Consider the following 576,716-nt stretch of genomic DNA (forward strand, 5'->3'; position numbering starts at 1 on the left):
GTTCGCCAAATTTGATTTTTATTTCAAATAACAATGGCTGATTTTAGTGGTGATTTTAATGTGATGATCTGGGCAATTTTTTAGCCTCTTTTGCAAGTCTGGTAATTCCTATGGCATCTACTGGGCCTCTACATGTTCAAATGCATGAAATTAAAATTAAAAAAAAATCATAGGATACCATAAAATACACCAGAACACTGCTTATCATAAACCACTGATCTATGGCAGAGAACTTTGTGTGTTTATTTAAAATTTCACAACAGTTATGAACTTCTCTGCCACAAATTCCTGCCAGGAACTCTGTGGAGACACAAGAGCTTTTCATCTACCAACTGCATGAATTTCCTCATCCCATCACATGGATTTCAGAAATAATGGAAACATTTCCAAGTGTGATGTTCAGTTTTTTAGGGATAAAAGTATTGATTACCCACCAGATGGGCACCGGTTTGGTTTTATACTGGGAAGGAAAACCTGTGGATCAATTTGCTTTTGTTTCTCCCAGTAGAAACTTTGGGCTGTTTAATTAAAGGCCTCATTGCCCCATCATTAAATTCAAAGAAGCAGATCTAATGCAAGCACTTAAATGTAATGTCACTTACTAGTCCTTAACGACGAGAAACATCCTTTCTCCAAAAGAACAGCTGTAGGAATAGTGCCCATGTCACCCACAAAATTATAGATTATGGAGAGCATTAATGTGCATTTAATGGCTGTGAAAATATTCCTTTCTGGAAGGGGCTGTGCTCTTCCTTGTTCAGCTCCACTCGTGAGGGAGGTTAATTAAAGCCAGAACATCACAAATTCTGTAGCACTTCAGGTCATTCATCTGTACCAAAGTGGAACAGAATCCTGCAAAAAATCTCCCTGACAGGGATGACATAAAACTGTCTGCTCCAGTGCCTGGGAGAGATCCCTGGGCTGGGAACTCTGCTCAGGCTGGCAGGATCCAACAGCCACCAAATCTCCCAGTAAATACTGAGATTTGTCAAACATTTCACTGATTAGTCTTTGTAAATATAGCTATATATGTAGATGATATAGATATATAGATATAGATGATATAGATACAGATATAGATATAGATATGGATATAGATGATATAGATATAGCTATAGATATAGATAGATATAGATATAAATATGGATATTGATATAGATATAGATACAGATATAGATATAGATATAAAGAGATATAGATATAGATATAGATATGGATATAGACACAGATATAGATATAGATATAGATAGATATGGATATAGATTTATATGATAGATATGGATATAGATTTATATGATAGATATAGATATAGATGATATAGATATAAAAAGTGTTTCTGTGGTGCTAGGGGAAAAAAAAAAAAAGAACTCTGAGATAACCAAATAACCACAATTTTGAGATTTTTGGGGTGGCAAAACACCCCAAAGGTCAGGGCCCCATGGGCAGAGAGCCAAGGGAGAGCTGGGCTGGCCAAGGGATGGGGGAAGGCAAGGGAAATGCAGCAACTTCCATTTCTGGGTTATTTTTTGAATCCAATATGGCCACAGATTCAAAGCAATTTTGTCACTCAGGGCGCCTTGTGAAGAGCTTTGAGGTTTATGAATGGAAAATATTAAATAAAGCTAAATAATACATATTTTAATATGGATATATACTTAGACAATATGGAAATGAGGCGGGAGAGTAGCAAATGTGACAGCTGAGTAGATAAACACGGACTTGTGTTTTCATTTACAAAGACCTCTGGTATAAAAATGCTAATTTTTTGCCTGCATTATAAGGCTGTGAATTCCAAAGAGAGAGATTTCAGCAGCCTGATGGATTTTCCAAGTGTCTGTTGCTGAAGCCAGCCCTTAATGGGGCTGTGTCAAGTGTTCCCAAAGACAGCAGCACATCCCACAGCTGCCCAGTTCACCTGAGATGCCAAATGATCTCCCTCAGGGAATTCCCAGGATTTTTTTTTTTTACAGGTAGAGCAAATCTGTTTCCTCTACGACATCTCCATCAAAATCCAGGGTTGAAACCATTCTTGTTTTATTTACCTCCATAAAAAGCTTGCCTGAAGTGGACTTGCAGCCACCTTGTAAAGGCTGAAGTGGTTTCCTAAACCAGATATATCCCACTCACTAAAGGAGCACGTCAAGGTGTTTCCAGCTTCTTGTAGCTCGTTCCTGTTTGTTCTTTTCTTACCTGCAGCTTTTCTTTAAATCTCTGCTAGGTAAGAAAGGCCCTGGATGGAGGGATGGATGGAAGGAAGGATGGATGGATGGATGGATGGATGGAGGGATGGATGGATGGAGGGATGGATGGATGGAGGGATGGATGGAGGGATGGAGGGATGGATGGATGGATGGATGGAGGGATGGATGGATGGAGGGATGGATGGAGGGATGGAGGGATGGATGGATGGATGGATGGATGGATGGATGGGGAATGGATGGATGGATGGATGGATGGATGGATGGATGGATGGATGGGGAATGGATGGATGGAGGGATGGATGGATGGAGGGATGGATGGAGGGATGGATGGATGGATGGATGGATGGATGGATGGATGGAGAGATGGATGGATGGATGGATGGATGGATGGATGGATGGATGGATGGAGGGATGGATGGAGAGATGGATGGATGGATGGATGGATGGGGGGATGGATGGATGGATGGATGGGGGGATGGATGGATGGATGGAGGGTGGATGGATGGATGGATGGATGGATGGAGGGATGGATGGATGGATGGATGGATGGATGGATGGATGGATGGAGGGATGGATGGAGAGATGGATGGATGGATGGACAGAGCAGGGCTGTAACATTTCCTCTTCTGCCCTGGATTTTGCTGGGATCCTGCTCTCCTCATCCTCACCCTGCTCAGGCACAACCTCTCACACACAGGGACAGAGTTCAGGGCACTCAGAAGGGACATTTATTCATCCAATAAATTGTTGAAGCATTGCAGCTCTTTGTCAGTGCAAGATCCTCTTTTCCCTTTTTTCCCCATCACTAAATTTCCCCCCTCTCTTTTATTTAAATTCCATTTTATTTGCATCTTGTGTGTCTCGTATCTTAAGCGAACAATGAAAGCACAAAGTTGTCAGGCAGAATATGAGATACTGAAATAAATGGTTTTCTTAGGGGAAAAAAACCCCAAACCCACTCTGCAAAGCCAGTGGAATTCTCCCTTCCTTAGGGTGATGGATGAAGAGGAATGGATGCAGATCATTGTTAACCTGTTGAATGCTTCACTAAAGTGAAGGAGGAAGAGCAGGGGTTTGCTCCTGAATGAAGGAAATTCCTACTTTTCTGGGTGTTTTATTACAATTTGTGCAGCTGCCCCAGTCCTGCATTTGTAGGAAGTTCCCAAAGCCTGACTGAAGGCTCATAGAGTCTTGTGTATCTGTGTGCAAACTCTGAGATAAGAAATGCTGATTTAGAAATGCCGTGGGATAGGACAGACAGTGTTGAGAGAGAAATGGAACTAGAAACAAGTTTCAAATGTTGCAAACAGACTGGATATTTTGGAGAATTTGAACTGTGAAAGATGTGTTGTGCCAAAACCAAGTGGGGTATTTTTAGATGATTGGTTTAGAAGCATTAGCAGCATTCTCTGGCAAAAGCTGATAGGCCAAAAATCCTTTATAATGGGTTGTAATTAGGAAATAATTTAGCTTCTGATTGTGATGGCATGAACTGTAACATCTCCACAACCTCACCCTTCTCATGACACTGAAAATGGAATAAAAGTCTTCAAAATGCCCCTCAGGAGCCCGATCTCTGAGTCAGTAAAAAGGATTTTCTGACAAACTGGTGCTTGGCTTTTCCCAGGGATCTGTGCCTGGAAATCCCAGGAAGTGATGACATCATTGATTGGAACGAATCCAGTTGTTCCAAATGGATTTGGCTGTTCCAAAACCCCTCCCAGCGACCTGTTCAGACCCAAACCTCTCCCCGTGCCTTGCAGGCTCAGCCCTCGGGCTCTGGGAAGAGCCTCAGTGGCTGCAATAATTCCACTGATCACCTTTCTCTTTTCAAGGCTTTCAGTTTCCTGCTGTAAAATTAAAAGGAGCTTTTCAAGATCTGCACATAAAAAGCCCACTGGGTCTGTTCTGGCTTCTGCAGGAGTGTGACTGGGGTTTATTTTTTCCACTCTGTTATATCTCTGCCTCTCCAAAACCTCTTTCCCCTCAATTTCTCATTTTTGTCTCATCCTTACTCTGCTTTGCTCATCTTTAAAATTCATTTTGTATAAGCCTTTCTGCCAGTCCCCACTCTGGATTTTTTTTTTGCCTTGTGCCTGATCCCTCAATAACTTCTTGGGTTATGAGAGTCTTCTTTGCTCATCTGTTGACTTTTAATTGTGGATTCAGAGAGAGTAATAATGAGGTGCTGCCTCTGAACTACCCAGTGGTGAGTTCATCAGCTGCTTTCCTGATGTCCTGGAGGGTGTTTGCATTCAGCATTTTCCACATTGTAAAACTCAGCCCTGGTTAATGGGGAAATTGTGTCTTGGGTTGTAGAGCCGCTAATGGAAATGGCATCGCTTGCCACGAGATATTCTAATTTATGACTCTCTTTAAAGAACATACTTGCCAATTAGTGTCTTTATTAGAATACTTACTTTTATCATTTGAAAATACGGCTCTTAATTGGGACCAGCTTTGCCTGAGGGAGGAACAATTGTTAATAAATAAATGAATAAACCAAGCCTCTCCATCAGTACCCAGCTCATCCCATATAAGACACCCTTATAGATCATATTACTGATTATTCTTAAACTCCTTCAATTATGGAGAAAGACAATTTCATCTAACTTTATATTGTCTTCCTGGGAAAAAATACAGGCAGGATATTGGAATCTGCTTGTTTATTAAAGCAAGTAGCTCATTAGGCATAATTAAGACAGGAGAAACAAGAGCATTAAATTTTTATACCACACCATCAGCCCAATAGCTCCAGGAAAGGCAAAAGCACCAGAGCTGCTCCGGCAGTAAATTGATCAGGTCAGTGTAATTAAGGTGCCAATTTTGTTAGGATCTGAACAGAAGATGAGGACTGTTTAGTTGTTTTAGTTGTTAGGACTGTTTTAGTTGTTTTCCACTTCAAAAATGTAATAAAGGAACTTTTTAAGGGATAGAATTTAATAGGATTGAAAACTCCACTGTTCGGTGAAGGGACCAGGATGGGAACGCGGGGACACCACAGTGTCCTGTGCTTGTCACTTCTCTGTCCTCGTGGCTCCTTCCCCAATGGATGGTGACAGGCCAGAGCAGGGGAATTACAGCAGAATAAAGATAATAAAGTGAGGGATTGTCCTGATCTGTGAGGGACAGCCTCACCTGGGAGCAGCTCTGGGCACCACAACAAAAGCTCTAAAGCTGAGGGAGAGTGTCCAGAGGATGGACACAGTGTTTGATCACCAATACCTCTCTGCCTGACACCCCAAAGCGTGTCTACTTTGAAATAAATGGATAAATAAAATAAAATAAAATTAGGTTAGCAGTCAAAAGGCCTCAAATCAGCAGCGCTGTGCCTCACAAATCATCTCCCAGTCCCACCTGCTCTCAGATCTTTACAGCCTGGCCATCCTCCCTCCCCTGATTGCTCCATAGAAAAGAAACAGATGGGGCTGAGAAGAATCCAAAGGAATAAATGGGGTAGAAAGTGCCTCCAGCCTTTCTGAGCAGCATCAGGGCAGCGTTCCTCTTTTTAAGGGTTTTTCCTTTTCCCCTCCCTGTTGGAGAAATAAACCTGCTGGAAACACGGGATGTGAGCGGGTTTAATTCCCATCTCCAGGAAAACACAGGAACACACACACAAATATATTTTAGATGCTTTTTAGGCAGAGGCTCAGCTCCCTTTCCACTTTGCTGCTGCTTTTAATCTGCTAATTGCCTGATCAATATTGCTATTTGAAACTCCTATGAAAATGTGGGGGAACTTTCTTCTCCACGTAGGGAATGTATGGATCCCTTTTCTCGGTGCTGCAGGACTCCAGCAGCAGTAATTTCAGTAATTAGGCTGCTTTTCAAATAAAGGCCAGTTCCATGGATACAGGACTAAGATAAATTATGCCCAGGATAAGCTTATGTTTTGCTGCCTGCACTTGCCCTTTCTGTGCTCATGGAAGGAAAGCCTGAATAAACATCTTTTCTCCTCCTCCTCCCAGCCCATGACACATCTGTGTCCTCTCTAAAGCTCTTCCCTCTCCTTAGCACTCCATACTCTCCATCAGGGCTGACCTTACTCTTGTCCTTTTAGAAATTATTCTTTTCTTGTCTTTTTTTTTTTTTTTTTTAATTATTATTTTATTTGTGGGTTAGTTCACGGAATAAAATTAGGCAAAAAAAAAATATATATATATATATATATAAAAGCAAAGGGAAAAATCATGATTTTCCGGTGAATATAATCCCCTAAAAAGCCAGATAGGAATAAAAGCAAGCAATATCAAGAAAAGAATGCCCTTGAATTTAATTTTTTTTTTTTTTAGCCTTTTCGGTTATTTTAGATCGTCTTATTAGAGCTTATTCTAATAATTTCTTGTCAGTGTCAAGAAAAGAGAATGTAGAAAAATGAAGGATTTGTTTATGATATAATTACGTGGCTATCTCAAAAAAGCACCATCGCTGCCAGAGATGTGCAGCTCATCAGCAGGAATTTGAGCAGAGAAAGTGAATATTTTTATATTTTTATATTTTTTATATTTTTCCTGGACTTGGGTGCCAGCAGAGCCCACGTCATTGACTTTAGGCTTGCCAATGCCAATGGGAAACAAAATTTGGGAAACAAAATCTGGGTCCCTCCAAGCGTGGAAGTTGTTCCCATTAATTTCAAAATATCCCAAATATTTCCTTTTATTGGAGATCTTTATATCTGAATTTATTTTTTTGTTTTGTTTTGTTTTCTATTTTAACCTCACGACTTTATGGAATGAGTTTGTTCGAAATAAACCCCAGGAAAAGGAGTAAAAGCTAAAAGTGACAAATGATGTTGATCCCTTTCAACTTTAAAGCCTTTGAATCAGACACACAGCTCTGTTCAAGGTCCAGCTGGATTTTTGATGGGAAATGTGTTTTGATTCGGGAATTATTTGTAGGCTTCATTAAAATGTAAATTGCTCCATGAAGAAATCTAAAGGAGATTGAGTCCAAAGATATGTAAATATTCAAATTGTAATTGGGGTTCAAGCCCTACATCTCTATTTCTGCCTGAATGGCTCAAAGAGAGGAGAAGGTTTTCCATCCCTCTCCTTGAAATCCAACAAAACTTCTCACAGAATCCTTGAATGGTTTGGGTTGGGAGGGACCTTAAAGAGCACCCAGTTCCAGCCCTGCTGGGTTTGCCTCCAAAAGCAATTCTGGGGCATGAAATTCAATAAATAATCATAAATTAGCAGGCTTGGAGGGCTGGAAGAGGAGGGAGAGGAGGAATATGTTCAGAGAAATCGAGATGTAAATGAAGAAGTGCTTTGGACAGTTAAAGGAATTTTGGTGAGGTTCATCCTCTTTCTCTGTGCCACCTGCACAGAGCCAGGACTGTCACCTGGGCTGGCCCCACCACTCCCCTTTTCCATCCCTGCAGCTCAGATCCCAGCACAGCAGCAGGGAATGGAGGTTTGGGAACCAGGATCCCTCCCCATCTGCCAGCTGAATGCTGGAAAATTATTTCAAATATTTATATTCAATTCCCCATCTGTAAACCAGGCAAAAAGTACTCCTTGAAGGGATGGATAAAAAAGAAAAGAGTTTATCCATGGTTGGGGTGTAGCTGGACACTTTCATGGCAGCAGAAATGGTTTGGTGGAAGATGAATCTCCTTCTAAATTCCTTCTCTGACTTCAGGGTGTGAAATCCCTTCAGCCCCAGGTGCCCACAGGACACAGCAAAACCCACTGTCACCCCTGGAAATCTGCCCCACATTCCTGTCACAAAGTGACACATCCTTTGTTTAGTGATTTCTGAATTATTTTCGGCTGTTTCCAGTCTTGTGTATCAGTAATTTCCTGTTATTAACGTGTGATGAATCCAGTGCTGGGAGGTGAAATCCACACAATCCAAACATGAGCTGCTTCATCACCACAGTGCTGTCACTTTTATAACATTAAAAATATCTGAGTAATTATAAAACATAAATTAATAGAATATAATAGGTCTTGTTTATGGCCAGGGCACTGTTGAGGAACAGACTTGCAAATAATCACTTTTTCACACAGTGCTTTCCCCAGAAATATTTTATGAGCTTAATCAGGGGCAGGCAGTGAAAAGATCACCTTCAGTTCATTTTAAAATATGAAAGATCAATAGAGGAGGTTGTTGTTTGAACTCCCCCATCACCTGGAGCCTTTCCACACCAGCACCACCTCACCCCGAGGTGCAGGAACGGTCAAATCAACACAGGAATGGTCAAATCAACACAGGAACGGTCAAATCAACACAGGAACAGTCAAATCAACACAGGAATGGTCAAATCAACACAGGAACGGTCAAATCAACACAGGAACGGTCAAATCAACACAGGAATGGTCAAATCAACACAGGAACAGTCAAATCAACACTTTGGATTTGGAGTTTGGAGGCTGAGAGAAAGCAGAGACAACAACCTGCCCTCTAAGAGCAGGGAGCTGCTGATAAAATAATAAAAAAGGGAGGGTTGTAGCACTTTTTGCAGGGCCTGGAGGTTGTGACAGGCTGCTGTCAGGGGCCAGGGCTGCTGCTCTGATGAACCAGGGCAGGGTCTGTGTGATGCTCCCACCCCCTTCCCCAGCCAAGGTCGCTCAGCCCTTTGGTTGTTTGCTGAGGAAGTGCTGGCCAAGCACAAAGAAAAGGAGTCTGGAGCAGATTCACCAGATGCACCCCATTTATCTTGGAGTTGTGCAGTTCTGGGGACAACTCCCAGCAGGGAGAATTCCCAGAGAGGAGGCACCTGCAGCACTGCAGGGCTACTTGAAGGGGGAGAAAGGACCCTGGGAGAGGAAATTCCGAGAGAAAACTGTGTTTGGATGACTAAAATAGGCTGGACACACACACAGGTGGGAGAGGTGGGGCTGCTGTCCCTAAAAACCCCAGAGAGGGGAGGGAATCATCTGGGTGTGGATTTGTCAGCAAGAAAATCAGTTTGGGGATTAGAAAGTATCCAAGCATTGTAGGAATGAGGTTCTGGGACAATCAGGGATGAGATCCAAGTGTTTTCCAGGTGAGGTTGGTGTGACCACCTCACTCAGAGGGGTCACTAATTGTGCAGACCCTCACAGAGGACAGCAGGGAGCAGCAGGGCAGACATGGAAAAGCTTCTTTATTTTTCTGACTTCATCAATTTATATACACTTTGTACAGAAGGCCAGGACTGGCCAAAGAAGGTCACAACCTCATGACCCCATTGGTCACTCTGACCATCAGTCAAGTTCTCATCTCAGAGAAGAACCATGCAAAACACAAGATAATTTCTAAAAATACACATAGTTTACATCAGGCAGTGTCAGAATCATGTTGAGAAGACTCAAACACTTGAAAGCAAGAAAAATCAGGGCAACAGGTTGGGCTCACTGAGTAAAACCACAGTGAAGGGGTTCCTGGGGGTGTCAGAGCTGAGGAAGCTGCAGCAGGGACAGTTCAAGGCTCCATTTTTCCCCAGAGGAAGCCCAGAAAGGCAGAGCCACATGGGGAAATCAATGAGAAGCCAAGGCAGTGGCTGTCCCAACAAATCTGACATAGAATTTGAGTGTTTGGGGACAGAAGGAAACCAGGATTTGGATGGTCCTGCTGGAGAGGAAAAGCAAAGGCTGATGTGGAAAATGATAAAAGGGAAAATTTAAGAGTCCATTTTCCTTCTTGGTGCCTGGAGCTGTTGCACAGGCTCCAAAGAGTCCCTGTAGGGTGGAAAAAAAAGGGAAAATATCTCAAAGTGCCTTCCTAGAAGCTTGGACCATCCAGGCCATTTTAACCTCATCTCTCCGTTTTTCAGAAAGCTCTCCCTAATTCCATTACCAGGTGTCCATGGGGGCATTAAGAATAGATATCCCTCCATGGGAAGGAGATTGTTCAAGTCTGTCGCCCTGATTCTTCAGCCTTCTGATGGTTGTTTACGTATTTCTTCTGGAGTCTCTGAAAACAATGTAGATTGTTTTGAGAGAAAAATTGTTTTGGGAGAAAATCCAAATGAACAAAAAGGGTAAAAGTCTGAAACAAAGTGCTGGCAGATCCTCGTTAATGGCAGTTAATTTTAGGGGCATTGTTTGGATGAGGATCCCAGGCTGTAACTCTGTCCTTAACTGATGTGTCAGCCCTCTAGAGCTGCCATTATTTTATTAATCACCACCTATAAACCAAATTTCTGTGGGATTTAATTACTGGAGCAGTTTGTTTTCTTTACTCGTGTTTTGGGGGGCAAGGCTTGTGAGGAGGATGAGAGTTGTTTGTTACTCACAGCATATGGTTTTTTTCTTTAAAAACCTGAATCGGGCAAATTTCATTAGAGTATTGTTGCAGTATTCATGTCAATCAAGTTTCCACTTAGACCGAATTAAATTGTCTTTGTGTGGGTCTTTGGGTTTTATAAAGAAAGTCACTAATTTGATGGAATTTTTTAAGGAGAGAGTGGGGACAGGAGCAAGAAATTCCGCACAAAATGCAAGGGAGAATCAAAACAAAAGCTGAGCTATGTGTCTTTGATATGTTGACAATTCCCATAGCTCAAGGTAACCTTTCTCTGCAACACTCCAGGGTTTCCCTTTATTACTGTCTTTTTTAATACAAGACCAGTTTTATGCTTCGAGTGCCTTTTCTGGTGAGAAAGAAAAAAAACACACAAAGAGCAAAAGAGATGAAGGGATATAATGAGCTGGGGAAAGACAAGCAGCAAAAAGCAGATTCCCCCCACCACGATGGAGACCCAAGAAAGGTGACAGTGGCACTGAAATCCTGCCTGGGGTCATTCAGGGTGGGATTCCCAGATGGATAGGAGGGGATCTGCTCTTTCCCAGCAGTTCTATTCTCTGGCTGTGTCAAGATGGAGATACTTGGCTGTCCCATTTTGATATTTTAGTCTCTGGATTCCCATTGCTTGGCCTGAAAACCAAATCTAGGTAAAGAGGAAAATCTGGTCAATCAATCCAGGCAAAGAGCACATTGGAAAGGTTGTTCCCAGAGTGTCTGGGTGTGCTGGGACCCCGTGTCACTGACACAGAGAATCCAAAACTCAACAGCCTCACTTGCTCACCGACCCTCCCAATTTCTTGTTTTACACCCAAAAATGTCCATGCTAATCCACTCTTGATCCCCAAACAAATCACTTGGAAGGCCTAGAGGATTTATTTTTCATTGATGGCCGCCCATATCTCAATATAAATCCTGTCCAGGTTTGGTTAGGAAGTGTCCAAGGAGAGGCTGGATGGGGCTTGGAGCAGCCTGGGACAGTGGGAGGTGTCCCTGCCCTGGATGGGCTTTAAGGTCCCTCCCAATCCAAACCATTCCATGTTTCTATAAAGAACAAACAGAACCACCAAGGGGACATTCAAACCCTTGGAGCAATGCCACAAATCCTCTGTTTTCCAGTTTTCTGGGCTCCTCACACTCCATGGAGTGCTTGACTGTTCTGATTTTTAGAAATCTGGTTTGTTTTTACAGCCCGAAGTTCACACGTATTTTCAGGAGGCATTTTGCAGCCAGACCGAGGAACCTGTACGTGCTCCATGTGTAATAAACTGCTCCAGGTCCTCGCAGCACAATCAACTCCTGACAAAGACAGATTGGTTTCTTGCATTTTAGGAGGCAGGGGGATTTTCGTTCCCAGTGTAGAGCAAAACCAGGTCTTGAAAGGTTTGCCAGGCAGGAGCCTTGGCAGCTGAGCACCAAAAGAGGTTTTGTTTCAGCTGCAGTGGCTTTGTAAGGCTTGGCCACACAAACACAGCTACAGGTGATGGGCAGGTGAGCACAGACATGATGCCTGCCTGACCTTTGAGTTTTGTTTTTCTGCTGTCTCTGAGTTGTTGTCTTTAAAAAAATCCCAAAAAAAGATAGATGTTACCAATAAAAACAGCAGCGGGTGAAAGGAGAAATATCCTTGCCCAAGTTTTGAGCTCTGAGTTTTTTAAAATTCCTGTGCCTGTGCCAATCCAGGCAAAGAGAATTTTGGAAGGGTTGTTCCCAGAGTGTCTGGGTGTGCTGGCACCTTGTGTCACTGACACAGAGAATCCAAACCTCAACAGCCTCACTTGCAATAATGGCAGAGTTTGCTGTGCTCACCGACCCTCACCATTTCTTGTTTGTGCCTGATGGTGTGACAGTGGGAAATGTGTTCAGTGAGCTGAAGTAGAGAATCTGGGAAGGTACTAATTCAGGACCCTAAAAGGTGTCCTAGAAAATGTAAAATAAACAGAAAATGATTCCCAAAGGAATGCAGCCCTCCTGTTTCGCTTGTATCTGCTCCCTTTGCTGCTGTATGCTCTGCTCAAAGCATAAAGCAGAGCAAACATATGTTGAGAGATGCTGCCTATTTATAAAGTAAACACTGACAACAAGCAGAAAACAAAAGATAAATGAAGAACATGTTTTGCACACTAATCAAGTTGTCTTAGTGGAGAAATAGATGGAGTGGAGTGAACAGACGACAGCACAAAGGTTTTAAAAGTCCACCTGAGGTGTTGGAAGGGGATTCTGCCCCTCTCAGGTGAGACCCCACCTGCAGAGCTGCCCCAGCCCTGGGCCCAGCACAGGGAGCACCTGGAGCTGCTGCAGAGAGCCCAGAGGAGGCTCCAGGAGGAGCAGAGGGATGGAGCAGCTCTGCTGGGAGGAAAGGCTGGCACAGCTGGGATTGTTCACCTGGACAGGAGAAGCTTTGGGGTCACCTCAGGGTGGCCTTGCAGGGCCTGAGGAGGATACACGAAACATGGAGAGAGACAATTCCAAAGGGATGGAGTGACAGGACACAGGGAATAGCTTTGAACTGACAGAGAGTGGGTTTAGATGGGATATTGGGGAGAAATTCTTCCCTGTAAGGGTGGGCAGGCCCTGGCACAGATTTCCAGAGCATCTGTGGCTGCCCCTGGATCCCTGGCAGTGCCCAAGGCCAGGCTGGACATTGGGGTTTGGAGCACCCTGGGACAGTGGGAGGTGTCCCTGCCCTGGAAAAAGTGTCACTGGATGGGATTTAAAGTCCCTTTCCAACCCAAACCTCTCTGTGACTCCTTGACTCAATTGTTCCCCACATTTCAAATATCTCTGTGTAATTGTTCCAGACACATCCTGGGAGGGGGCCTGGCACAATTTTAGTGTTGGTACCTGAACTGAAAAATGAGACATCACTAGAGGAAAGAAAAGCCATTAGCACATTTCCAAAAATTTCTCATTTAAGCTTGAAATAAGTCTTTAATAAAACCAAGTGAGAGGTGTCCATGCACTTTGCTGGGGACACTTTAAGCCAGCCTAGAGACTCAGAGCAGCTTGAGCAAAACTCTCATTCGTGGAGGTCACCCCAGGCTCAGCTGACGTGTCAGGGAGGTTAGAGATGAAAAGTTTTCTTCATCTGCTTTCTCCACTCCAATTACAAATATCAGCAGTGCTGGAATTCACCTTTGGCTGCACACCTCCTGCTGCCTCGCCACTGTGGCAGGAGGGTTCACAGGCAGTGTCACCACTGTGTGGATGTGTGCCACCAGAAATGAAAGGCCCTGAAACACAGCCCTGGCTGAGGTGCTTATTTCAGCAAGATATCCCTCTTCAAACAGGGCTCTCAATAAAAATATTACAGATAGTAGTTTAAATTCCACCTCTATTTGGAGTGCGCGCCGGGCAAAAAATGACAGAAGAGATCCAAGCTGTTCTGATCTGATTGTGAATATCAGGCTGTAAAAGTCGGGAGATAGGAGAGAGTGACATCGTTTCCTTATTTTATTTTGCCTGGGATGAGACAGCTTCACTTTCACTTGTGGGAGGTTATTGTTGAGGCACAACAGCGGATTCCCACGGGGGGAAATCAGCCTTTTCCCAAGGATTCCTCTTCCTTATGGATTCCCAGGGGATCCAGGGGGGGAGTGTGAGTGGAGGTGACCCAGGTGAGCTCACTGTGTGAACCGTTTGGCTCCCAGCTCTGTGAGAAGCCAGCCCAGCCACCTCTGTGTCACTGCTGCTGGTGCTGGCACTGGGGACACACTCCTCTGTCCTCTCTGCTGGGACAGGCTGGTTCCTGGAGGATGCTGTCACTGTCACTGCACCTCCCTCTCTGCTGATTTAACCCAAAAACCAGCTCTGTGCATTCCTGTCCTGCCTGCAGGGTGTGGATTGTCCCTGTCCTGCCTGCAGGGTGTGGATTATACCTGTCCTGCCTGCAGGGTGTGGATTATACCTGTCCTGCCTGCAGGGTGTGGACTGTGCCTGTCCTGCCTGCAGGGAGTGGATTATTCCTGTCCTGCCTGCAGGGTGTGGATTGTGCCTGTCCTGCCTGCAGGGTGTGGATTATTCCTGTCCTGCCTGCAGGGAGTGGATTATTCCTGTCCTGCCTGCAGGGAGTGGATTATACCTGTCCTGCCTGCAGGGAGTGGATTATACCTGTCCTGCCTGCAGGGAGTGGATTGTGCCTGTCCTGCCTGCAGGGAGTGGATTATTCCTGTCCTGCCTGCAGGGAGTGGACTGTGCCTGTCCTGCCTGCAGGGTGTGGATTATTCCTGTCCTGCCTGCAGGGTGTGGATTGTGCCTGTCCTGCCTGCAGGGAGTGGACTGTGCCTGTCCTGCCTGCAGGGAGTGGACTGTGCCTATCCTGCCTGCAGGGTGTGGACTGTGCCTGTCCTGCCTGCAGGGTGTGGATTGTGCCTGTCCTGCCTGCAGGGTGTGGATTATACCTGTCCTGCCTGCAGGGTGTGGACTGTGCCTGTCCTGCCTGCAGGGAGTGGATTGTGCCTGTCCTGCCTGCAGGGTGTGAACTGTGCCTGTCCTGCCTGCAGGGAGTGGACTGTGCCTGTCCTGCCTGCAGGGTGTGGGTTGTGCCTGTCCTGCCTGCAGGGTGTGGGTTGTGCCTGTCCTGCCTGCAGGGTGTGGGTTGTGCCTGTCCTGCCTGCAGGGTGTGGGTTGTGCCTGTCCTGCCTGCAGGGTGTGGATTGTGCCTGTCCTGCCTGCAGGGTGTGGGTTGTGCCTGTCCTGCCTGCAGGGTGTGGGTTGTGCCTGTCCTGCCTGCAGGGTGTGGATTGTGCCTATCCTGCCTGCAGGGTGTGGATTGTGCCTGTCCTGCCTGCAGGGTGTGGATTGTGCCTGTCCTGCCTGCAGGGAGTGGACTGTGCCTGTCCTGCCTGCACATGGACTGTGCCTGTCCTGCCTGCAGGGTGTGGATTGTGCCTGTCCTGCCTGCAGGGTGTGGTTTGTGCCTGTCCTGCCTGCAGGGTGTGGGTTGTGCCTGTCCTGCCTGCACATGGACTGTGCCTGTCCTGCCTGCAGGGTGTGGATTGTCCCTGTCCTGCCTGCAGGGTGTGGGTTGTGCCTGTCCTGCCTGCAGGGAGTGGACTGTGCCTGTCCTGCCTGCAGGGAGTGGACTGTGCCTGTCCTGCCTGCAGGGTGTGGACTGTGCCTGTCCTGCCTGCACATGGACTGTGCCTGTCCTGCCTGCAGGGTGTGGATTGTGCCTGTCCTGCCTGCAGGGTGTGGACTGTGCCTGTCCTGCCTGCAGGGAGTGGACTGTGCCTGTCCTGCCTGCACATGGACTGTGCCTGTCCTGCCTGCAGGGAGTGGACTGCGCCTGTCCTGCCTGCAGAGCATTGATTGTGCCTGTCCTGCCTGCAGGGTGTGGGTTGTGCCCTGCTGGGCATGGAGAGGTGACATCCCACATGTCACAGCCCAGGCCAGCCCTCCCTGCCCCATTTGATCAGGAGAATCTCCCAGCACAGTAAAGGATGATCTCCCAGGGCTGTGAAATCTCTGCAGGCTGGAGATGAGGGGGTGGAAGCGAAGATGTACAATATGTTGGCAGCGAGTGGTGTTATTTTTTTTCCTCCCAGCCCCTCCTGTCCTGCTCTGTTTTATAAATCCACGATGCTTTAAAAATACCAGGGTGGGTGCCTGTGTCTGCCTGGGTGATGTGGAGCAGAGCTGAGCTGAGACTGCACTGACTTCAATTCCAATTAAAAAATAGCTGGTTTGGGTTATTTAATTTAATTTTTTTTTCCCTACTATTTACCACCCATAAGTGCTCAGTTGTTTGTAAGTGTTGTAATCCTACAGAATCATAAATGACAAAATAGTTTGGGTTGGGAGGGACCTTAAATCCCATCCAGTGTCACCCCTGCCATGGCAGGGACACCTCCCACTGTCCCAGGGTGCTCCAAATCCTGTCCAGCCTGGCCTTGGGCACTGCCAGGGATCCAGGGGCAGCCACAGCTGCTTTGGGAATCTGTGCCAGGGCCTCACCATCCTCACAGGGAAGAATTTTTTCCTGATATCCCACCCAATCCTACCCTCTAACACTTTAAAGCCAGCTCAGAGACATTTCACTGATTCAGCTTCACAGCTCAAAGTAGAGCAAAAATAGGACGTGGTCCTTCCTTGGCTTTTGGACTGGGAATAAATTATTTCCATGGGATGTAATGCAGGTTTTTTACTCATTTATGGTCCCTGCCTCTCTCCATGTGAAACAAAGCCTCTGTGATGTGCTTACAGCAAAGGTACATTATTAAAGTGCCCATGTAAGTGGTAGTTGGGGAAGAGTGTAAACAGGTTTTGACACTGATTTCCAACAGATTAACATGCAGGAATAAAAAGGGAAGGGAGAGAGGGAGGAAGGCAAGGCAGGCTGATGTGACAGCCGTAACTGAGCCATAATTGCCTGTAAAATCAGAAGGGAGTTGAGTTTCGAGACGGATGTCATGAATATTACCAAAGCATTAAAAAAATATCCAGCTGCTCTCCCTGTCTGCAGCCTGGCCATGCTCAGGTGTCCACAGGCTCCATGTGAAGGGTGTCAGGGGGATGTTCCATGGGGCACAACGTGGGAGACTTGTAGACAGCTCAGGAAAATGGGATTGTTCAACATGAGAACAATGATCCCTGTGTCAAACAGCCCTGGACTCTGATTCATGTATAATTTTTATCCTTACGTGATTATTTTACTTGATGGCTGTCCCTGGATCCCTGGGAGTGTCCAAGGACAGGGCTTGGAGCAGCCTGGGACAGTGGAAGGTGTCCTTCCTCATGGCAGGGGGTGACACTGCAGGAGCTTTAAGGTCCCTTCCAACTCCAAATCTATGGCATTAATTATAAATTAATTATCACTGGATTTATCCCCATCGATATCACAGAGCAGCAAATAATTATTAAGGAGGCCCATAGCTGCACTTGGGGGTTGCAAGAGAGTCACATTTTTGTGACTCAAGGACTCACATTTTTGTGTGTAAAAACAAAAAAATGAAAACCAAAAATGAAGCCAGACCAGGCCACGCAAACAAACAACTGAGTACCAGATCCACGTTGGGTTTGTGGGACAAGCCAGGCCCTGCTGCAGCCACAGCAAAGCAGAAAAAAACCCTGAAAATGCAAAAAGAACAACCCCAGGCAGACAGAGCTAATTGCTGAGCACTCCTCAGATCTGAGAACCATCCAGGGAGGAAGATGCCAGGGAGACAAACCTGGCTGAGCTGCACAGAAGGCTCAGCAAAGGAACCTGCAGCAGCATCAAACATTCCTCCATGGCTGAGTCAGCTGGGTGGCCCTGCAGGAGAGGAAACACTGGGCTCCTTTGTTCTCACAGCCTTCTTCTTCTCCTCTTCTGTCTCTTTATTTATCATGTGTAATTTTAAATCAGCTATCCCCAGGGGAGTAAAGGACATTGTTCACCCTTGTTGCCTCCTGGACACAGCACAGGGATCAGCTCTCACTGTCACATCGAGGGACACGTCAAGGCAGGGATGGTTCAGAAGGGAAAGCTCCTTTCTGAGGAGGGTGGCTGGGATCAGCTCTTTTGTGCCATCTTTTGTCTCCCTGCAGGGGTTCTGGAGAGAACAGCAAACGCTGCTTTGTTCAGGCAGGATTTGACTGGTGTAAAACCCAGCCAGGACCTTTCTCCTGGGGCTGTTTGAGCTCTGAGTCCCAAATCCCACCAAATTTCAGAATCACAAAGCTCCTGATCAGCCCCTTGACAATGTCCTTTGTGCTCCCTGGGCTGGGCTGGTCCTGGTGGCACAGGCTGAGCCTTGGCACACTCCCAGCCACTCCAGGGAATCCCTCACAGAGCACTGCTGATGTCCCCTGTGCACTTCCCAAGGGATTGGGCTTTAAAGGCTTTTTAGAACCTCCCCCTTCAAGCTGCTGCCTCCTTCTCAGTGGGCTTGATGCTCCATAAATCACATTTCTGCAGCGCTCTGAGGCAGAGGATGGCTCTGAGGGAAAAGCCCTGGGGGTGGCACTGAGGGTCAGTGTCTCCTTGGGGAAGAACAAGTGTTCAGGGGGGATGGATGTGCAAATCAGCCTCATTTCACAATTAAACAGCCAGCCTTGGAGGAGCTGTTTCCCCTGGATTATCACTCTGAGAGGATCAGTGGTGCCAGCCCCTGGTAGGGAAGGGCATGGGCCAGGAGTTTCCTTGAGCACCTCAACACAGCGGTTTGGTGATCCCACATATTGCCGTAATACTAAACCTTCTGATGATTGTTTACATATTTTCCTTTGGAGTCTCTCAAAACAGTCTATATTGTTTTCATTCCTCTCGGTGATGGACTTTTGGATTCACCACTGGGGTCAGAGAGGTGTTCCTCTCCTTGACCAATCCTTGACCAAATCCCAAATACTACATAAACCCTAAATCATAATAAACTGTCTTCTTTTCCCTGCTTCTACCTGACGGGTGAGTGTGGTTCTTTTTGTGTCCCTAACTGTGACACCCACACTTCCCTGTCTTGGGATGTCTGAGCTGTTTGTCCCCACTGATCACCAGATCCAGGCTTCTTCCCACACCTCAGCAGGAATTGCTGTGTTGGGAAGGCAGATTTCCTGTTTGCTTCAGAAAAAACTGGGATTGTGCACAATGATCATTGATGGAACCATTCCCCAGTTGAGTTTCCACCCCTGTGTCAAACCCAGCAGATGCTGCCACATCTCTGATATCAGACACAGAACGAGACAATGGTTTGGGTTGGAAGGGCCCTTAAAGCTCATCTTTTTCCAATTCTATGGAATCCACATTTCCACTGCCCCAGGTTGCTCTGAGCCCTTTCCAAGCTGTCCTTGGGCACTTGCAGGGATGGGGCAGCCCCAGGTGCTCTGAGCAATCTGTGTCAGCCCCTCTCTGCCCTGTAGAGCAGATCAAGGTCTGTCCTTCCCTGCCAGGAGCATCCTCAAAGCCAACCCCCAGCACAGTTAAAGCACCAGTGCAGGAATTTACAGGGGCAGCTCCTGCAGCTCCCTATCCTCACACGGAGCTTCCCCTGGTCACTGACTCCCTGCCCTGGGCTATAACTTGGATTTCTCTGCCTTTTGATGAGCAGATGCTCTAAATCTGTCGATCTGCAGCACAAAGGGGCCTCACTAATGGTGCAAGTCCTCTGTCTGTCCTGGGCAGTGCAATCCATCTCCCCTCACCCCGTGCATTACCTGGCAATCATTCCCAACTGGGGCTCTAAAACCTCTCCCTTGAGCTGCTGCCTCCTGCTCAGTGGGCTCAGTGCTCCATAAATCACATTTTTTTTTTGGCTGCAGTGGGCTGGGGGCTCACTCTCCTCGTTCAGCACCGAGCTGTGAGGTGCTGCTCTGTTTTCCAGGCTGACTTGAATTATTCACTGGGTTTCTCAGAAGCAGGCATTAAGAATGTAATCTTCTGTTCATAAATCCATTGGAAGACTCTTAATAATGTAAGCCTTTAGTGGGACCTCCCAGCCCTGCAAAGGGAGAGAGAGCTTTTCCTTAGAGTTTCCAATGGTTCCCTCTCCTAGAAATCCCAGTGAAAATCCCTAGAGAGAAAACAACTCTGAGCTTATTGAAAGATTTCAAATATTCTCTTCTTCTTCTTCTTCTTCCTTGTAAGGAATGATCAGCTGCTCTGTCACTGCAGGAAGGTCCATAAAACTTGCAGAATGCCCAAAAGCCAAATTCAGGACCGTTTATGTTCATCAGATAAAACTAATGCACGGCCTGGTCCCCCATGCAGAGAGGTTTTGCTGCACCAGAGATATTCAAGAACTCTCTGGACAGCACAGGGGTTAATTTTGAGGATATTTGTGATCACAGAATAAATTACTTTTGCAACAACAATAATTTATAAAATGCTAGAGTTCCAGCAAATTATTAGTTAAATAATTAACATTTCAGGTGATGTCTCTCCACCATCAGGCAGCAGAAGACATCAATACTCTGCTCTAATTTGGGTTGATACAGCAGCTCCACAACTCCTCCTGTAGCTGCAGTCCCACAATTGATGGAGATTTCCCACAAGGGAATGAATTACAGTGTTATTTGCACGTTTGGAGATGTAGATCAGTGAAATAAACCTCAGGACCCGTGGAAAGTCTCATGGACTCGGTGGTCCAGCACTTTGAACCCTCTACAAGATGTTTACACTGATGTGAATTTTTCTGGCCTCATCACATATTTAAAACCTCTCCTGTGTTTATATAAATATCATTATTCATAAATCATAAATATCATAAATGTATCATAAATACATTTGGGCCCGAGCTGTTTGGGTTTGTTTTCTCCCCCAGGACGGATCCAACTCAGGATATTATTCTCAGATAATGACTTAAACGGGAATAGTCGTGTTCCTCCCCTGCTAACACGACTTCCATAATAACATGATCCCTTTTAGGAAATTATGTATTCACAATCTGTGCCTCGGTGACTGCTGTGCAAAGCTAAAACTCCAAAAAGTGACAGTTAATAACTTATCTGTCGACTGTACCCAACTGTCCTCAGGAAAAAAATAATTGTTTCAATTAAAAAAAAAAAATAGGAAAAAAAGGGGGAAAAAAGAGAGTCAGCTTTGTTTTATTCTTCTAACAGCCATGAAAGTATTTGTCTTTATCTTTATTATTGGCAGGCCACTATTCTTCAAATACAAACGTACCCTATCATTACTGGAATAAACTTTATCTGTTATTCATAAGCTGCAGAAAGATGTTTTCCCTCACTCTCTCTCTTTTTTTTTTTTTTTTTTTTCGCCCCCCTCTGCTGTTTTTTAATGGATTTCTATAGAAATCTTTCAAATAAAAAAATTTGTATGACTTTCTCCTTCCTCGGCACAAATGTATTTTCCCCTTGTATTTTCTTGGCTGAAATTAATACAGTTCTATTTTTGGCCTTCCCCTTATCTGTACATTAACAATAGGCCGTGTCTTGCTCGGAATTGTCTCCGTGGCTCCCATTCTGGTGGAAATCTTAAAGCCTTTCCTGTTCTCATTACTGGGAAGAGCAGTTCCTATTTTGAAGGGGTTTTTTTATGAGCTCCCAGTGGCTTTGATGCCATCCCAGCCCCAGGGGTGGTGTGTGCAGAGATCACATCCAGCTCTGGAATGGGAGGCTGAGCTGTGGATGGGGCAGCTCTGCTCGTGTGTTTGTGGCAGCTGAAAGTACAAAAGTGCCACTGCAGCTCCTGAATTTGGGACTAGGAATATAACAGACTGTCCTGGGTTGTGGTGTAGGATGTGCACACAGTATTTATTCCATCCCCATCCCCATGAGCTGCTGGAACCAGGTGGGGCAGTGTTTTCCCAGGCCCCTCCTTTGGGCTCTTCTGCTCATGGCCCATCAATGCCTTGCCCAGGACTCACAGGGAACTCCCTCCAGGAGCTCTCTCTGTTTAATGGGCCATCAAGGAGCCACTGCACGACTCCTCATCCCATTGGGAGATGCTCCCAATGCCCAGGGGGAGGAGCCAAGCATTCCCACCTGGAGAGAATCTGGGATTTGGGACAGGACAAGCAGCCCTGAGCCACTGGATTCCCAGAGGAGCAGAGCTCCCAGACCTTTCTGTGGGATCACTGCTTCAGGAAGAGCCCCTCACCTGGACTGCTCCCCCCACCCTGCTCAGGCTGTGTTCTGACTCTGGCAGTGCTCCTTTGTGTTATTGCATTGATTTTATTTTATTTTTACCTTTTTACCTTTCTTCTTATTAAATTGTATTTCTGACTTGGAACCTCTCACTCGTTTTGCTTTCAAACCACAACACAGACACTGCAAAAAGCTTCCTCTGGGCAGTTTTTCCCAAAAGTTCTCCCATTCCTCGGTGCTTTCAGCAATTGGGTTCATGGGCTGACACAAAAGTACCAAATCTCCCACTTTTGGATTCCCACCTTCCCCGTGTCCCACAGGAAGGAGACATTTCTCACTCCTTTCCCTGCAATAAGTCCTGACAACCCTGATTTCAGGCAAGATGTTGGATAAGACAGAGCAGGGTTTGATTTGATAATCCTTGTCTCGAGACATTAACTCCTGAGTGCCTCAAGTTGATTTTCTCTGGATCCTGGGAATTCTGTCTGGCTTGGAGAGCCTGTCTCTCCACAGGCTCCTCCTGGGAGGGAGAGCTGTCACTTCTGCCCAGATCACATCTCATGGAGGATCATGCAGAGGTTTCTTGGCCTCTGTGGGGCTGATTGAAGGTTAGAGGGGCTTCCTTATAAAATCACGGAATCCTGGAATGATTTGGGTGGGACAAGAGCCTAAAAATTGCCTCATTCCCACCCCCTGCCATGGGCAGGGACATTTTCCACTGTCCCAGGCTGCTCCAAGCCCCAATGTCCAGTTTGGGCTTGGACATTTCCAGGGATCCAGGGGCAGCCACAGCTGCTCTGGGCACCCTGTGCCAGGGCCTGCCCACCCTCCCAGGGAGGAATTCCTTCCCAAAATCCCATACAAACCTATCCCCACTCTTGAAGCTTAAACTGCAAATTCCTTCCCCAAAACCCAAAACTTTCAGTGGAATATTTACACTAGAAAACACCTGGGAGTGGCTGAGCATCCTGGATACCTCTGGAAGAAGAATCAGCCCCACATTTGATGAGACCTTTGGTCGAAGCTCCTTCATCCATCCAAAACCCATCGTGGTTTTTAGGAAGATCCTGCCTGAACACAACCAAAATTATTGTTCTGTAGGGATTTGAGGGAATGTTGGAGTTATCAGCCCCAAGTGCCACCTTTTGAAGGACTCCAAAAGGCAACAGAGAGGGCGTTTTATTCCATGTTTATCAGGTGATGGATGATTAATAGGTCTGAGCACACAATGACTGTGTATCTCCCTTCACATGCTAATCACACGGCATTTATAAATGTCACCACCTTATCGTGGAGGCACACTCGGAATTCTGGGGGCCTTCAAAGTATTTATCCTTACCCATTTTTAATGTGGGCCATTATTAAGGTTGTGTCATTGGAAACGTCCCTTTGGCCGCGCTGGAGAGATTTTATTTGGATTTCGGAGGTAATTGAATTATTACATTTTAAATCTACTCTCAGAAAAAAAAAATAAAAAATAAAAAATTCACTGCAGATAATGAAGCTTATCTTGTGTTTCTTTAACTACTAAAATGTAGCAGTGCCTGTCACCTTGGAATTTTAATAACCAAAAAAATAATTTATAATTATTAGACCGAGAAGCTTCAGGGTTTTCCCATTCTGCTTTTTCTTTCGCCTTGCAACCCGAGGCCTTAATTTAGTTATAAATTACAGTTTTACCATTGGAGAATTGCATAATTTTCAGTTAAAAAATTCCGAATTCCACAATTTGGTCATAAAAAATGTGCATTATTATCGACTGTTATTAGGAAGTTTGAGCCTTAAGGAAATTTTACAAAGGCTCAGGGAGAGTTTGGGTACAGAAAGTCCAACGAAAAACATGGAAAGATTCTGGACTCAGCCACTGCTTAATTTGAGCTTTTTAAATTGTGAAAGACTTTCCCAGCTATAATTTTTAATTCCTTTGCTGTGCTCCTTGATTCAGACAGAACTGTTGCCTTCCTGAGACTTTAAAGACCAGAAGAATTTAGAATTAAACTAAAGAAATTAAGATTCTTTTAGGAATCTTTGCCTTGAGAGCTGTTTTTTATGCTTGGACAGTGAAGCTGTTGAAGGTTCACTTGAAGGCACCAAGTCTGTAGGTTTAGATCTTTGGTTCTTCAACTATTTGTCAGTGCTGAATATCCATGTTTCCAAAACATCCCACTGAAATTGGCAACAGCTGGCAGCTTTGGCCAAAGATTGTGGAGATCTCTGAAACAATCCCTGAGTTATTCTGGCACAGCCCCAAAGGTTTGCTGCAATTCCTTCCCTGCTCCCAAACAGGACATCAGGGCCATTTATCCACCCCCTTTCCACTTCAGCCTCGTGGAAAGGATTTATTTCCCCACAAATCCCCCCCTGTGGTGTCAACAGAGCTGGGGACTCGAGAATATTTACAGATCCCATCCACGAATAATTCTCAGCCGGTTGCTGATTACACTTTTCTTACTGCATCGCATTAAAAATCATCAATTTGTTGCATTGTCCTAAAATGAAACTCGCACAATGCGAGGCTGGTGATTGTAAAAGAGGGTGGATTTCTCCAGAATTCCTTGTGAGCTGAATTGTTCCCTGAGATATCACTGAGACACAAGGAGGACTTGGACAAAACCCTGAGGACTTTACAAATAGCCATCACCATGTAAAGAGAGCCGTGGTATTTTAATTAAAGGTCAGACAAAACTCCAGCGTAAACCTTGGGGATGTTTTGCAGCAGTCATTTAAGAGCAGAATCGCTTAACAAACTCTTCCTTGTGTCAGTAAAACCGCGCCCAAACCTCTCCTGGGATTTACACAAACTGCAGCCTAAACAGGGGAGCCTCTGCCAAGCTCAGGCTGCGAGTTCAGCACCCATAAATCACAGCCCGGGTCTGCTCCACCTCTACTCCTGCTTGTAGCAGCTCTGCAGGGCTGTGTTTGCTCCTCAATATTTGGGCAAAGATTGAGGCACACACAAGGATCAGCCTGGGTGGTGCATTTTCAGGATTATCTAAAAACAGACACCAGATAGAATTAAGGGAATAAAACACTGTTCTATTTATTGAAGGGCCTTCAGGGACATTTAGGGCAGACAAAGCCCCCCAGGGGCTGCACCCAAAATTGGACCCCAGGTCACAGGTTTTCACACTTTGATCAGTTTGGTCCATTTGCATTTTGGGGGTTCATCTCCCAATTCCAGCTCCAGGTAATGAAGTCATTGACCCCAAGTTTGCTGCCCCCAAGTCACTTTTGTTTCCATCTCTGGGGCCTGAGGCAGTGAGGGGTCCTTGATTGCCAGGCCTGGAGAGGAATTGTTGTGTCTGCCCAAAGTGGGGAAGCAGCAGCTCACAGTGTGTGTGGAGTTTGGAGTTCTGCACTAAAGAACTGCAGGGTTACAAATACATGAAAAATACACTTGTAAAACCCTAAAGCATCATGGGGACCCTCTGTGACGCTGTCCCAGGGCAGGACTCTGTGCACACAGACGTGGAAACCTCTACTGCAATTCAGAGTGGTTTATTTGTGTTTAATTAACAGGAGTGTGTTAAATGCCGTTGCAGGGATCTGTCAGTCACGGGCAGGGCCGTGCAGGAGTTTGTGAAGGTCGAGCTCCAAGGCTTGATTCAAAGTGTCAGCTCCGCCGTTAAACCCGCCTTAAAAACCCGCCAGGCACTTTTCCTTGCCAGCTTTATGAAGCATTTGAGACTATTTGTTCAAGAGAATATGTCTGAATTTTTTTCTACAGGAGTCGTTGATTGCTGACTCTTCCACCTTTTGGCCTTATTTGTGTATTTTTGTTGGGGATTAAAATAAAAATAAATCGAAAAGGAGGTGACCTGGTTTGCTTGTTCACTCAGGGGTGAGCTAAAGGTGTGCAGGGGGAGGTGGCACAAGCAAAAGGCTTTCCAGGGAAGCCATCTGTCTGCTCCTGCCTTCACCTCTCAGCTCTCATTTGCTCTGGTTGCCACCCAGGCGAGGCTGGGAGAGGTTTCTCCGCGCTGCCTGCGAGAGGATGCTGCACGCTCAGCTGGGGGATGAGGATGAGGATGATGATGATGATGCATTCAAGGCGTGTTCCCTTTGAAGGATTGGGCAGCTTTTGCAGCGTTGATTTCCCTCCAGAGCCGTTCCACCCCAGGCAGATTGGCAGCCGTGCCACCGGGCCGGGATTTATGGGGTGACCTTGGAGACACAAATTGAAAACACTCGGTGCTCAACTTTATTCTGGATTGCTGAGCAGGCTCCCCTCCTGTATAAATCAGGAGGAGATTACACAAATAATACACAACATTTACACAACGTTCCGTGGCACGGGGGGATTCTGCCAGGCTCGAGTGCAGCACTCCTGCCTCATCCAGGCTTTGATTCACTCTTGGGTTCAAACTTAAACTCCAAGTGAGAATCAGCAAAGGCAGCACTGCCCCTCCTGCTGTCTCCAGGAGCAGGGAGCTGTGTGTGGGGCCATCCTCCATCATCAGCTGATGATCTTGGAGGTCCTTTTTCAGCCATGATTCCACAATAAAGGAGTTGAGCATTCCCAGGACATCTTAGGACTGCCAACCACAGCTGGTCCATCACCCTGGAGATGCTCCAGGTGCTGTCACTGTGATAAAAGGGTTGAATTGAGCATTCCCAGGACTCCAGAGCTACTTTAGGACTGCTCAAGACTGGGCCAGCTATAACTGGTCCATCAGCCTGGAGATGCTCCAGGTGCTGTCACCGCCCCATAAAGAGCTCACAACCCCTTGGACCAGCAGAGCTGAGACCTGCATGGGGTCCAGCCACCCTCCTGAGCTGCCCAGGGTGTTCCCCAACCTTTTGGGTGGATCCTTTGGGAGCAGGAGCTGTGCCAGTGGATGATGGACCATCCCAAGCACAGGCAGGAGGAGGAGCAGCAGCAGCAGGAAAGGCCAGCCCAACCTGCACTAACGTTAATTGTCATTCACTTTCTATCGACGTGCAGTTTATTAAACCATAAAGCAAAGGCAGCAAGCACAGAGAGCAACTCCAGAGATAATTAAACATAATAAGGGTTTCACTTAATCCCTCCAATCCCAGGGGAGGCACAGTTAAGACTGAATACCCTCTTTGCACTGCAAGGAAGGTTTTTGGGGTTTTTTTTTGTGCACAAGCATTTAAGAGCACTTCCCAGGACAGGATTTTGGGGAACAGGGGGGGGAAAGGTAAGTCCCACATTCACTTCTGAATTTTTAAATTATTTTTTATGCCTTTACATCATGTTGCTTATAAACTCACGACTTTCAAAGCAGTTTTGTGGCTCAAGATTTGCATTGCAGCAGCAAGGAGAGCCCCTGCTGCTGGGGGATCCTGGGGATGGTTTGGGAGCATCCCTGGGCACACCCTGGGCACACCCTGGGCACATCCCTGGGCAATCCCTGGACACATCCCTGGGCACATCCCTGGGCACACCCTGGGCACATCCCTGGGCACATCCCTGGGCACACCCTGGGCACACCCTGGGCACATCCCTGGGCAATCCCTGGACACATCCCTGGGCACATCCCTGGGCACACCCTGGGCACATCCCTGGGCACATCCCTGGGCACACCCTGGGCACATCCCTGGGCACACTCTGGGCACATCCCTGGGCACACCCTGGGCACATCCCTGGGCACACTCTGGGCACACCCTGGGCACACCCTGGGCACATCCCTGGGCACACCCTGGGCACACCCTGGGCACATCCCGGGCACACCCTGGACACAGCACATCCCTGGGCACACCCTGGGCACATCCCTGGGCACATCCCTGGGCACACCCTGGGTACATCCTGGGCAATCCCTGGGCACACCCTGGGCCACCCTGGGCACACCCTGGGCACACCCTGGGCACATCCCTGGGCACACCCTGGGCACATCCCTGGGCACATCCCTGGGCACATCCCTGGGCACATCCCTGGGCACACCCTGGGCACATCCCTGGGCACATCCCTGGGCACATCCTGGGCACACCATGGGCACACCCTGGGCACACCCTGGGCACACCCTGGGCACACTCTGGGCACATCCCTGGGCACACCCTGGGCACACCCTGGGCACACCCTGGGCACACTCTGGGCACATCCCTGGGCACACCCTGGGCACACCCTGGGCACACCCTGGACACATCCCTGGGCACACCCTGGGCACACCCTGGGCACACCCTGGGCACACCCTGGGCACACTCTGGGCACATCCCTGGGCACACCCTGGGCACACCCTGGGCACACCATGGGCACATCCTGGGCACACCCTGGGCAGCCGGGCTGGTACCCAGGTGCTCTGTGCTCTCTCTCCTCATCTCCCCGCACGGCAGAGGAGGAACGGGAGGAAGGGGATGAAATGATGCAAAGGGCTGAGGGAGAAGCTGCCGGGTGAGGAGAGGCTCCCTTTAGACAGCGAGATAATTACGGGCAAAGCTGGGATTAAAACCGGAGGGCAACGCGGCGAAGGGAAAATAAAATAATAATAATAAAAAAATTAAATAATAATAATAATAATAAGGCGAGAGAGGTAATTTGGGGTTGTGCGGTCTCCCATAGCGGGGCTGGGGCTGGTCGGGGATGGGGGAAAAGTGACGGGAAGGGAAAAAGCCGCTCCTGGGCTGCAGCCAAGCCAGCCGGGGGATGCTGCCGGCGGGGCCGGGCACCGGGCGGGCACCGGCGGGGCAGGAAGGGTTAAAGCGGCCGCCGCTCCGCCGCCCGCCCGCCCCCCGCGCACGGCGGGGCCGGGGGTGGGGTCTGCGCCGAGCCCGCCCGGCTCCCGCCGCCGCCGCTCAATGCTGGGGCTGCGGGCTGCGGGAGCCGCGCACCCACCTCGGGGCTGCGGGAACCGCGCAGGAGCCGCGCAGGAGCCGCGCAGGGCCGGGAATGTCCCCCCATCCCCGCCCAGGTAAGCGCGGCACGGCGAGGACGGAGACAGATAGAAAACGGGGGGAAGGAAGGGGAAAAAAAATATATAGGGAAAGGGAATAAATAAGGAATTGTGAAGCGAAGCTGCGGCGCGGGGGAAGGAGAGCGCGGACGGATGCGCGGCCGGCGGAGGGGATGGAGAACCGGCGGAGGGGATGGAGAACCGGCGGAGGGGATGGACGGCCGGAGGAAGGGATGGAGAGCCGGTGGAGGAGATGGAGAACCGGCGGAGGGGATGGAGAGCCGGCGGAGGGGATGCCCGGCCAGCCGGGAGGGATGCGCGGTACCCACCGGGGTCCCCACGGTGCTCTCCGAGCGCGGAACTGCCGCGGGGGCGGAGCGGGCGGGGGTGGCTGCGGTGCCCGGGGCACGGAGCAGGAGCATCCCTGGGCGAGGGCAGGAACATCCCTGAGTCAATGGGGGCTCACCCCGGAGCCAGTGCGGGCTCATCCCTGGGCGAGGGCAGGAGCATCCCTGGGCGAGGGCAGGAGCATCCCTGGGCGAGTGCAGGAGCATCCCTGAGTCAATGGGGGCTCATCCCTCAGTCAGTGCGGGCTCACCCCGAGTGCGGCATCCCGGGCTGCTCCTCCAGGCTGCTCCAGGCGCACTCAGAACTTTTTGCCGGCTCCAGCCGCGTTCCCGAGCGTGGAACTCTCTCTTCTCTCTCTCTCTTCTCTCTCTCTCTCGGAGCTCCTTTTTGCTGCCGCTGCTCCCGCGTCGTGAGCGACATACCGTGAGCAACATACCGCAGCGTGTTGTTTTATTTATCCCAGACAGGAAGGGCTTTGCTCTCCAAACTACAAATTAAAGGATGCCGCTTGCATAACAAGTGGCACTAGTTTGTATCTTACATACCAATTACCCGGCACCTTTAAGGCTGTGCTAAAAAAGGGTTTATTTTATTTTTTTTTCCCCCGATGAGGGCTCGTTTGATAGAGCAGTGTGATGTCTTGGAGACACGTATTCCTCTCCCCTGGCTGGATTAATGTGGGCAGAAAATTAGGAGGTAGTGTGTTCATGAGGCACTCTGAGGTGCGGGGAGGCAGGGGACGTTTGGCTGAGGGGAGAAGTCAGTTTTTCGTGGTTGTGCTCACCCCTCCATCCATCCATCCCTCCATCCATCCATCCATCCATCCATCCATCCATCCATCCCTCCATCCATCCATCCATCCATCCCTCCCTCCATCCCTCCATCCCTCCATCCATCCCTCCCTCCATCCCTCCATCCCTCCATCCATCCCTCCCTCCATCCCTCCATCCCTCCCTCCATCCCTCCATCCATCCCTCCATCCATCCCTCCCTCCATCCCTCCATCCCTCCATCCATCCCTCCATCCATCCCTCCATCCATCCATCCCTCCATCCATCCCTCCCTCCATCCCTCCCTCCATCCCTCCATCCCTCCATCCATCCCTCCATCCCTCCCTCCATCCCTCCATCCCTCCCTCCATCCCTCCCTCCATCCCTCCCTCCATCCCTCCCTCCATCCCTCCATCCATCCCTCCCTCCATCCCTCCATCCCTCCATCCATCCCTCCATCCCTCCATCCCTCCATCCCTCCCTCCATCCCTCCATCCATCCCTCCATCCATCCCTCCATCCATCCCTCCATCCATCCCTCCATCCCTCCATCCATCCATCCATCCATCCATCCATCCATCCATCCCTCCATCCCTCCGGAGCTCCTTCCCATCCCCAGCCCCCCCTGCCCCTCGGTGGGTGTGTGGCTGTGCCCCGGTGTCCCCAGGGCTGTCCTGCCCCATCCCCGAGGCGTTTGGAGCCTTTTCCCCGGTGCCTCCGGCTCCTGCAGCAGCAGCTCCAGCCCAGGTGTGCAGGTGATGCTGCAGCCGGGCTCCACAGCCAGAGCTGAGCGTGGTGAGGGCTGCACTTCAGGGGGTGCCCCAGAAGCTTTTATTTCTGCTGCTTTCGTGCCCGGAAAACTGAATTTTTCTTCTTTTCTGAACCTGAGGAGTTGCGGGTTTTTTACCCCGCGTTTGTAAATCCCTGCAAACTGCTTAAATGGCTCTTGAATAATCCTTCAAAAAGTCACCTCCCCTCTTTAATCTAATACCAAAAGGACTTACTTTACACGGCTTAATCCCTCTTTCCTTGCCCTACAGCCTCATTTAGAGGTGTTCACGCCGCTCATTTCCCCCTGGCAGCCTGCTGGAGACAATGGCTCCCACTGTGAGCACCAACCTCTCCCTCCCAGCTGAACTCTGAGCACAGCCCAACCCTTTGACGAGATTTTGGGGCATTTCAGGAATCTCCCCCCCAAACTCTGAGTGTGTTTCTAAACACCTTTTGGGAGGCTCTGACAGTTTCCTGCCCCAAACACCCACATCTCCTGGGTGGTGACAGTGGAGGGAAGCAAGGTGTGCCTGCAGGGAGTTGGGAGTTCAATTATCGTGGCAAAACTCTGGAATTGGAAGGATTTTTCCCCATCCTTTACCTTCTGCAGTGGAGCTGAGCTCGCTCCCAGAATTTTAAGCCTGCTCTGCTCTCCACAGTGACAAAAAAACGTGTGTTGGGAATGTGAATGACAGCGAGAGGAGCTGCTCACCTGGAAAAGGGGCTGAGAGATGCTGCAGCCTCCAAAAGTGGCTCTGAAGGGGTTAACAGGGATGTGTGAGGCTGCAGCACCCACAGCCTGGCTCTGCAGGGGTTAACAGGGATGTGTGGAGCTGTCAGACCCCAAAACTGGCACTGCAGGGGTTAACAGGGATGTGTGGAGCTGGCATTTCCCAAAGCCTGGCCCTGCAGGGGTTAACAGGGATGTGTGGAGCTGTCAGACCTCAAAACTGGCTCTGCAGGGGTTAACAGGGATGTGTGGAGCTGGCATTTCCCAAAGCCTGGCTCTGCAGGGGTTAACAGGGATGTTTGGGGCTGGCATTTCCCACAGCCTGGCTCTGCAGGGGTTAACAGGGATGTGTGGAGCTGTCAGACCCCAAAGCCTGGCCCTGCAGGGGTTAACAGGGATGTGTGGGGATTCAGACCCCACAGCCTGGCCCTGCAGGGGTTAACAGGGATGTGTGGAGCTGGCATTTCCCACAGCCTGGCACTGCAGGGGTTAACAGGGATGTGTGGACCTGGCATTTCCCACAGTCTGGCACTGCAGGGGTTAACAGGGATGTGCCAAATCCTGGCCCTGCAGGGGTTAACAGGGATGTGCCAAATCCTGGCCCTGCAGGGGTTAACAGGGATGTGTGGAGCTGCAGACCCCAAAACTGGCCCTGCAGGGGTTAACAGGGATGTGTGGAGCTGGCAGAGCCTCACCTGAGCTCAGGAGGAGGACAGGTGTGCCTTCAGTGCGGTGGGAAGGGTGATAAAGGGTGACCTGTCCTCTCTCCTGGGCTGCAAGGACACCTGTGCCCTTGGGGTGAGACCTCCCAGCCTTCCCCAGGGTGTCCTACACTGATTCCCACTGTTAATCCCTCCAGTGCTTGATTCCTGCTTTTCAGCTCTTGGTTGAGGAGTTTTTATTCCAGAGGGAAGGACAGCAGCTGTTAGGAGCCCACCTTGCTTCCCAAACTTGGACCTCTCAATGCATCAAAGTCTTTCTTGTTGTTCTCCAAGTCTTTTATTTACTGCAATTAACATTTCTGTGGTTTCAAACTCACTCCTGTGTTACCCCATCAGGGACAGCTGGAAATCACATAAAATTTCTCCCAGAGATGCAAAACTTGGGAGTAACTTTATAAATATCCCTGTGCCCAGGTTATTTATTTACCTTGGCTGCAGGAGCTGGCTTTGCGGAGTTAACTTGATTTAAAAAAAAAAAAAAAAAAAATAATATTTAAAACTCGGAGGTGAAGGCGAGGCAGGGCGAGGGAAGGCTAATACCCACGAGATGGATAGATCAGTGCCTTTTGATTTGCTCTTGTGGTCTTGTTTAATTCTGTTTGCTGAGCATCCTGCAGGGGCTGGTTCCCATCAGGGCAGGCTGGACACGGCCCTGGCGCCGAGCAGGCAGCACCCTCCATGCAGACACAGAGCAGGAGAAACTGCTGCTCCTGCTTAAAAATACTCTGCTGCCTTTGAAAAGTTCATAAATCATCACAGGTCTATTTTTAGGCCTGTTAGAATAGAGCAAAGTCTGGGGTTGCTTCCCACACCTCCCCTGAGTGGCCTGGGATGACCTGGTGGAGTCTCTGCAGAGGCAGAAATTCTCTCCTTTGATGTGGGGCTGACCTGGAGCTCAGCCCCGTTGTCACACACAGGGCTCAGCTCCCTTTGAAGAGGCTTTTGGTGCAACAGTTGGGAGTTTTCCTTCCCCTGTTGGGAATTCTGTGCTGCCTGGTCGGGTGTGTGATGTGCAGGTAAATCACAGACACAGCAAAGTGCTGTGAATCACCCCAAAATCCACAAATGTCAGCTGGGAGCTCTGGGCAGGCCAAGGCTGAGGCTCATACACATTTTCCCCATGACAGGAGTGATTCATTCTTTTTATTATTATTATTATTATTAGCAAAGCAAACATGTAATGATGACACCCAGCTGATTTACTGCTTCACACCAGTGCACAGCTCTTCCCTTCCTCCTCCTCCTCCTCCTCCTCCTCCTCCCAGCAGCCACCAAATGTGGGGACACTCAAAGGAAATGTGTCAAAGCCTGAACACAAATGAGCTTCACGTTTGTTATGAGCCAAGAGAGGAGAGTTTTGTGCACTAAACAGAGTTCTGAGTGTGGGGATGTTGGGAAGTCACTCCATTCTTTGCACAGTCATTTTATCTCAATCTGTAGGGTAAACATCTATCTCAACTAAGAAAAAGAATGGGGTGTTTTTAATTCCTGGGTTAAATCAATCAAAGTCAAGCCCTTAGAACCATCAGGGTCAAAGCATTTTGAGGACAAGCTGGTGTCTGTCACGGGCTGAGTTCAGCTCTAGGAAGGTGGAGCAAAAGTCGGGGAAGTTTTGCCTTTGCAGCATAAATTGGGATTTTTGCTTAGGGTCATAATCACAGCACAGATGTACCGGCCTGTGGCCTCCAGTGAGGTAAGTGATGCACTTATTGCACTTCAGAAAGAGTAAAAAAAAAAAGAAAAAAAAAATCTGCAACCATTTCACTTTCCAAATGGCAGGGATTTATTTTAAAAATCGCGTTAAAGGTTTCAAAGATGAGGTTCTGCCACGTTTGTTGCTTCTGTGAATTCTTCCTCGAGCTCCCAGTTGTTCAGCTGTTGATGTTTTATTCCTTGAGGAGTTGTTGGAGATGTCTCAGGTCTGGCCAGACATCCTTATTTACATGGTGATCTCAGCTCTGCTGAGATAAATTATAACAAAGATAAAATAAAAGCACCAGGATGGTTCTTCCCACCTTTTTTCCCCTTTGGTTTTGGGATTCAGTGGGACTCAACCCTCTCACATGGACTTTCCCCAATCCTTATTAAGTTAATCTTGGTTTTCTCTGGATTTTCCAGGAGCTGAGCTGCTCCTACTCCAGACTGATTTGCTCTTCCAGAAGTTCTGTCAGTGTCGTATCTCTGTTGGCCTCGGGCGAAATCTGTGTTTATCATTTATTGATATAAATGTTTAGCCGAGGAAGAGATGTGGTGTTTAAGGCCAATTTACATCAGGCTCAGCAAGTCACTGCGTTTAATCAGAGCCTAAAAAGGGGAACAAAGGGACATCCAGGGTGGTCGTGGTGGGAAAATTCTCTTGAGGAGGATGATTTGATGTGAAGGGTGAGCACAGCAATAACCCACCTGTGTGATTTTAACCCGTCTCTAAGCGCATTGTTTATTCAACCCCCTTTATTCGAGAACATTTCCAGACAACAAAACTCATTCCTACCTTTGTGCTCCCCGTGGTGGGAGTGTGGAGACCCAAAAAACCACCGGGGAGAGCCCTGGGGCTGCTCAGGGCACAGCTTTCCCTGTGAAATGATCCCCATCATTCCTTTTTACACCTTTCCAGCTCCAGCTGGAAAACCTGGGGCAGAGGGATCTTTGTGCAGTTTGATCCATGGTTTGGGTGATCTCTGCAGGGCACGGGGGGTTCTTCACTCTCACACCAACAGCAGAGAGGAACTTTCATCAAATTAGATGTTTTTTATTCACTGTTCCCTTGCTCAATGGTCAAAACTCTCTCTCCTCTTGTCATGAATGAATGGATGAATCTTTTCTTGGGCTTTTTCTCCCAGTCTTTAAAAAAAAACCCAACAAACAAATAACCCCCCCTCTGAACATCACTCGACTCGCAGCTTTTTAAAAGAGTTACTTAGAGCAGAACATTTGCCTAAGAGGGTTTCAGTCCAAGAACGACTTTTCATATTTAATTGATCTGTATTGTTCAATTAGGGAACTGTCTCATGCCCTCTGTTGTGCATGTATAGCTGGAAGCAGAAATGAATGAAATATGAAGCAGAGCAGAAGAGTGATTTCAGCCCGGGTCTGCTGTTAGTGATGCACAGAGCAGGATTTCCACCCAGGCCTGGGTCTGGGTGAGTAAACAGGGATTGTGTAAATTCATCAGTTACCTTTGCCTCACAAATGAGCCTGAATTACAACAGCTGTTCTTATTCTGCTCAGAACTCGCTAACCTCTTTGTTCTAAATCCTATTTATAAACATGCCCAGCTCCTGAATTGGCTGTCAGGATTATCCCGGGGTGGTTGTGCTTGTCTGGGAGCTGCTGCATGGGGCTCAGGTGTGTGCTGAGCATCAGTGCCAGCAGTGACACGGGTCCCACAGGGTGGCAGCACTCAGCCCACGGCTCTGATCCCACGGAGCATCCTGGAGCTCTGGGAACTGCTCCATGGCCTGGGATCACCCTGCTCCATGGCCTGGGGTCAGGGAGTGCCCAGGGAATACCCTGGGATCAGGCAGGAGCCAGGGAATACCCTGGGATAAGGCAGGAGCCAGGAACATCCTGCTGCATCTCCTGGGATAAGGCAGGAGCCAGGATCACCCTGCTCCATCTCCTGGGGTCAGGCAGGAGCCAGGGAAAACCCTGGGATCAGGCAATGCCCAGGGAACACCCTGGGATAAAGCAGGATCCAGGAACACCCTGCTCCATCTTCTAGGATCAGGCAGGAGCCAGGGAAAATCCTGGGATAAGGCAGGAGCCAGGGAATACCCTGCTCCATCTTCTGGGATCAGGCAGGACAAGACTTTAGCTGGGAAGGGCATTTAACACTTCTAACCCCAATTTCTACTCTAATTTTCCCAGTATCTCTATTTCTGAGGAATTGACACAAAAAACCCCATCAAATTTCTCCTTGGAATATCCTGTCACTATCAGGGTTCTGTGCTCAGTGTTCCCTTTGCTTTTCCAGGCACTATTTTCCCTCTTTCCTTGCTTATCCAGGCACTGTTTCCCCTCTTTCCTTGCCCAGCAGCTCCTCCCAGGTTTTGGCTGACAGGTCCAGGGTTTGTGGCTGGCTCAGCATCACCCTCTGCCTGCTCCTCACAAAACGATCAGGAGATCCAGAGAATTCCTGTGCTGCACCCAGCACATTCCAGTCAGCACAGAAAGTGCTGATTGTGCCTGAAGGAATGATTTGAAGCCTTGCAGGGCTGTGTGATGTGAGCAGTGTGTGCTCAGCTGGTCCAGGGGATGCTGTCCTGGGGTTTCTTGGCACAAGGGGTCACTTCTTTGTGAACTCTTTGTCACTCTCCTGCCTGGGGACATGTAAAAGGCTTCTTAGGGATGTAGAGGTGTCTGTGCAAGGAGAGCTTGGTGTTAATCCAGTTCCCAAATCCACTGGCTGAGTTTTCCTGGGGTCAGACAGGTTTGCTGTGGTGGGCAGGGAGGGTGGAAGGAATGGAGCATCATCCTTCCCTCTCTGCCCCGGGGTGCTCAACTCAGAAAAGCTGCTGGAGCAAATCCAGAGAGGTCACAGAGCTGTTCCCAGGGCTGGAGCCCCTCTGCAGCCAGGCTGGGGGAGCTGGGAATGTTCACCTGGAGAACAGAAGGCTCCAGGCAGAGCTCAGAGACCTCACAGAGCCTAAAGGGGCTCCAGGAGAGCTGGAGAGGGACTGGGGACAAGGGATGGAGGGACAGGACACAGGGAATGGCTTCCCACTGCCAGAGGGCAGGGCTGGATGGGATTTTGGGAAGGAATTCCTTCCTGTGACAGTGGGGATGTGCTGGGATGGAATTCCCAGAGCAGCTGTGGCTGCCCCTGGATCCCTGGCAGTGCCCAAGGCCAGGTTTGGAGCAGTTGGGACAGTGGGAGTTGTCCCTGCCCATGGCAGGGGTGAGAAAGGGATGAGTTTTAATGCCCCTTCCAACCCAGAGAATTCCATGGTTGTGTGTTGATTTCTGCTGCCACAACAACATTTTTCTATTGCTTCCCAACCATTCCATTGCCACAGAATATGGAATTATCACACCACACATTGTTCCCCTGTGGAGAAAACAACCCCAGGAGTGAGGCTGGGGCTCTCCCAGGAATGTGCTGGGCTTGAGCCAGAGAATTCCTCAGGTGAATTCAGTGTTTAATGGGTTTCTTCTAATTGCAGATTTAGGGCAGGAACGCTGGTCAAATACATCTGAGGAGGGAGAGTGCAGAACATGGCTTGACTCAATATTTTCTCTAGTCAAGTGGAAAAAAGGAAGCCTCGTATGAAAAAGCTGGAAAGGTCAAACTAATTTGTACTTGTGTGATAATGGGTAATACCTCTATTGTTTATGGAGCCTGCAGAATCCTTCCTGTGCTAAGCACTGTCATCTATCTGACGGTGATTTGGAGAAATTAAAAGCGAAGTCGCAATTGTTCCACCTTTAAGCTGCTTTGGGTGAGGATTCCTTTGAACAGTCCCCTGCTCTTTTATAAATGACTTGAAGTGAAATTTGCTCACTTCTCTTGACTGCTGTGGCTGAAGGAAGGAAGATGGTTTAAAACAAATAAACAAAACAAAACAAAAAAAAAATAGATGAATACTGAGGTTGAGAAGAGCCAGACTGAAACCCCTGCCTGTGTCTTGCTGCTTAAGCATTCCACCTGTGTTCCCCTGGTTCTTTATTTTGCTGCAGTCTTTTCTGTTTATTTACTGGGCTAAGTGGGAATTTCATATGCATGTCCAGCTCCTGCTCTCAGAACTGGGACTGGCGCTGCCCCACGGTGCTGCCTCACTAAGCCAGGTGGATTTGCAGCTCCTTTTAGCAGCCACTGGAAGTTGTGTGAATTTTTCCTGGAATTCTGGGTCCTTTCCAGGCTGCCTCATTTTCCGTGGAGCAGCAGGGAACTGTGTGGGGAGTCCCTCCTGCCTCGTGTTCAGCACCAAGTGTGAGTGAGCTCCGGAGGAATTCATTTGCCAGGCTTATCGCTGAGACATTTAATATCTGGAATGATTTAGGAGATGAAATTCTGGAGTTCTGGGCTGGCTGTAGCTGCATCTGTCATTGTTGCAGAACCTTGACAGTGAACAAAAGGTGCTGCAGGGAACCATAACTCACCCAGCAAATTAATGGGTTCCCAGCCTTGCTTGCTCAGCTAAACGGGGCCCGGGAGCCGTGTGGTCTCACTGGACAAGGGTTTTCCATTAAAATTGTCTGGGTTTGGGGTGGGGTGGATCCTCAGAGGGATGGAGAGAGCACAGCCCTCCTGCCAGCTGCTCCCCACTCCTGCTGAAAGTGGGGATAAAACCTCTCCAGCCTGTGAGCACTTCTGGGAACAACACAATTGTTTTAAAGGATTTTTTTTTATTATTTTTTTTTTAGTGTGGGTCCACAGTAAATAAAAGGATTTATTGAGAAAGGTTGATCAGATTTGATGATGTCACAGTCTGAGCACAGCATGGCCGGGGACACTCACAGGTCACCAACCACCACTGGTCATTTTGGCCACTGGGCAGGAGCTGCTTGATCACTTTTCAATTAGCAGGAAGTGCTGGAGGATCCCTGGAGGGATTTAAAATCTGTGTGAATGTGGCACTTGGGGACAAGTGAGTGGTGGCCTTGGCACTCCTGGGGAACGGTTGGATTTGATAATTTTAGAGGGTTTGACAGGTCATGGCCATGATTTTGCTCTTCCTCTTTTTTCCCCGATTCTGCTTCTCCTGCTGCTGGATGATCCCAGTTCCTGAGAAGGCTCCAGTGCTCTCCGAGCTGCCAAATCCCTTGGCATGGTGGTGGGCAGGGCACAGCTGAGAAATTCGGGATGAGGAAATTCAACTTGGGAAATTAATCAATGATGGTTGAGTGACTGAGCATCAGAGGATGCTCTGACCTCACACCTGGAGTGTGATTTGAGGCAGGACCTCATCTGCACCTCCTGGAACTGGGATTTTGGGAATTACCAAACCTTTAATGGTGGAGAGCTTTGTGTGCATTTGGTAATTGGCTTAATCACCCTGCAGGGCTGGGGAGTTAATCAAGAGCAGAGCTGGGGGTGCCCAGGGGGTCGGAACTGTGGCAGTGGCACCAGAAAGGCCCCAAAAAATGCTGCAGCACTGGGGAAGAGCTCAGCACCAGCCCTGCAGGGTTTTGACCACCTCAGCAGCTCTGTGAACTCTGAATTCACATTTCTGGAGTTTGAAGTGACTCTGCAGCACTTGGCACATCCAGGCCCAGAGAAATCAGAGATTTGTGGTGTAAATCTGCAGTTTTGTGGCCCAGCCAGTGCTCCCAGCCATTCCCAGTTTCTCCCTAGAAACCAGCACTGCTCCCACAGCCAACACTCCCTGTACCTCAGAGCCATTTGATTATTAGGATTATTATTGTATTTTCCAACCATTACCTAAAACACGGAACCACTGCCCCCGGAAAAGTGGATTATCCTTTCCTCGATAACTAATTTTATTTCACTCAGGAAAATTTGATTCAGATTTCTCAGTCAGTGCCACTAAGCAGCTTCCTCAGCAGAGCTGCAGTGCACGACCAAATCAAATCCGTGTAGAGAGAGAGGGAAATGTTGTTGTTGTTGCAAGTGTCCAAAAGGGGTTGGAATGAAAATAATCTTATAGATCAAAACTGAAATTGAGTTCAGATATGACGGAGGGAGCTCAGCTCTGTACCTGGAAAATCCCATCTGCCAAATAATAACTGCTGGGGTCGCATTTTAAAATGGAATTTTTAGTCCTGGACTTCTCTGGGATGTCAGCCCCCTTGGAAAGGACTTGAAGCTGTGTCAATCTGCTCAATAAAACCCAAAAATTTAAAAAAGAAGGTGAGGAAAGGCTCTTTAAGGATCTATAAAACCCTTCCCAAGCCTGAGGTGGCAGATCCTGTCTCTGAGTGACTTTTGAGGAAGTTTGGCCTAAATTTTGTCCAAACTCAATTTCTCCAGGAGAAAATACCTCGTGAGTTCTGCAGGTTGAGGTGGCAGCAGTTGGAACCAAACTGGAAAACTGGTTTGACCCTTGGCTGTGAATGGATTTCAAATTCCAGAACTTTAATGATCCTTGTGCAATTCTCCTGAGCTGCTGCTGTGATGTTTTACTGGAGATGCACAAGATGCTCCAGAGATACTGAGATGTTTAAGATCTGGAATTTCTAGAAAGTTCTACCCAAATTATTTTGAATTTTAAGGTACTGAGCAATGGGAAGAAATAAGTTTATGGCAGAGGAGGAATTTCAGCACTGAGTTCTTCCCTTCTCCCCGGTGGATTGCATCATAACTCTGATGTCTGATGCTTAAAAGATTTAATTATTTTTGCACCTGTGGTTTTGCTTTAGATCAGTCTTTCCCAGCTCATGGGATTCAGGGTCTCACTGAATTCTTGCTTTAAAATAACAAATATCTGGGGCTGAAAGTGTTGTTTTTGTTAGTTTTCTTTTTTTTTTTTTTATTTTTTGAATGCAATCAAATATGATTTACCTGACTAAAACATTATGAATAGAGCCAAAGCACTCACACAGAAATACTTGACAATATCTACAGGAAGGTAATGTCACCCATTAGCATTGTGTGAAATGTAAAATATCATCCAACATTTAAATCCAACTTCAGTGAAGCCTCTGTAACTTCCCTGACAGAATCTAAATTTAGGAGCTAATTAAATTCCATGGAACAGAAGAATGCATTTCTCCCCTTCTTGTAAGGACAGAGATTAGGAGTGTTAGCTGTACTTCTATTTTTATATCCTTGAGTAGACTTTTAGATAGATAAAACTATCTACCTGGGTGGGATTTTTTTTTTAAATTTTTGCATCTGGATTTCAGGATATTCCCCAAAGTCCAGCTCAGACCCCTCTGTGAAGGGGCTGCTGGTGGAGGTGGTTGAGCTCAGGGAGTGGAAGGGATAATTCCTTGGTCTGGATCCATCCCCCACCATCTGCTCAGAGCATCCAAAACAACTCATTTCACCCCAAAAGTCAATTCAGGCTTTTTCTTTCCCAGCCATTTCCCCATCCCAGCCTCTGGCTGTGGAAGATTCCAGCTTTAAGGCTGTGCTGAAGTCAAGTGTGGAGGCAGGATCAGGGCCAAACGCTTTAAATAATTGATGGACAGCTTGATTTCTTCAGCCTGGCTAAAATAAACCGAGTTTCAGATGAACAGGAGCTGAGTTAGGTGTTTAGTTAGGGGGAAAAAAGCCCTTTAAATTCCACTGATTTCCCACAGGATTAACTCAGCTCGAGGAAAAAAAAAACCTTGAGAAGGTCAGAGAAGGGTTTGGGTGGGAAGGGAAATTAAAGATGATCTGATTTTGGGGACAGGGATGGGCAGGGACACCTTCCTCTGTCCCAGGGTGATCCAGCCTGGCCTTGGGCACCGCCAGGGAATTCCCTGCTCTGGGAATTCCATCTCAGGCAGTGGGAAGCCCTTTCCCCCTTGTCCTGCCAATCCAAGCCCTTTTTATTCTGTTCAGGCTCTTTGGATTCTTTTGTAGGCAAAATAAAGAGAGGAATCCTTCTTAAATGAAATACTTAATCTGGAAAGGAGAAAGCAGGAAAGTTGTCTTTGCTGTTTGTTGGCCAAGTTATCCCAAGGCTGTTTTGGCTTTTGTGTCATTTTGGTAAATTTTTATAAATAAATTACAAAAATAGGAAAAAAAAATTGGTCAATTTTTAATAAATAAATCGCACAACCGGAACAGCTGCATTTCCCATAACACCTGCCAGGGTGTGTGAGTGTGACACCATGCAAGGGGCAAAAAACTCAAAAGTTTCTGCCCCAAATATTGTGTGAGCTGAGAAGAAAAGACAAACAGAGACACCAAACAAGGAGAAAAGAGCAGGAGGAGAAGCAGCTAATGAGCATCCATGGTTTGATTGTTAATGGGGCTGTGGTCTGGAGGCTGCTCTGGGGGAAGGATGTCCTCTGGACAGGCAGGATGTGCAGGGAAGGGGAATTAATTCTGCACAAGGAGCAGGAAATTGGAGGAATGTGCTCCTCATGTTGCAGTGCTGTAAGTGGCTCCATCTATCAGCTGAAGTGGCAGAGTTAGGCTGGGCTTAGCAGGGAGGAGCCTGAGGACAGGCAGGGATGTGCTGGAGCTTTCTGGAAACATCCCATGGAGCAGTTCCTGCTGCTGGTGGGATTTCAGTGAAGCAGGACACTCCTGAGAATTCACTGATGGGAATGTTTGTTTTCACTAAGGACACAAGATACCAAATCCTTAAAACTTCCCAGAGTTACAGAAGTGGTGAGAGCAGCAAATATGCTTTGATCCCAAATGCCTTTTCCCCCTTCTCTTTATTTTTTATAATCCTTTTGCTCTTTGGGTCATATCACAAGTTTAAACACTTCCTTTTCCTGTTCTGAATCTGAACTTGTTTAGAGATGATCAAACTCTCTTTGGGGTGGCTCTGATGGCTTTGGGAGTGATGGGTGATGGAACCTGGATCCAGGGGTGACCCTGTTTTACACCACAGTGACACAGACTCTGACTTCAGAAGGCTGAAAATTATTTCTTTATTTTTGGGATGTGTGTTTTTTTTTTTTTTTTTTTTTTTTTTTTTTTTTTTTTTTGTTTTTTTGTTTTTTTGTTTTTTTTTTTTTTTTAATATACTGTTTTACACAGACCAATTTGATTGGTGACAAGAAAACAAAGTTCTTCCATCACATTGGTCAGAGCAGAGGGACATCAAGAAGAAATCCCTCCTGGGGAAAGAATCTAAATGTAGTACAGTTACAAAAACCACTTTTCTTGTTTACAAGAAATTCCCTGGGAAAAGAATTTCAGAAAACCAAAACACCTCAGGCACAAACCAGGGGTAGATCAGGGAGCATTCCCAGCTCCCAAACCTGCTGGAAAATTGTCACAGCCCCTTGAAATCCTCATTCCCAGCTGAGTCCATGGAGCCCTAAAACCCCTCCACACATTCACCACTGAGAACTGCTAACACAGACACAAAACCACTGAGAAGTTTTTGGGTTTTTTTAAGCCCAAACATTCCTGGAAATGAATTCCTCCTGTTGTCACCTCATTCATTATCCTCCTGATGAAGGAAAAGGTGATGCAGCTTTCTGCTGTGAAGGTCCCCCCGTGTGTTCATCTCCTTAACCACTGCCACTCATCCCCTTCATTTCTGAACCTTATCACTCTGTGTTCCAGGTGTTGGATTTGATCCATCCATCATCTGTCAGCGACTTGTCACAGACCCTGGACACTTCCAGATGCATTTTTTTCCATGCAGGTCCTGCCAGAGGAGAGGAATATTAAGCAGGGAGGGTTGGGCAAATCACACACTTGCCCTGTTTTTTCTGTACTTCATTTTCATCGTAGCCTTTTTTCAGCTCTTTTCCCCCAAAAGAGAAGCTGGGAATTTGGAATGGATAAATTTGGATTTGTGAGGAGTTTGTGGGTTTATTCCTATGGATTGACAGCCACTCCTGTCTCTCGCTTTTGTCAGGGAGAACTCTGCCCCCCATTATCCAGATAAAAGGAGGGTAAAACTTTGCCCATTTCACTTCTTCAGTTGAACTTGATGATCAAGCTCAGAGAGAGGTTTCCACGGTGCAGAGTTTCCTTTTTCCAAGGAAAACTGTTTCCCTTTGTGTTTAATGGTCACTGTTCTGCAGGTTCAACAGTCACTCCCCACACCTTGGAGCTTGTGAATAAATTTGCATATTTTAAATCAACATTAGCAGGGAAAAAAAATCCATTATTTGCCCAGGGCTGCTTATGATTTTTTAATTTTTTTAATACGGAAATGCAGGTTATGCTGCAGGATCTGGTCTATTCCAGCAGCCAGCTGTGTGACTTGATAACTCAGGTATTGATTCCTTACATCACCTGCTCCTTACTCACTTATTATATTTCATTTCTTTTTTTTTTTTTTTTTTTTTTTGTAGAAGTACAAAATGAAAACCTGGTAGCAGTTTCTGGCTTTATTCGTTTTCCTTTTCCCTGGTGGAGCCTCATGGATTACATTCCTTGTCTGTTTACAGAGCACTTTTTTTCCTCTGCCTTTCTCCTTGCACAGGAAGACTTGGAAACACTGAACTTTTAGCAGCGTGATAATAAAATAATGTAGAGTTGTACTTGTAGCTGAGCTTTGTGCAGAGGATTCTCCATCTCTGGAAGTGTCCAGGGCCAGGCTTGGAGCACCCTGGGATAGCGGGAGATGTTCCCTGCCCATGGAACCCTGCAGGGGTGGGATGAGACAACCTTTAAGGTCCCATCCAACCCAAATTCCATGATCCTCACTCAACCAGCCAGTGTAGAAGAATAATGTGTGGCCAAAGGATGTTGGAACAGCAGCTCTTCAAAATGCTGTTTATTGTGTCAAAGGTGTGACAGCAGTCCTGGGTGACAGAGCCAAGCCTAAAGCTGCAGATACAGCTCAGGCAAGCCTGAAACCACATTAATTCTACAATGAATTATATTCAGTTTTCTTTACTGAGCACCTTAATACATAAAAACCAATCAGCACCACACACAACACCTTTACCATCACCTCCAGCCTATCATAACTACAGTCATTACCAAATTATGTTACAGTTTAGGCTTAAAGTTGTTTGTCAGTTTTCTTGCAGCGGAAAATTCTTAGAGCTTTTTTCTACTTGGTAAAAACATGGTTTTTGTTTGTCTATAGTATCTTTTGCTTTTCTTGAGACTTATTTCTGCTTGGTAAAAACATCTTCTTTGTTTGTGGTCAACACATCCTTTGCTCCAGCCATAAAACCTCCTTCCAACTCGACTTAACCTTTGCCTTCCTGGTTATCCATAACAACTGGCTTCAACAATCCTTAATTTGGACATCTTTTATTTTTCTATATCAAAACTTGCTTCCATCTCTATTCCACTTCCAGGTTCCGCATTCAGAAACTCTTCTGCTAAACATTCATATCTGTAAAACCTTTTCCTTTCCCCTTCCTGCTCTCCCATTCCTGCTCCCTGGAATGCTGCCACTTATTTCTTCTTGCATTGTTTCACCTCAGCCCCGTGCTGGAATCCTCCTCTTTTCTTCCATCTGAAGTAATTAATTAGTCCAATTTCCATTTTTTAAATTTAACTCGAGCTCGGGGAAAAAAAAAAAATAAAAATTTTGCCAGCTCTGCCAAAGAAGTGCTGACGTGTGTTTTTACCAGAGATTGGGTTAGGGAAGTCTTTAAAAATAATTCCCAGATAAAAGTCAAGTGCAGAGAACTAAATGCTCGAAAAAAAATCCTGAAGTGGTCCTGAATATTTAGTTTGTGTCAATGAATGATGGAGAACATGGAAACAGGATGCAAGATTATTATTATTATTATTATTATTGTTGTTGTTGTTAATTTTCTTTAAACCTCTTGGCCTTGCTGCAGGAGATGTTTATCATGTCTTGATAGCAGCGAGGTCTGGAGGTGAGATTTTGTAGAACACCATGAACCACCTCAACTCCTGGGTGACCTCACACCTCTGCTGGGCTGTCCCCTCAGGGGATGTCACCCCTGGAGTGGCCACAGATCACTGACCACAAATTCAGTGTTTAATCCACTTAACATCACCACTTGCTGAGGCTGAACTAAGGAAAAAGTGTGAAAAAAATCAGGGAGGGAATAATATCCCCAATTTCTGTGTTGAATCTCCAGGTGGTTCCGTGCAGAGTTGGCTGCCCCTCGTTAGAGCTGTCCCTTTAAATGACTGTCAGCAGCACTTAAACCATTTCCTCGTTAAATATTGCCTGCTTAAAACACATCTCGGGGTGGCTTGACAAATGGCTGGCTTCACTTTAATGTGGGAGAGGAGCTAAATGAGTTAGGAAATGTTAATGTGGCCGTGTTCTTCCCAGATAACCAGTTGCCCTTGGGACAGTATCAATAAGTGGCATTTATTTGATATTATGGATGTGTTAATTATGCGTAGACAAAATAACGAGTAAGCAAAGGTCAAGGACAAGCGCAGCTCCCCCAGATGCACCCATCAAAGAGCTTCTAATATTTCAGTCATTACCATTATTGAATATTCAGTGTCGTTTAAATTATGTGCATCTTTTTTTTTTTCGTTGCTTATCTTTCGTGCCCCAAACTGAGCAACTTCAAGGGCTGTGCAAATGTTTTTTTTTTTTTTTTTTTTTTGGTGCCAAAAAAACTCAGCACAACTCCAGCAGTGGGCTGGGCTGGTTTTTCTCCACACCCTGGTGACCTGCCAGGTGGAATTTGGGGGATTGATTTCCTCTTGGAGATGTAACCTTGTGATGCTTTTTGCTGGAAATTCGAAATGAAAGAAATGGAAATGTTGGCCGGTGTTGGCTGTTAAACTGCTGAACCTGGGAACTCGATGCAAATCAAACCAGAAAATGCTCTGGAGGCTGTAAATACTCAACTTTGTCCCAGTTCACTGCTCTGCTCCTTATCAATGTGCTCTGAGAAAGAACAAGCTGGAGAGTTCAGCCTTTTTTTGCCTTTCTCTCCCAGCCGTGGGGATAAAGCCTTTTTTTGGCAGGGAATCTTCTGAAATCCAGCGGGTTTTGAGGCATGAGGCAAGACAGGGCTTGGCTGATCAATAGGGCCATTAATTAGAATTAAAAGCTCAGCCATGATTTTTGCTTTTACATATTGACATCTGGCAAAACAATTAAAAAGTCAATCAGGGTCTGAAAGTTACTCTGAGGTTACTCAGTGAGGAAGAGCAGTGAAGCCTCTTCCATCTCCCAGGAACTTCTTTATTTTTTCCAGGTGTCTGGGAAAAAAAAAAAAAAAAAAACCAAAAAAAATCTCCCTCCCAAAACCAGCTGCTGTTCATGTATGAAATATTCATGTTATGACACCAAACCACGCTGCACATTATTTCGGTGCAGTGGGCCAAAATTAGATCCACATTTTATTTTTGCTTATAAATGCCTGTCAGAGCTGCTAAATCAGTTTGTCTGTGCTGTCTTGGAGTGGTGTCAGTTTGAATTCCCTTCACGCTGCATATTGTTGTGGGCAAAGGCACATTCTTCCTTCTCCATCCCGACATGCAGCGCCTTGTGCTCTGCAAACAAAGCTGGAAAAGCCCAATAATTGAGATTATTTTTAAGAAAACCCTCTCTGGGGTGGCAACTTGGCCTTTTTTAAAGTGATGGAGAAGCTACCAAATGCTGATGGATCATGATATGTGATTTTCCCTATGTAAGAATCACTTGCTGGATTACTTTGTGGTTGTAGGGTGTATAATATGGTGTTTTGTGCTGATGGAAGTCAAGATGAGCTCTGAGTTCCTCAGTGCAGCTGAGGAAGAATCAGATGAATCAGAGGCTGTAACTCCCTGGGCCAGGAGAGAGCTGCATCCTTCAGGTTGAGGAGGAATTAAGGCAGGAAAGAAGAATTTGGGGGTTTTCTGGACCAGTGGGGCTGAGGAGGAATTGGGGCAGGAAGGAGGAATTTGGGGTTTGTCTGAGCTCTTAAGGCACAAACCCCAAGTTGCAGCCCTCAGCTGGGACCTCATCCTTTAACTCAACAGGGAGGGGAGTTCATTCACTCTTGGCTTTTTTTTTGGTGCTGTGACATCTCATTCATGCATAAATAATCTCATTTTAATTATCCTAACACTAAAAAAAAAAAAAAAAAAATTAAAAAAGCTGCAATCCCCAATCTGCCAGATACTTCCATTAGAACTATCCCATCAGAGGAGCTGTGCATGCCTGAAAACATCCTTTCCTTTCTGCCCTCACCAGCCACTTGGGGGGATATTTACACATTTTTTATTATTTAAAACCAGCTTTTGAAACTTTCCCCTTCCCTTGCGTGTGCTACTGGAGGTTTTCATGCAAAAGCACCACTGCCTTGTGATTTTTTTTTTAAATTTCTCTTGGTCTTTTAGCATAATTCTTTTGGGTTAACACCAGCAGATTTTGTGGAGCAGGGGTGAATAGTTTGTGTAATAATAAAGTGAGTAGTAAAGTGAAGGTGTGTTGTTTGTGTAAAGCAGGAGGACGTGGTTTGCTGATGTTGCTGTTTTCGTACATTGAATATCATCGCTGTTCAATCCATAATAGAACAGTAAAATTAATTTCATGGAAAATGATCCGAACAAGCCCCGTAGCTGCTGGGGTATAAATCCTTGGGATCACCCTCAGCAGAGGCTTTGGAGGGTGTCCTGCAGGTCCAGCAAGGAGCAGAGGCTGGATCAGCACAGCCCAGGACGTGGGAACTGCTGAGGAGCTCCAAGACAACATCCTCTGTCTCCTCCTTGTGAGATCCATGAAATGCCTCCCTGACATCCCAGCTGTTTTAAAGGACCTGTTTTTAATCTGAAATCCCCTCTGCCAAGCTCCTCCAGCCCTGGCCAAAGCCCCATGTGGCTCTTCCCAAAAAGTGAAGCTCTTGTGATGAGCTCCTGCCATTTTCCATTAGGAGAAACCTTCTTAAAAACACTTTTTTCCCCAAAATGATTTCTTGATAGCTGGCAATCTCCTGAACTATATCTTATGCAGAAATTGTTCTCAGAGGTGTTTTGCTCTGGTAACAGCAGGTTTGTCACCATTTCTTGTGTTGGATTTCTCGCTCAGGTCACCTCATTTTTTGTGTGCTTCTGTATTTTCCTGCTTGCCTTAGTGGGATTTTTATTTTGGTCTGTTCCTTTGGGATTTGAGAGTCTTTGAGCTTGAACAATGTGACTGATCTGAGCTGTGTTTTAATCCAGTGATAAATAGTTAATTTTGGAGGTTTAGGTTGACAGCAGAGCCACCTTGGAGTGTCACACTGCGAGACTTTGGTTTCCTTCTCTGATCAGATAAGGAGCAGATATTTCCTGTGAATCCTCCCCCAGTGTTCCAGTGCTGCCATTAGGGCATTGAGTCAGATACATGACACCCAATTTCACAGTGATTCCTGAGGAAAAAAAAGTACATTATATTTTTTTAATGGGCTTCCCAGGCCTTACTTTTTTTCTTCCTGACAAATACGAATTCCAGCGAGTTCACCTGAATTCTGACCTTCAGGTACACAAATGTCTGAGGGTTCTGGGGCAAGAAGATGGTTTTTAAAATGATGTGTTCTCCACCTGAATACTGCCTCCTGTTCCCATGAAATCCCCGTGGAGTGCAGGAATAAAACTGCTTTAAGTGCTCCAAAATTCATCTGTGTGGGGTTTTTTTACGAACCACTCACATCCTCTGGAAATGTTCTTTGTGTCAACATGACCCGTTCCAACCTTTTCCTCTCCAAGTGGCTTTGTTTGGATCGTGTGCTGCCTGTGGGATCATCGCTTCTCTTCATCTCCTTTTCTTCTGATTGCCAAGGAACGCCAGGCAGATCCCAGAAACTTCTCCTAATGTGCTGTGCCAGGCCTGCCCGAGCAACCTGCCTGAATAAATACCCATTGAATAACTGGAGAATGCATTCAGATTCTTTTTTATTTTGATTTATGTTCTATCCTCCTACCTGTGCATCTCCCAGAGTAATTGCCAGTTTTTGCCTCCTGCAGAGAGATATAATAGAGCTGAAGAGTCAGAGAAATGTGCTCTGTTTTCTCCCTCTCTCTCCCTTTTGTAAGGGAGTCTTTATGTTCTCGCACTCACAATTTGCAAACTGAAAATCAGCACCTCATTTCCCAGCTGGCCTTGCTGGAAGGAGCTGCTTGGAGCCTTCCTGTGTCCCCTGTCCTTGTGCCACTGCCTCCTGTGTCCCCTGTCCTGTGTCCCCTGTCCTTGTGTCCCCTCCATCTTTGTGCCACTGCCTCCTGTGTCCCCTGTACTTGTGTCCCCTCCATCCTTGTGCCACTGCTCCCTGTGTACCCTGTCCTTGTGCCACTGCCTCCTCTGTCCCCTGTCCCTGTGCCACTGCTCCCTGTGTCCCCTGTCCTTGTGTCCTCTCTGTCCTTGTGCCACTGCCTCCTATTTCCCCTGTCCTTGTGCCACTGCCCCCTGTGTCCCTTGTCCTTGTGTCACTGCCTCCTGTGTCCCCTGTCCTGTGTCCTCTGTCCTTGTGCCACTGCCTCCTGTGTCCCCTGTCCTTGTGCCACTGCCTCCTGTGTCCTGCCCCCTGTCCCAGAGCTGGTGTCCCCTGTCCCAGAGCTGGTGTCCTCTGTCCTAGAAATGGTGTCCCTTGTCCCAGAGCTCCTGTTCCCCATCCCAGAGCTCATATCCCCTATCCCAGGGCTCGACCCCTGTTCTATAGCTCCTGTCCCCTGTCCCACAGCTCCTGTCCCCTGTCCCAGAGCTGCTGTTGCCCTGCTCTGCCAGCAGCCCCTGTCCCTGCCAGCCCTCAGCTCTCCCCGATCCCCATGCCGTGTCCCCAGGATGGGTGACAAGGTCCCCTCTGTCACCTGGCAGGGGGTGCAGTGTGGTGGCTGCTGTGTGGGACAGACACCTCAGTGTGTGAGCCCTGAGAGGCTCCCGAGGCTCTGCTGTCCTGCCCTGCAGGGCCCTTTGCTTCACCCCAACAACAATAAGGTCAGCGGGGCACAGCGGGAGCGCTCCATCAATTAGTGCTTCTAACGAGCCATGGCTAATGACACTTGTTTAACCCCCAGGTGACACAGCCCAGCAAGCTGCCTGACCTGCAGGTCCCAGACACGGCACTGTTGTGTTTTTGTAAGCAAAAAAAAATGTGATATTAATAGAGATTTCCAGTTGAGTGGCCCTGTCTCCTGCACTCGGGTTCCTCCCTGGGTTTAGCAAACCGCACAAGGACAGCGCTGTGGGTGTGGAATGGTCTGGGTTAAAAGGGACCTTAAAGCCCATCCAGTGCCACCCCTGCCCCAGGCAGGGACACCTCCCCCTGTCCCAGGCTGTTCCAAGCCTTGTCACAGTGAGAGTGGCTGTGACAAACCTTTAGGTCCCTTGACTTCAGGGCACAGGGTGGTGAGAAAATAATTAGGAATAGGAACAATGGTTGGCACTATTAAAAGAACATTTTAATAATGGATAAAAGAGAATAGAAGCAGTGCCCCAACACCATGCACAGTACCCAGGATAATTCCATGGGGGTAATCAACAGAAGACCCAGAACTGAGGAAAACATGACAGTCTTTAGGGTAGGTGTGAGGTTAAGGGTCCAGTCAGAAATTCCAGCTGGGAACAGAACCCTATTTGTACAACGTAACTGACCAATCATGACCTTATATGGAACAACTTCATTAACATGCAAACTCCCATGAACCTTTGCTGCTCACCACAACTACAGAGGGGTTTCCCTTGGCTTGGCCAACTCCCACAGAGCCTGGTCCTCATCTTCCAGCCGGTCCCTTAAGGAAATGAAACCTTTTCTTGTGATCCTTCCCTTCTCACACAGAGCACAACTCAAGGTGCAGGTGAGCTGATGTGCTGCTCACTGTGGGGGTTTCTCAACTCCCTCCTGAACATGGGCTGGGCACTCTCTCACTCACTGCAGGTGTCTGTGACCCCTCTTTCTCTGCTGGGTTAGGCCAAGCTTAGTTTAGACTTTGAATTTAATCTCAGTTCAGTTCTCTGCAGCATCAAGGTCCAGCCTGACCTGTGCACCTTTGATGATCTTTTCAGCTCGGGATATTCTGTGAAGATCCCCCAGGCTTTGGCTGGTGGTGATAAAGCTGTGACACAGGGGAAAAATATTCACACTCCAGAAAAGATTTTTAAATCTATTGGAGTTTGGTTTGGATTTATAAATTACTGCCAAAAAAAGGAAAAAAACCAAAAAAGAGTAACACGGTTATATGTTTGAAATAACAACTTTTCTCCCACCAAAAATGGCATGTTATGTGAGCCCACGATAATCCTGCAGCATTGTGACTCCCAGCAGGGAAAAAAATACTCATAAAATCACCATTCTGCTTGAAATTCACTCTCTGAACACCCTGAAACGCCTAAAGAGCTCATGTAGGGATGCGTTCTGTGCTGCTTAAGGGAGAGATTCTCCCAGACTGTCCAATCTTTGAGCACTTTCCATTGGATCTCAAATCTGTGAAGCATTCCTGTGTCATTGTGGGGTGTAAAAACCTCAGTAACAATTAAAGCCTCAGTTTCTAATAATCCTTCTGGCACCATTTTTACCTTTTCCGAGGAAATCATAAAAAATTAGCCACTTAGGCTACCAAATTGGCCTCTTTTTGCAGGGTGCAGTTGTAGTTTTAATCAGTACATGCCTTAACAACCCCAGGAGGAATTCATTATTTCTGTAGCCACAGCATGGTGTCCTTCCTTTCTCCTTCCACTCACACTACACTTCTTGCCATTTGCAGGATAAAGTTTGAAAAGTTTTAATTATAGAATGGAAAAGAAAGGGTCATAAAGCAGCAAGAAAGAAAGAAAAAAAAACCCCTCAAGTCTTGCAGATTTGTGTTATAAATGATTGAGTTTGGCCACGATGTTTTGAGGGATTATGTGAAAGGGCAGGTTGCTGCTCTCTTCCTGCCGAATTTGGCATTAATTAAGTTAAATAATCTGCATTAATTAAATTAAATAATAAATAATTAAGTTAAATAATCTGCAGGAATTTTGGCTTTTCGGTCAGGTGTATTTAAGCCAAACATCAGCGGTGGCAGCAGCGCTAAAACCAAGCCTTGAGTCAGGATTAGTGGCCACAAAGCCGAGCCCAGGAGCTGCTCCACGTCATCCCAAATGGGCCCAACAGGCACGGAGTGGGTAATAAAACCGTAATAAAACCCATCCTCAACGCCAGGAGAAATAAACATCATTACAAGGTCAGCGCTGCTAAATTGCAGCCCTCGCTGTATTATCAGAAAGTAATGAGAAACACCTTCAGCCTCCAAGAGGAGTCGATAGAAAATCAGCAAACAGCCACTGCAGACATCCTTTTTTGTTGTTGTTTTTTTATTTTGGTTTTTTTTTTCCAGCAGCAAGCAGGGAATGAGGTTTGGGATAACACAAAACACCCCCAGGCACGCACAACCTTTAAGGAAAGGACAAACAACATCCCGGCAATCAGCAAAGCCACCCACTGCTGTTATTTTATGAATAGATGGTAGATTTGCCTTCCGCGTGTTGGCGAAATAATGGAAAAAAAAAAAAAAAAAAAGAAAATTAAAAGATGGAATTTGGAAAGCATCAAAATTGCAGCCAATTTGTGTTTCCAGCCGGAGCCGGCCCCACAAGTGGCGGTGGATGGAGTGGAGGATGGAGCTAAGAGGAGAGGGAAATCAGAAATGAGACAAGGGTGTGGAAATTCCTCTCTCCAGAGCTAATCAGAACTGAGTGTCCTATTGCCAGCAGCGGGGAGAGCGCTCCGGGGATGGGAATTACAGGATAATTATGTCGGAAATAACATCCAAGGGGGAGCGTGCTGACTCGGGATATTGTCACCTCCTGCCTGCCTTAGTCACCCAGTGCCACCTGTAACAAACACATTTTACCCACTGGTGAAGGGAAAACTCTGGAGTTAACCCTCATCCCGTACAGCATTCCAAGTGTAATCACTGTAATTCGCCATTGTAAACCTCCCGTTATCAATTAATTTATATTGTACAAAGAACTGTCTGATTATCTTCGTGCGGGGCGCCGTATTTACCCTGCGATTTGATGGTGAGTAATTAGCGCGTAATTGCGGAGGGCTATTTATAGCCAAGAAAAGGGTGTATTTATGTGTAGTTAAAATAATTGCAGCCTTTTCCAGAGCGAATCTTTTTGACTTTTCCTCCTTTTGGATGAGTCTAACAGTTGGTCTGGCCAAAATCCTCGTCTGGGGCAAAACTGGATGAGTTTGGTTGAAGTTTAAAAGGAAAACGTTCCAAAAAGGTGTTATAAATTTATATTATAAAATTGGCTTTTCGGAAGATGTGTGCTGTATGATTAATAATGTTGTGGTAAGGAGATAGGATATAAGTTTTTTATTGCTGCTATTAGTAAAGAAAATTAGGCATAGTGGTAGTAGTTGATAAAAGTATGATATAAGTATTGATATAAGTATGTTAAACTATTTGGTTGGGGTAACATCCAGTGAACATGGAAAGAAGACTCTGCTATTGATACACCAACTATCAGCATCTCCCATCTGAAAAAAGTCTGGACCAAGGTCCAAGCTGGAGGTGATAATGAAGACACAGCCCAGAAACACTCTAAAAAGAGGGACAATGCAAAACAGTTCCTAAAATATGAAAACTAGTTTATGGAAAAATATGAATATTCATCAAACTGATGCAATAGAAAGGGTGTTTAACAAGTGTCTCTGATATAGCAGAGTGTGGACTTGGCTGAATGCCGAGTCACCCGGCCGTACTTTGCTTTTTTATCTACTAATTGTCTTAATTTTTTATTAAATCTATCTCTTAAAATTTACCGAAAAAGTGAACCTCGTTTTTCACAAAGGAAAGTTCCTTTTGCATTTAAAAAATGTTTTCTCTGCCTCCCCAGCCTGCCCTGCCCTTCCTGGGAAAGGGGATCTGTCTCAGGGCTGGGTGTGTGGAGGATAAATCCCGGTGACCTCCGTGCCTGGCATGGGTGAACGCTCCCCGTGTAGCAGCTCCAGCACAAAATCTCCTCAAGCCCATTACAGTAATTCCTGCTCGGGGATGGCTTTATGGGCACCATCAAGGGCAATGAGGGCTTTCATGTCCAGCGTTAGTGATGATGGTTTTATTCCCCTTTGCTGCCATCCTCAGCCCTCCATCATCGCCCCTCTGGGGCTTTGCAGCCTCCAGGGCTTGGCCTGCTGAAAGAAATCCTGATTTTTCTGAGCTTTGCCATTGCAGAGGAGCTTGGATTTCCAGCTCAGAGCTTCTGTCCTCACTGGGAAAGGCTGGGATGGATTTTATGCCTTAGGATTTCAGCTTTTCTATTTTTCATATATTTGTAACCCTGCAGTTCTTTAGAACTCCAAACTCCACACACAGTGTGAGCTGCTGCTTCCCCACTTTGGGCAGACACAATTCCTCTCCAGGCCTGGGGATCAAGGACCCCTCACTGCCTCAGGCCCCAGAGATGGAAACAAAAGTGACTTGGGGGCAGCAAACTTGGGGTCAATGACTTCATTACCTGGAGCTGGAATTGGGAGATGAACCCCCAAAATGCAAATGGACCAAACTGATCAAAGTGTGAAAACCTGTGACCATTTTTGGGTGCAGCCCCTGGGGGGCTTTGTCTGCCCTAAATGTCCCTGAAGGGCCTTCAATAAATAAAATAAATATTACTTCTTTTTTTTTTTTTTTTTTTTTTTTCCCTTAATTGTGTCTGGGGTCTGTTTTTAGGTCACCTCAAAAGGCACCAGAGAAGGGAGGTGCCCCATGGTGCTTCTTGCTCCCTTCATTGGCATTTGGGGATCTCTAATCTGAAGATCTGGGAGAATATTTGGGATTCTGGGGAGCACCAAGGAGCTCTCATGGGGCAGTCCTTTGTCTCCTGTGGGGCTGGAACTGCCGGGACCTGGATGAGGAGGGGCTTTGCTTTGCTTCAGCTGAGACCCCTGAATTTAAGAGGATTTTTCTCTCTGATCTAACAAGAGCATCTCTGCACTGCTCATTGCTGCTTCTGCACTCAGCAGAGCCCCAGGCACAGCACTGAGGGATTTGTGCAGGAATCAGTGATGGGATGCCATGGGATCATCTCCTGTGGAGCTGAGGGAGCCTCTCCTGTCCCAGTGGGAATCAAAGCCAACTTTTCTACTCGTTTTCCCCCTCATGGAGCATCTCCCCATCCCAGCATCCCCAGGCAGGGATGTTGAGTGTTTGAGGTGCAGCTGGGCAGGGTTGGGTGGGGTGGCACCCACCTGGAGCCAGGAGGAGGAGGTGGGGCTGCAGGAGTTCCCTATAAAAGGAAAAGCTGGTGGAAAACCCCAAATTATGCTGGTCTGAGCTCTGGGGTAGAGCAGAAGGGGCTCCCAGGACCTGTCCCAGCTTTGGTGAGTTGGGGGAAAACTCTCAGAGGGATATTTGGGTGCTGAGGAAGGTGGTGGAGTAAGAATTTTGCTGGAAGAGAGCATCTTTTAGGGGATTAGGGCTGGGTGATTGTTCTGGTCAGGGTCAGGCTCTGTGTTTATTTGTGCCTCTGGTGAGCTCTGGTTCACAGAACTTTAGTTTCCCTACCCTGATACCTCCTGTGTAGGTCCCTTGGTAAAACTGATGTTTTTATGTAGATAATACTTCAGTTTCTTGAAACTGAGGCTCCTGTGGAACATCTCTGTGTGCTGTTGCTCCTCAGAAAGTAGTTTTGCAGTTTGGCTTGGTTTAATTTGGAATTTTTAATATTTTTTAAATTGGTTTATTTTCTTTTGAGATCCCTGAAGTTTTGCCAGTTTTGAGAGCCCTGTGAGGGAATATTTCTGCAGCCAGCTTGGATGCCCTGAGCATCATTGGGACCAGAAAGGGGCTCAGTGATGTGACAGGGGTTGGGATGAGCTGATCCCTCCAGCCCAGCCCATTGACTGTCCCTGTGCTCAGATTTCTCCTGGAGGAGCTGCTGCCCACACAACGTGCTTGGCTGAGCCTTTTTATCCTCATTTTTGGCCTCTCAGTTGCCAGTCTCCCATTTTAACCTTTGTGAGCACCATTTTGGCTGCTCTTGAGGGGTTTTTTTTGCGATTCTCAGACAAATCTGTGTGTGATTCCCAGCCCTCCTCCTTCCCTGTGATCTCAGGGAAGCTTCAGAGAGCATCACCCCAGCAAAACGAGGCTGCTGAGAGCCTTGGAAAAGTCTGGCACCTTTATTGTTCTTTCCTGCTGAAATTGGTTGAGTTTCAGCGTTGAGAACCAAAGGATCAAGGCAGGAGGGCCAGGCAGAAAAGAGCTGAGCAGCTCAAAATCAAAAACTCCTGGGCTTTAAAAATGGCTTTTAAATAGTCTGAGAAATTGGAATTGTGGAAATCCTGAGGTAGAAGTGATGCCTTGGGAAGGCTGAGCTGGAACAGAGACTGGACAGAGCTGGAGAATAAAGTAGAGATTTATTGAAAATTTGCCTTTAGGATCCACCTTGGGCAGGACAAGAGCCTGGCCAGGGCTACACCCAAGGGGGACCCAAAATGGTCATGAAAATGGATAAACAGTCACAAAATCTTACATTTTGATAAGTTTTGGTCCATTTGCGTTTTGGGGTTGAATTGTCCAATTCCAGCTCCAGGCTGGGAGGTCCCATCCTTCTTGTCCCTCCCTCCAGCCCAGCCTTGTTTGTGCTTTTGGGGCTGAGAGTTGTCCTTGGTGTGCAGCAGGAAAAGGGTTTGTTTTGTGTCCCTGCTGTGTGCAGAGCTGAGTGACACTGACTGTGAGCTCAGAGCTGCAGCCCTGGGCACCACAGACACATGAAATACATGGAAGATAAAACTCAAAGCATCAGAAAGGACCATGAGGATCATCAGGTCCAACTCCTGGCCATGAACAGCCCCAGGGATGTCCCAGCCTGGTCCATCCACAGCAGCTTCAGCCCCATGGAAGGGGCTGATGGTGCAAACACTCCTGGGCTCCTCCAGAACCCAAATTATCTCTGTCCCCATGGCCAAACCCAAGGGGAAACTGTTGGTCTGATCTCCCTCCACCTGTGGAACACCATGAAGGGAAAGAAGAGTAATTTATACATATATTAGAAAAAAAAAAAAAAAAAAAAGAAGGGATTTTGGCAAATCCTGTGCTTTATTATATTTTTACCCCCTGTTCTTTTTCTCTAATTTTCCCTGGAAAAATAATCCTGCTTATTCACGATGCTGCTGCAATAATTGAACTCCTGGAGGGGAAGAGGAGGAGGGGAAAAAAAAAAAAAACAGCTCCCCATATAAATTACTCCCCATATAAATACTACTCGTGGTGTTTCTCATGGAAATTCAGGAAGAGAAAATTAGTTAAATTAGAAAAAAAGTCTGAAAGGAGCAGTTTGCTGCTGTCCATAAAGCTCTGATTTTATTTAGACTATTCTGGTTGTGGGTGATAAATGCACATGGCCCTCACTAAAATATCTTGGTTTTACTGAGTGTTTTGGAAGTATTTTAGAGTCATCATTCAGGATTTGTCTGGGTTTTGTAAAATTATGTGGTTTTTTGCATTAAATAGATGGTGTTAAACTAAATAAGTTGATTTTTTTTTTTTTTTTTTTTTTTTTTTTTTTTTTTTGTCTGGATGTGCTGCTTGCACTTGTCACACATGGGGGGACAGTCCCATCTTCCACTTTTATGGTTTATTTCAGATGGGCTGGTGGAAATAACAGAGGAAAAAAAAATAATTTCTGGATTTGTTCCTCCTCGTAGGTTTTGGGCTTGAACTCACCTTTAGTTGCTGCCTGTTGCTCCTAAATAATGAGATTTTTGGATGAATCAGTGACTTCATTTATAAACCATAATTCAGAAGGAACATACCTTAGAAAAGGTTGTATTTTATTGCCAGTTTTTCAATATTTTGAGGGTATTTTATGAATCCTCTGGAAGAAGTGTTTGGCTGAGACACAATTTCCTAACAGGGATTGCTGATCAGTGATGGAATTGATGCCATGTCAATTTTATTTTCCTTGTTTGCTCTCCTTTGTGCTCACTGCTTAAAGCAGCTGAATAAGGTAAAATATACTGACATTTTTGGTAGTTCATCTATGATTTTCCTGCTCTCCAAATCCGGGATTTTATCACTTTTTCCAGCTGGTTCTTAATGCCACAGTGGCTTTTTTCCAGGTTTCCTTAGTGGCATCCAAGACTTGCTAAATAATTGTCTTAAAAGCTGATAATGCAACAGTTCTGTTTAGTTACAGTGCAGAATTTTTAAAAATAAAGAGTTTTTTCTCAAGTTGGAGTAGAGATTTTTTTTTGGACATCCAGTGGTAATTTTTTTTTTTTTTTTCCAGTGGGACATTTCCTTTCTTGGCTTTATCCAGGGCTCTTTTTGAGACTCCAAGAGCAAGAACAGAGTTTATGTGGCTCTGTTGGTTTTCAGAGCATTAATAAATAGGAATACAAAAGGGGAACTTCAGATCCACCCCTTTGCTCCCCAAAATGATGGGTTACAAAAAAAAATTAAAAATAAAAAATGCTACTTGTGTTGGGGCACTGCACCCCAAACACCCCTCAGGTTTTTTTTTTTGGGAAGCTGCAAATCTTTGGGAATTTCCCTCCAGCGTGTCAAGCTTCGATTTTATATATATATATATATATAAATTTTTTGGTTTTGTTTTTGGTTTTTCTTGGGGTTTTTTGGGGGTTTTTTTTGGGTTTTGGTGTTTGGTTTTTTTGTTTTGTTTTTGGTTTTTTGGGGGTTTTTTTTTGTTTTTGGGGGGTTTTTTTGTGGTTTTTTTGTGGGGTTTTTTGTTTGTTTGTTTTTTGTTTGGGTTTTTTTGTTGATTTTTTGTTTGTTTGTTTGTTTCTGTTGTTTTTTTTTTTTGTGTGTGTGTGTTTTCATTGTCACATCTCTGCTCATCCAGCTTTAATCCATTCTCATGGAACACAACAACAAGTTACATCTCCTGCTCATCCTGTTGCTTTTTCCACCTGAAAGAACGAAGGATGAGCACCTGGAATTGCCTTTTTTTCCTTTTTTTTTTTATGGCCACACAAAACTTCCAACCCCTCTGCAGCACTGCCTGACCTACTTGTGCAACTTCTCAGCAATTCTTCAAAAGAAACCAGCTTGGAAGGCAGAGTAGACCTTGTTTTTTATTTTTTTTTTTTTTTTTTTTTTTTGGAGAACATGGTGCTGAGGGAGGATGTGGGCGATCCGAAATGTCTTGGGGTTTGCAAGGACGAGGAACAAATTAAGAAGGAGCAAAAACAAACAATTTAATGGTGATGGAGCTCGTAGCTCCAGCGAGGAGAGGCTGTGGGCGTGCATCCATTTTATCTCCCTGCACAAGATGATTCCTCACCACAGAAGGTCATAAAAAAAAAAAAAAAAAAAAAAATCTCGCTGCTGAGTGCTGGGAGATAATTTTGCTAAAAAGTTGGAAATGTTTTATTAGCAGTAAATATTTGAGGCCTTGGTTTACAGCACTCAGGGGATGGTGAGTTCATACCTTAGGTTGGAAAATAAGCCCTGAATTGTCACCTCAGAGAAAAACCCAATGGCAAAACCTGGGAAATGAACTGTCAGGGCTGCTAATTATTATGTGTTGTGGAGACATTAATTACTCACTGCCTGATTTGGTTGTTTTTTTGGTTTTGTTTTTTTTTTTTTAATCATTGACCTTTCCTGTTTGGTGCTTTGTAATCGGCTGCAGGTGATTAGAGAGATCTCTGAGCACTCTGCAATTTCTGCTTCCCTGTAAGAAAACATTTAATGCAATGGAGTGATTGGGACACAAGGAATGAAGTTGGTTGAGTTTTTCTGGAGTTCTCATGCCCAGGTGTGATGTGGGACCCTTCTGCTCTGTGCCATCAGGCTTTGGAAAGTGCAGAAATCCAGAAGTTTTAGAAGATCCCATCAGTTTTTGTGGAGCTGTGGTGGGATTGACTCAGAGCAGGGGCTGGGGAGGGCTTGGGGAGCTCACACAGCCTCAGCTCCCTGGGACAGGGCGTGAATTGGGTCTGGTGCAGCTTCCCAGCTCTGACACCTCATTAAAATGAGAATTATTAACCTACAGCTTATGGTGATGGTGACTAAAATGTGCTCCTTAAGAGCTGGTACAACCCATCCCCTTCTGCTGCTTGGAGAGTGAAATGAAGATTTTTATGTTGGTACGAAAAAGCCCCAAGCCTCAAATGTGACTGTGTCAGAACTGTCCCTTTGTGTCACCAAAACCTGACAATTTCAGCTCAGTGACCTCTGGGAGGTTGATGGGCTCTGTGCAAATGAGAAGAGGATCTCTTGATCAGCAGTTTGGAGAGGCAGAGGCATCGCTCAGGCAATGAAAACCAATTTAATTCGTGTCATTATTTTGCATTTTGAGTAGGAAGGCGATGAACGCATCATCCTCTCCAGTGCAGCTCCTGGAGTTATCCTGGGCTTTTTCCTGGTACCTGAATCTCTGTGGGGAAACAGCTTTAGGGGAACATCTTTCAGACAGGTGCTTCTTCTCAGTGCAGTCAAAAGTTTTTTTACAGTCAGTAAAAGTTTGGTGGTTTTTTTTTTTGGTTTTTTTTTTTTTTTTTTTTTTTTTTTTTTGGGTTTTTTTTTTTTTTTTAATGGAGCAGGAAAACCCATTTTAAGTAGTAGAGACCAATTTTTAGGGTTCTGCACCTTACACGTTCAGTTCAGGAATCAACTGGTGAATCCCTTTGATGGTGATAATAAACAGAGACACCACAATGGTTTGGGGAGGTTGTCAGAGAAATCTCAGCGTTCTTTTCATTTGTGAAGCAAATGAAACAACGGAACAAATGGAATTGTAGAGCCTGAAAATCCAATATAAATTTGTGATGCTCATCTCCACTCAATGAGACCAAACAAGAGTTTGAAATATTTATTTTTTACACTTTTTTTTTTTGTTGGAATAAATCACATGAGATGTTTATTCTGACAGAATTTTGCTTGGAAGTGCAAGCCCTCAGTCCCTGGGATGAAGCTGCTGGAAGTTTTTCCTTCAGGAGATAAATGACACTCACAGAATGATTTTTGGCTGACTCACTAAACAGTGTTTAAATGCACAGGAAATGCTTCTGCACATGGGATTGATATTGCAGCTCCAGAAAACTCTTGTCTGTTCCTTGGAGCTCCCATAATCAATCCACTGCTGGAACTGGTGAGCAGGAGGAGGAAGGGCTGGGCTGCCCCTGGGGGTGATGCTGATCCAGAAAACTCAGAGTTTGCATCCTCTGCCTTTGTTTTGGAAAGGAGCAGAGCCAGGATTAGGGCAGAGCTGTGGGTTTTGTCCCAGGAATGTCCTCTTGGAGCAGGAATAGGGATGGCAACAGAGCAGTTTTCCTCTTGAGGGCTGCTGGAAATGAAAAGAAGCAAGAGCAAGTTCAGATGCACTTGGTTATTTATTAGTATTTATTAATGAGCCTCATGTTCCTTGAGCCTGATTAGAGAATATTGTGTGGAAGGTTTGGAAGTTCATATTAGAAAACAGGAGCAGGAAAAGATCTTTACAGTGTACAGGAGGGTTGAGATAAAGACAAATCTGCAGTCTGAGGGCTCCTGGAGTGTCTAATTTGAGACTGGAGTGAAGCAGAGATGCAAAAAATGTCATCATTTAATCTTGGTTAAAAAATGAGTTTGGAAGATAAGATGAGTCTGTGGTTTGGCAGGAGATGCAAATCTGTGCCAGAGGAGGCTGGTTCCATAAAGTAGAGCCAGGGACAGTAAAAAGATAAAAATAATCAGCAAATGAGCTGTTGTGTGCTTGAAGTGATCAAGGGAGAATTTGGAGTTGAGGAATCCCAGCCTGGTGCTCAGTAATGTCCCTGTCCTGGGCCAGGCTTGGTTTCCATCCCCAGGGAAAAACACCTCAGCCTCATCTCCAGGTGCTCTGAGGAAAAATGCATTAGGCATGGCAGGATCTGCAAATGATGCTAAAAAATCTTCCAGGTGGAGAAATGCCCCTCGGGTTTCTCTGGGAATGCTGCTTTCAGCTGCACTGCTTTGTGTCAATACAAACTCCCAGTGTAATGTATGGATTTGTGCTGGCAGCAGATGAGGGATCAGCACTTCTCCAGGCTCTCATCAGTGCTCCCTCTTGCCAGCTCCCAAAGAACTGCCTCCACAAAATAAAAAAATTTTTTTAAAAAAAGTGGAATTTTTTTCTGTGCAAACACACAGTATTACTGTGAAATGAATCCTCTCTATTTTTATTTTCTCTCCTTAAGTCGTTTTTTTTTTTTTTTTTTTCCCTCTCTTGAAGGATGTGCTGTTCCTTTACATGAAATGAAGCTTGCACAAAACTTGACTTTCTTGGGGTATTTTTTTTTGGGAGTTACAGCTTCAAGAACGACTGCAGTGGTGACTGGGGAGCTGCACTAAAAGAGTCTTGTTGCCTTTTCCTTTGGAGAAAACTTCCTCTCCATATTCTGAAGTTGGTTTTTTTTCAAAGCCTTCTGTTGACAAGGGATGCAAAAAATACTGAACCTGCTAAATTCAGATTTTAATGTGTTGTCTTCCACAGTGTCACCTGAGGGAGGGAGCAGAGTCTGTGCCCCTCAGTGCCTGCTCCAGGTTGTTTTTCACTTGGGATGAAGGTGTGGGGTTTCCTCCAGGCTAAGGGAGGTTTCTTTATTATTTAGCAAAATTTCTTGGGCACTGCCAATGTTTGGGGAGAATATGACTTAAAAGCTTCAGGTTTTCTAGCAAGGAAATTCAGGTTCAGTGCACAATTGATTTATTTATTGATTTATCGAATGATTTATTATGAATTGATTTATTCACCATCTCCAACACAGAATTTTAAAGGTGGGAAAAGCCCCTGTGAGAGGGAGTCCAGCACTGCCAGGTCACCACCTGAGCACCAAAATCTGCAGGTTTTATCAAGAGCGTCTTGCAATTCCTGTGGGATGAAATCCTGTGCTGAAAACAGAATATTCCGAATCTGAGAATATTCTGGTTTGACTCAGTATCTCCCTGCCAAGGCAAGACATTCTTTTGGAATTTGAAAAATGCGAAAAATTTCCCATTTCGAGAAATTGTCCACAGAAGTGTTCCTGTTGTTGGAACCTGCAGTTTCTGAAGGATTTGGGTGGATTTGTGTCTGCTAAGGAGACAGAACCAGAATGTGGAGGTTTTTCAACCTGTCACCTGTTCCTTCCACCCCAAAATGATGAAGTTGTGGCTGGGCTTGTGGGGGATGAGGTTTGTGCTGCAGTGAGAGCCCACCCAACATGAGCAGCTCCAGCAGGAGAAGTCACTAATGAGCCTGGTAGTAACTGCATTTTCTGGGAGGGGAGGCGTGGGGGAAGAGAAAAAACCAAGATTTCATCCAGAGTCTCCCACGTTCAATGCCAAAAAAAAGCCACCCTGGCTGGGTTCTGCACACAGGCACGACAGGCAGGGAAAAACAAAAACCCAGAGCGTGGTGGGTGTTCTATGAGACACCTCCTGTGCCTTGAGTGCCCACAGGAGCTCAGGGCTGCTTGGGGAGGTGGATGGGCTCAAAATCTCGTTGTACTCAAGAGATCAGGCTTGGCTAAGTCAGAACTGCAGTTTTTTGGGGTTTTTTTCCACTTTGTTTTCAGCTTTGTAGGTGTCTAAAAATACAGCGACGTTGGTGCGTTGGAGCGTCGCTTGACTCGTGCGGGTTTGTTCTCTCCCAAACTTTCCCTGAGTGAAGTGATAAGTTGAACAGTTACAGTAAACAGAGTAATATTTTGATTGGTACGAAACCTTTTTTCGTTTCTTCTCGATGTCTAATTAGCGTGGCTCTGAATGTCAAATATTTACACGCTCTCCGCGGCGCTGTGCTCACTTCGGTGGGCTCCATCTGGCTCTGCCTGCCTCGAGCCTGTTTGTGGGGCTGCTGGAATTGTTTTATAGGGTTTTTAGTTGTAAGTTTGGTATGGTTTGGATTTTAACCCTAGCTAGACAAAAGCTCCTGTCCTGGAATGTTCTTATCAGAAGTTGATAAGAGTTTCCAGGACAACCTAAGCCTCTGCCTGGAGTTTGGTCATCCCATTGTCTTTTCCCTCATCCCAATGTATCTTCTCCCCCTCCTTGTCCATCAATCTCCCAGGCCCGAAACTTTCTGAGAGGTGTCGGCCAGTGGTTGGTGGATCACCCAAAGACCCCACCCCAATTTACCTGATTTGTTGAAGTTTGTGTATTGCAGTTGGCATTAGCCACCTTGCTTTGTTCTATTGGTTTGTAACCTGTGCCCACCCCTGAGATTTCTGGTGAACAAAAACCCCCTGCAGACCAGGCCCTGGGTCACTCTCCTGAGGCACAGGCCTGGGACCAGGGACTGCCCCTGTGATCCCCGAATAAAACCTTTGTCCTCAAGCCTCGAGAGTGTCCCCTCTTTCGAACCACAGCCGTGACAGCGAAGGGAAAAGTGCTGCGGAGCCAAAACCCACACAAAGGTCCTGTTGAGGCGTATCCGAGCTGGCAGGGTGGTCCACCCAACCGCTGGGCTGGCCTGAGAGACAGATACCCGAAGCAACACCTGTTCCTTGTGGAAAAGCTTTCCCAGACCCAGGGCTGGTGCTGGATGCCACCTGTTCCCCCCTCCAGGTGTCCTGAACTGGGAGAGAAGCTTTTCCCTCCAGCAGGGAAATAGAGCTGTGCAAGCCACAGAGAGCTGGATTCCCTCTCCAGGGAATCAAGGACCCCTCACTGCCTCAGACCTGAGAGAGGGAAACAAAAGTGACTTGGGGGCAGCAAACTTGGGGTCAATGACTTCATTACCTGGAGCTGGAATTGGGAGATGAACCCCAAAAATGCAAATGGGGGTTTTCATGTATTTCATTTATTTGTAACCCTGCAGTTCTTTAGTGCAGAACTCCAAACTCCACACACACTGTGAGCTGCTGCTTCCCCATTCTGGGCAGACACAACAATTCCTCTCCAGGCCTGGCAATCAAGGACCCCTCACTGCCTCAGGCCTCAGAGATGGAAACAAAAGTGACTTGGGGGCAGCAAACTTGGGGTCAATGACTTCATTACCTGGAGCTGGAATTGGGAGATGAACCCCAAAATTGGACCAAACGTATCAAAGTGTGAAAACCCGTGACTTGTTGTGATTTTGGGTGTGATTTTTCTGCCCTAAAGGTATCTGAAGGTCCTTCAATAAATAGAACAGCTTTTTATTCCCTTAATTCTGTCTGAGGTCTGTTTTTAGGTGGCCCCAAAAGGCAGCACTGGCAGTGAAGGGATATTTGAAATAAAAGCTGATGTGGGGAAGCACTTGGTGAATGTGAACCATTAAAAGGTGCCCTGTGGGGTGTTTGGTCTGGAAATGGCACCACGAGGCAGAATTGGGTTTGTGTGGGGAGTGGGGACAGCAGTGTCACCGTGGTCCATGTGTGGAGCTCTCAGGCTGGGAGATGTCAGACCATGTCCTTGCTGAAAGCTGCTGATGGATGGGGGTGGTACATCCATGATAAATTAAGGCAAAATATCCCTTTTGACTTCCAGGGGTGCAATTCCCCAGTGCAAAATGTGGTGTATATATATTTTATATATATATATATATATATATTATATAGCTTTTTATATCCACAGAATTCCAGAAAGGTTCAGATTGGAAGGGGTTTCAAATCCCTGCCACCTTCCACTATCCAGGCTGCTCCAATCCCTGACCAACCCGGCCTTGAGAACTTCCCAAATTCCCAGTTCTCTGGGAATTCCATCCCAGCCCCTCACAGGGAGGAATTTCTTCTCAATATCTCATTTTCAGGGCCTTCAGGAGCAGGGGTGTCCTCTGGTTGTAGCTTCCTCATATCAAATTGGAATTCAAGCTACAACCCAGAGGACATGGGTGCTTATCTTCAGGCAAAATATCAGAATTCTTTTTCTGCCTCTCCTATCTGGGATGTGTTGATAGTGCAAGGAAAAAAAAAAAAAAAAAAAAAAGGAGCTTGTATTTCCTTCTATTTTTTTTTTTTTTTTTTTTCTGCATTTCTGGTGCCCACTGAATTCTAGTTTCATAAACATCATCTCCATTTGCCATATGTTCTCTCTGTGTGACCCACACCCAGCCACCAACCATGTGAAGCTTTAGGTTTAAGGCATGTATTAAATAAATGTATTAAATAAATTCCCTGTGTTTTTTTTCCTATTTTTTTTTCCAATTTTATTAGCATGTGGTTTGGATGATCTAATGGGAAATGGCTCTGCCTCAGCATTTTTTGTGGGATTTAGGTTGAGAGCTGTGCTGAGTTATCAACTGGAAGAGTTGCAGCGTTTAATGAAGTCAGAGGTGGAAAAAAAAATTAAAAGTTTGAGTCATCCCAAGTAGAAAGGTTGAAGTTCAGGGTCGGGGGGATGGAGCAAAGCTGGAGGTTTTGGAAAAGAGACCTCATGGATTGGGGGGAGCTGAATCAGGCAGTGGAAAAGGATCTGAGCAGGTCACTGCTGTTGTCTCGTGGCACTTGGAAAATAGCAAATAAAAACCATCCAAGGCAAAACAAATTAACAACAACAAGAACTAATTTAGTGCCTTAAAATATCAGTATAACCAATGTTCTGTTTGAATTTTTGTTCTTTCAGGTGTTGGAAATTTGACTGAAGGCTGCATATCATGCACTGGAGAAGGTAACAATTCTTTAATCCTAATTCTGGTGTGTTGATGTTAATTTCCCTTTATTTTTAACATCATTGCATTGAATGTCAGAATCTCCTTTGCGTTGTTTGTGCTTTAAAGAATTTGCCCTGGAGTTTCTCTGTGCCCTGACTGGGGGTTTTGATTTCCCCTTTTTAAAAGAATCTATAAATCTGTGTTTATGTTGCATTTATGCAATTCTGCATTGGAAGGTTTATGGCAAATGTGGAATATAATAATGCCCACAGCTATTACTGTAAACAAAAAATTGTAAGTGATATATATTTAACAGGATGTATGGAAGTTATAGAATTAATATTTTTCAAAAGGACATTGATATCTTGGTATCAATGATGTTTCAGGGGCTTTTTTTTTTTTCTGATTAGGTTCTTATTGTTCTTGTCAAAGAGATTTTCAAAATTGGTGTTTAATCATTGAATGATTGACTCTGCAATTGAATTTGTCTAAAAAAAAAAAACCTGTGGCTTTTCTGAAACTCAAATTTTCTTAATGGCCTCTCAGTTTGAATGTCAAAGGGAATCAATCTTGTTAGTGGAGAGGTGGGTTTTTTTTCTATAGAACCTGAAATTATCTTTAGGGGTTTTTTTGTTTTGTTTTTTTGTGGGTTTTTTTGGTTTTTTGGGTTTTTTTTTGTTTGTTTGATTTTTTGGGGGGTTTTTTTGGTTTTTTTTCCAACATGCTTTTAAGTCTGAATTATGTTGTTTCCGAAGGAGAACAAGATGTTTTCAGAGCTTGCAATTGTTTGAAAAATAAATGTTGTCTTAGTTTTAGATGTCATTGCTGTATCTGTTCAGAGAGACTACAGATGGTTTCTGACAAAAAAAATACTTAATTTCTTAATTCTTGGGAGTTTTTTCCTTAGTCCTGGGTGGTGTTCCCAATGAAAACTGAGGATGGAGATCAAGTAAATATTCCCATTGAGCCTGGCTCTTTGGGAACGTCCTGTCTTGGTGTGAGGTTTTTCACAGACAGCACGATAAATCCTGTGATAGATCACTTTCTAGTCTTCCTGGTGCTCTGAAAGGAACAGCTTATTTCTTCATATAAAAGATAACTTTGAATAATGGACTCCTCATCCCTTTGGACAGTACTCCTAAATTAGCCTCAGAGCTCCTTCTCAGGTGAAATCTCATTTTCAGGTTCCCCACAGGAAAAAGGAGCCGCTGATCCCCATTTCATGTGGGAAGTGTTTTCAATCTGCTGATGAAAAGCACTTGTGAAGAGTTAGGCAACCTTGATTAATTGAGCCTGAATAAGAAGTGCAGGATCAAATCTCAGGATATTATTTTTAGGCTGCAGCCTTGTGTTCTGCATTCCAAATCCTTAAATGCCAGTTTGATAGGGAGTGTGGAGGACTGGAGCAGGCAGTTCTGGGCACGCTGGAAATGGTTTGCAAATGCTGACACCAGCCCAGACAGGAGGATGGGAATTGCTTTCTGTTTACAGAGCCTTTAACTCTTGGGTAAACACTCCTTATTAGTGAGGATGTGACTGGAATTTGGGTTCAAAGCCTCCATTCTGGTGATGCCTTAGGATTTTATTTTTTATGTTTTTTAATACATTAGTAATCCTACAATTCTTTAGTGCAGAACTCCAAACTCCACACACAGTGGGAGCTGCTGCTTCCCCATTTGGGGCAGACACAACAATTCCTCTCCAGGCCTGGCAATCAAGGACCCCTCACTGCCTCAGGCCCCAGAGATGGAAACAAAAGTGACTTGGGGGCAGCAAACTTAGGGTCAATGACTTCATTACCTGGAGCTGGAATTGGGAGATGAAGCCCCAAAATGCAAATGGACCAAACTGATCAAAGTGTGAAAACCCCTGACTTGTTGTGATTTTTCTGCCCTAAATGTCCCTGAAGGCCCTTCGATAAATAAAACAGCTTTTTATTCCCTTAATTCTGTCTGGGGTCTGTTTTTAGGTGGCCTCAAAAGGCATCCCTGGCACTGGCACTGAAGGGATATTTGAAATAAAAGCTGATGTGGGGAAGCACTTGGTGAATGTGAACATTAAAAGGTGCCCTATGGGGTGTTTAGATCTGGAAATGAGGCAGAATTGGGTTTGTGTGGGGAGTGGGGACAGCAGTGTCACCCAGGCTGCTGAGATGTCCTGAGCAGTGAATTTGTGTGCCCAAAGTGAATCTGTCCCTGCCCCAGCCCTGGGTGCCAGTGTCGTGCTCTCAAAGAGCAAACGCAGCGTGTTTTTGAGAGAAAAGTGGTCCCACACTCTGCTGTACTTGCCAAAATGACACATTTGGGGACTGCAGATTCAGCTTTTATGCATCTCTCATCTCTGGGGGAGGGCAGGAGTTTGTGTCCCACTCTCCTCAGCCTTGCTGAGTCAAAGCCAGGCCCTGAGGAAACCAAGTTTGGGTTTTTGCTTCTGGTCCTGTGGCTCAAAACTGACCAAAAGTGACTCCAGGAGCAGGGATTTGAAAAGAAACACTTGTGTGCTCTGTAGTGGTATAATTACAAAATCCTACTTGATTACCTGTCAGGCTAATTAAAACAGTGACAGGCCAGCAGTCCTCTTAGAGTTTGTAGCATCTGTGCTTTGTATCCCACAGCCAGGCTCGGAGTGCAGTTTTAATTAGAATTATTACCAGCAGACAATGCCCAGTTGTGCTGGAGGAACATCCTAAAACTGAATGTGCTGGCTAAGAGCTCTGGAAAAGGAGATTTTTGATGAGCAGAGTTTGAAAAGCAGTTGGTTTCAGGGTATGGTTTGATGAGATTGGGACTGGTTTTGTCCACTGGCAGTGTCCCCTTTGCCTGGTGTGTCACTGTTTTGTGTGTGGCAGTTCCAGGTGGGAACAGGCTCAGCTGGAAGTGCTGGGGGTCAGTGTGTAAGAGGATTATTTGGATGGGCACTGAACTGCCTCCAATGTGGAGATTTTAGATGCCTCCTTCAAAGCAAGAGTTGTTTGTGATCTCCAGGCATCCTCCTGCTCCCCAGGATGCCCAAGTGTCCTCCTTGCCTGGCTCCTCGTTGTCTGACACATCTGCCACCGTGTCCTCCTCCTCTTTTCCCAATCCTCTGAAAATCTGTGTCCTTTCTTTCCCTCTTTATTATCTCCCACTCCCAGACTGATTCCCTTCTCCTGCTTTTCTCCTTCTGCCATCCCTTTCCTTGGCTGCTTCCTTCCCTCTTTATCCTCGTGCCACCCAAAACCCCTCCAAAATTAAAACAGAGTCGGTTGTTCTAAAGTAATTCGTTAAACTGAATCGCCAAATCTGCCACTTTATGGTGGATTAAGTTGTGTTTTTTAGAGGAAGAGGAGAGAGAACATCCTGACTTTGCAGCAGAGTGAAATGGCAACATTTTTGATAGAACCCTGATTGTAATTAATTATTGCAGAGTCTTCATTTTTCTTGAGACTTGAAATATTTGGGTTTGTTTGTTTGTTTGTTTTAAACTTGACTAATATTTAGGATGGAGTCCTCTTGACTTGACTTTTCGCTTTAAGATGATGGTAAATACTTGAACAAAAATTGGGATGAAGCTGAGTTCAGTCACAGGTGCCTGGCCAGATCTTTTCCTCGCAAAGAGATTTTTGGAAGAACAGGTAATCACCAGGTGGTAACTCGAGGGATGTGCCTCATTCCAGCATTTCAGAGTATTTTCTCTCAGAGAAAAGATGTGAGATGCGTTGTCCGTGTTCCCTGAGTGGGAATATGGGGCTGAAATGACACTGAGGAGTGTCTGGGAAGGCAGCAAGGCTGTTAATTCTACAATCTGACACCAGAAATACTTTGGCACAGAGCGAGTCTGCCCTTCTGCACTTGTTTGATATTGTAAAAGAGATTATTGTGGCCTTACAAGAAGGTTAAGATGTCGTGAAGTTTAATATACTCTGGAAACAGTCCCGTTAAAGCCTCTGCTGCTCGTGATTGATGAGGCAGGTTATGATGGGAGCTCTCAATCTCGTGTTTGTGTGTGCAAATTGCCATTTCCCCAGCCTTTTCAAGGTTGCTAACTTTATCTCGTGGTGCAGCCCATATTTAAGGATTTCATGTTGAATTAGCCTTTGATTAAGGGCAAGGGAAGCTTTGATGATAAAATGCCACTACCAGTGGACTGGCTTGGAATAACTTATCAATCACTCTCCATGACTGAGAGCACGTTGTGGACATGAGGGTCACCCTTTGAGGATTAATTTTTTCCGAGATAAACAGCTCATGGCTGTTGGATGATTATGGTCAGAAGCAATTATGGTGTTTTTAAACTGTTCATTACGACAAGAAAGAGTCACTAAGACAGAGTTTTAAGCCTCTGCCTGAATAGCTGGGTCAGGATGTGTCAGCCTGGATTCCAAGGTGGTGTTGGGTGATAGGAGTTGCTGGGAGTTCTGCCACAGGTGGGTCCTGGCAGTTTGTTTTCCCTATATTTATTTTTTTCCCTCTTATTAAATTAATTTCTGCATCTCTTAGGCGAGTAACTCAAACATCTATTTGTGGAGTCCCCTGTAAACAGCAAACATCTATTTTCCAGATATTCTATAGAGCATTTCACAGCTGGTTTAGGTTCCAGGTGTCACTGCCTGTTTCTCATCCTCTGGGCTCCAGATTTCCATTTTTTTTTATGTCTCCTTTTTTTAATTCCTGCAACACTGTCATCAGCTGAGCTGGGAGAATGGACCAGCAGAGTGTGATGCTTCTCATGGCTGGAAAAGTGGTGGAGCCTGAAATCCAAAGCGTTTCTGAGATAAATTCCTATTTAATAATAATAATAAAAAAGCCCCAAACAGCAGCGATATGGGCAGCTGCTGTCACAAGCACTGCTGAGAAAAACTGTCTTCTGGAGGGATTAGTGTAGTGAGGAATAAACTGCTGAATCACTGGGAGCAAGGGGAGGAAATAGAGAGTGGAGAGAAAAAAAAAAATAAATAAAATGGCTGCTGGGATTCAATTAAAATCACAGTGGGATTTGCAGTCGGAGATGGAACATCCGTCATCCTGGATCTCGTGGTGGCTGCTGCCTCCAGGGCTGCTTAAAGTGAGTGTAGAGCTCCTGAGAAATGCTGGAGTGGCAGTGCTGCAGCCAGGAGAAGTCCTCATTTCCTCCCAGACAGATGTGTTTTTTCCCCAGCACATCTTAGAGTTTGGATTGCTGCTCACTCTTCAAGCACTGACACTTTTTTTTTTTCATGGATTATCCGAGGTGGGAGTTGTAGTTTGTCCTGCAAGGTTGGAAGAACATCCTGTGGGATGCTGCTTGGGCCGTGGGGCTGTAAATCAATAGAGGGAGTTTTTTTGGTAGTTTTTTCTTCCAATTATTTGGATTGTTTAGTTATTTTCATTATTTAATGAGGGGCTGAGTGGCTTGAAGAGCCTCCACTTGTGTCATCAGTGATGTCCATGGTGCAAGTCCAAAAAAAACCCCAAAACACCCCTAAAAGCAGCTCTGTCCTCTAGTGAAGGACACAAAATCAGGTTTGGAGATGGTTGGATTGAGAGTTGTAGTTTGTCCTGCAAGGCTGGAAGAAGAACATCCTGTGGGATGCTGCTTGAGCTGTGGGGGCTGTAAATCAATAGAGGGAGTTTTTTGATAGTTTTTTCTTCCAATTATTTGGATTATTTAGTCATTTTCATTATTTAATGAGGGGCTGAGTGGCTTGACTTGTGTCATCAGTGATGTCCACAGTGCAAATCCAAAAAAAAACAACCCCAAAATGCCCCTAAAAGCAGCTCTGTCCTCTAGTGAAGGACACAAAATCAGGTTTGGAGATGGTTGGATTGAGAGTTGTAGTTTGTCCTGCAAGGCTGGAAGAACATCCTGTGGGATGCTGCTTGGGCCGTGGGGCTGTAAATCAATTGAGGGAGGTTTTTTGATAGTTTTTTCTTCCAATTATTTGGATTGTTTAGTTATTTTCATTATTTAATGAGGGGCTGAGTGGCTTGAAGAGCCTCCACTTGTGTCATCAGTGATGTCCATGGTGCAAGTCCAAAAAAAACCCCAAAACACCCCTAAAAGCAGCTCTGTCCTCTAGTGAAGGACACAAAATCAGGTTTAGAGATGGTTGGATTGAGAGTTGTAGTTTGTCCTGCAAGGCTGGAAGAAACACATCCTGTGGGATGCTGCTTGGGCCGTGGGGCTGTAAATCAATTGAGGGAGTTTTTTTGGTAGTTTTTTCTTTCAATTATTTGGATTGTTTAGTTATTTTCATTATTTAATGAGGAGCTGAGTGGCTTGAAGAGCCTCCACTTGTGTCATCAGTGATGTCCATGGTACAAATCCAAAAAAAACCCCAAAATACCCCTAAAAGCAACTCTGTCCTCTAGTGAAGGACACAAAATATGGTTGGATTTCAGTCAGAATAAATCCCACCATAAATTTCACTTGGCTCTCAGTGAGCGTTTCTTGCTGCAGGTGGGACAGGAGGAAGGTCTGTGGCTCTGACCATTTCTGAAATGGCTCCTTTGCCATCAAATCTTGTGTTAATCATCTCAAATGCCTCCAATGCGCCCTCAGCGATTCGAAATAGCATCAATTAACATTTAGGAAATTAATTTCCCACTCCTGGAATATTAAACATTTACTTTAGAGATGGAAATGAGGCGTCCTGACTGTGCAGCTCTCGTGCCCCTTTTAACCCACATCCTCAGAAGGCAGAAATAAAATTGCTAAATTGGCAAACACGAGGGTTTGTTCTGGTGCTGGAATTGTGGGACGTGGAATTGTTGCTGCCAGGTTTGATACTGCACCAGTGGCAAGAAATTCTTTGCTCAGATTCAAGGCCAGGGGTGGAACTGGATGAGCTTTAAGGTCCCAAACCAGTCTGGGATTCTGTAAAACTGAGAAATGTGGCTAAAAATTTGGAAACCCCAAACTAAAGGAATGTCTGGATGAAACTCCTGATGTTGCCAACACCCTCCTGGTTCACTGTGGGACACTTTGATTTTACTGCTCCTTTTAAAGAGATTTGATACCTCAAAATAAACAGAAACAAAAGTCATTCAGAAAATCTGTAATTCAGATTAATCTTCGCTTGACAGATTAAAATATTTAGTCTTAATCTTTGCTACAGCTCATTTTGTCATCCTTTTAATTCTCAATAAAGATAAAGATATGATTCTGCATAAAGGTGTTGGAGTGGGAGTCACTCAAGAAATGTTTCTCTGTCTTTATGTTGGTCTTGGGTGCAAATTTGCATCCCTTGTCCCCCCTGGAAGTGTTTGGCAAATGGATTCATTGCTTCAAGGGATCCATCTGCCAACTGAAGGGAGGAGAAATATTCCTTTGGGTCAATTTTGTACTTTTTTCTTTGAATTTTGAGTCTTAGCTCTTCAGGATCACAGTTGTCCTTATTGAGAAGGAAAATAAGATGGTTTTGGTTTGTTTAATTCATTCAAACTGATCATCGTTCTTGTTTATACCATTTTAAGAACAACATATTTATCTCCTCACTTGGAAATGCATATTTTGTTTGATTTCTCTTAATGTTCTTTTTAAATTATTATTCTCCCTGTGACATGTTGCAAATTCTGGTGGGTTTTGTTGCATTTGGAGGTGATGCAGTGCAACTGCCCCACTCAAAGTTTTCTAGTAAAATGTTATTTTAGGCTTTATTGAGTGGCAGCTGTCCTCGATACACCATGTGGCACAGAGAAGGAATTGGAACATGACTCACTTTTTATCTCCAGTCTGTAATTCCTCCTGCTCTTTTTCTCAACACTTCAACTCCCTCAACCCTTCTAAATCTTTTAGGAGTTATCACTTGAGTCTCACAGCCACTATTTTCATTCCTCTTCACACCAAACAACTCCTGGCCATCAGCTCTTCCCTGTGTCCCTGCTCCTATTAGATCTGTGTTTTCCCCTGTGCTGCTGACTCAGTGCCTGTAATCCCTGTGTTTCCAGACTTTAACTGCCCATTATTGCAATTTCCAGAACACGGAGCCATTGCAGGCAGTAAAACCGCATTTCATGCGCTGCTGAAGTTAATGGGAATTTGGATCAGCTTTTTTTTGGTGCCCTACTTCAAAGCAGTTCAAAGATCTCTTATTTCTTCATTTTCCTCTTAATCTTGGTTCCTCTCATTCCACAAGAATTATCACAATTCTACTGTATCACCTGCTTTGATACAGGAGATCTTATCTTCAGCACAGTCCTTGAAGTCTTTTTTCTTCCACAGGAAGCAGATGGGGAGGGGAAAAAAAATGTTTTCATGCTGAACAGATGTGTCCTGATTTTCTTTATTTTTATTTAGGTTTTGCCACAGTCTGTTATCCTAGAATTAAAACACCTCATCGGAGGATGATGATGATTAGAGCTACCTCTGGTTTTGTGGGGTTTTTTTTTTTTTTTTTTTTTTTTTTTTTTCCCTTTAATATGTCACTAGAGCATCTCTTTCGCCTTTTCTTGGAGACTCCTCTGGCAGCACTGAAGCTGCAGTGGGTTGTGCTTTGTTACACCCCTGGAACTCAAGCCCCCACTATTATCTCATATTGGTAATTCTTTTTGCTGCAGCTACAGGAATGTGTTGCTCATAATTTCTTTTTATGCATCAAGATCTTACACTGTCTGATCTTCAGCTTTCCAGCATTCCAAATGCCTTGGCTGTGCTTGGGGCCGCCTCGCTCTGATTTCAGGAAGTGGAAGATTGGTCACTTAGGGAGAAATTCTTCTCTGTGAGGATGGTGAGGAAATGTGGCTGCCCCTGGATCCCTGGCAGTGCCCAAGGCTGGGCTGGATAGGATTTGGAGCAGCCTGGGACAGTGGAAGGTGTCCCTGTCATACCAAGGGTGGCACTGGATGGGATTTAAGGTCCTTCCCAAACCAGTCTGCAGGTCTTGTGCAGATCCTGTTCCCTGAGTACATTTCACCTGCTGGTTTTCAATTAATTTAATCTCAACTCTGTTTCAAATCAAGGTGTAAGTGGTTTATTTCAGAGGGTCTCTGCGCATATTTCTGTGGTGAGATGTGAACCTGGGCTCTCCCCAGCAGCCTGGGCTGTGAGGCAGCATCATCACCAACCTCAGGCCAGATCTGAGCTTTTCTCTCTCACAGAAAGCTCTCAGCTCTGGAAGTTGAGCTGTGGGTTTGGGCTGGGCTCAGCCTGTGCTGTGCTCTGTGTGCAGTCCCAGCCCTTTGTGGCTCTCAGACCCAACGTGGGGCTCTCTGGCTTTGGGCTTTGCACAGGAATCTCCCCAGGAGCTCCTCTCTCATCTCTGCTGCATTTCCATCTCTCTGTCTTCAGTGCTTCCTTCAGTGCAACTTGCTGCAAATCACAAATTGTCCTCTGGCCAGGGACCTGCACTTTGGGTTTGCTTTTGAGACCTTTCCCCACCTCCTCACACTCTCTGTTTACCATCTGCATTTTAGAGCTGGTAACACATTTCATGTATTTTCATAACCCTTTATGCCGTATTTCCGACTCGGTTAATTGCACTAAAGTCGACTTTCTGCAGTAACGCAAAGTGCTTGCAGTCTTTTTTTTTTTGTTCTGTTCCAGCCTGTAGCAGGGGAAAAAAAAAAAAAAATCACCACTTTCCAGATGACTTTCATTTTCCTTCCTAAGCCATTTTCGTGTCATTCCGCATTCCGCCGCGCTCTCGGCACTAAAGCTCTTTATGCCGTGGTGTATTTTTAACTAATGATGTGTCACTGTACCAGCTTGGATTTTCTTGTATCTATTCTGTAAACAACTAAAGTTCCTTTTGAGGGGGAGGAGGAGGAGCAGAAGCGGTGCCAGGGAGTTACAAGTTGTGCTCGTCTTCATGCGAGCAAAAAAGAGATCAGACTGGCCTTGGACCAAATTAATTAAATGTTCCATTTAGTGGAAGATGTCAGTGAGGAATAGATAATTCTTCCCATCTGAAGGCGCTTGGCTGGAGGAGAGGAACATCTCTGTGTGAGCAAGAGGCCTCTGAATGTTACACAAATGTCAGAACAGGAGGGAAAGTTCTAAGGCTGAGCCTCTGCTGGGGGATTTTATCTCCTGGCTGCGTTTTCAGCTCCCACTTTGCCATTACAGGAGCAGCAGGATTGGGGATTGCAGGAGCCAGGAGGACCAGAGCATCAAAGGATGCTCAGAGGAGTTATTCCTGCAGTGCCAGGTCCAGGAGGGATGGGAGGACGTGTGGATTTAAAGGATGAATGGTCAGAGTAGCTGGAATATTTATATTTCATGATCTGCTAATTTGAGGAGAGAAGGGTAAAACCCTTTGGGATTCAAGGGACTGGGTCAAAGTAAAACAACGCATTGACAAGAAGATTTTTTTTTTATTCTTAGCAAAGTGTAGGAGGAAGCTGCAGTGCTCCCTTGTCTATAATTTTCTGTCATAATTGAATATAGCTGTACTTTCTGAAACTTTATATATCCATAAAATCAGTTACCTGGAATATGTCTGTTAAATGGCAGTGCTGTAATCTCACATGCTGTGGAGCAGGTAACTTTAATAACCATTTCCTGATGTAATACTGCCCTCTGCTTAAAGAATCCCAAACTTCATTGCAGAGTTGTGCACTTAAAGCACAACTTACCTGAGTAAAAATATGTCTGGTTTTTATTCAGGATTTTACATCATTTGGGGCTGGAAGGGATTTGTGGGATGCAAAATGTGAGCACTCACTGGGTCAACTCTACTGCAGGTGGATTATTTTACATCATTTCTGGTGGTACAGGATTCTCATTAGAGCTATAAAAATAATGTGATTTTTTTGCTAGAATAGCAAAATTTTTAGAATAGCTAGATTTTTTTTTTTTTTGCTGTAAAATGTTTATATGAATTTAACTTATTAACAGAATCTTGATTAGAGGTTGTTTGGTAAAAGAGCTAAAATAATTTAGGTATCCATGAAAATCAAAATGGCCCATTTTGATTATTCTGCTTGAAATAAATGCCTGGAAGGTGAAAAATTATTTGCTTCTCATGTGAAATGACTTAGTGCACTTTGTCCTGCCACTGCACATCAGACCTGGCTTTGCCCCCAGCCCCTGTAAGTGTATTTTTTTATGGGAACACATATTTCCTGTGGGACAGCAGGATCTTAAATAATTCCTCTCACAGCGATGCAGGGAAGCAGTTCCCCATTTCACTTCATTTCTTTATCAGTTTCTGATCGTCACAGACAAAAGCTGGTTCACACTGATCTTGGTTATCTACAGCTCTGCTTTATGGCAACATTTTGGTGAAGATTTAAACCTGAGCACAGTTAAACCTTCTCAGGGTTTGACCAGCTTGGTGCTCTCAGTGATGCTCTTGGCACCTGGGGCAGCCAAAACTTGACAAAATAAATACATGGGAGATGCCACAAATGCAAAGAGAGGGGTTGAGGCAGAAGCACCACAGCACAGAGATGTCTGGCAGGGTTTCTGCTTCCCAACACGAGTGAGAAATATCCAAGGCACAAACATCATCAGCACTTTTGGATTTGTTTTTTTTTTCCTCCCAGTTCACCACGTCACTCTCAGCTCCCTTGGTGGAGCCTCAGCTTGTGAGCACTCAGGCATGGCTCAGCCTTCACCACGGAAATAAACCAGCTGGGCTGGGAGAGATTAAAATATTAACAAGAGAATAATCGAGATATTGAGTCCCTGACAGGTGTGTGATACCAGGTTATCACCTCCTGCCCGCAGAGGGGCTGCTCTGGGCAGGAGGGGAGGGTGAGATCACAGAGCCTCAGCACTGGGAGAGATTTAAATTGGAATTTGGGGAGAAATTCTTCTCTATGAGGGTGGGGAGGCCCAGAGCAGCTGTGGATCCCTGGAAATCTCCAAGCCCAGGTTGTCCAAGCCCATGGAGCACCCTGAGACAGGGAAAGGTGTCTCTGCTGATTCAAGAGTTCAATTCTCAAAGCCTGGAGTTGGTGACACAAAGTGACAGAGTTAAAGCTTGGTGTTCTATATAAATATTAAATGTGATCTGTGCTGCTTTATTAAGGAGAATCTGTTTGGCATTCTGGTACAGGGGAAATAATTTGGTCCGTAGTGAGTCCATAAATTAGGGCTGCCTTATGCAGCACCACTGATTTATGCACACGAAGGTTTGAAAATGTTCTAGACATCCTGAGGAGGGTTGTGTGGCTTTGGTAAGTTAAAAAATGGCAAAATAACTAAAGAATTACATTTATAACGCTCTTCTTCCCAAAGGATTCCATGCTGTTGTACCATAAGTAAAACACCGAGAAATTTATGAAGTATTTAAGGTCAAGAGTGTTTCAAGCTCTCATCTATCAGATCTGACCGGATAATTCACAATTTGTAATTATCGGGCTAATTTAGCACGATTTCCTCGTAATGGAATGTGTGAGGATTAATATCTTGCATTTTCAGAAGTGAATTGGTGAACATTTGTCTCCATAAAGACACAAGAGAAAGCAGGGAGACGTGGAGAGGTGCAGGGGCAAGTGTGATGTCCTATCCTGTGGAATATGGAAAGGATAAATGGAATTTGAGTGTATCAAGTATATGAGAATGACTGTTAATGGATACTGGCACCAAAAGGTTTTTCCTTCCTTTATTTCCGTTTAATTTATATCATCCAAATAAGATGTAAATCTGCCAGCTTTGCAGTCTCAGTGGGATTTATTTGGGGTGCCCCAACTCCTCACATTTAAAGCATTTTTTTCTGTCTGGAGGCAGAGTTGTAGGTGGATTTGGAGCTTCCACACTGAATTTCAGTGGCCGCCTCCAAGGCGTGCTGCTCTCTAGACTGATTTTAACTGGGGAATTAATGCTTCCATCATCTCTGAACACTCTTTTTTTTTCCCCACAAAGATAGTTTAGGCTTACAGAGGTGTTCTCAATATATAATAACACCATGTCTAGAACACACCCTTTAATTAAAACAAAGCAGCTCGAGAAGAACAAAATAAATCCACCTCTAAAATGAGTAAGTGCTCACAAAGCTTCCATTTAATCAATAGCGGTGTCGGCGGTGATTGTGAAAACTTGGTTTTAATCAGGGATGTTTTCCCTGGCACGGGCTGGGGGTGGAAAACACACTGATTAATTAATTTCTATTCCTGGAACGAGCCAGCCTCTCCCAGCAGAGCTAACCTGAGCAGCTTGGTGACAGGGCAGGACGCAGTGGAAATGTGAAAATGTAAGAAGTCCCTGAGCTGATGTCGTCAGAACCCGCGGCCGGAGCTGATTAATGAGTCCAAAAGAACAAGTGGCAAAACTTGAGTGCTGGGAGAACCTGGTGCTGCTTTTGATGTAAAGAGTTTATTGAATTTTTTTTTTTTTTTAATTTTTTTTTGCCTGGCTGGGAGTTATTTTATGACTTTTCCAAGGAGTAGTTTTGATGTTGGGGCTGTTTTAGACTGAGGAGTTTTGCTGTGTTTGATTTGTGGCTCCTCCTGTCCTTGCTCAGCACAGGATCCTGGTTTGCTGTGCCCACAGGAGATGGGAAAGGTAACCAGCTCCCTTCTAGCAGCTATTGATGCACTAGTTGCATATAATTAGGGATGTTAACAAGGGCATTATTGTGCTAATTATTATGCCTAATTACAGGGGAAAAACTAGAAAATTTCATGGCCACTTTCTGCTAGACAGAACTTAGAAGCTTTCCAGAGACTAAATACATTAATTAATCTACTGTGCTTGTTTAAATAGAAGAATGTACTAAAATATTTTCTGTTTCATGAGGGGTGGAAAAAAAAAGGAGAAATAAGAGTAAGCGACCTTTCTGGAGGAGTAACCTATTTAAATAAATAAAACTAAATAAATATAATCAGAGAAATGTAGTTTTTAATGATCCACTTGATAAAACAGCCCAGCAAAAGGAACTGTAGGAGAACAGGATATAAACTGGAATGTGGGGAAGAAAAGAATGAAGAGGGGAAAGAGGAGATAGAAGGGTTTTGTCTTGGCTTGGGTGGCAAAACTGGGTGATTGTGGAGCTCTGGGATGGGCTTGGAAGGACTCAGAATCCACCTTGTGCCACCTGGAATATCCCATGGAGAAGTTCCTCTGGCACTTTGTGTTGAGGGATGGCCAATTCCAGAGTGCCAGGGCTGAAACCATTCTGCAGGAATTGGGATGAGGGGGATGATGCCTGTGGAGCATCTCCTGGGGTTTGTATGGGATTAAAACCTCTCTGTTAGGAACCTCTGACCCCAATTTTTCCCACTTCTCCAACTCCACGGGGGTGGATGGACTGACACAAAGTCCCACTGCTGAACTGCCCGAGTCTGAAAGCCCCTAAAATCCCCCTCAACCAGTTCAGTGCCTTGTTGGACCCGACAAAAACCGCACTGACGTTCGGTGCCGTCACTTTACGCACCAAGAATTTTGGGTGGTGCGTGAACGTAAATACTTTTATTGGACAGCTGCATTTTGCCTTTTATTCATCAAAACTCGGGGCTGGATGATGAGCTCCACTGAGAATGGCAGGAACTGTGAAGAACTTCCATTGTGGGATGTGGTTATTACAAACTGTAACTCAACTTCCCTTTAGCGCTGCATTCGCGACTTTATCCTGCTGCGAATCCAGGCAGAGATTTTTAAGAGGACAAAAACTCCTTAATTTCTTTTTTTTTTCTCCGAGTTTATTTGCACAAAAGTGGTAAGAATCCCAGCCTCTCTGTATCACTTGAAGGAGTCAGAACAGTTGGATCATTTATTTGATGGGAACTTTGAGCTTGGTGTCATTAAAGTAAGAACAATTTGTACTTCTGAGAGGTGGAACTTCACCCATTTCTACCCTTTTTCCAGCCCTGCCACAATTGCTGTTTTTCCAAGAGATCGGCGCTGGGAAATCGTCGAGTCAAGAAGATCTTGTGCACCAAAAGCTGAGCACTCCAATCAGTTCACTCAAATATTCATTAGGAGAGCAAACCCCCGCTGATTGTGATGAGGATTTTGTCTGCAGAAAGCTTTTGTGACTTGGTCTCGAGTGGTGCTTTAGACTTCTGAAGAGTCTTTCAGAATCTTGGCTTTGAGATAATCTTTCCTAAAAATAATGCAAATTGCTCTAAAAACCTCCTTCCAAATTGGTGGTATTTTTTTTTTTCCAGCGGGTCAAATGGACTTTGGACAGGAAACTTTTATTTTCTAAAGGTTTTTATTTTTAGGATAAATACATTTTTTGTGTGCTTGCAGCTGTACTGCATAAATAGCCTTTGAATCACGCAGGATTAATTAGGATAGCCGTGTTCTGACTAAATTAATTGGATCATCTAAAAATTTACCCCTTTTTCCTGAAAGCCATTCCAAAAAAAAAAAAAAAAAAAAAAAAAAAAGAGTAGAATTTGCAGAATATTTAATTCAGTCTGGAGGCAAAACGTTGCACAGAGAAAGGGAGGCTGCAGCGAGCACTTTCTTGTTTGACTGCCTCAGAAAAGCTGTCACTTAAAAGGCCCAGAAGCTGCCAAGAAAAGTTTGTGGAATCTCCAGATTCGCTTTTTTTTTTTTTTTTTGTCTCAAAAAGGGCTTTGAATAAACCTAAACTTTTTCTGACAGTGACATTTTTTGGGATTGTGACATTTCCTGGGAGTTTTGGAGTGAATTTCCCTCTCCCTGCTGCCCCAAGGGATGGGTGAGCACCAGGGGAACAAGAGCAAAGACTAATGATGCAAATCATAATTAATGCTAATTAGAGAGCGGGACTGCAGATGGAGGAAAGGGAAATTAAAAATTTGGGGGCTGAAAATCCCAACAAAGTTTCTGGAAAGGGCAGGAGTGACCCCTGGGGCTCCAACCCTCACATCTCTGTGGCACTGGGGAGAAATGATAATAATAATAATAATAGTAATTAATAATAATTGTGCTAATTGTGATAAAAAGTGTGGGAATGTTGGTCATTGCCCATCCCAGCAATCTCCATTTTTAGATATTTGGCACTGCCAGGACTTTTCTGCGTCTTGCAAGGTTTTGAAAGGAAATTTTCAATCCTGAACAGAAATAATAAAATTTCTGAAATAATATAATTTCTATATATGAGATGTGTTTTACCAGGAATAGTGTTGGGCTCCCCAGAACTGGATATTTCCCCTGACTGATAATTCATGGACTGGAGCTTTGCTGAAAAAAGCAAAATTTCCAACTGGCCTCGTTGTGATATTTGGTTTACAAGTTAAAATAGGACATTTTGAGTTTTATTTTGGCTTTGGAAAAGCTCAGTGACTGCTAAAACTCGTGGCATTAAGGGCCTGAAATATTTCTTTGCTAATGTCTTTTAAGACTAATGCCTGGAAATGTCTGTAATTCCCTGATAAGTTTTAAGGGAAATGAAGGTATTAAAAAAAAAATAAAAATAAAAGAAGGGAAAGCAGTGTCCCTTTACTTGTATAATGCAAAAGTGTCAATTAAAAAAATGGCAGCTTCTGGAATGACAACAACATTGCCAAGAATTTTTATAACTTACTGTATTAGTGAAAGCATTTGTCTAAAAATGATGAGCTGTACGTGAAAGCTTTCTGGGAAACGTGAGGCTTTTCCATTCTATTAAATACCTTTTAGAAGGGATGAGTGCCTCCAAATGTTTGTCCTCTCGGCGCTTAAAAGGCTCAGCACGTCCCAGAAGTTGCTGTGTTTTATTTTATTTGTGTGTGTGTGTGTCTCTCTCTGCTTTTCCTGAAATTATGTCTATTTGTGTCCATAAATCTTTGCTGCGCTTGTGCTCTAATGAACAAAAAAAACTTCCTGCGGTGCTCCCTGAGTTAGAAAATCCCCTTTTTTTAGTCAATTATCGTAGCGACTGCTTTATGTAGGGTTTTATTTTTTTGTTTTGTTTCTTTATTAGTTACAAAAATGGATTTGAAATGGCTTGAAAATAAAATATTAATCCGTTTTCTTTTAAACCTGTAGCCCTCTAGTCTGGTACAGCCCAACGCTCGTTAGAAATAATTTGGATATAAATGGGATTGTAGCAGGATTTCAGCTCAGAGCAGTAATTACGAGTAAAAGCTTTGGTTACACTCAGTTGTTGTTGGAGAAGTTGTTAAAACCAGCATTAGCAGGGAGATTATTAAAGCACAATAAAGTTTATTTCAAGGAAGTTCCAGACCAAGATCTGGAAACAGCAAGGAAAAGGCTGAACTGGAAATATTCAGAATGAAGAGCAGGGAGAGAAAACTGAATATTTGACAGGATTTTTTCAGGAGGGTTTGTTAAAAATGGGGCAAAAAGGACAAAATTTTCTTGGGATGAGTATGAGTTTGTAGGGTTTTTTTTCTATACATATATATTTATTTATGTGTGTATTTTATGTTTTTATATTATTTTATATTATTTTTATATTATTTTCTGTATTGTTTTTATATTACCTTTATATTATTTTTATAATATTTTATATTTTTATAATATTTTATATTATTTTTATATATTTTATATTATTTTTATATTATTTTTATATTATTTTTATATTATTTTTATATTATTTTTATATTTTTATAATATTTTATAATTTTTTTATAATTTTTTTGACATGACTTTTTGTTAAAAATGGGGCAAAAAGGACAAAACTTTCTTGGGATGAGTATGAGTTTGTAGGTTTTTTTCCTATACATACATATTTATTTATATCTGTGTATTTTATATTTTTATATTATTTTTATATTATTTTCTATATTATTTTTATATTACTTTTATATTATTTTATATTATTTTTGTATTATTATTTTTTATATTTTTATAATATTTTATAATATTTTATAATATTTTAATTTTTTTTTTGACATGACTTTTTGTTAAAAATGGGGCAAAAAGGACAAAACTTTCTTGGGATGAGTATGAGTTTGTAGGGTTTTTTCCTATACATATATATTTATTTATCTGTGTATTTTATATTTTAATATTATTTTAATATTATTTTAATATTATTTTATATTATTTTTATATTAATTTATATTATTTTATATTAATTTTGTATTATTTTTATATTATTTTATAATATTTTATGTTCTTTTTCTCTATATTTCATTTATAATATTTATAATATTTATTTTACTTATTTTCCCTATATTCATTCACTATACTTTAAATTTTGCTTGGATAGCAGAGAATGTTTATCATCCATCCTGTTAAGAGGTGGGAAAAGGAAATAATCCAGGTTTTTGTGTGTGTTTGTGCTCAACACTGAACCATCCAAAGGAGCTGCTTGACCCAGCTGAAAAAAGCCAATAAATAGTTTAAATTTTGTGCCTATTTAGCAAAAAATCCAAGTCACTCACTGGAAATAATTCATAAAAATGTGAAAATAGAGCCTGTTGCTCCCATCAGTGCTTGTTCCAACACGTATTTTTCTTATTTAAACTTATTTTCTTGAATTCAAAGCAGAACCTCTTTTCCCCCTGTTTCTCACCATTCCAGCCTAGACAAATCTTCATCCTGAATTTAGATATTTATGATCTTTATTTCTATTCCCAAAAGGATCTTTGGAGGAGCCTTTAATTCTCCCATTTTGGTGCACAAAAGTTCACAGAGAGATAAAACCAAGCCTGAACTCTGACTGCAGGGCTGTGTTTTCACAGGAAAGGGAAAAATCTGTGTAAATAAACACTAATTACCCCCCTGACAGGCAGCAAACCCCCAAATCTGGATCCATTTAGGAATCCAGGCTTTCTCTAAGCTGTTTTCTCCCAATAATCCATTTTCCGCATTTATTAACCCATAAATACATTTTTATAAATCTCGATGACATTTGGGTATTTTATTAACCACAATAAATGCCAGGGCAAATTGAATTAAGAAAGCTTGTAATGTGCTTTACTACCAGTTTTCAGATTTTGCTGAGCTGTAAATGGTCCTGTTTTATATCCAGGATAAATCTGTTGGAGGACTGCAGGAATAATTCTTTTTTTCTTCCTTGCCAGAGGCCCTGACCTTTGGATTGATGGGTGGTTTTTTAACAGCTTCACCTCTGTCTCGTTCTCTCTGATTTGGGAATAATTTGATTATCTGCCTGGAGCAGTGTCCCAGCAGATGCGAAGCCCTTTAGGTGATGGTACAAAATGTCTCGTGGTGTTTGGAGGGAGTTGGATAAAGCTGGAACCCACAAACACCTTGCAAAACTCAAATTCTTCCTGGTATTTGTCCTGTTCTTTCACTCACAATCCCAAAACAGGTTCTAAATGTCCCCAAAATGTGGGAAGGAGACAAGATCTGATCCCAAAAGTTGAATTTCTTCCAGGTGAGACCCTTCCCTCTCATTTCCAGAATAAACTTGGTTATTATGAACAATTTGCAGTGGATGCACAAACCCAGATTTGTCTGGGTGAAGTTTTTCTGGTCTCCGGGTGAAGTTTTTCTGTGCTTGCTCAAGTAGCTTTTCCAGAAGTTCATCCTTTCCTATTTATCCTCCTTTTTTTTTACATTTCCTGCCCAACTCTGAGCTCGTAATGTTTATTTACATGCCCCCCATGCTCTTGGCTGCTGGGGATGATCTTCCCTTCCTCAAGTGTATTTTTTTTCCCCCCCAAATATTTGTATATCAGAAAGGCAGAGCTGGATTTAGGATTTACCACAGTGTGGCTTTTCTTGTGAACCCAATTAATTTTCTCTCAGCTAATGAAGTACAATAACCTCATTATTTCAGGAAGCCACTTCACTTTTAGGGTAGCAAACCCAGTGCTTGAGTCGTAGCTAAAATTGGTGGAGCATCCTTGGTGAAGACACTCATTTAACTAATTCTGGATTAACTTTTGCTTCTGTGATCACTCTCTGGTTTTAGTTACATGGCTGAAACACCTTTTTCCTCTGGGTTAGGGAGAAACTGTGTGAAGCTGAGAGGAAAAATTGTAATTGTGTGTCCTGGAGGTTTTCCCCAGTGGCTCAGGGAGGTTTTCTTGGTTTCCTGGTGCTCCAGGTGCAGCTGGAGGATGCTCAGGCTCTGGGTACCACTCAGAGACCACATCAGCCTCAAGCATCAGCTCAACAAGAAGAGGAATAAAGAGTGTTCAGGTGAATTCATGATGTGGGGCTGAGAATGAAGAGTGGGAAGGACTTTAGGAGTTTATTAGTGAAAAATTCGCGCTTTTTTTGTTCATTTTTGCCCAGCAGGAGCTTCTGCAGTGAGTGAGGGGCTCCACAAGCAGCAGCTCCAATAAACCAGAGCAACCCCATTGATCTCCAAGTATTCATAAATACAAACTGCAGGCAATTAGGGAGGCAGGAGGATGGGAGAGGCTCAGAATAAAAAAAAAAAAAAAAATATTCTGTATTCATTTATTTATGTATTTCTCTTTGTCTCTGAAGCACAGAAAGGCCACACCATTTGTTTGTATTGACTTAAAGGTCTCATCTGAGGAGGCACCGAGCACCTCATTCATTTATAAATCCTTCCTGATCTGTTCTTTTCCATGGATGGGAGAGGAATAATGCATTTAACAGCGAGATCAGTGGAACTGAACATCCTGGGAGGGAGAGGGAAATGTTCAAGGCTCCCCTGGATTGTTTTCTTGGTTAGGAGTAGTGCAAATGTACTTTATTTGCATTAAATATTCTGTTATTCTGTTGTTTTCTGAAGTGGAAGGTGGGCCAAGGGTTGGAAATTACTCCTTGCTTTTTATTACAGCAGAATTTAACTCTTGCAGGGCTGGCCCTGGCAGTTGGGGAAATATGAGCTGGTGAAGCCAGGTGTGATTTGACCCAGAAAATGATCTCGTGGGACATTTTTGTTGTGTCTGCAGAGAAATGTGCTGGAGAGGGGCTCGGTTTGGAGATAAGACCCTCCTTAGACTACCCAGAGCTCACAATATCTGTGCCTTTCTCCAGGGAATCTTCCCCATTTATTTAGACCATTTGCATGGAAAAAAAACCCCACAAAATGCAAAGTCATTTCCTGCAAGAACCTCAGCTCCAGGGGTGGTTTTAGAGCTCTTTTGCTTATTTGTAGAACCTGGGTCCTCTCCTTAAAGATGTGAACAATGAGGGATGCTGACAGCACCAGCCTGGGTGTGTTTGCTGTGTGTTTTATTTTATTTTATTTTATTTTATTCCTGGCTGAGGAGGAGGCTGGCTGGAGACAGACACATCTGTCATCTCGCTCCTGGTGAGCACACATGAACTCCTTCGCCTAAAACGTGGTTTATCTTGTCTCGTTTTATGAGTCTCCTCAGAAGTGTTGTAGGTGTGAGGAGCTTATTTTGGTTGAGGCACTTATGCTGCTCCTCAGAGCAGTTCAGCAAAGAAATCACCTTCGCTCCTGGCAGGACGTGGCGCGTCCATCATTCAGCATTGCTGTGAGTAATGTCCTCGATGATTTAAAACGCTTTTATGGGCACATTTGTCTCCAGGAAAGAGCAGCCATTGACCACTTGCATACTGCATTGCCCCAGAAACCAAACAACAGCTGAATGTTCTTGTCAGACTCTGCTTTATGGGTTTGGTTTTATTTTATTTTTTTTTTTTTTTTTTAAAGAGAGAAATGACTGGCAGGACCTCCCCTAACATTTCCCATTCCTTTTTTTGTCTTTCTTCTGTCTCTGGTGTTGGGAACACTCCCCAGCCTCAATTCTGCTGAGCAGCAGCATCTCTTCAGAGCATTTTCATATTCCAGGATTTATTCAGAGGGAGAATAGAGCAGAGGCAGTGTGAATGAAGTTTATTTTATGGATATTTTACACATGCTGGTCTTAAAATTGGGAGTTTTCAAAGAGTTCTTTTGGCTCTGAACCAGCCACCCCTTGTGGGAGGAATCCCAGCACCTGCCCTGGACAGAGCCATGCAGGAGGGAAATCCTCTAAATGCTGCTGCAGGCCAGTCTTCATAACTATGGGATTTTCAACAGAAGATTTAAAAGGGCTTAAGGAAAAGAAAAATAAATAAAAAAATTCAGCTCCAATTGAAGGTCAGAACAACTGAAATGGAAGTACTTTGAGTGCGATAATCTGCGCTGGTATTTTATGAACTGTAGCTTTGTATCCCCGGGTCACTGTTTTCTAGCATTGATCACTGTAATCCGAAATCATTTCCCTTCTGTAAAATGGGCTGCCTGTCTGCAGTGCTGATCCTGGGAGAGAGAGAGAGGAGAGGGAGGAGGGATTCAGGAGAATCCCTGAGGACAGAAATGCCTCCCTACCTGTGCCCAGGTGTCCCCCCTGCCCTGTCCCACCAGCTGAGCTCATGGAAAACTTCAGCTCCCAGCAGATACTTTGCAAAACAAAACCACAAAACACTTCTGGGCTAATCCAGCACACTTTGGTTGGAAATAATTGCTTTCCTGGTAGTTTTTTGTAACGTTCATCATGCTCTTATTCTGTCTTCCCTTACTCCCCCGGCCTATAATTATGTTTTGAAACAGAAAATTTTGTACCAAGACGAGCACAAGTGTACAGCTGTTCCTTTAGTCCTTTAAATGTGTGGAACACCATTGATTGAGCTGCTCCCTCATTAGCAGAGCTGTTGGCGTGAGTGCTGGGCCCAGTGCAGACTGGTTCAGCTCCATTTCACTGGTTTGTTTGTTTGTTTGTTTGTTTGGAGCATTGAAAGCAGCAGGAAATGGTGACACATTCCAGCAGCCACTTCAGAGGTTTGCAGAACTCGTTGACTGAAGCACGGGGGGAGATCTGTGAATGTTTGCAGCTGACTTTGCTGGATTTCATTATCCATCTTTGTAAAATCACTTGGTGGGTGATGAGTTGCCCAGAGAAGTTGTGGCTGCTCTGGAAGTGTCCCAAGACAGAGCTTGGAGCAACCTGGGACAGGGGAAGGTGTCCCTGCCCATGGCAGGGGTGCAATGAGATGAGCTTTAAGGTCTTTTCCAACCCAAATCATTCTGGGATTATAAAAGAACAAGATAAAAATAAGGTTGAACTGAAAAGATCCACAGAAATGTTGTGTAATTGCTGTCACCACCCAAAGGTCTCTGTCAAACCCAATCCAGACCATGGGAGATGCTGGATTTCCCCCCTGCCATGGCAGGTGAGCACTCCTGGCAGAGAGTTTGCACTTAAAGGGGGTATGGAGAGAACTGGAAAATTGGAGAAGAATTTTCAGAGTGAAGCCAAAAAACAACCTCACTTCTAATATTTGAGTTTTTCCTGGAATTCAGGAAGAGCAGGAATTTCTCCCACCTTTCCCCTCTGTCCTCTCTTGCAGCTTGAAGGAGCCACAAGCAGTGCTGGAAGCCAGTGATAACTCAGGGTTTTGTTAATTATAAATTGTCTGTTTTGATTTGAATCGCTCTTGCCTTTCCTCATCTAAAATCAGCTGCTTAACTTGACTTTGAGTGTTCAGTTTGTACTGACCAGGGGGCTCTATCTAATATATAATTGAAGTATTTGAAAATTCTACAGGTTGCTGAGCCTTTGTGACGTGCAGGTTGACTTCCAAACGCTGTTCTGCTTTTTCCTTATTTACAATGCAGAAATTAATATTTTCTTTACAAGAAATTAGTTAGGAAAAAAATCTGAAAAATCTGGGCAAAAGATTGAGCTGGAGAATCAGTGGTTGGATTAATATTTGTGTTTCAGTTTGGAGTTGGGATCCTGTCACACTGAGGAGCTCAGGAGATACTGTGGGGAATGAACTCAAGAGGAGTTTCACTGCAGGTTTGGGTGGCTGAAGTTTGGATGGTTTCTCCTCTTTTTGCTGCCTTGTAAATCTCAACCAAATGGCAGATCCCCGAGGGGTTTGGAGCATCTCTTCCCTCAAAAGATGCTGTGGTTTGGCTCTGGTATTTACTGTGCTAAGGAAGGACTGCAGTCCATGCAGAAATTTGAGTCACCGGGACTTGGGCTCAGTTTGGAGCTGTACAAGTGCAGCTGGTTCATTAAAACAGCCCCTTTTCCCTGTGCTGCCCAGGCAGCCCTGTGGAGTGGCTCTGGAGCTCTCATCCCACCCATCCCCAGGGAACATCAGAGCTTTCTCCACCTGCCTCTGCCAGAGCTGCCAAAAATCCCTGCTTTATTTACTGCTTTTTTCATAAAGGGCTGATGAAATCACACTTATTGGCAGACTTCACAGAAATGGAGCCTACAAATGGATTATTACAACTTTTATCCCAATGACTAAATTATGAGCTGTTAAAAAAAAAACCCTCTTTTTTATATTATCTTGAGTTTAATGCAGGCTAAAGTTGCAAATCTCGATGGAGAGAGATGTTTACAAAGGCATGTAGTGACAGGACAAGTGGGGATGGCTTCCCACTGACAGAGGGCAGGGCTGGATGGGATATTGGGATGAAATTCCTCCCTGGGCACAGATTTCCAGAGCATCTGTGGCTGCCCCTGGGATCCCTGGAAGTGCCCAAGGCCATGTTGGACATTGGGGCTTGGACCAGCCTGGGATAGTGGACAGGGGATGGAATTTAAGGTCCCTTCCAACCCAAATCATTCTTGGACTCTGTGCTGTCCCATTCTGGATTCTTGGTGTGTGGGGTATGACCAAGTATTTATTTTTTCCATAAACAGACCCTTTATCTCTACTTTTTTTTCCATAAACCCCCTTTATCTCTTCACAAACAAATCATAAAACCCCCTTTATCATAAATCATAAAACCCCCTTTATCTCTCCATCTCCCACCCGAACCCGCGCGGCCGCTGGAGCAGCCGGTGGTGGGGCAGGTCCTGCTGAGCCTGGAAGAAATTCCTGTGACGAGTTTCAAATGTTTGAGACATCAATTTGTCCCTTTAATGAAGGCAGAGCAAGATAAATAAGGCATGTATGCAGATGTCAGTGGCACTTAGGCATGTGCATGTCAGCGTTGATAAAGCACTGAACTTCCCAGGCTGGGGCTGGATCAGGGCTTGTCTCAGCAGCTGAACGAGGGGCCTCATTTAGCACAGCATCATCAATTTTTGTTAGGGCCAGAATATGTTGGGTTTTTTTGTGTGGGTTTTTTTTTGTCTTCTTGAAGCTGGTTGGGCTTGAGAATTCATCAAAATAGAAGTGCCCACAGCTCAGAGAAATTCAAGGTGTTTGTTTGTTCTGTGTGCGGCGCTTGTGTTTGGGGTGGGGAGACAGGAGGGTAACGTGAGCTGCAGGAATGCTGAGGGGAAAAAAAAATTCCTTTTTTTTTCCTTTTTTTTAAAGTGCTTTATAATGAAATGGACTCTTGTTGCATTTGATCACAAAAGCGCCTTCTCAACACGATACTCGGGAACATCATTTTCTTCTCTTGGGCGGCCATAGTTCACAGTTGCTTTGGCAGCTACATTCTATTTAATCTGTCAATTTTTCTCACATGGTGTAGCTGCTGTGGGAGAAATTGGAGCTGTTAAGAGGCTGTGCTTTGATACAGTCTGGGAAACGCAAGGTGGGAGACAGCAAACCAAACACAGCACGCCAGTAATTCCTTGAAAATCGCTGCTGTTCCAGCACGGCCATTTCCCATCCTGGGGAGCTGTCACCGCTCCTCCTGCAAGGAGATGCCATTGTTTGCATCTTCCTTTTTAAGTTGTTTTGGTGCTGCCTGTTAAATATACTCTGCAGGGCTTGGAGCTTTTCCTTGGGTGTGTTTTTTTTTTTTTGTTTTTTTTTTTTTTTTGTTTTTTTTTGGTTTTTTTTTTTTTTTTGTTTTTTTTTGTTTTTTTTTTGTTTTTTTGGTTTTTTTGGTTTTTTTGGGGTTTTTTTTTTGTTTGTTTTTGTTTTTTTTTTTTTTTTTTTTTGGGTTTTTTTTGTTTTGTTTTGTTTTGGTTTTTTTTTTGTTTTAATGGTTCTCTGCTCTCTGTTTTTTTTAATGATTCTTTATGATCTCCACGTTCTGATTTGGAGCATCCTGGTCTGTGGAAGTTTTTCCTTTCTTTAAGGTCTTCTCCATCCCAAACCATTCTGGTTTGGCTGAAATCACAAATCAAATTCTTCTCTCTCTGTACAGCCTCAAATCCAGCTGCCTTCATTGATCTTGGAAATATTCCTGATGTCTGGATTGAGACTTTAAAATATTTCTGAGTAACAGCAAATTCTCTGTGGCAAGGAGCTGCCTCATGCCATGATCCTGAAGGGATTTCATCCTTCAGGAGATGAGAATATCTCTTTACCAGAATATTTATTTCTGGGTCTCTTTCTCCAAAAAACAACTCAGTGAACCAAAAATGATTCCTCCGTGGGAGTGTGAAATGACTTCAGCAGGGAAGTGTGATGGCCACTCATGGCCGTGTGGTTTCAAAGAGAAATGGGATTTTTTCAGATGGTATTTTGGGGGACTCGCTTATATTTTCAAGAAAATTCAGTGGTGGAATAATAGAGGAATAGGTGTATATATTATAAGTAGTGGTTTATATTTTAGGAAACACTCGGTTGCTTTTTAGAATAATTAATAAACCTGCTTTACCTTAAACACTGTCCAGTATTGGAATTTTTCTTGTGCTTCCAAGCCCAAATAAAAGTGACTTTTGCAACAGCTCAGTAAAAATGCAGTAAAGCCAAGGCAGCAGCAAACAGTAAATTCAGTGTACTTTTCACAGAACTGGTGCCAAATTCAGCATCTCAGGTGGAGCCTGATGCAATTTCCCTGAAGTTAATGGAATTACCCAGGGCAGGATCTCACTTGTGCTCTCTCTCTGTGACCCTTTGCTTGTCTTTGCTCCAAGACTTCCCCACTGCTGTTTTCAGATGACTTTACGTGTCTGAAACTGCTGTAAATCCAGGGATTTTTTGGGTCTTGCTGCTGACCTCCCCCAGTGCACTTCTGTTGATGTCCCTGAGTTTAGTGGTAGGTTAATTTGATGCAAATTCTATTTTTAATTTGCAGTTATTATTATCTGCTAGTATCACACTCCTCCTGCAGCACCTCCTGGCATAAATCACACCGAAGCAATTACCAGCAGGAATTCAGCTCAGTGTTTTCAAATTGTCCATGCAGAAATTGGCTCTTAATTTGCCCTTTTTGCAGGATATTCTGGGTGTGCTTTTATTAAAAAGGCACTAATCATCCCCACTGACTAGATAAGAACATGATCTATCACCTTGTCCTGGATGAATGGGGAGGTTTTAAAATATTACATGGGCACAAAGAAGGGTCAGAATAACTTTGAAAGCTTTACAAATCCAGATAAATCAGAGCTTTTTTTTTTCCTGTTTAGGTTGCAGTATATTTTTGCCAGGTAAACCAGTCTTTAATTAGATATTTTCTATGGACTTGTCACTTTGGATATTCCTCCTGTGCGAGCTCTGCTTGTGTCTGTGTTCTTGCAAGGGTCACTCCAGCTGGGCTTGGAGTTTTGAGATCTTTCATTGCTTCATTCTGCTGCTGGCACCTTCCAAGATGTTTGATTTGAGTTCTCACTTCTAACACAATATTAAGGTCTATATATTTGTCTATTGAAATATTGTCTATTCTTCTTCTCTTAAGCCCTTTTCTCTGTTGGAGAGAGGTGACAGCACAGGGCTGCGGGATAAAGGAACTGAAACGAATTTTAATTTGTAGTTCCCTGACTCCTGGTTTGGAGTGGGGAGAGCAGAGAGGGGAAGAAGAAAAGCAGTGAGGTCAGAGGGAAGGCAGGGCAGGAATATCAGATCCCAGTGCATCTCCCATCCCCTGTGTGGGTCAGGAGAGGTGGCACTGAGCTGTCCTGAGGCTGAGGATGCTGCTCCTGGGCTGGGCAGCTCCTCTGGAAGCTCCTGTGGCTGTCAGGAGAAGCAGCCACGTGCAGGGAAATCAGACTTTTCCCTTCTGATCTCACATCAAGCTGTGATTATTCCAGCTGAGGCCGTGTGGAGCTGGGGAAAGCTCTGGTGAGAGCAGCCCCAGGAGTGTTGGCTGAGCCCCAGCTCCGGGGAGGAAGGGGCAGAGTGAGCACAGAAGCAAATGCAGAGTGTCTGAATGAGGCTGCAGTGATGCCTCCTTACCCTGAGGAGTTATTCAGTGTGGCTGAGGAGATGCAGAGGGCTCTGCTGCTGTCCACTGCTCCTTTCAGCACTTCCCTCCCAATCCAGGAGGATTTTTCCATGGATGGTTTGAGGAGGAGGACACAAAGCCACCCCCAGGGACCCCTTGATCTGCTGGGACCAAGCAGCTCCAGGTTTCCAAGGACTTCTGCTGCAAGAGGAGCTCTGGTCCTCAGCACAGCATGGATTAAAAGGGATTAAAAGGAACGTTTTGGGATATGAGCTGCAGCTGCTGAAAGGGAAGTTTAAAGGTCCCCATATGGAAATTTCCTGGTCCCAGTGTGACATGTAATCCTCCTACTCTCACACGAATTAAATTGTCGTCGGGCACGGATTGATCCCGGCTGCTGGGGGTTTAATCTTGGCATTTACATGGGAGTTCTTTATGCTGTTTGTGCCATGATGTCCCCAGATCCTCCCAGATTCCTCCATGGAATGCTGCTCATCATCATCTCCTGCCATCGTGGGAGCTTTTTGTGAGTTCTCACTTCTAACACAATATTAAGGTCTGTATATTTGGGAAATATTTGTCTATTCTTCTTCTCTTAAGCCCTTTTTTTCTAATGGAGAGAGGTGACAGCACTCTGCAGGATAAAGGAACTGCTCCTGCCAAAATGAATTTTAATTTGTAGTTCCCTGATAACGATCTGGTGAAGAGCCACTGCTACACTTCTGATATAAAATCTCTGATAAAATCTCCAAGAAAGGACTCATTTGCTGCATATCCAGGCAGCCCTGTTACAATGCTCCAAGTCCCAGGACGTTGCAGGCAAATAAATAAATAAAACTCCAAGATGAATCTATTAACTGCAATGAATTCAGCACAGAAGGAGTTGCTGCACATCCTGGGCCCGCTCACTCCGTTACAGCTGTGACATGGCTTCCCAGATGGCACAATTATCTCCCTAAAATATTGTGGAAAAACTTCCATTTGTCATTTGGATTAGTGCAGGGAGCTTTTCCCCAAACACAGGCAGAGAAGCTGTGCCTCTCTGTGTTCTTCATGGCAGTAATTAGCAATAATTCACTTGGAATCAGAAAAACACTTTAGAGAGGAACAGGGAACAAGCCAACTTTCTTCCATTTCCATTTCTGAAATCGCTGTCCTGCGTGGCCGTGGATCAAATCTTTGACATCAAACCAGACCTTTACATGGTTTTCTTTTTCCTGCGGAGTATTTTACGTTCTCCTAATTGGACTGTCAAGGATTTCAGATGGTGGGCATGTTTTCAACACGCGCTGGGCTGCAATGTTTGCACTGATGTGGGATGATAAAAACGAGGCTGGTTATTCTTTGATCAATCAGGGAGCTGTAGTAGATGATGTGCCTTCAGCACAGCCACCATCAGGCCTCTTTTAGATCTTATTTATTAAATTATAGAAATGTCTAGTCATGCCTGAAGTTTAAATGATGTTCCAGTCCTAAAATATAAGGCTGTTTACATTTTTTGAATGGGGGGGAAAAAAAGAAGTGCTGAAAGTAAAAAGATTCCTTTTAGGAAGAGATTAAAAAAAAATCAATTTATTTGTTGTTTAACCAAATTATTATTTTTTTTTAATTTATTTTTAGGACTTAATCTTTGGAAACCTAAATTTGAGGAAAGAAAAGGAATCTATAATAACAGAGCATTGAATGATAATCTGGCCAATTATCCTTAGGAGAAATTTGGGGTTTATTTAAATGTGCTTTTTACCTGTTGAAAAAATTGAGCTGCTTTTTTTGTGACATGATTATTGTTGCTTGATTATCATGTACCCAATTGAAATATCTCTGTAATTATGGGAAGTGATGCCTTAACCAGCAGCAAAGTGACACAAAAATGTGACAGAAAATAGGATATGAATTTAAGGACTCTTATTTAGAGAGATTCTGTTGATGAATGGAATCTGGGTTTGCTTTTCTTCTGTATTTTTTTTTAAGGGGGGGGAAAAATATTTTGTTTCCCTGAAGCTCCAGAAGGAGATGTCTGGATGATGGGTTTACTATTGCAGGAAGTAAATACAAATAAAATAAAATAAAACACTTGTAACTAAAAGCAAAGCCACTTTAGTGCCAATAATGGAGCAAAGGGAGCTCCGGGAGGGGAATGACCTCCCCCAGGAGAGGAGGGACAGGACAGGGCTCTGCAGGGAATTCCTGCCTGGGGAGCACAGGGAGGCAGGAGCCCAAGTGCTTTCAAGTGCTCAGGAGAGGAGATTATGAAAGCAGAAGCCTCTTGTCCAGATAGACACACTTGACATTTTGCTGAGTGAAATAGAGCTGCGAGGACAAAATAGCACCGACTGTGTCGGAGTTATCCAATCCTGAAATTTGATTTTTTTCAGTCTGGCAGGGAACTGAAGGCACTGAATTAGGTCGTTTTATGTCTGTGGTGAGCCTGGAATCAGGAGGGGGGAGAAAAGGCCTGACTGAACACCTCGAGTTATGGTGAAATGTCTGGGATTGGGAAGGTGTTCAGAAGTGGTTTTTCATTTAGAGAAATAAATCAATCAAAATGAAATTAATTCCTCCCCTCCCTCACCACACATTTTGGGTTTTATTGGGGAGAAATATCTTTGAAGGGTATTAAAGAATGGCTGGAGCTGGAGAAGACCCCCAGAGACTTTCCAGTCCAGCCCAGTCAGAGGAGGTTGGCCAGGGCTGTGTCCAGATGGGATTTGAGCATCTCCAAGGATGGAGCACCACAATCTCTCTGGGCTGTTCCAGTGTTGTGCCTGCCCTGGGCAGGCTCTTTGCTGGCTTTGATCCACTATTTCCACCCTCCATGAAGATTTTTTTGGGTTAATCAAGAGCAAAACCTGCAGGAATGTGGTTTGAAGCATGTGAGGGATTGGCCATTCTGGAATAGATGACCTTCATTCACTGGCAGGAAGTTTCCTGGAGGAGAAGGTTGTCCCAAAGCAGACTGGGTTTATTTATGGAGCCTGGGGTGTGTTGGCAGGAGTTGGGTTCCTTCTGGAGCTGAGGCATTGACAGGACAGGAAAACCATTCCACATCCAGAATTATTTATATCCTTATTGTAGGAGGGTCAGGAAATTACACCCTTGTAAAGACCTCTGGGTCAAAGATAGAATTTGTAAGAACTTTATTTTTCCTTATCCACTTATATTCCATCCTATATTCCTATCATTCTTTTTTTGCTGGATTTTTGTTTGTTTGTTTATTTTTGGGATGATCTGATAGAACTTCCTTCTATCATTCTTTTTCCATATTCCTATTTCCCATCTTTTTTTGCTGGATTTTTTTTGTTTGTTTTTGGGATGATCTGGTAGAACTTCATTCTATCATTCTTTTTCTATATTCCTATTTCCTATCATTCTTTTTTTGCTGGATTTTTTGTTTGTTTTTGAGATGATCTGATAGAACTTCCTTCTATCGTTATTTTTCTATATTCCTATTTCCTATCATTCTTTTTTTACTGGATTTTTTTTGTTTGTTTTTAGGATGATCTGATAGAACTTCATTCTATCATTCTTTTTCTATATTCCTATTTCCTATCATTCTTTTTTGCTGGATTTTTTTGTTGGTGGTGGTGTGGTTTTTTTTTTGTTTTGTTTTTTTGGTTTTTTGTTTTTGGGATGATCTGATAGAACTCCATTCTCCCTGGAAGTGGTTCCATCTCAATCAATCAGTGGAGCTCATGGGAGGAGCAGGTTAAATCTCACCTCATTTCTCTGCATCCTGGACAGTTCCAGCTTAGAGAGGAGGGGTCACTTCAGTGTCCAGCTGGTCACCTCAAGAACTCATGTCACAAACTGACCCCCTGCAGCTGCCAATTCCACGTTCAGGAGCAATAAACACAGGTTTCCATCTCCAATAATGAGTTTCCTGCAGCAGAGCGCCAACTCCGGGGTTTCTCGTTATCAGCAGATAATCATATTCCAGCAGCGGTTCTTATCAGGCCCGATGGATGTCCCGAGGATGTGATTATCTCCTGATACCCCTCCAGCCTGCTCAGCTTTGTTGTTTCCTCACAGAGCACAGTTTGCAGTCCCCCAAGTTGATTTTTATCGTGGCGGTGAAGGGATAAAAGTGACCGTTCCCTTGTTGGTATCAGGCATTAAAGCCCCCAACACACCTTGAAGAAAAGTGAGTATTTCAATAGTTCCCAGGGTGCAGGTGGAATGAGGCAAAGCTGGCAGGAATTCTGGAACCAAACAGGCTTTTTTTTATTATTTATATCCAAATAATCTCTCCTTCCCATTGAAAACTCAGATTGGTTCTTTCAAACCTTTCTGGATTTCCTGGAGGTGCTTGGAATTAAAGGCGACTAAATAGAGTTTTAACAACATGAAAAGTTGTGTAGTTGAGTAAATAATTGCATTTCCAGATAATCTTTGAAAAATTTTGGGTCTCGCTAAGCAGGCTGTGACTAATGACAGTGTGTTAATTACTCTATGATGAACATTTTTGGGTTTTTTTTTTAAGACTAAAGAATTAAGCGCAGTTGAGTTATGCACAGTGCTTGGCAATGCACAAAAATGCCGTGGTCAGCAGTGTGGAAATTTGGGGATGTGCTGGAGAAAGCCAAAGTTATTTTTGAGAGAAAAAGATTGAGAAAAAAGTTGTGAAATTCGTGCAGCAGTTGGTGGTGACAATAAATTAAATGCAATGTATATTCAAGCCTATAAATTAATATAGAAAGAGAGTAGGACTGATGTGTTGATGCAATAAATTATTAATACTTTTTGAATAGCCATAAATATGCTAATGCTGCAGAGGAGTGCAGGGGGGGTTAATATGTTCATTTTTAGTGGGGTCAGAGAGGTTTTAGTGCAGGAAGTTTATGTTTGGGACACTCAAATCTCTGTTTTGTGCGCTGTATCAATAGAAAGTGGGTAGAGGCCGTGAGCAGTTTAACCTACAGCATGTTTGAGATGTATTTGAACGATATGTGATGGAATTTCAATCACTTAAAGAACTTTATTTCTTTGAAAGAGAAAAGTGCAGCAGTCATTTCATTTTCCTCATGACACTAAACAGAATTTTTATTCATTCCATAAGAAGCATTCTGTGCCTGATTTTTCCATTTCCCTCAAAATATCACCTTTAAATTGTTTTGGTTTTTTGGGTTTTTTTTCTCAACATGAGGTTTGATGTCCAGATCTAGGGACGTAAGGGCGTTTTGGAAAACAGGTTAATTTTTCTCTCCAATATATATTTTTTTTTGGCTTCTCAGACCTTTTTGCTGAGGTTCACTGCTGAGTTGAGGTCTCTGACAAACACCTGGCCCTCGGGGCTTCCTCGAAGGTCAAGCCACAGGAGGGATTTGCTGTGCATGGAACCTGCTGGGTTATGGAGCAGGAAAAGTCACCTGCTCCCTCTGGGACCTTCCCCAGGGATGGGAATTATTGCTTGGAGCCCAAATAATGTTGACTGTGCTGCAGGAAGGGGAAAAGCAGCTTTATGGGATGTGGAAGGCAAACCCATCCATGAGTTGTTTGGAAAGGAACTCCTGTGCTGCTGTTGGGAGGGGTTGGAAGTAAAGCACTATCAGGAAAAGTGAATTTTAGCTTGAAAATCCTGGAGGCCTCAATGCCAAAAATAGCCACTGGTTGTGTGATTGGGGCCAGGAAAATCAAAGTTACCAAGTTTTGTCATCATTATTCATTAGTTAATGAGCCAGGGTGATCAGGGATGGATTTTGGAGATAACACAACCCCAGGACCAGCTCAAACCCCTTTTCCTTTTCAAGTTTTGACAGTGAGATCAGATTCTGTGCACATATAAAACAGGGAGAGAGAGCACTATTAAATCTACCCAGGTGCTCGGTGTGTAAAAAGAATAAAAAAATAAAATAATGAAAAAGAAATCAATAGTTGGAGATGTCTCTCCTTTGGCAGACAGGGGTTCTTATTACCAGAGATGCCGTGGATCAGACGTCAGCCGGGGCAAGGAGGGGGATGAAGAAGTTGCTCTGCTGTCAGAGAAGACCTTGTGCTTTTAAGCTTCAATTCTATTATTGATTACAACATCTCTGTAATAAATCAGGTACAAGTTTGCATTTAATTTTCAAAGCCCGCGGATTCCGTTTGTTCTACGACTTCTGAGTGACAGAAATCTTTTAATGAATGTTGAAAGAATTGTTGCTTGGGTAGTAACCACTCATTCATAATTGTCCAAGGAATTCGCTTGTGTTTAGAACGTATCGTGTGTTGGATTAATGGAAATTTCTCAGTTGTCAACATTTTTTCCCACCTGGATTTCTTTTATCCTTTTTTTTTTTTTTTTAACCAAGATGTAGAAAAACTGATTCAAAGTTTTATGAAGTGGTTATTTGTCATAATGGGACACCTTATCCTGGTGTTGTTTTATAGACTGGGGGGATTTACAGAACAGTCAACCTGGATTTCCAAACTCTGTGTTTGAGAAGATTTCTTTACTTGCCTTTGATAGAAGAAAAAAAATGCCTGATTTTCTTCCATTGTGCATTTTGACGGTTAGGATTGTATCCATCTGTGAATTTTATTGGAGATACCAAGTGATCAGAAGCAATTTTTTCTCCCTGTTCTCTTCCCATAAAACTCTGGGGAGAAATAAAACTTCCCAGGTAGTAAATTCTTGCAGGATACGCCCATCCCATGGGTCCTGTGGGATGGGTAACCTGGTGTTCAGATCCAGGGAGTTCACCTGGGATGTGCAGAGGGACCAGTGACTGTTGCCGTAGTAGAAGACTCAATTCCAGTTGTGTGGGTTGGGAAAGGAGCTCCCAGCCACCCTCAGCTCTGCCCAGAGCTGTTGTGTGGTGAAGTGGAAACGAAACTCAGTGTTTAAAATGAGATGTGCCCAAACATCCCAAGGGAGCTCTAATTGCTCTTCCAATTATTCCTTACTCTGAGGAGGACTTTGTTACCTTCCATAACTGAAAAAAGAGATATTTTAATTTTTTCACTGCTTCTTTTCTTCTTCATCAGTTTTATCCTTTCTTTGCCAGAGCAGGAAAGTATCACAAGGGTCTTCCAAAATATCTCATAATGGATAAACTATGGAGCTGGAGCTTTAGATTCTCTTTTCTTGTGGAGCTGCTTGGCTCATGTGAAGTTAAATGTCCATCCTCTTTAATTAATGCCATCTTTGCCCCCTGTCACCAGAGGACACCAAAGAACTGCACTCACCCATCAGGTTGTGAGATGAGAAAGAAAGAGAAAGTTTATTTTGGGATTTCAACTTACATAGTTTTTGGAATTTGACCAAGAATTGGGGGATGAGAGTAACACCTCTCTGACACCAGTAATCAACTTAGAAGTCCATCAATTTGTCCTTCTCCCTGGAAAAAAAATATGCAAATTTACAAAACATCACTCTTTGTTTATTTTTTAATGAGTGAAAAAGCTCCAGTAAAAATGTAAACCATCAAAAACCTGAAAAATCAGAACAACATCACAATGGATAAACAATGGAGCCGGAGCTTTAGATTCCGTCATCCTGTAGAGCAACTTGGCTCGTGTGAAGTTAAATGTCCATTTAATTAATGCCATCTTTGCCCCTGTCACCAGAGGACACCAAAGAACTGCACTCACCCATCAGGTTGTGAGACGAGAAAGGAAGAGGAAGTTTATTTTGGGATTTCAACTTATAGAGTTTTGCAATTTGATCAAGAATTGGGGGACGAGAGTAACACCTCTCTGACCCCAGTGATCAACTTGAAATTCCATCAATTTGTCCTTCTGCCTGAAAAAAAAATGCAAATTTACAAAACATCACTCTTTGAGCTTTTTTTAATGAGTGAAAAATCTCCAGTAAAAATATAAAACATCAAAAAAACAGAAAAATCAGAACAACATCATAATGGATAAACGACGGAGCCGGAGCTTTAGATTCTCTTTTCTTGGGGAGCTGCTTGGCTCGTGTGAAGTTAAATGTCCATCCTCTTTAATTAATGCCATCTTTGCCCCCCAGTGATTGCTCCAACTGCACCTTGTTTGTCACTCAGAGCCTCACGCTTGGGGAAGTGCCTGATGATGAGAAGGCAGAGCCTTTTTAATGAACGCCACTTAACGGGGTGAAGCAGTTTGGGCTAGGCATGATTAAGTTTGTGATCAAGAGCTTGACGAGGAATTTGATAGTTGATGTTGATTAAGAATATTGGATGGTAATTAATGCGTAACTCCTGTCTTTTTACGTGTCTGGAGAGTCAAAGCAGCTGAGAGCAGCGCTGGGGATCAGGGCACTGCCAGCTCACATGGAGATTTTTTAGCAATTTATCCCACTCCTAAATTGCCTGTGGACAGCAGCAGGGGATGGGTCCGTTGGTTTAGTCCATCTCTGTTAATTATCACGGGGACCAGAAATCCCAGGAGGGTGAGGAGGCTCAAACGTCGCCAGGATTCAATTTATTTCTTAAATAAATATTATAATTCAACACTTCAACAACCTCTTGGCTCTGTAATTTCTACCACTGGCGGAGCAAAAGTTTGGGATCACAAATATGTCTCTTGTCACTTCCAGTTGGCACTTGAGGTCTGCAGTGTAATTAAACTTGAGTTCCTTCAGGGTCTTCATTAATTTTAGAGAGAGAGGACCTTGCTCCATGTGCCTGGGTGTGGGTGAAAACAGCCCCTGGAGTTCAGAGGGTTTGGATCAGACATCTTTTGGGGTTTATTTTTGTCTGATCTTTTTAATTTAAAACATATCCCACTTTTATTTCTACTACAGAAGAAAAAGAGTAACAGGATGAGACCTACAGCAATACTGAACAGGCTTTAAGGTGCTGTTTTCCCTAAGAGTGTAGGTTTAAAAGAGTATAAATTAGATATTATTTGAAAAAGAAGCAGACTTCCATTGTAAGAGGAATTCTGGCAGTCCAAATTCTTGTTTTGCAGCTAAACGAAACCAAATCTGAAATTACTCTTAACGGAGTTCTCCACATGGCTGCAGAACCTTCATATTTTTTTCCTCCAGATAAATTAAAAATACAAAGCCTTATTATGTGTTTGCGCTAAAGAGGAATGAAAACAATATTTTATGCAAATGCAAAGCTGACATAATTGAAGTGAAATAACTCCAGACATTAATTTTGCTCTGTTTTAATTTCACAGAAATCACACTTATCAAAACCATACATTTTGAAACAATGAACCTCTTCTATCAAATTAAAAATGAACAGCTTTTACATAGCATTAAGTCACTTGATTTGTCTCCAACACAAGAGTTCATGGCTGAAGGGAGGAGAAAACAACATATTTTTAAAATCAGAAGGGATTTTTATGGAGAGGGGGAATGAATCCATAGTTGGGTTTTTATGGAGAAGGGGATGAATCTGTAGAGATGTGTTGGAGCCCCCTGTGAGCACAGTGCCTGCTGGATTAGTGCATGCTCAATTTACAGTTTGGTGAGGTGAGCTGAGGGACAAATGATCCCAAATCTCCTCCAGAATAACACTGGAATGGTGCAATCACTGAATCGTGGAATGGTTTGTCTCAGGTTTAATCTGGTTGTTTCTCACCCGAGATTCCAAGGCTGGTGGTTTGTGTGGGCTCAAGGGAGTGATTTTCCCTCTTGACCTCTGAAGGGTTTAGGGTCTGCTGTCTGACTCTGTGTCTCGGTGTTTGGTGCAAGAATGAAGAGGAGTCTCAAGGTCTTGGTTTTCTTGGTTTCTCGCGTTGTTTATTATTTCTTATCTTACAATTCTCTGTGTCCAGCCAAGGTGTTCACAGCAGCTCGGACACGAGGGGACTGCCCTGTGATGGGAGGTCACTGCCTCTGATACAGATCACCACGTACCCATTGTTTACAATTCTGTGCCAATGTCCATCACCTGCACTAACAGGGTCATCTCTACTCTGACCCAATCCGCTGAAACTCCCTTGTGCCCACGTCACTGCAGGAGATGGAGGCCAAGGGAGAAGAAGAAGAACGCAGGGCACCGCCCTAAAATCTCTATCTTGTCCCTTTGCATCTGCATTCTAAAAATCCATAACTACAAAATCTTCTGCACAGTGATAACTACACTACTCTCAGTAACACCTTTGTGACTTGCAATTCTTCTCTATTGTGGATGTTTTTCTCATGGACCAAACTCACAGCCTGTGTCCTCCTGGGCTCTGTGCCAGGCAAACCCCCTGCACAGACCCCAGACCCCCCTGCACAGACCCCAAACCCCCCCTGCACAGACCCCAGACCCTCTTTTTGGGGTCCCAGGCCTCTCTACCAAGGTCTGTGACCATCCAGGGCACCCAGAGGGATGCTCTGGACTCCAACAGGTTTGGGCTGGAAGGGATCTAAAGACCATCTTGTTCCACTCCCTGCCACCTCCCCCTGTCCCAGGCTGCTCCAAGCCTTGTCCAGCCTGGCCTTGGGCACTTGCACTTACAGCTCTCTGGGGACCCTGTGCCAGGAACTCCCCACCCTCACAAAAAATCCCCTGTTCCTTTGTGTGCAGATCCTTCCACTGGAGCAGGTAATGGGATCATCCATGGTGTTTGTTCCACACCAAAGAGGTTGGTGCTGATCTCCCAGATGTGAGGGCAGCTCCATTCCCTGTGCCACACCCCTCATTCCCAGCTGGATGTCAGGAGGACTGGGAAAAATGGGTGCTCAGAGAGCTCAGCGTCCCTCTGGGGAGCCCAAATCTGTCACCTCTGCATCCAGCAGGGAAATGATGGAGAGGGACAGGGAGGAGCAGTGAAAGGTGAAAATGAAGCCATGCCCTGGCTGCTCCCAGGAGTTATTCCCTTTATTCTGCTTTTCCTGGCACGCAGCCCCCCAGTGCCCTGCCCTGGCTCCGTGCTGCTGTTTGTGGGGCATTTACAGCAGAGTGAGAATTGATGTGGCATCTTGAATGCATAAAGAGTTCTTGAGACACACCCAGAGGTGATTTCCCTGCTCCTGCTCTGGGGCTGACTGAGGCTGTTGGCAGAGCAGACGTCCCTGGCATGGCTCGTGTCGTGATGGGCTCAGTGTGACTCATGTGGAAAGGCAGGAGGGATGTTTGACAAGGGCCTGGAGTGACAGGACACAGGGAATGGCCTCCCACGGGCAGAGGGCAGGGTTATGTGGGATTTTAGAAGGAATTTTTCACTGGGAAGGTGATGAGGGGTTGGAATTCCCAGAGAAGCTGTGGCTGCCCTGGATGTGTCCAAGGCCAGGTTGGATGGGGCTTGGAGCAGCCTGGGATAGTGGAAGGTGTCCCTGTCCATGGCAAGGGGTGAGATGGGATGAGCTTTAAGGTCCTCCCAACCCAAACCAGTCTGTGAGGAATCTTTGTTTCATTTCAGACAAGGTAAAAATCAAAATGAGTTCTCCACTGGTGAGGTTAAGTCCCTCTGGACCTTTGATATTACAGATCTCTTAAATCTCTGAGTCTCTAATTCTGTATTTTTTCCCCCCCTCTGGATGGTAAAGACTGTGAACCCACCCTATAAAGTACATAAAATATCAGAGCAGCATTAACACCTCACAAGGGCATCCTTGATGGATTGTATGATCCTTGCCCTGATTTTCTCACATTTGTCTACAACCAGTTTACATATGGAGCCTTTGAAAGAAGATGAGGACCAAAAACATTGTGCAAGTTGGTTGAATAGAAGTTTGGCTTTCTGAGGCTTTCATGCATTCCTGACTCCTCACAAGATTGGAGCTTTTGTGGCCTAATCAACAGCTGTGTATTCCCCCTCCCCTTATTTTCCTCTCTCCCTTTAGACTTATGAATTAGTTTTCCCCTTCAGCAGATTGTTTTTTCTTTATCTTTCCTACTTAGATACTGTAAAAAGTAATTAAGATAATCTTATCAAAGGAACATGAAACAGAAATTTAACTGATTAAATTTCAGACCAATTAGTCATACAGACGCCTTTGTGTAGACCTTCTGTGGATTTTGCATCGCTTGTACTTTCCATTTCCTATTTTACAACTGCATGAAGTTAGGAAATTGCATTCCATGGAGATGGTAATTAACTTTGGTAATTAAAATACCACCTTCGTAGCAGATAACCAGTCAGCTTCGGGTCAATGACAATTTTTGATGCGACAACGTTTCATCTTTCGGGAGATTGAAACGTAAGAAATCACAGGAGTGATTTTTCGGGGAGAGGAAGAAAGAGGGTTTTGTTGGGTCTCTTCATGATGAAATTCCCTACGGCTTCACCAAGATGGTGGAACAGGCAAAAAGTCGGGTTGAATTTTTGTCTAGGATTTAATATTGGCTGGAATATTGGGGTTTAGTCTGGCAAAAGGAGGCTCAGGGGGGACTTTGTGGCTTTGCACAATCCCTGACAGGAGGGGACAGCCAGGGGACAGGAGGAGAGGGAACGGCCTCAAGCTGTGCCAGGTGGGACATCAGCAGGAATTTCCCATGGAAAGGGAGCTCAGGCCTTGGAACTGCCCAGGGAGGTTTGGATCCCCATCCCTGGAGGTGCCCAGGGAATTCCTGGAGGTGACACTCAGTGCTCTGGGCTGGGGACACAATGGGGATCAAGCACAGCTTGGACTCAACAGTCTTGGAGATCTTTTTGAACCTAAGAAGTTCTTGTTCCAACACCACAAATATTGCAGGGTGAAAGAAATGCTTATCCCAATATGGGGAAGTGGTAAAAAAAAAAAATCTGAGTGAAATAAAATGGCAAAAAAATCTTTTAATTCGACAATATAGAGGCTTTTTTTTTGTCAGCAAGCACAGAGAAATGGTGAGGAGGGCTGAAGGCTCTGCTGAACATTAATATCAGCATAGATCTGTGGTTATTTGGAAGTCAGGCTAAAACTTTTCGTATAAAAATTGCAATTAAATATTTTCACAGATGTCATTATTTCCTACAGATGTCTGCTCGCTCTCTAACTTTAGAGCCTTCCTTTGAAATAAAAGAGAGATTAGTAATGAGATGAAAGTTGGCTTTAACTAAAAAGAAATTAGGCCCTTAAAAGGAGATTATTAATTACAGCTGTCTTCAAATAAGACAGAAACAAGCCTTGAGGAAGCAGATTATCAGTGTTTGTAATAACTGAGCCCAAGGTAGGTGCACAAAGCATCCAAAGCCATGAAAGCCAAGTGTTGGAAGAGCAGGTGGGGGGATGCAGCTGGGGAATAATCCTCTTAACCTCATCAATACTCACCCAGGGCACAAATGAGGGCTGGGAGGGGGAGAAAATCTGGGGTTGGCAATGGAACAAAAGGAGATCAAAGCCCCTGGAGTTGGAAATTGGCTGTGCCCAGCGCGAGCAGCTCCGCTCCCCAAATTTACTGTGAGATTCACTGGAATCTCTTGATCAGGGCAGAATAAGCAATGAGGAGATTATTAAATATTTTAAGGAACAAAATATTTAGACTGTGGTTCAAAGCTTTTTCTTTTTTTTATCAGTGCTAAATCAGCAGAGAGTGGAAGTTTAGAGCGTGATTTGTCACGCAGGGAGTGGCTGAGTGGAATTCTGTCCCTGTTCAGTGCCTGGGATAGATACCAAGGAAAAACATGGCTTGGAAAGAAACTGGATTTAGTCTCTGGTGTGGAGCATTGTGTCATCATCATCAGGACCCTTTGGGGCAGGGTGGGAAGGGTGGTTGGAACAGGCACAGCATCCTGGGGGTCTGGGCTCTCATCCCAGGCCATGGATGGATGCACCCCTGGCTCTCTGCAGGCAGCACATCCTCACCCACCCTGGATCTGCCACTGCAGGGCCAGGCCAGCCAAAAAAAATTCCATTTTTAAGCTGATGTCTCTAAATATAGAACACTGCTGGGCTTGTGCCAGTTTCTTCCCTCCAAGCCCAATTTTTTTTTTTTTTTTTCCCTAATCTTTGCTAACAAATTACTTCACCTCAAGAAAGAAATATCATTTTCTGACTCCGCTGGAGGAGAGCTGTCAATGACACTCATTCCCATCTGCTTTTTCATCTCCCTTCAAAAGCTGATGACCTGTTTAAGTGGGACATTTGAATCGGAAAAACTCTTGACTGGATTTTTTTGAACCTCGGGTTCCTGCTGTGAGGAGCCCTCTTTGGAGAGGGGGGTTACCTGCCCCCAGGTGTTTGGGGAAAGAGGCTTCAGTTTGAAGGTTCTGGCAAAAGGAGTCAAAATCAAAGGCAGGTGCTGCTCGATTTATGTTCAGAGCTGAGCTTTCCCTTGCTGATGCCCCAGAGGAGTTCCTGGCCATCCCTAGAAGGAGGATAAAATCCCAGATTGGGAAAACCTGGAATGTCGCGCTCCTAGCTCACCTCTCCCACTTTTAAAGATGAATTTTTGGACAAAAGGCGTGGGATTGCATGGACAGTGCTTTCATACCACTCCTCTCCCGAGTTTCTGCTCTGCACAAAAGTTATCTCTTCCCGTGAAAAATAGGGAAAGAAATTGCAATTAGTGACAAGATGAATGAGGGATTTGACTCGTGCTTATAACCCAGACAAGGTTCAAGGTAAATGACGTAGCCCAAGACAAGGAGAAAAGTTAGGCTGAATACGAGTCATTGTGACAAAAATCAAGAGGTTTTAGAAAATTATTAAACCTTTCTGCAAGTGGAAGTTCGGGGCTGTCACGGTGAATATTAATGTCTCCCATAAAAGAGGTTTTTGTTCGTCAAGTCCGAGATCATACAATCAGCAGAAAATTCAAAATTAATCTTTATGGTATGATAAAGGACCAAGGGAAGATAAAAGAAAAGATGTATCTGAAGGGAAAAGTTGGCCAGGGAATTAATGCTATCATATAAAAATATTCGAATATCTGTGGCCCCTCCTGCAATCTGCTCCCTGTGTAAAGGAATGTTTTACTTACCAGGATTGGGAGGGGGTTTGTGATTTTTATTTGACGAATGGGAAGTGCATTGAATCCTTAATGATGGTTTTCTTTTTTTTCCTTGCACGTGGCCTTGACCCACAATGGAGAGTTTGCAAACCTCCAAAGTCATGCAGTGTGATCTGGGGGTGTCCTACAGACAAATGGGGTGAAATAATGAAGGCATTGGGGATAATTTCAGAGTGAAACTGGAAGGTCCAAAGCCCAAATTAAACATGGAGTAACATCAGGACCTCACAATGATGCTCCCCTTGCTTGGTGCTCTCTCAGCTATCACCAAGCCACCCTGGCAGTTTTCTGGGTGCTTTTATAGTCCTTTGTGGGGGTCTTTTCCCTTCCTTTCTAGATCCAAATCCCCCAGTTGATTTCTAATCTTTCTGGCTTTGTGCCTAGAAATGTCCCATTCTGTGCCATCACACTTCCTGCTCTGATGGTCCCTGTTTTGGTGTGGAAATTCCCATACCCCAGAAGAGTTGCAGCATCCTCAGCAGAGAGCAGCAATCCCTCGATCTCAGAGTTTTATTTTTCCAAACCAATCCAAGCTCCTCTGATGGGAAAATGCCCAGAACAATTGGCAGCAATAAATACCAGCATAGCAGGGTGGGGTAGATCCCGATGAACAGCAAATATATTTGTTCTTAATTCTGTATTTGAGCTCTCAAGCTGAGTAACACCACAACAGATTAATTATTTGCAGTGCTGGGTGATCAATCCCTTCCAGCCTGGCCTGTGACAAGGAGGGGAGGGAGTTGGAGCAGTGGAGCTCCCAGAAACAATCCGTTCTGTACCATTTAATTTGGTAATAACCAGTAATTTACAGCTGGGCTCTATTGCCTTTATAGGAATCCTAATGAAATGGAAGCTCTTCTGGCTGAATTTAGGAAGGTCAGCGATGAGAGTTTTGCTATCAAGTGCCTACTGTGTGTTTTTGGCGAGGATAAGACGATGCCAATAAACTTGGGATGGACTTTTTATGAGTCTGGTCTGAAGTTTAAACTATAATGAAGGTTGTACTTCATGTATTGCTTACCAAGCTTCTGGACAAACCCTCCTGTATAGATGTAAAATGTTTTGAATCGTGCTGTGATGGAATGAGCCTGGATGAATCCTGGCTGCAGAATTCAGAACTGAATCTGGCCTTGTGGTTTTTTTGGTTTTTTTCCTACTTGTTTGCTCTGGCTGAAAATTCAGCCTGAATTAATGTTTTGATGTAACTGAAGCAGAGATTGGTAGTAAGAAACCTCCTTTCACCCCATGATGTTTTCATATTTGGACTTCAGCAATTTATTATTTTTTTTAATCTTTGGTCACTTGCTCATTTTTTAAATATAAACAGTTTTGCTTCCCCAACCACTTGAGCTTAGGGCTCTTCCAAAATCTAATGGGGTGTTTTGAGGTTTTAACAAATGGAGAGACCTTAGAGAGACCTACTCAACCCATCACCTGTAGAGCTGAAAACGTTAAAACACTAAAAGAAAACTATTTTTCTTGATTTGTGAAAGTTTTTGTGGGTAAACCATAGAAAATCAGGGAAAAACTCCAATTCTGTAGTTGTGTTTCCAACCGAAAGCAACTGGATAACTTAGAATAAAATGACTTTGCCCTCCTCCACCTTACTGTAAAACACGAGTGAGTCTCTGAGGAGTCCCTCTGACTCTGAGAGCGCTCTCCATGTGCTTCCAGAAAATCACTCGTGTGAGCGTTCGGTGGCCAGGAGGAGACCGGGAGTGACAGGGCTGGATTCTTTCCAGCTGCATCCATTCCACAGCAGGTCCCTGTGGTTGTGCCGAGGGGAGCCTTGGGGAGAGGCTGTTTGGAGGAAGAGGAGCAGTGCAATTATCTCTGCCCAGGGAGGTGGGAGAGCAAAAAGCTCAGAGCCGCGCGCGAGGCGCCGAGGAGGACGAAACCGCGCTTTGTTCTCCTTGGACAATTCTCCGTATCCGGGTTTTTTTAAAAGGAGCAGTAGGTGCAGGAAGGATTATTTACTGGAGCAAATAATCCAGCAGGATTGTGTGTTTAATGAAGGATGTTTCTCCCTGTGGAGCTGAGGGCTCGTGGGGTGTTCAGCTCGTGTGGTGCCGGAATGAGCCGCGCGCTCCCTCGGGATGGGATGTTCAGCCAGGCTCTGCTCTCTCCCTGGAAAAGTCTCTGGAGCAGACACATAATTGAGGTGTGCACACAAACAGCAGCAAAACCACTTTTAGTGCAGCTTTGTCTTCCTAGAGATGGAAATCCCAAGCCTTTACACAAATTTCCATGCACAGAGGAGACCCAAGCCTGTTGGGAAGTGACATCTGCACGGCATTCCTTCTTTGGAGTTTGGTTCAGACCTCTTAAATCTAACATTATCCACTCAGCCTTCTTGTGTTAAATACCTGGTCAAAACCCGAGGTGATGGTGTGTCCGAGTGCCAGAGCTGACGTGGTGAGGTGGTTGTTGGTCCTTCCTGAAACAATCTCCATGTGAAAATGAGCACTGAAGGGTCAATGAATTGATATGAGAATGATCACATGGATTTCCTTGTTGGTTTTTTTTTTTTTTTTTTTTTTTTTTTAAGACCTGGATATCTCATGCATCTTATATTCTGGCCAGAAAAATGATGTGCTGTGGGTATAAGGAAGGAGGAAAAAAAAATAAAAAAGAATGAGTTTGTAGTGAAAATTCCAGGACTAAGTGCCCACCACGACAGGACTGTCCTGTAGGGCAGAATAGCTGAAGGTTTAGGATGTAACAAATCCGGCATTGATTTCATCCTGTTTTCCACAGAAAAAATGACCCAGCTGTTTCTCTTTAGATTTAGCACCAATTTCAGCCATAAACTTGGCTGAAATCTTTCTAATAATTAAACACAGGAATAGTCAGTGCGCTGGGAGTGAAATGCCTCATGTAATTGTTATTTATTAATATGAATCCAGTGCCATAACGGTGCTTAGAAGTCATATACCTGAGGGAGGTGTTGGATAAAGTGATGTGGGAGAGACTCTGGAGTGAAAAATGTAACTTTTTATTTACAATTTTACAAATTCCTGAGCATCTTCTTCACTGATAAGAGCTGAGGGCTGTTGTCACCTCTCAGGACTGAGTCCTGTGTACTCACGAGTGAGCTCTTTTCGAGCAGATTAGTGAGAGCCTTGCAGCCCTGAATATCACGGGTCAGGGGCACAGCAGATGCTGTGATGTTCAGATATGTTCCAATATAGTCACTTTTAATGACATTTGAAAGAGATAAGTGGTCTGAGGACGCGGTGGGGTGACATATGGCACAGCAGATATGGGTTTACCTCCCACAGCTTGTCTTCATCTTTGACCTGAGCAGAGGAGAAGGGAACCTGCCTGGGAGGAATATTTGAGTCTGGCTTTTTTGCATTTTTTATTTCATCTGGGGATAGCGTTTTCTTTAGAGTGCTGATCCCTGCTGAAAATTAATCATTTTTTTAATGTCATTGGAGCAACAGTGTGGGGAATAAACCTTGGGGTGTGAAAAACTCAGTGTGTGAGAGGCTCAGCACCAGTCCTTCTCTGAAGGTTTGAATCCAAACTCTGGCCAGAACATGAGTGGATTTGAAGGCAAGAAACGCTGCCAGTGTTTCTGTTGATATTTACCCCTTTATACAATAAAAAAATGGAGTTTTTATCTAATATCTTTATTCATCTATAGAAGCATTGAATCCCAGAATGGTTTGAGTTGGAAGGGACCTTAAATCTCATCCCATCCCTGCCATGGGCAGGGACACCTTCCACTGTCCCAGGCTGCTCCAATCCTTGTCCAGCTGTGCCTTGGCCACTTCCAGGGATGGAACCTTTAGAGTTCAGGTAGCCCAACCTCCAATATTAATACCATTGTCTAATTATGAGCTCATTTTAATGAAGTAATGGAAATTGGGAACTGGAGGTGGTACCTTAGAGATCCTAATTACACCTGAGTCTCTGTTGAGGAACGTGTGTTGCTCTGTGTGTAAAAGGGGGATCACAAGGATTCTGGGTCCTGGTAGAAGAATGGAATCTTGGAGAAAACATAAATTCTGGAGGCTTTTAGTTTCTCAGTGATAACCTGTAAACACGTATGAAAACTGTGTCTGTGTCTACATTTCCAAAATTGGCCTTTCCCCCCCCACCACCACATCTTTTTCCATTACAAAAAGCTGTAAAAAGCTGATGGAAAAGCTGGATGACAGCAAATAACCAATTCTCAATATCACTTTATGTTGCTGTAACACCCAGACGCCAAAGGAGCTGTATAAACACCTCGGGAAGCACAATCTGTCTTGAACAGCTTACAAGTTAAAGGGGATTTTTTTTTTTCGTTTTTTTCAAAGACATAAAAGGTAAATTGGTGTTCTGCTCTTGCTGAAAATCACTGAGCTCCTTGACTGTTGAAAATCCCACCCAAAGCCCCTCTCGGTTGGCGCGAAACAACTGAAATGTGCAGTAAAAGATCTGACAGCTCCTTTTTCCCCAACTGTTTTCTTTATAAGTCGCTAATCTGCCTTCTTAAAGATTATATGTGATGCTGAGAACGTATTAGTGGGTGGGTCACAGACCAAAGGACTCGTAAAAAAGAAGGGGAAGGGGGAAAGGCTGCGGCCGGCTGGTTTCCATCTCCCTGGCTGAATGAAGAAAGATGTTTTTTTCCCCACTGCTCCTCTATCTCCCTCCTTTCCATTTTCTGCATTATGTTTCCTCCTCCAGACTGTGGCGGTGGAGCTGAATGCTGATGAGACCATCGGCAGCCTGTCCCCAGACAGAACTTTTTAAGGTCATTTCTCCTGGTTCTCAGTTGCTTGACCTGCTCATTCCTCTTCCCCAACCATGGGAGGCTGCCCAATTACACGCTGTTATTTTTATGATACTTGCTTGTCCTTCCCCAGCTTTAATCTTCCTTTATTGCCAGGAACACTCACAGTCTCTGTAGTCCAGTTAGAGCTAAAGTTGGGTAAGAGAGAGGTTTTAAATTGACAGTTTCAAATGAACAGTTTGGAGCTGGAGGATGTTTTTTTCTGTGGTGAAAGTGAGTGAGGAGCCGCTCCCTGTGCAGGTGAGCACAGAGGATTCCTTGGGATGGCAGTGACCTTTGGAAGGGAAGGTAACACATACCTGCATGTAGCTGTCAGCCTGAGCAGGGTTTTGTTGGGTTTATAAGGCTGGAGCTGTCTGTACAAGGAATATTTTTAAGGCTCAGCCTCTTGTTTTCTTGTTCTTCATTGCAGAAAAAAAAAAAAAAAGACTGGTGTTCGTTACTGCGTGTTGTTCATTTTTATTCCAAATCTTGCAGCCCTCGTGGGCACAGTCACTTGCTGAGGATTATAAATTATTTATTGTCTGGCTGATCACAGGGATTGTGCAGTGGTCACTTTGGAAGAAGAGGTGGAGGCAGAGATGGCAGCTCTGAGCATTGAAACATGAGCTCTGTTATCCTCTGACGTGGGAGGTCCACACTCTGTGAAACAGCATCATAAACTGCTGAAATAAATTCCCTTAGATCAAATTCACTTCCTTGTTCCAGCAAGGACAAGCTCAGCATCAATAAAAGGAAATTGCTCTGAGAGACCATCTGCAAGTTATCCGTGAGGATGTGTCGGTGTTCTGCAGGGCGAGATTGGATGTGAGGATGGAATTGTTCCCTGGGAGGGTGAGGAGGGGCTGGGATGGAGTTCCCAGAGCAGCTGTGGAATGGAAGTGTCCAAAGCCAGGTTGGAGCAGCCTGGGACAGTGGGAGGTGTCCCTGCCATGGCAGGGATGGCACTGGATGGGATTTAAAGTCCCTTCCATCCCAAACTATTTTATCATTCCATGAACTTCCCCTCTGCCACTTCAGCCCCATTAGCCATTTGCTCATCTCCTAATTAGCTCTCTCTGCAGCTCCTGCTGGATTTCACAGCCTTTCCAAAGCGCAGCCAAGCTCCAAATCCCCCCCAGGGCCCCCGTGGAGAGGCAGAAGGGATGAAACTCCTCCAAGGCCTGGCTGGCCTGGTCCCAGCAGAGCTGCAGGACCGGTGGAATTGGCCCCAGCTCTGCCTTTCGAAGCTTTCAGCAAACAGGAATGTGAATGAATCAGACTTTTAGGTATTTACAATTCTCAAATGCCTGAGAAGCTTTTTAAAGGTCAATCTAATTAAGACAAAGTTTGTTTGTACCAACATAAAGTAGATACTATTATTGGAAATTCATTCCGAGGCAATATATGGCATTTTACTTACAGTTTAATTTTTAGTTTTTCTATTCTTAATTTGGAAAGAGCTGAAATGATCTTTTGGTTCCATAATGTCTTACTTAAAATGACATTTTAATCTATAATGATTTTTTTTTTTTTTGCTACAATTAAAAAGAGATTCTTTCTTCCTGATGCAAAATAATTAATCAAAGTTTTTGCATAAAGAAGGATTCTTTTGTATTGGAAATAAAATTGCCCAGACTCATAGCAGCCACATTATTTAGTGAGTCTGGTTTTGATTGCCATCTTATGGGAACAAAAGCCTTTTTTCTATAATTTAAGGATGCATTTAAATTCAGTTTGAAAGCCTGAACTTCATGATGTGTTGCCCTTAAAGGCTATAAAAATTGAGATCTATTTGTGTGTCTCCATAAGAATATCAAAGTGAGAAGTAAATCAGTTTTTCTTTTTCTTTTTCATATTTGAGCAGTTCTGCCCTTGTGTCTCCTTCAGACAATCCTGCTGTCCCAAACTTTGTCCAACTGAGAGAAACTTGGACCTTACAGTCCTTAGCAGCCTAAATTTCATAATTTTTAGAAGATACAAAATGAGAGAAGGGACCAGGGAGGTGATAACCAGTATTATTCCATGGACTGCTTCATTTTTAGTGATTGTCTTGTAATCCAAAATCTCAGAGCCAAGTGTTCAAAACATGAGCAGATTTTGTGCTCTGGTTTAGTGGGCAAGGGGGAAATTGAGGCAAAGTATTTACAGTTAAATAACACAAACCCCAGCCCTCTCCAGTGGAGTGTCGTTGCCAGGATTACTTTTCCAGCCTGGGGAAATGCCTCACTCTGCTGTTGTCCTGCACAGGAGGAGCTGCTGCCTCCTCATAAAGCATAAAAAATCCTGGACTGGCTCAAGCTTGGAAGGGACATCAAAGGTCCTCCAGTTCCAACCCCCCCAGGTGCCCATTTTTGTATGTGCTTGACTTTAAGTACTTGGATGTATGAACTGTATAAATTTATTCCTATTTGCAAACACATATTCAGTGATTCCACAGTTTTAAAAACAATAATATTTTTTTTTTAAATCTGCTTTAAATTACCGGAGGAGATGTCAGATATTTTCCTGTCAGTGTTTGATCCCTGTGAGCCGCAGGCAGAGCCGAAGTGACTCAAATTGGCCAGCAGAACTCTCAAATTCCAGCTCTGCTCTGTCCCACGGCCTTGCAGAGCAGATAAAGATTACACGGAGCAGATAAAGATCCCCCTGATAGCTGCGTTATCTGATAGGCACCAAATGGAGCTGTGCTCCCCTTATCAGAGCATCGGGGACACCAACACCCTTGTGAGAGCACAAAGGACACTAATGGGAGGCTGAGTGTCTGTTCAGAGCTTGCCTGCTGTGTTTGCAGAGGTCTGGGGTGAGAGTTTTGCCCAAAATTCCACTCCAGGACTGTGGCCTTGGTTCCATGTCTCTGGGATGTTTTGGTTTTCTGAAATTCTTTTCCCAGGGATTTTTCTGTAACGGTACCTTTGTTATTCATTCCTTTCCCGAGGAGGGATTTCTTGCTGTCCCTCTGCTCTGACCAATGGGAGTGAAGAAGTTTGCCTTTGTTTCACCAATCAGATCGGTCTGTGTGAAATAGTATAAAAAAGAGACACATCCCAAAAATAAAGGAGTCATTTTCAGCCTTCTGAATCTCAGAGTCTGTGTCGTTGTGGTGTAAAACAGCATCACAGGACCAGCTTGGAAAAGTGGGAATTAAACCCACAGCACTTTGCTGAATGAACACCCAGGAGCCCCACGGAAATCTGGCTCCTGTGAATGGTGCATAATCAGACACCTAAAACAGGTCATAAATAATCATTGGGGAGCTCAGCACGAATTGCCTTTGTTGGTTTCTGTGGCTCCTGAAAGAACACAAGTGCCATGTGGATTGTAGTGCAGGAGTAAAAGGGGTGTTGAGAGGCCCTTTGTTGTTGGTAACTTGTTTGTTGTTAATTTACTGGGTTTCACACAGCCAGACGCGAGGGAGGTTTGTGAGAGGAAATGCAATTTCTGTGTCTGCTGTCCTAGAGGGCTCCTGGGGAGGGATGGGAGTGGGAATAGCCCCAGTGTTTGGCATTTGCAGCAGCAGATTTTGTCCACCTGCTGTTACTGAGTTTCCTCTTATTTCAGGCTGACCATGAGATCTCTGCTCTGACATCCCAAATTCCATCTCCTGCAGCAGAGGGAGGTCTGGGGAGCAGCACAGTGCTCTCTGCAGTGGCTCTGGGGAGAAGGGAGGGGCTTGAGAAAACTCTGGGAAGACTTTCAGAGTATTTTCCAGTGCCCAAAGGGGCTCCAGGAGAGCTGGAGAGGGACTGGGGACAAGGGATGGAGGGACAGGACACAGGGAATGGCTTCCCACTGTCCCAGGGCAGGGATGGATGGGAGATTGGGCAGGAATTTTTCTCTGGGAGGGTGAGGAGGGGTTGGAATGGAATTCCCGGAGCAGCTGTGGCTGCCCCTGGATCCCTGAAGTGTCCCAGACCAGGTTGGATGTTGGGGCTTGGATCACCCTGGGACATTGGAGGTGTCCCTGCCCATGGCAGAAGTAAAATGAGGTGAATTTTTAAGGTCCCTCCCAATCATTCTGTGATTCTGGTTCAGATAAACCTTTCCTGTCTGAAGCATTTCCAGATAACGATGTTAATTACCCAAACAAATTTCACAAGAACATGAGTTGAATACCCTTAATGTTTAAAAGAAGCATCAAAAGATCTGTACTAATTTCCTAATCAGTATCCTGATTTTCTGATCAAGTGCACAGAAAGGAAGGAATTGTTTTTCCTGTAGCAGGGCCCTGGTTTCCAAAACATTCTGCATCAGGGACGATGACAGGAATTGCTTTTGAGTTGTTCTGGTAATAATGACTGGAGATCAAATTATAATAAGGTCAATCTCTCAACCGTTTCGCTTTAAAAAAAATCAAAATGAAATCCACTTTTCTCTTTGGACATACGTTTCAGCTCCGTGGCGTGGCATTTATGTGGAAAATGATACAAGGTAAGACATGGAGTGCTGTTTAGAGGAAACGTCGGAGATTATAAATAGATTAAAGATTCATCTGACAGAGGAAATTTTCAGTGCGCATTTCAAACTGGATGTGGCTTTTTGCCAGTCTGCCTAATGCTCTCCTCTGAGCAAGAGCAGGGTCAACTGATGGACAGCTCTACCTGCATTTTTAGAGATTGTACTCGAGATCTTTACTGGAGGCTTCTTAGACTTGGAGCAAAGAAAAAAATGGAAGTTAGAAGTGACTTTTAATAATTGTTACACATGCAAAAATATCTGGGTTTAGGAAGCAAAGTCACAACAGTGCAGCTGCACCTCTGGCAGATCCTGGAAAAGATGTGCCCCATGTCATGTTCTTAGTCTAAAAGAAATAAGTTTTATTAAAGCTGCAGGTTTGAGGGAGTTTTGAGCAGCCTGGCCTCATGGAAGGTGTGTGGAGAAATTAATAGGCCTTACAAGTTTCCTCCTGTCTTTTTCATTCTCTGGACAATTCTCTTTTCTTAGGGAAAAGACAAAAAAAAAACATTTAAATGGTTTGGGGGAGCATCAGCTGTGGTTTAAAATTTACATCTGTGTTTGGTTTTTTGCATTCCCTCTTCTGACTTTGATTTCACCTTCTTACTGAAAATGAATATTGCTGCCCTGCTTTGCTGTGCTGATTTATTTAGCCAATCCAAAAGACAATTGTGTTAGAGCAGGATTGTTATTAAGCTTAAATTATGATCCATTTGAAAACGATCAGAATTTTGTTGTCACAACGGTTGCAGAAAGTACAAAACTCTTTATTTCCAGAAGTTTCTGATGGTATTTTAAACTGCAGTTTGTAATGGTGTGATTGATGGCAATGCCTTTAAGCCACTGAGCTTGTTTTAGGGGACTGGTATTTACATACATTGTATTTGTTATTTAGGATGTCCTTTTTCATGCTGAGAGCTTTGCTCGTTTTTAGTGCTGCCTTTTAGGACTTTGGGATAAATTAAAATAACTGGATAACACCATGTTATAATAATAACATGTTCAGAGGTGCTTCAGCACAGCAGAGGATGTTGTCAAGTGATTTCTGTGCTGCTCAGGTGCTCCTTGGGAGCTCACTGAGGGCCTGACAGCTTCGAAAAAAGTGATTTTGTTATTGAAACGTTTGTTTTGAACACCCAGACAAGTGTGTCTGCCCTAGGAATGCTCAGCTTGAGGAGAGGGTTCTTTTCTGTGACTGGTGGGTTAAGAAATCCTGCAGAGTGCAAGGTGCAGGATGTTGGTGCAGGCTGATTGAGGTGATTTTACACTACAACGACTTGGATTTTGAGTTTTAGAAGGTTGAAATGATTTTTTAAAATTATTTTTGGGATTTTTTTTTTTTTTTTTAATATACTATTTTACACAAACCAATTTGATTGGTGACAGAAAGACAAACTTCTTCAATCACATTGGTCAGACTAGAGGGACATCATAAGAAGTCCCTCCTAGGAAAAGGAATGACTAACATAGGTAGAGTTTACAAAAATAGGTTTTTTTTTTGTTTACGGAAAATTCTTTGGGAAAAGAATTTCAGAAAACTAAAACATCTCAGGGCACGAACTAGGGGCTTAAATCGAGGGCTTGTCAGAGGCTCTTAAACCACACACCTGCATCTTTTCCAGTGATCTTTCCTGCATCTTCCATCCCTCTGAGTGGGGCTAAGAGCAGTCGCAAAGCTTCTAATCAGGGCTGTGTGCACAGAACCTGCAGGGGAAAAAAAAGGGACATAAAAAAAACTGCCAGAGAAAAAAAACAGCCTTTAATGCAGTTCTGCATGGAAATTCACCCTGGAGCAGAGTGTTGGAGGCTCAGCTGGCTGGAGCTCAGTGAAGGAGGGGTTTCCGTGATGTCTCCACGTTAAGAGCGCGGCCGTTCCCTCCCGCGCTGTTCCTCTTTCTCCAGTTAAACTCAGCTTTGAGCCTTGCCAGGAGACACCAAAGAGGTCTCAGATTCCTCAGGAATGAGCTGATTTTCAAACTGCTTTGTGGGAAATTAGCACTCGCCCAGCAGCTCTCTGGGCTGAGCAGGGCAGTCCTTCACTGGCCAAACACGATGTGGGGCTTTAATTCAACAGCTTGATTTGAGTTCACTGAAGTGCCCCAGGGTGCTCCACAATCCCGTGTGGTGAAAGTTGTTGACTCCTCTTAGTGTCAACAAACAATTTCCATTTGAAATGTACCTTTTAGTGACAAAACAAATTATTTGCTATCAAAATAACAGCTCCAAGAGATAACTCAAGTTCTCTCTGAATGAACTGCTGACAGTGAGTCCCACTGGTTTGTTTTTAACACAGAACACTGTCTGCGTCCATCCACTTCTTCTTCTTCCAGCCTCTAACATTTGGAGTTTTCACGCCTGTTTTGCTGTTTAAGTCATAAAATAATGTTGCTGGAGGGAATCTGGAGGTCATCTGCTCCATCTTCCCGTTCCAAGCAGGACAGGTTGTTCAGTTTTCCATTTTGAGTCTTGAGCATCTTCAAGGACTCCACGACCTCTGTGGGCAACCCACTGCAGGATTTTACCATCCACTGTGGAAAATAATAATAATAAAATAAATTAAAAATATTTATCAGTCTAGTGCAATCATGGGTCAACCTTGGAGAAGGTTTAGAGGTTGGGATTGTTCAGTTAGAGAAGAGAAGCTTTGGAGTCAAATTAATTTCCCAGGACTTTAAGGGAGGTGACAAGAAACATGGAGAGAGACTTGACAAGGGCAGGACAAGGGGGACTGGCAGGGTTAGATGGAATATTGGGAAAAAGTTCTTCCTGTGAGAGTGGTGAGAGATGGGATGGAATTCACAGAGAGGTTGTGGATGCCCTTGAATCCCTGGAAGGTGATCCAGGTTGGACAGGACTTGGAGGACCCTGAGATAGTGGAAGACGTCCCTTCCCATGGATAGAATTTAAAAATCCCAACTCATTCCATGACACTCCCAACAACATTCCCCTGCTCTCATCTTCAGTGTAAAGTGGAGTAAATTAATATCAGGGTTAACACACGGAGCAATTACCTCTGGTAGATCCCTTAGAGTTGTTTTCCAGAGGATCATTTTGGGGTATTTTGGATCATTTTGTTTCACAGCAGAACGATCCGCTGCAATACCTTTTAGCTGCTGTTTGCACTGAGGGGAAACTTGTGGGTGTAAATATTTCTGTGTAACGTGGCCAAGCACGGGCAGCTCCAAAATCCTGCATTATCTGCCTAAATAACTTCCTATCACGAGGTGTCGGAGCTCAAGTAAGATATAATTAGATAGCGGTAATGAAAAACTGCTAGATTATCATGTGTGATAAGGAATGAACAATTTTCAAAGTAACTTAGGCTTTTAGGAGGCTCAACTTCAATTTAAGACCTAATTATTTCCACAGTTATGAAAATTTTGCCCTTACACATTTTTCCTGAAAACCAAAGCAATAAGTTTCTTTCTTCTTGGCACCATTTTTATTTTTTTTTTTAATTTGTTGTATTCTTAAAAAAAAGATTAAACGGTCTAGCTGCATTAATTAAGGTTTTCTGGGGTTTTTATTTGGGTTATGCAAAAGGCAGGAATTCCACAGCCCCTCTGAGTATGAGCATCTCCTCAGTTGGTGTCTCAGGATGAAACGTTCTAAATAAAAAGTCAATTAAAGGCCACATTGGACTGAAAACTTCTGAAAGCCCCTGGATATTCCTGTATCTGTAGATTACTCCTCTATTTGGATTTTTTTTTGGGCTGTGTCCTTATCCTGTAGAACATTTTTAGGCTCTTCTGAAAACGTCAGCTTAGGGTGTGCTTGGTAAATTGAGAAAGAAATCATTTTCTGAATCATCTTCTCTTTTTTTTTTTTTTCTTTTTTCCCCTGGAAGAAATAAAATAACAAAATTGGATTCCTTTACTGATCCTTGTCTTTAGGTGGACCTTGTTGTGTGCTCGGATCAATAAAAATGTCTTTAACAATGAGAGGATAAAGCTACAAGGGGCAGAAAAATGAGTCCATTCATCAAGGACAACATGGAAGGAGGGCTGTTGTCAAGACGTTACAAATATTAATGTTTCATGTTGCACTCCCAGGGCACTCCAGTCCCATTAGTGATAAATATTTCCAGTTTTAAATATCTCCAATTTTAGTAGCTGCAAAAGCTATTTTTATATCATAAAATGAATGTATGTTCAGAAATGTTCTCCATGTGCTCATCTCCCAAGAAATATTTTTAAATCCTGCTCCATCCATCCTCTCCGAGCACAGAACAGTTTAATTTGCAACCTGAAGTGTTAAGTTTTAATTCCTTCCCTTTTGCTCAGTCTCCTACTTAGTCATACATAAATCAGAGGAATTTGAAAGAACTGGTAAAAATTGCTGGATCCTTCTCGGGCTGTAATTTGGCTCCATGAATTATTAATTGGCAGAGCAGGATAGCACCAGCTTTTTCAGAAGTCACTTTAAGTGTACAAGGCTCACCTTATCAGCCGAGATCTAAGCAGTGGCAGTAATGCAATTCTTCCCATTTAGCACTTTGTGGTACGTTGAGAAGGAATTGGATATTAGATCATTTAAACTCTCTGAAATACAACACAAAGCGAGGAAGTGGATTGGGGTTTTTTTCCTCCTTTTTTCTTTTTCTTTTTTTTTTTTTTTTTTTTTTTTTTTTTTTTTTTTTTTGTGCCTCTGCAATAATTTCAAAGCAATGAATACACGTGGATTCCTCAAGGGCTTGGGCTGCTGGAGATGTTGAAGCTGCATCACTGGGAGGGAGAGCAGCAGCTCAGAGAGCTTGAAAGGGAAAGGTTTTAACTGCTCCTGGTGGAAGAACAGAAAGGGATCTGTGGTGGCTTGAAATTAAACCCAAATGGATGCAAAGTAGAGTTGGCCAAACACAAAGGAAGCTGAGCTTGTAAGTAAAAATTTATTTCCTAAATAACAGAGCTCTCCAGGTAATTATTACAGCACCGTTTAAACCAGGTTTTAATTTATTTAACGACCCTCATCTTGTCCCCTAATTTAGCTTTTCTCTCTAAATAAAAAGGGTATTTTTATCTCTTCTCTTAAATGATTTCGTGTTTGACGTAGTCCTAAAGGTTCTTTTCACAACTTTGCCCTGCTCTGATTTAATCTGCCTTTGGCAGTTGCGGAGTCGAGGGTGGCAGCTGATTTAATTGAGTCCCGTCTTGCAAAATTTAAGGGTATGTAATGGAAAGTTGAAATATTTCAAGACTTTGCTAATTCTGAAGTTTCGCTGGAACGTTTTTTAGTATTTCAGCAGCGCTGCTCTCCGTCTCCCAAGATAAGTTATTAAAATGAGGAGTCTCTCTCGCAATACATCATCATCTATTTTTAAAGGTATTTTTAGACTTCTAAACAAATGAGGAGAGAGGGTGTGAAGGAAGTGATTAGATCTGGCTTTGTGTGGAAGTTTTGAGGAGCCATTACCCTGCAAAACTGATGCAGGGCAATATTTCAGGGAGGAATCCTAACGACATTCTAATGTGAGCTGTACCTGAGATTGTTTCCCGGCACCGAGATAATCTCGCGCCTGTCACTGGGCTCTGATTTACACCAGTCATTTTGCTCCCATCTGTTGATGTGCCAGACAAGGCAGGGTTAGGAACGAGCGGTTCAGCCACTCTGCTCGCAGGAAAGTAATTAGTCTAAAAAAAAAAAAAAAAAAAGTCAGATTAAATGTGGCAATTCCCACCCTGGTTCTTTTTTTAGTGCCAAAGGCGAGGGGTTTGCTTGGTAAAGCTGCAAAACAAAGTTGGAAACCTTTCATAAATTTTCTTGTTCCTTTTTGTTGTCGTTTCACCTTAATTTATGGTACAATATGCATGCCAATCATTAATTTCCAGTGGGAAATTATTAATTATCTTATCTCTGTGAGTTTGTATGAAGCCATAAATACACTTGTGTATTGACAGATTTAACAACTTGGTTTGGGGAAGTGTTTGTGAGGCCGGGGCTGGTGTGGGGAGCTGTCACAGCTTTCTTGTCCTTATTCCCCATTATTTGGGGTAGTTGGTGAATTTTTAGAGTGATTTTTCTTTAAAAAAAGACTTGTGGGAAGGTCTGTGGTGGAAATTGTGGTGGGAAACTCAGTTCCAGGTGTAAAACATGAGGGAGCAGAGCAGGAGGAGAGGCCGCCCAGTTGGTTTCATTTGGAATAGAAATAGGTTTTTCTTTGTTGTTAACTGCATAATCCTGCTCTGATGATGCTTAAAATGTGGAAATAATCACGGCACTTCCTTCATCTCTTCCCCATGGAGAGAGGGAGTGCATGAACCCCCCCAGCCCTTCCCAGGATCCACATTACCCAAACTAATGTCACAAAACCCACTAAAAATCATATTTCTGATGGACTTAACCTCATTTCCTTACTCCTGTTTTGGCAGTGCTGTGCTAAATGGGATTGAGAGCAGGGGGAGGTGGAGAGGGGCTGGTCCTGCACAGGTTTGTGGGGCTTAGTCCCACCAAGAGCTGGCCCTGGCAGCACCTGGGACACCCACCGTGCCCTGGGCATCACCAGAGCCTCGAAAACTTTGAAAAGTCCTTTTAAAGCAAGGAGAGGAGATTAAAAATCGAGTTCTTTATTGGGAAGCTGTAATAAATGGTGCGGCAAAACTGGCCCCAAATGTGCCAAAATTCAACGGGAAAGCAGCTCCAGGGGGATTGGGGGAGCACCTTGAGCCACTGTGTCACTGAGACTCCTGCAGAGCCAAGAAATAACACCAAAGTTTGTGGGCTCTTAAAAGGATGAAAGAAAATTTGGGTGGCTTTTTCTCCTCTGTGTTTTTAGGGGTTCAATTGTGAATTGAAGGGACGTGACACTCCTCGTAGCCTGGCTGGGGAGGAGAGGGAGAGAAGAGGGAGGTGTTCCTGTTCCAAGGTTTTTTTGGGGTGAGCTGGACACACTCAGCAAGGAGAAACAGCCTCAGGTTGTGCCAGGGGAGGTTCAGGTTGGATATTGGGAAAAAATTTTGTCACAGAAAGAGTGGTCAGACATTGCAATGGGCTGCCCAGGGAAGTGGTGGCATCACCATCCGTGATTTAAAAAAAAGGAAATGGCACTTCCCAATGTTTATTGGGCATGGAGAATTCAAAGGATGGATTTTATCATCTTGAAGTTCTTTTCCAACCTCGTTGGGTCGGATTCTGCACGTGGAGCTGAGCAGTGACGGAGCAAAGCCTCGCTGGACCAGCATGGGTTGGGTAAAAAGCTGTTTTTCATGGTGTGTCTGAGCTTTGTCCCATCCAGTGCTTGGCTGAGGAATTGTTTTGAAGTTTTGCTGTAAAATCTGACACCTGAGGGGGTTTATAACCCCCAGTGTGGGAGCTGGAGTGGAGCAGGGAAACGAGGAGGGAGGAATTGGTGCTTGGGGGGGTCACAAATGCACCCCCGAGTGCAAACATGACAAATAATTGTGCTTAGCTGGATGTTAAATCCCACCAGTCAAACATTTCGGGCAAATCTTGCCGTAGTTTTAGGTCTGCACAGTCTTACTTTGCATTTGGAGCAAGAAGTTCATATTTCAAGCGGCACCAAACATGACAAAACACTTATTGCTGGGAGTGCAAGTACAACAGGAAATATATGGCCATTATCCAGCTGCAAGTTTCTCCATTTAAATGCAAACAAAACAGGAAAATGAAAAGCAATTTTTAGTTTAATCAACTTTCATGAGCCTGCTGGGAAGCCCAGAAGGATCTGAAAGGAGCCGCTGGGACCTGTTGGCTTTAAATATGAATTTTGAAGGCTGCTCGGTCATAGGGGGGCTTGGCTTGAAAATTCAGCTTTTCCAGTGACAGCTGGGCCTAACTGGGGGCAAAGCCAGTCAAATTAACTCTCATTTCAAGGGGGGATTAAGCCATTATTTTGCTAAAAAACGTGTCTGATGTAAGAGCTCTGTTCGACAAAGGGCGAGTTAAAATAACAAATTTATTCGCTGTAATTGCACTCGTTCCCTTTATTTTAGTACAGGAGAGGTGATAAAAATACACAACTGGCTCCAATGCTGGAGAGATCCCCCAGAGGAGACTTTGCAAAAAAGTTCAACTCCATGAAAATGCCTCCAGTTATTCTGCCCCTTAAAAATAATTAAGTGTGGGCGGGTTTAATAATTATTTAAGTATTTGATATCATGGCATCAAACACCTGATAGAGCTGTTGCAGCTATCAGAACCTACAAAAATAGTGTTTGTTACAATAATTTAAAAAAAAAAAATCAATGTAAGCACTGATAAAAATACACAACTGGCTCCAATGCTGGAGAGATCCCCCAGAGGAGACTTTGCAAAAAAGTTCAGCTCCATGAAAATGCCTCTAGTTATTCCATCCTTAAAAATAATTAAGTGTGGGCGGGTTTAATAATTATTTAAGTATTTGATATCACGGCATCAAACACCTGATAGAGCTGTTGCAGCTATCAGAAATTACAAAAAAAATGTGTGTTACAGTAATTAAAAAAACAAAACAGTGTAAGAACTGATAAAAATACACAACTGGCTCCAATACTGGAGAGATCCCCCAGAGGAGACTTTGCAAAAAAGTTCAACTCCATGAAAATGCCTCCAGTTATTCCACCCTTAAAAATAATTAAGTGTGGGCGGGTTTAATAATTATTTAAGTATTTGATATCAAACACCTGATAGAGCTGTTGCAGCTATCAGAAACCACAAAAATAGTGTGTGTTACAATAATTTAAAAAAAAAAAATCAATGTAAGAACTGATCAAAATACACAACAGGCTCCAATACTGGAGAGATCCCCCAGAGGAGACTTTGCAAAAAGTTCAGCTCCATGAAAATGCCTCCAGTTATTCTGCCCGTAAAAACAATAAAGGTGGGGGGGAATAATAATTATTTAAATATTTGATATCACCTCATCAAACACCTGATAGAGCTGTTGCAGCTATCAGAAATTACAAAAAAAATGTGTGTTACAGTAATTTAAAAAAAATTCAATGTAAGAACTGAGGGGTGCAAAAAGGCTGAGTGGGATTTATTTATTTTTCCCAGTCACTGGGGCGTTTCTGCATCGGTGTCCTCAGTGTTGGGTTCCTCTGGAGACCAATTACAAAGGTTCACAAGGTTGTTTTTTTTTTTATTATTTTCCTTGCTCTTGATGTCTTTTTAATGAGGCCTCCTAGTAAACAGCAAGCATTATGCTTTCCTGTTGGATTCCTGTCTGCCGCCTTGAAACATTTATTGCTAATACATGTGGGAAATGATGTATAAATTAAATATTAGGAAAATGTACTTTTAAAAAAAATAACAGAAGTACTCGGAGGGGGGGGGATTATCTTATAATTGTCATTGGAGGAGTGGGAGAGGAAGTGGTGCCAAGATTTTGCTAATGGAAGCAGAGTGAGAGGGACTGTTAAAGCATCCTTGTGGTTTTGTGTAATAAATAGAGCTGATAGATGCATGGAGCTCTCAGTGCTCATCTCTGGCCTTGTGGGTTGGTGTGAGAGAATCTGAAGGATGGGGAAAAAAAAATAATTTTAAAAGACTGCTGTGCTCTGCTGTGCTCCTGCCCTGCCACATCCTGGTGGTGCCTGCAGCATCCCCTCGGATCATTCCTGCCCTGCACCTCCCTCTGCTGCTTCACCTCTTCAGCCACTGCGTCGTCCAGATTCCAGTGATGCTCACAAAATATTCAATAATCACCAACTCCAGCTAATCAAGCTCAATAACCAAATTCCTGTGAGTGGCAGAGCCCCTGAACACTCTGTTGGGACACTGCCTGCTGCAATTGCTGCCTTAGAAACACCCCACTCAAATCCAGAATCCATAATTGCTTCAGGATGTTGTATCTCTGAATTTGAGTTGTTTGCTGGTTGTTTAGTTCATCTGTTGGCAAAGGCTGCTTGCTTTAAAACCTGATTTCCAGGAGACCAGGCTGTTTCCACCGGGGTTTGGAGAACCTGTCCTGCTCTTCCATGTTCTGGTGCCAGCTTGGAAATGAGGTTTGTGGTGAGCAAATCTGAGTTTGTGTTTTTTTGGGTGTTTGATTGGGTTTTTTTGAGGGGTATTGGGGGTTTTTTTTGGCAGAATTCTTGGCATTTTCTCTTCTCCAGGTGGGCTGCTGTGGGTGATGATTGATGATACCCAGGGGCTGATCTCATCTGTCCTGTTGGCACATCTTTCACACCTCTGGTAGTTCTTGTGGGGGGAAATAGATGAATTCATTGGTAAATCTCCTCTCTATCCGTGTGTGGATATGTGCACCAATCCAAAATTCGTGTAGTAACTGATGCATTTCCGGCAGGTTTGTGTTTGGGGCAGGTTTCTCACAATTTCTCTTTGTTTGCCCCAGTTGGGGTGGAAATCTTGGAGAGGTCCTGGCCCTCTCCTTGCTCTGGTGGGAGGTGAGTTGTTATTTCAATCCTCTGTTTGGATTCCTCTGGAAGTTGGTTGTGGCTACTCCAAGGACAGGGCTGCAGAAAGTGCTGACTCAGCCTGTTTCTCAGTATCTCCGACACAGATTTTTGGCTGCATTCCTTGACTTTGCATCTGTGAATAACAACTTCCGTGTGCTGCAAACGCAGCTCCTTCCTCCTGTTCCAGCCTTGGAGTGTGTCTGCCGAATCCTTGTGTGGGTGTGACCTGGCACATCCCTGGGAGGCACAGGGGGAATTCAGCTGTGAATTTACTGTCTCTCAACTACATCATCCCCTCCAAAAATCCCTTTCCAGGCTTTTTTCCTCCATTGGAGGAGAGGCTCGCTTGTCCTTTGCTGCTGCACTGAGAGGTGTCAGCCTGGTGGCGCTTCTCTAAAACTTAGAATATGAAACAGAACTTTGATGGCTTTCATCTCGTGTCTTTTAAGTAGCTGATTTCGTTCCCGCATGAAAGCGGCCGGCTCGGGGAGCTAATCAAGCTGCATCATGATGAAAAGGTCAGAATGAAACGGGGAACTACCATGATTCACAGCAAAGCCTGGCTTCAGAGCACAGCACACCGTTGTCAGAGCATAAATTCGTCTTGATTTTTCAAAAGGAAACTTGGTTTTCTGCTTTTTCCTGTACTTTTTTTCGCTGTGCAGTCACGGTCTTACCCAGGGATGTTGTCCAGAGGAAAGTAAGAAGAGGCAGTACCTGAGAACAAAGAAATCCCTGATTATATTGAAGTAAAGCTGCAAGGGGAATGTGCTCCAGAGAAGTTTTCTGTTCTCTAGGCAAGGCTGGCAAGAGATTTCATCCTGTGAGGAGAGCGTGGTGTTCCACGTCTGAGTGTGGTGTCACATCCACCTGAGCTCACCGCATCAGGCAGTGAAAACAGAAAATTAATTCAATTAATCCTTGCTGGATGGTTTATCCTCTTCATAGTGACCCTCTTGAGCCACCTTTGGAAAAGCTTCTGTTGCATCTCCTCTGATCTCTGATGAGGATGATGAGAATGATGACGATGATGAGGATGAGGATGATGATGATGATGATGACGATGAAGATGACGATGATGATGATGATGACGATGATGATGATGATGACGATGATGATGAGGATGAGGATGATGATCATGATGACGATGACGACAATGATGAGGATGATGATGATGACGATGACGACGACGACGATGATGATGAGAATGATGACGATGACGACAATGATGATGATGATGATGGTGGTGGGTGTGGTGCTTGAAGCAGGGAGTTGGAACTTGATGCTCATTCAGGTCCCTTCTAACCCAAACATTCTGTGATTTTACAAACTCCCATCCAAAGTGCTGAGCTGGTTCTTGGTGAAGTCAAAGCAAGGATTGGGTAAAGTGGATGCCCCTATGGAAAGTCCAGGATTGGGCTGGTAAAGAGGAAGCCCCTGTGGAAAATCCAGTTTTTAATGAGCAGCACCTTGGGCAGAGCTGGGATCTTCCCAAACTCTTCCGAAATGTGGGTTTGGCATCTCCTCCACAGCCAGGGGCTCACAGGGACTCCTGGTGGAGCTGATCTTTTCCTTCTTTGCCGTGCGGGATTTATTTTTAGTGTAACTAATGAAATGAGCGCAGAATGAACCTTTTCAGGAGCAGAAGTAGCTTGATTTATTAAGTGGAATTGTAATCCAACATGAAGCATTTGATTACTTCTCGCACGCACTAATCCTTTTTTTATGAGATCAATTTGCCCCAAATATCTGTACATGGTATTTTTATTTTTTTTTTTTTTTGGCAGCCCTCCTTCCTTAAGACCTCAAAATGGTATAAATGATGAGCTCCAGCTGTTTCTCATTGTGTGGTTTATTCTCTGACACACAAGGTACTGGATTTTAAGCTTCTCAGATTTGTTTTTTTTTTTTTTTTCCCAGTAAGTATTATTTAATAGCTCTTGCTGCATGAACATTGATTTTAATTTTACCAGAATAAGTGCATTAAAATGTTTACAAGTTGTTATTTATTACCAGCTGCTCCACGAAGGTTGGAGCTGGTGGTTTTATTTATTTCTGGGTAGGGCATAATTAATTTCGTGTGCTTATCTGGAGACTTTCTTGTCGGTTATTCATAGCCCGACTACTTTGTCTGCAATCTTCAAACCATTTAGTCTGTGATGTGAAATATTTCAGGGTGCTCTTGCCTTTAGGATTTAGAATAATGCCTGGTGGTATTTATAGCAGCTGCTGCACCACCTTTTATCCTCAGCCTGGGGAAAATTGGCTTTATCCACCTTGGGGAATCAGTTTAACTCACCCCCCTCTGCCATGGTGGTCTTGTAAATACAATAAAAATTTGTATATCATGAATTATGTATCTATTGAGTTGAATTTAGAAGGAATTCACCCCTTTTTATGGGTGTGAGTGAGAACATCCTCCCCTCTCCATGCTGAAGTTGGATTATGAAAATCCTTTCGTATTCAACTCAAAATTAAATAAAAAATCATTAAAAGCTAGCAAAAATACTTTTTTTTTTTTTCAACTTGGTTCTTACATGTGATTACAGTTTATAGCTGAGCATGTGGTAATTACAGAGTTTAATCAGCTCCTGCACAGATATCAACCACTTCAGATATTTTGGAGTTTATCAAAAACATTGTTGCATCCATCTTAAAATATTTCCAACAAGGAAAAAAAAAAAAAAAAAAAAAAAAAAAGGAATACCACAGCTCACAGCTGATTTTTTTTTTTTCTTATTTCCTTATTGCTGCCAGTATTTGTCATATAACAACCAAATGAAGAGATGAAGTGAAACTCGAGAAAATCAGTTTGATTTGTTTTAGATAATTCCACTCGATGTCTGTCCATGGCAGGATTCATCCTTCCCTTGCTGGGAGTGTGCAGCACAAGGATGGACAGACGTTTGTCCATCTCACACATTCCCAAACATCCCCAAGGAGTTTTATTCCCAAACTCCAAGGCCAGAAGGGTTTGAGCCCAGGGGTTTGTCCATCACCAGGGATCACCCTCTGCAGCTGCTGATCGGGAAAATGAGCTGGGAAACCATCCCAGGCTCAGCTGGGAGGGAAGGCAAGGCCTTCAAGCCCTTCCTCAAAGGGAATCTGATTAATAAAATGGACAGTCAGGCTTCAGAGAGGCTGAAAACAACAAATCAAACCTTCTCCTGTCAGCTGCTGCAGAGAAGGGGGAGATATTTCCCCAACAACACCCCCATGGCAAAACCCACCTGTTAAATTACAGCTGCTTTCCCTCTCCTTGAGGATTCATTCCCAAATCCCAAACATTGGTCATCTTCTGCATGTTTATTTGGGTTTTTTCCTCCTTTTTTTTTGCAATTAGAAGATGTTTTGGGATGTCACGGCAGTTTGAGTTGGTTTTTTTTTCATGTAGGAGTAGTGAGAGGAAACTTGTTGGTGCATGTTTTGATCTGCTTTGCTTCCTCCCTAAAAATGAAACTTGGCAATGTGATATTTGGAGCTGATGGGAAAGAAATTTCCTTCTGGTTCTGGTTCTCTTCTAATCCATTGTGCAAACTGTGAGGGATTTCCTGCCAGGGTTCCCTGAGAAAAGTCGTCACCCCAAAATCTACCTCAGTGGTAAATTTTATAAAAATACATGAGAACTTTTCAAGTTGTTTTTTGGAGGAATTCAGGGGAAGGAGGTTGTGGGAGAGCCTGAAATGCTTTTGGAGAAGGATTTGTCTCTCTGGGACCAACCCTAATCCTTGCACTGATCCTTCTCTCGTGGAGAAGGGCACCACAGACACACCTGTGAGAATTCAGGAAATCATGTCCTAGAAAGTAAATTCTGCCCTGAATGCTGGGATTTTCTGGGATTTGATGGGATTTTAGCAGGGAGTGAGCAGAGCCTGGCTTTTCTCTCCTGTTCTACAACTGAAGGGCTGGATCCAGGGGGGCTTTCCATGGGATGCTCTCCCACCAAAGCAGAGCCTGGCTCTTCATTCTCTTCATCTCCTTACTGAAAGAAAGCCATAAATGTGATTTTCTATCATATTTCTGATGAATCTGTGTGGAATTCCAGCTCACACAAGCATTCCCACTTGGAAGAATTTCCTATTTGGCATTTCTTTCATAACTCTGTTTCAAAGCCGCTTTACCGCAAACGTTATTCTGGTAAATTTTTTTTCCCCTACTTTTTATTTTTGTGCTGCAAATAAACTATTTTTTTTTTTGAAAAAAATCTCCTTCCTAAGGGCAGGCGAGTGTCAAAGGCAGAGTTATGGATGGTGTCAGCTGCGTGTGGAAACACACGCTCCATTTATTCACCCCAGCTGCGGGAGCTCGGCCGAGCGCCGCTCGCGTACCTGTCACTCCAGAGCCTCTAATGAACATTGATCATGTCCAGCCAGATGTTGATTTGAATCAAGTGGATGGAAAGTCATTTTTAAAAGCACAGTGGGAAGTTTTTTTGGGTTTTTTTTTTTGTTTGTTTGTTTGTTTGGTTTTTTTGTGGGGTTTTTTTTGGGTTTTTTTGGGTTTTTTTTTTTTTGTTTTTTGTTTTTTGTTTTTTGTTTTTTGGTTTTTTTTGTTTGTTTGTTTGGGTTTTTTTGTTTTTGTTTTTTTTTGGTTTTTTTTGTTTTTTGTTTTGGTTTTTTTGGGTTTTTTTGGTTTTTTTTTTTTTTTGTTTTTGTTTTTGTTTTTGTTTTTGTTTTTGTTTGTAGAGTGTTTAGGATGAACGTGGAAAAAAAAAAAACCAAAATATAATCCTGGTTTTGCAGAGTTATTGCTGGGTGAAAGAGGATCTTTCACAGTCTGGTCATCCTGGAAGGTTCATTTATAATTTAACGTAATTTTTCAGCACTCTGCATGTATTTATATTTACTTTTACAGAGAGAATTATTAAGGTTGGAAAAGAACTCCAAGATCAAACCCAAGACTTTTAATTAGTTTTAAAAACCCCATAGTTTAGAATTGCCTTTAAATATCCCCTTTGGGAAAACAGCTCCGGTTATTTATACAGAACTGAGTTACGTAATTTGGGGGAAAAGAACCTTTCTCTCTTTGCTTGGCTGAGCAGCCTGGCCCACCAGACTCCTTCTGCTGTTGGAGGTGATGGAGAATGTGAAATGTAGGAAGTGCTGGGCTGCCAAATCCCTCCTGAGAGGGGGCTGGATGTGGAAAGTTGTGCCCTGGAGCTCTGGGAGCCGACAGATGGGACCCATTTAATGCCCAGCATGGTTCAACCTCCCCCAGGTGATGCTCACTCCTTTTTTGGCTCCAGGTGTCCCATGGGAAGGACAAAGTGACCCCAGGCTGTGACTCAGCAGAGATTTTGGGAAGCTCACAGCCAGCAAAGGATTTTTTTTTTTTTTTTTTGGGGGGGGGGAATCACAGGGAGAAGAAAATCCGTTGTTTGGTGTAAAGGTGCCGGGTTTGTTTTGAGTCTCGTTCCGTGAAATGTCCATTTCTGCTTGGGCTGTTTGGGTGGAAGTGCCTAAAATAGAGGTGGTTACAGTGGTTGCTTAAAAAAACTCATTTTATTGCACCTCTAGTGAAAAAAAACCATAAATAAAATCTTCCTAACCAAAATTCAGTGCAAGTTTCCCAATTGAAAGAAACAGCTTCTTGCAGAAGGAGGAAAATACTGAGTATTTTTATGGCAGTAAAAACTGCACAAAGTTCAGCTTGAAACAAAGACTCCAGTGGAAAGTCTGCGAGGAAATAAATTGATCTGCAGGCTCTGCATTTGTGGCGAGCAGAGGAAAAAGAAAGAAATCCATAGGTCGTTTCTGCAAGAATAAAGCTAATCTTAGCCCAGGAGTCACTTTAAATGTTGTTTACATAATGATCTCGGAAGGTGCTGAGCTTTACAATTTAATTGTGCATTTGAAGGTAAAAACCTTCCAAAATAAGTGGTTTCATTCCTTTAGGGACTAAGAGAACAATGTGAGAGACTCTAAACTTGGATATTTTTTTTTCCTTTTTATTTTCTTTTTTCAAATTATTTTAACAATAACCCTTTGACTCTGGAATGTGTGGAAGACAGGGAGTATCAAAGAAGAGCAATCAGGTGCTAATCCCACTTAACCAACCTTTGACTGGCAGCATCTGCTGTATTTTTATTCTGATAGGAGCAGAATTATCATTCCCAGTAATTTGATAAGTGTTGTCGTTTTCCTTTGAAGAACTTATTTTAATTATTTTAATTTTATTTTTTTTTTTGGTGAGCACACCTGCTCCCTCGGGAGCAAACCGGCAAAATAATTTATGCAGTGAAAAAATCCTTGCCAGTTTTTAAGTGAGAATAAACATTTCTGAGATCCTCATGGCTATAAAACTTGATGGTTTGCCCGCAGTTATTCTCCTCTTTTTTTTTTTTTTTATTTTCACTGTCGTGCAGTGGTGTCAGTTTGAGATGTGCTAGCCAGATCTTTGGGATTTTTCCAAAGAATCCTTAAAAAAAGTTCACCAAATTGCAACTCTTCCTTAGTTTTGTACTGTTGTTGTGTGGGGTTTTTTGGGTTCCTGTTGCTGATGGAAAAATGAGGATAAATCTGCCCTGGTGCTGGGAGATCACTGGGGTGGGGAATCTTCCCAGTGGGGCTGGAGACGCCTTTTTATGGAACATTGTGGGAATGTCTGGAAATCGTGTCCTGCTTCAAAGCCTTTGGTTTCCACCCAGAGATTTCAGCACAGCAATTTCTTATTTCATAATTCCTGAATGCTTTCAGCACCCCCTCACACAAAAGTCCTGTGCAAGTCTCTTCCACTATTGATTATTATTCACCTCTGTTCCCTGAGGATGATCAACCAAATCTCCAGCTTTTCAATTCTGACATAAAAACTTTATTTTTGTGCTTATTGGGTTTGGTGCCATGAGAACGAGCTGCCCTTCCCCTTCCTGGGGTGGATTTATGAAAAGATCTTTTTGATGATTCTCGTAGAACTGATGTCGTGAAGGAGAATTTTATCCCTGGCACGTTTAGGGTCAAAACTCCCCTTGGAGCTGTTTGTGTGATGAAGGCAGCACGGAGGGGCAGGACCTGAAATGATCCCTGGGAGGGGAATGGTTGCTCAGTGAGGCTGAGAGTGCAGGTTTCAGCCCTGGGTTGGTCCCTCGGTGGCACAGTGAGGGCTGAGACCATCGGGGCTGTGCTGGGCTGTGTGTGGGCACAGTCCCTGTTTGCCCAAAGCGTCCCCCAGTGCAGGCAGGGAATGGTGCTTGCTCAGGAATGCGAGGTTTATTACTGCTCTTTTCCTTTTTTATTTTATATTCTTTATTCTCTTTACTCCTCTCCCCCAATCCATGAGATCTGTTAATGCCATGATGGATTTCTGTGTCTTTGGAAACACGAAGCTGTGCCCACAACTTCCCTGTCTTTCCTTTCCTTTCCTTTCCTTTCCTTTCCTTTCCTTTCCTTTCCTTTCCTTTCCTTTCCTTTCCTTTCCTTTCCTTTCCTTTCCTTTCCTTTCCTTTCCTTTCCTTTCCTTTCCTTCCCTTCCCTTCCCTTCCCTTCCCTTCCCTTCCCTTCCCTTCCCTTCCCTTCCCTTCCCTTCCCTTCCCTTCCCTTCCCTTCCCTTCCCTTCCCTTCCCTTCCCTTCCCTTCCCTTCCCTTCCCTTCCCTTCCCTTCCCTTCCCTTCCCTTCCCTTCCCTTCCCTTCCCTTCCCTTCCCATCCCATCCCATCCCATCCCATCCCATCCCATCCCATCCCATCCCATCCCATCCTGTTTTTTCCAAATTCAGATGATCTTTCAGGACTGTTATTTATGATGGAATTTGGCCCTGCTTGAGGCAGGATATCCCCAAGTGGAGCAGCCAGGAGAGGAGGAGATGGATGAGTTTTGTCTCCTGCATTGGTGGAGCTGCTTGAGGCTTTTGTCAACCCCCAAAAAACCCCCAAGGCTGGGATGGAGAGGGCCTGGCTTGTTTTGTGTTCTGCTCCTCTGCACTGGTGTGTTCCTACCCTGGTTGTGTTCACTGAGAGAGAGGAGAATATTAAACATCAATAATGGGCCACGTTTGTGGTGTTCAACACACAGGGATTGTGAGAGGAAACTTTGTTATTGTATAAAATGAAAGCAAATACTCTGGCCAGGTCTCCCCAGAAGGTCAGGAGGGAGGCAGAGATCAATCACTGATAAAGCTGGCCTGTGGCACTGGCTAGATGAGACTGTCAAACCGACTGGGAAGCAATAAAACACACCAAACTGCTGAAACACTGTCATTCTTAGAGATTTCTGCTTAAAAATCTTTTGATTTCTGCACCCTGAGGCTCCCAGCTCTTCAGTAGCCCAAAGGGGTCTCGGACCTTGAGTGCATTTTTTTTTTTTAATGCCTTGTAGTCTTTTGCAGAAAACAGGTTGGGAAAAGAGCCTGTGAAGAGGGAAAACCTTCCCTTTTTCTTCCTTGACTTTCTGTGCCTGCTGCCAGAGGGAAAAAGCATTTTAGGCAGATCCTCTACCAGCAGGTAAAGGAAATTATCAATTAAATACACAATAAAACCCTCTCAAATATTTAATATTTGATCCATGAGGATTGAAATCACGTTTTACTTGCAAAATTCAGCTCAGCTGTTGTGGTTGAGGTTTGCAGAGTTGCAGGTGTGCTCACCTGGCCTGAGCAGCACCACAGCCAGGGCTTTAAAAAAGACAGAAATTCCCAAGTTTTCTTTGCCTTGCTGGGAATTTCAGCAGTCTCAGGGAGAGCTGGGAGAGCAAATTACCCAAATATTTTGTCCAGGTGTGAGATATTCCATGTTTCATTTCTTACCTGACTGGCAAAGGGCTGAGAGAACCCTGAAATATCAAAATTTTGGGTGTCCTCCCAAACCCTCTGAAATTCACAACGCAAGGTTTATTTTCTGTTTGATTTTTCCTCCTAAATCCTAAAGGAATTAAAAGTTAAGCTGAATGGGGAGTCACAAATGCAGGCAACACTTGTGAAATACAATTTTTATTTAAAGTGTTTTCCTCCAATGAGCTGCTGGAGTGATTTATTTGCCTGAGCTGTAAAACAGTGGAAATATAAATGACAAACTACTGGTCCAGCATGAAAAAAATGTTATTTTGGAGTCCTCTCCCCTTCCTAGAGTTGATTTATGGGCTCTGGGGTCGGGCCCATCCTAAAGACAGGAGGAAATGGTGCAAGAAATTGTTGAATTTGTAACAGGAGCCTGAGCCTACTTTGTGAAAGTAGGGAGGGAATTTGGAGAGACAAAATCCAGAGCTAAATGATGATTTTACAAACTCCCTGCGTGATGCTTTAGCATCACTTAAAAATGAAATGGTGCAGCGAGGGGTTGGCTGCAAAGAGAGACAATAAATCAAAGTAAATAAAAAAAAAAATAAAAATTCAGCTTCCTTATGCCCGGCTGTCAAAAGTTTTGAGTGAATAAAGCGGTTTTAACGTTGTTAAATGCAGTTCGTGGCATCTTTTCCTGTGAAGTGCTGCTTAAAACAAACAGTTTTTTCACTGACGGGCATAAAAATTGTTTCCCTAACATGCCCAGAGGTGAAATGACTGCCTGGAGGAAATAAAGCTGGCAGATTTTTTATTTATTTATTTTTTTTTTCTCTCTCTCTCTAAGTGCAGAAAGTCTCGAGGCTGTAAAAGCTGTTGTGTGGTTTAACTAATTTCCTTTAAACTGACAGGAGCAGCAGAAGCAGAGGATGTGTTTTCCCTGGCGAGCTGATATTTGGGGTTGTTTATGAGCTCCTGCAAATTGTCACTTCAGGAAAGCAAAAACAGGAGGAGGGAGGTGCAGGGGGGGCAGAGATCAGCTGGGTGTGCAAACTGCATTTTGTAATAAAAATAATTGTAAGCCAGGGTGGGAAGTGGCATTTTTGCTGGGGTTGGATGAACTATCCCAGGGAGAAAAAAAGATTAAAATAAATAAATAAATAAATAAATAAATAATAAAAAAATTATATATATATATAAATATCCATCCCTGAGATTTTTCCTGCTCTTTGCTCCATCCCTGGAGTGTTTTTCCTGCTCGAGGTGAGGTTCTCATGGTGAACCAAGTGAGGGAGAGATTTTTATTTTCCCCAGGTGCCAGCAGGGATTAGAATTGGAAACCAGTGAACAGCAAGAGACCAGATTCTCCCAAACTTTATCCTGGCTAAAACCATTCTTGCCAGAACCCAGTAAATACCCCAAATATCCCAAGAGCTGCCCTGCTCCTCCTTCCTCTGTTAGAATGGAGAGTGTCTGATGTTGAATTTGCATCCAGGAGTGAGAACCTGATTGAAAAATAAATGGGAATTGTGACTTTTTGGCTGCAGCATCTGCCTGGGTGTCACCCTGCTCCTTGAGCTGGATTAGGGGAGGAAAAGCAGAGCATTCCCATCCCATTCCCAAAAGAGTCTCTTTTCTCACTTCAGGCACAAAATCTGAATATTTGGAGATCATTAAAAGAGGCGGCACAACCACAAAAATCCACCTTGATCTTTTTCTTGAGCTGCTGGTGAACAGTTCTGGATAGAGAAAAAAAAAAAAAAAAAAGGAATTTAAGGTCTGATGGTCTTTAACATGAGGATTGTGCATTTCCAGGGAATTTTGAGGAGGTGAAGGCTGGAATTCCTTGACCCAAACAGAATTTAGGAGGTTGGGAGGTGAGAAGGATCAACAATGTTCTGCTGAGAGAATATTCTGGGAGGATGTTTATTCTCACTAATGGCCACTGAATAATTTATTCACTTAATTTACAAATATTTTTTTATGGGAAACACTTGAGGTTTTTAATCAGGCACTCCATAAACAATTTGTGTGTGTGTTGGTGGTGAGAAGTTGAATGGAAATTTGGGCATTTTGGGATATTTTATTCACATTTAGGAGCTGTTTCCACTCTTGGGGCACCTGCACAGTTTTTGGAAAGTGGGGATCCCCCTGCCTGATCCCTTTTTATTCATGGACACCTTGGATTGGATATTCACCTCATGAAAAATATTCCTTTTTTTTTCCCTTTTATTTAAATCACTATTGAGATGTTCTGTATCTATCGATGGCACAATCCTAAAGGGGTGTTTTCAGGTTACTCAAATCCTTAAAATGCATTTCCAAATTTTTAAAAGACTTTTAAAACCTTTCCAGAAGGTTTTAGGAGCAATGCAGATGATCCTCTTTGAGTTTGTCCTTTTCCAGCAGTTTTCAGTCTTCCCAAAGAAATCAAATTTCGGGGAAGTAAATCCCCAATTTTCAAGGAATTCTCCCCAAAATTCCCTCTTTTTCATTTGTTCTGTAACACTTGGCAGGTGTTACATAAATGCACAATTTAATCTTTGTCAATACAGGAAAACCAAATCAGTTTGTTGGAATTTGTGGAGAAAAATAATTGGATAGAAATAAAATATGATCCTCAGATAAATTTTTTCTGATTTTTTTTTTTCTTTCCCACTTCCACAGCATCTTTTTTTTTTTTTTTTTTTTTTTTTTTTTTTTTTTTTAATTTTTCTGGTCTTCCACGCTTGGATTTGAGATGAATTCTTCCTGTGTTGTTCCATTCTGGATTTTCATTCAGGCACCCAATAAAATCCCTGTAGGTTGTTCCAGTTTCTTGCCCTTTTCTCTGCTAATAACAAGAGTTCTATTGTGGAGAAAAGGGAGAAAATAAACAATTAAAACAAATGAATTAATTCCTGTCTCAATATTGTGCTTTAGGAAAACAGTTCAGGGGAACAAATGCACACAGATTTGAAATTTTGAATAAATATTAATAACAGTTACAGCAACAATGAAGGAAAAAAAAAACTGGGAGTGAGGGAATTAAAGTGACCTTGAATTCAGGTACATTATTACTGTATAGACACTGTTTGACTTTAATTTTTATTAATGTAGATAATGGCTTACATGGGCCTTATGGCTGCATTACCAGCGCTCTAAAATTTAATTAGATTTTTAGAGCAGCTGTTAATGTCTTCTCTAGGATTATATCATCCAGGGGCAGTGTCAGGAAACTTCAGCCATTTCATTAGATTCAGAAAAAGCTGAAATTGAGGTATTTTTGTCCACAAAACTACCCTGAATTCCTGAGTCTTTTCTCATTGAAATTGCATTTATTTTATCCTTGCACTGCAGGGGATGGATAACACGCTAAAGCACAGAGAGAAAAATGCTGGCTGGGAAATATCATAAAAAAAAAGGTTTTTAGGATTTTTGGAGGTTTGTTTCTTGACTTTGGTAAACCCAAATTCAGAGTGTGTGATAATAATTTGGAAGATTTTTAAGTGAACACAAGGCAGGAATAAATGACCCCACCATGGTGGAATGGAAATATCTTAAAAACACCTTTAGGGGAGAAGTGTGGAGGATAAAAAACTGGGATTATCTGATGAGGTGCCTCATCCAGGGTGAGCTTCAGTTCCAAAGAAAACTTTTCTCTGTAAAATGAGAATTTTTGGGAGGTTTTGCTACTTTTGCCCATTAACATGCACCTGCTAATGAGGAGAATGAAGAAAGTGATTTTTTTTTTTTTTTCTGGCTTGGTAAATGCTGAGTTTTAATATTTAGCACATGAGGGTGGTGATGAGAGTTGAGTGTTAATGGTGCCAGGGTGGGGATGTGAATGGATCAAAAGATGAGATGTGTTGGGGGAAAGAAATTCTAATGATGAATGACACTGACCTAATTGATGAAACAATCCTCTGGTAGCAAGCAATTCACTAATTTGTAATTAAAGGCTGAATTGGCCAAGAACAAAACCAATCCTGTCAGAACCATCAAAAGCCATCAGGAATTCCTGTCAGAGCTCAAACGCCATCAGGGATCCCTGTCAGAAACCAAAATCCATCAGGAGTTGCTGCAGGTTTGGAGTTTTCTCACACAGGAACCCAGAGCTGGAAATGAGGATCCAAATCCAGTTCCACTCCTTAATGCAGAGTTAACTCACAGAGAGGGGAGGGAAGTGTTTCTGGCATGTCAGAAATTCTCTTTAAACCCTGAAGGAGAAAAGTTCCAGGCATGTTTGCTGAAGGGATTCTCCATGGAAAAGGTGCCTGTGGAGCAGGGATGGGCTTTGGAGGGAGCAGACACCTGAGAGCCTCTGGGGCAGGCACTGCTGCTGCTCCTTGCTCTGCTCTCTGTGCCACAGACTCACAGGAATGAAGATAAAGAAGGAAAAGTGGCCATTTTAATCATTAGAAACTTTCTTCTTGGTGAAATACGGCTCTTAAGGAGCTCACAAAACCTGCAGTGTGTGGCTTTGGGTCAATCTGGTGTTGCTGAAATCCTGTAAAGCAGCTGGAGATGAAAGGCAGATGGGTTTTGATGGTTTTTGTGGATCATGAGGAGCAGTGGGAGCATCACCCAGGTGAGCTGAGCTCCAGCAGTGACAGCAGCAAAGCTCCCTGAGGGATGGGCTGGAACCAAGGGCCAGGATCCCAGCCAGGATCTGCAGCAGAACCTCTCCTGGGTGCTGCTGATGCCTTGAGTTTGATCTTCCCTGTATTTGAGGTTCTGTGGTGCCCAGGGCTGCAGCTCTGAGCTCACAGTCAGTGTCACTCAGCTCTGCACACAGCAGGGACACAAAACAAACCCTTTTCCTGCTGCACACCAAGGACAACTCTCAGCCCCAAAAGCACAAACAAGGCTGGGCTGGAGGGAGGAACAAGAAGGATGAGACCTCCCAGCCTGGAGCTGGGATTGGACAATTCAACCCCAAGGTGCAAATGGACCAAAACTTATCCAAGTGTGAGACCTGGTGACTGTTTGTCCATTTTGTGACCATTTTGGGTCCACCTTGGGTGTAGCCCTGGCCAGGCTCTTGTCCTGCCCAAGGTGGATCCTGGAGGCCTTTCAATAAATCTCTATTTTATTCTCCAGCTCTGTCCAGTCTCTGTTCCAGCTCAGCCTTCCCAAGGCATCACTTCAACCCTCCCAGAGCAGGGACAGGCCCTTCCTTTCATCCTGCTGAGTTCTGGGGTGGGATGGTGGCTCAGGAAATGACAGGAGGTGTGGGATGGGAATTCCCTGTTGTTTCAGGGTGAGCCCCGTCCATAAATGGATCCAACACCTCTGCAAAGTGTCCCTTGTTCCCCTGAGGGCCTTCCCTGCATTGCAAATGTAAATAAAAATCATTCTTAAATCAAATAAATCTTCTCTGTAGTTCATAGAATTTCCAAAAACACGGTTAATCCTAAAGAGCTTTTCTATTTGATGCTTAATAGAGCTGAGTTAATAATTCATAATTTAATGTATCTGATTAATTTCGCCTCTTTTTCTCAGAACATCTTCAAAGCACATAACAATTATCTCAAATGTACTCATTCAAAATGACTCGCTGACCTCTCTTTCTAGATCACTTATTCCTGATTCAATTTTTCATAGCACTGCACAATTCCTATTGGTTATCGTTCATTATTTCCCTGCTAATTGAGTAATCACAAAAAAAAAAAAATAAATAAAGAACAACCCTCTGGCAAAAAAAAATACTAAAAATGGATTAAAAATTCCTTTTTTTAAGGCCTTGCCACCTTGGAAAAAAACAAAAACTTTCTCTATCTGAGGAAGACTCAGTGTTCATTTAAGAAAAACAACTGATGAAGTCCAGTTGTCCTGGGAATTTGCAGTGATTTTTTTTTTTTTTTTTTTTTTATCCAAGTGATGATCTAACTCTATAAATCGTATAAAGATAATTAACCTGTGCCAGCAGAAGTAGATTTGCATAATAAATTGCCAACTGCGTGTGTTTATTTCAGCAAAGTTCAGGAATTAAACTGGAATTACACCAGGGCTGAGCTGCCCAGATTTTCCCCTTTTATTTCAGCCTGCTCTTTATTTTTAAAATAAAATAAAATTAAAAAAAGCCCTTTAGTAATCAAATAGAGGCCTTAATGTGCTGGTTTCATTAAAATTAAGGATTTTATTTGGCTGTTATCTTTCTTCCCCTCTCCCTGCCAGTCTGGGGTGGTCATTTGAGGTGCCCATTCCAGCCCAGCAAAGCACTTTGTTAATGAATTTTCCACAAATTAATTTTCTCCATTACCACGGCCTCGATAAACACGAGCAATTATTTGATGTGGACCAGGAATAGAAAAGAGAGAATTACAACTTTACTGGGCTTTAGTTTGTGGAATTAAAAGTACTTTTCTTCTGGCCTTTTTTTCATTAGGGGCCCTTCTGAATGAGCTGGAACAGAGACTGGACAGAGCTGGAGAATAAAGTAGAGATTTATTGAAAGGCCTCCAGGATCCACCTTGGGCAGGACAAGAGCCTGGCCAGGGCTACACCCAAGGTGGACCCAAAATGGTCACAAAATGGACAAACAGTCACCAGGTCTCACACTTTGATAAGTTTTGGTCCATTTGCATTTTGGGGTTGAATTGTCCAATCCCAGCTCCAGGCTGGGAGGTCCCATCCTTCTTGTTCCTCCCTCCAGCCCAGCCTTGTTTGTGCTTTTGGGGCTGAGAGTTGTCCTTGGTGTGCAGCAGGAAAAGGGTTTGTTTTGTGTCCCTGCTGTGTGCAGAGCTGAGTGACACTGACTGTGAGCTCAGAGCTGCAGCCCTGGGCACCACAGAACCTGAAATACATCAGAGATAAAACTGAAGACATCAGCAGCACATGGAGCCTGAGGACCTTGGGCTCTGTCCCCGGGGCTGCCCCTGTCCAGGATTTTGGGATGTCTTTGCCCACAGCTGAGCCCCAGCCCTGCTGTCCTGCCTCTGCTGAACAAAAAATGCCAATTTTGAGCACACAATTTGGAATATTAACCCTAAAATCAAGACATGTGGATGTGGAAATAATCCTCCTCCTTCCTCTGTGTGATTTTGAGGAATATAAGAAACCCCACGAGGGACCCTAAAGCTATTTTTACATAAAACCCGACTGCAACAGCTTCAGGTGTAATTGGATCTGCTGAAGGACTTTTTGCTGTTGTTTTTATTTGTTTTAGGCAGCCTCCTTTAGGAAATGCTGTTCACAAAAAGCAGTGTCACGTAATGTTAAACAGAAAATGCATTTTCCGCCTTCACCTTGAGGGATTTTGGAATTTCCAAATTATGAAAGCTGTTATAACTTCCACTTAGGAGCCTTTTGACAGGAGGGAAATGAAAAACAAGGAGAGAAATATTTCCACTGAAAAACTTATCCCAGCTCATTTTTTTTTTTTTTAATAAACAAAACACCCCAACTGCGTAAACCAAAAATAGCAAATTTTATTTTTTTTTTTCTCTTTAGCTGCTTTTTTCTCAATGCCTGCCTTGAAATACTCACTGCTGAAGCCACTGAAGGATTTGTGGGGATGATAATGCTCAAAGAAATTCCAGCAGCCCACACAGCTCCCATCTGCTTGGAACAGAAGCACAGCCTGGATCAGACATTAATAACAATGTTTAGCTGGGGGGAGAGAAGTTAAAAATATTTTGGGGCCAGTTTAGGCTGAAAGTGGGGCTTAATTTGGCACCGAGTGTGAATTTGGTTGTTTGGAAAAGCTGAAAATTCTGGCTGGTGGGAAGTAAATTTTGCTTTGCATGGGATTTTTATTATTATTATTATTATTATTATTATTATGCTTGTTTGTTTTGGTTTGGGGTTTTTTTGGTTGGTTTTATTTTGTTTTGAGGTATTTTGTTGTTGTGTGTTTGTTTTTATGGGGGGTTGTGGTTGTGTTGTTTTTTTTGGTTGGTTGGTTGTTTTGATTTTGGTTTGGGTTTATTTGTTGTTTGGTTTTTGTTTTGATCTTGTTTTGGGTTTATTTGTTGTTTGGTTTTTGTTTTGATCTTGGTTTGGGTTTATTTGTTGAGGTTTTTTGTTTGTTTGGGGTTTTTTGGGAATATTTTTTTGGGGTGCATTTAAAGAAATTATTTGTGACACTTTCCCTCATTTCCAATAGAGCCAGAGTGAGTGGGATAGAAGGATTTAAATCAAATAGCCCAGGTTTAAGAGGCTAATTACAATAATCCCACTATAAACTTCCTAAAGCTCTCGGGAGTGAGGAGTTTTTGTGGCTTTTTTTGCTGCAAAGTTTTACCATTTGAGAGTGACTGTTGTGGTTTGAAAGCAAAATGAATGAGAGGTTCCAAGTCAGAAATACAATTTAATAAGAAGAAAGGTAAAAAGGTAAAAATAAAATAAAATCAATGCAATAACACAAAGGAGCACTGCCAGAGTCAGAACACACCCTGAGCAGGGTGGGGGGAGCAGTCCAGGTGAGGGGCTCTTCCTGAAGCAGTGATCCCACAGAAAGGTCTGGGAGCTCTGCTCCTCTGGGAATCCAGTGGCTCAGGGCTGCTTGTCCTGTCCCAAATCCCAGATTCTCTCCAGGTGGGAATGCTTGGCTCCTCCCCCTGGGCATTGGGAGCATCTCCCAATGGGATGAGGAGTCGTGCAGTGGCTCCTTGATGGCCCATTAAACAGAGAGAGCTCCTGGAGGGAGTTCCCTGTGAGTCCTGGGCAAGGCATTGATGGGCCATGAGCAGAAGAGCCCAAAGGAGGGGCCTGGGAAAACACTGCCCCACCTGGTTCCAGCAGCTCATGGGGATGGGGATGGAATAAATACTGTGTGCACATCCTACACTAAACCCAGGACAGTGACTCAGTCCAATGTTGTTCTGAGCAAGGTCAGGAGCACCAAAGTGTGCAGGTAGTTTGTAACTGGGGCTGTGTGCAGGGAACAGCAGGGAATTCACTCCATTCCCTGCACTTGGATAAACTAAACCAACACTCCAGGAGCCACTGGAGCATGGAAAGGTTGATAATCTCTCTCCAGTAATTATTGCAGGTGTGCCCTGCTCCTGTCAGAGGGGACACTCAGCACTTGATGAACTTAAAACCTTCCCGATTTTTTTTTTTCCTCTATTAATAAACCTCATTTTGACATTTAGAGACTTTATCCTCCCCGCACTCCAGGGTCAGACAGTTAGGAAAATCTTGAAAAGTTGTTCTGATAATCACTGATGTTTCTTGGGAAATAATTCCAGCAAAAGTGCCTAAAGTGTGTCAAGTTTTGTTCAGGGGAGTTGTGCTCTCACCATGTTGGTGGGAAAAGGGAAATAAAGACATGGACAGCTGGAAATCCAGAGTTTGAAGGTGCTTTGGAATTCATGTGGTTTGAAATAAAGAATCACTTTCACTCTGGTAGCAGACAATGATTGCTCCTGAGAAACTTAAATTGCCAGAGAATTCAGATTTTGGTGCTTGAGGAAGAGCAGGAAGTCAAAGCACAGCATTGCCTCTTTTGCCTCTCAGATTAACTTTTAATCTGCTAAATTTTAATCATAATTTCCTGGATGAAATCTCTTCCCTCAAGCCACTGTTTATATTTTTTCTCAGAGTGCTTTGCATTTGATACTCTGGTAATTCCCCTCTTTCCTTCCTACAGATGACACTATCAATTCCATCAAGTTCTATTGAATCATCCTCTCCATCCCAGGCAGAAATTAATGGCTGCATTTCCTTCATGGAATGGATCATAAAGAGGAAATCAGCTGTAATCTATTTATGTGATGAAACCTCTTCAGAGGTCTTGGTTTTTTATTCTTCCTTTCAGATAAAGCAGTGGTGGCTGATGAACTGGAATTGCTGTCCTGAGATTCTGTCATGTTCACCTGAAAAAATATTCATTAACTGTGACTCTGCACCTTTGAATTCTTCTTTTAGATGTAGAACATCAAATTGAGAGACCTTTAAAGGCTGCAGCAAATAGAGACAAGGAGATGTTTTGTGCTTTGTGTGAGCACAGGGTTGTGTTTGGGTGGGATTTATCAGTTTATCCAGGTTTAAATGTGGTTTCCAGATGTCCCAGGGCCAGGCAGGTGACAGAGGTGACACAGTTTAATAATGAAGTAATCTGGTTTCTCAGTGTTTGACATCCAGACATGTAATGAAACTATTTTAAAAGCTTTGCAGTGCAGTATCACAACACGCTGAGTGTCCTTTGTGCAGAACAGCTCTGGTTGTGTTTGTAACTAATGTGTTTGAAATTAATAGAGTTTTATTTTGGGTTGGAGAAACTGTGGACAGGGCAAGACCTAAACCAGCTCCTGGAAGGGGTTAATTCTCTTTACCATCCCTTGCAGAAGCACAGAGCATTGCTGGCTCTCAGCCACCCACCAAGGTTTTTACCAGAACTCCTGTTTTCCCTGGAGCCTCTGAGGTGTCACTTGACAAACCTGCAAAGTGGAGAATGAGCTCTGGAGGGGCTGGGAGTGGGTGGTGGGATGGAATGAGTATAACTGGGAAAAAAAAAAAAAGCTGTGAAAATTCCCAGCAGGAGCAGAAATCCACATTGAGCCTGTGGTTGTGCAGCCAAAGCTGCTGATCCTGGGGTGGGTTCAAATCCAGCCTCAAGGAGCTCAAAGCCAGGCCAGGTGAAGCTTGACATGAATTACCATCATTTCACCCCTAAATAATGTTTTTTAGCATCTGTCCATACCCTGGTTTTGTTATTATCAGCTTTAAACCACTGATGTTTCCACAGGGAATCAGCTTCAAGGTGAGAATTTCAGCTTTGCCCCAGACCAGCTGCAGGCAAAGAGACCAAAGGCTCAAAATTTTTTCTGAGTCGTTGGCTGCACACAAAGTGTCCAGGTAGGAGAAGTGAGAAATGAGAAATGAGCTGCGTTGTCTTGGATATCAAAAGGCACTTCCAGGGAGTGTCTGTGAGTGGTGAAATCCAAGTGGGATTTCATGCTTTGTTGTTCCTCAATCTGTTCAGTTTCCAGGGGGGAAAAAAAAAAAATGTACTTTTCATTCTCCTGAGCTTTGCCAGGGCTCTGTGGGCTCTGGGAGTTTTCTGGCATCTCCATCTCCATCAGCAATAAAAAATCCACAAACCCCCCTTTATCTCCAGCTGCAAACCCCCCTGATCTCCCAGGATTTTTCCCCTCTGACCATCAGAAGGACAGGAGGAGCAGAGAGGAGCTGCAGGCTGGGGAAGGATCCAGGAGAACTGAGCACAAAGTGCAGAAGCATGACAAAGGAGGATTCATGTTTCACATCTGCCCCTCTGACTTATTTCAGGACCTTTAAATATCTCTAATGGCTCCTGGGGATGGGGGATTTGTGGATTTTTAGGAGTGCTAGGAGAGAGTTGTCTGAATCAATGACAGAAGCAGCTCCAGCTGCTGTCAGGACTTGCCTCAGGAGACAAACTCTGGAATTTTTACTGGAATTTTTACTCCAAACTTGTTGCCATGCAGGAAAATTTGCAGGTGTGGATGCTCTGCAGGTTGCTGCTTTGCCCTGACTCCAATTCATCCTTCTGGGACCTTTCCTTCCCAGAGGAGGGGATCAGGGCTCAGGGACAATGTCCCTGCAGGAATTCACACACAGGAGGAGTTTCTCCCCAGCCAAGAGGAGCTGTGGGTACAGGGACAGGTGAGGTCTTTGGAAAATGATGTCACCTCATTTTATCCTCCTTTAGTCCCTAAGGAACAACCCCAAAACACAGAGAGGCAACTCATGATGTGGAATTTTGGAGGCTCCCTTGGCTCAGCAGATTTTCAGTTCCTTCCCTCCCCTCCCCATCCCTGGACTTTGGCAATTCAAAGACCTGAGGCAATTAAAGTGTCATTAATTATCCACAATTGCCACATCAAGCAGCACATTCAGCAGTCACTGACACCTCAAATGACCTGGGCTGCAGAGGATGAACAATTCCTCACCCAAGGTCCTGTTTGCTTGGAAAAGTGAGCAGAAGTGGTTCCACAGGATGTCACCATGGAATATTTCACAGTCCCTGCACAGCCCTGGTGGGTGGGAGGCAGCAGAAATCCTGACTGTGATCTCAGGGATTTAACAGCAGCTTCACTGGGAGGGGATTTTAGGGAGGATGGAAACATCTGACTGTCACGATATTGCAGGAATGGAGCTTGGGCACCACCCCTGGGAATGGATAATTTGGGATTCTTTGGGATAAAAAGGCACAATAAATAATAAAAAAGAGACAAATCATTCACTTTCATATTGAGATTTGCTGACCTGGGCGTGCAGCTTTGCCTTTTCACAGATCATTCCCTGTCCTGAGACTGACAAACTGCTCTGTTTGGCTCGGTGGAGTGATGAACCAGTTCTCTCTCCACGGTTCAATATTTCGTGATCATCTCAGGAATGTTTTTTTTTATTTTTTTTTTTTCATCGGTGTTTTAATGGCAAAGAAATCCAGGCAGCATTAAGAGCACGAGCTGCTCTGAGCATCCCTGCCCTGCCTGTGATGACTCTGATCCATTTGGGAAGTCAACAAAGATGGAAGAGAAAATAAATCTGCCCTTCCATGGCCGTCTTTACGCAGTCTAAAATAACACATAGGGTAATTTTCCTTCTTTTTTTCTGAACTAAGTGCTTTTTTGTGGATCTCCAGCCCGAGTTTTTCACTCCTGCAGTACATACTCGGAGCTGATAGCTCTCATCTTTTATGGCAGAAATTGCTGAAGCTGAGTAATTAAAGTTATTCTTGACTTCTCTTATTTACTGCAAAATGACTGAGCTGAATCATAAAAGGCTGAGGATTGGACTTTGAATGGTTTCCTGGATATTTTACTCCTAGCAAATAATTCCTCAATGGCATATCCACAACAACAATAAATGTTCTGGGCTGGGATCTTGACACTTGACTTGTGCTCTTTATTCCCTGCAGGGATCCCTGGTAGATGCGCACCAAGGGAGTGCTGCTTTTTCCCATGGTTTTGGCTTTCTAAATATCATTTTAAATCTATTAATGGCATAAAAAATAGAGTTTGGGCTTCTGTAGCCACCTCATCCTCTTTTTTTTTGTTGTTGTTGTTGTTGTTGTTGTTGTTGTTGTTGTTGTTGTTGTTGTTTGTTTGTTTTTGGTTTTGGTGGGGTTTTTTTTTTATTTTATTTTTTTAGGGTTTTTTGTGTGGGGTTTTTCTTTTTTGGTTTTTTTTTTTGGGGGGGGGTTGGGTTTTTTTTGTTTGTTTGTTTGTTTTTGGGGGTTTTTTTTTTGGGTTTTTTTGGGTTTTTTGGGGTTTTTGTGCACTCCACAACCTGACCTTTCCATCTGGAGCAGGTGCAGTGTGAGGGCATCACCCAACAGGCAGCACAGTCATCCCCTTGGGGTGAATGAAATGAAAGTATGAAATGAAATAAAATTCACAAATATGTGTGGTTAAATAAAAAAAAAAAATTAAAAATTAAAATATAATAATAAAAAATTTATTGCCCTGCAGTGAGGTCCCACCAAACTGTCCCACTCATTTTGGCTTAGCTCATGTCCAAGAAGTATTGCAAAAAAAAAGTTATTTTCTCTCTAAACAGTGAAAACTTTTGTGAAAAAAAAACAGTTTTCTGTGAGCTCAGACTGAAGGATGTTAAGCCATTAAAAAAAAGCCCTGAGAGGCAGAACCACAGATTGTGATTCTTGCTGTAGTTTATTAATCACAAAAGTGTTTTGGTGGTTTTTTTTCCTCATCTTATTCCTCACTTATTTTTCAGACTCTCAGAAGGGTTTGGATTGGAAGGGACCTTAAAGATCATTGAGTTCCAACTGGATTTACACCAAGCTCTGAATTGGTGTCATTTATCAATCACAGGATCAGCTTTTCCTCACCTGGATCCTTTAATTATTTTTGTTTTCATTTTCTCACTCCGACACTCTCGGAGAGCAGAGGCTCCTCCAGGCAAGGACAGAAATGTCACTGCAAAGCTGATTTCCCTCCCAACAGGAAAATCCAGCCTTGATCAGAGAAACCAGAACTGAAAAACATTAATTTGGGAAAAACACGGCACTTTTAGCAAAGTTTCCTGGGTGTAAAGTTGCTTTTAGTGAGGAGAGTTTTATGTTTAAGGAATGAATTATTTTGATTTATCCAGATGGGGAGTGGGAGGGAACACACCCAGGGTGATGCTGCCCAGAGAAAGAAACAGCTCCTGGAGAGTTTTTCCCCAATTTCGCTGTATTTGTGTTAATAGAGATAATTCCTGTCTCCCACTCGGCCTCCCCAGGCAGTGCCACAGTGCCCCAATATTGGCAACATCCATTGCTTTTCCCAGCCTTACAAAATCAGGGCTTTAAAACATTGTTAGATGTGATTGCTGTGGTTTGTTCTGCAGCTTCAGAGCTTCCTTTTGCATCCCTTAATGCAGGTTTTTGGGGTTTTTTCTCCTGTTTTTTTCCCTTTTCTCACAGTGTTCTCTATCCATCAGTTCCCACTTTGGTGATGGTTCTTATACACATGGAATGATTTCATGATTCTCTCTGCAAAAATATCTCCTTTATTGCACCGAGTTCCACCGTTGTTAGATGTGATTGCTGTGGTTTGTTCTGCAGCTTCAGAGCTTCCTTTTGCATCCCTTAATGCAGGTTTTTGGGGGTTTTTTTCCTGTTTTTTTCCCTCTTCTCACAGTGTTCTCTATCCATCAGTTCCCACTTTGGTGATGGTTCTTTTACACATGGAATTATTTGGTGATTAATCCCTTCTCTTTCTGCAGTAAAATCTTATTTATTGCACCAAGTTCCACCGTTGTTAGATGTGATTGCTGTGGTTTGTTCTGCAGCTTCAGAGTTTCCTTTTGCATCCCTTAATGCAGGTTTTTGGGGTTTTTTTCCTGGTTTTTTCCCTCTTTTCACTCACAGTGTTCTCTATCCATCAGTTCCCACTTTGGTGATGGTTCATCATCATTTGATGATAAATCCCTTCTCTCTCTGCAACAACATCTCCTTTATTGCACCGAGTTCCACCGTTGTTAGATGAGATTGCTGTGGTTTGTTCTGCAGCTTCAGAGCTTCCTTTTGCATCCCTTAATGCAGGTTTTTGGGGTTTTTTTTCCTGTTTTTTTCCTCTTCTCACAGTGTTCTCTATCCATCAGTTCCCACTTTGGTGATGGTTCTTATACACATGGAATGATTTCATGATTCTCTCTGCAAAAACATCTCCTTTATTGCACCGAGTTCCACCGTTGTTAGATGTGATTGCTGTGGTTTGTTCTGCAGCTTCAGAGTTTCCTTTTGCATCCCTTAATGCAGGTTTTTGGGGTTTTTTTCCTGGTTTTTTCCCTCTTTTCACTCACAGTGTTCTCTATCCATCAGTTCCCACTTTGGTGATGGTTCATCATCATTTGATGATAAATCCCTTCTCTCTGCAACAACATCTCCTTTATTGCACCGAGTTCCACCGTTGTTAGATGAGATTGCTGTGGTTTGTTCTGCAGCTTCAGAGCTTCCTTTTGCATCCCTTAATGCAGGTTTTTGGGGTTTTTTTCCTGGTTTTTTCCCTCTTCTCACTCACAGTGTTCTCTATCCATCAGTTCCCACTTTGGTGATGGTTCATCATCATTTGATGATAAATCCCTTCTCTCTCTGCAACAACATCTCCTTTATGGCACCGATGAATTCCACCTTAAAGGACTCATTGAGACATCACAGGATTTAAAAATTTCCAATTTTCCCTGCCTTTGCTGGGCTGGTTCCAGGGGGCTCCATCCCAGCAGGGACAGGCAGAGCTGGAAGGAATCCTGGTTGATAATTTCTGCCACCATTTAGAAACAAACCCAAATCACAGGGCACCACAGCAAATCCAACCCAAGGAACAATAAAACCTCAGCCTATGTAATTGCTGAGCAAATGAAGACTGAATACAACTAGAAGGCAATTAAAGCCTTTATTTCCATTTTATTATGGAATAAATACTCCGGGATATTTTCATTTGCTTCAGTTTTTTTGTTTGCTCACGGGGTCTGCTTGTTAATGTGGCTGGGATGTCTGAGAACTCCTTAATTAACCTGTTTTTGTGGGCATCTCGTGGTTTCTATGAAATATGTGTGCTGACAGCTCTGGAACAATAGTCCAACTAGAAATGACAGGTTTGTAAGCGTTGGCCAACTAAAAACTGTTCAAGAAAAGCATTTTTTTTTTATGAATTATTGGACCAGGCTTCTCTGCAAATTGGAATTCAATTCAGTTAATTGAATTCACTGGATCTATGGCAATTTGCATAAAGTTATAATAAGAACATGGTTATCTTTGGAAAAGCCGCAGTTTTCGGAGTTTTACATTAAAAATGGAATAATATAATTTTTATTTTGTAATAGCCAAATGCTGGAATATCTAAATGACACGGGCACAAAAGTGAAATACGTGTTTTGCTCTCAATTACAAAGAAATTCAAATGCAACAATGCCAGGCGAGCCCCTGTGGCTGCTGTGTGGATTTTATGGAAGTGGGATATTGGTCTGTTTGTTCATCACACCCCAATCCTTTCCTGCATCTTTGCTTTAGTCCAGTTCTATATTGCATAAAGTAAATATAGATTTTGCTGAAGGCAATTCCCTAAAGCAGGGATGGCTCCCATTTCCTCTGTGCTGAGTCTGGGATCCGTGTCCTTGGGCATCCTGGGGGTGAATCCTGCAGGAATTTCCTTCAGCAAATCCCCTTCCAGACCTTTATTTGCCCATTTCTTTCCATCTGATGCAGCTCTTTGGGTGTAAATTCTGTCCCCACACTCCCAGTGCTTTGTGGCACTCCTGGGGTGACACCAGGACCCACAAGGGCCCTGGGGAAAGAATCTGTTTGCTTAAAGGTAAAAGTGGCCATTAAATATTTGTCACATTGACCTTAGGAACTGGTGAATGTGATGCTTCAATAAAATAACGTGTAAAGCAATAAACCTGCAGGATGAGGAAACAGAAAACCCTGAGCAAATGTTTTCTGTGGAGGTTTTTGAAGTGGAGACTTCAGGAAGAGTTTAAACACAGATGAAGTTTAGGTTTAGAGGTTTAGAAAGGTTTAGAAAGGTTTAGGTAGAGGGAAGCAAGGCTCAGTTCCATCCCCTGTTTCCAGCAGGGCTGCAGAGCCTCAGCACAGGCAGAATCCTGAGAAATTCAGGGGTTCTGCACTCATTTTTTGCAGGGACAGGGTGAAGGGCCATGAGCTGAGTTAATTCTGCATTTTGTCCTCTCCCCTGGGTGTGTTGGGATGAGGATGGCTCCTGTGGCAGGAGATGCTGTCTCTCCCTCCCTGCAGCCCCTGCAGCTCCCCAGGGATGCAGAGCAGGGAGGAGAAGCCTCCTGCACATCCCAGCTGAGGCCACAGCAGCAGGGACAAGGCAGGAACAGCAGCTCCTGCACTCCTTGTGCAGCCAGGGGGGTCCTGCAGGCTCCCAGAGCACCCCTGGACACCCCAAATCTCCTCCCCTGGCTGCTCCTGGGGTTCTCCTCTGCTCCTGGCTGCACTGAGCTGCTGAGACACAATCCTCTGCTCAGAGCTCAGTTTTTCTTAGATTGAAGAGCACAGCATTGATTCTTTCAGGAATTTGCCCCTCCTCAGGACCAGAGAGTTTCTGCATCTCCTCACACAGGATGGCACTGAGACACCCCCGAGCCCAGCAGCAATAAAATTCTTCAGGAGGGAGCAGGAGCAGCTCAGCCAGGTACAGCAGGGACAAAAAGAGGAAAAAATTGTTTGGCTTAAGGAGAATTTTTCTGGCTGTTTCATTCTCTGTTGGAATATAGAAATTGTTTGTGGGGAGAGAAGCTTTCACTGGAGTGGCTGGGACAGTGAAGTGCCTGATGCCTTTCACTGTGCCTGAAAATTTCTGAGTTTTGTGCCTTTAAATATTAATTCCTTTCATTTAAATGCTGAGCAGTGAGTTAAGAGAAGGAAGTGTTTTTTGCCCAGGAAGACTTTTCACACGGGTTCTTTGGAGTGTTATGAAAGCAGAAATCGAGAACTGTGGGGATAAATGGTTGAAACCTTTAAGTATTTACTTCTATTCTTAAAAGTATATTCTTAAAAATTCTTTTATACTTAAAAATCGATGGCTGAGGGCTGCAATTTTCCCTCCTCTCTTGATCCATGTCCTGATCCTTCTTGCAGCCTCCTGGATCCTGCCCGGCCAAGAGCAGCCGTCGATAGCTCTAAAACCAACCTCACTTTTTGGATTTTGCCCTGGTTTTGGTTTTTTTTGCAAGCCCTGGCAGTTCCTGAGTGCTTGTGCTGACACTGAGGATTGATAATAACAGTGGTGCCCAAGGGAATGGATTTTTGGGGACGTTGTGTGGCATCAGGAAATGCCAAACTCTGCAGTTTGATGTGCCTGTTTAATGCTCTGTCCCTGGATTTTGGATTTTTCTGGCTAAAGCCTAAAACCTTGGAGCTGGGATTGGTTTGGTTTGATTTGAGGACCAGGGGGAGCTGCACGAGTGTCAGGAAATTCTGCAGGAGATTTTTCTGCAGGCAGTTTTTGTCCTGGGCAGGCACTGGGTGAAAAGAGAGAAAACACAGCAGGGAAATGTCCCAGGGTGAGGACAGGGAATGTTCTCCATGGATTTGGATGGAAAGGTCCCAGGGTGAGGACAGGGAATGTTCTCCTTGGATTTGGTTTGGGAGAACAGCAGGAAAAAATCCCAGGGTGAGGGTAGAGAATGTTCTCCTTGGATTTGGCTGAAGAGAAAAGGGGAGAGGTGGGGACAGGAGCCCCCAGCAGGTGGAATAAAACAGGAGATAATCAGCTTTACACTCACAGAGCTGTAAAAAAATCATTAAATGAAAGGTTTCTTTAGCATTTTCCATAAAGAAATCCCTGGTATTCTTAAACCTCTGAATAAACAGCATTTTCTGTATCCTTTAAATGCTTTCTTGTGCATCATTTGAATGGGCAAATCATTTTATTGCTGAGAGCAACAGACACCACCTCAGACCTTCCCTGCTTTAGTTTGGGCGGTGTCATTTCTGATTAAACTTTGAGGGTGTCGTATATTAAACCATGAAATAGTTAAAATTTTTATGAAAATCCTGTTGCTTTTGGGTCTCAGAGTATCAACAGCCTGAGCTGAACAAGCCAGACTTCATTCCCAGGGAGCACCAGTGCAGGATTTGGAAAAAAAAATAGGATTTGGTGGAAAAACACCTTTTTCTGTGGTGTTTTTTCCACCTTGGGAATGTACATTTATTTTAGAGGAAAGCATCTTTCCCTCTTTGCAACCACCCAGGATCTGGGGCCATGGTGAGATCTTGGATTTCTCAAAGCTGTTGCACTTTTACCTCCTGGCTCCAGCAGAGTTGTGCATTTTGCCTGGCACCAGGAATAAATCAGGATTTTGGGGCTGTTCAGCTCAGCAGGGCTCAGTCCACAGTGCCAGTGGTTCTGTGCTACAGGGGGAGCCCAGGTAAGATCTGCCTGAATTTATTGCCCTAAAAAGACTTTTTTAGAGCTCTTGGTACCACAATTAAAAGCTCCATATTCTCCAGGAACCCGTAAAGCAATTTCCTTACACGGGCACCGTTATCAGCCTGGATCTGAACATGGAAAAAAATTATGATTTAAACCCAGAGAGAAGCATCAGGAGGAGACCAAAGGAGAAAAAAAAGTGTCTCATGGCAGGATATAAAATGCAGCAGTGCAGGTTTTGGAGGGGAGGGCAGAATTGACAAAAAGCTGAGTGTGCCAGGCAGTTGCCAAATGGACTAAAGGAGGCAAATTTAAGGCTTTGCCAGAAGGAAACTCTGCACCAGGGGATGGGAATCCAAGTGCTCTGCAAAAGGAAATATAAATGAGGCAATCTGGGTCCAGAAAAGGGCAAATGGAGTGCACAGGAACAGCTTTGTGCTGAGGATGGGGATGTGTGTGGGGAAATATCAGAGTGTGAGGCCACTGGGAGGAATTTGGGAAGAGCTGCCACAGGCACTGGTGAGTTACTGTGCAAAGGATTCTGAAACCTCAGTGCTTTGTAGTGAGAAGAGGCTTTTAAGAGGGAATTAATTGCCTTTAGCTGCTTTTTGGTGCTTAAATGTGTTTAAAAATATCTGTAAAATAGAATAAATGTGAATGTGAGGGATGTGGAGAGTCCTTTTAGGAGGTGAGGGCTCGGTGGTGTGGGGGTGATGCTCTCACAGATTCGGGTAAATGTCTTTAGTGATGGGACTTGGTGCTTCAGTAGAGCCCAAATCATCTTTCTGTGAGCTGAGGGCAGTAAAATGTGTTTAATGCAAGGCTCCTGCTTGGATCTGGTTTCCAAATAATGGAACAGGATGGCTGGGAGATGTTCCTCGAGCTTTTATTGCAACAGGGTAAGACAATTGAGAGATGCCAACAGCAGCCAGAATTCTCTGTATTACAAGAGAGAATTCTTTGTGTTCCAGAACCTTTTAAAGTTTTCTAACCAATAGCAAATTGTTAAGAGCTGACAGACATCTACATAAACCAATCATTAAAACTACACAAACACTTTATATCTAACAGCTGGTGCTTGTTTTGTATTTCTTATTACTCAGGAACTTTTTATACTCTTCTATAAACAATTAAACTTTTTTAAAACTCACTATTAAACTTCTCTATTATCTCGCTTAACATATTTTTCTATTTGCTAAGGCCTAACTCTACACAGCACAAAACCACTTTATTATTATTTAATTTTTTTAACTTTTATTATTATTTATTAATTATTCTGTGTCCTTATTCTTGTATCTTTTTAACTTTAGACCTCCATCCTCAATGTTTTTCTATTTCCCACCTAAACCAGGCACCAAATTATCTGCAGTGCTGCTGATGCCATCCCCTGGCAGCTCTCCTGGAGATGCGCTGAGCTGTTGTTTGTGTCAGCTCTGGGTGTGTTGCTGGGACAGGGAGCTGGGGATGCTCAGGGGATGCTCTGCACCCTCTGGGCCCTGTTCCCTTGCCTGTTGTTGTTTGGAGCTTTTTTTTTTTTTTTTTCCAAAGAAAACACCTGCTGTGCCAAGCTCAGGGAGCAGCAAAGCCTCGAAAAACAAACACAGATTACAGGTGAAATGGTGCCAGCCAGGGGAAAAGCAAAGTGGTGTCGGAGTAATGAAAAGCCGCGCGAGCCACATCTCAACAAACAGCTCTGAGTGCTCGTGTCGTGTTGCGTTTGTGCTAAGAGATGTTCTAAAATTACTCTGCCTTCTCTGCAGCTTTCATCTTTATGGATTATTGTGGGAGATTTGTGGCTGAGCTCAAGTCCCAGCCAGAGATTTTCCTCAGGAACAGAGACCTGAGTGCAGATATTGCTGTCCTGGAACTTGTGGCAGAGCAGAGCTGGAGTGTCCTGCTGGATAAAACCTGCAGCTCCCTGAATTCTCTGCCGGGTAAAAACAACAGCTGCAGCTCATAAAAACCTCTGGCTTGTCCCACAAATGTCTGAGAACGTTTGTGACCCTGGAGGGAGCAGGAGGGGAGGGGAGCTGAGCTGTGCAGGGTCAGCTGCACCTCCTGCACTATAACTGCACCTCCTGCACTGCAGCTGCACCTCCTGCACTGCAGCTGCACCTCCTGCACTGTAACTGCACCTCCTGCACTGGAGCTGCACCTCCTGCACTGTAACTGCACCTCCTGCACTGGGGCTGCACCTCCTGCACTGGAGCTGCTCCTCCTGCACTGGGGCTGCACCTCCTGCACTGGAGCTGCTCCTCCTGCACTGAGGCTGCTCCTCCTGCACTGGGGCTGCACCTCCTGCACTGTAACTGCACCTCCTGCACTGGGGCTGCACCTCCTGCACTGTGAGCTGCACCTCCTGCACTGGGGCTGCACCTCCTGCACTGGAGCTGCACCTCCTGCACTGTGAGCTGCACCTCCTGCACTGGAGCTGCACCTCCTGCACTGGAGCTGCACTTCCTGCATTGGGGCTGCACCTCCTGCAGGGCTCTCTGCTTTGGGCAGAGCCACAGAGGGAATTCAAGCCATAAACCAGGCTGGGTTAGGCTACTCTGATAATTCTTCACGAATTCTTCAATTGCTCTGAACTGGAGAATTTAGGCAGGGTGGGAATTAAAACGATGTTGTGTTGTGTGTGTATTTAAACACAATTTCATTTATCTTCATAACCTGGCAGGTGCACAGATTTGGGCAGAAAGGAGTCTATTTTTAGCTAAAAAGTCAGGGGATGTGGCTCAGTGGATTGTTATGAGCCTTGTCGTATGTTCCATGCTAATTGTTATGATGTTTTGGATGCTGAGTTTATGTGCTGTAGCACTTAAACTGTGAAGTTCAACAATTTGTCCATTCTTCTGAAAGTGAAAGAATGATTTCTAAAAGGATTATTTGATTTCTTTCTTTTCAAAGCTGAGCTTTGAATACAATTAATCTATTAAAGGGCAAAAGGCTGCACACACACAGTGCTGGCCCTCTCTGGGGTTGAGGTTGGGTTCAGGTTCAGTTCCTGGGCACCAGTTTATAAAAAAACAACTTGTTTAGAACTTGCTTCACCTCTCAGGGATTTCATAAATAATTCTGGAAGGATCTCTGAAGTTTTGCAAGCGGAGCACGAGGAGCTAATGAGGTTATGTGGCTGATGAACTTCCCTGCCTATAAATTATGGATTTGAGGGGATTTGATGAAGTTGTGTATCTGTTTGTGTGTGTGAACCATGTTCTCCCAGGAGAGGGAGGGTCATTAAACCATAATGGGGTTTAGTGGGGTGGAAGCAGCACAGACAGTTTGGTGACCACATCCCATATGGGAGGAACAGGAAACAATTCAAACCCTCTGCAGAGCTGGGAGGGGTGAACAGCACAGGGAGCCCCAGAGGAAAACAGCTGGGGCCCACAGAAATGAGGAATATTGGGGTGACACTGTAAAAGTTATTTCTCATTTGACTCCTTCCAACTTCCTCAAAGGCAGGAAGGTCAGGGAGGAATCCCCAGCGGATTTATGGAAGTTGGGATTCCAGCAAAAGTTATTTCTTATTTGACTCCTTCCAACTTCCTCAAAGGCAGGAAAGCCAGGGAGAAATCCCCAGTGGATTTATGGAAGTTGGAATTCCAGCCTGGAGTGTTTAACATGGAAATACACTCTGTGGTTGGTTCTCAGTAGGTTAAAACCTCCTGTTTATATTGAATATTTCCTTCCCAGTATCAAATGCAGGCAGCGTTTTCAAGTTAAAGACCGATACAAGGGGGTTAACAAGGTTTTTGCATTTCCCAGCCACGCCAACACTGCTGCAGCCTTAAATGTCAATTGATTTAGAATATCTTTTAACCTTCTGTCAATACTGGGGTTTAGTGTAATTTTCCCACAAGAAATCTCCAGAGGGATCTCTGGGTTTGCTGTTAAGAGTTCACTTGGAGCCTGTTTGTGCCTTAAATGCTGTTTTTTGCCACACTTTGCCTGGGTGTTACACGTGTGAGGTTGTGTGAGCACTATCAGCTTTCATCACTCTCAGAGCAGCAGCCAGGACAGTCAGGAAACATCTTTTGAAGCCTTTTTTTTCCCTCTGGCACTACAACCAAAAAACGCGTCTTTTTGTACCAAATGACTCTGTTCTTGTCCCCAGGCTGAGGTTGGTGGTTGTAACTGAGGATTGTGACAGACTTTGAGTGGGCAGCTCTGGGCTTGTCCTCTGAAAATTCAATATTTTGGGGAGTGTGTGGAGGCAGCTCCTCAGAGTGGTTGTGTTCAGCTCCTGCCTGTTTGAAAGGTGTGTTTGGGGTCAGCTCTGGGCTGAGCACTGGAGGCACCTCCAGCTCTGGGGCCCCCAAAATATCAAAGTCATGGAGAGAATCCAGGGGAGAGCTTGGAGATGTTCCAAGGGCTGGGAGAGCTGGGAATGTTCCCCTGGAGAGGAGAAGCTCCAGGGAGAGCTCAGAGACCCTTCCAGAGCCTAAAGGGGCTCCTGGAGAGCTGGAGAGGGACTGGGGACAAGGGATGGAGGGACAGGACACAGGGAATGGCTTCCCAGAGTCAGGGATGGATGGGAGATTGGGAAAGAATGAGGGTGGTGATGGATTGGAATAGAATTCCCAGATTTGCTGCCCCTGGATCCTTGAAGTGCCCAAGGCCAGGCTGGAGCAGCCTGGGACAGTGGGAGGTGTCCCTGCCCATGCCTGGGGTGACACTGGATGGACTTTAAGGTCCTTCCCAACCCAACCATTCCACCATTCCCAGGTGATTTCCAGCATTAAAAATGTTCCAGTTCCCCCATTCCTGCCTCTCCTGGGGCTGCAGCCACGAGCAGAGACCACCACAGTGACCCTGGGCCAGCTGCTCCCAGGGAAAAGGAAATCTTCTTAATGGAATTTTTTTTTTTTTTTTTTTTTTTTTTTTTTTTTTTTTTTTTTTTTTTTTAATTTTTTTTTTTTTGCAATGAGCTTCAAATGTAGGTCAGGATTTGTGGAATTTTTAATTTAATTCGTGGAATTAACCCTTGTGTGGTTTTTTGGTTTTTTTTTTTTAATAGTTTCTCTGGATTTCCTGGTTTGCTGGATGAACATTTTTCTGGAGGGAAATGTGGGAATAAGGAATGGCCACGTCTCCAGCAGAATAAAATGGAATCATCTAAGTTTAAAGGCAGACTGAACTTTCTGAAAGTGATTGATCTTTTGTATAAAGTTTAATCTATTTACAAACCTCAAAGTCCAAGAGCTGCTGGGCTTGAGAACTTGTCCAAAAAGGAGCAGACAGATAAACTTAAGGGACATTTAAAAACCAGCAACTCTGTAGGCTGAAATTAAACATTTTTACGCCTCCCAAGTCAAAACAATTCAGTTTTCAGTGCCTGCCCTGCATTTACTGGGATTTTCTCTCTTGTGCAGCGATCTAAAAAGAAAATTAGGAGGAAGAAATAATTCTGTTGAAATACTTAAATTTCCTTTTTTTATCTATAACTTCTTGCTTACTTTGGGTATTTTATGGAGCTCCCCTTGATTAAGTGACAGTCATAAAGTACAGGGGAATGTAACGATTGTGCTTTAATTAAAATAAAATTAAATAAGGGCTTCTGGTTAAATGTTGGCCAAGGTTTATAACGTGTGTAGTTCTTTTTCAGTGGATATCCTATACCCAGAATTGATTTAACTGATAAATTTGATGATGCAGATACTGATCATTTATTTTTTTTTCTTCCATCTGGTGATATTTCTATTATTTCCAGTATGGTCTTATCCAAAGCCCCTTGGAACTAATAGGGGCCATAAAGTGGGTGATTTCTGCTGGCTGCTTTTAGCTCCCAGTCATTGCTTTAACTGCATGAACAGGAGATAAATTAACACATTTCTGCTGTAACTTCAGTCCTACAATTGGGGTTTTACTGCTTGTAGTAAATTCTCATCCAGCCAGCCCAAAATTCCCTTTGATTCTGTGACAGGGGAGAGCTGGGACAGGATATTCCCAGCTGGAATCTCCATCCACCCTCTGGAGCTTTTGGAGTCTCCTGGCTTTTCTTCCCACCCCAAATTTCAAACCCACTGGGAATTTTTTTTTTTACTCATCCTTTTCTCAGTCTTAATGTTCTAATTCCATACTCTGTTTCCTGGTTTGGAACTCTTATTTTAGCTTCAATTCAAGATGTTAAAAATCTTTTTTTTTTTTTTTTTTAATTGTCCCAGAATTACCCAGACATCACGAAGAAATTTTGCCAAATGTTGGATGTATTAAACTGGAGCTGACAGCTCCATCTATGTAGAGGGAAAAGTGGGAAATACCAACTAAGTTGGCACTGAAGTTAAGGTGCAGATAGAGGTTGAAATGTTGGCAATTAGGATTTTAAGAGGTGTTAAAATGGGGTTGGACAGGCTGGTTTGGCACAGCTCTGGGATGTGTGGCTTTATGGGCTCCAGCTGTGCCTCTCTGCAGCCTGGATGGGGATGAATTCCCCAAATCACAGAAAGGTTTGGGTTGGAAGGGACCTTAAAGCTCAGCCCCTTCCAGCTTCCCTTGACTTGGCTGCTCCAAACCCCAACCTGGCCTTGGGCACTTCCAGGGATGGGGCACCCAAAGGTGCTCTGGGCACCCTGTGCCAGGGCCTCCCACCCCTGGAGTAAAGAATTACTGCTCTCCTTTGGAGAACAGGCTGAGTTTGGTGAGAATTCCTCTATTTATCCATCCAGACTCAATCCATGCAAGGTGGGAGGAGAGTAAAGAATTTCTGCTCATCCTTGGAGAACAGGCTGAGTTTGGTGTGAATTCTCCTCTTTTTATCCATCCAGACTCAATCCAGGCAAGGTGGAAGAGTAAAGATAAAGAATTCCTGCTCTCCTTAGGAGAACAGGCTGAGTTTGGTGTGAACTCCTCTCTTTGTCCATCCAGACTCAATCCAGGCAAGGTGGGAGAAGAATCTGCTGCTCAGGGAAGGCCTTTAAACAGGGAAAAGCTTTAAAATCTGCAGGTGTCAGAGTTCTTTTCATAAACTAAACCTGGTATCTGCCTGCTCCTGCTCAGTCAGAAAGCAGCAGTGTTTTCAGAGAGGTTAAATGGCACAGCTATTGTGTGATGAGCTGTTGTCTTGCCCTTGGTGTAGAGTCAAACCTGGTACCAACCAATAACCTCTGGTTTCCTGCCCACAAAAATGCATTTTCTGCAAGAAAAGGAGAAGGAGAATTGCAGGTTGTTGGGAAAGATGGGACAGGAAGGGCTCATGGATATGATTGTCTGGTAAGAAATACTGGAGATGTAAAAGCTGTGAGTGAAATAGAAATGAAGGGCAGCTCTGAGATGTGATCATGGCAGGCAGGAAGACGGGGATGAGCTGGAGATGGGTGGAAGGACAGAAAACAAAAGGCCCCAAGGGTGCAGCCCCTCTCCACCCTGCCAAGGCATCAGGGAAAAGGTGGATGAGAAAAGTCTCTTTAGAGTTTAGAACACAGGATGATGTGGTGATAGAGCAGTTCTCATGGGCTGCAGGCAAAGTCTGTAGGGTTTGTATCTGGCGCCGGTTGGTCACTGTAAATTAGAATATTCAACACAAAAGGAGATAGAATGGATTGGAACAAGGTCCTCTCTCTCTTAGTTCCTCTTCTACCTCTCTTATTCTTCCTCTTCTACCTCTTCTTCTTCTACCTTGCTCTTACTCTTGCCCACAGAGAGGGATAACAGGAACAAACATTTCTGTTCACACCTCTTGGAGCTGTTACACACCAATCAATGTTTGCAAACCTCGTTTTCCTTTCATCTGCTGCCTATGACAAGCAAAGCAAAGGGCTTTAATGTGATCTCTCAATAAATCCTGGTGCAGCCATCCAGCCACTGCTGAAACTCCGCGGAGCTCGGCTCGTTATCCCGTGTTTTGTCTGGCCAGGGGCTTGATTCCTTCAATAATTGATATTCCAGATTGAAAACAAAGCTGTGAGCAGCTCCCCTTCCTGGGCTGCCTCTGCCAGCTGCTCTGCTCGAGAGCCTCTGGCAGTGAGGGAGCTCACAGGACTCTTAGTTATTTATTTTTAGTGCATGGATGTCTTTAAAAAAAAATAAAATATATATACTCGTTCTCTAAAAGATGGCAGAGGCAGGAAAAGGCAGTAATTTCATTTAATCTGCATAGTCAGAGTAGGGAAATGCCAATCTAATAGGGATCATAAACACTCACTTCATGCTGCTCTGCTGGAGAACCGCTCCCATAAATTACACCCCAGCGCCATTTCTTTGTTTTCATTCCCAAGTTTTATTTCCTTTTTACGCTCAGTAATTAAAATCAGAGCGGGAGGGTCGTGTCATGGGTGCCAGGCAGCAGCAGGATCACAGGGAGGGGTCACCAGAGTCACTGTGTCCTGCCACAGGTCACCTCCCCTGGGACAGAGATTTCTCCTTGTTGTCCCCAAGGAGCTCCAGGGGCAGAGCCCACATGGCCATGGGCAAGTGGATCTTGGTGGCCCCAAAATCTGTGGCCACTGCTGTGCCCCCAGCACCTCCCAGCTCAGTTCTGAGGGTTTGGAGCTGCTAACAAAGGTCCTGTGTGCTGAGACGCCAATTTATTCTCTGTTGGAGCCTATTCATGCCCTGAATTCCAACCCAGAATAACCCAAAGCACATCACTGCCTGATGTGAGAGCTGCTTCTCCATCCACAGCAATCCCCCAAAATCTGCTGCTCTGTCTGAGCTGCACTTGAGGGAACAGATCCCTCCACTGCTCTTCCCTTGGCTGCTTGGCTTCCTTTTGGAGGATTTGCTCTGCCAGTGGGAGGGAAAGCTTTGTGTTCAGGTCACACTGAAGATTTGAGCAGATCAGTGGAGTGATGTCAGGGCTAAATTAATCTGTTCTGGAGGGCCACGGTCAAGGCTAGACCTCCACTGATGGATTCCCTATCACTTTTCTTGGGGTAAAGCTCAATTCCTCATCAAAATACCAAATTTAAGTGCAAACCCAGGTTATTCCACAGCAAAACATCACCAACTGCATCTTGCCTCAGCTGCGCCTTTAATTCAGATTTCCAAGGAAACAGTGACATCACCATTTCTGCAACCAGAAAATCCCCAGAGGATGCTCAAGGGTGGTGCTGTGCCTTCACCTGATACCCTGAGAGTGATCCTGGGCTCACTGCTGGAAATAATCCCCAGATAATGGGAGGAGAAGGAGGTTGGGAGTTCTGTCTCTCCCTGTGTGGGTTCTGTGCTTTCACAGCACAGCTGAGCTGTTGGGCTGGGCACAAGGAGCTGCCCCAGCTGCAGTTGAAGGGGTGAGAGATGAACACTCAGGGTTATCCTGTGAGCAGGAGAACTGCTGAGAGCAGCAGAGACCTTCTAACACACACACAAAAAAATTGGGTTTAATTGTAAAGGGGATGGCAGAGAAGTGGAGTGGAGCAGGAAATGTTTTCTGCCACCTCCCATCCAGCTTTTGTCAGGGTTCCTTTGCAGCTCAGCACTCAAATCCCCCTGGGGTGGGTTTGGTGTCTCTCCTAAATCTCCTGGCAGCCCCAGTGTGGCTCCAGTGCTCTCACAGAACTTTCTGGAGCTCATTCCCTGGGCTGGGCTTGGTCTGGCACCATCTCCTGCTGCCCAGGCTGGAATGTGGGGCAGAGCAAGCCCAGCTCCATCTCAGCCCCTCCCAGCTCCAAGTGGAGCCCAGACATGCAATATTTTATTATTTTATTTATTATTTTCACATAAAATGGGCAAAGTGAAGAGCTGGTTTTTACTTTTTTCTGCACTTCCTGCCCTGATCCCTCAGATCTGCCCCTTTCTCCTCTCCTTGCTCAGCATCCCCAACTCCCTCAGTTCCAGGCAATCTTTAAAATGAAGGGGAAACAAACCACTAAATAATCACCTGCCAGGGATATCAAAACGATTGGTGAGGGTTATTTTTTTTTTTCCCTTCCCTGGGTGATTTTTAGATTTAACAAAACATTGGAGGTCCAAGCATCTCAATGATTTGGGTTCTGGCAGTAATAGGTGATGGGGGAGTTGTCTGGGTAATTTTCTGTTCCCAGGAATACACAGAGAATTGGCTTCTCAGCAGCTTTTCAAAGTTAAAAAACTTGCTTGGTGTTTTTCTTCTCCAAATTCCATTTTACAGCCATAAGAAATCTCCAGTTTTGTACCTCTGAAGGAGGGCAAAGCCCTGAGTGTGTGTGTGTTTGTCCAGTGGACTGGAATCTCCCTGTGGAGAAAACTCTCCTTTTGTCTTTGAAATCAAAAGGGAAATATTCTGTAAACTCCAGGAGTGAAAAATAAAATGTCATTAAGATGCTGATTTTGGAGATGATACAGAAATATCTTCAATATCTTCACATTTTTATTTTTTTTGTCTCCTGAGCAAGATGCTGCTGTCTGATAATGTGGATTTTGGGAAGGGACCTATCCAAAAGGGAATGATAACTTACAATGTCGCTTATCTAAATTTGCTCAGAGTGTGAAACTGCCTTGATTCCTTATCTTCAAGCAGTGATTTAGGACTTCCTTGGCAGCAGAATCCTGGGAGTGCAGCATTCTGAGACAGCACTAAATTAACCCTTATTTCTGTAGGAAATTCAGGCTCAAAAATCCAGCTGGAGTTTAATATTCCAGTCTGACAAGTGATTTTTGCCAGTGTGGTTTTGCTCTCTGGTGGGATGAAGCTGCTTGGAGACCCGGAGGGGCTGGCCTGGCTGAGCTTTAATTCAAAGAGGGAATTTTCTCTCATTGAGAGCTTTGCTGTCAGGAAAAAAAAGGAGAAAAAAGCAAAATTTGACATGGAAATGGTCCTTACAGACCACTCCTGTTGATGATGGACCGGTGATGTAGTTAGGAGAGAAGGAGTGGACTTGGGGAATACCAACTCAAATATCTTCTGCTCTTTTGAGTTATTTAATTCTCCCTAAAGCTTTTGAGACATCTTTTGAGGTTTATAATTTATTGCCTGGCTGTGTGGCAGAGGATCCCAGAAATTCCTCACTTTAATCTCCCAAAACACTGCACTGCAAATGTCACTGGGCGTGAAGGGGGAAATTGCCTTTAAATTGGTGAGTTTTAAGGTAACTGATCCAGACAATCTTTACTAAAAGTCTCTCTAAAAGAGGATAAATTCTAATTTGTAGCAAAATGCCAGGCTGGGAAGTTTCACTGCTTGTAGCTTTTTATTATGATAATGTTTCTCTTTCTTGGGATAAAGCACCTCTGAATTTGTGGGCTGTTTGTGTTTGGATATTCTCTGAGAGCTGCACCTCAGGTGAGCATTTCCCAATTCATCCCTTAATGGGAAAGGCTGAACAATAAACAGGGAGCCCTAATTAACACCCACAGCCTTAATTCAGATTTGTCTGCAGCCACCCTGCTCTCCTTCCCTGGAGAGTTGATTTATCCCTGCTTTATCCAGGTTTTCCAGGGAAATTCTGAATTTCCTGAAGGTGAGAGACAGAAAGTGAGGGGTCTGATGGTGCAGTTTAAAATGTTTAAAAAAAAAACAAAAACAAAAAACCCAATCAACAAAATAAAAAGAACCAAAGACAGAAAACCCACTTTTTTTTTGTTTGAGTGCTGAAAAAACATCAATGTGTGCACGTCAAAAAAAAAAAAAAAAAAAAAAAAAAAAAAAAAAAAAAGTATTGCTGTGAAATTGGCACTTTTGGGGACGTTTCTTTCAGACACCTTCTATTTTTGGCTTTTCAGCTTTGGGGGTCACTGATGCAGCTGCTGGGGGGAGCCTGGGACACTCCTGACACACAGCCCGGAGGGTTCAGAGCAGGATCTGGGTTAGAGGGATGAGGTTTTGCTGAATCTGGGCCACGGCTGCCTGGGAGCTGCCTGTGCACCAGTGCTGCTCCTCTGGAACAGCTCCGATCACTTCTTCTCTTCAGTTTCTTTTACAGATAAAGCAATTTTATATCATTTTGAAAAAAGCTTCGTTGGTTTTGCTCCCTGAGCAAAGCTGTTCAGTTTTCTTTAACCATCACTGATAGAAGTTGGCTCCGTGCTCCAATTCAGTTCAAGGTTTTCCTTATTCCAATTTCTGGATCAGGTGGGGAACGACCTCTCCTTTAATTTCAGGGTCTGAAATTCTCTCCATCACCTTCTAAACATTGATACCTCTGGATCCAAACACTGTGTCTTCAAAATCCAGGCTGAAATGTGGCTTACAAACACCCAGGAATGGCTGGTGGGAGAGGTGGAAATGGACAAACAGTATTTTGGTGTGTGTGAAAAATTAGGTTTAATTTCTTGATAAAGTTTAAAAAGTTTAATAAAAGACAATAGGAGAGATAATAGAGCAAAGGGTTAACAGCTCAGCTAAGAGTACACTTATTATCTTCAGATATTCTTTAAATATATTTTGTATTACATCAGCTTGTTGCATATTCATAGACTATTCTGAATATTCATACTTTTCTACAGATTAATTTACATATCCTAGGAATTATTTAGCGTGGCTCCACCTTTTTACAGCGTGTGTGTCTCTTGGTTGTGGTTTCAGTCTGTTTTCTTTATTACTTTTAATTTAGTTTCTTTATTACTTTTAGTTTAGTTTAGCAAAGTAATTACTTTATTACTTTTCATTTTCTTTAATATTTTTAGTTTTAGTCCATACTTTTTTCAGATGGCAGGTGCTGATAGTTGGTATAGCAGCAGCAGGTTCTTCATCAGAATTTTAAATTTACTGGATTTTATCCTGACTGAAAAGACAATTCACTTATAAGTGTATCAAGCTACCACTATTACCATGTCTAAGTTTTGTTAATATATATTTTTAACAGTGCTGAGTGTTTTGTGCTCACTCCGGGCTCTTCCTGTGCCGAGGTGATGAAAAGCTGCCTGTTGCTGTCTGTCTGTGCAGAAACGCTTCATTAGCCGTGATGGATTCGGGACCTGAGCAGGGCTGGCACTGCAGAGCTCCACAACTGTGCTGAGCCTGCTGCAGCCCCTCCAGGGGTCTTTTTTGAGATTACCTAAAAAAAACAGAGGCCAGATAGAATTAAAGGGAAAAAAAATATTTATTATATTAATTGTTATAAATGTATATTATAAAGTTGGCTTTTCGCAAGATGTGCGCTGTATGATTGATAATGTTGTGGTAGAGGATATAGGATATAAGTTTTTTATTTCTGCTTTTAGTAAAGAAGATTAAGTATAGTAGTTGATGTAGTCTGCTTAAATTGTCTGTTTGGTGGGGATAACATCCAGTGAACTTGTAAAGAAGATTCTGCTGTTGATACAACAACTATCAGCATCTCCCATCTGAAAAAAGCATAGACCAAGGCCCAAATTAAAAGTGATAATGAAGGCACAGCCCAGAAACACAAACGGTCTGAAAAGGCAGACCCAAAGAGGGACCATACAAAACAGTTCCTAGAATATGGAAACTAGTTTATGGAAAAATATGAATATTCAACAAATTGATGCAATAGAAAGGGTATTTAATGAGTGTCTCTGATATAGCAGAGTGTGGACTTGGCTGAGTCACCCCAGCCGGCCGTACTTTGCTTTTTTATCTCCTAATTGTCTTAATTTTTTATTAAATATATCTCTTAAAATTTGCCAAAAAAGTAAACCTCATTTTTCACATTTATTGAAGGGCCTTCAGGTACATTTAGGGCACACAAAGCCCCCCAGGGGCTGCACCCAAAAATGGACCCCGGGTCAGGGATTTTCACACTTTGATCAGTTTGGTCCATTTGCATTTTGGGGCTTCATCTCCCAATTCCAGCTCCAGGTAATGAAGTCATTGAGCCCAAGTTTGCTGCCCCCAAGTCACTTTTGTTTCCATCTCTGGGGCCTGAGGCAGTGAGGGGTCCTTGATTGCCAGGCCTGGAGAGGAATTGTTGTGTCTGCCCAAAGTGGGGAAGCAGCAGCTCCCACTGTGAGTGTGGAGTTTGGAGTTCTGCACTAAAGAACTGCAGGGTTTAAAATAAAATATTTGGGAAAATAGAAAAGCTGAAATCCTGAGGCATCAGTCTGTTCTGCAGGTTTTCCTTCAGAATATTCACAAAACTGAGCGATCACATAGTGCAGACTTATCTCTAAAAGTATTTTTCACATTCTGAAAGCATCCACAGATGTATTAGCCTCAAGATTTTAATTTTTATTTTGTTTTTATCATGAAACATCCAAACAGAATTACTCACACAGCTGTGCCCACAGATGTGGAAAAATTCACTGCAAACTTTTCTACTTCTATTTCTACACATTTATTTTTTCCACCCCTCCTACCTGCAGTCAGAGCTCTCAGAGTCAACTTTCTTTGGCAGAATCCAATTAGGAGCAAAGGTGCCTTTCAAAAGAATTTGCAATGGCTGCGTTGCCAGAAGTAAAGTTAAAAAGACATCTGCACACGTGTGGTGGCACCGGGGTTTCTAATGGGCTGCACTTCCAGGCTCAGGCTCAGCAATCTCATTTTCATCTCGGAAAAAAAAAAATAAAAATAAAAATAAAAATAACTTGTGTAGTGCTGAAACTGCCTCTGCTTCCTTCTGGAAATGAAATATTAAACTTTGCGAGTTTTCAGGCCTTCAGCAGCAGCACAAACTCCCCTGGGATTCCATCGGCAGGAAACATTTAGGAATGGGAAGGATCTTTTCAATTATCCACCTTTTGCTCGCGCACAAATGTTGCTTTTCCTTGAAGCCGCTGCCATAAAAAGTCGATGTGCTCGAGCAGCCCTCGCCGAGCTCCCAACAAAGGCCCCGCTGATGTGAACAGCAGAAATATTTACAGGGGAACATTGTGAGAATTGGACTCATTCACATGTGAAATAGGCAACGATCACCAGAAATGGAATTGCAGCCGCGGCTCGAGAACCGCCATCATTTAACGGCAGGAAAATATTTTTAGTGGTAATCATCTCGTTTGCTTTTCAGAGCTGTTTCTGCCCAGACAGGCAGCGTTCCTCTTTGGGGGAACTTTGCTGTCCTGCCTTACCCTGTGCTGGACATCAGGGAGCTGGAACTTGGCTTTGACCCTCTGGGGTCTGTTGGGTTTGTGCGGCAACGGCTCAGTAGCGGAATAATGGAAAACTTTCAGCTTTTTTCAGCTTTTTAATTGGATTTAAATTATATTTATTGCCCAGGGAAGTTGTGGCTGCCCCTGGATCCCTGGCAGTGTCCAAGGCCAGGTTGGGCATTGGGATAGTGGAAGGTGTCCCTGCCATGGCACTGGGTGGGATTAAAGGTGTCTTCCAACCCAAACCTTTCTACGGTTCTATATTTTTAGCATAACTTTTAATTTTGGCTGAAATTGAGATCCAGTGATTGTGGCAAAACTCGATGGGAGGAAGGACAGAGTTTCTTATTACAACTTTTAATATCTTTTTATATAGGATACACTTTTATATACTTTTTATATCTTTTTATTAGGAACTAATTCACACCAGTAACTTTGAAATGCTTTGTATTAGTGTTTAAAATGCTGAGAGAAGCATTATTTCCTGAATAAAATAAAATAAAATAAAATAAAATAAAATAAAATTAATTTCCAAACCCTCACAGTAGCCAAAATTTTCCCCAAATGAAAGCTGGGTCTGGGCAGCAGCGGCAAGAACTGAAGTTAAAAATGAGGAGGGGTAATAAATTTAAGATTATCCAGGATTTTTTTTAATTTATGGAAAAAATTAACTTTTAATTTATGGAAAAGTTGTTGATTTGGTGTCAAAATCTGCCAGTGATTGCTCTGCTCATTGCAGGGAGAGAGGAGAAAAGTGGTGAAACATCTCAGGGCAGGGGAATGAAGAAAAGCTTCGACACGAGGGGTTTATTGATGGTGATAATTCAGATTTTATTGATAAGGATAATTCAGGGTTTATTGATGGGGGTAATTCGTGGGTGTTTTGTTTTGCTTTGGGTTTTTTGTTCGGTTGTTTGGAGGTTTGTTGGTTGGTGGTTTTTTTGTTGTTGTATTTTGGGTTTGGTTTTTTTTTTTTTTTTTTAATGGTGGTTTGGGTTTTTTCCTCTAAATTTTTTTTTTTAGCAGGGAAATGTTCTCAGAAATGCCTGTCCAGGCGTTGTTTCTCCTTTTCTCTCTGTTATCACAGCAATACCCCAGCAGTGGCTCAGACCAGAGTGTTCAGAGCACGGCTGGGCCACTCACTCATGGGAGGGAAAAAATGCAATATCAGAGTCAAATGTTTTCCATTCTGAGGCAAAACCTCCATAATTCATGGGAAAAAGAGAAAAGGGAAGAATATCAGCAGCTGCTGAAATCCAAGATTTATCTCAAATTTCACTTAAATTGGTGTAGAAATCTCTTGTGTAGCTGCTGTTCCAAACAAGAGAATTTGGTCCTTGGAGGAAAAAACCAATATTTTTCCACAGGTCAAGAGTATTTAGGGTAAAAATAAATAAATAAATTCTGGAGTTCACTACAAACAGCGTAACTGCCTTCACTGTGTCAATCAATATAAACATTTCCCTTCCAGAATTAATAATTAATACCCTCATCATCACCTTAAATATTCGTTAGTCTTCATTGATTGGCTATTCCTGCTCCCCCCCCCAGCATTCCTCATCAGCCTGGTGTGAAAACAAATGAATTTCTGCAATTAATCTCTCCCTGCTTCAAACCTGCATCTTCAGATCAGAGGCTAAAGATTCCCAACCTTCTCATAGTGTTGAACCTGACATTATAAAAAGAATTTTTTCCCCAATTTCAGCTCACACAGGCAGGCAGAGACCTCTCTTGTTATTCCTCGTGCGGTTTGTCTTGTGAGCACGAAGGCCCCTGAACTTCCAGTCTTCACCGAGATGAATAAATTATAAGGATGCGTGTCTGGCTTGATTTATTTATTTTTAATATTTAAATGCCTGCTCTGGAGTTGGTTCCTCTCATAAATGAAGGAGGATTTTTTTTTTCCCATCCCTCCTTGCAGTGATCAGCTGAGAAAGTCTCCAATTGCTCTCAAATTCTAATTATTTACAGGTTGTAATGGAGGCTGAGGAGGGGAAAATCAGTTTGGTGGGGTTTTTTTGTGGTGTTGTTTTTTTTTTTTTTTTTTTTTTTGTGGTTTTTTTGTGGGGTTTTTTTTGTTTTTTTTGGGGGGGGTTGTGTTTTTTTTTGGTTTTTTTTGTTTTTTGTTTGTTTGTTTGTTTGTTTGGGGTTTTTTGGGGTTTTTTGTGGGTTTTTTGGGTTTTTTTGGTTTTTTGGGGGTTTTTTTTTGTTTTTTTTTTTTTACCTGGAGATGTTTTAAGGCTGATTTTTAAACAGAATTTTAGGGCAGTGAGGATGGAGGTAGGATGGGGAAAATCTCCTTTTTCTTGAGCAGTGTGGTTGCCTTGCAGAGATGCTTTGTGTGCTGGGTGATGTTTGCAGAGAAAAGTTTGAGCGGAGAATTATTGTAATTTTCATTTTAAACTGCAGAGTTCACTAATTACACCAGCTCACCTCAGAGAGACAAGGGAATGAACCTCCTGAGGGCAAAATTAAGACACAACAGAAATTTCACATCCACAGGTTACAACTCTTCATCCTCACCCAAACACCTGAAACGGTCACAAATCTCTGCTGAGAACGGCTCGAAAAAGTCAATATTTGCAAAAGTTTCTTTGCTGATGCTCGGACACAACTTTTCTCTGGGAGCAGAGAGGAGCAACAAGCCTAAATCTCCTTGCACTCTTGTTTTGCAGATTAAAGCTTGCCTGAGGTTTCCAAGGAGCCCCAAGGTGCTGCTCTGCAATTCCTGGGCTGGTCCCCTGTGCCCCTGGAGCTGAAGATGAGGTTGCTATGGGAGCTGCTGGTGCTGCACTCGCTCACGGTGTGCCTGGCAGGTGAGGTGTCCCCTTTAAATTCTAAATTAAAACACTCCTGCTTTTCCCACTAACCCCACAGTGTCCCATGGTTGGTGTGATAGGGGTGAAATGCCAAAAAAAAAATCTTTTTTTGTGGAAGGATCAAGGTGAGACTCGTTTTCCTCTTGGTCAGCGTCGCCCAACCCAAAGGAAATTTAATTTCTCCAAGTTCTGCTCTGCCCCTTTCCTCTCCAAAGCTGCTGTTGATGGAAGTTGTTTTTTCCCTCATCCCGTGTTAAGCGTTTCCCTGCTCAATTAAACCTGCGTGGAGTGCAGCTTTAAATCCCATTAAAGTGGTGTTGTGTTACAGCTGAGCCCTCGCTCCATTTAACAAATAATTACAATAACATATTCCAGCCATACAAGCAGCTCCTGCAAGTGCCCTTGTTTAACCTTTTATCAGCCCAAGTTACAACGTTTCAGAGCATTCCCAGGGAAAATCCCAGAGATTTTTTTTTTGAGGGATGTGCCTTTTTCTTGGAGCTGGAACAGTTGTTTAAGGACATTTTGGGTTTGCAGAATCAGCAAAGCTGGTTCTGGCCTCGTCACTGGTTGTAGGATCACCTGGTCTGAGTTTTCCTCTTTTTGCCACATCCTTGATGAATTCCTCTTTTATGCTGTCATTATTATTATTATTCTCTCCCCTTTGTTTTGTTCTGGGGGAGGGTGTCAGGCTTTAATTAATGTTCGTGTCACCCTGGTGTTCCCCTCATGGCTCTAATTCACCTGCTGCTCGCTCAGACTCTTTTACTGCTTTATTTATTAACTTTTTGCTCTCTCCCCTTTTCTTTGTGCTGCCTGTCAGGTTACTTTTCCAGCATTTTAGATAATAAAAGCCCTTAGAGCAGTGTTTATTTATTTTATTTTTTTTTCTGCTTAGCTCTACTGAACATAAAGCGACTTTTCTTGCGGTACTTAGGGGTACCTATTTTGGAAATTTGGTTCCAAGTCTTTCTAAATGTGCTTTGACAGTTTCTGAGCTGGCAGAAAATTGGATGCAGAGAGATTCTGCAATGCAGGGCCCCCACGAGCTTCGGGAATTGCAACCCCAGGGAAGTTGGGCTCTGAGGGTGAGCCTTTATTTCAAGCAAATAAACAAAAGAGTGGAGGAAAAACAAAGGCACGGAAATATATTTTTACTGTAATTACTCCAAGTGCCTATTTGCAAACTGCTTCAGGTCAGCAAAATAAAGCTCCAGGGGGATGTGTTTGGGAGGGGTTGCCTTTATCAAAAGATTTGTGTTTAATGAAAATACATCTCTCCAGCATTGGCTTTTCCCCCCATTATCCTGCAGCAGAATTTCCCTCCTCTCTGCAGTGCACTGGATTGACTCAGAGTCTGTGTCCTGCTCAGGGAGATTTCACAGATGTGCAGAGAGAGGAGGGCCAGAAGTTTTGTGACAGGTGCTCAGTGAGGAAATGTGGGGGGGTTTTTTGCTGCAAGACGTGCTCTGGGTTGACTTTTTTACATCTGGAATTTTTTGTGGCTGTGCTGGGGGAATTCTGGTGCTGCCTTGAGCAGGGCTCCCTCATTTGGGCTGTGAAATGTAACACAAAGCTCTCCAAGTCACGACCTTGTTAGAAAAGGCTCTGCCTTGGGCAGCCCCAAAAATCCTTGATGTCAGTGAACACTGAATCCCCGAGCCAGGGCACAGGGATGGAGGGAAGAGGCAGAGCAGGGAGGGAGAGATGTGACATTGTGCTCAGAGCTCACGATTTCAGGAGCTCTCCCACCTCCCTGAAGGTCTCCCAGAGCCACCACCTCCTCCCACCCCACCTGGGACTTTTATTTTTCGGGCTGATTTTCCCTGGTTGTTTTGTGCTGAGAACCCAGTGATGCTTTTTGGACTGGACAGTTGGTGTGTACCAGCCCAGGGTTTTGGGGTGTGTTTTCAAGAGTCTTCACAGGAGCTGCAGAGCAATCCTTTGGTGCCAAAGAGCCCCTGGTTTGTTCAGGCTCTCAGGTCCCTCAAACAGCAGCTGTGTGATGACAACTCTCCAGTGGTGGAGAAGGGAATGAGAAGCTCATCCTCTCTCCAACACTGGAAAGAATAAGCTGTGAAAAGTGGCACAAAGCTCTCCAAGTCACAACCGTGTTAGAAAAGGCTCTCCCTGGGGCAACCCCAAAAAATCCCTGATGTCAGTGAACACTGAATCCCCGAGCCAGGGCACAGGGGTGGAGGGAAGAGGCAGAGCAGGGAGGGAGAGATGTGACATTGTGTTCAGAGCAGCCTGAAAGGAAATTTTCTGTGTTTCCGTGACTTCTGTGCCATCCTCTGCCTCATTAACCTCCCAGAGCAGAGAGTTTCTGTGCTGAAGTCACATTTGCATGTTAATGAGCTGCAGTGGCACAGACACATTAATGTCTGATGTGCAGATGCATTTTTTATATTGGGATTTAACCCTTCACCTCCTGGCAGAGCTCTGGGTTAAGCCAAGTTTAGCCCCACCCAGGCTCACACTAAAAACAGAATTAAAACTTGCAGGTCGAGATAGCAACAATTTAGTAATTGAAATAAAGTGATATATAATATTAAGTATATAAGTATATAAATTATAGGTATAAATAATATATATAATATATAAAAAAATATAAAATATATAATATATAACATATATAAATATATAATATATAATATATAACATATAACATATAATATATAATATATAATATATAATATAATATATAACATATAATATATAATATATAATATATAATATATAATATATATTTATAAGTATAAATATAAGTATAATAATGTTATAAGAAATAATATAGTGAATAATAATATAAAGTAAATAATAATATTTATAATAATATTTATAAAATAAATACATTTATTCTATAATTAATTATTAAACATAAATAGTTAACTATAGAATAAATATATTTATTTTATAAATAATATAAAATATAAACATTTAATAAATATAAATATAAAACTAAATATTAGTACTTTGTAGTAATAATAGTAAATAATAATGTAAAATCCAAGTGGTTGGAGCTTTTGGTATGGTTTGGTTTGAGGATTTTTTGTTGTTTTGTTTTGGTTTTGTTTGGGTTTTTTGGAGGTTTTTTTTTGTTTGGTTGGTTTGGTTGTTCGTGAGGTTTTTTTATGTTGTTGCAGTTATTGTGTTTTGGGGGTTTTTTTAGTGGTGGTTTGTGGTTTTCCCTAAAACTTTTTTCAACAGAGAAATGTTCTCAGAAATGCCTGTCCAGGCGTCGTTTCTCCTTTCACAGCAATAGCCCAGCAGTGGCTCAGACCAGAGTGTTCAGAGCACGGCTGGGCCACTCATGGGAGGGAAAAAATGCAATATAAGAGTCAAATATTTTCCACTGTGAGCCAAAATCCCCTATAATTTATATCAATACATTCCAATGAAATTGGACACCCAGCTCTGTTAAAAACCTCCAAATTCACAGCGAGCTGAGGATTTGAATTCCTGCTGCTCTCCAGGCAGCTGCAGGTTTCGTACCAGAGAAATTCAGCTAATTTCATGTCTGGATATAAATAATTAAAGCTGGGAGCCCTGTTGTACATATTAAATTATGGTCTCCTCTAAACGAGGCCGCAGTTCAATTTGTTCAGTCTCTTTTTTTTTTTTTTTTTTTTTTTTTCCTGGTGCTTTGTAGCTCTCTCTTGCACTTTGATGTGAGCAGGAAGCCTGGAAATGATTCATCTGCTGCGGCCCCATAATTAATTAATTTATATTTTGGTCAGTTCTGCAGCACTTTGCATTTCTGGAGCCGGCTGTTTAATTAATGTTTGCACAGCAGAGGAGACAGGGAGAGACTCCTAGTGCTCCTCAAACATCACCCAGCCCTGGGCACCACTGGAGAAGGGTTTGTAAATCAGAACTGCTTTGAGTGGAGGTTTTTTTTTTTCTGATTATTTAGAGTTTTTTCAATTTTTGTATCTGGAAATCCCTCAGGAAGAGGTGTGAGCCACCCCCAGCAGCATCATCCTGCAGGCAGGTCCTGGATCCACCTCTCCTGACTGGGATAAAATAATAATTAAACTTCAACTGGACAAAAAAACTCCTTTAAACTGAAGCCAGGAGGCTTTTAGCTGCCCAAGTGGGGTTGAACAGCATCACTCAGCTGTGTTTAGGTAGAAAGGAGAGCAAAAAAAAATGTAATTTATGCTTATTTAGGGATTCTGTGGCAAGTTTTCCCTGTGATTGCAGAGGATTTGAGGAGGAGCCTGTGCCCATTTCTGCTCCTGATCTGTCAGCAGCAAAGCCCTGGCTGGATGTGACCTGATGGATTCAGGCCATCATTTCCCAAATTACCAAATCAGAGGCCACCTCAATGCCATCTTCTTCATTTTTACATACAGATGAGCAGGGAGATGATGTTTTCCTCTCTTTAACTCTCGAGTCCATCTGTGTGAGTTTAATTGCCTCTTCCTCAGAAGTGAAGAAGGTGAGTTGATGCACTTTAAATAAAGCAGGGAGCACACAGAAATTTTTCTAAGCAGATGTTCCAACTCTCTGGCTGTGCAGTGATCCCCTGTGTGTTTTATGTGATGCCCCTTTTCAATTTAGCTCCTTTTTGCATTTGAATTAGTGTGTAGGCATTGAAATTAAATCTCATTTAGGGACTTTTGGAAATACCTGCTTTCCCACGCATCTCTCAGATTAGGGAGGATATGGACCCAAACTGATTATTTATTGCCAGTAAAAAATGGGTTTTATGGCAGAATTGGAGGCCATTAGTCAGGTGTTTTTATAGATAAAATACTGTGTGATTCTTAGAAAATCTAAATATTATTGGAAAGGGCTTAATTTTGTAATGCTGGTTGTGAAGAGCAAGAGGTGAGGGATGTGGTGCTGGATTGGGCTTGGAGCTTGTCTTTGGTGCTGGGCAAAGCCTGGCTTAGCTCATCTAAAACCTGTCTGTGTGGGGATTTCCTCCCTGCCTGGACACAAATCTCAGCTTTGCTGGGGATTTTCAGCATTTAGAACACACTGGAGGGAACCAGCATTTCCCACGGAGCTTTTTGGGGTGAAATCCCTGGGGTTTGGTGCAGCTCTTGGAAATGAAGTGGCTGGAAATGCTGGATCATTTTCCCTTGCTAAAGGTCCTTCAAGTGAAGGGGGATGATCCAAAGGGAATAAAAGTCAATCCAATAAAAGTCAATCCAATAAAAGTCAATCCAAAAGTCCAGCCAGTCTTGGGTAATGAAGTGCCATCACTGTGGGCACTCCCAGAATCCCTGACAGCTCCTCTGGCCATACAGAAATGAGGCTCCTCACCACCCCTGAGTGTTTTTATAGGGTTTCTCCCCAAAATTCCTGTCCCCTCCTTCAGCCAGGCCTGGTTGTCAGAGGGCTCCAGTTTTTCCAGGGTTGGGGCCATTAAACAGAAAAGATGCTGATGGATTTTTTTTGCAATTCTTGCTCAAATCAATGGCTGCTCCCAGTGAGTTCTTCCTTTAATGGACAGAGCACAGGACGCTGCAGTTCAGCTGGGCATTGTTTGATGCTGCTTTTTTGGGAGCATTTGTCAAATTCTGTGACAAGCTGTGCTCTGGAATTAAGAACATGCTGCTGCCAGGCTGCACTGACTCATTATTGCAAGTTTTAGCAAAGATTTCCTGTGTTTTCATTATGATAAAAAAAGCAAAACTTGCCTGTTTATCCTTTCAGCGCTTCGATCTGGTTCTCCTGATGTGTTTGGATTTTTTTTTTTTCAGTAAAATACACATGTTCAGCTCCATAAATCAAGCTAGGACACAAGTGTTAAATAGTCTATATCATATTAATGACTCTGTAAAGCAAGGCAAGCACTGCAACCATTTATAATCGACCACTGGAGCAGTTGCTAATCAATGAGACAGGTAACTAATTAGCCAGGGCAGCATCTCCAGCTGAAGCTGGTGACTTTAAACTTCATTAAACTTCCCAGGTGTCAGGGAAAGTATGAAAAATACAGCTCTTTTCATAGGTTGATGTGTCTTAATTCCAATTTTCTGAGTTGAAATGTATGAAGGCTGCATCTGTTTTAAAGGTCTATTGTCATTTATAAAGCTTCCCATGGTTGTCTTGCACAGCTGAAAAGGAAATGAGCAGTTGGTGTGTGAAAGGGTTTGAGTTTGGCCAGTGCATGAACTTAGATGTGTCTGAAATTCCTCTTATCCCAACTTTTAATTTGTAAATTCTGCCTTGCCCTTAATGCTTTGGGTGGGTAGAAAACTTTATTTACTCATCGGTAATTAATCTACATAGAATTTCCCAGTATTTTATTCATACTGACTTTGCTTTATGAAGTGTAACAGTAACATTTATTGACCTCTGCTGCATTCCTGAGCAAACTTGAATGCTCTTTTCCTTTTTTTAGGATTTGTTGGTATATTAGAGTGGAATATGGGATTTATCCCCTAATGAAAGGCGAGGGAGAGATGCCATCAGTCAGTGGGAGGAGAGACAACCCAGTGCTTTCCCATGTAAATTATGTGAGCTCTGGAAAGGAGCCAGGCATTCATTTTGTTAAAATGGGGTTTGATAATTGAAACTAATTTAACATCGACCCCATTAAGTTGCATTTTATTGCTCATTTAATACGCTTGTCTCACCAGCTCCCAGGGCTGGGAAAGGGGCTTTGGGATGGGAATTCCAAATGTGGATTCATCAAAGCTGCAGCCACTCCTGCAGGTGTGAGCTCAGCCTGCCCTGTGGGGTCACAGTGGTGTGGGGTCAGTGCTGGTGTGGGGTCAGTGCTGGTGTGGGGTCAGCAGGGCTGCATCTATTCTCTATTTTACATTGCATTAATAGTGGAGGATCACTCAAGATGAGAATTCCACATCTCCAGAGTGACTTGTGACATATTTCTATGATTTAGCAAAGCTAAACCTTTAAGCCCAGACTTGCTGCCAATACATTTGTACATCAGACTGATCAATTTTTCTTTTTATTTAAACACTCTGTGTGCAGCTGCACAATCTACACGAGATCTGAAGTTTTCAGGAACAACCTAAGGAGTTTTTAAACTCCTGCTTGCTCAAAAAAACCAAGTATAGGAAGGGACAAATCCTTCAGGGGGGACATCAATAGGGTTTTTTTGGTGTCCTCTGCTGGTCAAGTCTGCTGTGGGGTCAGCTCTGCTGTGGGGTCAGCAGTGCTGTGGGGTCAGCAGTGCTGTGGGGTCAGCAGTGCTGTGGGGTCAGCTCTGCTGTGGGGTCAGCAGTGGTGTGGGGTCAGCAGTGCTGTGGGGTCAGCAGTGGTGTGGGGTCAGCTCTGCTGTGGGGTCAGCTCTGCTGTGGGGTCAGCAGTGCTGTGGGGTCAGCAGGGGTGTGGGGTCAGCTCTGCTGTGGGGTCAGCAGTGCTGTGGGGTCAGCTCTGCTGTGGGGTCAGCAGGGGTGTGGGGTCAGCAGTGCTGTGGGGTCAGCAGTGGTGTGGGGTCAGTAGGGTGGGAGGGTTTGAGCTGGACACTTTGGGCAGGTTTGCTGTGGGAAGATGCTTTAGGAAGCAGCTCATGGATGGTCCCTCATCACCCCTGTGGCCTGTCAGAGCCTTTCTCCCTGCAGGGATCCCCTGGGCTGCTCAGGACAGTTTTATCACACAATTTATCAGACAAATCATCCCAGTCCTCCAGCAGTGCAGCTTGAAATCCCAGAATGGTTTGGGTTGGAAGGGACCTTAAAAATCATCCCGTGTCACTCCAGCCATGGGCAGGGACACCTCCCACTGTCCCAGGCTGCTCCAACCCCAATGTCCAACCTGGCCTTGGGCACTGCCAGGGGCAGCCACAGCTGCTCTGGGCACATTTACAGCACATTTATTGTTTTCTGTCAAAAATCTCCATTTCAATCAGCCCAAGGAGCTGGATCCATGACTTTTTTAATTACATGGGACTCCCATCTTCTCCTGCCCCATTTCTGCTTTCCTGTGTCTCACACCATCTCTCTCTCCCCACTGCTGCTTACAACTCATTAAATAATCTCATAATTGGTTCTCAGCCTCTGGGTGCTCATTGCAGAGCTGATGGCTGCACACACACACACAGAGCTGCATTTATCAAAACTCAGGGGGGCAGGAGAAGGTGCAAGGATGGATGTTTGTTTGCACACACCTTCTCCTGGGGCTGCTGTGGGGATGGTGAATGGCTGGAGCTGTGCCCTGGGGAGGAGCTGTAAGAACAAGCCTGGCTTGCATCAGGGGCCCTGGGGACAGGGTGCTGCTCCTGGGGATGCTGCAATCCCCACCCCGAGTGCTGGGGAGGGCAGTGCAGTTCAAAAGTGCAGCTTGAGCCACTGCAGGAATCACAGAATCAAAAAGTGCAGCTTCAACCACTGCAGGAATCAGAGGATCAAAAAGTGCAGCTTGAGCCACTGCAGGAATCACAGAACCAAAAAGTGCAGCTTGAGCCACTGCAGGAATCACAGAATCCAAAAGTGCAGCCTGAGCCACTGCAGGAATCACAGAATCACCAGGTTGGAAGAGACTTTTAAGATCATCAAGTCCAACCCAGCCCTGACACCTCAACTAAACCCTGGCACTGAGTGCCACATCCAGGCTTTTCTTAAACACACCCAGGGATGGTGACTCCACCACCTCCCTGGGCAGACTATTCCAGTATTTTATTTTTGTTTCAGTAAAATCTTTTTCCTAATATCCAACCTATATTTCCCCTGGCACAGCTTGGGGCTGTGTCCTCTCATTCTGTCAGTTCACAGAATCACCAGGTTGGAAGAAAAAGACCTTTTTAAGATCATCCAGTCCAACCCAGCCCTGACACCTCAACTAAACCACAGCACTGGTGCCACATCCAGGCTTTTCTTTAAACACACCCAGGGATGGTTTAAAAACCACTCCACCACCTCCCCAGGCACATCATTCCAGGAGTGTTGTATAAACCAGGTATAGAACCATTTAGAGGTGAATCTGTGGCTGAAAAAGCTCTAGGAAAATCCAGCAGGAGCTGGAGTTCAGCGGTCCTTGTGGGTCCCTTCCCATCCAGGATTGATTCTGCACTGATCCAGCTGCTGATCCAGGATACAGATCATATTTATGCACATGGGCAACGTCTCCATTTTTAAATTTACACATATAAATATGAAGAGAAAGAACAGAAAACGTGTTGTTTCAAATCCAGTTCTCACCCATTGTGAATCAGCAGCATTTCAGGTATTGCTCAACACAGAACCTGCAAATTAAAAATTAAAATTCAAACAGTACAAGATGCAGGAAAGGGGAGAACTTGGATTTCATATTGAGGGAGGATTTACAGCTCATTTGTACAGTCAAAAAGCTTTTGGGGCAGGAGCTGACACAGAGAATTGGCTGAATTTTGGTGCTGGATTGCTGAGTCCTCTCAATTCCACCTCCCAATTCCCATCCCTGGGCAGGGAGGATTTCCCTGTGCCCACAGGGTGTTCAGCCCTGCTTGGACACTTGGGGAAATTCAAGTTCCAAAACCTGAATTTTCCAAGGTTTTTTTCCAACCAAGCTGAATAAAACCACAGGAGATGAGGAATCTGACCTGAGACTTGAGCAAGAGAAATCTCCACCTTAATTTGGATAATTTGAGTTATTCCTGGAATAAGGATGTTCCTGGAATAACCATATCACTGCAATAAATGGTCTGATTGTTGTATTTCTCCTTTTTCCTTTTTTGAATAATATTGAACCAAACTTCAAAAACTTTATACAATTTCCATTTGTTCCCATACAGCAACTCAGTGTTTTAAGCTCAGCTGTGGCTGTGCTGGTTTGGAAAGTGCTTTGCTGGGTAGAAAAATGTGCTTTTCCTGGGATTTTTCCTGGGGAGGGATTGGAGCAAAATGTGCCTGTCAGAGCCTTGCAGGATTGATTTGTGTGAGGCTGTTACCCTGTGAGCTCTTACACCTCGGAGTCAGCACTGCCTTTCTCACCTCCTGCAAAGTGTTGTGCTCAAAAAAACCCAAAATTCTTCTTTATTGTGACTTTTCTTTAATATGACCTCCAATTACTGGTAAAACTTCACCTCCCCTTCTTAAGTGGAGGCATTTTCTGGCATTTCACTGCTGACTTTTAATGGTGTTTAAGGGGTTGCATGGAAATGCAGCAGTTGGAAAGGGGTTGGTATTTAAAAGATGTCAGAACAGCTTTGATTTTTTTATAAAAAATGCCATTTTTAAGGTGTGTCCATCCCAATAGGTGATGTAAGGGTGAATTCCCTTCCCACATAAATAAATCCAGCTAGAAAAACCCATTCCATGGATAAATTCCAGCTAGAAAAACCCCTTCCATGGATAAATTCTAGCTAGAAAAACCCCTTTCCCATGCACTGGTTTTGCACTGGTTTTCTCCTGGCATAAGAAAAAAGGCAACATTTTGAGAAATGTAGAGAAAACAACACAGTTTTTCCCACCAGTTGCTCAGCAGTGCTGGAGGACACAAAAAAAAAAAAAAATAATACCCTACTGGTGTCCCCTGCAGGATTTGTCCCTTCTAATCCTTGGGGTTTTTTTGAGCAAGAAGGAGTTTAAAAACTCTTCAAGTTGTTCTTGAAAACTTCAGATCTTGTGTAAATCTGTGAGTTATTGTGCAGCTGCCCACAGAGTGTTTAAATAAAAAGAAAAATGGATCAGTCTGAGTGTACAAATGTATTGAAGTCTGGGCTTAAAGGAAAAGCAGTTTTGCTAAACCACAGAAATGTGTCAGCAGTGACTCTGGAGATGTGGAATTCTCATCTTGAGTGATCCTCCACTATTAATGCAATATAAAATAGACAATAAAGGCTGCAAACAAATATACAGAGTTTAAGTGACAAAAATACCTCCATGTGCAGCAAATTTCTGCATTTCTTTTCATTATATATTTCAATGTATGTAGTGAAAGGGCACTGCACCCCTTTATTAATATAATTTAAAATATACCATAAAGGCTGCAAACAAATTCCATCTTCAGAGTTTAAGTGACAAAAATATCTCAATGTGCAGCAAATTTCTGCATTTTTTTCAATATATATATTCCAGTATCTATATACTGCAAGGGCAATGCACCCCTTTATTAATATAATTTAAAATATACCATAAAGGCTGCAAAAAATTCCATCTACAGAGTTTAAGTGACAAAAATCCTCCCAGTGTTCAGCAAATTTCTGCATTTCTTTTCAGTATATATTTCAATGTATATATAGTGCAAGGGAAATGCAACCCTTTATTTATTAATATAATCTAAAATAGGCAATAAAAGCTGTAAAACCCCTTTATACACAGAGTTTAAGTGACAAAAAATCCTCTCAGTGTTCATCAATTTCTGCATTTCTTTTCAGTATATATTTCAATATCTATATAGTGCAAAGGCACTACACCCCTTTCTTTATTAATATAATCTAAAATAGACAGTAAAGTCTGCAAATTCCATCTACAGAGTTTAAGTGACAAAAATATCTCAATGTGCAGCAAATTTCTGCATTTCTTTTCAGTATGTATTTCAATGTATATATAGTGCAAGGGCACTACACCCCTTTTTTTATTAATATAAGCTAAAATAGGCAATAAAAGCTGTAAAACCCCTTTATACACAGAGTTTAAGTGACAAAAATCTTCTCAGTGTTCAGCAAATTTCTGCATTTCTTTTCATTATATATTTCAATGTATGTAGTGAAAGGTCACTGCACCCCTTTCTTTATTTATATAATCTAAAATAGACAGTAAAAGCTGCAAAACCCCTCTGTATACAGAGTTTAAGTGACAAAAAACCTCCTCTGTGCTCACCAAATTTCTGCCTCCGGTGCACATTTAATTTTTTAACAACTCCTCAATGTTTTGCAGGTTTTTGGGTTTTTTTCATGTAGGTCAAATTTAATTTTCTGTAATAACAACATCTTGCTTTCCATATGGTGACCTCAATAGTGGTTTTGCTTTACAGGTGTGAACATTAAATCCCTTTGCTTTGGAACATATTTTTACTCTGGATTGTCTCAGATGCCCAATGTGAACCAAGGATTGAGATGACAAAATTCAATGTACAAGTCAGAGAAAATGAGTGATTGGGATCCTTTATCAGGGATGGCACATGGACACTAATTATGGTCTCAGCTCTGCTGTATCTTAATCAATCCCACTGATCTTGTTTGTAATTTTTACTCCTCCTGACAAGGAGCTACTCCAGGAAATAAATTAACCATCAGTGTAATTTGCTTCTTGGATACAAAAGGCTCCCAAATTAACAGGCTTTTTTTTTTTTTTTTTTTTTTTTTTTTTTTTTTCCCCTGGAGAGATCTCCTTCATTCTCTCTTGGGTTATTGTTAATTGTTCCTTTGTCCCTTTTTGTTTTCTCAGGGTTGGGGATGTGCAGCAGCAGCTCTCCCTTGTGCTCAGGCAGGAAAATAAATCTGGACAGCTCAAAAAAACAAAACAAAACAAAAACAAAACAAAACAAAAAAAAAAAAAAAAAAAAAAAAAAAAACCACATATAAATATATATAAAATAAATAAATTAAAAAAAAAAATTAGGGTTGGTGACCAGAATCACCTCTTATTCCCAAGCTCCAGCTTGTTTTGTTTGTTCCTGGGATGAAAAACAGAGTTTGGGATGTGTTTGAAAACAAATAATGAAATTTGGGGAATGAGGGAGCAGAGCAGGGTGCCTGTGGCAAAAGGATCTTGATAAGACAAGATAAGAACTTCAAAACCTTCCCCTCTGCTGTGCTACAGGTGGTTTGGAAAACAATTTACAAAGAGGCTTTTTTTTTCTTTTTTTCTTTTTTTTTTTTTTTTTTTTGTCTTTTTCATGCTGTTAAAGCAAATTGGGATGTAATTAGATTTATATAGTGAATAATCTTATTTGCATATCCAATTAATTCTTCCCGTTTTAATTTGCTAGGGCTGGATTCACATTGGTAGTAAAAAAAAAAAAAAATAACACTTAAATGATCAAGCGTTCAGCTTTTCTTTTTTTGCTCTTATTTGTTCAAGGTCTTCTATTAAAATTTGGTCCTGGGCATTGTTTTCCTTTTAAAAGCTGTTAAATAATATGGAAAAAGGCCATGAAAAAACTCAGCCCACGGGGTTGTAATAGTATTATGGGTCTCTTCCAGTTTCTCAGGGGGAATGCAGTGAGAATTTAAACTTTTCAGGCATCTTTTTAGCACAGAATAGTTTAAGTAGTTTTAAAGATGATTCAGTTCCATGGGCAGGGGCACCTCCCACTGTCCCAGGGTGTTCCAAGTCCTGTCCAGCCTGGCCTTGGGCACTGGAGGGATCCAGGGGCAGCCACAGCAAACCTGGGAATTCCAGCCCAGCCAGGAATTCCTGCCCAAAATCCCATCCAGCCCTACCCTGGGACAGTGGGATCCATTCCCTGTGTCCTGTCCCTCCATCCCTTGTCCCCAGTCCCTCTCCAGCTCTCCTGGAGCCCCTTTAGGCCCTGGAAGGTCTCTGAGCTCTCCCTGGAGCTTCTCCTGTCCAGGGGAACATTCCCAGCCTGTCCCAGAGCAGAGGGAGCATCTCCAGCCCTGGGAGCAGCTCACTGGGCACTTTTCCTGCAGCTCCTGTTTGTCACTTAAATATTTCTCTAATCCTCATCTTGCTGAGCTGTGGTAGCTCCTCCAGCCGTGCTCAGAAATGCAGTAGACAAAAAAAAAATCTGGAAGGGGAGCCTTGATTGCAAAATTTTCAATTTAGGGCTCCAAATTCCACCCACCCCATTGTAACACCCTTCTTTGTGATGGGCTGAGATTTGCAATTTCAGCAAACCAGTTGATGTCTGAGGCTTTATTCCCTGCACACAGAGGTGTTTTGCAGCCACAGGAAAGTTTCATTTTTTTTTCCTTGAGTCAGGAATAGCCTGGACCACATCCCTGCCAGTCAGAGAATTTCCCATCCATCAGTGCCTGAGCTCTGCTTCACCTCTCCAGGTTCTACTTGGGAGCTCCTGGGCTCTGGGATTGCTCAGGAAACATCAGCAGTGCTGGAAAATCAACAGGATATTTTTATTTAGGAGCTCCTGGTCTGTGGGAGGCATCAGCAGTGTTGGAAAAGTCAGCAGGATATTTTTATTTATTTTAATGTGCTGGAGGCAGGTTGTTCCCAGCATGTGTGAGACGTTCAGGAGCTGGTTCCTCTCAGGGCTCCTTTGGGGTTTGGGAGCAGAGATTTGTTATCCACAGAGTTAAAAACAAAGAGGTGGATGAGTCACTAGAAAAGGATGGAGCAGGTACATGGTAACCTCAATTTAAAGTGAGATTTAGGGGAAAGTGCAGGTTTGTAAAGGAGCCTGGAGTGACTGTGGAGGGTGAGATCCTGTTAAATGGGGACTGGAGTGCCACTAATAAAATATAATACAATACAATATAATATAATATAATATAATATAATATAATATAATATGTTATATTTTTACTATTTATTTCTATGATTTCTCCATTTTTATTAATATAATTTTATTATTTATTTCTATTATTTATCCAATTTTCTATTTATTTATTTATTTGTTTTTCTATTTATTTACTTTTCTATTTATTTCTTTCTTTCTCTATTTTATTTCCATTCCAAAACGTCCCTTCTATTTCAAAGATGTTTTTTGCTGTGTCCCCAAGGGATGGAAGGTTCTTCCTCATGGCCACAGGAGGAGTCTGTCCATCTGTCTCACTCATGTGCAATTAACTCCCTGGTTTTAATTTTTTTCCACTCCCTGCTCACCTTTGAGTGCCCTTCACCCTTATCACAGTGAGATTGTTGATCTCCTAAAATTAATTCAAAGGGTTTTATTTCACTTTAATACCCAACTGCTCCATGACCTCTTTGCCAAATGCATCTCTGCTTTTATTTGAGACCAATATTTTGAGCAGCTTGTTTTGTAAAATGATAATTATTACCAGAAAAACACTGGTTTATTCTTTTTTTTATGTAAGAAGAAGGCCTTGGAGTTATGAACTTTTGTTGCTACTATTGGGTGATTAATGGAAGCAAAATTTGATTGTAAGGAGGGGGGGAAAAGTGATAATAAGTAAAAATCCTTATGGTTTCCTTCTCTCTGGCATCAGTGGCTGCACATCCTGCATTCATTGAAATGGGGAAAAAAACTGTGTGTGATTCCAGGGGGTGGATTTTACAGGGGCTGAGTGCTTCATTCATTAACTAATTCAGGAGGTTTTAGCAAAAATGGTGTCAGGGAAAGGGGGATGGACTGAAAATTGATGTTCTCAGGTAGGTCCGTGGAGCTGCTTCAAAGTGAGCAGAGGACAGTGAGGAGTGAGAGGTTAAAAATTGAAAATTAAAACAACAGAGTCTTTAAAAGGTTTAATAAACGAGGCAAATTGTGTTGCAATGATTTGAAGTTGGTCCTGAGGAAAAAATTGTTTTGAATCTTAATTAGCAACTAATGGTTATTAACTAAACCCGGTGCTGGGGAGGATGTAAACAGGTACAAGTGCTCAGATATTGTTTCCACCTCCAAACAGCGCAGCTCTTGTCCCAATTTTGGGTTATTTTTACCTGAAATCTGAGGTGACTGCAGCAATCCCAGGGAACACCTGCGAGGGTGAAATACAAACGGGGTGACAATTGGTGACCAAATAATTTCTGTGCACGGGTTTTATCTCCTGAGGAACTGTGGCTGTAGGATACGATATGAATGACACACCCACAGTCAGGCAAAAAGAGAGAGGTTTATTTTTCTACTTCTGTTTATAGAGATTTTGGACAATGGATTGGAGGATGAGGTTGACACCTCTCCAACCACACTGGTCAAACTAGAAGTCCATCAATTGTCAAGAGAGGTATGAAAAAACAAGAAAACCAGTTTACAATAACATCACTTTTATTGACATGGAAAATCTGTGAGAAACTCCACTAGAAAAACACAAACATCAGAAGGCTGAAAAAGATCAGGGTGATGAGTTCCATCAGTAAAATGAGCTGTGCTGGGTGCTGTGCCCTAAGGGGTGAATGGCTGTGCAGGGAATGCATCCCCACTTTTTTTTTCCTCTCAGATTCATCATCTCCCTGCTTTGTAAAGTGTTCTCTCACCGAGCTCCAAACTGCTTTTAACATCCCAGGGGCAGGAAAAAGACACTGCGCGTCCCAGAGTGTCAGAAAAACTCCAGGGGGAGAGAAAATGACCTCCAGCTCTCAGACATTTACTGCAAACCTATTTTAAATTGAATACACAAGCCAAGATAATACAGGCTGCTTGATAAGAAACATTAGAGAAATCCATAACACGAGGCTTTTTATTATGGGTTTATTACATCCATCTCTCCAGTGGGTAATGGAACTTGTAAATATACTCTTATGTAGGAGTCTCCTTGCGGGCTTTTTATTCATGCTGAAGTAAGCACAGCAAACTTATTTGCTGTCAGGCTACATTGAATTGAAGATTAGTATTTATTTTGGTTCTAAAGAGGTTCTGCTTTGGTGAATTGGAGGGGAGAGGAGGTGGGAGCTGCTGGAAGGGGGGGAGATTTGGGGAGGGAAATGAGTTTTCCCAGGCAAACTGCTGGTCCCTGTATGGGATTGCAGGGAACGTGCACATTATGGGCCGTGGGTCGTGTGCTCTGAGCTCCTTCAGGAGGGAAAAATTCACTTTGTTTGAGCAGGAGCTTGCTGTGTGCTCATTGACTAAGCCCAGCAAGATGAGGGAAATCATCCACAGGATTAGGGAAATATTTAAGGGATCCATTCCCTGCCTTAGTGAGCAGTGCAAACACTCTGCACTGTAAACATTTGTTCTTTACTGGGAAAAAAATGCTTTTAATTCCCTTCTAGAGGTAAACAAAGCGATGCTGCTGCTGCTGCAGGAGCCCAGCAGGATTCTGCTTACGTGGGGACTTTTGTGCTGAGTAAAGAGTCCAGGAAAAGTTTACAAAGGAGTTCAGATTGCAGCAGTGCTAACACAAACCACGTTTTTAAGTAGATTTGTTGGAGGATGTAATAGTTAATTAGTGGTTGTCTTAATATAGGGAAAACAATTCCTAATTAGAGGATGTTAATTGGACAGACAGGCCAGAAACGTGCTGAGGTGTCAGCAAAGTTGGCTTGAACTCAGGATTTTCACAGAGTTTTTAGGGTTCCCCATCCATGGGAGTGTCCAAGGCCAGGTTGGACATTGGGGCTTGGAGCAGCCTGGGATGGGGGAAGGTGTATCCCAAATGTGTGTGTTTGTTTTTATATCTGTATTTGTTTTCATGACTTTGTTTTCATGTCTTTATGTTTGTTTTCATATCTTTTTGTACATTTGTTTCCATGTCTTTATGCTTATTTTCATGTCTTTATATTTCTTTTCGTGTCTTTATGTATATTTGTTTGAGTGACTTTGTGTTTGTCTTCATGTCTTTAGGTTTGTTTTCACGTCTTTCTATATGTTTGTCTTCATGACTTTGTTCTCATGTCTCTATTTTATTTTCATATCTTCATGTTTGTTTTCATGTCTTTACATTTATTTTCATGTCTTTACATTTATTTTCATGTCTTTATATTTGTTTTCATGTCTTTATATATGTTTCTTTCCATAACTTTGTTTGTTTTCATACTTTCTGTATGTTTGCTTCCATGTCTTTATATTTATTTCCTTTTCTTTATGTTTGTTTCCATGTCCTTATATTTGTTTTCATAGTTTCTGTACGTTTATTTCCATGTTTTTATGTTTAATTCCATGTCTTTATATTTCCATGTTTATGTTTATTTCCATGTCCTCCTCACAAATACCATCGCTCTGAGCAGGACTGGGGAATGTTAAATTTCAGGGTAAGAAATCAAAAGTCAGGGGTCTGACAGCTATTGCTGATATCCTCTCCCTGCTGTGTTGCTTGAAAGTTCATAACATTTTAAAAAAAATAAAAATTAAAGGGATCTGTGTTATCCGTGGGCAAATTGTACCAATTGTACTCCTGGTGCTCCTTTGATCTTCTGCTGATTGAACTCTGAGGAATTTATTGAAGCCTTCCCTCAGTTTGGCATTTTAGTGAGGTTAATTTTAAAGCTGGGTTTGGTTCATTTTAAGGCTGGGTTTGGTTAATTCTAAAGCTGGGTTTGGTTAATTTTAAAGCTGAGTTTGATTAATTTTAAGGCTGGGTTTGGTTAATTTTCAGGCTGGGTTTGGTTCATTTTCAGGCTGGGTTTGGTTCATTTTCAGGCTGGGTTTGGTTCATTTTCAGGTTGGGTATGGTTAATTTTCAGGCTGGGTTTGGTTAATTTTAAAGCTGAGTTTGGTTAATTTTAAAGCTGAGTTTGGTTCATTTTAAAGCTGGGTTTGGTTAATTTTAAAGCTGAGTTTGGTTCATTTTAAGGCTGGGTTGGTGTGGGGTCTGGTGTTTGTGTGTCTGTGTTCACAGGGAGGGTCTGGTCGCTCTGCAGGGACAACCCAGCAGAAAAATGGAAATAAATTGGTGATTTTTAGGCTTGGGGTGGCCAGTGCTGGTGTGTCCCAGCTCCCAAAACCACAGCAGGAACTCTCTGTGTTCTCTTAATTTCCCACTGGATCCCACTTGACTTTTATTCCTGCTCTGCTGAGGCCTGCAGAAACATTCTGAAAAAAAAAAAAAAAAAAAAAAACAAAAACAACAATGAAAAAAGAATTGAAGGGCAACTCCTCCAATGTGCCCTGAATTGGAGCAATTCCAGCCACTCCAACAAAGTTACAGCGAGTCAGGAGCAGCTGAGCTGCCAGCCCTGTGTCCTGGGAACAGCCTTCAAATGCCTTAAATCCATTTATGGGACAGAAACACCTGGAGATCCTGTTTACAGCATTAAACACTTTCTTGCTTTTGCAGCAGGGAAAAGTGAGATTTTCCTGCCCAGCATTGGGGTGTGCAGTGCCTGGCAATGGGAGGATTGGATTGACCTCTCTGTGGAACTCCAGAGTTCTCTTCTTCTCCTAAAATTCTTTTTTAAACCTCTCAGGGATGACATCAGTCTGGCATCAGACCATTGGAAGCTGATGCTGAAAATTTAGCCCCAAAAATATAAATTTGTAACAGGATGAACGTGAGGTTTCCCTTTCTCACCTGCCTGAGGTGTTTTGGTTTTCTGCAATTCTTTTCCCAGGGAATTTTCTCTAAACAAAACAAATGTTTTTGTAAACTCTATCTGTATTTTCATTCTTTTCCCTAGGAGGGAATTCTTCTTGATGTCCCTCTTCTCTGACCAATGTGATTTAAGAGGTTTGTCTTTGTGTCACCAATCAAATTGATCTCTGTGCAATAGTATAAAATAGAAACACGTCCCAAAAATTAAAAAGTCATTTTCAGCCTTCTGAAATTCAGAGTCTGTGTCGTTGTGGTGTAAAACAGCATCACACCATTCTTTCAGTTCCCTTTTAATTTCTTATATTGAAATATTGTCCTTTTTTCTTAAGGCAAGGGCTGAGCAGTTTAGAAATAGAGAGAAAATTGCTGAGGGTAATATTTGTAATGGGGCAGATGCTGAAAACTTGCCTGTGCCAGAGCTCTGTGATAGAAAGGAATGTGTTTAACAGTTTAATTCTACTTGGGTTTTATTTTGGTTGGTTTGTTGGTGGGTTAATTTTTGGGGGGGTTTTGGGGTTTTTGTTTGTTTGTTTTCTGGGGTTTTTTTTGGCTTTTGTTGTTGATATTGTTTTGTTGTTTTGGGACTGTTTTCTTTCCCCAAAATAGGGAGAAAACAAACCCCCATCAGGCAGAGAGGATGAATTTTTGTCACACATCTCCTGTTGCAGCGTTGTCTCAGGGACATAGAAACATTCCAGAATTGGCAAAAAAAAAAAACCAAACAGCCAAGGAGAAATGTCCCTGCTGTGGACTGACTTAACAAAGAGTTAACAAATGTTTTATTTTATTCTCTGCTTTGTGGTTTGAAGGTTCTGTGCCTGTTGGTTGGAATCCCTGATGGATTCCCCTTGTACCCAGCTCGTGTTTCCTTGCTGGAAAATTTAGATGTAGGAAGAAAATCTCAGAGGATATTATTTGCATGACAAAAATATTTTGTGTGACAAAAATTCAGCACCTCTACCTGATGGAGGTTTGTTTTCTCCCTATTTTGGAAAAAAAAAAAAAAAAAAAAAAAAAAAAAAAAAAAAAAAAAAAAAAAAGTAGAATTAAAGTGTAAACACATTCCTTTCTATCACAGAGCTCTGACACAATTTTTAATTAGACAATTTTTAATAGACAGTTTTTAAGCATCTGCCCCATTACAAATATTCCCCTCTGCTATTTCCTTCCTATATCCAAATTGCTCAGCTAATTGCAGACTGTGACCAGGCATTATTTCCAGTGTCCCTTTGACAAGCTGAACCACCCCATGAGCATTTTCTGCCAATTCTCATGGTGCAAATAAAATTTTAGGTGTTTTTTGGGACTCTGAGCGCACCAGGCTGATGATTCCTTCCTCTCCCCTGCCCTGGTAATTCCTTCTGCTTATTCACAAATATTTGAGAAGGGAATGGGTGGCCTTAAGCCTCTCTGTAAATAACTGGATGAAAAGCTGGCAGGGCTCAGCTTTCCCTCTGACAGTGGTTAATGTACTTAAAGCTGAGCAGAGAAAAGAGGCTTCACCTTGAAGCCAGAGCTCCTTTTCACCTTGGAGCTTTTCTGCAGGGTTTGGGCTCCTCAATCAATGGACACATTGCCAGAGTTGTCTTTGTTTTTTCCAGCAATAGATGAGGCAGAGATTATAGGTTATTGCCCCAGGGACTTGTCTTTTCTAAAGCTTCAGGAGTTTTTAAAGGAAAGAGGCTTTTTTTTTTTTTTTTTTTTTTCACTTAAAATATAAAAGGGTTTCATAACTTTGCCTGTCTGCTGCTGGGGTGGGGAGGATGGCATTTGTAACCCTGGCTCTCACACACCTTCCTGATTGCATCAAAGATTGAAATCAATTGGGTTTCAGGGAGGTGTTGTGGAAAGGAAATATGTGGCTTTAAAATATGCACATGTAACCCACTACTTCTGCCTTTTTAATGTATCCCCTTACAGCCCCTGTCATAGCCAAGGCAGCTGAAAGTTTCCCAGTCATGATGTGTGTTCTTGGCAATTATATCACACCTTCCATTTCACTAATAAGTCAATAGATAATTAGCAAAGGCCTTGGAAACATTTCTATTCCCAAACAGCTCAATGCAAGAGCACTGGTGGTAGCACCATTGGCACTGCGTTAATCTGATTTTTACTATTGTTTTATCCTGATATTGTCCTCAACAACAGAGCACTGGGAGCTCCTCTCTTTGTTTTCCTGCTCTTGCCTGTGGTGACTCAGGAGGAGAGAGGGGAAAGCAGGAGAAAAGAGGGCAGCAGTGTTAGGAAAATTAATCCGCAAACACCAGAGGTTTGTGTCCAAAGAGGAGACAGAGGAGTCCTTTGACTTTATTTGAATAGAGGGAGAGGCCACGGGGCATTTCCCCTGGGCTTTCTCAAGTTTTGGAGGATGCAGCCTCCTATTTATCCCAATTTCCCTCTCTCTTTCCCCATTGGCTGAGGCACTTGAGAGTTACAAACTTCCCGAAGTGCCCAATACCTAAAATTCCCCTTTAATGTATAACCCTTCTTTTAATTTTTAATTCTTATGGAATTTATGGGTTTTCCCCATTGTTTCTTTCATCTTTCAATATCCAATTTCATTTACCAGCGAACCCACAGTTTGTGTTAAGGCAAATATCTTCTTTTCCATCCATCCATCCATCAGTGGGATCCTTCCCATTATTTGTTTTATCTCTCAGTTCTGGTTTTATCCACCAGCAGAGCCAGAGTTTGTCTGTAGAGACAAGTCTGTCATTCCTCTCAAAGGGGAGAGGGGGAGAGAGACAACATCCCATGTCCCTGAGACAACGCTGCAACAGGAGATGTGGGACAAAAAATTCATCATCTCCACCTGATGGAGGTTTGTTTTGTCGCTTTTTTGGGAGAAAAAAAAAAAAACAGTCCCAAAACAACAAAACAGTATCAACAACAAAAGCCAAAAAAAGCCAGAAAAAAAACAAAAATAAAAGCAGCTCCAGCAGGATGAGAGAGGGGACAGAAGAGAGGGAGAGGGGACAGCAGAGGGGACAGCAGAGAGGGAGAGGGGACAGCAGAGGGGACAGCAGAGAGGGAGAGGGGACAGCAGAGGGGACAGCAGAAGGCTCACAGTACTTTTTGGAGCCCTATAAGTGCCCCAAAAGAATCCCAGTCTTGTATCTTGTCCCCAAAGGTGCAGAGCTACGAGGCCCTTCCCTGAGAAACACCACTTCAAAACCTTTTTAAATTATCTGGGTTTTATTCTTTTTTTTTATTTTTCCTTTGAACAGGAAGCACCTTTCGTGGGTCTCATTCATTGAGAAGCCTACAGGATTAGCCATAGCAGGAGTATAAGTGTGAAATAGTCTCTGTTTTCATTTCTCCTCAAGTGTAGGTGATGTTAGCAGAAGTGATGGGCAGAAATGAAGGAGTGAGGCAGGCACTGGAGCCTTTTCCTGCTCAGGAGGATGGAGTGCAGCTGCTCACCTTAAGGAGCTGCTGCTGTGTTCATCAGCCGTGCCCTTGAGCTGTCCCATCCATTCCCCTCCCCACTCCTCTGAAGAGCTGCTCCTCCCAAGGTGCAGTTTTGTCTCTCCAAGAAATACCTGCCTGTGGCACTTGTGTGAAAACAGCCCAGCACACAGCAATTCCCTCAGCAGCCAACAATGAGAGGATTTTTTTTTTTTTTTCTCTTGTATCCTGGATATACTCCAAGAATTTCTCCATTCAGTTTAGTTATTATCTTCCCCTACGGTGTGGAATATTCAATTAAACTTCCTCTCAAATTGGCCATAACTTTTCGATGGAAATGAAAGCATTTCTATTTAGGTACCAGGATCTGTCAGCAGGCTTTAATGTTCAGAGAGAATAGGAATGGTTCCACCTGTTTGGTGTGAATTAACCTCGGCTGACATTCCTCATGTTTCAATTCCTCAAAAGCAGGGGGAGGATGGCAGAATTCAGCATCCAACTGCCTGGGCTGGCTCTCAGCTTTTGGGGTGCTGGAGGGACACAGCAAAAATATCAACTCTTCATTTGGAATGTATTCCAATTAATCTGGCTTTTTTATTTTAATAGGTTTTGTGATTCACTAGGGGAAAAAAAAAAAAAATATATATATATATATCGAGCAGAATGTTCTTCTAAATGATCTATCACTTTCCATCCAGCACCATATGGACACACACCTCCTTCTGTGGTGAAAACGCTGCTTTTATTGTGAAATGGGCTGAAATTTCCCAGATCCTGCCTCTCATTGAAAGAAACACACTTCTGTCACAGGAGGCAGGCCCAGAGCAGGAGTACATTTGTTTTATCTGACAGGGAGGGGGAAAAAATGCTCTTTGGAACCCAAATCTTGTTTGCAGGTTGTCTCGAGCTGAGGGCGGCTCGTGTTCCTTCTGGGTTAACTCGTTTTGGGCTCTTCTAAAGAAATGGGACTAAGAAAAATAAAATCTGCCCCTGGGAGTGTCTCAGCAGTTAGTTTGGCTGGGGAAAATTATTTTATATTTATTTTATTGTCCTGGGACAGTGGGAAATGTGTGAGGAGTGGCAGCAGCTGTTGAATGGTGTAAAGTGGAATAGTGGGCTAAAATAACTGAGCATTTTCAGGTGTGTGCACACAGATATCCACTGCTTCTTGTTCTTTTTTTTTTTTATTAAATGAGCAATAAAGAGTCTGTGAGACACAATCTGATGAGAAGGGTGAGGAAAAAAAAGCCTCTCAGCACAGCAAAGTTTCTTCTTGGCCTCAGTGGTTTGTGTGGATTGAGCTGCTTGTGGTGTTCACCAATGATAAACTCAAAATGTGTTGGAGTCCCAAGTCCCTGGACGTTGCTGTGACAGAATTAAAGTTACCAATTTGAATTTATTTAAAAAAAAAAAAAAAAAAAAAAAAGTGTAGAATTTGTATTTCAGAGTTATCCAAACAGCAAAAGGTTACTCCCACAAAAGCAAACACTTCAGCAAAGCAAAAAACCTTTGGCTGTGCTGAGAATAAACATCTGAATAACACAACTCAGTCAAAAAAATGAGCTTTTTTTTTTTCTGGTGCAGGCACTTGTAGTTTCCTGTCTGCAGGAATCTCTCTGGCAGCTCTTTTTTGTTTCTTAGTGACTCTTTAGTGCTCTGTGAAGCAAATCCTCCTCCTGTGTGGGGTTCTGTGGCTCAGCCCTTATCACCCCGTGGAGGGATCTGGGCTGCAGCGATTTCAATCTCACATTAAGGAAGGGCCAAAGCAGCTCCACAGGCTGCAGATTAAACACCTTGGACTTGCTTATCTTGGTTCTACACAGGCAGCAAGAAGAGGGAGAAGAAAGGCACTCAAAATAAATTTATCTGGCCAGTGGTGCGAGGTTTGTGCTGCTCCTGATGGGCTGGAGCTGCTCTCAGAGCACCAAAATCCCACCAGGATTCTTCCTCTGGCTGCCCAACAGGAAGGCCAGGCTTTTTGTTGTTTGGTTTTTTTGGGTTTTTTTCCATATTAAAGCTAAATCTTGAACTGTGTCAGCAGCAGGTGGAATATTTGGAAGTGTTTTCATTTGATCTTGCATGAGTTTCTACTTTAACTGAGGTAAATTGAGTTATTTAATAGACAAACCAAATTTTTTCACCTATTTGTGGCTATTTCTACCTCCAGTTCTCCATCTCAAGGCTGTGTTTTTATTAAATTGTGAATTGCTCACTAATTAATTACACAGAGAGGATGTGATGGTTCTGCCACTGTTTGTTGTGGGGCAGTTTCATTAACCCTTGAAGCCCAGGATGCTGCAGGTTCAGGTCTTCTCCTGCAGCCAGGGGATGTCCTGGACCTTTAGATTTGTTCCTTTCCCCACCTCAAGTGCATGAACTGTTTATTTTTAATGCAAACTGTGTTTTCCTGTGATGGGAGGGACACCAAGGTGTGACCTGTGGTGTGATGTGATATAAATTGACAATCTCTAATTGAGATAAGAGCAGGTGACAGCCCAGGGAGGGGTGGGAGGCTCTGACAGGGATCCAGCACAGCCCTGAGTCAGCAGGAGCGTAACTGGATTATCTGGGGTGATCTGGCTCCTGTCACCGTCACACTCTGTGTTTCTGGGGTTTGAAACAACTTTTACACAGGACCTGAGCTTTTCTTTGTTTTCCAATGAGAAAAGTGGATGCATTCAAATGTATTTTAAATCTCTTGCTTTCAAACCCACTCATACAGTTCTCAGAGCATTTATATTTATAATTTATATTTATATATTTAATTTTTTTATTATTATTTTTTTAATTATTATTATTTTTTTTATATAGTCTGACCCAGGCTATATAAAAATAAAATAAAAATATATAAAAAAATATATAAATATTATATATATATAATATATATATTTAGATATAATATATATAAAATACTAAAATATAATAATATAATATAATTATATAAAAATATCATAATTTTATATTACCTGGCCTAGGCGATATAAAATTATAATATTTTATATATTTATATAATATTTTATATAATTATATAATATAATTATATAATATAATATGCAATATTTATATAATCATATAATATAGATATATATTATATATAATTATATATAATTATATATAATATATATAATCATATAATAAAATAATATTATAAATTTTTATTTTATTTTTAATTTTATTTTGATATTGCCTGGGCCAGGCTATATAAGATTATAATATTTTATATATTTATATAATATTATTATATAATATTATATATTATATAATTATATAATATAGAATTGTAATAAATTAATATTATATTTATTTTATTTTTATATATCCTGTGCCAGGCTATAATATTCTTTCTTTAGGGTGGATGAGAGTGCTCAGGGAGTGCAGCAGCCCCGTTGTGGGTCTCAGGAACAAGGCTGGATGCCCCAATCCAGTCCCTTATGCCTTATGCCTGTTATTATCTTTTCCCACCAGCAACACGAGCTGCACTCAGGTGCAATTTAAACCTGGAGATGATGTGAAATGTGTTTTGAATAATAGATGGGTTTCAGTCGGGTCTCGTTAAGGTGTAATTAAAAATAAAGATAAATACAAGGCCTGTGGCTGTCGCTTGGTGCATCCTCTGCTGTGGCAGGGCCTGAGGGAGATGTGGATCCTTTCTCATCCTCCTGGCTGGGTCTCTGTGGAAGAAAAGAAAATCCTTCTGTGGAATGACACAATTTGCTCTCCCTGGAGTGCAGGGAGCTGCTGTTCTGTCCTTTGTAAATCCAGCTGATTTCCCAGTCTCAGGGAATATGAGACTCATTCAATTCATTCTCACCTTCCTTCCATCTGGAAGATCCATCATCATCTTTATTTTTCCATATTTTTGTACATCCCATCATATCTATATTTTATTCATCATTATTATAATAGTTATTATTATTATATTTATTATTATTATATTTATTATTATATTTTTATCATTATATTTATTATTATTTATTTCTTAATTTTCTCCTGACCTCCTATACCCACCAATCTCCTGTATCCCCATCCTGGTGGCCTCCAGCAGCCTGACTGAAGTAAATTCAGTGTTCAAGTCCCTGCACGCAGAAAAAACAGGGTCTGCTGTAAAGACAGGGCAGCAAAAAGATTGGAAAATGATCTAAAAAATGTTCAATCAAGGTTCCTTCCAGTGAGCTGAAAGACTTTCTGGCTGTGAGCACTTCCACCACGTCCTTGCTTGCACTGAACTTGGAGGAGCAGCCAGACATTGACACTGATGAGAGGAAAAGTGAAATGGAGATCGCTGATCTTTTCAGGGGAAGGAAAAGTTGGTTTCTTTTGTGTTTTCTGAGGAGATAGAACTGTCTGATACAAAGAGGATGGAGAGCAGTGAGTTTAGCCAGAGCTTTTGACTGTTCTGAGCAGTGTCAGTGAATTTCCTGAAATGCTGCACAGAGTTGGGCAGGGAAGAGCCGCAGCTCAGGTTTGAGCCTGTGAGGAGCTCCCACCCTCAGCTCCAGCTCTGAGAGAGGATAAATTGATAAGGTGAAAGCAGAAAGGGCTTGAGGAGAGAGGAAAGGAGATGGGAAGGAGTTAACAGCTCAAAAAAATCCGAGTGGGTTTTTAAAATGAAGAAGGAAAGTCAGCCCAAAGTCAGCACTGCCATTGGTAGTCACCAAGCTCAGAGTCCTGCATTGCTGGGAAATGACTCCTGAGCTCCTGGAAGCTCCTGTCAGCTTCTTTTGCCAAAATATTTTCCCTCTTCTGCCTATGTTTAGTGTGAGTTTTCAGTGCTCTGAAGGGCACAGGTGTAGGATGTCCTTGTCAGGGCTGGTCACACAGAAGTTCTTTGGGACCCCCATTCCCAGGGAGGGGTGGGGCTGGTGCCAGGGGCTCCAGCAGGGGCTGGAAAAGGTTTCCTGGCCCCACCTTGGGCACCAGATTGTAGGAGCATCCATGGACAGCAAGGAGAAGGAATTCTGCAGAGCTGAGGTATTCTAGAAACACATGGGTTTATTGCAAGTTGTGAGTAAAAAGGGCTTTGCCTTCAGCCACCAGCCTGGGCTGGAGGGAACCCCAAAGAGAGAGGGAGAGATAAAAGCAGGAGTGTCAGGGTCAGAGAGGTAAGAGCAAGGGAGGTAGAAGAGGAGCTGGAAGAGAGAGAGAGCCAGAGATAAGAGAGAGAGGGCAAGAGCTAAGAGAGGTAAAAAGCAAGAGCAAGAACTAAGGGGTAGAAGTGAGGTGAGAGAGAGCGAGGACCTTGTTCCAATCCATTCCATCTCCTTTTGTGTTGAATATTCTAATTTACAGTGACCAACCAGCACGAGATACAAACCCTACAGACTTTGCCTGCAGCCCATGAGAACTGCTCTATCACCACATCATCCTGTATTCTAAACTCTAAAGAGACTTTTCTCATCCACCTTTTCCCTGATGCCTTGGCAGGGTGGAGAGGGGCTGCACCCTTGGGTCCTTTTGTTTTCTGTCCTTCAGCCATCTCCAGCTCATCCCCGTCCTCCTGCCTGCCATGATCACATCTCAGAGCTGCCCTTCATTTCTATTTCACTCACAGCTTTTACATCTCCAGTATTTCTTACCAGGCAATCATATCCATGAGCCCTTCCTGTCCCATCTTTCCCAACAGTTCCCATCCCCTCAGAGGGGCTGGTGCAGAAAGTTCAGACAGGTTCCAGTCAGGGATGGCAGAACCACTTGCACTGGGGACTCTGGGGCTCATTTATTGCTGTGTAATTGTGTTTAACAATGTGGGGGCTTCATTTGCAAAGAAAAAAAAAATCTCCATTTTTTAAAGGAGGTGTGATTTTTAAGGATTGTGATTTGAGTTGAGTTTGCCTGTTCCCACTGTTTGAACTTTTGGATGAGGTTTCATTCTGGGCTCAGTTTGGTGTAGGACATTTTCATGACTCCGCATGAGGTTCTGTGGCTTTAAAAAAAAATTAAAATCTGCTATTATAAATGAAATAAAATGTCATTAGATCTTTTTCCAAGGTGAATGACACACTTGCTGCTGAGACTCTGTTTTATATTTTAAGCCTGGAACATGAGGATTCCATGAGTGACCTGTCCTGTTTTCCAATGCAGATGAGAACACCCTGCACGGGCCCGTGTTCCTTCAGGAGCCCGACAGCCTCATCTTCCCCCTGGACTCGGAGGAGAGGAAAGTGAAGCTGAGCTGTGAAGTGAAAGGAAATCCCAGACCAACCATTGGGTTTGTTCAATGTTTTCACTGTTCTTGGCACCATCACACATGAGCATTTCTGCTGCCTGGGTCGGTGATGTCCCTGGAGGCTTTCCCAGTGCTGATCCCAAAAAAATCCTGATGGGGAACTCTGATCTCTGCTCTGTGACAGGGACAGGATCCAGGGAGTTGGGCCAGGGAAGTTTTTAGTTGGATTTTAGGGAAAAGTGTTCTTTTCCCAGGGAATGGGCACAGCCCTGAGGCTGCCAGAGCTCCAGGAGCATTTGGACACCAACCCCAGGGTGGGATTTGGGGTGTCCTGGCCAGGCTTTTGATGGTCCTTGTGGGTCCCTTCCAGTCTGTGATCCTGGAGCTTTGGGACAGAGGGAATGGACACCAGGAAATCTCAATTGCGAAATTCAGACAGGAGTTCTGAAAGGTTACAAAAGGGTTATAAATAGTCCTGGCTCTCAGATTAACCATCCTTTCCCATAAACATGGACAAAACTGATTGTTTTCAGCTTTAGCAGCTGCTTTGGGATCCTTGGAGGAGGGTGCTGTCCTCCTGCAGAGCTGCTGCTGTAAATAGACCACTGGTGCTGCTCTTCTCTTTCCTCTGGTCCTCTCTCACTCTGCTCACCCCTAAATGTCACTCTGAAACCAATCAGAGCCAGCAGCCTCTGCCTCTGTGCTGGCTCCTCACACCCAGCTGGTGAATGCCATAAAATCCAGGATTTGTGGTGCAAACACATCTCCAGAGTGGTGGGAGGGGCTGTGTCCCCCTCCCTGCTCCATCCAGGGCTGGAATTCCTCAGTGCCAACATCTGCCAGGAGAGAATTTTCCTAAATTTATTAACAATTTATAAATTTGCCTAAATTTACAAACAAACAGGAGAGAGAGGGGAAAAAAATAAATATCCTCAGTGGACTTGATCCTGTCTCAGGGACTTTCCCCTTGCCAAGTGATTCATTCCAAGGAGCAGCAGCACCACCAACTCCAGGAGGATTAATCATTTCAGAGACTGAAATATCTGTCAAGGCTATTATTGCTCCTTCACTTAAATATTGGGAATATACCAATACACTCAGGAAATTTGCATTTTTATGCTTTTTTTTCACCTCTTAGTTTTAATAAATAGCCATAAGAACCATTCTAAGTTTTCCTTTACTCCAAGAGATGCTCGGGAGCATCAGCAGAGTTTAACTTTGGTGTTCTGTGCTGCAGGTGGAAGTTAAATGGCAGTTTATAAATATAAATTTATAAACAAACAACTAGCGAGTCAGGAGAGAGGGAGAAAATAAAAATAACCTCAGTGGACTTGACTGGGTTAGAGATCCTGTCTCAGGGACTTTCCCCTTGCCAAGTGATTCATTCCAAAGAACAGCAGCACCAGCAACTCCACAGGAGCGTTAATCATTTCAGAGACTGAAATATCTGTCAAGGCTATTATTGCTCCTTCACTTAAATATTGGGAATATACCAATACACTCAGGAAATTTGCATTTTTATGCTTTTTTTTCCCCTCTTATTTTTAATAAGTAGCCATAAGAACCATTCCAAGTTTTCCTTTACTCCTTTAAGAGATGCTCGGGAGCATCAGCAGAGTTTAACTTTGGTGTTCTGTGCTGCAGGTGGAAGTTAAATGGCAGCAGCATCGACGTGGGCATGGATTACCGTTACAGCCTCCTGGAAGGGAACTTGCTGATCAATAATCCCAATAAAAGCCTGGATTCTGGAACCTACCAGTGTGTGGCAACAAACCCCTTCGGAACCATCGTCAGCAGGGAGGCCCAGCTGCAGTTCGCTTGTGAGTAAAGGAGGAAGACTCTGGGCCCACAGTGGGCTGGGGAAATGTCGTGGTTTGAAAGCAAAATGAGTGAGAGGCTTCAGGTCAGAAATATAATTTAATAAGAAAAAAGGTAAAAATAAAATAAAATCAATGCAATAACACAAAGGAGCAGTGGCAGAGTCAGAACACACCCTGAGCAGGGTGGGGGGAGCAGTCCAGGTGAGGGGCTCTTCCTGAAGCAGTGATCCCACAGAAAGGTCTGGGAGCTCTGCTCCTCTGGGAATCCAGTGGCTCAGGGCTGCTTGTCCTGTCCCAAATCCCAGATTCTCTCCAGGTGGGAATGCTTGGCTCCTCCCCCTGGGCATTGGGAGCATCTCCCAATGGGATGAGGAGTCGTGCAGTGGCTCCTTGATGGCCCATTAAACAGAGAGAGCTCCTGGAGGGAGTTCCCTGTGAGTCCTGGGCAAGGCATTGATGGGCCATGAGCAGAAGAGCCCAAAGGAGGGGCCTGGGAAAACACTGCCCCACCTGGTTCCAACAGCTCATGGGGATGGGGATGGAATAAATACTTTGTGTACATCCTACACTGCAACCCAGGACAGGAAAAAAAATAAAATAAAATGGGAGCTGGGTGTCTTTTCCCAGCTTTTTTTGGTGTGTTCTCTTTAATTCGTGGAGTGGGAAAGTGGGGAAGTGTGGATGAGGAGTATGGATCTTGAATTATCGTTATTTTGGTGAAATTGTTTGGATTATTTAGGGTAAAACGTTTTATTTCTTGAAGAAAAGGTTATCTAGGAAAGGATCTGGCAAATGGGATCATCTCACCATTGGGTTTTTTGCCTTTCCTTTCAGATTTATATCTTCAAAATGTTCAGAAGGAGCATATGAGCTAAAATGTCTTATTTCTTGAGGAACAGGTTACTTAGGATCTGACAGATGTGATCTCCCCATTGTTTTTTTTTACCTTTCCTTGGAGATTTAAATCTTCAAAATGTTCAAAAGGAGCACAATCTCCACAAGGGGTGAAATAGATTCCACAAGTCCTGGGTTTCTGTGGTACATCAGGAAAAATGGACAGCTCTGTATTTATTTTAGGTTAAAGCAGAGTTGCAGCTTCTTGTCAAAAGCTGAGGGTAAGAAAATGCAGCGTCTTGCTGTTAATTCACATTTAATTCACTCCATTCAAGAGTTAAATTGTGAATCTCGGGCCATCAGTAAAATGTGTGTTGTTCTTCAAGGGCTGTGTTATTCTTCTGTAGCCTTTTCAGGGAAGATTAAACTGTGATTGAGCCATTCAGCCTCCCGTGGAGGGCAGACAGGGTCAGCAATTTCATCCTTGAAATATGTATTTAGGTTACAAACTCATTATGATGAAAGTGCTAATATTTCCCCCGAATACTTGCTTTTTTTTTTTTTTTAATATATGTCATTTTAATTTCTTTTTTCTTCCTTTCTCTTTTCCTTTTCTTATTCTTTTCCCTCTTTTTTACTTTTTTTTTTTTTTTTTTTTTTTTTTTTTTTTTTTGTTCCACGGTAGTTGTCTCTGAAAATTGAACATATTTTCTCTGAGTGAGGAATCTGCTGTGCCACAGTAACAGAATATGGATTAATGACACCCTGAGCCCTGTTCTTATAGCAACACAAGCTTTCAGATAATAAAAAAGCTATAAACTCTCGAGTATGGATCTAATAACAGCTTTTCCCACAAAGATCTATGAAAACACAGCTGAACTGGATTAAATGATGCACTTTGGATTTTCGGGGCTGGGGCTCAGCTTGATGATTTTATTTCCCTGTGCTGTGGTTGGTGTTGGGAAATAACTCTGGGATCAGTCAGGAGCTGTGGCTGGGAGGAGGAACTTTGAGCCCAACCCTTCAGACATGGAATTTAAGTTGTTTTTTGTGGCCCTGGGTCCTGCTCCTGTTGAGGATGGAGATAAAGCTGCCATTGATTTTCTGTGGCACCAGGGTTGGCCCACTCCCCTCCCAAAGTGATGAATTTGCAGCTTGTTCTGCCTGCTCAGCTCCAGCTCCTTTGGCAGGGCAGAGAGGATGAGCCCCAGGGTGTTCTTGCCAAATTATTCCTGCTGAGCATGGAATAATGGACTGAGGCTTGGGAGGGCTGAGCTGGAACAGAGACTGGACAGAGCTGGAGAATAAAGTAGAGATTTATTGAAAGGCCTTTAAGGATCCACCTTGGGCAGGACAAGAGCCTGGCCAGGGCTACACCCAAGGTGGACCCAAAATGGGCACAAAAATGACCAACCAGTCACAAAATCTTACATTTTTATAAGTTTTGGTCCATTTGCATCTTGGGGTTGAATTGTCCAATCCCAGCTCCAGGCTGGGAGGTCCCATCCTTCTTGTTCCTCCCTCCAGCCCAGCCTTGTTTGTGCTTTTGGGGCTGAGAGTTGTCCTGGGTGTGCAGCAGGAAAAGGATTTGTTTTGTGTCCCTGCTGTGTGCAGAGCTGAGTGACACTGACTGTGAGCTCAGAGCTGCACCCCTGGGCACCACAGAACATGAAATACATCAGAGATAAAACTCAAGGCATCAGCACAGAGTGGAACATCTCACAGGTGCTGGAAGTTGTTCAGTCACTCTCTGAAATTCCCTGGGAAGAAGTGGTGGCAAGATGAGGGTCGGTCTCTTTGTTGTGGCCTGAAACTCTGCAAATAAACCTCATTTTTGGAGCTGGAGTGTCCAGTCCTGTGCCCTGCAGGGGCTCTGTTGTCCCAGGTGTCCCCAGTGCCACTGGGATGTGCCATCCCTGTTTCCCTGGAGCTCTCAGGATGTGGGAACAGGGCACAGCTTGTTTGGGGTGTCCCCGACTCTGCAGAGACACAAACCTTTCAATTGTGTGGTTTCCTGCCAAGGCTCCAATCCCTGATATTCCTCCCCCAGTGCCTTTTGAAGGAAAAATGCCATTTCTATCAACGATTACCCCAAATCAGCCCCTCCAGCTGCCTGTGCCCCCAGCACTGGGCTGGTGTGGTGTTAACTCAGGAATGAGCACATTTATTTGCATTTTCCCTCATTTTCCCACATCCCAAGTGTTTCTCTGCGCTGAAATCCTGCTCAGGGCAGCCAGCAGCGTTAGGGATGAGCTCCCAACCTCTGCTCCTTCCCCACAGTCTCTGATGGGTGGAAAACTAGGCTAAGCCTCACATAAGCTCCTCTTTTTTCCCCTTTTCTTTTCCTTTTTTTTTTTTTTTTTGATGAATAGGACCAAGAGGGAGTTTGCAGCAGAGGATGGATCTATAACCTACTTTATTTTCATCTGGGATAGAAGGACCCTGAAATCAGAACAAAAATGAAGGATTTTTTGTTTTACCTGCTTTGTTTTCCCCCCCAGGGTTATCAATAAGTTGAATACATTATTACTTAAACCAGAGGCACCTGGAAATTATCTTTACACCTTGTCCTAAAGCTGGGAATCTCCTCAGGCTGCAGAATTCTTTGGGAAGATATTTTGGTTTTTGTCTGGAAGGATCAATGGGAAGGGCAGGGATTGTTCCCTGCTTTTAGGAATTCAGGGAAAAGCAAGGCACAGGCTTGACATTTTTCCCCCATCTCTCTTCATTTTTATTCATTTTGCCTTTAATATAAAAAAAAAATTGAAAAAGCAGATATTTCTTTTTATATATATATATATATATATATACACACACACACACATATATATATAGGGGCTTTATTCTTTAAAACTAAATGATGATGTAGGTGTTTTGGTTTGTTTTTTTTTTTTTAAATGAGCCCCCAAACATCTTGTAAAAACTGATTTTAGAGTAGTAAAACTGATTTTAGAGGAAACATCTGCAGTGCTGTAGGGTTGTGTTTTTGTGGCATGTTCTGATCAGTTTTCATGGTTTGTGTGGCTGGAGAACAGGACGGGGAATAAGGAGATTTTGGTGTCTGCTCTGTTATTAGGAATTTTTTTCCCCTTTTGCCTCCAGACCTCCTGGTCTGTGAATGAAATAACTCTTGACCCAGCTGAGGAAATAATTGTGATCCTGAGCTGATGTTTTGGGGTTCTGTATCAATGCAAATCATTATTTCCTCTAAATGTGTGGAAACAGCAGTTCCAGGGGCCAAGCACAGGCTTGGCAAAGGCCACAGGTGGATTCTGCAGGGAAATTTCTGTTTCTGTTAATGAAATGCAAAGTCAGGGCAGAACAACTTCATCCCAGTGGCTGCTTTGTCTTTATTTTGTTTTTTTCTTTCCTGTTTTCCCTCTGGAAAGCAAAGCCAGGAGTCAGCATTGGCAGGTGGAGGATGGAGGAGCTTTAAATGTGTTTGTGGAAAGTGTCTCATGTTGGTTTTCCTGTCTGCAGCAAACATCAGTAGCATTTCATTATTCATTGGGTCCTAGAGAGGAACAAAATAAAAAAAAATAGCAGTACTCTGAGCCCCAAAATGCGAATTTCCACAGGGAGGCTGCACCTCCACAGCTGAGCATCTCCAAGGGGTGGGGTTTGGTTGGGTTTTAAATCAAATAAAGGGATTTTTTCATTTGAAACTTCCTGCTGAGTGAGCTTGAGTGGTGTCAGAAAGAGAAAATCACTCCCAAATTTATCCAGAAAATCCTGGAAGTGTCCAGAGTTGGGTGGGGCTTGGAGCAGCCTGGGACAGTGGGAGGTGTCCCTGCCCTTGGGATTAGATGGGTTTATTTAGTAATAAATTCTGGACTCAGGGATTGTATTTTACATTATTTTGGGGTCAGAATTTGCATTTCTTTCACTGCCCAGGGAGTGGGAAGGTGCAGAAGAGCCCGAGGAGGACACAAGAGGCTGCCCACAGAAATTCTGCTCTCTGCCCACTGCAAAGTCGTCTGTGCTGCAAGAAACTGCAAACAGAGCTTTTTTTTTTTTTCCCTTTTTTTTTAAGTCTAGGAAAAGATAAAAAACTTCAGAGTGTGAAATAACCCCATTGGAGTCAACCCAAGGGGAAATGTCTGCCCAGATTTTCTAGATTAAAGTAATAAAATTTTCAGAGTCCTCAGCATTTTTATTTTTATTTTATTTTTTCTCAAGCAGAGGAGCTGCTTCAAAATAAATGTTTGAAATATTTCCTGTCGAAGGAAGGCAAACAGGCAGTTTTTATGAAGTGGAACATGAAGACAAGGAGGATTTTTTTTTTTTCATAATATCATAAAGGAGAGTGGTTTGATTTTGGAGAAGAAAAATGGGAATTTCCAAGAGCTCCTGTTTCCCTGGGAGATCAGTGGAAGGCAGAAAAGCCTTGGGGCTGGTTGGGAGCAAAGATCAAACCCCAGTGAAGGTGGAATTTCAGCCAGGAGGGTTCAGAAATCACTTTGGCTTTAACAGATGGTCAGAAAGAGTTGGGAAAATCCAAATATGAGAAGCCAATAGAGATGTCCAGGTCTGAGCTGACAGAGAGATCAGAGATGTGAGTGCCCACAGTAATAAAGTCCAAGGAAAAATATTTTCCAGCAGGGATAGGGCTGGGGGGAAATGCCAAGATATTTACCTCTAAAACTTCTTTTTCCTTTCTTTTCTCCTCTGCGAAGTCAAAATCCCAGTGAAATTTCTGCTCTAAAGGTCAAATTAGAAAGCTTTCATCCCCAGCCTTGTAAACTATTTCTCAAATCAGTGACTCTCGAAATTATTCATTAGAACAGCAGCTCTTAAACTAAAATTCTATTAAAGTCCGTATCAAAGGGGTTTTATTCCAGCCCACAGAGCTCTCTGTGGGTAGGGCTGACACCCCAGCAAGGACACAGCCTGGAGAACTTCATCTCTCTGTTGGTGAAAGGGATGGAAGAAAATTCAACTAAAATTCAGGTGCAGTTTTATAGAGAAAGTGTTTGGGGCTGGTGGGGCCATAAAGACCAGCAGGTAAATCCCGGGAAGAGATTCCAGCCTTTTTTTTTCCTGGGAGTTTTTCCAACCTGTGGCTCCTCATATCCAAAATGGGTTGAGGTGGACTGGGGTCCGCTCTCTGAGACTGGTTTTATATTTTAATATATTTTAATATATATTTTATATATATATATATACACATATATATCTAAATTATATCTGTATATCTATATCTAATTTATGAATAATATTATATTATTCATATATATATAATAATATATATAATTATATATATTTATATAATATATATAATTATATTATATATATTATATTTTATATTTATATTTATATAAAATAGTATATTTTTATATTTATATTTATATAATACATATAATTATATTATATAATTATATAGTATATATTATAATTATATATATTATTATATAATATATATACTATATGTATTATATATAATATATATACTATATATTTACTAATATATATTTACTAATATAATATCTATATTAATATATAAAATATACTATATTACTACTATTACTATATAATATATATTACATATATTAATGATATTATTATATTATGAATATAATATTATAATATATGAATTTTATATATTATATATAATTCATATATATGAATATATTATGAATATGAATCTATAATGTATTCATATTATATATAATAATATAATGTATTATAATTGTAATATAATGTAATTATATATAATGAATATGAATATATAATTTATTGATTATATTATTATATTGTGGGTATAATATAATAATATATTATATGTATTATATATAGTATATTTTCATATATTTATATTTTCACCTATTTTTATTTATTTAATTAATTAATTTTTTCTTTACTTATTTTATATATATATCTGCACCATCTCACCCTTTTTAAAAAAATAAAATTATTTTTATATATTATTTATATAATATATATAATTATTTTATATATTTTTTTAATTTTTATATATTATTTTTTTATAAAAATATATTTTTATTTTTTAAATTCCCACAGTTTGTAGCCAACAACCAGTGGAGATGGATTAGCATGGCAGTGCCTCCACCTGGTTGTGAGTTTTGCCCAGGACACGACCCTGGGATCTGTTCAATGTGGAGAGTTGTGCAAAGGTGATGAGAATAATTTGGGAAGGAGCATCCAAATATATCCCTGAGCAGGAGGTTCTTTGCTCTTTATTAAAAGGAATAATCTCATTGTCTTCAATTCAAGGGCTGGATATGACCTTAAACATCACCCTAAATTTTAGATTGCTGGGATTATCTTAAAATTATAGGAGGAGTTTGAGAAGGCAGAGCCTGTTATGATCTGGAAATCTCTTCAAGTCGTGCTTAAAAATTGGCTTTGTGTGTCCTGGCTGTGTCTGGGTACCCAAAGGGATTGGGCATTTCACATAGGAAAAAGGTAATTACACCTCACCTAAACCAGCATTTCCTTTTTTGTGGGTGCTTTAAAGTTCAATCACCAGTGAACGTGTGTTATCTGTCTAATTTATCACTTCCTGAATGATCAGGGTCATTTTTAACCATTCTCTTTTCCTGTGTTCAAAGTACAACCAAGTCTCCAGGGTGAAACACCAACCACAACCCCCCATAAAATAAACAGGCAAAAAAAGACTCCTGAAATGCTGATCCAAGGCTTTGTTACCCATCTCAGTGAAGCAGGAGTGTCCTAACCCAACACTTATTTTTAATACTGTAGGAAAGGCACCAAGGCAGTGCTAATTCCCACTGATTCCCAGTTGGATGCACAAATTTATGGATATCACCCACCCTTCTCCCTCCCTGTGCTGCTCCTGGGCACAAACTCCCTGTTCCCTCTGCCCAGGTTCATTGGAAATCTCATTTTTTAGGAATAACAATCCCCAGGGATGCAGCCCCTGTGCTTTGAGGGATCTCCTTGCTGTTAACATCAACTCAGTTGAGTGACATCAACGATGTGTTACCAAATTTGCTCTACAGAACTCTCCAGAGAACGACTTTTAAGTAAAACCCACTCACATTTTTATTTTCCTAGGCCTGTTAGCCATGTTTTTTTCTTTGGCAATTAAAACCCAGTGATGTATAAAGCAGTGATTGATGTGGCTCCATTTATTTTTTTTGTTGGAATACAGCAGAAGCAGAAATCCTTTCATAGCAGTTAAACAGGAATAATAGGTGAAAACAGCACTGACACTGCTTTTCTAATCATTAGGATTAAAAAAAAACCCAAAAAAAACCTGAACTGTAATGACAAAGGGCTCACTAATGGTGAGTTTTTGACAATGTGTCATTCAAGGCAGAGCTGCCTCCCACACGATACAAGTCACAGAAATTGCCTTTCTAAAGGACATGCAGACACCTGCCACCACCAATTTGCATCGTTGACTTCTTCATCTCACTTTTATAATATTTTTTTGGGGTGATTTTTAGTAGCTCTTGCACGGAGGGGTCTCTCCTAATTACAGCAGCGGAGTAATTACGGAGCGTTTTGTGTTCTAAAAATAGGAAATGGAGAGAAAAAAATCAAAGTAAAGCATGGAGAGGCTCCTCAGGCAAACAAAGGCAGCAAAACAGAGGTCAGCTTTGACAAAAAAAATAGGGATTTCTGTCACATCCCCAGTGCCCTGAGAGTGGCAGGTTCCTGAGAGGAGTCTTGGTGTTCCAGTCGGGTTCCCAGGGCACGTTGAGTTCAGGGATTCTGTTATTGCCATTATTTCTGGTTTTTCCATTGTTTCTGTTATTTCCGTTATTTCTGTTATTTCCATTATTTCTATGGTTTCCATTATTTCAGTTGTTGCTGTTGCAGGCACTGATGGGAGCCAAGGGGTGAATATGTTGCTGCTCTGCTCTGTTGTGGTAGAAGTCTCACCACTGGGATAATCAGTGGAGCTGGAAATGATGAGGGATGTAAATACAGAAATCTGAGGCCAAATTTTACCTTGACCCCACCAGCAGGAGCTGATGTGACCTTGTTTGTTTGTTTGCCCCATCCTTGGATGCCATCTGGGAAATATTTCTTGAAAACTTTACTTCCCTAGGAATCACTTAGAAAAAGAATTACCACATTTCACAAAGCTCAAACCCAAGTAGGTGCTAAGAAAGGAGAAAAGGCTGCAGCTCCTTTACTTTTGCTTACAATTAAATCTTCTTTGCTATAAATTTTGGAGGCAAAATTTGGGGATATTTTTCACTACTCTGGACAACTTGGGTAATTATTACTGTGCAAAGCCACATGGGTTTGATGAAAGTTCCCAAATGCCATTTCCTGAGACAAACCTCCTGGTCTGGACGGGCTGGGGATCATTCCAGATTCCTTAATGTTTTATAAATCCCATAACAGGTCATTTCATCCAATAATACCCTGCCCAAAGTGAGGAGCTGGTGGGCTGACAGCTGCTGCTGGCACCTCTTGGGATTTTTTGGAGCATTTTTGGAGCAGACAGAGGGATCTGGCATCACCTCCCAGTACCTGCCCAAGTTGTGGCCCTGAACATCAAGGCAGAGTTTTAACAGAGGCTCCAGAAAAACCTCATTAATGGCAGCAAAGCCATTCAAGCCCCCATTAAGGGCTGGGGGTTGGTGTGTGCATTGCACTCCAGTGCATTTCAGAAGCAGAATGTCAAGGTTCTGTGCAAATATTACCTAATTAAAGCTCTTCTGAGAGACACAGCTGAAGTGTTTGTCCTCAGGGACGTGAAAACTTTGTCACCGAGAGCTGGAGTGACTTTCCCAAAGTCAGGCAGCTGCTTTTAAATACATCCAACTGAAATTAAACAGTGATACATGCAACTGTCTGCTTCTGTGGGTTTGTTCAGCTCGATTTAGAATTGATGCCATCTAGAAAGTGTTTAAAAATCACCTAAACTCATTCATTAAATAAAGTGTGAGTAGCTGTTACTCACAATAACCTCCCTGCATTCCTGGGACACCCCCTTGTTGTATTCTCCTCTTGAAATCATTACTAATTGCTAATTATTAATCCCTCTCTAATGCTGGGGTTGCTGGATCTCACACAATAATTTTTCTGTGGGTTTGTTCAGCTCGATTTAGAATTGATGCCATCTAGAAAGTGTTTAAAAAGCACCTTAACTCATTTATTAAATAAGGTGTGAGTTACTCACAATAACCTCCCTGCATTCCTGGGACACCCCCTTGTTGTATTCTCCTCTTGAAATCATTGCTAATTACTAATCTTTCTCTAATTCTAAGGTTGCTGGAGCTCACACAATAATTTTTCTGTGGGTTTGTTCAGCTTGATTTAGAATTGATGCCATCCAGAAACTATTTAAAAAGCCTCTAAACTCATTTATTAAATAAGGTGTGAGTAGCTGTTACTCATAATAACCTCCCTGCATTCCTGGGACACCCCTTTGTTGTATTCTCCTCTTGAAATCATTACACACATATATATACACATATATATCTAAATTATATCTGTATATCTATATCTAATTTATGAATAATATTATATTATTCACATATATATAATATATATAATTATATATATTATATATGTTTATATTATATATCATATTTTATATTTATATTTATATAATATAGTATAATTTTTATATTTATATTTATATAATATATATAATTATATTATATAATTATATATTATATAATATAATTATATATTATATATACTATATGTATTATATATAATATATATACTATATATTTACTAATATATATTTACTAATATAATATCTATATTAATATATAAAATATACTATATTACTACTATTATTATATATCTTTCTCTAATTCTGGGGTTGCTGGAGCTCACACAATAATTTTTCTGTGCTCACTGGAGTCTTTGATTTGGTATTGTGACAATTGTTGGCAGCACAATGATCTCCAGAACTTCGAGTGTTAATATTTTATTCCTCATTTTTTTTCCTTTTAATCTGATGGGTCTGTGGGTTTGTTTGTTGGGGTTTTTTTTTTTAATAAAAACAAAAATCCTCCTCTGCTGCCCAGGGTTTTTAGGTTTGAGGCCAAAGGGAAGTGGGACTTGCTGGTGTTGTCACCATGAGGCTGAACCATCCACTCTGCAATTCCAGGATTGTGAGGTGGATCCTACACGAAGCTCTCACTATTAAAATCTTCTTGATATTATTGTTCATTCCAAGTTAGGTGTTGGAAAAACAAATCTGTGGCCTTCAGAAAGCACAGGCACCATCAGCCTGCTGGCTTTGATGAGGCATTAGCCCTTCTTATAATTACCTTAATCTCGTTATTTTTGCTCAGAGCCAGATTTGAAGGAGGATTTTCAGAGCTGACTCCCAGAGTCACAAGCAATAGTGATGAATGCTCTGCTTTTATTTGCTGATTTTCACCATCCTCGCAGCATTTCCTAGATGTTCATCCAAGCAGAGCCTGCTTTTCCTGGTAGCAATCCTTTCCTTGTCAATATTGATGTGAAAAATAGCCCATTTCTTCCTGCAGGCATTATTTGGGCTTCAGGCTGTTCCTCCTCCTGCAGCTGTCTTCAGAGAGGATGGGATCCAACCTTGTGCAGTCAAAACAGATAAAAATCTGTGCACTGGCAGGTGGCCAGAGGAATGTTACAGTGGTTCCTGTAAAATAAAATTTAAAATTAAAAAAAAAAAAAAAAAGGAAAAACTTGTAAATTTTATAGAATTTGGGAATGAAAAATTCTGTCTCTCTAATTGGTATTTTTTTTCTGTTTTCCTGTTGTCCTAAGCCAGAAAAGGAAGAGATAAAAGCCTCATAAAGATTTTTTTTTCCTAAAAAGGAAGATGTAGCAGTGACAACTTTGGGATTTTATTTATTTATTTTTTTTTTTAAAGTATGTGTGCAGAAAACATTTCTTAAGAGCGGATAAAAATCAAGGCTCAGTTTTTCCATCCTTGTAACCTCATAATGATGTTCCTACCAGTTCCTGCTGATAAATATTTATCACCTCAGTGTTTTCTCTGGTTCCCAACTGCACTGACAACAGGTTCGTAATTGCCAAACCAAGGCTCAGCTACACTGGAAACAAAGAGGGGAAAAAACAAAATTGAAATGCAGGAAATTGTTAAAGATCAGAGGCTGCCAAAGTGAGTCCTTGTCTTGGTGCTCCCACAAAGCAAATGGTGACAAATCCTGGTGCCAGTGCTCAGCTCAGAGTCACCTCCTCACTTCCCTGCAAGGTTCTGGAGTTCAGTGTGCAAGGAGAGCAGAGGGATTGTGGGTTTGGGCCCTGAGGAGAGGAAAAAGAAGAATTGAATTTATAATTAAATTTTAACGTGTAGTTGGTGCAAGAGGTTTCTTTGTGGGGAGGAAAGGGTCTCCACACCTGGGCTGGGAGGGCACCAGCAATTAGAGAAACAGCCTGGCTTGGCTGAAATCCCTTATTTAAGGCAGTTAATTCCTCCTAAATCCATTCAACAAACCTCCCCCAGCGTTACAGGTGCTGGGCTTTCCTCCAGCTGTGGAGTAAAAAGGATTTACCCCATTTTCTGTGGGTAAACCAGCACCTCCTCCCCTCTCCAGCCCAGGGAAAGCATTTCCTCATCCTTTTGCTGATGCTCCTTATCCACCTCACCTTCCACCCAGATCCCACCAGCCCACCCTCCAGGCTGAGATTTGCTTTATTTAATCACTTTCCTCGTGAGGAGAAGCCTTTGATGAGCCTTTAACCGAGTTTTTCCTCTCCTGGCAGACCTTGAGAACTTCAAGACCAGGACGAGGAGCACGGTGTCGGTGCGGCAGGGCCAGGGCATGGTGCTGCTCTGTGGGCCCCCACCCCATTCCGGAGGTAAGGGCCTTTCCTTCTCCTCATTTCACTGAATTCTGGGGTTTCCATCCTCAGTGGGGAGAGTTTTCAGGGTTTTCAGGATGTTTGCAAGGAGAGAGTGGTGGTAGGGCTGCCCTGGCTCAGAGCGTCGTGATGGGTAGACCTGGTGACTGGGGAAGCTCCAGTGGGGGATAAATGAAAAGAGAATTTTATTAATCAGAATATTGTGAGAGATGGTTTTGTAGAGGATTCTCAAAGCCTGACTGAAGGCTTACACAGTTTTGTGCATCTGTGTGCAAACTTTGAGACAAGAAATGCTGATTTAGAAATGCCATGGGATAGGACAGACATTGCTGAGAGAGAAATGGAACTGGAAACAAGTTTAAAATTAAGGCGCTGCAAACAGACTGGATATTTCTGAGATTTAGAACTATGAAAAATGTGTTGTACCAAACCCATGTGGGGTATTTTTAGATGGTTGGCTTTAAGGCATTTATGGCATTGTGTGGCAAAAACTGATAGGCCAGAACTCCCTTATAATGAGTTGTAATTAGGAAATAGTTTGGCTTCTGATTGTGATGGTGTGAATTTTAACATCTGTCCAGTCTCACCCTTCTCATGACACTGAAAATGGAATAAAAATCTTTAAAACGCCTCTCAGGAGCCCCATCTCTGGGTCAGAAAAAGAGTTTTTCTGACAAATTATAAACTTCAGAGGTGAACTGATGGAAACTAAAGCAATGTGTTCATGTCCTGAAGACATGACCAAGATCTCCTTGTGAAGTCTTTCTGTTTTGTGGCCTGGGTGTGTCTCTTGCTAAAAAATTGAAGTTTGCTGATAAAGCTGCTTTTGTGCATCATCTTTTCATTATTTTCTCTTTTTCAAACACTACTGCCACTGTTTCTTGTGTCCTGGGTCCTCAGGATGTGTCCAGATCTCCCAAGGTGCTGTTTGATCAAAGAGGGTGCTATGAATGTTTAGAAAATACCAAACAATTATTTCATTTTAGCAGAGCCTTATTTCAATCGTGCCAATTTGTGTCTTCCTGAGCATGTGTGTTGCATTATTCTATTTAAAATGTGTTGGAGAGTGGGGTGGATCTGTCAGAATTCCTGCAGGATGCCCCTGGTGTGTCCCTCCCCAGCCACTGCAGCTGCTCACCCCATCAGGACATCAGAGCATCTTCCACAGGTCTGTGTCCCTTTTAAAGAGATTTGCAATCCTGCTTTGAGATCTGTCCAGCCTCATCAGCTGGATGGGAATTGCCCTGTGGTCCATGTTGGGCTGAGCTCAGACAGGAGGAGACAGAGGCTTGAGGAGCTTCTGGGCTCGAGTCTGACCAGCTGCCAGAGCTGCCCATGGGTTTGTCCCACTGGGACCCTTCTCTTTGTCCCACTGGGACTCTTCTCTTTATCCCACTTGGAGCCTTCCCAGCCTGCAGGGCTGACCCCACAGCCCTGAGGGTTGCAGGGATTGTGCACATTTGTCTCCTCAGCAAAGCCCTGCTCTGCTGTGGCTCAGAGTTCCCTGCTTGGTAAGAAATCCTCGCAGGGTGAGCAGCGTGTGTGGTGGGGCTGCAGCTGCTGGGAGCAGTGAGAAGGGGCTGTTCAGGTGGCTCAGGAGAAGGTTTGGTCTGAATTTATTTACTGGTGTCATGGTTTGAAAGCAAAGCAAGTGAGAGGCTCCAAGTCAAAAATATAATTTAATTAGAAGAAAAGTAAAAAAGGTAAAATAAAATAAAAGCGATAATACAAAGGAGCACTGCCAGAGTCAGAACACGCCCTGAGCAGGGTGGGGGGAGCAGTCCAGGTGAGGGGCTCTTCCTGAAGCAGTGATCCCACAGAAAGGTCTGGGAGCTCTGCTCCTCTGGGAATCCAGTGGCTCAGGGCTGCTTGTCCTGTCCCAAATCCCAGATTCTCTCCAGGTGGGAATGCTTGGCTCCTCCCCCTGGGCATTGGGAGCATCTCCCAATGGGATGAGGAGTCGTGCAGTGGCTCCTTGATGGCCCATTAAACAGAGAGAGCTCCTGGAGGGAGTTCCCTGTGAGTCCTGGGCAAGGCATTGATGGGCCATGAGCAGAAGAGCCCAAAGGAGGGGCCTGGGAAAACACTGCCCCACCTGGTTCCAACAGCTCATGGGGATGGGGATGGGATAAATACTTTGTGTACATCCTACACCACAACCCAGGACAACTGGTGATATAAAAAAATGGATTTCCAGAAGGTGCTGGTGCTATTTCCAGCTTTGGTTCAATAAGAGGGACAGAGCTTGGTGTGCTGACTGGGAGGTGAGAACATTTCTGGTAATAATTTCCCTCGATCATTTGGGTGAGAGATGAACTTCCCCCATGACCTGCTCTACTGCAGCCAGAAAATTATCCTAATTGTAGCCAGAAACACAGTTAGTCTGAACTGACTCTATCACAACTCTGTAACCCAGCTGGGCTGGTGGTGCTGGGCTTGTTGTTTCCTGGCTTGCACAGAAAGTGTTTGCAGGAAACTCAGAGCAGGTTAATCCAGAGCACTTGTTTTGCAGGAATTAATCTGCTCTCTGGCAATGTTTTCTGTCACTTTTCCTCCCTCCCAAGGTTAGAAATAAGATGAGTTTTGGAAGTCATAACTACAAATTAATGCTTTTTGGGTGGTTTGTTTTTCCTCCTGCTCAGAGAAGGCAGAGGGAGGTTCAGGAGGAATATCCGGTGTCAGGGGAAGCCTCATCCCCAGGGCCTTGGGGGTGCTGGCAAAGCAGAGCTGTAGGGATCAGCCCCTTCCAGCCCAACACTCAAAGTGTTTGTGGTGCAACAGGAAAAAAAATCTACAGTTTAGAGGTGAAAAATAATCCAAGCTCTTTGGAAGCTCCAGTGGTAATAAGAGGAGAAAACACAATTACTTATTTCAGAATCTGATTAGGGCAGTGAACCCAACTTCATCATCCTTGTAAAAACTGCTTGATGGCATTAATGACCTGAAATACAGGACTAACTGTGGGATTCTGCTTTTTTACTTCAGTTTCATATGTGCATTAAAAATGAAATCTGAAAAAAAATAATAATTAAAAAAAAGCAAAACTATTCAATCTGAGAGCTGCTGCTGCTTTGCTGATGAGGGTATTCACTGGAGGAGTAGAAGCCTGGAAAAAACATCCTGGCCAGGTGCTGAAGAAAAATTAGGAGTAAATTAGATTAAATTCTAGTAAATTAGAAAGGATTATTTCCTGTCAGCCATTGTGTCGCTGGTTCAAAAATTGTGACTTTATTAAGCAGATGCTGATCAGCCTCCAGACCATTAACCTTTCAACTGTGGCTCACTCCAATACTTTACCACTTGGAAATATCCATTTTTGAGGAGCTGTCAGCTACAAGTGGAGTGATGTTGGCCTACATGCATTAGTTGTTGAGGCTTTCTTTTTATTTTTCCTTGTTAATGATGCCCAATAAGGAGCTTCCCGCTGCTCCAACGTTACAGAAAAAATTCATCCCAGAAAATGAGTCCAAATGATGAACAAATCCTTTCAGCCTCAACAAATGGGCTGTGTACAGCTCACACAGAACAATCTGGGCATTGCCCTGCCTCGTGTCCCAATTTTTGGGTTTGAAATGAGCTGGAAATTCGAGCACAGGGATCTCAGCTGCCCCCCAGACCCCAAATGGAGATGGAATGTGCTCCATGCAGCGGGGAGCCGCTGTTTGTCAGGTCACTGCCTTGTGCTGGTACATTCTGTTAAGCAGCATAATGATGTGATGGCCTCCTCTGATGAAGTGCATGCTGAGTGCTGGAGATTTGGAAAATAAATGTTCATCTGCGGCTCGGGAAGTGGCCGGGCTCGGAAAGCGGAATAAATGCGAATCAAACATTTGCTTCTGTCGCGTTTTCTGCCCTTGCGGCGGTGGATTCCCAGCCCCCCGAGGCCACTCCTGCCATATTGATGACCCCTTTGTCTGTCAGAAGTTCCACTTCTTTTCCTCTCCTTTATTTTTTTTATTTTTTTTATTTCCTTCTCCATTTGTTCGGTAGAAACCTGCCTTTGTTGTTAGGATTTTTCTGAGATAATTACCCTGCGTGCGAAGGGTGTTATTCCTGCAGCTCGTTTAATCAAAAGCCCAACAATGGTCTTGTGTCCACCATTCCACACTGAAACTCCACAGAAGGAATCGTTGGAGAGTAAATATTGCTGTGGGAATGTGGCACTGGGGCCTGGGTAACAGCACGAGGAGCTCTTGGTGTTTAAGTGGACAAGAGGAAACTCAAAAATCCCACAGGTCTGTGTGTAGCTCAAGTTTGGCTTTGGTTTTGGTGCAGAACACCAGGGGCCTCAGCATGGCCTCAGCATGAACTGGGCAGTCCCCAGTGATGGGGTCACAGAAATGGGTTTGGACGTTGGAGGGGCATCAGAGAGTGTCTGTGGCTTCTTTGTTGAGACTCGTTCAGGATCCTCAGCCTGTCCCAGGATGAGTTCTAGGATCTGGAGACCAGGAGACAAAGCTCTCCTGGTTTATATTTTCAGAGCCCTGTGAGACCAACCATTGAATCATAGAATGGTTTGGGTGGGAATGGACCATCCAGTGCCATGGGCAGGGACACCTCCCACTGTCCCAAGTGTCCCCAAGCCCCAATGTCCAGCCTGGCCTTGGGCACTGCCAGGGATCCAGGGGTCTGCCATTGATCCAAGGAACAATTCCTGCCCAAAATCCCATCCATTCCCTTGGCCCATCCCCCTGGTGAACTGGCACCAGAGCAGAGCAGAGGGGAAGAATCCCCTGCCTTGACCACCTGGAGCATTTCCAGCCCAAACAGAAGAAACATCACCAAAACAGCCTTTGTTTTTCCATTCTGTTACATTTTTTCAAAGTGTACAACAGTGTTCAAGATAAGCTCTTAGTGGAAGTGTTTTCCTTCTGAGCAGCTCTGCAGGGGGAAACACCTTTCCTTGTTTGCTTTTTTTTGGTGTTGTTAATCAAATCTGGCAAGATACGTTTCTTGTCAAGATAAACTTAATTGAAACAAACAAACAAACAAACAAAAAGCTCCAAAATCCAAAGCAAAGTCTCGCTTGTGTTTCTCAGGGCTCTGAATCTAAGTTGTGTTCTAAAGGGGGGATATCCATGGGAAGTATTTGGAGGTCACTGTCCTTTTAACTTTATCTCCAAATTTGAAGATAAAATATTCTTTTGTGCCAAATAGTTCTTTTCACTTGACTTTGTGGGAGCTGAGTCGTTCTGCTGTCACTTTTATTAGATTTATTTGATAGCCAGGGCAGAGTTAGTTAATATTTTAACAACTACAGTTTTCAAATTCCTTCTAGCATCCCTGGCATTTCGTTGTGAGTCCAGAGGCCAAACAAATACAGTCCTGGAAAGGATTTTCTATTTGACAGGCTGGTAGCACACCCTTCCTCATGCAGAACAAACAGAGCTGGAAATCCTTCCCCTCCCTTCTCTGGGAAGATAAATGAACTTGTCTTTAGGATTTCTCTCTCCCCCCTCCCTGTGAGTTTCTGGTGGTTCATCTTTAGAAAGATCTATAACCACGTTCTCATGACATTTGCCTTGCAGCCCTCGAGGGAAAAGCCTGTGGAGATGGAGCTCCGCAAGTGCTGTGAGAAATGCTGAATGCACACAGAGGGCTGGAGAAAATGATCTCTCAGTTATTGGATAATGTGAATCCTGTGTTCTGGTCGTGTTCCCTGGTGGTGTGTCCTGTTCTGAGACCTCTCTGTGCTTTGCTCAGTCCACCCCTCACCACAGCTGGAGCACATTTATCCTCACTCCTAATCTGCTTCAGTAATCTGGGCAAGAGATAAACCAGCTGGTGGCTTTTCTAGATAACAAAGTGCTCATCTGGGCAGGTGGGAACCCACTGATCCTACAGGATGAGTCTTCTCCTGCCACTTGTTGGGATCCTCAAAATTCCAACTGACCCTGGAACTGACTCTCCCCAATAATTTCTCTCTCTGAACCTCAGTTCCTCAGTTCAGACAGTTTGTTCCTCTGCTCCTTTCTGACCTTCCTGGCCATCTGGGAGCTGTGTCCCCTTGAGTGAACAAAGGCAGGATTTCAAGGGAAATCAGTTTTCTGTTTGCAGCGCCCACGTTCTCAGTGCACTTGGAAAATTCCATCTTCTCAAAGAGGAGGAGATTCATCAAAGCTCAGTTGTTCCCATAATTCTTTCCTGTCTGATGCCATCACTGCTGATGGAAGCCCAGCCATGGATGGAAACACATCTGAGATGTTGACAGAGAATTATTCCCAAGTCTTTTCACAGCTTGGATTCATTCAGGTTTTCTCATTCTCTCCTGCCCTTTTTTTTTTTTTTTTTTCCTCCTGGCATCCAGGAGAACTTTTAGTTCTGTTGCACAGCTTAATCAAGTAGAACTAACTAAATTTGAGCAATTGACAGAGGAGATGGCAATTCTGATTCCATCTCAATCTCAGCTTTTTCGTGCTGCACGGGCAGTGGTGGAGTGTGGACACCAGAGGAGTTTGCAGAAAGCACTTCACTGACTCCAGAGCTGCTGGAACCACTCCTGGGCACAGGAATCACTAGTGGCTGCTCACTTTTTCTCTCCTTTTATTATTTTTACTATGATTTTTAAAGGGATGATGGACATTTCGTGGGCTGGGAGCGATGAGGATCTTTTTGTTTTTCAGGGTGGGATGAATGGTTTGAGCGATTTGTGCTGTAAATGATCCATCCCACAAATCATGTCTCATTTTCCTTCATGTTTGTACAGCCCCCGCCATGCAGTGCAAGGGGGAAGGGGAGCAAACCTGGGGAAAATCAGAACAGGGCAGGAGGAAAAAGATAATTATCAGACATTATTATACCATGATCAGTGAATGGAGCATTGCAGGAGTCCTGGAGCATTTAACGTCCTCACTCCACTACAGTAACTTTAATATTCAGCCTTTATTTTCCTGTTTCTTTCAGTGTGGGATGGCCAAAGCTTTTCAGAAATGTGAATTTTACAGAATCTTTATTCCCAATTCCCCCTTGCCAGGGCAGGTTGTCAAAGGGCTGAGCTCCCCCTGTTACTCTTTATTAAGGGATTGATGGTTTCTCCTCTTTCTCTCCTGTTTTAATGTCTTGGGAAGCCTTTGCTGCTTGGTCAGATTTGGTTCCAATTAGTGAGGAGCTCATTTAGAGAGGGGCACACACTGGTGGGCCCCGTGGCTGTAAAAGTTCCATTTCTCCAGGAAACCAAGCAAAAAATCTGCTCAGCTGGTTGGAAGTTGGTTCAGCTCTTTGTCAGAAAGGCTGCAGGGTTACTGAGCAGCCTGTCATGGATCACTCCCGAGGCTGGAGGGAAAATATGAGCAGGTAAATTCTCCCTTTGGGGCTGGGAAAAGCAAAAGAAAAAAAGGGCAGGGAAATATTTTTCCATTAGGGCCAGTCAGTGATGGATTTGATGTATTTGTTTGTGGTGTTGGGGTGGTGTTGGCAGACCTGGAGCATCAGGAGGTGTTTCAAACCTCCCTGGGCTGTGGGGCAGGTGTTAAACCTTGTTTTGAATTAATATTTCTGCTTGGAGGATGCAGGGAAGGACAGAGGGGGGGCTCAGTGCCCAAACAAACAGGAAAATGCCCCAGCAGGGTGGTGTCCCCATGATCTGGGGCTCCACAGCTCACATGGAATGTGGGAACACATGAAATTCCAGCAGGATTTCCCAGGAGGTGGATGCAGGGTGAGTGCTGGAGATGTTGTCATGGTTTGAAAGCAAAACGAGTGAGAGGCTCCAAGTCAGAAATACAATTTAATAAGAAGAAAGGTAAAAAGGTAAAATAAAATAAAATCAATGCAATAACACAAAGGAGCACTGCCAGAGTCAGAACACACCCTGAGCAGGGTGGGGGGAGCAGTCCAGGTGAGGGGCTCTTCCTGAAGCAGTGATCCCACAGAAAGGTCTGGGAGCTCTGCTCCTCTGGGAATCCAGTGGCTCAGGGCCGCTTGTCCTGTCCCAAATCCCAGATTCTCTCCAGGTGGGAATGCTTGGCTCCTCCCCCTGGGCATTGGGAGCATCTCCCAATGGGATGAGGAGTCGTGCAGTGGCTCCTTGATGGCCCATTAAACAGAGAGAGCTCCTGGAGGGAGTTCCCTGTGAGTCCTGGGCAAGGCATTGATGGGCCATGAGCAGAAGAGCCCAAAGGAGGGGCCTGGGAAAACACTGCCCCACCTGGTTCCAACAGCTCATGGGGATGGGGATGGGATAAATACTGTGTGCACATCCTACACCACAACCCAGGGCAGATGTCTGGGAGGTGCAGGAGACCATGAGGAGAGCAAAGGATGCAGCATCAAAAATACCTGAACCTGTCACCAGTTTTTCCCCTTAATAGTGGCTGCCACTGCCTTGTCCCCAAACAGCCGGAAAATTCCCATACCCAAAGTGTCAACCTCCAAAAGTGTTTTCCAGAGCAGGAACAGTTGGGCTCAAAAAGCCTTTGAGTGGTTGATCTCAGACCAAGATGAGAAAACAACCTCCAACTCCTGCAGTTTGTTTCCTGCTCCTGGAATTTGGGTCTGAGCAGCCTGGCAGCTTTTCTGCCCAAAAAAAAAGCCCTCAAAATTCATCCCAAATTTCCCTTCAGGTGTCTCTGTCCATCACAGGGAGTAGGTGAGTCACACTCTGGGTTTCTGTAATTCCTCTGTGTCTGGCTCCATGTGATGGAGATTATTACAGTTCAGCAAAAATGGGGTTCATTAAACTTAAAATCAGGCATATGAAACTCTCATTTAAATAAGAAGTGATTGAGAATGGTAACTTCCATTTAAAGTGCATCTCCCATCATTTATTTTTTATGCCCTGCCACAGTCACCGTCTAAATTATTAAAAGCAAGAAGTAAAAAGCTTCTCAGGAGATAGAAATGGATTAGATTAAAATTAATCTGACATAATCCTTTCCCTCAAACTGCTGATTCAGTTTGTGCACAAGTTTATCAACATATTTGAGGAGGAGGGATAAGGGATAAATTCTCCTCTAATTTGGGAGAGTTTTGGCTTTGATATTTCTGACAGCGCAGGGAACGCGCGGAGCTCCCTTAATTGAGAGATTTGTGAAATTACAAATATTTCCAACAGCACAAACGCCAAGCTCATGGTAGATTTACACTCATTTATCCACCTGAGGTGCCTCATTTTTGCTGAGATGGATTTTGAGGTGCAAAAAACCAGGGGATTGGTGAAGAACAAATATTGAGTTTAGACCCAGATTTTCAGCTGGCACTTGTCACTTGTCACCAGCAGGGTCAGAACCCCCCAACATTTCAATTTTTCTGCCCCAGGTGGGTGGTGTGGCCACAGCAGGAGATCTGGGATCTGTCACTGGAAGGGAAGAGGCTCAACCCTCCTCTAAAACCTCAGAAACAGAGAAATAATAAGGGACGTGGCGTTAATGGAGTTTTTATTTATCAGTGACAGCTAGTGGCATCTTTAAAAAGAAATCATCTGCGAGGCACTGGTGTGGTTTATTCCCTGTTTGGTTGCAGTCAGCACTAAATGAAGATTGAGATGGGATTGAGAGGGGGTCGGGTTGGCAGCCTTTGGCTGAGGATGAGTGAAATCTGTCTGACAGAGCCCAGTCAATAGCGTTTATTGGGAGCTGTAGCATCCTGTGATGTCTTTATGAGCTAAATTAGAGATCAGAGTGCTGCTCCCAGGCTCTGCTGAACCCTTTCCCTACAAATCCAGCTCTGCAAAGCCCTCGAAAGCAGCCAGGGGTGCAGAGGGTGTGGAGTGACCCAAACACAGCACCCAAATTTGGGGTTCCACATCCCCAGGTGCGCCTTCTGCTTTGTTCAAATCATCAGATCCTGTGGGATCCCCCATTTTTGTTGGAAAATCAATGGGGGTGTTGCTTTGGGCATTTTCTCTCAGCATTTTCTCCCAAAAATGCGACCATGATGTGTTTAAATCTAATAAATGTTGCCACACCATGATGATGTTTTTAGCTGGTAGAGATCAAAGCACTTTATCTAAACACTGATTATCCATCAGATAAATGAAGAGAATGTGAGTTTTGTTTGTTTTTTTTTTTTCCCTGTGTGCTACAGGCAAGTGCCCTCCAGGCCATACCCCCCTCAGGCTGTTTGGGCAGATATTTCAGCCTTGGAGTTGATCATAATTTTAATTCATTGCAGTAAGAAAATTCCTCTGCAACCTGCTTCTTTTTTTTTTTTTTTTTCTTTTTTTTTTTTTTTTTTTTCTTTTTTTTTTTTCTTTTAGGGGTTTGATTTAATCTCTTACAACTACAGATCAAAGGTAGGGAAAGCTGGTATTAAAGGATTAGCTGGGTCACATTGGAATATGTTTTAAAACAAGCCCAGGGACCTTTAGCTTTTCTGAAGCAAAAAAAAAGGATTTTTAGGCTAACTCCCTGTGACTTTAAACAGAAAACAAACTGATGGATTAAATCTGTGAGTCATTCCTTCAGGTGATGTGTGGAGCACTTTATGTAACACAAGCCTGGAGAAAATCAGCAGTGACTGAGTCTCTCCCAGCACAAACCCAGAGCCGAATTTAAATTCAGTGCAGACATCACTTGTTCACTTGCCCAGTTTCTCATATTTTTATTCTCTTTTGATGATTGGTTATAAGTAATTATCAGCTTCAGCCCAGCCTTTTTTTTTTATCTTTTTCTCTGGCTGATCTCTCCTGTTTCCCTGTGTCACAGGGTGTTTTTTCTCTGCCTGTCAAGTGAAGATGAGTCTTTCTTTGCAAAGATGTTGATGCCACTCTCTGCACCATATCAAGCCATTATTCCCTTTTTTATCACCAGAATTTCCTCATTAATGAAATGAATTTAGAGAGTGTCACCCAACTGGGGTGAGCCTGACTTCAAAAACTTCATTTGAAATGAGAAGGGTTTAAAAGTGGCATCAAATCCAATCCTGGTTCAGCATTTCCAGCCAACACCAAACCTGCTTCAGGAGGCATCAGAGTGATAAACCCAGCTCGGGTTGCTGGGTGGATTTTCTTTCCAAGCAAGACTGGCTGTAAATGTCTGTGAGACAAGATTTAAAAGCTTTTCAGACAAAAAAAAAAAAAAAATCAAGTTTCTCCCCAAAGCATCCAGGCTGTGCTGGATGGGAGGATGTCTGTGCCCAGCAGATGCTGATGGAATAGTTTTGGTATTTACCTGCAGTAAATGTCCCATCTCAGAAGGTTTTTCCATTCACAGATAAAGATTTGTGTTGATTTTTTTTGTCCTTTTGGGCTCGGATTGCCCGATGGCACAGCACAATCATCACCATCACTGTCAGTGTTCACTGGGGCTGGAACCTGCCTGGGAGAGATAAGGCAGCAAATATTTTATTGGTTTACAGATCCACGAGATACAGGAGTTATTGATTAGGCTGCAGGTAATGAACACCTCTTTGCCCTTTTAATTACCCACACCTGGGCACTCGAGGGGCTGGGAGGCAAAATCATCACTGAAAATTGCTGTGAGAATGAATCTAACCCAGAAATTGGGGAATTTGTGCATTTTTCTCCTCCTTATAAACTTCTGACAGCATTTCTCTCTCTTGCCTGAGTAACTGTGCCCTCGGATTTGGTGTAGCTGAGGGTTCATCCAAACGTGTTTTATTAACTTGGAGATTAATCTTGTTCATTATTTATCATTCTCTTTATTAAAACCTGCATTTTGAGGCCCAGAGCTGCAGTTGTGTGATGTAGCTGGGCAGCAGAGCTCACACTCAAAAGGAGAATTTCCAGGTGATACTTTTGTCCAGGGCTGATTTCCTTTAAATTCTTCTGCAATTATTTAAAACTGAGAGCTAAAAAAATTGATCCAGTGATGCTGGCAGGGCAATAGGCCCACAAAAAAAAAAAATTTAAAAAAAAAAAAAATAAATAAAGAGGCAGTGCATAATTTATATAGTTTTAACATTAAAATAAAACTGTGAAAGAGAAAAATGGCGAAAATTCCTCCAGGAATTGCAAAGGACTGGTGTGTGTGGAGAGGAGATGACCAAGGATTTGTCTTTCCCAAATAATTCCCTTTTTCCCTTTCCTCTGCCAGGCTCTTGTGGCACTTGGAGCCTTTTTTTTTCCTGCTCACATTTTGTGATTTCTGGGGCTGTGGGTGTTGATTGCTCAATCCAATCACAGGGAAATCTGGAATTAGGATATTTGAAATATGAACATTCCCCCTACAAGCAGCTGGCAGATTTTAATAAACAAGTTGAGAATACAGCTCAGGTTCACAGGACCTGCTTGAATCTGCTTTAAAAATGAAGATAAAACCATGGGAAAATAGGCAAAAATCACATGAAAAGGGCTCCAAATTAGCCAGGAGAAGTTTGTAATAAATCCCTCAAGGAATTAGAGCTTAATGTGTGATTAAAAAACCTCAATTTGCCTGTTGCTGCTGGTTCCTGGTGCTCCATGTTGGTGATTTTGGGAAACATTTCCATCAGCAGGAGCCACGCCGGGCTGTGTTAGAAGCGCCTGTTTGCACAGGAGTTACAAATTGCCTGTGGGATGTGAGCTGCCTGTCACTTCCAGAGCAATTAGAGAGGGAGACCTTATCAAAAGGAGCCCTGTCAGGTTGGAGGAGCCATAAATATTGCACCAGGATCTCTCAGGAAATCAAAGGCAGTTGGAGGGAGCGTTTATTTACATGTTGCTGCACAAGCAGATGAACTTAGAGATGCTCCAGCCTGTGCTGCTCCCTGGGCTGGATATTCCACGAGTCCCACGGGGTTTGAGAGAGGGAGAGGGAAAGAATCAGCCAGTTTTAAATGTTATAGAGCAATAATGGACTGATGCTCATACCCAGTTCTGTGTCATTTGGGCATCCATGGAAAGGCAGAGCTGCACCTTCAGATCTTCACTGTGATCCTCAGTTTTATGCAGCCAAATTAGCAGAGTTTGAAGGTGGTTTTGGGGGACATTTCAAGGTTTCTACTTCTAGAAATGGGGCAAAATTTATTCCTTCCTTTATTCCTTCCAGCATTCTGGAGGGATCCCAGCTCATGAGTTTGTTTCTGTCTCTGACCAGCCCTCCTGCTCTTGCCCAGCCTCCTGTGCTCTGCTTACCCAGGGCTTCCAACCCTTAAATATTATATAGAAATATATTTTAGATATCTTTAAATGTTACAGTGCAATAATGAACTGATACTCATATCCAGTTCTGCGTCATTTGGGCATCAATGGGAAGGCAGAGCTGCACCTTCAGATCTTTACTGTGTTTCTGATTTTATGCAGCCAAATTAACAGAGTTTGAAGGTGGTTTTGATGTTTCGCCCTCTAGAAATGCGGGAAAAAATTATTCCTTCCAGCATTTTGGAGGGATCCCAGCTCATGAGTTTGTTTCTGTCTTTGACCAGCCCTCCTGCTCTTGCCCAGCCTCCTGTGCCCTGCTCACCCAGGGCTTCCAGCCCTTAAATATTATATAGAAATATATTTTAGATATCTTTAAATGTTATAGAGCAATAATGGACTGATGCTCATATCCAGTTCTGTGTCATTTGGGCATCGATGGGAAGGCAGAGCTGCACCTTCAGATCTTTACTGTGAGCCTCAGTTTTATGCAGCCAAATTAACAGAGTTTGAAGGTGGTTTTGGGGGAGATTTCAATGTTTTTTCTTCTAGAAATGCGGAAAAATTTATTCTTTCCTTTATTCCTTCCATCATTCTGGAGGGATCCCAGCTCATGAGTTTGTTTCTGTCTCTGACCAGCCCTCCTGCTCTTGCCCAGCCTGCTGTGCTCTGCTCACCCAGGGCTTCCAGCCCTTAAATATTATATAGAAATATATTTTAGATATCTTTAAATGTCATAGAGCAATAATGGACTGCTGCTGACATCCAGTTCTGCGTCATTTGGGCATCAATGGGAAGGCAGAGCTGCACCTTCAGATCTTTACTGTGTTTCTGATTTTATGCAGCCAAATCAGTAGAGTTTGAAGGTGGTTTTGGGGGAGATTTCAATGTTTCTTCTTCTAGAAATGGGGCAATTTTTTTTCCTTCCAGCATTTTGGAGGGATCCCAGCTCATGAGTTTGTTTCTGTCTCTGACCAGCCCTCCTGCTCTTGCACAGCCTCCTGTGCTCTGCTTACCCAGGGTTCCAGCCTGGCCCTCAGCTCCAAGGACAGAATTATCCCAGACTTTTTAACTGAGGCAGAGCCTGCAGCAATTACAGGGTTGGAAAGTCTGGAAAATGGCAGCACAAGGGCTCTCGATGCCTCTCACCAGCAAAGAGATGAGAACTCCTCAAGCCAAAGGGATCATCAGCCCCCAAGCACAGAACCATGGAGCACAATGAAAACATTTGACCTGGAAATTAGAGGGGTTTTAGCAATTAAAGTGCTGCTGGCTGGAAGAGAAGAGCAGGAGTCACTTCTGGGATGTGATTATACTCCTGGGGGAGGATGGCAGGGACAGGGACTGATGCAGAAATTCCCTCCCCACTGTTTTTTTTTTTCTGTGGTCACTTCACCGTTTCCACAGAATTGCAGAGCTCAGGGTGAGCTGTGGTGGAAACCTTGTGTGTGAAGAGTCACTCCAATTTCAACTCCTCTGTGCAGCCCAGGGCAGGGAAGTTTATTTGCCTGGTGCTGGCAGCTTCTGGAGGAGCAAGATAATTGTTCACTGAGAATAAATTAAAAAAAATAAATAAATAAAAACAACAACCAAAAAAAAGAAAAAAAAAAAAAAAAACTAACAAACTTAACTACTTGCAGGAAATAACAAGCTGGCTGAGAAGTGGTACCTTGTTTGCTCTGAGAATCCTCTTGACATCAGCATGAGGTTCCTTCTAATGAGATGCACATTTGTAAATATGATGATTAGATATTCCCTCATAAACAGAATTACCATCTCCTCCTAAAAGTCTGAGCAGACATTTTCCAGTCCTGTTGTTACCAATAAATAAATAAAGGCCAAAAGGCTCCATTCAGCCTCTTCTGGCTGATGTGAGGAGGATGTTGAGGGCAGAATATATTTTCCAAAGTACCTAATGGTAGCTGAGGTCAATTAGAGCCACAACTCATTAGAGTATTGAAATAAGAATATGATTTTAGTATAATTAGTGTTCCCTTAGAAACCTGCAGTGGTCTTGTATCCACTTCAGGCTCTTGGAGTGAGTTTGGGCATTTGGCTCAGGCAGATCTAACAGGGTTAGGCTGCATTAACCTCCCTCACAGCCTCTGCAGCATCTCTCCCTCCTCCTTTACGGCTCAAATAACTTCCAGAGACGCCTTATAAAACACAGAGCCCCGTCTAATTAGTCACAGAGAAGATTACAGCTGCTTAATTTAGTGTTGGATTTTCTGCTGATTCAGAAAATTCCCCAGGAATAAAACATCCAGTGGGTGATAACGCCACTCGGCAGATCCTCCTCACAACTTGGCTTTAAGGGAGGGGAAAAAAAAAATTAATTAGGGAGGATGAAAGCAAAGCCATGGGCAGGCTGCAATGTTGGTGAGAGAAAGGTGAGATTCCTGTGAAAGGCATTTTATTCTGGATGGAGCTGGAGGAGTAGCAGGAATATCAGATCCGTGTTGGGGCTCAGGAGCGTCACAGCTGGAAATTTGCATTTGTTGTGACTCTTTTTTCTCTGGGCCTAAAAATATGAGCCAGACATAGGAAGGGTGATAAAAGGGGCAGCTTTGTGTAAGGATCCTCAGGTGGAAAGTGCTGAGGATGCACCCAGCTCATGATTTCTGTACAATTTTTAATGAATTCTGCAGATTAACGTATGTGACAAGAGCATCCCAGTTAGGAACCTGCCCAGTGAATTAATCCCCCCACTTCTGGTACCTTCTAAATTCTCTCCCTTCATTTGAGATCCAGGCCCTGTTTACAAAACGACTTCTCAAAATAGCAATTTTCAGCATTTGTAGTGATGCCTTTTTCTCTGGGCCTAAAAATGTGAGCCAGACACAGACAGGGTGATAAAAGGGGCAACTTTGTGTAAAGATCCTCAGGTGCACAAATTCCTCAGGTGGAAAACATTGAGGATACGCCCTGTTCATGATTTATGTACAATTTTTTTATGGATTCTGCAGATTGGCATATCTGACAAGAATGTCCCAATTAAGAACCTGCCCAGTGAATTAATCCTCCTAGTTCTAAATTCTAAATGAGATCCAGACCCTGTTTACAAAATTACGTCTCAAAAAATCAGTTTTCAGCCTTGGTTTCTAAGGAGAACCAAGCATAGGGATCCTGGAATTTGTTTTGTCCTTCTGCCGAGGAAAATGTTGAAGTTGAGCTGTGATAAAAAGCTACAAATGTATGTGTAGAGAACACAGAGAAGAAAAAACGGTAAAAACCAAAAGGGCATAGAGAATATAAAGATAAAAAGGTAAAAACCAAGTGGGTGTCAGAGAATATAGAGGAGGTAAAAAGGTGAAAACCAAAATGGCATCAGAGACTATAGAGAAGAAAAAAGGTAACCAAAATATTCTATATTTTATATTCTCTGATACCAAAAGGGCATCAGAGAATAAAGGGAAGATAAAAACATAAAAACCAAATGTGTATCAGAGAATAGAGAGAAGATAAAAAGGTAAAAACCAAAATGACATCGAAGACTATAGAGAAGATAAAAAGGTAAAAACCAAAAGGGCAACAGAGAATATAAAGATAAAAAGGTAAAAACCAAAACGGCATTGGAAACTATAGAGAAGAAAAAAAGATAAAAAACCAAATGGGTATCAGAGAATATAGAGAAGATAAAAAGGTAAAAAGCAAATGGGTATCAAAGAAAATAGAGAAGAACAAAAGGTAAAAACCAAAACCGCATTGGAGGCTATAGAGAAGAAAAAAAGGTAAGAACCAAAAGAGTATCAGAGAATACAGAACAGATAAAAAGGTGAAAACCAAATGTGTGTCAGAGACTATAGAGAAGAAAAAAAGGGTAAGAACCAAAAAAATATCAGAGAATATAGAGCCGATAAAAAGGTGAAAACCAAAACGGCATCAAAGAAAATAGAGAAAAAAAAAAAAGGTAAGAACCAAATGAGTATCAGAGAATACAGAACAGATAAAAAGGTGAAAAACCAAACGTGTATCAGAAACTATAGAGAAGAAAAAAAGGTAAGAACCAAAAAAATATCAGAAAATATAGAGCCGATAAAAAGGTGAAAACCAGAAGGGCATCAGAGATAATAGAAAAGAAAAAAAAAGTAAGAACCAAATGGGTATCAGAGAATATAGAGGAGGTAAAAAGGTAAAAACCAAAATGACATCGAAGACTATAGAGCCAATAAAAAGGTGAAACCCAAAAGGGCACCAGCAGCCCTGAGGCTCATTCCCTGGGCTGTGACATCTCCCATTTTCCCTGCTCACAGCTGGTCCCCTGTCCTTGCAGAGCTGACCTACGCCTGGATCTTCAACGAGTACCCCACGTTTGTGCACCAGGACAGCCGGCGCTTCGTGTCCCAGGAGACGGGGAACCTCTACATCGCCAAGGTGGAGACCTCGGACGTGGGCAACTACACCTGTGTGGTGACCAACACCGTGACCAACAGCAAAGTCCTGGGGCCACCAACGCCCCTCATGCTCAGGAATGATGGTAGGACCTTCCCAAGCTGCCCTCGGCGGCTTTGTCGCGGTTTTCGTGGTTGGGCGTTACCCAGAAATTCAAACGTGGCTTGAAATGTTTGTGTTGGAGTTAAGGGTTTTTCCCCCCATTCATGATTTTTGTCCTCATAGTGATGCTGGATGTGAAAAACGAGTTCTACTCTCTTCTAAAAATTTATAAGTTTAATAAAAAATAAAAATAGGTAATAGACAAAAATAGACAGTGACAATTAGGAGACAAAAAGGGCAAATGTTCCAGCTGGGGTGTCTCAGCAGAAAGCACACCCTTCTCTTTTAAATTACTGTGTTTTAAGGATTTTTATTTTACATATTAATACATATTAAAACATTCATTTCAGTTTTGAGTATCCCAAATCATATTATTTGATAGATTTATTTGTGAGTTGTTCCACTCTGTTTGGTAACATGGGTCTTGTCTGGTTTTATTTTGATAAAATAAACAGAAATTCAGCAGTTTTTCTGCAGGGCTATAAGGTGACAACCTCTTCCCTATAATTCTTGGCCTGGGGTCAGCTCAGATGTCACAAAGAAAAAACCCAATCTTTCCACTATTCACACTATTTCACACAATCAGAAAATACATTCATCACCTTTCTAAACTCTATTAACAAAACATAATACAGTACAATTCTAAATATAGTATTCATTCCAATATTTGCCAAAAGCCAACTATATAATATGTATTTATAACACTGGAGCTGTGGTTATAAAACTCATGAACAGCTAAAGTTGCTCTTCCCACCACTGGACCAACTCTCAGATTCAGGCAATAATTACAAAGAAAATAATTACAAAAGAAAAAAAAAACCAGTGGGAGTTGGCCAAAGACAGGAAACTAAATAGATTTTAGAGTCTGGATAAACCAGGTTTTTTCTCATTTTATGCAGCCCAAAAGTGAACAAAGGCACTTTGTTGTTTCGGGAACTGTTAGCTCAGCCTGTGTTTCCCAGCAGAATTAGGGCTATTTTTAGTGGTCTGTGGAATCATACAAAAAAAAAAGGGAGAAGAAAGCAAAAGAGGATTTCTAAATTTATACAGACAATTGATCTGTATCGTCGTCATTTTGGAGCAGATAAGAAAAAAAAACCGCATTTGCATGTTAATTTCCAATTAAAATTAATTAAAATGTCTCTGTTTAAAGGCTAACAGTTGGGACATTTGTTCCAGGAATAGAAATGCAATGTTAGCAACTTCTCCTGGAAGGAGATCCACTGTCACCTCGTGGGATTTGACAAAAAAAATTCCTTGCTTGGAAAATTCAGGCTCCTTTGCTGCATCAGGTTGACACAATCCCTGTGGCTGGAGTGGGAAATGCTGATGGTGATGAGGAATTGTCATAGCTGGACTGGGAAGGAGTGGAGGTGCTGCTTTTCCAGCTCTGCTCCAGGGAATTCTGAGGGAATTCTGTGTTCCTATAAACACAAAAGCAGCAAATCTGTCCCTCTGTGTCCACACAGTGAGTCATGGCCTGGATGACAAAAAGCAACATTTAAATTTGCCTCATGCCAAACAACTGCAGGGCTGAAATAATATTATTAAATAGCCCAATAATAGGAATTGGGGTTTGGAAACCTGCACTGGAAGAGCGACTTGGTTCAAGGGTGTGCAGTGATAGAAAAAGGGGAAATGGCTTTAAAGTGATGGGGCAGGGATAAATTGGGGAGGAATTGTTCCCTCTGAGGGTGGGGAAGCCCTGGCACAGCTGTGGCTGCCCCATCCCATCCAAAAAACCCTTCTGGGAGCATCCAGGTGTTGAGAGCTGCAATACTCCCCTTATTTCTCTTTAAAATGTGGCATTTTCCACACCAGGATTGGAACAGTAACAGCGGGAAAGGAGCAAAATAGTCCTGGAATAAAATTGCCCTCAGCAGCAGCTGGATGGGCCAATTAAACTGTAACGTTTCACAGGTGTTGGGAAATGCAGATCAAATCCTCAGACAAATCAGCCTCCCCCTGAATTCCTGGGATTTTCATCCCGAAGAACGTTTTAAAGCCTTGAAATTGGAAGAAAAATAGAAAAAGCCTGTGAAATGCCAACAGATGGAGCATCTGATGTGCCGTGACACTGGGAGTGCTCTCCAGGCCACAAACCCAGGCTTTGCTCTGGTCCTTTATTTCCTCCTCCCTCCCTGCCACCTGCACAGCCAAGTCAGATGTTAAATCACCCAGGAACAGCAGGAAAAAAATGAGGATTTTCTGCCTGGAAATGATCTTGGATTCGGGATGGAGATGTCTCAACTGCTCTGATGTTGCTCCTGTAAAAGGGAGACAGCAGAGCTCACTTTGTGCCCTGTGTCCATTCATGGGGATAGGCAGGGTGTTATTGCAGCAGGAGCTTTGGGGTTTTTCCAGGTGCAAATCCTGATTTTTCAGTGGTTGGAATTCACAGTGAGGCTGTGAGAGGCCAGAGCTGCAGGACTGAGAGGGGTGGTGGCTGTAGCTGATGTCCCACAGCCCCAAGGAAACATTCCCACCCCACTGGGAGATTTTATCCTCTTTCCTCCTTTATTTCACCTCTCCAGGCCCAGCCCAAGGCAAAGAAATGGGAATAAATAAAAATTGAGTGAAGAGAAAGGTGGAAAAGATCTCCAAAAGTTCTCTCAGCTGCTGCTTTGGAGACCACAGGGGAGTTCTTGGCTTGATTGGAACTCACTCAGCAAATATTTAGCACAGATTTTAGAGACATTTAGGCAAGATTACAAAAATTTGGCAGAAATTTAGGCAAGATTGCAAAGACTTGGCAGGTCCCAGTTGGGAAAAGAGGATTTTGAACTTTTGGAGGGTGGAGAGGGCTAATGAGTGATGTGCCACGTAATTTTTATTTTATGGTTTGTAAATGCTGGAATGTCACCACGGAATCACAGATTTCCTGTTTCATGCGTGGGGCAGGACATGAATATGGGGAGAATATCCCCATAATAATTTTTAAAAATGCATTGAATTTTGACAACTGAGGCCGTGCAGCAGCTACTTTATTGAATATTTATTTTTAATTAATGTATTGGAATAAAAATGACAGAACCTGCTGTTGCCATCAGAAGAAGGGAACTTTCAGGGCAGTAAACTTGGTGTAAACCTCACACTGAGCATTTCCACCTTTATCACTGGAAAATTAAAGGGAAAAAAACCCAGGATTTTCTTTCATCCAGTGCGAAAAGCAAGAGCAGTCAGCAACCACAGGCCAACAGCAGCAGCTCTGCTGTTCCTCAGTGTCACTGCTGGCTCATTTCCGTATTTTTTGGGATTCTTCAGGGCTGACCCAGCTCCTCTCCTCCCTTGGCCACCGTCCAGGACGTGCTGCACTGTTGAGATTTGAACTGCAATCATCAATTAGCTGATAATCACTATTGGTGGAATTATATGTGCCGGGGTTTAAGGCAGTGCAGTGGCTGGAAATGGAGCCATTTGTCAGGGCCTATAATGGCCTTTTTATGTGCACAAATTTTTAAACACAATTTCATAAAGAGGCTGCCACGCTCCGTGATTTACTGGGGCAGTAAAAAAAAAAAATAAAAAAATAAAGAAATTACCCGAGGAGTAGATGATCTCTGTGCGTTGAAATCCTGGAAGTTAATAGAAATATCTCTGTTAACTCCAGGGATTTTTAAAACCTTTTCCTAGTGGCTGTTTGTTCCGTGTTTCATTTCTAGAAGATGCTGAACCTCCTTGATTATTTCTACCCTCATTTCACAGGTTACCTGCAAAAAAAAAAAAAAAATCCTGCATATTCAAAAAGCAAAAAGTAACAGAGGCATGAAGAGATTTTTAATCTTTGGCAGATGGTGTGGAGAGTTGGTTCAGCTTCTCCTCTGGCAATAAATGGGAAAAGAGCCCACACTCCATGGTTGTTAGGAACAGGCCATGTTTAAAATGAATGGATTAATTGGGCAAGTAATGATGTATGGAAGAGCTCTGTGTTAGCACGGGAACATTTGTGAATTTAGTGCTAAAATCCAAACCAAGCCTCAGCATCTCCTTTGTGTCCCCAGGGGTGATGGGAGAGTACGAGCCCAAAATAGAAGTGCAGTTCCCAGAAACGGTTCCATCTGCCAAAGGAACCACGGTGAAACTGGAGTGCTTTGCCTTGGGCAAGTAAGTTTGGATCCATTATTATTGTTATTATTATTAATTATTATTCCTGCAGCTTCTCGTGCTCGTGGTGCTGGATTTGGGGAGTTTGCTGCAGTTCCTAATGATGCACTTCCCTCAGCAGGAGTTACTCGTGGCCAGTTTTTGTAGCAGCCAAAGGGCTTGGGGACATTTCCTTCTGGAGTAAACACTGGCAACACTTCCAGAATGTTGGGATTGGGAGGAAAATCATCACAAAATGGATGGTTTGGGTTGGAAGGGACCTTAAATCCCAACCAGTGCCACCCCTGCCATGGCAGGGACAACTTCCACTGTCCCAGGCTGCTCCAAGCCCAGTGTCCAACCTGGCCTTGGGCACTTCCAGGGGCAGCCACAGCTGCCCTGGGCCTCCCCACCCTAAAATGGACACATTTTCACAGCAGAACCCCAAATTCAGCTGGATCAAACCAACATTTTAATAATAAAATCTCCTGCTTACCCACCGTGATCAACACATTGACATTTACGTCTCACATAACCCACCCCCAGTAAAACCCCATCTGCATCCTGCTCCAGGCTCCCCACACTGACCAAACCCAAGGCTTTATTTCCTTACTTGCCTTTCTTTCCCTCATCCAGCCCAGTGCCCACCATCAGCTGGAGGAGGGCGGATGGGAAGCAGAACCCCAGGAATGAAATAAAACCCAGGAATAAAATAAATAAAATATCCCCAGGAATAAAATAAATAAAATAAAACTGAGGAATAAAATAAAACCCCCTCTAAATCCTGTCCAGGCTCCCCACACCGACCAAACCCAAGGCTTTATTTTCTTACTTGCCTTTCTTTCCCTTGTCCATCCCAGTGCCCACCATCAGCTGGAGGAGGGCGGATGGGAAGGAGAACTCCAGGAATAAAATAAAACCCAGGAATAAAATAAAACCCAAGAATAAAATAAATAAAACCCCCTCTAGATCCTGCACCAGGCTCCTCACACTGACCAAACCCATGGCTTTATTCCCTTACTTGCCTTTCTTTCCCTCATCCAGCCCAGTGCCCACCATCAGCTGGAGGAGGGCGGATGGGAAGCAGAACCCCAGGAATAAAATATCCTCAGGAATAAAATAAAACGCCCTCTGGATCCTGCACCAAACCCAAGGCTTTATTTCCTTACTTGCCTTTCTTTCCCTCGTCCAGCCCCGTGCCCACCATCAGCTGGAGGAGGGCGGATGGGAAGCAGCTCCCCAGGAAGGCGCGCAGGCACCGCTCCAGCGGGCTCCTGGAGATCCCCAATTTCCAGCAGGAGGACGCCGGTCCCTACGAGTGCGTGGCTGAAAATGTGAGAGGGAGGAACGTGGCACGAGGACAGCTGACGTTTTATGGTAAGCAGGTTGCCTTTGCTGCAGTGAAATCTGCAGGAAATGTTTTGTGAGGACGTTCGTTTTGTCGCGGTGTTTTTTTGGGATGATTTTATTTTTCAAATATCGCATCTCAAGAAGGGTGTAATTCAAAATAAAACCTGGCTGGATGGTGCATGTTAATGGAGAATCAGAGCAGCTGGAATAAAAAAAAAACACATCCCCAGGAAGGACATTGGCATGGAAACGTGCTGGAGAGGCTTGGACTGACTGGGCTCTTTTGCCTTCTTGTGGCAGGGAAATCTGGGGGAGCATCCTCATGTTCCAGCTGGGGATTTATGATTTTTATTGCCCCAGCTTTTGTGGATAAATGTTAATTACACTGTGGCTTGTGCTGCTTTTCACACCCTCAGTGGCATTTCAGCAGAGAAGCTCGAGGGATTTTGGGAGGAGGAGGAGAGTCCTGCTCCCAGTCTGTCCTTTTCCATCTCTTCCCTGGGGGTGGAGGAATTCCCAGTGGAGAAGGTGGCAGGTGCCTCCCCTGTTGCAGGTTTTAAAGATAATTCACTAAATGATAAGAAATCAAGAGCTGCTTTCAAGTGGATCAGTGATAAAACAATGGGGAGAGTTGAGTTTTTGAGGCCTCTCCCCTCAAAGCCTTTCTGCACCTGCTCTGAAATCAGAGTCCTTGTGCCAGGTGCTGGAAAATGTCAAATTTCAGCCTCCTAGGCCTGTTCTGTTAGATGGGAGATGCATTAATCCCTCTGATCCCAAATTTCTGCTGGGCACAGCCCCACAAGGCAAACTAAAAGTGTTTTACCTGTGTTAGAGGTCAGTGAGAGTTGCAGGGAGGGGATTTAGGGGCATGAGTTTGGTACCAAGGTTCTGGTTGAGATGTTTTGGAGAGGAGAAGCTGCAGGTTCCAAACCCCCCACAGGTGTGCAGAGACCTCCACAGCATCAAAAAAAGAAATCCTGGGTTTGTTGCTGCCCCGTTCTCATCCCACGTTGGGTTTTTTTTAGAAAATATGGACAAAAATTCAGAGTTTTCTGCCCCAAATGTTCCTGTCAGCAGGGAAGATTGGGTTGAACTCCAGAGATGAGGAGAATGGGTTTTGATTTATAACAATTTTTGCCACAGAGAAAGAGATTGGGAACCAACCCTTCTGACAAAACTGAAATGAATTTGGTGGGTAATGTAACTTTTTTAAAAAAGTAGGGATGCTGTAAATTGGAAATATTTCTGAAAGACATTTCATTTAGAAATCAGAACTTTGGGGGGTTCCATTTCAAATGAACATTTCTGCTTTTAAAACGGAGGGAAATACAAAATGAGAAAACATTAAAAATGAGTGAAAGAGCAGGAACAAAGTTAAATCTTTCATGTCAAGGAAAGAATCTGGAGTTGATTTGAACGGGATTTAATTTTTTAAATTAGATTGATTTAAAGATTCCTTTTTTCTGTGCTGTTTCTCCTGATTTTCCCCACGTGGGGAGTAAATTAAAAGCCTCATCAGTTGTACAGTTTTGCTCTACCCACGGCCAAAAGCTGCTTCCCTTGGAAAGCAGCAAATGGAGCCTTTGGATCAGTCCCACCAGAGCATATATTGAGTTCTAATCTCATTATTGTAATGAATTTACTGCTCTGGATCCTACACAAATCTGCCACTGTGGCTCGTGCTGCTTTTCACACCCTCAGTGATGTTTCAGCAGAGAAGCTCAAGGGTTTTTTGGAGGAGAAGTGTCCCAAAAACTCCTAATCTGTCATTTTCCTGGGGGTGGAGGAATTCCCAGTGGAGAAGGTGGCAGGTGCCTCCCCTGTTGCAGGTTTTAAAGATAATTCACTAAAATATCCTCCTGGTTGTCTTGAGGATGGTGATTTTTTTCAGGGAACTGGTTGGTTTTTAAGGATAACTTGTGTTTGGCAGCCAGTACTGAAAATAGATCTCTTAAAAAAAAAAAAAACATAAATAAATCCCAACAACTTGTACTCTGGGCTCTGGATTTTTGCTTTTAGGGGAAGGTAACTTAGTGTAAACTTTTATAAACAAAGTGTTGGGGAAAAGAACATTATTTTCCTTAATAATTCGGTTTTTTAAAAAACTGAGAAGTGTTATTTCATTATTGAAATACAACTGTAATGGTGGCAGAGCTTTCAAGTTGCTTTTGGAAGGTCAGGGTTGGTGCCTGGAGAGGGAAAACTCTCTGGAGGTGCTGAAAAGTTCTGGTTTGGATGGATTTGAGGAAGAAATATTTTATCATGAGAGTGGTTAGACCGTGGCACAGATTTCCCAGAGAAGCTGTGGCTGCCCCTGGATCCCTAAAAGTGTCCAAGGCCAGGTTGGATGGGGCTTGGAGCAACCTGGGACAGTGGAAGGTGTGGCAGGGGATGGGATTTCAGGGCAGGGGTGGAACTGGATAGGATTTAAGGGCCAGGGGTGGCACTGGATGAGGTTATGAGGTTTAAGGGCCAGGGATGGCACTGGATGGGATTTAAGGGCAGGGATAGCACTGGAGGGGATTTAAGGGCAGGGATAGCACTGGAGGGGATTTAAGGGCCAGGGGTGACACTGGGTGGGATTTAAGGGCAGGGGTGGCACTGGGTGGGATTGAAAGGGCAGGGGTGGCACTGGATGGGATTTAAGAGCAGAGGTGGCACTGGAGGGGATTTAAGGGCCAGGGTGGCACTGGATGGGATTTAAGGACAGGGATGGCACTGGGTGGGATTGAAGGACAGGGATGGCACTGGGTGGGATTTAAGGGGCACTGGGTGGGATTGAAGGTCCCTGCAGCCCAAAGCAGGGGGGTTCAGTGTGATCTGGGTTATCAGAGGTGCTGCCCTGATGTGCTCTGCAGGTCACAGCCAGGCTCTAACAGCACCACTCCTTTACACCCCGTGTTTATTGTCACGTTATCAGCCTCTGTGCATGGCAGAAAATAAAAAAAAAAAAAAGAAGAAAAAGGAATTCAAATTTTCCTGCTCACTGTAGATAACCCAGCACTGTCAGCTTGGAGGTTGTCAGGGAAGGTTGGCTTGTGCTGTGTTTCACTCTTGTATCAGTGTTTGTTTTCCCCTCCGTTGGCATATCAGTGGCACCGAGGTTGTTTGACATCCTTGTTGCAGCAGAAAAAGGTTAATTAAACCTGCAGGATCCTTTCTTGCTGCATTTCCAGTGCTCTGGGCCCCTGCACCAGGCTGTGTTTCACTGCTCTCCACAAACATTTGTTCCAGGGCTGAGTCCCCCCTTGATGGATCGACCTTCCCATGGAAACGTGTTCCTGTTAATGCAATTACAGCCCTTTGCTTGTGTTTGCTGGGCTGATGGAACTCTCAATGACACATTTCCCTGCTGAGTTTCCTGTTCTCCTTGCTCTCCCTGCCTCAGTTAATTCCTGCCTGCCAAAGGCACCTGGGGGGGATTCCTGGGGCTGTCCCGTGCAGGGCCAACAATTGAACTTGATCCTTGTGGATATTCAGAATATCCCCTGATTCTGAATTATCAAATTAGACCCCACAGCCTCTTTTTTTTCTTTTAGCAGCTCTGACTGCTGGTGCTGCCTCCCTGAGCTGGCAGCTTGTTCCCTGTGCCAGCTGAACCCCGTGGCTCAGGCAGGTGAAGTCCCCAGAGGGACACAGAGCTCTCTCCTCCCAGTTTCTCCCAGTTTCTCCCAGTTTCTCCAGTCCCTCCCTGCAGTGAGGGCCCTCCACACCCCCAGCTGTGTGTTTTGGGATGCACTCCCATTGACCTGATTGTATTTTTAATCTGGCTGCTCATAAATTTTACATTTGCTAACCCTCCGCAGGGCTAAGATTTATATCCTGAGCAAACAGCAATGCCAACAATTATTTTTTTCCTGGCAGAAGTACAGTAAACAGATTACCTTAACCAGCTAATTTAAAAAGAAATTGCCTTTTTGTTCATAAAACCAGCATCGAGGAGATGCTTATTTATTATTGATGTTTAATTCATGGTAAGTTTAGATGCTGTTTCAGCCCAATCTTCTTCTATTGATATTTGTGACCCCAAGGGTTTGAACTCCTTGGGCTCTGCCTCCCTACACTGACTCTGGTGAGTCAATGCAACATCTTAAGATCCCCTTTCCCACCAAAATATTTATCCTGAATAACAGAAAATCTGAAAAAGAGCTGCTGCTTGGGGTGATCCAAATATAAATGTGTTCATTTTTACAAATGTGGCAGCACTGGGGAGGGCTGAGGAGCTGCACCACCACTGTGAGAACCTTTGTTTGCCAGGATTTTGACACAAAAAATGGGATTTATCCCTGGATTTCCAGGCTGGGAAATATCCCAGCTCCAAAGCAGCTCAGTTGGAGCCAGCACAGAGGCAGATGCTGACTCAGCATCACCTCTGCTGCTCCAGCATCTCCCATGGAGGAAAAAATTGCAGCTCAAATGTTTTCCCAAAGTGTCAGCACAGCAACATCTGCATTGACAGATTGACAGACAGACAGACAGACAGACTTCTCTGTCACTCAGTTCAGGTTTTGCAGTTCTGCTTCAAAATGTGTTGAATGGTCAAACTTCTTTTTTTTTCGACTCACTTGAAACAGCAAAAATGTTTCCATTTATCATCAATATTATATATATTTCTGATTTATTCATGTCCCGTTCGTTGATATAGATTGAGATTCTTTCTATTAAAGTCCATTGGGTAAGTGGTAGAATGTTACTGCTGCCTAAAAGAATTTTGCCATTTGGGTTTAGGATTAACAGAGTGGAGCCCTGACCAGTTCTTTGCAGCATCTTCTGAGATATTCACCCATTTAATTGGCTGGATCTCCTTTTCAGATTAAATCCTTCCCAAAATCCAGGTCCCACTAGGAATTTGTGGGGCTCCCTAATTTTGCAATGAGAAGAGTCTCCCCTTTTCATCAGTGGGCCTGTGTTTTATTTGGGCAAAATCCACTTTATGGCACTCTGTAAAGCAGCTGTAAATCCGATTATGCTCTTCATTATGGCATAGAGGTCTAGAAAGGAAATTGGCACAAGTGACATTCAGGCAGCTTTGTGCTCAGTTTAGGTCTCAAATCAAAAATAATTTGCTGAAAATGTGAATAAAGTGAGGTTCTGGAGTGATAAAAATACAAGAAAATTCCTGTAAATAGGGTGAGTGTATTATTGTATTATTGCTATATTATTATTATTATTATTATTATTATTAATTATCATTTTACACAGGTAAAAGTTAGTACAAGGAGGAGTAACTCAGAGTTTTGGATTTTTTGCTGCCCAAGGCAAGTCTTGCATCCAGAACAACGTTTTGCACAAAGCACAGAAGTGTTTTCTCATCAGCTTTTTCCTTTTCCAAGGGGTTGCTGGATCCCTGTTTACAGAGAAATCCAATTTCTGGAGATTCAGAAAAAAGTCTGATATTATTATCAAGAAAAAGTCTGATACTATTCTCAAGAAAAAGTCAGATATTATTATCAAGAAAAAGTCTGATATTATTATCATTGTTGCTTGGAGAAACGTCTCCCCAGCAGGAGAGAAACAAAAATACAAACAGGGTGAAGCACAAATAGAAATGAAATTAGAAAGGTACTCATGGAACACCCCACACCTCCCTGACACCCCTGAGCAGCTGCAGTTTGGTGTCAACATGAAAAAGGACTGAACTAAAAGGGTGAATCCCTGTGGACACCCCCAGCCCACAAAAACCAGGGAGAAAATCCTGTAAAGGTGCAGAACAACCCATGGAACAGCAGGTAAATTAAAGGAAGGGACAACTGAAGTGTTTTTATCACCTGGATTAACTCCTTCAGATTTTCCTCTGTTTCTTTTCCTCTGGTGTGCCAGGCAGGGTCAGTCCTGTAGAGTTTCCAAAGACTCACTAAATGGAGATTTTTTAGGTACAACATCCCAGCAGGTTGGTTTGGTGCAGGATTTCCCCACCTTTAAGCTGTACAGATTTCAAACATTGTCCTTCATTGGCAGTAGAGGTCAGGAGGAAGGAAAGGAGGAGAGAGGAAAAGAGGAAATTCAAGGTCTGGTTTCCCATCCCTGTGATCTTTGGGAAGGAAATAAATCAGGGGTTTGTGCACAGGAGTTGTGTCCCCCTTTGGGGCAGGATGAGGTGAGCACTTACCTGCTCCAGATTTAGACACTGTCTGCACTCCTTATTTCCAATTACTCATCTATTTCTCCCATCTAGTTGGATTTTTTTTTTTTTTTTTTTTTTAATTTCACTTCTTACACTTGGCTTTTCTGGTCTTTAGGCTGCTCTGATCCTGGGCTCAGTCTCAATCTCCTTAGAATAGAGATGGTAATGGACAAGTCATTCAGCCTTTCATCTGCCATTAATGATGAATTACACAGCCTGCACCAGGTCATCAGCTGCTAGAAATTGGCTTAGGAACACTGAAATCAATACACAGCAGCCGAGAATTGGATTCTGGATATGTATTAGCACCTCATTTGCTTGAGTCTTTTTTTGGCTGTTTTGAACTCACAGAGCTCTACAGGTTTATTTCTCATATTTCTCCCCTGGATTCTGGGGGTTTGTTACTCATCTCTGAGGTGAAGCATCATCATCACCTGCCACATCACTTCATTTTCAAATATCTTTTTAGGACGTGATTTCCCATTCCTACTTTTGGCTTTTAATTTCTTACACTGAAGGACAGACTGCCCCTGGATTTTTTTTTTTTTTTTTTTTTTTTTTTTTTTTTTTTTTTTTTTTTTTTTGTCTCAGAGAAGTCAGGATATATTTGGGCATGTTTTCCTATTCAGCTGGTTTTAACTGTCCCACTTTGTGTTGGTGAAGAGTGAAAGGTGATCAAAGGTAAACAGGGTTTTTTTGGTTTTTTTTTTCTCATTATTTCCATCACTTTTCTTCTGTCCCCCTGAGTCCAAACTCCAGACAGTTCTCATCTCCTAGGAGGGGGAGATTTTTTCTTTAAAGCAATCCTTATGTAAGAATCGTGCTTATATCTCTAAGCTTTTTCTTTCACTTTATAGATTTAGCATATGAATTTTGCTCGCAACTCAGATGAATTCTTAATCAGCTTCCAGATTTTTCCTCCAGGATCTTTCCAAGGCCAGTACTATCTTAAGTACTCCAAGCAGGGCCAAAATATATCCTGTAAAAAATAATTTCTCATGGCTGAAATTATCCAAAAGGACTTTTTTTCCAGCCCAGTCACAAATTAAACCTTGTCATTACCTCCGAGAACATCGCTACACCAGGAAAACGTTTTGGTTCCATCCCCTTATTTGAATTATTTTAATTATCACGCCTGAAATCTCGTGTCGTTGTTACCTTGGTCTGATCCCCAGTGGGCTCCTGTCAAATTCCATTAGGCTGTGGCCACTCTCCTTTTGGTGGCTCACACAGATTTCCAGCGTGAGCCCAACCCCTGAGCATCCCCCAAGATGAAGCCAAGAGCTTCTCTCTCTGCACTCAACTGTTGAGAGGAGAGCTTGACCTAATTAAAAAAGGCTCCCAAAGAGCAGCAGAGAACAAAATCCTGCCAAAAAAACCGCTCGGAGCTCCTCACTGAGATGGTTTTTGTGACCTGTGCTGCTCGTTCTAGGAGTTTTCTGCACCAGAAATGGCTTTGGGATTGAAAATTTAACCAGTTTTTTTTGTGACCTGTGCTGCTCGTTTTAGGAGTTTTCTGCACCATAAATGGCTTTGGGATTGGAAATTTAACCAGTTTTTTTGTGACCTGTGCTGCTCGTTTTAGGAGTTTTCTGCACCAGAAATGGCTTTGGGATTGGAAATTTAACCAGTTTTTTTTGTGACCTGTGCTGCTCGCTCTAGGAGTTTTCTGCACCAGAAATGGCTTTGGGATTGAAAATTAACCAGTTTTTTGTGACCTGTGCTGCTCGTTCTAGGAGTTTTCTGCACTATAAATGGCTTTGGGATTGGAAATTTAACCAGTTCCAAAAGCTGGAGGGGGTTTGGGGTGAGGTGGGGCTTGTGGTTTGTGGGTGTTGAATTTGGGAATAGGAACTTCCAGCCCTGCACGTTTCAATCTCAGCACTCAGGGCAGGAGTTGGGATGAGCAACACACAAACTACTCCAAAAAAAAATGACTTTTGGGGAGGATTTCCCTTATTGGGGGAAAATTATTATTTCTGTGTGAAAGGAGAATGAATTCTGAATTTTCTGTCCTCCTTTCCACAGGAGTTACCTTTGTTTTTGGAGAAGATTTCCCTTATTGGGGGAAACCCTTATTTCCCTTATTTTTGTATGAAATGAGGATGAATTCTGAATTTTCTGTCCTCCTCACCACTGGAGTTACATTTGTTTTTCCATAGCACACACTTATTATAAAGCACAGCTTACCATTCCTGCCTTTCTTCTTGATTTGCAGATTAATTCCAGTTGTTTTGTCTGGGTTTGGTTGGTTGTTTTTTTGTTGTTTTTTTTTTTTTTTTTTTTAGCTTTGTTTTCATGTGGGAAATCCGTAAAAACAGCGCAGCCAAAATAAAAAACGCAAATGGATGTGTGTGGGTTTTATAGAGCTCCTTTCATGGGATCATAAAATTCCTTTCAAAACGATGAGTTAGATGCTGTTAGAATAGTAAATATGTAAATTCACGAGTAATTTGCAAATGTCCTTGAGCCACTGAACCCGTTGCAGTTGCTCGTCTGGATGGAATTGTTCAAGTTCTTACTCCAGACGACAGAACCGACTTTCATCTTCCTGCGTTTAAAGGCTTTCCCTTTTCCCATCTCTTTAGATACAGACAATAAACGAGCTTAAAATATTACAGGGGCAGGAGGGGCAGCCAGAGAAATAAACACCACTCACTTCTCTCTCTTCTCCTTTTATTTCTGCTCTGCCAGGATGCTCAGGTCACCTTTGTTTATTATTATTTTTGGAAGTTTTTATTATTATTTTGGAGTTGAGGTGCTATGGAAAACCCTCCCCTTCATCTCTGCTTTGTAGGCACGTTCAGGGTGCCAAGGGTGGGGTTAAACCCACCCTGAGCTCTCTGAATTCATATTTTCAGCATCTCATCATCACAGACAGACATCTCTGTTTTGGGTATGAGCACACCAATTTGCCATTTTGACGTGATGTTTTAATTTTTTTTTTCCTTTTAAGGCCATCTCTGGCCCACTGGCCTATCCAAAGGAGATGTGTAAAGTTGTCACCTGGCTTTGAGGAATCTTAATTTTTTTTTTTTCTTTTATCTGGTTACACAGGGAAAAGTATTAATCAGGTTCTTGGAGACCTCTGCTGGTAATACCATCCTGCTAAGTCAGATGCTTTTATGTCAAAATAGGGCAAATAATCACTAAAAAATCAGAATTCTATGGTTTAATGGGACTTTCTGAAAAGTAATATAGATACAATATATAAATAATGAGATTTTAAATAGATAGTATTGTATATTGTAGATATATCTGGACAAAAGTAACTCTTAGGAAAGTCTGGGGTTTTGTGTGGTCTTCAAAGCCATGTGGCAGTTTTAGTGGAATTTAGTGGAATCTGGCTAAACTCGAACTCTATTTAAAAAAAAAATAGCCAACAAACTGATAAAATTATGTGAAACAGTTAAAAATACAATCTCACGAGTGGCTGAAAACTGCCAGTGATAGTTTTCACCAAATTTTACCAAAATGTGTCTCCAATATCTGCTTGTGGCCTTTCTGGGTTTATTCAGTGGCATTAATACAATTATTGGGTCCAAAGATTTTTCTTTCCTGTGGCAAGACATGGAGGTCTGCCCATAATCAAGACAAGACTGAGAGGCTGGACCTGCAGTAGTGCCTGTAACCATGCAGAGTTACTGGAATAACCTCAATTCCAGTGCAGAATTAGTTTTAAATTATAAGTTTTGAAGTCAGAAGGTGAATTTTAGAGCTTTGAACCCCAAGTTACAGAGACCCTGAGGAAAATGTCTCTATTTGGAGGAACCAGGTGTGTAACTACAGCTTTGTTTTTGTAGGATGAGCAGGATTTCTGCAGCTACTCTTTTTCTTTAAGGGTTTTTACTAAAGATAAAATTAAAGCAAGTTCTGATCTTGGCTGTGCCACCTTCAGAAAGCAGCACTGGACTCAAGGAAGGACAATAATCCTTAGCAGTTCTTAGGATGCCTTTTGGGTTTACCTAAAAACAGAGGCCAGACAGAATTAAGGGGATAAAAAGCTGTTCCATTTATTGAAGGGCCTTCAGGTACATTTAGGGCAGACAAAGCCCCCCAGGGGCTGCACCCAAAATGGTCACAGGTTTTCACATTTTGATCAGTTTGGTCCATTTGCATTTTGGGGGTTCATCTCCCAATTCCAGCTCCAGGTAATGAAGTCATTGACCCCAAGTTTGCTGCCCCCAAGTCACTTTTGTTCCCATCTCTGGGGCCTGAGGCAGTGAGGGGTCCTTGATTGCCAGGCCTGGAGAGGAATTGTGTGTGGAGTTTGGAGTTCTGCACTAAAGAACCTCAGCGTTACAAATACGTGAAAAACATAAAAGCTGAAATCTTGATGTTGTCAAATCCAAATTTAAACATTCTGCTGAGGGAAGAAGGGACCTTTTGCTGCTCCCAGGCACGAGGCCTCCCTTCCCTTCCCTCCCTGCTCTCCTTGCAGCCCAGCCCAGCTGGACGCAGCGGATCAGTGACGTGCGCGCGGCCATCGAGGAGCGCGTGGCCTGGGAGTGCCGCGCCAGCGGCCGCCCCAAACCCTCCTACCGCTGGCTCAAGGACGGGGAGCCCCTGCTGCCACAGGTAGGCACTGCTGGGAGCCCCTGGGCTGGGAGCTGGGGGTGCTGTGAGCACAGAATACACAGAATTGCCAGGTTGGGAGAGACCTCTGAGATCATTGAGTCCAACCCAACCCAAACCTCAACTAAACCACAGCACTGAGTGCCACATCCAGTCTGCTTTAAACACATCCAGGGATGGTGACTCCACCACCTCCCTGGGCAGACCATTCCGATATTTTATCACTCTTTCTTTGAAAAACTTTTCCTAATATCCAACATAGATTTCCCTTGGCACAGCCTGAGGCTGTGTCTTGTTCTGTCAGTGCTGCCTGGAGAAAGAGACCAACCCCACCTGAGCACAGGCACCTTTCAGGGAGTTGTAGAGAGTGATCAGGTCACCCCTGAGTCTCCTTTTCTCCAGGATAAACAACCCCAGCTCCCTCAGCTGTTCCTCACAGGATTTGTGTTCCCAGCCCCTCACCAGCCTTGTTCCCTCCTCTGGACGTGCTCAAGTGTCTGAATGTCCTTCCTGAACTGAGGGGCCAGAGCTGGACACAGCACTCAATGTCCTTCCTGAACTGAGACACCCAGAGCTGGACACAGCACTCAATGTCCATCCTGAACTGAGACACCCAGAACTGGACACAGCCCTCAATGTCCATCCTGAACTGAGGGGCTCTGCCAGCTCTCTGTTCTCTCTGTGTTTTGTTTATTTTGGGATGGGGAGGATGGAGGCGTCCTGGAATCGTGGAGTCACAGAATGGTTTGGGTTGGAAGGGACCTTCAAGGTCATCTTGTTCCCCCCTCTGCCACCTTCCACTGTCCCAGGCTGCTCCAAGCCTTGTCCAGCCTGGCCTTGGGCACTGCCAGGGATCCAGGGGCACCCACAGCTGCTCTGGGCACCCTGTGCCAAGCCCTGCCCACCCTCACAGAAATCCCCTGTTCCTTCCCATGCCTGGTGGCACCTCCCTACAGCTCCAGGAGCTGCCGCCAGGGACGAGCAGGAGCCACAACAGCTCTACAGTCAGAGCTCCTCCCCAAAATCAGTGATCCACTATACAAACCTAAGGCTGGAAAGAAGGAATGGGTGAACGGGGTTTTGGAATCTGTCACCAGAGAATGATCGCCCTAAAATAATTATTTTAATTGAGGATGTTTAGGTGAACTTCAAGTGATAATGAAACCTCGGGGTTCCTGCTGGTGTTTAATGATGTTTAATGGTGTTCCCAGTCCTGCTGCTGAGCTGTGTCCCTGTGCAGGAGCTGTGGAGTTACACCCCTCCCACCAGCACATCTGCCCAGCCTCTCCTGGAGGGTCATCACCCAGTCCATGATCTCCCCTTGTCACCACAAACTCAGCCAAGTCACCAAAGCTTTGCTTTCACACTGGCCAGCACTTTTATCCTCTTCACTCACTGTGAAAGGACATGGCAGCCCCTCTTTGATCAAACCCGGATCAAAATTGCACAAACATTAAATTTCTTCCCTAAGGCCAAGTAGAAAACCAATAGCTCTTTATTTTAGAATTATTTTTTTTTTTAAATGTCAAACTCCTGGGGAGGGAGGGAACACTTTGCTGTACTTATTAGAATTGATAACTCGGGCTCCATGTCCTCAGGCTGACAAATGAGAGCCTGGTCTTTCACTCCACACACTAATTCTGGTTGCTTCACGCTGGTCACTGGCAGATGGTGTTGTTCTTAAATCACGTTAGTGGCTGATATGAAGGAAAGGATCATTAAATTATTAGCATTTACATTGTTGTCAGTAAACTGCAGAAGATTTGAAGAGTTTCTGCCTGTGCTGGCTGAGATGGCAGCCAGTCTTGTCATCCTGCATGGCCATAGACACTCAAAATGGCCTCAAGCTCTGCCAAGGGAGGGTCAGGTTGGACATCAGGAGGAATTTCTCCATGGAAAGGGTGAATTTCCCCATTGGAACTGCACAGGGAGGTTTGGAATCCCCATCCCTGGAGGTGTCCAAGAAACACCTGTATGTGTTCAGTTGCTACAGTGTTGTCTGGTCAAAGGTTGGCCACAGCAATCCTGGAGGTCTTTTCCAGCCTCAATGGCTCTGTGATTCCATGGAAATACCATTGTTTTAAATGTTTCTGAGGGTGGGGCTGGCTGTGATGTGCCACTGTGGAGCAGAAGTGCATTTCTTGCTCCGAGCTCATCTCCTTGAAAGGGATATTAATCTAAATGCTTTGGGTATTAAATCAATGAGGGGGTCAAGGCAAAGTCCTCCAATTTAAATTGCATTTACCAACTCCTATATTGGTTTTACCATTTAGTCTCCAGCCTGACATAAATTTGGCTGGCAGACAAATAAATTGGAGCATGCAAATTCTCCCCGTTACCGCTACATCTTTTCATCCACCTCTCTATAAAACACAGCACCACAACAACCTCTGTGTTTATGCTCCGAGGAGGCATTTCCCTGCTCATTTTGGGGTTTGTTTTGCTGCTCCCCCAGGGCAGAGTGCAGCTGGAGCAGGGCTCCCTCACCATCCCCAACGTGAGCCTGTCGGACGCGGGGATGTACCAGTGCGTGGCCGAGAACAGGCACGGCGTCATCTTCGCCAGCGCCGAGCTCAGCGTCATCGGTGAGTCCTGAAAACCTCCCCAAAACCACCCCAAGGCTCTGCCCAGGCTGCTCCTGCCAGGCTGCAGCACCTCCAGCAGAAGGGGATTGTCACAGTAAAAGCAGACAGGACTCGTTTCTTCCTGCAGAAAAACCAAATCTTTATTGCACAGTTCGTATTTTTATAGGATTATCTCCGTGTTAGATCAAATTGGTTAACAGTGCACTGACACTCAGTTCCTTGGTGGGTAAATGGCATTTTGTATGTCCATCAAATTTCCCTATTTCTGGATTATTTATGTGTTATCTTCACTGATTCTCATGGGAGATTTCTTGTTTTTGCAGGTGGGAACAGCTCTATTACAAGAATAGGTTGTTGTGCTAACTGATCCTCATTCCTTTGATACTTTCACATGGGAGCTTAGCCAGAGTATCAGGGCCTAAAACATATTTTTACAAGGCCTTTCTTTTGTAAGGTATTACCTATATGCAACAAGAGATCTTTGACAATTTGTTTTTAAGGAAGGCGTGAAATGAAAACTTGAGGCAGTGGAGAGCAGAGAACAGATGTTTTTTACTTCATCCCATATTCCTCCAGGAGCTGGCAGGTGCATTCACTCTCCTGCTGGTTAAAGCTTTCTGTTAAAGCCACTCAGAACATCCAGGGCCAAAAATGCCCAGTCCTGGCTGCAGAGGTGACTCTGCTCAGGACATTGTGACAAATGTCCTGCTGAAGGGACCTTTCAGCAACCCAACAGCAACCAAAATCCTGCTGAAATGTCTCTTCAGACAGAAGAGACCTTTCCCAAAAAAAAAAAAAAAAAAGGTCCAATTTCCATCCCAAAGAAAATCATCTTCTACCCCACAGTTCTGTGTCTGTCTGCCCCTCTCAGATGAAATCAGGAGAAGCTCATGTGAATCCAAGTGGGGAAATTCCTGAGGGGAGGGAGCAGAGATTTCAGAGCCAGGATCTCCTCAGAGGTGTCAGTGCCAGGACAGGAGGCTGCTGTAAATGCCACTTAAAATAAATTTTAAAAAACCTTTATTTTGAGGTTGGTTGGACAAATTGTCCAGAGATAGTTGGGGAATCCCTATCCTTGGAGGTTCTCAACATCCAACTGGCCACGGAACTGGACAACCTCCTGTAGCTCATCCTGATTGATCAGGGGTGGGACCATCCCAGAGGTCCCTGCCAGGCTGCACCTCAATCCCAAACCATATTTTGTACAAGTGGCAGCTCTGGTCAGCATAAAGATGGAGTTTCAAAGGGTTAAACACAATTCCTGATCACAAAATAAAGGTTTAGTTGCTCTCAAACCAGATGTTCAGTAGCAGCATTCCCTGATTTGCCCTGAAGAACAAAGCATGAGATTTTTTTTTCCAGCTATGGGATTTTCAGTTATTGGTTATTTTTTATCATCAGTGATAGATGCCTGCATAAAAAAAAAAAAAAAATTCATTTGAAGGATAGTCTGTGTTGCTGTTGGAGAAAGGTACGATAATGCTCAATAAATTAGACTTCACAATGCTGAGATTTATTGGACATGAAAGAAATCAAAATGAACCCACTGATGCTTTTCTTGTCTGTTTAAAACCTGATAAAAATGGACCTTTGGGAAGAAGGGAGATGTTTTCAGAGGAGAAAGTTTTAATCTTGGTTGGTGGGGACTCTCAGGTTGTCCCTGTGTCCAGCAGCTCCTCCTGTCCACACAAAAAAAAAACAGATTTTGGAGAGTTTGGAGAGAAACCTGTCATTTATTTGGCCAACTTCTCACTTGGGTTCTGCAGCACCCAAATGGTGTCCTGCAGATAAATCCCTGTGCATCTGTGATTTAACTTGGCACATTTTGAAAGGAAAGCAGCAGGTTTGCCTTTTCACTGGAGATTCAAAGGAGGGCTGAACATTCTGAGCCCTCCCTGGGAAAATTCAGCTTTTTAACCAGATCTGAGTGTTCAAATGGTTGTTTTAAAAGGTCCTGAAGTTAAGCACTTGCTACTAGTGGTGTTTAATCATCTCAAGTGAGACTTACAGCAAAATTAAGTGAAAGAGAGAAATGGAAAATTACTGACCGAGCTTTTTCTCAGAGCGATTCTTCTCAATTATTTTTGCCAATTATCTTGCCTGGAGTCTTTAAATAAAAGCAGAATCCAGTGGTGCTGGACATGGTAAAATATGTATTTTGAGATGTAGTCTCATCTTACAGAATTGTCAGGGCCAAATGTTTAAAAAAACAAATTGAAAAAATGAAATGTGGGTCTAGAGAGGGGGAAAAAAGGTCATTAAAATCCCCACTTGACAAACAAAAGGTGTCAATAAATTAAATCCATTACTCCTGAAGTGGCACAGGGAAGTCGTGGCAGTGCTGAGAAATGAGCCCAGAGTGTCTAAATGTCAAACGACGACGTTTTGAACGTCACAGAATAAAACCCACAGTGAGAAATTCCTGTGTCTCACACAGGGGCAAGAAAATGCAGCAAATGACTTACAGAAAAACAGTATAAACTATTACAGAGATGGGAGTGACAGGATTATTCAAAAAAATCTCTTTTGCTTAGAAATTTGGGACAATTTATAGAGAAATTAGTTTCAGAAGTGATAATATATCGATAATATAAATATTATATATATATTGATTATATAAATTATATATATAACATAATTTATATTATATTATATTATATTATATTATATTATATATATATATTATATAAATAATAATGCATTTGGTTCTCAGTGCATTGGTGGGAAGTGTCCTCAGGACATCTCCTTTAATTCTGGAGTGTTTTACAAAGCCAGTGGTTTCAGGGCTTTTTCATAGTCTTATATAGTCTTTATAGTTACTGGTTTCTTTTAGCTGAACACACATTTTTAAACAAATCAAGTATTTTTTGCAGTGAAAGAAGCACCAGGTGTCTTTTTGCCCCATCCAGGCATCCCCATAGTTTCATAAAGTCCAATCATTTAGGGATTGTAAGTGAGAAACAACCCTGGAATTTCATAACGTTCAAATCAATCTGACTTTGTTTTTTTTCCTGAGGGAATTCTCATCTGCTTTGTGTCGATTTTGCTTTCAGCCATCGGGCCAGACTTTTCCAAAACTCTGCTGAAGAAGTTAACTCTGGTTAAAGTGGGTGGTGAAGTCATCATTGAGTGCAAGCCCAAAGCCTCCCCCAGACCTACTTATTCTTGGAAGAAAGGGAAAGACATCCTGAGAGAAAACGAGAGGTAATGTCTTAAAGTGTAACCATTCCTTTCATTAACTAACCCGGGGACTGTCAGCAATCAGAGCTAAATTTGTTATTAATAGCTTTGCAAAATTGACTTGCAAATACAGGAGGAGCAGCCTGTGTTCAATCCCAGGGAGCTGGGGTGAGGTTCCCATTCCCATGGTGCCCATCCCGCCTCTGCCTGATATCAAAGCAGCCCTGCCAAGAAGCTGATGAAGATGCACTCAAAAAAAAAAAAAAAAAAAAAAAAAAAAAAAAAAAAAGTATTTTGTCTCTGCAGTGCTCTAAATAACCATTGTTAAAAATAAATAAATATATATATATATATACACACACATATATATATATATATTCCCAGGAGATAAAAGCCTCCACTGCAAATTGCACAGCTCTGGTGCATTACTCAGTGTCCTGCAAACATGAATTACTTGGGGGCAATAATTAATTTGATAGTTTTAATGCCTGACTTGATGTTGGCTTTTTCAGACTGGCCGAATTTTTTTTTTTTTACTTTTAATTCAAGAGCCAAGGTGGACCCAAAATGGTCACAAAATGGACAAGTGGTCACCAGGTCTCACACTTTGATAAGTTTTGGTTCATTTGCATTTTGGGGTTGAATTGTCCAATCCCAGCTCCAGGCTGTGAGGTCCCATCCTTCTTGTTCCTCCCTCCAGCCCAGCCTTGTTTGTGCTTTTGGGGCTGAGAGTTGTCCTTGGTGTGCAGCAGGAAAAGGGTTTGTTTTGTGTCCCTGCTGTGTGCAGAGCTGAGTGACACTGACTGTGAGCTCAGAGCTGCAGCCCTGGGCACCACAGAACATGAAATACATGAGAGATAAAACTCAAGGCATCAAGGGTGGTGCCAAGGGTTGGGAGTGTTTGGTGCTGGGAGCTTTGGAGTGTCAGCCCCAGGAGGTCCCATCTGTGTCCCTGTCCCATGGCTGGAGGTGCTGTTTGCTCTGAGGCTGCTCCCCTTGGCACAGCACAGTCCCTGTTCCTCATTTTAATTTGGGAGTGGGGCAGTGTTGGGAGGAGGGTGGTGAGGATCCCTGGGCTCAGGGCCAAACCCAGCCAGGCTCCCATGGCAGTGCCAGCCTCTCCTCCTGCTCCTGCTGAGCCACAGCCAGGAGCCTCCCACCTGGGCACCCAGCCCTGCATGGCAAACCAGGCATGAAATGTGCCCAAGCAGGTGTGAAATCCTGAGCTCCTCCAGCCCAGGGATTTTCCAGGCAGCGGGATCATCCAGCAGGGATTGCCTGGCAAAGTGTCGGAACAGCACCTTGGCACAGGGACCTGCTCTGCTCTGCTCTGCTCTGCTCTGACACACTCCAGGCTCTGTCTCCTGTAGGGATAAAGGTGCTGAATCCTCACCACTGCCTTCATTCACCAGCCGGGCCCTGCAGTCTGCACCTGGAGACTGTGTGTAGTCCACAATTAGGGAATTGCATTGTCTGCTGTGTGAAATGCACAATTAGGGACTGGCATTGTCTGCTGTGTGAAATGCACAATTAGGGACTGGCATTGTCTGCTGTGGTCATGGCACTGCTCATCACCTCTGTCTGCCTTCACAGACAGCAGGGGCCAAGTGCCTGAGCTCTCCTTAATTCTCCTTAATTCTGCTTAATTCTGCTTTCTGTGCTGGCTGAAATGCCACCTCCTCCCTGCTGTCCCAGGGGAAAACAGCAGTGCCTGGAGCCCAGCTCCAGTATCTCCCCACACACCCATTTTGTGGACTTCAAACAAGAACTTTCTCAGCTGCTGGAAATAAAAAAAAAAATCTGTTGAAATCTAGGAAGAAAGATGCCAGGAAAAGCTGCTGCTGCAATCTTTTCATCCAGGACAAGGAGACAGAACTTTCAGACAGATGTGGGAGAAGAAACTTCAATAAAATCTCTGCTTAAACTGACATTAAAGGTCCTGAGAGTACCAGGGAGGCTCCTGAACATCTGGATCCTTGTGCAGCCTGCAGGCTGAGCTTGTGGAGCTTAATCAATATAGATGATCCTTCCAATTCCAGGTGGGGTTAAAAGCAGCGTTCCTGTGTCAGTGCTGGCCTTGAATGCTGATCTCAGCCTGGTGGCTGCCATGGCAATCACTTCAAGGTTTCTCCTGGGGCTTTTGTGGCTTTTCAGCCGGTGTGGGATGTTAAATTCCTTGCTGGAGATGCTGTGCATGTTTTTTTTTGCTGCTCAGACTGCAGGTCTGGAGGCTCCTGCTGTCCAGGAGGCAAAAACAAAGCGTGTTGTTCAATGTTTGCCCAAGGAGCAGTAAAAAAAAAAAAAAAAAAAAAAAAAAAAAAAAAAAAAGCTTTATCAGTTTAGGTTTCATGTTCTTCTCTGAGGTAGTGTGTGCTGCACCTCTAATGAATCCCATGGCCTGAGGGCATCTCTTACTGGTGGTTGAGAACTGTGCAATTGTGTTACTAGGAATCCTGCCCTGGGGTACAATTATATTATTGCAGTCATTAAAGGCACTTCATCTCCATAATAATGGAAATCCTGCCTCGGAGGCCTAACTGGAGTCAAAGTGATGGTGGGGGCCTGACTCCAGAAGGTAAATTTTATATAGGAACAGCTCTAGCACAGATATAGATGTATTGCAAATGCTGTTTGGGAACAAAGAACATTTCTGTGTGGGGAAAGTACTGGAATCATTTTCCATCCTTGATCTTCCTTCCCTTCACATTCCTGTGCAAAGCAAGAGTTACACACTGTGGGAAAGGTCTTTAGTCCTGGTGATGCTGCTCCTCACAGGGAGAGCAGGAGGAGGTGAGACATGATCAAAATCCACCCACTCCCAGGAAATTCCCACTCAGGACCAGGGGATCCCGTCCTGGTGGGAACAACCCCTGAGTTTTCCATAACCCACCAATGAACAGGGTTGGTGTCCCACCAATCCCACAGGTGCTGGAACACGAGGGTTTCACATGGTCCTGACATGGTCCTGTGGCAACAAACTGGAGCTTTTTGTCCCTCCACTGCACAGAGTGAACTGGCTTTTCATAACTTGGCCCCAGAGGCTGCTCAGTGAGAGCATCTCAAGGAAATTCCTCATGGAATTGGTCAAGGGATGTGTGTTACTTGTTGGTGTGGAGTGATTTTGCTGGAGCAGGGCTGGACATAATCCTGGATCAGAGAGGTTGGATGTGATGACTCCAGTGATCCTTTCCCACCTGAACCATCCTGGGAGCAGCACTGGAGTGGAAGGGGCTGCTCAGCCCTGTGGGGTCTGCATGGCTTTCCCTGCAAACCTTCCCTCTTTTCTCAGGTCTTGTTTTGGACCCAGGCAAAGGGCTTTTGATTTGCACATAATAATTCCATTTATTTCTTCCTCACAGAGGGAGACATGGGGACATTTCCCAGGGGTTAAACTGTACCATTGTGTGGTTCAAGAGCAGATTCATATTTCTCTCACTTCTCCACAGCTTCCCACTTTTCCCTTCTCTTTGGCTTCTCAAGAACATAAAAAGTGCAGGAAAACCGAGACAACATTTATTTAAAATATGTACACAACAGTCTTAATTCCTAATCTTCTCCTAGAGCTACTGGAATTCATATTTACCCTGTCACCAGACATGTACTGAGGCTGGGACAGGAAAATAATTGTACTTTTAAGCCCCAAAACAAATTGCTCTTCTCTCATTCTTCTTCATGTAAAGCCCCTACATCATTAGAGCTGTTCCTTTATCCACAAATACACAGTGCCTGCATTGTTGATACAGTTTAATTGCAAGGAAAGAAATGCATTAAAAAAAAAAACAAACTACATTCTGTGCTGGTAGCAAAGAATATGAAAGTGTCCAATTAAACAGCCATTCCCTGTGACTTGTGTAATAGCAACATCTGTTACCTTAATTAAACAAGTTTGTGTATAAAAGGGACCCTTTTGGTGCACTTTGTTTGGAGCAGGATCTGACCCAGCTCCCCATCCTGGTGGAAATCCTCCCAGTTGGTGCCATTATCTCACAGTCCTGACAGGCTCTGTGATGTGTGAGCTCACACAACACTTACAGCAGGAATACTGAGTTTTTTGGGGGGTTTTTTTGTGGTTTTTTTGGTTTATTTTTTTTGTTGTTGTTGTTGTTGTTGTTTGTTTTGTTTTTTGGGTTTTTTGGGGGGTTTTTTTGGGTTTTTTGGGGGGGTTTGTTTTGTTTGGTTTTGGTTTTGGTTGTTTTTTATTATTATTTTTGGGGTTTTTTTGTTTTGTGGGTTTTTTTTTGTTTGCTTTTGTGGTTTTTTTTGGTTTTTGAGGGTTTTTTTGTAGCTGAAAAGCAATAAAAGCACAGGAAAGCATCACAGAGTGGCATTTTCCACTCATGGAAATGTGAGGAGTGTCCAACTAACTCAGTGTTTGTCAAACAGCACTGAGAGGAGATAGAACTGCACTGCCAGACAGTGCTGTGGTTTGTTACCCAAACTGGACTGTCAGCTCCAAGATTTCAGTCATTTGGATCTGGATTTTCCCAGGTATTTCAGTTCTCTCCATGGCCTGGAGTCAGGACAGTCTAGGAGGGTTATTCGGTTTGATTTTGTGAATCCCAGAATGGTTTGGGTTGGAAGAGACCTTAAAACTCATCCTGGTGTGGATGCCGTGGGCAGGGACACCTTCCACTATCCCAGGCTGCTCCAAACTGGCCTTGGACATTTCCAGGAATCCAGGGGAGCCACAACTGCTGTCCTGGTAACTTCTGGGAAGAAGCTGAAGGCTTGAGACTGGGAAGGAAAATGGGAGTCTGATGGATCTCAGGGCTGCTCATCCCTCCTTCAACAAAATCCCAACCAGAGCTCCCTGAAATCCCTGAAATCCCACCCTCCTGGGGAGGAAAATCACCAAGCAGGAGCTGGAAAGCCTCTTGGATATTTCCATACACAGCTGTGCCTCCAGGATAATTAATTTGGCAGGGCGTGTTAATTTGTTGGTAGAGAAGAAGATCATCCAACACAGGCACTGCAGGAGCTTTGGAGAGGAGCTGAGGTCCTGCCCTGGGGACACCGAGCTGCTCCCTCCTGTCCTTGCTCCCCTGGCTGGCACCAGACAAAGCTGAAGATGCTGAATCCCTTCTCCAGGGCTGGAGTGATTCTGGCCAAGAAAAAAACTGAAAGCTCTCACCTATTTTGGTTTTTTTTTGTTGGTTTTTTTTTTTTTTTGGTTTGTTTGTTTGTTGGTTTTTTTTGTTTGTTTTTTTGGGGTTTTTTTGTGTGGGGTTTTTTTTTGTTTGTTTGTTTGTTTTTTGTTGGGTTTTTTTGTTTGGTTTTTTTTATTATTATTATTAATAATAATATTATTTTTTTGCTGTCCTCTGCACTTCAAAACTGTCCATTAAGTCTTGTCACCTTGAAAGAGTTTACAATTTTTTTATCAAGAGTTTTCTCAAGAGTTCACATCCTCAGGACTTTTTCACTTCCTCCTATGGACCTCCTCATTTAGATATTATTTTATAACAGGAATTTTAACCTGTCCATGTTGGTGCTACATCATTTTGAAGAGGAAAAAATTATAAAATTGAACAAGAAAAGCTTCTCTCCAATTCTTCCAGCATGTCTCGAGTACAAAAAAGTTGTACAAATTCCAGTTTTATATATTTGTTGCCTCAAACTTCCTAATTAGTGCTTAATTACTTCAAACAGCCAGAAAGAAAATGGCAAGAGGACAGACAGCACATCTTTCCCAGGCTGGTGCCAGGGTACAAACCATGGTGATATTTTTATCCTGATTACTTGAGAGATGGATTGCCAGCAGTGTCTTTTGGACACAGAGCCCAGTGACACTTCAGCAGAAAAGAAAACCTCAAAGGACGTTTCCCATCATTGCCTCGCATTAATTGTGTTGACTCTTTGTATTTTTTTTTTTTTTTTTACATAAAGCACCTGTGCAATTTCTGGAAGGCAGACAGGTAACCAAACCATCAATAAGCTGTCGAGTTTTCATTCCATCCTGCCCAGGTGAAATGAAAAATGACACCCTGCAAATGGTTTTCCTGAAGTTTGCACCGACAGCGCAGAATTCATCTCACTTTGCAAAGACCGTGGCACGGGATGACTCAACTTCACTGCAACACCTGAAACAACTGACTCGTCCACTTCTTTTAACCAATTTTCTGCAGAAGGAGAATAAAATGAACAAGGAAACTGCTGGATTTGGTGGTCAGAAGTCTTGGAATGTGGTTGTCCTTGATGGCCTCCCATTCATGGGCTGTTTGCCAGCAGAAGGTGCTTTTTGCTCTGTGTTGTTCTGGAAAACCAAGGCCAGGCTGGGTTGGGATTTGAAGCAGCCTGGTCCATGGAAAGTGTCCCTGCCCATGGCAGGGGTGGCGCTGGATGAGCTTTAGGAACCCAAAACATCCTGTGATGGATGGGTTCTGTGATTCTGTGATTCTGTGATCACCTTTAGCACCAAAAGGGCCGTCCAGCCCAGGGCAGTGGTGGAGTCCCCATCCCTGGAGGATTAATAAGATGTGGCACTTGTGGACAGGGGTCAGTGGTGGCCTTGGCAGGGCCAGGTTAACAGCTGGACTCAGTGTTCTCAGAGGGCTTTACCAGCCAAAATGATTTTATCATTCTGTAAATGTTTCCAGCTGAAGGTTACCTGAGCAGGGTTAGAGATTTATGTAGAATCCAGGTTTGGTGCTGGTCTATTTTGTATGCATCAATAATTAGGCTGATCCCTAAAATTTCCATTCCTTCCATCTGCTCCTGCAGAAGCAGGAGACAATTTCCTGTTTCCAGCCACAAACCGTTGCCGAGTGCTCTGACGAGCTCAGCTCCAGCCTCTGCCAAGTTTCAGCTGGTGCTCCTGGAACGAGCCTCTCCCTCATGCCGTGACACAGCCTCCTGGAACATCAGCAATCTGTTCCTCTTTCCCCAGCAGATTATTTTGCAGCATGGTGTTGTTGTAGTGCTCAGTGTTACACGTGTAGGACATCGCTGCTGCCTGTGCTACTGCTGGACCCGGCTCAGAACTGGGCTGGGACCAAACCCAGGGGCTGCTCTGCCCACAGGGGTCAAGAGAAGTCAAAACGCTCTTCACTTTGGTGTTTGTGTGTTGATTTTAAAAGCAGAGCTCTGCTTGCAGAGGTGGAGGGAAGGAAGGATCTGACCTCCAGATCACAGTGAGATGTGATGTTCCTAAAAGCTGGATGAAGATGTCCTTAAGAGCGACCTGTCACAAGGGGTCAAGAGCAATCATCAGGCTTTCACCTTGGTGTTTGTGTGATAATTTTAAAAGCAGAGCTCTGCTTGCAGAGGTGAATGGGTGCAGGATCCAGAGCTCTGTTCCAGAGGCATCCAGAGCAGAGTGAGATGTGTCCTGTTAAAGGCAGGATGAAGATATCCTTAAGAGAAATGTGTCACAGGGGGTCAAGAGAAATCCTCAAGTTTCACCTTGGTGTTTGTGTGTTAATTTTAAAAGCAGAGCTCTGCTTGCAGAGGTGGAGGGAGGAAGGATCCAACCTTCGGGTCACAGTGAGATGTGTCCTGTATTGACATCCCTAAAAGCAGGATGAAGATATCCTTAAGAGAAATGTGTCACAGGGGGTCAAGAGAAATCATCAGGATTTCACTTCGGTGCTTGTGTGTTCATTTTAAAAGCAGAGCTCTGCTTGCAGAGGTGGAGGGAGGAATGATCCGACCTCCAGATCACAGTGAGATGTGACATTCCTAAAACCAGGATGAAGATATCTTTAAGAGAAATGTGCTGCAGGGGGTCAAGAGAAATCATCAGGATTTCACTTCGGTGCTTGCGTGATAATTTTAAAAGCAGAGCTCTGCTTGCAGAGGTGGAGGGAGGAGTGATCCAACCTCTGGATCACAGTGAGATGTGTCCTGTATTGACATCCCTAAAAGCAAGATGAAGATATCCTTAAGAGCAACCTGTCACAAGGGGTCAGGAGAAATCATCAGGCTTTCACTTCGGTTCTTGTGTATTAATTTTAAAAGCAGAGCTCTGCTTGCAGAGGTGGATGGGTGCAGGATCCAGAGCTCTGTCCCTGAGGCATCCAACCTCCAGAGCACAGCCAGACGTGCCCCGTGCTGACATCCTTAAGAGAAATGTGTCACTGGCTGCTGTTCCTGCTTCAGGTCTCTCGTGGTTTTATGATTATTAAATTCATCTCTGGGTGCTGAACACACAGCTACAAATTGTTCCCCCCTCTGTGAAAAGCTGCTCCAGGAAGGAGCAGGTCCCTCCCTGGGGTTTGCTCCATGGTGAGCACACCCTGCAGCCACTGCTTCCCAAAGAAATGCCTGTCACCAAACTCCTGAATGCAGTTTGGGGTTGATGTGTAACTCCCTGCTTTGTCCTGCAGCTGAAGAAAGCAGTGATAATGATTTTAGTATGTCTGTAGCGTTTTGAAGGAAAAAAAAATTATTATCAAATGTTTCTTCTCGTGGGCATTTTTATGGTGAAGAGCAAGCAGGTAATGATTTTACAGTTAGGGCCATACTCTGAGATGCACTTTTAGAATCCAAGGAAATGATTACATGTCTAAAGAGGAAGAAGGATTCCTAAGGAACATTTCAGACTCGGTGATATATCTGATGGCCATTCAAACATCATTTTGAAGCGATGTAAACGTGTCCTCGGATCTCACAAACCTGTTAATGCCCATTACAAGCCGAGTGCGTAATTTCTCTTTGTACTTTGGGCATGTTTTGCTGGAACCAGAGGGAAAAGAATGTGTTATCTTTGAAAGACTCTGCCTTTGGGCTGGAATTCGGGTGGTATCAGCTGGAACAAATAAGCTGAGGATGCATTTGCTGCCTCTGCTCGGGTCTCAGGAACGCTCCCAGAAACGCTTTGTGTCAGCAGCTGATGCACTGAAAATCTTGCATGGATTTTTTTTTTCTCTTTTTCTCATAAGAGAATAATTTTTACAAGCTCCAGTGGAGTTCCCTTTGATTGTTATGTTCTACAAAACCTCCACAGTGTTTGCTGTGGGTAGAAGGTGATGACTTGTCCTTTTCAGGAAGGAGTTATTGATGTAAGTGGATGCTGCACTCCAAACACGATTCCTTGGATTTCCACTGTCCCTCTCCATGGACTAGAAGTCATTTAATTTCCATGCCTTGGGCTACAGTCAGCGCCCTGGAAGAATGAGCACAGCAAATATTTCACTGAGCATTAGCCAGAGTGAAAGCAGGAGTGGCTTTGCAGCACCTGCTGCTGCCTGGACAGGATTTTCCTCACTGTGAGCTCAGAGGATGCGTGTGGAGAGCTGTGTCTCTGCTGGTTAATTGTGCAGAAAGGGAAGGTTTAGCCTTTCATGAGGTGCTTTTTCAGTGTGTTTTGCCTCTCTACTGACATCAGCAAGAGCTGGGGCAGGTCCTGAGCTTTTTTTTTTTGGAGTGTGGGGCATCCTGTCCCTCCTGTGCCATCACAGCGTTCGTGGTTTATAGTTTTGTCTGTAAAGTTAACTGCTGTGCCACTCCCCATGGGGGCTGGTCTTCATTTCCCACCCAAATCAATGGAAAATTGGCTCTTTGCACCATCAGGCCTTTCTAGATTTGCAGAATCTTCCCGTATCAAATTGTCACTGCCTGACACCTCGGGAATGAAAGCCGTTGTAAAAACAAAGCTTTCCTTTGCTTTACTCAAATCTGCTCGTTCAAATATTTATTTTGATGGCATGGGCTTTCTGACTGTATTTATTTTAATTTTGTGTGCAGTGAAAAAAAGAGTGGTTGGGGAGAGAAGGCAAAAAGGTTTCTATTATTTGAATTTCTCCACTGCCCCCCTCGCTCCCTTCAGGGTCCCTCGCAGTTCTTGTGTTTGGTTTTCATTTGTTTCCTCCCGTTATCAGCATCCCTTAAGAAAGATATTTCCCAGGGAGCTGTTCTTCTTAGATAACCTAGGGATATTTTTTGTGTTTGAATTATAACTCCAGGCATCTCTGAACAACCTTACATGAAGTCTGTAATAGCTGTAAACGCTCCCTTCCTTCTCCTCCTGCCTCCCTGCTCCGTCAGGACCAGGCTCTGTCACTTCCAGACTTGTCTTAAAAATGCACAGACCAAAGGGAAGACGATGACAAACCACAGCTTTTGTATTTATAGATATTAATAATGGCTGGATGCAGCATTATTGCTTTGGAGTGCTCCGTCACTGCGGATAAACAATTGGTGGAAAAAGAAAACTGGGGGAAAACTCAGGATGCCAGATGCTTTAAGCTGATGCTGAATTCAGTGGTGGTGTGCTGTTTGTGTCTACTATAAGATCAAAAATAGTTTTCTGAGCAAAATATCTTCTTCTTTCTCTTTAAAATATTATTTGCAGGTTGTTTTATGATAAGTCAGTACAAAATGACTTTTCACATGGGCAGACAACCCATGGACAAGGGGGAATGGCTTTCCATATTGGGAAGTGGGAGATGTTCTACTGAACTCAGTGCAACAGCATTTTACCTCAGTTCATTTACAGCAAATATAGTTCTTACCTGAAAATTAATTACAGGGGGTGTGCTGTTAAGAGGCCTGTCAGTTGTCATGGATAAGGCAGGACTTATCTCCTGCTGCCTTCACTGAGGGAGAGACGTGCACTCAATTAAATGGGCTTTGACGGAGCCTCTGAATTATCTCAGGCTCTTCTGTGAACCGTGAAAAGACAGGTCCTTGCAGACAAATAACCCCTGGAGCAGCTCTGGGGGGCTGTGGGAGCCACAGCTACCGGGGCAAGAAGGTGCAGTGTGCAGGAGGCTGAGTGCACAGCACCAGAGCCCACTCAGTTGAGAGTTTGGGTGGATGAGCAAATGGAAAAGTCAAGGTGCTCCAGCACACGAGGTCATCCTGCCCTTCCCTTGGATTTATCCTGACAGCTGTAGAATGGACCCAGCTGGTCGCTTCCTTGCTCAGGTTGGTGTTTTGAACCCTCAGGGTGTGTTGATATCCCACACTGGTGTTGGTAGGGACAGCACCACTTTCTCCCCCTTTTCCTCCAGAAAAAACCTCCAGGTTTTCCTCCAGAAACACTTGGAGAACCAGGACGAGGATGAAGCCCCAGCATGGAAAGGGGGATGCTGAGGGTTTGTGCTGGTGCTGATGAAGTTGGGAAGTCCCTTGAAGTGACATGGCAGGGTGCTGGGTGGGGTTTGGGGTCAGGGCTCTCTCCCCTGTGCACCATCAGGGTTGTGGGGTGGACCTTGGCTTTGGCCCTGGGGTGTTTTAATGGAGATAAAGGTCAGGAAGCAGAAAGCTCTGACCTGGCTGTTGGTTATTCATGCAGCACAAAGGTTGGAGTCACACCTGGGGACAGCATCCAGGGCCACAGGGGTTGTCACCTATGGACTGTACGCTGAACCAGCCCATTCTTCAAGTGATGAGCTGTGTCCCTGATTTTGGAGGGGACTGTGCTCTGAGCAGTAAAACCTGTGAGGATTTATAAACTTCACTGTTTACCCAAAATAGCCTAATGGCCAAGTACCACATCCATGAGATCATTTTAATAACCCCCATTGCATGGCAAGCATTATTTCAAAGGTAATAAACAGCTACGGGCGATAGAAATAGAAATAATTTGATAAATAATGCAATTGCCCGGAGTTGTGGCATGAGGCAAAGTTGCTGTTAGGCTAAAAATTGCTCCAGATATTCCTGCCTAGGAACTCTGGGAAAAGAGGGAACAAATCCACTGCTGAGACTGCAGTCAGGGCTGCCTGGTGCTTCTGCTTTCTGCTCTGCTTCCAGCCCCCCAGCCCAGCACCGAGGAGGAACAATAGGCCATTCATCATGTCAGCTGAAATACACTGTTTTTCACAGGTACATTTAACCTAAATCCTCTCTCAGAAGACGGATTATCTCTTGGAAGAACTCTGGCACCAGTGTCTCTTTTCAATAGCCACGTCACCACTGCCACAAAGGCTCTACATGAAGGGATCAATGGTAGTTTTATCTCAAATTGCACTCAGTGTGTGTTTCTTCCAGCTGACATTCATTTAAATGCTTGCTCTAAGACATCTTTTCTCCCTGTAATAGAAAAAAAGGATAGGACATCCTAAGCATTGTTTCGTGGGAGGGGGATAAAAAAAAAAACACATTTAAAATATTCACTTGGCTAAGCATGAAATATCTCAGCTGCGTGTGTTTAATCAAGAGTGAAAGCAAGGGTAGTTATGCTTGTATTTCATAAATTAAAATGCTAAAATGATTAGATAAGAAAACAAAATACCTTATTCCGTTGCAGCAGTGCTAATGAAACCATTTGAGGGGGGAAAGAAAAAGTCACTTTGTAATTCTGAGCACTTTTCCTCCCAAGAAGCAGCGAGCTGCAATCTGCAGTGCCAGAGCTCTGCCGTGTCCCTTGGGAAGGGGCTGCCATATGCACTGCATTTGTACCCCATTCATATTCCATTCATATCCCACATGTTCCCACCTGCTGGAACAGCAAAAAAGAGAGGCCTGAGGAAGCTGAGAGATGGATTTATTGAGGGATGCCTGCCGTGCCACCTGGGGAATCATTCCCACTGGGAATGTTGGTGCCTGGCCCTGCTCCTCACCCTGCACAGGCTGCAAGGTGCAGGTGAGCTCCAGCCCCCCCTGGCTCTGCAGTGCTGCTGCTTTGCCTCCTGCAGCCTCATAGATTTTCTTAATTAAACTCCAGAGCAAGGTGGATAATGAATATCCCGGTGGATACTGCAAATCTGGGATTTTAAGGGAATATTCTGTCAAAGCAGGCAGGTTTTGGTGATGCAGCCCAGCAGGCAGAGGTCAGATTTCCATGGAAGTGGTTACTGACTCTCAGGTTTGTGATGACTCCAGGACTTGGGCAGATTTCTGCTGTTGTTCTGCTCAATCTCGTTTTCACAGTCAGTGATAAAACTCTTCCTGAGCTCGACAGGACAATTTCTATCTCTAAATGCATATGTTAGTGCCTGAGGAATATTTATCTGCTGCTGGGAATGGTGCCCAGCAGTGGGGAGTGTGCAGTGGGCTCCATGAATCAGACCTGATCCCACCCGGGCTGGAGGTGACACAGTTGGGCTGGAGGTGACACAGCTGGACTGGAGGTGACACAGTTGGCCTGGAGGTGACACAGTTGGACTGGAGGTGACACAGTTGGGCTGGAGGTGACACAGCTGGACTGGAGGTGACACAGTTGGACTGGAGGTGACACAGTTGGACTGGAGGTGACACAGTTGCTGCTGGAGGATTTACAGATCTGCCTGGTGGATCATGAGCTGGGGATAAGCACCAATAGATCAGAGCCCAGGGATTCTGCCCTGCTGTTCCTCCTGGTGCTGCTCCAGCTCTGCCTGAGCTCTCCCATCCCTCCCCAGCTGCTCCTCATGGTGAGTGTTGCTGTGCTGAGCCAGGGGGCTGTGATCCCTCTGGGATGGAGCTCCCAGCCATCCCTGTCCTCTGGCACTGGGAGCTGTCCCTTGTCCTGTCACTGCCTGTCCTTGTCACAGGAGCTGCTCTGGAACCTTTCTTTAGGGTGCTGCAAAGGGTTCAGAGATTCCTCCCACTTGCTGCTGCAGAGGCAGAGTGGAAATGGCTGAGGGAGGCTGGGGAGGAATGTTTGCAGTGATTTTAAAGGTCCTTTGTCCCCAGAAGAGTTTTGATCAAAACACTGACAAGGTCAGTCAGCTCTTGCTGCAGTAGAACTCAATGCCTCAGTTTAGGAAACAAGCAATGCTTTTATCTCCTAATTTTACACCTGTCTGTGCTCTCTGTGGACCCGAAATCTCCAGCTGACAACACAGACCCCCAGATTGTCTCTCACAAATGCTGTGTATAAAATAGATGACCTTTCTTCTATTAGGACACTAAACTATCTTAAACTGTCTTTTTCTCTTTTTTTTTTTTTTTTTCCAAATGGATATTTTATCTTCTTTGATTTTTCACTGATTAGCAGTGACCATGAGCCAGGTGAGCAGCAGGACAGTCCATTAACCTGTGCAAGCAGAGATTTATATTTTTATTTATTGTTACCACTGCTGTTAGTAGAGTCAGGGAACCCAGAACATTTAATAGCAAGTCAGTAGCTCCTTTTTGGAGTTTGTGGTGGTTTGAAGAGGTGCACACTCAGCAGCCAGCACTTTGTTCTGATGTCTGTGTTTATGGGAAATGTGGTTTATTTTTATGACTTCCCAGGCATCTGGTGAGAAAACATTCTGAGGGTGTATTTCAGAGGAGGGAGCACACTGAGCAGTGCTTTATTCATTGTGAACTTTGTGTCTTGGAAGAACTTTCTCACCCAAACTGCTGAAAGTTGTGGCTGAAGGGTTGTTTGCTTTTAAACCAATTAGCAGTTTGGCCTGAAATGAGCCTCTCATCTCCTTTAATGCAGAAAAATCTGCAAATAAAATTTGGGAATTAGCAATACCAGCGAGAGGCCTTCCTCCTTTCTCAGCTAACTGTAACAAATTTCCAAGTGTTCAAATAATTATTTGTTAACTTTTAACACATTGGATTCAGACTGGAGGACAAAACATTGGCTGTAGAAAAGCAGCTTCAGCAAAAAGAGCCACATAACCATGAGGCCTCCTAATCAATGAGTCACAGAGAGGTTTTAATGGTCTGGTTTATCTGGCAAAAATCAGTTCACTTGTACAGTTCTCTGTCACTTTTAATGCTGCTCGTTTCCAGGAGTGTGGAGGGAGTTACTGAGAGACAAAATGAGAATTAAACATTGCTGGGGCTCTCTGGGGAAGGGGTTTGGAGAGCTCAGGGCAGCTCCTCCTCCTGAGCTCTTTGCAAGTTCTTGGGGTTAAAGGATGAGAGTCTGGTCTGAGCTTAGGGAGGGGAGGAAATAAAGTCAGCACAAACTCCCTGAGTGTCGTGGTTTGAAAGCAAAATGAGTGAGAGGCTCCAAGTCAGAGATATAATTTAATAAGAAGAAAGGTAAAAAGGTAAAAATAAAATAAAATCAATGCAATAACACAAAGGAGCACTGGCAGAGTCAGAACACACCCTGAGCAGGGTGGGGGGAGCAGTCCAGGTGAGGGGCTCTTCCTGAAGCAGTGATCCCACAGAAAGGTCTGGGAGCTCTGCTCCTCTGGGAATCCAGTGGCTCAGGGCTGCTTGTCCTGTCCCAAATCCCAGATTCTCTCCAGGTGGGAATGCTTGGCTCCTCCCCCTGGGCATTGGGAGCATCTCCCAATGGGATGAGGAGTCGTGCAGTGGCTCCTTGATGGCCCATTAAACAGAGAGAGCTCCTGGAGGGAGTTCCCTGTGAGTCCTGGGCAAGGCATTGATGGGCCATGAGCAGAAGAGCCCAAAGGAGGGGCCTGGGAAAACACTGCCCCACCTGGTTCCAACAGCTCATGGGGATGGGGATGGAATAAATACTGTGTGTACATCCTACACCACAACCCAGGACACTGAGATGTGCCAAAGCTGGATTGTCTGTCCTGATCCAAAGGGCAATCCCGTCCACATCAACTAAAAACCAGTCTGACACTGGCAATAAAGACAACTGAGAAGGAAACCAATAGCAGGAGAAAGACAGAGACAGAAAAGGCATTAGAATTTGAAATTAAATCTGGCCTCATCAACAGACACAATTAAAATGATCTATGGAAGAGATTAGCCAGTAAATAGCTTTCAGCCATATGGCTGAAAATAAAGCGTAAATAACTAAAAATAAAACCTCAACTGTACAGAAATCATCTCAAACTCCACTTTTCCTGGGTTCCCTGGGGTGGCAGAAGTGGGGAGGGGGGGAAGGAGGGCAGAGCCTGGTGGGGCAGTGCTGGAGCACAGCACTGAGCTTGTCCTGGCTCGCACTGATTGGAATTTTAATGTTTGCCAAGGGCACCTTCAGCTTTCAGCAAGGTCCTGTTGTTCCTGAAAACCTGGAATTGGTAAGAGCAGGAAATAATTCTCGGGGAGCTGCTGGTGCTGCCCAGCTCTGCTGGAGGCCACCCCAGCCCAGGTTTGGTGCAGCAGGAGCCCTGCTCTGTGCCCAGGGAGGGCTGGAGATGACACAAGCAGCTCTGCACTGCTCCTTTCCAATTATTGAGCTGCAGAAACTGCCACAGGAGAGTCTCAGGTTTAAATCTGGTTGTTTCTCACCCGAGATTCCAAAGCTGGTGGTTCGTGTGGGCACGAAGGGAGTGATTTTCCCTCTTGACCTCTGAAGGATTTGGGGTCTGCTGTCTGACTCTGTGTCTCTGTGTTCGGTGTGAGAATGATGAGGAGTCTCAAGGTCTTGGTTTTCTTGGTTTCTCGTGTTGTTTATTATTTCTTATATTACAATTCTCTGTGTCCGGCCAAGGTGTTCACAGCAGCCTGGACACGAGGTGACTCCCCCTGTGATGGGAGGTCACTGCCTCTTATACAGATCACTGTGTACCCATTGTTTACAATCCTGTGCCAATGTCCATCACCTGCACTAACAGGGTCATTTCCACTCTGACCCAATCCGCTGAAACTCCCCTGTGCCCACGTCACTGCAGGAGATGGAGGCCAAGGGAGAAGAAGCACAAAACCTCCATGAGGTGCTGATGTGGAAATGAAAGTAAAGAATATTTTACTCCCTGGAGTAAAGACACGAAAAACTCATGTAAATGATGCTGGCAGTGTTTATGGAGTGTGTCTGGAGAGAGGGCAGGGCTGGGTGGTGCTTACACACGTCACCCTGATTTTTCTTGCTTTCAAGTGTTTGAATTTTCACAGCCTGATTCTCACAGTGCTTGATGTAAACTATGTGTATTTTTAGAAATTATCCATATGTTTTGCATAGTTCTTCTCTTAGAGGAGAACTTGATTGATGGTCAGAGTGACCAATGGAGTCATGAGGTTGTGACCTCCTTGAGCCAATCCTGGCCTCCTGTACAAAGTGTATATAAGCTGATGGAGTCAACTCCATCATTTTTGGAGAAAAATAAAGAAGTTTTTCCAAGTCTGACATGCTGCTGCCTGTGTGGGTCTGCACAATTAGTGACCTCAATGAGTGAGGTGGTCACACACACCAGCCATAATCAATGCACACTCAAAAAGAGGTTTTTATATTGGTTTAAAGAGAAGGGAAATGAAGCTCCTGTGTGTGTTTTCCCTGCAGAATCACCGTGCTGGACGACGGGAGCCTGCGCATCGTCAACGTCACCAAGGCGGACGCGGGGAGTTACACCTGCGTGGCCACCAACCACTTTGGGACAGCCAGCAGCACGGGCAGCCTGGTGGTGAAAGGTGACTGAAACCATTATTGGGGCAGTCTGAGGCACTAACATTTGTGTTCATTGTTCTTCCTCCAGGGCTGAATTTGGGCAGCCTAGTGGCGAAAAGTGACTAAAACCATTGTCATTGGGGCTGTCTGGGGCACTAACTCACATTTGTGTTCATTGCTCCTCCTCCAGGGGTGAATTTGGACAGCCTGGTGGTGAAAGGTGACTAAAATTATTGTCATTGGGGCAGCCTGGGGCACTAACTCACATTTATATCTGGGGCACTAACTTCTGTTTATATCCATTACTCCTCCTCCAGGGTGAATTTGGGCAACCTGGTGGTGAAAACTGAATAAAACCATTGTTATTGGGGCTGTCTGGGGCACCAACTCCTGTTTATATTCATCATTCCTCCTCCAGGGCTGAATTTCAGCCTTTCAGGAATTCCCTGTGGTTTATTCGTGTTCTGTCAAAGGTCATTCCCAAAAGTAAAAGCTGTAATTTGACCAAGATATTTAAGAGAATAATTGGACAATGATATTTAAAGGAATCATTTGGTGAACAATGAGAGGCACTGACAAATGTGTTGGATTAATTTTTGCCCTGCTGATGGGTAGTGAAGTTTCTGATGAATTATTACAGGCCATGAACATACAGGTTATTACCCTTTGACTCACTCTCTATCTCCTCCTTGTTTGGGGAAAAACCTATATTGGATAGCAAATCAAGAAGCATTGATTACAATGTGATAAATCAATCAAAAAGCTCTAATTAATTCTCCCACACATTGGCAGTGATGGATCGTGCTCAGTTAGAGCCTCTCCTTGTCAGCTGTTTCTGAGGTATATAGGAAATATTTAAAATGTTTCAATGAGGGTTTTAATCCATGTTTTTTTATTGTTGGAATATATCCAGAGGTCCCTTCCAACCCCAACTAGTCTGGGATTTTCTGTAGGGAAAGCATGTGGACCCCAAGAATTCTTCAAGTTTGGGGTTGTTTTGAGTCCTTTGTGTGGCATTTGCCCATGTTGATCCCTGAAAACAATAACAGAGACAAGACCAGAGTTAGGGCTCTGTAGGAGCTGATTCTCCCTGTTCCCAATCTGGGTTTTCCTAAGAGGCACCTGCAGCAACAGCCAGGAAAGGGCTGCTCGGGGAGCACGAACATAAAACACTTTATCCATTGTCAAAATTGTGTAAAGGACGTTAAAGGTCATTTTTCCCCCCACTTTCCACTGTCCCAGGCTGCTCCAAGCCCTGTCCAGCCTGGCCTTGGGCACTCCCAGGGATCCAGGGGCATTCCCTGTGATCAGCCCCTGTCTGTCCCAGGGCAAAACTGGGGAGAAAAATGGTAAATCCAGCCCAAATCCCCTTTTTTCCAGGGACAGCAGCAGGATGAGGTTCCAGCCCCAATCCCCTTTTCCAGGGGCAGCAGCAGGATGAGGTTCCAGCCCCAATCCCCGTTTTTTCCAGGGACAGCAGCAGGGTGGGGTTCCAGCCCCAATCCCCTTTTCCAAGGACAGAGGTTCCAGCTGTGCAGCTCCAATTTGGCCACATCTGGAGCTGTCCTGTTTTCCCAAGTGCTGAAAGACCCCAAGGGGGAGAATCAGGGACTTCAATGACTACTTCTCCCACCATAAAAACCCAATTGTTGGGAGCAGGAATAGTGACTGGGCTCTGTTATTCCAGAGTCATGGTTTTATATCTCCTGCATTATCCTCCCTCCCTCCCATGCCCATGGAACATCCTGTAACTCCCAGGAAAACCTCAGTGGTGGTTGTTGTACCTGATCTCTGCCTTCCCCTGCTCCACAAATCCCTTCTCTGTACACTGAGGTTAGAAAGGATTAGTGAGGGGCTTTTTTTTCCCCCTCAGTGCTCTGCTTTGACTCCATTCCATTTGCATTAATGCAGCCACACGTGTGCATGAAGCAGAGAATAAACTCTCAGGCCCGAGATGTGGATATTAACAGCAAACTGAGAAATACAATTTTCAAGTCTGGCCCATAAAAAGTATAAAAGAGCAGAAACTATTCTGAACTCCAAATGAACTGTGTAAAATACTGTATTATAGAGGGAAATGCTTGAGTTTCTCTGCCCTAAGTAAAACAAGTGCGAGTTTGGACAGAAATACGGGTGAATTCCTTATTTTAACTCAGGTTTGTGATGTAATTTAAACAGCCAATGTGGTTTTTGACCTTAAGATGTGCTTGCATTCTTTTCTAATCCTCTTATGTCATTGAGTAAAAAACTGTGAAGGTCAGGACATTTTTTCTAACCTTCCTGTGTTCTTCCATTTATATTGGAATTTTTTTTTTAATTTCCTTTCTCGAGGAGAGATGCCAACAGTGTCAGAGACAGTGCAAGGATGAGAGAAGGAGGAGGAGGAGGAGGGGAGTGTGTTACACCAGAAGCAAAGAGCTTAAAATAACTCTCCTGGCAAACAACCAGAGAGGGATGAATAAATATTCATTTTATGCATGAGTAGACAGTTTAAAAAATATCAAATCCTGACAGGTGCCCATAGGGCTGGGCATTAACATTCTGTTGTCAGGCTGGGTGAACCCCAGTGGTTTTCTCAACCAGAGCAGTTGTGCTTTGGGTTTCTTCTCTTGGCTGGTGCTAAATGAGAACCTCTTGGCCTCCAAGACCTGAAATCTTAAAAACTTGCTTGTACAGTTTGACCTTTAAATTAAAAAGCAGGATTGGGTTTGTAAGGCTGGAGAAGCAGTTCTTTCCAAAGAAGTGTTCAGAGCTCTGTAAAACACAGTGTGTGCTTCCATGTCGGGTATAAATATTAATTTCCCATCTTGTTCCCTCAATTTTTTTTTTCCTGTACTTGAGGCTAAATGTTCAATTCTTCCAACACACAGAAAGATTAGAGGCTCTCTGAGCACCGGGGGGATTAAATGACAAATAGAGCAAACAGACACAGCCTGTACAAAATGAGTTTATTTGTGTTTAACGCAGTGATAGCAACTGGGCTGATACAACAGCAGCAGGCTGGAAGAGGAAACTGATTCCAATAAAATAAAATAAAATAAAATAAAATAAAATAAAATAAAAGCTGTGGATGTGCAGCAATTCCAGTCACGTTGGAGCATCCCTGACAAGGGCAACCTCCAATGGCTTTATTTGCCTGTTTAATTATGATGCACCTTTAACATTTTCCTGCTGCTGTGAGCTCCTCTCATTTTGGGCTGTAAAAACAGGAGAACTTTTGCTGGCTGTAATCTCTATCACTTCAGCAAGGAAAAGAACACAAAGATAATGTCAGGAGGTTATTTTATTTTTTTTTTTCCTCACGCTTGAATAGACTGATAGTCTTGATTTTGTCCAGCACAGTGATTCAAATTATTTCCTATAAAACAGCACATTTTTCATTCCCAGCCTGTTCCTCTGTGTGAACGTTGAAGTGCTGCATTGCAGTTAAAATTGATTAAACACTGTAAATTCTGGCCCATTATCGAGTAACTTTTCAGAGACTTCAGACCTGGAATTCTCGCTGTGTTTGTTCCACAACATTTTCCTTCTGCAGAAAGTGGCAGTGGGATGTGACGGTCCCCTCTTGTCCCCCATGGTTGTCCCTGTTTCAATTTCACTTGATCAGGATTGAAACATCCTTGTTTGGGATTTGTGTCCCTGGGGTTTGGTTTCGGTTTTGGGGTTTTTTTGTCAATCAGTGAATTGCAGTAACTGTGAATTTCACCTGCTGTTCTCAGCTCTGGTGAGTTTGAAGTGACTTTGGAGTGACTGGGATATCAATTCCTTGGAGTGGGGCTTTAAATTTCCCCAAGAGAAAGAATAAATCACACGTTAAGATGTTGAGGGTTTGTTTTTTAACCTGAACAAAGGGAAAATTACAGCAGGTACTGAAATCCACTGACCTGTTTCAGCACTCCAGACCTCCCTGATTCAACATAATCTTAAATTCATGTTGGTTATGCCTCAGCCCTTAAATAAAGAGACCTGGTCAAGTGACACCCGCTGTTAAAAGTATAAAATATGATTTTAAAAAGAGAGGCAGAGTTTAAAGGAATAATCCCAGGGCAGAACTGGAGGGTTGTCCACATTTTCTGGGCTTTTTTCTAATTTTCCTCGATGGGACATGAAATTTTTGTTCAGCTGGTGCCAAAATCAAGATTAAAACTCAACTCTGAAACCATCAGAAGAAGTTTCCTTATTCTTAAATTTTGTTTTAGCATTTGCTGAACACAATTTTTATATGTAATCCATGAATGAATATTCCTTATCAGGTCTAATACGTTTGGGTTTTTTTAAATTTTGTGGAGGAAAAGTCAATTTAGAGTATGAACTTGTACCCCAGAATCTCTAAATCAGGGATTTGTAGGCAAAAAAAAAAAAGCTCAGAGAGCACCATGGAGTTCTGCAGGCTCTGATTTATTCATGAGAACATGTTATGTATTCTCATGTTTAAGAAATGAAACTTATTTCTGAGTTAGGAAAAAACCTTTCCTGACTTTTGAGTCACAAGCAGCAGCGAAGGCTTGATTTTCACAGCTGACAAGGAAAAGCCATAATCTTTGCCCGTGAAATTGCAAAGGAAAATATTCCCCTCTAATTGGACTATTTCCACTGACACCAATTATTTCTAGGAACACAATTAAGGCTCTTTTGCTGGCTTTAAGTAAAATGATGACCCAAAGGCAGGATTATAAATGAGAGTTGTGCATCCAGCCCTGGCAGCTTGAGCTGCACTTTGCTGCATCTCCTGAGTCACCCCTGCCTGGGAAATCCTAAAAATGATGATGGGGCTGGAATCCAGCAGCTGCCTCAGGGTCCTGGCAGCCTGCAGGAGGTTTTCTCCAGGAATGCAAGGTTTAATCAAGAATTTTAGAGTTGCAGGCAACTTCACTGTTCATTCCAGATGATGCTGATCCTCATCACCTTGTGCAGGGGCTCAGGTGGAGTTTCAGCACTGGCAGGTCCATCATCCCCAAGGTTGTTACACCTCGGGCTGGTGAACTCTGGTTTCCTTCCCAGCTCTGTTCAGGTGAGGACTGAGGTGATCAGAAAAACCCCAGAGCCCCGCAAGGAGAATGAAATCACTGTGGATCCTGTCAACATCCCTGTTTTCCTGACAGTTAATTGAGGCCAAAAAGGTTGTGATTATTCTGATGTGACAGGAGTGGCAGAAGGAGCAGATCCCTCCTGTGCTGTTGGGCTTTCCCCTGCCTGGGCAGCTCAGAGACACCTTTGGCTTCTGGTTTTCTGCATGAGAACTGGTCAAACACAGCTGATCCTGCTCTGGGACAGGGACAGGACAGAGGGGACAGCTGGAGATGGGCCAGGGCAGGTTTGGGTTGGATTTTAGGGAAAGGCTCTTCCCCCAGAGGGTGCTGGCACTGCCCAGGCTCCCCTGAGAATGGGAACATTGCAGAGCTCCAGGAGAGCTCAGACACCACTCCAGGGATGCCCAGGGTGGGATTTGGGGTGTCTGTGCAGGGCCAGGAGCTGCACTGGGTGATCTGTGGGTCCCTCCCAGCTCAGGATGTTCCATTGCTCTGTGATTCCCCAACTGAGCAGGGAAAGGTCTGTGACACCCTGAGGATGATGCTGAGGGTCAGAGTGAGCAGCCCTGGCCCCTTTGGGGACTTGGGGACATGTCCTGGCACAGCTTTGTGGCCAAAGCTCAAATCCCAGACCAGTGAATGAACAGCACAGTGAGAGCTCTCAGTTCTTACTGGGGAAAGAAAAAAAAAAAAAAAAAAAAAACAAACCAGTCAGCTGCTGAAAACAAAACCAGTGAATGGCAGAGAGACAGAGAGATGTAAATGAAATCAAATCCCAGCAATAAAATCAAACAGCAGTGCCTTGCTCTTAGGGCTGGCTGAATGAACTAAGTTCAGAGTTTCTTTTTCTCTTGTAAGCACTTACTGCTCATAACAAATAAAACTTGTAAACATAACACAAGTGTTAAGCTTCATTAAATTTGCAGCAGACAATTAATTTTTTTTCCCAGGCAATTCAGAGGTTCTTCTGTAGTACTGATTTAGTTTAATTGAACATATTACCACAAGCAGACAATAAGAAATATATTGAAGATATCCATCTGGCTCCCAGTGCAAACCTCGTGTGTCGTTTGCTGGGGCTGTCACAGCCCTTTTACTAATTGCCTCATTTTGGCTCTTTCACAATCAGTGTGATTTGGCCATTAACATGATAAAAGTCATCTTGGTGAAGAGCTTGATATTAAAAGGCATAGATCTCCTGCCTTGCTCTGGTGCCAGTTCTGGACTCATCCCCAGCACTGCTGGAGTGATGTTTTTCCAAGCAGGAATAGGAAGAGATGGAATCTCAAGGAGCAGATTCTGCAGGTACCTTTGTGCTTGTGATGGAGAGGGTGAAATGTTGCCTCTGGGTTTGGGAAATGCCACAGATCCTCCCCTCCCACCTTCTCCTTTCTCCTCGCTGTCCTTCCAAGCCCCAGCCAACCTTAAAACTGATAATTTCTTGGGTAAATAATGGAATCAACACTACAGCAAGTGCTGGTGCTTGTAGATAGACCTGATTCAGCACATAAAGTGGAAAAAAATATATATTTTTAGAAAATTTCAACCATTATGTCTGAAAAACATGTAGAGGGGAAAAAAAAACCCAGTATTTTTGTTCTGTATTTTTACCTTAAACCCACCATGTATTGCAGGGTCAGCATTATTGCAACCACAGGGAAAAAAATAAATAAATTAGAATAATGCTTTTAAAAGCTCAGCTTGAAAAGCTTTTAAATTCCTTTTGTTTTAGGGATTTTTCTGAGCTCTCCCAAAAAAACCAGGAGGTTTCAGTTCTCCATCCTCAGTAAAAGACTGGGTTGTTTAACTCATCACTGCAGATCATAAATCAGCTGGAAGAGGAGGTGACCTGTGGGTTAAACACAGACCCTTAATGAGACAAAAGCAGGTTAATTAACAGTTTTCATCAACTCACTTCAATTTATTTTAACATGCCGCATTTCAGAAAGGTGAAAATATTTGTCAGTTTTTGAAGGCAAGTGAAAGCCCAGAGTGGTTAAAACAAAGGCAGAGCTGACATTGAAATCCAAGTGAATGCAGAGTGTGTGAGTGTGATTGGACACACATAATAATAAATAAATAACAATATTAATAGATATATATTAATAGAATAATTATATCAATAATAGAATATTAGTAATAATAATTAAATTGATTATTTAATAATTTATATTTTATTTTGCTGTGAGGCCCTGGCACAGGGTGCCCAGAGAAGCTGCTCCATCCCTGGAAGTGTCCAAGGGCAGGTTGGGCAGGGCTTGGAGCAAATTGGGGCAGTGGAAGGTGATTTCTCCCAGCTCAGGATATTCTCTCTCATTCCCAACCTGATATTTGAGTTTCCACCCCTGGGCTCAGAAACCAGGGGCCAAATCTCAAATCCTGCAGCTTTGTCTCTCTCTTGAGCTTTTAGTTGTGTGGAGTTTCCCCTGGCTGGCAGAAAAATGGAACATGACAGTTGCATTTAACATTTTAAGTTTTGCTCAGCATTTACAGGGGATGCAGTCCCACCTCTCTCCAGGCTGAAGGGAATCCTGGGCTCTGCATTTGTGCACTCAGGGATGAGTTTGGTCTTTATGCCAGAGGAGGGTGCACAGAGCTTGTCTTTCTTTCAAAGCATGGGATGAATTTCCAGGCAGGAATTCATGGGAATCCCCCAAATCCTGGGTGATACCCAAAGGGAAAACAGTAAAACACAAAACTGAGGTTGTTGCAGCCCGTGGTGCTGCAGTGGCAATGGGTGAAAGTGTCCCTAGAGCCACTTTTCCCCAATTCTCCAGGAATTCAGTGTGACTGGGGTGGGGGAGATGCTGATCTAACCATGAGCTGCACTGGGGAGTGACTGCAGAGCTCTGCTTCAGGTGAGGATGAAGGAGTGTGAGAAAATAAAGTCAGCTTTATATCCACTTTATATCCTTGAAATCAGTGACTCAGAGCAGACTGGCCTGAGGGTGATGTCTTTAACATCAAAGAGACAGAGGAAGTGTTTAGAGAGCACATTTTCTGTCCTAGGAGAGGGGGAAGTGTGAGAGTTGCAGACACAAATCTGGGGCAGTGACTGAGGAAATCCCAGTCCCATTGTGCATTTCCTCAGGAGCACTTTTGGAAGCAGCTTAGCAGAGCCAAACACTCGAGGATTTGAGCTGCTGGGAGTTGATTTCCCTGAGCCTGGATTGCCAGCAGATACCCAGAGCTCCTTATCAGATCATTAAAGGCACCCAGATAAATCCTGGGACTGACAGATCAGGGGGTACCCACACCACAGAGTGAGGAGGTGCTTCAATATTAGGGACTCCTGTACCCTGATTTTCCCATTTTTTTAATGCAGGATTATGAGCAATCCCACCAGAGATCACAAAACTCTCTTATCTTTATCCCAAAGTACAAATGTTCCTCACTCAGAAGCAGGTGGGCTCTGCAATACATGGAATTTTGTCACTGAACTGACTTGCCATGGCTTGGGTTGGTCCACAGACTTGGAATATGAATTTTGCTTTAATTTGAAGTTTTTAAGTGGCCCATGAAGAACCAATCCAATCTGTAGAGTTCAGTGCTGTGTTTTTTTCCAGGCTCATTGTGAGTATATCTGAATATAGAGTTTATTGAGGAAATCAGCAGTGTTTCAGCAGTGAAACTTTCAGTTCCCATCCCAGGGGTGCAGTAAAAAGTCTCTGCAAAAAATCCTTTAGTCCTGGGAGCTAAACTGAGCAGCTGACAATGAAATCATTCCCTGCAGGAGGGAGCCACGAGTGGAAATGTCTGGGAGAAAACTCCAGCCCATGACTGACCCCAGCCCTGAAACCAGGCTGAAAGGAGAGGTGGAGCTGCTGCTCCTCCACTCCCCTGTGTGTGTGGTTTTTTTGCAATCTGGATCTCCATCCTGGAATTATTTACATAAGGCAAAACTCGTGGTTAATACGAGGCAAAACGCCGTGGAACAGCAGAAATGTCAGGGACACTTTTTAATGATGCTCTGCAGGGAGGATTTATTCAGGCAACTGAGGGTTTTGAGCAAGTTCTAATGAGGGATGGTCCTGGGGGTTGTTATTTTTCATTTCACCTGTGATCTTGCCTCCTACCTGCCCCTGACATCAGCACCAGGCAGCAAAGCAGGAGCACAGCCCTTCAGAATGGGAGGTTTGGTCTTCTCTCTGTGCCGCTAATTAGACTGAGTCACTTCCTTAGGAGGGAGCACAGGGCATGGTGAGCCAATCTCCTCTTCACCAGGAGACAAATGAGACATTTTTCAGGGCAGGGAGTTTTGTTTCAGTGTTTGTTTGGCTGGTTCTGGTCTCCCTGTCACAGGCTTTGTTCAGTAATGGGTGTTGGGGCGTCAGACCTGCTCTGGAGGTCTCAATGGGGATGTAAGAAAAAGCCCATCTGGAATAAAAATATCTGCTGTGCACGATGGTGCAGGGAGACAAAACAGTTCCTAATGAAGGCCTGATCCATTTTACAGCCTGGGCAAATGAGGCAGCAGAGACTTCTAATGACTTGCTCAAGGTCAGACACAAAGTGAGGAGGAGAACTCATTTTATTCCCAATTAGTCCAAGTCTGTGCCCACACTGGAGCAACCTTCCTCTTCATCTGGCACTCTTCCTCCTCTTCTGCTTATCTGATTCTCCTTCTGATGGAATTGTTGTGTTTAATTGTTCCCATTTGGCTGTGACTCAAAGTCTCAATGTTCAGAGAGGGGCTGGGTCCCTGCTGTGCTCCCCGTGGGCAGCTGGGACACATTCCCTGTGGGAACAGAGCTAAAATCATCCCTGATTTTGTTTTCCATGTCTCCCTGGTGCTTGACTTGGTTCTCTGGATATACTTAGAAAATCCTGAGGTTTGCAGCTGTTGAGCTTTCTTTGACTTAAACTTGCAGGTACTTTCCTATATTTATATTTGCCACAAGTTAAAAGGGAATAGTAAAAAAAAAAAAAAAAAAAATAGTAAAAAAAAAATAAAAACCTGTCCTGTTTTTAGAGATACCCATGTGGTGGGAGGTATTTTTAGGTGCTCCTCTCCAGTTCCTTTTCCACGTGGGAAGATGAATGTCTTGGGCTTGATCAATGTCCTGGACACCAAGGCTGGCTTATCCCAAGCCTTGATCTGCCTGACATTAAGGATGGTTAAGCCGTGGATCATTCACTGGGAAGCTGCAAAGTCCAGCCAGGGATTTTCTGGCTCTTCCCTAAGTTTGACAGCTCCAAGAGGCATCTGCTGCTAATGACTCTTAATTTGGGATTTATTCTGGCACGACAGCCAATTCCAAACGTCTTGGTGCTGACGAGGAGGGTGGGTAACAGAGAATTCACATGGGAGAGGCCTAAAATACACATTTGTGCCTTAAAACTGCAAAGGCTGTGGCAGTCACTCCATGATCCTGCACTTTGAGTGTTGGATGTTGTATTTTTTTTGCTGCTCTGTTTCTTCCTGAAATTTTTGATTGATGATTGTCACTGTTTAAAACATGTAAAAACACCATAAACTCCATAGAGTGAACTGTTCCAAGGGGCAAAATATCCATGGGCTCCGTGGAATTACACGTGCACAATTCCCCTGGTCTGTGGTACAAGGAGAGCAGTGATTGATCCCCGCAGCAGCTGGCAATTTATCTCAGATTAGATATGATTTCTGCTGTATCTGATTAACCTTCTCTGGGAGATGGCCATCATTTCTGCAATGACAGTAGATTATTCCACACTCCAGAAGACTGATCTCAGCTCGTGGCAATCAATAGCCCACAGAAGGTGACACCTCGAATTCCCCGGGTTATCCACAAAGATTGTCACCAACGCCTGCATCGTTTGTCAAATCCAGAGATCTCACTTGAGGCAGCTCTGGAGTGAAGTGGGGTTTATTTTAGTCTGCAGAGCAGAGCTGGAGGAGGATGTTTGAGGTTCCTGGTGTAATCAGGCGCTGCTGTTGCATCCTGCTGCAAAGAGCAAGAACAGATTTCCCTGAGTGACAGATTTGATTGTCATCTCCAGAGCCCCATTACATGTGATTTGCTTTGGGACAATGGTGTGGAGAGAGCTTGATTTGATCAGATTGGGTAAAATGGAGGTGAAAGTGGAGTATTGGGTGCTCTCCTCACTCTCTGCACTCTCACTGGAGTGGATGCATTTTCAGGCTTTTTTTTCTGCATTTGCTCTAATGGCACAGCCCCTCCCCAGCATCCTCCCGTGCAGTTCCACTCTTCACTAGTTTTCAGATTTAAATGAACGTTCATTCATTATTCAGCCCCCCAAAGAATGAAGAATTGGGGTGTGCAGATTGGGGTGTGGAGATTGGGGTGTGGAGATTGGGGTGTGCAGATTTTGGGGTGCAGATTGGGATTGGGGTGTGGAGATTGGGGTGTGCAGAATTGGGGTGTGCAGATTGATGTGTGCAGGATTGGGATGTGCAGATTTGGGTGTGGAGATTGGGGTGTGCAGAATTGGGGTGTGGAGATTGGGGTGTGCAGATTGGAGTGTGCAGAATTGGGGTGTGCAGGATTGGGGTGTGCAGATTGGGGTGTGCAGATTGGGGTGTGCAGATTGGGGGGTGCAGATTGATGTGTGCAGGATTGGGATGTGCAGATTTGGGTGTGGAGATTGGGGTGTGCAGATTGGGGTGTGCAGATTGGGGTGTGGAGATTGGGATGTGGAAATTGGGGTGTGCAGATTGGGGTGTGCAGGATTGGGGTGTGCAGGATTGGGGTGGGCAGATTGGGGTGTGCAGGATTGGGGTGTGCAGAATTGGGGTGTGCAGGATTGGGGTGTGCAGATTGGGGTGTGCTGTAAGGTGTAGCTGTAGTGTTTAGTGATTGGCTTAAATTGACACTTGTAAGTTTTTAGCATCAGCCTGTTAGTTAAAAAACTTTTTAAAGGCCTTGGAACAAAGAGAACTTCGGCTTCTGTTGTTATGGCAAATTTTTATGTGAGTTTTACCATAATTTATATCTCTGCCTTCACTGAGACTGATAATGAAGCAAAAAACTCCTGGAGCACCTTTCAGTCACCCCGTCATGTTATTGGTATTAGATCCAACAGAATCATCTGTGGTGTCACTTCTACTCCCCCCTTCTCCTGGTCTAAAATGCCTTTTAGAGTGTGATGTGCTCTTTTAATAATTGTTTGACTTGTAGCAGAGCAGGGAATTCTAAAAATGTGGTGAACACCCCAGTCTATTAAAAATGTGGCTGATTTTTGGGCTGTATATGCAGAGCTGTTATTGTCTATTTTTACTTCTTGGGGCTCACTTGGAGAAGCAAATTCTTGTACAAAATATGGGTTGTTTCTTTTGTGTGGAGAGAGGCAAAACGTGCACCAGAAAAGGTGTTTACTGACACATGGGTATTTTTAAATTTCCCAAAAGATGGGGACTTGGTGATATCTGTTTGCCATAATTGTAGACTTTGCAAACCCCAGCTCTTGTAGAGACAGGAGGTTCCCCAAGCTGACAAGCAAGGAAAATATTAATGACAGCTTTAGCTTGACTTTTGGAAATGTGAACCAGCGGCACAAATGTTTGTGTCTTTTGGTGAAAAAAGGCACCACTCAGTTGTGCTTGTTCAGAAATGTTTGGCAAAGTGTTTGAAACAACTATTGATAGTTAATCTGCTCCAAGATCCAACATTTCTTACAACAGCTTTGCCCACAGTGACAAAAAATTCCTGGCAGAGGGGCTGAGCTAAAAGCAATCCCATTGTGTGGGGAGATTGGAGCCACACAAGTGGCAGGATAAAGCTCCTCCTCCAGCCAGGCAATTTCAGCACGTCCCAGCTCAGCCCTGTGTGTGTGTGTGGCTGAATTGAGTCTGTGCCCTCCCAGCAAAGGTCACATTTTCCATCCCTCCCTCCCCTGATCCCTGCTGAACACAAGGCCATGTCTCCCTGCAGAGATCAGGGCTGCCTGATGGCACGGAAAGCTCTAATCACTAATCACAAATATTGCTAAAATCAGAGCTAAAGTGACTTTAGTCCCAGGCCTGAAGTCCCTTTTCAAACCTGATAGTGTCTCCTTTTAATAGGATTATATTTTATTAAGCTGAACTGCCACAGTACACACCAGAGGGTGGAAAATGCTGCAGAATCTTCTGTTCAGAATGTGTGTAATAGCTGATTGGAGGGGGAAAAAAAGGAATATATTGGCATGAAAGGGAAGTGCCTGTTCCTGAAAGCATCTGTGTGACTCAGCACAGCTCACAGGTGGGATATTTTAAAGGCCAAATACTGTAAATACTTAACCTTTCCCCCAATTTCTTTTTCATCTCAATTTTGGCCATGCCCCATGAAGTGCTCAATCCATTCAGCTGTAATTTGCTCTGCTAATTCCTCTATGTGCTCAGTCATTCACTGGGGTTTAATCTCTTTAATTCAGAGTTGTACTGCACATCTCAGTGTCTGATGACAGAGCACTCACAGCTCCCAGATGTTTCACCTTTTGAGGCTTTTGACTTTAAATATTTCATTCACAAACAGAAAAAAAAAAAAAATAAATAGAGCACATTTGAGTATTTTCATGTATTGGACTTTGATTCTATGGTTGCTCATAGAAACCAGATCCTCCAGGATTGATTTTTATTATCTCCAGACATGATTTGCCTTGGAATCGATACAATGATGTAAAATGTCATTGCAAATAGAGGACATTGATCTGAGATGCATTTATTAACTCCTGCTGATAAAAGCCAAAATTGCATTGGTAAACGTGCTGGTATTCCCAAAAAAAAAGGAGGAAAAATGAGTCCCAAATGCTCCAGTCAGAGTTCATCTGCAAGAAAAACATCTTAAAATCTTGTACAGGAAATGGTTTATGCAGATAAGGAAAATATATCTGGATCTTTACCACTGTAACACTAATCTGAGAGAATTAGGAAATTAACTGGTTAATCAAAGTGGAAATTGCTGCTTTTCTGCCCAGGTCCTCATAAGGAATATCAGCAGTCAGGAGAATTTCCCACAGACCTTCCCCTACTCAGGCAGAAGAGGGAATGGAGAGGGACATGAACTGCAGAGCTCAAAATAGGCTGAAAATTGGAATTAATGATCTTGGAGTCTTTTCCAACCTGAATTATTCCATGATTCTGTAGGATCTTGTACACCATCCCCATTCTCTTCCCAGCACCAGCAGCAAGAGATGCAAACGTGAATCAAGGCAAGGAAGAAGAAAGGAAGGAATAATAATAATAATAATAATAATAATAATAATAATTTGGAAATTTTCCTTTAGAAGGGGGGGACAGTCTGAAAGAACTGCTGATTTGGGGGCTGTGGAGGGGAGTTTTGATTTGTTCAAGTTTTATATGCTGGATAAATATGTCCAAACCTGAATATTCCCTTCTCCTTCCTCCTCCTCCTGTGTGCTGGGACTGATGTCTAAATAAGCACTGAGGTATGAGCTGCAGCTGACATTATCCCTTCCCTTTTTAATCCTCCTCTGGACGCTCAATTGCTCCTATGGGGGGCCAACAACAGGAGCTGCATTTTGGGATGCATTTCCAATTGCAACACCCTGGTCCTGTAGCCTCGGTCCTGCAGCCTGGGGAGTGCAATTGGAAATGCATCCCAAAATGCATCCCAGCATCCCAAAATACATCCCAGCATCCCAAAATACATCCCAGCATCCCAAAATGCATCCCAGCATCCCAAAATACATCCCAGCATCCCAAAATGCATCCCAGCATCCCAAAATACATCCCAGCATCCCAAAATGCATCCCAGCATCCCAAAATACATCCCAGCATCCCAAAAGATGCACTCACAAAGGAGAGAAGGGAAGGAATCACAGCCTTCCCACAGAGAGGAGGTGATGCTCAGCTCCTTCTCTTCCACGGGAGAAAAGAAAACTTTGTTAAAATCTCCTGCAGGATAAACCAAACCCATTTACTGAGCCAGAAGGTGCTCTGGGCACTGCAGCTGCACCGAGGGAGGTGAGAGAGGAAAATTGGGATTTCAGGCAGGACAGAAGGAGGGGAGAGGGGCTGGGATGAGCTCAGGGCAGGGAGGATTGGGAGGGATGAGCATCCAGAGCATCGCTCCAGCCGGGGACCATCCCCAGGAGCTCTCGGGATGCTCAGAGCCTCTGGCTGGGCTCCAGCAGGACTGGAAAAACCATGGAAATGTGGGAAGGGCCGCCTCTGTCACACAGAGAGCGTCCTCCTGAGAGTGCTGGAGTGGAGGGAAGGCAGGGAAGGAGCTCTGCTGTTCCCTGAGCCTTCAGTGACACCTACAGACATCCCTGCCTGTGTCACATCAGCTCCTGGCACACCAGGGGTGAGAAATTCCCCATGGAAAGGTTCCTGCAGGAGAAATTCCCCATGGAAAGGTTCCTGCAGGAGAAATTCCCCATGGAAAGGTTCCTGCAGGAGAAATTCCCCATGGAAAGGTTCCTGCAGCTGCCCAGAGGGATTTAACACATCTGTGCATGTGGCACTTGGGGATGGAGCACTGGGTGGACTCGGTGACCTCAAAAGATCTTTTCCAGCCGAAATGATTCCATGATTCCATGAAAGCTGCAGGGATTTTTGGAAGCACCAGGCACTCACAGTTCCTGCAGGAGCTGTGCTGAGCTGCTCTGGCCTTCAGCAAACACCCATTGCTTGATTTATATAAAATTTATATGAATTTTATATTACTTTTATATCAATTTATATATATAATGAAATGGGTGTTCATATAAAATTTATATATATTTAATATATATATATAATATATATGTTTTATACAAATTCTAGAATTCTATTATATTTCATATTCTCTACTTTTATATAAATCTGTAATATCTTAACTATATAAACCTATCATATCCTAACTACATAAACCTAAAATATTCTAACTATATTCTAGACTATAAATATTCCATAAAGAATATTTAATATAGATGATATATCTAATATATTTTACAATATAATTGTGTAGAACTCTAGAATACAAATTACCTACCAGAATTCTATATTCTAGAATCTATTTTAGATTCTAAAATTCTATGCAATTATAAATGCTATTCTTTGTATTTGTAGTCTTTATATTCTTCATTCTTTTCATGTTTATAAACACCTGAGAAATATTTAATATATTAATATTTAATATATTAATATTTAATATATTAATATTTAATATATTAATTGATTTATTAATTGTCATCACAGATGTTTTAAGAGTTCCTCTATTTGGTCAGAACACAAAATACAGACAAATTAAATTTGTCCAAGATAAAACAGCCAAGTCCCTGAGGACTCGATCTGAAATCTCTCTAGACAGCAACACAATCCCCCTCCCCACCTCCTGCAGAGTTTTGATAAGGCAGAAAATCCAGGAACAGCTTTGCCTCCCCTGGATTTCCATGGGTAGCTCTGCCCAGCCCATATCTCTGCTGCTGTATCTTTATTATTTTAGCAGAGAATTAAGCAGTCGGGCAACAGGCTCAGGAAGAAGAAGCAGCAGTGAAGATTTTGGTGTCATGTCCCAGAGATTGAATAATGCTGGTGTTATTTTAGCTGTGACAGCTGTGCAGAGTAGATTTTTTGGAATAAGCAAAAAATATCTATCTCTGTATGATTTTTCAGACTTTTGCTCTCATTGTTAAACAATATTTTTCCTCCTTTTCGTTCCCTCTGAGGCCCTGTAGAAAAAAAAAAAATTGCTGCATTTTTTTTTTTTGTCAACAGGAATGGAAGAGAAATGTTAAGTTTAGAGGCAGAGGGAATTCACAGGCACAGAGCAGGAGCTGGAGTCTGCATAATGTGCTGTGGCTCATCTTTCCCTGCCACCCCTCTGCTCACACTGGAGTGAAAAATAGACAATTAAACCAGTGGGGAAAGGAGCTGTGGAGCTCCAGCTGTGAGAAAGGAATTAGTATTTATTGTATTTATTCTTTGTGGGGGCTCTCCTTGCCCAAGGAAAGGATCTGAGATGTGAAACCATCACAGATCAGGGAGAGTGGCCACTTCTCCATGAACATCACAACAATAATCTCAGCCTGATCTCTGCCTTCCCAGGTATGGCCAGATTAAAAACTCCTGGGTTTAACACACTCTTTTTATTCCAGTTTTGGAGATTTTACGTTTAATTTAGGAACTAAATATTTTTTAGTTTCTATAATAATTTTGTGATAACCACAGTGAGCGATGTATGAGCGTGAAGCAACTCTTGGAAGTGAGAAGATTCAAAGAAGAGAATCTCTGATAAAAAGTTTTAATTGAGCCTTGCAGATCTGCTGCACTCTTTTCCAGCCTTTTTTTCCTCCCTCTTCATCAGGACAGTGGCTGGAAGAGGATCCTGGAGGGTTTATTAAGTGTTTTAATCCAACAAATATAGAAAGGATAAACCCAAAAATGGAATAATTCACTTGTTGATTTAAGGACTTTCATAAATTGGGATCTCTCTCAGCCCTACAATGTCTCTGTTCCTCAGGAGAACAAGAATAATCCCTTTTTTCCCTCTTTTCCTTGTTGTTCACAGATCCAACGCGGGTGATGGTGTCCCCTTTCAGCATGGATGTCACAGTGGGGGAGAGCATCGTCCTGCCCTGCCAGGTGTCCCACGACCACTCCCTGGACATCGTGTTCACCTGGTCCTTCAACGGGCACCTCATCGACTTTGACAAGGACGGGGATCACTTTGAGAGGGTGGGAGGGGTAAGTATTAAATCTGACAAAGTGGGTGATGTGGAAAAAGTCACTGACAGAAGGAATGGGATGAAGGCAGCAAGAAAAAACAGGGAAGAAATGGAAAATTTTCAGCAGGGGTAAAAAACTGGGAAGGGTTTTGCATGTTGCTCTGAGGGAGGTTTTAAAGAGCAGGTGACAGCTCATGTTTACATTTGTCAGGAGAGAAATTTAATGCTGAAAGGAAAAGGAGATACAATTTCCAAGCCTTGCTCTTATCCCTTCAAAAAAAAAAAACAAAATCATGAAAAGATGAACTCACAGATTGACACCCAGGGCTCACAACAGCAGCCATGGCTTTTTCAGGGTGACTGCTCCTGTTTGGCCCACAAAGCTAAAATTACAAACTTTATTAATATTATTCCTCAATCCAAAAGCCACAACCACGAGGTTCCCCCTGAGATTCCCAATGTATCAAATGCTTTGTGTCTGGAGAGAAATTGAGAGAGGTTCTCAGCATCCAATACAGCCAGAAACATAATTAGTTCTATTCAACAGTTAATCAGACATGCACTTGGCATTTGGAAAACAAATTACTGCTGGTGTGTGAGGCAAGATTTCCTCAGAGAGTGCTGTTCTCATGATCTTTAGCACAAAACTGCTGGGCAATCAAAGTGCTGGCTGGGACACAAAGCCATGAAACTGCTGCTGATCATCTCCAAATTTGGGCTGGGCTTCCCTTGCAGGAGAGATGGAGACACAATTTTGGCCTCTGGATGCCAGAGAGGGTAAAAAAATTGGATATCCAGAGAGGAAAAGGAGGAATCAGAGTGAACTTGTCCTACATTGTCATGTTGTTTTAATGGAAAAAGTGCTTTACAACCCCAACCTTTCTCCTTGGAGCAGCCAGAATTTTACGGATGTTCCCTCTCTCACCTTCCAGGGCTTGTAATGTGATGTTTTCATCAGCCAGCACAAAGTAAATCCATTAGTCACAGTGTCCTTCGTGTGATAATGATGTTTAGGGCTCATTAAAACGTGATTGTGACCACTTTTCCCTTACTTTATCAGCAGGATTCAGCTGGTGATTTGATGATCAGGAGCATCCAGCTGAAGCACGCAGGGAAATACGTCTGCATGGTGCAAACAAGTGTGGACAAGCTCTCAGCTGCTGCAGACCTGATTGTAAGAGGTATTTGAATTTTGCTGCTGTTGTTGGTGTTGTTGTAGAGTTTTGATTTTTTTTTTTTCCTGCCTTCTGCAATCTCTGGGCTCAGAGAAAACCCAGAATCTTGTAATTAATCTGAGAAAAAAGCACACGCTGGAGTTTCACAGCATCAACCAGAGCATGGGAAGAGTTTCTGGTGCTCCCAGAACAGCCCCAGCCCACACAGCTCTGGTACCTGCCCTGAGAGCCAGCCCTGCCCCACTGAGCCCATTTGTGCCCTGAATTGTACAGCAGGAGCAGCATCCAGCTCCTGGCAGCATTCCTGCCAAGAAATGTTATTATTTGTTAGAATAAACGTGATTTAGTGACTTCATTGATATATCGAGATCTCTTCATTACCAGGCACAGGTGATGTGTTAAGTCTGACTTTAACAAAGCTGTAATTAATTACCCTGAGTCTGTGTCCTTATGAGAAATCTGATTTATATTTTCCTGCTTGTTAACTTTGGGGGAGGCAAACTTGGGCGCTGCTCTGTCCCTGCTATTCTTGGTTCTCATAAACAGGAGGAATATTAAATCCTCACAGGGATTTAATATTGATGGTGATAAAAGTACTGATCTTGTCACTCCCTAAAAACACCAGGGGTGGTAAAACACTGCCCAGAGCAGCTGTGGCTGTGCCTGGATCCCTGGAAATGCCCAAGGCCAGGCTGGATGGGGGTTGGAGCAGCCTGGGACAGTGGGAGGTGTCCCTGCCATGGCAGGGGTGGGACAGGATGGGATTTAAGGTCCTTCCACCCCAAACCATTCTGGGACTCTATGACTGAACCTCAGGCACCACTGGGGCAGCAATGGCCACGGGATGGAGCAGAGGGTACTGGGGCAGCAATGGCCACGGGATGGAGCAGAGGGCACTGGGGCAGCAATGGCCACGGGATGGAGCAGAGGGCACTGGGGCAGCAATGGCCACGGGATGGAGCAGAGGGCACTGGGGCAGCAATGGCCACGGGATGGAGCAGAGGGCACTGGGGCAGCAATGGCCATGGGATGGAGCAGAGGGAGCTCTCCCTGCCCTGCTGTTCCCTGCAGAGCTTCCCTGGTTAAAACCCCCCAAGAACATCCTGCCCCCAGCCCCAGGCAGGCACAGAGAGCTGCCCCTCACCTCTGTCCCCAGCAGGGGAAGATGACCCCAGAGCTTCCCCCTGGAGTCACTGGGATTCTCCTGCCCCCCTCCAGGTCCCCCAGGTCCCCCCGAGGCTGTGACCATCGATGAGGTGACCGACACCACAGCCCAGCTGTCCTGGAGGCCGGGGGTGGACAACCACAGCCCCATCACCATGTACGTGGTGCAGGCACGGACACCCTTCTCCGTGGGCTGGCAGGCAGTGAGCACAGGTAAGGCCCTTCCCTGGCCCCAGGGAGCTCCAGGGGTGCCAAACCCACACCTCTGCACACACACAGGGCTGCTCTGATGAGAGAAGTGATTTCCCTGACTGCAGAACTCCAGAGATGCCAAACCCACCACTCTGGACTCACACAGGGCTCTTGGAGCAGCTCTGACCCAGAGTTCTTTTTTCTTTAATTATTTTAAATGTGTATTTAAACATGTCCAAGCCAACCTATTTAAGTGTCCAGCTAGTGGCCAGTTTCCACTTTAAAGAGACCTTGTTACAGGGCCTGATGTAAAAAGCAGTTTCCCTGTCTGCAGAACTCCAGGGATACCAAACCCTCCCCTCTGCACACACATAGGGCAGCTTGGACCAACTCTGATGGGAAAAGAATTTTCCCTGGCTTCAGAACTCCAGAGATGCCAAACTCACCCCTCTGCACCCACACAGGGCTCTTGGAGCAGCTCTGACACAGAAGTTTTTTAAAAAAATATATATTTTTAATGTGTATTTAAACATGTCCAAGCCAACCTATTTAAGTGTCCAGCTAGTGGCCAGTTTCCACTTTAAAGAGACCTTGTTACAAGGATTGATGTGAGAAGCAGTTTCCCTGGCTTCAGAACGCCAGGGATTCCAAACCCTCCCCTCTGCACACACACAGGGCAGCTTGGACCAACCCTGATGGGAAAAGCAACTTCCCTGGCTCACAGGGAGCTCCAAGGATGGCAAACCCACCTCTCTGCACACACACAGGGCAGCTTGGAGCAACTCTGATGTAAAAAGCAATTTCCCTGGCTGCAGAACTCCAGGGATGCCAAACTCACCCCTCTGCACACACACAGGGCTCTTGGAGCATCTCAGACCTCTGATGTAAAAAGCAATTTCCCTGGCTGCAGAGCACTGCTCTTATTAACTAGTTTCAGGTTTGGCAACCCAAAGATTTAAGGGTGCACTCAGTGCCATCACTCACCCATTTTTCTCATGAATGTTTAAGGGAAAACAGAATGAATCCCCATCTCTTGTTGCTGTGCTGGAGATATACAGCAGTAATTGTGGTCTATAAAGACATCCCTCAGGGACAGACCGTGTCATCCAGCCTATCTTCAAGGAGAATTATTTTCCTGATAGAGGGAAAAATCCCACGATGTGATTGCTCATTCCGTCAGGGGTTAATTTAGTTCCAGTAACCGTTAAGCAGAGACAACAGTGTGTTTTAAAAAGAGAAAAAATAAAGACCCTCCAAACCTGTTGTCTTGGCACTTTGTTTCCAAACTGTGGCAATTTTGGAGAATCTTTGGCAGGAATTTCTGGGCTAAAAGCACAGGGGTTTAATGCTGCCTCTTTGGCAAAATAGAAACATGAGAGAAAGTTTATTAATCCTCTTTGGTACTGATGTTAAGCCCTCACCTTTAAGGAAACAAGATTTCCCTGTACCTTTTTCCCAGCACTATTTTAACATCCCAGTGGGTTTCCTTGCACCCCTAGTTCTAGAGCTCATCAATGGCAGGACATTCACAACCACAGTGATGGGGAACAATATTTCTCTGTGCCTTTTTACCAGCAGTTTTTAACATTCCAATGGGTTTCCTTGCACCCCTAGTTCCAGAGCTCATTCACAACCACAGTGATGGGGAACAAGATTTCCCTGTGCCTTTTTCCCAGCAGTTTTTTAACATCACTGTGGGATTTTTTGGACCCCTAGTTCCAGAGCTCATTGATGGCAGGACGTTCACAATGACAGTGGTGGGGGATGAGATCTCCCTGTAGCTTTTTCCCAGTAGATTTTTAATATCCCAATGAGTTTCCTTGCACCCCCAGTTCCAGAGATCATCAATGGCAGGATGTTCACAGCCACAATGGTGGGGGATGAGATTTCCTTGTGAACAGGAAAACAAGATTTCCCTGTGCCTTTTCCCAGCAGTTTTTTAATACACCAATGGATTTCCTTGCCCCCCCAGTTCCAGAGCTCATCGATGGCAGGACATTCACAGCCACAGTGATGGGGAACAATATTTCCTGTGCCTTTTTCCTAGCATTACTTTAATATCCCAATGGGTTTCCTTGCCCCCCCAGTTCCAGAGCTCATCGATGGCAGGACGTTCACGGCCACGGTGGTGGGGCTGAACCCGTGGGTGGAGTACGAGTTCCGCGTGGTGGCCGCCAACCTGATCGGGATCGGGGAGCCCAGCAGGCCCTCGGAGAAGAGGAGAACTGAGGAGGCTCGTAAGTGCTGCTGGGGGGGAAATCCTGGTGCAATAAATGCCAAGAGATGCCTCAGTTGTGGGGAAGCATCGCTAGGATTCAGGAGGGTTCATGTAACCACAGGTAGAACTCTGATTTCTTCAGAGGGCTCAGAGCAAAGTGTATTGAGAGACAGATTCTTTTATACAGTGTTTGGGTACAAAGAATAGGATTGGTCCCAGATTCTGTTTGGGTACAAAGAATTGGGTTGGTCCCAGATTCTTTTATAGAGTGTTTGGGTACAAAGAATAGGGTTGGTCCTTTAGGGCACCACCGTTTTGTAAATATCTCTACCAGTAAATGAGTTGGAAGAACAGCAGGTGTCAGGAGGAGGAGGATGATATCTATAGGGATTGTTCATAGGGATTGGTTTGGGTTTCTCCTCATGTTTTCCCAGGCCAGACTGAGAGAGTTTTGTCCTTGGGTTTCCCACAGGCTTCAAGGCACTGCCTGGAGCCTGAGAATCATATTCTGACCCCTGTCAGTTCCTACAGAAAAGCCCTGGCAGGTTCTGTTGCAGCCCATAGAGGAACTGAATATGAAACAGGAAAATAAGTAAAAGACCTCTTTTAATGGAGGACAAATGTTTAAACCAAACAATTAGAGGCTGAATGCACGAGTTAATTGACATACTTTTAATGTACTATTATTGACATACTTTTAATGTGCTGTTTGCCATGGCAAATTAGTCATGTTAACAATTCCTGGCAGCAGCAGGGGAAGGGCAGCAGTGTCCTGTTGCTGCACAGCTCTGTTCCATCTCCATGTGGGTTTCAAAGCTGTCACATCCATCTTCTGCATTTTTTTTAATTTTTTTTGCAGTCCCTGAGGTGACCCCAGCTAATGTCAGTGGAGGTGGAGGCAGCAAGTCTGAGCTGGTCATTACCTGGGAGGTGAGTCTCACTCCAGCCTTGTGTGCATTTCAAAGGGTTGGCAGTAAAAAAAGCCCAGATTGTGTGATGAAAACAGCCCAGCTGAGCAGATGGAGCAAAAGGATGGGCCCAGGGAAATGGGAGCAGGGACCAAGGGGAGCAGGATTTACCACCAACTCAGCTCTCCCTGACTCTGAGCACATCCTCATGGCAAAATGTGGATGGCCAGGAGCCACCTGAGGGGTAAAACAGGTTTGGAACATTCTGACCTGGTGGAGAATTGCTGTGCTGGCTCCCACCTTCCTCCCTCCTCCTCCTCCTCCCTGGGACACAAGGCAGCAAACAGTTCAGAGCCAGCACAAGGCAGGCTGGGCTTTCACTGCTGCTGATGGCAGCCAGAGAGAGGAGATGCAGAGATGAGAAATGTTTAATATTCCTTAAGGCAGACGGGGTTAGAACTTTAGCCATTTGTCTGCTCATATTTTTGTGTTGTGATGCGATGCAGCTGGCATATTTCTCCTAATAATGAACTGCACCAGACATGCTAACGCTTCCATTTAGCACTATTTCTGACCAAGCTGGCAGGATGAATCGCCAGAGATATTTCTGAGGTTATTAAAAACCTATAAATGGGTTTTCGTCCTCACCACACAGCTCAATGTGCTAAATTTCCTCCTCTGTTGGACTAATTAGTTACGCCGTGTCTCCTAAAGATGCTGCATTTATGTTTCAAAAACACACATGGCCAGAACATCAGCCATTGGTTCGAGATGTGATTTGCACAAAATATAATTTGTGTTTTGATAGAAGAGTGGCTTTTACTCTTTTAAATGTCCAGAGCCTTTTCTTTCTCTTACAACAATAGGATGCAGTCACCAGCACCAACCTGTGCTGAAGCTCCATGGACATCTCAGGGAGGGTGGCCCATAATTATGGATTATTTAATACTGGAACCTTTGGGTTTAGTGCAGCTTTTTAGGGGCTGCCAGCCTCAGAGTAGGAAGTCCCAGTGTGTCCTGGGTGTGTTCTTTGGGGCTCCACTTGTGATCCCAAAGGCATGAGAGTGGCTGCACATGTTGGGAAAGCAGGAGCTGTGTCCTTGCTTCACCCCAGCAAACCTCAATTCCAAAAATTACAAAAATTACAAAAATTCCAAAAACCTTCACAAAGCCTAAAATTACATCAGCAATGGGGGTCCCATCTAGTCAGGGAAGGAAGGGAAATAAGCTTTAGGAGAAGTGTCTCCTGGAGGTGCTGCTTCTGGTTTCATGGAGAAAGGCTCCAGTGCAGGCAGGAGGGGACGAGTTCAGGTTGGATGTGAGGCAGGACCCCCTACACTTCTGTCTGTAGTGCTGTGTTCATAGAATGACAGAATCATCACAGAATCACAGAATCACAGAATTTCAGAATCATTGCATAATCTCAAAATCACAGAATTTCAGAATCACAGAATCATCACACAATCGCAAAATCACAGATTCACAGAATCATCACAGAATCACGTAATCTCAGAATATCAGAATCAGAGAATCACATAATCACAAAATCACATATTCTCAGAATCACAGAATCATCACAGAATCACAAAATCATCACAGAATCACAGCATCATCTAGGTTGGAAAAGACCTCTGAGACCATCAAGTCCTCTGAAGGATGAGGAACTCCAGGGTGCAGCCAGGAAGGTCAGCACACCCTGCAGCCCCTGTTTGTCCCTGCCCACAGACGGTGCCCGAGGAGCTGCAGAACGGGGGTGGCTTTGGCTACGTGGTGGCCTTCCGTCCCCTGGGCACGGTCAGCTGGATGCAGACCGTGGTGGCCTCGCCGGACGCCGCCCGCTACGTGTTCCGCAACGAGAGCCTGCCGCCCTTCTCGCCCTACGAGGTCAAAGTGGGCGTCTACAACAACAAGGGGGAGGGCTCCTTCAGCCCCGTCACCGTCGTCTACTCGGCAGAGGAAGGTAGAGATGAGTCTTCCTCACCTCCTTTCCCCCATCTCATGCTACAAGGTCTCAAAGGGTTTGGTCTCCCACCTGTGCAGAGGAAGGTAGATATGAACCCTCCTCTGCCCCATGCCGTGTTGCAAGGTCTCAAAGGGTTTGGTCTGTCTCCACCTTGGCAGAGGAAGGCAGAGGTGAGCCCTCCCTGCCTCCTCTTCCCCATCCCTTGCTTCAGGGTTTGGTCTCCACCTTGACAGAGGAAAGTAGAGATGAGCCTTCCTCACCTCCTTTCCCCCATCCCCTGCTGCAGGGTCACAAAGGGTTTGGTCTCCACTTTGGCAGAGGAAGGTACAGATAGATGAGCCCTCTCCACCTCCTTTCCCCCATCCCCTGCTGCAGTCTCAAAGGGTTTGGTCTCCACCTTGACCAGGAAAGGTAGAGATGAGTCTTCCTCACCTCCTTTCCCCCATCTCATGCTTCAGGGTTTGGTCTCCACCTTGGCAGAGGAAGGTACAGATAGATGAGCCCTCCCCACCTCCTTTCCCCATCCCCTGCTGCAGGGTCTCAAAGGGTTTGGTCTCCCACCTTGCCACATCCTTTGATAGCTCAGCCTCGCTCTGATTTATAACAAATGGCCACCCGTGATTAATTCTTCTGGTGGTCGTTAAAATAGAGTTAATCCTAATGAAATCTTTTGATATTAATGGGAAAGTAATATGTAATCTGGGGAGAATTCCGCAGAGGTTTAGTGTGAATTAATGGCCACTGATTAGAAAATGTTCCCACTTGTCCTAATTACAGGACATGGTATCCTGGGCTGAGTTTAGTAATGACATCTTATTATTTCTGAAGAAGAGGCCCAGCACAGCCTGACAGGCCATGGGTTTGAAATGTGGACATTTGTTTGCTTCCCTCCTTGTGCAGTGAGGAAAATAAATCCCCTGACGTTCAGGAGTAATTGAGCATAGAGCTGAAAAGTCTCACTTCTATTTTTAACTGCCCAGAGCCAACGAGAGCCCCAACCACTGTTTTGGCCAGGAGCCTTTCTGCCTCAGACGTCGAAGTTTCTTGGGCTCCCCCGTGGGAGAACCAGCACAAAGGAAGAATACAGGGATATGAGGTATGGGAAACATGAGTGCAGCATCCTGCCAGCAGCAAGCCTTGAGGGGACACACAGATGTCCTCGTGCTGCTCCTCCTGCCACGGGTGTGTGTAGTGGTGTTGGGAACAGTGATAGGTGTGTTCCTCAAGTGGATTTGCTCCTCTTTGCCTCTTTAGTGCACAAGAGATTTCTCTCACACGGTCAAAAATCCCATCATTCTCTCACATGCTTAAAAATTCCACCTTTCTCCCACATGGTTAAAAATTCCACCTTTCTCTCACAAGGTTAAAGATTCCACCATTCTCTCACATGGTTTAAAAATTCCACCATTCTCTCACATGGTTAAAAATTCTACCATTCTTTTACAAGGTTTAAAATCCCACCTTTCTCTTACAAGGTAAAAATTCCACCTTTCTCTCACATGGTTAAAAATTCCACCTTTTTCTTACATGGTTAAAAATTCCACCTTCCTCTCACACAGTTAAAATTCCGCCTTTCTCTTTCAAGGAAAATTCTACCATTCTCTCACATGGCTAAAAATCCCACCTTTCTCTTACAAGATAAAAATTCCACCATTCTTTCACAGGGTTAAAAATTCCACCATTCTCTTACAAGGTTTAAAATTCCACCTTTCTCTTACATGGTTAAAAATTCCACCTTCCTCTCACATGGTTAAAAATTCCACCTTTATCTTACAATGTTAAAAAAATCCACCTTCCTCTCACACGGTTAAAATTCCACCTTTCTCTTTCAAGGAAAATTCTACCATTCTCTCACATGGCTAAAAATCCCACCTTTCTCTTACAAGATAAAAATTCCACCATTCCCTTACAAGGTAAAAATCCCACCTTTCCGTGCAGGATCTGGCTGGAAATGGAGCCCTCCCTGAAGGTGCTGCCATGGCCAGGCTTGGGGAGGGAGCGCTGGGGCTGGTCCCCATCAGGACCAGCGATGGTGGCAGGAGCAGGAGCTGTCCCTGGGAGCAGCCCTGGGTGGGTGACAGGGACAAAGGGGCTCTGCCATCCCCTTGGGGCCGGGCACTGCCACCAGCCCCGCTCTGCCCCCCAGGTGCGCTGCTGGCGGCACGACGAGAAGGAGGAGAGCGCCAGGAGGATCAGGACGGTGGGGAACCAGACCTCCACCAGGGTCAGCAACCTGAGGGGCAATGCCCTCTACCACCTGGCAGTCAGAGCCTACAACACGGCGGGCACCGGCCCCTCCAGCGCCGCCGTCAACGTCACCACCAAAAAGCCGCGTGAGTGTTGGGATGGACACCCTGGAAGAGTCCAGCCATTGCTCCCTTCTCTCATTTCCCACATCTCCTGAGGCTGAAGGAGTTGTCAGACTTCTCCTTACCAGGTTTTTGTGCAGATTTACCAAGCTCGGCCTTTTTTATTTGATTTTTCTTTTCCGTGAGGTTTTTTTCCCGGTGTTAAGCAAGCAGAGCATGCAAAACCGAAATCACAGCTGTGCAGGCAAATTAAATATTTATCTCAGTGTTCAAGAGGGCTTTTTTCCCCTCTGGTCTCGGGCATGTTGAGCAAGTGACTGAATCGTTTTTTCATTTCAAGCCCCGTGTCGTGTCACACCTCCCGTGACCTTGAGGACACAGATCAGTGAAGCAGCTCGTTAGTTTTCCTGAGGGACAGGGCTCTGGGCAGGCTCAGCTGTGCTCTGGAAGCCCCACTGGCCCTGGAGGGGATCCAGCTGGGAGTTGATTCTCCTCAGTAACGTGGTGCTGGTCTATTTTTTGGTGTAGCACCGAGTCAGCCCCCCGGGAACATCGTGTGGAATTCATCCGACTCCAAGATCATCCTGAACTGGGACCAGGTGAAAGCCTTGGACAACGAGTCAGAAGTGAGAGGCTACAAAGTGAGTATTTCCATGGGACTTCCATGATTTCCCGGGTCAGATCTGGGGCATTCCTCCAAAGCCAGAGCCAGGCCTGTGGATGTGAGCACGTTTTTCCTGCAGGACTTTCCTCCTGCTGTCCCTGGAAATTTCCCCAAGGCTGCACTTGGCTCTTTAATTGCAGATAAATAAAAAGCTTTATTTAATAGCTCCCATTTCCTTCAGAAAGCCAAGCCAAGAGGAGAAGAAAGAGAATCCTCATTAGAAGCAGATGTAATAGGACATAATTCAACTAGAGAGAAACCTTGGGAAGAGTTCAGCCCCATCACCTTCCACAAGGGTTTCATTTAGCCCAAAAAATGTTGCCCTGAGGTTGGAGTTGTGCAAACATTTCTCACCAGAGCCTGAGCCAGGGAAGGCCCTGGCCATGCTCCATGGTTTATTCTCAGCCTGGAATGGCAGCACATGGAGAGCCTGTGCCAGCTCCCCTCAATTCCTGCACCAACTTTTAAGTGTCTGTGGTGCTCTGTATGGGCTCATCGAAAATAAGTCATTCCTCAGGGTTTTTAGTCCAAACCTCAGATGAACCTCAGCAATCTGGACCAGCTTTTCACTACATATTTTAGGTTTGAAATGCAAATTAAGGAGCCAGTGGAAAGAGGGGGAGAGAGACACTCATCACCCTGGAGAAGCATCTAGAGGGTTTCTAAAACATTCTCCTTTAACTTACTGTAAGGATAGCACAGCCACATGGATTTATTTCCTGAATCATAGCAAAACATTGCCTGGTTTTCTTCTTTTTGCCTAGAAATCTTGTGTTTTATGCCACAATTTATGATCTAAATTAGTACAACTCCCACAGCTCAGAAGGTCATTCACAAAAGTCATTTATTCTGGGAAACCATTGGTGGCACTGCATCAAATATCCCAACTCAGATGCAGCATTATAAGGAGTTTCTGACCTCTATAAAGAAGTTATTACTTTTATAAAGGTTTATTTTAGCTTGACCAAGGTCAAGGTTTCTCTGAGGGCTCCAGAAGGTGTTGGGTGATGCTGATCACCATCATCCTCCTGCCCAGGCAGTGCCACCTCTGTGCTGGTGTCCCCAGTACATCCCCCATGTCCCCTGTGTGACCAGACCCTGCCTGGGCATCAAGGGCAGGGAAAGAGCAGCAGCAGCACCTCTGACCACCCCAAGGTGGACAGCCCTGAGGACAAGGGGCAGCTCTGCCCTTTCTACCTCCTGTTGTCTCTCCCTCGGCCACAGGTCCTGTACAGGTGGAACAGGCAGGGCAGCACGTCTGTCATAGAGACAAACAAAACCTCAGTGGAGCTGTCCCTGCCCTTTGAGGAGGATTACATCATCGAGATCAAACCCTTCAGCGACGGCGGCGACGGCAGCAGCAGCGAGCAGATCCGAATCCCAAAGATTTCCAGTAAGGATGGGGAGGGATTGGATGGGGAGGGACTGGGCTCTGTGCCACCAGCAGATATTCCAGCCCCCAGATCTGATCTCATCCCAAAAGCAAGATTCAGCCATAAGAAACGCCCCCCTAAGCAGTTCTATTTGTGTTCAAGGTTTCCAGACAGTTTCCCCTCTCCGTTCCCTGCGTTGAATGTGTTGTTTCACTGCAATTCACTGTAACAAAATACAGGATGCAGAGGCTTCTAAATCTGTAAGGTTACTGTACAGCCACATCCCATGGTGTGCTGGATGCATAAATATTTATTCAGGGAAATGAGGTGGTGTAGAAGAACAAACACAAAGAGTATTTTATCGCACAACATGGCTTTTGCAAAATCTCCATGTCCCATCTTCCATTAATAATGCCCCAGTTTATAAGCTGCATTAAATCAGGAGCCTCTGCAATGCAGGAACGTGGCATTAAAATTACAGCGATGTAAAAAAAACACCCTGGGTGAGAGCAGAGTTCTCCAGCATGGCTGTGTAAAGCATGCAGAGGAATTTAATCAGCAGCACAGGGGAGGGAAGAGGAGCTGGAACAAGCCAGGAGGGGTCACAGAGCAGGGACAAGGCTCCTCCAGGATGGGAGTCACAAGGAACAACTGGAATATGATGCAATTGTCAAAAAATACCAAATAATGATAAGCAGAAAGAGTGTGGAGTAATAGAACTGTGAGAGGAGGGGGCAGGAACTGACAGAATGAGAGGACACAATCTCAAGCTGCATCAAGGGAAATATAGGTTGGATATTAAGAAGTTTTTCACAGAAAGAGTGATTAAATATTGGAATGGTCTGCCCGGGGAGGTGGTGGAGTCACCATCCCTGGATGTGTTTAAAAGCAAACTGGATGTGGCACTCGATGCCATGATCCAGTTGAGGTGTTGGGGTTGGGTTGGACTCGATGATCTTGAAGGTCCCTTCCAACCTCCACATTCTGTGATTCTGTGACTGTGTGTGAATTGAAACCAAAAATTCATTTGGAGAGGTGACCATGAAGAGGAGGGGGCTGTACATGGGGGTTGTGCTTTACCTGAGGAAAGGGGATTCAACCCTTGTGGGAGGTGGGTTAAGGAAGAGTTCGGGGATTGTTCTCTGTTCACCTCTGGCTCCTTTTCCCCCTGTCAGATGCCTACGCCAGAGGCTCGGGCTCGTCCACCTCCAGCGCCTGCACCCTGTCAGCCCTCAGCACAATCATGATCTCCCTCACAGCCCGCTCCAGTTTATGACAACAATGACATCCAGGACTTCTTCTTTATAATATAAGCAGCATTTAGCTAGTTGTTTTGGAGACACCCAGTACTAAGTAATATTGTGGTTTGAGTACATCTTACTACTGGATTTAAAAAAAAAAAAAATAATAATGTTTATGCTTCTTTAGGAATGACATTATACAGTACTTCCTCAAAGCAAATATAGCTTTGTCTGAAGTTTCCTTGGAAACTCTGCAATGCACTGAAAACATCTGTAATACGATGTTACCAAAGCAGTTTACATATGTCCTTATATGCATATTTTTTATTATATATTTAGTGTTTTATAGAATTTTTTAAAGTTAACATATGATGTAGATATTAATTTTTTTTCCTCTGCTATATATATTAAAAAAAAAAAAAAAATCACTACGGACGACATTATCACGGAAATATTGTTTGGGATTTTTTTCCTTTTGACGACGGAGAGTTCCAAGTTGTTCTTGGCCAATTGGCTGGAGGTGACTGTACATTTTTACAGACCCAGATTGTAACAGGCTGAGCTTTGCACTGGCAGTTCCAGCTGCTGGACCCAGTGCTCCTGACACACCTTCTGTCCACAGCTCTGAGCAGGATAAACTCAAAACCCTCGGAAAAGCAGAATTTTGGAAAAAAAAATCAAAACCACGTGGGTTTTTTTTGGTTGGTTGTGGACTACAGGACACGTAGCCAATGTTCCAGCGTGGTGCAGCGAGGAGGGGGCTGTGAAATTGCTTTTTCTTGAGCATAATGAGCATCAGATTGGGTGGGAAAACGAGGATCCTGCAAAGCTGTGACCTCTGCCAGGGGCGGCACAACGGGACGGCCACAGCCCAACCCTTTGGAGATCTCGTTCCAAGGAAATCCTTCATGTTTTGGGGATTAATTCCAAGGAAATCAGAACACTCTGAGACAGAAAGCTGCTCTGGGTTCCTCCTTTGGGACCCAACTCCTCATCCTTGGTAACTCCACTCTCCAGAGAACACTTGGGAACGGGAGCGGGAGCGGCTCCGGGTTATCCATGGAAAAGTGGGAATCTCCTCCCGTGAGATCCCTGCTGGAAGTTTGCCTTTCCTCAGAAACTCTTCCCAGACGCCTGGAGGCAGAGCAGAGTCACACCAGAAATATCCACACGGGAATAATTCTTCTCAAGAGAAGGACTGTTTGTTACTACGGGGAATTTTGTAAGTCGGGACGGGATAACGCTGGAAAAGGCAACGGAATTTTCTATACAATTTTCAACTTTCAATGCGCTGCAGTGGTATTTATTTATTTTATTTTTTTTTTCCTCTCTCCTGATAGCTTGAATTTGCCTGTAACTTGTCTTTTTTGCTTACAAAATACTACAGTTAAAACTTTTAGACCTTCTAAATATATTTATTCAGTAACTCATAATCAGGATTCCACTTGTGTAAAAGTCAGGGGTGTTGACCAGAGAAATATTGTCAGTATTTCAAGCTGTGTTCCTTTCTTAGTTTGATATGGTTACTTCTATGTATAAAAAAAAAAAAAATAAAATAAGAAAAACCTTTAAAAAAAAAAATCCACAAAACCAAGAAAAGTGAAATTAAAAAAAAAAAAAAAAAAAAAAAGCTTCTGTAGTTTTCTCCCCGGTGTAAATGATATTTATCAGTGATCTAGCAGATGTAATCTTTTTTTAAAGGTATTGGTAATAAATATTCTGTCATTTGTAAAGATACTTGTCCTCCAGGAGCCTTTTTCCTCCACTCTTTGCCCAGTGAGAAATTTCCCCTGAGAACCTGCTGAGACTGTCACTGATGTGAAGATACAAGAGTTGGTTTAAATCAAAATTTTCTGGAGGTACCAAAAAAAAAAAAAAAAAAAAAAAAAAAAAAAAAAAAAATCTATTCATACACCTCTGCTCTAATTCCACTCCCAAAACTGACAAAAATAAATGTGAGCAGGTGAATTTTGGGTTTGTTTTGTTGAGCTGTCCAGGCTCATGGGGATGGTGCTGCTGGAGCATCTCTGACCCTGTGGTGGAGCAAAGCCCTTCCAGACACTCCCTCTGCTCATCCTGGGGAATCCTGAGGAGTTTTGGGAGCTTGAAACCTCTAAATCCACCCAAAAGCACATTTCTAATCCTTTCAGGGGCAGGAGTTGAACGGTGCTCTCTGCATTTCAAAGGAGCAACGCTGCACTTGGCAATGACGAAGGAGAAAAATAAACTGGCCCAGTGGCACAATTCCATTTTTAAAAAGAAAAGTGAAATTGTCATTTCCAGGGGCAGGCGAGGAGCAGCTCCTGGGGCTGCTCTCCTGGAGGCAGCAGGGAGAGATGGGCAGGAGGAATGAGAGGGTTGGGAGATGGGTTTGAAGAGAAAAAAAAGCAATGAATAATTCTGTGCTGTGGGAATTAGAGGCTGGAGATTTGGTGTGGTGATGGCACTGCCTTGGGTGTGGACTGGGATCCTGGATAAATTCCTTTTTCTCTCTGGAATGAGGATTTGGGAGCTTGGATAAACTCCTTTTTCCCTCTGGAATGAGGATTTTACTCCAAGGATCCTGGACAAATCCCTTTTTCCCTCTGGAATGAGGATTTGGGATCCTGGATAAATTCGTTTTTCCCTCTGGAATGAGGATTTTGCTCCAGGGATCATGACCATGAGGAGGAGCTCAGCCAGGAATTGTCCTCATCCTGCACTTTGGTTCTCCAGGATGTGAGATCCCAGCACAGCCACTGAAGGTGAGTGGGCTGGACCTGCCGCCTGCCTGGGGAAATGCAGCTACTCCTGCTTTACACCAGGCTGGATTTATTTACTAGCATGAGTAGAAGTGTGGTTCTCCAAGCCATCCAGCCCTGCCATCCTGGGATTACCAAGGATCTGCCATGCAAAATATATTTAAATATATTGCATTCATCTCTGTCATTAATGGGAATGGAGTTATGTGTAGAAACCTTATTTATTTATTAGACCACTTGACATTAAATACATTCCAAGAAGTGAATTCTCTTTAGTCTCATTTTTAGGATTTTTACCAATGAAATTCTGATTTTAAGAGTGTTAAAGTCGGGCCCCTCAAATCCATTGAAAGCACATGCAGGAGAGACATTGGAGGCACAAATGGGATATTAATGAGCTACATTAATTCTGATGGAGCAATGCCACTTCACCCAGATGAGAACTGGCTCATTTATTATAATTATTTTTAGTCTGCAGTACCTGAGAACTCCATTTCTTTAGGCACCTCCCAAAGAACTTTTTGGCTGGATGAAACCTTTATTTTTCTTCTTTGTTAACACGTTTAACCCAGGAGCTTTCTTGGAATTAGAAGGAATTCTGCAAGATCAGGAGGATTTCATAGTTCGTTTTGTTTTGTCTTTGCAATTGAGGAAGTTTATCTGTTTATGCCATTTTTTTCTCTTTTTTTTTTTTTTTTTTTCTTCTTCCCCCTCTTAAGCTTTAATCTCTCATGGCAGGAAGAACAAACACTTCTCTGTTGTCCTCCTGCTGATGCTGCCAGATGATGTCAGAGCCTGAAAAACAGCCTTGGATGGAAAAGGAGCCTCCAGTGAGTGCTGAGGTCCTGGGGAACAGGGATCCCACCCAGCCCAGCAGGATTCCCTCTCTCAGGGGTGTGAGAATCACAGGTGAAGCTCTGTTTTACACTGAAAGGCTGAAATTCCCTCTCTCAGCAGTGTGAGAATCACAGGTGAAGCTCTGTTTTACACTGAAAGGCTGAAATTCTCTCTCTCAGGGGTGTGAGCTCTGTTTTACCCTGAAATGTGGTAGCTGAGGGCACAGAAGGAGCAGGCACAGTGTGGGTTTGCTCACAGGTTCTAACTGTATTATCAGGTGCACAAGCAAACTAACTTTTGTCTTAAATAACCTACAAAATCCTGAAGTTTCTGGTGTTTTTATAAAGTCCTGAGACAGATCAGGGAATCACAGAATATTCTGAGTGGACAAGACCCACCAGGATTGAGTCCAGTGGTCCCTACAGGGATCAAACACAACCCTGGTGTGTTCAGCACCATGCTCTGACCAGCTGAGCTGATCCCAGGTGTTTCCCTCCATCCCAAAACGGTGCAGTGGCACTTACAGAGCAGGATGAAGTCCCTTTGTGCAGTGCAGAGGACGCTGGCCATGCACAGTCCCCACACAGGCTGCTCTGGCTGCAAAATCACACCTGCCTTGACCCAGGAGCTGCATTGCCATGGATGTTCTTCAGGTGGAAATTCACCTTTTCATCACAAAGTGTTCCAGCAAAGGCCAGGTGAGTGTCCCTGCCCTCATGGTGGCCTTGGTTGCAGCACTGGGGGTGACAGCACTGGGGGTGACAGCACTGGGGTGATAGCACTGGGGGTGACAGCACTGGGAGTGACAGCACTGGGTGATTCCCAACATTTTTCTCCTTTTCCCAGTGTTTGACCCCTCTTGGTCACTGCCAGGACCACCTTGCTGCATCCACAGGGTTGTGCCAAACCCAGTTTGCACTTCCAGTTGTCAGAGCAAAGTAAAACAAACATCTAAAAGATTAAAATGCCCACCAGAAAAAAAAAAAAAATTATTCCATTTCCAAGCTTCCAAAAAGTTTTTCCAAGTTTTTTTTTTTTTTTTCCTACACAACCCTTGTGCCACGAACTGAAATCCTGCTTGAGTTGGCTCTTCCTGCTCGATCACAAGGCACCTGGTGGAGGTAAATTGTGCTCCCCAGAGGGAACAGGGACACAGAGAGGTGACACTGCTGGTGGGGGAGGCTGTGGAGCCCCTCAGAACACGGAGTCCTCGAGGGCAGTGCAGGAGAAGCCTTCAGCCAGGCTGCCCACCTCGGTCTCCGTGGAGCTGGTGCAGGTCCGTGCTCTCTGCAAAGCAAACACCCCTTTGGAGCTGGAGACTGGGCTGGGGGAGAGGCAAGTGTCCAAATTGGTGCATTTAGAGAGGGGTTAACCCAAAGGGTTTGGTGGTTTAGGGGTTCAGAAGTGTTGGGTTCAACAGGAGGGTTTTCTCCCTCTGGGTGAAGCTCTCACTGAGCTGCTCATCCTCTGTCCCTCCAGCCCTGCACCCCCAAATCCCCCATTTGCCACGGGTTTTTTTCCACCCCTCTGTAGCCAAGGACCAAGAGCCCAGGAGGAGCTGGAGGGCACAGAACCATGGAATCACTAAGGCTGGAACAGACCTCCAAGACCATCAAGTGCAGCTCCCACCACAACCACTAAATCCCATCACAAAGGGCCACATCCAAAAACCAAGTGGGTTTTGAACCCTTCCAGGGCTGGTGACTCCAGCACTTCCCTGAGGAGCCTTGTCCAGGGCCTGACCACCCAACCAGTGACAGATCATGGTTTGGGGCAGGGAATGCTTCTGAATTCTGGGCAGCAAAGCCCATTGATGGGGCCCCATCCTGACACAAAGGAGTGCAGGGCTGGGGAGCTGCAGGAGGAGCAGAACAGTGGCTGAGCTGCTGGGAAGCCCTGCAGGGTGACAAGTGACAGAGCAGCTTCCCACGGGCCACCACCGTGCAGGGCTTTCATCACCTCACCCTTGTTTACAGCAAATTTAGGAACTGAGTGTCCCCAGCACTCATCTTCCCTCTCCCTGGTGACCTCAGCAGGGACCTGGGTGATGTCCTCACCTCTCCCTGCCAGTGCCACCAGCCCTGTGGCTCTGTGGTGACAGCAGGAAGCCTCTGGCTGGTGTCACTTTGAGCAAAGAGACTGAAAACCAGGCACTGCTGCTCCTGAGAATGTGAACCTGCCTTGGCGAGCTCACATGTTCTAGCTGCAGCATTAATATTTGCCTTTTCTCCTATTTTTTTAGTTGGGATGTCCCCAAGTCATGGTGTTTTACACCATTTAATTCAAAACAAATATTATATGATAATCTTTTAAGCTTGTTTCCTTGAGCAGACCATGGAGTAGGAACAATATGAAGAAAAAAAAAAAAAAAAAAAAAAAATCAACCCCCTTCCTCTGAGCAGACAATGAGGGGTTTATCTTATCTGTAAGGTAAATGTATTTATCAGAAGTAACAGCAAAAGCAGAAAGGCTTAAGTCCAGCTTAACATTAGGAATAAAACATTTGGAATTGTTAGGCTGAACAAAATCAGCTCTCCAGGAGTCACCCTGCAGTCTTGGCCTGGATGGGGAGAAACTGCATGTCCCTGCAAAAGGCAGAGCCACAGGTGTGCCTGAAATTCAGTGTACATGAATATCAGCATTTAATCTTTCTGCTCATTTTGAACCCTGCCCAAAACACAACATCTGCAAACAGCCAGACCCTCAGCTGCAGCAGACTGGGACCTGTCCTGGGCAAAGGGAGCAGCCACAGAGCGAGGTGAGAATCTGCCCCAGCAGTGAGAGGGGCAAAAACAGCCTCAGGAGCTGCTGAATTCACTGGGGTTTAGTGGCCATGGGGCTGGACTTAATGGTCTTGGAGATCTTTTTGAGATTTTACAATTCTCTTTGCTCTCAGCCTTACAGAGAAAAAGCAGCACACACACACACAAAAAAGCATTCATTTTAGTTTTAAAACAAACAAACAAATAAAAAGTGTTATTTTACCTCGTAGTCAACTGGGAAAGGGTCCCGGAATTTGTTGCTGGGTGTTGGGATTGGTGGGAACAGTTTACTCCAGACGTGGTTTCTGTAAGAAACAGCAGTGCAGGGATGTGAGAGAGTGGCTGTTCCTGGGGGATGAGGGGAAATAAATCCAACAGCAGCACTTGCTCAGCCCCAGGAGCAGCCAGGTCAGCCTGCAGCACCTCCAGCCAGGGATAACTGTCCCCACTGGGGCTGGGCGAGCTGTGCCACCCTCCCAGGACACCTCTGAGCCCTCCCAGGACACCTCTGGACCCTGGGGACAGGCAGGTGACAAGGAGAAGGTGGGTGAGGCTGTCCCCAGCCTGTCCCATCCAGTGCCAGAGCTTTCTGGGCTGTCTGGAGAGAAATGAATAGCTCTGAGCTGTCTGTTCATGCTGCTCCTCCCAGGGGCTCTGCTGTCATGTACCTCATTTGGACAGCCCAGATGAGCTGCCTCGTGCTCAGGCTTTGGTTTCTGGACATGAACTGCCAGTGTCTGGTGCCAGGAGAGCAGCCACAAATAATTGTGTGCTCAGGGAGCCTGGGGCAGGCAGGGGAGGGCACCAGGGACAGCTGAGAGCAAATGGTTCAGCTCAGGGCTGTGATAACTCATCCTGCTGACACCCTCTGACACCCCTTCCCTGCCTGGGCTGGCAGCACAGGGGTTTGTGATAGCAGGTGCTGCAGACAGAACTTTTCCTTGTCTTTGATACGTGCCAGAGCTCAGATCCCACATTCCAGGTGCTGAAACACCTGGCTGGCTCCAGCCCTGGACAGCACCCTGTCCAAAAAGGGGCAGGTTTTATTGGGAACTCAGCCTGAGTGAAGATTGCTCAGCCCAGAGCTGGTACCCAGGGTCTGTTCTGGAGGAGGCAGAGATGTGTTCAGGGTGTGGAGCTGCTCCTCTGCCCCGTTTATTTGGGACAATCCCCCTGGCTCATTGTCATAGACAGGTAAAAGAATTATTGAAGAAAGGCCATATGAAATCAGGCTAAAATTGCCAAAGCTGGCCTGGCATTTCTTTTAAGTGCAGCTAAAGAGCAGTTTGCAAGTTCCCATGTTTTGAGAGGCTGTTTTGAGAATGAGAAGTTGGTTTAACACAACAATCGATTCTGAGGGTGAAAAAACAAATGCACCTGTGCAAACAATAACATTTGTCCCATGAGAACCCACAAAGGAAAAATGTAAAGATTTGATGGACAAAACAACAGCCCTCACTGACCAATGGAGTGAGTTTCACTGTATTGCTGACCAGTAGTTTTAACACAGTGCCTGCTGATATTTCCTATAAATAGGAGTTTGTGAGTAAAGAACTGGTTTTCTGCATGAAGAAAATGGAAGTTTGGCTGATTTATTCCACCAGCTGATGTTTGCTTAGTTCAGTACTTATGTCCTTAGGACAATTCTTCTTCCAGAAGCTTTCTGAGTTCTGTCAAGTTTACCTTTATCCTATTACTATTCTCCTGGTGAGGAGGAATTATATTTTCTGTCTATCAGCTTGGAGCTAAAGCTTCCTGGCTGAGCTGCTGCTGCATTGAAGGTGACATTGATGCTTCACTAATTTTCAGGTGAAAGGAAGGGCCACAGCACATTGCTCACCCCACAGGAACCAGCTGTGGGAGCTCTGAGGCTTTGGGAGGGAATTGTACAAATGGGAATATGGGGAGGAAAAGCTGTGAGGTGGTTTGGGGGGGAAACATTTGGATTTTTTTGTTGTTGAAATGCTGGACACAGCAGAGCCAGTGCTGGGTGTAAAGGACAGCCAGGTTGTTTGCTCCCCACCACTGGGGTGGGGCAGGAAAGTGGCTGATGGAGCTCAGGAGTGGGGCAGGATAAGTGTCAATGTTATTATTGCAATAACATCTGGCATCTTCTTCATCCTCTCCACTCCTCCCAGCTCTCCTCCTTTGTGCCCTTACCCAGGGCAGCTTTGCCCTGTTGTCTTCACAGCTCCTACACCTCACCAGCTCTCACAAACTTATCAAAAAGCCACATCATTCCCCCTGCAGCTCATTCCATCTCTGGTTTATTCCTCTGCTGTGCAAAGTGCCCAACAAGAGTTGGTTTGACTTGGAACTGGCGTGTTCCTCGTCGTGCTGTTTGCCAATGAAAGATTTAGATTTTGATGGAGCCGTATCAAAATTATTTATTGAGGCAGCAAAAAGCATAAATGACACGTCACTTCTGGAAGGGGAACACTTAAGGAACGGTGCCCAATGAGAAATTTCGTGAGAAATGAGGCAGAAGTGTGTCCATGGGGGCTGCTCTGCAGGGAGGAGTTGCTGGGGTGGTGCCCTCAGAATGGTTCTGGTCTTTTTTGGAGGTTACTGGAAAGTCAGAGTTGTGTCATTAAAGATCTTGTCATAAAAATCATCCCAGGTATCTCTGTCTGCACAGGTGAAGGCACAGCCTTTCCAGGATCCCTGCTGGGACCTCCAGGCCTTGGACACCCCCACGGGACCCTCGTGCCTTAAATCAGCATTACAGGCTCTCTGGGGTTTTGTGCTGTGTGTGTCTTTCTGAAATTCCCTCTCTTCCCACAGGCTGTGACACGAAAAGGCCAGAGAGAAACCAAGAGAAGCAAACAGGAGAACAAGCTCTCCTTGCTCTGTGATGAGACTGAGGAAGGATTTGTGTCAGAGTGGCTCCCCTGAGATTCCCCGTGGAGTTTTCCCCAAGCTGGCAGGTGAGTGCTGCTCATGGGGTTCCTGTGTGACCACTCTGATTTTGGGGTGAGGAGAGCACTGAGTGCAAGCCACTGACTCCATCCTCCTCCTGTGGACTCACCTCCAGGAGAAAATGTTATTCCTGGGGAAGCACAGAAGCTGCTCTCTGCTAAAGGCAGAGGGCAAACCAGGAAAACTTCCAACTGTGCTTTTAATCAAGACTCTAACCCCAATGTGAGCAAAGGGAAAAACCTGCCCAGACAGTCCCAGAGGGGCCCTTGGCCTTGCAGCACTCCTCCCAAATGCTGCCCTTCATCCCTGCTGCCTGCAAGTCCACAGAAAAATTTATAGACCTCTGGGCTGTAATGAAATTCCTTCTAATGGCTGCAAATCGCCCGAAAATCTGAAACCATCCCGTGGCCTGAATTGCAGAGTGCACTCCATGAATTTTCAAGAGCAGTAAAAAAAAACAAAGAGTACTAATGAAACTGTGATCTAGGAAAGCTGCTCGATTTTTCTTTTTTTAATATCTGCAGGTTACAAACCCCGTGTTTCATCTTCTCACACTTCCCCATCCTCCCAGGGCAGGCTGGGGATTAGAGAAGGACAAGGAGCAGCAAGGAAAAAGTGGAATAAAGTGAGCAGCTCCATGAAATTCAGCATAGCAGGGAGGTAAAATTTTCATCACATTGGCAAAGAGAGAAGGTAATGAGTCTTTGGGTGTCGGGGAATTTTATACTGGAGAGAAACTCCTGCAAGCAACCAAAGGTAGCAGCGAGCAGCTGAACCTGGAAAAACTCCCTGAAATTTGGATTAAAATAATAAAATGCATTAGTACAGCACCTCCAAGTCGAGTAGAATTGTCCCCTGGATTTATTTCTCCCCCTGTTATGTGTTCTAGGATCTCCAGAGGGGGTAAATGTGATATTCAAATGCTAAATGTAATATTCAAATGCTAAATATAATATTCAAATGCTTGCAGAGCTCCACAGGAGAAGGTGGAGCGGTGGAAGTAACTGGTGTTGGTTCTGCTGTCCCAAAGAGAGAGGAGAGAGCTGGAGAAGATGCTGGATGCAGGAACCTCCAGCAGCTCCAGGTCAATCCATAAATAACCATGTAAGTCAGAGAAATTTGGGGATTTTCAGCAAAAGACATCAAGGCTGCAGAGCTGGGGACAAGTGTGTGACACAGGAATAAACTCCCTGGGGAGTTAAAGATGTTATTTTTATTTATAACATCTGTGCTTTCCCTTCCTGAGCAGAGCTCTGCTAATTCAGCTGCCCTGAGAACAGGCAGAGTTAACACCAGTTATCCCCTAAACTGGATAAAGGGAACACAGCACGGGGAGGAAAACAGCCAAGGATGCACCAGGATGAGCAAGAAATAAAAAGGCACTAAAGAAATGAATAAGGAATTAGCACTTCCATGAAAGGGAGCTGTGTTTATTGTGGAAATAACAATTCCAATTGCTGTTTGTGCATGTTTCCAGGGAGGAACTTCTAATTGCATGGATCCTTTAATTCATCATTTATGATTTGACTGTCACAGACACAAATCCAAAGTGTAGCTGGGCTTCCTCACTGCACATTTGGGGCTTTTGGCCTTTGCTCTATAACATCCAGAGCCTCTGTGTAATTAAAAATAAATCAAATAATTCAAATACTCAAAGCAAACACCAAGGTCTGGGCATTTTGAAATCTCTGAGCAGTTTTCACCAGGGATAAATGAAGATTTCTGGGGAAAATCACTGACCCAACCAGGTGAAGAAATGAAATAAGGACAAACAGATTTTTACTAAATTTTAACAAATTCACCTCACTCAATGGATGGATTTTTTGTATAAGATTAAATTGAATAACTAACTCTCTTACCCCACCAATTTTATTACTGATAATTAATGAGGCTGATTATTTTTGCCTTGTATATTTAGTCAAACTCAGCTTTTTCTCAAAATTAAGCAAAGCCTGTGACATCCCCCCCATTTGTTGAATGCTTGGTCCTTGGTTATATTGTAATTAAAATAAATTTTGCTAATACTTACATTTTGCATATTATAGCAACAAACAGGAAAGTGCAGGATGTGAACACACAAAGCAGAGTGAGTATCCAGGAATTCTCCAGTTTATTTTGCCCTGAATTTCAAGGAAAAAAAAGAAAAAAAAAAAAAAAAAGAAATTATATGTATTATTTTAGTACAGATTATTTGAAAGGTGTTTAGAATTTAAATATTGTAAATATTTCATCAGCTGTTTAATGTGGTTGTATTCAGATGACAAATTAAGGTGCAGATTTTGAAGGCTTGATATCTGGAATAAGAAATGAAATGCAGAAGAGTTTCCATGGCACTGAATTCCTGATTTCAACAATGATTTTTCTCTCATTTTGACATAAAGCAGAGAACAAATGGCTGAGAAAGTTATTGTGCCAATGAACTGCAACAAGCCCCTAAAAATCCCTTTCCATGGGGAAAAAACTGAATTAAGTGGTCCTGTCCTTGGATATTGTTGAGATTTAAATAAATTCTTTGGGAAGAACAACTTTGTTTTGCCATCAGGATGAATTTTGCAGGTTTGCTGTGTGGGGCAGGTGGGGAGATCAGGGGGAAGTGCTGGAGAAAGGAGGAAAAACACTGAAAATTTGAATTCCTGAAACAAGAGGGGAAATGTAGTAAACAGGAGAGTGTAACAGAGTATTTCTGAAGTGAGAAGAAGGAAGTGAAGAAACTCCAAAGATAAGAGCAGAGGAGGATGTCTAAGAACAAACAGTTGATAACGTGCAGTGATAAAGGAACTGTTATTTCCAGAACAACTTGCTCAGCAAGCAGGAAACAAAAAAAACAGAGTGGGGCAAATGATCAGGCTCCAAAGATGCTAAAATCATGTTATTTTTTTTTCCTCCAGCATTTAAGGGGTGAGATAATTTCAGTAAATTAAATTCAAAGCCCTGTTTTCCTGTTTCCTGTTAAAATTCTCTGATGATGGGCACACTCCTGATTAGGCAGCATTTGCTCCCCAGCATTGGGGATACTAAAAGATGTTAAAATCATATTCTTTTTTTCCCTCAGCATTGAAGGGGTGAGATAATTTCAGTGAATTAATGCTTGACATGGTCTCTCATATTTGTTTCCAGCATGAGCATCACAATGAGGGCAGGGAAACACCTGAAAAAGCTGAAGTGATGCAAGAAAAGGCCTTGAGTTTAAAGCAATCTCTGGAAATATTCACAAAGTATTGCCTAAAACCAACCCTCCTGCAAGGAGTTTATTTTTAATGGAAAATATTTAAATATCTTTGGCTTTAATTTTTTCCTTCAAATCCCTGTTTTCCTGTTTTCTGTTAGAATTCTTGGACGTTGCACAGGCTCAGTGGGGCAATAATGGGAAATATTCCATTGCTCCCGTGCACTGGAATAATGGGAAATATTAAATTGTTCCCCAGCAATGGAATAATGGGAAATATTCCATTGCTCCCGTGCACTGGAATAATGGGAAATATTAAATTGTTCCCCAGCAATGGAATAATGGGAAATATTCCACTGATATCTAGCAATGGAATAATGGGAAATATTCCACTGATATCTAGCAATGGAATAATGGGAAATATTCCATTGTCCACAGCAATGGAATAATGGGAAATATTCCACTTCTCCCTAGCACTGGAATAATGGGAAATATTCCATTGATCTCCAGCAATGGAAGAATGGGAAATATTCCATTGTCCACAGCAATGGAATAATGGGAAATATTCCACTTCTCCCCAGCAATGGAATAATGGGAAATATTCCATTGATCTCCAGCAATGGAAGAATGGGAAATATTCCATTGTCCACAGCAATGGAATAATGGGAAATATTCCATTGATCTCCAGCAATGGAAGAATGGGAAATATTCCATTGTCCACAGCAATGGAATAATGGGAAATATTCCATTGATCTCCAGCAATGGAATAATGGGAAATATTCCACTTCTCCCCAGCAATGGAATAATGGGAAATATTCCATTGATCTCCAGCAATGGAAGAATGGGAAATATTCCACTGTCCCCAGCAATGGAATAATGGGAAATATTCCATGCTTCCCAGCAATGGAATAATGGGAAATATTCCATTGATCTCCAGCAATGGAAGAATGGGAAATATTCAATTGTTCCCCAGCAATGGAATAATGGGAAATATTCCAATGGAATAATGGGAATTCTTACCCACATAAATGGTTTCAGTCCAGTCACTCCAGAGCCCCCTGGCCCGGCAGAGGAGGTTGTGGTTGGCCCTGACCCTGATGGAAAACCTGCTGCCGACGTCCACCCGCACCCGGAAACTGTTAGAGGGGATTCTCAGGATCTGTCAGGAAAAGGATTGGTGCTGTTCAGAGATTCATTAAGACTCAGAATTAATTAATTAAGACTCATTCAGTGAAGAAATTTAAACCATGTTTATCTTTTTATTGTTTTTATTCACTGCAAGCAGCTGGCTTTGCTTTGGAGGTGAGAGCTCCATTTTTATAGGTGTGACTTCTCCTAACACACCAATATTCCAGGGAAAACTCCTGAAAAAAAAAGCCTAATTTTTCCATTCTTCCTCCAGATTCTCAACGCACCATTTTCAGAAACTGTTCCTGAACCCAGATGCATAAACTGAATAAATCCAATTTTGTCCTGCTTCCCCAAGTTCCTTGGGGATGGTTTTTTTCAGATATAAAAGGCATTGAGGAAGAGAGGAAGGCAAATTCCAGCTGGAGAGGACAGAGATGTTGGATAATCTTGGATGCTGGAGGAGCAATTACCTGCTTGTTACCTGACTTGAGGTTGATGAGATAAAATTCATATTCAAAACATTCCTCGTGGAAAGGAGAAATTGGCTTCTCCCACATGGCCAGGAGATCGTTTTGCTGCAGGGATATGCTGATATTTCTGGGAATATTCACTTTCTCTGCAAAAAGAAAACAGTGCTGGTGAGTCATTTATAGAGTTTAAAATACATGTTTAAATCCTAAAAACTGAAGCATTTTATAACCTGATAGTGTTTCCAAGTAGGACCTGTAATTATTGAATTTATTTCCCTTTTTGGACTGAAAAGATAAGGATTTAGGAGGAATAATACATTATAATTACAGGAAAACAGTTTGGAATATCCACTTAAAAGTTTTGGAACATTATATTACTGAGGAAAGAAGATTTTATTAAATTAATTTTCACAGAAGTATTAAATTAATGATAGAAAAGTTAAAAAATCTTTATTTCCAGGAAAAAGAAAATGCAGATGTAGTCAGGAAAGTTATTGAAAAATTGATAAATTCAAAGGAATTCAGCTGCTGTTATGGAGATGATTTCTAAAAAGAAAATATGTGATTTTTTTTTTCTCTTAGTGACATCATGAAAAAGAGAACTGTTATCTGTTTACCAAAAAAGAAAAAGGGATGGAACTAATGAGGGAAAGTAAATTATTTGTGTTGATGAAGAATGACAAATAATCATGGCTGATATTCCCTTTATTCCACACTCTAATGCCTTCCTTTACAGGACAGGGTTAACTTGAACACCATGTGTCTTATTCCTTTTCAAGAAAAGCTGCAAAATTAAGGGTAATAAAAACTGATTAAATCAACTGAAAAGTAATATTGGGAATAATGCTTTGGCAGACAAACAGAATAACTAGTTGCCTTTAGTAGCTTTTAGTTATGCTATTCTATGATTTAAAATTGATGATTAAAATCAAATTTAACTAAAATAACTGAGTTATCTCTTCCAATTTCCTTAAGATGATGACACAAAATCAACACATCCTTCCACCTGCATCAAGAACCACTCAACCCAACAGAGTTTCCTCACATTCTGACAATCCTGCTAGACATTTTTAATTTTTTTTTTTTTTTAATTTATTCCTACTCACCGATGGCATTTTGGTTAAACAGCTGCTGAAAAGGTTTGATTGCAGCACCTTGGCTGGAGCCATTAACGTGGATGACAATGAGTTTGTCAATCTCTCCAGGTTTAATCTGAGTCCTTGGAAAGCTGCACTCAATATTCCTGTTCCACTTGTCTTTGGTGTAAGTGGGACATTCCTCAGTGTGTGTCTCATACCTAAATTAAAATACTGGTGAGTCAAGGTGCTGCTCTTAAAAATAAATTCATTGCTGGTGGGGAAAGGAGCAAAGACCAACCTGTAAAACAGAAAATATTTGGTGTCTTCTGGTGCCCCTTGGCCAGGGAGCCACGTGCAGCACAGAGAGACATTGCCAGGGATGGTGACACGAGTGACACAGGACAAGTTGGTGACAGAGGTCCCTGCAGCACCTGGAGAGGCAAGGAATCTGGTTTTATCATTACTTTTATTTTTATTTTTTGGCTGAAACTGAGATCCAGTGATTGTGGCAAAACTTGATGGGAGGAAGGACAGCACCTGCTACTGTTAATATCTTTTATCTTTTTATATAAGAGATACTTTTATATACTTTTTTTTTTTTTTTTTTTTTTTTTTTTAGGAACTAATTGGCAGCAGAGCAGGAAAAAAACCTCACTGCAAAAAATCATAACAAATTCCTATTGCTAAAACACTTGGATTCCAGTTTGGAATCCATCAATCAATCAATCAATCAATCAATGAAATTTCCAGGGCCATTATTGCTGTGTCTGTTGCATCCAAGTCTCCTCCTCATCACACAGGTCTGTGGGTTGGGAAGGATGCAGATTCCCAGGCAGGAATAAAGTAAAGCAACAGCATCCTCAGGTGGACCCCTCTAGGTTAACTCAGCCTCAGCATGGCATTGTCAGAAATTTTTTTAGCTGTTATTAACATTTTGCACCTCCAGATTGTGCTCCAGGCTCCACTGCAGCAGAGAAAGGTCTGGACTAAACCCTTTTGTAGCAGGTGGAGCGGAAAATGTTGTATTTTTAATTTGAAATTACTAAACCTGTCACTTTTTAATATTTAGATCACAGATTGAGGCAGAGCATGAAGTCCAGCCCTTCCCTGGGTTTCCTGACCTGGCAGAGGTGGGAGCTTTGCCTCCACCCAGTCACTGCAGACCTCCAGGTCCTCCTGGAGGAGCAGGGTCCGCAGGCGCGCAGAGAAACCGTCGTGCAGCGCCGCTGTTCGCACGCTCTGAGTCCTCCTGGTGTCAAACTTGGAATAAAAAATAGCAATTAACACCACCCAAAGGGGCTGCCAGGCAAAATAAGGGACCTGCAGAGACTGAGGCAGACACTGGGGTGAGTTCAGTGAGCTGAGCTGAATGAGGAGCCAGTTAAAGCCAAAATCCATCCTCCCCTTGCAACTCCCAAGGCTCATCCCAGCAGAGCTGTGTCCACAGGGGATGGCTGAGAGGGAACCCCTGCACTTCCCAAAGCAGTGTTCAGATAAAAGGGAACAGCAGGGATTTAGCCTTCTTAGGATCCTTGGTTTATTTTTTTTTTTTTTTTCTCTTACCTCTTCAGGCACAGGGCTCAGGATTTTCACATCGTATCTGATGGTGGAGTGGTCTTGTTCCTGAGCAGGGTTTGGTTCCCAGTGTAACAGCACTTGTGCCAATGCAGAGACTCTGAGGGTGAAGTTAACAGGAGGCAAAACCAGAACTGGAAGGGAGGAAACAGAAATATCCATGGGTGTCCAATCCAGTGAATTGTTTAGAGCAAAATCTGTTTGCAAGCAGTGAGCAATACGAGCAAATAATTTCATTTAAATATTATATTCTTTCAACAGCTCCTCAGAAAAGATTTCTAATATTTGACAAAAAAAAACCTTCAAATAACCAAAACCCCATCAAATATGAGTTTATTAAATCTTAGCTCAAAAAATGAAATTTTTACAACACTTTCAACTTGAAAATTACTACGATATATCGCATTTGGCTCGTTAATTAGGCTCAGAGTTTTCATCTTGGTCCTCATTGTCACAGAGACATCTCAGAAATGGGGCTGATGGAGCGATCAACTGCATGAGCAATTCTCACCCACATCAGCTGGCAGGAGAGGGCAGCATGGGGAGAGAGGACTGACAGCCACAAGAAGCTGCATGTGAGAGCAGAGCCAAAATGATGAACAGAGGAATTAAGCACAAAATGGAAGAAAACATAGAGAAGGATGGGGACAATAATTTGAAATGACAGGGCAAGAAGGATTCCTGGAGCTCCCATGGAAATGAGGAGGATCTCATGCTGGGGGAAATGTTAGCATATAAATAGCAGGGCAGTGAAATAATCAATCTGCTCCCCTCCAGTTCTTCAGAGCCTGCCCTTCTTTATTTGCCAAATCCAAGGCAGTTGAGGGCCATCAGCACCCCTGGGACTGTCCAAGGCCAGGCTGGATGTGACTCTGAGCACCCTGGTCTGCTGGAAGGTGTCCCTGTTCATGGCTGGGGGTGGAACTGGGTGGCTTGAAGGTCCCAATCCATTCTGGGATTATTCCATGATCATCCCCCACTTCTCTTCTCCTATGATTCCAACCTTTGATGCCCAGGAGTTCAGTTTTCAAGCACAGACACAGCAGTAGGAAAACTGCCCTGTAAAGGCTCAGAAAACCCCAGCACAAGTGGTGTCTCCACAAATTTGAGATTCTTTCCTCCCAAAGCAAAACAAGCGCCAACTGGGAACAATGTGGGACAAGGAACAGGGGACATTCCCAGGAAGCAGGACAGCAATAGTCATCCCTCCATGACTGGAGATTCTTTCCTCCCAAAGCAAACAAAACACCAACTGGGAACAATGTGGGACAGGGGACAGTCCCAGGAAGCAGGACAGCAATGGTCATCCCTCCATGACTGGAGATTCTTTCCTCCCAAAGCAAACAAAGCACCAACTGGGAACAATGTGGGACAGGGGACAGTCCCAGGAAGCAGGACAGCAATGGTCATCCCTGGTCCTGTGCCCATGGAGTGCCAGGAAATGCTTTATCCACATGCAGAACACCAAAAGCACCCTGGGCACCCACCAAAGCTCAGCCCTGGCAGCTGGAAGCTCCTCACCTCCTGCACCTCGAGGTGTGTCTGTTGTCCAAAGGAGGAGCAGGAAAACTCTCACCCTGCTGGCCACCATCTCTGGGTGCTGGGTGGGCACAGACAGGAATCAGCACACGTTCCTTGTCCCCATTTTACAGGAGCTAAAAGTGAACACAAGGCAAGGTTAAACACCCAAACCATGGGCCGTGGTCTATCCCCATGAGCAAAGGAGTGAAAATGCTGCCTTGCAGGGATAGACTCTTCTTTTCTTGCAGGAAAATGCTTCTTCTGGGTAAATTTATTACAGGTACCGCCAAACACATTTCATCTTAGTCCTTTTGCCAGCCCTCTCTGAAAAGCTGCTGGTTCCAAACCTTCATGTGGGGATGTTCAGAGCATCAATGGAATGAGAGCTTTTCTCCATGGAAAGTGAGGCAGGTTTGTGTGGACTGGCTTTGGGGAGAGCCCCATTTCCTCCAAGAACAGAAATAACAGTATTTTTAGCTCCCACTCTGTATGAAATAGCTGCTTACTGGGATTTCCTTTCTAGTTACTCCTCCAATAAAGCTCTCTAAAGACACAGTCACTGCTCACCTCAAGGCTAATTCTGCACCGTTAATTATTGGGTGTAAGAGAAACTGCTTTGTTTGTTTCTAATTTAAATGAACATCAATTTTTAATGCTTAAACCCAGCATTTTCCTATGGATTGTTTCTTGAATTACTGGGAGGGAAAAAAAAAAAAAAAAAAAAAAATATCTGTGTAATCATTCATGTATAACCTCACATAAATATGGGCATTCAGAACAGCAGCTTTCCAAAATGTTCTTACAGAAGAGAAATGCACCCTCCCAGCCCAATCTCAGCACCTCCCTGGGGCACTACAGCAATTGCTCACACAGAAAACACAATATTTTCCAATGGTAATGAGCAGGAATAACCCAGGGACTGGAAGCACTCCCACTGATCACAGTTGGAATAATTCTGCTGTACAGTAACTATTTTTCAAACCGCACTCTGAGTGCTGAGTTCATTAAAATGACACACCATCTACAGTAGAGTGTGTTTTTAATGTCCAACTCCCCTCATTATCCATATTCGCATTTTGTGCCTCTCTGCTTCCCTGACAGCCCAAATGTGCACAAAGGCAGCTGAAAGTCGGGAGTTTGTTAATGGATTATTCCTGGGGAGCCAGGGTTTGATTTCGTGTCCTTTGGGTTATGGAATGACATCTTGGGCAGGCTTTTTGGTTCTCCCAAAATGTAGCAAATCACAGACAATGGGACAAATATTCTTTACAGCACACGTTTGTGCCTGCACAAATTACTGGCAGAGACTCTAATAACTTTTCTCTCTGTTTAGAAGTAAAAATTTATTATCCTCACACCCTTGAAAATAAAAAAAAAAGGCAACTTTGGGAAAGAAGCTTCATTAGCTGAGAGAATTCGCTCTTTTTTCTTTAAAAAAGCAATGCCTTCAGTACATTATTTAAAAAAAAAAAAAATCTTTTAAAAGCCTCATGTTCTGCAAGTGTTTAGTATTCACATCTACCTGAATAATGTCAGTGTGCTGGTTTCAGGCATTATCATAACTACAACAGCTGATTCTCCCTTGGGTTTATTTAAAGTGAGTTGGGATACCTGTGGATTTTTTTTTTAATTTGTTCACAAAAAGTTAAGGGTTCTCAGTTTTCTTTTCCCTATACTTTCTAAAAGATTGTAAAGATAATTTTTTTTTGCATGTATTAGATCTTACATTTTCTGTGCAGCACATTACTGACCTGAAACTGGATGTAAAATGTAACTGTAATTCAGATGAGTCCTAAATTATCAACCTGTTCATTTCAGTTTATTTTTTCTTGCTTTGTTTTCCAAAATGCCATTTTTTCTTTTTCTTGCTGCCAGACTAAGATTGAAAGCCCAGCTTTTGGAAGCTGTATTTGTGCAGCTGTGTGAGACCACAAGCCCTGAGAACAAACTGCAGTCTGGGACACCCTGTTTCATGGGAGAAATTGCTGAAAAGAGAATCAAAATAAGTGTATGCAAGTAAAGCCAGTAGCTAGAAGGTTGCAAGAGGATTATGCTCATCACAAAAATCGATATGGTAAATTTTCAGGACAAAGTTTTGATTTTGTTTTGGTTCTATAAATAATAAGCAGAGATGAAAGGGGATATTCCCTTTGTGCAAGGAATATATTCCTTTTGGAAGGACAGCAGAACTCCAAAGCACAAAAACCAACCTCCTAAAACTCATGATTTTCTCCCTTACAGCTGATGCATCCCAACACCTCACAAGCAAAGAAGCAGCAGCAGATTCCAGGTGCTTTCCCCAGTGCAAAATGACTTTTAAAAGCAGAACCTTTGCAGCCTTCAAAGCGAGGACAAGGCAGAGCCAAAGCACAGCAGCCTGGAGGTTACCTGGGGATCTCAGAGTCCTGTGAAGAGCTGGCTCTGTGTGTTCCCCATCCTCGGGGTGCCCTCCCTGTGGCTTTCTTTTATAACTGCTGCCTTTCAAGGACCTCAGCAGAGATGGCAGAGGACAGGCCAGATAAGAAAAAAGGGAACTATGGATTTAACCACGGGGTGGAAGGCTCCATACAAGCCCAGAAATGGGTTTATTTTATTTAATAAGTGTTAATTATATACAATGATCTGAGAGTTCTCTGATGATTTTTCAAGAGAAGGAATGTGATGACTGACTGCAAAGAAAGGACCTACAGCCACAATGCTGATATCCCAATTTGTTCTTCCCTTAAAAAATCAATCTCAGACATTAATGGGAAACTGTGCATGTTTTGGCCAGGTTTTTTTAATGCCAATTTGTTCTTCCCCTAGAAAATCAAACTCAGACCTTGCTGGGAAACTGAGTATATTTTTTTTAATGCCACCTTGTCCAAAGCTCTGGACATAGAGCCATAAAGACACCAGGACATTTTGGGAAGTTACCAAAAGGTACCAGAGCAAAAGCTTCCTATTATTGTGCTGAGAGGTTTGAGCTGTGTGATAATTTATGAATTGCCCAGAGAAAAAGCTGTGGCTGCCCCATCCCTGGAGGTGTTTGAGGCTGGAGGAGACTCATGGAAGGTGTCCCTGACCATGGCAGGAGGTTGAACAAGAACAAGATGATCTTTGAGGTTCCTCCCAGCCCAACCCGTTCCATGACTGTGTGATGGTAAGGCACGGTCACAGACAGGAGAGGGGACAGAATCCCAGCCAAGGGAAGAGCCTGCAGAAAGCAGGGCTGTGTGTGATGGTGTTTTAGGAAGGATGAGACACCAGGACATTTCGGGAAGTTACCAATGGTCAAAGAGCAAAACCAGCTTCCTAATCTCGAGAGGTTTGAGCAGTGTGATAATTTCTGAATTGCCCAGAGAAAAAGCTGTGGCTGCCCCATCCCTGGAGGTGTTTGAGGCTGGAGGAGACTCATGGAAGGTGTCCCTGACCATGGCAGGAGGTCGGAACAAGATGATCTTGAAGGTTCCTTCCAACCCAACCCATTCCATGACTGTGTGATGGTAAGGCAGGCTCACAAACAGGAGAGAGGACAGAATCCCAGCCAAGGGAAGAGCCTGCAGAGAGCGGGGCTGTGTGTGATGGTGTTTTACCCTGCAGAAAGCGGGGCTGTGTGTGATGGAGTTTAACCCTGCAGAGAGCAGTACTGTGTGTGATGTTGTTTTACCCTGCAGAAAGTGGGGCTGTGTGTGATGAGTTATAGGAAGGATGAGAAGAAGGATAATGATTCACCTTCATGAACAATCCACAATCCAAGTTATTATTGTGCAGATAACACAAGCTTGAAGAGGCTCACGATACAATTAAAGCTCCTGCCACACTGGTTAAAATGGGTGTAATTCAATGTGGGCAAGATCTCAGCTGCATTTAGACATCATCAACTAAACATTAATAATCAATTACCACTCCTATCACTGATATGATCCCTGGAAGTGTTTAAGAAAAGCCTGGATGTGTCACTGGGTGTCACGCTTTAGTTGAGGTGTTGGCGCTGGGTTGGACTTGATTATCTTGGAGGGTTTTTAAAACTGGTGATTCTGTGAGTTTCGTAAATCACACGGGGCTGAGGGCGGGGCGGGGCTGGGCCGCTGAGGGGGCGGGGCAAGGACGAAAAGGGGGCGGAGCTATGGCGGAGAGTGGGTGGTGCTATTATAGAGGGGCGGAGCTAAGGTAAAAAAGAGGGCGGGGCGAGGGTGGAGGGGGCGGAGCGAGGCCCGGCCCGGCCCAAAGGCGGATCCGCCTCCTCCCCAAACCGGGCCCAAAGGCGGAGCCGCTTCCCCAGCCCAGCCCGGCCTAAACGTGGAGCCGCCTCCCGAGCCCGGCCCATTCCCTGGGCGGAGCGGCCTCCCGGAACCCGGCGCTGCTCTGAGCTCATCGTCCTGCGCCGCGGATCCGGGATCTGGGCCCGGTGAGTGATTGAACGCGGGGCGGCGGGGCCGGGCCGGGCTGGGCTCTGGGCCGTGCCCCTCAGGCCGGGCCGGGCTCTGGGCCGTGCCCCTCAGGCCGTGCCCCTCAGGCCGTGCCCCGCCGATGTGGGCTGAGCTGTTGGTTGTGCCCCGCAGGGCCGGGCTGCGGCTGCTGCGGCGGCTGCACGGCGGGAGCGGGGCCATGAGGCTGCAGGCGCCGCAGTTCCAGGCGCTCTTCACCCCCGGGCTGCGCAGCGTGGCCGGTGAGTGCGGGCGGGGAGGGCCCCAATGGCCCTGGGAGGGAGGGTTGGGATGGAAGGGACCTTAAAGCCCATCCAGAGCCATCCCCTGCCATGGCAGGGACACCTCACACTGTCCAGGGTGATCCAAACCCCATCCAGCCTGGCCTTGGGCACTGACAAGGGATCCAGGGGCAGCCACAGCTGCTCTGGGAGTTCCATCCCAGTCCCTCATCACCCTCACAGGGAAACTTCATTTTTAAACCCACCCTCCCTCCCTTACTGCCGTTCCCCCTTGCCCTGTCACTCCATGCCCTGCATTTTTCTTCTCCCAGAGCCCAACACCCTCAGCCAGTCTCCAGGGACACATCAGAGCCCCTTTTTTCTCCTTTATAGGCCAATTCCTTGATGCTCTGTTGTCCTGGAGAAATTTGGGTTCATGGCTCACTGTCCTCTGCTGTAAATAACGTGAATTCTTTCCCCTTGTCAGCCCCTGACTGTTCCAAGTGATCCCCAGCCCAACGAGAGACCTGCCAATAGCTGGGATTTCAGAAAAACAAATCAGAATGACAGGGAGAATACCTGTGGGTGCTCACAATCAGTGCATTTTGCATAAAGCTGTCAGTTATTTGCTGCTTCCTGCATATTTGATATTAATCCTACATCTGTGAGCTTAATTTAGTGAGGAGGCAGGTTATGGCTGGTTCTGCCATGAGTTTATTGCTGATTGTTTTTCCCTTCCCTTCCCAGAGCTGTTTGAGAAGAAGAACTATGAGCTGAGAATAGCAGGAGGGGCTGTCAGGGATTTGCTGAGCGGGGTGACACCACAGGACATTGATTTTGCCACCACAGCCACTCCAGCAGAGATGAAGGAAATGTTCACAGCAGCTGGGGTTCGGCTGATCAACAACAAAGGGGAAAAACACGGAACCATCACTGCCAGGGTGGGTTTGACATTTGTCTGGGTCTTTTCTGCCTGTCTGTGGATATGCAACATGTCCAGGAGAAAATTTGCTCTTTATTTGTTGAAGTGTCACAGCAAGAGTTTAAATGAGACCCTGCTTTAAAGCCTGGAGTGTTTTTTTTTGTTGTTGTTGTTGTTTTTTTTATTATTATTATTCATTGTAGAATTCAAGTAATTATCATATTTTTAAAATAATTATCATATTTTAATGCATGTAACCCATTCATGCTGCTGTGTCATCACCAAAAAGATAATGTTGGCTGCCCACACATGATCCTAATGTTTCCTGCTCCTGATTTTCCCCTCAAGTTCTGTTTCCTCTGCTTTGCTTTTAGTCCATCTCCTGCAGGAGGATTTCTGCAGGCTCTGTAAAAAATAAATAATGCCAAGATTATTTTCAGAAGTTTCTTATTCTCGACTCTCTACCAAAGCACTGCACACATTGCTGTGTCCACCCCCTATACACAGACACAGGGCTGAAAAAAAAAAACAGCAGCTGTTTGCATTTAATTTTATTTAATTTCATCTCATTTTGGTGGCTGTGTTGAAGTAACAAGTTGGTGTCTGTGGGATTTGCAGCTCCATGAACAGAATTTTGAAATTACCACTCTCCGCATAGATGTTGTCACCGATGGACGGCACGCCGAGGTGGAGTTCACCACGGACTGGCACAAGGATGCTGAGAGGAGGGACCTCACTGTCAACTCCATGTTCTTAGGTACATTTCAAAATGGTGAAGCAGCAAATTTGAGTTTTTGCCAGTGAATTCTGGCTCTGTGTCAATCCCTGAGATGATCTGGCAGAGCAGATCAAATCCCGCAGCGTCTCATTTCTCATTGTGTCAGCCACCTTTGTAAATTCATATTCTGGTTTTTTTTCATGTTTTCTAGGTTTGGATGGGACTCTCTATGATTTCTTTAATGGCTATGAAGATTTGAAAAACAAGAAAATCAGATTTGTGGGGAAGGCAGCTGAGAGAATACAGGAAGATTATTTAAGAATCCTGAGATATTTCAGGTAAGAGGTTTTTGCCTTTCCTTGATAAATAAACTGTGTAAAGTTTCAAAAATATGCAAAAAGATGTCAGTGATGTAAAAAAGAATTATAGTTGTCATATTTCCTTTCCAACCTAAATGATTTTATGATTGTAAGTGGAATTGTTTTCTAATTTAACATCCGGGGGTTTTATTTTGGCAGATTTTATGGAAGAATTGCAGAGAAACCTGGAGATCATGAATCCAATACACTGCAAGCAATTAAAGAAAATGCCAAAGGCTTGGCTGGAATATCAGGAGAAAGGATTTGGGTGGAACTGAAAAAAATCCTTGTTGGAAACCACGTCAATCATTTGGTTCAACTCATGTATGAGCTGGATATTGCCCAGTACATAGGTAAAGTGAAAGAAAATTTTATTTCCTACTCCTGTATCTTCTACAGACAGAATTTTGTGGCAAATTGAGATCAAACTTGGCTTTACACAGAAATTATATTTTATTTTTATCCTCTGCTAACACCCACTTTTCTTATTAACACTTCTTTGCACTTTTTGTGTGTTTTTAGGGCTGCCACTTGATGGGAATTTAGAGGAATTTGCCAGAGTCACTAAAAACATCCAAAATCTGTCTCCCAAACCCATGACTGTCCTGACAGCCTTGTTCAAATTGAAGGATGATGTCACAAACCTGGACCTGAGGTTGAAAATCTCCAAGGAAGAAAAAAACCTTGGCCTTTTCCTGGTGAAGCACAGGCAGGAATTAACCAAAGCCCAGGGGCCAGAACCACTTAGACCATACCAGGACTTCCTGATGGATGTGAGTGGAGTTCACATTGCTCCATTTTTGCCTTCACACTGAACTGAAATCATTTTTAGACATTTCTAAAAAACAAACCTCCTGTATTTTAGCAGTTCTCAGGAATTTTAGCAATTTTAGCCATTGCTCTGGAGCAGTTTTTGAGCTGATTTAAAAGCCAATCAAGCTGAAAAATGATGTCACATTCAGTTTCTTGTGACTTTGCCTGGGACTGCAGCTGGACCTCAAGGATAATTTGGGGTTTTTTTTTCTGTGAAATTCAGCTCTGAATTGTGGATGGAAAATCAGAGCAGTTCCTGGAGTTCTTCCCAAAGCCCATTTAGGTAGCCTGGGATGTTGTTCCCCAGGTGAATTCCAGGTCACTTCCAGGTGGATTCTGCACTTCTGGAGCAGCACCTGATGCTGAGGGCAGGATCTCCCACAGGAAAGGTGGGGGATAAGGATTCCAGGTATTACCTGGGATTCAGGGAGTCCCTGAGGATCTCCCAGAGCCTGCAGGGCTCAGTTCTAACACCTGTAACACCTTCCATAGTCCCAGCTTGTCCAAGACTCACCTAACACGGAGAAATGGGAATAGCACAATGCTGAGCACGCTTGGAGCTGTTTCATCCTGATTTTTTTTTTCTTTTTTCTCCTAGTCTAGGGAAGCCAACACCAACTCCAAGATCTTTGAGCTGCTGAAATACCAGGGAGAGGAGGAGCTGCTGAAGGAGATGCAGGAGTGGACTGTGCCCTCGTTCCCCGTCAGCGGGCACGACCTCCGCAGGATGGGGGTCTCCTCGGGGAAGGAAATCGGGACAGCCCTGCAGCAGCTCAGGGAGGAGTGGAAAAAGAGTGGATACCACATGGATAAAGAGGAGCTGCTGAGCTGCCTGAAGAAGTTGTGAAGTGGATAATCCCAGAACTGTTTGTGTCCTGATCCCAGTTGGAACTGAGCTCCCAGGACACTCTCGCATTTGTCACATTTAAGATTTTCATTGTTAATTCCTAACTTCTGCCAGGAGAGGTTTCATTCTGTAATAATGTAAAACATTGGTTGCCAAATTCCACCTTCTCCACCTCTCTTTGCTGGTTTTAGTGATAAATATTTACTGGTTTATCATGGCTTAGGGCAGGAGAGGTGACAGATTTTTCTCCTCCTGACTTTCTATATCCAAAAAAAAAAAAACAAACAAACCCAAAAAAGGTTGTTTGCATCCTCTAGATAAAACCATGGAGGGGTTTTTATGTGCCTAAGAGAATGTCTGGAAATAATGGGCTCTACCTTAACTCTTTTTGTACTCACAGCTGGATAACAGCTGGAAATACTCACTCCAGCAGCTCCCAACAGCCTTGCCATGGAAAACCAGGCTGTTTTCTAGGACTGCTTTTATTTTCCAGGATCAGTTTTGGGTAAAAGGATGGCTTGGCTGAGTAAGTATCATGAATTTTCAGTAGTTTTCAGTCACTTATCACTAAGTAAGTAAATCCACAGCAAGCTGGTGAAGGTTCTACATTTTCAACTTGAGGCAAACTATTAATGTTAATTAACACTGAGAAGGGGAGATCCAGCTCCTTGTCTTGGGAATTGGGACATTCCTGGACTTTATGAATGTCTTTCTATCCCTGGGGTTTTTTGTGTGCTGTTAAAAAACTCTCTGGGAGCAGCTCTGGTGTGTCTAAATCTTGTTGCAGGTTGAAGTTTTCCTACAGAACCATGGTAACAAAATAAAGGATTTCATTTTCCTTGGATCTCCTTTTACAGCACTAGATGGCAACACTGGAGCAATGCTGGCGAAAATAAAATCAGCATTTTTTTGGGCTTTGATTTTCCTGGGCTGTCTGATCCTTGAAATAAATTCTCCTGAAGAATTTGTGGGAAGAGGGGAAGTGCTGTTTATTATTAAGGCAAATCTCACAAGAACAGGATGGGGCTTGGTTTAATGAGGTGATTAAATTGAAGCCTCCTCTGCGTCATTTCTGGAACCACTGAAATCCTTTAAAAGATTTCACCAAAGTGCAGCTTCAGGGCAGGGGCTGTGGAGGTGGTAAAATATTGGAGAGAGGATTTTAAAGGACAAAACCTTGAAATTTATGATCTTGGCATGGACCAGATGGATATTTTGGACAAAGTTTAGCAGGGAGACCTTCCCCTGAGTGCTGAGCTTCAATTTCCAGCTGTTTGGAAATTGGAAATGGAAAATACAGAAAATCTGAACCCAAGTAAGGAACCATCCCCAACTCCACCCCTTGAGGTGCTGGATGCTCTGATTTTTCCCAGTAAGAACTAAATTCCCCACAGGATTGACCCTGGGCAGTGCCATGGACTCCAACACAGCAAACAGCAGACAGGTGAAGCACAGGGAACAGCATCATCAACAATAAAATTTAATTAGCCTTAATTTACTCCTGACTTACCTCAGTTATATTAATTTACATTTGGCTATATACACAAAACATCCAAAAGATGCTTATTCTGGATCCAAATATTGCCATTTTTAATTGAGAATCCCAAAGACTCAGCCCAAAAAACTGAACCTGCAGAAATTCAGTGGCAGCTGAGAAAATCCTTTTGGAATTTCCCTTCCCCAGTGAGTGCAGGGAGCACCTCCAACCCCAGTGAGGGTGACAGGAGGGACTTTGAGGGGAAAAGGAACCAAATAACCCAAATGTAGAGCCCAGATGTGTTTTGTGGGGAAGCCAGGCCTGGTTCCAGTGGATTCAGAGTCTTCTCTCTCACACCAAGGAGAAAAATGCAAATTTTTCTCAGATCAGTGATCATTCAAAAATATTAAAAACTGGATATTTTCCAATTGCAGATACTAAAACTATCCAGAGTTTCTAAGCTGAGTAACATCATTTGCTCTCCAGCACATCTCTACCTCTTTTTTTCTTTTCTTTTTTTGAGACATTCTTAAGTAATATAATTTATTTTTCAACACAAGCAAAAAAATGCATATAAAAGAAAATATCCAAGCTGACAGGGATTGTAGGAAAAGGATGTAAAATTTCTGGAAAGCCACACAGCTTTGCCAAGCTTAAAATGAATCCTTATCAACACCCAGAATATTTTCTGGGTGAAAATGAGCCGTCATCACCCTCAGTTTGTTTGCTCAGTCCTAAATATTGATTTTCACAGCTCACTGCCAAGGAATTAAAGGTGTGTAAGAAGAACAGAAGCAGCACAAGAGGTAGAAAAGTTTCAAAGAACTAAACCTGAGTTTGACACAATTAATCTCTACATACCTGGCATGACAAATGACCAGCAGCAAGTCCATGGTTTGGGGTGTTTTTCCAGCTTGGCCCTCAGCTGAAGGATCTGTCCCTGCTACACCTGCCTAGAGCCTGGCACAGAACAACCAACCACTGCCTCATGTCTTAAACTTGGCTAGTTTTACATCACTGGGAAGAAATTAGGAGTGAATGATAAAAGCTTCACGAGAAAAACAAGTGTTTATGTGCATAAGTGTTGAAAATATCTCCATTGCCATTACCAAAGTGCATTCTGAGAGGAAAAAACCCAAATATATAGGTGGCAAAAGTGAGCACAGACAAAATAAAAACCAAACCAAACCAAACCAAGAATCTGCCATGAAGCCTCCCCACAAAAAAAGCACTGCCTTTATTTCTGTTTTATTTGGAAACTTTTTGCTCTTTGTAAGGTGATAATGTGAAATTTGACTTTATGACCTGAAAGGTAAAACAAAATAATTAAATTAGATTTTTTTTCCTTCCCTTTGTCACAACAAGGACTATTTAAAAATCACCTCAGTGAGGTGTTTTAGAGTCCTTCCCAACCCCCTGGACACCTCCACTGGCAAATTAACCAGGAACAATTTGGGGAAGTCACTGAAGCACACTGAAGAGAACATGACAATGCTGTTTACCCTCTGGGACTGACCTGTGCACTTCTTACCAACAGTTTTAGATTTAAGACTTCTAAAGTCAAATGGACTAAACAGATGAGACAACTTGTAAGGAACAGACACTTCCCCACGGGCTCCATCCTGGGAGGAAGCTGCAATTCCATCTTTTGCACATTCCAGCACTCAGAAACTCTCAGGCTGTCTCTCTCTTCCACAGTTATTCAGCCAAAAGCTGAGGAGCAGCACAAGCAGCAAAACCTGAAGGATTTCACAGAGTTAGAGACAGGGATTCTCAGCAAACCACGTGTCAGTGTGTTATGGCAAACACTCCACAGCAGGTCACTGCAATCTACCATCCCAGGAATATTGCATCAATCAGATTCTGTTGTTGGGGGTTTTAGCTGGATTTCAGTTTTTCCATCCCCCTTCCTTCATTGCAAAGTGAGAATTACACAAGTCCACTCTCCACGGATCCGACATTTCCTGCCATCCCACGCGGACCTTCCTCATTCCCGGCGCTTTCCCCCTCCCCAGGAGCAGCACAGGGATCTGGGTGAGCTGTTTCCCCGGGGTGGCTGGGCTGGGGGAGCAGAGGAGCAGCCCTGAGCAGACCCCAGGCTGTCACAGGCACAGCAGGGGCGAGCGGCCCTGGGCCGGGTCGTCGCCGTCGCCGTCGGGGATTCGCGGCAGCAGCGCCGAGCGCGTCAGGCCCCAGAAGCGCGGCGGGGACAGCTCCTTCCGCGTGGCCGTGAACTTCCAGCCCATGTGGCTCCCGCAGATCCGGCACTGCGCGATGGTCCACGCGTACCTGGGGGGGAACAGAGGAGTGGGGGCCAGGGAAATGGGGCTTGGGAAAGGCTGCACTGGGTGACAATCCCCAAATTGGGTTTGGGGACAATCCCCAAAGTGGGTTTGGGTGACAATTCCCAGATGGGTTTGGGTAACAACCCCAAATTGGGTTTGGGTGACAGTCCTAAAGTGGGTTTGGGTGATAATCCCCAAATTGATTTGGGTTACAATCCCCAAACTGGGTGTGGGTCATAATCCCCAAAGTGAGTTTGGGTGACAATCCCAAAGTGGGTTTGAGCGACAATCTCCAGATGGGTTTGGGGACAATCCCCAAATTAGATTTGGGTGACAATCCCCAAAGTGGGTTTGGTGACAATCCCCAAATTCTATATGGGAGACAATCCCCAAATTGGATTTGGGTGTTAATCCCCAAAGTGGGTATGGTGACAATCCCCAAGGTTTGGGTAACAAACCCAAATTGAGTTTGGGTAATCCCCAAACTTGGTTTAGGTGACAATCCCTAAACTGGGCTTTGGGTGACAAGCTTAAACTGGACTTGGATAACAATCTCAAACTGGACTTGGATAACAATCCCAAATTGCATTTGGATAACAATCCCAAACTGGATTTGCAAAGAATCCTCAGGAATCCAGTGCCCAGCTCCCATCTAAAACTTCAAAAAATAAAGACAAAAACCCCACAAACATCCCACCCCAAAAGCACTCTCCTGTCTCTTCAAAGAGAGGGAGCAACCAAAGCTTTTTGTTGTTTCAGGTTCCAGCAGTGAGAAATGCTGTGAGGCCTAAAGAGGGCTCACAAAACTTCTCAGAGTAAATTATTTCATGGGAATGGAAGTGATTTTTGCCCTGCTCCCCAAATAACAGGGACAGCTGAACTTCCCACAGCAGCAGAGATTTTCTCCTACAGTTTTATGAGGCAGAACATGAATATTTCAAAGCCATCATAAAAGAGCTGAGAAAACACAAAAGGAAGAGCAATATTAACTCCAGATATTAAAAGTCTCCAATTTTCTTTAGGGAATGTTAAAATGTGTGACAGAAATGCCAGACACCCTCCAAGTCATTGCTCAGTTCTCTGTGATATTCCAGGAAAAAAAAAATCTTGGATGCAAGACCTGTTATTATCAAACAAATTTTACATCTAAACACTTAAATCTGTTACTGTCTCAGGCAGGCAGATTCATTATTAATTATTTATCATTAAAACAAAATCAAAGATAATCAGATCAATACAAATATCAGTAATTTTAAATTTCATGTAACATTTATTCCATTTTTTTAAGATATAAAAATGTATTTCAGTAGACTAAATGCATTTATGTATTCTGGTTTTCATTGGCACCAAAGCTGTGCAAAAACAACTCTGGAAAACAGTTGTACTTTAAACAAAACCACACACAAAGAAATTTACAGACAACTTGGTTTAAACAGTTCAATTCTAGACTCTGTTTTAAAATCTTAATATTTTCCCATTTAAAAAATAGTAAATTTTGCAATATTTTATGTGATTTTTGAATAAGTCTAAATTTACTTCCTTATTTTTCGCATGAATGAAATGATGACTTGTGCCTAAAAAATTCAGTATTTACTATCCCATCCTCCCAGAAAGAGTCAATTTGGGTAAATTTTTAATAAAATGTTGGTTTTCTTACCCAGGGAACCAGCTGTGCTCTGTGGAGGGCCGTCCACTGAGACTCAGGTTGGAGGCTTTATATACAGTGAGGGTTTCATGGATGTACCCGTGGGGATTGACATAGGCTGCCATGGGCCCGCACAGGGATAAGCTGAACACACAAGGAGTTTGATCAGAATGCAAAGAAAAATAAAATAAAAAATATTTTAAAACCTATAATTCATAAATAAAATTATCATTATTGTTACTATTATTATTTTTATTAATAATAATAATAATAGTAGTAGTAATAATAAAATAATAATAAAATAATAAAAACCAGCCCCAAAAGGTGGCAAATGTAAACAGAGGAAAAACTGCCACCTAAGCTTAAAACATTTCAACAATTTTCAACTCTCCCCACTTTTTGTAGGGGGAAAAAAGTACCTTGAATTATAGTATTTAAAACTGAAAGAAAATAGATGCTAATTTAAAATATCATTGCTCAAATTTGCTTAGAATTGTACACAATAGACTCATCCTGTTCCAAGAAAAGTAAGGAAAATGTAACTTTAAAAGTAAGTAAAAATGTTCATTTATTGCACCAACTTCTCAGCACCTTCTGTTAAAAGTTCATCATATTGACACAGCAGGAATTGTGGTGTCTGCAATCCATTATTTGATTAGAAGATAAGAAATGGCTTTTAATTACCCCATCAGCTCCTTATCACATTGATAAAGAAAAACTGTGGGGAGTCTTTGGGAACCCAAAGCATCTTTTAACCTTCCCATTATCAGAGGGGATGGGCTGATGGGAGTTAATCAAGATTAAGAGCAGTGACAAGGCTGACAGCAGCAACAATTATTTAGGAAATGTAATCGTTGTTAAACACGGGGGATATTGCGTAGAGCAAACAGAGAATGGGGCCGGTTATCAGGAATAACCTTAAATTCTTCCAAGAAAAAAGGGATCACAACATTTAAGGAGCCTGGGAGTCTGTTTATATCCCCTAATTGGTGCATTTTAATTTGCTCTTGTGGCCTGTGGACACATAAATGAGGTGCTGAGAAATAAACACTGGGATATCAAAAGCTTTATTCAGAAATACCAGGATGAAGAAATCTTTATGAAGAAGTCTTTACATTCACATTTCAAATTGTTCAGTGCAGGCTGCTGGGGGTGTGGCACAACCCCAATTTCTGCTCCAATAGACCTGGAAATGCTGAGATTCCCTAACTTTTTATTAAAAAAAAAAAAAAAAAGCTCGAATATAAACTCTCTATAAATATTAACTTAAATTTTATTGGAGCTGTAGCAAACCCAGCAGTTTTAAGAACTTAAACCAGCTTAATCTGCTTTGCTGTGCCCGTGTTTGTGACCAAGGAGCTGCCCAAGATGAAGAGTAATAAACTCACCTGAATATTTCATTCTTGGTAGTTATTTCTGTGTCTTGGCATTGCTTACAGCACAGAGATGTACACTGGGAAAGAGAAACAAAGAGGATCATTTCAGTAATTTCCAGATGCTTGTCAGCAGTGGGAAATAATAATAATAATAATAATAAAAGTCTCTCCCTTTCCATCAGAACAGACTTTGGACCAATTGTTTTGTTCATCTAAAAAGGAGTCAATGATGTGGAATATTTTTTATGTGGGATATTTTTCCCTATGCATTTTACTTATTTAAACATTCATTATTATCTAAAAGACGGAACAATTTTCCTATCATCCCCTCACAAAAAGCAAGAATTGGATCTGACTCCACAAAGATAATAAATGAGCCAACCTTTTAAGGTCTCTAAAGGCTAATTTAGAAAAAACAACCTTTGCTCTTCTGCAGTAGAGCACAGAAAAGGCAGATGAGACAAATGCAATCATTAAGTCTTTCTTAAATTCGAGGGTCCTGTAGATCAATGGGTTTAATTTCCTCACAAAAATAGGTAAAACGTATTGATCTCTCTCCTGGAGATTATAACACATTAATCCATCTTCTGCAATTTCTATAAAGTAGAACTGAACAATTCATCACTGACACTGCCCAGAGAAAGCAGCATTTAAATCAGCTCAGCAGAACACTCCCACTCATTTGCAGGATGGGAATTACTTGTATTTTTTTTTTTTTCAGGGTAATGCCTGTGAAATTCCCCCCAAAATGAGCCACAGGATTTTGGAATAAAATCCTGCACCCAGGGACAGGAACAGTTCTCTTAAAACCTGGAGTTTGTGTTTCTGAGCCCCCTGAGCTATGACTCCTTCACTCTGCTGTGACACCACACACTCAAATAAATCATTATTTCCTCTCTCCTCTGCTCCCTTCAGAGGTTTTGGTTGGATTTCAGCTGCTCCAGCTCCTTTCCTGCAGGTGCCAGTGGTCGTGTCCCTCTCTGCTCACTGGAGATGAGGAATGACAAGAGCTCCACCACCCAGATCCTCTTTATTCCCTCCTGAAGCCTCTCTCTCCTTCCAGGGACCTTTATTTTAAACCCAGATCCTCTTTATTCCCTCCTGAAGACTCTCTCTCCTTCCAGGGACCTTTATTTTAAACCCAGATCCTCTTTATTCCCTCCTGAAGACTCTCTCTCCTTCCAGGGACCTTTATTTTAAACCCCCTCACTCACATTGCAGCCCAGTGCTCACACAGCACTGAGAGGCCAATTCAGTCCCTGTTTTATTCTGACTGGTATGAGACACAAAGGGAAGTGGATCAGCTCTCAGGATCAGTTTTATTATTGGAAATTACATCCTGAACAAGCCAGGGCATCCCAAAGAACTCTGGGTAAAAAGTTAGATTTTGGATTGGAGCAAAATGCTGCTCAATAAACTGTAAAAAGCCCTAATGCACTCCCCATTCTGACAATAACACAGAACAGTTCAACACATTCACATAATGATAAAGAAAACACCTTTTGGGTATAGGCTAAAAAGCAACTTTATCTTGAATTTATGAGGGTAATTTTAAGTTTTCCTGTCTCTTTGGAATTTATGGGAAATATATAATTAATGAACATGAACAGCTCTCAGCAGCACTTGAGTATCAGGGTGTTTTCAGAATTTCAGCTCAGAAAAGACAAGTGAAATTTAGTTTGATTACAGCCTCAGGCAAAAACCTGCCCAAATTCTGTCTCAGAATTTGGAAGAGATGCTTTCTGTCTCCTTTCTTTAAATTTCTGGTGCATGAGCTTTGGGAAAAGGATCACTGTTAAAATGACCCTCAGGTTCTCTTTTTCCCAGAAACAGGCAAGAATTTAATGACATTGCTTTTTAGGGAAACAGGAAAAATTCTCACTGCTTTGTATCCATTAGACAAACACAGTGCTGTTATTTAAAAAATAGAAATTATTTCAAAGAATGGTACTACATAAAAATAGAACATTTAGAACATTACAAGGCCATGGCAATGGAAAGAAGGGAAGGGAAACAATTTTTTGAACATCTTAACGAGGAATTGCCTTGTTAATAAATAAAATTATAAACAAATATAATATAAACTAATATAATATAATATATAAATAATATATATAATATAAATATAAATAAATATAAAATAATTAAATAAATGTGTCTTTTACAAAAAATAAATTAATCCAATCTTTAGATTTATGCTCAAAATCTTTAGATTTTTGCCACAAAATCCACAAGTTTCCATGGCAAAAATTATACTTGACTGTGGTGTCAGTGTGAGGCTGTGATGGTTTTTAACAACACTGGACTTCTAGCACCATCTCTTGGCTAAAATAGTGCTGTGCCACTCTGAAATAGTTCTAATAAAACCAAATATTATATTATATTACATTACATTATATTACATTATATTACATTATATTACATTATATTATATTACATTATATTACATTATATTACATTATATTACATTATATTATTGTGTTGTGTTGTTGTATTGCGTTGTATTATATAATATAATAATTTATATTTATATTCAATATAACATATTATATTGTAATTTATTATAATAATTATATATTATTATAATAAACCATTATTATATATTATTATATATTTCTTGCTTGTAGCCAAACACAATCTACCACCGAACCATCACTTTCCTTCTGAGCAAACTCTTGAAGAAACAACAAAAATACCCAAATTCATCCTCTGGAAGGATTATCTGGAAATCCCATAAATTCTGGAAGGGATTGTGACAATCACTCCTATTTTTTTTTTGGCAATTTGGTGGGAAATGAAGAAGCAGCACTCACTTTGTTCATGATGTCCAGCTCACAGCGCAGCCTCTGCACGGCGCTGCCGATTTGGAGCAACTGGATACGTAAAGCATCGTCAATGGGCAGGCAGGCAGCAACTCTGTAAGAAAAATCTAGAAATGAGAGAGCAGCAGGTCTGTTAGAATTAACAGAAAAAGAAAATCCAACTGTTTTGCTATTTACCACAGGTAGTTATCTAAGCTGTGGTCTCTTGAGAAATTAAAAAAAAAAATTTAAAATGTGGATTTATAAAAGCTCGTACCGACTGGGTTTGAGGGAAGAGATTCATCTTTGAGGTTTTCATCCCACTCATGGAGCTGCCTCTTGACTCTTTCCATCAAGGTTTCCTTTTGTTAGAAGAAAAGCCTAATTTAAATACATAGGTATTGCTGTTTTCTTCTTAGGGATAAAAAAAAAAAAAACAAAAGGGAAGCAAAATGTAGAGTAAGCTCTTTTCCCTAAGTGGACAGTAGCTTTTAATTAAAGAATAACTAAAGAATCACTTTGTACTTGCATATTTTAACTGTTTTTGCTCTGAGGCAACACAGAAAGAATCAGAATTTCTGCTGTCCCTCCCAGACATTGGCTCTAGGAAGGAGGGAACAACCACAGAGGGGGAAACCCTTCCTGATCTTTTCACACTACCCTGAATATAAAATGCTTTAAAATGGAAATCATGAGTCAATAAAATTAAAGCTTTTACATTATCCCACATTTAGATATTACAGCTATAAAGCTCACTGCAGGTTATTTGATTGAAGGGTGAACTTACAGCATCATAAAGAGAGTAGAGCCAGGGGGGCCAAGATGTCAAACTTGCACAGTGGAACTTCCTCTGAAACAAAACCAAACAAAAATATTTATTCTTTAACAAAAGCAGATTTTAGAGACAGGTTCTTCCAAAACAAATAAAACAGGGGAGACAGACCTGATTATTTAAAGATATTTAATTATCCCAGAACCAGCACTTCACTGTGAAGCTTCCAAACCCATTTTCAGCTGCACTGAGGGTTAAACCTTCTGAAGAGGACAATACATGGATTTTGTCACCAAACCTGTCTCTGCATTAGAGGTATTTCTGATGTTTAGTAATAAAAAATTATGTCTTTCAAAAGGGTATCTATCTGAAATGGAGACAGTTCAAAATTTAGGTGCTATTAACAGTGCATCTGTTCTTCAGTCTCCACCAGCTGTCCCTGGAACCACCAAATTTCCACCACTGTAATGTCATTTGCTTAATTAACCAATTTTCTCCAGTGATTTTTGAACACAGAAATGTAGAGCTGTAGTTAATAAAAGTCTAAAAAAGCAGCACACAACATAACTACATTGCTTTTCAAAAGAGGAGCTCATATTGCACTGCAAATATGTACAAATTCAATTTTAATCTCCCCCTAGAGGGCAACTCTCCTCATTTACAGATTACACCAATAGAGAGAGGTGGAGGTCAACAGGACAATTATCCTGCTCTGGATCTGCAGCCCAGGATTTTCCTGCAGTGGGTTCACTTCATTTCAGCTTCACCTGACAGAATGAGCCTTGGAAAGGGATTTCCAGCCCACAGCCCAGAGTTTCTGGGCTCATTAACTCACATGAACTTGCTCAGCAACTTTGAGAATCAAGAGCTCTTTGTTAGCAGTGGAGTTTTTGATTAGATTTTGAGGGTACAAGAGTTCAAAACCATTGAAGAAAAAAGCAAATGCAAACATGAGCTGAGTTCTCAGGACTCTGTATTAATTTCTGGAGGTAGTTCTAAAGATCTCTACAGAAGATTTCAAGGCAACTTGTCTGTGGCAATGACCAAAACAATGGAATAAATAATAAATATAAACTAGCCCAGGTTTCCCAGAGAGGCTGTGGATTCCCTGGAAGTGTCCAAGGCCAGGATGGATGGTGGAAGGTGTCCCTGGCCATGGGATGGAGGGGCTTTAACTACCTTTGCAACCCAAACCCTTGTGATGCTGTTTCACACCACAACAACACAAGACTCTGACCTCAGAAGGCTGAAAGTGACTCCTTTATTTTTGGGATGTGTCACCCTTTTATACTATTCTACACAGACCAATTTGATTGGTGACACAAAGACAAACCTCTTCACTCCCATTGGTCAGAGCAGAGGGACATCAAGGAGAAGTCCCTCCTAGGGAAAGGAATGAAAACGATTTGCAGCTACAAAAACATTTCTATTTTTCACAGAAAATTCCTTGGGAAAAGAATTTCATAAAACCAAAATATCTCAGGCACAAACCAAGGTTACACCCTTGTGTGGTTCCATGAAAAGCAGGAGGTTGGAATCTGCCTTCCCTGTTGTGCCTCCTCCTCTACAGATGGAACTGGAGACTGATCCTCAAGATGCCATCGGAAATTAAGACTAAGGAAAAATACAAAACCAGAATAACCAAACAGAAATAACTAGAAATAGAAACAACTTCTCACCTTTTGGTACTTCTGCCACCACTGCCTGATGGCTCTGTCCTGCCAGGAGGTGGGTTTGGAAGAGGGAACCACGTGGCACCTGCTGAGGGACTGGAGCTGCACTGCTGCCATGGTGGGGGGCAGAACTCGCTCAGGCAGGATTTGCACTTTGGCCTGCTGGATTCTGAGAAAGGAAACAAAAAAATGAGGTATACAAATATATTTTAATTTTTTTTTCAAATACATGCATTAAAAATGGATTTTACTGCTCACGGGAAGACAGGCTGGGGCAATGGATTAATCACTCCACAGTACCAGAGAATTTAAACAACAACCCATTCATCAGAATTTATTTTTATTTTAGAGTACTACAGATCTGTGGGGATTGTGGTGGACAGAACTACAGACAGATTGGCAGTGACAACACAGCTGAACGTTCCACAGCCTCAGCACTACAGATTTAGATTTTTGTCTCCTCAAGTTACTTTTGGTATAAATAATCAGCTCTTCCATCTCAATGCCTCAGTTTAGCTGAAATGCACTTTGCTATCTTCCAACCACAAAAGGTTCTGTGCTCAGCCAGAGGTCAGAATCAGCAGAAATAGGATACAGACTCTGAGCAGATTTTAATATCCCAGCATCAAAGGTCACCTCTTCCACAAAGACCTCAGCATATGTTATGTGGATACTAAGAACCCTGGCCAGCAGGAAATATTTCATGTTTTATCAGGATTATGCAGCAGAAATCCTGAAATATTGAGGGGTGTGTCATTACAAATTTCTAATTTTCTCACAGGGACAGCACTGAACTGGTAACTTGCAATAAATTATTAGATTATCTTGTGCCAAAAGCACACAGGAGTCAGAAATGCCAACAATTACAGAAATATTCTTCTTGCTAAGGAGCTCTGGACAGTGAATTCCCAGTGACAAAGCTGCTGTTGCTGCAGTTGTCCAAGCACTGCCACCGTGTGTCCAAACAGGGCTTTTCCTGAGCTGTAACACTTTCAGTCTGTTATTTGGAGCCAAATGTTAGAGAGCAAACAGCACAGGGATTCTTCATTTCTTCAGCTGCAGGTCACAAACCCACAGAAATGCTCTTTCTAAAGCAATTCCACTGTGCTGAATTGCAGGATACAGGTGAGCAGCTCTGGATTTACAGATTTGGAAGAATACTTCACAGAATTGCCACATGCTCCCAGATCAATGCTGGAGCCTGGAGCTCTGGCCAGTGACACTGCCATGGTGCAGGGCACAATGCCAAGGACTTGAAAATGAGGGAGGACTCAGCATATTCCTACATATTCAGGATGTTGAGCACTTTTAGAAATGGAAAAAGGTATGATAAAACTAGTCAGAAGAGCCTCTAAAGATCACGGCTATCAGACTGGAATATAGAAAATATTTTCTTACCCATCTGACTGTGTTCGTATTTCCAGCACCTTGAACCTCTGTCTTCCTATGGCTTTCACCTTGACTGTTTCAACTCCGTATTCCTGCTCTTCTCTGTAGGCATAGATCTCTGCTGTTGTTCCAAAATGTGCTTCTCTCTCATGGGCATTACTAAAAGTAACAGAATAAAGATTAATTAAATTAATTACCCCCCTCCAAACAGCACTGCTCATTCAGATTCCACTCTGCCTGCACTGACTGTATATGATTGGTCTGATCAAAAAAGCAATTTTTGGTGAAACACCTTGAACTAAGCACAATAAAATTTTTTCCATTATAAAGCAACTTTTATTGTTTTGGTTGGTGGGTTTTTTTTCTTTTTTGCCAGGTGACTTGGTTTTATTTTAAGGTCTAGATGAGACATTCTGGGAGCACAGGGATCACCAGTGTGTCAGCATTTCAAATGCAGACACCAAAAGCATCAACACTCTTCGGATTGACTTTATAACAGGAACTGTTCCCACCTCCCACACAATTAATCCATAGTAAATTGCAGGGGGAAGAGGGAGGAACATTCCCAACTTCTCCTGGCACTGATCAGCTTGTCTCTTTTCCATTTTTCTATCACCTCCTGTCTCTCAACTCTACTGCGAAACATTTGCCAGCGCTTGTTAATTCACACACCAAACAAGCAACAATGCAGCTCTCAAAACAAGAACGTGACTTTTCCATTTCAGGTCAAGGCTTATTCTTTAACAAGCTGGAACAAACAGCTACTGAAACGAAGAGGATGCTCAGACAAGGAAGCAGATCAGCACTTGCTGTTTCCCCACACAAACACATGATGCTGTCAAGCTGCTACACTGGAAGGGAATTTTTTTGTTAAGCAATCCCAGCTTGTTACATGACGCCACCATCCGCTTTTAGCATCCACAGAAAACTGCGCTAAAAAAAACACCCCACACCAGTGACCCGCCCGTGGCTCCTTTACCTGTAGGCGAGGACAGCAAAGGTTCTGTCCTTCTGAATTAAATTCCTCACCATGCTGACCTCCTGGGGGCGGAAGAGCTGCAGCGGCAGCGTCTGCCCGGGGATCAGCATCACCATGACCCGCGGCAGCACCGGGATCACCTGGCAGCTGTCGTCGTCGTGCACCGTCCGCCCGTGGAACTCCTCCATGTCCGAGCCCAGGTACTGCCAAGGGCACGAGGGACAGTCAGGGACACTTTTCAAGGGTTTTTCTTTCTCCCCGAAACAACCCGGTGTAAACAATGTTCCTTTCCCATGACAACAGGTGGTGTTTGCTATTTCTGTTACTGAGCCAGTGGGAAAGGTAACTCGGTAACTCTGTAACTCAGTCCTACAGAGCAATAACGTGCATGTTATAAAAAGGCTAAATGAATTGTAAATAAACCTTCTGACTGGAGTCAAGCATCTTTATTTCCTGTCCTCTGTGACAGTTGGGTGCTCCACAATGAGCACAGGGATGGAGCTGCTTTGCTGGGAGAGCTGGGGTTGTTCAGCCTGGAAAAGGCTCCAGGGTGAGCCAATTCTGGTATCTGAAGGAGCTACAGATGGACAGAGATTCTTTTCAAAGCATGGAGTGGCAGGACACAGGGAATGGCTTCCCACTGCCAGAGAGCAGGGCTGGATGGGATATTGGGAAGGAATTCCTTGTGTGAGGGTGGGCAGGCCCTGGCAGAGGGTGCCCAGAGCAGCTGTGGCTGCCCCTGGATCCCTGGAATGTCCAAGGCCAGGCTGGACATTAAGGCTTGGAACAGCCTGGGATAATGGAACAAGTCCCTGCCATGGCAGGAGTGGGACTGGATGAGTTTTAAAGTCTCTTCCAACCCAAACCATTCTTATTGGTTTGGGTTGGAAGAGACTTTATGAGTCTGATAAAGTCTCTTTATTCTTACGAGTCTATGAAAATAAAAAAAATTACATTTGCGGCTAAAGAGCATCACAATAAAACTATGCAAACCCCATTCAAATCCCTTCAGGATATATTTAATGGACAATATATAAAAAACATACCATGTGTGATGTGGGCAAACTGGTATCAAAATTAATGATGTTTGGCTTCTCAGCTTCTTTACTGTCTTGGTCTTCCACTTCCATTTCGTTGTCATCCTCTTCCTCGCTCTCTACTGATAAGCACATACAGAATATTGGGTAGAAATCAATCAGCAAAGACTGTGAGATACTGAGAAAAACCTGAGAATCAGGGAAATGCATTCAATATTTCCAGTCACAGAGAAATAAACCCGAGAAAAAGAATTTTCTTGCTGTTACAGCAAAATCACCATTCTACAGAAAGGGTCAAAAGCTGGTAGTTTATTTCTGAAAGGCTAAAGAACAACTTTCCTCGGAAGAAAATAATAAACAAAGGCTGTCAGTTCAGCTTTTCACTACAGTGGTGCTTCCTCATCTCAGCTCTAAAGGTTTTCTGTCAGCACCCCAGGATGCCAGATAACTTCACTCCTTGTAGGCTGCTGAGTGAAGTGGCTGAGGCTGCACAAAGCTCAACAATCAAACTGCAAGGGAGAAAACAGCAACGGGAAACTCCGTGTGCACGCAGAGACTCCTGCTGGTGTTTCAGACAATTTAATTGCTGTGTGTACACCAAACACAAACCCAGCAAAGGAAACTCCTGAGGAAGCAAAGCACAAGGCTCCAAGGGATTTCAGATATAAAACAGTGTTTATAAACTACAGCTTCCTCCCTGTTTCTCAACCAATCTAAAGTAATTTTCAGGCAAGAGGACAATTAAATTATCAGTTACTGCATTAATTGACCCTATTTCTTTGAACAAAAACATTATTTATACACCAAGTTATGTCTAAATTATATAAACCAATCTCCAGGATCCTTACACCAAAAGCTGCTGGGTAATGGATAATCCCAGTGGTGCTGAAAAACATCATTTAGACCTTGAAAGCTATTACAAGATGGGAAAAAATATTTTTACAATAGTCTGTCTAATTGTCTGCCTTTGCAATTAAAATCTGCTTAAAAAATAATCCAGAGTTGAAAATGTAAAAGCTGGAGGGATCCTCTCATCCTGAAGGGTTCTGCAGGGAAATCTCAAAAAAGAAAGATGTTGCAGCAGCAAAGAATTTTCCTTCAGAAATGGGAGCACCACTAATTTCACTATTTCTGAGAGTGGGAGGACAAGAGAACAGTGAAGAAGACATTAAAAGCTGATTTTAGAGAACCTTTTTTCCCTCTCTGGCCTCCAGACACATTTGTTAAACACTCTCCCAAAATGTTTAGTCACTGTCTTATTTCTGCTTCACCTCACTTAAGTTTTTTTTAAACAGTTCACAGTTTACAGAACATGCCCTTACACACATCCATCCTATACTGAATTTATCTCAGCAAGAAATGATCCAGCACGACAGGAAAGGAGGTTACAGACTCTCTTTGGTATTGTACCTAATTACAGCCCTTTCAGCAGTGAGACACCATCTGCCTAATGACTGTTAAAAATACTCCACATCTATATGGAATTCCTTATATTCAATCAGCAACCCTAACCAGGGACAATTACAAAACATTGAAGATGTCCAAAACAGCCACAAAACATTGAAGATGTCCAAAACAACCACAAAACATTGAAGATGTCCAAAACAGCCACTATTTTGCTGAGCTTGATGGAGGAGAAGAGCAGGAATTTTTTTTTGTTTGGTTCTGGGGCATCACTGCAGGATGGGGGAGAGAAAAAAAAATTTAAAAAAATTCTGATTTTTCCCTGTTTTCCCATCCCCATGCATCCATCATTAGCAGTTTTAACAGGGAGAGAGGCTGCCCCACTTGTTTTGTTTTTTTCTGAGCCCAGAAGGAATTAGCAGCAGTTGATTGGAAAGAATTGTGCCCTGCAAACTTTCAGTGGCCGCTGCCAACAGCTCACAGTGGCTGCTCGTGGTGCCGGCTGAGGGACGATGACTCATTTCACTGCAGCAGCACCAGCCAGCCCAAAACACAGAAAAACCCTTAAAAAACAGAGAGCCTTCCCTCTCTCCTCCTCCCTCTCAGCTGGTAAAAAGAGCTGAAGCTTTTACACCCCCAAATCCTGGGGTTTATTTATCCTTAAATTCCAGGATTAGCAGCACTCAGGGAGGAGGGAAAAGGGAGCGGTGAAGGCTCCTCTGCATCACAAAAAATCACATTTTCCTCACGTTGGTTCAGTGACACAACCCAATCCACCCTCAATGCCTTCGTGCAGAAATGAAGAAATATAAACCTCACTTAAAGAAAAAGGACAAGATTATATATAGGTTATATTAAGGTTATATTAAGGCCATATAGAGGTCATATTAAGGCTATATTAAGGTTACATACAGGTCCTATTAAAGGTTATATACAGGTCATATTAAGGTTATATTAAGGCTATATACAGGTCATATTAAGGTTATATATAGGTCATATTAAGGTTATATACAGGTCATATTAAGGCCATATACAGGTCATATTAAGGTTATATACAGGTCATATTAAGGTTATATTAAGGCTATATACAGGTTATATTAAGGTTATATTTCCTAAAATATTTTGGAAATAGCTTCTATTAAGGCTTCATTTCCTGAAATAGCCAGGAAATAACTTATTAAGGTGATATTAAAACTGTATTTCCTCAAATATTCAGGAAGGTTGCTTGTATTATGGTGATATTAAGGCTGTATTTCCTATGATATTCAGGAAATATTTTCTTATTGTTTGAAACGTACAGGCCTAAAGAGCTCAGAGAATTTCCTGCCATGGGAAATGGCATTGGCTCCTGGCAGGATTTCCTGCTCCCTTATTCTGAAATAATGCTTCTTTCCAGCTATGCACAAGCTGCTTCCCAAACCATTTGATCTCCTGCCAGTGCAGAGGCACCAAAAAAAAAAAAAAAAAAAAAAAAAAAAAAAAAAAAAAAAAAAAAAAAAAATCTCGTTATTATGCAATAATTCTGCATAATTCCCTGGGTGAGGAATTGGTGTGTGTGACAGATAAGCCGGGCAGCACAGGAGATCCAACCCACTTCTGCTTCTCTGCTTATTTCCACTGGAAAACAGAGCAGACACTTCCTAAAACAAGCCAGGTTTTCCTCAGGTTTTGTGTTCCACGGAGGTGTCGATGCACAGAGAAGCTGCTTTGCCCGGCCTGGTGGGAACCCCACGGCCCCACCGACCACCCGGGACTGCGGGTCCCCTCCTGCCCCGCACATCCACGGCCTCCATGGAATAATCAAGGCTTTGATGGAGAATCCAAGGCCCCGATGGAGCATTCAGGGCCCCGATGGAGCATTGAGGGCCTCGATGGAGCATTGAGGGCCGCGATGTCTTTGCAGGAGGCCGGAGCAGAGGCCGCAGGGGCCAAGGCTCGCCCTGCACGGCCCGGGAGCGCCCACGGCCCTCAGCGCTCCCCACAGCGCCTGAGGGTTCTCCCCGCCTCCGCTTTCCCTTTCCTCTTCTCCTCTCCGCCTCCGCTTCCTTCCTTCCTTTCCTTCCCATCCCTTTTCCCCTTCCTCTCCTCTTCCCTCCCCGCTCCGCCCGCCGTGTCCCGGCTCAGCGCTTCCCCCGCGGTGCCCCCGGCCCGGCCCTGCCCTGCCCTCACCGGGCACCAGCTGGAGGTGGTTCCCCATGTTATCTCGGGGCTCTCCCCCTCGGTCCTCGGCGGCCATCGCTGTTTACCCGGAGAGCAGCCTGGGAAGGCGGCGGGGCGGGGGCAGGAGGCGGGCGGAGGAGGAGCCCGGAGCGGCCGGAGAAGCGCCGGGAGTGCGGGGCTGAGGGCTCCGTGCTCACCCGGGACTCAGTGATCACTCTCGGGGCTCACACTGACCCTGTGCCCGGGGAGGGACAGCCCTTTCCCCCTGGAGGGCTCGGGGGTGGCGGTGCGGGGCTGAGGGCTCCGCGCTCTCCCTGAGGGCTCCGTGCTCTCCCTGAGGGCTCCGCGCTCTCCCTGAGGGCTCCGCGCTCACCCTCAGGGCTCCGCGCTCTCCCTGAGGGCTCCGCGCTCTCCCTGAGGGCTCCGTGCTCACCCTCGGGGCTCTGTGCTTTGTCCCGGGGCTCCGTGCTCACCCCTCAGGGCTCACACCGACCCTGTGCCCGGGGAAGGACAGCCCTTTCCCCCCGGAGGGCTCGGGGGTGGCGGGGACAGCGGTTTCTCCTCTGCTGCCAGGGCACGGCCATGGCTGAGCAGGGCAGAGCCGCCCACGGTGGCCCCAAAGCGCCTCATGCCCGGCTGTGGCCATGGGAGAGGGGCTGGGGGTGGATAAAAAGAAAAAGAAAAGAAACTAAACCCAGTATAAGATAAAAAATCTATCAGCACAAGGGAGGCTTTGAGAGAGTGCAGCGAAGGGCCAGGGAGGTGCTGAGGGCACTGCAGTATCTCTGCCCTGAGGGAAGGCTCAGCTGGGGTTCTGCAAAGAGAGGGCTGGAAGGGGATTTTATCCGTGCACCCATATTTTAGTTATTTAGTTATTAAATTTATTAGTTACAGTGCCAAGAGGATGGAGCTAATCTCCACTTGATAGTGCCCAGCACTGACACAAGAGGAACATTCTCCTAATGCCCAGAAATTCCATCTGGACACGAAGAAAAACTTCTCCCTGTGCAGTGACAGCGCTGGAACAGATACTCAGGGATGGTGTGGAGTCTCCTCCTGGGGATATTCCACACCTGGCTGGACACAATCCTGTGCCCTGTGTTGTTGAAACTCATCAGCAGAGTCCTGTCCTGGTGTGAGGTTGGTGGCATCACCAGAAACAATTCACAGTTCACCACAAAAAGTTCAATGCAGCTGCCTCTGCACTGTCCAATTCTCACACAAACGCTCTGTCTCATCATTTATTATCATTTCCTTCCCTTTAAAAGTCCTCAAAAACACCATATCATGGCCCTGGATTTCTCTCTATTAAAATGTTATATTTTTATTGCATTCTTTGCTACAAATCACTAAACCCACAGGGTGCTCCTGAGCATTTCAAGAGCAGAATTTCAATTCCTCTATCTCAGCCCTGTTTGTTGTTTTCTCACTAAAAAATGCTTGCTTTATTTTCTTTTTTCTTTAAGGGAAAAATTCTGCACTTTCTGCTCTTCTCTTCAGTATCTCCCATTTCAGTTCAGCAATAATATTCTCTCTGCATCAGTGACAGGGCAAATCAATGATTAGCCAGCAAACAAAACATTAATTTTTAATTTTTTTATTTTTTTTTTAATCAGAAATAAAGTGGGAAAAATTCTGCGCTTTCTGCTCTTCTCTTCAGTATCTCCCATTTCAGTTCAGCAATAATATTCTCCCTGCATCACTGTCAGGGCAAACCAATGATCAGCCAGCAAACAAAACACTAATTTTTAATTTATTTTTTTTTTAAATCAGAAATAAAGTGGTTTAGAGAACCACATTTAAAAAGACAAATAGCACTGTAATTTCCTTACTATCATGGGTGGAAAATTCCCCAACAAACATGATCTGTAGTGACCTGAATGGGCCTTTAGAGCAACAATCAATACCACATTTGCCAAAGGAGCACCAACACATTAAGCATTTGTAAAATACAATAATCACTTAAATGATTAAGCTATGATTCCATTACTTTTTTTTTTTTTTCTGCATTGTCTCAGTGTAATACACATAATTGCAGGGTATTGTAGCTCATCGTTTACCATAATAATAGTAAAAAAAAGAAATATTTTTGTTGTCAGGCTGGCCAAGTGAAGAATTAAAAAATTATGAGCCTCTTCTCCGAAGCCTGGGATTTTATTAATAAATATTATGCTAATTTTTTTAATCTTTTGATATGCTAAAATAATTTTATTTTTGTTGTTTTTTAACTTAATTGCTGGGGGTACATTTAAGTCATACTTTTAAACTTGTTTCTGCACTCTTGAGGGATGGATCTTATTTTTTAGTGGCTCCTGGGATTCTCCAAAAATTCACATTACCCAAGGGAGCTGGGATTTCTTTTAGAAAACCCTAAATTCAATAATAATCATAATAAAATGAGAAGTAGTGGGGACTCTGAGAGTATTTTGGATGGTGTTGCTGCTCTTTATCACCGTAACCCTGCTAACAGCTCTGTCTGTGAGCACTGGAACTCCAGCAAATGATTTAAATATAAATTCAACCCCCAGGTTTGGCATTAACTCTAATTTAGACTCTGACTATAATTTATAGACATCACTATCCACCAGCTTTTTCTACAGGGCTGTAGTGAAGACACTGAGGATTTTGGGTGAAGATTTTTTTAGAGATAAGTGACTTCTGTTAAGTTCCACATCACCATCAGGACATCTACTAAAATCTTTACAGTGTAATTAATTAGGGGGTTTTAAATTCAACCTGCTAGAAAATAAGTTTAACATATAAATAATGATACAAAAATCTTAGTTTGAAGAGTCATTAATGTCCCACTTGAATTGCTCCCATCACAAGGTGTGTTCCCAAACTCAGACTGGGAAGTTGTTTTTTCTTAGAGGGGCTTCATCCCCAAATTCATCTCCAGTGGCTGGTTGGGAATAATTGCAGAGTTGTTCTTGGTTAACCATTGAGTAATTTGGAGTCAGAGAACGTTAAATCACCTTTCCAGAAGAAAAAGAAACGAAGGCACAGGAATGAGAAGCATAATTAAATGTAGGTCTATTTAGAATTTAATTTAGTGTTAATTTAATCTTCATCCTGGGTCACACTCGGGATGAGGAAAGCCAGGGATTGAGTGCTTGTTCTCTGATTCCAGGTGCAGTTTTTCAACACAAGGAGTTTGCAAACCAGCCTCAGCCTCCTCCTGGTCAGTAATTCACTAAATAAATCATTGCTCTACCAAAATACAACTCTACCTCCCCAAAATATGCTGTTTGACCAGTTTCTTATTTAACTTCTCTTCCCATTTTTCTGCATCCACTTCCTGACTATCCTCAGGAGGAAAGCTGTGTGAGTGGTGAGAAGATGAAATAAGAGGAACTAAGAGCAGCTCTGCAGACAAAGTCTTCCCTGTGTGAAATCCCAAAGCTCCTTTCCATCCCTCAGCTCCCTTCTCTCTCCACACTGGTTGAGAAAAGAAGTTATCAATGTCTAAAGCAGCCAAAGCACTCCCTCGTCCCCACCTACATCCTTGAATGAAGTGGAAAATGAAAAAATTCCCGATATTGCCGGGAGAAGAGGCGCTAGATGGTGCTGTAACATCCCCTTTTGCAGCTTTTCTCTGCCGGAATTATTCAGCTGGGCTGTTCTGCGAGTTTTGGGGCTTCTGTTTTAGGGGATTCACTGCAAACAATGGAAAAGTTCGATCTACAACCTTATCCTTTTAAATGAGGGATTTTGTGTCTCTGCAACGTGCTGGTTTGACCGGGCTGGTTAAAAAGGAGTTTGGATAGTCTTAATTAAACTGATAAAAGTTCTGTGTACTTGTGCCTTTGATTTCTGCCCTGCCAATAAATTGGCTCATTACTCACCCAAAGCTGCTATTCCAGGCAGAACCAAAGCAGTCTCTGCAAGTATTCCAAAATAAAAAGTGACTCCCCACCTTTAGACAATTAATTGAACACTGAGAGTAGACAGCAGCTATAGGACAAAAAGAAAATCTATACTTCAGACATGAAAAAAATTACAAAAATACATGGAGCCACTTTCTTACCACTAGCCAGGCAGCCCCAGCACTGAAGACACTTATTTTTTAATCAGAAATAAAGCATGTCCACATGACCATGAAAATTCCTGGCTTTTCTAGTGACCAGTTGGACTTGCTTTGTCACCACTTCATTGCACAAATCAGGGAGATGTGATACCTGGCAGCCCCCAGCAAACAGGGAAAAATTCCTCCACGTTATCAGCTGTGCCATCCCAAAGCCACATCCTCACAGCTGCCCATGCCCACATTAAATGTGCTCTAAGAAAACACAAACCACGGAGGAGGGTGACCCCAAAAAGCTTAAAAATCAGTGATGGGCAGAACTGTTCTAGAATAAGAGAGCCTGGAGAATTGCTGGGAAGTTCAGGAGCAGCAGAGGATGAGTTTATCCCGGGAAGCTGATTCTCACTTCAGACAGCATCCCAGGGAGAACAGGGCGTATTTACAATTCCTTTTAATATTTGCTGCCTGGGTCAGGCTGGTGACAAAGGAGCAGCTCTGAATATGCAAGAGGCTGGGGACAAAGGGCCCATTAGCCAAACATGCCCATTGCTATGCGGAGAGGCAAATTCTCCTGCCAGAGAACCCTCAGCCAAGCGACAAAACTATTTGGCAAGTCTGCAAAACCCATATTCCACACAAGTGACAGACAGCATGGCAGGGAAAGCAAATGGGGCTATAAACACAAATCTGGTTCAATAAAGGGAATGAAAAGGGAGGGGAAAACTCTGTAACACTTTCTGGAAAGGGACGCCAAGGCAAAGGGACCCTGGGGGAATATTTTTGTAAATCCAGACTCTGCTCCCAGATCACCTGAGAAGTGTCTGTAGCTTTGAGGTGGAGGTTAGCACAGACCTCATGTATCCATTGCAAAGAAGATTTTGTCAGAGATAAGGGTTTGCTATTTCCTTTAATTTTTCTATCACAAAATTTTTGGTCATTTTTCTGTTAATGGGATCCCAAAATTTTAACCAGCATAAACACAAGTGATTCCAGTGAGCCTTACAAGCTATAACATTGATTTTTCCTTCTCCATTGTTCCTCCTGGATCTGTCAGCAAATTCAATTTATTTATAGCTCAATATATATATAATTCTGGACATTATTTCCCAGGAAGATCCAAGTCTGAACAGGAGTTAATGCAGAGCTCACTGCAGTGATCCCTACTCACAGTGCAAACAGTGTTGGCTTTATCCCTGTGTACATTACCCAACAAACTGTTCCCATATATTATGTAAAATCATGTAAATGGCTGTATATACATTTAGATAGAGGGAGCTTGCTCATAAATCTCACTTCAGGTTAAAATACAGTGCACTGAGTATGAGTTAACAGTACTGTTCATCTTTCACAGTGGATTTAGAGCAGGCTCCTTCCATTATCCATGCAGGAAAACCACTCAGAACTCAGGGAGCTTGAGAGGAGATAATACAGCCACATTTACAACAATATTCTCCTTAATCTTGGGAATTTATCCTGGAGGTTTGCCTGCAGTTTGTCATGGGGAGGAAGTCCAGTAACCTCTGCAGATGGTGGCAGTGAAAACCTATCACTGAGTCAGGGAGGGAAAGAACACAGAGAGGCTCAGAAATCAAGACTTTTTTGGGGTTTTTTTCACATCGTAACTTACAGAAATTCAGTAGAGACTGAGCACACTGCCTTTGCAATCTGCTTAGTTAAGGTTTCTCCATTCCTTGGGCTGAAAGTTATTGTTAACATCATTCCCCAACTCTTTTTAGTAGTATTGTATCATTCTGATCCAAAGGTGGGTGCACTGCAAAGATGGGGAAAAAAAATACATGCTACAATTTAATGGACATAAACTGCATGTAATGGACATAAAAGCCAAAGCCTGCTGGATTCCTGCCTCAGGCAGCAGAGGAATGCACTCTCTAGATGTGCTCTTAAGCTTTTGCAGTTCTCATTTTCATAGAAGCATAAAATGGTTTGGTTGGAAGAAACCTTAAAAATCCTCTCATTCCACCCCTGCCATGGGACTCCTTCCACCAGCCCAGGTTTCTCCCAGCCCTGTCCAGCCTGGCCCTGATGTCACACCCATCCCAGCCATGCAGATCCATCACCTTCCCAGCTCAGAAGCTCCAGAAAGCCTTGGAGGTGTTCAGGTTCCTCAGCTCCCCCACGTTTCAAATCCTCCCCACTGCCAGTTTTGCCTCTGCTGGAAGGAAAAAAAGGATTCTGCTGCGAGGGAACCTCTGTCAGATCGCCTCTCTCAGCTACAAAACTACTCACAGGGTTGTATTTTCTCTTTACCAGCATAACCCAGCACATCAAGAGGATTCCCCTACCTGAGAGAACGTCCCAGTGAAACTCTGAACTCACTAACAGCTTGAAAAGGGCTTTGGAAAAAGCAACAGTGAGAACCTCCGCCGGGAATGGCAGGGAAAGACACGTTCAGAAACATGGAAATTCTCACTCTGCACAAGATGTTTTGAGTATTTGATTTCCAGTGCCTTCAGAGGGACCACCTGAATATTTAACTGGCATCAAATCTGCTCTCAACAGAGAGTTTACTTGTGCCTGTGCATTCTGAGAGGTAAAAAATAACTCAGTAATCAGATTTTAAGCTGTTATCTAATTACAGAGAAGGTAGCACTGCAGAATAAACCCCAGCAACTCAGTCCTTAAGAGTTCTCACACCAAATTTTCACTTTGTTTCAGGGCAGATGTGCACGGATTCCAGAAGGAAACAGATGTTTCCATCCCATCTGAGCTCCTTCATGGGGGTAATTGCCTGTAAATAGTGAGGTTATTAAGCTGTTCGTTGAATATCACTACCCACCAAGCACGGCGAGTTCATCAAAGCAGAAGTTCTACTGCAGAAGTCCCACTTAAAGCTCATTTCCTCCAATGGCTGAGTGTTTAAGGAGATTTTCAGCAATAGATCATATTTCGTGGGCCATTCACCCAACAGGTGATTTCCTACAATGTTCTGAATCACTGCAAGCTCTGCATTTTCCAACACTAATGCTGCCCTAAAATTTGTCATTGATTTCATGCCTCACAAGTTTTAAGATCCAACAAACTCTTCCACAGGGAGCTGACCTTCATTTAATGACCTGCCATGATCAGTGGAAATAAGAACAGTAACAACCAAACTGAGATACACATTTCCCCCCCTCTTTTTAATTCATTGTATTTCGTATAATTCAAATATTGCAGGTTCTTACAGAGTTTAAATATACAGATTGTCTAAATATGTATTATATATCTAGACACTTTTTCTTCAGAGTGTTTTTTAAACAATGTATTTTGTACATTTAATTTTTTTTGGCATTTAGTTACACTAGAATGGAGGCCAACTCATTTGGCCTTTGCCTAAATTTCTGAAAATTCAATCAGTTCAATTAAGCTTTTATTGCTAATATAGACATACAAACAATTTACTAATGGTTCTAGAAGATCGTGGCTGGCTGGAAAAAAATTGGATGTATTCTCTCATTTCACATCTCCTATTGTTTTGTTACAGGATCTCACCACCCATTCCGTGTTATGGAAGGCAAATCCGAGGCACAAAAGGCGTGAGACTGCTGGGAATTAATTTCCAAAGTCAGGTAAAATGTCATTTCATTGTTCTTTTGTAAATCATCCCCCCAGCACCTGTAGCAGAAGGAAATGAAAAATGGGACAGACTATTAAGCTAAATGGCCTTTTGGAAAGCTGGAGTGAAAGCTTTACAAATGATGTATTGTGGGAGGGCAGCTCAATGTTTTCTGTGGTTTCTTTATGGTTTGTTCTTCCCCCTGATAAGCTGGGATTGAAATGAAAAGAGGCCTGACCAGACATGATTCCACTGACTCCATCATCAGGGCCTGACACTCCACTGGAAGAAGACCAGCCATTTTCCCTGTTTATGCCCTAATTTTTGGGAGTTGGAGAAGGCTGAGCTGAGAGAAGGAGCCTGGTGTCCCCTGAGAGGCTCCCATTGTGCTCAGCCCCAGCAGGCAGAGGGACCAGGGTGGATAACACAGCCCCATCCCAGAGACCTGCACAGATCCCCAGGAAAAGGCACTTTCTGCAGAAGTCACAGTGGGATTTTAACCTTGGCATCCAGGAAATTTGGGATAACTCACAGGTTTCCCTGCTGGAAACTGAGTGTTCTGTGGCTGATTTATTCCATATCCAGTGATCTGTGCCCTAAGAGCCATTGGGACAACTGGTTTGAGCAGAAATGTTCAGTGGTTTCCTACTGCATCCACCCTCTTGCTCTTTCCAGACATTTTTGGGAACAGTTTTGCAACATCTCTCAGTAAAGCTTCTAAATGCATTGGATTCAGGGATATTTTTAAAGATGAGCCTCTTGCATTTTCAAACCTGAGACGTCTCCTTCCATCTTCTGAGAGTGGGTCAGAAAGGGACAAATTGTGTGTGGAACAGCTTTGCTGATCTTCAGGCATCTGGGAGCTGATTTCCAAGGGAAATTCCAGCTGGCAACTGCTGTAAGAGTCTGTGTTCAGACATACAAGTGGGTTGAAAACAAGATGAAAATGGTAGTTATTTAAATTCAGCCAGAAGAATGCAGTTCTGGGTGCCATAATTAATTCAATGTATCCTCTCCTCACCCCCTGGCCCTTACTGAGCAAACACCACATGGAACAAACTGGCGCTTCCTTGGGATTGGGAAAAATCAGGTTCAAACTGGGAAAAATCAGAGAAAACTGCCCTATCCAGCAGCCCTGCTGGAATTGTGATATCCCTGAACAAAAAGGATTCAGCCTAAGGATTCTCTGGGTCTCCTGGAGCAGAATCAAAAGCAAAAAATCCTTTTCCACTGACAAAATAATTAAACCATTAATAACTGCACGCATATAACTTTGGGGACTGAATGATATCAATTAAATTCAATTAACATCTGCACAATGCTTTGAGGACATAAAATGTCATGTAACTCCAAAGAAATTTTAGAATTAATCCCATTAATCCTATTTTTAGGATTTATTAATCCTAAAATAGTTTCTGCTGCACTAGCACGCTGCTAAATGTGAAAATCACTAGAAGCAAAGGCAAAATGCAAAGATTTAGGGGAGGTTGGTAATCCCTTTGTATGGAAAAGTGAGAGTTTTTTAACCTGAAATCAAGTTCCAGTTGAAATTCACCAGTTACAGGTGAATCAATATTGATGCCACTTAAAAATAACCATATTCTTGGTGTAGCTATTGATTTTAACAGGAGTGGCTGAAGGAAGGATATACATAAATATAGCAAAAAAAGAGAAAAGTTGGAGATTAATGTCATCTTTTATCATCGTAGGCACTAACATGGCTGGAAAATATTGATTACCTTAAAAGGCCCTAATAACTAAAGAACTATTGACTTAATATTTTCTCTAATCCTCCATGAAATTTTACAGTAAGTCCTGATGTATTTTCTGTTAAGAGTTTTAGGGCTCAACTATATCGTGTACTTATCTGGAGTGTCAGCTCTGGGGCTTACACTGCAGCTGATGAGAGCTCTGCTAAAGGTGAGGAATAACTCCCAAGATTTAACTCTGGTTCCAGGGATTTTGGAAAGAGACACATCTGCTAATGTCTATTATTCTGTAGCTTTTGTCTTTTAAATAATCTTTATCATTAGGGAGTCATCTAATATACTTTTTTTTTTTTCAGCCGAAACAAGGGTTCTGCTCATAATTCCTCAACTACAGCTGTTCTGAAAAATCCCTCAGCGTTGGGTTAAGTGTCTCAACAGCCTTTTTTTTATTGCTTCCTATGTTCCTGGCACACTCACAGCCTTCCTAAAACTCCAGTGAGTGATACTTCTCCAAGTTAAATAAGGGAAGAGTGAATGGAGAATTACCCAAACACCTGAATTCTTTAATCCCTGAATGTGAGAGGATCCTCCACTTCCACCCCAACCATGGCAGGGACACATTCCACTGTCCCAGGCTGCTCCAAGCTCTGTCCAGCCTGGCCTTGGGCACTTCCAGACATCCAGGGGCACCCTCAGCCCCTCTGGGGACCCTGTGCCAGGGCTGCCCATCCTCACAGGGAAGGGTTTCCTCCATCTATCCAATGGAATTCTACCCTCCTTCAGCCCAAAGCCATTCCCCAGGTCCTGCCTTGGCCCCTGGCCCCTCAGATCCTGCATGGCCGTGGAGCAAACAGAGGTTTTCACTTTGATTCACGTTTGGTGTGAGTTCAGACCGAGCAGCTGACAGGTTTCCAGCCCCTGTGGATGCTCCTGAAGCCCCTTTGCACTGTGTTCTACTCCCTTGGCTCAAATATCCCATTCCTGCCCATCCCAAACTGTCCAGACCTCACCTGCCCAAACTGCCAATGCACAGAAGAGCTTTGCTCGCTCTCAGCAATTCTCCTGAGCCAAATTCTACCCATTTCAACCCCATTTACAGAAATACCTTCCAGATCTTGCTACCAAGCACCAGAACTGCAAGAATATCTCTGCTTTTCCCAAAAAGATTAAAGACTTTTAGATAAGAACTGGCTGCAGAAACAATATTGAAAGAGAAGAAGTTCTAGAGCTCCCTGTGCCTGACATTGTCCCCATCCCCTGAGCAGCATCACTGGGTTAATTCCTATTTTCCAAGCCCTCTTTACAGAGTGAAGGTGGTACATAATGGGATCCAGCAAAGAACAGACTTTTCTCTCTTGCCTCCAGTAAAACCAAGGACTTTTCTGGATCCCAAGAGTCACATCTAATCCTTCGTGATTGGTTTTGGCTCAGCCCTGCAATCACTTATTTATCACTCTCCATCACAGGAGCAGCCTCATTAAAGCCAGTGGGGCAGTTTTCCATGTGCTCTCTCAGGGCCAGGGCCCCTCAAAGCCATTTAAACCAAGTCCTACTTTAAGCTGGACCTTCCCCTGGGTCCCCCCCAGGGCAGGTTGAGCATCGTCCCCATCCCAGGGTGAGGAGGGAGCTCAGCCCCTCACTCCCACTCAGGGCAGCTGGTCCTACATCTCTGTCCTCAGAGGAGGCAGAGCACAGCACTAATTATTTTAATGACTGGAAATGAACTGTGAGTTCCTTAAGAGCCATCGAAGCAAAACGCTTGGAGTCAATCTCCCCACGTTAATAGCAGAGTGCTGGAGATTGCTCATATCTTTGAGATGATGAAGTACATCTGCTAGATTTCCCCAGCTGATAGCAGGCCAAGTGTTAAAACATCCAGCTCTCCTTCACATCCTTCTGATGAAATACAGGGAAAGGACAAAAAAGAGTAGCCCCACACAGCACCTTGCACCTGAGCCGTGCTGAGCTGGAGTGTTTGTGGCCAGCAGAGCATTCCCAGGGACACCTGGCAGGGGATGGGAATGGGCAGGGCACCTGAGGGGCACCAGGATCCCCAGGGGGCTCAGGATGCTCTGAGGGATGTGGGATGCCCTGTGGGATGCCCTGAGGGATGCAGGATGCTCTGTGGGATGTCCTGAGGGATGTGGGATTCAGGGGATATTCTATGGGGGATGCTGTGTGAGATGCAAGGATGCTCTAAGGGATGCAGGGATACTGTGTTGGGATGCTTTGTGGAATGCAGGATGCTCTGTAGGATGCCCTGAGGGATGCCCTGTGAGATTTATCACACCCATAGTGTGGGACATGGGATGCTCTGAGAGATGTGGGATGACCTGAGGGATGCTGTGTGGGATGCAGGATGATCTGGGAGATGTGGAGATGCCCTGAGGGATGCTCTCTGGGATGTGGGATGCCCTGTGGGATGGGAGATGCCCTGAGGGATGCAGGGATGCCCTGAGTGATGCTCTAAAGGATGCAGTAATGCTCTGTGGGATGCTCTCTGGGATGCAGGAATGCTCTCTGGGATGCTCTGGGGGATGTGGGATGCTCTCTGGGATGCAGGAATGCTCTCTGGGATGCAGGAATGCTCTCTGGGATGCTCTGGGGGATGTGGGATGCTCTCTGGGATGCAGGAATGCTCTCTGGGATACAGGGATGCTCTCTGGGATGCCCTGAGGGATGTGGGATGCTCTCTGGGATGCCCTGTGGGATGTGGGATGCTCTCTGGGATGCAGGAATGCTCTCTGGGATGCAGGAATGCTCTGCTGCACAGGGCCTGCATGCGTGGCTGCCTCTGCAGCAGTGGCATTTCCAGACCAGCAGCTGCTCCTCTATCCCTGTTTGCTTATTCCTGCTCTATCGCTGCTGTTCATTGCTGATTTGCTTTTTTCTTTGTATATCCAAGGAAATGCAAATATGGGATTTAATCAGGAGGATGAGCCACGACAGCCAGTGTTTGCCAAACAGTTTAGTGAGCGTGAGCACCTCCATTAGAGCCAGAAGTTGCAGCAGCTTTAACAGACAATATTGAGGCAGCTCTGAGCATCCAAGCAGAAAGAAATCACCTAAAATCATGATTCATTTTTAAAAACGCTGCCTGAGCTTGAGTCCCTTAAAAATAAAAACGTCATTATTATTTCAGGGGAGTTTTCATTCTGTCCCAAGTGCTGACATGCAAGTGTGGCATGGGACAGCCCCAGCCCTGGGCTCGGGGTCAGAGCTGTCTCCAGAGTGCCCTGGAAGAGCAGCCCTGGACACAGGAGAGGGGCAGAGCCATCCAGTGCCATTAGCTGCTCCTGCTCTGTGTGGAGGCACCATAATGTGCATCAGATTGCAAATGGAGCTGAGATTAAACACAGCTCTTAATGGCTCTGCAAACGCATCTGGGAAAAAAAAACATCGGAGCGTTCGCCACTAAATTAACTCCTCATTTTTGCCAATATGGCCCTGTTTGCTTTCCACACTGCAGCCTGGCCTCTGCAGATGCCTTCCCCCAGCTCAGGCAGGGCTGGGGTTCCTTACTTCAGGAATAAATTCTTCTTTTTGCTGTCAGGCATAAAATGGAGCTGAAGGATTTCCATGTGCTCAGCCCAATGCTCCTGATGCCAACCAGAACCTTCCATCTCAGAGCTCAGGGTGCACACAGCATAGCACAGGCCTGTAATTAGCAAAAAGCTCAAGGAATCCAGTCTTTTTCCTTCCCTGCTCCAGGAATCCTTTGAGGGGATTCTCTTCCTCAAAGACTCTCATTATTGGAATGGATTTAGCCCATTTAATTTCAAGTGATCAGCTGGAAAAGGCCACAGAGGCTGAAATTCCAGACTCAAGAGCCATCAGTTTGAGAACAGGCTTGGAACAGGTGCCCAGAGCAGCTGGGGCTGCCCCTGGATCCCTGGAAGTGCCCAAGGCCAGGTTGGACATTGGGGCTTGGAGCAGCCTGGGACAGTGGGAGTGTCCCTGGGATGATGGATGAGTTTTAATGTCCATCCCAACACAAACCACTCTCTGATTCTGTGAGAAGTGACACCACAGTCTTTCTCCTCCCTGATCCCACATCTGCTCAAACTCTCCTGGAGACAATATCCAAAAGGAAAAATGACATTTCCTCACTGTCAATATTCCCTTTCCAGGTCATCCACCAGCACTCAGCCCTGTCCCACAGTGGCCGTGCAGGAGCACACAGAGCCCTCTGTAGTGACAGCAGCAAAATAATTCACTTTTTACAAGATGTTTGCCCTCTTGTAACCAGGGCCAGTTGTACAAACCTGTCCCTTTCAGCAGAGCCCTCAGTGGGGTCACTGTCCTTGTGCTGGGACACCAGGGGCCATGTTCTCAGTTTTTAAACACTGAATAATTTAACAGCACAGTTCTGTGGCTGCAGTATTGTTCAGCTCACATCACTCTGATAGTTCTTATTCCTTAAATTTAGCTGGGCCCTCTGCAGATGCCCGTGGCTCATCCCAGAACACTGAGTTCTGTTCCAGCATCCCCACCTTGTCTCTTTGATGGCAATAATCATATTTCATAGTCACTGCCACCTCCCTGCCCCCTCTGTGCTGCTGAGCCTCCAGCTGACCCCTGCAGTGCCTTTGCTCAGGCAGCCAAAAATCCCAGGGCTTGGAACAGGAATGCAATTCTTTCTCCATGGAAATATTGCTGGGAGAGCAGCTCATTCCCTGGCCTTGCCCATCACTCCCAGGAGGAGCTGAGAAACCAAACCCAAAATGAATCCTCTCCAGTAATTTTCCTTTTGCCCATTACCTCGTGCTCAGTACAGCAGAAGTGCACATTTCTGTGAGCCTCAGAGATAAAGAATTGTTTAGATGTTTATTAAACAACAAGAGTTGAATGAAATCAGTCTCATTATGTTGTCTGGAGGATGGAAAGTTAATTGGAAGACAACAATGATTTACTCCGGTTTGAAATACCAAGTGGGGTTTGGAGTAAGTTAATGACAACGAGGATCAGAATGAGAGTGTGGAAAATGGAAATTTCATTGTAATTCCTACTGAAGTACTTTTGTAAATGAGTGTGCTCTCCTCACTGTGAGAGGCTCCTCCCAGCTTACTTTGCTCTTCCACATTTAAATGTTATCTGAGGGCACATTGAATAATACCATCACTGGACACTGGACAGCAACTTAATTCTCTAAATAAAACACCAGAGAGGAGCCAGAGGAGGCTGGGGGGAATCTCCTGGACACAGAAGATCCACAAAAAGCAGTGCTGGGAATCTGAGGAGAGCAGGGACACCCATCCCTCACTGTGCTCCTGCAATGGTTTGGATCCTGTCAATCCAAAATGTCACCACTGTCGTTTGGGGAAAGCCAGTGTGGCATTTTCACAGTGTTTCCACCTCTGCCTGTTGTGCCTGTGCTAATTTCTGATGCTGAGGGGGATTTTTTTTTTTTTTTTTTTTTAGCAGAAGAGGTACATCTGCAGCAAATGCCGAGCATTTGTTCCCCAGAATAAAGACAAATAATAGGAAATGCTCCAAATGCTCCCAGCAGCAGTGGAATGACTGCACAATAGCCCACAGAGCCCAGGGAAGATCTCACAGAGCTAAAGTGGGATTTATACTGCACAGAGATGGGAATGGGGCCATTAACAGCAGAGCTGCAGTCAGGGAAGGGAAGGGAAATGGGGCTTTTCCCACCAAAATGCTTCGGGGAGGGATTGCCAGGAGCCTGGAATGCCAAACCGGGCACCAGCACAGGGTGTGGGGGCACCTCCAGTGCCTCATTCCTGCAAGGGCAGAGGCTCCCAGAAATTGGAAACGTTGTGGGGAAATGGGAAAACTGTTTTCAGTGTCCTCAGAGCATTTCCTGCAGTGGGAATGGAGAGAGAAGGAGAACAATTGCAGGGAGCTGTGCCTGTGTTGTCACTGCCACACCCCAGTGGGGCAGGTGCAGAGTGGGGATGCTCTGCTCACCCTGTCTTGCCCCCAAGGACCCTAAAGGCCACTCTTGTGTTATTCCCATTCCTCTCTGGGGGCACAGAGCTCCCTCAGCTCTCCTGATTTACTCTGGACCAGGATGAAATGGAATTTGTGCAAAGATGTTTTTGTTGCTATTGAGGGAGGGTCACATTCCCCCATTAGATCACACCTCAGCAACTTTCCATCCTCCTCCTCCTCTCCCATGGGAGAATCAACCTTCTCCCTCCCTCCTCTTTCTCCTCCTCTTCCATGAAAGACAAGACACCAGCTGGCATTAAGAAAAAACCCCAACATTCTCTTCTCTCCTCCTCCCCACCAAAACATTTATGAGTTTCAACTTTGTGTTTTCCACCACCAGTTTGGAGCAGCTTCTTGCTTGCCCTGAGTGTGTCACCTGCCCCAGGAGCCACTGATCCCTGATGGCACAGAAATGAATCCCACTGGCACAGCCTGAGCACATCCTCAGCATTTCATTACCTTTTTTCTCTCCCTTTCATTTCTTTTTACATCCCTCTCCCACTGATCTCTTAATCCCTGCCTTCAGCAGTTGTTGATTGTTTATCTAAACATCTCCTGCCATTGTCTCTCCTCCTCAAACATTTGCTTTCTCCTGTCCTTCCTCAGCTTCAACCAGCCCAGGACCAAATCCCCCTGCAGTCCTTTCAGTTTAACATCTGCTTTGGTTACTCCACTTGCTCTTCCATAAAGTATTTCCAAACAGTCCTGCAGATCCAATATTTTGCTCCACTAACAAACCTGGAGCCCCCACAGAGCTCTTCTGGAGGCATCTGAGTTCAGCATAGGTTTAAAGATCACCTTTCCAGAGGCACCAGCTCTTACATCACTGGAAATTAAAACTATTAACACGGTTTGGATTATTTTGTCTGCAGGCAAAAGCAGGTTGCTGTTGCAGGGGAATTATTCCTGAGATATTGCTCTCTGCTTGTTCCTCCACAAGGACAGAGCTATAAAAAATTATGCAATGCTATAAGCTTAAAGTATGTGGAAAAGGGAAAAATAACAAGTCTGCAACATTTGCAAGTGAAAAAAAAAAATACCATGCAATTCAAATTCCTCTGGAATTTACAAAACAGAGGAGTTGTCAAGTGTCAGTCCAAGTTTCTCCTTACAGGGGATGTTTGTCACCCTCACCAAACCTCCCCCAAACTCCAGCTCACACAGCAGTGGGAGCTCTGAAATCCCTCTGAGCAAAGGCAGCTCCCCCTGTAGAGAGGCCACAACACCCAGAGTGCTTCACTAAAACCTCTGGAGGCTCCAACCATCACCCTGTTGTCCAAAAGTCTCTCTCACCTTTTCCCTGTACCTCCCATGGGCATCTCCACACAGCTCTGCCTCTTTTCCTCCTTCTTCTCTCTTCCTTCTGCAATTCCAGCTCCTTCCCATCCCCAGCACAGCCACCTCACCCTGTGTGTCCCTTGGGTGACATCTGAGCCTTTCTGTCCCTCTCACACCCTCCTGTCCCTTCCCCTCCCTCCTCACAGCAGGGCCAGCAAATCCCAACTGAACTCCATCCCAGATACTCACTTTTATCACACCCAGAGCTGGGAGGGAAAGGTTGTTTTAAGTAATTAACTCTCTTTGGTAATTAGCTGCAATATATCAAGGGCAAGATTGTCTTCTGCACTGTCTCTGTTCAAAGTGAGTGTCCAAAGTGGGGAAGTTCCCTCCGCCTAAAGCTCCTCCAGTCCCACCCCTGACACCTTCCCCCATCCCAGGTTGTCCCAAGTCTCATCCAGCCTGGCCCTGGACAATCCAGGGATGGGGCAGCCACAGCTCCTGTGGCCACCCTACTTTAGAGTTCCTTTTGCACATCAAATATCTCCTTTTTCCTGTTTTTCCTAACTGTCCAACACCAACCAGCAAAGACACCTTTGGAAGCCTCTTCCCCCCTGCAGACACCATCCTCTGCTTCAGCAGAGAGGAGCAGGGGGTGCTTGGGGCTGAGCTGGGTGACAGTGGCAGAGGACACAGAGCTGGAGACACCTGAGGAGCTGAGGGAGATCTTCAGGCAGGGTTTGGTTGGCACTGCAGGGCACAAAGAGCTGGGTGCTCCAGGAGTGCCCATGGAAGGGTGGAGATGCCTGGTGGAGTCGTGGGGCTTGAGGAGAAATTACAAGAAGGGGGTTCCTTTTTTCCTGCATCATTATATTGTCCTAGATTCCTGTCAACTCCTGGATTTATCCCTTGGAAAAGATATTTTGTACTTTGCCTTTTCAGAACACACACTGGAGAAAAGGTGCTTTACATGTCAAGCAGATCCCTTTCCAATTAGAGCCTTATGAATACAGTTTAGCAGCAGAAATATGAAATAAACAGCGAGGCAGCCACAAAGCTCATCCATCCACTCCTGATTAGTTCCACAATGCCTCCCATCCCTGCATCACTTCAGGTGCAACGTTCTGCCTTTGCCCTGCCTCCTAAATTCTGTCTCTTTGAGGAAATATTGAGTGAGGCAGCAGGATGCAGCAGGATATTTGTCAGCACATCGATTTGGGATTTGCATGGCAGGGCTGTTTGTGCTCAGCCTGTTCCTCCCCAGCGTTAATTCCTGGGAAATTGATGGCCCTGTGCCTTCCAACCTGCTCTGTTAAAGTCCCTCAGCTCCTGACAGGTCTCAATTCCAAACACAGGGTTGTTCAGCACAAAACAAAAGGGCAACGCTGCCCTGATCAATATGAACTCCTGGGAAGCTGCCAAAGGGATATTCATCTCCCAGCCTGGGAATCACAGAGAGATTCTGCCTCTGGAGAGGCTGTGGAATGTCTAAGGGCAGCAGGGAACCCATATCTGCACCCACCCTGCCTTGGGGTGAGGGTTTGAATCCATAAAATATCCCTCAGAATTCCAATCCCACCACCTGTGATATCAAAGGAGACAGATTGGTGATCCACATCCACTTGAGCCACCCAGAAGAGGGAGGGATATGCAAATATCTTCTTCACACGCTGCATTTTACAGTCATTTTTTTCTCTCATTACTCCTCTCATTTTACCTGTCATTAAGAGGCAAAAAAACCTTAAGTTTTTGTTTTCTCAGTCCCTGATTTTCTGACAAGGAGAGTGAGATTCTCAAGATGGGACCAGTTCCTATCATCCTGCTCAGGCATTTATATGGGAATGGAAGCAGAATTCCAGCCATAGATGTGGGAATGGAAATGAAATTCCAGCTGTAGATATGGGAATGGAAGCAGAATTCCAGCTGTAGATATGGGAATAGAAATGGAATTTCAGCTGTAGATATGGGAATGGAAGCAGAATTCCAGCCATAGATGTGGGAATGGAAATGGAATTCCAGCCATAGATATGGGGAATGGAAGTGAATTCCAGCCATAGATATGGGAATGGAAGCAGAATTCCAGCCATATATGGGAATGGAAATGGAATTCCAGCCAAAGATGTGGGAATAGAAGCAGAATTCCAGCTGTAGATGTGGGAATGGAAATGGAATTCCAGCCATAGATATGGGAATGGAAATGGAATTTCAGCCATTTATATGGGAATGGAAATGGAATTCCAGCCATAGATATGGGAATTCCAGCACAACACAGGCTGGGTCTTGGATTACCAGGAATGAGTTTGATACAGGCAGCACTTGAAGCCCCCAAAGCTTCCAGCTGCTGAGGGACACTGGGAGAGAAGCAGGTCCCAAAATCCATGTCATGGGTTCCAGGACCACGTCATTAATAGGAACAGTCATTAATTACAGAGGACTTGACTTTCCAAAGGGTCCTGGAGGTAACAGAGCCCTGGTTTGTGTCAATCCTCATCGTGGTGCCATAAAAACCTCCTGGTTTTGACACAACCATCTTTGGGATGAAGCAAAACCATCTCAGGAACAGATGGAGCAGGGCAGCTCCTGCCCAAAAATAGACATTCCTTTAAAAATAGATGAAAGCAACATTTAATTCAGTTGAAAGGTGGAAATGAACCATTAAGAAATCCGGGCTCGTCTAAATACCTGCTTGTCATGTATATTTAATTGTTTTCATTTCCATTTGGATTGTGCTCTGCGCTTCCACAATGGCCACAGCTTGTCCTCAAGTGTCTGAGCATGAGAGGGATTTGAGAGAATTCTGAAAGGGAGAAGGATGAGGAGATTTCTGGGCAAAAAATAGATGCCAAAAACACCCCAAAGGCTGTTATGGAGAATTATTAATCACTCCTTGATAAAGAGAAGAAAAAGCAGGACAAACCCACATTACAAATACATCAGCCAGAAAAAAAAATAAAAATGCATCTTGAAGAACAGTCTGGTAGAACAAATCACCATTTTCCTTCTTTTTCTTCAAAGCAGGACAAAGCAGTGGGAAGTGTTGCTCCAAACCACTTCATTAATATCAGATCAGCTGTAAAAGACATTTTAGAATCAGCTAATTACCAAACCTCTGATCAATGTGCAGTGGGATGAAGGTTGCAGCTCCTGCAGGTTCCAGACCTCAGCTCCAGAGATGTTCTTCAGAGTCCTTGAAAAATTCATTTTCTTCACAACTCCCCTCGTTATTTATTAATGGCTGTTATTCTGAATTCTGGATCACCATCATTTCCTCAAGCAGGAGCATCATTTTTCCTTCTCTCATCAAAACAGAGTCGGGAACTGGAGGGTTTGAGTTTTTCACCCTTTTCTCCAAGCCAGGAGCCCTCATATCCAAGACTTACATGGATCCAGCAGGAATTTATGTGAGATCCTCAAAGCCTTCAATGTTTTCTCTTTAGAAATTTAGAAATTCAAATGACAATGACATTTGGTTTCAGCTGAGATAATGAAATTCAAAGAGATCACAGCCCTGGCAGTGCCTGGCCATGCAGAGAAGGTGTTTTGTCACTACAAGGGGCACTTTAACCACCAGGATATTTTTATTTTCTTTTCTGCACATCCACAATTCCAGAGGGATTCTGCACCTGTGGTCCCATTGCTGGTCACGCATCTCCCTGATCTCCAGATCTCCTCTGGCAGCTTTGCCATCAGAGCTGTGTCAATTAGGGCCACAAAAATCCATCCCACTGGGTGCTTTCCTCATAGAAATGAGTTATTACACCGAGGTTCAACTAATGTGAGCACAAAAAAATGATCTCTTTCCTCAGAGAGAGGACAGATGGTTCCCCCTCCTTGTGAAGGGTTGGTTTTTCAACACAAGCTGCCTCTCCAGTGGAGAGGAGGAGGGGGAATCATCTCTTAATTACTGCTCCATTGGCTGAGAGCACATTCTGGGAGCAGAAGGCATTAGATGGAGTTTTCTTACGCCAAAGTCAGACATAAAAAAAAAAAAGAAATCACAGAACTGTTTTGGTTAACGGGAGGAAAATTTATATTAAAAAAAAAAAAAATCCCCACTAGAACTGGGTGATTCTTCCCCCCCTTTGCACAGAACAACCTGAATCAAAGCCAGAGCCTCTTTCCTTAGGAGGTGAAACACAGACACCCAAAGAATTAAGTGACAATTCCTTCATGTTCCTGAGTTATGGATTAGAAAAACCGTCTCAGCAGCGCTGATCAATGGGAACTTCAAAGAGAAACGTGGCCCATCCATTACAGTTCCTCCCAATTACATCCTTCTGCTGAGAACTGCATTTTATGTTCCTTCCAGGCTTCCAAAAACCAGGGAGCAGGATTTTTAAAAAAACAGCTTCTAAGCGAGTTTTACCTTTTTATTGAATTCAAACACCACAGGACTGGTTTTATTGGGAGTAAATTCCGAGCTGCTGGTGCCACCTCTGAAATGGAAGAACCATTTTCAGACAAAAAAATCAGAAACATCTCAAAGCTGTTGGGTTTTTTCTGATCATTTTCTTGCCTTTTTGTTGAGCTTCGACAAATTTTGTGTAAATCCAGGAATCATTTTGAGTGAGCTGAGAATCATTTACCTGATTTGGTTGGGTGAGCTGTGGGGGAGCTCTCAGCTCTCTGAGTTTTGGAGAGGAGTTTGGGATTGTTTCCTCCTTTTCTGCTGTGAAATGTGACTCCATCCTTCTCCCTCCATCAGCCAAAGGCTTCCTTAAAGTGCAGAATCCCACCTGAAGCCAGGAAAATACTGGAAAACAGGAAAAACAGCAGCAGCATCTCCTGAGTGTTGGTACTTTTGTTTTGTGGGGTTTTTTTTTACCTCCAGCCCATTGAGTCCCCATCATTCCCAAATGTCCTGCTGGAGATGAGCCTGTTTTCCATGGTAATTCCAAACCTGCCACACGTTCCCTGTTGAAGGAGGAGCTCTCTGAGCCCTTCAGAGGATTGAGGAGTAAATTCTTGTGTTGGACTTCTGGAAACTTGGATTTTGGGATTTAGGTACATGGTAATGTGAGTCAAGATGGAGGATTTGGGGTGTTGTCTGGGTCCTTCTTCTTCACCTTCTCCTTCACCTTCTTCCTTCTTCTCCATGGGTTTGGGTGGTTTTCTGTAATTGAGTAAAAAAGGTCCGCATTGCAGACCTTGGGTGGTCATTATTGGGTCAGAAATATAAATAATAAAGGTGTCGCCTCATTATTGGGTAGTTATCACTTAAATAGCCTTGGGAAGAGTTCAAGGTGCTCCATTTTACCCCTGTTCTCTCACTGGCTAGTTGGAGCTCACAGCTGGTGAGTCTGTACATAGACAAAAAATAATAAACATCCAAAATCTGCATTTCCTGTGTATTATTATTCATCCTGACCTTGGCAGAGAAAAGAAGCCAGAACCTTCACAGTTCTGCACACAGAGCAGTGAATTATCCCAGCTTTTCCTGGCTGATCCTGGCACACCAAAGTGTCACCAGCAGCATTTCCCTTCTCCCAACCTTTGGAATTCCCCAAGGGCTGCTCAGCCCCCCTGGGTGACCAGTCTGCTCCAAGTACCAGCAGCTCCCAATTAACTGATGTGATCTTTAAAGATCATTCCTCCCTCTCATTGCAGTGGAGCTGTGGAATCACCCCCTGGTTATCCAGAATGAGCCAGGGCTTTGTTTGGTTTGCAGGGCACAGATAACAATGGATTCTATTGAGGAAATTATGGACCAATTATCCCTGAAACTGGGCTGCACACAGGGGACTGCTGAGCTGCCTTGGGAAAATCACAATTTTTCCCCCCTTCTCCCACTCCTGCCTCCTTCTCCCAGCCCACCTCGATACCTCCCACACCATCATTTATTTCTGCTGTAATTTGTCAGTCACAGAATCCTTCAGGCAGGAAAAGCCCTCTGAGATCATCAAGTCCAACCTTCACCCACCAAACCACATCAAAAAGTGCTTCATTACTCTTTTTTTGGGCACAAAATGTGGACTCAGTTTGTTCTGGATTCTCCACTTCATGCCCAAACCTCTTACAAACTTCTAAGCAAAAACCTTTGAGCAAAATTTCAGTAAAAACTCCTTGCAGGGGCAAAAAAGAGGAGATTCCCTTTGGCAGCAGCAAGAAAGGACATCTGAATGCTCTTCAGCAGTGGCTGATTTATAATTTTCATTCAAAAATCATTTAATTTAAAGGAATAACTCATCACTCTGAGTCCTCAGCACTGAGAAAAGTGTCAGAGGGTTTAATCCCAGCCCTGTTAAGGCTGAGTGTGGACCTGCCCTGCCTGTGCCCAGGGTGTGATGAGGTTCCCATTGCTCAGGAATTCCAATCACAGATCCTGCACAGAGTTTTTTTTTTTTACCTGTCACTTGCCAGAACAGCTCCCAGCTTTGGGCATTTTTCTAACAGCAAACAGGGTTGTCGAAGAAATAAATGTTTATACAGCACGTTGGATTTATCACTGGAGTAAATCAGGTGGTGCTGGGGAAAAATAGGAGTGGAAATCATTCTACAGGCAGGGCAGTTTGAGAAATCCTTCTTCCCACAGTACCTGAGGCAGGGAATCTCTCAGGGAGCTCAGCACACTCAGCCCAGGCTGGTTCCATAGCAGTGCCTTTAATCACTCCATAGACACAACTCCCACTGATACCAGCACAGCTTTTGCATTCTTGCAAAATCAGCTTTTTTTTTTTTTTTTGGCTGTTTTAGGGTTTTTTTACAGCAAAATCACATGCTGAGCTTCAGGGGGAACTGGGTGGCAAAACCCCAGTGAAAATGCCAGGCAAGTCTCTCTTTTGACCTGACTCAAAATTAAAAAATGTAATAAATTGCACTCAGCTCAGCAGAGAGCTCAGGAAACGCTGGAAGAGCAGTGAGTGGGATCCTTGCTTTGGGCACAATGTGTAAGAAAATAGGTGCATATAAATACACTTTTAAAGCATCAGGATTCGTGTGTGAGCTGAAAACAAAGACTTCCTACATACCCACATAGCAATCCTACACACAGACACCAGGCCTCTGAATTTGGGTTAGAAGCATCCAAGAGGAAATGTTTATATTCCTGCATCTCCTGTGAAACTGAAATGAAAATTGTTTGGAAATGAAACAAGAAGGGTGGAGAGGATCTTTTTACAAGGGATGGAGTGACAGGACAAGGGGAATGGCACTGCCAGAGGGCAGAGCTGGGTGGAGATGGGCAGGAATTGTTCCCTGTGAGGTGGGGAGGGACTGGGATGGAATCCCCAGATTTGCTGTGGCTGCCCCTGGATCCCTGGAATGCCCAAGGCCAGGTTGGACACTGGGGTTGGAGCAGCCTGGGACAGTGGGAGGTGTCCCTGTCCATGACACTGGATGAGATTTAAGGTCCCTCCCAACCCAAACCACTCTGGGATTCAGGGCTTTAAATGTCAATTTAAACTCTGACCATGGAGCAGCATCTCCATGGGAGCCAAAGCAGTTTGTGGCCCAGCGGGGCAGGATCTGTGTGTGGCCCTGGATAAACCCGGGTTATCTGAGGCTGCAGCACCTCCCTGCCCTCCCCAGCTCTGCAGACACACAACGAGCAGCTCGTTAATTAAGGTTATCAAATTCCCCTTCCAGTGTAGAGGGGACGAGGCTCTCCCAGCTCAGCTGATTTATGGGATCCTCAGGGCATTTTGCTCGTGTGTCCACAGCCCATTTTCTCCTGGATTTATGCAATCCCAAAGTGTGGCCTGTGCTGGCCTCAGCCTTGTCCTGGCACTGCCCTGTGGGGGCAGCTCCTGTCAGACACAGCCAGGAGGGGATGATCTGCTGCACTGCTGCCCCATAGAAGGGCAGGGATAATGCTGTGCTGCACTGCTGCCCCATAGAAGGGCAGGGATATTGCACTGCTGCATTTCTGCCCTCTGGGAGGGCAGGGATATTGCATTGCTGCCCTCTGGGAACCACAGGGATATTGCACTGCTGCATTACTGCCCTCTGGAAGGGCAGGGATATTGCTGTGCTGCATTACTGCCCTCTGGAAGGGCAGGGATATTGCATTGCTGCCCTCTGGGAACCACAGGGATATTGCACTGCTGCATTACTGCCCTCTGGAAGGGCAGGGATATTGCTGTGCTGCATTACTGCCCTCTGGAAGGGCAGGGATATTGCATTTCTGCCCTCTGGGAACCACAGGGATATTGCACTGCTGCATTTCTGCCCTCTGGGACCTGCAGGGATATTGCATTTCTGCCCTCTGGGAACTGCAGGGATATTGCATTACTGCATTGTTGCCCTCTGGGAGCTGCAGGGATATCTCCATTCCCTTCCAGTGCCACCCTTTGGAAAGCCAGGCCACAGAGCTGGCAGCTCCTCAGGACAGAAGAAAATAATTTTCCCCTTCTATATTTTTATACTTACTCAGATATAACCTTATTCTTTGGGGAAAAAAAAAAAAAAAAAAAAAAAAAAAAAAAAAAAAAAAAAAAAAAAAAAAATTCACCAACCTGTTGGTCCACGAGTTATACCTGTGGGTAGAAAAAAAACCCTTTTTTTTTTTTTCCTAAAAATAAACCAGCCTGACAGAAACCCATGATTTTATCAAATTTTTGAGGGATTGAAGAACTCTTAAACTGAACTCAGGATCCAGTTTTCCCGCAGCAGTTTCTCAGCCCCGGTAGAAGCTGGAGATATTGGAGTGTGGAACAGAGATATTCCCAGATTTATTGTCAGCCTGACAATGATTATGTAGCCCGTTGAGATGGAGTGGGGTGATTTAGTGGTTTTGGAGGCATTTGTCAGGCTTGATGAATGCATCTGGTGATTCAGGCAATGAAAATGTGAGATTTCCAGCCCGTGGCAGATAAAGGATGCTGCCTGATACACGGGGTGATGGCAGGGGTTAGGGGAGGGCATAAAATTTTTATTTGTTTCTCATTTAGAGTTTTACAGGGAGATAGGAAGGAAGATAACACTTCCTTCAGCTGAAGAGGCTGTGGAGAGGCTGTTTCCTGACTCATATTTGGCTTTTTTGTGCCCCTGGTGTCTCACCTGTCTCCACTCACCTGCCCTGGGATCTCCAGGCTCCCCCAGCATCCCCAGCTCTGCAGAAAAATGTACAAATACTGATTTTCTCATTTGCCTGCCACAGAGCACGCTAAGGTTTGATACAAAGCCAGCTGGAAATGAGAAACTGCCTTTAGATGGGTCCAAAATATGGGCATTTTCTCAGACAAAATGACTTAAACAAGCTTTTGAAATTCCAGCCATATCCAGACAATTTACAGCTCATTTTGGTTTCAAGTTCAGGGACAGAAACGGGTTCTTAGGAAAACGAGGTATTTTGAGGAGTGTTTTATATTGAATTTGTACACAAATCCCAGAATGGTTTGGACTGGAAGAGACTTTAAAACTCATCCAATCCCACCCCAGCCATGGCAGGGGCACCTTCCACTATCCCAGGATGCTCCAAGCCCAATGTCCAACCTGGCCTTGGACATTTCCAGGGATCCAGGGGCAGCCACAGCTGCAGGGCCTTAGGGAAAAAAAAATATTTCCCCTAACTGAATGAAACACCAGGCAAAGAGAAGCCAGGTCAGAGGCTGTTTAAGGCAAAAAAGAAAGGGAATTGAGGATCCTGTTGCTTCAAGAGCAGTGAAGAACAAGCCTCGCTGCACTAATGGATATTTCTGACTCAATTACATGCCAGCGCTGGTCCATTTCCCTGGAATGTTCTATTCTTTAGCTTTCAGATGGAAATACTCTATTTTAACTAAGATACAGAACCATTATTCTATTTTACTTTATATTATTCAGGGTTTTCCAGGGAAAATACATTCCATTCATACTGAGCAGCAGCAAACCCGTTCTCTGCTTTAGCTGAGTCCCCAGCTCAGCTCTCACTTAACAAAACCAGCCCGAGCCGTGCTGGAGCATCAATCCATAGAGAAGTGCTTAGGAGGAATAAATTGATTTTCTCATTGCTCTACGTTGGCTAAAAATTATTCGATTATGTATTTAGCTGCTAATGGAAACTCATTAGTAGATTTTCATTTCATGCTTGTTTGCACCTGCAATCCATTTCTCCCTGTCCAGAGCACTGTCTCATTTCGGTTCCGTGCTATAAATTTCCTTGCGTATAAACTGATAAGTGTCAGCCAAAATTCAGTGTACGTGGCCTGGAATGGCTCAGGGGCACAGCTTTGACAGCAGCAGCATTAAGGCAGCAGATCCCTGATGGTTCAGGGGTGCTGTTCCTGTGAATATTGATGGCCTGACTCCCCTCATTGTTCCCTCATTAACTTTGTGTCCTGTGTTGTGGTGTAGGATGTGCACACAGTATTTATCCCATCCCCATCCCCATGAGCTGTTGGAACCAGGTGGGGCAGTGTTTTCCCAGGCCCCTCCTTTGGGCTCTTCTGCTCATGGCCCATCAATGCCTTGCCCAGGACTCACAGGGAACTCCCTCCAGGAGCTCTCTCTGTTTAATGGGCCATCAAGGAGCCACTGCACGACTCCTCATCCCATTGGGAGATGCTCCCAATGCCCAGGGGGAGGAGCCAAGCATTCCCACCTGGAGAGAATCTGGGATTTGGGACAGGACAAGCAGCCCTGAGCCACTGGATTCCCAGAGGAGCAGAGCTCCCAGACCTTTCTGTGGGATCACTGCTTCAGGAAGAGCCCCTCACCTGGACTGCTCCCCCCACCCTGCTCAGGGTGTGTTCTGACTCTGGCAGTGCTCTTTTGTGTTATTTTATTTTATTTATTTTTCTTCTTATTAAATTATATTTTTGACTTGGAGCCTCTCACTTATTTTGGTTTCAAACCACAACACTTTGTTATCTTTGTTAATGTCAGCTCCTGTTGGCTCTGTGCATCTCCTGGGCATCTCTGTAACCCAAAGATGGGACATTCCCAACTTCAGGAGGGCTCCCTCCTTCCCACTCCCTGTTTTTCTGCAGGATGTGAATTTAGTGGTGTTCAATCAAAGCTCAGCTCTGGCTCTGTTTGGAGGGAGATGTTGTTGTCTGTGGGAACAGCACCCAATTCCAGCCAAATCCAACCACAAAATAACCAGGCTGGATTTATCCTCCCCGTCCTTCTCCATCTTCCTGACGGGTTTGTGCCTTGGGATGTGCAGCACAAGGAATCAGGCCCTGCTTCCCTTCCACCTCCCACTCACAAATCCTGCCCAGTTTGGGCTCAGCTCTGCCTCCCCTTCTGCCCTTTCCTCTCTCAGCAGAACCCAGGCAGACCCCACAGGGGTGGGAAGCAGAGCAGCCACCCCGAGTTACCCACCCAAAATCCCTTCAAGCATTCCCAGCTCAGCCCTGGACCACCCTGAGCTGCAGAAATGGATGGGGCTGGAAAAGCTCCTGCTGGGATCAACTGGGAACAAGGAGTGCAGAGGTCAGAGGTGCAGCAGGGGCAGATGACCAGAAGCTGCTGAGCTCATGAAATGTTATTTTGGAGTGACCCACGTCCAGGTTAGTGAAGCAGAACCTGATCGTAATAATGATGTCACTTTTTGTTGCCATAGGAGGAAATTAATAAGTTTGTTCAGCTTGAGCAGAATTGCCCTGAATTGATCCAAATATGAGAACTGACTCTCGGTGTTGTGCACTAGTGCAAAACCCCCACAGAGAAAAAGGCATTTGCTGTAAAAATATCTATTTTATCAGGTAGCTCAGGCCTCTGGGGTCTGCCTGCATTCCCCACCCGAGTAACTGAGAGCAGGAACAGCTCTGAATGTGCTTGTTAAGTGGGGCTGATCAATACAAATCTATTTCTCAATTAAGTAGAAGATCCTGGTGTATGTGTATTGCCTGCAGGCCAAAAGAGTTCAGAGGGAAAAAAAAAACCTGGATTCCAGAATACAAAGTTGTGTTGTTTTTGCTCTGTGTTTTTAAATGAGCTTTACCAGCATGCAACTGCAATCCTTGTGAACTCTGCAGATTAAATTTCCTTGCAGTAATGACCACTAGGAATTAGTGAAATGTTAATCTTCCCACCTGCTGTGTATGATTATACACGAGTCTAATCAACCTGATTACAAAAGAAAGTAATTTCTGCTTTTTACAGGGTTTTTTTTGTTGTTGTTCTCTGCTTTCGTTCTTCCCGAGGAACTGTGAAATTCCTCACCCGGTATTTTAAAGCAAAAAAAAATAATGATTAAATTAAAATGTGTAAAGGAGAGCAATGGAGGCTGATAGTAATTGCTTTACAAGAGATACAGTAATTGATGCTCTGAGGATTTATTGCAGGGCATGGAAGTGAATTAGGAACCTGCTTTATCTGGATTTGGGTGGCTCTGATGAAGTCACCGCATCTTTGGTTCCCCGCTAAACTCTTCTTAATGAGAATGCTAATAATTACAGGGGCACTAAAATTGTTTTGGGGACACAGGAGGATGAGAGGCACATTTTGATGTCAGTTAAAGCCCCAGTCACCTTTCTGCTGCCAGCCCTGAGACGATGGAGAAGGAGGAAATGCCCCTGAATCCATCAGAGGTTGAACTGAAAATTCCTGCCATGCCCAGACAAGTGGGTGATGGTAAAGACAAACCAAAAAGCTACATCTGATTGTATTTCCTGGCTTAAAGCTTTGGTAAGGCTGGGCCCACATACCTTGGGAGCAGGTACTGCAGTGCAGAGAGGCTTTTCCAAGTCAGAAATGAGGAAAATGAGGGTACAGAGACCTGAAAATACGAGGAGTGTAGGGTAAGGAACAGGAAACGTTGTCCTGCTTCATCCAGGAGTCAAACCCTGAGCAGCCACAAACCCCAGAACACCTGAACTCCACCCCCTGCACATGGAAACACCTGGAATAATCCCAGAATCATCACATCCAACCATCTGATCAAAGCCACTTATCCAGCACCACTCCAGGCCTGCTGAGCATCACTGCACAGGCAGGTCCAGCATTCCCAGAGCAAGGAGGTGCCAAATGTGCCCCCAGTGTCCCCACAGGAGGAGCTGCTGGGGGATCTCCATGGTGACACATCCCTGAGTGATCATTTCCATCCTTTCATCTCATCCTCACTTTTCATCTCTGCCTGGCTCCTAATGGAGAGGAATGGACAAATATCCTCATGTTCCTTAGGGGAAAAGCAATTTTTTTTTCTCATTTACACTCCTGCAATTTATGCAAGTAATTCAGCTTTTACAAGAAGAGCTGCTCATGGAAGTGGGGAATTTGCCTTTGACACACACACAGAGCCAGCTGTAAATTGGGCTGGAGAATGGCAAAAAACACCTTGCTAAATACACCCCCAAAATCCTCTCAAAAAGCCCCTTCTTCTCCCAAACCTGTTCCTGGGGCAGTCCCAGCTCTCCCACACCCCCAAATTCTTCCCAGCCCCACTTCTCCCAGTGCAGAAATCCCACAGGGAACTCCTCTACTCTTCCTCATTTCTGCTTATGGCACAGAAAATGAACGTGGCTGAATCCAGGCCTTTCAGGAATTGCAATCTGGAGGAAAAAAAAACTCCTTCTGAGCTGTCCCAGCTGTGTGTCACCTTGTGGCAGGAGCGGTGGATGTTGATTTTGGGGGGTGCCACAGCCACAGTCACAGCAAAGCCACAATTCCCTGCACTGGGCCACAGTTCCTCCCTCTCCCTCCTGCTCCTCCTCCTTGTGATCTCCAACTCTGCTTCTTAGAAAAGCTGAACATTTTCCAGCTTGGCTGGTTCAAATCTTCCATAACTTAAACAATCTGGGCTCTCTCAGGCTTTGGGTGGTGCAAGAATATCCCCCAAGGCTGTGCAGGGAATCTTGGAGGTGGGAGACCAATAACCCAACTGGGGCATCCAGCACATGTGAAACACTGATAAAGACAGAGATAAAGACAATTAAAACAGGGTTATCAGCTATAAAACTGCTCCTGAGACCTTCTCCAAGCCTGTCCTGAGGGCAGAGGGAGGTGAGTGTGACTTTAGGGGGAGTAGGGACTGATTGCTGTGCACCCCCCCCCCCCAATACCTGCATTTTGGGGTTTAATCTGTTTCTAATTGGAGAAATAAATCCAATAGGTGGTTAAAGTGCTGTTCCCAGCACTCTGCAGTCCCCTGCTCCCCCTCCCAGCACAGTCCCTGTTATCTAACACCTGGTGGGGGATTTAAAAGGAACTCTTCATCTCATTTCATACATTAGTGCTAAGTTTAGCTTCTGTAGGTAACAGTTTCTGTTTGAACTAATAAAGAGGTGCGTTGAGAATCTCAGGGGCACACTCTCTGCTCATTTGAAACAAATGAGGATTATATAAGGAGGAACAGGAGCTACAAATAGGATTCATAAAATTAATTGGCTGGAAGCTGCAGTGGAGTGGAGCCATTAGAGGTGACGAGTGGCCACAGTGAGTCCTTCCCCCTGCACAGCCCTGGGGACACTGGGGACACTGCCACACTCCCCAGGGCCCTGCAAGAGCTGCACCTTGTCCCCTGGTGACATGGGGCTGTTTCCTCTCCTCCTGTCCCCTGTTGCTGACAGGATCTCAAAGAGCCTCAGTGCCCTTGATGTCTTGGGGAGGCTGAGCTGGAACAGAGACTGGACAGAGCTGGAGAATAAAGTAGAGATTTATTGAAAGGCCTCCAGGATCCACCTTGGGCAGGACAAGAGCCTGGCCAGGGCTGCACCCAAGGGGGACCCAAAATGGTCACAAAATGGACAAACAGTCACCAGGTCTCACACTTGGATAAGTTTTGGTCCATTTGCACCTTGGGGTTGAGTTGTCCAATTCCAGCTCCAGGCTGGGAGGTCCCATCCTTCTTGTTCCTCCCTCCAGCCCAGCCTTGTTTGTGCTTTTGGGGCTGAGAGTTGTCCTTGGTGTGCAGCAGGAAAAGGATTTGTTTTGTGTCCCTGCTGTGTGCAGAGCTGAGTGACACTGACTGTGAGCTCAGAGCTGCAGCCCTGGGCAGCACAGAACATGAAATACAAGAAAGATAAAGCTTAAGACATCACCCTGACTGCCCTGCACCAGGGGTCTGATTTACCCAGCCTGAATTCCTGAATTCCCACCTGGCACCATCCAGGCTGTGGCACCGTACCCAAACTGACCCTCAGCAGCATCTCAAGCTCAGCTGAACACCCCAAGCAGTTCCTCACCCAGAGTAGGTGACCCGTTTTCTGCACGTTTTATTGGGGTATTTCACTCCCCACCCCTCCCTCCTGGAGAGTTTTCCTACAGAAATGGGTTTGTTCTGCAGCAGAGCCATAGGACCTCTCATGCTGCCCCAACTTCAGCTCTTGGTACCATCCCTGAGAGATTGGACAGCTCAGATCAGGGTTCTCTCCACACTCACAGCCCTGTTCAAACACATTTATGGGGCATTTCATTCCCCACCCCTCCCTCCTGGAGAGTTTTCCTACAGCAATGGGGTTGTTCTGCACCAGAGCCATGGGATCTCTCGTGCTGCCCCAGTGCAGCTCCTGTCACCATCCCTGAGAGATTGGACAGGGTTCATCCCAGAGAGATTGGATCAGGATGAGGGTTCTCTCCACACTCACAGCCCTGTTCAAACACATTTATGGGTTTGGAACGTGAGGCTTCAGCTGGAAGCTCAGAGCCAAGCGCAGGGGGTTTGTCTGGGGGGTAACAAAAGCCTGGTGGCATTTCCTAGAGAGAAGGAGCCCTGAGTTTAGCAATTATTCATAGCCTTACACACATCCTGTGCAGAGCTGACTTGGCAGACTGGAGCTAATTGGGTTTACAGTAGAATGAAGCTTTGATTGAAGTGCCTCGTTTAAAAAAAAAAAAAAAAAAAAACAAAAATATTCCACACCCCCCTGCTAACATCACTCTGCAGCGTGTAAAACAACCACCCCACATCTCAGCAAAAAGGAGAAATGCAGGGATTTTTTTTTAATTTATTTTTTTTGTTGTTGCAAAGACCCACAAGTGAATAATGCTGGGTGTTTGATGTGCTGTATTCTGATCCATAATTCAGGTGCCTGACATTTCAGGCAGCTTTTGAAGTTCACCAAACCCCTGCAGTCACCAAGGGGAGGGATCCTGGCTCAGGGAGCCGAGGTGGGCACTGAACAAAAGGTGAGGAGAAAAAAGCTCCAAAGCTCATGCACAAAAATCCTTGGAGAATGTAAATGAACGTAGCCTCGAGTTTACCGAGTAAATAATTCAAATTCTCACCGTGGTGATTTATGAAAATAAAAAAGACATATTTAATGAGCCCAGCAGGCAGCAGGTGCTTCTATTTTAACATGTTAAAGGCAAGAAAAATCAGAAAGCAGAAGCTTTTTCCTGTTTGATGGTCACAGTTTAAAATAAAAGCTCCTCCCTGGGCTCCAGGGATGTGTTGTGCTCAGCACTTTGGCTGCTCCAAGGAGGGTCCTTTGAATGCTCCCATCACCATTTGTGCACAGACACCTGCAGAATCCTGCCAGAATTTATGGGCAGGGACACCTCCCACTGTCCCAGGCTGCTCCAAACCCCATCCAAGCTTCCCTTGGACACTTCCAGGGATCCAGGGCCTGCCCACCTTCACTAGAAAAATTCCTTCCTTCCAACTGCTCCAAATCTGCCCTTTATTTAGTTCAAAACATCCCTCTTGGTGAACTTTGGTGCTGTGCTTCACCCCCTTTTCTGTCTGGAGGGGTTTGTGCCCAAGCAGCACCTGGAGATGAGTGCCTGGCTCTGAGTTCACGCTGGGCACAATTTAGGGCAGGTAGAAAGTGGCATTTGTTAAAATGGGGTTTTAAAGAAATCACAGGGAAGGGAAGATGGAGGTGGAAACCCCAGTGACCTGAGCAAGGAGCTGTGCCACTCATCCTGCCTGCCTTCAGTTCTTCCTCCTCTCTTATTTATTCCATGTTCCAGAAGGGAAATCCAGAGTTCAGTTATCTCCTGAGGTCATTTAGTGCAGGGACAAGGGAGTGACGTGGTCAGTGTGGTTTGTCCCTGGGATGAGAGGACAGGGAGAGCTTTTCCCCAGCTGTGGGAGTGGAAAATCCCACAGAACTCTCCACAAGCTCCAGAGAAATGCAGTGAGCTGTTCCCACCAGCTGTGAATTCCCACTCCCCACATCCACCTCCAGCAGAGGAAACCAGCCCTGCAGCCCTTCCGCAGCTCTGTCACATCCTCAGTGACCTCCCTGCCCCAATTTGCTGCTGCAGAGGGAGGTGACACCAGGCAGGAGCTCCCTGGGCAGGGACAGGGACATCCCTCACCCTGGTCCCACGTCCGGGGAGTCACAGCCACCACCCTGTGTCACCCATGGCAGCTGGGAATCATTAAAAACAAATAAACCCATTTTTATGACACAACTTATACAGTTCCTGGCTACTGCCAGGAGTTTAAATTTGGCCTGTTTGGTTGATTTGATGGGATGCCACGAGTGAGGGCCTGATTTGAAAACCACAAGTCATTTTTCTCCTTGGAGGAGTGGATAACTGAGTCTATTAATCCAACAATACATTTAAGCTGAGTTATTGTGACAAGGGACTTCCATTATCCATTTCATCGAGTTGCAAACTGTCAGAATAAATCTCAGGGGGTTCAGGAAAAAAAGCTGCCTGCCTTTGTTGGCTGTTTTTAAATGCCACAACAGTTTCATTTGGCTCACTTTCACTCATGATACTGTACAACTCTACAGGGGGAAGCTCATGGGGAACCTAAAACAGAAAATGCAACTTTATGGTCACCAAATTTATTTTTTTTTAAAAGCAGCCAGGACAGTAAAGTTTGACCACCTGGCAATACCTTGACATTGATTTCAATGACTCTTTTCTTTACACATTTCAGGTTTTAACTATAAATGCTTCTCCCTTTGGGATGGACATTTGCAAATTAAAAAATGCTTTCTTAAAATTCTGGTTTTATATTACAAAACAAATTGACTTAACCAATTAAAACTCAAATAACCAGAAATTAATCAACATAAATCATAAAATGGAAGCAAGGGTATCCTTAAGCTTAAAATGTCAAACAGGAATTCAGAAGTTGGGATTAAATTTTAGGGCCACACCAGTGACTTAATGCAAGACAACTCATTCTCCCACCTGCTCTGCCAGATGATGGTAATTCCTAATTATCATTTACTTGCTCAGTGTTGTAATTAAAGCTCTTCTAGGAGAAAATTATTAATTGATGGAACGGGGAGCTGGCCATGAAGTTGGGAGGGAAGGGAAGGGAAGGGAAGGGAAGGGAAGGGAAGGGAAGGGAAGGGAAGGGAAGGAAAGGAAAGGAAAGGAAAGGAAAGGAAAGGAAAGGAAAGGAAAGGAAAGGAAAGGAAAGGAAAGGAAAGGAAAGGAAAGGAAAGGAAAGGAAAGGAAAGGAAAGGAAAGGAAAGGAAAGGAAAGGAAAGGAAAGGAAAGGAAAGGAAAGGAAAGGGGCCAGTGTCACTCAGGGGCTGAAAAGCAGAGATGGCAAATCCCCAGTGAATTCCCACCCCCTGTGCTCACACTCAGAGATGAAGGAGGAGGTGACACCACACCAAGAGCTGCCTGGGGAGTTTATTTTTCATCTGTCCCCAGAGCTGCAGCCCTGGCCAGTCCCCAGGGAATGGGACCTTGGAGGTTTCTCCTGCAGCACTGACACTTTAACCCCAGTGCAGCACTTGGCTGTCAATTATTGCCCTGGAGTTTCATTTCAAAGCTGCTGTGAGCTGCAGGAGGCCTGGAGAGAGGCAGGTCCCTGCACAACAACACGCCCCACACTCTCATTACAGCCTTTACAGATAAATATTAGTTCTGAGAAGGGAATTTGAAAGGTTTTTAAGTGGTGCTCAATGCTGGCTGTGCTCCCATGCAGAACACGCAGAAGTTCAACTCCCTGGAGGGGAAAAAAAGAAGAAAATCCAATTCCAGAGTTTGTGGGGCAGATGAAACCTCTGGCTGGGAGTGCAGGTGGCATTGATGGCACTGGGGAGGCTCTGCCAGGACAGCTGGGGATTTCTCTGATTTTCAGCTCCCAGGGATCCCAGCCTGGATGGACACACAGACCTGGAAAAGAAAAGAGGTCGTGCTCTGTGTTGGGCTAAAATCAATATTTTGGCCAGTCCCATAGAATATCTCAGTTCCTGCACTCAAAGGCAAGGACAAAGGGGGGGAAAAAAAATAAAAATCCGTCGTAAAGTCCTTTACATCTTGGATTGATTTCTTATTAAAAAAAAAAAAAGATTTGCTAAGAAATAAACATTGTGACTTCAACTGCTTTTAATTCCACCCTCTCAGCACTATTGCTGTGAAAGAAACAATGAGGACTCTCAATTCCTGCTCTTCCCCAAAGTCATCGTTTGGTCTCAGGAGGGGGTTGGAGGCTCAGTACAAAATGTCAGTGTCACAACTTCACAGCTCCAGCCCGCTTTTGATCAGATCCGGGGAGTGAGAGGAGCTGCAATATGCTCCTTCCCTTTACTGTCACTGCAGAGTATTCATTAGCTTTAATTATTTTATTTTTTTATTTTTTTTTTAGGTTCTTGGGGGAACCATTAAAAAAATTAATCACGAATGGAAGGAGCAGCAGCCGCGTGTGGCCGTAAAAAAAGACAATAAAGCATTTTAGGATCCACACTTGTTATGATTTACACTCCAAACAGGACCTGGGGTAGCATATGGTGATTGCCATAAAGTAACGTTTATTATAAAAACACTGAGATTTATCTCCCAGCTTGGTTGGATGGGAGAAGTTACATTTGCTTTAAGTGATATTCCAATTGTAATACCAGAACTGGAGGGGAGGTTTGTACCAAGCCAAACCTCAGCTTGTTTTTCCTATAAATCCCAGCTTGTTTTTCCTATAAATCCATCCTTTAGCAGAGTGTTTTCCAGTGGTTCCAGCTGAGCTGGTCACATCCCTGAATGTAGAAGGGTTTGGACAGGGTTTTCTTTAATTTCAGGTTTTAATTAATTAAAGGTTTGCTTTCATTTCAGCATCTCAAGCCTAGTAAATATCTAATTAATAATTATGATCAGGGTGTTGTTTTTTACTGTAAATAGAAGAAATTATATGTAAAAAGACCATCTCAGTTTGTTTTTGCTGGTTGAGCACAGAGAGGAACACCAGGAAAAACAGGAATTCACAGCAGAGACACACCTCCAAGCAGCTGGCACAATATTATGGGCTGTTCCTATGAAAATGTGGAAATGGTGACATTTCAGCACCTTGAGGAACAGGACAGGACACAGCCACGAGGGGAGGAGGTGGCACAGGGCTGGCTGGACCTGACCCATCTCAGCACCACTGGACCTTCAGAGGATCTGATAGACCCTTCTGCAGGATCATTGCTCCACCAGAACCACATCTGGCTGCAGCCAACACTGAATTAAACTGCTGCCAACACCCTGACCCACAGGCTGTCAGGTTGTATTCTGACTCTGTCAGTTTTTTGTTGGTTTTTTTTTTTTTACTACTGCATTTTTATTTTGATTTTCCTAGTAAAGAACTGTTATCCCCATATCTTTGCTTGAAAGCCCCTAACTCCAAATTATAATAAATACAATAAATACAATAAATATAATAAATATAATAAATATAATAAATATAATAAATATATTAAATATAATAAATGTAATATAATATAATATAATATAATATAATATAATATAATATAACAATATAATAATTCAATAATTAATATAATAATTCAGAAGGAGAGGGTTTATATTCTCTGTTACAAGGGAGGCCCCTGCCTTCCCTACAAGACACCTGTCTTTTCAAACCAAGACAAAAATCTGGAAATCTTGAAATTTCAGCACCTTGAGGAACAGGACAGGACACACCCATGAGGGGAGGTGGTGGCTGGACATCATCAATCCCTGATGCAGCAAAGAATCCCACTGGATTTCAGTCCTGACACCACCAGGGCAGAGGCTCTCAGGGCACAGCCAACTTCTGCTCCCAGAGCCTGTGAAGTGAATTCTGAATTCAGCACTAATGCACTCCAGTGGAACTGCCTCAATAAATAACCAGAAATAAAGGCGAGCTGGATGGCAACGACCTCTCCTCCTTTATTTACTGTCCAATTCAATATTTTCAATTCACCCTCAATCCAATCCAGAGCAACCTACACCAATATCCTCATCACATTCAGCACAGCCACAGTCCCTGGGGCTGGGGAAGGGCTGGATTTGGGGAGGCAAAGAACAGGGACAAGAAGAGATTCCAGCCTTGTGGTTCAGCATTAAACCATCACATCTTCCTGGTGTGAAAAGCAAAGTGCTGAGGGTTCCCCTGGCAGCCCCTCTGCTGCTCCTCCTGCCTCTGCAGCCTCATCCTTTTCCCTCTCCAGACTGATCGTGTTTGAAGTTCTGGGAGAGAAAAAGGTCAAAGTTGTAAAATAACTGTGGTCTCCTCCTCCCTCCCTCCTTTCCCTGCAGCTCAAGGGAAATGCAAGGAGTGGGTTTGCAGTTCCTCTAAAGGAAAGGTGGTTGTTGTGCCTCACCCTCTGCAGAGAGGGAACCACGTTCCCATCCCCACTGAGCTCCTCATGCCCAGACACTCAACTGCAGACAGAAATTATGGACAGAGCTAAAAAAAAAATCACTTATAGCCTCTCCTCAAAAAAAAAAAAAACCTTCACAGACAGCCAAACCAATAAAAACTTCCTTAAAAATGGTGAAAATTGGCATCAGGAGGAGCTGTGGTCCCTTCAGACCACACCAGGCTGCTCCTGCTTGGTGCCAGCACAGATCCAACACTGGGACACACAAAGGGACATCCCAGGCTGACAGGAATCCCTGTCCCCAGTGGAATTCCAGTGGCTCTGGAGGGTAAGGAGTGACAGCATTGGGGTATTTATTTCAATTAATCAGAATAAAGCATCAGATCTAAAGAGAGCTGAGAGCAAAGAGATTTGGCTATTTAGAGTTATCCTGCCTTAGAATTACACTGGCTCTATAGTTCTATATTGTACTCAGACATTCTATGGAATTAGTCACAACAGGGAGAAAGAATCAATCAGTCCTGGCTAAGGAATTGAGATAATAATGACTCATTTGACGAGATTGCTCTGGAAAATTAATAATGACGGCGGTAATTACTAACCTGGGATGGCTGCAGTGCTCATTATTCTCCTCTTGCTCCAGTGAATGTTAACTATTATGAAGACATTTGTTGGGGAGTTTTGTCTGCAGGGGCTCAGAGGTCCGAGGTGTGTCCTGCTGTTGACAGTCCTGGGACAGCACCCCAAACCCACTGGGATGTGTGTCCATGGCCCAGACAGCAGCAGCAGCAATGGAAGGTCCTGGAACAGGCAGGAGAAGGAAAAAGAAGTTGTTTCTATTAATGTTGAAGGGAAATAAATTTCTAATTTTCGGACCAAGGCTGAGGTTTCTCAGAGCATCAGCTCTCCCCCTGGACCTGAACCCTTCTTCAGCTTTACCAATTATTCCCATTCCTCTACCCAATTCTTTTTCCCCAAATTGCTTTTGGCCTGGAACAGCCTGGATGACAAAAAAATCCAGCCACACAATCTCAGCAATTCTACCTTAAAAATCCCAGTTTTGATCATGAACCTCTTTTTCCCCATTGCCAGAACAGATCCAGGTCCCTGAATGACACTGGAATCCTCCAGGGATGGATTTGGGATCTCAAGTCCCAGGGATCTGGATCGTGCCCCCCCAGGGTTGATGCCTCACCAATAAAACCAGTGGTTTTATTAATTTGTTTAATTAATGCAGGAGTGAAGCCCTACACACACAGGGGCTCCATTTGCTGTGTTAGCTCTGGCCACTGCCTGAATATTTAAAAAAAAATAACCACAACCAGAGCTCACCTTCAGGATTTCACAGTGTTTAGGAGATAAGGCCAATGGAATTAAATGAGATGCACCGACTGGACAGGAACTCAAGAATTACAAAGGAGATTTTACAACCTTTAACTCAGCAGCACAAGTGAGCAGAGCCCTATTCCCAGAGCCAGCAGGTCCATCCTGTAGCCCTGGTTTTGTGCCTGAGGTGTTTTGGTTTTCTGCAATTCTTTTCCCAGGGAATTTTCTGTAAATGAGAACTGTTTTTATAAATTGTAATTTTGTTTGCATTCCTTTCCCCAGGAGGGACTTCTCCTTGCTGTCCCTCTGCTCTGACCAATGGGAGTGAAGAGGTTTGTCTTTGTGTGACCAATAAAATTGGTCTATGTAGAATAATATAAAAGGGTATAAATAGTATTAAAAAATGGGTAAAATAGTCTGGGTAAAATAGTATAAAATAGTATAAAATATCCCAAAAATAAAGTAGTCATTTTCAGCCTTCTGAAGGTCAGATTCTATGTCATTGTGTCAAACAGTGTCATGATGCCACTTGTGTGATGTCACCTGTGTGATGCTGTAGCCCTGGTTCTGTGCTTGAGGTGTTTTGGTTTTCTGAAATTCTTTTTCCCAGGGAATTTTCTGCAAACAGGAGAAATGTTTTTGTGAACTGTAACTTTGTTATTCATTCCTTTCCCCAGGAGGGACTTCTCCTTGCTGTCCCTCTGCTCTGCCCAATGGGAGTGAAGAGGTTTGTCTTTGTGTCACCAATCAGATCGGTCTGTGTGAAATAGTATAAAAGGGAGACACATCCCAAAAATAAAGGAGTCATTTTCAGCCTTCTGAAATCAGAGTCTGTGTCCTTGTGGTGTAATAATAAATATAATAAAATTATATTATTACATCACCATCCTCCTGCCTGTGTGCCCTGACTCCATCCCCACAGAGAACCACTGCATTTCCTGAAGGATTCAGATCTTTCCCAAAGAATTTGGGACACCATCCTGCTCCTCGTGGAGCATCAGGATGGAGCTGCCTCTAACCAAACACTCCACAGGAAGGGATTTATTTGGGAGTCTGACTTGTGCTCCAAGCGCTGAATGCAGGAAAGAACCAGCCCAAGGATGTGGGAATCCATCAGTGTGAGGCCAGGGATGTTGTGCAGCACATTCAATCTCAGCTGTGCTCAGCCAGGACTAAAACAGTCACTGACAGAGTCAGGGAACCACTGCATTTCCTGAAGGATTCAGAGTTTTCCCAAAGAATTTGGGACACCATCCTGCTCCACGTGGAGCATCAGGATGGAGCTGCCTCTAACCAAACACTCCACAGGAAGGGATTTATTTGGGAGTCTGACTTGTGCTCCAAGCACTGAATGCAGGAAAGAACCAGCCCAAGGATGTGGGAATCCATCAGTGTGAGGCCAGGGATGTTGTGCAGCACATTCAATCTCAGCTGTGCTCAGCCAGGACTAAAACAGTCACTGACAGAGTCAGGGAACCACTGCATTTCCTGAAGGATTCAGAGTTTTCCCAAAGAATTTGGGACATCATCCTGCTCCACGTGGAGCATCAGGATGGAGCTGCCTCTGACCAAACACTCCACAGGAAGGGATTTATTTGGGAGTCTGACTTGTGCTCCAAGCGCTGAATGCAGGAAAGAACCAGCCCAAGGATGTGGGAATCCATCAGTGTGAGGCCAGGGATGTTGTGCAGCACATTCAATCTCAGCTGTGACTAAAATACTCACTGACAGAGTCCCCTCCACTTGTGGATGTCACCTGTGAGCACAGCCCAAGGTCAAGCCCAGATTTACTGCCCTACCCACCCTGCCTGACTCCAGCACCCCAAATGATCCACAGGCTGCTCCTGTTGCCTTCTCCAGAGTAAACCAAATTTCTCTTCACGAGTGCAGGCAAAGCTGCGAGAGTTAATTATTGTAATTACCCATTGAACAGGCTCCGAATGCTAATCTTTTATAAAGTGGCCTGTTAATTGGTGTTAAACTGCCATTAACCTGCCATTTCCCGTGTTTTCAGGCTGACCTGGAGCACAGCACCGTGGAAAACCCAATCCATTCCTCATTCCTGGAAATCACTGAGTGCCGAGATTCGCACTAAGATTTGGAGCAGAATTAGAAATTAAATATAATTTTAAAATTAAAAAAAAAAATTACATACCTGGAATTGGAATGATTGTAAAAAAGAGGAATCATCATTCTGCTGCTTTGGATTGCAGTTTTTGGTAGTGTAGGAGTCCAGCTGTCCATGGTTTTCCATGGAATGTTTTGTGTTCCCTCTGCAGTGTCTGTGGGCTCTCCCAGGCTGGGCTGGCACTGCCACCAGGGCACTGACTCTGTCCCTGAGCCCCAAACCTGCAGGTGGAGCAGATTCCCTCTGGAGCCAAAGCTTCTCCACCTGGGAGTCTCCCTGTCCCAGCCCATCCAGTTTTATCTTTCCTGTATTTCATGTTCTGTGGTGCCCAGGGCTGCAGCTCTGAGCTCACAGTCAGTGTCACTCAGCTCTGCACACAGCAGGGACACAAAACAAATCCTTTTCCTGCTGCACACCAAGGACAACTCTCAGCCCCAAAAGCACAAACAAGGCTGGGCTGGAGGGAGGAACAAGAAGGATGGGACCTCCCAGCCTGGAGCTGGGACTGGACAATTCAACCCCAAGGTGCAAATGGACCAAAACTTATCAAAGTGACTGGTGACTGTTTGTCCATTTTGTGCCCATTTTGGGTCCACCTTGGGTGTAGCCCTGGCCAGGCTCTTGTCCTGCCCAAGGTGGATCCTGGAGGCCTTTCAATAAATCTCTACTTTATTCTCCAGCTCTGTCCAGTCTCTGTTCCAGCTCAGCCTTCCCAAGGCATCACCAGGGGGACTCCAGAGCTTCACAAACACCCAAACCCAGCTGGAACAGTCCCTCATCAGACCCCTGAACCATTTCAGAACCATCTAGAGCTGCCCCCAAGGAGATCCTGGCAAACAGGGGCAGGTGCCAGGCTGTGTTTTGCCCTCCTGCCGTCAGCCCCTCCAGCTGATCTGTCCCCAGCCTGAGCTTTAATTTATAAAAGTAGAGACAAAAGTTTGGCTCAGGTACTTCTCAGAGGTCAGTTATAAAATCCAGGTGCCCACCAGGGCACTGAACTTCCACTTCAATCTGCTGCAAGAGGGAGAGGTGGAATTTCCATTTCAGACACCCATCAGGGGAGGCAGCTCTGCTGACTGGTCTCTTCCCAAAACCTGTCACTGAAGTGCCTTGACCTGCCAGAGATTTTCTCAGGTTATCTCACCCGACTGACAGATATCTAGACTAAAACTTCTCCCTTTTCATTTTATATAACCAACTGTAAAAGTTCAGGGGAAACTTAAAGTGACCTTTAGAAAGTCCCCAAAATTATTCATTTCCTGAAAAATTCCCTATTTAGTCAGCAGCACGTTGAGATCCCACTGCACCCACTTGTGCAGCCCCCACCACAGGACACAGCACAGCATTTCCCAATTTAAAAGATGAGCAAGAGTTTGAAAAGGGTTTGAAGAGAGTGAAGGGGTTTGAAGAGGGGAGCAGTGAATTTTTGATGTGCTAATCCAAACCTCTTGGTGTTCCTAGACCTTTAAAATCAGGTCTGGGGTATGAGAAAAGGGGAAAAAAGGGTGATTTAACCAGAAATCCCATAAAAACAGAGATTTGCCCTGTCCTGAGACTCTTTCCATGATGTTTTAGTGGTGACTGGGAAAACAAAGTCTTTGTTATTTATGATTATCTCCAGTTCCTTGTACTCCCTATGCCAGAGCAGGGCTCTTGTTGCAGCTCATTTATGTCATTTTCCACTTTCCTTCCAGAATCCTTCCATCACCTGCCTTGGCATGTTGAATTCCTAACCAGATTGTACTGAAAAGTACAAAAAAAAAGCAAAGAAATAAAACCTGCAGTGCCATCAATAATAAACATAGGAAGCTTCTAGAGGTGAGAATCCATCTCATTCAATGTCCTCTGCTGTTGATGGTTATTATTCCTCCATTCAGGCTTTTCCAAGACATCCATTTATCACTTTCTTTCCTGGCACTGGCAGCTTGCCTAAGTCCACCTGCCTGAGCCTCCTGTCTCCTCTTCCTCAAAAAAAAAAAAAAAAAAAAGTGCAGATCTTCTCTTTGATACCATTTACTGCCACTCAGATGTTCACCCACAGGAAATTCTCATTTATTTCCCTCCACAGAGGGCCTGTTACATTGATAAACTGATCCCTGTGGCAAACAGCCATTCCTTTTCCTGGGGAGCAGATGAGGCCAACATCACCTCTGGGCAGAAAACACAACCCCAGAATTGCCCATCAGCAGTGTCAGCACTTCCCCCTGAGCTGGGAGTGAAGTTAATTCTCAGTCCTGACCCCAATCCCAGCTCTGGGTGTCAGTTCCCATCCTGCACAAAGCCCCACGTTCCTGTGTGTGCTGCCCACCTTCCCCTGCCCTGTGCAGAGTCACTGGTGAGCAGGATTTTGGCAGGAGATCAGAGAGCTGTCAGTGCCCTATCACACACAGAATTTATTGTTGCTGGGATACTGGCAGCCCTGGACGTTTGGCTTTGCTTATCTTTTACTCTTCAGTGTTATATATTCCCATTTTTTTCCTCTCTAACTCCCTCATTACTATTCCATCCACTCCTCACACCTGCACAGCCCCTCCACTTTCCCTCATGTGCTCTCAATGCTTTATTTTCTGCCACTGACTTCAAATTCTGCTCGAGTGCACGTTCCTCTTGCAGCAAGGAAGGCAAAGCAACCTGTCCAGATGGGAAGCTGCCTGTTCTGCTCAGGAAAATGAACTCTGCAAGCTTTGCACTGCAGGAATTACCTGGCTGGGCTCAGGGAGGATGGACATAAAAATCCCAGAATGGTTTGGGGTGGAAAAGGCTTTAAAGTGAGTGGATCCTGCACTTCCACCGGGCAGGGACACCTTCCATCAGCCCAAATTGCTCCAGCCTGGCCTTGGGCACTGCCAGGGATGCAGGGGCAGCCAGAGCCTCTCTGGGCAGGTGAGTCACATATCCATCCCTGGGAAGCCTCAGCAGTGCCCAGCACCCTCCTCCTTTTCCCTGACCTTTTCCTGCTCTCCAGGCTGACCCTGCCCTGGCACAGCTCCATCCCTGGGGCAAACTCCTCAGTGACCTTCTCAGGGTTTGTTTGTGTGCGTGGAGAGCAAACAAAAGCCTGGATTTGCTCAGCAGGAATTCCCTTCCTGGGTGCTCCCATGGACAGCAAGGTCCTTCACTCACCCAGGTTCATGCCCTGCTCCCATCAACAGGAATCCCTTTCCCTGCCACCTGCAAAGACAACAAAACCAGACAATCTGGGCTTTGTGGGGCTGCAGGAAACCACTTTCTAAAGGCTCTCCTTTGCTGTTTCTGCTCTGTTTGCTCTGCACAGGGACCAGCCCCTCATTAAAGGCTCAGTGAGGCTCTGCAGCTCCTCCTGAGGAGCAGAGGTGGTGGCAGGACCTCCCAGGCTGAGCCCTGTGCCCGGGGCTGGGGGGACAAGGGCACCCCGAGGCAGGGGGTGAGGAGCTGCCCATGGCCAGGAGTCAATCAGCAGCTCCACTAATTGCCAAATTCACTCATTTTCCCACAACACCAGGAGGAAGGAACCCGAGTAAATTGCTGGGGCGGGTTGTGTGTAACCCTCTGCTCAGGGCAGGTCATCAATCTGCAGGATGGCTTTTCACAACCCTCTGACCTCCCCAGTTATATTTTCCTTTCAGGCAGTAATTTCCTAATTAACAATTTGTCCCCTTTGAAGCTTTGCGCTGCGTTCTCTCCTTTTCTGACAGCGGCAAAATTGTTTATCCCGTTTCCTCACGTAGATTTTCATTTTCTGTCCTCCCCTGAACAATGGCAAGAACAGAACAATACAGGGAAATACTCAGAGTTACCCCCTGCCCAGATCAGAGAGGAATTTCTTATCTTTGACACCTGCTGGCAATTAATCCTCTGCATGTTTGAATTTACAATTAGGAGCCCTCCTGTACCAGGATCCAACCTGCCCTCTGCCTCCCCAGGGGCTGCAAGGGGCCAAACCCTGCTCTTATTTTAGGGTGTTTAAGGAGGAATTTCTTTCTGGAGCATCCCAGGAGGAATTTCTCTCCCTCCAATACCCAAATGAATTTTCTCCAATGCCTCCAATAAGAGGAAATTTGAGGACTTTCCAGGCTGGAACCTCTGATTTTGCACCCCTTGGGTTTGACATGAAGATGATTTTTGTCCATGGAAAGACACAGATTTTCCTACCAAAACCTTTGGATCTGGGGTTGTGTCAGTCCCTCTGAGGAATTTCTTTCCCTCCAACACCCATTAAGGGGAAACTTGGGCACATTCCAGGCTGGGACCTCTGACTTTGCACCCCTTGGGTTTGACACCAAGATGCTTTTTGTCCATGGAAAAATGTGAAATTTCCCACCAAAACCATTTGGATTTGGGGCTGTGTCAGTCCCTCTGAGGAATTTCTCTCCCTCCAACACCCAGTTGGAATTTTCTCCAATGCCTCCAATAAGAGGAAATTTGGGGACTTTCCCGGCTGGAACCTCTGATTTTAGACCCCTTGGCTTTGACATGAACATGCTTTTTGTCCATGAAAAGACACGAATTTTCCCACCAAAACCATTTGGATTTGGGGCTGTGTCAGTCTCTCTGAGGAATTTCTCTCCCTCCAACACCCAACTGGAATTTCTCCAATACCCATTAAGAGGAAACTTGGGCACTCTCCAGACTTTGCACCCCTTGATTTTGCACCCCTTAGGTTTGACATGAAGATGCTTTTTGTCCATGAAAAGACGTGAATTTTCCTACCAAAACCATTTGGATTTGGGGCTGTGTCAGTCCCTCTGGCACTCTCCAGACTGGAACCTCTGATTTTGCATCCCTTGGGTTTGACATGAAGATGCTTTTTGTCCATGGAAAGACACAGATTTTCCTACCAAAACCGTTTGGATTTGGGGCTGTGTCAGTCCCTCTGAGGAATTTCTCTCCCTCCAACACCCAACTGGAATTTCTTCAATACCCATTAAGGGGAAACTTGGGCCCTTTCCAGGCTGGTGTTACACCCCTTGAGTTTGACACCAAGATGCTTTTTGTCCATGAAAAGACACAAATTGTCCTACCAAAACCATTTGTATTTGGGGCTGTGTCAGTCCCTCTGTGCCTCTGCACAGCCCCACAGCAGACACCCCTCAGAACAGCCACATCCCTTCCCAAGTGATTGTTCTCTGAGTTTGCCCTGGAGTCTGGAATGCTGATGAACCTCCTGCACCATCCCATTAACTCCTGCCCCACCAAGCCCTCAGTGCAGGTTTTCAGCCTTTTGTTGGGATATAACAATACCTTGATTTTGCCCATTTGAAAATATTTCTGTGCCCTATACAGTGAGTCAGCTTGGCAGAGTGCAGGCAGCTGAATGGAAATATTGCAAAGAATATTGTTCTTTGAAGTGCTGGTGGCATTAGGAAGCCATTTAGTGCTTTAAAAACACCATTTTATTAAGTATTTCAAAGCACCTTCAGAGCTATTATTTCTTATTTTGCTGTTTAAACCTGTGAGTTTGAAAATTAATCATTATAGGACCTTTGATGCAAAAATCTACGAATAAAATAAATTCTGAGAGCAACTTTCACACTAAGTTATATTAAAACACTCCTTCATCCCCCTTATTAATTTAATGCACATCTCAGAAAGTATCTTAAATATCAGCAATAACATTGCACTAAATAACAAAAAAAAACCCCTATGGCTTCTTGACTTTTCTTCTTTTCACATCTAAGATATTTCTCATGGCTTTCCAGTGACCTTTAAACAAACTTGTGGGGTCACTAATTACCATGATCAACAATAGATTCCCATTTCAGGGGCAATTTCATGGTCAAACATGAAAAAACATGGTCAAACAGCCCAGCAGGGTCAGGCTGTGCTTTCTGCAACATCCTGAGTGTCCCCAGCACAGACACGGAGCAGGAACAGGGACAGGGCAGGACAGTTGAATTCCTGACAGAATTAAATTCACAGGGGTGGGAATGGGCTGCCCAGGGAAGCTGTGGCTGCCCCTGGATCCCTGGAAATGTCCAAGGCCAGGTTGGACATTGGGGTTGGAGCAGCCTGGGACAGTGGGAGGTGTCCCTGCCATGGCTGGGGTGACACTGGGTGGGATTTAAGGTCCCTCCCAACCCAAACTATTGAGGGATTTAAAGAGAGAAGTTGTGTCCCCACAGGGATGGGAGAAGTAGCAGCAGGAAGAGGAAGTCAGGGGGGTGTCAGGGCAATAAGGAGACCATTTCTAGGCTCAGTTTTGCCCTGATCTCAGGGGAGGACTGAACTTAAGGACCACAGAAAATATCTCAATAGCAACAACACAAAAAAAAAAAAAAAAAAAAAAAAAAAAAAAAAAAAAAGGAAATCATGAAAGAAGGGTCTATTTGGCCAAAAAAAACCACCTCAACTAGGTAAAATCTGGGGGCACAGGGCAGATTCCCCCCACCCTTGGCTTTCCCAGCCAGTTGCCATAGAAACCCATCAGTGCAGAGCCCCAAACACTGCAGCCTGCACTGGTGCCAAGGAAACCCAGCCCTTGGTGCTGCCCTTCCCACCCCAGCCCAGGCACAGAGCAGGGCCAGCTCCAGCTCCCAGTGCCTGCACGGTGCTGCCATTCCTGATTTTTCAGTGATTTACAGCCCAGCTTTCATTTGATACCCATGTGCTCACATTTGAGATAACATTATGTGCATCATTTTCTGGGAATACACTTACAGCACAGCGCACTGCATAAAGCAAATAGTGCATTGATGGGAAAGAAATAACAGAATATTAGAGCAAAATCAATAAATGCCTCCAAATCTCATCTTTCAGCCTTGCTTAACTTTGTTTAGGGAGGGAGGGAAGCTCCCAGGAGCTGGCCAAGCTCCCAGCTGGAATGAGGAGCAGGAAACCTTGGAGAGACAGCAGCACCTTCCTGGTGCATGGGAAAAAAAATAAAAATAAAGAGAGAAATTGAGGTTTTATAACTCAGGGTTATATTAATCACCAATTAACATTCAGCTGAGCACCTCCACACCAACCAGCTGCTCCCAGCTGTGACACAGCTCAGGCTGGAGGCAAAGCAACCACCAACACTGTCCTAATTGTTCAGATAAAAAAAACCCTCAGCTCGTTTCACCTTTTATCAAGGGGAATATTCAGTGTCATCCCTGTCTTCCAGTGCTGGGCTGGGGGCACAGCAGGTTCCTGCCATGGATCCCCCTCCTTTGAGGTGCAGGAGAAGGTGCTGATGTGGAATATTTTTATTTAGGCCAATCCTCTGCCAAAAGTGGGTCCAGAATTAGGTTAGTGAGTCGGTATTTCCACGCAACACGATGTGCCCTGGTTTTCCAAAGTGCTGAGTACCCAGCACAGAAGTTCCCTCGTGGGGCTTGAAACTTTATTTTTGGCACCTGGTTTTACAGAGAGACCATCTGTGACAGGCAGCACTCGCTGCCACGTAATTAATGCCAACTTACATAAGCCATTCATGAATAAGCATTATTTTCCATATATTAAGCTTGCAGAGACAGCCTTCAGAACTGGGCTGGTATTTAGCAAGGTAGGCCTCTGAAATTGTCAATTAATGCTCCTTGACATTTTCTAAGTATGTTAATTTATATTAAACCACTGCAGCCAACTCTGCATAAGATAACTCGGAGGCCTGAGCCATAAACTAAGAAGAAATATGCAGTTGAGGAGCATTATGGCCTCTCTTTGTCATCTCCCTGACATAATGCACATTGTGGATGCAATGCAGGGAAGATAAACACATATATAAAGCAGGCAATTACCTCAGCTCACACACACTATCATATTTATGACCATTTGCAGGCTTGGATGTAATTCATTGACTTTAGGTGCTGGAGTAAATACATCACTCTAAGCCCACGGGCCAGGCTGTGAAATGCAGGTTATCAAAGATTTGCTGCCATCTGCCAAGCCACAAAAAAAAAAAAAAAAAAATCTCCATTTTCCTTCCAGAGTGGTGGTCAGGGAGAGGAGGGATGGGAAGAGCTGGGATCAGCTGCTGGGGAATGGCAGGGAATGAAGACAGGGCATTCCCACAGGGCGGAGAGGGTTAAATTTGATAAATCCAAGGATTAAAAGTCTTATTCCTTTCAAAGGCAGGTTCCCCCTGTTGGGTGGCACTTGGAGAGGAGAATGGCAGGGTCACAGTCTGGGGAGCAGCGCAGTTGTAACAGTTCTGTTTTGTGGTGGGACTTGATGATCTTAAAGATCTTTTCCAACCTAAAGCATTCCATGATTCCATGATTTGGCCTGGACTGAGTGCTTGGCTCAGGATCAGGTGCCCACCAGGGGCTTAGGAGGACAGAGAGACAGATTTTACAGGAATGTGGACACAGAGCACAGAGAGATCAAGGTGGCTCAGCCTGGAGAAGCTCCAGGGAGAGCTCAGAGCCCCTTCCAGGGCCTAAAGGGGCTCCAGGAGAGCTGGAGAGGGACTGGGGACAAGGGATGGGGGGACAGGACACAGGGAATGGCTTCCCACTGCCAGAGGGCAGGGCTGGATGGGATTTTGGGCAGGAATTGGGATGGAATTGTTCCCTGGGAGGGTGGGCAGGCCCTGGCACAGGGAGCCCAGAGAGCTGTGGCTGCCCCTGGATCCCTGGCAGTGCCCAAGGCCGGGCTGGAGCACCTGGGACAGTGGAAAGTGTCCCTGCCATGGCAGGGGTGGCACTGGATGGGCTTTGAGATCCCTCCAAATTCAGTGTTCAATTCTGGGATTGAGATTCAACAATTCTGGGATTCTCTGGTCATCCCTGTCCACCCTCCCTGAGCCCAGCCAAGGGCCAGAGCTTGCAGGGTCCATTTTCCCTGCCCAGACCTGGCAGGACCTGGGCACTGCCCACACTCAGAGCCACTTCCAGCCCCACAACCAGCCTGGGATAAGGACAGGGGCTGGATTTCCCCTGGAATTACCACTCCTATTGCACACAGCATATGATTAATGAGGGAAAATTAAAGCCCAATTCCTCTCTGCAGTCACTCAGCCAGCCCAGGGCGGGCACACAAATGTCCCACTCAGATTTTCTGTCATTTCACAGCCGCTTTCATCCGATGCGAAATGGGGAAGGCAGTAAAGAATCAAATCAGAAAAACCATTTAACCTCCCGGATTATGAGAGGATATATCACTCAAAATGCAGCTCCCAGATCCTCAGTTACAACTGGAATCAGCCTGGCTGACTTGAATCCCAAAGAATTGAGGAGCTGGGACCTGACAGCACAGGGGGAGCTGGAGATGGATGTTTAGTAAATGTGGTTTTCAATAGATATTCCCAGCAATTGGAAACATTTTGCAGTTATGCCTCCAACAATCACAGTCTATTCTATTCCATAACCAATATGAGAGATTACTCGAGGAGATATAACAAATGCAAAATGTTTTTTTTAAAAAAAATAATATTTTGAGAGTGATAAAAGATGAAATACACAAACACAGCAAGAAAAAAACGAAAAGAAAAGGGTTGCTCTATAGGAATCACAGCTGAGCCCTTCCTGTTGAATTGATTTGGGAAAAGAAAAAAAAGGGGGGATAAATTAAGCACTTGGTTCTGTAACTAAGTTTTAAGGTAATCTGATCACAACAGCTCCCACTAGCACCATTCCAGAGCAGCAAAGGATGAAATCGATAATGAACATCAACATTTCCATTTTGTTTAGTGGCTCTGTAATTCAGCCAGAGAATCTGCCTTTCACTCAGGGCTTGGCCAAGGGAGGGCCAGGACTACCCCAAGTGGGATTTCTCCAGGAATTGCACAATTATTGCTGAACAGAGAACAGCACAGCTCCAAAGGTGATAGTCTGGTGTAATTCTGGAGGGAAACGTGTAAATCTTTTAGGATTTAGGCCTTGATTTGATGCTGCTGGAGATTTTGACAGCATTTGGTATTTAATGGTTATCTAACATCAGGCTGGTGTTGTCTTAATCAATCCTTGAATATGAAAATCTCTAAGCAAACACTAATCCTTGTTCCCAGTTTAAACAGAAAACAGAAAGGAAATGGAACTCAAACCCATGGCCCTACTCCTCAGTGGCACAAGAATGGACACCAGGCTCCAGGGACATCATCCACACCTTTTCCCATCTGAATTTTCAGTCTCTGCTATAAAATCATTTAATCTCACTGAAATCAGAGTGGTGTAAGACTTGTCCCAAGTCCACACCCAGCACAGAAATCCTGTCCACAATAATCCATGGCTCCAACATCCATTTATTTCCATGCCCACATTTGGGCAATGCCTTCCTGCTCTCCTCACCCAGGTGCCTCACTGGAACAACTCTGTTTCCATATTTCTGAATATCCATCCTACTCTGGTACAACTAAATCCTACCAGGAGAGAGTAAGCAAAAATCTGAATTTTGCCTTTGTTGGGGCAGAGCAGCCTGGCCTTGTTTGCCTCTGAACCTCACTCCTGGTCCAGCTGCAGCTGGTGGTGCTGCAAGTGAGAACAACAAAAAGGATAAAAGAATGAATATTTTTCTTACAACATTTGCAGATTTTCTAATCCCACGAGTGCTCTGTGTCTGCCAGGGTAAAGCAGGCAGGTTCCATCCCATGGAGAAGCCCCAGCTGTCCCACAGTGCAGGAGGAGCAGTGAGACTTTTCTGCAGCACTGAGGAGCAAATCATTCACTCCCAACTGCAGAGAGAGAGAGTCTGCTCTGAATTCCCAGAGTAATCCCACACTGTGCATGAGCCAAGAGCTGCAAAAGTTCCACGCTCTGGTCCTGACAGTAAAACTCATGTTCAGGGGGAGCTCCAGCAGCCTGGTGAGCTCGAGCATCCCTCAGCAGCCTTTCCAAAGCTCTGGATGCCCCTCCAGGAAAGTGGCTGGGAAATGACAGGGCAGTTTTTACACTCCCTGCAAACCCTGGGGTTGTCTCCTCCTGGGACTCTGCAGCTGGAGAGATCCATCCAAGCACAGCTCCTGCAGTGCTCCAACCCAGGAGAGCCTGTCCCATCAGGATCCCATCAGGATCCCATCAGTTCCTGATGAATTCCCAGCATGAGAGGCAGCAGAAACACAGATAAATCAGGAGAGGCTGAGCCTCAGCAAATCCCCAGCCCTGGGGGTAGAACACGAGTGAGCCTCAGGCCAGGGCTGCCATTTGTTCCTCAGACATTGACAATTCCCCACACACAGGTGCAGGATGGATTTTTACCCCTCAAGGGCATTTTCGAGGAAGCCTCCTCTGCAATCCCAGGAATGAACAGAGATATCCCTGTGTGCCACACCATGAGTCACATCAGTGTCCTTGGGCCTTGCCACATCTCTGTTTTCTCAGGGAGGAACAGAAGGCTGAACACAACCCTTCTGGGTTTGGGTTTTTTCCGAGGAGAAAATAACAACTGTTCTATTCACAATAAATGGAGATTTGTATAGAAAGCAATTTACCTGAAGGTGAAATATGTCCAGGTCATAGAAAAAGCTCATTTTTCCAGATTCCATATCTGTGTTCCACAGTTCCCATTCTCCCTTTTTACTGTCATCCCTCCCATTGAGAAAAAACTGAGGGAGAAAAACAGCACAAAGACATTCTGCCCAGATTTAAAATCACAATGCATTCAGAAAAACACTCCTGCTTTGAAAGGCAACTTTTCTCAGCCAATTTTCCAACAGGAAAGACAGGAATATCTGCAGAAGGTTAAACACTGCTGGTGTTCCCAAGCTCTGCTTTATCACTGGCTTTGTGCTTGCTTCACCTTAGGCAATTTGGGTCCAAACTGAGACAATTGGGAAATTTGGAAACCAAGGGCTCTTTGGCTCCTTTTGGAGCAAGGACAGCTTGGAGAGGTGGATGTCTGAGACCTGCTGGGCCACCCACATTCCAGGAAATCCCACAGGGCAGGGAGCCCAGGAGGCTGGGAGAGGAATGGGGGATGTGTGAGAGCCCTGTGAGCACCCAGCATGCTCAGATGTGCAGAGTCCTGGTGGTGCCTTGGTTTCTGGCCATGTTCCAACCCTCCAGGAATGATGATTTCCATGGGATCGTGCCTGGCGATGTCCAACCCTCCAGGAATGAGGATTTCCATGGGATCCTGCCGTGGCCATGTCCAAACCTCCAGGAATGAGGATTTCCATGGGATCCTGCTTTTCAATATCCAACCCTTCAGGAATGAGGATTTCCATGGGATCCTGTCCCATCTGGGCCCAACCCTCCAGGAATGAGGATTTTGATGGGATCCTGTCCTGGCCATGTCCCAAACCCCCAAGAATGAGGATTTCCATGGGATTCTGCCCCTGGGAGGGGAAGGGAAGGGCTCTGTGACAGGAGAGCTGTCGGGAGGGACGGATCACAACAGGCAGCAATCTGGAGGCTGTAAAAAATGAATGGGTCGTGTTTCACTGGGTTTGATGTGGTCGTATCATCTGTAAATTATCTACCCAGCCATTTTTCCAGTTAGCCATTATTCTGTCAGGCCTAGGGCTGCCAATTCCAGCCCTCCCAACCATATGCACGGCTGTAAACCTTGAAAGCAGCTGTCTCCAAAGCCAGCCAGTTCGGGAAGAATAGGAAAACAAATTACATAAAAGCAGATTAACTTCTCTTTAACTTCCTTTAAAATATTTCTTCCCCACGGCCTCTGTAATCCCATTTTTTAAGGGAATTTGGTCTCTTTATTTGTTATTCTTATCGGTGTGACTCGAATTTAAAGCTTTATGCTTCATGTTTCTGCCCAGGGACGTGTTGTGATGATAATCCTCAGGCTTTTCCACGGTGGGAATGGCTCTTTGAGCAGTTTTCAGCCCCTTGCACTGATATTTCCCATGAGACAAAGACAGCCAGGGAATGCTGGGTGCCTTCAGCTGAAGCTCCTTGGTGGACAGAAGGAATTTTTGGACATTCTTGGGGGTTTTATTGTTTTCTCTTTTAAAGGCCAGGTTGGACATTGGGGCTTGGAGCAGCCTGGGACAGTGGGAGGTGTCCCTGCCATGGCAGAGGATGGAACAGGATGAGGTTTAAGGTCATCTCAAATAAAATCAGTGTGGGATCCTTTGATCCCCAGTTCACAGATGGGCAGTTGAGGCACCAAATGGACACCAAGGGCTTGAAGGAGAAGGGCCAGCTCTGTGTGGTGCCCAAGGGCAGCTGTGGCTGCTGTTCCACGGCCAAAATCCCCCTGGGAAGGGCTGAGCAAGGAGCCAGGAACCCACCCCAGGAGGATCGAGTGTGGTGTGGGAGCAGAGGCAGATTGATCCCTTGGGGACAGCAAGAGATCAGAGAATTAAAACTGAATGAGCTCCCCGTGCCCTCTGCAATTAAAGGAGGAACTTGAAAGAGTTTCAATTTGGTGATATCATTAATTTCCCCTTCTCCTCCTCGCTCCCACCACAGTTCAGAAGAGTCCTCCACTGTTTATTGACTGAGTGATGAAAAGACTGAGCTGGAGAGACCCAAGAAAAGGAAAAGTTTGAAAAGTTTTCAGCCCTTTCATCAGCTCTTTAAACAATGTTCAGAAAAAACATGAGAGACAGGCTGTGCTTGAGAGAAATATTGTAATGAAAGCTGTGTGCAGTGGGCTTTGCTGTCCAAATGTGACTGGAATTCTCACGGCCCCATGTCGTGTGAAGATTTACTTGGCAATTTTGTCACAAACGAGGCTGTTAAGAAACACATTTATACTTACCCAGCTCTTTCTCTCAACCTGCTTTGGTGCACCAGCCAGGTAGGAAATGGTGCATGTCAGAGTTTAAAAATAAATGTATGTGCACATATGAATGGCGGGAATGCAGGGACATCCAAAATAAAAGTACCTCCAAAATAAAACCTGCAGAGCACCCCGCACTCAGAATTTTCCACAGATTTCTGCCCTGTGTTTCTTCTCCTGTAATTCTTTGCTCTCTTGTCCTGTAGCTGGAAGGAGAGTGAGTTTTGGTCACCCCCCAGGATGGTGCTGTGGGTGATGGGAGCAGCAGAGGGATGAGGTTCCACACCAACAGCCCAACTGGTGTGAAATGTCCTTTCCAAGTCTCCTTTTTCACCAAATCTCAGAATGGTTTGGGTTGGGAAGGACCTTAAAGATCATCCAGTTCCAACCCCCTGCCAGGAACTAAAAGGACGATTGGGATCTGTGGTGCAGGAAGGGTTAACACAGGAATCCAATTAGAAAGAAATCCTAATTATTTCAGCAATCAAAAAGCAGTGACTCACCTTATGAGGGAGCCAACAGATGCCATCAGCACAGACATTTTCCTTGTTTATTTTCTTGTCTTCTCAGACTGGGAGGAGAACGTGGGGGATCCCATTCCCGGCCATCTGGCATTAGTGTGAAAAATACAGCGCGAGATACTCCACAGTTGTCTCAGCAACTCCCTTCTGGATGACAAACTCCCATGTTCTCATGACAGCTTTGGCTTTTTCCAGGCTCTGCCCACCCAGGATACAACCCCAGGAGATCTGTCCATTTACAACCCCATGCTGGGGAGCCTTGTGAAAACTGGGCGTCCAGTGAAGAATTTTTGGTCAGAACTGAGAATTTTAAAGGCTGGGGTCACAGATGGCGAGGCTGGTGCTGCCCTGGTGGGACTCAAGTGCTAGAAGGTGATGGTGTGCACTGACCATCAGGGAAAAGTCCAAATTTGGCTGGCAGTGCTGCACTTTTGCACTAGAAATTTGTCCTGAATGTGGTGTAACCACATCATTACCCCTCTCTCTGCACAGAGCAGAGTGACCAAGGTCAGCCTGAGGTGACATTTCAGGCACTTGCAGCTGCCTCCACTCTGTATTTTGTCTCAGAAGGACTAAAAAAATGATAAGAAGGTCCCATCCCAATTTCCTCCTCCCAGTCTCCTGAAAGCCACCCCGTGAGCCACCCTGGACGTGCAGCACCAAGGAGGCAGCTGTGGGAGCCTGACGAGCTCTGCGTGCCCAGGAACTGTCTCCTAGCAATAGGCAAGATGTAAAAACCTCAAAATAACTCCTCCTTCCATTTCTTGTCAGTGATTCAACGCTGTACAACACAGGATTTGGGGTTTTGTTAGGATTTTCCCTCTTCCTTTCTTACAGCAAACCCTGCATGTTTGGGGTGGAATGAGGCTCAGCAAAAGGTGCAGGTTCTGCCTGAATTTGAGAACCCAGGAAGATCCCAGGTGTTCACACCACTGGGTGCAGCTCACAGCCTGCTGACACACGAGGAGAAGCTGTGGCAGCTGTGCTGATTTGCAGTTACGAGGTGTTTTCTACAACCTGAGCAGGGAAACCACCAACTCTGCTGGCTGTGTCCCACCAACACTCAGTGGATGGTTTAAAAAACACAGGGAAAATGGTTTTGGATGTGCCGAGCGTTTGGAAATTGGGAATGAGCACGTTCAAGGTGATGGTGGTGCAGTCTGAAATGAGGTGAGGTGGTGTCTGGCCTGACAGGGGTTTTAGCAGCAGTGCTGAATAAAAAAGGAGCAGGTTTCCTGTTCTGCTGTTGGATTTACACCATCCCACTGCCAAGCTGTCAGGAATTGCCCAGGACAGAAATAATTATTTAAAAACCAAAGACACACAGCTAAATGGCCAGATCTCAGTCCCAGAAGCACCTAGACATCTTTCTAAACCCTTCCATTTATTTTCTCATCTTTTCTTTTTCCTGAATAATCCTCACCCTCTACTTCTGATTGAAAAAAAAAAAAAAAACCTAAAAATAGTCGTGGAGAAGAACTCTAATGAATTATGCAATGGACATATGCTCTCACATCAAATCTTGATGTTTACTGTATCTGATGTCATGCAGAAGAAGATTGAAGGCTGGGACTGTGCTGGGAATGATCCCAGCTCTGCAGTGGGATTTTAGGTCACATCCCTCCATCTCTGCTCAGGCATTGGGAGCACCTGGGAGAGCAGATGGCTGGACAATGGAGCTGTGGCTGGTGGTTTAATTTTCCTGGATTAAGGAGCGAGTGCTGTGCAAGGAGTTTGATTTGCTAAAGATGCAACAGCAACCCTGGCACAGGAAAACCTTCCCCAGCTCTGAGGCTGAGCCGCCTTCTCACAGAGCTTGTGGTAGAGCTGCAGATCTCCAGGCAACTCATCCACCACTCACTTCCCAGTTATTGCCATTTTTATTGCTTATCTCTAAGAAATATCCAGCCAAAAAAAAAAAAAAAAAAAACAACAAAAAAAGGAGACAATTTAAAATCCACCTCCCAGCCACTCAAAGCGTGAAGCGCCTCATCCCGAGGTGACCATAAAAAAAAAAAAAAGGGGGAACAAAGATCTTTTCACTTGGTTTTATAATTATTTCTGACTGCTCCTCCTTGCATGGTGAAGATTTCAGAGCTGCTGGCTCCAAACCAAGGCTGCTCCCAGAACATCTTCATCCAGCACGGGCTGATCCAGGGGATGCAGCACAAACCTCCTGCTGCCCTGCCCCAGGTGAGCTGGCTGCCAGCCACACTCCCTCTGCTCACAAATTCAGCTCCTCAGGAAGTCACAGCTGGCAGCACCAAGCCCTAAGAACTCTTAATCATAACTAGCATCTCCCACCAGGATTTTTTTTTTTTTTTTTTTTTTTTTTTTTTTTTTTTTTTTTTTTTTTTTTTTTTTTGAGACTGAACTTGGATAAATCTTGTCCTGAGCGGTAAATAAAGAATGAGGTGTCATCCTGGAAAAAAAAAAAAAAAATTGCTAACATTAACAGCTTCAAGCTGACAGGAATTAATTAGCCAGCAGCAAAAAAAATCCACAAGTATTTTCAGAGATGGATACACGGGGGTAAATTGATTCCAAGGATAACTGACCTGCCTTCCACTGAAATCCATTAGGAGTGGATTTCACAACATATCACTACAAACTCATCCCTGAACCACATGGACAGATGTGAAGATTACCACGAGGGGGTCTGAGATTTAGAATTCATAAATGAATTTCTTGTTTCTCTGCAGAGGGGCATGGCAGGATTATGTGGAGAAAATTACACGTTCTTGTATTGAATTTTAGTTAGGAGCAGCTACGAGATAAAATTAACCAGAGTAGCGAATGGATTATAATAAAACAACACTGATACTAAAATAAAAAGGGAATTACTCTCTCACTTTCACACCTATCAAATTTAGAGGAAGAAAAAAAAAAACCCACCCTACAGTAGCACTGTGTGTATTATCAGGACAGTCAATGAGACATGAAACAAGGACGAACTCCATTTGCCTGGGCAAAAAGCCCAGTCTGGAAGTAATTGCTGTAGTGGTGTAGCAGCTGCAGATACAGCCAGATCAAATCCAAAGATCAAACGCTTATTTCATTTTGATAAAAGTCATTAAACCACAAATCAACTTACTCTGGAGTACAGTCAGGAAATAACTCTGTATATACCATCTGCACATAACTCTCCCCTAATAAATTAAAGGAGCGGCAGCAGATTTCTTTTGTGAAATCCTCAAAGTTATATTTCATTAAGTATCAGCATTTCTCATTCGGGTTTTTATTTAGCAGATAAAGCCCCTGCACTGTGTTTGAGAGCAGGGCAGAGGATTTCTGGGCTGGCTGGGGGTGTCGGGGCTGCCCTGGACACAGGAAGACAAAATATTCTTCTGAAAACTAATAAAAGAGCACAACTGCTGGATTTTTTTTTTTTTTTTCCTAATAAAACCCCATCAATTTGAATTCCTAGATATGAATGGATTCCCTGTCTGTGCTAAGCCTGGAGATGTTCTTACTCCAAGCCAAACTTTTCAAATATGAAGCAGGAAGGGAAGAAGGGAGTCAGTCCCTCATCAGGAGACTGAGGCAAAGTCAGGCTACCACAGGTGATGATATGAATAATGACATTTATTCTGCAGGAATTTAATTAGACTGAGAAAGAATTTGTAGTAAAGATGTCACGGTAGCTCAAGACAAAATGAAAATCAGTCCAAAGACATTCAGGTCCCTAATTAGTTTGGAAATAGTAGATTAAAGATAAACTTAGGAAAATTGGTGGAGTGACTGGCTATTAGAGGCCACGAGAACAGAGGGTGTCACCTTAGGTTTTTCAATTTTTGATGGTTTTTGGGAAGACCAAGTGCAGAACAGAAAATCTAAAATCCAGGACCTGATTTCTTTTTCTCTCCTCAAGAGATCAAACGCTTTTGCTTTTAATAAACCCAACGACAGCCACAAGCTTTGGTTGTTGACACTGATTTTTGTGTTTTTCCCTGAAATAATGAGCTGCGTGACACCTTGGTTATATATGGAAAACAGCAACTCTGTGTACAGACAACATTCAATTTCTGTGTACTGCTGTTTGAAAAGCAAGAGGAAAAAAAAGGTCTTTCTGATCATCCACAATAAGTTATTTTCTCGGCGCTGGCTCGTTCTGTGCAAGACAAATGAAAGGAATAACAAAGCTGGATGTTCACAAAAGAACCAGGAAGATTTTCGAGCTGGGTGATTGATCTGGAGGTGTTCACATTTAGGCAGGAAGAAAAGAACTTTATGCAAAACATTTCTGCAGTCGCCACTAAATTGATTTTAAAGCTTTGTTTTGTGGTTCTGGTGGAGTTTTTCCAGCCAAGCCTTCATGTCCTACCTGGCTTTGGGGTGCTGATGTCCTTCATGTCTGGGGTATTTTGCTGCTTCCACTCGTCCAGTGCCAACAGCAAATTCCTGCTGATTTCCAGCTCCCAACAAGGCCCTGGAATCGTGGAATTAATTAAGGGTCCTTAAAGGTCATGTCATGTCAGCCCTCTGCCACCTCCCACTATCCCAGGCTGCTCCAAGCCCCGTCCAACCCAGCCTTGAGCACTTCCAAGCAAAAATAAAAGTCACAGGGCTTGGGTCATTCAAAATCCCTCATTTTTTTGTTCCTGTTAAAGGAAGAGAGATGAAGGAGGAAGGAGGTTCACCCAAATGAAATCCTGGGAAGAGGCCACCCTGAGCAGGGGATTGGTTATCTGCCCAATATCTCCATGGATCTCTGAATTCTCCCCAATTCCCATGAATTCTCTCCCTGGCTTAGGCAGAAATGCAAGTCAGGGAAGTGGCCCATCCTTCATCCTCCAGAGGAATTCAATTGAAACAAAAATAAAGGAAAAACAAAAACACAGAAAGGACTGTGGTGTCCTGTCTGCCTTTCTTGGAAAAGAGATGTCACCCCTGATTCCCAGAGGATGTTAAATCTATCACAAAATGCATCTTCTCCTGTTTTATCCCCAGCGGAACAGACCCAGCCAATCAGGGAAACCCAAAATTAGGAAAAAAATATATTTAGTAGAAAAAAAGAGTAGCATTACATATCTTGTAAACATGGTCACAGCATTAACAGAGGCTGGTTTGTGTTGTCACTCAGCTGCATCCCTGCTTGAAATAATTCCTCCAAAAACTACCTAGAGTGAACAAGGGATGCAGATTTTAGAAAGCTGTTTTCCTAAGTGCTTAATTCGCTGTGTTTCATTTTATTGGAAATTTCATGCAACCCTATCAATCCTCATTTCTCCCCTAAAGAAATCCCAGAGCCCTTCTTGCACAGGGTGTCCCTGAGAAACACCCTCATCACCACTGTGCTGTAAAATAAAACCCCGCACTCTGGAACTTCAAAATAAAACCTCCTCTCTTTGACCTTCCTCAAGGGCAGGGCTCATTTTTCCCCCTCTGCAGGGCAGTGTAAAATGCTGCTCTCAGCCTGGCAGTGCATCTGGTGCTCCCTGTGCCACAGCCCTGGCTGGCCCCGGGCTGTCTGTGCAGGTGCAGCACAGGCTGCTGCTGCCCTGCTGCTGATTCCTGCTCGTTACTCACTCTCCCCACTGCTCTCCTCATGCTGTTCTCTCCTTTGCTGGGTTGCTGAACACGAGTAGGGAAAGCATCTTTCAAAACGCTCAATCTGTCAGGCTGTTCTTTCGACCTTCTGCAGGGTCGTGGAAGAGTTTGGCTTGGAAGGGACTTTTGAAGTCATCTAACCAACACCTAAAATAGGCAAAAACAGATTTTTTCACCTTTATCTAAACATTTTTTCATTATGAAAGGGAAATAAATTACATTACACACTTCAGCAGGCTGAAAGTCTGCTTGAATTTTTCACAGCCGGGGAGAAGAGGGATTTTTGTCTCACCAGCACATGAGACTGATGACACTTCCTTTAAATCTCACTTGGTTGGGTTTCTTTATTAGAACAAGAGAGATTTCAGAGTGAGGAGTGGGAGGGAAACCCGTGGGAGGTTAAACCCATTTCCCCCAGGTCAGGGCTCCTCAGCATCCTCCTGACACTGCCCCAGCAGCAGCACCAGGGGCTGGGATGTGCAGGAAGCTCAGCAGGATGGAGAAAACCACAATTCCTGCATGGGGAGCAGGCAGGGAAGAGGACAACCACGGCAGATGGCAGAGCTGAAGCAGCACCCAGTGGCTCGTGCTGCATGACAAGCTGTCAGTGTTCTCTGGGAACAACAACCCTATAATTACACACATCCCATCACTCCAGGGCTCCCTGCGTGGAGAATCCCTCCGCACACACCCCACAAGAGGATCAGAGGCACAAAAAGAAGGTGTCACACTGATGCCTTGATGGGTTTACCTAAAAACAGAGGCCAGACAGAATTAAGGGAATAAAAAGCTCTTCTATATTATTTTGAAGGATATTCAGGCATATTTAGGGCAGATGAAGCCCCCCCAAAATGGTCACAGATTTTCATACTTTGATCAGTTTGGTCCATTTGCATTTTGGGGGTTCATCTCCCAATTCCAGCTCCAGGTAATGAAGTCATTGACCCCAAGTTTGCTGCCCCCAAGTCACTTTTGTTCCCATCTCTGGGGCCTGAGGCAGTGAGGGGTCCTTGATTGCCAGGCCTGGAGAGGAATTGTTGTGTCTGCCCAAAATGGGGAAGCAGCAGCTCACACTGTGGGTGGAGTTTGGAGTTCTGCACTAAAGAACTGCAGGGTTACAAACACATGAAAAATATAAAAGCTGAAATCCTGAGGCATCAACACCAGCAAAGTGCACTGGCCAAGCCTCTGACAGGGGAGAGGAGATTGTGCTGTGCAGAAAGTTTAGAGTTTACCCTCTTTAAGATCTATAAAACTAATTACTAGTCACTTGACAAAATAAATAGACCCCATAATAAGTTTTCTAAAAATGCAATTGGTCTACTTTGTTGAATTTTTACATTTGTACACAGTAGCAAGTTCTTCCCTGCCTTACACCTCCCCTAATGCTCTCCTCAGTGAGTTTAAGGCTGGCAGAATTTAACCTCTAATATAAAAGTGGCATGCACTTATTTCCCTGGGGAACTGACCCAATCCAGAGCATTGCCTATTTATAGCACTTTCAAAAATAAATCATGAGGCAAGAGGGTAGAGAGGCTGTTAGGAAAGGCTATATTTGTTGATAAAACTATGAAAAAAGTAATATAGCTGCGTGTTCCCATCCAAAGTTACTTTCAGTGGGTGTTGTAAATTTTAAATTGTTACTAAAACCGTGCAACTCAGATAAATAAAGTGGGACCTGAAATCCCAGAATTGTTTTGGTGGGAAGTGATCTGAAAAATCATCCACTTCCATCCCTGCCAGGGGTAGGGACCTTCCACTGTCCCAAGTTGCTCCAAGTCCCAATTTTCCAGCCTGGCCTTGGACACTTCCAGGGATCCAGGGGCAGCCCATTCCAATGCCTGACCTGTGAGGATCTCCAAATCTGACCTAATACCAGAGTCATGGAATGGTTTGGGTTGGGAATGAGCTTAAAGATCCACCCAGTGCCACCCCTGCCATGGCAGGGACACTCTCACTGTCCCAGGCTGCTCCAACCCCAATGTCCAGCCTGGCCTTGGACATTTCCAGGGATCCAGGGGCAGCCCATTCCAATGCCTGACCACCCCTGTGGGGATCTCCAAATCTAACCTATTACCAGAGTCATGGAATGGGTTGGGTTGGAAATGACCTTAAATCCCACCCAGTGCCACCCCAGCCATGGCAGGGACACCTCCCACTGTCCCAGGCTGCTCCAAGCCCCAATATCCAACCTGGGCATTCCAGGGATCCAGGGGCAGCCACAGCTGCTCTGGGAATTCCATCCCAGTCCCTCCCCACCCTCCCAGGGAACCCTCACTCCTAAACCCATCTCAGGATGGGGATGGTGGGGTGGCTCCAAGACAGCTGAGATGAGAGCAGGGATGTTTCACAGCTCAGAGCTGTGAGGCAGCAGGAGAAGGGTGGGAATACACTCTGCATCAGTGACAGCAGCCCTGGAGAAGTCCCTGCTGGAGGGAAGGAGGTGGATCACTCCAAATCAGCGCGGACGGGCAGGCAGAGTGAAGTTATTTGGCAACACAGATGGGCCCTGAGTCATTTCTTGGGTCTGTCTCCAAACACAGTGTGACAGCCAGAGCTACAGTCAGGTTTTGGAAGCGCCTGGCGAGGAGCAGACAGTGATAAATGTGCCAAATATCCTCTGACCTTCCAACTGTCCCGTTTTCCCATGGCTTTGTCCCGCCTGTGGCTGCAGTTGCCATCAGCCAAGTACACACCACTTCACTCCCTGCTCTGGAGAAGTTTTATTCCAAAAAAAAATCCAGGATACTTAAGAAAAGCTCCCTTTGAGCTGAATCACTGAATAATCATTTAGAATCACATTCGGCATTATGGTCTGGAGCAGAGGGAAGATTAGAAATTCCCCATCTCTGATTGTGGTGAATACAGATCTCCATGAATTCATTCATTCATCACAAGGCCAGAGCATCACCTGCCCATGGCACTGCTGCTAAGGGAAGCAGGAGAAGCCGATCACAGGGAATGTTTGGAGAGGTTTTATTCCAAAAGAAATCCAGGATACTTAAGAAAGTCTCACTTTGAGCTGCCTCACTGAATAATCACTCAGAATCACATTCAGCATTATGGCCTGGAGCAGAGGAAAGATTAGAAATTCCCCATCTCTGATTGTCGTGAATACAGATCTCCATGAATTCATTCATTCATCACAAGGCCAAGAGATGCTCTGCCCCTGCCAGGCTGCCAAGGGAAGCAGGAGAAGCTGATCACAGGGAGCTTGGAGAGGTTTTATTCCAAAAAAAAAAATATCCAGGATGCTTGAGGAAAGCTCACTTTGAGCTGAATTACTGAATAACCACTCAGAATCACATTCGGCATTACGGCCCAGAGCAGAGGAAAGATTAGAAATTCCCCATCTCTGATTGTGGTGAACACAGATCTCCATGAATTCATTCATTCATCACAAGCCCAAGAGCACCACGCTGCCAAGGGATGCAGGAAAAGCTGATCACAGGGAATATTTGCCCATGGGGAACATCCCAGTGTTGAGAGCTGCTCACAGGGGACGTGGGATGGGGGCAGCCAGGAGGGGACAGACATCCCTTCAAACAGAACCACAATTCTTTCATTCTGCCCGTGTTTTTCTGGAGAGCTGTGAGCGTTTGTGTCCCCTTTGGTTCTCCCTGCTGACTTTTATCAGCAGAGAAAAGGCAGGCAGGAGTGACACTGGAGCAGAGCAGCAAAGCGGGGCTCAAAGCCACGGCGCCGACTCCCTGTGATGAAATATTGATCCAAAATTCTGTCACACGAGAAGGAGTTTGAAATCACCTTGGTTTTATGTACAAATCTGGTGTTTTTTTTTTTTTTTCAACTGCAGCATAGCACTGCCAGATCACTTCTCTAAGTTACATATGGAGAAAAGTGATTTTAAAAAAAAAGGCAAATATCCCTTGTGAGGAATTTCAAAATGAATTGTTGTTCTCAGCTTGAAATTTTTAAAATCCGTTGTCATTTTCAGCAGAAGTGAAACAAAAGGGATTTCTTTTTTCTTGTTCTGTAGACATTATAACTTATCAACCCTTTCTCCTTTATCCTTTGGCAAAAAAAGACATAAAACACATTGGAAGAAGAATTTTCTTGCAGCAAAGTTACCCAAAACCATGATCAATGTTCTCCAAGCAGGAAAAATCTGAAGGAATCAAAGGCTTCATGAAACATTCATGGGAACAATATGCTGACAAATAGTTTCTCAGTGAAAACCTTTCCCTGGCTCTCTCAGCCTGGCCTGTGTGAGTTCAAGAACTCATTTCTGGAGCACCAGAAGGCCAGAGGGGGTTTAGCTCATCCAGCTGGGTTTTTTTTTCCCAAACAAACTCCACAAATCCCTTGAGGTCACTTGATGGAGCTAAATAAACTCTTTGCTCCTCTTGGATGTGCTGACTCAACTCCCATCCCAGCCTTGGTCCATGAAGTTCCTCAGCTGGAGGACAACGGGCAGGAGCTGCTCCAGGTATCCCTCCTGGACAGAAATCCCTCCAGGACCAGAAATCCCATTTGGAGCCAGCCCAGTGCCCCCAGCCAAGGCTCCAGCCCCATCCCTCTCTGCTGCACAGACCTTCCAAACATGAGTTTTGATCCACACCTACTGATTTGATGGATTGTGAAATGATTGTGAGCTGATCATGAGAAAAACTCGCTGTAACGAGGTAAAAATTGGGATGAAAGAAATCAGGTGGCATCCCAGGAGCCACCAGTAATTATTTGGTGCCTAATGAATGACACAACTCGTTTGTTGACCTTGTCAATCTATGCAGAGCTCTAACTAATTAATAAAAAACTGGAAGCTGCCAAAGGTCTGAGATGTTTTTGGCCGACTTTGACCCAGGGTGGCACCTACACTGAGCTCAGTGACACAGGGCCAGAGGCACCACAACACAAAATGCTGCTCAGATGAACTTGGCAAGATCCTGGGAATAAAATATCACGGCCTGAAGCTGTGCCACCTTGCTGGGATAACATCCAATGTCTCCTGTCAAGCTCCATAAACCAGGGTGATGAGTGAGGAGCACCTGGCTGGGCTCTGCTGTCACCAATCCTGGCCAGGAAGGGACAAGTGGCCTTTGCAGGAGTGGAAAAACCCAAGGGACAGCTAAAACAGAAACAGCTGAAATCAGTCCTGGTGTTGTTGTGGGAGGTTTTCAGTCATGGCTTTTCATGGGGTGAGGATTGTTCAAGAGATTCAAGAGTCCTTTGGGGCTCTTCAGGAATAAATGAGAACCTGTAAAAGCTTCCAAGGTGTTTCAAGTGAACAGAATTGGGTGTGCAACTACATCCTTGAGCCTGGAATGGAGTGGAGACAAAGAGTGGCCAGAGGGGAAGACAACTTCCCCAGAGAATGGACTCACTTCTTCCCTTGAGCTCTCTCCTTCTCAATTCCACCTTTTATTGACAGATGCAAAGTAAGACTAATGAACTATTGATAACCCTGGCACAAAGGATTATTAGACAAAGCAATTTCATTTGGGGGGCATTGATTTGTGTGTCACAAGCGGAGTACAAATGAAAATGGTCGTTAGGAGGGATGAAGTTGAATGCTGAACAGGTGGGCATCCTGTTTATTCCTAAATCCTGCCCTAAATGCACTTAAACAAATTTACCAGTACCTCTGGATGTCCTATATCATCAAAGATGTGGTCACAGATTTTCTGGTAATTAATGGTGTTTGGAGAGAAACCTGAAGCAACCCAAATAGTCAAACAGGGCTGATGTTCTGAAGGGCCTGAACCTTGACAAGACTGAACGGCTGAGTTTGAACCAGGGATTCTGTTGTGGTTTGAAAGCAAAACGAATGAGAGGCTCCAAGTCAGAAATACAATTTAATAAGAAGAAAGGGAAAAAGGTAAAAATAAAATAAAATCAATGCAATAACACAAAGGAGCACTGCCAGAGTCAGAACACACCCTGAGCAGGGTGGGGGGAGCAGTCCAGGTGAGGGGCTCTTCCTGAAGCAGTGATCCCACAGAAAGGTCTGGGAGCTCTGCTCCTCTGGGAATCCAGTGGCTCAGGGCTGCTTGTCCTGTCCCAAATCCCAGATTCTCTCCAGGTGGGAATGCTTGGCTCCTCCCCCTGGGCATTGGGAGCATCTCCCAATGGGATGAGGAGTCGTGCAGTGGCTCCTTGATGGCCCATTAAACAGAGAGAGCTCCTGGAGGGAGTTCCCTGTGAGTCCTGGGCAAGGCATTGATGGGCCATGAGCAGAAGAGCCCAAAGGAGGGGCCTGGGAAAACACTGCCCCACCTGGTTCCAGCAGCTCATGGGGATGGGGATGGGATAAATACTGTGTGCACATCCTACACTGCAACACAGGAAAGATTCTCAAAGACACAGAAAAGAGATGTTCCAGAGGGAATCCACAGGTAAAAAAGGGTTTGTCCTAAAAGAGCTCAAGCAAAGTCTGAAATGTGCCTGAGATGGAGAGGCTGGAGCAGAAGGCTGGGTTTAAGCACAGCACACTGCACTGCCCTGTCCCCCATCAGGAGAGCTGGAGCCCAGCCAGAGCCGTGGAGCTGCTGAGCAGCATCTCCAAGGAAATAACTCTGGTCCTGAGGGGCAGGCAGACACTGCTGCCAAGTTTTAATTCTCATTGTCTGTGGCATTCACCTGGCGTTTAATGAGATGCCAACTGCTGTGTTGTTGTGAAAGGAGTGAGACTTGGTGAAACCAAAAGGAAATGTCAAAGTCTGAGATGTAGACACCTGATTTTGTGGCTACAAAGGGGCAGCCAGCCCCCATTGCTGTCTTTAGGAGATCTCTCTGGCTCTCCTGGTGTGGAATCAATCTCCTCTTAAAAGGCATTTTGTGGCCTCTCCCCCAGCACAAGGGATCCTTCCAGATCCCAAACTCAGATCAAACCATAAAAAGGTGATCTGACAGTGCTAAGGCAAAACCAATCCCCAGGATTTCCAGAAGGCTGCTCCACTTGTGGTTTCAGTCTGGAAATTGGTAAAATAAAACTGAACTTTAATGAACTTTCACAGGAAAAAGATTTCTTTGCTTTAATACAAGCCACAACAAGAGGACATTGCCCTACCTTGGGCTCTGACACTCAAACCCCATCTCCAGTACTCCAGGGATTAAATTATTTTCTGAAAGCCAACTCATTCCCACCGTTATTGCTGCTATAAACCTGTGAGGTTTTTTGCTGCCCCCTCTTCTATTTTTTTTTTTTTTTCCAAGTCTAGAAACAGATTGAACTGGCACTTCAGGATGCTGAGCTGCAGTTTCAGTTGAGCTCTGTGCTTCACAGAGATTTATCAAAAATGACAAGATTCAACATCTAGGAGATGTCTTGTAGTGCCCAGGAGCTCAGAGAAGATACAGCAGTTACAGCAGTAACCAGAGAAAAATAAGAAAAGTGGCAGAAAAAGAAACTCGTGGTGCTTGAAAAGCAAAGCTCTGGCAGGAGTGAGCACTTGTGCTGGTCAGCACTGGCCATTAGTGAGCAGAGAATCGCCGCCTGCCTCCTCCAGATGAAAAACCAGGGAAATCAGCCCTTCATTTCAGTTATAAAGTGCCTGGCAGGGACCTGTCAGAGCCCACAGGCTGCAGAGGTTCTGCCTTGTTCCATTTGCAAGCAGTGTGGGATTGGGTGGAGGTGAGGAGTGTCTGTCTGTCTGTCTGTCTGTCTGTCTGTCTGTCTGTCTGTCTGTGATCACTTCTGAGCTGAGCCATCCCTGGAATAAAACATAACATTCCATAAGTTCATTCCAGTAAAGCAAGTTATGTGTGAAAAAAAAAGGGCTGAGGGAAAATGGGAATACCTGGACAGTAAATGTGTGTGAACTATAAAATCATCTCCTGGGCATGAGCAGCTTTTGCCTGGATAACTCAGCAAACCTGAGCAGACTGAGAACCACCTTGCACCCTGATTCCATCATTCCCACTACATGGGATTCAGGGGGATGGAGGCACTGATGGAGACTGATCCCACCATTTCTTTCAGTGTTCAGAGCATGACCAGGAGATAAAATAGAGATAAAACCCCTGGGGCTGTTTCCAAGCCCTGCAGTGAGTCAGGCAGGTCTTTGCAGAGAGGGATTAGAGCTGGAGACAAGGGCAGAGAGGGAAACCTCAGGAAGAAATGAGCACACCAAGGTTTCTTCTCACAAATAATGATTCTGCAAGAGACATCCCGGCCAAACAATAAGTTTGCATTACAAAAAGGGATCTGATAAAGAAATCTCCACGGTGAAAGAGTCAGGGAGGAGGTTGTAGGTCTCCTAATTCCTTTACAGAGCTCAGAGGGAAATTCCTCCACGAAGAATCAACACACCAACCATGCTCCCCTCCCCTCCATGAGCCAGGACCTTCTCCTGCAGAGATGTGGGAAGAGCCTGAAGGAGTCAGGCTAATCCAGGCAGGAGCAAAATGGAAATAACTCCCACAGGACCACTGGGAAAACTTAATCCAATCTTCTCTTGTGAAGCAGATATTATTCCCCTTTTACTTGCCTTCAGTGGTGATAAAGTGCAGACAAAGGAGATAAGGGACTCACACACCTCACATTTCACCACTCACAGTAAATACACTCCTCACTTTCTCTTATCTTCCAGCCTGGTATGGATTTCCTTTTAGCAACCTCCTGAATTACAATCAAATTATACTTTCAGGGCCATTGAATTGCATGGCTTGCAATACCTTAATGGGCTCTGTTCTGGCTGCTCAGGAAGGGCTTGGAATCTCTGTTTTCTTCTGTATTTCAGGGAGCTTTAAGGATGTGTGTTCAGTGCCAGAACAGCCCAGGCCTTCACTCACCAGAGCAGGGCATGGGCAAGTGAACCTGGAGGAAAAATGTTAATAGTGAATGTTTCTTCTTGTGCCTTGCAGTGTCATCCAGGGTGTGGGTGGCACAGGAATTCCAAAACTCTCCCAGACACGAGTTCAGTGTGATTTAATGGCACGGTCAGTACACCAGGTGCTGGCTGCTCTGCAAAATATTTGGAAATAAATGAAAGTTTTTAATGCCCAGAAATGGTGCAGAGCACCACATCCCTCCCGACAGCTTATCTCTTAGACAGGCTTTTATCCTGCAATAAAGGAGTTGTTGCTTTGTTAGTTACGGGCTCTGCAGCAAACAAAACTCAGAGTGTGGTCGGGAGCTTTGCCGGGCTCAAAATCAATCTTTGAATTATGCAAACACTTAGGTAATTGAAACGGAGAGGGAGAATAAACACAGTCTGAAAGTCTAGAGAGAATCTAGAGATTCTAGAGAGGATCTGGAAGGATCTCAGGGATGCAAAATGCAAAATTCCAAAATGCTGCACCAAACCATCCCCAGGCCATAAATGCACAGAGGAGAAGCGGGGACACTCTGGGGGAAGAACATTTGCACCTTCAAAGGGGGAAAGAATACAAAGACCATGGGAAAACAATAAAGTCTGAGATGTGGGGCTGTGCCACACATGGGGACAGTGCCAGAACCCAGGGGACAGTGCCACACAAGGGGACAGTGCCACACCAGGGGACAGTGGGGACCTTCCACATGCCAGCACCGTGACCTTGAGGAGCCACCAGCCCGTGACACTCGATGCTTTCCAGCTAAATCAGCAGATTCCCAGAGAAAAACTGCACACTGGAGATAATCAGAGCAGGAACTGCCTCTGTCTGCAGCTAATGGGTGGGAGATAAAAAAATCTCTCTCCTCCCTTTATTCATCCTGCTGTTTGTAAAACCTTATCATGCTTTTTTCTCTCTTTTTTTTTTTTTTTTTTTTTTTTTTTTTTACAATTGTATTCCCAATAAGCCGCCAGGTACGAAATAGTGTTTGCCTGCCCTGAAGAGAAGTAATCTTTGTTGGCAACATTTCTCAGGGAAGAAAACTGTTCAAATAAGATGTGGGAGGAAGTTTCCCCCCTCAGACAATTTGAGGAGCTGTCGACAGGCAGCAGATGAAAGGTGAGGAGTTCTGGATGCCGCGGGCTGTGCAGGGAACACGGCAATGGCTCCAGCAGCCCTGGGTTCAGATGGGAAATTAATTTATTTCTGAGAGGATCCAGAGTGCTTTTTGTGCTGTCCTTTCTTTAACTTTGCTGAGCACAGGGAGGGATGAGAAGTGGAGTCACTAAAGGAGGGAGATCTCCAAACACGGCCCCAGCTCCTGGGGCAGCTCTGGGGTCACCAACATCCAACATCTGTGTTTGACCACAACATTCCCTGGTTCTGTCCTTGCCTTGGGGCAGGAGTCAACTCCACCAATCAGGAGTTTATTAAGACAGAAAGTAGGATTTCTACTGGCAAATTTAGGGTGGAATGAGATGGTCTCTAAAGTCTCTGCCAACCCAACCCATTCCATCATCCCGTGATAAACTTTGCCCTGGTTTTTTCCCCAGAATTAATATTTCTGGTGACAAAACAAACCGTGACAGATGTGTTCCACCTTAAAAACAGACACGCTGCCTTAACAGGAGGAGAAAAATGGATGAATATGAAAATAGGCATCATGAATATTCAGATGCGTTTGCAAATTAAGAGACTTCAACCGCGTCCTTGTCCTTTGTGCGTTTTTCCACAAATATTGAAAGGGGAACTCTCCTGGGAGAAGCGTTCATCAGCACAGCAAGTTTTGAAGAAGGAACCCCAGTCAATCTACAGCAAATATGCACAACATGAATATTGTGTGTATTCACAGGAGGAGGATGATTCTGGGAACCTCCAATTAGGCAGCAGCAGCTTTTCCTACGGTCTCAGGGAAGAACTAAGGGGAAAAAGGCTCATTCTGATAAATTTTTCAGCGCAGATTTTTGAAATGGGAAATACAAACGTGAGAAAAAGACAAACCTCGCCCATGAATTATTCCCTCAGAATCGTGAGGGGGTGAATGCCCCCTCCAGCCAGGCTGGGAGCAGCAGCTACCCCAAGTCAAGTGTGTTGTTAACTCTGTGCAGGCAGCAGCTGAACCTGTGTGTGTGTGTGTGCTGACCTGCCTGAAAGCCCTGACCTGGAGCCCTCAGCTCAGGAATCCACCTAATTAATTTTTAATAACTCAACTTTCATCTCTGTGTGCGGCCTGAGCTGCTCTTGGGGTGTGCTCAGTCATCAGCTCCTCCTGCAGCCACCCCGGTGCCACCTCTGGCTGAGGGAGCTGCATCCTTGTCCTAAAAACCCACAACCAGCCCCTTTTCCCTTCCACAGGCACTGCAGAGGATGCTGTTGTTGTGTCAGTGTCTCTGTAGCAATTTTTTCCATGGATGGCAGAAACAGGGAACTCTGCAGACCTGAGATGTTCTAGAAACACGGGGGTTTATTATTAAAAGGGTCGTGGGTAAAGAGGGCTTTGCCTTCAGCCACCAGCCTGGGCTGGAGCAAAGCCCTAAAGAGAGAATGGGGAGAGAGAGAGAGAAGAGAGCTCAGGGGGAAAAACGGGGCAGGAGCAGGGGAAAAACGTGGGGAGAAAACAGGAGCAAGTGAGGTGAGAGAGAGGAGAGGGGATGGGCCAAGAGAGGTGAGGGAAGAGGGTGAGAGGGGCAGAGAAGAGGGAGAGGAGAGAGGTAAGGGCAAAAGGTAGGAGAGCCAGGCCAAGAGAGGAGAAGAGCGGAGAATGAGCGGACAAGAGGGCGATCCTCTTGTTCCAATCCATTACATCTCTTTTTGTGTTGACTATTCTAATTTACAGTGACCAACCTGCGCGAGATACAAAACCTCCAAACTTTGCATGCAGCCTATAAGAACTGCTACATTACCATGTCATTTTATATTCTAAACTCTATAGACTTTTTTCTTATGCCCTTGTTCCCGGATGTCTTTGCCAAGGTGGAAAGGCAACATTCTTGTCTTTTGTTTTCCTGTCTCCAGCTCATCCCCGTCTCCCTGCCTGCCATGCTCACATCTCAAAACTGGCTTTCATTCCTATTTCACTCACAGGTTTTACATCTGCAGTATTTCTTACCATGCAGTCATATTCATGAGTCCTTCCTGTCCCATCTTTCCCAACAACGCCCCAAACCCCCACAGACCCCAAAGCATCAGCAACATCCCCTATTTACCCTTTTGGTTTCATCATTACAGTGAAAGGAGGTGAAAATCTCCACCTGGAGGCCTTTCCCCCACGCTGAAACATTTGTCCAGTTTTGTTAGATTTCCCTCAGAGATGCCCAATAACCTTCAAACAAACCCAATCCCTCCCACCACCAGATGTGCTGGTTTTGCTTTTCACGGCAATCTGCCCTGAGAACTCTCTAGGTGGGAGGTAACAACCCAAACAAGCAACAATTTTCCGTTTTGAAAGTGGAGCTTTCAATATCCTGTCTCTGAGGGTTTTTTTATTTAACTCGGGGAATTTTTCAGTTTACAAAATGGCCCGACAAGGATAATTAGGGTAGAAACACGTCTGACAATTCCAAATGCTCCCTGTCAAGCACATGGGCTAACACCTATTTTTTATTAATTCCCTGGCTTTTAAAGGGTGATACAGTTGTATTAGAAGCCATGTGTAGGTGGCTCATTTTTCCCTCCTCACATTCCCTTTGACAGTAGTTTGAAATAACATTCATCAAACAGTATAAAAGAAGTCGAGAGAAATTAATTAAGCAACCTAGAAGGAAAAATAAGATGTCTTTCCAACAGGACTCGCATTATTCAGGTCTATAGTGCAATTTTCTGGGAAGAAAAGGCAGAATAATGGTGTAACCCTGCTCAGCTATCAAACAGCACATTTGGAGCATCACTGGTGATAAGGGAGTTCTGAAACAGAAGTTGCTGGGAGTTCCCTGTTGAAGATTTGCTCTGAATATCATGCAATGTATACATATATAAATATATGTTTGCTCCTGTATCATTGCTGGCAACTCCCCCAGAAGGAATTGGAGATTTCTGATCCTCTTCCTGCCTTTTGGCATTCAGGGCTGGGGGCAGAGGTGGCGATGCTGTGTTTAATTTAATCTTATCAAGTGAACAAAATCCTGCTTTTTAACAGCCACTGTTGTCCGAGGGTGTTCAAAAACAAACATTGTCCAGGTTTTGCCCAGCAGCCACAGCTGTAATGAGGATTATCCATGGGCTGCACATTTCATGGCACACACTCCCATCCCTCTCCTTGTGCTTCCACAAACCCCTTTCTATCCCAACCTCGCTAATGTAGCTCTCTCTATCCCAAATTCTGATTGAAGCCACCACAGGGAATTCATCTGTGGCCTCTCCAGGCACAGCCCTGGTGAGAAGTTTTCCAGTCATTCTGCTCCACTGAAGTGCTGCCAGCTCTCCCCTGGTCACACAGGGGACACGGAATTCCTGCTCTGCTCCCCAGGGATGGCCCCAGCCCTGCCCTTCCTGCAGCAGCCAAAATAACCAGAGTGCACCTGACACCCCATCACTCCCTCAATTCTAAAGGAATCCTGATTTAACAGGAAATCACTCACCAAAAATAATTTCCAGGTATCTAAACCAAGTACCCATTGAAATCCAAAAAATTGGTTATGAAAATGTGGATGTGAAGAGCTGGGGATCTCTTTGTGGCTGCTGGCAGCTCCCAGCTGCTTTATTAAACACAATCCCCAGGTGAGTCTTAATTTCATGTTCATGTTATCAGGGTGATAGCACAGGAAAGGCCATGGGTGTAACAGCACCAAGTCCTGTCACTCCCAACAAATCTGCTGGGTACAGGGGAGCCACAAGGAAGGGATCAACTGTGATTCATCCAAGAAACTTCCCAACACATCCTAAACCTTTCTCATCAGATGCTGGTTTCACCTGAGCGTCTCTTTGTCCTTCCACCTGCTTGGTTTAACCCCAGCACTCAGAACAGACACAGAGCTGTCAGCAGCATAAACCCAACCCAAATAAATCCAACTTCTGAAACCTTCAGTGCCTAAATCCCCTCGGGCAAGTCTGCCAAAGCTGGATTAGCAGTGCAGCCCCCTGTGCAGGGCTGGGGAAGCCTCAGTGCTCCCACCAGGGCTGATCCTCCCCCTCTCTGCCTCCCTCTGGACACCACCATGGCAAAGGCTCCTTCCAAGAGGCTGGGGAAGGCTTAGGCTGTAATTGCTTGTAAACCACTTAGGCAGTAAGTGATACAGGAATCCAAGTGGTAATTGTAGCAGAGCCTTGAGATTAATCTATTTTTGGCTTGTCTTATGGACCCGATTCAAGGCAGTCGCCGAAAGCTGTAAAGTGTCCAAAAAGTGACAGGGAAAAAATAGTTTTATAAAAACCATTCCAGAGGTAAATCCAATGTCCAAGACACTCTCTGGAACCTGTTGGTGTGGTCTGCAGATGAGGCAGTATAGTATTCCTAATACTATAAAAACCCTAAATCATAATAAACTGCCTCTTCTTTTCCTCACTTCAACCTCACTTGAACCTGCCAGGTGAGTGTGGTTCATTTCGTGTCCACAACTGCAACACCTGGATTTGATGGCCTAAAGATGTTTTCCAACTGTAACAACCCCAGGATTCTCTGACTGCCAGATGCATTATTTGGTGTGACTGAAGAACCCCAAAACTTTGGGTTTATCTCTTTATCTCTCAGAATTTATTCATTATTAGGAACTGGAAACTACTTTCCCCACAGAGCTGCAACGTCTCCAAACTTTCCACCAACTTCCATTTTCTACAGCCTCAAGTTCAAGATTACCCTTTATTATTTTTTCCATCATTTCCTTCCCATTTACTTTGGATTAGTGGATGTTCTGTCAATAAGGACTAATGAAATTCCAGGCCAATATAAACTCTGTCTGCTCCACAAATGGTTCTTTTTTTTTTTTCATACAGACTTCCTATGAAATAAAAAATGACTGATGTCACAATATGCTTTAATTATTTTCTTCATAAACTATCAAATTAAATTTTAAGAAGCTGGAGATGTTATCTCTTATTAAATTGGGACTGAACTCGGAGATGTAACTCTTAATGAAATTTCCCACACCAGAAAGCTTTTTAGAAATGTTAATAATTTTCAGCAGCCTGCCACATACAATATCTCACCAGAGCTTGTGATTTTCACATCCCACCCCCTGCCATGGGCAGGGAAACCTTCCCCTATCCCAGGCTGCTCCAAGCTCCATCCAGCCTGGCCTTGACACTTCCAGGCCTTTCTAAGCCACATTATTATACAGAATATCCAATATTTTATCTGGGATTTTCTACTCACTGTGTCAGGAAGTTTGTCCAAAAAGCAGCCCTGAATATCCCTATGAATATCCCAATGAAGATCCCAATGAATATCCCAATGAACATCCCAATGAATATCCCAGTGAAGATCCCAATGAACATCCCAATGAACATCCCAATGAAGATCCCAATGAACATCCCAATGAACATCCCAATGAACATCCCAATGAACATCCCAATGAATATCCCAATGAAGATCCCAATGAATATCCCAATGAATATTCCAATGAATATCCCAATGAATATCCCAATGAAGATCCCAATGAACATCCCAATGAATATCCCAATGAACATCCCAATGAATATCCCAATGAACATCCCAATGAATATCCCAATGAACATCTCAATGAACATCCCAATGAACATCCCAATGAATATCTCAATGAAGATCCCACAGCAGCACCAGGTAAGTCACACCTGGAAAACACAGGCATTAATCAACATCAGCTTCAAGGGATAAGTATTTTCACTGATTCCAGCAGCAAGAAAAATGTCAAATTATCAAAGAAACAACAGAGAAAAGCTGGTGGGTGAGTAGAATCATGGAATCAGTATATGAGAATCATGGAATCAATGAGGTTGGAAAAGCCCCCCAAGATGTTTGAGCCCAACCATTGCCCAAGGCCACCATTAAATCACATCTACACGTTTGGTGAACACCTCCAGGGATGGACATTCCACCCCCTCCCTGAGCAGCCTGTTCCATGGGCTGAGCACCTTTCAGGGAAGGAATTTTCCCTGATTTCCAATCCAAACCTCCCCTGGTGCAACTTGAGGACATTTCCTCTTGTCCTGTCTCTTGTTTCCTGGGAGCAGAGAACAATCCCTGCCTGGTTACAACGTCCAGAAAACACAGTGATCAAAATGTGGCTCATTCTGGGGCCAACCAGCAAAACACAAAACCTGCAGAAAGTCACTGGATCATATTTTTGGATCCTGCCTTAAGGGATGAAGAGCAGAGTGAGAGATGAAAATGTGGCAGCTGGTAAAAAAATCATTAAAAAGAATAAGGCAGAGATGAGGAAACACTGAAACTGCCCGGAGAAAACAAAGAAAAGGAACAAAGACATGGAAAAAAAAAGACTCTCAGCCTGCCAAGGTTTACACAATTTCATAAAATGTATAAATGAAGCGGAGAGAAAGGGAAAAGAGCAAAGAAGCAGCTCATGGCTGGGCTGGGGGTGCAGCACACAGGTGATTTCCAGCCTCATTCCCAAATCTGGGGTCGATGTGCTCAGCACAGCGTGTCCTGATCTCTCTCCCTCCCTCCCAGTGCAACTCATTCCAGCTCAGCTCTTGGCCAATTCCTCCTGGTCACACAGTGACAGTCCCAAGGGTTTAATATCCATATCCCTCCTTTGGCCAAGAACACCTGAATCCCTCCACACACAAACCATCACTCATGGGCAGAAATGGGCACTCATGGACAGAAAAAACGATTTTTCCAGATGGAAATTTCTCTGTTGTTGATGATAAAACACTGCTGTGCTGCTTTTTTTTTTTGCTTTTTTTTTTTTTTCCTTCCCTGTTTAATTTTATTCGTGAGCTGAAGTGACTTTGGGCAGTCACAAACCGATTTTTCACTGTGTTCTGAACAGATGGTTGTTCCAAGAATACCACCATCCTGGCAGTGTCAAACAGCCTTGACCTTCCCAAGCAGCGCTGCAGACTTTTTGTTAGAAGGAAAGAAATAAAGAGCTGCTCACGTAGTCCCATTTTTTTTTTTTTTTTTTCCTGGATTATTAAACACAGTGGACAATGCAGGCATGAACTGAAAACCTGAGATTCAGCCTCAGAGAAGCAGGAATGGCTTCTGGAATCACTGGTGACAACTCCAAGGTCACATCAGACCCCATTGTTGCAGCAGCAGAAGAGTGAAGAGATTTGGTGGGAGCCACCCCACATCATCCCCACCTCATCCTGCCCTAAGGAGCTGCTCTGATGGGCTGTGCAAAGCCCAATAAAAAACCATAAAATATCCCAATTCTCCAGGCTTTATCCAGCAAGGGTCCAGTTACAATTTCCCAGTTATAAATAGCTGGAGTTCACTGTGAGCCTTCAGCAACCGTGGGCTGGCACAGCTTTGGGGACCTTTGCCGGCAGAGCCTTCAGAGGGAAAGGCAGCTCATTTTGTTCTGCTTTTGAATTTTTTTTTTTTTTTAGAGATATAATCCTATTTTTAAGATCATTTAAATATCATCTGTGCTTAGTTCTCCAGAAGCCACATTAAAAAAAAAAAAAAAAAAAAGAAATCCAAGTCAATTTTACTGCAGTTAAATCCTCATGTCCTTAATCTCCAGGAAGAGAGAGAGGCTGGGTTCCTTCCTGGAGACAATCTTGCTTTTTTTTGAGCCCACGTGAGTTATTTTGTACCTGATTGGTGTCTGTCAAGATATAAAAACTTCAGGGGCAGCACCCAGGGAGCAGCTCCTGTCACGAGATCAATACCTCATTATGGATTAAACATAAAAGTTAAGCCGTCCTTAGTTCCCCATTGACAAAGAGTGGAATAAATCCCGCGCCGGCGTTTGGGGGATTTTGTGCAAATTACTCCGATGACCTCCTGCTAAGAGCAGGTGAGGAGCTGTCACCCTTCCAGCCAGCACTGCCTCGGAGCTCGGAAGCCTCTGAAGGGATTTGGGAAGGAGTCCAGGGTCAGCCAGAGAAAAGGAGCCCCATAATCCTAGCTGGCATCCCTTGGGTGGCAGGAGAGGATTCCAAGGCGTTTTGGACACGACCACGTGTGAGGAGCTCTTGGGTTAAACCAGCTGGCAGCTGAAGCTCTGCCCTGGAGCAGGAGGCAATTACAGATGGACGAAGTGTGAGCACTTCTGAGTGAAATCCCTTCCATTTTGAGGCGTCTGAAGTGAGGGAACATCTCGGGAAAAGGCAAATCCAGCTCTTTGAGCAGAGCGTGTTCCTTGATGCTGACTGCCCCGCGTACTCTCTGCCTTTTAATGCTGGTGAGAACCACTCATTACTCCTCTGACTCAGAGCTTTAACTAATTCCCAGCAAGGCTTTGAAGAAAGCTCCACTCAGAGGGTCAGCACTGAGCCTCCAGCAGAGCGTGGGCAGGGGAACCACTTGGCTCCTCTTTTACATGAGGAACAAATTGGAAAAACCAAAGGCTGGAGGCTCTGGGAGCACAGGGGGGGGAAAAAAACCTCCAGAATTTAGAGTCAGAAATGCTTAGGACACCAAACAGGGGAAGATTCTTGCTTTAATCCCAAAATTTAGATTCAGAAATGCTTAGAAGATCAAACAGTGGAATATTTTTGCTCTAAAAGCAATGGGTGTGGGCAGGGGGCACATTTGCCCCTAACCATAACAGAACTCCCTGGTTTATGCAACTGCTGACGAGGGCCAGGGCCTCCAGTTGTGCCAGGGGAGGTTCAGGTTGGATATCTGGAAAAATTATTCACTCCAAGAGTGGTTAAACATTGGGATGGGCTCCCCAGAGGAGTGGAGGAGTCACCATCCCTGGAAGTGTTCAAAAAACCAAGCAGAGGTGGCACTTGGTGACGTGGCTCAAGGTGACACAGGGATCAAGGTTGGAATTGATGATCTTGGAGCTCTTTTCCAGCTCTACTGATTCAATGATTTTATGTGTCCAGATCCAAGACAGTAAAAACGCAGCCCAGCACATGCAGCACCAATATTCCACGCTCTGCCTAAAACCCAGTGATTTTCCTGCACTGGTATCCCCAGTTTCCCATCATTTCCCTCTGCTAATTTCACCTCTTAATTGTTTAATGATTCGTGGAAAACAGGAGGAGTGATGAACCTCTCTTCCCTCTCAGCATGTGAGAAAATGAAACCATCCAAACTCCACTAAGTGGAAATTTGGTCCTGGAAAAAAAATTCATCCTGGGGTGTTTTTTTTCTGCTTTTCACCATTTTCCTTCAGCTGTCAGAGCAGCGAGATGAAATAACATCCCATATTCATAGTGCCATCTGCATCCCCAAATCTCCTACTGATCAATGCAAGTGTCCAAAGAACACTTCCAATTTGTCACAATAACCTTCAAAACTTGACAGAAAATCATGCAAGTTATTTCTCTCAGATCTCTCTGCATCTTGTGATTATTTATTCTTTGCCAATACAATTCTAAACATCTTCCTTTGCATTTCCCATATTTCTCAGAAGAACTCAGAGGTTAAAGCCTGCAATGGGTTTATTTTGCTCTCTGTGCTCCCGTTTTGTGTTTCTGGACATTGAAGAAGCACTGGGATGACTGTACTTGGAGCAGGACCAAAAATGTGTTTGAAAAGGCTTCAAACTGACACATCTCAGAATATCAACAATCAGGCTGCTTTGCTCAATTCCACTGCTTCTGTTTTTCTCTTTTATAATGAATTTTAGTGGGGGCAATTGCACTAAAAAAAAGTGGAGTTTAAGCATCAAGCACAAGAACCCTGCTTTAAAACTTTCATTTTAGCCTTTAAAATAAAAACCAAAAAATATGAAATGCCAGAGTTCTGAATTCCCTGAGTGAGGTGCTCAATGAGAGGAGACTTTTCACAGGTGTTCACTGTGGCTGATATTTCTGGCAGTGGATGAATCTCATCCTGTGTGGTTCCACTTCTCCTCCTCCTTGTGCACATCTGGCCAGCTGTGGGCACCTGCTGGGGCAGCCCAGAGCTTTGGGCTGATGCTGCTCTGGCCACTTCCACCCTTCAGTGAACCCCATTGAGGTCAAGAGGCATCACCAAAGCTTAGGGGAGGAATATATTCACAGCTGTGAGCAGCCTCTGCACTGGGTCCAGCAGGAATCTCTCCTGAGATCTCTTGGGAACAAGGAGCTTTGTGAGGCTTCAGGGAGCAGCTCCCCGAGCTTCCAAACCGAGGCAATTTGCCTGACACTGAGCGTGTTTGAAATGCACTCAGCACTGGGAAATGCAGATTGCGAGTCTATAAAAAGCTCAGTTTAAATAACAACTCCAGAGCTTTACCAGGGACAGTTTTCCAGGGCACTGGGCAGAGCCCTGGGATGAGCTTGTAAAGGTCGAGCCATAAGCAACTGTCTGTGCAAATTTTATGACTGGGAGGTAATAAACAAAAAAAAAAAAAAAAAAAGGAAATAGTCAATAGCCATTACCAGCCACAAAACCAGATCCTGCAAAAAGAACTCAACAAATCAGTGCTGGTGGCTCTGCTAAGAAACCCATCAGAGAATTCACGGAACTGGGGAGAGCAAATCCAGTGGCTGCTGCTTTAAATGGTGCACTTGCATTAAAAATTCATCAGAGTATTTATAGACAGGTTAAAATAAAAGAAACCATCAAAACACAGCCCTGTTTGTGCTCACAACCTGTTGCAGTGGGGATGGGGAAGGGAAGGGAAGGGAAGGGAAGGGAAGGGAAGGGAAGGGAAGGGAAGGGAAGGGAAGGGAAGGGAAGGGAAGGGAAGGGAAGGGAAGGGAAGGGAAGGGAAGGGAAGGGAAGGGAAGGGAAGGGAAGGGAAGGGAAGGGAAGGGAAGGGAAGGGAAGGGAAGGGAAGGGAAGGGAAGGGAAGGATCCCAGCCATTCCCTGGACATTCCCATTAAATGAAGATGTTCCACAGCTCCTGGGGATGAACAGGGCTGGGTGTGCAGGAGGACTCAGTGATGTGACCACAGTGGAGCAGCTGCTGCCATTAGGCCTCTTGATGGTCAAACCCTAAACAAACCTCCAACACCACCAGGAAAATAAAGATCCTGAAGAGTGACACCTGCTCAGGGCTGGGCCGTGGGGGAAGGTTTTTGGGATGAGGGTGGGCAGGCCCTGGCACAGGGTGCCCAGAGAAGCTGTGGATGGATCCCTGGAAGTGCCCAAGGTCAGGTTTGGAGCACCCTGGGACAGGGAAAGGTGTCCCTGCCATGGCTGGGGTGACACTGGATGGGCTTTAAGGTCCCTCCCACCCAAATCAGTCTGGGATTCTCTGATCCACTCCCAGAGAACCTCTGGGAAGTAGAAAGTGGAAATGTCAAAGGAAGAGAAATTGGCCATTTATTCAAAGTCAACACATGAAGAAGGGAAGGTGCCACCCAGGCAGTTTGGGGGCCAAAAAAAGACTGGGAGTAAAAGGTGACCTTTGCTGTGGCTGCCTGTTTTCTCATCTATTTTCTCACCTATTTACCAAGGGGATTAAAAATCCCAGAGAAGGGCAGAGTTCTGTGAACCAGCAAGGCCCCACCTCCTGAATTTCAGTGAATTCTGGTTGACTCCTCCCAGAGCATCCCCTACATTTATAATTTATTTATAATTGTTGTTATAACTGAATGCAATTGACAACAATTGATAGGAAGAGATTAAAACTCACCCAAACAATGGGAAAAAAAAATCCATTCCCAGCTCTGCCCATTGCACAGCAATGCTGTCCTTTGACTGCAAGGACTCTGAGACTGAAATTCAGCTTCTCTAGAGCAAAAAAACCTGCACAAAATTATTCCAGACAGAGGAACCCAGAGATCTTCCTTGCCCAAGCAGAGCTGCAGCCCAGAAATGCAGCAGAGCAGCTCAATTACCAGCAGTTAAAGCACAGCAGGATGTACAGTTTTCTAATTGAATACACTCGGTTACAAGCAATAAATAAAATAAAGAGAACATTTCGAATGAATAAAAACATACCTTTGAATAAAATATATTCTCATTAGGAGAAATGATGACTGCTACAAAAAGAAAAAATCTCTGAGCTACTCCTGTGACAGGCAATTTTTAATCAAAGACGGTTCTATGCAAATTAAGGAAAGCAAATCTCTGAAGGAATAAGAGTTCTGCCTTAATAGTCCAATCGTTTTTCCTGCATGGCTCCTGTGGATCCTGGGTTAGAATTGGTGTTATATGCTGCTCATCAAAGCTTCTGGCGTATTTTCCAAAGCAAAAATGTAAAATTAAAAATAATTTTAAAAAAATTTAAAAATTAGAAAATTTGGATTTTTAGGCAGTCCACAGAAAAAAATAAAAATAAAAAAATATATAAAATATAGTATATATCATATACTATATATTATATACTATAGTACATATTATATACTAATATATGATATATGATATATTATATATTATATAATATATATTATACACTATATATTATATACTATGTATTATATACTATGTATTATATACTATGTATTTTATATAACATATGTATTATGTATTATATAAATATATTATATAAAATAAATAAATATATTATATAAAATATGTTATATACGTTACATATTATATACTTTATATTATATATTTAGAATACATAAAAATAATAGTTCTATATATTTATATAGAAATATATATAATTTATAATATACATAATATATAATATAAAATATATTATATTTTAATATTAAGTATATTAATATAATATGTATTATAATGTATATATTAGATTAGGTTAGATTAGATATATTATTATTTTATATATTCCATATATTTTTATTATATATATAATTAAATATAATTATATATATTATACATATATAATTATTTTATATATTATTTTATATTTATATATATTATATATTTTTATTATCTATATTTTTATTATATGTATATATATGTATACACACAGACACATAGACATACATATATATATATTCTAATTAATGATCAATGAGAAACACTATTAGGCCATTAAAACTGCTGCCTCCTACCACTGTAAATAAAATTTTCGGGGCTCTGTTGGTGACAAGGATCTGCATTCAGAGCCTGTGCTGATCTCACAATTCCTGCCATCAATTCCAGCTCTTGGACAAGCTCCATCCCACCTTTATCCCCCTCACTGGGGCTGAGCAGGACAAGAATTTCTGCCCTGGGACAGAAATTATCTCCCTGTGAGCACAGAGAGTTTGGTGTCCCAGGACGAGCTGAACACAAATTTCTGCTCCTCACATCCTCCAGTGTATAAAACCAACATGGAACCTGGGGGAAAAAAGGAAAATATTTCCAGTGAGGTGTGGTGGTTTTTTGGGGGGGATTTTTGTTGTTTTTTTGTTTTTTGGTTTTTGTGGTTTTTTGGGGGTTTTTGTTTGTTTTTTTGTTTGTTGTTTGTTTTTTTGTTTGTTTGTTTTTGTTTTTGTTTTTGTTTTTTTCAACTTCACCTTTAAGTTTGTGAAAATTCCTGGTTGTTTTTCCTCATTGGGAAAGAACTTGGAATTTGAGGGGAAATATTCCCCAGTGACCCACAGCTCATAAAAAGTTTAGTTTGGAAAAGACTTTGAAGATCATCGAGTCCAATCATCAACTTGCTGAGATTGAGATGTTTTTGGGAGCAGGGGCTGTACAACCTGCTCAATAAAAATTAATTTTAATAATTAATAACAGCTGAGGAGTTCAAAAAGAGGTTTTTTTTCTGTTCTAAACAAAGTTTTGTCTGATTAATGGCGTTACCTGGGAGGAGACGACGAGCTTTATTTATTTTATTCTTCAGCTCCAAAGTGGAGTCATATCTGATCTATTTAAACTCCATTTTTGCCACAGATGGCTGCCCATCAACACACCTTTATCAGAACAATTCAAATTGAAAAATATTGAAAAGAGACCCAGTAAAAACACTTAAGAGAGTTTAACCACCTTCCTTAGATTTGTCCTCCAATTTCCTGTAAAGTTTATTTTAAAGTTAACATTCTATTTGGAGTTATGATTAATGGCTTTGAAAAAGCTTTTTTTTTTTTTTTTTTTTTTTTTTTTTTTTTTTTTTTTTTTTTTTTTCCCCAGCTGCTCCTCCCAACAAAGGATTTAGAATTAATTCACATCATCCAACTTCTTCCTTAATGGATTTTTTAAGGTCCACTGCAAAGAATCAATCAATAGGAGGCTGAAAGGCTCTGGCAGTGTGATGCCTCCAGCCCCAGCAGAGCAGGGCAATCATCTTCATCTGCAGTAATTGCAATTATTTGCAGTGATTAAGAAAAGCAAAATAATCATTTGCATTCACTCAGTTCAGGATGCAAAGACAGAGAAGTACCAAAAGTTGGATTTTTTTTTTTTTTTTTTTTAAATTTTTTTTTTTTTTGGTGTTTTAAGAGGGTTTTGTGACTCTTCCCTCAGAAATGTTAATGCTGCTGCACTGGATGTGTTCCTGTCACATTTCCAGGGCACTGTTTTCAGGACAAAGTGACATTTGCAGGTTAATTTTGTACCTGGAATGACTGCACACAGCACTCCTGCAACTGGCAACTAGAACAAAGAAATTCGAGCTTTTCCATGTATTTTCTCCACTTTTTTTGGAATTTTTTTTTTCCCTGCTATTGATTGTTTTCTTTTATTGATAACAATTAAAGAAATTTAACATTTTTTAAAACTCAGTTTCACTGTTTTGGGTTTTTTTTTTAATAATAACTCAAATGAAAAATTTAAAAAAATTTAAAAATTTTAAAAATCCCCCTGGCACAGAGAAGCTGCCACTGAGTGACTGGAATGGGGTCAGGGCAGGGATGGAGATTTTGGGGAATGACACCAGAAAGAGTTGGACAAGCTGGAAAATCCTCTATACAACACCAATCCTTTGGAAAAAGGACCTTTTAAAACTTTTGAGTTACCAAAAGAAATGACAAGAATTTGTCACTTCAATGGCCCCTAAATAAGAATAAAACCAGCAATCTGCAAAATTCTACAAAATAATCAAGTTCTAATATTGGTATTAATAATCTAATATTGGTAATCGAATAATCAGGTTCTAATCAGGTTCTAACAATTTGGAGGACTCTTGAGATTTAAAAAAAAATATATTAATTTCTCCTTTTATTTTGATTTCCAAAGGTTTCTTTCCATTGATCCCATTTCTCCAGGCAAACATGACATCAAGTTGCAAAATCACACATTCAAATTTGGACCGCAAAAATCAAAAAAAATTATTTTTTTTTTTCTCTGATTCTTCAAAGAGGTGACAAGAACTCCACAATTTTTAGTGCCAAAACTTTTCATGGAGAAAATTCCTCTTAAAAAAATAGCTATGCCCTGGAAAATACATTGAATTCCTGATCTTGAAAGTCCTGGAGAGGGCAAAGAACAGCTGGGCCATGTCCAAGGAATCAAAAAAATAGCATCAGATATTTCATGTGAGCAATATCCAAAATTTATCTCCTGCAGCAACAATAAAATAGGTTGAGATGTGGACGGGCTCGAGCTAAAGGTCTGAGCTGAAAAATGCAAAACCTTTAGGGGACAGCAGGAAAAAAAAATGGAATTATTGCAAGAATTATTTCCTTCTGGAAAGAGAGTGCAGTGATGAGGGTTTGCTGTAACATCCTGGAGTTTGTTCCTGCTGTTGCTCAAGGACGTGAAGGTGAAATTCAATCAATGGGCAGACAAATATCCTCTCCCTGCTCAGGAACACAAAAAGTCCTTCTCTGAACCCTGAAAACCACCAGCGTTTCCTTCCTGCTCAGGCAACAGCTTGAGAAAGAGGATTTTTGGCCAAAGTCGCTGCGTCTGCAAAGATTTACAGAACAGCCACTGCTCTGCAAATATTTACAGCATCTAAATATCCTTTAATTGGCTCCTTTTCTCTTGGTTGCTCACTTGTTACCATTAATTATCTCTGGAGCACAATTAGGGTTGTTTTGTTTGGTTGGTTTTTTTTTTGAGAGGAAGGAAACAAAAAAAAAAGGGTTGTTATCTGGTTATCTGCATTTCACTCTGCCCATCCTCTCTTTTGTCCATGAGACATAAAAATCTGCAGGTCAGGAGGGATGTTCAGCAGAAAACAGGTGGGTGATACATCAGGAGCACAATAAACTCCTGAAATCCAAAAGATGCTTATCCAGCAAGGGCTAATCCTGCCACTGGAGAGTTCCATTTTTCCAGCCACAGCTCCCTCCTGGATGCTGAAAGATTTTGTGGTAAATCACAGAACTTTTCACAGAGGGGGAAAGACCAGACAAATAATCCTGCAATAAAAATGCAGCAGATTTTGCTACCTGGGCTATTCCTCTTCTTCTGACACCAATTTCAAATGGAAATCCACGCATGAAAGGATCCTACAGGCCTAAAAATTCCACTTAAAATAAGGGATGGCCCCCATTTTTGTGCTGTTTGTGATTATTTCTGTAACAGATTCTCATTCCCACAGCCTGGGATGGGCTTGTCCCCTGGGCACTCTGCAATGAGTCTGTGCATTTCTCCCACCAGCTCTGGATCCTTTTTACAGGAGATTAATTGGCTCTGGTGTTTATGTAAATAAGGGAAGGCAAGATTCCTGTGCATCCTTCTCCATAAATTAAAAACAATGCTTTCCTGCAGTTATGGCTGTAAAGGGGAAATAGACCTTGACTGGGTGTAATGAGGCATTTGTGTTTGCAGTAACCAGAATTTACTGTTACTGCTCCACGAGCCATCACTCCTTGTTTAGGCTCTTTAAGTGACAATAAGTGTGGCTAAAATAAATTCTAATGAACACTCCTGGGTCACCTTAGTGAATTTATGGGGCAGAGTGCAGGATTATTTGAAATAACTGTGCGTTTGGGGGCTGTGGGGAGCAGTTCCAGCCAGTGATGCTCTCCCTGGGGTCAGGTAAAGGTTCAGACACATCAATTCCTGAGGGGTCTGGGTTTGGAAAGGTGACCTCTAGCTGAGCTCTGGCTCTTTGGGAAAGCCACAAAAGGTCATTGGAGTGATGGAAAATGGAGAATGAAGGTGCTGCTGTGTTTATATCAGAGCAGGATATTGGATAATGTGGGAGCTGTTTGTCAGGAGAGGAGGATGGAGCATCCCAACCCCACTGGAGGCTCCTTTACTCTCCCAGCAAAACAGGATTTTGGTAGGATTTTCTTCATTTCAAGGAGTTACTGAGCTGCAGTTCCTCTCCCAAACAGGTGCTGAGCAGTGAAGGAGTGCACAGAGTCAGGGGAGGAACAGAAACCCCTCTTAGATCCCAAAGCTGAGCAGTGAAACCCAAAGTTTCACTTAAATAAGCCAAAAAAATCCTGCTGACTGCCAGCAGGCAAAATAACTTCTGCAAACCCTGAGTTTTCCCATTCCCTCACAATCCATGATAGAAACAGTTCCCAAAAAAAAAAAAAAAAAAAAAAAAAAAAAAAAAAAAAAAAAAAAAAAAAAAAAAAAAAAGTGAGGACTTTTTTCCTTTTCAATTAAAATAATGCACTTACATAACATTCCTGCCTTTCACTCCATTGTGCCTGGTCTTGAGAGCTTTATCTGTGTGATCCACATTTCTTTATCCACCTTTGTATCTCGTTCCAAGGGAGCTGGCCACAATTTCAATACAGGAGCAGAGGTTTAGAAAAAGCTCCCCAGCCCCATTATGTGTCTGAGCAGTGGGTGTGAGGTGCACACCATTGTCATGCTGCCCTCCTTCCTCTCCTCGAAGTGAAAAATAGAAAAAACTCTTGGATTTCTAACCTATTTTTGAGGAAAATAAAAGCCTGACCTCTGTACAATGCCTGAAGTCTAAGCTTGCAATAATGAGTTATTATTTAATTCTTCTGCAGTTAAGGGCCATGGGATGTTACACAAAGAAATGGACTCATCACACCAGCCTTCATTATGGAATGTGCTCTTCTATTTATTACAAATAATATTAACCCTGCTGCCTGTTTATTTAATGCTTTTCCTCTTCAGAGCACTCATTAGGCATTAGCTAATTAATGGGATGACTTGGGCTATTTCAGCTGGGTCTCTCCTGGGCAGAGCTGAGGGAGGGCTCTGTTCAAGGCAAGGGAAGGATGTTATTTGTGCACTGTGGTCTCTCACAGGCAGATCCACACCTCAAACCTCTTTAAAAATTTCCAGGTGAGGCCAGAGCTGGGTTTTGGCCAACAGAGGGAAGGTTGTGTTGAAAATCTGGTTCATGTGGGGCAGTTGGATGAAAATTCCCAAACTCCCCTCGCTCTGAAAACCAAACTCTCTTCACCTGTGCTGCTGAAAACAAGGTGACATTTGTGAAACTCATCTCCTGGTCACTCATTTCTGCTTTCCTGCAATTCCTCAAGCATCAACTCTGTGATTTATTGACTCACCAAACCCTGCAGGTCCATCGATCACACCAGGTCCTAAAATTTTTGGTGCAAAGAAAAGGCTTATTCCAACTTGCATTTTATGTTAGAAAAGGGGAAAATTTGATTTAAATACACACCAATGTAGCAGTGTGGCAGGGGTTCAAGGGATTCCACACCCCAGTTAATAAACCAAGATCTGGGTGTGTTTTGGGAACTGGATTCAATGCCCAGTTTGTTGAATATAAAGATTTCTTCTAGGAGAGCTCTTGGAATGGAAATTAGAATTATCATGAATGTGGTCTAACCCTGTCCTTGTGCCCTCTCGTGGGTCACAGAGCCTGTCCCACACAGAAATTCTGATTTAAATCCTCTATTAATGATCAATTCCCCAGTTCCCACACTCAGGATTTCCTGTGAACTCCCATGAAGGGGTCACAGAGTCTGCAGCCTTGGGGTTCCTGTCACTTCCACCCCAAACTCCCTCTGGGCTTCTCCCTCTTCACCCCAATCATCCTCCAATCACAAAAATCAATCTGCAGCAGAGGCATTTCCAGCTCCCCTCACACAGATGTGCTGGGAGGGGGTGGTGGCAGCACAGCTGGAATTTCAGTGCCCTCATCCTTTGCCCAGGGTGACAGTGACAGCAGCAGCACCTGGGGGAGCCTTGCTGCTCCCTCCCCTCTAAATCCACCAAATGGAAACATTCCAGCTGCCTCTTCAGTCCAGGAGGATTTGACTCCTAAACAGACTCACTCCCCTGAAAATACCTTTTATTATTATTATTATTATTATTTTCTGAAGGGAAATAAAATCAAACGAGGCACTTCTGCTGAAGATCATCTATTTTTCCTTATTGTTCCTGGCTGGAAGCAGCAGCCCAAGGGACAAATCTGCCTTTCCAAAGAGCCTCCTGCAATTCTGGAGTGCCCAGAGCATCCTCCATCCTCTCCCCAGCTGCCCTGAGAGCAGGTGGGGCAAACTCCCCACGGATTTTCTGATCAAAATGTGGGTTTGTGGGTGACTTCCAGTCTCCAGGTTTTAAAGAGGAACATTTTGATTTGCCTCAACATTTCTTGCTATTGCAGTTTGTTTAGGGAACGTTTGGCTTTGGGGTTTGTTTTTTTTTTTTAATTCTTTCTTCTCTTTCTTTTTGCCTTCACTAAAACTTCACTTGCAGAGCAGGAGGACAGAGACCAGTGCAGTAAATTTGCATAAAATCTACAAATGTTTTCACTTACGTCTGCATAATTCACAATAATTAACAAAATATGGGAGGCACCTACAGACCACCTTCTGCTGCCTCTTTTTGCAGAATTATTTTTTCCCCCAAACCTGTCTCGGTGCCTTGAAATGAAACAAGAGAATTACAGCTCTTCAGAGCAGCCCTGACACCACCAGCACCATTTCCTTGGAAACTTCTGGCACCTGCACACTTTTCATTCCACATCTCTTTTAATTTAGACTAATCAGACCTTCCTTCCAGCAGGATCCTGGAAGATTCCCCAAATCCTGACAATGTATAATCACTACATGATCAAAAGCCTAAAACACGAGCTGTAGCCTCCAGCTATGGGGAAAGCAGCTACAAAAAAAAAAAAAAAATTAAAAAATCCTGCAATTAATTCCTCATGGCCCTGGCTGTGTAGTCAGTAACTGGGAGCAAGATCCCAGTGAACATGAAAGGGATTATTTGGGATTATCAGGAGAGGCTGCAGTGCCCCTTGGCCCCGGTGAATATGGTGAATATTCAATGTGAGAGCTGCAATGCAGATGAGGAGGTTCATTAGGATCAGGGTCTGCTGGGATGTGGATCTGCTCCTCTCCCTCCTTTGGGTTATTAATTGTTCTTTTCCACTATGGAAACTCCATCAGATGAAGATAAAAGTTGTTGTTGATTTATTTTTTTTTTTTAACCTTCTTTAAACCAGCGCGTTTTTGCCTCAGAGTTTTACCAGTGTGTTCCTGGACTTGGATTATTTTTTGCACCTCCATAATGTTGGTAACACAGAAATCATCATTTTCAGGCCTCTGCCATAATCAACAACCACTGCACTGCTTCCCACACCAGGGAAAAGCCACTCACCTCGTCAGGGATGTTCTGATGCCCACTGGAACCATTTCCAACTAAAATGAAACCAAGCCAGGCTTCAGCAATCCAAGGAAAGCACCAACCAGGGAAGGAATTGGATCATGAAGCAAAACAATTTTACTTCACAAGTAACTAAAGAGATTTTGTGTCCTCAGAACAACAGTAAAGGAGGGACACTCAGCTGAGATCTCTCTCCTCATTTCCTAAGTTTCAACTTTTGAAACATTTCAAAACCTTTCAAGTCTTTGAGGTTTGAACCTTTGATTCCTTCATTCCATGGAGATGGTGGGATCCCACAGCCCAGGAAAGGGTTAAGGAATCCTACCCCAGGTGAGGTGTCTGATCATCCCCTGCAGCCTCAGCCATGAAGAAGGAGCAGTTTTTGGGCACAAAGCTCCCCGAGGGGTGAACAGCTGGAACAGCTGGAGCAGCAGATGTTCTGCAGCTCCAGGGCTGGTGTCCTGTCCCCAAATCCCCAGGGCCCTGCTCTCCTTGGGAAGTTTCTAAGCAGAGCCTGTCCTTGGGAAGTTTCAAAGCAGAATGTGCTGAAGAAAGGCTGCAGAATCCTCCTGGGGGCTCCCACAAAGTGCTGAGCTGACTAATTGCTAATTGCTCCCCGCTCGTTAATGAGGGTGGATGGAAACTGCGGACACGCAAAGCCCAACCTTTAAAACTGTGGCCACACAAATCCTGGTTTATGGCCACGTCCTTGAGAATCCAAGATGATGTTTGCATCCAAAAAGTTTGTTCCCACTTGTAACAAGTGTGTGGGAAGTTTGTTTAGTGGATTGTAATGGATAATCCCTCACGCCCCAAAAATACCTTCATTTCTCCGTCACAAGAACGATGGGATTACCCAAACTCTTTAGGAATGCTCTTTAGTCTGGTAAAAGATGTGGAAAGAAAATATATGGAAAGAAAAGATATGGAAAGAAAAACCTCCAAAATGCCTCCCAAGCAGAGGAAAAGAGCAATTCTCTCCAAAGGGAGCAGCAAGGCAAGAACCATCCCCTGGACATCCTCCCCAGGAGCAGGACATGGGGAGGGCAGCCCCAGCAGCTGGAGAACATCTGGATCCATCCCCAAGAGCAGAGTGTGGGGAGGGCAGCCCCAGCAGCTGGAGAACATCTGGATCCATCCCCAAGAGCAGAGTGTGGGGAGGGCAGCCCCAGCAGCTGGAGGAACATCTGGATCCATCCCCTCATTCCAAAGCTTGGGATTTTCCAAGCTGGAAAGAAGGTGCTGGAAGTGAGGAAGGCTCCAGCTGCTCCAGAGGTTCCCTCCAGAGATTCCCAACTCCATCATCTCCAGGTCTTTTCTCCCTTCTCAAAGCCCATGAGTCAGACTTTTCCTCCGGAACTCAGTGAGGAATACTCAGCTCCACTCCAAACCCATGTGGAACTCCCCTCCTCAATGTTGATACTGATCTAAAAAAGATTTAAATTGTAAAAATAATATAATTACGCTCCTTTCTTGTTCTCCGCGGTTGTATTTGGAGGCTTTTTAGGGGAAATTTTTAGATCTATCAAAGTATCTGGGAATGCACTAATTATTGCAATGATGATACGATCCCAAGTGGCAAAGTAAACATAATTACCCACATTAATAGAAAACAAAATCAGCAACACTTCAAGGCTCTGTGGGCTTCAGCTGGCAAATATTGTCCCAGTCGATCATTCCCCACAAAAGGACATTTATTATGATTTTTAGTAAAACCCCACCAATTTAACCAGGGATATAAATGACCCAAACGATCCCAGGATCTCCATTAGTGGGAAAAGCTCGGTGTGAATGAAAAGCCCCCGGATTTTAGAGTCAGATTATTTTTACTTTGTCGTGCCCTGCTTTGAAACCCTGCAGCTGTGTTTTCTTTTCTTAACTTTTCAAGCAAGTTCTGGGTGTCAGAAACCTCGGATATGGTTGTTAAAAAGCCAAGAAAGGAAGTGAAAAGGGTTTCACCGATTTCACTTTCTGCTGAAAATCCTCCTTTTCAGGGCACTGAAGGGATATCACCGGATCTTTTGTCAATTTTGTGAGCCTGTAAAGGTTTGCCTTTAAGAAATAAAACAAAAAGAAAATAAAAAAGGAATAGCAAAATGCATAGACTGGTGCTTCAACTGAAATTTCTCCCTCTCTCCTCTCTCCAGGGGCTGTATTTACCTCTGGATTTGAAGCAGAGATTTCTCTTCCATTCAGGGGGCACCTCCTGGGGCTGGGGCAGCTTTTGTTTCCTCTCAGGGATGTCACAGGGATGGATGGATGGATGGATGGATGGATGGATGGAGGGAGGGAGGGAGGGATGGATGGATGGATGGATGGATGGATGGATGGATGGATGGATGGATGGATGGAGGGATGGAGGGGTGGATGGATGGATGGATGGATGGATGGATGGATGGATGGATGGAGGGAGGGAGGGAGGGATGGATGGATGGATGGATGGATGGATGGATGGATGGATGGATGGAGGGATGGATGGATGGATGGATGGATGGATGGATGGATGGATGGAGGGATGGAGGGATGGATGGATGGAGGGATGGATGGATGGAGGGATGGATGGAGGGTGGATGGATGGATGGAGGGATGGATGGATGGATGGGGAATGGATGGATGGATGGATGGATGGATGGATGGATGGATGGATGGGTGGATGGATGGATGGAGGGGTGGATGGATGGATGGATGGATGGATGGATGGATGGATGGATGGATGGATGGATGGAGGGATGGAGGGGTGGATGGAGGGATGGATGGATGGATGGATGGATGGAGGGAGGGTTGGAGGAGCTGCTCCGGGCAGGGGACAATCCCAAACCCTGCCCTGGGGACAGAAGGATGGAGCAGCCCCTCTGCTGCCACTTCCACCAGAACATGTGGAATTCAGAGCCTCCAGCAGAACATTTCCTTCAAGGTGGGAATGACTGGCAGGGCTGCAAAGCCCAGAGTGAAGGGCAGAGCAAGATGCACCTGTTGGGGGAGAACTCTGGTGCTAATAGCATTTATTTCCCACAATTCTTCCTCTTTTGGCTGTGGAAAGGGTTGGGTGTGTAGTAAAGCACTCCACACCAGAGCAGGTGTCTCCATCTAGGGAAGGGTTTGAGACTCATCCTAAAACCTTTGAAGGGAAGAACACTGGAAGTTTCTTTGCTCTCCTGGCTTAGTGCTGAGACAAAAACACTGATAGGTCTGTCCATCTGTTCCTCAAAAAAGTATCTGTTCTCTATTTGGTTGTGTCCTGGGTTGTGGTGTAGGATGTGCACACAGTATTTATTCCATCCCCATGAGCTGTTGGAACCAGGTGGGGCAGTGTTTTCCCAGGCCCCTCCTTTGGGCTCTTCTGCTCATGGCCCATCAATGCCTTGCCCAGGACTCACAGGGAACTCCCTCCAGGAGCTCTCTCTGTTTAATGGGCCATCAAGGAGCCACTGCACGACTCCTCATCCCATTGGGAGATGCTCCCAATGCCCAGGGGGAGGAGCCAAGCATTCCCACCTGGAGAGAATCTGGGATTTGGGACAGGACAAGCAGCCCTGAGCCACTGGATTCCCAGAGGAGCAGAGCTCCCAGACCTTTCTGTGGGATCACTGCTTCAGGAAGAGCCCCTCACCTGGACTGCTCCCCCCACCCTGCTCAGGGCATGTTCTGACTCTGGCAGTGCTCTTTTGTGTTATTTTATTTATTTTTCTTCTTATTAAATTATATTTCTGACTTGGAGCCTTCCACTCGTTTTGCTTTCAAACCACGACAGGTTGTTTGCCAAAAACCCCACCTAAATCACCCAACACTGAAGGGAGAACACGAAGCTTCTCAGTGTATTCTCAAAAGATTGTAGCAAGTCTGTGGGACCTGTCCCTACACTGTGTTTGGCTTTGCTCTTTGGTTTTTGTATTATTCCTTAAATCTTTTTGCTCTTTCAAGACACACTTAACCATACTATCTCCCTAAATTCTTTAATCCATTTTCTGTGAGGGGCTGGACACCCTCAGAGGTGTTGAGAGATTCAATATCAGAGTCAGGAGGCATCACACACCACCTTTACCCACTCTGTGCTTCCCAAGGGCCAGAGTCACTGCTGGAATCATCATCCCACCACCTGGCAGCATCACTTACCTCCCTCATCCCTGAAGGTAAAGTGCAATTAGAAATTTAAATGATAATTAAACGAAAGCCTTTTGATTTGCGTATTCCCGGTTTTCTCTTTCCTTCCCTGCTAAGCCGTCTCTGCCACAGCTTCTCCTCGCAGGCTGCTTTGGGTTTAGCATTAGGTGATGAAGCATAAAATGCTATTTAAATACTATAATTTCAAGAGCAAGCAAAGAACATCACATTTATCTTCACTAACCTTGAATATACCTGTCCCGTCTAATGAAAAAAGTGATTGAAGGGACTTATTTCAGCTCACCATCCCAAGGCCCCCATAAAAGTTGAATGGTAATTTAATTAGTTTCCTTTCTGGTGATTAACTAGGAATTTCTGATCATTTAATCTGAGTGCACTTTGATTCATTAAGTATCTGTTTCCATTCTTTTATGAGGTGATTAAATAGCCCAGCCCAGCTACTGCTGTCATTGGTATTCAGGGCTGCTCAGGACTCTGAGACACCCAGGTAGGAAATGTGCAGGGTGGAAGCTGAGTCTCCAAACCCTTTTGGGGATAAATCAGCAATTAATTCAGCCTGATAAAACCCCAAACCACGAGTCAGAGCAGTGATGGGGGAACTTGGTGCAGATTTTTGCCTGTTGTGATGCTGCCTCCACTTTGAGCCCATCCCAGGGAAGAAGAGGAGGAACATCTGCACCAGACCAGGGCTGGGCACTGATGTCAAATTGGGGTCATTGAGTGGGGGATTGTCCCATTCCCCTACTGACAGTGACATTTCTCTTCACCATTATGCCAGAACAGTAAGTTGGGATTTGATTCCTTGTATGAAGAGGAAAAAATTAAAAAATCCAGCAGATGAATGGTGCCTCAATTTTATTTTCATTTGTTTTGACTCCTGGATCAGATGGATGTAAAGATGGATATAAAGATGGATTTAAAGATGGATATAAAGGTGGATATAAAGGTGGATATAAGGTGTGATGCTGCCTCCACTTTGAGCCCATCCCAGGGAAGAAGAGGAGGAACATCTGCACCAGACCAGGGCTGGGCACTGATGTCAAATTGGGATCATTGAATGGGGGATTGTCCCATTCCCCTCCTGGCAATGACATTTCTCCTGACCATTCCCACCATTGTGCCAGAACAGTAAAATGGGATTTGATTCCTTGTATGAAGAAAAAATTTTAAAAATCCAGCAGATGAACAGTGCCTCAATTCTATTTTCACTTGTTTTGACTCCTGGATCAGATGGATGTAAAGATGGATATAAAGATGGATGTAAAGATGGATATAAAGGTGGATATAAAGGTGGATATAAAGGTTGATATAAGGTGTGATGCTGCCTCCACTTTGAGCCCATCCCAGGGAAGAAGAGGAGGAACATCTGCACCAGACAGGGCTGGGCACTGATGTCAAATTGGGGTCATTCAGTGGGGGATTGTCCCATTCCCCTCCTGGCAGTGACATTTCTCCTGACCACATTAAGTCCCTCCCTGTGCTGATCAATCCCCCCCTCAGCCCCAGTGAGGCTGTAACTGCTGGCCTGCCTCATAAAGGATGATTAAATAAATCTATTCCGCTGCTCTGAAGACTGAGAGTGCTATATACTTAACTTTTTATTTAGATTTAAAGCTTATTATAAAGGCTCTACGTGCTCTCCAGACACCCATACCAAAAAGGAAACTCACAATCCGTTAAAATGTTGCTTAGCACCATAATGGAATAAGGGAAGTGAAATTATCAGTGCAGCAAAATATACTCCATCAACTCCACCCTAAGAGAAAATCTGAGTGTGTGTGTAACGGGCAAAAGATACCGGAGTGGGTTTCTGAGCACAAATAAGCTGTGGTTTATTTTAATCCATTATGCTAAAATGATAAAATGGGATTTGATTCCTTGCATGAAGAGAAAAAATTAAAAAATCCAGCAGATGAATGGTGCCTCAATTCAATTTTCATTTGTTTTGACTCCTGGATCAGATGGATGTAAAGATGGATATAAAGATGGATATAAAGGTGGATATAAAGGTGAATATCAAGGTAGGTATAAAGGTGGATATAAGGACACCTGATCACCCTGAATGGATTCAGAGACATTATAAACACGCCAGCACTCACAAATCCAAAGATTGCCTTAATCACAGCCATTTTTTATTGTTTTTTAATTAGTTATATTGTCTTTAGCTGTCTTTGGAATTCAGAGCCAACATTTCTTCCTCCCATAAGAACTCCAGGGAGCAAAAATTTGATTTTATCTCTAAGTGGAGGCTGGAACACATGTATGGCATCACATTTTACATCATATTTACAGCCCCACAACAACATCTTTCAGCTCAGACAGGTCAGGAATGATGCTGGGCTTTGGGAGCTGGCTGGTTCCATTTATCCCATCCCACCAGGAGCACTGTGGAATTCCATGTGTCCCCCTTCCCAAAAGTTAATCCATTTCTCTTCTTGCAATCCCAGCAAAGGCAGTGGGGTAACTCGAGGAGAAAGGTGACAGCCCCAGCAGATCATTTTATTGAAACACAATTTCCTAAATCAAAGGTTTCCCCTCTCCAGTGCTGGACTCAGACAAATCTGCATTAAGCACAAAGGAAAAGTGACAACAAATAAAGAATGTGCCCTATTTCTCCAGCCTGATGTACCCAAGCAGCACAATCTGCCTTCAAAACAATTCATCTGTGCCACCTCACTTGCCAGAATATTTGTTATTTCAGAGGAAGTCTGGCTTTTTTAATTATATAGAATGCTGTAAAAGGTGTTCTAATTGTAATTGTGCATTAAGAAAGTGTGGTGGCAGTGAAGATGTAGCAGGTGATATTCAGGACAACAATGCCAAGATGGGAGCAGGGAGGAAAGGCTGCAATTATTCCATGGGAGCTGGGGGAGTTAATCATCGTGCTGGACTGGAAAAAAGTTTCCTGGTTTGCATTTTAAAGCAGCTTCTTGTCCCTCCTTTTGGCAAAGTGTCAAAGAGAGCCACAAGTTATTCTCAGGGGCTCTGCAGGTGAAGTTGAGAACAAGGACAAAGCCAAGGCCAGGGCACAGCAGGAGCTGGCAGGGCACAGCCACGTCCCCAGGACAGGCACTCAGGGCTCACTCTGGGGCTGGGAGGGCTCAGCAATGGGGTAACTTTTAGATTTAGGAAGTTTTAAGAAATAAGTAAATTTTTCTATCCACTGATTCAGTGCAGAACGAGCTGTTCTTGCTGACTGACTCAAACAAAAAACCCCAAACAAACTCAGCCTAAAGAGTTGAGAGGCAGCAACCTAAACAAATTCAGCCTAAAGCAACCCCCCTTGAGAGGCAGCAGCCTCAGCCCCTGTGAACAGGCAGTGTGAGCACAGCCTTTGAGGAGACAGGCTCTGGAGGAGAACAAGAAACCACAAACTGCAGGATTAGGTCCAGTTCCTGAGGTTCAGGTGGGTTCTGACCCTCCCTGCAGGGAGAAATAACCCCGCTGCCACTGTTCAGCAGTGCAACATTAAATTCATTTCCTGAGCACAGACACCTGCACAAAGGCGGCTCAGGAGTGGTGCCTGCAGGACAAAGAGACACAGAGGTGAAATTGGTACCACTGGGGGGGAAAAAAACCTGTTGAGGAGTTTGATTTAGAGTGAGAAGTGAACAAGGCACAGGGGTGGGAAATCACTGCCTGGCTCACAGTGGCCAAGGTGGGCAAAGCCAGCCCTGGGGTGGCAGTGTCACCCCAGCAGGGCACTGGGGACAGCTCAGGAGCTGTTCAGCATCACCACAGAGAGACTCAGCCTCACAAGAACAAACCCTTTGCCTGAAGCAGCTCCCCTTGGGGTTCTGCTGGCACTGGGACCATGGAGAGCAGGTTGGAGGGACACAGGTTTGTCCTAAAGGGGGAACTTTGGCTGCTCTGCTCTGTGCAACAAGAACCCAAATTAAATCCCAGTGTTACACCAAACTTCCCCTTCCCAAATTAAATCCCAGTGTTCCACCAAACCTCCCCTTCCCAAATTTAATTCCAATGTCCCACCAAACCTCCCCTTCCCAGCAGGGATTTCTCCTGAGCAGCTGAACCCCAAATTGTTCCATAAAATCCCCCATTTGGGAGCAGAATTTGAAGCGTGGCTGGGAAGGGAAGATTACATTGGTCCTTCTGCACTCAGGCACCAATCCCTCACTCCTCTGCATCCAAACACACCCACTCTTCACCCTGAGGGAAGGATTTACTCTGGCAGTGCCTCTCCTGAAGCTCCTGCTGCAGCCCAGGGCTGGGGCTGGAGCCTCCAGGAACAGAACTGCTGGAAATGCTGCCTCAGAACAGCCCAGCCTGGAGTTACACGAGGATACAGCAGGAGAAGATGAGGATGAGAAAGAAATTACAGCAGGGACTCTTTGTTCCACAGCCCTGAGTCCCTTCTGGGTCATAGTCCACTTGCTGCTACAGGATGCACATCACTGCAATCCATGTGAGGAAAGGCAGGAAGGAGATTAAAATGTTCAATCATTTGCAAGGGCTCTCCAGATGAGCAGCAGTGAGTGCTGGAGGAGCAGCACAAAACCCTGCACTGGGCTCGGGTCTGGCTGGGAACACAGGATGAATTACAGGGATGGCTGCAGCCAGGGTTTGTCTGCCTGAGGGAGGGAGAGAATTCCTGGAGTCAGCTCCTGTGGGCACCACGAGCAGCAGCTGCAGCACCAGCAGTGTCCAGGTGACACAGGGGGGCTTGGTGTGGTCCCAGGGGCTTGGAGGAACAGCCAGAGCACACCTGAGCACACCTGGGCTACCAGGAACAGCCAAAGCACACCTGAGCACACCTGAGATATCAGGAACAGCCAGAGCACATCTGGACTACCTGATCCATCAACAGACAAAGCACACCTGAGCACACCTGAGCACACCTGAGCCACCAGGAACAGCCAAAGCACACCTGAGCACACCTGAGATATCAGGAACAGCCAGAGCACACCTGGACTACCTGATCCATCAACAGACAAAGCACACCTGAGCACACCTGAGCTACCAGGAACAGCCAAAGCGCATCTGGACTACCTGATCCCTCAGGAACAGACAAAGCACACCTGGACTACCTGAGCTCCCAGGAATGATCCATCAACAGCCAAACCACACCTGGACCATCTGATCCCTCCAGAAAAGCCAAACCACACATGAACAATTGGATCCATCAATACCCTAACCACACCTGGGCACACCTGGTCCTTCAGGAACAGCCCAACCACACCTGAGCACACCTGAGCTCCCAGAATTCATCCCTCAGGACCAGCCTGGGCTGGGCTGAGCCCACGTGGCCACAGCACATCAGAGATGTCACAGACAGACCCAAAAGCTCCATTAATATAACGAGGAAAAAACACCACCAGCCTCAGATGGAAAGTTTCTTTGGAAAATTCTGCCCTGAAACCCTTTGCCAGTGGCCAGAGGGGAAAAATTCCCCCTGTATTAACTCATTTCACATCCATTGATTTTTGTTTTACCAGCTGGATTTAACCATCCCACAGGGCCCCTGCCCACCTCCCAAATCATCTGAGGGCTGGACACATCCCAGGAGAGGTTTCTGTTGGCTTTGTTTGGATTTTTATGAAGCATTGCTGCTTTTCCCCGGGATTTTATCGCCCTGTAAATGAGGATGCAATGCAGAAAGCTGCTTTTATTTTTGTTGGGACAGAGCTAAGTGGGAATAAAGCCAAGAGGAATGCGCTCCCCTTTCTCATTTTCCATGGAGAAACACTTGAGGGCATCTCTTTGAAAGCTTTCCTTACTGAAGACTTAATTTAACAGATGATTTGATTTGCTGGGATGGGATGTGGGATGTCTGGAGAGGCCATTCCCTCAAAGGGTGCAGAAATCACAACCCACTGGCAGAACCTCCCAGTCCAGGGACCAAGAAACTGGTGAAATCTTCCTCAAGAGCTGTGGGAGCTGCATATTTGGAGGTGCCAAACAGGAAAATCAAAAGAGGAAAATCAAAGAAACCGTGGCCTCCAGAACCCTTTTCCCTTACAAGAAGTGTCAGCATAACACTCTGGCATCCAGAAATTATCAAAAAAATTTTCTCTTCCAAATCAATTCCTCCTCATGCAACAGGTCCCTGCCCTCCCTGTGCTTTTCCTTTTTATCCCCAGAGAGAAGAGTGGGAGTGGTAAACCCAAAAAAAAAAGAAAAAAAAAAAAAAAGAAAAAAAACCCCACTAAATTTAAAATTCTTTAAATATATAAAGCAGAAGTTTTTCCTGGTGGGTGCCAGCACCCATCAATCATTGGCTTGTCAGTCCAACCCAACAGCCACAGCACTCCATCCTCCATGGGATTCCAATTCCAGATATTTCACCATCCACCAAACCAAAGTCACCTCCAGAAAATTCCCAGCACTTCCCCATTTTCTATGGGGATGAAGGATGCAGCAAACTGAAATAATTTCACCCACATCTGTTTAATCAGAGAGAGTCAGCCAGGCTCCTGCAAGCTTCGTTAACTTGAAATGCCATTGCAGCTTCTGGCTGGTTTTTTCCCACTCTCCCACTCACAGTATGGCAGGGAGAACAACATCCTCCCACGGCGGGGAGGGACAGGACCTGCCACCCTCCTCACACTCCTCACACACACAGGGGACAGTCTGCCAGAGGCTTTGGCATCCTCAGCTTCAGACTGGGGTTGTTTGCTGCAGCAAATCTGGAGATCCCAGGAGATCTGATCATCCCAGAGTGAGGCATCCACAGCTTTGGGGTTTCGTGGAGCATCTGATGCTGCTTTGAGAAGTGTGATGGAGATGCAGGAAACTAATTTTTTCAGCTCCTTTATGGGACTTGTTTGGTTTTTACCCATGAAGTCACTTTCTCGTTAAGAGAAACTTCTGTGGGTTTAAAAATAGGAGAGTGGAGAGATGTGTGAAAGGAGCCACACGGATTAGGATTAGGAAAAACAGAGGAAGGTCCTGCAGAGCTTCAGCACAGAGGAGGAAGCTGAAATCCTGGAACCATCAGCCTGTATTGCCCATCCTTGTTTTGCAGACCTCTGTAATTTCCCACCATAATTCCCATTTTTATTGTTGTTTTTATTATCAGAGAATGGTTTGGGCTGGAAGGGACCTTAAACCCCACCCAGTGCCATGGGCAGGGACACCTGCCACTGTCCCAGGTGGCTCCAAGCCCTGTCCAGCCTGGCCTTGGGCACTGCCAGGTCTGGGACATACCCAAAACACTAAATCCAGATTTCAGCATCAATAAAACACAAAAAGTTTTTTAATTTCCAGCACTTTCCACATCCAGGCCACTGGATGTTTTCCTCAGCCTCACTCCCTCCCATTAATGCTCCCAGGGAGGCACTTACAGCCCTGAAATGTCATTTCTGACAAGTTTCTGTTGTATGGGAATCCTGCATGACCTTGATCCTGATCCCAACCTGCCCGAGAGCTCTCCTTGGGCAGGAGGTTATTCATCTCCACGAGCTGCAGGTTATTCATCTTTTATCCAGGTGCACACACAGAGCCCTGAGTCACCCCCACAAACAGATGGGAAGGATCTCATATTTATGAGCTGCCATATTTTCTTCTTTTTTTTTTTTTTCCCTAGAAAATAATTTTTCATTAAATCTCTTTGAAAACCCATTTGAATTAACAGAGTAACTTTATTGAGGGAGATCACCTAGAAAGTGCAGGTTTTAACAGAACTATTTGTGTTTAATCAATTAAGCAAATCGACCTTCTGGATTTTGGATAAAACACTCAGGGCAGGTGTGTCATCATCCCTTCTGGTTCAATCTAATTTTCCTTGTCTCTGGGAATTCCTATGGATATAACAACCATGAGTGTTAATTAAAACCAGGTGGAGGTGACACAGGGAAGGTGTGACAGCAAAAAAAAGGGGGACAACCCCAGGAGTGGCTCCTGTGCCTCTGCACCCTGAGAGATTTACAGATTGTAAATGATGCACAAAAAACAACCTCGTGGTGGGTGTTTTGTCAAAAGATTTACAGGTTTGGAGTGGCTGGGGTGGTTAATTGCAGGGAAAGTGCTCTTGATGGGAACTTCAATTGCCTGGGAAGAGCTGGGAGCACAGCAGGAGCCCCAGAGGTTCAGGGAGAAGCCTCTTGTGTTATATTATCCTGTGTATAATAATTAATATACAATAGAAAAATATATAAATAAGTGCCACTTGATGCTCACTTCAATTGCTTGGGAAATATCTGGGAGCTCAGAGTCCCCAGCTGGTCACAACGGATGCTGGATTATTTATTTATTATTTATTATTCCTGCATTATTTTATCATCCACATAATGTTCTATTTACTAATTAATACAGACAAGTGTAATTAATGTATAACAACAGAGAAGATATTTTTGCTTATTATTATTTTTCTTATTTTGCTTATTATTATTTTGCTTATTATTATTTTGCTTGTTATTATTGTTCCATCTAGTGTATGAATAAAACAACTCTGGAAAGAACCAACTGCAATGGGTATTTCTGAAACTCTGAGGAATTTCTTCAAAAGAGATGAACTTGGCCCAGCCCCACCCTGGCACTTGTGGGAATAGAGAAAGTGGTTGGTGTCACCATCATGGAGGTGACACCATCAGGGTGGTGACACCACCAGGTTGGTGCCACTGTCAGGGGAGTTGCCACCACCAGGGGGGTGACACCATCAGGGTGGTGACATCATCAAAGGGGCGGCACCATCATGAGGGTGACACTGTCAGGGGGCTGACACCATCAGGGGATGACACCATCAAGAGGTGACACCACCACAAGGTGACACCATCATGGGGCGACACCATCAGGGTGTCAGAGGGTGACACTGCCAGGGGGTGACACCAACACGGAAGGGGTGACACCATCAGTGTGTGACATCATCAGAGGGTGACACCATCATGAGGCTGACACCATCAGGGAGGTGACACCATCAGGAGGGTGACGCCTTTAGGGAGGTGACACTGCCAGGGGCTGGCACCACCGGGGGGTGACACCATCAGGGAGGTGCCACCATCCAGAAGGTGACACCCTCATGGGGGTGACACCATCAGGATGGTGATACCATCAGGATGTAACATTGTCAGGGGGATGCCACCATCATGAAGGTGACACCATCATGGAAGTGCCACCATCAGAGAGGTGACATCATCATGAGGGTGACACCATCATGGGGATGACACCATCATGGAGGTGACACCATCAGAGGGGTGACACCATCAGTGGGTGACGCCATCATGGAGGTGACACCATCATGGGGGTGACACCATCATGGGGATGACACCATCATGGGGATGACACCACCATGGAGGTGACACCATCAGGACTGTCCTGATGCAGCAGCAGCACCCCCAGCCCAGCCCCAGCTCCCATCCCACCCCCAGGGGATGAGCCCAGCCCACTCCTGCCGTTCCTAACTCTGAGCTGAGCTTTTCCAAGCCGTGTAAAAACAACCACCCACAGCAGAGGCGCTGATGGAGCCCGGTATTTATACACAGCCCAGCCGGGGAAATTCAGAGATGCCCAAACTGAAATAACTGGAACATTTTAATTGCAGGGCCACGGCAGCTCTCGTTCCGTGAGGGGGATGAAAGGGGGAACTAAGGATGTGCAGGAAACCTGAATCCTGACATTTCCAGAGACAGCACATCTGGGTATCCTGGGGACAGAAAAAAACCCCAAACTGAGCCTGTGACAAACCATCTCAGGTGTTTTAACTCCACAGAAATGGGTAGAAGGGAAACAATCCAGCCTGAAATATTTCCCCTGTTGCCTCCCCGCCCTCGTGGGAGTCCTGGTATTTATATGCATGAATGATTTATTCCTCTATTACCAGTTACCTCCTTTGATTAAATATATTAGAGCCTTTTAAGTTATTTCAAGGCTACGATGGTTTCAAAATTAAATGATCCTTTGAGTGCCCTTTGGGAGCCCAATGCTAAAACTGACAGTTCCATAATGCAAAAAAAAAAAAAAAAAAAAAAAAAAAAAAAAAAATTAAAAAAGGTGATTGTGCTCATTTTATTTAATTAAACTCTACTCTTGACCAAGAGGGACAATATGAACTTTTTTTTTTACTTGTAGAAAAAGAGTAAAATAAGAAACTGGACATTCTGTTGTCACGGTCGAATGTTGTCTTCATTCAGCTGGCACCTAAAATGTGTAATTCCATCCATCAAAGGGCCCCAAAAGAACATTCCTGGATTTTATCCTGCTGCTGATCGATTATGTCCGAGTAGGAAACACTTTAAAAACTTTTCTCCCTCCAAGCTTTGCAAAAAAGATCTGAATTTAAATGACATTTTTAAGGCTCTTTGGAGCCCAAGTACAACAACAGCAGCCCGGCTTTTGAAGAGCACACAAAAATACTTCTGACCCCAAAGAAAGGAACGAAAGGACAAAAAAAAGAGGAAGATAAAAGCAACTCCAAGTCCCAAACCTACAGAATCCCCTCAGTCTTGGCCTATTCTTTAGAACTAAACCTCATTTTGCAAATCAAAGGACCAGCTGCTAAACTTGCCTTTAAAAAAAAAAAAAGAGGTAAGTCTTGAATGAGGAGCTGGAGGAGTCCTGGCTGCCATCAATCAGTCCCTCAGGTCCTCCTGCTCCCACCAGGACTCTCCCCATCCCTGGACCCCAAATCCAGGGATCCAAATCCCAGGGATGTTCTCCCATCACTAAATCAATGCCTGGAAAAGAAATTTTCTGTGAGGAACCTCGTGGGCTTCACCTTCAGCTGCTCAGCTCCAGTAGGAACTGAAATGTTGCACCAAAATGAGCCAAAAGTCACTTTTTTGGAGAGAGCACAGAATTAGGTGTTACTGGGAAAGAGACTAAATAAAGGGGGGGAAAAATCATCTCTTTGGATAAAACTTTTAAAAATCCCAAATTTCACATAGAAGCCTTCAAAGTCAATTAAAAACCACTCTCAGGTCCTCCTGCTCCCACCAGTTCTCCCCCCATCCCTGGACCCCAAATCCAGGGATCCAAATCCCAGGGATGTTCTCCCATCACTAAATCAGTGCCTGGAAAAGAAATTTTCTGTGAGGAACATCGTGGGCTTCACCTTCAGCTGTTCAGCTCCAGTAGGAACTGAAATGTTGCACCAAAATGAGCCAAAAGTCACTTTTTTGGAGAGAGCACAGAATTAGGTGTTACTGGGAAAGAGACAAAACAAAAGGAAAAAAAATCTTCTCTTAGGACAAAACTTTTTAAAATCCCGAAATTTCACATAGGACCCTTCAAAATCAATTAAAAACCATCCTCAGAACATTCCCAGCTTTCACTAGTGCTTAACGTGTTTCCCTCTGTGAAAAAGGCCCTTCAGATTGGATTTGCACTTCTGTCTGGATGTTTTATTTCCCTTTGTGATCTCAGTGATGGCTGCTCTGTCAGAGTTATCCCGGGCAATTAATTTATCAAGCAGAGAGAACCGCACCAGGGATTTCCCCAAAGAGATTTTTGGCAGCTCGGGGTTCACCGGGGAGCTCCTGCCCGGAGTTCTCAACCCTCTGGAAGTTATTAAACAGCACCAGGATGTCACAAAATTAAAGTCAATCAGTTAAAAGGAACGTGGCACTTTATGCACTCGAAGACAATGTGTGTTCCACCTGGTAAAAATCTGAATTTTGCAGCCCCAAACAACAGGTGCTGGGTGATAAAAGTCAAGACAAAAGTGCCAAAGCCTCTCACATACTTTCCCCAATTTCTACAGCAACAGAGCTGTGACAGAGGGCTCCTGACTGCTCAATTTGATGGCCAGGCAGACTTATAAAAGCTGAGCTTCCTAGGGGAAGGCATAATGAAATCAATGCACTCATGAATATGGATGGCGGGCCGGGGCCATCTGTTCACCACCAACATCTTTTCTTAAAACAAGTTTGGAATATTTTCGCCAGAGACGTCTGGTATCTCTTTATTTCCACAGATAAAATTAGACCTTGGATTTTTCAGCATCTCCGGTCATTAAGTGCTATTGTTATGGAAATGTGGGGTTGGGTTTTTTTTTTGGTTGGTTTTGTTGGGTTTTTTTTTTTTTTCCATCCACTGGTAATCAAAAGATTGAGCGATAAAACAGTTTGACAAAGTTCAGGTGGAGATTTCGTCAATCTGCGGAGGAGCTTCACAATATTGACAGTCAGGGCACGGCGTGTGTGATGGAAATAGAATTTCTCTGTCCTCCCCCCGGGGAACCAGAGCCCGGGATGTCCTGCCCTCATTTGTACCCCACATCCAGCTGATTTCCTCTCGTTTTCACAGCAAACATCATAAGGCGTTTTTATTCCGCATTCGTGAGGCTGATTTGAATGCGGGGAGTGGGGCACGGCTGGAGGAGATGGAGCTCCAGGGATGGGAGAGATCCGGGAACTCCCGGGGTGGGAATGGGAGAGATCCAGGAGCTCCTGGGATGGAGATGGGAATGATCCAGGAGCTCTGGGGATGGGAATGATCCAGAAGGTCCCAGCATGGGGATGGGAGAGATCCAGAAACTGCTGGGATGGGGATAGGAATGATCCAGGAGCTCCCAGGATGGGGATGGGAGAGATCCAGGAACTCCCAGGATGAGAGAGATCCAGGAGCTCCCGGGATGGAGATGGGAATGATCCAGGAGCTCTGGGGATGGGAATGATCCAGGAACTCCCGGGATGGGGATGGGAGAGATCCAGGAGCTCCAGGGATGGGGATGGGAGAAATCCAGGAACACACAGGATGGGGATGGGAGAGATCTGGGAACTCCTGGGATGGGGATGGAGATGGGAATGATCCAGGAGGTCCTGGGATGGAGATGGGAGCAATCCAGGAGCTCCCAGGATGGGAATGATCCAGGAGCTCCGGGGATGGGAGAGATCCAGGAACTCTCAGGATGGAGATGGGAATGATCCAGGAACTCCCAGGATGGAGATGGGAGAGATCCAGGAGCTCCGGATGCTCTGTGACCTGCTCTGGGTGGAGCAGGGGTTGGACTTGGTGTCCTCCAACCCCATGCTGGGATTCTGGGAGTCCCCAGCTCTGGGGCAGCAGGAGCAGAGCTGATGGTTCTCACAGGAATGATCTGTCTAAAGCAGGTTGCTGACAATTACTGCGTTCAGTGTTAATTAATAATCAGCTCCTGGTTACTCGGAGCAGCCCAGATGAACAGAATTCCAACTGCTCCTGAAGAAATGAGTCTGAGGACACGCTCACAGGGAGGGAATTGGCTCAGAGTTCTCCTCCTGGGCTCCCACCAGCCTGGCCAACCTCAGCACCTGCTCCAGCCCCAGGGGCTCCAGCAGTCCTGCATTTGATGGCACATTTGGTTCCAAACCAGAGAAGTTCCTGTGGTGAACTCTAAAAAAAAACCAAAAAAAAACCCAAGAAAAAAAAAAATTAATTTAATTAATTTTGAATGTTTCAGTCTTAGAATATTCCTCTCCGTTTCAGCCCATTGATAGTATTTATGTGGCTGTTTTAAAAAAAAATAATAAAGTTTCAAAATAAACCTAAATGAAAATATATGGGAGTAAAAGCATTCAAATGGAATATTATCGAGATAATCAGAATTTTCTAAATAAACCTCAAAAGATCAATACTTGGCCAAACCTTTTGATTTCATTGAAGTGAGGTTTGGGTCAAAAAAAGTGCCCAAAAAAGTGCCAGCTGGGATCACCCAGGGATGCTCAGCCCAGCCAGGCTCCCACCTGGGGGTGGAGAACTCAGGGCTGGGGCTCCTTTCCCCAATTAATTTCTGCAGCTGATCCTGAGCATGGACAACCTGGGCAGGTTATGCCATAACAGCTTTTCCATTTGCATCCAAATTTGGGGCATTATGCTCAACCTGCTCATCCACTTCCACTCAAAAAGGTGCGGCTTGTTTCCATTTGCATAATAACTATCTCCAGCTAATTATCCCCATTTGTTCATGGAAACAGCCACTTTCTGTAGGGCTTAAAATTACCATAAACTGTGCATGAGATCAAGGCAACAGCGATTTATCTTATTAACAGTGAAGGAGTTGGTGTGTTAATTAGCAGGGGATTACTTTGGGAGTGCGTTCAGATGTTTTCAGGACCAGTTTACCTGGATGAGCCCTGAGGATCCGCAGCTCTGGGCTGATGCAGAGGAGAATCAGAAGCTCCAGGAGCGATGGGTGAAGCCAAGGAAACACCCTGAGGAGTCACAATCCTGGGAATTCCTGTTTGGAAAACAGCCTCACGCAGTGTGGGCGCTGCAGAGGTGCAGAAACCTCTGGGAAATTATTTAAATTCAGGAGAAAAGTGAGATAAAAGTGCTTGCAGCAGCGTGTAGGTAAAGCTCAGCAAGCTCCTGAGCACAGTAAAATTTGTTTTGTGCATTTTTTTTTTTTTTTGACAAAATTTTTTAACAAAGGTGCAAAACTGAGGTCTTGTCTCCTGGAGATATTTTCCCTCCTGTGCTTAGTAAGCAGCTGCTCCAGCCTCCCCTTTGCAGCAGCTGTCAGAGCATTTCCCATAATATTCATGGATGCTCCATGTTTTCCAGCAGCAGGTGGTACAATTTCTGGATCTGCAAACCATCAGCATTCAAATCCAGATTTTTTTTTTTTTTTCCTCCTTAATAGCTACTACACAGCTACAAAGTGTTATCTTCCCCACACATATTTTTTAATACCCCCCAGTAAAAAGCTAAAGCAAGGACTTGTATTTAAGGGAAAGCTGTTCCCATGAAACTTTAAGCGAGAATTTCACACTGGGAAAAGATTAGAATAATACAGACTCTGGAGTGCAGAGCCATTTACTCTCCATTTTTTTTCCTGTGCCCCAGAAATAGCCTCCTTAATTTTCACTCTGGGGTTCCCACGGGCACCCATGTGGATGCTGGGAATTGGACAAGCTGGAAACTTCCAGCCAAAGGAGCTCAGAGGATGCAAGGAGCAAAAAAAAAAAAAAAAAAAAAAAAAAAAAAAAAAAAAAAGCAGATTGCACTCAACAGTTTTCCTTTTAAAGACCCCAAACTTTTTTAAAAAGAGCTGAAATGGGAATCTCGAACCAAAATATTTATTTGCTGCTCTTCAATCAAAGCTGATGTTGGCATTTAATGGGAGTGAGAAGTTTTCAAGCCAACACTCGTGTGCTGCACTGAATTTGCACTGAAAACAGGTCCTCTGTCTGTGTCCCTAAAAATCCAGGGAATTTGAGCACAACCCCTTCCCCAATAAAGCCACGAGACACAGAATGTGGTTCCCATAAACTGCGTGCCCATAAATCTTTATTTCCTGGTGGCACGATGGATTTCATGAGACAACGGGTTTAACAATTCCTTTTTTTTTTGCCAACCAGTTCCATAATTTCTCAGGAAACCCTTTCTGGCTTTCAGGCACGTCTCAAGGAACTAATTTTCCACAGTGATCCTGGAAAGAGCTGCAGTGTAATTGCCAGGGAGTTAATGGAGTCATTGTGCATATTTTTGTTCTTCATTTCCCTAAGAACAATCTGAACCTTCCAGAGAGATAACAAAGAACACCAAAGGCATCTTTTACATCAGGTGAGGCTCTCATCACACACCAACCCCACGCAGATAAAAATTCAATGGCAACACTTGTACCTGCTGCTCTCCAAAATTGTTTTCCGCGTCAATAAAGGAGCAAGTCAGAAATAAATAATAATAACAAACACAGTGGCCAGAGGTGTTGCTGCTTTTCAGCAATCTGCTGGAATTACTGTATGTGAGGGCACAGAACTGAGAATTATTCCTTCCCTGTCCATGGCAGGGGGGTGGAACCAGAATTCCAGAATCATTTAGGTTGGAAAACGTCTCCAGCATCATCGAGGCCAAGTTGTGCCTGATCTTTATCGTGTCCCCAGCCCAGAGCTCTGAGTGTCACCTCCAGGAATTCCTTGGGCACCTCCAGGGATGGGGATCCAAACCTCCTTCCTGGGCAGTTCCAAGGCCTGAGCTCCCTTTCCATGGGGAAATTCCTGCTGATGTCCACCCTGAACCTCCTCAGCACAGCCTGAGGCTGTTTTCTCTTGTCCTGAGAGATCTGATGATTTTTGATTGATGATTTTTCATTGATGACTTTTGAGGTCTCTTCCAAGGAGAACCATTCTGTGTTTCTAAACATCTCCCACCTCCCTCTCCTTTCATCTCCAGCCTCCTGGGAATGGTGTCCACTCATTTTATCCCTGCAGCACGTCCTGCTCAGGCACAGACACTGCCACCACCACCACCACCATCATCATCATCATCAGCCATGATTTTCTGCTGAGGGCTCCCAAAATCACCCCCCTGACAGCAACACACCCCTGCACAGTCTCTTATCTTCACTTCAGTCCAGCCCAAACGCCAACGAGCCAAATGCAGCACCAGCTCTTTGATTTTCTTGCAAAAAAATTGGATTATTAAAATTGCCATCCCATCCTCCTGGTGCAGAGAGGGTCACAGGGAGAGGTGCTCCCCCAGGCTGCTTTGGGAGTGCACAGAAAATCCATCATTTCCCACAAATGGCCCAACACTTTCTGCAGAGAATGTTTTAGGCACGAGGCTGATTTTTGATCTCAAAGGCTAAAGAAACATCAAAGGGATGATACCTGTGGGTGTGCAGGGGCCTCGTGAATACCAATTGATAAATATTCTGTATCAATATTGAACCTCTGTGTGCAGGTCCAATTGATAAATATTCTGTATCAATATTGAACCTCTGTGTGCAGGTCCAATTGATAAATATTCTGTATCAATATTGAACCTGTGTGTGCAGAGCTCACCTGAGCCCTGCTGCCCCTGTGACCATCTGTCCTCGGCTGCTCCTGAGCTTCACCATCCAGTTCTTGTCCCATCCCTGTTCCCACCTGGGATTTTGCTCCTGGCTTGGGGCTGGGCTGGGCTGCAGATGGGATTTGAGGTGGTGGTGGTTTGGTAAAAGCAGCACTGGAGGTGTGGGACTGTGAGCAAAACCAAGATACAGCAAAGATGATCACAAACCCACGGTGAAACCAAAAGGAAAATCATCAAAAACAGCCAAATTTCACCTGATTCCTCAGCAAAACCTGCAGCAAAAAAAGCAAAACTGGAAGCTCTAAAGCACCAAGCCTTACACAGCTCCCCAGCAAGGATTCCAGCCCACAAAATTCCCCTTGATTTATCTCCTGCACTGCTGTTTTCAGATGCATCAGGAGAGCAGAGGGGGGTTCATGATTTCATTTCAGACTCTGCTGTCTCAGCCCAGCTCTCACCAGCCCTGAGCAGCTTTTTGCACTCCCCTTTACACACCAGCATCATTTCTAATCTCTTATAAATCAAACACTTATAAATCTGCTAAATAACTCAAATTTGCACTTTTCTCCCTCTCAAACAGTTCCTCTGCCCAGTCAGGTTTACAAAGCGAGTTCATAAAACTGAGCAGCTGTTGATAATAATCTAATAAGTCTGGGAAGAAAATATTTCTCTTTTCCACACAATGCTGGGAAAACCTTGGAACTTGTAAACAAGCAGGGGATGTGACAGCAGCAATTGGTTTCTGTTAACAGCAGGATACAAAAGGAAGGAAAATAGGAGTAGAAAAAAAGTGGATCTGTGCACATTTCATATCGGTTTTTTTGTGGCCAGGCACTTGCATGAAGTTTGACTCAGTGCTGTAATTAAAATGTTCTGTAACGGTGGTAATTACCCCATCAGGTAAGGCACAATGGATGGCAGCACAAACCTACAATATAATCATTATTTCCAAGCTGCATCTCAATTTTTGTGCATTTTAAGCATCTTCCTTGTGCCTGGGAAAGGGGGATTTTTAACAGGGTCCAACCTGGAGCAGCTATTTCAGGGATAAACAGGGATTTTTGCTCTCTTTGCTCTCCCTTCCTCATAAACTGCAGCTTCTTGAAGAGAACTAATTCTGACAGATCAAGTGATGAAATTTAATCTGATTAAAGCCCACCTGAGCACTCCTTGATGGTGGGAGACAGAGGGTTCTCCCAGTTCTCCCCACCACAGAGCTCTGCCTGCAGGAGCACAAAAAAAAAAACTCTGGAAATTTCTGGAAACCAGCCCAGAACATCCAAAAATCTCACCTTTCACTTTGCAAATGGTGTTGAGGCAAATTGACTTTGGGGTGCAAAAATTTCCTTTTTTTAGGGGAGATGAGAACTATATTAAACCAAAGTAAGATAAAACATCAGAGTATCCCTGCAATTCAGAGAGTTCTGGGGTTTGGAGCCTTTGCAAAGCATTTGGAGCTGCTGCAGGGAGATGAATTATCTCCCATTTCTTGCATCAAACCCTGATGTCATGTCTGGAAAAACACTAAACCCCGTCAGTTATTTCCACCTTCCCAGGTTCCATCAGTCCTCTGCGAGCTCGTCCAGCAAAGAAAATAATCCCCTTTCACTTTGGAAAAGGGGGCAATAAAGATGATGGATGCTTTTTGGAGTTTATTTTTGCTGTGTCCATAAACATTCCCCTAATAGCTCATCACAGCTGACGAGGAGCTTGGCGGAGCCAACTGCTGTTGACTGAAAATATCTGACAATTTATTTTATTTTTTTTTTTTTTCTCCTCTCCCAAGCTTGCTGTACAGAAGGAATTATTTCTATTTGAATAGCACTCTCCTGTGATCAGGAAATATATATATATATGTTTGTCATAATTAACACAGGGCCTGGCACGCAGGCACCATTAATGAGCTTTTATTAAGAAATCCTATTTTAGTCCCTTTCTCTCCAGGGGGACCACGAGAGGCCTGAGATGTTTATCTGGCACTTTTCATTTTCCCCTACACACCGAGATAATTAAATCACTGAGCCAAACTCAAGGCAAGAGCTGAGGAATCATCCCCTTGATTTTCTTTTTTTATTATTATTATTTTTTTACCCCCAGGATGCTCCCAAAGGCAAATCCCAGAATGGTTTGGGTTGGGAAGGATCTTAAAACTCTTAAAGCTCATCCAGTTCCAGGGACACCTTCCACCAGCCCAGGTTGCTCAGCCCTGAATTCCAGCTCTCCTTGTTAAAGATCATTGCAATGGTGCCAAATGTTTGTTTAAAAAGCTGCTTTGGGATTATTATTTTTTTCATTATTATTGTGGTTTTAAATTGTCTGTTGTTATCTTTCTACCCTTAAAGAAAATCACACTGAAGAAAATGAGACACGCCCAAATGTTGATGTTTGAGAGATTCTCTGGAGGGAGGAATAAATGCTGCAAAAACACCAACATTTACAGTGATATCTGCATTTCTGGGAGTGAAAAATTGCAATAAGGGTAGGAAAAAACATCTTTGAGCAAGTCCCACCACAACCTGCACACTCAGAGGGAACAGACAAGAACATCCCATAAAAATGGGATTTTCCAAGGTCTGGAATATGGAAAAGGACAAGGTCAGGGACCCACCAACCCACCACCCTTCCTGCCCTTGATCTGGGACAAAATGTGCATTTCTTGGCCATAAATAATAAATAATAATAAAAAAAAATAATGTATTTAATACCTGGCACTCTCATCCTGCTCTAACCATCCCCTGCCTTGCTCTGGGAGCAGGCTGAGGTAAGTAATGTGCAAGGCAAGCACAGTGCAGTCACTTAGCAACCTGAAACAGGCCTTGGAATAAAGATCTTTATTTCTGGAGCCATTTAACAGCCCGAGCAGGGCTGAGGTTTGGGGCACTGCACTCTCTTGTTGCTGCTGCTCCTCTCCAGGGCTGTCACTGTCCCTGCAGCTTCTCACCCTCACCTGAACCTCCTAAACTTCATGGCAAAGAGCAGGGAGGAAAAAAAAATCAATGGAAGGAGGATAATTGGCATTATTTTGTGGCTGTTTCAGCCACTTGATTCCAGGGTGCTGAGGCAGGGAACTGCTCACTTTGTGTCCAGACAGATCCCAGCAGTGCTGTGCCTTTTGTACAGGGGGTTTGGGAATGTCTCCTCTCCCTGTTCCCGTGGCAGTGCCCCAGGGCAGGGCAGGGGGTCCTGGGAGGGAAGGAGATGGAGCCCAGATGGGGCTGCCCTGGCAGAGCTGGACAGGTCCCTCCTGTCCCAACTGAATGTCCCTCCTGTCCCATCAGAACATCCCTTCTGTCCCATCAGGATGTCCCTCTTGTCCCCATCAGGATGTCCCTCCTGTCTGTCCCATCAGAATGTCCCTCTTGTCCCATCAGATCTCTCTCCTGTCCCCATCAGGATGTCCCTCCTGTCCCATCAGGATGCCCCTCCTGTCCCATCAGAACATCCCTTCTGTCCCATCAGATCTCCCTTCTGTTCCATTAGGATGTCTCTCTTGTCCCATTAGGATGTCCCTCTTGTCCCCACCAGGATGTCCCTCCTGTCCCATCAGGATGTTCCTTCTGTCCCCTCATTATGTTCCTCTTGTCCCCATCAGATGTCCCTCCTGTCCCATCAAGGTGTCCCTCCTGTCCCCTCAGAACATCCCTCCTGTCCCACCAGGATGTCCCCCCTGTCCCCTCAGTGTCCAAAGCCAATCCAAAGCCCTGGATGAACTGGGGATGCTCATCACTGACCCACTGAGGGCTGTGGGTGCCCTGGGGCCAGGGGCAGCTCCCTGGTCCTGCAGGATCCCCTTCCCCACCAGGAGAGATTGCACAGCATCTTCCTCTGCCTGAGCCAGGACGTCCTTAATTACTGCCAGCTTTAATTACCGTCCCAGCCTCCCAAAGGGCTTTAATTCTCTCACATTTCACATCTCAGCCCTGCAGCAGCTCCAGGAATTGCTCTGGGCTGGAGCAATTCACATAAAGAGAATGCACCTGGTTAAACTGGAAATTTGGGGGTGCTGCCTGTTCTCCACCAGGGGTGAAACCTGCTTTGAGGGGCAATTTAAAACCAAGAATTCACCAGAAATTTGTCATTTATCGTGTGCTAGAAACAAATGCTGCTGCTCACCCCTCTCTACTTGAATCCTCCCCATGTACATGAGGGGAAATAACTCAGATATATCCCTGGTAAACCAAAATTTTTACCAAAATACCTTGGTAAAAAAATTAACACAGGCAGGAGAGTATAAAATACAGAGAGAAAAATGGAAAAGGGAAGTAAAGAATCCACAGCCATTACAATGCCTAAAAAGCCAGGTTTGCCTTCTGAATATTCCTCTTCAAGGGAACACTCAGGATGATTTTACCTCTTAAATCTCATTAACCAAACTGAACAATTCAAAAACCAATGAGAGAATGTAAAATAAATTCTGTAATGTGGCAGAGCAACCCTAACTACAAAGCACTGCCTCCAATCAAAGCCTAATATTCTAATTCAAACTATTATTATTATTATCATTATTATTATTCTTGTTGTTGTTGTTGTTGTTATTATTATTATTTCTGTGTTTCTGTCTTGGCAAAAAAAAATTCTTCCTATGTATTTTTTAACAATTTCTGTTAAGGACAATCAAAAATGCCAAATGTGATCCAGGATTTATAAAAATTAAACCTGATTTTGTATTTAAAATCATGTCACTGGGAAGCCTCAGCTCGCTGCATTTTGCCAGTAAAGATGAATTTGAAGATGAAGTTTCCCCACACAAATATCCAGATACACTTGGTGGGGAATGAAATAAATTTATTGTTGGCCTCATTTTATAATGAAGCAGAGTCAGACACAAGCTCCCCCAAAACACAGAGCTCTGACAGCAATTTACAGGCTTTACATGCAAGTGGAGTTAATCCTCTAAGCAGACTCCCAATTCCTGCAGGAGACAGGAATTAGGTGGCATTTGAGTTCAAGTGAGAAATCTGGAAGTGTCAGTGAATAAAGTCAGGGAGTTTTAGGGTGAGACAACAGGAATGCATCAACCACCCCACTGCTAAATCCCACTGGACACGAGTCCAGCAGCTTTGGTGGGTTTTACCACCCAGAAGGGTAAAACCTGCCTGATTTCACCTCCACAGGAGCAATTTCCTGGACATCAGTGATCCCCTAAAACCATGAACCCTAAGGGAGAATGACCCCTCTTGGATGATTTTCCACCAGGAAAACAGGTCAAGGTTTGGGCTTTGCCTGCAGTGGGGCTGGAAAGAGATGTCCCATAGGAAAAAGGTGGAATGGGGTGGGGTTTGGGAAGAATCCCAAACCACTTTGGGATTCTTTGGGCTGTAAAAGCCCCTTAAAGCCTCCCCCTCTCCAAGGCAAATCCTCTTCCAGGGATGGGATCTGTCACAGCATTGAGGACACCACCACAGCCTGGCATTGATTCCTCTTCCTCATTTCTTAAAAAAAAAAACCTGAAGAACAACTGAAAATACCAAAAAGAGTTCAGAGAAAAACTAAAAAATTCTGGGATTCACAAAGTTTTGATTTAAAAGCCAAATGGAAGAGGGGAAGATGATGCCCCAGGGCCCTTCAGGCCTGGGAGAAGAGGCTGCAAAGTGCAGCAATAAATAAAATACTGAAGGAAGACTGGAATAATCCCAATTGCAGGTTCTGAGTGAAGTGCTTGGAGCAGAACCTGGGAAGAGGCACCAGAGCAGGACAACAGAAGCACAAACCAAACCTGGAGCACAACACAAACAAAGTCATTGACAGAAACATTACCAAGCCATGCCCAAACGCTCTTTTCCTTCTGCAATCACAATTTATTTTTGGAAATCGATAGGAGCCCTTCCATTGATTTGGTGGGTGTGGGATGAGGTTGGTGCTGCTGCCACACCCAAAACTGATGGAAATGGGCTCTCATTGAGCCAATTTATATTGCTTTAATTAATTTGACACACCTTAACTATGCAAATTTGCAAAGAACTCTACTCCTCCTTGTCCTTTTTAAACCCTGTGCACATTTTCCCCAAATAAAATGTGTGAATTTGGCTCAGCCAGATCCCAATCTGACAACACCCTACAGGTTCACCCGTGGTGTCCTGTTCAAAATCTCCCCTAAACATAATGTCTGGAAAAAAAAAAAATCACAGGTCAAAAATTCGACAGCTTACAATTTATCCTCACCTCCTATTCACTTTTGCCCTTCAAAAGAACTCAGCCCTAGGGAGCTGACAAATAAAGATAAATTGCCCCTCTGCAGAGTTCTCTCTAACTAAGCCATTGTGGTGATTAAATGAACCTTAGAAGCCAAATTCAGCTTTGATAGCTGAAACTGGGGGGGATTTTTTGGTCTATTTATAAATACAAAGCTCACAGCTCCCTGAATTCAAGAAATTTCCTGGGTGTAGCATTTTGGGGCAGTTACAGTCACCTTAGTGGGCTCAGCCAAGTGTGGGAGGTGCTGAGGTAATTCATGGATGCGTCTCCAGACGTGGAATAACATCTGGAAGTGTCCAAGGTTTGACAGGGCTTGGAACAACTTGGGATAGTGGGAGATGTCCCATGGGAAAAGGGTGGAATGGGGTGGGGTTTGGGAAGAATCCCAAACCACTTTGGGATTCTTTGAGCCATAAAAACCCCTTGAGGCCTCCCCCTCTCCAAGGCAAACCCTTTTCCAGGGATGGGACCTGTCACAGCATCAAGACATCACCACAACCCTCTTCCTCTTAAAAAAAAAAAAACCTGAAGAACTGAAAATACCAAAAAGGATTCAGAGAAAAACACAAAAATCCTCAAGCTACTTTAGCAGGAACACTGAGAGATGGCTTGATTATACGGGCTTGATTATTTTTAGAGGGAAAAAAAAAATAAATCAGTTCTGCAGGGTTCTCCAGTTGGAAGTTGCAAGGGGAATAAATGGGCTGGATGCTGGAAAAATTCAAATGAGAAGGTCCAAGTGAACCATTATGCACACCTAATATATGTATTTTATATTATCTATATATCCACTATTACATATATATATATATTATACAGGAAGGAGAATAAAAAATTTTACACCCGTGTGCTTCCCTTAGAAGGAATTGCAGTGAGATTTAGTAAAACAAAGGGGGGTTCTTGTCCTCCAAAAAAAACCAGAATTTCATCCAAGCAGAGCAAAATAGATGCTGCACTTGCAGTTTGAGCTTTGATACAAGACAAGTCTCATTATCCTCCTTTTTTTTTTAGCCTGAATTCTGTTGTGCTCAAGAGATCAAGGTGCATAGTGAAAATATATCTTAAAAAAAAAAAAATAGAGGATATTAACCCACACACATTTTTTTGCCCCTTCCAATAACTCTAAGAACTCATTAGGAAAGCTCTGCTGCACTGGTAATTAGGTCCAGAGTCGGTGTCAGTGTTGTAATGGGTTATTGATCACTGAAGTTCTTAAAGAACTTCATGGTTCTGGGAGTTTGGAAAAAAAAAAAAAAAATCCCAACCCAAACCCCATGAAATGAGTGCTAGCCTTGCTAAATTTGATTTTTCATTCCATATTACAAGTCTTGTTACACTTCCCAACCCCAAGCTTTCATTTCTCCCCAGCAACAGTTTTATTTTAAGCTTCCCTTCCCCAGACATCCCTGTTGGCCATTTGGGCTGGGGATTAGATTTATTTTTTTTTTTTTTTTCACCTGTCCCAGGATTATTGGGAAGAGCTATTTTTTGTTTTCTCAGGGTTTTTTTTTAAAGAGACAGCACATGCCTGGGGATGCAAAAATAGTCTGTGGGGTGGTGTCAGCTGCCAGAGCACAGTGGTGGTCTGCACTGAGACCACCCTGTTTGTACCATGTATGTACATCTGATCTAGAAATATGGCCATATATATCTGTCTGGAAATAAAATAAATGAATAAATTTATACATATATATATATATATATGTCACCAAAAGCTACATCCACATGACTTTTAAATCCCTCCAAGGATGAGGATTCCACCCCTGTCCTGGGCAGCCTCTTCCAATCTGTTTTTAGTGGAGAATTTTCCACCCTGAGCTTCCCCTGGCCCAGCCTGAGGGAAGGGCTTTGGTTCCCACTGCAACAATCCCAAAGTGCTTTATTCTAATTGCACTCACCGAGCGATGCCAAAGCTGCTGCCAAGGCATTTAGAAGAGAAAAGAAGAACAAGTTTGGTACCAGAACCTGGTACCAGGAAAGTGCCAGCCTTGGGCAGGGCCTAACAACTGTGCATTAAGCAAATTGCAATTTGTTATTCCGGGTCATTGTTGTGTTTTGTTTTTGTGGTGGTTTTTTTTGTTTGTTTGTTTGTTGGTTGGGTTTTTTTTGTTTTGTTTTGTTTTGTTGGTTTTGGGGGTTTTTTTGTTTGTTTGTTTGTTTGGGGTTTTTTGGGGGTTTTTTTGTTTTGGTTTTTTGGGGGGTTTTTTGTTTGTTTTTTGGGGTTTTTTGGGGGGGGGGTTGTTTTTTTTTTTTTTGTTTGGTTGGGTTTTTTTGGGTTTTTTTGGGTTTTTTTGTCAGCTTAATGGAAAAGCCAAAGGGCTCTTTGCTCTTTGACACTGCCGTGGCTGCTGCTGTATTTTCAATATCAGCAAGCATATTTAATCTCCCAGTTTGAGCAGGACCCAATTCCCTTCTCCCAGCAGGAACCAGCACTGGGTGTTCACTGGGATCCTGCAGAGACCTGAGCTGGGAGAAGGCTGAAACCACACCAGATTTTCTATTATTTCCTTCTCTGACAGAGAGAAGCAGCTCCTGGCCACTGCCACCCCTGGCCCTGCTGAGGAGGGGACAATCCCTCACCCCAAGGTTTACCCCAGCAGATTTGCATGGTCATAAACCCAGAATATTCTTTTCAAAGCACAGGATGATACCCCAGTAGATTTGCATGATGACAAACCCAGAATATTCTTTTCAAAGCTCAGTGTGATAACAGCCATAAATATCAGGCTGTGCTTTTTCATAGCCAGGCCAGAAACAGGGCAATAAATCTTTTTCCTAGTTTGTTCTCTCTATTTTAAACTGAAAGAGGACAATGTTAGGTTGGATTTTGGAGGAAATCCTTTCATGTGAGGATGGACAGCCCTGGCACAGGGTTTTCCTGGATCTCTGGAATTCCCAAGGCCAGGTTGGACATGACTTGGAGCCACTTGGGACAGTGGGAGGTGTCCCTGCCCATGGCACTGGATGGATCTTTAAGATCATTTCCAATCCATTCCATGATTCTACAAATATTTTTTTATTCCCAACAAAAGGTTTTGTGCTTTTCCTGCAATGCTAAAAAAGCTCCTCAAGTTGCGGATCTTCCCTTGCAAGAAGTCAGAACTCCCTCCTCTGAAGTTATCTAGGTGAGCATTTAAGGACTAAGATTTAAAACACTCATTTACATTTGTTAATTCAGGGTTGTTCAAACTATTATGAAAAATTTCAAAGAGGAGTAAGAATGGAATAGCTTAAGAGCATCCTTTGAAAACAGAGATATTCCTTGCCTGCAGAATTTTCTTCCCCTAATCAGCCCTCATAGAAGAGTTGTCACTTCTATCTGGTTCACTACCAGATATGCCTTCGTTATTAAATATTAAATCAGAGAGAACAGAGATTCAATTGAGAAAAATATAGTTCAATCTTGCCAAATTGCTACTTCCATGAATTATATTGTGCACACATTTTGATAAAAAGGAGGTTATTTAAAGATGCAACCGAGTCTGGTGATAAATGAGACCCTGTTTCAGTTTGTGTCTGCGAGTTTTAACTCAATAAATATAAATCTACACGCAGTGCGTTTTGTTTTTCTTTTTTAACTCCTTTTTGTTTGTTTTTTTTTTTATTTTTTTGCCTTCTAGATAAATGTTTGCAATAAGAAACAGTGTTTATTGTGCTTGGAAATTTTAATATAAAAACCACAGAGGAAGCAGCTATCTGGATCAACAGAGCAACAGAGAAAAAAATCAGAAATTATTGGAAATCTGTTACTAACGAGGGCTGAGCAAATAACTCCTTGTGAATAATTCACTCAAGGAACGGAGCCTCTTTCTGTGCTCACAATCTAATTACAAACAATTCACAAACAAGCTGTGATTTCCTTGTTTCCCTGTCACTTATTTGACTTAGTTCAGTAACTTCATTCTTGTAAAAGCGACGGCTCCAGCAATGGACTGGGAGAGCCCTCTGAGGAATCCAATGGAGGATTAAACCATCCGTGGTTTTATCTGAGCAGAAAATCTCAGTTGTCACTGCTTTAAATCCCACCTGTCCTGCTCAGATTTGGGGTTTGGAGCAGCCTGGGACAGGGGAAGGTGTCCCTGTCCCTGCCAGGAAAACCCAAACTAGTCTGGGGTTCTGGGATTTCAAGATAAACAATCAAATCCTTATGCACAGAGCACCTTCCTGGGTAAAAAAATACAGAATTTTGGGGAGCCAGAGCCCAACAATCCGATGGGATTGGTGCTGGCAGGGCTGGGCACCCCACAGGGCTTGGCTGGAGGGAAACTGCACCTGCTCTTCTGCAGGATTTTACAGTCCTCTCCACAAAACTAACGGCCCTCACCCCAATAAAAGGGCATTTAACTTTTGGTTTTACGGGGGCTTTTTATGTGCATTATTGCAATCCAATTTAATTCACTCCCTGCTAGTTGAACTGGCACTCATTTCGGGCTGAAGTGATAACACATAATAGCCCCTTTCAACTGAATTGCTGAATAAAAGTCCAAATCAGCCCCTGGTAGAGCAGCTTTCCCTCTGGATGCTGCTCCATGGCCAAGGGAGAACATCCCCACTCAGCCCTGGGCAACGTCCTTAAACTTCACTTTGGGGGGTTCATTCCACCAGCTCATCACCAGCATGAAAATGTCCGTTTCTCATCATATTTAACCACCATCACCAGGCTGTGACTTCCAGCTGCACTGAATGGGAAAACTGAAGTTGCAAATGTCTTTTCTTAATTGGCCAATGCACTGATGGTTTAATTTTAATTCCAGCACAGAAGTTAAAAGAGGCATCTCTAATGATTCCAGTTCATGTCAATAAACTGTATCAGAACAGTCTGCCCAGGAAACCCATTAATCTCCACTAGGAGTCTATTTGCTATTATATATAAATAAATGAAATGTTAACATAAACATTTAAGGGAAAAAGGAATGGATTCTGCTTTAATTCCACATTTACCAGGATTCCTGCTTTCCAAAGCTCCAATTTAAGTGTGTAGTAACATTTATATTCTGCTTTGCAGGAAGGAGGGGAATAGGAAAAGGGCTGCAAGAATAAATCCAGCGGGGATGGAGGATGAGAAGTGATGAGGAACTGGCAGAGAGGCAGACACAGACCCTGGGAACATGAAGATGAGGTGCTGACAGAGTTGTGCTCCCAGAGCACAGGAGGTGAGCTCTGCTCTCTGCCCTGCTGCCACTCTGCTCCTCAGCAATCACCAAATTACCACTGTCTAAAACCCAGAATTTTTATTTCAACACCCAACCCTCAAATTATTCTAATTAATAATTATAAATCCTGTTGCAGTGCAATAGCAGCAATAACATTTCTCAGTGTCCTTTGCCCCTGTGTCCCAGCCCCTCTCTCCTTCCTCTCCATCCCTGACCTGCAGCTGCCTCTGCCCCCTTGGAAATGGAAAGAATTCCTTGTGGGAATGTTCCAGCCTGAAATATTCCCTGTGGGAAGACCCCAATTCCAGGGCAGCCCCTCTGCCAGATGTGGATCCATTAACAACCCCTGGAATTACACTGAAAATTCCTGTGCCAACTCAATAATCCACAGCTGGGATTGCCTGGGCAGCTGGATAAAGACACATTAAACACTCCAAGCCCTTCCCCTGCCTCGGGTATCATAATTCTCATTGCCCTGGGCTCATTTCCATGGATCCTTATCCTCACACACAGCCTCATCCTCCTTAAGGAGCTCAGAGTGTGTCCTCACTCCCTGTCTGGGGAGCCCAGAGCAGTGAGGGCTGCAGAGGAGAAGCTCCAGGGAGAGCTCAGAGCCCCTAAAGAGGCTCCAGGAGAGCTGGAGAGGGACTGGGGACAAGGGATGAGATCAGGAAAGGGGGAATGGCTTCCCACAGATGGGACATTGGGATGCAAATATCCTGCTTTTTTTTTTTTTTTTTTTTTTTTTTTTTTTTTTTTGTCCTGCACCTGGCTTTCCACTGCAGGTGCAAACATCTCTGGAGAAGAAAGGGAATCCAGACATCAGGTAATGAGGGGAAAAAAGCCACTCCACAACCCCACTGAGAGCAGCATCTTCATTGCTCTGCCCCTCCATGGGCTGGACCCTGCTCTGGGTGTTCCTCAGCTGTGGCAGGACACAAAGGAAAGGCTCAATCTCCTGCCTGAGAGTCCTTCAGCTCCTTCCCTGACATCCCCAAAAGGGGTGGAAACGTATCAGCTGCAAAGCTGCTAAAAAACCCGACACTTGTGCAGGAAAAGCTGGAAAACTCTAGACTTCAGCACGGCACAGGGTCAAAAACAAGCACTATTTAATGGCCCTGCTTTGAGACCATTTCTCAGTAAAGCATTAACTTATCCCCATAAAACCCGCCAGCAAAGAGGATTTGCAAAGGTCAGAAAATGGAATATTCCTGACCTGAGCCATTATTTGATTCTATGTGGTAGCAAGGAAGGCCCCTGAGTGTGCAGCTACCAAAAAATAATAAAAAATAAAAAGAGTGGAAAGCAGCAAACAGCTGAAAGCTGCGGAGGAAAAAAAAAATAAAAATAGTCAATAAAAATATTCAATAAAAGTATTCACTGGGGTCACAAGGATGGTGGGAAAAAAGGAATTTCAGGATGAGCTCCCTGCACCTGTGAGCAGCTCCTCGAGGCTGCAGAGGAAACGCCATATGGTGGGAACTCAGTGGGGAAAAGCCTCTGGAAGCAAAGCTGGGTAAAGTTCAGCCGAGGTAAGGCAGGCTCAGGGGTGACCCTGGAGGGCACAAACTGGGGCTGGGAACAGGATGGGGAGATTTAGGGGGAGTTAATCTGCTGCAGATGGCTCGGGGGGCTGCAGGGCTGGAGATACAAAACTCAATATTAGAGTGGGATCCCAATGGGAATCTCACCTGGGACAGGGCAGGACAACCCCACAAAACCCCTGTGAGAATTGGGAAAATCATCTGGAGGGCAGGGAAAAACCCACCTGCCAGGGCATTGCTGCTCACTGCACTCTTCTCTGGCTCTGTGCAAATTACGCTCGTTCTCAGCGGATTAAATTTGATTTGTTGTTTTCCTTGCAGATTAAAATTTTATTTGCTGTTCTCCTTCCCCTCCCTGCAGGGCCTGAGTTTTTTGGTGGTTTTTTTTTTTGCAGGACTGGGGTGGGAACATCAGCACCCAGATCTCAAAGGGATAAAACATCAGAGAGTCTCCTCTTGCATAAACCTAAAAATTCCCATTTTTCCAGCTGGAAACTGTGTCCACACCCAGAAATTTCTAAATATTTATCCCGAGCCTCCAATATTCCACCATACAAACAATGCCCAGAGCTGCACTGGGCAGCCCAAGGTAAACAGCTAAGCTAAACACTGTGAAAAAAAGGATTTTTTTTTTTATTATTTATTTCAATTTCTTCACTTTAAGCATTTCAGCTGCACAAGATGTAGATCTCCATGAGTTTTGACACGAGCACCCAGATCTCAAGGGGATGCAACACCAGAGACATAACCCAGAGCCTCCTAAAAATTCCCATTTTTCCAGCTGGAAACTGTGTCCACATCCAGAAATTTCTAAATATTTCTAAATATTGAGCCTCCAATATCCCACCATACAAACAATGCCCAGAGCTGCACTGGGCAGCCCAAGGTAAACAGCCAAGCTAAACACTGTGAAAAAGAGGATTTTTTTTTAAATTTCAATTTCTTCACTTTAAGCATTTCAGCTGCACAAGATGTAGATCTCCATGAGTTCTGACACGAGCTCTTGTTTGGAGAGCTGCTATCAAAGGGCAGCAGATCTGCTCTGGGAGCAGCTCAACAGGATTTGAGCAGTTACAAGGCAGCAGAAAATAGGAAAAAAAAGGTGTAGAAAACATGATTGAGATATTGGGAATTCAAACAAGTCAGCACAGGCTGGGAAAGAGTGAAAAGAATTAAAAAAAAATCTTAATGGGAGAAAAATTAAGTAATGGTCAGTTAATTTCTTAACATCAACATTTCCAGCTTTAATGAGGATCCAGGGAAATCAAATGTTAGAAGCCCATCTGCTTCCAGGCTCCAGAAAAGATGAAAACCTTCAAAAAAAATGCCATAAATAATAAATTCCCAGGCTGGCAGCGTTTTATTGAGTTCCTCCCCACAGATTTCAGCATATGCCACTAGTGCAGGAATAAAAACGCTTTTGAAAACACACTTTTTGCAGGAAGTTGGGTTAAAGTCATCTAACAATTTAACACATCAGGGAAAGGGGGTTATTTCTCAGAGCAGCATCCCTGCTCTCCATAAACTCTGGAATGATGGAGATGCCACAGGGACACTGCTGGGAACAGGAAAAGGGGCTTTTTCATCACAGAATTATCCGAAAATAAACATTTATATTCCTTGAAATATTTAAAGCCAGGCTGGAGCAGCCTGGGACAGTACAAAGTGTCCCCACCCACAGCAACTGGATGGGCTTTAAAGGTCTTTTCCAATCTAATTCTGTGAAAAACACACATTTAAAGCTTTTTACAGTGGAAAAAGGAAGTTTTAAAGCAGTACCTGGTTATGCCCCAGAGGCTGATCCCTACCTTTTCCTGAAACCAAATTTAATTAAATTCTAAAAGGCTGAGACTGAAGTTAATCCCGTGTTTTGTTAAGTCCCAAGATATGATTTTTTTAAAGGATGCAGGGCTGGGAATATATCCCTTCCTCTTTTTTTTTTTTATTAATTCTATTTTAATTCATTGCTTCCACTTGAACAGCAGAATGAGAAAGAGAAACCACTCACTTTTCATTCAATATTATACATTATTCCATATTCCACTGTTTAAACACTGCCAGCGACGTGTTGTGATTGGAAAGGAAGTGAAATGTCAATTTGAGCCAATCCTGTGCTCAATCTACACCACAAAACCTGAGCTTATTTATGTGAGATGAGAATTCCAGGTGTTTATCCCATTTATTGTCCCTCATCAACCCAGAATTCCTGGAAAATGTGGAATTTCTGGAAAACAGGAATATCACACCTGGCCTGAATTCTTTTCCTTGTGAAATCCAGAGTGGTTTGGGTTGGAAGGGACCCCAAAGATCCTCAAAATCCATCCCTGAGCATCCCACCCCTCTGCTCCCTGGGGAAAATCATCTCCAGAGGTTAAAGCTGCTGCAAATATTCCCAGTTCTGCTCCAAGGATGGGGCTCTTGGCTTCTCTTCTCCAAGGAGAAGGAGGCAGATCCAGGAAAAGCATCCTGAGTCATTTTTCTCCCAAGGTGCTGCATTTGCTGAAGGTTTATTGCAATTCTATTGAAATTTTCTCTAGAGCAGCCACCAACCAGCACTCCCCCCCCAAAAAAAAAAAAAAAAAAACCAAAAAAACCAAAAAACAAAAACAAAAACAAAAAACCCACCAATAAAAAATAAATAAAAAATAAATAAATAAAAACAGGAAAATATAAAATTTCAGAATTTCAGGTGACTTGGAGCTCTCCAGCATGAGTTATACTTTCCTATTTCCCTCCAAACACCAGAAAAAAAAATCATCTTTCCCAAATACTGGAAAACTCCAACAAACATCCTGAGAGAGGCTGGAAATTCTCAGAGGTGAGAATGGATCCCCCCAGGGCTGAGGAGAATTTGCCATCAGAGCAAGGCTCGTTCAGATAAACACCACACCTTGATTTGCTACGGGGAGGGTTTGTTAAAAATCTAAAAATCAGATTCTTCACTCCCAGTTCCTAAATATTGATGTATTGATATTGATAAATATTGATTCCCAACTCTGTTCCCCCAAAGGAAACTGCTAAACTTTGAATTTCCTCAGATATCACAGGGAGTTTTACTCTGTTGTCTGTTTTGGTGGAGTTTTTTTGGTGCTTTGTATTTTTTTTTTTTTTTTTAACTGGATTTAATTAAATATTGAGTAAAGTGGCCCAGCCATCCATCGTGTGCTTTCGAAGGAGAAATTCGGGGGATGCACAATGATTTTTGTTGGATGAGACAAGGAAGAGTCAATATTTAATGTGCCATGAAGGATTTAGAAGGAATATATCTTGCAGGAGGAATAAATACGAGGAGACATCTTTATCTCCCTGGGTTGATTCAGTGTCCATCTTTGCAGATTTCAGCTGCTTTTAATTATGTAGAGAGAGCAGGAAGAGCTGAAGGGATGAAATGAAATGAAAATGTTGTGCCAGGACAAATTCCAAGAGCTTCCAAAACTGTCCCAGGGAAGGGAGTGAAGGGGTTAAAGCAGAGGAATTTGTGCCAAATTTTGTGGTTAAATGATAAAATCACAGGAGGATCAGGGATGGGAAAGGAAAGGTTGGATTTCTCAGGGCAAGGGAAATTTGATCCACTCAGAACCACAACCAGAACAGAGGTCAATAAATGCTCTTTAATTATTTATAGGTATTAAAAGTGTTGGGTTTTTTTATAATAAAACAGATCAGAAATTAGGAAATGAGAGGGAATTATCTGTAACTTGTTTAAGGAGCTCTAAACACATCCCAAGGCAAGAGATTCACAGCAAAGGGAGTTTTGCTGCAGGTTCCTCACTCACCCCTTGTGATTCCACCATAAACTCCAATATTAAAGAGCAATTCTGTGGGTGCTGAGGAAATGTGCTCCCTTCCGGGAGAAATAAATTAATAGAAATACCCTTAACCCTTTCAGCCCATTTCTCAGGGCTAAAATAATCCCTCTGGGAATCAGATCCCGAGCAAAATATTTTTGTCCATCTAAAAATTCCTCGTGTCCAGATGAGTGGATCTGCCCTGGATGGAGAGAAAACATTTTTCCTCTGATGAGGGAGCTGAATCAGCATCATTAAACTGCCAGGAGAAATGCTCTGTGCTAATAAATATATTGTGATTGCAAAGCTCTGAGGTGCAAGTTGAGAGGGACACGGGGCAGTGGGACAGACTCAAGGTCAAAAATCTGCTTTTTCCAGGTGACCCTGTGCTGGAATAAACCAGGAGGAGAAGGCAGGATACAGCACATGTGGGAAATCATAGAATAGATTGGGATGGGAGGGATTTAAAACTTATTTAATTCCATCCCTGCCATGGCAGGGACACCTCCCACTGTCCCAGGGTGTTCCCAGCCCTGTCCAGCCTCATCTTGGGCACTGCCAGGGCTCCCCACCCTCCCAGCCAGGAATTATTTTCTAATGTCTCACCTAAACCTGGAGCCATTCCCTGTGTCCTCTCCCTCCACCTCTTATCCAAAATCCATCTCCAGCTCTCCTGAGAACATTTAGGCACTGGAAATGGCTCTAAGGCCTCCCCAGAGCCTTCTCTTTTGGAAAATTATTATTAATAATATTATTAATGTGAGAAAACACTAGCTCTGAGCCTTGGCATGGAAAGGAATTTGCAGGAAAGGAATTTGCAGGGCATTACTCAGTTCTGCATCCTCCCAGAGACAGGAGAGCTCATGGGGCTGCATTCTGCTCTCCATGCTCATTGCCTACTAAAAAACTGGATTTTTATTTCTTTTTTTTTTTTTTTTTTTTTTTTTTTTTTTCTGACTAAGCCTAGAAACACAGCACCTCCAGCACGGAACAATAATAGCTTTGACTCTGTGTCTATATAGGTCACGTTGGGAGGCAGGCACGCTCCGCTCCCTGTGCCAGGGGGGAAAAAATAGCACTTCTTGACACATTAAAACAACTTCTGAGGGGGAGAACAGCAGAATAACCCCCCTCCCCTCTCCCCCAGCCTGAGGCACCGATCCCAGAGCAGCTGTCAGAGGGAAACCCCATTTCTGGAGAGCAAACACTTCTCCCTGGTGCTATTTCTGGAGGGAACCACCTCCCTCCCAAAGGCAGCTCTGGGAAAGCGTCACCCAAACCCCCCAGCTGAGCACAGGAGCCTCTCAGCAGCCTGCAGGGCAGGCTTGGGCTGCCTTTGGCTCCTGCTCCTTCCCCTCAGCCAGAAAATCATCACAATTCTCTGTTACCCACGGGGAGAGGGGCAGGAGGGTGTTACAGGAGGTGTGTGATGCTCTGGGAGTGGGAATCCCACTTTTTTTTTGCCCAGGAGAACACATGAGCATCCCCTGGGCACCACACAGAGCTGAGCACATTCACACACCCCCAGTGCCCCACTGAGTCAGGGATCCCACTTATCCACTATTCACTGCATTTTTAAATGTCCTTTTTCCTACCAAGTAGTTTGATTTCCTTTAAAGGGACCTTCTGATAAAAGCCCTTCAGCTTGGGCTGCCTTTGGCTCCTGCTCCTTCCCCTCAGCCACAAAATCATCACAATTCTCTGCTGCCCACGGGGAGAGGGGCAGGAGGGTGTTACAGGAGGTGTGTGATGCTCTGGGAGTGGGAATCCCACTTTTTTTTTCCCCAGGAGAGCTCATGAGCATCCCCTGGGCACCACACAGAGCTGAGCACATTCACACACCCCCAGTGCCCCACTGAATAAAGGATCCCGCTTATCCACTCTTCACTGCATTTTTTAAATGTCCTTTTTCCTGTCAGGTAGTTTAAATTCCTTTAAAGGGAGCTTCTGATAAAAGCTCTTCAGCTTGGGCTGCCTTTGGCTCCTGCTCCTTCCCCTCAGCCAGAAAATCATCACAATTCTCTGTTACCCACGGGGAAAGGGACAGGAGGTGCTCTGGGAGTGGGAACCCCACTTTTTTTTTTCCCAGGAGAGTTCATGAGCATCCCCAGTAATGAACAAGGGCTGGGCACATTCACACACTCCCAGTGCCCTGCTGGATAAAGGATCCCACTTATCCACTGTTCACGGCATTTTTTTCCTGCCCAGGTAGTTTAAAATCCTTGAAAGGGACCTTCTGATAAAAGCCCCTCAGCTTGGGCTGTATTTGATACTTGTTCGTTTCCCTGAGCCACTCAAAATCATCACAATTCTCTGCTGACCATGGGGAGAGGGACAGGAGGTGCTCTGGTTGTGGGAACCCCACTTTTTTTTTGCCCAGGAGAGCTCATGAGCATCCCCAGTAATGAACAGAGGCTCCAGTGCCTTGCTGAATAAAGGATCTCACTTATCCACTGTTCACTGCATTTTTTAAAATATCTTTTTTTCCTGCCCAGGTAGTTTAAATTCCTTTAAAAGGACCTTCTGATCAGTGCAGAAACCAGCCCTGAAGTGCTCAGCTCCCAGTCACACCAGGGGAAAACTCTTCCAGGTGACACTCAGACATGATTTGGGTTTAGATGAACACAACCTCACCCTTCCCTGGGTGAGATAATGAAACCAAGAACTCGGAACTAAATCAAATTTCCCCCAAAGTGTCCCAAAGCCCAGCACAGCAGGAATCTGTGCTCACAGCACAGGGCTCAGCACAAAGCTGCACTCACCACAACTGCACTTCTATGTGTATTAAAAATTAATCTAACACCTACACATCAGTCCAGGCTCTGCTCTCTCAGGACATTTCAAATCATTTCACGGCATTTCCTGCAGGCAGCTCGTGGTTTTGGGGAGGGAAAAGTGGGAAAAGATGGGATGGGGCAGGAACAGCTTCTCTGGGAAGTTTTTCCCATCCCCTGAGCTCCAGTGACATCCTGAGAACAGCACCAGCACCAGGGTGATTTATTGCCCAAAACTTCACTGATGGTTAAACTCCTCACCAGCCACGATCTGGCAGGTCCCAGTGAAATTATCAGCTCCAACAGTAATGACTAAGCTGGTGAATAATTTAGGCAAGAGGGAAATCAATCAATCCTGCCCCAGGTAATCACACTCAGGCTCAGCTGGCAGCACCAGGCTCTGCTCAGGGCTGCTCCAAGTCACCCATTGCTGCAGCCCCAGCAGCCAAGAGCAGCTCATTCATTTTCCTGCCATTTGCTAAATACTTTCCAAAGCAGACCTGGAGCAGCAGCACACGGAGAACACTCTTGGACCTCCCAAAACTCACTCAGAGTTGGGTTTTTAATGATCCCTCACCTTGTATTTGCACTCAGCCTGGCTGCAGGCTCCAGGATTTGCTGCCTGTGGAATTCCAGCCTCTCAGAGAGGGGAGGAAGCCCCTGAGAAGTGTGGAAAATTCTTCTCAGCCTGGAAGATTTTCACTTTCCCTGTGGTTTTGCAGCACCCAAGTGAGCAGGAGCATTTCAGTCATTGCTTTCCATGGTGATCCCATGGCACATTACCCTTGGGCCTCCCAAAAAACCACCCAGAGTTGGGTTTTTAATGATCCTTCACATTGTATTTGCTCTCAGCCTGGCTGCAGGCTCCAGGATTTGCTGCCTGTGGAATTCCAGCCTCCCAAAGAGGGGAGGGAGCTCTGCCACAGCCCCTGAGAGTGTGGAAGATTCTTCTCAGCCTGGAAAATTCTTCTCATCCTGGAAGATTCTCACCTTCCCTGTGGTTTTTGCAGCACCCAACTGAGCAGGAGCATTTTAATCTGGGTTTGCTTTGCTTTCCATGGTGTTCAGCAGGTGATCCCATGGGACACCACCAAGGTCTCACAAGGCAGGGAAGAGCTTTTATTGTGTAAATAAAAAGGGTTTTCTGTCCCCACTGCACTCCTGGGGTGTGAGAGAGACTTGCACATGAAAGGAGAGCTGGGAAAAGGAGTTCAGCAACACACTCAGAGTCTCACTGGGAGACTGGGGAGGAGCTCAGCAGCCCCAGCTCTGCTCCCCCTGGCCCTGGAACAAACCTTGGTCCATCCAAGACATCTGTCCCTGTCTCCAGTGACCATCCAAGGCATGGGAACTCACATTGCCCAGAACAAACCCTGTCTCCTGCAAGCAAGAACACGAAACTCACCAAAAATGCAGATTTTTGGGCCGGAGCTGTAACATCTGAGCGTTCCTTGGGAAAAGCAGAGCTGTCTGAAGTACACAATTGGTTGGAGGAGATTCCTCTGCTCTCCCAGCCTCCATCTCTGCACTGCTGATAAAGGGATCCATTTCCACATCTTGGGAGAATATCAATATCTGTCCTTCACCAAAAAAAAAAGTGAGTGATAACTCTCTGCCTGATGCCTGCATGATGAATTTGTGACCCAAAAGCTCTTTGAGAAGAAGGATTGGCCTCAAGTGGGTCATTAATAGCTGGATCAGATGTTACAATATTTAAATGAATAGAATATCACTCCCTCTGCTCAGCCCAAATGATTCTGTACACACAGAGCATGGATGGGGCTGCTCAGGGATTTCACATTTAGGGCCAGCCCAGGCAGGGGACACGACCCCTCTGCTCCCCAGGGCAGGGGGGACACACAGAGCACACACCAGGCACCTCCAACACTGCCCTTGCACCTAAAACTCCACTTGGGGATCTTAAAGCCCCTTTGAGGAGTCATTAAACCAGAAAATAATAATTATCTGATCTTACAGCACAATAACCCTTCATTTGCATGAAATCCTTGGTGATGATGTATTAACTCACAGATATCAATGCCCAGGTCTCTATAAAGTTCTGCCTGGTGATGATTTACTGACTCACAGATATCAATGCCCAGGTCTCTAAAAAGTTCTGCCTGGTGATGATGTACTAAATCTCAGTATATCAATGCCCAGGTCCATATAAAGTTCTGCCTGGCAGCACAAGTTTGATAACACCAGGTTATCTCCCTCCACTGGAGGGAGGGGTGGCATCTCCCTGGAGCTCTGGAGCACATTATTAATAGCACAACAATTGAGGAGCACAGCAGATTCCCCTGGAGCTATTTTTAATGTCTTTCTAGGCATCCCCTCTCAGTGCCAGCAAAAAAAAAAAAAAAAAAAAAAAAAAAAAAAAAAAAAAGACAAAGTTGTTTTACTTGTGATCAGCAAGATCACTCAGTGAAATCACAGTGACCTTCACTGCTCTGAGCCTCTCCTGCTCCTGCAGAGGCAGCACTCAGCCCCCCACAGGAGGGACAAAGGGCTCCAGGGAGACTCTCAAATGCATCAGCATCGCCAGAGCCTGGAAATTGTAAAGCCAAGCCTCTCCAACAGCCAACTGTACAGTGTTTGGGGACAAAAATGGACAATGTGCAGAGTCACTGACCACCACAGGGACAGTCCCCTGCCCAGTGCAGAGGGTGGCTCAGGCTGGGGGGCTCTGGGGGTGGGTCTGGTTCTCCAGGGACACAGAATCTGCCTGGGCTGAGGGGCATGAGCTGGGCCAGGCTGCCAACAAACAGCTGGGCTGTCATTCCATGAAATCATCCATTCCATTAAATCATTAATTACTTGAAATCATGAATTCCATTAGATCATGAATTCCATGAAATCATGAATTCCATGAGATCATGAATTCCATGAGATCCTGCATCCCAGGGCATGGCACACAACTGCTCCACTCAGCAGCACCTTTCCCCCTGGCTGGGGATGTGTGCAGAGTGTCCCTGGGGACTCCAGGAGCTCCTGGGGGATGTGCACACTGATGGTGCTCTCACTCCTCATGGAGAAATGCTCAATGACACAGAACCATTGCCTGGAAAACTCTGAAACATCAAATCTCCCATTCACAGCAAAGAGCTGTGAGCCTTTATTTATTCTCTGCAAAGGAAGGGGTTCTTAATAGGGCCTGGTAATCTTTAAATCCTTTTGTTTAAAGGACACAGTCTCAGAGATATTTTGCTGCTCTCCACTAACCACGGTTATTAACCAGCACATAAAGGGCCAGGGATATAAAATCCACCATTTCCCATCCAAAGGATGTTTTCCTTTGGAGCAGAACTCGGGATGTGAACTCAGCTCTGCTCCAGCACTGCCAGTGGAGTGTAGATTTTAATTAAGTGCATCACTTGATGAAGAAAGGCAGGATGCAAAACAACCTTGAGCAAATGTCGTGGTCCTTGGGCAGGCTGGGACACCCTGCTGGGGAGGAGGCCAAAGCACTGCCTGAAGAGTTATTGAAATGCAAGTTTTAGATGCTAAAATAAGAATATATGACAAGTTCTTCTGGAAGAAGAGTCAGAGCCATTAGGGAGAATCACAGAATCATTTTGGTTCAGAAATCCATCCACAATCATCCCCCAGCCATCTCCTGACACAGAACCCAAATCTCAGGATCATTACAACATCAATTCACAACTCCTCCCCAACAAAAAAAAAAAAAAAAAAAAAAAAAAAAAAAAAAAAAAAAAAAAAAATTAAAAATGGTGAGAACATTTTGCTTTAAATCAACCCAGACTGGCTTGGGATAAAACAAATGAATGAAAGTTAGAGCTTGCTGGGTAAAAAAAAATAAAATAAAATAAAAAATCATATTTACATTAAAAGATGTTTTCAAAGTGTGACCCCCAGAGCCACCCTGCCTGTGGCACTGTCCCCTTTTCGTGGCTGGTTCCACATGAAAAGGAGTGGAAATGCCACCTTTGATATTCCTGAAGACACAGATGTTCAAGGGAAAATGGTAAAAAAACAGATTAGAACTCAGCAAAGAGACCCAGGGTCAAGGAAGCAACACAAGAATGCAATAAAATGGAGCGAGAATTAAATTGCTGCAAGCAATTCCTACGTCTCAAGAAGTGATGTAATGACAAAATCATGGGCATGCAGCAGTGTTACACAGGAGTTAAGATTGATAATACATCTTCATCTTTAATTTCTCTTAGATTTACTCATCTAAATGAGCAAAGCCTTGGAATTTGGCCCAGATGAGGATTCCAAGCCAAGAAAAGCTCAGGCTGTGGAGATCAGTGGCTCCCAGCTGAGCGTTCTGCTGATGTTCCTGCTGGAGATTTGGGGTTTGGTTTGGGGGGAAAAGGGGGCAGGGTTATCCCTTCCAGGAGGAGAAAAGTTACAGGGTGAACTCTGCACAGAAAACAGACTTGAAATTAAGTTTGGGGTTTCAAGAAGAAGGAATGGATGAGCTTGTTTTATTGGGTAATATCTGAGAGCCTGCAGGGCTGGAGGGTTAAAATATGTGCTGCTCCTCTCCTTGACAAATGGTTCATATTTCCTTCAGAGGTGAGCTCCTGCCAGCAGTTCCTGTACCACAGGGTTAAACTTCAAAACACAGAGCAGGAAAAAATGGGCTTTTTGGTGGTTCCTTGAAGACCTATAAAACACAGGCCAAATTCCACCCATGAATCAAAGTTCTTGAGCACTTTGTTCCTCTGCAAATTCATCTCATATCTGCACAAACCTGGGCTTGAACACAGCCCAGGGAGCCATTGCTATCATCTGATAACTAATGATAAGCCTTTTATCCCCAGCAGGGATTGAGTAAAATGGGATCCTGAGGATGCTGGTTTGAACCCTGACCCAATCCCTGACCCCAGACATGAGGAGAGCCTGGTGATTTACAGCTCACAACACTCAGGACAAGCCTTTTGTCTTTGGAGAGAGGAGGTTTAATCTTAACTAAAGGGTTTTGTGGTCAGCTCTGAAAGCAGCTCCTAAACCTGGAGCTGTGATGGTCATTTTGTCCCCTGGAGTCACCTTGGGGGACTGACACAGCCCTGGGGCCATCAACCCTCATCCTGCATCACTGAGCCCACAGCCAGCCCCTCCCTGCCAGCAGAGGTGACTCTGGGGTGTCCCCCAGCCCTGCCAGGAGCTCAGAGTCCATCCCTTCATCTCCTCCTGGTACCTCTCCTGTCCCCTGTCTGCCGCCACCAGTGCCCCATGTGTCACACTCTGCCCCATGTGTCACACTCTGCCCCGTGTGTCACACTCTGCCCCATGTGTCACACTCTGCCCCAAGCCCTCCCTGCTCAGGACTCCCCAGGCTCCCTCAGCCCAGCTCTGGGCTCCCCCAGATCCTCATTTTGAACCCAAAGCTGTGATTCCCTGGCCCACAACCATGTCACCAACTGCTCCCTCTGCAGCCCTTCCCAAATTCATCCCTGTGGCCCCAACACCAAACATCACCCACCTGTGTGGGGCTGTTCCTAAATTAAATGCACCCAAATCCACTGAGAACTCCTCAAGAAATGCCTTCCCTGCCTCGGTGGTATTTTTATAACCTGCATCTCAAGTGCCTTTCTAGTGCATCATCCCATATATAATGAAGAAACAGCAGACACGGATATAACACTGGAACAGATGCTCCTACCACCCAAATGAATAATTTCAACATTAATTCAGAAATCTTTAGAGCAGTCAGGATGCCAACACGCAGAGGATTATCAGCCAAGGGAAGAGGAATTTAATGTATGCAGGTGAAGGCAAATTTGTTTTTTCAGCAGCACCACAAACAGAACTGAGTTCCTGCAGGTCAAATCTGTAGCAGGTGTTCCTTACAAGAGGAAAGGTGGAGCTTTTATCTCGGACTTATATTGTGACATCCAAAGCTAATTCCTGTAAACGCCATTAGTTTTGGTGCCCTAACCAAATTAAACCCAGCTCACATTCAGCAATCAAAGCTTTTCCAAATAGGTCATCAAGTGCCATAAATGACTGAACTGGGGTTTGGAACCCAGGAGGAGGGACCCTCCTGGAGCCAGCCTGGTGCCTGGGCAAGGAGCTCCCCTGGCTGTTCCCAAAATCCCTCTGGGAAACCCAGGACTGATTCCCTTCCAGCAGCTGCTTCTGCCTGGCTCAGACTTCCCAGAAGATTATCACACTCGGATTTCTCTGAACTCATCTCCTTTCCGTTCTCCAGATCAGATAAAAAGCCCAGACAGGAATCCAGGGAAGGGCTGTGCTGCTTCCATAAGGACACAGATTTTCCTCTCCTTATCAAACTATCATTTAACTGCCCATTTTCCCAGCACAAAGGCAGAGGAAGAATTCCTGCCAGGTGCTTCAATGGGCTCCTGTTAGATCCAGGGGGAAAGGATTTCATTAACCCAAAGCGATGGATTTGGGTTTTATCCATGGTGTTTCCATTGCCATCCCAGCTGCTTCCCCTTCCATTCCAGACAAGTTTCTTCTGTGCAATGATCCAAGTTCCAAGGGAAGAGTGTGAGGCACAAGGGCACTCCCTGCCCTTGGTGTTTGATGGGGATCAGAATTGCAAAAGTGTTTTTGGTTATTGGCTGCTGTCAATCAACACCCGCCCCGATTACAACGAAGGCAAAGAGAGCACGTTGTTGCCACCAATAAATTTACAGGGATTGATTTTCACATACCAGCACAGCAATAACACAGACTCCCATTCAAGGAGAGCTTATTAAGCAGCCAGGCTATGCAGCAGTAAAACATGAAATTGCACTGAACAGGAATGAAATCCCCACGGACCTTCTCCTTCCCCACCAAATTCTAGTTCAACATTGATTTTTTTTATGTTGGACAAACACATCATGGGGCTGAAATGAGAGAGGTGGATTCATCCTGAGCCTTTTTCTGCTGGAAAAAAAAAAATAAAATCTAGTAACAAGGTGAGAGAGCCCTGTAATTACTGCTCCAGGATTCATTTCATTCATTTGCAATGCAGCTCCCTGCTGACCTTCCTCCAGCACTGGAATTCACAGACACACCACGGTGTCAGCTTGGCTTACTCCACCTCCACTGGGGCAGCAAGTTTCAGGATGCTGGGATGAACTGGAACTTGAGAACCTGCAGGGGTTTTATTCCTGGAGTTACCTGGTTTTGCTCAGCATCTCTTGCCTCTCATCTTTCCTCACAGCATCACCCCAGGAAAGAAACTCTTGGTACAGGGGGAGAGGGAGCTGGGGGAAGAAAAGGGCCCTGCTTTCCACCCACAAAATCCTGGGCAAAAGCTGTTACACCACATTTGTCAGCAGTTCTGCTGCAGGACTGAGCTGGGACCTCCCAGGTGCTGCCAGGGCAGGGAGGATGAGCCACCTCACTGGTTCTCAGTGACAACAAAATTCACTCAAGTCCCACTTATTGTTCAGCTCTTTTTTGGCTTTACAGCTGCCACAAAATCAGTGGTTAGTGAGGAGGAAGATGGGGAGTCCCATCCTCCCAGCACAGACTGATTGCACTGAGCCTTTTGTTATGATGTTTTATTCTCCAGACAGTGAATTCCTCAGGAAAAAAAGAAAAGCAGCAAACCCTAGAAAGCACCAGAGTGACAAACTCTGAGCACACTGTGAGGGCTGGAACACAACCAGTGACAAAACACAGATGAGCTGGTGGCCCTGGAGCAGCCTCAGTGGCCATGAAGGGTCATCTTGCTGCATCTGAAACTGGATGGGTTTCAACCCCTGTTTACCTCATTCTGCAGCTCCAATTATTGCAAATTCTAGAGCAGGCAGAGCTTTGTTGTTATTGCTGCCCAATAAGAGACTCTGTGCTGTCAGTTGAACCAACAAACCCAGCTGGGGACAAAACTCTGCCAGGACGTGGCTCCGCTGTCCCAGCACATCCCCACCACTGCCCAAAGCAGGAATAATCCCATCCTGCCCAAACAGCCCCTTCCTGCAGGTTCTGGAGGTGTTTGTGAGCACAATCAAGGCTTTTTCCCCATCTCAAGGACCTGAAGAATTAAGCCAGGCCAGGGATCCATCAACCCTGTACCAGAGGGAAACTTATTTTAAGTAGAGCAATCCTTTCTTTTGTCACTGGAGCGGAGTTTTAAAATGTCTCTCTTGTAAATGTGCCAAAAATAAGAGCATAATTTATTCATTTCCTCTCTGTGCATTTTGTTCCTGGTTATCTTTCCAACTCCTTGACTGCTGTGAAAAGTTAAAAAAAAAAAAAAAAAAAAAAAAAAAAAAAAAAAAAAAGGAAGAAAAGGGGAGGGAAAAAAGCACCTCTAAAGGTTAAAACTTTGAGCCAATTTCTACTTCAACATACATTAGAGCGGTGTATTTTTCATTCATTCCTCCTGGTGACATTTCAGGCTTTGTTACAAATCAATCAGCATTTCCAAAAGCATTTGGAGAAGCAGGAAACTACAGTGGCTACAAATCCTACAACATCTATTATTCTTGCTATTTCACTCGTTCGGATGAAAAAAAATTTCAAAGGTTATTTTAAAAGAACCCAAAGGCTCGTCTGAAGTTTCAGGACAGACAAAAGATTTCTGTGCCATGTTTCAGGCAGCAGAATAAACTCCAGCAATATACACAGAATTTATTTCATCGTGAATTCGGTCAAGCATTCAAAGGGATGGAGGGAAGGCATACAAATAACACAACTCTGTATGATGTGGAAATACTGGGGAAAAAAAATAGGGAAAGTACCTAAAAGTCATAAAAGTCAGATTTAAAGTGGAGGTTCTGGAAGCTTCCTTCAGTGTGGTATTTATAACCCAAAGCTGCAGAATCATTAAGGATGAAAAAAACCTCCAAGATCATCAAACCCAACCTTCATCCACATCTCAAAGTGTTGCATCTACTTTCTGAACATTTCCAGTGAGGTGACTCCAGCCCTGCCCTGGGCTCCCCATTCCAGTGAAGGATTTTTGTCCTGATGTCCAGCCTGAACCTCTTGTAGTGCAACTTCAAACCCAGTTTATTTCAGTGCCTGAGGAAGGAGCACCTTCAGTTGTGCCAGGGGTGTCCCCTGGAAATCACACACAGCTTTTTCACCTTCCCAGAGGCACCAGGAGCAGGGGTGGGACACCCTGAGGAGAACAGTGGTTGCTGTTTGCCAGGAGCACCTTGTGCCCCAAGGGGCTGTTGGAGCCCTAGAAACTCAGGATTTATGGGTTTAATGTATATTAGTGCACATGAGTCGAGATGGAGGATTTGGGGTGTTGTCTTTGTCCTTCTTCACCTTCTTCTTCCTCCTTTTTCTCCATGGGTTTGGGTGGTTTTCTGTAATTGGGTGACAAAGGTCCACATTGCAGGTCTTGGGTGGTCATTATTGGGTCAGAAATATAAATAATATAGGTGTCACCTCGTTATTGGGTAATTATCATTTAAATAACCTTGGAAAGAGTTAGAAGCATCCATTTTACCTCATTTTCTGGCATGTTAGTTGGAGCTCACAGTAGGTGAGTCTGTACATAGATAAGAAATAATGAACAACCAAGTCTGGACTGGATCCTACATTTCCTGTGTATTATTCATCCTGACCTTGGCAGAAGGGAACAGAAGCTGAAACCCTCACAGGGGGCCAGCACAGCCCTCTGTCCCCATGTCCCAACCCTGGTGCAAACCCCAGCAGGAGCAAACTCTGTCTGCAGAGTGATGGGAGCCCTGGGGCAGGCACAGAAATGGGAATCTGCCACTGTTTGTTTGGGAAACTCACAGGGATCAAAATTCAGACAGGATGAGAGAGGAAACTGTATTGCCATAATACTGAGCCTTCTGATGATTGTTTATATATTTTCCTTTGGAGTCTTTCAGAACAGTCTATATTGTTTTCATTCCTCTCAGTGATGGATTTCAGGATTGACCATTGTCCTCTCACTGACCAATCCTTGACCAAATCCCAAATCCTCTATAAACCCTAAATCATAATAAACTGTCCTCTTTTCCTGTTTCTACCTGATGGGTGAGTGTGGTTCTTTTTGTGTCCCTAATTGTGACAAAACTGCACCTGGGAGAGGACAAGGAGGAGAAAAAAAACATCAAACTTGCACTCTGCCAGCCTGGCAAAGCCCTTGCTGCCATTTACCCACTTTGTCCCCTTCAGGCTGAGGCTGGGCAGGCAGAGCAAACCCAGCAGCCCTGGAGAATGGACAAAACCCTCCCTAGATGACACAGCTCCTGATTTTGCCCACCTCAAGGCAAGCAAAAAGCAGCTGGAGCCCCACTGTGCCCAAAGGGGAGGAGGACAGAGGTGCCACACGATGGATCCACTCCATCTCCTGTCACTCCTGGTCACCATCACGGCAAAGGAGGAGGAAAATCTGAGCCTCAGAGTGACAGGATTCTCTGTCTGGAGCCTGGGGAGCACCAGGGGTGAGTGTGAGAAGATCCTTTTCCATCAGTGATGAGCAGCTCCTCCTCATTTTTCCATTTGCTGTCACTATTCCCCAGCCAGGCTGGATCCAGCTGCCCTCACCCCAGATGGAGATGGATCAGGAAGCCTAAAGTGACACCAGATGACATCCAGCAGTGCTTTGAGCTGGAAAATGGGAATTCTGGGCATTATCGTGCAAGGTCCCCCAGCCCTGGGATGGTTTTCAGCCCCTCCCTGAGAGGGAAATGCAGACAGGGATTGCTGTGGGAACCAAAACCAGCCAGTTCTGCTTCCAGCACTCCGTAACTTCTGCACATGGATGTTCTCATGTCCCAGGCTGTCTTTGCCCCTTATCCAAACTCAAATGAGAAAGAAATTCCACTCTGCACCTCACGACTCAACAGCTGCATTTGTGCCTCCAGCCTTTGCTCAACAGGAGGGTCCCCCTGACCCTTTTGGCTCTTTAGGCTCAGTGTAAATCACTTTAAATCAATTCTAACTCCATTTTCCTTTGCAGAACTCATCCGTGCAGTCATGAATAGAGTCAAAACTTGCCATCAAACTTTGCTCAGTCACACTCTGACAAATTCACATTAAATCCCCTTTTTGCTGATGTGATTTTTGCCTGTGATTTCTTTAGGTGACATAAGTCACTCATCTGTGACACAAGGTATGGATGGGCACAGCTGAGACAGCTCCAGCACCAGCAATGGATAAAATAATAATAATAATAATAATTCATGGTTAGGACATCAGCTAGAAATGAATCCCCATTTAAAAACTCTGCACAGATGCCTCTAGCAGGTTCCTGCTTGTCTTTATGGTTTCATCAGAGCTATTTCTGTCCCAGAGTGTTATATTTGTAATATTTTTTTTTATTATGCAGGAAACAGCTCATTTGATCAATTTGCCCTGTTTTTCTGTTCATGAATTTAGTGGGAGGTTAATCATTTCCCTGGGTTTACTAGAAATTACCTGCCAGATATAATTGCAGTAAATAAAACTCGCTCTGGAGCTCGGGCTTGTGTGGCTCAAAACAAATGCCTGCAATTACTGCATTTGTGGAGCATGAGCTCAGGAGAGCAGCAACACGAGGAAAGGAATTAGTCTGGGGTCTTAAAAGGCACCTCAGGACTGCAAGTGCAGTGTTCCCTGGCAGCTGGTCAGCAAATCCTCCTGGATATTCTGCTAAAAGCTGCACAGAGCCCTGTGCCTGCTCCCTGCACATCCCAGGCTGCTGGGGGAGCAGGGATGTGACTCCCAGGCCTCCTCAATGCCCCTCCATCCTTCCCACAGGCAGCAAAAAGTGCTGCTATTTCTCTTAAATTTGTTTTTTTTCTGTCACAGCTTGAGCTGCCTTGTTAAATGGGGTGTCCTGCCCTGCAGCTGAAGCGCCTTTGGCACCTGTTGACACTCTGCAAAACACCCAAGTTCTGCATAAATCTCGTGTGGGACCTGCAGGGGGGGGCTCAGGGCACCTAAAAATCCAAGGGAAAAGGTGCATTTGTGCCTCCAGCCTTTGCTGTCCCTCAGGACCCTCAGACCAGCTCTGACATGTGGGGGCAGGAATGGATAATGAGGAATTTTTTTGCTTATTAAGGAAAAGATTTATTTTGGAAATGTGCCCTTGCATTTCTCTCAATGCTGCACAGTAAAACCCACACACACGAGGGGAGTGATTTCCTACAGATCCCAGTCTGCAATTAAAAAGAAAAACCCTCCCCTTGATTGTTATTCCTAATAAACACTGTTTTTAGATGCTGACAGAATAGCTGGGAAATACTCTGTGCTCTTCATTGGCTTCCTAAAAGCAAAAGCCTCAAAAATGCATCCCCCCAGCAAGAGCCATCTCTGAGGTTACACATCCCCGCACTCCCATTGCAATAATCCCTTTCACATTAAAAAATAATGAGCTTCATCTCATTTGCAGCTCCTTAAAAGCACCGAATCCTGTGGTCACTTGGCAATAGGAAGGCACAGCTCATAAATAGTAAATGAAAACAGAGCTTTCTTACCTTCCCCCAGAAGCAGGGCTGAAAGCTGGGCAGTCCCACAGGGAAAAAAAAATTTAAAAAAAAGATTCTTTCCAGGAGGATTTCATTCCTGAATGGCTGAAAATTCCTGCCCAGGAGAGGCTTGTTTGGGGCAAGACAGAGGGTTCTGCTGGACGTTTAAAATGTTTGTTTCGTTATTCCCACCCTGATAAACCTCCCTATAAATGCAATTCTTTCTCGTAGTGGAGAAGTGCCAGAGACTCCTGGTAAAACCCAAATCAGTCATTTTTATGGGGAACCTGCACAAATGCCTGTTTCACCAAAGAGGAAATTTGGGAAGCATCTACAGCAGAGCAGAACAGAGCAGCTCGCTGGAATGGGAGCCTAAAGGCAGCTGCAACCAGAGGAATGAGATCTATAATACAAAGCTTTGCCAAAAAAATAGACTTCTCTGTTTTCCCCCTTTCTTCCTAATATACTTGTGCACTTTCTTTTGTAATAAAACCTCCCCAGAACAGGCAGTCCCTCATTATGGATGAGTGTGTTGTGCCAGAGCTGTGGTCCAGCACTGAGGTTACTGCAATAATGTGCTCAAAACATCAAGAATAAACCTTTTTTTTTTTTTTTTTTAATAAATCCATAAGACTAAAAAGCCTTTTAAAATTTAGTATATATGAAACCAATTCAATTTTATAGGAGCAGGGTGTATAGGAGCTGCTCTTGCAGCCATCTTATCATTCCTCAGCGAGGGATAATGTTCTGTTAAATCCTAGTAAATGCTTTAAAATACACAGGAAACTCACTGATATTTTCTGTTGGGTTTCACCTTGGCCTGTGCTCTGGTTATTGCCATAACAGGTAAGAGAATTACAGAAAAAAAGCTTCATAAAATCAGGCCTTGACAAAGTTAGCTTGTCACTTCTTCTAAGTCATTTGTAAAAACAATCTTGGTATGAAAACTCGTTAGCACAACAACCTATTACTGGGCTGAAAAACAAACCCACCTGCAACAACAAGGGATTTGTCCCATGAGAATCAGTAAAGAAAATATGTAAATAATCCAAGGGTAGAGGGATTTGATGGACAAGTGGAATAACCAACAGAGTAATTGGCAAGAAAGCTATTGACTAATTAAAGTTGCAAACAAGATCTGTAAAAAGTGCATGAAATGAGTTGTGATAATAAAGAATTGGCTTTTCCTACATGAACATAATGGAGCCTTGGTTAACTTATTACAATAATGTACAACCAGGGCTCCTGCTGGTTTCCTCGTGTGGATTTCCAGGCCAAAAGTAGGGTTTGGTGTAGGATTTTGACCGGGGATGATGGACAGTCACCCCCAAGGCCCAGATCATAAAGACAGAGGATCCTTGGCCAGCAGCTCCTCTGGCCTTGGAGTTTCCATGTGGAGCCAGGCCGGGGGGAGGCAGCTCTTCAAATGTCTTTGGATGACTCCTAAAAACATTTGGGGTTGGGTGATCAACCAGCCTTGGGTTGGTGACTCAAAAGCTCTGAGTCCCACCATAAACTTCTGAAGTTGGGGAAATACATTTTCTGCCCTGAAGGTGTCAGTTCTGCATAAACCTGGTGCCCAGAGAAGCTGCTCCACCCCTGGAAGTGGCCAAGGGCAGCCTGGATGGGACTTGGAGCCACCTGGGCTAGAGGAAGGTGTCCCTGCCCATGGCAGGGGGTGGAATGAGATGGTTTTTAAGGTCCCTCCCAACCCAAACCATTCCATGATCCAACACCAGCCTCTGGAATGGGGATGGTGGGATATGCTGAAACAGGCACTGATGGACTGTAAAGTTTTTGAACATAAAAATAAAAACTTTAGTAAAAGTTGGAGCAGTGCAGGAGCCCAGGGGCTGTGGGGACAGCCAGGGGCAGAGAGGATTTGGGCTGTGGGAGCAGCCAGGGCCTCCAAGGACTCCTCTGCCCCAGGATTCAGCCTCACAGCTCTGCTCTCTGCATTCATTCCTGGAGAATTATTTCATTATTTCATTTCATTATCTGAAAGCAGCACATTCCCTTTGATTGGCTTTACCTCGTGGAAAAAAAAAAATACTTTCTAAAAGAGTCACAGCTGCTTTTACAGAGTACTTATTTATTTAGTAAAATAATGGGAAATCTGTTTGTTGGTTGGGTACAAAGACATTTCCTAAGGCCCGTGTTTGTAAAGTGGGATGAGAACAGCCCCAGAACCTGTCAGTCTCTCACAGTTTCTACTGTATGTCAGGAACAGCACAAAAATGAACCATTGTTTTAAATTATTATGGCTGAGAGAACCCATATTTTTGTTGTCAGACTCTTAAATTGACTCTGCCACAACTCTCCATATGTTCTCTTTGCCCTAGATTAAAAGATCAGATAAATTCTAATTTATCCAGTTGGGGTTGTGTCCCTCCAGCTGCCCTTTTTGGAAGAGCTGGAGGAAATCACAGAGCAGGGCAAGAGGAGGAAGAGGCAGCTCAAAGGTTTTGTCCTCCATGGTCAATAACAAAGCAAAGAGGTTGTGCAAGTGTCAATTAGCTCCAATTCACAGCCTGAACTGTATAAACAGCAGTGTCATAACCTTGGCTGGGGAGAGAGGAGCGGTGGGAGCAGGGGATGGATGCAGGGAGGGCTGGGGTGGTGTCCTGGGTTCAGTGTAGGATGTGCACACAGTATTTATTCCATCCCCATCCCCATGAGCTGTTGGAACCAGGTGGGGCAGTGTTTTCCCAGGCCCCTCCTTTGGGCTCTTCTGCTCATGGCCCATCAATGCCTTGCCCAGGACTCACAGGGAACTCCCTCCAGGAGCTCTCTCTGTTTAATGGGCCATCAAGGAGCCACTGCACGACTCCTCATCCCATTGGGAGATGCTCCCAATGCCCAGGGGGAGGAGCCAAGCATTCCCACCTGGAGAGAATCTGGGATTTGGGACAGGACAAGCGGCCCTGAGCCACTGGATTCCCAGAGGAGCAGAGCTCCCAGACCTTTCTGTGGGATCACTGCTTCAGGAAGAGCCCCTCACCTGGACTGCTCCCCCCACCCTGCTCAGGGTGTGTTCTGACTCTGGCAGGGCTCCTTTGTGTTATTGCATTGATTTTATTTTATTTTTACCTTTTTACCTTTTTTCTTCTTATTAAATTATATTTCTGACTTGGAGCCTCTCACTCGTTTTGCTTTCAAACCACGACAGGTGGGTGTGCAAGGACCAGCCTGTCCCTCTCCAGGTGGGTGTTACACGAACAAAACTATTGCACTTCTACTGCCTGGACATTAAAACAGGATTTAATTCCAACAGGAACTGAGCTGTGCTCAGCTTGTCAAAGGGCCCATCGATCCAATCTCCTCCCTGGGAGAGCAGGAGAATCACAGAATCATAAAATCCCAGAATGGTTGGACTGGAGGAACCTTAAAGCTCATCCACGGGCAGGGACACCTCCCACTGTCCCCAGGCCCCAATGTCCAACCTGCCCTTGGGCACTTCAGGGATGGAGCAGCCAGAGCTTCACTGGGCAGCAAGAGAGAAACACACAATATCTGATCTTTCTGAGACCAGGGAAGCAATCACACACCTGAACGTTTCCAGATGCCCTCAGGACATTCTGGCTCCATCCTGCTGTCTGAGCAGCTTTACAGTGTTTAGGCAGAGAAAAAACAGTGCAAGGGAAATTAAAAAAAAAAAAAAAAAATGAAAGGTGTGAGAGCAGGTGTTGCACACCTGAAGAACACAATTCAGTTTTATACCATCACTCGTGTGGCGGCTGCTCTTCAGTTCAATCAACTTCTCTGGGTGCTTTTAATTATCATGGAAAATGGTAATTTTAATTATCGTGGAGAATGGTGATTTTAAATATCATGGAGAATGGTGATTTTAATTATCGTGGAGAATTATGATTTTAATTATAATGGAGAATGGTGATTTTAATTATCGTGGAGAATGGTGATTTTAATTATCACAGAAAATGGTGATTTTAAATATCGTGGAGAATGGTGATTTTAATTATCGTGGAGAATGATGTTTTTAATTATCATGGAGAATGGTGATTTTAATTATCATGGAGAACAGTGATTTTAATTATCGTGGAGAATGGTGATTTTAATTATCGTGGAGAATGGTTTGGGTTAAATATCATGGAGAATGGTGATTTTAATTATCATGAAGCATGGTGATTTTAATTATCACGGAGAATGATGATTTTAATTATCATGAAGAATGGTGATTTTTAACTATAGTGGATAATGATGATTTTAAATATCATAAAGAATGGTGATTTTAAATATCATGGAGAATGGTGATTTTAATTATCGTGGAGAATGGTGATTTTAAAATATCATGGAGAATGGTGATTTTAATTATTGTGGAGAATGGTGATTTTAATTATCATAGAGAATGGTTTGGGTTGGACCTTTCAGATCATCTCCTTCCAACCCCCTGCCACGAGCAGGGCCATTCTCCAGTGACTAATTAGAAAATTACTCATCGGTGTCAAGACGCCACATCCAACAAGGTTTGCCATACTGGGCTGAGTATTGATAATTTATTTGTGTTTATGTGGGACACCCAGCAGTAACATTGACATTTCTAATGTGTTTGGAGCATTAGACAAACAGAGGGATTTTTCCCTGCTTAGCATCACACATTATGCATCTGTCCTGGACTGTGCCAGCTTTCCCTGCCGCTGGATTTTCACAGTGGTAGGAAATAACAGGGATAAAGGGATTAAAAAGCAGTGATTTTCACTAAAGCCTTATAGGACATGTCTGCTATGATCTCAGCTTACTTGTCTTCTCTACACCAGTGAAACACTCTCATAGTAGACAGATTTATGGCTTAAACGCAGACAAGTGTGTAAAATAAATATTTTGCTTATAGCTTCCACAACGCTCTCAAATATTCCCTGTGATTATAATGGCTTGTGAAGTCTCTTTCCAAGGGGGTGATTTGCAGTTCAGAAGTTAAAATCAGGGCCCTCCCCTGGCCTCGGTGCCAGCCAAAGGCCATGATTGAAGTGTGGTGTTTAGCAATTCCAAATAATTGTATCCGGGCTTCAAACACGCCACGCTTTGTCACTGCTGCCACAGAAGGTCAAACTGAATTTAAATTCTGTTTATCTTTGTGTTAATAGAGCTACAGTTCAGGCTGTGCCGTGTGAAATATGTGAAATACACTCCTCAGAGCAGGGGCTGTGTTTCCTCCAAGGGAGGGAGACCATGGGGACTGTGGGCACTCCATCCACAGCAGGGAAGAGAGGGAAATTCAAACCCTCTGAGCTTTTATTTCACAGAGGAGGAGCAGTTTCACAGCTCAGCCAGGGCCGTGCCCATGTGTGTGACAGACCCAACACCTCCTGAATCCCAAATCCAGAGGGAAAACTCCAGGTTCCTCCTGTGTTCACCCCAGCCCAGGGCTCCTGTGAGCTCCAGGAACTCTCACCCAGTCATACACAAAAGGGGACAAGCTTGCAATTAAAATTATTTCTGTTAAAATAGATTTATCGCTGCACCTGCTGCAAGACAGTCCTGCCCAGCCCCCCAAAACACACACACACAATAAATTCATTAATACATCTAAATCTCCAAATTCCCATTGCAGCCACTGACCGTGAGCACAAGATTTTGGTTGCACATCACTGATTCCTTGAGTAAAATGGATTTACAGCAGCCTCTGCTCCTTCCACACTTGTGGGAAGGACAAAGCAGCTGCTTTACCTGTTTCACCTTCACGCTGCTCTTTGCTGAGCACAGACCTTTGTCTCAGAGGTGGATGGAGACAATAAAGGATGGGGTCGGTGTGTTTGGGTTTTTTAAATGTGTCACTGTGCAGCAAACACACGGTCAAGGTATTAGATACGTAAGTTTACATATTGCAGAGGAATTTCATTTATTTCACACCAAATCAGGAAACAAAATCCTCAAACCACAATTGTTGAAATGTGAAATCCAACGTTAATGCACAGAAATTCTGAGCTAAAATGATCTTAGTTTGCCCAAGGAACACCCAAAAGGGATTTCTCTTTGCAGAGCAGATCTGTAGAGCTACAGATGTCAACTCAATTCCCCATCAGGTCCAGGAAGGGTTAATTTCACACTAAGAAGGTTTCAACAAACCAGAAACAGGAAAAAAGTGCTTTAAAAGAAATATTGAATTCTTTGACATGGTCAAAATAAAGCAGAGATCTAAGGGTGAGAAAAGGGGACCAGGAGCTGGGTTTTGGGCTGGGCATATGGGAAACAGCAGCTGAGGAGGTGGGAAGAAGGAATTCTCTGCTGCCCAGGGAAGCTCCTTCACATCCTGGTCATAAGGAATTGCAAATCCAGCTCTTAAACCTGAGTTAAGCCTCCACCTGTGAGAGCTGCCCTGTCTGAGCAGCACCTGTCATCACCAGGGCATCACTTCTGCCATCAGCAGAGGCAAAGAAACCTTCCCATGGCTGTTCATCCCTCAGCACAGGACAGAGCTCCATGCTCCCTGTGTTAGAACATTTCCTCTTGCAATAAACACAAATGATGAGCTCACATTGAAACTCCTCAAGTGTCTTTAAGGAGCTTTGGCTTTCTAAGAAGCTTTGGGGGGTTCCTGGCAAAGTGATGGAATGAGATTAGAGTCCCTCCTAATGAAACATTCACACAACAGATCATTTGGGGAAAGATACATCAGCCACCAGGAGAAGCTCCCCAATTAATAATACATGAGAGAAGTGAGATGGAATAGCGTGTGAAATGCCTGACCTGCTTTAGAAACACTGCTGGGTGTCATTTTAGCTCCTTATTACAGAATTCCTGACACAAAAACCATCCAGATGTTCCCTCCATATTGTCACTAACACTGAGGGTGGACCACAACAGCCTTTTTGCTGCTGAGGAGTTGGTGTCATTTTAGTTCCTTATTACAGAATTACAGAAAATATTACAGAATCCTTATACAGAATTATTAGAGAATTCCCTACATAAAACCATCCAGATGTTCCCTCCATATTGTCACTAACACCAAGGGTGGACCTCACCAGCCTTTTTTGCTGCTGAGGAGTTGGTGCATGAAATTCCAGGGAGAGATCCACAGGATCCAGGACAAAACAAAGCCTGAAATCCCAGGCTCTGGAGCAGCCCCGTGTTGCTCACACCCAGATGTTTGTGCAGCCCCAGTGCTGCACCTGCAATCTCCCCCAGCAGTTGTGCACACAGTTATCACACCCTCGTGCAGAATGGGGAATGCATTATGCAAATAGCCAGGGACTGAGGTAATTGCTCATTGCCTTCCACAGTTATTTGTGCTGTGCTGGTGCCTTTTTAAATAAACCCAGCACATCCAGGCAATTCTGAAAAATCAGTGTCCACATCCAAAACCTTGAGTGAGGAGAAACCTCACCTGGCTGACAAAAAGTGTCAGGCACACCAAGGGATTGCTGGCACAACACACAAACTGCAATGTCTCTGTTTAACCCACACGTCAGCCTTCTGCAAGTCATACTCCTCCTCCAAAAATTCTGACTGCTCCAAACTGAGTCCACAGATTTATTCCACCCTCCTGACCATCAGGACCTGCTGCTGTCTGGACAGAGCAAGATTTTTATTTCTCCACTAGTAAATCTCTTTTATTTCATGGTTGACCCTTCTACCTGTCATTCCCACTCTCTGCCACCTCCCAGTTTGTATTTCTGGCCAGAATGGCACACCAGTTCAGGGAAATGGATTATGCACACACTCAGGATGTTAAGCAGCTTAATGGCAGGATGTCTGCTCCAGAGAGAAAAGGCAGGGATGTGCCTGACATGTCACCCAGGGATCTATTGTTTCAATATTTAAGTTATTTATTTAGACCCTGTTAAAGGTTTCAAGGCTTGCTCCCCAAAATGCCAGGACTCTGTCCCAGAGGTGCAAACAGGGCCAGGGCAGGAACAGGAATGGGCACAGGAACAGCAGCAAATGTTACAGCAATTTTGGGACAGAGATGAACCAGGAAAAAGAAAATGCAGAAATGAGGGGATGAAGCCAGAGGGAACAGGAGGAGAGGAGATGAGAACAAAAAGGTAATCAGAAATCCCAAACAGTGGGAAATCTCCTGTTTCCCTGGGACCTTCTCTTTCCAGGCTGCTTGAGCTGGAGTGTTTTGGAGGAGCACTCAGTTCTGCCTGACGGGAAAGTGTTGGCAGAGCTTGTTCCTCAACTCAAGCACTTGGTGAAAGATGACACAGAGAGAGGGAAATCCACCCCCCTCCTGCCTCAGTGCAAACCTTCCCCAAGCCCAGCAGGTCCTGCAGAGGCTCCTCCTGAGCTGCTGGGCCCTCCCAGCCTGGAGGAGAAACCCTGGCTGAGCCATCAACCCACTGGGCTCCTTCAAACATTCATTTGTGGGAATGAAAGATGTTTTAACTTCCATCTCAACGTTATTCTCATTGCTGGTGTTTTGATGTTGTGAAAACTGCCTAGAAATGAAGACACCTTCAGCTTAAGGCTGTAAAGTTTTACTGCTTGTTGTATTTCTCCTCCTTTTTTTTTTTTTTTTTTGGTTTTTTTTTTTTTTGTTTTGTTTTTTTTTGGTTTTTTTGGGTTTTTTTTTTTTTTTTTTTTTTTTTTTTTTTTTTTTTTTTTTTGTTTTGTTTTTGTTTGCAGAGAGGTTTTAGGTCCATCAGGTTTATGCCTTTCAAGGATGGATCTGCTCTGCTAAGAAAGTGAAAATAAATTCCCTGCCCTGAAACAAAGAGCTGAAGCTGTTGAAAACACTGGGTTTTCCAAGCTGAATCTGCTGTTTGCATTATTTCCTCGTCAGGAGAAAGTGATAGATGGGAAAGGAACATCTAGATGGATGAGAAAGGAAAAGTGTCATTTTGGACAACATCGATGAGCTCCCTCTGAAAATTCAATTTCCTTATGTATGAAAAACTTCACTTTTACTGTTACCCAAGTGACCTTCTGGGCTCTCAGAAAAAAAATTCATGGCCTCAGGAGGAAATCTGAAGTATTAAGTGCAAAATGTATTTGCTGCATATTTAACTTATTGTTAACTTGTATTAAAAAGCATCAAACCAATCTTTCAAATAATTTCCTGAGAAGGTGGCACTGCGGGAGGTGCTGAGCTCTGCCTGTCATGGACCTTGCTGTTGGTTGAGTGAATGATAAAAAATCAGGAAATACTTAATGGTATGAAGAAAAGCTGACTTTTATATCACTGCCACAGCTCCAGCCACAAACTCCTTGTCTGGCACAGACTAAAACTGTCCCAAAGATCCGAGGTGAGGATTCAGCCAGGGGTTCACCCTGGGAACTCGGCAAGGTCAGGAGAGGAAAATGTGGGGGTTCTTAACACTGAGGGTGAACCATGGAAGGAGCTTTAACCCTGGAGCCAAAGGATGGGAGGAAGGGATGGTCTCCCTGGATCCAAAGGAGGGAAGAGATGTTAACCCTGGAGCCAAAGGAAGGATGAGAGGAAGAGATGTTCACTCTGGATAGGAAGGAAGGAAGGAAGGAAGGAAGGAAGGAAGGAAGGAAGGAAGGAAGGAAGGAAGGAAGGAAGGAAGGAAGGAAGGAAGGAAGGAAGGAAGGAAGGAAGGAAGGCTGGCTAACCCTGGATCCAAAGGAAGGAAGGGATGTTAACCCTGGATCCAAAAGAAGGAAGAAAGGAAGGGAGGGATGTTCTCCTGAATCCAAAGGAAGGGAGGATGGATGGAAGGGAGGAAGGGAGGGATGTTCTCCTGGATCCAAAAGAAGGAAGGAAGGAGGGAGGATGGAAGGGAGGAAGGAAGGAGGGAGGGATGCTCCCCCGGACCCCAGCGATGCTCACACCGCGGCGGGGGCGTGGCCGCTCAGGGGGGCGTGGCCTCTCAAGGAGGGCGTGGCTAATTCTGACCCCGCCCCCTGTGCCGGTGCCGCGCGGGGCGCAGCCAATGGGCGCGCGGCCCGTCAGCTGACCCGCGGCGCCTTCCCAGGTGCGCGCCGGCGGCGGCTCAGAGCGGGCGGGACCGCGCACCGCGCACTGCACCGGGCACAGCACTGAGCACCGGGCACGGCAACCGGCACCGGCAGCGCTCCCGCCGGCCTGGGGGCGGCACCGGCCACGGGGGGACCGCTCATCCATCCATCCATCCCTCCATCCACCCATCCCTCCAGCCAGCCAGGCAGGCAGCCAGCCAGGCAGGCATCCATCCATCCATCCATCCATCCATCCATCCATCCATCCATCCATCCATCCATCCATCCATCCATCCATCCCTCCCTCCATCCATCGCTCCCCGCATCCCGGCGCGGCGGCAGCAGCGGATGTGCATCCCCGGGGGACCAGCGCGGTGAGTGCGGGTACCGGGGATGTGCGGGGCTGTGCGGGCCCGGGGATGGAGCAAAGTTTGCGGTGGCGGACGCGCCCCCCTTGTTCCCCCCCGTCCCCCGGGGGAGTCCCCGCGGGTTGCGGGGTTTCGGTGCCGCTGGCAGCTCTGGGGATGCGGGGTTTGCCTGCAGCACCGCTCTCCTCCAGCTCCCCCCGTGTGTGTGCGGCGCTCGGCGCTGGCCGGGCCGGTTTGCGGTACCCGGGGGATGCCGGGGGGCAGAGCCGGCCGTGCCGCAGCCTTTCCCCCCATTTGCATGCCAATGGACGGGAGCGGAGCCCGGCAGATGTCCTGCCTCAGCCATTCACCGCAGCGCTCCGGGAGACAAGGAGCCCTCAGTGTGACAATGGCCCCTCAGAGAGCGGCATAAAGGCGCAGTGTGAGCGGGGACAGAGAGAGAGAGCGGCTTTGTGCGCCCGGGGAGCGCAGGGGATGCTCTGCTGGATCCTCTCCGCTCCGCACCGCCCTTTGGGGGGTTTTGATGGGATTCCGCTGCCCCAAAGGTGCGGGATAGCGCTTTCCCCGGCCCGGGGGGTGCCCGGCAGGACAAAGGAGCAAAGGAGCGGCCCCGCTGTCGCCGCGGTGTCGGGAGGGACAGGACAGGACAGAGAGCTTTGTGCCGCCCGCCCGGCCCCGCACCGCACATGTTCCCGGAGATCTTCGCTCTCTCCCCTCCCCAAATTATTCTCTCTGCCCCCCAAGTTGTTATTCTCTCTCCCCCCCGAGTTATTCTTTCTCCCCCTCAGTTGTTCTCTCTCCTCTGAGTTATTCTCTCTCCCCCCCGAGTTATTAATTCTCTCCCCTCCCAGTTAGTTATTCTCTCTCCCCCCCAAGTTGTTATTGTCTCCCCACGAAGTTATTATTCTCTCTCTCCCCCCCGAGTTAGTTATTCTCTCTCCCCCCCCATGTTATTATTTCTCTCTCCCCCCCTGAGTTATTAATTCTCTCCCCCCCAAGTTAGTTATTCTCTCCACCCTGAAGTTATTATTCTCTCTCCCCCCACAATGTTATTATTTCTCTCTCCCCCCCAGTGTTATTATTCTCTCCCCCTCCAAGTCATTATTCTCTCTCTCCCCCCCAAGTTGTTATTCTCTCTCTCCCCGAGTTATTATTCTCTCTCTCTCCCCCCGAATTATTCTCTCCCCCCCCAAGTTATTCTCTCTCTCCCCCAAGTTAGTTATTCTCTCCCCCCGAGTTATTAATTCTCTCCCTCAAGTTGTTATTCTCTCTCCCCCCAAGTTTGTTATTCTCTCTCCCCCCAAGTTTGTTATTCTCTCTCCCCCCCAAGTTTTGTTCTCTCCCCCAGAAGATGGGGGCTGGCTCAGTGTGCGGTTCCCACCGGGCAGTGGAAGGGAAAGTAGCAGAATTAAACTCCAAGCAGACAATAGTGTTGTCCCAAGGTGAGAGATCACACACAGGGTGTTTCTCTTCTCCTCCTGGAGCTCTGCGAGAGGCTCCCTTTGAGTCCCTTCAATAAAAACTACTTTGGAAACCTTTGAGTCTTAAAAAAGACTGAAAAGATCCCGATAAAAGGAACCCAGGATTTCTGAACAAGGTCATAAACCTGTCCAGGGGCATCACAGAGCTGTGAATGACCCAAGGCACACCCCACATCAGTCCTGCTGTTGTCCAAAGGATCCCACCAAACTCTGTCCCAAAGTCTTGCAAGTCGGAATTAAATTAATTTAAAAGACTGGACACACTGAGAGGGACAAAGCAGAGCATGAGGCTTCCCAAATGGAGCTGGTGAGGAGAGCCAGGGTGGTTCTCCCTGGGCCAGGGCACAGCCCCTGGTGTCCCTGTCCCTCTGCTCTGCAGCCTCTGTTGTGCCCCTGCTCCGGGACAGGAGCTCCAGTTTAACTTTTATCTCAGCAGTTAAAAGTTACCTGCACAACATTTTCTCTAATCCATATAAAATCATCTCTCCCAGTGGGCGTTTTGCACTTTAATAGACCCGTTACCGTGATGACCATAAAGCCTTTTCCATTTACCTACAACAGCCACGATAACACCACTGCTGATCATTGCAGGAAATGGGATTTTGCATTAAATTGGACGATTAGGGAAGGATAACAACTTTCCACATGAACTGTGAAGGACCTGTTTTTCCTGCCATAACTAATGCTGAGCCTGTCCAAATTTAAAAAAAGGAACTTCTGTTGACTCTGACCTCGCAGGGAGCAGAGCAGAGCTGTGGCTGCCCCTGGCAGGATCCCTGGCAGTGCCCAGGGCCAGGTTGGAGCACCTGGGACAGTGGGAGGTGTCCTTTCCATGGCACTGGATGGGATTTAAGGTCCCTCCCAACCCAAACCAATCTATGACCTCATGATACTCTGAGTGTATTTAGTTCCAGCTCGTGGAGCAAATGGGATAATTACAACAAGCAGTGGTTAAAGCTCTCAGCATCATCAGCATCCTCCTCCTCCCTAACCCCCTGTTCCCATGCTGGGAGAGCCCAGCTGGTTCCTGCAGGGAGAGGAGGAGATGCTGCAGCCTTTTGTTTCACTCCCATCCAGTGACACAGTAACGTGGCACTGCAGAAAGGCACAGGGAAAACTTTTCCTCCTCATCTCTGTGCTGGATTCCTGCTGCAGCCTCCTGCTGCTGCTGCCAGCGAGGGCGGCACATCCCCGCTCGCTCCACGGATTGGCTTTTTCATTTTTTCCTTTTTTTTTTTTTATTTTATTATTTTTTTTTTTTCCTAGGGACACTTAAAACACCTTGGATGAATCATAGCAGCGGTCAAGTATTGCTGCTGCAGCCTGCACGGCTTAATAGTCACTGGAAATGGGCTTTATTTGCATCGTTGGGTCTGCAGATTTCTCCTTCTTGTTGTTGTTGTTAGGGGCGATAGAGGCTCGTCAGCATTTAAATAATATTTTAAAAGCTTTTTTTTTTTTTTTTTTTTTTTTTAGTTTCTCGTGTGGATTTTTTTTTTTTTTTTGAGGTTTTTGTCTCTGTTGGTGATATCAGTGAGTGCAAACAGGGGCTTTGTTCAGCAAGCTCTGAGTCACATTATTTCTGTCTCTTTTGGAGCTGCTCCTCCCCCAGGTGAGTGACTTGCCTGGTCCCAGGTCTGGTTTTGTGTCAGGCTCAGGCAAAAAAAAAAAAACAAACAAAAAAACCCAAACAAACAAAACCCAAACAAACAAAACCCAAGAAAAATAGTTAAGTGATGTTTATAGGACAGTATTTATTTTATTTATTTTTCAACCAGCAAAGTAGCAAGACACTGCAAAATATTTACAGAGGAGCCAAAATTCTCCAAAAATAAAAAAATCCCTCTTGTCTTTCCTGTGCACTTTGTGGCCACGGAGGTGCCTGTTCTTTGAAGCCCCTGATTAATATAGATGAGTTGTAATTTTGTGCCCAAGCCATCCTAGTTCACATATATTATTCCCTTGGCAGACATGTGGTCCCCACAGCTGTCCCCTCATTTGTGTATGAAATGGAAACACTGGTGGCATTTGTAGGTTACCATAGCTACACCAACAATACACGTGTGAGCCTTCATCCTGCCAAGCTCCAGATTTTTTTTTTTTTTTTTTTTTTCTGGCAGACATTTTGTAGATGCAAGAAGTGAAGAAAAAAAAAAAAAATCTATGTAAAGTTTTTTTTTGGTTTTTTTTTTGGTTTTTTTTGGAGGCACATAAATTCAGCCCTCACTCCTCTCTGTTTGTGTGAGGCTCATGGATAGGGAGCCTGAGCTCCTGATCCCTGCATCCCCTTCCAGCCTGGAGACCCCTTGATGCTCCCAGGAATTGAGAATCCCAAGTTAAGTCTTTAATAGGGTCACATCTTTCCCAAAAAAATAATTAGTTAGTTCTGCACAAAAGGAGGCTTTGGAGCCGGGATGGTTTGTCTGTTTTAGGAGGGTTGGCAGTGCCTGGGGAGCTCCTGGGAGAGTGGAGAGGTGGGAAACAGCCAGAGCTCCAGGCCAGAACAGAAATCCAAGGAAACAAATATTCCCATGCTCTGTTTGGTCTCTGCCATTGACATGTGGGAAGAAAGATGAGCAAGAGCAAAGAAAATCACAGAGCTGGCTTAGGAACTGCTTTTGTTGCTTTGTACTTAATTATCAAATAATGGAGTTTCCCTAAGGTTTGGAGAGCCTGAGTTCTGCACAGGGAACTCACAGGACAACTTTGATAAAAAACACTCACTGCAGATGTGCTTGAGTTACTCAAAAATAATTTACCAGTCTCGTTCTTGTCCTGCAGCTGAGTAATTAAACCCTTCATTAAATGGGCTCCATAAGGTGGGAGCTGAACACTCCTCCACGGAGGGTTAAAAGTCCTTCTGAGCCCCACTCTCTTATTCTTTATGCTTCAAACCCTGCCACTTTATTCAAATTTTGTTTTGCTCTTTCAATGTCGTCTTTGCTTTTTTTTTCTACGTGTGGCACCAAAGGAAAAAAAATGCTGGATTGGCCTATTTTGGATTGGCCTAATTCTCCCCTGGTGAAGGCAGGACAAGTCTGTGGTATCAGTGAGATGGGAATTAGTCTCTGCTCTTAACTTCTCCTGCAAAATATTTTTATAACTTCACCTTCTATTTCTTATCTAGTTTATTTCTTATATTTCTTAATTTAGTGTTAGGAGCCAGCGTTTCCTTGATGCTCCATCTGGCTGAATTATTAAAGAAACAGGACCTGGTTTTTTTTTTACCTGGAGCACAGTTTTTAAAGATGGAATATTTGCAGTGCAGCGTTGCCTTTTTTTCCTCCCTTTTTAACTAACAGAACAACGAGGCAGAGCAGGTTGAAGTAAGGGGCCTGAAATATTTAACAGGGTGCTCTGAAGTTATAAAAGTGCCACAGAGAAACAGCTTTTTCCCTTATTGGCTACAGCAGCCTTGCTACATAATTTTCTCTCCTGAGGTGCTGCCCTTTAGTCCTCAGTGCTCACACAGGGCAGTATTTTCCCTGAATAATTCCCAACACAGAGTCAAACCTTACTTGGAGGGGGATTTTAATCAGAAATTTCAAAGATTGTCAGCCAGCATCTCATTTGCAGGTATTTCATTTAACTAACTCTGGCCATTCCAGCAGTTTGGGCACCTGTCAGCTTGGATTAGAGCAGGGGGACTGAGGGTTTTTTGGAAGCCAAGCCCCCCTGGAGGTACCTGGGTGAGCCAACACTGGGGTGGCTGCTCCACCTGCTGCTCCTGCTGCTGTGGGAGGACTCTGATGTGCTTGGGAGGGAGAAAAACCCCAGAAAAATGTTGGGGTGGGGTCTCTCCTCACTCCAGAGGCTCCCACAGCTGGGAGCTCAATCCCAGTGCAGCCCAGTTCCCACCAGAGGTGAATCCCAAAACTCTCCTGGCTCTGCAGGGGCACATCCCAACCCTGGGACCAGCTGGGAGTCCCCCCAGAGGGGCTGGTTGGGGACAAACTAGGGGTCTCAGAGGTGCTGTTTGCCCTGCATTTTCTTGCTTTCAAGTGTTTGAGTCTGATTCTCACAGTGCTTCATGTAAACTATGTGTATTTTTAGAAATTATCTTGTGTTTTGCATAGTTCTTCTTAACTGACAGTAAAAGTGACCAATGAGGTCATGAAGTTGTAGCCTTCTTGAGCCTTCTGTAAAAATTGGATATAAGTTGATAAAATAAAAAAAAAAAAAAAAAATGAAGAAGCTTTTCCATGTCTGCCCTGGTGCTCCCTGCTGTCCCCTCTGTGGGTCTGCACAATTAGTGAGGTGGGCACACACAGAGCTGAGCCTGGGGAAGGTGCAGGGATGTGTCTGCACCTCTGACCTGCTCAGGTTGGGGATCTCCTGCCAGAAACCCCAAGCTCTGTCCCCACACACACATTTCTGTACCACACACCCCACAGGGTGAGCCTGAGACCAAACCCAGACCTCTCCATGCTCCACAAACACTTCCCCAAGCTGGAGGAAGAAGCTCCACCTGTGGCAGTGCCAGAGCTCCAGCCCTGCCCCTGGAGAATGTCACCTGAGGTCACACTGTGTTGGAATTCTTTAGGGAAATGGTTTTTCTCTCCTGCCCCTCTGGGGTCTCTGACCATTTAGAGTGACCCTTATTTTCTTTTTTGACTCTATTGGCTGTAGTTCTGCTATCTCTTCTCTGAGCTGGGAGGATATAAATTGTCTCCCCTTCCTTTGCTCACTCTCTTTCCCCCCTGGAAACTCAAAGAATAAACACCTGGGACAAAGCTCCTAAAAAAAAAAAAAAAACTCTTCTGAGATATCTCACCTCATTCTTAATATAATTCTCTCCTAATAACTGAGCTAGTTAAAAGCCCCCAGAAGAAGAGCAGAAGAGTGAATATATATTATAATATATAATAATATATATATATACCACTCATGGTCTCTTTAAAGAGAAACCTTGTGGCTGTTTAACTCCATGGGAGATGTTCCTTGGCATCACATCCTAAAGAACTTCTACAAAACTTCCACAAAACACCCAAAACTTATTCAGAGAGAATTCCCTGAGCTTGTCCAAAGTTTGGTAGAATAACGTTTTACCTTGTTTTAATAAACATATCAATCAAAGCTTGGAATTGTCTCTTTGTAATTTGAAAATGTTTATCATTTATATAACGAATCCTTCATTTTCTGTTATTTCACGCATCGTATCGTTTATTTGATTAAGCAAGTCCAAAACTCTCTAATAAATTCATACCTCGCTAATGTGCTGCATACAATTACTGAGATGCAGATGAGCTGCTGATTGGCCTTGTTCAATTTTTAAATTACAAATGCTCCATCATTCTAACAGAAATAGAGTAAATATTGATAGTACCACAGGGCCACCAGTGACTTTTTTAAAAATGCATCGAAAGGTAGCTTATCTTGAGGGTTGCAAAAATGAAGTTTTGTAAATGCTGCCTTAAAACAGGTCTTTAAAATGGGTTCGTTGTAGTAAAAGGCACCAAGTGAAAACCAGGGCAGAGTTTTTTCTGAGTTCATTGACAAATCTCTTTTCCCTTTCTCTTTCTGCCCCCTTTGAGTGCAACGAGTCTGGTTTATACAAATTAAACATTACTGTGCCCAAATTAATTACTGTAATTAGGGAAAGATTTTTTTATCTATAGAGCATCAGTAACATAAAATTTTGAGAGGAAAAAACTCAATAGGCAGAAATTTTAGTACCTCTGTGTTTTGCAAGCCCTGATGGAGGAAACCATCCATGGAAAACCTCAAATGTGGCCTGGGGACTAAAGCTCAAAGAACAGTTTAAAGGGCTGTTCTGAAACACACAAAACATTCCACAGGATGTATTTTTTCTCTTTCTTAACCCCATGAACATCTCAAAGCAAGACTGTTTTCTGCATGGAATTAAAGCATCAGGGTTCAGGTGGTACCTGAGATGAAGAGAAATGGTTAAATCCAGGCTGTGAGAGTTGACTGAGTCTGACTGAGCTTTCCTGCCCTGATCACCTGGCAAGTGATTTTGGGATGAAATAGTGGTGAGGAATAAATATTTCCCATAGCAAAAGTGCAGAAAGACTGATGGAGAGGGGAAGGGTCATGGGATACAGAACTGGAGAGAAAAGAGGTTTTTTCTCAGGTCAGAGTAAAGCCTTGGTTCAGAGCACTTCCAACCCCAAATCTGTGGCCACTTAATGGAATTAGTTCTGTCCTTTCCCAGCTTGGTTGAGTTCCAGGTCTTTGTCTTGGTGCTCACAGCCTTTCTGTGAGATCTCAGCACCTCCCCTGCTAAATCCATTCATTTTGTTAGTGGTGTGCTCACAGTCTTCCCTATCAGATCTTCCCAACTCAATGCATGGCTCTATTAACATTTAAATACATAGAGCTCAGAAACAGAGAATTGAATTTTGTAAGCATAAAACTCAGGGAGAAAAAAAAAAATCAATAAAAGTCTGTTTTATTCTAAGGGCTGAAGTCTGTGTCAGCACATTACATGTCCAAACTGTGTAGATACAGATCTGGGCTAATGGTAAAATACAGTTTAATACTTAATCACTAATAATTGAAAAGCTACCACACATTACAGCCACAGGAAACAGAATTATCAAAACAGAGTGTAACAAGGACCAGAAAAAGAACTTTTTTTGGGTTTTTTTGCCTTGATTGAAGCTGAGCAATTGAAGCTCCATGCAGATATAATTTTTAATAACAAGCCTCATGCATTCCCAATTGTGTTGATTTATAAATACCTCCCCAGAGCTCCTGAGTCATTCTGGTTGGGATTTATCAGGCACAGGGTTTTTTTTTTTGGCATCCTCTGTGGTAGTAACAACCACGTACACACAACGGGGTCTTCCCCAACTGTGGGGGATCCTGAGTGACTCACAGAACTGGGGTTTGATCTAGAACTGTGTAGGAAGCAAAATAATCACACTGCCAGAAGCCAGTCAGCAAAAAAAAAAAAAGGGAGGAAAAGGATTTTTCTGTTACTTCAGGAAAAAATCCTCTGGAGTTCTGGCATCCCTGGTTTGTGCTGGTTAAAAAAAAATATTCCTTGTGTGCTCCTTTGTGCTTCCACTGGCCAAGCTCTTTGGCTCTCAGAGTGGAAAAAAAAAAAAAAAAAAAAGAAAAAAGAAAAAAAAAAAAGGGAATTCTACTCCAAAATCCGACTCAATCTCTTCATGCCATTTGTCCTCTTCCTTTTTTTTTTTTTCTTTTTTTTTTTTTTTTTTTTTTTTTTAGCTTTTTGTTTGAATTGTGCTGATTTTGATAGATAATAAGAAACAGAGATTTCCTGAGCTGCTCTGTATGAAATCCCCAAGAGGGAGGTGCCCCTGTGGGTTACAAGATCCTTCCATGTCCTTCTGAGATCCCAAATTTGCCATAACTCAACCCATTCCTACTCTTTAAATACGGCAAGAAACCAAAGCAGAGTTTCTCTGCCTTTGATCCTCTTTCATTCATCAGCCAGCAGATACACGACAGGCAAGAAATAGCTGGAAGAAATCTTCCCAAATGAGTTGTGCTCTGGAAATTTTAGTTACTGTACTAAAACCAAGTGGGTTTCAATTCTGCCTTGTATTTAAAATAAGAGAAAAGGCTGGGGATGGGTTGGGGCAGGGGGAAAGGGAAGCACATCCCAGGGGTTTGTTCTCCATCACCTGCAGGGAAAGTCTCAGGGAACTGGATCTTAACCTGGTAATGGAATAGGGTGACTGAAAAATGCTGATTTAACCCAGTCACAAATGAGATTCTTCTCCATCAAATGGAGCCAAAGCTTTGCCTTCACATCAAACCCTTGTAGCAGGACATGAAAACAAATCCTGCACAAGAGAACAGCCCAAACTATCCCAGGACGAAACTCATTCATGAAGAGAAACGTAGTAAAAATGCTGATAATAATAATTTGTGTTCCTCACAAAAGAATATCCCTGCTGCACAAACACATCTCACCCCTGCAGGTTTCAAGGCTGTGAAGTGGTTTTGTGAAGGGTTTTTTTTTTTTTTTTCCTCTCCTTAAAGCAAACAGCCTCTATAATTTGACAAGCCACTCTTTGGCAAAGCCCATATTACTCCTGATGTTTCTAATGTGACTGGTTAATGGTGATCTGGGAGAGATTTTCCATCACTTGCCAGAAGCTGGTTTGCAATTCTGTGCTGGATTTGATGGGCCCTGCAGGGGATCCAGCCTGTGAATGAAAACCCCTTTTTTTCCCCTCTCCTGCAAATTTACTTCAATATTTTAATGAAAAAATACTGGATCAGATGCGAGTGTTAAGAATAAGCCCAAATAAATTACAAATTTCCAGGCTGTAATGTGCTGTTTCTGCAGCACAGACGTTTATGAATAGGAGGCTCTTTGCAGTTCTTTGGTGGAGATAAGAGTGGTATTTTTCAAAAGAACACAGATAAAGCCATGCTAAGGTTGTCTCCAGATACAGCAAATTGCCTTCTCACCAGAGCTTTCCCCAAAATTAAACACAGACTTTATTTTGATGAAATGTATGTACAGATGAGAGGAAAAAGTAAGTATGATTTGCAGGGAAAAAAAAAAAAACCAACTCCAAACCTCAAATATAAATCCCTGAGGATGTGTTTTGAGGCTTTATACCATTATTCCATGTCCTACAGGCCCTTGTTTCTGTATTTCCCTTTAATACCCAGCTCCCACATTCAGATTTTTTTCAAGCTCTTTCAACTGTCATCATTTCCAGCTTGATTTTTTTTTCTGTATTTTCCACAATTCAGACCTGTAAATAGCTTATTTCCTGATGACACCAGAGACTTTCAAAACCTCACTATAAAAGGCTTATTATCAAGCATGATTCCTCAATATTTCTCTAAATACACAGGATTGCACTTGTAAATTTTAATTCCTGGGAAAGGAGCCCATTCTGTGGGTTTGGCTGGAAATGTCCTGGTTATTAAACTCCTCTTTCTCCAGGATGTACAAGGTCACTGATGCTCTTGACTGGAGCAAGCCTGACTTTAGTGACCTGGTTTTAGGCTGGGTTTAGTGCTGTGATTTAGAGGATGCTCCTGTGGAGTGCCTCTCCCTCCTAAAGCCTGGCCTGAGGTGCTGGTTCACCTGAGCCTGGCACAAATCCCTGTTTTATCCATGGAAAATGGGAATTGCGGAGCTGCAAAGGCTTTGCTGAAGGTCAGAGCAGAGCAGGGCAGGTTTTACCTCCAAAACACACACCCCAAACCCTTTCCTTAAATTTGCCCAGCTGCTTTAACCAGCCTGAGCTCCCCGTGGGGTGTTTGAGCATCCACAGATCTTTTCCAGCCCAACCTCCAGTGTTCCCCTTTCCCAAAGAGGCTCTTCCACAGTCACAGGAGGGTCAGGCTGGAAGGGACCACACTGGGACACCTGGTGCCACCTCCCTGCTCCATCCCAGAGCACAGGACTGGAATGTCCCCAGGGAGGAGAGAGAGACTCCAGCCCCTCTCTGGACAGAGTGTTCAGAGCTGGGCACTGCACAGGGGAAGTTCTGCCTCATGCTCAGCTGGAATTTCCTGAGCATCAGTTCTGCCTGTTCCTCTTGTCCCACTGCAGACCTGGATCTGTGCTGATCCCAGCCTCAATTCCTGTCGTGGTTTGAAAGCAAAATGAGTGAGAGGCTCCAAGTCAGAAATACAATTTAATAATAAGAAGAAAGGTAAAATAAAATAAAATCAATGCAATAACACAAAGGAGCCCTGCCAGAGTCAGAACACACCCTGAGCAGGGTGGGGGGAGCAGTCCAGGTGAGGGGCTCTTCCTGAAGCAGTGATCCCACAGAAAGGTCTGGGAGCTCTGCTCCTCTGGGAATCCAGTGGCTCAGGGCTGCTTGTCCTGTCCCAAATCCCAGATTCTCTCCAGGTGGGAATGCTTGGCTCCTCCCCCTGGGCATTGGGAGCATCTCCCAATGGGATGAGGAGTCGTGCAGTGGCTCCTTGATGGCCCATTAAACAGAGAGAGCTCCTGGAGGGAGTTCCCTGTGAGTCCTGGGCAAGGCATTGATGGGCCATGAGCAGAAGAGCCCAAAGGAGGGGCCTGGGAAAACACTGCCCCACCTGGTTCCAACAGCTCATGGGGATGGGGATGGAATAAATACTTTGTGCACATCCTACACCACAACCCAGGACAATTCCACCTCTCAGTTCTCCCAGTTGGGCACTAACCCTAAATCCAGGTGGTGCCTGGGCAGGGCTGCCCCACCTGCATTCACCCCCTGCAGCAGCCAGGACTTTTCCTCAGGGCTGGCAAGGCTTTGCCCCAGGATGGTGCTGGGGATGCACGAGTCACTGGCAGAACATCAGCACAACAGACAATTTTCCAACACACAGCTCAGGATCTGAGCCTGGGAAGATGTTTCTGCAGAGGGAGGGGAGGAATATCAGCGTGTGTTTCTGGCTCACAGCAACTGCAGAATAAATTGCTTGTCTTAGCCTGAGGTAATTCCTTGGTGTGTCTGATCCCTCCAACTTTTACCTGGGCACACTCAGTGCAGGTGGCTGCAGACCAAAATCTGGGCTGATGCTGCTGCAACAGAGAAGAAATTCTGCCAGAATGAGCCACGGGGCTGTGCAGAGAGAGGATTTGCTGTGGCAGCATCACTGTTTTAAAATGCACCCAGATATCCATGTGCAAACAAGATTGTTGCTCCTTTCAGCGAATTTTAATAGTGACCATTAATACAGTTGTCAGGGAAGTGACAACGCTTTGTTTTCCTATTACCAAGCAAAAAATGTTTTAATATCTCTTCTTTTTAGTTGGCAGGTTAACTGTGAACGTTTTTAATGAACAGCTTATTTCATGCTTGTCCTTTCATATTCTCCTGCATTGGAGGTTTGAATTGTACTTTTTCTTCCAGTCACAGAACCAAACAAACTCTTCAAGAGACACCAGTAAGGCCATGGCTGTCAGGGCACCCCTTTTTCCAGGGAAAACTGAAATAAATGATCTTCTACTCCATAACCAAACACCCTCCTTCATTATTTCACCCAAACAAATTCCCATTTTTCAGAATTTAGGTGGAGAGGGAAGAGTTACACCTCCCCATGGCATTTCCAGGATGGGAAATAGGATTGATGCTCCTGTTTCTGCCCTCAGGGAGCAGGAACAAGCCAACACCCTGGGCATCTGCTGGTGGATTTGCTGGTGACAGAAATGTGGCTTCTCACTGCCCTGGGTACTGAGCAGTGCCATGGAAAACGCATTTAATTAGCTCCGAGTAAAATAATTCCCTCCATCTCTCTCACATAAAATTAGCCATTATTTCTGCTGATATCAAGTTACCAGCTGTTACAACTGCTGTTGTGGGCTGGAACAGCAGAAAATATGAATCTAACAAATGAGAGGGAAGGCAGGGAATGCTAAAAGCTTTCCTTCACACCCTTCAGCATCTGCAACACCAAACACTGCAGAGGATCAATCCTGGAAAAACTGAGAATCCTGGGGGGCAAAGGGCTGCCTTTTGGTGGCTGCTCTGCTGCCTCTGTGGCTTTGATGAGGGTTTTGTGGATGGGTTTTACACATCACAAGTTGCTAAAACCAAAGGCCACGACTCGGGTTGTCCCTGGGGTGCTGCTCAAACCAGCACAGCACTGGGATGGGCTGGGGCACATCTGATCACCCTGGAATTTTCATTTCCAGCTTCATCCAAGCTGTCCTGAGCCAGAAGAGACTGAGGAAAGCAATGTGCGGGTTGTTTCTAAAGAACATTTACAGTTAAAGAAAATTAAATCCGTTTGCAGGAGGAAACAGCTGCGGAAGAGAACGAGCCACTAGGAACTTGTAAAATCATACATTTACAGTGATCATAAACCCAGAACTCTGGTCAATAAACCCACAAATGCCTTCAAGTAAGAGGATATAAATATTCAACAAAGAAAGATCGAATTTGATTGGGTTTTTCTCCCTCTTTTTCAACATCTAGACATGCTCCTACATATTTTAAAAGAACCTTTGAAGTCTTTTTTTGAGGCAGTTTGGTTTTTAAAGCATTACATGATTCATACAGCCACATCAGGGCTGAGGCAATAGTAAAACATCATTAAGGCCCTCGTAAGGCTCCAAGTCTCTTCTCTTCATGCACTGAGAAGGTCCAGGAGAAATTCCAGAGGAATTTTGGGCAGAGGAATGCTCAGGGCACCTCCTGTACCTGCCTGGGATTGTGATGGGGGAAAGCACTGCCTGCATTATTCACTGCCCAACGCTGCCATGTGAAAATCTGCAATTAAATCAATTAAGCCTCGGATGTCATCAATTTCCCTGGAATTGGCTGGTTTGGGTCTGCTACAAATGTGTTGCCGTGGAGGGAAGCATCCATCAGAGTCAGCACGGCTCAGGCTGTGCCAGTCTCCTCATCACTCCATGCTAACGTATTCCCCACTATTGCAGGGCCATGAGGATTTATTTTTTAATACAGTTTTAGTCGATTCTTCCATCGGTTGGGAGTTATTTGGGAAGGAATGTTGGTTTCCCCCCTTCCAGCAGAGTTTGCTCAGCTCTTATCCAAGTCTCAGCTACCAGAGAGAAAATCTGATTCAACAGGGTCAAATGTGTCCTGGGTCCCACTCCGCTTCCCCTTCCTCCAAAGGACAACCACAGAGCAACAATATAAAAATAAATAATAAAAATGCTGTTGGGTGTGTTCTGCCTACAGCACTACATGATAATCTAAAATAAAACACAATATTTTCATTATTTAATATGATCACATTTAGAAATAAGTGTTGTACAAATGGGATTCTTGGCACCACTGTCCAGAGGAGTATTTTAAACCTATTTTAGAAGCTGTGTTTAGTTTGATTGTTTTATATAGTACCGTCTTTTGTGGTCTGTGACTTGGTTGAAGCTTTGCTTGGTTCTGATTGAAAAAGATGTGATTTCATCACTGTGTTCTCTGATATCACAGAGTGGTTTGGGTTGGGTTGGGAGGGACCTTAGAGCCCATCCAGTTCCACCCCCTGCCACCTCCCACTATCCCAGATTGCTCCAAGCCCCGTCCAACCTGGCCTTGGACACTTCTAAGGGATGGGGAGTCCATACAGCACAACCTGATTATTTTAGTTACATAAAAACCCAAACCTTTTGTTTGAGAAGTCTCGACTGCACTCACTGAGTGATTTTCTGACGAAGGGAGGATGTGAAGGATTTCACTGCGAGATTTTCCTGGAATATGTGTTGAAAGCTTCACCATACACCAGATGTTCTGAGGTGCCTGGACACAGCTGGGTAAATTTAAATTCACTCTTGCATGAACAACTCCAGGCTAAGCAGATACAAACGTGGGGCTTACACAGCGATCTGGAATTGTGGTGAGCAGTTCATACGCTCACAAAGCAGTACAAACAGCTGAAATAAGGGCACTACGTTCATTTAATCAAATTTACTGTTATTGTTTGGTGCTGAGCTGGATTAAATCTAAGCCGTTATCTGGAACTGATTTGATTAACTGGGATAAATTTTGGCAAAGTTCGTTTTAGCTTCAAACTTCTAAACCAGCGGCTTCCTGAGCCTTAATTCCACACTGAAATCCCAGCCTTGGGACAGGGATGGGACATTGACACTGTCTGAGATCCCACTGTGCTCACCAGCACATCCTCCACCTTCAGCATTCCCAAACCTCCAACAACTCCTGCTGGGTAAAACTGAAAGGTATCCATCCCAAAGTTTTTAGATAATTCACTCAAGAGAGATTTCTCATGTAAACCCCAAGAAGAAGAGAGTTCCTAACCCTATGTAATTTGCCTACTCCAGATTGGGATTTTTGTAAGAGATTACTGTTAAAATAATGATTGTTTTCAGGTATTTTCTTTCAAAAGTTGAAAAAATTAAATAATAGATGGACTATATGTGAGCTGAGCATAACATATACCCTCATCTGCTTTCAGGACCATCTTCAGGCACTGATTTGCAGAAGATTCTAAAACACTGAGGAGCAGCTGAGAGTCTTCAGAGCGTAACTTCACTAAACTCAGAAAATCATCTTTCACCTTTCTGGATGTCCAAGCCTTTCACCTTAAATATCAAGCTTTACATTTTCTGCCTGACAGGGGATCACCCTCTTCCTCCGTGGGGATTTTAGGGGCTGAACCCCCTCTCTGGCCAGCATGGCAAAGGTTAGAGTCGTTTTAACTGTGTGCCAGTTGGTGCTAGAATTGTTAATGAATTCATTAACTGAGTCTTCCATACAGAGCAACGAATGTCCACAGCTTTGTGTCTGTGAAATCAGGCCCTGGTTTACACCACAGTCAACGTACAGGGAAGCCACCACAGTTGACTGCAACGACCTCCGGTTAACAAAAATCCCCAGCAACCTCTCCAGTGACACCCAAGTCCTTCTCTTGCAAAGCAACAACATTGCAAAGACCACAGACGAACTCCAGCAGCTCTTTAACTTGACAGAATTGGATTTTTCACAAAACAACTTCACAAGTATCAGAGACGTGGGGCTCTCCAATCTCACCCAGCTCACGACTTTGCACCTGGAGGAGAACCAGATCACGGAGATGACTGACTACTGCCTGCAAGACCTCTGCAATCTGCAGGAGCTCTACATAAATCACAACCAGATCAGCAGCATTTCTGCCAACGCCTTCTCTGGCCTGAAAAACCTTCTGAGATTACACCTCAACTCCAACAAATTAAAGGTTATTGACAGCCGTTGGTTTGATTCTACTCCCAACTTAGAGATTCTCATGATTGGAGAAAACCCAGTGATTGGAATACTTGACATGAATTTCAAACCACTCTCAAACTTAAGGAGTCTAGTTCTGGCAGGTATGTACCTCACAGACATTCCTGGCAACGCCTTGGTAGGCTTGGATAGCCTTGAAAGCCTTTCTTTTTATGACAACAAATTGGTAAAAGTTCCTCAGCTTGCGCTTGAGAAAGTCCCCAATTTAAAATTCTTGGATCTCAACAAAAACCCGATCCATAAAATCCAGGAAGGGGATTTTAAAAACATGCTCAGATTGAAAGAGCTTGGGATCAACAACATGGGGGAGCTGGTGTCTGTTGACAGGTACGCGCTGGACAACCTGCCTGAGCTCACAAAGCTGGAGGCCACCAACAACCCCAAGCTGTCTTACATCCATCGCCTGGCGTTCCGCAACGTCCCCGCCCTGGAGAGCCTGATGCTCAACAACAATGCCTTGAATGCAGTCTACCAAAAGACAGTGGAGTCCCTCCCAAACCTGCGTGAGATCAGCATCCACAGCAACCCGCTCCGGTGCGACTGCGTCATCCACTGGATCAACTCCAACAAAACCAACATCCGCTTCATGGAGCCCCTCTCCATGTTCTGTGCCATGCCTCCGGAATACCGGGGGCAGCAGGTGAAGGAAGTGCTGATACAGGACTCAAACGAGCAATGTCTTCCAATGATCTCTCACGAGACCTTTCCCAATCACCTAAACCTGGACATCGGCATGACGGTGTTTTTAGATTGCCGGGCCATGGCAGAACCTGAGCCAGAAATCTACTGGGTCACTCCTCTGGGCAATAAAGTCACCGTGGAAAGCCTCTCTGACAAATACAAGCTGAGCAGTGAGGGCACCTTGGAAATCTCCAACATCCAGGTTGAGGATTCTGGGAGATACACCTGTGTTGCTCAGAACATAGAGGGGGCTGACACGAGGGTGGCCACCATCCGGGTGAACGGGACCCTCCTGGATGGCACCCAGGTGCTGAAGATCTACGTCAAACAAGCCGAATCCCACTCCATCCTGGTGTCTTGGAAAGTCAACTCCAACGTCATGACGTCCAATCTAAAATGGTCATCAGCCACGATGAAGATTGACAACCCCCACATCACCTACACCGCCAGGGTCCCCGTGGACGTCCACGAATACAACCTCACGCATTTACAGCCCTCCACGGATTACGAGGTGTGTCTGACAGTGTCCAACATCCACCAGCAAACACAGAGGTCCTGTGTCAACGTCACGACCAAGAACGCGGCGTTTGCTCTGGATATCTCTGACCAGGAGACCAGCACGGCCCTGGCAGCGGTGATGGGATCCATGTTCGCCGTCATCAGCCTCGCCTCCGTCTCCGTTTATATCGCAAAAAGGTTTAAGAGGAAAAACTACCACCACTCGTTGAAAAAATATATGCAAAAGACCTCTTCAATCCCCCTGAACGAGCTCTACCCTCCTCTTATTAATCTCTGGGAAGGTGACAGTGAAAAAGACAAGGATGGCTCTGCAGAGACCAAGCCCACCCAAGTCGACACATCCAGAAGCTATTACATGTGGTAACTCAGAGGATATTTTGCTTCTGGTAGTAAGGAGCACAAAGACTTTTTTGCTTTATTCTGCAAAAACGACGAGTTGAAGACTTTTGTATTTTTGACTTTGCTAGCCCGTGGCAGAGCGGCGAGGACGGGTGGATATTTCAGGATTTTTTTAGTATAGCGTATCGCAATGGGTTTGACACAAATGGCAGCTTCACTAGCTTCCACTTCTCTCTTTATTTTATTTTTTTAAATTTTTCCCTTTTTTTTTTTTTTTTTTTTTTTTTTTTTTTAGTTATTGTGCTAAACTTAACACTGTCCTAACTCCAGTGCTGAATAAAAAGAAGGAGAGGCTGGGTGAGCCTGGGGTTCTGACCCCGTTCTCCCAGAGCCATCACGGGGCAGGATTGCACCAATTTAACCCTCAGTTTTGGACCTGCAGTGAACTAGGTTTGTCTGAGGACTCAACCCTGAGAAAAGGAGACCCTGAATGATGTTAGTTGACTGTACTGTAATGTTGTATCAACTGATTTGAATGTTTTTGACTTTCAACAATTGAGTTTTTCCTCTTTTCTATTGTTGTTATTATTATTATTATTTTTTTTTTGTAGTAGTTGAAGGCTTAGGTAAAGCTAACAGGCAATAGGAGTATGTACATCCAGTTTTTTAATGTAACAGAACTAAATGTTAATTGTTCTCTTATTCTTTTTTATTCTATTTAGTAGACACTTTTGAAGAATTACTAGAGTTTTGTTGTGTTTAAATCACCAACACACGGTGTTTAATGAAGGCAGAGCTATAATAAATTTAGTTTTGTTCTGATTTTTTTTTTTTTTTATTTTAGAAGTCACAATAATGTATTGGGTTTAGATGTCACTAGTTTGACTGGTGATCATGTTTTGACATAAAATATATCCAAAATGTTATATAAAAATATCGTGGGGGTTTTTTCTTGATGAAATGAAGTTTCGGATTCAGGTTTTTTTATGCATTTATGTTAATAGCAGTGTTTTCTCTGCACTAGAGGCAAAATATGGAAAATAATTTATTGAGAAAAATGTCTCAGCGTGGCTTTAGGACTGAGAGTCACATGCAGAATCAAAACTGTTTGGTTTAAGGTACACAGCAAGAAGAATTCAGTGTGTAACAGGACGTTTTCCTTTTTGTATACTTTTCTGTTTCTATTATGAGCTAAGACAGAAATGAAGCTGACATTTAGCTGTCATTACCATCAGTTAGGACAAAAAAAAAAAAAAACCTCAGTGCTACCAAACTGAAATAAACCAGTTGAATCTTGGAATATACTTGAAAAAAAAAAAACAAATTATTTGGATTAATGTTCCTCCAAAAGCAGAAATTAAGATTAAAACTACCAAGACAGTTACACTTGGTCCAATACTGAACTGTATTTTTTACAGGCTTAAAAATGAATCGTTATTCTGAGTATTTTCCTGAATTACTGTGGCAAAAGAGAGCAGCAGTGTTCTGTGTGCACTGGGTACAATATAAAGGCATCATTTACAGTTGAACCTACGGAAGATTTGTCTGTTGTCTTTTTCTGGATCCCTGGAAGTTCTGCACGAGCAGGGTGGGCTCTGGTTGAACACATCACACCACACCCCAGCACAGCATTTTCTACACTTGATAACCACTTTCAATACGTGAAATTTTTTACATGCCAAATAAGTTCTCGGTAAGTAAAAATTAATCATTCAAATAACAAACGTGCCTGGGGCTCTGTGAGGTTTTTTAACTCATTGGCTTCTCAGATATGTCCAAGACCCCTCAAAACTTGCAGATAAGCTTCAAACTTCTTTTTTCTTGTCTAAAAGTGAAAAGTTTCCAGTATTGTTTCACTAATCATCTGCCTTGGTATAAAAACTTGAGGTTGCACCTTGGACCTGCCCTGTTGCTCTTGTGTTTCCACATGAGGCTGAGGGAAAATATTAATTATGCATTTCTGTCAAGTATTTGTGCTTCTACACATAAACTTTTCCATGTTCAGGAGATCTCATGCATTTTTAATCGTGTGACAATTAAATTTTGGGGTTAGGCAAGTGTCCTTTGATCGTGGAGAGGTAACACGGTGAAAGCGTCTCTTCATCACCTTCTCCTGGATTTGTTTTTAATGTTAATGGAACATTTCTTCTTCATGTTGCCTTCTCCAGGAGAGCTTCAGAGCAATAATTATCATCTTGTCTATATTCTGTTCTAACCTTAAAGCTGCAGGCACGATGAATTAAACCTAAACATCTTCTGCAGCAGAGATTCACTGCTGCAGCCAGAGGAAAGGACACTGAGGACAAGGTTGGCCACAGAACGTTGGCTTCCAGCTTGCATGACATCATAAAACTGTCTTTGGAAAAGAATTAATTGAGCCGATGTCAGCAGGTGCAAAGCAAGGCCCCTTTTCCATCATCTCCTCAGTTTCCTGCAGCGTTTTCCCAGGATCACAGAGCTCTCCCTGACCCTCCCACCAAACTGATGGAAGAACTCATCACACACCACTTTGGGTCCAGGGTGTTGGTTCCTCTGTGACTGTAAACTAACCTGCCCTCCAAAACAGCCATCCTGCTCTTCCCCACCTCCCATCCTTGATTCCAGACAATCTGGGGCTCTGTTTGCCTTCTGAGCAAGCTCGTGTTGGCCCCTGTGTGCTGGTGGGCACAGACCACACCAGCTGCTCTGTGTGGCCAGATCTGTTTTCACCTGGCTGGGTTTGCAGTTCTGGGCAGCTGCAGAAGAGCAGCCACTGGTGAGAGTGAAGGTGACAGGGACACCTGGCCATGCAGGAGGGACAGAGCCACATCTCACAGCGAGCTCAGCACTCTCCAAGTGAAAAAAAGTGATGTTTAACATGTTCCTTTCCGCTGGGGAATAACAGGCCCTGTGTGTTCCCTTCTCTTTTCTGTCGTTTGTCATCTTTTTAGAGCAGCGCTGTTAGAGGGAGAAAATGCCTTGATAACAGGCATAACACACTTCTTGGGGATGTGCTGATCTGCAGGATTGCAGGGAATCTGCTGCTGGGAATGCTGGAGGGAGATGCAGGTCACCCCAGAGCAGCAAGAAACACCTTGTTAAAGCAGTGAATTCTGCACACAATCCACCTGTGCTAAGGGTTTTCAGCCTTTTAAATCTGACCCTGCAGAATTCTGTAGAGATTCCCCCTGGATGTTGAAAATCTTGCTAATAAAAGAATTACAAGTGGGGGAAGAGATTAATCACATGTGGCACATAATCGTAGTAAATAACCTTCAACCTCGTGCTGGCAATTTTATTGTGCTTGCAGTTTATTGTGAGCAAAAATAATAATAAAAAAAAATACTCTTAATTGCCTTCAAAATGTATTTGCATCTGCTCTTCACTGAAGACAAAAACAGCCCAGTTTGCTCAGAATCAGGGATTGAGACTTGGAAGGCAGGAGGGGAAGGCCACTGTTGGCTTTCCTTTGGCTGATGGCTCAGAGAGGCTGTGTAAGAGCAGATACTCCATACCCAACTAAACTGCACTGTTACTTTCCCTTGGTTGCCCAATAGTAAAATATTTTAGTCCTCTGAAGAGTAAATAACCAGCTCAAGTGTGGGATGCAGTATTTTAGCTAAACCCACTTTTCATCTCCTCACCTAAATCGTATTTTATTGGATTGAGAGGGTGTTTTCACCCACAACCTGAGACTGAGCCAGGACATGGTGTTGGAGTGAAGAGCACAAACTCAACAAGATTTCACACAACCTGTCCTCCAGGCTCAGGACGACTCCTTGAGTCACTAAAAGGTGGCAAAGAGAAGAGCAGCAGTTTGGGTTCCATACAGGAGTAAACTGGAAATGGATCGGGGGCTCTGAGATCCAGAGAGAAGGGCATAAACTTGCCCCCACTGCCCCTGACAATGTGGAACATCAGCGATAAAGAAGAATTTGAGTTCAAATCAGGCAACTCTTTTTGCTTCATACTGGCAACCTTGAAAATCAGGCTGAGGCCAAACCACTGCGATGAAATTCCTGAAACTACTGGGATAAACAAGTGAGGGCTGTTCTGGCAAGTCTCTACCACAGCTGTGCCCTGCATGGGGACAGGACAGGTCCCTGTGTCCATCCCACCATCCTACAAATCCTCATGGTGGGAAAAGCACACAGAAATGTGGGGCTGGAGCAGGGAGGAGCCTCCCAACCCACCCAGTGCACCAGGAGTGGCTGTTTTTTCCTGCACTGTGATCCTGTTTTGCCCCAAGGAATTCCTGAATTCCTGCTGCTGCAGCTGCAGTTTGCCTCCTCCTGCTCCCTGTGCTGACTGCACAGTGCTCACAGCCACAGAACCCCACACCTGGAGGGCAGGGAGAATGTGCTGCTGTGGGATTTGTGTCTTCAGGAAAAGCCAGAGGCTGCCATGGGATTTCTCCCTTCAGGAAAAGCCAGAGTGCCTGAGCTGGAGATGCCAACACTGTCACACACAGCCCATGCTCAAACAGGGGCACTGAATGAATCCCTGCAGGAAAAGTCATTCCATTACCCCACCTGCTCTTATTCCTCATCACATTTTTGCCCTTTGTTATATTTCCTATCGGTATGAAAGCAACAACAAAACACTAATTTTCCTTTTTAGGGAGATACAGGAGATTTACCATTAAATTTGTGCTGCTGTAGAGTCGTGTCAAGCAGACCAAAGGAATGTTGCAGCATAATAAAAGCATCATAACACTTTTTGGAAATATGTGAAAATAAAAATCTTTGGAAAATGTGGAATAGATCATTAAGTAAAATACTCAAAAGTGACTTAAATGACTTAAGAGCTTACAGCTCATTAGCTTCGGTGGTGTGACAGGTTCAAAATCAGGTAAATGAGATTTTTTTTCTTGGGTGCATCTGGAAGCATTAACTATCCTTAAATTCTCAGCAGCTGTGAAACATTTTATGTGGAATTTTAGAACACAGATTTTATTTTTTTTTTTTTTTTCAAAAATCACTTGAAACCATAATTTTTTATCCCCATTATGGGAGCAGGGGGATGGAATCTAAAATCTAAATCATATCCTCCTCAGTGGAGACACTGATTTGCAGTGATTAAAGGTTAAAAAAAAAAAATAAAAAAAATAAAAACTTTAAAAACTGCAACTCCAGCTTTCTGCTCACAACTGGAGTAAAAGTTCACAGATGCCATGACACTTCTAAATATCCACTGAGCTGCACTTCAATGACCTTTGTGGGACTCTTCCAGCTCAGGATATTCTATGATTCTATAACTGGTATTTTTCATAATGATCAAATTTTACTGATTTCCCTCTGGTTGGTTGGAGCCCAGGATGCATTTCCAGACAGCTGCACCCAGGGCTGGCACTGGGAGGATTTTAAGGTCCCTCCCAACCCAAACCATTCCACAATTCCATAATAATCAATTTTACTGGGTCTTTCCTCTTTGGTGGAACAAAACCATGGCTGTTTTGACATGAGTTTGTAAAAAAGGCACGAATAAATCTGGTCCTGACAGCACCATCTCCCTGCCTGGACTCACATCACAACAAAACCTCTGCCAGTTTTTATAGGAAACAGAGCTGAACCCCAGTGCTGCATTAATGACCCACACAAACTGCAGAGCAAAGCACAGCCCAACATTCTGCTGATAAAAATACACAGGGGCAGCATCTGCAGAGCCTCATGTTAGGGTTTGTTCTGAAAACACAGCCCAGAGAGCCCTGGCTGTGCCTGCCCCACTCCTCCCCTGCCCAGGAGAAACTCAAACATCACACAGATCCTCAGGCTGGTCCTAACCCAGCCCAAACATCACACAGATCCTCAGGCTGGTCCTAACCCAGCCCAAACATCACACAGATCCTCAGACTGGTCCTAATCAAGGTCAAACATCACACAGATCCTCAGACTGGTCCTAACCTCTTGGGTTGGTTTTCTCACCCAAAATTCAGGTTGTTTAAAGTCCTTGTCCCTCTAAAAGCCCCGAGTCGTGTTGGTACAAAGAAGTGGAGTCTTCAAGGCCTTGTTTTCTGGTTTCTCGTGATGTTTATTATTTGATATCTCAGAGTTTTCTCCGCTCCCAGCCGAGGTCTGGGCAGGGCTGGGACATGAGGGGACTGACCATTGATGGGGCATCACCTCACATTTATACAGATTATATAAATGTGTGGGGTATTTACAATTTCACACCAATGCCCAGGGCTCACACTAAAAGGGTCATTTCTGCTCTGACCCAACCCACTGTCACTGCCCTGTGCCATCACCACCCCAGGGGATGGAGGGCGGGGGAGAAGGAGAGGGACACGAGGCACCACCCAAATCCCACCATCCTGTCCCCCATTTACCTCTATTCTATGAACCCCAAAACTACTGAATTTTGCATCTTCTCCTGTGCTAAACTACTGTTTTCACTTCCTGGTGATTTGCAATTCCTCTCCTTATGCTGGAAGTTTCTCCCATGGACTAAAACCAAACCCAGTGTTTTCCTGGGCTGTGCCAAGGTCTCCAACCCCCTGGACCAGCTCCACACCCCCTGCCCAGGGCTCAAACTCCCTTTCCCAGGTCTCAGCTCATCCAAAGGGATGTCCTGGACTCCAACACTAACCAAGCTCAGACATCACACAGCTCCTCAGGCTGGTCCTAACCAAGCCCAAACATCAGACAGATCCTCAGCCTGGTCCTAACCAAGCTCAGACATCACACAGCTCCTCAGCCTGGCCCCAATCTGGTTTGGAGGACAATTAAAGGAAGGTGCAGATGTTTAAGTGCAGCACTCTGAGGAGATCCTGCAATAGCAACAGCTACTTAACAGTTTGCAAGTCCCTGAACAGCAGCTCCGAGCAGGTTTGGTGGGAAACGGGGCCGTTTGCAGTTATTGGAGTGCTCCCTGTGCTCCCCCAGGGGGAAGCTTTGCTGCCACACATCCCTGGGGATTAATGCCAGAGAAGTGGATTCTGTGCCTTCCACATTCCTTCATGTCAAGGCTGATGCTGATAGCAAAGCTACAAACCCTCAAGGTTATCAACCACAATGAACTTTTTTTTTTTTCCTTGAGCTGTTTATCAGAGGAGACTGGGAGAGTTATGCTGCAGCTTCAGTTATATTTTAATGGAATCTGGACACCTAATTTCCTTTTGGCCCAATTTGAAAATCCCATTCTCAGTTAGTTTGCTTTCCCCGGTGATTCATTCTCCTCCACATAATTGTATGAATTGAACTTACACAGGGGCCCTGATCCTTATCTCCCCAGAGTCAATAAGAGCTGCACTGCTGTTACAGGTACCAGCTCATCCCCACTGCCTTCTCCAGCTGCCTCTGAGTTTATTGAGGAGACTGCCTTGAGAGACAGAGCCCAGGACAAAGGCAGCCAAAAAATGGACCAAAAGAGATGCCACAAACCATGTACAAGGGCATGTTCTTTCTTTCTAAGCCTTTCCTGTTGATTTCTCCCATTTTCACATTTTTAACCAAACTTTATTTACTTTATTTTTCCCCCTGCCAAATTTCTGATGTGTCAAAATCTCTGCTGACTTTTAGCTGCACCAAGCAGAAACAAAAAGCTAAATCCAGACATCACCTATAACCCATTCACACCTATAGCTCACTTTTTAAATGTAATTACACTAAAAATTCATTCTCTCTGAGCAAAGAAATTCTACACACAGCTCTGCCCTCCCTCCCTCTGCTGAGGTAAAGAGGATGGCACCTGTTTCTACTAAAGATCCACAACACTCCAGTTACCCCAGCACAAAGAACAGGACCTGTGTCAATGCTGGATTCTCCTCTCACATTTATCCAGTCACCAAACACGAGCCTAATAACACAAGCTGAAATAATCAGCACAGATAAAATAGATACTTCGACTACTTTGCCCGCAGCAAATAATTTAAAAGCCATTTAATAATTCAAATCATATGCAAAACAAGATATTGTAGTATTTAATATCGAGTTTTCTTATCTCTATAGAGAAGTCAGCGTGGAAAGCATCAGTGCTGGGTGGCAGGAGCCACTGAATAAATGGAATTAAAGGGTTAATAGATGAAAAGAGCTGAAATGTTAAAGAGCCCCAAATATTCTCCAAGACTTTTAAGCCAAAAATTCTTTCTGTTGCATGTTCTTTGCCATGACTCCAGAGGTCTTGTCCTTGTGAAGTTCCTAAAGCTCTGCTGCTGGAAACCACCTCCATCCCTCTCCTGAGCACACAGGACCTTCAAGATCTCATCTCAGAGACAAGAGCTTCTTCATTTTCTTATCCCTCGACGTTCTGAGCGGGGAGAAACGGTTTACACATAAAATCATTAATCTTAATGCTTTTCCAATAGTCTGTGTGATTGTTCTAACCTCTGCCATGAGTGAAAGCAAAGCTGTCAAGGAATGAAAGGGCAAATAAATCCTCCCCAATTCATCCTGGAGATGAAGCCTGGGAAACCTCCAGCCTCTCAATCAGCACGCCCATGTCCCTGATTTACTCGGAGCTAAACAGATTTCTTATCATTTCATTTGGAGAGGTGAGTGATTGATGGCTGGGGGCAGGAGCGGTGTCAGGAATGATCCCGATCCTGCCAAGTGAGGAGACACGGATTTGTTGGAAATACAGCTCCTCTCCCTTCAGCATTTGGGATAGAGGCTCCAAAAAAAAAAAAAAAAAAACAAAACCTGTGGGGATGACAGAGAGGAGTCAAACTGCTGTTTGAGCAAAGCTGCATCTTTTTAGGAAAAGGCAGAGACAATTTCCAGGTTGATAGATGTTGAAAACACGACAGCCTTTGAGAGAAGCAGCAAAGGAACGTTGAGGGTTTGAGGCAAGGAAAGTGAAGCAGCTCCAGTCATCATGGTTTGTATTTAATGTCAAGAAGTAATAAATCTCCTTTATAATTTGAGTGTTCCTAAGTCTGCCCACTGTTCAGACTCTCATTAATTCTGGATTTTCCGTTGTGAACTCCTGGTGGAGGGGGCTGCACACCTGGATGTGCACAATCCCAAAGTGTTCGCTAGGAATTAACCAAACACCCACCAAAATATAAATTCCTGCTGATTCCATTCCTGTGACAGCTTCTACCCCAACATGGCTCCTCCTTAAAATTAGCAATGAACTCCTTGCTCCAACACAATTTGCACTGTGACAAAGGAGAGTTTTGCTCAAATAAAAATTTCAGTGTTTGACTTGCAAGTTGTTCATGTCACGGAGACGTGGCTGGGAGACTGATGAGATTCTCGCTGCTCCAATTGTAATTCTGCCCAGGAAAATGGTGTCCCCTTCCATGGAAAATAGCAATAAATCACATGTACATATTCCTGTCGTGTGAGGCAGGTGGAAAAGTGCTCTCAGTACAATAATTTTGGTTTGACTTTGCGTTTATTTCTTTATCTCCTCTATTTTAGTGCCATTTACACTACGACAGAACTAAAGAGAAAAATCATCAGCTGGAAGGGATCCACAAGGATCATCCAAGTCCAGCTCCTGTCCCTGCACAGACACCCCAAATCCCAACTCTGGGCATTCCTGGGAATGGTGTCCAAATGTTCCTGGAGTTCTGGAATGTTCCCATTCCCTGGGGAAAGAACCTTTCCCTGCTCTCCAACCTAACAAAAAGAATTAAATTTTGTATATAGAGTTGCCATTTTAAAAAAAAAGAGCTGGAATGTGTAAATATCATCAAGCTTCAGTGCCCCAGGTATAAAATGACTTTTTGTGGGGGAAAAAAAAAATAAAAATCCATTACAATTACACGGAAAAATAGGGAATAAAAATGAGCCAACACTGGAACTGGGACACAGGGACAGGATCTCACTTGAGTGAAAATTCCATCAGTAATTAACAGCTCCTGGGGACAAGGAGCAGTAAAACCCTGGCTGGAGTGAGAAATCTTTATTACACCACTACAAGACATATAACTACACATAAATAGAAAATATTTACATCCTCCTAAATGTATAAGTTAAAAAAACCCCTAGAGATAAATAATAAAATGTACAAGGTTTGGGTTCTGTGGACCTTGAGGAACACCCAGTTCCAACCTCCTGCCCCAGGAAGGTTCCACTTCCACCTGTCCAAAAATCTGCAAACAAATCCAAGCACTGTATCCAGTGTCCTGGAGCAGATCCACTGGGATCTCCTGCACTCCCATTTCCTCAGCATCTCCCTCTCCTGCATCTTCATCTTCTTCATCTTCTTCTTCTTCTCCCTCTTCTCCTTCTCTTTCTCCTTCTCCTTCTCCTCCCTCCCCTTCCCCTTCTCCTTCATTCTGCTTTTGGCTGCTAAAAATAATAATGGCACAAGAAAGTGGATTGAAAATTATAAAACTTATCCTCCTGTTCAGCAACTGCAACCACAGCCAAGGAGAAGGAGCAGCCTGGGCTGTGGAAGGTGTCCCTGCCTGTGCCAGGGATGGAGCTGGATGGGCTGGGAGGATCCTTCCAACCCAAAATATTCTGGAATTCTGTGTCTAACATGAACACAATTAGGAGAAAGGAGCTGTTCAATACAATCCTGTGACATCCAGGACATTCCTCATTATCCCATGTCCCATACCCACACAGAGTGGGGCTTGCTGTGATCTCTCGTGAGCCTCTTTTTAAAATCTTTAAATTTTTAATTCCTTTTTTTTTTTTATGAAATGCAATGCTGCTGTTCAGACACAAATCTTTCATTCTGCATGCAAGCCAGGCTGTGACAGTCACTAACACCCAGAATTAGCATGCAGCTAGGAGCACATTTAAATTTATCCCAAATTGATGTGGAATCCTCTGACAAATGTCTGTCAGGAGGCGGACAGGACCCGAGTTCCACATCCCTCGGCACGTCGCCTTTCTACAGGTTTTAGGTCACTCCAAGACAGGAATGGTCATTATCTTTTCAATAAAAAATGATATAAAAGTTTCTAGGTGGTTCCAGCGTGTCCAATTATCCAACCCTCTCCTGGGAGGAGTGTCAGTGAACAAGGGTCTGTCATCAGAGCAGTCACTGTCAGGAGCAGCTCAAACAAAACACTCGATGCTTTTTAACCATGAACCACCTCCAATCTTCTGTATCAATTAGATAAAAAGCACAAAAGGAGTGAGGCATTAATTAGGAGAACGTGGCCCCGGTGCAGGAGAGGGGAGAGCTGGGGAGGAAAGCAAACACCACTTGCTCTAAGAGCTCCAGGGGGAGGATTTTCACCCTTTCCCTCATTTCCAGCAGTGCTGGGTCAGCCCAGCCAACAGCAGGTTGTCACTCCCTGCTCCAGGGAAAGGGAGATAAAAGCTTTCAGAGAACAGGTACAAACACAGTCCTGGGCCATGGTGACAGAGCCAAGCCTAGAGCTGTCAGCATCAGCCTATAGGTGACACCTGGAGCCCTTTAGCTCTGCTTACGATGCATTATATACTTTTATTTATTATATATTTTTATTTATTATATACTTTTATTTACTGAGCATCTTAATAACCAACCAGCACCACACACAACACCTTCACCATCACCTCCAGCCTGTCTTAACCACAGTCATCACCATATTACCAGGTACTCTATCAGGATTTCAGTATTTCACCTCCTCCCTTCCCCATCTGCAGCACAGTTATTCTCTACATTGCTCTTTGTGAAACCAAAGGATTTATTGATATTATTTCCATAGTCCAGTGAAGCTTTAATCCACACAGGGAAAATAATGCAAATCCCATCATTTGTTGGCCTCGATTTTTTTCCAGACATTTGAAAGTCAGGACTAATATTGTAAAAATCATCCAGAGCTGCCCCAGCAGAAGAGAATCTGCATAAGAAAAACAGCTCTGTAGAAGTGAGGGCTTCATCTGTATATTCATAAATAGGCAATATTACATTTTTTATTATTATTTCAACATACAAGCTTCACTTCTGTAGCAGATTCCTGCAACATTTAACATCCAAAATAACAATAATTTCTGACAATTCATCAATTCTATGCAGCCAAACTGAGACATGGTATTTCTTACAGCCTGGATTTCGTGAGGAAAAACCCTTTTTCCTCAACACTATTCTTTTGAATAATTAGTTCATTGACATTCCTTGTGCTAAAGAAAATATCATTAGTAATTTACAGAAGTTGCACGAAGAATAATAAGAGTTCAGAAAACCCAGTGTGAGATAAATGAAACCCACAGGTCCCTGAGAAATCATTAAAAGGCAGCACTAATGATATGCACAAGAATGATCCTCCAGCCCCATGTCAGACCACCCTTAACTCAAATATTTGATCCTGGATAAAACCTCTGCTTTGGTTTTTGGTTTAGAGAGATGCTGGGAGTGGTTTAGAAACCAGAATTAAACATTTCCACGTTTTGGATCCTTCCAACCCTGTTCTGCCCCTGTGCTCCCATTAACAGGGGCTGAGTTTCCTCTCTCCTCCAGCCACAAAATCCTTTTTTTTTATTTCAGATCTCTCCCCATTCTCTCACACCTCAGAGACACAACCTTGCACTGCCCGTGCTGTCACTGACTTCATCTGTTTGCTTTCATCACTCCATTTGCACATCCTTAGCATATTATTTTTATTATTATTATTATTATTGCTCCTCACCGAGCTGCAGCCCAGAAATGTGTGAGTTTTGAACATGGATGGAAAATTGCTGTGAAATAACACTCCTGAGTCCCGTAAGGAGAGGCTGAGGGAGCTGGAAAGGGGCTGAGCCTGGGGGAAAGGAGCTCAGGGGGGATTTTGTGGCTCTGCACAGGAGGGGACAGCCAGGGGAATTTGGGATCTGCTCCCAGGGAACCCGAGGAGAGGGAATGGTGTCAATTCTGGAGGAATTTCTCCATGGAAAGGGTTGGAAGTGCCCAGGGAGGTTTGGATCCCCATCCCTGGAGGTGCCCAAGGAATTCCTGGAGGTGGCACTCAGAGCTCTGGGCTGGGGACAAGGTGAAGATCAAGCACAGCTGGGACTCTGTGGTCAGGGAGGGCTTTGCCAGCCTGAATAACTCTGTGATTTTATTAGAAATTATAAATTCCCAGGAATAAAGAGCTGGGAGTGAGTGGGTGGACACCGATGAGTGCCAGGGACACCTCTGGGATGTGCTGCCATGGAAGATGTGGCACAATGTGGGTAATTTTTATAACAGATTTATCACCTTCTCTTTACCTCCCGACCTTACAGGAGCAGGACTTGGAGACATCTGTTTTCAGCTCAAATGAGATTAAGGGAGAATTATGCTGATACCTGGTGATTAAAGGCCTTGAAGGAGACGACACAGAACTTGGTGTTCATTCACTCCCTGCCTGGTGGAGTTTGGGCCTCAGCAAAACAGGCCACGGGAAATGAAGGCAAAGCTTCATTAAACAAGTGGCTTCCTAAAGGAGGAGCAACAGCCTTTTGTTTGTCCACTGGATCTGCTCCTTAATAAAACAGCACATTGGAAATCTGCTGAAAACACCCGAAATTCCCACAGGGAATTCTCGCCAGCCCGAACAGTTCTATAAATAATTCAGCATCATTGACAAGGAGCCCATTAAAAAACAGTTGAAGTCATCTCAGACTTTTAGCTGGAATTTAAAGCAAAATAAAAAATTTTCACCCGAGCTGATGCGGTCGATACCAAAGTCACTCCCAATCCACAGCAGGCACAGAACAAAAGGGAGAAGAGGCAGAATAGAACGAGCAGCTGGTGCCTGGGATCAGTGGAGTGTGAAACTAAGCAGTTAAATGTTTTTACCAGGGCTCTGGGCTCTGCTCATGAGCTCCAGAGATGGCTCCAAGATCATCAAACCCAGGTAGAGCATCCCCAGCAAAGCTCAGGGAGCTCCTCTGGCTCATAACGAAGCTCCCAACACTGAAAACATCTCAAAATGAAAGCTCTGTGTAGATTTAATCCTTCTCATTACCACGGGCTCCGTTTTTCTGTTTGACTTCAGAGCTGCTTCGTGATTGTTTAATCTTTTTTTGGATTTTTTTGGTTTTTTACTTGAAAGAATCAGATGAATCTGGGGAATAAACAGCCCTCGATGCCCCTGAGCTCACAAACAGCTCCGTGTCTTTGGGGGGAAGGAGAGCAGTTTAATGACTCCCCATTCCTGGGGTGCAAAGCACTTAATTAACAAATTCAATGTTTTTAGAGCAGTGATTTCTCTGCTCAAGTTAATGGTGCAGAGGCAGAGCTGCACAGCAGCCCCTGGACAAGGCCTGCGCTGAGGAACTTTACCATTTCCCCTTCCATCTTTTAGCTCTTTGGTTGCTCTTCCATCTCTCTGGACTTTCCATAAAATTATTCCTTTGCTGGGTGGAACAGCAGCGTTTTTATCTTTTAATAATCCTGTATATTTATAATAACAGTTAATAATGCATATAACATATATATATATATATATAAAATATAATATAATTAATATAATATAATATAATATAATATAATATAATATAATATGGGATATAATATAATATGGGATATAATATAATATAATATGGGTTATAATATAATATGGGTTATAATAAATAACCCTGGATATTTATAATACGAGTTATTAATATATTTTATAATAAATAACCCTGAATATTTATAATAAGAGTTATTAATATATTTTATAATACCCAAAGTATTTACACACACAGAAAGTGAACCAGGAAACACCACTCATATTTTCATTATAACCCACCACAAACCTCTGCTCTGTTTTATCTGTTTAAGTCTCTTTGTTTGATGATGCAGAAATACATTTAACACACACATCTCCAGCCAGTGAAATCCTGTGGCACACATGAATCACTTCAATGGAAAATTTAGAGAAAGTTAATTAAAGGTCATTGGTTTTTCCTCTTCACCCCCTCCCTTTTTTAAAAAAAATAATTTGAAGGACTTGCACTGTCTATCAGCATGGGGGGAAATAAGACAATTTCGTTAAAGCTGACAGAATTAGCAAGAGATAAGTAAAGGTCCAATGTCAGGATGAGGATTGGAAGTTTAATCTCCCTCCACCATGCAGCAGAGCAGCAAAAAGAAGGGGAAAAAAAAGGTATATTTAATCAAAAAGGAGACAAAAACCAAAATTTGCATCAAAAATCTTCCTGCAAATTAAAAGAGATTGAGATCTTGATCAAAGACTACTCAGTTCAGTGAGATTTATCCAGAGAGCTGGAGTTGGGCTCCAGGAAGGGAAACAAAACCCAAACCAGCCTGGGCTGGGCTGGGAAAACCCCAAAGCTCATCTTGTCCCACTCCTGCCATGGCCAGGGACACCTCCCACCATCCCAGGTTGTTCCAAACCCTGTTAAATTCCAGCTGAAACAGGCTGGAAATGCAGTTATTGGAACAGCATCCTTCACATGGAGCAACCTGCAAATATTTTAGATTACAACAATAGATTGCAGCTAATCTCAAGTATAAAGAAATCATGGAAGAATCTGAAAAATAAAGCAAGAGAATTCTTTCTCTTAATAAGATTTTATGTGGAATACAGTTAATGAAGCTGAGAAATTGCTGGTTACTCCAGACATTGAATGAACAGACAGAAAATATCAGAAGAAAAGGATGAAACAGTGACAGTCCTAAATAAACACAAGTGGAATCCAAGTTCTATTACTTTGTGACAATAAAAACAGGTTTTGGAGAAGCTGAACAGGCTCAGCATTGTCCTGGCTGCTTTTATCTCACAGAGAAGGCACCAAGATCTTATCCTGTGCATTTTAATAATTCCATAATTTCAGCATTATCTTCATCCTCTCCCTGGTGCTCCCTGGGGCCACCTGGAATAATTTCCCATCTCGTGGAGCTGAACCTTCCTTGTCACCACAGCTCAGGCCAGCTGATGAAATCTGCCTGGGACTCACCTCAATTTAACTATTAACCACTAAATAATAACTATTTAGTTATGTCAGGGGATGGACATCAGTAGCACCTACAGCAAATAAAAAACTTGACAGAAGTGAGTAAGGAAAGAGCCTGTGGATTCCCTTTTCATATTTTCCACAATGCTACAGTGGAGAACAATTCAAGATTCACTAAGAATGATCAGAAACATAAATATGGACAAAATTTAATGTTTGATTATAAAATTTTCATTCCACCAATGCACCTTTTTTTGGACTAGTACAGATCAGCAGTGAGATATGACAATATCCTACCAATTAATTCTTTTATACTCAATAAGTCATTCACTTGCATAAATTATATATAAAAATAGCCAAAGGAATTTCCTGTGTCACCAATTTGTATTTTATATTCCTCCAAAAGGAGAGGGTTTTATAGAATAATTTCCAGCCCAGAGGAGTGTTAGAATCCCAGGACAGCTGTCTGTCCTCCCTGTTTCACACCACCCTTCAATAGGATTTTATTTGGATACCATATGCTCCAACCTCTCTGTCTGCCACCTTCAGATTTCCCTTTCTGAGCTACAGAAAATAATATGCTAAACAGCAAGAAGAGTGGTGGTAAAACCATGGCAGAACCCTCTCCCTGGAGCAGAGGGATGTGGATTAAAAGCACACCTGAAAAAGGCTTCATTTTACAGCCTATGAAGCCAAGCCTCCCCTCACAGGGGGATCACATCAAGCCTCATTACACTGATGTCCTTCAAAGCAAAAAAGAAAAAAAAAAATCTAAATGCAGCCTGAGAAATACACACTCATTACTGAGCCTCAGATTTTCCTGAGGCCTGGGAGTGTTATGGACCACTTTATCACCTGGGAATTCATCATGCCAAGGATGGAATAATGGAATAAGGCTGGATTTGTCCCAGGTAAGGAGCTCTAAAAGAGAAGAGAATATCTTGGCTTTGCTCCATGAATGTGCTGGGGATGAGCAGCACACCAAGAGCAAACTGGGCTTTGGGCAAGGGGAAACTGGGAATAACTGGTTTCCCAGTGCCACAGGCAGGGAGGGATGGGATATTGGGAAGGAATTGTTCCCTGGGAGGGTGATGAGGCTGTGGCTGCCCATAAATCCCAGTTTTTCCCTGATCTAAACACCCCACATTGCTCCTCACTGTTTCCAGAGCTCAGACACTGAACAGGACAATTCCCAAGTGCTGCAGTGGCTGGAAAGGCAGCAGTGATACAGGGAGCACCTCTCCATCCCCACAGCAAGCAGAGATCAAGCAGTTTAAATGTCTGTGTAAGAGGGAAAACACGATTATCCCCAGCACTGCCTCCTCCTCAGCAGCAGAGGATAAATCTCCCCAATGAGAGATAACTTCTCTCAAAAGCTTTATCAGAAGGAAAAGGAGTTACCTCGTGTCCAGCTCTCTTACAACTTACCTGCCTCTGGGAAGCACAGACTGGGGGGATCACATCCTGCATCACATCCAGCTCCAGTGCAGCTGCTTTTTTGCAGGATCCCCTGCACTGACACCACACTGCAACTCTTCAGCCTATAAATGCCCCTCAGCACAATCAAACCCTGCCCCAGCCCCAGCCCAGGCTGTTTTCCCAGGAATCCTCCACTGGTGGCATTCCCGGCTATTCCATCCCCTGTCACAAACACAGCAGGGCCAGCAGGAGGCTTTTGGTTTCATCACTGCAACTGGCACCGAGTTTTTGGGGGCCAGGTTTCACCTCCAGAAATAGCTCCCTGCAGCTCAGGCAGTTCATTTGCTTCCCAGGCTGTTTGGCAGGGGATCAGCTCCTGCTGCCATGAGGAGCAGGGGGTGGTGATGGATGAGTGAGGAGCTGGTTAATTGGACAGGGAAACAGTTTAAAGCTGGTTTGTCAGGTGCTGGAAATGTGCAGTGACATTGCAGGATGAGCTCAGCCCAGCTCCAGAGTGAGGGGTTTCTTCTCTCATCCTTCCAGGACCTTCCTGTGCCCTGTGAGGGATCCTGAGCCCCTCTGCACTGACACTTTTGTCCTGTAAATACAGAAAAAAGCTCAGCCTTCTACAATTTGTCATCCCCACAGCGAATCCCTGCGTGTTCTCAAGGGCCTGGGATATGAATAACTTCTCCTTCATATTCCCTGCAAATGAGAAAGAGTCTCTTCTTAAATTATTCATGACATTATTATTATTAAAAGCCAAAGCGCCGTTTTAATGAAATAACGTTTTTAAAGTCTGATTGCACTAAAGGCAGAATGCCACGGTTTGTAAAACATCAGTGTCCTTTAGCCTGTGCTGAATTACAAGGGAAATGAATCTGAAATCACACTTGTAGCTCAGGAGAAAACCCTTCACCGATACACAAATCAATACATGATTTAATTGTGTTTTATTGCTGCTCTTGCTTCAGTCTGGGGTCAGAGCAGAGCCTGAGAACATCCTATTTGCTCTTTTCCCAAGTCAAATTCCCTCAACGTGGTTTTTAATTCCAGCCTTCAAGCTGCAGGGCAGAGGGAGACTGATGGGAGTGAGTGGGGAATGAGAGAAGCTCCATGTTCCCCTCTGGACTGCAGCTCATGGAAAGGTTTTCCTCTGAGACTGGCCACAGAATCCATGAGAAATCCATGAGAAATCCACAAAAAAAATCCATGAGAAATCCAGAAGAAATCCACAGGAAATTCACAGGAAATCCACAAAAAATCCACAAGAAATCCACAAAAAATCCCACAAGAAATCCACGAGAAATCCACAAGAAATCCACAAGAAAATCCACAAGAAATCCACAAAAAATCCACAAAAAATCCCACAAAAATCCACAAAAAATCCACAAAAAATCCCACAAGAAATCCACAAGAAAATCCACAAGAAATCCACAAGAAATTCCACAAAAAATTCCACAAAAAAATCCACAAAAAAATCCACAAGAAATCCACAAGAAAATCCACAAGAAATTCCACAAGAAAACCACAAAAAATCTACAAGAAATCCACCCAAAAAACCTACAAAAATCCACAAAAATCCCACAAGAAATCCACAAGAAATCCACGAGAAATCCACAAGAAATCCACAAGAAAATCCACAAGAAATCCACAAAAAATCCACCAAAAAACCTACAAAAAATCCACAAAAAATCCCACAAAAATTCCACAAAAAATCCCACAAAAATTCCACAAGAAATCCACAAGAAAATCCACCCCAAAAACCTACAAACAATCCACAAAAAATCCCACAAAAATTCCACAAAAATTCCACAAAAATTCCACAAAAATTCCACAGAACATCCACAAAACATCCACAAAATGCATATATTGGAAGAAACCTTCAAGATCATTGAGTCCAACCCAGCCCTGACACCTCAACCAAACCTGTCACCAAGTGCCACCTCCAGTTTTTTTTTTTTAAACCCATCCAGGGATGGTGACTCCACCACCTGAAGGTGCCAAGAAAACCAAGCTGAGCAAGGCAGAGCTGGAATCTTTGCTGAGCACAGGTGTCTGTGCCATTGAGGGGCTCTGGGACAAAGCCATGGTGTCCCCAAGGTCACCCTGCACAGAGCAGGCTCTGGAGCAGCCCAGGAGAACAGAGACATGGAGCTCCTGGAGCAGGAGCAGCAGAAGGACCTGGAGCATCCCCCGTGCCCAGGAAAGGCTGAGGGAGCTGGGGCTGCTCACCCTGGACAGGACACCCTGTCTGTAGGGACCCACATTGGGATTTTGGGATTATTTTAAGGGGAAAAAACCAAATTCAATTATTTCATCACTACCACATTAATAATATATTGTTTTCCTTTTTAGATCTTCCTTACTCAACTTATTCTTGGTGTTTCATCAAACTTTGTTTCAAGGTGCAGCAAATCATTTTTTTCATGGACCAGTAACAGATCCACCTGATCCTGGCTGATGTCCAGAGCTGTGTGCCCTAATCCCCTGGATTTATAAATAAATCTTCTGGATTTATGCACTATGGATGGATCCTTTTCATCCCACAGGTTTTCCTGATAGTGGAAGAATTCCTAAAAATTCCCCAGTGTGAGATAAAAATTCAGATTCATGTTCTCCCCAGCCAATCCTTGTTTTCTACTCTGCCTTTTTTGCCTCTCTCTAATATCTGATGGCTCTGTTTTGACTCATTCCCTGGAAAATAACAATAATTCAATTAAAATCACCAAGAATTTGAATCCTGAATCCAACTGAACTCCTGATTTTTACTCTTCACAAGTCTCTAAGGAAATGCCCAATTTTTCAAGCACTTACTTGAAGTTTTTGTTGTTTTTTTTTAAAGATGAAATGGATTTTTATCTTGGAGGATGGAAATGTACTTTAAAGCTTGACTGAAGGGAAATAACAGAAACCCATGTTTTAGCTTCAGGCTATACATTTATCCAGCCATCTTTTCTCCCCAAATCTTGTAGGCACAAAGCTGCAAACAGACCCTCACCTCACCACATCCATCTCTGCACTGACAGATTTCATGTTTTCCAAGGAAAATCTGTCCAAGATGCTCCCAACCCTTCCTCCTGAGTCTGGAAAAAAAACAACCCCTTTTTGCCATTTCTTCCCACTTTTCACTGCAACCCCATTGCAGACTTTTATTTTTCAGGATGCATAAAGAGAAAATATTGCAGGAATTAGATAATGATCTCAACAAGATCCCAAACATCCGAAAACAAGGGCACCTGCAGAATTGTGTGGTGAGATAAATCTACCCAGGAGTGTTTGTTATTCCTCAGTAAACAGACAGCTGGAAGCAAAATTACTGCTCTGTGCAAACAACAGAGGGTTTGTTGAGTAAGCTCAAAGCAAAACAGACAAATTGGGGTTTCTGTGGGAGTTTACCTGAGTCCCTTGTGAATCTCACAAACCCTTCCTTGCACAGCCAGGAGAAATGGGCTCCTGACAGGGGCCTGAGCTCCTGCAAGCCCCAACTCCTTGAGCAGAACTGAAAATCCAGCTCCAAAGCACAAAAATTGCATTTTGCACTTCCTTTTTCTATTTAATAGCCATTTAAAAAATAATAAAAAATCCTGCATTTCAAGAAGCATTTTCCTCCGTTATGCACTAAGAAAAGCATTACTTAAAGATCAGTTTTACAGCTGGAACTGAAAAACAGGAGGAAGAACAATGACTCTGTTCATTGCTGCAGGACGAGGAGTTGGATTTAGCAAAGCCCCAAATTCCAAAGATTAGGAACTGGCCAGAGAAACTCCCCCTCCTGTACATCCCAAGGAATCCTATATGGACTGGGATGCACAGTCCTTGCTCCCAGCACAGCCCCCTGCAGGGCTGAGCTGCACAAACACACCAAATAAACCCCACCACGAGCTCCTGGGGCCCAGGGAAAGGCAGAAAAAAGAGCCCAGAGACAGAGCTGCTTCCTGAGTTTGGGTTTTCCTTCTGCTGCCACCTGCCTTGCCCCAGTTACCTCCCAATTCCTCATTTTCTTAGGAAATGTGGAGTTAGAATTTAACTTTGCACCTTCTTCTGTGCTCATCAGCCACTCCAGATAAATCAAATCTATCCCTTTTTCCCAGCAATATGACAAGCCAAATCCATCTGGAACCTAATTATTGTTCCAACGCCTATTGTTCCAGTATAAATCATCGAGAACTACAACACAAAAAGGAATAATCTGTGGTGCTGCTAATACTTGCCTTGCTCCATCTCCAACTCTCTTGGTGAGTAAGTCAGGGGTGTGATAAATCTCCCCAGTGATGCTCCTGAATTTATAACCCTGATGGATCAATAGGATCCCTCTGACAGGGATTCCTGGAGGGGTTTTCTACAGGATTGTTGGGATGGGGGGAAGAGCTCAGAGACATCCAGGGAGGGTTTTCCTGTTGGGAACAGCACTGGGACACCCACAGGAGGGTTTTCCTGTTGGGAAAAGCTCAGTGACATCCATTGAGGGTTTTCCTGTTGGGAACAGCACTGGGACATCCATGGAGGGTTTTCCTGTTGAGGGGAAGAGCACAGGGATATTCACAGGAGGGTCACAGCAGTGACTCGTCCAGGCTCTTCCCTGTGTGGAAACTCATTCTGGAGCTCACTGATTCTGATGCCTCGAGTTTTATCTCCCATGTATTTCATGTTCTGTGGTGCCCAGGGGTGAGTTCTGAGCTCACAGTCAGTGTCACTCAGCTCTGCACACAGCAGAGACACAAAACAAACCCTTTTCCTGCTGCACACCAAGGACAACTCTCAGCCCCAAAAGCACAAACAAGGCTGGGCTGGAGGGAGGGACAAGAAGGATGGGACCTCCCAGCCTGGAGCTGGGACTGGACAATTCAACCCCAATGTGCAAATGGACCAAAACTTTTCAAAGTGTGAGACCTGGTGACTGTTTGTCCATTTTGTGACCATTTTGGGTCCCCCTTGGGTGTAGCCCTGGCCAGGCTCTTGTCCTGCCCAAGGTGGATCCTTAAAGGCCTTTCAATAAATCTCTACTTTATTCTCCAGCTCTGTCCAGTCTCTGTTCCAGCTCAGCCTTCCCAAGGCATCATTTTCACCCTAAAGTTTCCACCCCCAGCTCTCTCAGCCCAGATAACTGAAGAGAAAATGAAGTGACACAGAAGTGTCACCTAAAGGTGAAGTGAAGTGACACCCAAACTGTGCTTGGGAGGGTCTGAAGTGTCTCAAACTACCTTTGGCCACTCCTCCATGCCCAGCACTGCCCAAAAAGCTGATTTCCAGTGAACAGAAGGTCTTGGTGCTGCACTCCACAGACAGGAAGGGTGTTTTAATAGTTACTTACTGAGCTCTTCAGTTGTGGTTACAATCTGCTGCCACATTAATCTCACCCCATAATTAGCTGCCTGGGGAAAACCTGTTATTATTCAGAGGAGCCAGGTGAACAGGAAAACAGCTCCAGAGGTCTGAACCTCATGATTTATTTCCCCTTCACAACACAAAGGTGAAGCAAGGCATATCCTTTGCTCCATTATACGCCCTGGACAATTTCGCTGTGCAACTTGGCAAGGTGCAGAAGTGAAAGATGACCAAAAATAGTCCTGCAGGAAAATCAAAACTACTTATTCCTGATACAAGAGAACAGCAGGAAAGCCCTGCACTTAAAGATCTCCACCAGAGAGAGGCTACAAGGTACTCTACAATATTTATGAGTGCGAGATGTATCCTATAGATTAATTCATAATTTCTCCATGCATAATTTATGGTCTATTTACAGAGTAAAACAGTCATCACACTGCAACCACCACAAATGCATTCACTTAAACTTAAGGGCATCTGTAATGCCTGCTCAGAAATCAGAGCCCATCATAAACCAGTCACAGGCAATGAAAAGCTGACTGAAATGCCCAGGAAAAGAAAGGAAATGCATTTCTGAGGCAGCTGATGTGCTATAAATATTTAATGCCCTATAAAACCTTTCATTTAGTTATATTTATATAGTATTAAGGACGTTGTTCCAGTTCAGAGTAAGAAATTAGTCTTAACTCGAGTTTTAGAGAGAACTTAGTTTTTTTTTCTTGCCTATAGTTTAACCTCACACTAAAAGCTACAAATCGTGGCTCAATGAATTTGTACTAAAGCACCATAACTCCTTCATTTCCTCAAAAATCCTCCTTGAACAGAACTATTTTTTCTATTTAACAATGCAAAGCAATTGTGCACTCACAGAATCTCAGAATGGTTGGGTTGAAAAGGACCTTAAATCCCATTCCACTGTCCCAGGCTGCTCCAAGCCCCAATTTCCAACCTGGCCTTGGGACTTCCAGGGATCCAGGGGCAGCCACAGCTGCTCTGGGAATCTGTGTCAGGATCTCTCCATCCTCTTAGGAAGGAATTTCTTCCCAATATCCCATTTAATCCTGCCCTATCAAGGGCAATGAATGTGGTAACTGAACACAGCACTGATGATCTTTTCAGATATAAAGTAAAATCCCCTGTAAGTGCCACACCCAGGTGTGTGTTTGCCGCCCTGAAATAAAAGCAGATTTTTTTATTATTATTATTATTTATTTACAGGCAGGGGGAAGCTCACTGTGACTCCTGCAGTTCTCACACTGGAGGGAGACACAATTCCCAGGCTGCAGTGCAATTAAAACCATCATCAGCCCTTTAATTACACTTTATTCCACTATTTCCCCATCAATTAACTATAAGATCACAGCCTTTAAGTGCAATTCTATTTATTTACTGAATATATTCTAAATTTCCATCACAGCATTAGAGAACATCTCTTAAACAATGTGTGTTATGAAGTCCCTCCTTCCATGGTTAGTTAAAAAAAAAAAAAATTAAGGAAGTTGTTAGGAGACAGCTCATTCCCCTTTAGGGGAAATAAAAAATTAAAAAAAATAAATGAAAGCGGGTTCAAAAGCAATGGTGCTACCCTCAATCACAAGGCCTAAGATGCACTTTTTGGATTTTGCAGTTGAATTTCTGCAGCAGAATGTGCTGCCTGCCTTGGCCCCAATCCAGCAGATCCCACTCCTTACCCCAGCACTATCCTCTCCTGGATGGCATTTTTTTTGTTCCTTAAATGTCTTCACCGTGTTCCTCTGCATCCATATAAAGATTTTTAATTGCTGTTTAATATTAATGCAGTTTTCAGAATCAGTGAAAAAAAGCTGGGATTTTAAATTTTTTTTTTTTATTTTTTTTTAAGTCCACGTCAGCTTCAAAGTTGCAGCTATAAATAGGAGTGTTGGAGACAGACATAGCCAGGAGCTATGGCAGGGTGCAGTTTATCCTCTGCACAAGACTGGAAATTACAGAACATCTGAGGTGCCCCAATTTCAGCAGAAACTCCTCAGAAATGTGTCCTGACCCCACACAAACCCCAGAGGACTCCAGCACCTCCTGGGTGAGCTCCAGCACTCAGAGTTTGTCTTGAGGAGTCGCAGTGAAGGGAAAGGTTAAAACTTATTTCCCTCAGCTGTAATTCAATATCTCACCTGTCACTTTGGCCGTGTTTGATAGCAGATCAACTGCTTGTGTTTAATACAAGGATTTGTTGGGGGATAATAAATCATCCAGCCAGGCATTTTCCTTTGTCCTGCTGATGTTTTAATTGACTTCTAAGGACAAAGCTGATTTTTATGTATTTCAGCTTTAATTGCTGCTCACTTTGCTGGATTTCTCTCACACAATCACATTAAGCATTAGGTTATTTAAGGAGATTAGTGAGTCTTACCATTGAGAACCACACTCCCAGTTACAATGGAAATACACTCAGTGGTAGAAATTGGTTGAGCAAGAACTTTGAAACTCGTTTTGAACAAATTCCCCGGGTCTGTTTCACACAGTTCCATAGAAGGGAGCCTGAGGATTATGTGAAGGAGTAAATCTGACACTGCTTAATGTCTCAAAAGGACTCGCCTCCACCTCCAAAATCTGTAATTATGTGCGATTTGCATTAATCCTCAGAACGAAATGGAAATCCCTACACAAAACAGAAAAAAGCAGATTAGGAGCAATATTCTGTTGACAGTCCCGCAAATGATTTGTGTCAATTAAGATAATTCCTGTGGCTCTCGTGAAACCACCTCTCACTCCATCAACTTCAGAAGAGGAGGACACTAACCCAGAGTCCATTTCCCAGGAAGGAACGGCCCCATCTGAAGTTCACCCAGTGAAAAAAGCATTACACCCAACGCCGCTTCAAAAAAAAGCAAAGCTGCAAAGCTATCGAGAAAAGAGAACAGTAGAGACAAGAGAAAAGTCATTTTTTCATTAGAGCCTGGAGATGTGCAGAGATGGGAGTGCAGAGCTGCTCCCCACGTCCCCCTGCTCTGCCCCTGCACCCACCAAAGGTCAGGGATGACAACAGGAGGCACAAACCCTGCTGCTCCTCTCTGCTGAGACATCCTCCATCTAACAGGCACCTCTTCAGGAATATTTCTGGCAAAATTGATGCATCATTTTGCAAGTCAAGGCAGAAAAGGCATCATTAAGAGCACCTTGTTGTTGCTGCTGCAGGCTCCTCGTTAAGGAACCCGCTGCTGCTGCAGCTCTCCTTTCCCAATTCTCTGTTAGTGCCTCCGCAGATGAGAATTTCCCAACCTCTCAGAGGCTTTAATTTGCCCCCAGACAGCAGCAAAGGCTAATGCTGATCTGCAAAACACGTCTGAGGAGGAATTGCTGTGCCCTGTGACAATATCCTGTGTCTGGGGAGGGGAGGAGTTGGGATAACTGCTCCAAAAGCAAGGACAGGCTCTCCAAGGCTCTCTGGCAAAACCACGGCAGGTGAACCAAAGGCAGCACTGACGGCAGGCAGGTCATTTACATATATGCAAATGAGCACGCAGGGTGATGTCTTGGGCTATTTGGAATTTCCTATGGGAATTATCAGGATTCACCTCTCAAAGGTTGTTTCCAGCAGTTACAGAACCCCAGACTGGGCTGGGAGGGACCTTAAATCTTATCCAGTGCCGCTCCTGCCATGTGCAGGGACACCTCCCACTGTCCCAGGGTGCTCCAAACCCTGTCCCCTACCTGGCCTTGGGCATTCCAGAGATCCAAACCCTGTCCCCAGCCTGGCCTTGGACATTCCAGGGATCCAAACCCTGTCCCCAACCTGGCCTTGGTCATTCCAGAGATCTAAACTCTGTTCCCAACCTGGACTTGGACATTCCAGGGATCCAAACTCTGTCCCCAACCTGGTCTGGGACATTCCAATGATCCAAACTCTGTCCAGCCTGGCCTTGGGCATTCCAGGGATCCAAACCTTGTCCAGCCTGGTCTTGGACACTTCCAATGATCCAAACTGTGTCCCCAACCTGGCCTTGGACATTCCAGGGATCCAAACTCTACCCCCAACCTGCCCTTGGACACTCCAGGGCTCCAGGGGCAGCCTCATCCCAGGGAACAGAGCAGTCCTGGCCATAAGTGAACCCGGCCAGGGTTACCTGGGTACGTGTGAAATGCTCTGTAATGTTTCTCTCCAGGCAAACTGACTAAGAGGAATCGCTAATGAAATGCAAGAATGCTTAATTGGCCCTTTGTTAGGAGAACATTAATTGGCAACTCTAATACACGGAATAAATTAGCATAGTCAACAAGCTGAGGACTTACATGCATTATCACCTACCTCACAATGACTTTTCAATTATTCAGAAAGCAAATAAATTATTTCCAAACCTGCCTTTTCCTCTGTTTCATGTTGTCCTTGTGGCTTTCAAATACATATTAACATTTATTTTTTTTCTTTTTTCAGTTCAAGTCTACTAAGCCCTGCTAATTCAGCTTGATTTTCTCCTTCTATGGAAATATGGGATGGGAACAGAAATCGCTGTGTCACTTGTAAGAGCTGCGAGATTTTAGTCATAACTTGTAAAACTTAAACCCCTTAAGGCTCCAATGACACAAACAACACCTTTGCAGAGGAGGAGGAGGAGGAAGAACCTGCTGATGTCAGTTTTAGGCACGTTGATAGATTTAAATATGGTATTTAAATATGATATTTTTAAAGCTACACAAACAAGGTGTTAACCACATTTCAATCCAACCAACCACAAAGTGGCCTGGATCAGTATAAAATACCCCTTTTTTTTAATAAACAGCACTTTTGACTGATCAGAACAGGCATTTTTGTTCTGCCACAGGTATCTCCCCCATTCCCCTTCCCAATAAATCCCAAGCTCATAAATCTCTCCTCCAGTTCCCCCTTTCAGTCCCAATTACAAACACTATTTTTAGCCAAAGCAAATGTCAGTGTACAAATAAAATTAAATCCGCAATTAACATTACCAGATATAATGAGATGTTTAATTACCCTTGAAACTAGGCCTTGTGAAGAGCCAATAAACTTTAAAGTGCTTTTGTTTACCAATCCAATTATCCATCATACAGAGCATCAGACTGTTGGCATTGCCCTCAAACAAAGGTCCAAGGGTTGGGACAGCAGAGCAAGGAAATGATTCTGACACTCATAGTTGGGAATATTACACAAACCTCTGCTGTAAAAGCTCAGTCCAAACTTTAAGAAGAGACAAGAAAAATTTGGTAAACTGTAGAATATCTGAAATACTTCCCAAGTGTCTCATCATGTGGCAAAACACTGAACAAAAAATGCTTCATATGGACCCTAAAATTCTAAAGTGCAGCACAGCAAGTGATGCCACCAGACCCCACAAACCTCCAGAGCCAAAATTCCAGCTCCCAGCACAAAGCTCTGGTGCCAACTGACAGTGGGGAGGAAAATAATCTGCATTTAAAACACCCCTTGGGCTGTAGAGTATTATCTTCAATGAAAACCAAGGTCTCTGCAATAAGTGCAAAATGTTTAAACAGTGGGACCAAATCCACCAAGAGGTTTTATGAATTTCATGCACATTTGGAAAAGAAGATGATTCAAGGAGGGGCTGGAGTCCAAATTGTCCTTAAGAAATAACAAAACCACCCACAAAAAACAACCAGCACCAAAAAAAGCCCCAAAACAACTTTTTGCCCAAATTCACTGGATGATTTCCCATACATAAAAAAGTTATTTATGTCATTATTATTTTATTTTTTCCTGGACAAAATCAACTCCTAGAAAAAAATGTTGATTAATTTGCAGCTTGATGCATAAAAAGTGAGCTTGCGAAATTACCAGAAGAGGTAAATAAATGATTCATGTGGGTTGGTTTTGCATGAATAAATTATTTGTTCCTTCTCCGTGTTTCATCTGATAGAAGAATGCAAAATTAATGCTATTCTATGCAAATAGAAAGCCTTTTATAAAATTCTGACCTAATTATAGGTGTTTGCTAAGAAACTCACACTTTGAGTTTTCAGGGAAAAAAAAAATTCCTTGGTGCCACTTTAATGTCAACTAAAGGAAAGATTCCAACAATAAAACATGCCACTCAAAGATTATTAATAGAAATAGATAATATTAATATTTTTTGTCTTATTTAACCATTTCCACCCTGTTGGAGAGATGTACAATCAGCACCCCAAAATCCCTCCAGCTAATGCTGAACACAAAGACATCACTGCAGCTCATGCAAAGCTGTGGATCCCAGCAGAGTTTCATTAATGCCAATAAAAGAGATGGCATTTCAATGATGTGGTAGCCAAGGAAACGGAGGAGCACCTGGCAGATGTTTTCCCTCCCCATCCTTCTCCTTCAGAGGCAAATGAAAAATTTTAGATGAAATATTTTGGGCCAATCCTGCAGCAGCCGATGACCAAAGGAGTCGTTAAATCATCCTGATTTCCAACAGAAATATATTCTTATTTCCATAAGAATTGTTTATTTTTTAAAAAAGTGATGGAAAAAGCCAAATTATTTCTTTCCAGCCACCATCTGGAACGACACAAAACATCTTGACCAGATTTGCTGTGGCTGCCCCTGGATCCCTGGAATGTCCAAGGTTGGACATTGGGGTTGGAGCAGCCTGGGACAGTGGGAGGTGTCCCTGCCATGGCACTGGGTGGGATTTAAAATCTCTCCCAACCCAAACTATTCTGGGATCCTCTGGTCTCCTTTTGGAGCTTGTATCTGGCAGAGGTGGTGTGGTTTTTTTTTGGTTTTTTGTTTTTTGTTTTTTTTTTTAATTTGGATTTTACACCTTTCCCTCTTTAACTGCTCACCCTTAAGAAATTCCGTTAACAGGATTTCATCACAGTAACTGTCCAACAATTCGGGAAAAACACAGCCACAGAACATCTCAAGGATTTAGACAGAAGTAAAAATCACCAAACTAAAGCCTATTCATCTGTAAATATGAAGATTTTAAAAAATTCCAAATCTAAAGATTACCTTTAATCTTTTACCTTTAAAGTGAGAGGAACCCACACCATAAAGCTGACAAGACAACAACCAGGAACCTGAATAGGTAAAGAAAATTTGTGCTGTCAACCACAATATTTCCTATGGTTGTATCACAGGCTGTAATTTCAACGTACAAAACCCTTCAAGAATTCACCTAAAGTCTTATTTTATGTAAATCAGAAGAAATAAAATTAATTTTTCCTTCTGACCAGTACTGCATTATTTTAGGGACACTCATGAAGTCACTTTGGGCTGCTGGCAGGTTTTTTTCCCCAAGGCCACTCCACTGCTCTCTCACTAACTCCAATCCTTGTTTGTGTCTATAATAGACAGAGAGACCGACTGAGTGATTGATTCAATCAGTCTGAGGGTTCTGAGCGGGGTTTTACAGCAGAATCACACAGGAAGTTCCCCTGCACTGACCTGGCTGCTCCTGCCTGGTTCTTCTGGCTCTGAACTCAGTGAGGAGTGAACTCCTTGCTGATAACACTGGTGATCCTGTGTTTCCAAGTGGTTTAGCCCTCTCTATATAATTAATATACATGCAATAATTCCTCTATTAGTTTTCAGTGGATGGCAAATCTAACAGCAATAAATAACTCAGCTCAAAGCAGGAAACTGAGCACCCCCAGACATCATTCCGAGCAGAGAACCCTCATGGACAGCAGCCTGTGTACACCTACACTAAAGGCTGGAATTCCTTCTGAAATGGATATTTAAGTCAAATTAATGGGAAATACTCTTTGGAAAGATCCACAGAGCAATGAGACACTTCTCAAGCTCAAGCCATTATCCCTCCCCAGCCACCCTGCAGCTGGGAGCATCCTCAGAGCAGGATATCCCAGACATCTCATCCCCCAGGAACAACCAGTTAGGGCAGAGCTGAGATGAATGTGGCAGATTTTCCAAGTGCTGTGGATAATTAGTGGCTGGAGGTTAAACAGCCACACAACTCTGGGACTCGATTCCAAGCTTGAACGCCCTTGATGGAAGTCGGCGAAGTGTCGATTCCAAACATTGCTGCTTCTGTACACAAAGTGGCTGCTCCAATTCCAAAACAGACAATTTAGTGGGTGGATCTGTAATTAAATTATTATGGCTCATATCTAATTAAAACAGATTTTTTTCAAGGCACGATTTCAAGCTGTGGTTGGATGTCAGCTCGAAGCTGCCTCGCACGGCTTGGCAAGGGACCGCGCTGAAGGAGGGCAGGAACAGCATCCAAGAGTAAGAAAAGGAGGATCTAAAAATAAAAATGTTTCTGGAATGCCTGAATTTCCTTTTGAACCCTACTCTGCTGGCATGGTACCACCCCCATGGATGTCTCAAAGGGCCCTGAGATTGGGAGAAAGGAGGAGAAAGAATTGGGAATGCACAGCCCGCGGTTGTTCGCGGGTTCTGAGCAGAGTTTGACAAAATCCAGAGGAATAAAAACCTTCCTGATGGATGGGAGAACAGGCTCGGTGGGAATATGTAATTCCAAGCTGGCCCAGGCAGGAAGGTACAGCCCAGTGAGACACACTGCACACTTTGTTAAGCTGAACATACACCTCGGGCTTAGCACTGACTTCTGAGGATTCACTGATGGAGCAGGAGCAGCAGATCAAGGATCGCGCCTCAGAAACCAACAGAAGGGTTTGAAAAGCCAAAGTTTAAAAATGTTGTGACTTCTTTTTACTCTTTAATTTTCCCCCATTCACCCAGTGGGAGTCTATTTTTACATCAACTTTGATTTAAATAAACGGATGTATTTCCAGAAGACCTCAAGGTGCTGAAGGGACTGAAACCACGAGAGGAACAAAAGCAGGAGCTGAAAACTCCAGCTCTGAGCTCCTCTGGGATCTCCCCCAGCACACCCATCCTGCTCACTAATTACTTCCCCTCCCCTCTTTTTTTTCCTCTACTTTTCCTTATGTACTTAAACACATTTCAAATGTAATTGCATAAAAGATTGCCTGGTTCACACAGGAACTAATAAGTCCAAGTAACTGTTATTACAAAACTCAAATCAAAGGCACTGAACGTTGCCATTGCAAAGTAATTAAGGCAGTAAAACCATCGGCGACTTGAAGGGCTCTTTCATTAGTAAAGAGAATGCAATTATTTCCCTGCCATGTCTCCTGATTCTATTAGGCTGACATGCAGGAGCAGTAAGCAGGCTGATTTCTCTCCCAGCACATTGACACCCTGGAAATCCTCCTTCATGCACAGCTGAGCCACTGATGGTCACCACAATCCCTGTGCTGTCAGGGCTTAGCCTGGCTATCGAGCTCAAACATGAGCTGAGCAGGGCCTAAAACCCTTCAGCTCTCACTGAACAGCAAATAAAAGTCCAGTTGGTTCATAAAACAGCATCAGGCATGGAAGGTGTCCTTGTTCATGGCAGGGGGGTGGAATGAGATGATCTTTAAGGTCCCTTCACACCCAAACCATTCTGGGATTTGGGGAAAACTCATGTCCCAGAGAAAAAGGGACAGGACGAGAGGAAACGGCCTCAGGGGAGGGTCAGGTTGGACATCAGGAGGAATTTCTCCAAGAAAAGGGTGGTCAGCTTTGGAAAGGGCTGCCCAGGGAGGTTTGGAGTGCCCATCCCTGGAGATGCCCCAAGGATGTGGCACTCAGTGCTCTGGGCTGGGGATAGAGCTTGGACTCCAAGGTCTGGGAGGGCTTTTCCAACCTCAGTGATCCTGGGATTCTGCAACCTGAGATCAAAGCAAACCTCTGCAAACCTTTTAAAAACTTTTGCTTTTAAAGGACAAGCCTCAAGCAAAGGTTTTCCTCCAGCAAATTCCAGCCACGGTTTGAATCCCGTGTTACAACGGGCGCCTTCAGCTCGATTGTTCCAACTGTTTGAAATCAGGTTAAACAGCAGAAAGAACAGAGCTCCATTTGAATCTGAGCAGGTTAAAAACAGAAAACAAATATGCTCCACGAGTAGCGACCCTCACTGTGCACACCAGGGCTCCTGAGCACAGATTTATAATGAGGAGTCACTGCCAAACACTCCCAGAGCATCTTAATACCACCAAAATTCAGGCTGAATGCTGAAAGGGACACGGAGCGCTTGAAATTCAGCTCGAGGATGCTCCTACCTGACACACCAAAGGAAACAGGGCTCTGTTTCAGTGGGTGGTACAGTTTTATGACAGAGGGAAATAAATTTGCCTCGGGTGTGATTGGCACTTGTGGAAACTGAGTTAGTTTTGTTTCCAATCATCATGTCAAAACAGATTTGGGTGTTTCTGTTCAGATCAGCACCGTAATCAAGAGACAAGAAAACATTTCTTTCCCACTGTTCCATTTGAAGTCATCTCTTCATTTTGCATTAGGGCTCCTCCTGATCTTGAAAGCCACAACATCCAATAGGATTTCTTCCAAAAGCCAGGGCCTGGTCTCTTCATCACCTTTAGGGGATTTAAAGGATCATAACTGGTGGCTTCTTCCAAGCACCTTCAACAACCTCTCATCTAAACTGCAATAGGGAATTAATTTTTTCAATAGTTTTCCTGGGGTTTAATTAAGCATTCTGAAGATGTGATTCAGCAGTGAGGGTGGATCAGCCTGGCTGGCCATGCCCCTGCCCACTTACACTACCAAGACCACAATAAACACATTTTCCTGCCTGAAAGCCATTTGTTATAAAACATTTTCTTCTAAGAGCAATGGCATAAGGTCAGCAGACAGAAGGTGAGTGAGTGTTCACTCACTTTAGGTGGGATTGGTGCTAAACACACCAGCTTACCCAATTAGTGGTTAATTCCAAGTATTAAGGATGTTTCAATTAAATGTCATTTATTTGCAAGGAATAAAAGCAAGGTGAGATTGAGGAAAAGCCAGGTGGATTCACATGGATGAAGCCTCCACTGGCACAGAGCCACTCAAAGTGAGTGAGCACTCACTCACCCTCTGTCTGCTGACCTTATGCCATTGCTCTTAGAAGAAAATCTCTTCTAACAAATGTCTTTCAGGCAGGAAAATGTGTTTATTGTGGTCTTGGTAGTGTAAGTGGGCAGGGGGATGGCCAGCCAGGCTGATGTGACACTGCATGACACAGCCACATCAATGTTCTGTTCCATCATTTACAGAGGAAACAGCCAAGGCCAGGGAAGGTGTTCCAGGCACAAAAACCTACTGGATTTATCCAGACCCACAGCACAGCCTCACTCCATGCACTTAGCACCAATCCCACCTAAAGTGAGTGAGCACTCAGTGCTTAAAGTGAGCTGACCTTATGCCATTGCTCTTAGAAGAAAATCTATTTTAACAAATTACTTTCAGGTAGGAAAATGTGTTTATTGTGCTCTTTATAGTGTAAGTGGGCAGGGGCATGGCCAGCCAGGCTGATGTGACACTGCATGACACAACCACATCAATGCCCAATTCCATCATTTACAGAGGAAACAGCCAAGGCCAAGGAAGGTGTTCCAGGCAGAAAAACCTGCAGGATTTATCCAGTCCCACAGCTCAGCCTCACTCCATCAGGATCCCCAGGGACTGAGTGTATTTATGAGCAGAACAGCAGAGCAGGCAGGTCAAGCAGCCCTTCCTGGGTGAGAGAATTTACAGGGCAGTGTTTGCTCTCCAGGAGAGCAGTAAAGCAGTTCCTGGAGAGCACAGATTTACAGGCAGCTCCTGGAGATGTGAGTTACTGGCAGGTTGTGGCTGAGCTTTCACCAGACCAGCTGCTCAAAACAAAACCCTCAGCTCCTGTCTGCAAGAATTAAGTCAAAAAATGGCTTTAAAATTGAGCCAGTCTGTGCATTTCATCAGCTGGCCAGCGAAGGCAAAGAGAAAACCAGGCTGAGAAATGTGAAAAAAAAAACCACTCAGAAGAACAGATTTGATGGTGATGATAACATATGATGAATGAAACAGAAATAAAGTATTTCCTTCAGCCAATTACCACTCAATCCTCGCAAGTCAAACAGAAACGTTAAATAAATATTATCTGGCATTTCCACATGGTTCTTTAATCCATCTCACAAGCACAAGGGATTCTGAACTGACACCATCACTGTCTCCATATGTGGAACAAGATGGTCAATGGAATTCATCTGATCCATCCTCCAGCCTCTGGAATGTTGGGAAAAGTCTCCAAAGCTGCTCTCCACGAGCCCTGGATTTGCTCTGAGTTACAAATTCTTCAGGAATAAATACATTTTTTCCTTAAGAAGCAGAGGACACAGTGGGATTTCTGAAGATATGAAATGATGTGCAGCTGCAGCAGAATATTTTGAATCATATCAAGATTTAGGGCGTGTTTAACAATAAAAGACAACGTTGCCTAAACTTAATTGATCTGCTCTAAACAACTAAATAAGTCAGGAATAAAGCCAAAAAAATCAGTAGAAATGCAGAAAATTAAAATTATTTAACAACATGGGAACAACTCATTCTCATTTGAGTGAGAGCAGATGAGGTCATCAGCCTCCTTTCTGCAGTGGCAAACTGGAAGTGGCCTGAATATCAAAAATGTAATTGCAATCAAACAGAGCAAGGCTTGGAACGGTGCAAGAGAGCTGCTCCTGTTGTGCTGCATTCTGGAGCACAAGAGCTCCTATCAGCACAGGTTGGCACTGAAATCAGCCGTCTCTCTCTCTGCTTGCTGTGAAAAATAATGATCTGTTGATCTTGGTTTGTCATTCAAACCGTGTAACCCACCAAGGCAGCATCTGTCTCTGCACTGGATCTTCTTCTGTGGTGTTTGCCAACTGTCAGGACTGAGCAAAAACAGAAATACAGAACTTCCAGAAGCACTATGAAAATGAGATTTGCAAAAGGGACTGATGAAAATGATGGGAGTTAAAAAATACTCATTTATAATGAGTTTATGACCGTGTTCTACACAATCATCATGGTCTGCAGAGAAAAATATTAATCCTTCCCAAACACCAAAGTTTTCCAAGTATTTCCCTGTCAGTGAATCTTTTACCTTCCCTGACCTAAAAACTTCTCCACAAAGAGTGAACAGCACATCCAAATGGTGAAGGTGAGAGCCTGAGATTAGTTAAATCACTCTAAGATGAATTTTAAGTGGAAGGATCCGAGTTTCCACAGGCAGAGCTGGGGAAGACGAGGCAAAGAACAAGACTAAACTGCAAGATAACTGAAAGCAGAAGTTTCTGCACATTTAAAAGAAAAAAAAAACCCTGAAATGCATCAGAACAGAACACCAAAGCTGCAGGATGTCCTGTCAGTGATCCAGGGGGGATTTTCCCCATTTCCCTGCATGATCTGGGCTGTCTCTGTCAGTGGAGGGTGGAAGGAGCCTGTGCCAGCCCCTCCCTGACAGAAAATACTCAATACTACTGTTTGCAGATTAATTAATGTATTTTATGGTTCTCCTGATGAGAGTCAGAGGAGCTTCAGACAGATCCTTAACAGCAATTCAATACCCTCAAACAAGAGTTCAGGCCGTTGGTTTATCAATTACTAAATAACCCAAAGCACCACTCTGATTGTCCAGAATGGCTGTTTGAAGCACCCACTTTGTTCCTCTCTCAGTCCAGTGCAGAAATGTGTTTGATGGGCTCCAACTCTCCTGATCTATTTTATTCCACCTGCCCACTGGGTTTCAGCAGCGAGCCCACTTGTTATTGCAAAGGGAAAAAAAATGAACATCAACCACTTGGAAATTGTCCCCTTTTGTTTGGAGGGGGAAACAGGAGTCAGAAGCATCAGAACAGTGGAAGGGGAGAAGCACAAGGCTCTGACTTCATCCCTGCCACAAAAACCTGTGCCTTGCCAGCAGCTGGATCACAGAGTTTACAGGTGAACACCTGTAAACACTCCAGAAGGGCAAATCAATCAATCATCTCACTACTTGTGCTCTATCCAGAGCTCACAGAGAAAATAACCAACCCTTTTGGTGGTGTTCTCCACCTTCAGAGAATGGAGTTCAGACCTCAGCATTTTTTTTTTTTAAAAAGCAGCTACAAATGTTACAGCACTGAAAGAGATGAGAGCTCAAAAACTCTGAAGGACACTGCAGGATTCAAGAAAATAAAAAAGCTTTGCCAAGTAAATATGATTATTGCTGTCAAGAGTCAGTAATTCACTAAAAGCTGCTGAAAAAAAGCTGATGTATTAATAATGCAAAACAAATACATGTACAAACACTCACACAAGCAACATCTCCAAGCACTGCCGTGTTTGTCAGGAGATGAATTGCCACATAAAGCCAGGAACAAAAGATTGTACAATCCTTCTCAGGAGCAAAGAATCAGCCACCACTGACTGCAGTGGTTACTGATCCCAGAAACCACGATTACCTTGAGCAGTATTTGCATACAGAAACAATCCCTCCAGTGCTGCTGCAGCCCAAATTTTGGGAAGCAGACAGGCAGAATTCCACAGACTCTCCACCATCTGCAGGCAGGAGCCTCTTCTCTTTTATTCCTGCTAAAATTCTGCTCCTTTTCTCTTCTCCCTACAGAGAACAAAGGTTCTAGAGAAGCTAAAGAAAAAGGAGGGGAAAGAAAATTCACTCTCGCTCCTATGGAAGGCAAAGGAAGGATGGAAAAATATATTTATTGTGTTATTGGTGCAGCCTGTGCACAGATACCTGTGAGAGAGGCACAGGTGGGTTATTGGGAGTGAAGACAGAGGAGTCAGGATTCCACCCTAAAACTCCTGCTCTGTGTAGCCCAGGACAGGCACAGGGTGTCCAGCAAGATTTTTAGCCTGGGTGAGAACTGATTTTGACTTCCTTACACATTTCGTCCTGCCAGAATTCTGCCTCCATTCCACAAAACACCCTCTGCATTTGCAAACAATCCTCAGCAGCCTCCTGGAAGGCTGGCAGACAGCTCCTGCTGCTTTCCTGCTCTTGTTTCAAGGGTATTGAAACTGTTTGTACCTCCTAAAAATGCCTAAACTTTTCTTGGGTAAAACGACAAGCCATTACTCAGAACACACTGGATTCCATTGGGAATATGTTCATTATTGAGCTTTTAGATGGATCAGGCATTCACTGCTCCCTGTACAGCCACCCTCTCCTAAACCCAGCCCAAAAATCCCAAACCACATCCCTGGCATCACCAGGCACACAGGGATTTTACTGGTAATGAGAAAAAGGGCTCAGATTGTGAATCCTGAGTGCAGAACACTCAGATTTACCTGCAAAACCAGCTTGTGCATGGTTTGGACACCAGGAATTCTGTACCAGCACCAGTCTAAAACATCAGAGGAGTTTTTCACCTATTTAGTCTGTAGACTTGATCCAGTCAGCCAGTTAAAGTTCCCTCATTGAACCGACAGCAAAACATGCAACACACTGGCCCTAAACCCAAAAGTTTCAGTTCTATGAACACCTAAAGCAAATTTATTTATTACATAACACATTGTTCCTTTAATGCACAGCACTTGGTTTAACAGGCTGCTGGCCCCCATCAGGATTCTGAGGTGCTACAGTTGTAATTAAGTTAAACTGATTAAAGCAAAAATCCCCAACAGTAACAAAAATCATACTGAAAAGGAAAAAAAAAATAAGGTTTATTAAAGCCATGACTACGGTGGCAAGTTAATAAGGCTGCCAATAAAAGTGGCAACCACACAGAACCTCAGACCTGCTATTAATTAATTGAACAGAAAAAAAGCACCTTTTCTATAGAATTTTAGAAGCCCAAGAGCAGTCTGTGATACAGTTCCATATTTGTCCATAATTAGGTTGGGAAGCCCTGGAGGAAGGGCTCTCTTTTGTGCCATATTCTATTATGTCCTTACAATGCTCTGCTATTGATTTCTCAGCCCCAGTTGCCTCTCTCAGGCTTTTTTCCAAAGGTTATTCACCATCAGCTGCTCCCAATGTGCACAAGAACAGGGAGCAGCTCCATCACAGTGTGTGTGGAAATCATGGAATGGTTTGGGGTTGGGAGGGATCTTAGATCCCATCCAGTGTCACCCCTGCCATGGCAGGGACAATTTCCACTGTCCCAGGCTGCTCCAAACCCTGTCCAGGGATCCAGCTTCTCTGGGAATTCCATCCCAGCCCCTCCCCACCCTGACAGGGAACAATTCCTTCTCTCAAAATCAGCTCTGACAGGTCCTACTCTGTGCTCTGGTTTTCACAGAGGCAAAGCACAGCAGCTAAATTATGTTCCCCACAAACCTCCAAACGAGGAGTCAGGTTTTGTCACCGGCTTTTATTCCACACTGAACTTCCAATTTGTTCAAGTGTCAGTCTGGTGCCTTTGTTGGGAATCACTGAGGTGAGATTATTTGAGCAATTAAGGACCAGGATGAATTGTTGTGTTGGAGAAACATGCAAGCAAAAAAACAACAAAATATATAAATCTTTCCATTGTTCAGCAAAAACGCTGGTTGCAAGTTTTAAACAGCAGTAACAGGTTATCCTTGAGACATGCAGAAAATGAATGCAAGGCTTGGCTTAGAATATTTTAAATAGAGTATAAAAAACTAAGAGAATGCCTCAAACAAAAAAAAAAAGTTTGGGGTATTCTCTTCATGGTATCCTGCTGACATTTTCCTTGCCCCATCAGATTTGCCATATTTATGTTTTAATTTTCAGGAAACATGAAAAATTTGCATAGAACTCCTTTAGAGTTTAGTACCTGCAGAGGATCTAACGAGTTACTGGCAAATCTTTGTTTATACTGCACAGAAAGTGAGACAAATTAATGTGCATTAAAACCAAATAAACCTCACTTTTTTCAGTATATTTTCACATCTAGTCTTGAGGGTACATGGAGGAGATGGTGTAGCCAGTTGTCCTGGGTTGTGGTGTAGGATGTGCACACAGTATTTATTCCATCCCCATCCCCATGAGCTGCTGGAACCAGGTGGGGCAGTGTTTTCCCAGGCCCCTCCTTTGGGCTCTTCTGCTCATGGCCCATCAATGCCTTGCCCAGGACTCACAGGGAACTCCCTCCAGGAGCTCTCTCTGTTTAATGGGCCATCAAGGAGCCACTGCACGACTCCTCATCCCATTGGGAGATGCTCCCAATGCCCAGGGGGAGGAGCCAAGCATTCCCACCTGGAGAGAATCTGGCATTTGGGACAGGACAAGCAGCCCTGAGCCACTGGATTCCCAGAGGAGCAGAGCTCCCAGACCTTTCTGTGGGATCACTGCTTCAGGAAGAGCCCCTCACCTGGACTGCTCCCACCACCCTGCTCAGGCTGTGTTCTGACTCTGGCACTGCTCCTTTGTGTTATTGCATTGATTTTATTTTATTTTTACCTTTTTACCTATTAAATTGTATTTCTGACTTGGAGCCTCTCACTTGTTTTGCTTTCAAACCACGACACTCACAAACCTCTCCCAGAGCCATCCCACCATCCCTGGAGCTCCTGGAGATGTTCTCACTCCCCTGTGGGAGCTCTGGGATGGAACCCCTGGGCAGGAGCTCATTTATCTGCTGGAATTTCTGTTTGTGCTTCTCGCCCAGTGAGTGGCCAAGGTCAGCCAGAGTTTCTTTATTCATGAGCTCCTGGCTCTGCCCTGGCAGGCACAGGGCCCCAGCAATGTGTTTTTCCAGCATCCTCATTCAAGTCCCCCCTCAAGGCACTGAATAAAATTCCCCTAATTAGAGGCGACTCTTCCAAAAGTGCAGCCCTTGCAGAGCCTTGCTCAAGGTCGTGTGCTAAGTGGCTGGTGAACAAACAGATCTGCTCACTTTCAGCAGAGTGAGGACTTAAAATCCGATTTAACTTCAGCACCAGCCTCGATATTTGACACTGTCAAAACAATTTTCTGTTTGAAAGCGACTGCAGGCTGTGAGTGAGGCAGCAAAGGGAAACTGGTAGTGAAATTTAAAGTCGTTTTGTTCTTAAAATTAGATGTTTTTTGAAGAAAAATGTTGATCAAGAATATTAATTAAGTAGAACAAAGTTCTAAATCCAGGTTTTTTTACTGTTCTGCCGGACTGCTAGTTGGATTCTAAATTCAAATTAATAATTGAACAAAGGTTTTCCTTAGGCATAGTCTTCATATTAAACATACAGTGCCCAAAATGCCTTAAACACACTCTAATTTTCCCCTACTCATTGAGCTCGATCCATAACAAGGTGCACAGGCTGTGAACAGATCAAACAGTATCAGCATCCCTGTAATTTCATACTCTGCAGCTACTGCTCAATAAAAATTATCACCTGTAACCAGCATCTTGTCCTCGAGATAATTAGGAAATTGTTGGAGGGAAATTATTTTTCCCATTAAATCATAATTGCTGTTAACACGTGTGGGAAATGCTGATTATTGCCAGGATTTGGGTTGGAGCAGAACCCAAAAGGTGCAGGGGATCTGCAGCAGCATCACTGCCCTGCTGAGCTTGGGGCAGGCACAGCCACATCCCTCTGCTCCTTCAGCCCCAACCTGCCAAAGGCCACAGAGAAACAGAGAAATCCAAATTTCAGGGAGATCAAAAGGAGATGTGTTGGAGTCCAGGGCACCCTGGGAGGTCACAGACCTCGGTAGAGAGGCCTGGGGCCCAAAAAAGAGGGTCTGGGGTCTGTGCAGGGGGGGTTGGGGTCTGTACAGGGGGGTCTGGGGTCTGTGCAGGGGGTTTGCCTGGCACAGAGCCCAGGAGGACACAGGCTTTGATTTTGGTCCATGGGAAAAACATCCAACAGAGAGAAGAATTGCAAGTCACAAAGGTGTTACTGAGAGTAGTGTAGTTATCACTGTGCAGAAGATTTTGTAGTTTGGGGTTTTTAGAATGTAGATGCAAAGGGACAAGGTGGAGATTTTAGGGCGGTGCCCTGAGTTGTTCTTCTTCTTCTCCCTTGGCCTCCATCTCCTGCAGTGACCTGGGCACAAGGGAGTTTCAGTGGGTTGGGGCAGAGTAGAAATGACCCTGTTAGTGCAGGTGACAGACATTGGTATGAAATGGTAAATAATAACCACATAATTATCTGTATAAAAGGCAGTGACCTCCCATCACAGGAGGAGTCACATCATGTCTGAGCTGCTGTGAACACCTTGGCTGGACACAGAGAATTGTAAGATAAGAATTAATAAACAACATGATAATGGTAATTATATGTAGCTTAGACCTTTCGTTTTGGAGACCAACCACAAATATTAGAAGAGATTTCACAATTCCCTTTCTCTTTTCCACTAACAGCACCAATCCCTGACCTTTATTCAGTGAAGTTATGAGAGAATCTTCCTTCTCTGCAGTGAGACGACTTTCTCCACTAAATCATTTACAGTAGGAATATTAAAAAGAACCCCTGTCAAAAAATGAAAAAATGACAAGAGATTTTCTCATTTTTAGTCAACTGCCAAGGGGAAAAAAAATATTAAAACCAAAGGTATGGAGATGAGTCAAAATTGTTCATGTTCCCATGAAACCATTCCAAACCATCTACTTAAACCTTCAGGGTCCCCTTTCAGGTTGGGAAAGTTAAAACAGGTGAAAATACAACATTTGACAATTCTTATATTCACCTTTGACTGAGTTCCTTAAGCTAGGCAGGAATTTCCATGGAACACACTGAGGTTTGATGAGCAATTGTTTCAACATGGGAAACAGAAAAAAGAAGAGTGTTTATTCCTGGGCAGAACATTTTCAAGAGAAATTGCATTTCCTTCTGACAAACTCCACATCCCAAATGGAGAATCCCATCAATCCCTCCCCTCCCGTGCAGACTTTGGGATGTTCTGTGTGCTCAGCATACCAAAAACAACAGAACCAGAACATTTGATGAGAGATAAAAATAAGGCTGCAGTGGTGACAACCTTCTCAAGGAGCTGAAGGATTGCATTTTACAGCAATGCACTTCTTAATGCTGTTCAGAATTGCACCACAGAAAGAACCTCCATGTTTTTAAAACTCCACATTTCACGTCAGGGAGATTATTGGGGTGTGTTTTTCTTGGAGGAACAAACGTGTGAGGTGTTCTCTGCTGTTTTCTGGGAACTGGTGCAAAGCCAATTTGGGCTTTGCTGGCTCAGGCAGGACAAAAAGTGACCACATTGCTGACAACTCTGCCAACACCGAAAGGGGAGTGAGGTCTGAGAGATGAGAAGGAAAATTTGACACCATTAACAACCTCAGACCACTCTGCTTCCCACTGCAAGGCTGGGGTAACCTGGTGTGTCACTCTGCAGGGTCAGGGCTCACAGAAATGCACATTTGCATTCAGACTTCACCTCCAACTCTCCAACTTCTTTAAAAACTTCTGATAATTAAAGCCCTCTAATTTTTATCCTTCCCAACTCTCTTGCACGGTCTTTGAGTGAAACATGAGTCAAGTCTGCTCTTTTATTAATGTTGTGGTTTGAAAGCAAAACGAGTGAGAGGCTCCAAGTCAGAAATACAATTTAATAGGAAAAAAAGGTAAAAAGGTAAAAATAAAATAAAATCAATGCAGTAACACAAAAGACCCCTGACAGAGTCAGAACACAGCCTGAGCAGGGTGCGGGGAGCAGTCCAGGTGAGGGGCTCTTCCTGAAGCAGTGATCCCACAGAAAGGTCTGGGAGCTCTGCTCCTCTGGGAATCCAGTGGCTCAGGGCTGCTTGTCCTGTCCCAAATCCCAGATTCTCTCCAGGTGGGAATGCTTGGCTCCTCCCCCTGGGCATTGGGAGCATCTCCCAATGGGATGAGGAGTCGTGCAGTGGCTCCTTGATGGCCCATTAAACAGAGAGAGCTCCTGGAGGGAGTTCCCTGTGAGTCCTGGGCAAGGCATTGATGGGCCATGAGCAGAAGAGCCCAAAGGAGGGGCCTGGGAAAACACTGCCCCACCTGGTTCCAACAGCTCATGGGGATGGGGAGGGAATAAATACTGTGTGCACATCCTACACCACAACCCAGGACAATTAATCATCCCCAAAACTTCTCAGCTACAGCTCCTCTGAACAACAGCAGACAGCAGAACATTCCCATTTCTGTGTGTTAACAAGGGGCAATAAAAACACAGCCTAAAGGGATATACCTGAACATTTCCAAGAATTATTGGTCTTGGACTTGTCTTCTTTGTCTCCAGACCAAGACACCAAACAGGTACAGGAAGGAGCATTATTATTATTATTATTAAGTATTCACAGAGCACTGATAAATCTCCAGTTTTTCACAAATCCCAGCACAAACACTGCCAGGATATTGCAGTGATTTAAGAAGGCACAAAATGATGCTCAGCACACTGCATTTTTAACAAAAAACATCTGAACACCATCACTCCTTCTCCTTGTACCCACAGAGAAGAAAACAGTTCACACCATGAGTAATTACAGCATTAATAACCACAAAACTGGATGTATTATTGAACTGTTGGTCCTGCTCCCTTTTTCAGCAAGGCAGAATGATGAAGCTGCTTGTCACATTCTCCTCTAAATATTTCACATTTATGGTTCTTCCTATATATAAAAGCCAGCACAGCAATTCAAACCTCACTCCACACCAGGCTGGGGATATTTCTAAACCAACCTGGTCACACTGACATGTTCCCCTACAAAACATTGGCCTGGGAATGTGATCCAACTCCAGCTTCTCATACAGAACTATCCTGATTTTGTTCTCCTCGTGGTCACACAGAAATTAATTGGTGAATTTTAAAACCATCAGCCCCAGCTGCTCATTGAGTTTATACCCAACTCTCCAATTTATTGCAAGGTTATATCTAACCCCTGTTAGGGGACAAAGCCTCAGTGACAGGGGCTTGTGAAATGCTTTCCTTCAGCACTCAGGTGTATTTTTGGAAGAGTTTTCCAACATCAACCTTTAAATAACTCTGCACTCACTACAGGCAACGTGCTGAGTCAGGAATGTAACAGCAAGTCAACAAAATTGTCATCCTGGCAATTAAATCCACAATGAAACCCCCAGTAACCCCTCAGTGCATGGAGCTGCCTTGATTTTTGTATTGGAGGGAAAAGAAATGTCTTGTTTGTGTGTGAAATGGTTCTGACAGTGATTCTGCACCTTGCAGTAATATCCCCAGGCTGGTACAGGGGAGTCACACACAATGGAGACACGTAAATCACTGGGAAAAAAAAGGATTATTCCATCCCAGGAAAACCTGTGGAAACTGATTGAACAAGTTGTTGATGATTGAACAAGTTGTTCCACATCCTGGCTCCCCCATCTAGCACCTTTTCTTTACAGAACATGAAAATTTAAGAGCAAGAATAACCCGGGATTTATGAATCCAATAGCTCCACTGGAAATATGACGCTGTTTATCTTCAGCCTCAATCAGCCTCTGCAAACTTAAAGCAAGGAAATAGTCACAGGAGCAGGCACAGCCTCAGCTCCATCACCAATTCCCAGGATCAATGAGAGCCCAGGAAAAGGTTTGCCCACAGGCACGAGGAGCAGAGCTCTGCCTGCAGTGCCCCTGACTGATAAAGCCCTGCCTGGCTCATTTGTTTCCATTTCCAACTAATAATACAAGATCAAATCCTGTGTTAGCTGAGCTGCCAGAACAGGTGGCACAAGGAGAAAAACAATTTAAGAGCTTATTTGTATGAATATTTGGTCACGTTGTGTGATGTTCTTCGCTTTGTAGAGAGCAAAGTGAGAATTAAAGGGTTCTGAGGAGAGTGTGGTTGTTTATCGGTTGGATTTCCTGAGGCAGCTGTGGCCCTGCAGGGCACCCACAGTTCAGCTGGTCACTCCAGGTCACTGCTGTCCCCAGGGAAAGGGGGACCCAGAGCCCTGCATGGTGTCAATTCCTGGCTTTCCAACCCCCCAAGGGCTTTTCCAGAAGTGGCAGGAGGGACATTTGCAGAGGTGCCCCATCAGCACCACCTCAGTGCCAGCTCTGTTGAGTCACTGATGAGCTGCTTTGGTCAATTGGGTGAATTTGGGCAAATACTGCTTTTGTGTAATTATCACAGAACCTTCAAAGCTGCAAGAGGCCTTCAAGATCATCCAGTCCCACCATCACCACCCCTAAACCAAGTCCCCAGTGCCACATCCAGACACCTCTGAACACCTGCAGAGCCTCCTGGGCACCTTTTTCCAGTGTCTGGGACCACCCAATCCACAGCTGCCAAAAGACACCCCCCCTAAATCATATTTTGTGTTTTCTCCTATGGTCATGACTTTTTTTTCCAATTCTACTATTTTGCTGCTTGCAATACACCAACAGCCTTGATCAGCACTGCTGGATTCCAGTTGTTCCATCTCCAACCAGCAGTTGTGGGAGGCACAGGAATTTTGAATGGTCCTGGTGTGTTCCAGCCTTGGGAATCAACCCCAGCTCCAGGGCAGTGACTCCTGGATAACCCAGCAGCTGGTCCTGAGACTCGTGTTTTACCTGATCCTGGTGTAACACAATCCAAGAGTGAATTAAGCAGTTTGATCCCTGACCCTTTCTATCACAGTGCCAGTGAAACTCCTTTCTTGCCTGTGAACAGCAGTGATAACATTTGCAGCAGGGCAGCACGGATTAAATAACAGAGAACTAAGAGCAGCAACAACTTCTTAAGGAGATAAGAAATTAAAGCACCTAATTGCTGCAAAGAAATACACAAAAACAAACTAAGCTCTATTAAAAAAAATTACATTCTATTCCTGCTGCCACAGGGGACAAGCCAAAGGCTGTGGAGATGCCAAAATGTGTTCCTAAAATGAGATGAGGGTTGATTCTGTGCATGCACACAGAAATTCAGCATTCAGATGAATTTATGGCAGAGCCCAACACATGCAATCTCTGTCACTGCTCCTCATTTCCTGCTCCCATCTGCTCAGAGCCAGCTGAAAGCTGCTGCTGTGCGTTATTAGACAAACCCCTCTGCTCTGGGGCTCTCTGATTTGTGCCACAGAAGGTGAGCAATGAAAAGGCTGATGTCAGATCTGCTGCCAGGATTTGCCACACAAAGAATTCCAGAGCCATTGTTGGGCAGGACTGCAGGGGCTGGAGATAAGGGAGATGCCTGAAACAAAACTAAAGCAGAAATCTCTGTTTTCCCAATGTGCTGCTCAGTGCAAGGGGGAGCAGTGCCAGCCCTCAGCAGGAAAAGCCCACATGAAAATTCACAACTGACTTCACCAGGAGAAAGAAATATGGAGCATCACAAGGCACAGAGTCTGCTGACTCTCCCTCTGCTCCTTGATATATGGGAGCTGAATTAGACTGGAATTTTAATAGCAGCTGCAACTCACCACAAATAATAATTACATCGTTTATTAAAATGAAAGCCCTCTGTGTTATCTCTACTCCAAGGGCAGAAAGGATATGGATGAGGTTATTAGTTTAACCCTTTGGGATGACCCACACTCTGGAGAATTTCTGGACATTGCAGCCAGGTCTCTCCCTGTTACCTACATGGAGCTAAATAAAATTCAGCTCTGTAAAGTTAAACTGGCACCAAAACCTTGGAACTGGGCACAAAGAGTTGTCAGTCACAATCAGAACTAAATTCAAGCACACCAATTTCCTCTCAACATTGTCACAACCTACTTCTGTCTCCTGCAGTTTCTGCTCTTGCCAACTGATTAATCTTTTATCACCCAATTTGGCATTAAGAAAGACAACTATTCCATATATAATGACAGGAAACTCAAACCCAAACTTTAAATAATACATAACAGCTCACATTATCTGAAACAGCTGTTTTCAGGCCTTTTATTTTTCATTTCTTTAGTAATTTTTGATCCATACAAGGTGGCACTTTTCCAGCAGAACGTAAGCAAAGCAATTATTTCAGCCAGTAAAAGGTAACAGCTTTTTGTGACACAGAGGTCACACACCATTACCACCAGTGGCTTTCTGTGGTCTTAAAATCATAAATATTTCGTTTCATCAAGGAACAGGTCAGGCTAAAGAGGGGGAAATTGGCAGCAACAGGAAAAAATCCTACACAGTTCTGCTGGAGTTTTCTCACCAGAACAAGGACTAATCAACCTCATTGGGAAACAAAAATGTGAATGAGAACTCCATGGTAAAGATAATGAAAACTAAACACCAAGAAAATGGGTAGAGAATAGCTGGGCTAATTAAAATTACATGATATTTAATTAATCACAAAATATCCTCAGAGCTCTCATCTGTAAGAGATGTGGAGCCAGTCCTGAAGGTGATCCTGGAATTCCTCCAAAACATTCCTCAAGAACAAACCTGTTTATAGCAATGAGGGCTCTGCAAAATTACTCAGACATTCTGCACAGGCTGCCTTGATCAATACTCAGCCACCTGCACATCAATAATCCAGGGAGATTGATTATTGATGGGTATAAACCCTGCAAGGGCTCTCCAGCATTTCTGTGGCAGGAAAATTCTCCAGGCCAGATGTTCTCCTGCACCTTTTTTTCCTCACCACAAGGTTAATTAGTAGCATGATATTAATAAGAAAAAATACTCTCTAAAATAATGTTTTGTTGCAGCACTTTAGAAGAGTTGGGTAAGAATTTTTGGTAAGAATTTTGATACTTTTTATTATTATTATTAAAGTTTTATCTGCAGGAATTCTGAATGTCATCACACACCTCTCCTGCACCTTTTTCCTCACCACAAGGTTAATTAGTAGCAAGATATTAATAAGAAAAATACTCTCTAAAATAATGTTTTGTTGCAGCACTTTAGAAGAGTTGGGTAAGAATTTTTGGTAAGAATTTTGATACTTTTTATTATTATTATTAAACTTTCATCTGCAGGAATTTTGAATGTCATCACACACCTCTCCTGCCCCTTCTCCTGCACCTTTTTCCTCACCACAAGGTTAATTAATAGCATGATATTAATAAGAAAAATACTCTCTAAAATAATGTTTTGTTGCAGCACTTTAAAAGAGTCGGGTAAGAATTTTTGGTAAGAATTTTGATACTTTTTATTATTATTATTAAACTTTCATCTGCAGGAATTCTGAATGTCATCACACACCTCTCCTGCCCTCCCTGTTCCAGACTGGCTTTTACAGGTTTTCATATTTTCAGAATCTTTTGCTAAGCAATCATATTTCTAAAGTTTCCCTGGTTCATCTTCCCCAACAAATTTTGATACTTTTTATTATTATTATTATTATTACTATTATTATTATTAAACACTGTTCCAGCCTGGCTTTTAAAACATTTCCAACACTGCAATAGGGAATCTCTCCCAATGAAAGTTTCAAGGGTTAAGGTGGAAAACACCGAATTTTCCGAGCCATTCCAGGAGAAACATTTACACATCCTCAGCATTGAAGAGGAACAATAAAATTTTAAAAGCTGCAATAAAACGAGGGCGGCAGCTGATACTAAAAAGTGGCATTTTACCAAGTGCCAGGAGGAAATCAATAAATAACCACCTCAAATAGAGGAAAAACGGGGAGTGGTGTGAGAGCAGGGGAAGGACAGGGGCTGTAGAAAACAAAAAAATGTTAATTAATAATATATAATAATATATATTAATGCATAATAGCAGTACTATATATTAATATAAAAATAATTATATACAAATATATACAAAGTATATACGAATTTAAAGTATATTACAATATATTGTAATATGTTAATACTAATATAATAATAATTTATATATTATTTCTATATAACATATTAATGACATGTTGTCATATATTAAATATATATAAATATAATATATGATTTATATTTTTATATATTTATGTATTATATATAACATAATATATATGACAATAATACATACTAATCTATATAATGTATAATAATATATGTTAATTAAATTTTATATAATATGTTAATATTATATTATTATAATAACTTTTATATTATTTCTATATAACATATTAATGACATGTTGTCATATATTATTTATATATAGTTATAACATATATTATATTTTATATATTTATGTATTATATTTTGATATATTTATGTATTTTATATATATATTACAATAATACATACTAATCTATATAAAGTATAATAATATATATTAATAAAATATTATATAATATCATGTTAATATAATATATTGTTAATATAATATATAACAATATATAGTAATCTATAAGATGTATAATAATAAATATATATTAATAAAATATATAATATTAAGTTAACATAATATATTGTATAATTATGTAATATAATTACATAATATAAATTAATATAATTATATAAAGTATCATAATTAAATAAAATATATAAAATCTATTATAATAAATATATTTTATTATAATAGATATAGTGTATTATATATTAATATTATGTATTGATTATATATTAATGACATGTTAATTTCTATTTTATTATTATTATTACTTGCTTATAAGAAAGTAAAATGCTTTAATTCCCAAACTGCACTGTCCTAGAAGCAGGAGCATCCCAAACCAGAAAAACAAACAAAAATTTTAAAAAAATCAAGTGAATTGCCCTGGAATACTCAGTGAAAACAGAATACATTTGCATACCAAGAGAATAAAGTTGCATATTTTGTAGTTTCCATGAAGTCTTCAAACAGCCAACAGCCAGAAAGGGAATAAAAATGTTTATTAGGATAAGAAGTTCTTTTAAACACATTAAAAACAAGAGATGGATATTAAGCAGAGAATAAAAAGACAATTTTAGCAAACAACATGGGGAAAGGAGATTTTCAAATAATTTCTCGTTGACAAAGGAGCCCAACATTGTCTGGGAAGCTCTTGGTGAGTTCCTGGAACAGCTCAAAGATCAGATATTCCAGGTCATGTCCCACTTCCCACATTACCACAGGTTGGGACAGTCCCAAGTGTCAATTCAAGTCTCGAATTTCCAACATCACAACTCAACCAGGGGCCTTGTGAGACTCCAGAGATCCCTAAATGTGACTTGGGGGTGTGTGACTTCAATAGAGACAAGTGAGAGATAAAAAACCATCACCCTGTGCTGGAGAGAGGAAGGTCAATATTAAATAATTCATCAGCAAATAGACACAGAATTGGAACTTTTTGTAAAAGTAGTGTTGAAGTGGTTTAATCTCAAGCCTCTCTTAAAAATTATAAAGAAATACAAAGCCCAGATACAAATCCCAGTAATGAGCAGCAGGGCAGAGGCAAAGCAGGAATAAAATCTGATTTTCCTCACACTAACAACCTGTCCTCACCAGAAAATCAAAAATCCTTTCCTGAAGCTCTCACAAAACTATCCAAGGTGGACTTGGGCATGAAGCAGAATGAGAAGATGACCTGGAGCTGCACCACCACTGGGCAAAACACATTTTAGTGCATTGTGACAGTCAGAGAGAACAACAGGAAAAGCTCATAAAGGTCACTTATTCATTAAAATAAAATCCCCAAAAACCTTCACCGAGGGGCAGGTGGGGCAGGAAGGGCCTCCTGTGACACAGCACTGCAAGAAAAGGGCATTTATAAAGATGGAATACAAGCCACCAACTCTAATTTCATTGCTTTGTGGGTTTTAGTTTAAGGCCCAATGTTATCTTAATGTGCTTCCTGGCTCCCATAATTAAATTCACTAATCCCCAGTCTTAAGGCATCAGCAAGTTAAGCTAATTTAAAGTTAGTACCTGAGCCTACATCCCTTGGTTGATTTCTTTCCCCTTTAGCAAAGAAACAAAATTATTGAACCCTTTCCATGGCAAGGAGGGGTTTTTTTTGGTTTTGTTATTTTTTGGGGGTTTTTTTTGTGGGGTGTTTTTTTGTTGTTGTTGTTTTTTGTTTTTTGGTTTTTGGTGGTTTTTTGTCTCTGCAATTTTAATGGCTGGTTCTCCACACTCCTCATCCTGCACTTGAAGGGTTACAAAGAGAGCTCAGGATATTCATTGCTGCAGATTTAGATATGTCTGGATATTTAATCATATTTATTCACAATATCCCCCCCACTGCGTGGCTGCTTGGTACTCTGAGCATTTGATACTCAGCTATATCAGTATTTGATGGTATTTGCAAATTCACCTGTTTTATCTCCCTCATTTCTTTATTTTGGGGAGGGGGAAGGTCCTGACGGCAAAAAAAAAAATAAAAATCAGAGTGTCAGTCCCACCTCCCAGCAGTGTGACCCAGCCAGAGCTGACAGGAAAAGCAGGATCAGGTCCCCATCAATCTGCACTCTGCAGACAAACACAATTACCAGATAAAAATCTCCTGGAAACATGACTAGCTGGAAAAAAATAATTTTCCCTTGCTATCTGCAAAGAAATCACCCCAGTTCCTCCATCACTTCAAAAGAAAGTACCTGGGTCATCTTTTTAATTACACAGAGAACATTTCTCAAGTATTTCCAACTCTCCAATCTTCCTCAGGCCTTTTCCATCAGCACCATTAACCATCCTAAATCCTGGTTTTACCTTTTGGCACAATTGTTTGTGCTCTGCTTTAAATTCCTTTTTGCAGTTCCAGTTATCCCAGTATCATTTGCTTGCTGTCCCAAACCAGAGCATCATTCCATGTTATTTCCAGAGCCACCAGCTTTAGGTGACATCCCACTTCCCACATGGATTTCTCCTTGGTGGATGCCACAGTTATCCTTGTCCTGCTCTCTCCCAGATACTCCTCAAGCAATGCAAATCCAGTATCTATTCAAACAAGATACCAGCAATAAAATAAAATAAAAAAAAAAAAAATCAAAATATCTACACTGGAACATCTGCAATGGCATTCCTAAGTGAATATTGAGGATTAGCAGATCTGGATGAAAGGAAAGATTTTTTTTTTCTCCTCACTGGAACAGGTCTGGCTGCAGACCACACCCTCCTGCTGGTTTTCCTTAGTGCCAAAGGCAGAGCCCAGGGAGGTGTCTGGCTGAACCCAAAGTGATGGATAACAAATTTACACACAAATAGCAGTGTGTGTGTGTGTGTATATATTACAATCAGACCTTCAGTCTGATTGCTATCTTAATTAACATCTTATCTGAGCAGAGCCAAGTGCAGCACTGACTGCAGAGCTCTGCTGGGAACATTCCTCCAGCATGGGCAGCATCTCTCCCCCCTTCCTCCACCAGCCTGTTCCTTCTCCACTGAAGGGAATAAAGCACAAGCAAGATCCAAAAGCAGGAACTCATTTTTCCCTGCCACAGCCAACAGGAGCTCAGGGCTCTGCTCATCCATCACTGCAAAGGATGGCTCTGCTTGTTAAACTTGGGCTCAGCCCACCACTTTCTCTTTTTTTTTTTTTTTTCTCTTTAACATTAATTAAGCTTTAAAAAAAAAAAAAAAGGCAGTTAGGATAAGAAATGGCAGAAAAATTATGGCCATTTTAATGTTTGTTCCCTAATTGCACATATAATGAGGCAAATTTAAAGGAGTGCACCTCAGAAGTTGCATTTTAATGATGCCGTTACTGTGGTCTGAGTGCTAATGCCCTCGTTTATATCACCAATTGCTGCTCAAAAAAAAGGCCTTGTTAAGAAATGCTTAAAAGGCATAATCATATATTGTTCCTTTTCAGGTTACAGTTAAAGAGCCAAGAATTATTTGATGAAAATTTACTTATTGTGTATTACATTGTGCTGGTTATAGTCTCAGTGCTGTACAAGGCACTTGGCAGAGCCCCTTGTGAACAAAAGCTATTCTGTCTCCCATTGAAACACCAAAAAAAAAAAAAAAAAAAAAAAAAAAAAAAAAAAAAAAAAAAAAAAAAAAAAAAAAAAAAAAAATAAAAAAATAAAAAAAAAAAAAAAAAGATGTTTGGCTGTTCTTCCAACTTGAGCTGCATCTGTCTGTCCTGGGCACTTCTGCCTGTTCTCCAAACAGGAAGAGCACAGAAGTGAATTCAATATAATTCCAAAACCTTAAGGGTTTAATTACAGCTCTGTCTGCATTTTTAGTTTGGTTTCCACCAGCTGCCAGCAGGAACAGGATCCCAAATTCACTCAATGGGCTTTAAGGTTTCTTCTGGCATTTAATATTCCATTATTAATTCCCTGGTTCTGGAATTTCTCTTTCCTGCCCCACAGAAGGGAGATTTCCTTTGCATCAGGGGAGAGAGGTGTTGGATATTAAATATTTCCAATTAATGGAACAGGACTGACAGAAGATGTTCCTTGAGCTTTTATTGCAACATCAGCCTCAGTACAGGGTGAGACAAGAGATGCCAACAGCAGCCAGAATTCTCTGTGTTACAAGAGATAATTTTCTGTGTCCCAAGGCCTTTTAAAAGTTTTCTAACCAATTGTTAAGAGCTGACAGATATCTGCATAAACCAATCATTGAATATCTAAAAACAAGTGCTTGGTTCATATTTTTTATTACTCAGGAACTTTTTATAATCTTCTATAAGCAAAGCACAGACCTTCATTATTAAACTTTTCTATTTTTTTAACACATTTTTCTACTTGCTAAAGCCTAACTCTACCCAACACAAAAACACAGTCAGACTATTCTGTGTCCTTATTCTTGTACCTTTTTAACTCTAAGCCTCACATCCACACTGCTGAACAACCTTTCTGCTTTTTCCATTTCCCACAACAGTGAGAAAAACAGCACAGGATTTTTGCACACTCCACCTGAAACAAACACAGGCTTTGAGGATAAATAACTGGATAAATAATCAGATTTTGAATTCTGCTCTCAGAGCAGTGACGAGCTCTTAATTAATGACAGATTTATTAACATAACGAGTGACAGTGGAAAAAATTCATGGTTGCAATAGAAATTATGAATAAAATCTTCATTTTTACATGAAAACTTCAAGAGTCAAGTAATTTTTTTTTTTTTTTAACATCCTTTTCTATCTACTACTGCTGTGCTGGACAAATACACATTTAACCCACTAAAATCTATGGAAACCAGTCCTATGAAACATTCCCAGAACCCCTAAAATGTTTATAACCAGAGAGAGATTGCAAAGAACAATAAAGAGCCATTAATTGTAGTGGGATATTATCCCTGAAACTGCATCCTGAGCTTTTTCCTCAGGCAGGCACAGATCCCTTCGGACACCCAGAAATTCCTGGAATTTTGTGTTCTCAGTCTAAAGCTGCCCGTGAGGTATTTCTGAGGATGTTCAGCTGTTGCAAAGAAATGAGAAATCAGGGTTTGAGTGTTTTAAAAAAGTTTTTTTCTCTAAATTCAGCCCCTGCCCCACAAGGTCATGGATGGTGCTCAGCTAACAAGGCTGAGAGCTCTGAGCAGGAAACAGTAAAATCATAAACCATCATTTACCTCTC

General features: G+C 44.0%; 5 protein-coding genes across 7 annotated transcripts; 3 read left to right on the forward strand and 2 right to left on the reverse strand.

The window, feature by feature from the left end:
• The first annotated feature begins 28,749 nt into the window (after positions 1 to 28,749).
• LOC310913719 (contactin-4) lies at positions 28,750 to 305,362 on the forward strand. Of its 2 annotated transcripts, XM_083869370.1 has the most exons (24): positions 28,750 to 28,825; positions 67,038 to 67,082; positions 174,740 to 174,880; positions 203,349 to 203,475; positions 205,078 to 205,253; positions 217,764 to 217,859; positions 235,151 to 235,354; positions 239,373 to 239,475; positions 240,647 to 240,831; positions 251,370 to 251,506; positions 253,959 to 254,088; positions 257,142 to 257,292; positions 274,283 to 274,410; positions 291,852 to 292,027; positions 293,069 to 293,189; positions 294,402 to 294,560; positions 296,627 to 296,776; positions 297,617 to 297,687; positions 299,391 to 299,625; positions 300,609 to 300,724; positions 301,775 to 301,961; positions 302,466 to 302,578; positions 303,826 to 303,994; positions 305,150 to 305,362. In XM_083869370.1, the coding sequence occupies exons 3-24, from the start codon at positions 174,826 to 174,828 to the stop codon at positions 305,248 to 305,250; spliced, it is 3,090 nt and encodes a 1,029-aa protein (XP_083725496.1). In that variant the 5' UTR covers positions 28,750 to 28,825; positions 67,038 to 67,082; positions 174,740 to 174,825; the 3' UTR covers positions 305,251 to 305,362. The 2 variants fall into 2 exon arrangements, with proteins under 2 accessions (XP_083725496.1, XP_083725497.1); XM_083869371.1 differs by lacking the exons at positions 28,750 to 28,825; positions 67,038 to 67,082 and adding an exon at positions 164,348 to 164,372.
• Positions 305,363 to 309,987: 4,625 nt separating this feature from the next.
• IL5RA (interleukin 5 receptor subunit alpha) lies at positions 309,988 to 325,875 on the reverse strand (the record flags this gene model as incomplete). Its single annotated transcript, XM_083869104.1, has 11 exons — positions 325,805 to 325,875; positions 323,417 to 323,550; positions 321,884 to 322,029; positions 321,442 to 321,580; positions 320,619 to 320,751; positions 320,348 to 320,538; positions 319,242 to 319,387; positions 318,661 to 318,799; positions 316,504 to 316,594; positions 311,779 to 311,860; positions 309,988 to 310,080 (listed from the first exon to the last, which is right to left on the reverse strand). Exons 2-11 carry the CDS (start codon positions 323,484 to 323,486, stop codon positions 309,988 to 309,990), a joined length of 1,230 nt encoding a protein of 409 aa, XP_083725230.1. The 5' UTR covers positions 323,487 to 323,550; positions 325,805 to 325,875.
• A 2,053-nt stretch (positions 325,876 to 327,928) lies between these two features.
• Positions 327,929 to 333,054, forward strand: TRNT1 (tRNA nucleotidyl transferase 1; the record flags this gene model as incomplete). Its single annotated transcript, XM_083869355.1, has 7 exons — positions 327,929 to 328,067; positions 328,794 to 328,987; positions 329,587 to 329,725; positions 329,898 to 330,024; positions 330,205 to 330,398; positions 330,568 to 330,818; positions 331,457 to 333,054. The coding sequence occupies 7 exons, from the start codon at positions 327,929 to 327,931 to the stop codon at positions 331,703 to 331,705; spliced, it is 1,293 nt and encodes a 430-aa protein (XP_083725481.1). The 3' UTR covers positions 331,706 to 333,054.
• Positions 333,055 to 333,752: 698 nt separating this feature from the next.
• On the reverse strand, positions 333,753 to 350,919 carry CRBN (cereblon). Of its 2 annotated transcripts, none has more exons than XM_083869353.1 (11): positions 350,713 to 350,919; positions 347,149 to 347,261; positions 346,103 to 346,305; positions 345,133 to 345,282; positions 343,741 to 343,903; positions 342,077 to 342,139; positions 341,567 to 341,651; positions 341,302 to 341,417; positions 338,501 to 338,565; positions 337,125 to 337,256; positions 333,753 to 335,471 (listed from the first exon to the last, which is right to left on the reverse strand). In XM_083869353.1, exons 1-11 carry the CDS (start codon positions 350,777 to 350,779, stop codon positions 335,285 to 335,287), a joined length of 1,344 nt encoding a protein of 447 aa, XP_083725479.1. In that variant the 5' UTR covers positions 350,780 to 350,919; the 3' UTR covers positions 333,753 to 335,284. The 2 variants fall into 2 exon arrangements, with proteins under 2 accessions (XP_083725479.1, XP_083725480.1); XM_083869354.1 differs by having other exon boundaries at positions 347,149 to 347,258; positions 350,713 to 350,793.
• Positions 350,920 to 504,490: 153,571 nt separating this feature from the next.
• LRRN1 (leucine rich repeat neuronal 1) lies at positions 504,491 to 524,063 on the forward strand. The gene is made up of 2 exons (XM_083869447.1): positions 504,491 to 504,647; positions 519,962 to 524,063. Exon 2 carries the CDS (start codon positions 520,181 to 520,183, stop codon positions 522,329 to 522,331), a length of 2,151 nt encoding a protein of 716 aa, XP_083725573.1. The 5' UTR covers positions 504,491 to 504,647; positions 519,962 to 520,180; the 3' UTR covers positions 522,332 to 524,063.
• The last annotated feature ends 52,653 nt before the right edge of the window (positions 524,064 to 576,716 follow it).

Source organism: Zosterops lateralis (genome assembly GCF_965231275.1).
Source record: "Zosterops lateralis genome assembly, chromosome: 11".
NCBI classification, from domain to species: domain Eukaryota; kingdom Metazoa; phylum Chordata; class Aves; order Passeriformes; family Zosteropidae; genus Zosterops; species Zosterops lateralis.

Coding starts and splice junctions, on each gene's coding strand:
- LOC310913719 (XM_083869370.1), top strand. CDS start 174,826: ATGAGGTTGCTATGGGAGCTGCTGGTGCTGCACTCGCTCACGGTGTGC. Junction 217,860..235,150: donor GCCCCCACCCCATTCCGGAG/GTAAGGGCCTTT, acceptor CTGTCCTTGCAG/AGCTGACCTACGCCTGGATC. Junction 239,476..240,646: donor GAGTGCTTTGCCTTGGGCAA/GTAAGTTTGGAT, acceptor TCCCTCGTCCAG/CCCCGTGCCCACCATCAGCT.
- CRBN (XM_083869353.1), bottom strand. CDS start 350,779: ATGGCCGCCGAGGACCGAGGGGGAGAGCCCCGAGATAACATGGGGAAC. Junction 345,283..346,102: donor TTTGCTGTCCTCGCCTACAG/GTAAAGGAGCCA, acceptor TGTTACTTTTAG/TAATGCCCATGAGAGAGAAG. Junction 338,566..341,301: donor AGCTGGACATCATGAACAAA/GTGAGTGCTGCT, acceptor TCTCTTTCCCAG/TGTACATCTCTGTGCTGTAA.
- LRRN1 (XM_083869447.1), top strand. CDS start 520,181: ATGGCAAAGGTTAGAGTCGTTTTAACTGTGTGCCAGTTGGTGCTAGAA.